Below are 495,448 nucleotides of genomic sequence, written 5' to 3' on the forward strand. Positions count from 1 at the left end.
TTCTTGCTGGCAGCTTGTTCTATATTGTTTCAGAGTAGATCCCACAGAATTTAATAAAGTATCTCAATGTAAATGCCCTGTTCTCCAGACAAGCAAATTTGTGTGTGGGATGTCCTAGCCACAAGTTCTCTTTGCTTTGTCAAGAGATTACAGGAATTATAATATACTGAAAACAGAAGCCAGAAGTTACTTTGATTAGAATCCATGATATGGTGCCTCTTACTGTGGCATTTGACCTATAAAGTGGCTTTGGGAAAGTTGTGGAAAATTTTCACATTTACCAGTTAGTTGTTAATCTTAGCAGCTATACTGCTTCATTTTGCACCAGTAAACAGGCTCTACAGAAGAAACAGCACAAGTCATCAGGGTTGATATTTTTTTTACCACTTGTTTTTCAGCTATGAGCCTAAAGATGTCAATACATATGCAATTTCTGTTTAGTTTAGCTCTTTCGAACATTCATCTTATCTTTCTGCAGCTGCAGGAAGGATAATCTCAGTTAGAAACAGAAAGAATGAACAGGACTTCAATAGGACTTAATCTGTGCAAACACAAAGGCATCTTTATTCTGTATGAAATTTATTAACTGTGAAAAATGCTGATTTTTTTAAAAATTTATTTAGAAGTCAGTACACTGTCTCCACACTATATTGGTGAAGTCAATTCTCTTCCAAGTTAACTAATAAAAATAGAAAGGTTGTGTTTGTTGCAAAATAAGGAGGAATACAACAGGCTTGAAATTATTCCAAAAGCTCATAAATCCAATCTTAACATTCTTGAAAGTGTCTGGTACTTCATTCCTACATACTTTCTGCACCTTAGAAGACAGCTGAAGATTTGTCAATTTTGAAATATCTTTGCCTGTACAAAAATACTCTAGTACATATCAAGTTCTTCAGTACTTTCAATAATGCAGAAACCTTCCGTAATGCTTAGTTTAAAAAGGCTTCAATTTCATCATATTTTTGCACATCTTTCAGTTCCAATCAGGTTTATATACTTTTCAAAAATACCCAGTATTAGTAAGCTGACACCAACTGATACCATTAAACAGGTACATTAAACAGGTACATTATTCCTTCAGCATACTTAAGGATGGCACAAGGAATCATTGCAGCCCACATTAACACTGTCTTCCACATGTCTAGCATATCAGCTTCATTCATGTTGCTTTTTGTGAAACATTAGTCTTGTTCTTAGTATTTTTATTTTATTGATTTGGGTTATCTTTTTTTTTTTTTTCACCTGAGATACCAGGCTTCTCTGATGTAAGATGCCTTCTTCTTTCACTGGAGTGAAAAAACACTTTTTGACCCTGTGCTCTTGGTAAAGTTATTCTTATGAGTGACGATGTTAAAATGTTCTTGGTACAAACCTCTTTATTCTCTAAGTGACAGTAGCTTTGTCCCTACTTCAGTTCACTCGTACCTTTCTGTTTAAAACATCTAGGGATGCAGAATATACTATTTAAAAAGAACCCAAAAAACTTTTTTGTCCCTTTCTTTTCCCAGTTTAACTCTTCAGAGGTTTCTTGGATTGGAAAAGTTTATGGAAACCCCTTTACAACTTCCTCCTTCAAAATAAAAATCAAACAAACCAATATAAATGAAAGTTTTGGTGTAAGCAATTTAGATTTTTTTTTCTTTAACTTCTAAAACCTAGTGGTAACCTTTAAAATTAATAAAATATTGCTAGACTGTTTTTTTACAGTAAATGAATTATGTAGTGCTTGGCATACTGACAGAGAATTTGGGAAGTAGGTTTTCCAGTCTGTCTAGAAAAATATCTCCTGAACTTTAGTCTAGAAGCATGTTAAAAGTTTTTTGATTTATTCTTGTAATAAGTCTGAATTTGATTTTTAAATTACTATTTCTAAAAATTATAAACAAAACATATTTTATGCATGCTCTTCAGGATATGGAGTCTGCTGCAGCAGAAAAATAATGTGTTTGAATTACTTTATTTTGCTTAAGTATATAGAACAAATGTGCTCATGGAAACAACTTGAGTTTTTGTGGGTTTTATTTTTACATTTTTAAGGCTTCAGCAGGTCGTTATAGTATTATGTTATATGAGGACTGCTGGGTATCAGAAGAGTTCAAACTAAACTATTTTTTTTTCATGCTACCATTACTTCCTAGGGTTGCTCATCTGCAGAAGCATAAATAGATGTTATGCACAAGAAGAGCAGGTGGCTAATTTTAAAAAGTGCTATAAAGAGTGTCAGGAAGCTATGCAAATCAATATAATATTAAGAATCTGTTGGTTTGGGTTTTTTTACCTGGTGTAAAATTAATGCATACTTTTTGAAGCGGTTTTGTCTAGGCCAGGTTTTGATAGTGGGGGCAACTTCAGGAGTGGCTTCTTTAAACAAAGAGATGGCAGAGGCTTACCCTGTAGGTCACAAGTCACCAAGGACAGTGGAGAAGGAGAGGGAGGAGAGTGCTTAGGCCCCAAAAGAAAGACTCCTGTGACATGTGGTGGAGCCCATGGTGAGCCAGCTGTGCCTCTGTAGTCCATGGAGGCCGCTGGGGAGCAGAGATCCACTCAAGGCCTGTGGAAGACCCCACACGGGTCTTCCCGTGGCTGTGACTCCATGGGAAGCCCATGTTGGTGCAAGTTCCTGGCAGGACCTGGGAGCTATGGGGACAGAGGAGCCCACGTCAGAGCAGGTTTGCTGTCAGGACTTGTGACCCTGTGAGAGAACCAGGCTGGAGGGATCCAGTCAGTACCTAAAGCACTGTTCTCCCAGTGGATGACCCATGTTGGAGCAGGGTGTGAGGAGCTGCCCCTGTGGGTGGCCCCATGCTGGGGCAGTTTGTGAGGAACTGTAGCCCACGGGAAGGATGCACACTCGAGAACTTAGTGGAGGACTGTCTCCTGTGGGATATAATGCTCCCACAGTGTAGCAGTGGGAAGTGTGATGAGGCCTCCCCCTGAGAAGAAGCAACAGCAAAGTCCATCTGTAATGAACTGACTGTAACTCCCATCCCTCATCTCCTGGGCTGCCTGCAGGGAATGAAGGAGAGTCCTGGGAAGAAGGAGGGGTGGGGGAATGCGTTTCAAGATTTAGTTTGATTTCTCCCTGCTCTGTTTTGATTGTCTATTAATAAATCAAGTCATTTCTCCCCAAGCTGAGTGTTTTGCCTATGGTGCTAATTGCTGAGCCATCTCCCTGCCCTTATCCTGACTCAGGAACCTCTCGTTATATTTCTCTCTCCCCTGTCCAGTTTATGAGGGGGAGTGATAAAATGACTTCGTGGGCATCTAGCACCCAGCCAGAGCTAAAAACACCAAAACTTTTCATTGGTAAATTTTTATTTATATTTAGTGGGGCAATTCTCTAAAACTAAAATCAGGCATATGACCCTTGAATAAAGGATTTTCAAAAATAGCATCTGCTGTATGTATGCCAATATCAGTGGAAGCTCTCAAGGCCTAACCACAACGCATCCTTGTTCTGGCAAGTGACTGCAGAAATTATGTCTTGTATTTGTCCACAGTCTCTATGTGCCCTGTATATGCCCACAATCTATAATTACAATGGAGTGGTATAGTGACCATGCACTGGACATGTATGGCTATTACTCTACCAGAAATACCGTATTAACCATCAATACTGTTAATAAATTTTCACTATTGACACACATGTATACAATCTATTCGGTCATGAATAACTTAAGAAACCTCTAACATCCCTTCAAGAACAACAGTTTCAATTCGCTTTGCTATGATGGGAATTCTTGGAAATACAAGACTCCTTAAAGTTTAAGAAAGATCACTTTCCTCAGCCCTGCATAACTTGTCTTTATGATAGCTCTTTTCTGGCATACTGGTTTTTTCTCCTATGTAAGATCTTTTTGGCTTGTCTTCTTTTTGCTTTTATTTATCTTCCTTTCTTTCTTTTATCCACACATCTTCTCTCTCATCCCCCCATGTTCAATATTGTATCAAAAAACTGAGCTAAAAAAGTATTGTCTTCCTGAATTTTGTCACACATACATATCCACATGCCACTGTGACAAACCTCTTCTTGTTACAGTAGTTTCAACACATTATCAGACCTAAAAGAACTCTGCCTCAGTGTAATCCCTTTGGATTATCAGTAACCTGTTTATAACATCTGAATATTTAAAGTAACTACTCCTGAGGTGTTCCTGGTCCTGGGGTCTTTTTTGAAAAAAGAATAACCTAAGTAATTAATTTTATCTGCTATGTCTTTCACTCTGATACTTTTGGAAGAAAACAGAGTGTACATTTATAGCTCCATACATATAAAAGAAATTAATGGCTATAAAGTGTGGCTGTGTTCCCATTATTCTACCCACTACCAGAAGCTCATGTTCCAGCTGCAGTGTATGTACTTTGAACCAGATTCTTGCACTGGGATGGACCACTCATTTTAAACACTGAAATTCCCTGACTTAGTGATATAAGTTTTAGTGTAAATAAAAATGATTCTTTTTTCAGTCTCTGAAGTGGAGGACTGTGGCATAGATTCTCTGTCCTTTATCTTTTTCCTTCCAAATCTCCAGCTGGTTCCAGAGACTTTTGGACTCTCAGCATTAATTTCTCATTGTCAATTGATCTTTAAGATTTATCATAAAATCATAGAATGGCTGGAGTTAGAAGGGACTAGAGATTATCTGGTCCAATCCCCTGCTAAAGCATACTGCAACTTTTCCATGTTGGAGGAGTATACAATGCAATATAACTTGACATGAAATCTTTTGGAAAGTGAAGTTGATATTTGTTTATGGAATCTTTAAGCAAGTTGGTTTAACACATTCACACTTGTTCTTTCACGGTCTCTGTACACTCACTCACACATGCACGTATTCACAAGCACCAACATATATGTGTCCCAGTGGATGTGCGATTTTTCTATTAATATCTACTGCATTCATACACTAACTTTAATATTTCTGTTAATAACAGAAGTATTTGGGAAAAAAATCTGTAACGCTTCACTTAGTTGTCTTTCTATTGTATGGTCTGTCTTAAAAATAGGTAAACTCACTTATCTGTATTCCAACGTAAAAAATATCTCTGCTATAAAATCACAATGATGATCCCTTCAGTAGAAGTGAAGAATGTTAGGATATAGCAAGCATTCTCTTGTTTATATAAATCATCAGTCATTCTGAGTATGTGATGACATTAAATGACATAGCAGTACCAAATCTGTGAAAAAATTAATCTGATAAAAGAACTTGGAGTAACATAGTAACTATTATTTCCAGAATTCATGTTACATTTGAAGTTAGAAAGATGTCTATCACTATTTAAGGAAAATATATTGTATAGGATAATAAGATAAAGCAAAACATTGAGATTTTTTATCATCCCATTTCAGAGAAAATTTTCTGTCTACATGCTTAAGACTAACAAAGCTATTTTTACTTGTAACTGTGTTCAAAGACTAAAGCATAACAGAGGTTTAAGGCCTATATGTAGAACACTAATTGTCCAATAGGTCCTTTCCTCACTTCAAAGTGGGCATAAAATACTGCTTTCTTCTACTTATTAGTTAAATTACCTGGAAGTGCTATAAGCAGAGGAATTAATACAATCAGAAAATGTTAGCTGTTGTAATTCGCACAGGTTTGTAGAAGTTCAAGTGATAATCTATTTACACATGTATAGAGCTCTAGAGGCAATTTCATTCATGCTGAGCAAGTAATTTTTGTAACCTGGTATTTATCTAATAAAACTATTATATAGAATGCAATGTATAGGTCCAGCTTCCTCATCAAAACTGCTGGTGATGTGAAAACCACATCTTTAATAACTGTCACAAAAGTAGTTTATGTGTCAGTATTTCTGTATTCATAGAATCATAGACTGGTAGGGGTTGGAAGGGAACCTTAGAGATCATCTAGTCCAACTCCCCTGCAGAAGCAGGTTCACCTAGATCAGGTTGCACAGGAACACGTTCAGGCAGGTCTTGAAGACCTCCAAGGAAGGAGACTCCACAACCCCTCTGGGCAGCCTGGGCCAGGGCTCCGTCATTCTCATAGTGAAATAGATTTTCTTATATTTAAGTGGAACTTTTTGTGTTCCAGCTTCATCCCATTATCCCTTGTCCTGTTGCTAGATACTATAGAAAAAAGGGATGTCCCAACCTCCTGACATCCACCATTTAGAAATTTGTAAATGTTAATAAGATCTCTCCTCAGACTCCTCTTTTCTAGACTAAACAGCCCCAGTTCCCGCAGCAAAAATCATTGGTAGTTCTATTGATTTTTGGAGACTAACATGGGTCCAAATGCTTTGCTGGGTTAAGATCCTATTTTTATATGAAAGAAAACTTTCATGTTCAACTCAACAAAATTGATGATGTTTACATGTGTGAATAAAACATAAATAATTAAGCTCCCATCTGTCAGGTATCAGAGGGAAGAGATAGATTAAAAGATCATAAAGTTCCTCTTATATAAATTTAACCACTAATGTTGACTGGACTATTTCAATATCAGTCCTCTTCAAAGATTGTTTTTTGCTAGTACTTATGGATGGTAGCTAGATGAGGCAGTTCTGGTGTCACTGCCTTTCCAGCTTGGTGTTAAGTCAGGCAGAAGGTCTAGAAGAATGAAGGGTTCATCATCTACAATGATGAATAAAGATTATGATGATTTTATTTAGGAAAGGGAACTAGTAACTTCTGTAGGTGAGACAGACCAGTTCTATCTATCTGATAAATACAGACCTCACTGAAGCTGGGGAACTCTCAGTGTTGGGAGGTCCTCTATGGAAAAGGTCAGCATGGTGCCTTTCACAAAGAATTTTATTTTAAAAATGAAGAAAATTCAATAAAAAATATTTTAGATTTACCAGGCTTTCCAGAACTTTTGCACTGAAGCCTCCACTTTCCTTAAAAGGACATCACAGAGGCCACAGAACCGCTGTCCATTGAACAGGATAATCTGATAAATTAATTGAAATATATTGTCCCTCCTCCTTTCCCTGGAAGGTTTTTGCCTTACTTGAAAATTGTTTTCTGGATTGCATGAGGTACATCCCCTGCTATTCAAGCATTTGTGTGACAGATTCCTATAGAGAAAACAGACCAGTGAAGCAGTTATGATTTTGGGAATTCATAGTCTAATGAGGAAATGGAGAGACAAAATCAGAGCAAGGACTCAGTTTTCTCTGATCTGAGTGGATTAACCTTGGCATAGCTTCTATTCTCCTCAGTGCTTCAATGTTTTATACCTGACAGCCAACCATACAGACAGGGAACATCCTTTACGAGCAATTTAAATCACAAATACTTCAGCAATCCAAAATTTCCATAGGATGGAAGTCCAGTGTTGTCATTTATACATGTCCCACAACTTTGTATACATTTACTAATATATAGTTACTGTAGTGAAGCATACAATCAAAAGACATGCACGTGCACAGAAAAATCTTAATTTAGAATATATTTTTTTAGTTGAGAGGAATTTGTTGAAAAGCAGCTTACAGTAGTAGGATAAAAACTACTCCTAACAGATGCAGAAGCTATTATTTTCCATCTTTCACATTTCACATGTAGACTTGTATATCTGATTTTTTAGAGAACAATAAGGAGTCATTAATTTATATGCTCAGGAAAAACATTCAATTTTTAAATGCTGACCTAAATTTTTAAAGTTATGTAAGAGAATTGACATTAATATAACTGTACCATTATGCTGTACTTGGTGACTGAAGGATTAAATGCTGTGGACTTTCTTATCACAAAATTGCTGTTTAAGGTTAGGATTATTATTCATGATGGATTGTGAAAGTGTGATTTAATCAAATGACTATGTAAAGACAAATTTCAGCTCTCAGAGTAAGTGCAATTTTTGAAATTATAGTTTCCCCATTCTCTTTTGAGTTTTACACAGGTGAAGAATAGTCTCTGACAACTGTATCCAACAATATGGCCTGACCTGTGATACAGACCAAGGAACTTAGCAGATATTTGTAACCAGGTCTTTATAACTGCTATGGGAACGCTTTTATTGGTGTCTTCTTCGTTTCATCACTTGTTATATTGACTCCATTATCTGTCTCCATTAATTGACAGATGCATCAAAAGCATAAACATTGTGAGAAAGCCATGGTGTTTCTTAAGCATTGGATATTTTCACAGCATGGGTCCCAAGAGGAAATTTTCTTCTAAGTCTTACGTATCTTGAACTGTAAAAGCCCCTCTCCTGAAGGCAGAATGTGCATCTGTGCCTTCTCTGGAGAGTAACTTTACAAAACATTGTTCACTTCTTGTGTTATAAGCAAGTTTCAGTCTAAGCACAAACATGTTGTGTCATCAAATGTTCTCTTCAAGCTCTATTACCAAGTGCTAAATGTATCTTGAAATGAATGTTCAGTTTAAAATTTCTGTTAAAAAAAATGGGCTAAATTCCAAGCTGAGCAATTCTTTATTTTGTTCGGAATTTGCTTCCTGTCTTTATGTATAAGATGAACAACAGTCCTAGTGAAAACACTGTAGTGTATTTGTTCATGCTGTCTTCTTCCTGAGGTATTACAAATGTTTCTGACAATGTTGTAGTGGAGACTGTGACCTTTTAGTGTGAACAAGCGGGAGAAAGAAAAACTGAATGTAATTAAAAATTAAATGTTGAAAGTTTGATATTGCAGTCTGCACTCAGAACTACATCTCTTTGTAGTGGGAGTTCAGCTTGAATAAACACCACATTAAGGACTTCTAAGAAATCCATAAAAATTGTGCCTTTGTTTGTCCTGTCATACTTTAATGACGTGTCCAGGCATGTTTTAGAAAGAGATGTTATAAATTGCCAGTATTTTTCTAAACTTCTTCTAGTAGGGAGCCATAAAAGAAATTGCCTGTAATGTCCCCCTGTCTAACCACTCCATGGCAAGGATGATTAGGTAGCTAGGGCACTAGAGAGGATTCAGAAGATACACATTAGCATCACCTGATTCGGTTTAAAATTGTGATGACACACAGGAGGTCACTTTTAGTCTGATTTTCAGACATAAATTGCCAATGGTGCTTTTCACTTAAGTTGACAATTCTACCACCATGACTCAGGTAAACATAATGATAAAAATATATAGAGGAGTTTTGTTATATGTATTTTTCTAATGATACCTCCACATCTTCCCTATTGCATAGAAGAAAAAAACCCAACACTAAATATTTTTCCAATATTTACTGTATTTTGAAATAAGAAGCCTATTCCTATTTGGGTTACAGCTTGCTTTGGGGTTTTTTTCTGTCAATGACAAAAACGCTATTTAATGTAAGAGGTTAAATCTATAACCTTCACAACAGGGAGACCGCTGCAGTTTTGTGCTTTAGCAAATAAATTCAACAGATATTTTTATCACCTAAAATCTATTATTTCAGATGTTTTGGCGGTCCAGTCACAGTATGAACTCTAGGTGAGTTTCAGGGCTAGTTTTGCTGCCTGACTTAAGGAAAAGTGATCATCATTCATTATGTAAGTCGTTAAGACTGGTCACTCTTTTTCTTTCAAAAGAAAAGTTATGTTTTGTTGGAGTTCTACCTCTCTTGGCATTATGGTTGAACGAAACAAGTATTTTGTAAGTATCCATGAAATAATACTGGTACTGGCTTTGATTTATCCGTCTCACTATAAAACTGGAAGGTATAAAAAAACAAAACAAAACAAAGCTGTATTAGGCAAAACAAACAATAAGCAGCACCTGTAGCACAGAATTTCCAGTAAAGACTCCTGTGAAACTTTGAATCAGGTGTATTTAACTTTCTTAAATAAAATCTATAGAGAATGGTAAAAATTGTCCATTATGCAGGTGATATAAAGCATACACGTATGTCCCAACCCTAGCAACAGAAACATGAAAGAAACTATAATATTGTTCCCATTTTAAAAGAAGTAAATCGTCTACATCAGCTTTTGGATTAATATATTTTCTTTTTCTGTAGATGGGCAAACTGTGAGGAATTACTGTTTTCTAAAAAAAAAAAAAGTCTGTCAGAGAACTTTGCCTTTGAAAATGTATATTTCTATATTCTGATCCATATTTTGAAATAAGGAATTCACAGACAACCTTTCTGCTCCTCTGCAATTGTATAATATTCTTGAAGAAAACATGTAATCTTTGTTTATATCTTTTCATGGAACTGGCAGAGTTTATGAAATAGTTGCATAATTTCATGAAGTTGAGGTAGTTCTGAAAGCAGATATTGTCCTATGAGACAGGGATGACACTAGGAAAGCAAATACCTAACTGGAGTTGCATCTGGCATTGGTGTGATGACCAAAGACCTGGTAATGAAGGCCTTATGGATGTTTTACATTTGCAATCTGCTTGTGATGGAATATTTTTCAAAGTATTCATACTGTAAAACAAAAAAGAATTTTTCTCTGTTGAATATCATGAGGTTTATACCAGCTCATTTCTCCAACCTGTTCAGATTCCTCTGAATAGCAGCCCTGTTTTCAGGTATCTACTGCTTTCCTCCAACATGGGTTTCTCGACTTTCAAAAACAATGTCACCACACATTATTAATTACTAATCTGCAGTGCAGTTTTAGTCAATTGAGCTATTTTAGCTGAATTATTTCCCACAGGTCTCTAACAATCAATTTTTATTTAAATAGATACAATAATAATCTTATCAATAGTTTTTAGAGGGAATGCACAACTGAGGAAATGACTATGAAGGAGAACTAGACACTTGAACTGGTGTCCTTCCTTCATTTTTGGGAAAGTATCCCAAGAAAATAAGTTATCTGTCCTCTGATTTCACCACCTACCTTTTGAGCCTATTAAGCAGTTCTACCCAGCTGGAAAAAAAACAAAACAAAACAAAACAAAAGGCAAATATCTGATAGTTAAATTCCCATAAATCTCACAATTTATTATTTACTTTTAAAAGTGCTTGCATTAAGTAGAGAGATACAAACAGGCAGTAAGAAATCACAGGTTTTACACTGGTCATCTGGGTGCTGAGAAGCTATTAGTGTTCACCTAGTTCTGGGTGAGTCAAGACGTGTTAGTCATTGCCTGAGGAGACTGCTGCAGGAATTATTAGAATAGCTAATCACAGGTTTGCTAGTTCATCTGAACAGAAAATAGCTTAATAGATACTAACAAATTTGTCACTCTTTGTTCTTTCCTGATAAGAACAAAATTAAACATTCTATAAACTTCTGCCTCAAACAGCCCAGCATTATTCCCCATATGGACAGAATTTTCCCACTCTTTTGCACTTGTTTGTGGTAGCTTAGGTCTATGCTAACCTTTGATCAGCTCACGTTTCTGCTCGCTTGATTGCACACATTTTGTATCAAAGACTCCAGGTAGGAGGCCTATTATGTTTGATAATGACTGGCAGAAACTTCCAATCTTATTGATGAAAGTACTGAAGTAACAGAAAAACAGCTATTTTTCAAGCACAATCAATACCTAAGCTCCTTCTAATGACTGTGTATCATTAAATGTTGGTTTAAGAGGTGGTTTTACAACTACTGTGTTTTGGAATATTGCTCCACTAACGATTAAAATCCTCTCATAACTTCAAAAGTGAATGTCTTTTCAACGTTGGTTTTGTAAGTGTAGTTCTAAATACACATATTTAGAATACTCAGAAGTGTTTTCCAAGTGTAAAGATGCCAAGGAAAAATTAAGGGATCAAACTCACCCAAGACTCTTTCCCATTAACTAGACTAGACAAAGCCTTCAACATGCCCTGGGAAAAGTCTATCTCTCCTATCTCTCAATCTGTCTTTTTCTAGTCTCTACTTTCCTGTCCACAGACCTAGGATGCTATTTCAGCAGTGGCACTATAGCCTGCATGTATGCTACGTTCATCATCTTGCTGCTGCTTGACACTGCTTCTTGGTTTCTTTTTTGCATTAGAGTGTGGAGGTGATAGCCTGCTCTTTGGTGCCTCTTACTTTTCAGCTGCTTCCAGAAGGTAGGCAAGACTGCAGGCATGATCAGCTGAGAAACTCCCACACGTGTAACTCCCAGGATAACATCTAGGCTAACTGCACTCCTCTGCCCTCCAGCAGACTTACAAACACTCACCAGAAGCAACAGCATGATCTTTTCTCCTGTGAGCTTGAGAAAAGAAGGAGAATTACTTTCTGCAAAGGCAGAACTACTTTAAAGCCACCTGCCCCAAAAGTCAGTTGCCTATGCCCTACAACACCATAGCAATGACAGACTTGCAAAGATGATAGTCCCAGGGAAGACTCTAAATACTTCTAGCAACACATGCTGCTATGATAGCAACTTGAGCCTGCCTAAAGCAAATATATATATACAAATAAATAAAAGTCCATTCTTGAAGGGAAGTCAAAAACTGTTCCCAGATACACAGCAAGGAATAGTACATATTTACACACTGTTTATGACTGCTCTTCTTTTTTATTTCTTACATCACAAACAGATGACAAGTGTGAAGCATCCACAAGGCCTTCATTCTCAAGCCTTTCTCATACCACAATTGCCAAATTCAATGCCTCTTGTATGTTTCTTTCCTAATGCGTGCTAGGACAATAACTGTGTATTCCTCCTAGGCTTCCTGTCCCTGCTTTCACCTTCTGAATCCTTTTTTTCATGTTAAGGTTTTGCCTGGATCTTCCTGTTCATCCATGCAGGCCTCCTGGTCTTTTTGCCTGAGTGCTCTGCTCATCAGTATAGACCGCTCTTGAGCTGTGAAGCGGTGATCCTTGGACATCAACCATCTCTCTTTGCTTCAGCTCCTTATCCTATGGGACTCTTTCAAGCAGATCCGTGAAGAGGTAAAAGGCTGCGTATGCCTGGTAGCCATGTTCCTCCAGCAGATATTGGGGTGGCTGAAGCTCCCCTGTGAGGACCAGAGTCTGTAAAGGTGAGGTTACTTCTAGCTGTCTAGAAGGCCTCATCCAGACGATTGATGATATGAGACTGGAAGAATAGGTTTGTTCACCTTTAAGGACAGACCCTAATGAGAGTTTTAACTGCTGTCTCCAACTGTTGAATGGGAAGGTGTACAGGAGAGGGACCTACATTGTCCTTGAAAGCATATGGAATCATAGAGTTGTTTCAGGTGGAAGAGACCTTTAACGTCACTGAGTCCAGCCTTTGTCCCAGCCCTATCAACCACTAGACCATTTCCCTAAGTGCAGCATCCACTTGTCTCTTAAACACCTCTAGGGATGGTGACTCCACTATCTCCCTGAGCAGCCCGTTCCAATGCCTGACAACCCTTTCAGTAAAGAAATTCCTCCTCCTATCCAGCCTGAACCTCCCCTGGTGCAACTTGAGGCCATTTTCTCTCGTCCTGTGGTGAAGTGAGAAGTGGAAACACACACAAGGGGAAACATGAGAACGTCCAATTATCAGTAAGGAAAAGCTTCTTCCCAGAGAAGCTACAAAATCTTCAGCACTGAGGTTTTTCAAGATCTGACTGGAGAATGTCCTGAGTGAGCTGATCTAAGTGGACATTCTTTAAGCATAGAGTTGGACCAGGTAATCTCCAGTGGTGCCTTCCAACACAAATTACTCTATAGCTTCTGTCTTGCCAAGGCAAAGTGAAATGAGAACATCTCATCAGCCTTAAATGACTGCTTCCAAGCCTTTAAGTAATTTAAACTTTAAGCCTCAAACAGTTTGATGGGTCTTGGACTTTGCTAGGCTAAAAGATTTAAACCAGGCAAATGGAGCCCTGTAACCACCAACCGACATGCCTTCCTCCAATTCTTGATAAATACTCCAACAGATTTATGAATTACTGTGAAGAACAAACATGTAGGTGGATTGGGAAAGGCTGAAATAGGGGTATCAGTCCACTGTATATATAACATGCAGTCACGTCCCTCTCTGCTCAGGCTGAAAATACTTTCTTCCCAGGCATACAGTATGCCTGATTAAAGCCACAACAGTGATGTGAACAAATGTATGAAGAATAAATATATGGTGTACATAAAAAAAAATTTAGAAACTACTTGTGTGTAGATTGTCATTAAACATATATGTTGCATTAAATCCTGTCAGATCATGCAAAAAGTTGAAACTTACTGTTAAAGTGATTTATACAAAAGGTGACTGGCACTTAGATCAACAGGTTCTGATGACTTATGGACCTAGGAAGAAGGAAGCCGTTTTCTGTATTTTCATTTCATCCTTGTCATCTGAGAAGAAACAGTACTTTCATATCATATCAAACATGAGTTGTGTTTCCCAAAATCTAACCTGAAGTCACTGAAATGACTGGTGCTGTGTATAGACTTACAGAAGCTTAAATTGCTCTTGGCTATGATTTTATTCTGCTCATAGTTTGAAGCTCATAGCCTGTAAGAATGTTTGCTCATTTTCCTGCTGCATTTCATATGGTACTGCAAGCTGAACAAGTAGTATAATACTGTCTGTGTAACTAAACAGGTGAAGGCACCAAACTTCATGTTCCAGATACATTAAACAAGGCTATGGATGGAGAACTAACACAAATATTTTTATAGTGTGTCCGTGAATTCCTTTGAGATTCTTATTCTCCACCCTCCCAAGAGAACTCTTTAAGACCATGTCTTCCAGCTTTTATCTAACCTGAGTTTTTAAAAACTTGCTTAGAATTTTTTGTGGGATCTGAAAATCATTAGATTTCTCTAATGCACAATTAAAGAAAAACACCGGAGTTGGGAAATTTGATAGTTATGACTAGTGGATAGAGCAGGCATCAGAGGAGTTATCTACAGACATCATTAAAAATGACACAACTAATTGACTTAATCAGCAAGGCTGACCAAATGCTGATGTGCCTCAGTGGGGAATAAATGAAGCTAAAAGCACTCATGAGCATAGTTCACCCAAATGAAGTAACTTGCTATAGTTATAGGAAAGGACCCTCTAGATAACGTCTATCTCCACTGAATGGAAGGTATTTAATCAGTCTGAAGTCTGATTAGGGGTGTGGAGAGCATTAGACTACCTAATACTATAATGAAATCTTTAGTCATTAGTTTCTAATTTACATTGAATAGAGAATTTAATATGTTCTCTGGAAACTCTGACCTATCTTTCTTGCTTATTGTTATGGCATTAGATATACTGTGAGGAAAAGATATCCTTTCCCAAATTATTTTAAGTACTATGGCTATAACTGGAATAATATTATTCATTATTATGTCATATCATCTTTTTAAAATAGAAAGTTCAGCCGCTTGGGAAAGGAGCATATATCTGACTTTTTCAGTAAAATACTTTTCCATGAAATCTTCATAAGAAGAGCTAAATTGTAAACAGAATTGCCTGCGAAACACTTGCTGCATTTTTAGCAACCCCTGAAAATCCAAGCATCTATCCAGAGGTGTTTTTTTTGTTTTTTGTTTTTTTTTTTAATGTGGCTGTTTAGAACAAGAGGAAATATTTACCTTGTAATGTTATTGCCTGAACTCGTGCACTAACATGCTGACTAGCCATCTTGTTAGTTCAGCTGTGGAGACTTGAGCATCCTCTCACCTCATGAAGAAAGACCAGCAGTGAGCCTGAAGGGCGAAGAAAAGGTAGCTTTTTCACTGTGACACCACACCAGTGCCCTGAACTCAACACATAGAGCTGATGAACCCAATGTATGTGTTCATAAAGTGCTGGCTAGGGCATATGGAATCCAGGACACTGTCCAGGACCACAGGAGACCTTTCCAGTATTAGCACAGAGCCTGTTAATTCCAGAGATAGCTGTTGTGGAGAAGGAGAAAGAAAAGCAGGCTGTGTCATAGATGTGCTCCACCAACATATACCGTGCCATCTTTTGCTTCTGGCTTGGTATTTTACACCCTCCCAAGCGTAAACAGTAGGGAAAAACGCTGGATTTTGTGAGTTATCTGTGTTCGGGCAAGTGCTGTTAGACTTGAAGAAGGAACGTGTTTTTTTATTACGTGGAAACTACTACTTTAGTTCCATACAACTACTAACACAATTTAATGAGAAGCGGCCTCCTGGTAAGATTTTGGCAAGATGAAGAAGCGAGCTGCTGCTGCAGCCGGTTTCAGCACAGTAAAGCTACCTGAGCCGTTCGCCTGCCGCGCCCGTTTCCCAACGCACGTCTGGCACAAACTTCGTCTCTCGCCCAAGATGACAACTCTAATTTTACTGTGGGTCGTGACGAGCTTTAATTGCCGCCGAGCGCCGTACGGTTGCCCGATCCTCGGCCCCAGAAGGTGTCCTCATCACCCCTGCTGCTCCCCGGGCGCCTCTCGCTCCCCGCGTCCGCATCTCCCTGCACTGGGGCTCCCATGGGCAGTCCCGCGGCCCCCGCGGGGGCGGGCGGCTCCGCTCCGCCCCAGCCCGCCCCAACTCCCCTCCCCTCCCCTCTCCCCCTCCGTGCCTCTTCAGCGTCGTTAAAACTACGGTCGGAGCGGCGGCGGCAGGTCCGGTGCCGGGGCTATGGGGCAGCGGCGGCGGAGCCCCGGGGCGGCGGAGCGGGGCTGTGCGGCCGAGGGCGCAGCGGGCGGCGGCCGCGGGAGGTTGGCCGAGTCCTGGCGGCGGCTGAGCTCCCGGCGCGGTTCCGCCAAGCGCGGCGGACCGCCCGCGCCCGCGCCGCCGGTGAGTGCCCGCGGCCGGGAGCGAGAGAGGGAGCGGACCCCTCCGTCCGAGCGCCGCCTGAAGCCGGGCGCTGGGTGGGGGTGGCCGGAGGAAAACCTGTTGCGCTTCGGGAGGAGGAATGCCCGCCGCTGCCCGTGCGCGGCTACGCGGCCGTGGCAGGTGCCGGTCTTGCCCCGCCGCGGTCGTGGCGCGGGTGCGCCGGCCGCTGGGCACGGCGGCACAGACTGCCCGCCCGGCTGGGGAGTAGCGGCTTGAGACTTGTGCGTGCCGTGAGTGGCCGAGAGCAGAGCGGCAGCTGTCGCAAGGGGAAAGGCTCGAAGGCAGATACCCGGGAAAGATGCACTTGGGAAGCAGAGGTTTTCTGCGTGGAAACGTGTTGTCCTGGTGGCGGGTCTGCCTTTAGCCAGCTAGATGGTATGTCGGGAGTCTCTGAGGTGGAGGGACAGACATGTTGCTGAAGATGCTTGCCGCGGCATAGTTTAGTATATGTCAGGAAAATGAACATCTTGGCAAGATACACACGGAAATTGAGCGAACAAGTTGAGCATTCAAGTAGAAGAAGAGAGTGCTATTTATTATAATGCTTCACGGTCCCTTTCCTTGGGAGCAGAACCCTAGTGCTCGGTGCTGAACACACATAGAAAGACTTTGGATGGCTGTCCAAGTATAGCCTCAGTCCACATGTGTTCAGAAACAATGTTATGTGCTACTGAAAGCTAACTCTCTTGAGGTCTGGAGTGATGTGCCTTATTCCACATATCAGATGTATTATTTCTAAAAGAAACATAGATTTACAAGCTTTTTAGCTGGAGGGAAGATGCCCACTGGTTGAATATCATTCGGGGAAATAACATAAGGGTGAACCGACCTACGGTAGAAAGGATGCCATGGCAACAAGAAAGCATCAGAGAAAGTAACAATATTCACTTATGGAGGGGGAAGAGAAGGAACATTGCATTCATCTGTACCATGCTGTAGATTAAAATACTACAATTTAGGTGTTTGAAGTTTGTTTTTTTTTAAGTACACTAACTTCTCTTTGTAGTAAGGGCCGTAAATTTAATTCCCAGATCAGGGTTCTATCACCAGAACTCATCAGAAGAAAAGCACAGTGCAGTAGAGGATTGTTTGCTTTTTTTTTTTTTTTTTTTTTTTTTGGTAGGGCTTGTTGACTTTCTATTTTAAACAAAGTGGTTCTTGTGTCTTACAGCGGAGATGAGTTTGTACTCCAGGCAAAACCTTGAATGAAAATTGTGTCGCAAGTGTTTGGCTAGAATTCAAAGTCTGTATTAATCATTGATTTTCCTTTACATGCCAAGAATCTTTCTGAATGGATGATCAACTTCTTGTTATTGTCTCTAAAGCAGTACTGAAGTGATGTATTTATACTAGTGGATTTGCATTTACAGTTAACTACTAAATTCCATGTATTGCAGGACAGATGGAAATGGTGGATTCTGAATTATTTCTTGTTTGTTTACTTGGGTTTTCTTAATTCGTCAGGATCATTTTTAAAGTACCTTTTGTGTGTATGTGTGTGTGTGAATGGGTAGCTATTAATTTTTGTTTATTTATACAGTTTTTTTTTAATAAGAGAGCATAGGATTTCTGAAATTTCATTTTACTAGGAATAACTCACTTAGGATCATTTTCCAAAGCAATGCCAGAACATACTAATCTTTAAGATATTTCCCACCACCATCACCTTTCTTTTCCTTCTCTCTTGCCCTCCTTCTACAAAAAAAAGTGTGAAGTTTAAATCCTTTTGGCACTGAGCATTCTGACCTCCCCCCAGCCTTGCCTCTCTGATTCTGTTTTTCTTGTAGTAACTTCTGTTTGTCTTGCACAGTTTACTTTTTGAAGCTTGTCACTGATCTGAGGAAAACTTTTGGGTCTCAGTGTTGAAGTAGGAGAATGGCACAAGAGATGCTCTGCATGTGTATTTTTTTGCTCACAGTTCTTCCCTTAATGAGTTCTGGTGTCTCAGATGATTTCTGTGCCTTTTCAATTAAGTTTTGGTCAGTGTTGTTTATCATTTGGAAACTGCCCAGGCTTGCTTTCTTTCACTCCTGAATGAGGAGTGAAAGTGTAGAGTGTCTTAGGGGAGAGGCCACTACTCTGCAGACAAGTTTTGGATAGGTGAGAGATGATGTCGGTAGTCCTTCACCTCCTTGAAAACTTAGAATATCACTTATTTAGAGCAATCTCTAGGGTTTAGTCTATGTGACAAACTTACAGATTAAGACTTGTTCAAAAGAAAAGGCAGACTAGTTTTGGGGTAGGATGTGTGTTCATTTTGAATAAAGAGTCTGATCTGAATGTCTTGTAAAGCCATTTAGATAAGTGCTTTTGTTGTTCAGGAACAGGAAAATTCTGCATTTTGAAGAACTAATTCCCCCGTTATTAAAGCTTGCTGTAGATTTTCTGTCAAATGAAAAAGTTCTGGTTTAGTACTTGCACGTTGTGGATGGTAGTGAAAATAACTATGTTACTTTTCTGCATCCTTCTTACTGGGTACTCTCTACCTATATCTGAATTTTTCACTTTTCTTTTTCTTCACAAGATTATAGAAATTGCTGATCCAGATGTTTCATATTTAATCAATGAAAAAGTAACAAGTAATAAAAGGGGTTTTTTTTTGTTATATTTCTTTAATTGTTAATTCCCAAAGTATAATCTGTAGCCTTATTTCTTTATTAAAGCAGGTTTTAAAAATTTTACCTAGCTTGTTTTGATATTGGTCCTCGAGTGATAAGAAAGGGAGTTGTTTTACTGGCAAGAACTGAGGAAGGAAAGATTATTTGAGACAGAAAGGATTTGCAAGAGATAACATTGGCTAGATCACACATGTGGCTGCATTTAAACAATCTCAACCTGAAAAGCTGTTATCTTTGTTTATAGTATACTGACCCTGATTACACTTTGAGTAAAGGGGTCACATAGTGAGGGACTAAAGTACAGCTATTGCTTTGGAAATGAAGCCTTTTCTACTGTTGCCCTCTTTCATCTGCTTGTGTAACTCTGGGAATAGAAACCTGAGTGCAATTCTCCTGCTCAAATTCATATAAGTTTTGCCATTGAAAGCAACAGATCACATTTTGGATCACATTCAATTTCTGCCCATGAAAAAGAATGTTGGGCTTCTTTCTACTAAGATCTTGTGTGTCAGTTGTACTTATGGCCTCTAAATTATGTGGCTTTTTCAACCCATTTAAACCAGAGATCCACAGTATAGTGTTCTAGTTTAGTAAAAGTAGAGCTAAATGTTTAGTCTGCTGTACAGGCTCCCATTACAGCACTTTTTTTCTTTATTGTTCAAAGATAATAGGTTTTTCTTATTGCTTTTGAACTGAATTTTCCCACAGGGTATTTACAGTAGCTCGGGAACAAAATGACAAGTGAGAAATGTACAAACACACGAAATAAAACGTTTTTATTTTGCTGGGCCATCAGTGAAATTATAGCTGTGAACCAGATCATTTGTCCTATCCTGGAGAGTGAAAATCAGATGGACTATATACAAAAGATTGACAAGGAGAAATCAGCTACCCTGCATCAGAGTTGAGCCATAGTTACATGTGTTATGTGGTTAAGAAGCACTGTATGTACAGTAGCTGTCACCTAGTGAGTGAGGAGCTGGTTTTCAGAGTGACTTGTTGTGGAACAGATTAGAGGGCCTTGAACAAAACTTAGATTCCTTTTTGAGTTCCATATTTGTGAATTTAAGAAACCAGCTGTCATTTTCTCTTCCTCATTTATTGTGGCAAGATCATCTTTGCCAAGAGGCTGGCAAGCCTGCTGAGGAGACTTTTAAACTAGGAGTGATGTGAGAGATTACAGCCCAGAGTTCAGTGAGAATATAGTAGAGCAAGAGCAGAAAGCAAAAGTGCAGGACTGGGAGAACAAGGGAGAGCTCAGGCATGTTAAAAGGGGACAAAAGAATGCTCACCTCCAGGCTGTGTGCATATCCACAGATGGTCAGGGAGTTGAGCAAGAGGAACTAGCACTCAGCATGCAGTCATTGAGCTGTAGCATTGCTGAAGTACCTGTTGTATGGTGGGACAGTTTGTGTGTCTGGTGTGCTGCAACATTTGGGAGTGGAGATGAGCCCTTCAGGAGAGACAGGCAGGGAAGAGCAGAAAGGGACTGCTCTCCATGTGAAAGAGAAGCACCAATATGTGGAGCTCAGGTATGGTTAAGAGCTTGTAGGTCAGGGTCAGAGGAGAGATCACTAAGTGTGACACTGTGGTGGAATGTGTCACAGACTACTGACCAGGTGTCGTAGTTTAAAACCAGATGATGACTAAGCACCATGTGTCTGCTTACTCAGTGCCCAGTGTCCATCATCCCCAGTGAGTTGGAGAATTAGAAGACAAAGGTGGGCAAATTCGTGGGCAGTTTAACAGAACAGCACAAGAAGAAATAATAATATTATCAAAGAACATAGAGAGTAAGTAATGCACAATCCAATTGCTCACCATCTGGAACCAGTGCCCATCCTAGTCCTGAGCAGTGATCCCTCCTCCCCAGCCAGCTTCCCCAGCTGATAGAGTGAGCAAAATTTCCTGTAGTATGGAAACATACTTCCAACTTCCCCTTGGCTAGTTTGGGTCAGCTGTCCTGGTTGTGCCCCTTTCCCAACTTTTTGTGAGAGTTAATTCTATCCCAGCAGAACCCAGGAAACCAGAGTAAGGAGCTAGATGAAACTTTTCCTGAAAAATCTGAAGAAGTCTATGTCACAGGCCTCCATCCTCATTGGGAACTTTAGTGTGCCAGGATACCAGCCATCCAGGAGGGTGTCAGGGATAACTTCTTGTATCGAATGGTACTCTGGTTCTTGTGCAGCACACTGTGCATACACTGTTCATAGACCATTGCTCATTCGTGCTATTAGAGGATTTTCTTCCATGGGTAAAACTCTATTTATCTTTTCTGCTGGCAAGCAGAAACAATGTTCTCAGGAGAACTTCTTGCTGCACTTTTAGATGAAGGCAATGCAGTGGCAAGTAGTGTGTTTGCTGGTGATGAGTGGGAGCTACCCACAGACTCCTCTCAAAATTAGTTGGTTGAGTTTGTCCCATGGCCTAGGAATCTGTGCAGAACAAAACAGCGTGAAGGCAAAGTCGTATTTGCAGTGAAGCACAGCACAGTCTGGGGTGAAGTAGAGTAACTAGTTTGCTGGTCACTGCTTCCTTTATGTTCAGTGATATCTCTGTCAGGATCACTACAGATAGAGAAGGTGACAACAGCAGTAGCAGCAGCAGACACAGATAAGGCAGGTCCTCACCACCTTTGTTGTCACCAGCAAGATCTGCCAGGTCTCTGCACTGAGTGACCGGGCTCAAGGAGAAGAGGAGGAGATACTCAACAACTATAGAAAGGCAAATGCCTTCAAAATACAGCAAAGCTGACCTGAGAAACCACATGCCATCTAGCCTTCCATCAGTCCCAAGTTAAATCACTAGAGAGAAAACATTGACTATAGAGGGTTGGCAGGGATTTATCGAGGGTTAATCATGCCTGATTCACCTGACTGCCTTCTGCAACAGAATCGAGGAGAGGAGAGGAGAGGAGAGGAGAGGAGAGGAGAGGAGAGGAGAGGAGAGGAGAGGAGAGGAGAGGAGAGGAGAGGCCACCTATCTGTGCTCTAGCCAGGCTTTCAGCACTGCCTCACCTAATATTCTTGTATCTGGTGTGACCTTACGGTCTGGGAGAGAAGACATGTTGGCAGGTGAAGACCTGGTGTGGTGTTGGGCTCACAGGGTGGTGTTTGTTGGCTGAGATGCTGCACAGAAGCCGGTAATTAAACAAGATCCTGCAGGGTCTGTATGATGCCTGTCCTGTTCAGCATCTCCACCAGTGACCTGGAGGAAGGATGGAAGCCATGTGCAGCCCTGGGTGAGGGCAGTTCTGGGGTGCTTGTGGGCAGCAAGATGCTGGAGCTACCTGTGTGCTTGGGTAGCAATGAGAGACAGCAGTGCCTGTGGTGGGGTGAACAGGACATGGCCCAAAAGCTGGGGGAGGACAAGGATTGCCCCTCTGCTTTGGTGCTTGTCAGACCCTGTCTGGGTACTGCCTCTGCTTTGGGTCCCCAACACAGGAACAACACTGACAAGTTGGTGGTAGGTGAGGGGAAGCCACAGAGATGATAAGCCTAGAGACCTCACCCTGGAAGGAAAGGCTGCAGGAACACAGCTGGTTCAGCCAGGAGGAGCAACAGCTTTGGAGGCACCCAACAGCACCCTGGGAATGGAAGAGATGCAGCGAGGCTCCTCTCTGCAGCACAGCTGAAACATAGCATTAAGGATAAGCCTTTTCCCCAGGAGGATGGCACAGCAGTGGAGAAAGGGTCTGGGGAGAGTGCACTGTCTCCATCTTTGGGTGTTTCATGCTCCATCTGTTTGAAGCCCTGAGCTGTCCAGTCCAACCCTCTGGCTGAGCATACTCAGGGCAGATGCTAGGAGTAGAGACCTCTCCAGGTACCTGACAGCCCAACGTTAAAAAGTCCTCTGAGAATTCATTTGCAAGGTGCATACTAGCAGATCCGGTAATTCTTGCCTCTAATCTCAGTAACTTCTGAGAGAAGTGTACCAACAGTCATCAGAAGTGAAAACACACTTTTTAAGAAAAACAAAAATAGTAGTTCTAGCCCATGGCAGGAACTAGTAAAATAATCTGATAATATTGTAAAATGCAAAGTAATGTTTTACCTGTCTATTCTCCCTCCTGCAGTAGTGAGAGGATTCATATCTTTCTCCTACAGTCTCTCAGCCCAGCCTCAGCTCCTCTCCACCTCTTTCATCTAGAGTATTTAGCTCCCAGGGCCTATCTAAAAGCAGGTGACTGTTCCATTTGAATGTAATACTTGTCTGATGGTTTCATTGTCTAGAAAGTATAACAACAGAAGGTGCAATAAAAAAGGAAACCAGAAATATGTCAGGGGTATGACTGGGAGGTGAGGCAGGTGCCTAGGTGAATGAAGTTTATGAGAAGTCTTTGAACAGGTTGCAGGTTGGATGTTGCTGCAGGATGTCACATCATCAGGTGAGCAGTAATGAGTTTTACTTCTGCTCTGGTTTTATCATCTTTGAAGAAAATGTTGTGGTTTATCATGATTTTTTTAAAAGTTCTTAGTAGCTGAAGAGAGCATAACCAATTCTCTGCACAAATACTTTGTCACGTATGACAAATTGGACATTTTGTCTAGCTTTTGCTTTAAGTAACTACTCTTTTTTATTCATTTTGGCATTTATAAAATGGAATTTATAAATATTAAGTAGTATAGTGGATTGTTTGGAGTTTGTTTCTATGTGCTGTGGATAAAGAACAGTTGTTCTGACTGCGTATTTGGATGGATTAATAACAAGTTGAAAACAGTGGCTATTTATATATACTTCAGATTAAACCCAGTTTCCTCAACCTCAGTACCAGGCTGCTTTGTTAAGAATCTCTCAAGCATGCACTGCCTAGTATCTCCCTGTAGTGAGCTTCCAGTGAGGAAACCTGTCAAGAAATTTCTTACAGTAGACCAGTCCTATATGTTTATGTGGATGGCTCATCTTGAATTTTTTTTTTACCAGTGGAAAGAAAAAAATGTATTGTGCACATTACTTCTTTGGTGCACATGTGGACTACTCTGCTAAATAACAAAACACCTGGATTTTTTGAAGGTTAGTAATTTGTTAAGAATTTAGGGAACAGAATTGTCCCAAGGAAAATGTGTTCTCTTACGTGTTACAATCCTTGTGAAGTTCTCTGTTGTGTGGTCTAACTGATGCTAGAAAAGAACTCGCTGGTATTAGCATGAAGTGACTTTGAAATTGCTGATTTTATTTCTGAAGGAAAGTGTCAGATTTGAGATTGAAATAATTCTCGAAGGTGTTTGTATGGGGCAACCCTCAGAAGTTCTTTCCATGCTAAATTATTTTGTGACTGTAGCTTTTGAGAAGAGTGATCTGTACCTGGTAGAGTTGTTTGTCTCCCATCAAAATGTGTCCAGGGTTATTATATTGAAGACACTGTGTCTAAGAAAATACCGAGGATTGAAGTTACCTTGCTTTCTTATGGAGATAATAATTATAAATTATTATTGTTCAGTCTACTCTGTATCTGAAATCAAAGTCCATGTATTTAAAAAGGAGGTGGAAGTTTAATAATTAGAATGGTAGTGTCAAACTCCATGGTCAGAATTTGAAAATTTTTCGTAGTTGAGGATTTCTGACTTTATTTCATTTACTTTTTAAGGACCTGATAGTTTGCAAGTGGTGCCTGTCCTTCATTTTCAATAAAAGATTGATGTCAAACTGAATATCCAGGATCAACAGACTCTTAAACTCAAGCACTTCTAATTGTATTCTGTAAATGAACTGTTTGTGGGTTGGTCATGTAGAGGTACCATTATCCCTGATCACCCTAAAAACAGATGAAACGGGCCCCTGAAGGCTTGTTTTCCTGTAGGACTTTTTAATCTCTTATCTGTTACGTACAGCTGCTCAGTGTTGCCTGAAAATGTAAAATTTCATTATAAAGAGATTTTTTTAAAATTGCAAACAGTAATTTAGGAGTAAGGAAAAAGAAAACCAAGAGGTGTGGGGAGGTAAGAAATTCCTAGACCTGTCCAAGAGTAGGAAAACTTGTATCTAGATCACTTTTACCTTTCATAGTCTCTTTTGCAAGTGAGATCTCTGTGTTTTTTTGATTTGTTGTGTTTTTTTTCAACGATTTTTTTTTCACCACAGTGAACTACTATGAGGCATACATATAGGTAGGCTTTTGGAATTCACCTGAAGATTATGGGATCTTTTTTTATTCATCACAACGTAATACTGACAAATACTTCTTGAAGTACACAAAATGTTAATATCACTTAAGAAAGCAGAAGGACATTTTTAGACACATCTTGCACTTTTCAGTCTAACACTGGCTGGAAAGTGATACGAGTATCCTATTATAACCTACTTGCTGCATTTGTAGCTGAAAGCAACTCTTCAAAGACATATCTTTAATACTTCTGCTGAAGAAGCATTTCAACAATCCTGTCACATTTCAAAATGAAATATAAAAGGAAAAGAAAAAGTCTTATTTTCCAGTACAAGTAGGTTTTTCCTGTTCTTATGTTATTTTTGCTTTTAGATAACATATTTACAATTTAATTACATAATGGAAGTGTTGTGTAAAGAATATACCAAGTAGGAAATCTCCTGTTGCAACTTTTTGAAGTTTGCCATGAATTGGAGAGAAACTGTCTTATTATAAAACCTTGCAGAGGTGCAAGGAGAAAAAAAAAATCCTTCCTAAATAAACAAGCAAATGAAAACTTTCTGATAGTTATTGCCAGACTTTAAGGGTTTGCTCTCTGGAAGTAAAGTGTAGTGAGAAAAAATGTCTCATGATAATGTGCTAATTTATTATAGCTATTTATTCTGCCTTTATTTCTCAATATTTCCCCTGAATGGTAATAACATGATATTTACTGTTACAAATTTTTTGGTGTTTTACTCATATATTTAATTATCTTTCTATGAACACACATCAGATAGTTTTTTATTTTTAGTGGCTGGGCTGAGGTGTTTTATAGACTAACTCAAGAATAATTTAGATTTTGTGAAGGCAGGTGAGGCTTCAGTGATGTCAGAGTGTTTATACTTAATCCTATTATGCATATATTTATACATATATGTATATTTCTCAGCTTACTGAAAAATTATTTCCAAATCTAAACCCAAGAAAGGCAGAGGAAGTTCCTGGGAGAAGGAGCTTATATTTTGCTTCACAAATATAACCCTTTTCCAAGTTGCTCATGATACTCATGTTGAAATATTCTTCCATCCATAGAAGGAGTGTTAGCAGTGTTAACTAAGACTTAAACAAGCTTTTTCTTTGTAGTTATCATCGGCATGTTTTAAAAAATTAAAGACCCAGTTCACATTGGCTGATAGGTCTTATGTATCAGTGGTTTTATGCTCTGAAAAAATTATCTATGGAATAATAATGTCTGTGAATTTCACACTGTTTTGGGAGCTTTTGTTTTCAAAGCTATCAAAACTAAAGGATAAACCTGGACCTTCTTCATGAACAAGCAGAAGTGACTGTAATAATGCTGTGGCCATTCCTTGACTCCAAACACACACCTCCATTATTATTCCTTGCTCTTGCAGAATGTTCTGAGCTACAATATATATACTGACCTATAGAATATTCTGTTACAGGGCTTTACCTTTAGTTGAGCTGCTATTCGTCTGAGTGAATAAAGTAATTTGGAAATGTGAAGATGAGTTCTTGTACCCAAACCTGGTGCCTTCTTCACTGAACTAGTTGGTGAGCTGAAAATGCTAATGAGATCTTCTCTCTATTTTAACAGTAGAACTTGGAAGAATCTAGCCTGGAATGTTGAAATTATTTTATTCTTGGAAAAGATGAAACAGACTATATTATTTCAATTTTACTCTCATTTTTTATTTTTATTTTGAAGAAAGTTATTATGAAGAACTTCAGTCTGCAATAACTTAATTTTTATCTGGTTTTGCAATGCAAGCTAACCTTTGTTGTTAAAAGATTCCCAGACACTGGAAGTTCTTCATGGTCAGATGTGCTTTAAGGACTTGCACTAGTGGTCTCTTGAGAGAAGAGGATACTAAAAAAGGGAATGAAACAGGAAAATAATTGTATCCACTGCATATGACTGCATGACTTAAAATTTCCAAAGATGCAAGTTTGCCTTCGCTATTTCTTCTTTTTTTTTTTTTTTTAAAAGGAGGAGAGGGTACCGACCAAGTGTCATGGTTTACCCCCAGCCAGCGACTAAGCATGACACAGCTGCTCACTCCTCCCTGCAGCAGGATGCGGGAGATAAACAGAAGAGTAAAAGTGAGAAAGCGTGTGATTTAAGATAAAGACAGTTTAATCGGTAAAGCAAAAGCCATGCATGCAGGCAAAGCAAAAGAAGAAATTCATCTCCCCACTTTCCATCAGCAGGCAGGAAAGCTGTGGTCTGTCACATATAGTGATAACTTGGGAAGACAAGCATCATTCTGAGCATCCACCCCCTTCCTCCTTAGTTCCCCAGCTTTACATCTGAACATGGCATCCTGTGGTATGGAATACTGCTATGGTGAGTTGGGGTCAGCTATCTCAGCTGTGTCTCCTCCCAGCTCCTGGTGCCCCCCAGCCTGCTTGCTGGAAGGACAGAATAAGAAGCAGAAAAGGCCTGGACCCTGTGCAAACACTACTCTGCAATAACCTGTTGTGTTATCAACATCCCTGTATTATCAACACTGTTTTCAGCCCAAATCAAAAAGATAGCCTCATACTAGTTACTATGAAGAAAATCAACTCTATCCCAGCCAAAACCAGCACACCAGCATCCTCATTGGTGCATACTGTTGGAAGGGTTTTTTATCTGAAGGGAAACTTAGAACTCTTTAAAGGTCCCTATATTCTACAACTTAATTAAGAAAAACTGCAATTCACTTAGCTTCTGTAGATTGCGCTTTGCACTCACCAAAATATTCTTATTCTTCTTTTTGCCTGCCATAAGCACCTCTTTGTCCCACTTGTTTCATCAGATGTGGAACTGCCTGAACTTCCCTCAGTCCAGTCTCCCTTTTTAGGAGTTAATTGTATGTAAAGATGTCAGATATTTCTTGGAATTCAGTGATTTATCTGTGTGTGACTTCCCTGCACTGTCCTCTTTACGCGTATTAACTGTTCTCTTCTTTCCCTCAGAGACTTTATGCAACACTGAGACTACCATCTCTGTGCATATTTTTCTCTTCCCACTCCGATTTTTATATATATGTGTGTGTGTATATATATATATATATATATATATGTAAAGTCTTTTTGAAAGTTGAGTCATAAGAATGTGTTTATATTGTGTTATTTTTGGAGAATGAGCAGACATATTATTATACTTGAAATGCAACGATGGGCTCATCCTACTTTTTCATTGGGTTTTAGATCTATAGACAAGCATAGGATGCGTGAAGTGACGGTTCTGCGCCATGGTTGATTCCATTTCTCCTACCCACTCTTTTTCTTTTGGTTCACACAGCCTTTCCTCCTTTGTTTCATCTTAGAAACAGCAGTATAGTTAATAGCATGATGCCCAGACTGTTACCTGGCTCCTTCTGAGTCAGACAATTTGGAGTGTGGGCTGGAGCTTAGAACTATCTCAGACCCAGCCTTCTAGAACCAAAAGGGCTAGTGAGAATATCTGGTACTCCTCCAGATAATCAGGGGTCTTGTGACATAAACCAAGGCTTAATAAAAGTTCCTGTCCAAATACTTCTATCTGTTTGGCTTTTTGTTTCTTTTTACAATCAAAAAAAAACCCAAAAACAAAAAAAAACCCCACCCAACAAAACCCACCAAACTTCTGGAAAAGGTTAAAAGAATGTCATGGAAAATTTGTGTAAGGACATTTCCTAGCTCATTTCCAGCTGCTCACTTGCCATTTTAACAGGATAGAGGAGTGATTCTGATACACCTGGACAGAGACTGAGATAGCCTCTGATAGAATTTTATAGTCTCATAGCTCATTTTATTTAATGTTGTGATTTTGAAAGTAATCTTTAACGTCTTGCTGAAAATACCAGCTGTTTTACATTTGCATGAAAGTTAAAATATTTGGGGCAGTGAATCTAAAAAAAAAAAAAAAAGAAAATAATCCAATATTATAAAAGTATTTTTCTTACCTTAATAATATGGTACTAGAAAGCTATAGCTAATTGTGCCTCGTGTGCTAATGGCCTTGCTGAGTATGATGCTGTTCTCATGGACAGCTAGGGAGATCACTCTATTGCTAACAGCTAGGGTGTGTGTTCACAAACAGCTGTCTCTCTCTTTGCAGAATTTGTTCCAATGGAAGGAATGCTTCAAGTCAAATTAAGACAGTTGAGGATATTTCACCGTTCCAGTAATCTGACTTGATGACTTGCCTCTACCTGTATAATGAGATGTAGTACACTGGGAATAGGGTCTCACATTCATTGTATGAAAATAAGTGTTTTTTTAATTCAATTTCTTGTCAGAACTCCAGCTGCTGTAATTGCCAGCTTTGGATCTTGATGTTCCACTTAGCTAGAAATCACCACTTTGCTGTCAGATAGAGAAGGAGGTGATAAGTCTCAAATTTTATGAGGAAAATCAGCTGTTAGCATGTTGATTCTGCAGGAATCAACTGTTACACTGCTAGAGTATAGAAGTGTATTCACGCACACAACACTTAACATTGGTGTTAAGGACTGGTAGTAGATACACAGCTGATTCAGTGAGTAATGAAGCAGATATGACAAGTATAGCTAACGTATATCAGGGCATTGTAAATAAGTCCTCCACTTGACTCCACCTGCCCATGTTTAGTGGGGTTTGTTGATTTTTCTGGTACTTTCTACAGTTTCAAAAGTACTGTCAAGAGTTCAGAAATGCAAGTGTATCTTATGTACATGTGTTCATGCGAAATGTTGCACATGCACAGTAGATCTGACATATCTAGAAAACAAAAGTTTGCAAAGCTGTCTTGTGTTTATGTGGTACATCTGGCATCTGATGTACTTGGAGGGCTTTGGGCTTGCACGTGTTGGGCTGCTGTGTAGCACATCAAACTTTTTCTTCTTTAAAACGAAGTGCTTGTATGACTTTCTCACACATGCAAGCAGTGAAGTAACATGTTTTCACAGGTGCAGTGTGGGACCAAGTGGGTTTCTAAGCATATTTGGAAGAAAATAGTACTATATTTATATGGAATTCATAGGAAAAAAAAAAAGGAAGAAAAATCTAAGCCTTGTTGAAAAACTGAAATTGTATTTGCTGCTTGACTTTTTCACCTGTGATGGATGCAGTTACTTTTTACTTTTAAATAAACTTTTAAATAAAAGTTTTGTGCAGTTATCAGCATGCCTTTAGACATTGGCTCTGTCTGTCCTCTTACATAGAGAGAACCAAGCCTATACACTTCCCATCATATCGGAGAAATATTTAAAATTCCTGAAATACAGATAAATGGCAATGTCAGAAATGTTTTAAACAGTTGTAAGACTATATGCTGTCATAGCAGCAATTTGCAAATAATTAAGAAATATATGGAGGTGAACTTGTGTTGTGGCAGTAAGAAATTCTTTGATCACACAAAGTCTTTCAACATTCACCATCTTTTTTTATATCCACAGTATGGCACAAAGAAGCCTCTCTTATGACTGACTATATTTAAGGATTGACAGTGCTGAAGCCTGCAAAGATAGTTCTCACTGAAGAAGCATCCTTTTGTTCTTTCCCAAACTGAATTTTAAGTAGTGGCTTGGTATATTATGAAATATGTCCTATCATTTGCTCTAAACTCCTGGAGGCCTGATGATGATATGGAAGAAACAGAGCATTTTAAGAGTCTCTTCTGAAAAAAAGAGGTGCAAAAATGTAGGCAACCTGAGCCTGCTCTTCTGATTTCTTAAGATTGCTCTAAGAGATAAGGGTTATAGTGCTAACTTGACATAATTTAAAGACCCAGGCAAATTCCATTCCCTCTTTTTAAGTGGCTTTTAGAAATGTTTTTGTAGCAGATGACCATTTGCTTTTCCTTTATCTGTTTCATCAGGATACTAGGAATGTGAAAGGTCAGAAATTCTGGCCTAATAATTTGCTTTGTTTCAGTGCAAGAGGTTAGAATTTAATTGCTGAATTCTTACCTCCACAGAAGTAAACTGAAATTAGGAGCAGAAATAATCACTGGAGTATATTTTAAAACATAAAATTCAAAAGAAGATTTTTGCAGAATTCTTAAACAGTGCATTTGAAGTGTGTAAATTTAAAAAAAGTTTATAGGAGTTAATTAAAAAGAAGTGTTTAAATAAAAAGTCACTCTGAGGATATTGTATTTCATTTATAGCCTTAGAAATATTTGTAACAGAATTCTCCATTGAATTTGGAACCTGTCAGCAAATGCCAACAACAGAAGGAAAAAAAAAATCCCCTAAATCTGTTCTCAACACATAGTTAGGTCTGCCCTTTAAAAAAAAGGCAAAAGTACTATAGCTTTTGAGAGAGAAAAGAAACATAAAAAATTAATATTTTCAAAGGGCATGTCTCATCACCATGCCTTTTTTCCTGTACAAAGAAGACTGAAACTTTTGTTTCACATAATCATCCACTTGCCAGACTTATTGTGGGATGTGTCTGGAGAACATTAACAATAAAATAATGAAATTTTTTATTACTACTGTAGAAAACAAACAGTTTAGACAAATGTATACAGGTGCTAGAGTCTGCCTACTACAGCAAGTAGACTTAGAAAACAAAAATTTATAATAAGAAAAGAACTCAATGCATTGTCAAATATCTGAAGTCAGAGTTCTTTATGTTAGAATGAATCTTACTTGAGTCTGTGCAGTGCAAAAGTGTAAATCTGATTACTTTTGTATATTACAGAGAAACTTCCATTCAAATGTAATTCAGTTTGACAGAATAACATGAGAACTGATTATTGAGCATAGAAATACAAGGTCTGTAGTAATAAATCATTTCATTTCAGCACTATTGGAAAACACCTCCTGTCTTGCAAATAAGCCTTGAACGGAGTCCTCAGAAAAAGAGCAGAAGCTGAAGATGGTTTGACAAAGTTGCTTTGGGGAATAAGTACTACATATTCTGAGTTTCACAGGACCCTGTGCACAGAATTTGAATTCAAAGCCTTTTGCCCATCATTTCTTCTGATTTTTTTTTTTGCTGTTAAGAGTGTTTTACAGGTGATGGAGTTCTGTAGAATTTCATTATGTTTTCTGCTAGACTGGAAACTGTTTTCTTGGATGATGACTGATTTCATTAAGTTTTGTATGTGACCACTGCAACTCTTGATTTAACCTGAATGATATGGGCTATCATCTGCTTGCTGCCTTCTCCACAAAATCTTCATGCCATGACATCCAAAGAACTCTGATTTCTCTTTAGTTGCATACTCAATGTGGTACAAGTCAGTTGGGTTGCTTTTGCTCAACCATGATGATATACAGAAATTAAGCGTAAGACCAGTATACTGGTTACCAGGCAGTTAGTAATGGGACCTAAGCACTCAGAAGACAGAAACACAAAAATTATTGACATTTTTGAATTTGGCTACACTTTATGGTCTAATATATTTGCACTATGTGACTATAAAATCTACACTGTACAAAACTTGCCTTTGTCATATATATTAATCCTGGCATCACGTTAGGCGTGTAAATCTTTGAATGCCAGGGGCTGTTGTAGATATGCCAAGAGAGTGAGGGTTTGTGCATAGGAGTGTGAGAGAAATACAGTCTAGGCTTCTCATTTGGTCCCAGATGCATCCAGTAGCAATCCAGAGGTGACTTAGAAAATCTCTTATAATTTCCCAGTTCACATATAACTGTGCAATCAAGGTTTAGCAAATTTGCAGCTGTTTGTCATTGTAACAACTACCTTGTGATTCAGCTAGGCTCAAGAGTTCACTTGCATGAGCATGTTTTAGTCTGTTTGGAAGCTTAATTTAAGTGAATGTCTGTTAAGATTAGAGATGTCTTTTACAGAACTGCAAGAGATCAGCTACCGAGAGCTGGTGTAATGTGTACAAAATTTCAGCTAATACCATTGTTACCTTCTATGAGACAAAAACTGTAGTACTTAATAGAAGGGTTGCTGACGCACTTTTGGTTTCTGTGAGAAACAAAATTTTAATCAATATGGGGTTTTTTTCCCATTTCTAAAGATTTGAAACTAACACTGGTTCTTTTCTTGTAAGAACTTAAGTTCCACAGTTCAAACGTGAAATCAAAGGGGACTGGCTTTCATTTTGGAGACTGCTTACAGGCCCCACGGTCTTCCCTGAAAACAATAGAAGACCAGCATCCATTGAAAGCCTGGAAATGGTCTACTGCATTGCTCTATCTACTTCCCCATTATTTTAAATACTACATTATAAGGCTTCTTTAAGTGTATTGATAATAAGCAGCCGGGTATTTCACATAAAGTGGTTAGCAATTATTCTCCTCAGTTCTAGTCTAAATTTATTCATGACCTTGTTGACCTATTTTTTCTTGTTTTGTTGTCAGCCCTTAGATGAGTTACGGTTTATCCTGTTGGTGTTATTGGTGACAGCCAGAAGTTAATCTAGCTGTCCTCTTAAAACATCTTTCCCCTTTAACAGCCTTAATAGCTTCCAACTACAGAATTTGAAAATTCTTTCTCTCCTGGAAGTATATTTCCTGATATGTCCTTGGATTTGGTGGCATATAGTCTTATCATCCAATCCCTCTTGCCACTTAATAACCATTGAGCGTATAATCTTGCCTTTTATACCATGAAATGATCTTTCTATTGGGTGACGTGGATAAGTCATCCAGGTATTTCTCAGTGTGACTAGTGTTTTCCAAAATTCTGTCACTGAAAAATGTGACTACTGTTAATGGAACAGGTTTTTTATGTTAAGGCAACTAATGAAAAATGTGGAATAAAACTGGTGTCCAGAATGATGCATGAGGAAATCTTCTGGTAACCTCCCTCTTGTCTGATGCATTTTTATTGCACACTACCCTTTCTTGTGGTTGTTTTTCACTTGCTTTAATGACTTCATTCTCCTGTAGCTTATCTAATCTCTTGCGATGTGGCAGTGTATCAAATGTTTTATTACAGTCAAAAGAGATAAAATTTACTACACTTCCCATTTGTTCAGAAATCTGTCTCTTTTTATCTAAGTGGATTGTTTTGTCCATCTGACATGCTTTGTTTTTGCCAAAAATCCTCCAATTTTTAGTACTAAACATAATACAACTTGCTGGTTTTTTTTCTATGCAACTGCATGAAAAGAAAAAAAGTAGTTTTGGTTTTTTGGGAGTTTTTTATTGTTTTTAGGGAGGAGGGTTTGGGAGGCTAAAGAAAACAAATATGTGGACTAATACACCAACAGCTAATAGCACTAATGATGTTTAGTCCTGCACTTAAGTGGATAAGAACCATAGCTTTATTAAAGAAAAGAATCAGGGAGACCAAACACGAATGAGTTATGGCATTTATGTTCTCCAAGCAGCCTTTTGATTGCCATTTGCATTAAAGTATCTACAGACTCCCACATACCTGTATCTTTTCTCTTAAGTCTTCTGCTTCCACTGAAACAAGTTATAATTAAAAAACAGTCTTGAAGCTTGACATATATTTGGCTTGTATAAACAGTGCCATTACATAAAATGCCAGACTTTTTGTAAAGGTAGTCACTGTCATTTGTGATAGAAGTTTGACAACTTAGTTGAATCTTCTTACTGAAACAAAGGCAGTAAATACTGAATACATTTCACAAATAAATTCTATTTGCAGAGGATGACTCCCATCCTGTCTTCTGGGGACATCTTGCTTTCTGTTCTCCTTTACGTGTATGTGAGGATTCCTGCAAAGATAGCAGTGTCATTCTGGTCAGGGAGGTAGAGAAAGAAGTTTGTAACGGGGACAGATGAAAGACCCCAAACTGGAATTGCTGAACCTCCTGTTTTTCAGTGGAGATCTGTATGTGCACAAGGTAAACATAGGAGTCTTGCAAGACTATTTTGACAATACATGAATAATCAAATCATGCAGACAGGAACAATATAGACCAACATTGATATGAATTGTGTGACATGATTTAGATGGTGCAAATAACACTGTGTGATACTTTTGAGGGACCAGTGCATATCGCTAAAGCCATTTCAACAGACAAGTCACTCACATCCAACAGTTAACATTTTAGTGCTAATCAAGAACTCTAGACTTATCAGAGATGTGTAATTTGATTTTTGCACTATGTCTTACACAAAGCTTGAGCGCTTGAGAATTGTGTATCCAGACGCAATCTGTTTTAGTTCGTGCTAATTTTGCCCTTATGCTACTCACTGTCATCAATTTACTTATTAGGGCTTAAGTTTTCTGAAGAACTGTACAGTAATGATTTTAACTACTGTGTAGAAACACTTCTACAAAATTTCTACATGATGATTTTTAAACAAATCTTCAGGCTTTAACAGAAAAGCTTACTGTTGTCAGGAGTTACTCTGTTTTCTTCTCTGCATTGTTATCACTGTATAATTTGTGGAAAATTCTCTCAGGAAAATTTTCTATTAAAACTATTTATCTTACAACCTTTTTCTCTTATAGCTTTTCCTTAGCCTAGTACATTCCTCCTCTGAAGATCATTTCATGCTTTTTAACAAAATAGCAAGTAGAATTGAACTGATTAATGGATGGAATGGGGAAAGTGCTGAAACAGTATGAATTAGTGCATCAAAGTGTAATCTTATAGTGCCGTGACAAGTTTTAAGGTTCTTGTTTCAAAAGCTTCTTTATTCTCTAAAGATCTACTTAGTCTACAGGAGCTTTTAAAAAAATATATTACTGTTTTAACTGAGGTGTGTGTGCATTGTGTTTTGTTATATACATCAAGCTACTGTATAATTTGGAGTAAAGATTTCAAAGGTTAAGGCACTCCTTATGTTTCCTACGCTTCCTCTCTGTAACTTACAGTCATAAACTGTAGTAAATTAAAAAACACCATATAATTAAGTATTTTTGCATACTTAGCTTTAATATTTGTACAGAAAAATAAATCTGTTGCAGAGTGTTTTGTGCAAGAGTGTTTAACAGTTGCTAAACTGCTTATAAACATTAATATGGAAGCACTGTCTCCAGGGCAAAGGGTTCCTGTTGGGGGCTCATCACAAGGAAACAGTTCATCAGTGCATTTTGTCATTTAATTTAATGATCTGTATTACCTTGACATTGTAAGTTTGGTTTTGGTTTTTTTTTTTACTTTACAGTCAATTTCAGGAAGCTCAGTTTCCAAGATGCAAAGTTTAAAGTAATCACTAGGAAGACAAAATATTCCTTTAGATAAGGAATGAAGAGTAAAGACTGGGAAAACATTCTTTCAATCCAATTACTAAATAAAGTTGATGTTCCAACACTAGAAAATATCAAAGGCAAATGAAGTTTGTTTTTTTTTTTTTAAAAAAAGATCCAGTTACTCCTACTCTACAATCCTTTGAAAATAACCTCTGAAAACTAGTTGCACATGTGTATTTATAGAAAACAAAACAAAACAAGCAATGAAAAAATGTAGATGGAGGTTAATGCTATAGTATAGAAAGAAGTCTAGACAAAGTCACCTTGCGTGGGCAGTTTCTCCAAGCAGTGAAGTGCTGTACTTTTAACAATGTTGTGGTAATATTGCCACTATTTTTAAGCACATAAGGGAGGAGATGAGGTTTAGTGGGATTTTCTTGCCTCACCTCTGCTTATTAAATACCAGCTTTTGCTTTCTGCAGTATGAGTGTATACATTATTTATGTAACAGAGTGGGCAAAAATTCAAAAGGAGAATTAAAATGCTGTCACCCTTCCAGGAGAAGATGCCAATCCTGATGTGGAGCAGATGCCATGATCAGTTTTTTCCTACAAAACTGCAGACTTCCTTGTTTGATGTTGCTGACAATAGTGATGGTTTGGCATACATCTTAAAGGTCTGTGGGTTTGGGTTTTTTTCCAGGACTTAGTCTTCTAGAGGGATATCAATAATACAGTCATTCTAGGAGGGGGGGAAAAAACGTTTTAGCTATGTAGTCATAGTTTGCATATATGATATGGATTACTTTAACCAAATCAAAACCAAGCAAAAAAGGCTTAGTTATTTACATTTTATGCATGGTGCATTCTTATTTACTATCTCCTTGTCTGGAATCAGATCTGCTGGAGTCCTTGAGACCATTAGACCTTCACTCAGCACATAGCAAGAGGCAAGTGAAGGCATAATTTTCAGCACTATAGCTCAAAATCACAGATGTGTTTAGACAATTCTGTCTATCATTCATACCGTATACTAACAGATTGGGCCCCTGAAAAAGTTTCTGCATTTCATTCTGCAAGCTGCCACTCCAGAAACCAAATCCCTCTTTGTAAATTGACATACTATTTTCCCCATGAAGGGCTTGTTTGAGGGTTACTCTGAGCCGTGCCTTATTGACATGTGCTTGAGCGTGGACTTCCCTTGCTAATGGCTCAGGGATCTCTGAAGGTATTAAGGGCAACAACAGGCCCCTTTGTGTGTTTTTTATGAACTTCTACTTAAGGCAAAATTAGATTCTGTTCCTAGTCTTTTCTGCTGTTTCATGTCTTAAACCACAGCCCTTGCAATAAAGGCAGGGAAGACAGGCATTGTTTTAGGCTAATACAACTAGACTAGAGCTGTTTTCTTGCCTGAAAATAATTGTCTCTGTTCAATGACTGGTTTTTGTAGCTTCTGCATAACAGAAATTGGAACTTGAAAGCATTCCCTAGACTTGATATGAGAAATTGTGTCATTTTAAAGAGAGAGATTTTGATACTGTGGGATCTAGATAAATTCCTTAAATAAACTGGGCTACTGTTGATGCCCTAGTCAACCTTAGCGTTCAGTCTCACAATACTGAAATTCTCCTTGTAATATTCTCCATAATTCAAGAATTTGAAAAAGGATCCTCACAATATTTATCTCAAAGCACTATATCGGTTTGTACCAGGTTAGCCTTTCTTACAATGTACATGGGTGTAAAATGGAGGAATCTCTATCCTCTCTATGAAGTATAAAATTAGAGCTGACAGGAAAAAATATCTGGGTACTATCTGGCAGTTATTGTAGCACTTGAATTTTAGTATTTTTACTGAATACTGTGGGGGCAGATTGCTCTCATAAGAAGTCAATGTTTCCCTGGGAGAAAGCTTCATCTTGTTCTAGAACTTTTTTAACAAAATACAGCTCCTGATTTAATTTGTGGAAGCTGATTCAGGGAGCTAAGGAAAAAACTTTGATTCTTTTTCTTCAATAAGTTGTGATGAAACTGCATTGAAGCCATTGTGTCAAGGCTGGCAGGCAGCTCTGTAGAGCTTTGGCTCAGAGCAGAGTCAGCTGCAGCAGGTTAGTTACAACAATTTCCCTTTAATTCTGAATATCTCCAAGGATGAACACACCACAGTACTTCTCTGGGCAAGCTGTGCCAATGCATAACCACCATCACAGCTGAAGCGATTTCTCGTTCTGTTAAAACTGGATGTCCTGTATCTCAGTGTGTGCCCATTGCCTCCTGTTGTGTTACTGGAAACCACTGGGAGGAGCCTTGCTCCATATTCTTTTTTTCTCCCCATCAAGTGTTTATATACATGGAAAAGATCCTCCTGAACTTTCTCACCTCCAGTCCTAGATTTTCAGCTTCTTTTCATAGGTCAGATGCTCCAAGATCATCACCACTTTTCATGGCCTTTTGCTGGACTTTCTGGAGTGGCTCCGCCTCTTTTGGAGTCAGGAGCCCAGAATTGATCACAACATTCTAGATATGGCTTCACCAGTGCTGAGTAGAGGCAAAGGATCCCCTCCCTCAAGTGCTGGCACTGGTCTTCCTAATGCGCTAGGGATGCCCATGGTCTTTGCTGCAACAGCTTGTTTCTGGCTTTTGGTCAGCTTTGTTGTCCCTCAAGGCCCCCAGGGCCTTTTCTGACAAGACACATTCCAGCAGGTCAGAGCCCAGCTTGTGCTGGAGCCTGGAGCTATCCCTCCCTAGGGATAGGACTTGACATTTCCTTTTGTTTGACTAAATGAGGTTCCTGACAGCCCATTTCTCCAGTCTGTCAGTGTCTCTCTGAATGGCAGCACACAACAGTCTGTCAGATACTCCTCCCATGTTTCCATCATCAGCAAATCTAATGATAAATAGGTCCATGCAGAAAAATGCAATTGTCGTGCTGGAAATTACTGTATGAAGGCAACTTTATTTCCTTTCTCAAAATGCTTCAAAACTTTTCTATTTATGACATTGCTAATCTGATTCTATGAACTAATTTTGTCAATATCTTCAGCCCTGTCTGTTGAATACTTTTGTACTCCATGCTGAGAAGGACAAATCCTCCTCCTCCTACTGTCAGCTCAGAGTCTTTGAATATATAATTGAAAGGATCAGTTAAGATCTGAAGTGCTTAATGATATTCAGAGTTTCCAGAAGACTGAGTTATAGTATTATCAGTTTTCATTCTTGGAAAATCAAAGTGTGATTCTAATACTTGGTGATGAAGAGAAAATAATTTGCCAGGTTGAATAACATTAATTTGCACATGTGAAATTAGTCTCGGAAAAAGTGTAACTAAATCCTAGTATGTAAGTTACCTTCTTTACTGTGTTGAGCTTTGATAGTGGGATTCTTGCAAAGCAAAAGGAAAATGCCTGGAAGTCTCTATCTGCTTTTATAATCAATGTTTGTCTGTACTCCATGGCACTATGGTTACAGACACATTGAAAATCCAATACAAAAGTAGGATTTTAGGTAGAACCAGTGCTCCAGAATTGATGTCAGCTTTCCAACAAAGCAGCCCAGTCTGGTCTATGACCATCTCCTTGTTCTGCAGCCACTTGACAGTGAAGGCTGTTGCTGAAGTTCCCTTTCAAATCCAACTGAGGGTCAGAGTAAACTCTGCTACTGGATAACTGCAGCCCCTTCTACCCCAGCCCCTAAGCGACCACTGCAAGCTCCAAGCCCTGCAGTTTCTCCTCTTTGGGTATCTTTGAGGAAACATCTCTTCTCTGTAGAGAACCTCTCTGGGCAACTCCTAAGAAATCTGGAGCTTATTCTAGACCAAGAACTGAGCCCTGGGCACGATTTTGTCACAATGAGGGGCCAACACGTTTTTCAGCTGTTTCAGGAGCCTGGTATGTTCAGCCTCACACAAACATGGAATGTAACTTGAAGTTTTTTTCAGATAAAGTATTGAAACATGCTGACTGGCAGGTCTGGAGGACAAACACAGGTGAAAAGAAACTTCTGTTCAATCAGAGACTTCAAACGACTGTGTTGAGAGAAGACATGGCTAATGAGAGGAAAGAAAAAAATGGCTGAAAGATCAGTTTGAAATGTAGAAAAAGTTTGTGTTAATGCATACACCAGAGAGGAATGAAAAAATACACAAAATGTCTTAATGAAGCCTAACAAAATGCACTGAACTGTAAGTATTTGTTGTAACTTTCTGTGTATCAGCAGGTATTGGCAACTTGTGATTTCAAATATTTAGCCTTATGTTTTGGATGTATTTAAGTATTGTTATTTACAGCTATTGTATACGCACAGTAAAAATGTTTAGAAAGCTTCCAGCAGTGAGTAGTAGAATAAAAGAAGGAGGGACACAGCAGTTCCAGGATGATGAAGGTTAGATACTGTAATAGGCAAAGGTTTGCTGCCCATCTTTATCCCCGTGCAATAAGGCAGAGGGGAGGAACTGGGAAAAATAAAGTTGTGGCTGTATGGAATTGTGGGTAACAAGTAGTGAGTCAAGGAAAATTTTCCAAGGTTGAAAATTACCATTGCAGAAATTTCTGTTGATAAACAGACGTAGCTATTGTTGCAAAGTTTTTTGGGTTTTTATTTTGGTGGTAAGATGTGGACAGACTCCATGTATGATCCTGACTTGAGAGAAGTTAGAACTGCAAATGTGACTCCAAAGTAATCATTGCAGTGCCCTTTCTATCTAGCAAAAGGGTCAAGATATTTGCATTATAATTCCCCAAAGAAACATTAGTGTTGTGAAGTTAATAGTGAAATTACATGTGTGGATTTAGAAGCAGTACTCAGAATTACAAGCAGCTCACTAGAATCTATGGGGGGAAAAGAAAAACTTTCAAATCTTTTGCTGGTTTATGTAGCACATTTTTCATAAAGGTAGAAGTAAATATTTATCTTTTTTTTAGTGCTACAGTTGAAATTATGATGTTTAAGATTATTTCTTTTACTCTCTGTAAATGAGATATATTTACCTTTAGGGGATATCTGTTTTATTCTGCTTTGATAAAGACATCACTGCAAGATAAAACTTACAGAGTCAAAGAAGATGTTATACATTGTAATGAAATAAGCTCAATCTGGTAGAACACATGGTGGATGTAAATGTGGATGTAAATTGGGAGAACCATTTGCAGCCTACCACATCCTCTCAAAATTAAGCAAATGGATCAGTTAAGAGAGGATGGACAGGATTTGTGTGTGTTAATGAAGTGGAGAAAGTCAAAAGTGGCAAATGTGTTCTTCTGTAATACAATAAAGGTGGCTAGTGCCATCTTCTGGAGGTGGTAGTGATGATTCAGAATGCTTAGTAGTCTAGATGTCAAAATGCGGAGTTTTCAAGTGCAGTCCAACATGTTTCAAACAAACAAACAAAAATGTATTAGCTACAAAGCATGCAGAGAAGACATTGTGCAGGTCAGTAGCACTGGTTCTATCTGGGAAACTTAGTGTGCTCTTTTCCAGTCATGGTTTTCAATTTTTGGTGGCCATGACTCAAGATACCTGGAAGCATTCATCTCTTTTTCACAGAAAATGATCTTACATAAATCTGTTATCTAACAATTTACACTAAAGGCCTGAGGTTCTTAATTTCTGCTTTGGGGTTGTATCAGTGCTGTAGTGCCAGAGCAGAGGTGTAAGCTAGTTTTCCCGGAAGCAGCTTAGCGGTAGAGCTCTCAGTATGTCAAAGTGGGTGCATGGAAAGCCATGTGGGACCAGGATCCTGTCTGCTCTGCAAGATTATCAGCAGGTTTTGTCATTCCTGACAAGTTGTGGTTTTGCTGCTGTTGGATAGCCACATGTTTGCTCCAGTGTATCCTTGCTTGCTCATCCAAGTGAAAAGATGTCGCATTTGCCTTTAAAAAAACGTGTCCTGATCCATGTTTAAATCCTGCCATTTTTTACTTTTTCTTCCATTCCTTCATCGCTTTGATAACTGAGAGGGAGCTTATCTTCACAGTACAGGTGCAAACCTTTTATGAAAGAGTCATATAAATTCTGTAATCAGGCTGCTACTTGCATAAAATGTCTTAGAAAACAAAACAAAACAAACAGAATAAAACAACTAAAGAAGACTAGAAGATGTGACTGAGTCTTTTTCCTTTACAGTCACAGTAGAAGACTAGTAATTTTTCTAGTCTGATTTCAGGCTTCACTTTTTAATTAAGCTGATCTTTTTAAAGTTACTGCTTGCTTAGAATTTAAGAATTCTACCTTCACTTCTCAGTTGTTTTTTGAGAGTCAGATCTAAGGGTGTTGATGGGGAAGCTACTGTGCTTGACTTTGAGAGGAGGTACAGAGCAACTGGGCACAATGCAACTGCCAAACATGAGTACTGGAAGAAAATGATTGTTTATGTTCAAATGCTGTACCAAAATGCACCAAATAGTTAATACTTAAGTAAAATAATAGATGGATACTGCTTTTGTTGTTATTCTAGAGAGCATAGCTACCTAGATGCTTCTGAGGGTTTGCTGGGTATTTTTTTTCTATTTCAAATATGCAGCAGAGAGGATCAACTGTCTGCTTGTTATCTTCCCTTCCATGTTGCTGTGGTAGGATACCACTGTGTATTGTTGTTCACTAGAAAGCTACTTCAATATGGGTCAGAGTATCCTATGCAAGTTGCATAACACAGCTCAACTATACACGACTTGATGGCACTGTGTCTCCTGCAGCGTAGGCTGATTCAGCTCTAAGGTGTTGAATGAAAGTTAAATGCACCTAATATTATTTAATTTAAATCTGTGTTCTTACTTATTTGTCATTTTCCAAAAAGATAATTTTTTCTGTGGGTTTCACTGTTATTCTCAAAAGACTGTATTATCAATGATGTAGAAATTAGTAAGGCAGAGGGTAAAACCACTTCCAGTTTAAATATATGGAAGAAAAAAATGCTCTTCTAATTTGAAACACAGAGAAGTTGAAAATTAAGCTTATTACTGTTATGTTGAATACAGAGAAGAAAAGTTCAGATGTCATCTATGGTTGAGCAAAATTCAGTGAAACTAGTAATTAAAGAATCCCCAACCAGCCCTCAGTTATAATTTAATACTCTCAAGAGAACACCAGGATGGTTGAAATAACTTTTAAAATATAAATTATTTCACTTAGAAAAAACATATCATAAGCACTAAAAAATTATTCTCTGTGCTGAGTACCTCCTGACACTTGCTTAGCATCAGCTTCAGTGAGAGACGATGTTCGGTAGATGCATACATATGCACATATATGTAATTTTTACAGTGTGATGTGAAAGGAATACCATCCTCAGAAGTGCTGAGAGTATCCAACCTCCAGCGAGTAGAATTTGTAAAAGTGGATTAATGTTCAATGCTACATGTGAATATTGAGATGGCTGAAAATAACATATCCTTTTGGAAGTTTGAAGGGGAGGTGAAAACACTGTTTCTTTGCTTTGTTTTTTGCAGGAGGGATAGCAACACTAAGTTCTTATTGACTCTAATGTCAATGTGATAGTCATGACTCCATAAATTAACTTGTGGTATAATCAGAAATATAATTATAGTATTAAATGACTGTGGTATAATTGAAAGCTACTGAAAGTTCAACAGTGTAAAACAGGCAAAATTACTTTGCTTAACGATTGCTTGGCCGACTGCTGCAAATGTTCTGTGTGCAAGGTATTTTCATGTCTATTGGTAAGTATATATGCGTAGAGGAGTGTCTTCTTTGTGCAGCCACACCAGGAAATTGCTCTAATTGCTCCCTGAATTTTTTTCCACATAAATACACCATTAATTATATAGTCAGAATATAATGAGGTATTTTTCTCATAAATAGCACATGTATAATACATGTAACTATAAAAAAACCCCATACTCTAGATATATATATTTACAAAAGCACACACTTTCCTGCATATTTAGATTTCTTAAGCTACTTTGTTTGGTAGGGTTTTTTTTTCAATCTGCATCTTCAGAGAAAAATGTTACGTTCTTCTTGAAATATAAATTCAGTGTAATTATAAATGTGGTAGTTACAGTGCTTACTTCTCAGCAACGTGTGTTTTATTTAAGAATATTTGTAATCAGAAAACTTTATACTGCTCATCATTGAAAACTGTTGTATTGATTTGTGTCAGTGGAGTCTGCTTAAAAAAACAGGTTAATTCTTTATTGTATCAGTTTTAGAGTCTGGGAAGGGTTCATGTGTGATGTCATCAGTTTTTTTCTCAGGTCTGTAAGTTGCTTTCAGCAGTTCACCTTCTATCTTTCACTAACTTTACACATTTTGACTTGCTTAAACTGCACACCATTCCAGTTTTTCTGTTCAAATGTAGTTTAATTGCTTAAATAGCTTTGGCAATATTTGTCACTACTTCTTTTTAAATAAATGAGTCACCTTCAGCATTGTGTACAAATTTCTCTAAAATTTTCTCACCTGCTTAGTTTTTATTGTCTTTGCACAGGTCTCTCTTAATATCATTAATGAGGATTTGACAACCTGTTCCCATTTCCCCAGTAAATGTTCCCCTGCCCCTCTCTATGAGCATGGTATGTTAAATGTTCTTCCTAAGTTTAGAAGGATGGTCTTCAAGATTTCAGACTTAACTAGTTTTTTCCTCAGCTGAATCTTTAGAAATACGTAGACAGACCAATACTTACTTTTATTAATGTAATTAACGTGGCTCTTCTACCATTTCTGGGATTTTGATCTAAGCATGTGTTCTGTGGGGAAGGACAAATTAGCTTTCTACTATTTTTACAATATTTGGTATTCTGGGGTTTTAAAAATAAATATCTGCCTGGTGGTGCCTGCACATAAGGGAGAAGTCTGGCACCAGGCACCTACAGTTTAATTAAATCCATTTTGTATTTTGTACTGAAGTGTACAGGGATATCAGGCACATAAAAGTGGAAGTAATACACTCAGAAAATAATACTAACAATCACTAGGTTAGCAGTGATGCCTTCAAACAATTGTTGCAATATACATATAGTGTGTTTAATATAATACTTTTATAGACCAAGACAGTTTCTCGTCAAACAATTCTGATTGAGAATCTTGAGAATATCCATTTAAAGCATGACAGTAATCCATGGAGTTGTTATAGCTATCTAACAGACATCACTGTTGAAGCAAAAAAAAATGAAATAGATGAATTTTGGGTTTAACGTTCCTGATTTCACTTTTCAAACTGTTGTGTTTTGGGCATGTAGGAGTAGATGCTTTAATAGGAATGCTATATGTAGCATATTTTGTTGATTTCCACATTAGGTCCTACTTTGGGGAAGGTATTTAAATGTCAGAAAAATGGACAATATTGAGGATGAGACTTTGGAGTTAATTTCCAACATCTTTCCAAATTAAAAAAGGTTAAGAACTCCCTTGTAGGAGGGGAAATTCTGCTCTGTCAGATGCTGCTGCTCACATTCTTGCATCAAAGCAGTGTGTTGGGGTACGACCAACAGGATTCAAAGCCAGGAGACAATGATGATGATGTTTTGGATTGGCCTAGGTTCATGAAGTACACTGCCAGCTCCTGCAGATGGTGAGCCAAGCTCAGAAAAACTCAGATCAAGTGAGCTATATGTACAGAGAAGGAAATTTGGTATTTCAAAGGCCACACTTCGTAGTGTTAAAAAATTAGTAACTTCAGAGAGATTATACAATATTCTTTAAAATGTATCTTTTTATTTTAATGTCCTTCTCTCTTTAGCTGGAGCTGTGTATCTGAATTCCATAATAAATCTTTATTGTTATGGCATATGGTATTTCATTTAGAAATACTGATACAGCAAATATTGACAACTTGAAAACAAGTGGAGCAAAAATATCTATTAAATATTTTGAGAATCAACAGCAGGTTTCATTCCTACTTAACACAAGTTGCCACATCTCAATGGAAGTAGCAGAAAGAGAACTTCCTCTTGCACTTTAATTAGCTTTCAGTCATTTATGCTTTAATAGCCTCTAAAAGGTAAAATAAGAATTAGAAAAAAAGAAATAAAATCTCAATGTAGGAGAAAAAAGCTGACGCACAGGAGGGAAAAAAAGATAATTTTAAAAGAGACATCTATGTATGTCTAAGTGATTAAGCCAGTGAAAGGAACACATCTGTTTTCAATTATGTTTCTGCACAGATGTGACATATTTGAGAATGAGCCATCTAATTGCAAGATTGGGACTGAATACTGTTCAGTAGTGCAGGTAAAAACAAGTAATATCTTCCAACAGAGGAAAAATAAAGGTTTGGTTTTTATCTTTTACCCCTAAAATATGAACAGATAGTTTGCAAACAAGAAACAATTTACATTTTTGTACTGCTTATTGACACCTTTGTTAATATTAGTAGAGATTTTAATAAATACAGCCAGGTGATGTGCACATTCTTAGATTAAAAATGCTCAATAAATCATGGGCTTTTTGAAAGCTAATGTGAAAGCTAATTGAAAGATTAAGATCATAGTGAAAGATCATTTCTATGAACTGTCATGTCATGTCTAGCCTAGGAAATATGCTAGGAAATGCTCCCTTAGGCATCAATAAGTGTTTAATCTGCTGCTTAAATGTCATTGCTTGGCTGATGATGTTCTTGTTGCTTCCTCTCCTTCCAGGCTGGAGCAGTGTCTGTTCTTAGCTCTTTAGGAGCAATAATTATCATTAATTGGTGAGTCATATAACATTCTGCTGGTGGGGGGTGGGGGGGGGGAAAAGAGACTTAAGTCTTCTGTTACTTGAATTACTCAGAAAGTATTTCCAAAGTTAATCTTTCTAATAGAGCATTGCAAGCATCCTTCCACTGTTAATGCAGTCTTTAGCTATATTTTTAAATCTCCAGAAGACCTATTTTGCTAAATTTTGTATTTCTCCACAAGTTCTAACATGAAAAACATATTCTGTTCCATTCTATGATTCTATGATCTAGAGCAGAAGAAAACTTTCACTAAACAATCACTAATGCAGATCATTGGAGATGATTGTGAGAGTCTAAGTTGGTTTACCAATGTATGAATATCACAGAATCCTCCAAAGAAGGAGACTGCACAACCTCCCTGGGCAATCTGTGCCAGTGCTCCCTCACTCTCACAGTAAAAAAAGCATTTTTCCTTACGTTTAAATGGAACTTTTTGTGTTACAGCTTCTTTCCATTACCCCTTGTCCTGTCACTGGACTCAATAAAAAAAGAAAAAAAAAAAAAAAAAGGTCCCAACCTCCTGCCATCCACCGTTTAGATATTTGTAAGTATTAGTGAGATCCCCTCGCAGTCTCCTCCAGGCTGAACAGCTCCAGTTCCTGCAGCCTTTCCTCATAAGGAAGATGCTCCAGTTCCCTGATCATCTTTGTGACCCTGTACTGGACACTCTTCTGAAGTCCTCTGTCCCTCTTGAGCTGGGGAGCCCAGAACTGCACACAGGGCTCTAAATGAGGCCTCACCAGGGCAGAGTAGAGGGGGAGCAGAACCTCTCTCAATGTTGGCCGCACTCTTCTTGATGCATACCAGGATGCCGTAGGCCTTCTTGACCACAAGGATACATTGCTGACTCATGTTCAGTTTATTATCTACCAGGACTCCCACATCTATCTCCACAGAGCTGCTCTCCAGCAGTAGGTCAATCCCCAGCCTGTACTGGTGCATTCAGGATGAGTTGTTCCATTATCTTTCCAGGGATGGAGGTAAGGCTGACTGGCCTGTAGTTTCCCAGGTCATCCTTCTTGCCCTTTTTGAAGACCGGAGTGACATTGGCCTTTCTCCAGTCCTCAGGCATCTTGCCTGTCCTCCATGATTGTTCAAAAATGATGGAGAGTGGCTTAGCAACCACATCAGCTAGCTCCCTCGGCACTCTTGGATGCATCCCATCTGGTCCTGTTGACGAGTGTTAAGCTTGCCCAACAAGTCTTTAACCTCTTCCACCAAGGGAAGGTCCTCTGTTGCCCAGACTATCCTGCTAGCCTTGCTGGACTGGGCTTCCCGAGGGCCAGCCTTGGCTGTAAAGACTGAAGCAAAGAAGGCATTCAGGTCTTCTCTGCATCCTCAGTCACCAGAGCACTCTCTGTGTTGAGCAGCAGGCCCACATTCCACCTGATCTCCTTTTTGCTGCTGATGTACCTGAAAAACCTCTCTTGTTTGTTTTTTTTTTTTTTATTTTCCTGGACAGGTTTAATTCTAAAAGGGCTTTAGCCTTCCTGATTGCACCTCTGCATGCTCTGGCAATGTTCCTATAGTCTTCCCAAGAAATCAGACTCTGTTTCCACCTCCCATAGATGACTGCTTTCTGCCTGAGTTGTCCTAGCAGATATTTGTTCATCCATGGAGACCTCCTGCCTCCTTTCCCCCTCTTTTCTACTTGTGAGGACTGCAGTGGTTTTTCCCAGGCCAGTGTTTTTCATAGCAGGGTGCTACAGGGCTTTGTTCTTTCAACAAAGAGTTGCCAGAAGCTTCCCATGTAGCTCATAAGGTTATAGCCAGTCAGTTCTAAGCTGAATCCTGCACCTGACCCAGGCCTGGCCAATTAGTGATGGAGGTAATGCCTCTGTGAATAACATATTTGAGAAGGAGAAGAAGTTGCGCAGTTGCAAAACTGCAGCAGCAACAGGAAGTGAGAATGTGAAAACATCTCTGCAGACACCAAGGTCAGTGGAGAAGGAGGGGGAGGAGGGTGCTTAGGCCCTGAAAGAAAAGGCTCTCCTTTGATATGTGGAGAGGACCGTGGTGAAGCAGGTTGTCCCTCTGCAGTCCATGGAGGACCACCAGGAAGCAGAGACCCACTTGCAGCCCATGGAGGGACCCCACACCAGAGTGGGTGGATGCCTGAAGGAAGCTGTGACTCAGTGGGAAGCTCACCCTGGAGCAAGGTGCTGGTAGGACCTGGCAGCCTGTGGGGAGAGAGCAGTTCATGAGGAGCTGCAGAACCATGGGAAGGACCCACAGTGGAGAGGTTTGTGAGGGACTGTCTCCCATGGAGAGGGACCCCACATTGTAGCAGTGGGAAATGTGAGGAGGCCTCCCCCTGGGAAGAAGCAGCGGCAAAATCCATCTGTAACAAACCGACCACAACTCCCATCCCCCATTCCCTGCACTGCTGGGGGGGAAGGAAAGGGAGTCCCAGGAAGAGGAGGGGTGGGGGGAGGTGTTTATAAGATGGGTTTTTTTCTCATTTCCCTTCTCTTATTGTTTCTTTCCTCATCTCCCTTCTCTTATTGTTTCTTTCATAAATCAAACCTTTTTATCCCATTCTCTCTTTTTTGCCCATGATGGTAATTGCTGAGCAATATCTCTGTCCTTATCTTAACTCACAAACCGTTGGTAATATTTCTCTCTCTCTCCTGTCGAGTTTGGAGAGGGAGTGATTTTACGACTTGGTGGACATTGGGCTAAACCACCACAGGGACACACTGATCTTAGACTTGGAGGAAGCGGTGTTTGAAGATCAACTAGCTCTCTTGGCTTCTTCCACACTGGGTCTTGAACTCCATCTTGAAACCATCTCATGGTCACTGCAGCCTACGTTGCCTCCAACCTTCACATCCTCAACTAGAGCTTCTTTATTTGTTAGCACAAGGTCCAGCAGTACACCTCTCCTCATTGGTTCCTCAATCACTTGTGACAGGAAGTTGTCATCAACATTCTGTAGGAACTTCCAGCAGAGAGAGACCTGGGAGTCCTGATTGATAACAAAATAACCATGAGCCAGCAATGTGACCTCATGGCCAAGAAGGCCAATGGCATCCTGGGATGCATCAAGAAGTGTGTGGCCAGCAGGTCAAGGGAGGTTCTTCTCCCTCTCTACTCTGCCCTGGTGATGCCTCACCTGGAGTCCTGTGTCCAGTTCTGGGCTCCTCAGCTCAAGAGGGACAGGGAAGTGCTGGAGAGAGTCCAGAGCAGGGCAACCAAGATGATCAGGGGTATGGAACATCTTTCATACGAGGAAAGGCTGTGGGAACTGGGGCTGTTTAGTCTGGAGAAGAGGAGATTGAGGGGTGATCTTATTAACATTTATAAATATCTAAAGGGTGGGTGTCAGGAGGTTGGGACATCCTTTTTTTCTATAGTAGATAGTAACAGGACAAGGGGTAATGGGATGAAGCTGGAACACAAAAAGTTGCACTTAAACATAAGAAAAAACAGTTTCACTGTGAGGGTGACAGAGCAGTGGAACAGACTGCCCAGAGGGGTTGTGGAGCCTCCTTCATTGGAGGTCTTCAAGACTCATCTGGACTTGTTCCTATGCAACCTTATCTAGGTGACCCGGCTTCTGCAGGGGTTTGGACTAGATGATCTCTAAAGGTCCCTTCCAATCCCTACCATTCTATGATTCCTGGACTGTATGTATTTGGCTGAATGGCTTTGCCAGTAAATATCAGGGAGGTTGAAGTCCTCCATGAGGACCAGGGATTGTGACTGTGAGGGAGCTCTCAGTTGTTTGTAGAAGGCCTCATCCACTTTCGCCTCCTTATTAGGTGGCCTGTAGTAAACTCCCACAACAGCATCATCTACATTACCCGTCCCCTTAATTTTCACCCGCAAATATTCAATCATAAAATATTAGGGAATATCATCCCAAAGTTATTGGAAAGTTTAAATTTTCATATACATTTGAAAGCTTCTTGCCCTTTGGCTGAAGTATTGTGAAGATATATTGTATTGCAGCAGCATATGCAAACTCCTGGTTAATTATCACAGTTCAAAAGGAGAAATTGTGTTGGCTAAATGCATGTTACACAACTGCCCTAAAGATACTATATCTTGCATAGCCAAGTTTTTAATCAATCTGTATGTAATATCTCAGTTTTATTATTTATTTCTCAGGTGGCACCGTAATTTTAACTGCAATTACAAGCATGTACTTAGAATCTACTATCACTACTTATAAAAAATTGTATTCCTTCCATATCTTTGCTGTTTCTCGTATGTGCAGCCTTAGTTACATTCAAATTTCAATTTTTTTCCCCTAGAAAAATCATCAGTTAACAGATGTCTTCCTTCTTTACATACCTTCATTTTATTTGTTTTTGCATAAACAAACAAATGCAGTTACATACACATCTAATATATATATTGTAAAAGTCTCATAATATTTCTTGTGGGTTCATCTCTTTGCTATAATAAGAAACAATTTGATGAGTCAGAGCAGTAGTGATCCCTCAACCTCTGTAGCCTTTCTCTGTCAATGACAGTAGAAAAGGATGCCTAGAGAGAAACAGCTATGCTCTTCAGTATCATCAAGTGCATCTTTTTCATCTACAGATGTCACGATTTTGACATGAGTGTGTTCTCCTCACCTTTCTCCTCTCTAAACAGAGCAGTCCTATCTTCTTCAGTTTCTCCTAGCAGGGCAGCAATCCCATCCCCTTGTTCAATCCCTCTTTTCTGGACCTTTTCTGACTCTGCTATCACTCTTTTTCAGATTCAAAGACTGGAATTGCATACTGTACTCAAGATATAAGCAATCTATGTTTTTTTATAGTGACAGAAGGATGTCTCATTTCTGTTCTGATCATCTGTTCTGACCATCTTGAGGTCATGCTTATATATCTCTTGCTGTAATATTTTTGTTAAAAATCACTATCAAAAATTTTTCTACCTCCATCTGAGACTGGGTGGTAAATACTCCTTCTTTCTGTGGGACATGTGGTTCTAGATATTTTCTTTAAAAGCCATGAAAGAAGTATTACCTTATTATCTCAATTAGGGGTGTGAATCTCTACAAAAAAACCCAAAAAATCCCAAAACCCGAAAATATTCTGTTAGGCCATTTATTGCCCAGAAGAAATAAAAATGACAACTAGAAGACGACGTCCTGTTTCAGCTGTCTCAGTAAAAACATGTCTCAGTTAGCAGAGAAATTCCTGTGCTTACTCTGGAGAGTGGAGAAATCTCTACTTTTACTGAACTCTGTCAAAAAAAAAAAGAAAAAAAGGCAAAAAATTCTCTTTACTTAGTCTCTGAATGTCTTGCTTGTTTTCTTTATAAGCATGATGGAGATCCAGAAGGTGAGAGCTAATCTGGGGGCACTGAGCCCGCAGTTGAATACTAAAAGGTATTGTATGCAGCATACTAAGATGTGATTTATTAAGGGCTTAGAAGTATCTGTGGTTTTCTATGTGGCAGGTAGAACTGATGAATGTACTTTGTAGTTAACAAAGATATAAACTTGAATTTCTATAATCTGATTTCTGGAAATATTATTTTAACATGATATAGGATTATATAGAAATTGTCCTTTTCTAACATTTAATGGAGTTGTACACTGCTGGTTTTTTCTCTCTGAAAGGTTTCTCAGATGGTATATGACAACACTTGCTGATTGTGATATTTCTGTGTGTCAAGCATGAGACTTTTTTTGAATAGACAAATATTTTTTACTTACTAAGCTTAAAATTATTCACATCTGTGAAAAATCTTGTGTCTGAGTAGTCTATTTGCATTTTATACTATGCAGAACATGCAAAGGGCTTATCACAGTAAGAGAGGCTGGTGATTGAATTTTAGAGGGGAAAAAAAAAATGAGAGAAAATAGTAAAGTTAAGACAGCAAACCTGTTGGTGATGGTTTGTAAAAAAAGGGTGGTAGTATTTCCTTACATTTTGCATCCTGAGAGTACTGTTCTAATGTATAGCAGTTTTTTTGTTAAGAATTTTGGTGAGAAGGTTAGAAGGAGTGTTGGTAATGTTTTATTAATTGTATTATTTTTCTTATCACAGATTTTTTTTAAAAAAAGCTCCAAACTTTTTCTGGGAGGTCTTATGTCGCAAATATGTGGACTGAGAAGTCTATATTCCATCACTTGCACACTATACTTGTGACAAAGAATTGAGCTTTATTCTAAAGCATGCAACTTGGAAGAACTGTTTAACACCTATAAACCTACATAAATTTGATTGAGACTAATAGAGTAGTGAAGTTAAAAGCAAGTTTTTGTAATTAAGTGGTCATTGTTTGAAACTTTTAGTGACTGGGTATCTTGAATTGCCTGTCAGTTTTAATAATGTAGCTGGTAGAGTGGGAAGAGTGATGTGCCCTGGAACTTCTTGGCCATGATGGCACATTCATAGAATCATAGAATGGTAGGGGTTGGAAGGAAACTTTAGAGATCATCTAGTCCAACTTCTCTGCTAAAGCAGGTTCACCTAGACCAGGTCACATAGGAACGTGTCCAGGTGGGACTTGAAGACCTCTAAGGAAGAAGACTCCACACCCTCCCTGGGCAGCCTGTTCCACCTATTACCCCTTTTGTTGCTAGATAAAATAGAAAAAATGGATGTTCCAACCTCCTGACATCCACCCTTTAGATATTTGTAAATGTTAATAAGATCACCCCTCAATCTCCTCTTCTCCAGAGTAAGCAGCCCTAGTTCCTGCAGCCTTTCCTTGTAAGGAAGATGCTCCAGTCTCCTGATCATCTTGGTGGCCCTGCACTGGACTCACTCCAGCACTTCCCTGTTCCTCTTGAGTTGGGGAGCCCAGAACTGGACACAGGTCTCCAGATGAGGCCTCACCAGGGCAAAGTAGAGGGGAAGGAGAACCCCCCTGATATACCAGACAGCTTATTCTATGTTATTCTCCCCACCACCCCCCCAATTTCTTCAGTTTAAAGCCCTCTTGATCAAGTTGGCTAGCCTTTTCCCATATCGCTGGCTCAAATTTAGTTTACTGTCAACCAGAACTTCCAGGTTTTTCTCTGCAGAGCTGGTCTCCAGCAGGTCAATTCCCAGCCTGTACTGGTGCATGAGGATGTTCCTCCCCAAATACAGAACTCTGCACTTGTCCTTGTTGAACTTCATGAGATTCCTCTCTGCCCAATTCTCAAGCCAGTTGAGATCCTGCTGAATAACACCACAGCCTTCTGGGGAATCAGAGAGTCCTCTCAGTTTGATGTCATCAGCCAACTTGCTGAGGGTACACTCTGTCCCTTCATCCAGCTTGTTGATGAAGATGTTGCACAAGAGTGGCCCTGAACCAACTTCTTTGGAACTCCACTGGCCGCAGACCTCCATCTTGATTCTGTGCCATTGATCACCACTCTCTGTGTTCTGTCATTCAGCCAGCTCTTGATCCACCTCACTGTCCACTCATCCAAGCCACACTGCCTGAGCTTTCTGATGAGATTATTACGTGAGACAGTGTCAAAAATCTTGTTGAGGTCAAGGTAGATGACATCTGCTGCTCTTCCCTCATCTAGCCAGGCGGTTATGCATTCATAGAAGGCTCTCAGGTTGGTCAGCCAGGATTTGCCCTTGGTGAATACATATCGACTCCCCCGCTAGTCATCTTTTCCTTCATATGTTTATCAACAAAATTCAGGATGAGTTGTTCCATCACCTTTCTAGGGATGTAGGTGAGGCTGACTGGCCTATAGTTTCCTAGGTCCTCCTTCCTGCCCTTTTTGAAGGCCAATAGAGGTTATATAATTTCCTCAGCTGAATAACTACTTACGTTACTTAAAGATGATCAGGCTCTCCTAAATTTTATCCTGTGTGCAGGAAAATGTATGAGCCTGGATCTTAACAGCACTTCAGAATTTGTGTCTGAATTCACTAGAGCAAGAAAGTAAAATCGAGTCATCTATTTTAAAATTGCAAATGAGTTTTCTAAAAGCCTACAGCTCTTATATAAAATAAGATGCCAAGTGTGTGTGTCTCCGTGTGTTTGTGTGTGTGTGTGTGTTCGATTTCTAGCTCTAGAGCTACTTACAGTAAGCTCTTGTATTATATGTTTATGAGACAAGAGTCAATTACTAATATTGTATCCAGCTATTTTTTTTTTAGCTTATGACTTGCCCAGAGAAACACCCTCTGCTAATATTTTCCTGTCTTACAGTGACGTGAAACAGTAATTGTTTATATAAGTATGCATGAATATTTTGATGGTTCTCTCTAATAGAATTTGGCTTATAAGAGCATCACTTATTTGGACTAAATGAGAGCTAGCCAATTAACCCTCTGTAAAGTTATGGTGAAGTGCTTGATCAGTATTAATGTTAAACATTAAGACACGTATCTCGTCTATCATAGTCTATTAATGATTTCAACTACCATCTATTCATCTAAATATCAATGTCCTACCTAGTGACTGACTGTTCTGGAAGTTTCTCTAGTCAAATAGAAAGGTACAATCAAGAAGAATCAAATTTGGGTGGATTTGGACTCTAAATACATCTGCCACCTACTTCTTCTATAAGTAGGAATTGCTGCAGCTGGTTTTTCACATCAGCTTTCTGGGATAAAATAGAGGGATTTTTTTTCTCCTCATGGTACAGTTGAGTATTTGTTCAGTTAATTACTTGATTTCTTGTTTTAGTATTCCAGAGAAACAAGGTAGTCAAGTAGTAACTATTTATATCAGTTCTATTTATAAATTCTGTTATCTTTCTTGAGAAGTTTATTTGTAAGTAGCTATGTCTACAATTTTAGATGAAGTGGGAAAGATGAAGTGGCTAAAGCTCAAGGAGTATGTTGACAAGAATAGAGATTTTTGAGGGCCTGTGTATGCTGCAGACTTAAGTAAGAGGACCAATAGGCTTCCATGACCTGATGTCATCCTCCTGATCCAGGTCAGAAGTCTCGAATTACTGTTCTGGTACCTCGCGGATCTATTGCTAGCTTGTAGTGGTTTTATCTGAGCCAGATTTTGGTAGCTAGGAGGCTACAGGGGTGGCTTTTTTGTTTTAAAGAAACACTTGCCAGGGCTAATACCAGTCAATTCTAAGATAAACCGTGCAGCTGACCAAGGCCTGGCCAGTTAGTGATGAAGATAATGCCTTGTGAATAATGTATTTGAGAAGGGGAAGAAGTTGCTGTGCAGTTGCTTAGTTGAAGTTCAATTGCTTTCAGTGGTGCAAATTAGCTATTAAGTGAAGAACAAGTCTACAAAGCTTTTATAAATAGAGATTAATACAATCCACAGAGTCAAGCTGCTATTCTGCTGTCTCTGCTCAGAAGCTCTCCCCTGATGAAAGCCTCTTGGGCATGGTACTGGAATAGAATAGTTACATGGAAGTGTTGAGCTATATGAAAAACCCCAAACAGTAATGCTTGACGGCTAAATATTTCTTACATTTGTGATCGTGAAAGCTATTTGCAAGAAATGAAAACAACCAATGTCTTTGTCCTGTCTACAAAGATATTTCTTGTGCTCCACAGTGAAGGAAAGTGATAATATGCAGATGGCAGGATTGGACATATTAGCAGGAAGAGAAAGGGATACAGGGATATCCTGTGTGAGCCTTTGAAGTATGCATGTTCTCACATCCTAGAACAAGAGATGTAGGTCCAATCCCAGTTCTTGCAGAATTTGGGGGAAAGACTGTATACAATATTTAGAGCAATTTACATTCTGTTCCATATCAAAAAGCACTTTTCATCTCAGGTCTTATTTTCATTTTATCGTCGTTTGTACCTCTTTCCGACCTTGTTCCCACCCGCTGCTATGCACAGCCAACTCCTCTTAGAGTCAGAAGCTTTCAGGGTAATTAACATTTAAAGTCTTGCCCTTTACTATTACCTGCTCTCCTTGTCCAGCTTTATGATGTCTCTGCCCTGCCCATTCTGCCAGTATTTGAGGCTTGTCAGCTGTCAGGTGGGTGTGCACGCAGCACACCAGGTGCTCTTGCTTGTGGCTCACCCACAGGTCTGTTGCCCTTGCCAGTTTTAATGAGCATGACTAAATACTCACCTTTTGTTTCTCTGCCTCTTCGTGATAGAAGTCAAAGGCTCCTAATACCCTTGTCTCTTGATTCAGATGGTTTCTACTTTATGCTGGGCCTTTGATTGACATTTTTACTCACCCACTTCCCTACTGTTGTCTGAGAGGTAACCTCCACAAGTGTGTAAGTGCAAACACTTAGCCATCTTGGTTTTTTATTTCCTTAAGCTATTTTTCCTCCTTTTCCTTCCTTGCTTCTTAGACAGCTAGGGATGTGTCTCAACATAGTGCATATACTTAAGATTCTGTTTAGATGTATTTGTTATTCCCTTTAAATGTATAGAAAGAGAATAATAAAAAGCAAAGGTCTGATTCATCAGTTCCACAGACCATCTATGCAGATAAATAACCGAGTTCCACAATATTATTTTTAAAAATCTTCCATAGATATGTACTGAAGTACCTTGAGATACTGGAAATTCTGTCTCAGTTGGTATATAATGTGTAATGTATACGTGTATGTATCACCCCCCCAGTATTTGAATATGTTTTCCCTCTATGTTCTGCTCCACTTTCTCTACTGAATTAGAAAATACAATTTTAGAAATATTTTTTACAAAAATCTCATAAAATTTCCAAGCAAAATTGCTAGTATGCCAATTTCATATGAACTGTGGAAGACTTTGGAAGACTTTCCTTACTCCTACTGGAGTTCCTTCAAGTCCTTCTGTAGTTCAGCACAGACAGCAATGTCTGTGGGAGAACAACAAACCAAGCTGACATACTTCATTATATCAGAAAAATTTTTTGTCTGCAGAAGAGACACTGAGGTCTTACAAAAGATGAAAACTATCTATTGACAGTAAAATCTTATTTTACTGGCTTATTCTAGGGCAATATGGCCGATTCATCTTTAAAATTCACAATAAGATGCTGTCTTATTATCTAAGATTTTTTGTAAAATGATGATAGCCAGACAAAAAGTTTATTTTGTGCTGTGTCTGTGCTGAAAGAAAAATGTATTTGGAATACTGAATTTATTAATTTACTAACTTCGTCCCATTCCCCATGTCCTATCACTGGACACTATAGAAAAAAGTGTTGTCCCATACCCTTAACATACACCTTTTAAATACTTGCAAATATTAATGAGATCTCCCCTCAGTCTCCTCTTCTCCAGGCTAAGCAGCCCCAGTTCCCACAGCCTTTCCTCATAAGGAAGATGTTCCAGTCTCCTGATCATCTTGATGGCCCTGTGCTAGACTTTCTCTCCGGACTCTCTGTCCCTCTTGAGCTGGGAAGCCCAGAACTGGAAACAGGACTCCAGATGAGGCCTCACCAGGGCAGAGTAGAGGAGGAGAAGAACCTCCCTCGACCTGCTGGCCACACTCTTCTTGATGCATCCCAGGATGCCATTGGCCTTCTTGGCCACGAGAGCACATTGCTGACTTATGGTTAGTTTGTTATCAACCAGCACTCCAAAGTCTCTCTCCACAGAGCTGCTCTCTAGCAGGTCAATCTCCAGCCTGTCCTGGTGCAATGGGTTGTTCTTTCCCATGTGCAGGACTCTGCACTTGTCTTTGTTGAACTTCATGAGGTTCCTCTCTGCCCAACTCTTAAGCTGTGAAATTTATTTTCATTTGAAGTCAAAGACAGATGACAGAGTTAATATCTTGTGGGAAGTTGGTAGAGGAAGAAATACATGGTCACCTAAGCAGTGTTTTTTAATTCTGTGTCCAGAACCTGTGTTTTGAGACAGAGGGTTTATTAGAACTGTATGAAAAGCAGGTAGAGAGACATCTTGACATCACTTAATATGTCAGTAACAGGCTATGAAGCAGAAAATGTTAAAAATAGATGCTTTTACCACCTGTGAAGTGCCACAGAGTGCAGAATGCTGAAGACTAATTATTCAAAATTGGGCTGAAGAGCTTTAAAAAATAATGTGCCCACATAGTATATGCCCATAGTGTAGAGGTAAACTTTTAGGTTATTCATTGCTGTGATGACAAGCATTCTAAAACACACAAAAAACCCCAAGTATTTCTGTTGCTTTTTTAAAAAATGCAAAAGACCTAATTAACTGAGTTAAAATTAGTTTTGTGTATTTACTGTGAATTAGTATTGTTCACAGCCTGTGGTGGCTGAAAGGATGAGTCTATGAAGACTAAATCAAGAATCCGGAGAACTATTTCAATAAAATGAGTCTTTTAGCTTAATTGGAAGCACACCAGATAGTGTTTTGCTACCCTAGAGCCACTGAGGTCTCTAAATTTGTTTAAAAAATAAGTTTCTTGTAAAGTCTCTTATACCTGCACACATTCAAACAAAACAGTTCCTAATAGTAATTAATACTGAGATACAGACCATAAACAATCATGGAGGAACATTAACTCCAAAGTGATTGTTCCCTATAATTTGAGTCTCTAGCCTTTGTAAATAAGGAATTTGATCTTTCTTGAGAAACCTGATTTCTTTATCATCCATGTAGATTTTATATGCAAATACCTGCAAATTGAAAGCAGATGGAAAATTACCTTTTAATCTCATATATAAATGCTTGGTGTTGTATTACAGAGGGTGCATTTGTTGTCAAGTAAACAAATGCCAGTATAATGAGGGCTTACAAACTTTCAGAAATATTTATTTTGTGCTAAATATGCCAATAATGCTGTTAATGTTCTTTCTATGCCAATAATGCTGTTAATGTTCTTTCTATTTGCGTTTAAAGCTAGGTCTGGGGCAGATCCCACTTTGTTTCTATAGTGTACATGATTATTAGAGTGAGGTGAATGCCTCTAGGCCATCATGCCATGATACACTGCATGTTCCATCTTTCAGGTGGAAAGTAGGGAACCCTTACTGAGCTTGATGCAATGCCTAGGGCTGGGAATGTATTAGATTTTGATAAATTAAATTATCAAAATTCACTGTAATGTTGGACTGTTGCTTACAGGCTGGAAAGGAGATGTCCTTTCAAATCTTACTTTACTTCTGTTTTACTTTAACTGATGGGCCAGTCACAAAGTGAGAGAATAGTGTTGATGGCCTAAAGTTTTTACAGGTTTTATCTGTATGTGTATTTCACAGAATTTTTAGTACAGTTTTTCCTGTACTTACATTTCATATACTTTTCTTTCCAATTCTGGTTTTTATTTTTCCTTACAATTCAGCGAAGAGATAATATGATGATCAGATTGAAGTGCTCAAGACAGACAAAAGGGCAATAATATAAATCTTAGTTCTATACATCAAGAAAAATGAAAGCAAAGTTTTACATGGCATATTTCAAATTGATTTATCCACAACATAGAAAAATATGAGTGTGGGAATCCATTAGTCTGTTAGAAGTGCTTGTTTCATGTAATGTTTATTCAGATACTGAACTTTTACTGTTTTGCTCTTGTGATTGTTTTGGGGAATTCAATATTTTCAGAGGAGGAAGAAACTGATTTTCTAAGTATTTCATAAGATTAAAATCTCCCTTCACTCCAAATTAAATAATTCATATAATTGCAAAAAAAAATTAAATCTCTGATCCAAAGGATTATCATCTAAAATGTAAATTTTTCATAGTTAAGTAATTTGAAAATAATTATTACAGTGAGAAGTGCAAATGCATGTGTCTCTGGCAAATAGCTATATAAAGTTTTAATTTGGAAAATTTGAATTTTTACTGATATAACTGAGGTGTACCTTTGTTACATTCATTACCACTGTTGTAGATTGATACATCCGTATCATGTACTGCATAATTATGTCTTTAACGTCTTTGAATCGCAAATTGGCAGTACTAGAGAGTATTCTTTTACACCAATGTGTTTTACTAGTTTTAACTGAAAGCTTTCATCAGTAGCTCCTGTAGATGCAATACTTTCTCTAAGAACCATCTTTTAGGTAGAAGACTTCGCCTCTTAATCATTCTGGTAAAGTATTCTTTAGTTAATCTCTTTTAGACTGCTATGACACTGTACATGTATTCCATGACTCTGCATTTGGGATATAGACTCTTCCAGTCCATAAATAAGTGACATGTGGGCTTGGATGAAAAAACAAACAACTCTCTTACTGCCAAAACAGCAAACCTACCTCTAAACCAGCCTTTCCTGATAGGCAAATTATCCATTCATAGGTTGACAGAACTTATTTTCCTACGGAATATGGACTGAGGCATGGTTTCAGATACAAAATCCACATGCTAAGGAAATCCAAATTACTAAGATGATTTTGCACTAAAAGTACAATTATCTAATCTTCTAATTGTCATTTAGGTAGAAGATTAGCAGGTATAAATATGACTCAGCATTTTGGGATTGTGTTTTACTGGTTTCTGGTACAGCTTCATGTTTGATCAAACTTGATTCATGAACATCAGACATGCAAGGGAGATGTATATGCATGCCTCCTTAATTGTTGACAGTGGAAATGTCAGCATGCTTTCGTTGAGCATAGTATTATGATGTTATCAACCTGAGAGTTTCTCTTGAACTTGGTATTTACCAAGGATTTAAACAGTGTAAAATATCTCACCATATGAAGGAGCACCAGAGTGTGCCGGAGCCAAATGCCGTCATCCTGTGGATAAATATAAGTTAGGTTAAAGATGCTGGTATTTCCTGAGTCTTCACATTATCACTACTGTGAGCTGTAGTGACTTATCTAATGACTTGTAGTCACTGCAATGACAAGAATAATCTTCAAGTGACTGCATTTCTGAGTTATATTGTCTCTTTCTCTGAAAAAGGATTGTGATAATTCTTCTCTTTTTTTTTTAACTAAAATTTTTATTCTATTTAATTTTCTAAGTACACAGTCGGCACTAAATATTTCTGCACACTGCAACTCAGTAAAGATTAGGTGAAGTGCCACCACATTATATTTATTACTGGTGTCAAAGTTTTGTGTTGTTGCATCTAGTTTATAATCCTGAGCAAAATGGATTGAGTCAAGAGATGTTCTGTCATCCTAATTCTGGGTGCCCCTACAAATGCTTACTCAGACCAGAGTTAAGACTGGAGATTACTATTTACATATGTCTTCTATTATGGACCTATTCTGACTTCAAATAAATTTTACATGAAATTATACTTACACCATGTAATATAGCTAAGGAAAAAATGACACACTTGCATACCCTGGTGATTTACAAAGAGACAGTTTTTGTCTACACGTAGAGGAACCAGAACTGTCTTTCCACAGAATATATTTTTGAGCTCCTAGCTTTACCACTTCAGAGTAGTCAGGTGTAAGAGGAAAGGCAGCATTTGAGTGGCCCTTTTCACTTGGAAAGAAACATAGGATGAAGGAAAAAGGCTGTTATATTTAATCTGAAAACTAGGGGGGGAAAAAATGACATTTGGTAGAAATACCTACGGAAGGATGGGAAATCTCATTTTGGGAAGCTTCTCTGTCCACTTGATGTCTCATGGTGTGACAAGGGAAGGTCAGTTTCATGAATTGCATAGGTAATTATTGCTTTCATTAGATATTGTAGCAAAATTGTCGTTGCAAAAGTTGTTGGAGAACTCAGAGGTTAACCATTGCAGACCATCAGGAGACTTTTCAAAAATATATATAAATTTCTTAAACTCCAGCAATTTGTATGCAGTCTTTTGTAAATCTTGATGTATAAAAAATTATTTATACTTTGGAAATGTTTTTCTTTCAGACAATTAATAGTGCAAATTGTAAATATGTCAACTGCATGATGAGCATTTTAAATAATACAGCAACACTGTAAAGTCCTATCCATTCCTTATGTTGCTGCAGACCATTACATCCTGTGCTTCAGGATCTAGTAACCTCCATGTACTCTGTTCTGGGCGTGCTCATTCTTGCTTTTATCGTTGCAGTGACTGTATTGTATCTCCTTTCTAAATCTTGTTTAAATACATAATCCTTCAAGATTTTGTAGTGGGCACATATATACCCTTTTCTTGAAATCTTGAAATTTTTTTTTTTTTTTCCCCCCCATGCAGAGCATCTCAGAGATTCATTTTAATGCATCTCTGTCTTTGGTCTTCTTTTTTACTTTAATTTCTGTTTAACCTATGCAGTCCTATTTTATTGTAAAATGCAACTGTAAATTTGTACATTTATTTATACATTTCCAACCGGGGACACAAGGACATTTTCTCCAAGTAGAGAATTTTAATTGAATTTAATTTATTCCTCTGAGCTGAACAATCTTGCAGGGTACAATTATGCATCCTGGCTCACTGGCTCATCATCCTGTTCAATCTCTCAAAGTCTCTTTGTGCTGACGTTTTGGTTTCTTTAATAAGTCCTGTCATCTTCATTACATGTTGTATACTGCTTTAAAGTGAGAAGTTAGTCAACATAATTTCTTCTGATGCTGTGATTCATTTACATTTTTGAAAAGAAAACCCTTACATTTTGATTTGTTTGCAATAGAACCCTTTAACTTACCTATGTCTATTATATTTTTCTGCAAGTGGTAAAAGCTTAAATAATTGAATGCTAATAATTTTGTAAGAATGATGTATGCACTGAAAGTCTGATCTTTTTATGTGCAAAAATCTTTTCTTATTAAGTTGCCATTTCTTTTTAAAAACTAATATCATCTAGGGGAAAAATGTGTTATATATTTTTATGGGTAAGCTATATGGACTGAAAATTGGAAGAAAACTGCTGCTTTATCTCTATGTTGAAATGCACTCACATAGAAAATACAGACCTGAGTTAATATTTTTTCACTTTTAAGTTAAGAAGTCATTGCGTAAGTGACTTAAATCAAGTATGTGAATTTTCCTGTGATCCACATCACCTGTATTTACACTCACCTACTTTGCACAGTACAATAGCTTCAGCTGGGTTTTTACAGTGCCCCACTCCAGAGGTTTATAGCTAAAGAGGCTTCTGACATAGGTTCCAGTACTATTGGTTTTCCTGTCCCCTTGTGCCATTGCATAGCAATGCAATTTGAGCTCCCTTGGGATGTGCCCTTCTCTCCACTGTGGTTTAGAGTGCAGCAGTTCATGGCCAGCTCCAGTCTGGCATTGAGGTTAGGTTTGTTTGTATGCCACTTCATGACCATGACAAAAGCCTTTCAAAATCAGTTTTGTCTATGGTGTTTCTTTCCAATGCTGACATATTGAGTAGATTTGTACATCGTGCACTTAGGCCCCCAGCAGAATTTTAACTACTCCCCAGTGTGTTGTAGCTGAGGGATCTGGATTCTTAGGGCACATGCTGTTGAGTTTTGAGGTAAATTGAAATCTTGTCTCTCTTTTGGGTAGCTCATTCCTGCTGAGTCAATACTTTCACCATTGCCAGTGGCACAGAGTACAAAATAATCTGTGAGATAGCTGTGTTGTGTTAAAGTTAGTATTTTAGGAGCAAAAATGCATCCAAGTCATGTAGACTTGCTCTCCCTTTGTCGTACATCACAAACATTCAAGATTTCACATACATATCAGAATGGAAGTGAGAAATTAAAATAATTAGAATAATATCTGGAATTATTAATATCTGTTAGAATATATCTATATTAGAATTAATATCTTTGAGAGCTTCAAAAGATTTCCAGACCAGAAAGGGAGTTTAAATAGGCTGTAACATAATTTTTGTTTTTCCAAGGTAAAATACACCTGTTTTCTAAATGGATTTGCAAAGGAAATGTGTTGATTTTCAGGAAGTTATACTCTTACGGAAGAAAATTCTCATTTTTTTACTTCTAGCCTAAAGGAAGATATTATTTAACTGATATGGTACAATTACTTTTTATGCATTTGATATTTCTGATGTGCTGTAAGTGGTCACATCTAGAACATAGGCTCATGCAACCTATGCCTCAGTCAATAATTGCTATTTATGCTCTGGAAAAATCCAGCTGTGATTTTAAGGAGTACAACACCCTTTCCTCTTGTTTCTTTTCAGCTAATATATTTAAATCTTCTAGATGGGGGTGTAGTTGCATGGTTTTGGTTCTTGAGTTTCAGATGAAGTTCCACGTTGATGAAGACTAGTTGTTATTATCTGAAGAGGGTTTAGGGAAAGGAAGTTGTCCAAAGGTGGGAGAGACAGTGAATAAGCAGAAGAGCATCTTGTTTCAAAGAGCTCAGTTGGATGGAATTTACTAGTTTAAGCATCATTCATAAAGTCCAAAGCTAGTGGAACAGAGGAGTTTATGAGCATATTGAGTACTGCATGAGCATATTGAGTACTGCATGAGTACTAAATGAACAGAAAATGTTAACACTTTAATCAATATGTAATAATACAGAACATCCTGAAGTGTATGCTGCAGCATCCTTTTTCTCCAACTCTGATGAGTTTGTAGAAACCCATCATGAAAAAAGGTGGGTTTTGTACTGATTTCAGTCTAGTGTTGAAACAAAACATGGAGACAGTCTGTAAAATCATAATTTTGTTTACTTAAAGTAGAACTTAAAGTAGACTCTTGTGAATACAGATTCTTGTCAATATATTAGTATAGCAGGAGTTACTACCCAGCATATAGGGATGAGGTATATATACCAGTCAATTTTTCCTGTGGGACCACCAGAACTAGATTGATGAACTTTTGTCTCAATATAAATAATCAAGCCCTATTTGAGACAGAAGATTCATTAGTTTTATATTCACTAATAATTAACAAGGAGGAAAGGAATATCTAGAAATAAACACTCAAAACTTTACAGTGTTTCTAGTAATAAAAAAATCATGCTTTGATTATGAATCAACCCAATATTATCTTTGTGAGCTTACAGACAGCCTAATGGAATAGCTCTTAGAGAAGTAACCTCATACATTTATCTCTTGAAATACAGGTGTTATATCAAGCAATTTTACAACTAGAGAAAATCTTTTACTAAAACCAAGAAAGTCTTTGAGTTATTATTATATTATCACCATAGGGGCAAATACAACAGATATGATATTCCACCTCTGCATGGAAGAACTGTAAGAAATAAGAATTTATTGGACAAAATAATAAAATGCATATAAATGTATCTCGGAGGAAGTACCAGAACCCTTGCTACCAACATCAGAGATTTAGGGAACTGTGCTCATTCCTACTGTCTTTAAATAAAGAATTCTTTGTAGATAAGCAAAAGTGCAAGCCTGTGAATCAAAGCAACTTAGCTGCTCGTATTCCTAGGAATTTTCTCTGTTATCATTATTCTTAATTAGTTTTATTCTTTTGTTTTTATTTGGTTGCAATGAATTCTGCAGTGCTGACAATATAATCCACTTTGAGGATTTTTGTAGATTTAGAATGAGGTAATCTTTTACCAAAATAATTGGTTTAAGGTACTAAACTTGAACTAATGACAATATGGCAGCTTTTACAATATGTGTGCATTTGATGGAGTTTAATTATAATTGCATCTTGAGAGCTACAGCTGCTGTATTTCATATGTTAATATAAATTATGAGGAACTAATTAATACAAGTAAATGCACAGGTGGAAAATTATATATAAACAGAATAGCGTTTCTCAGGTCTCACAGCTTCTCCTCCAGGAATAGCATTCCACAAACATTTTGAATGATGAGCACAATTTTAAGCAATCTTATCTGGGTAATAAATATTCTTTTTGTTCACCGAGGGACATAGTTTGGGAACGTAAGTGCTAAAGTTTTTCAGAGGAGAAGTTTCTCCATATAAATTGCATGGGACTGTGTAGACTAAGGTGGCATGAAGACAGAGAACAAAACAAGGAAGAGTAATTTTACTGAAGAATAGTGTAGTTTGAAGGAAAAGCAGAGATCTTACTGTAGTATTTAACTCCAAGAGCTAAATTTTGTCTTCAGAATTGTCAAACATCAAGATACAAATAAATAAATTGAGGATGCTGCATTACTGTGTTTTTGTCTTGATGACAGGCCAGCCTCTGGTGTGGCTCATAGATATTTGCATTAACCTAAGACATTTACAAAGCCACGTGTACCATCTATTCCACTTAGTGAATAATCTTTCATTCCCTGAGCTGCATCATAAACTAGAAAGTAAGATTTGTCACACTTTTTCAATATCAGGGAATGTACAATGACTGTCTATAGCAACCAGCAGACACAACAATCTAAATGTGCCTGAGTGCTCTCAGTTGTTTCCTTTGAGACCTGTGCACATATATACCTTACTATTTTCATCCCCTGCTGTTATCTCAGGCTTGCAAATAATCTTAATTAATATTCATGTAACCTCAGTGATGTTGTCTTCACAATTTTAGCTTTCTGGTCTTGAAGCAGCGTGATGGTGGGCTGTTTGTCATAGTTATAGCCATATATGAACATTAAAGAGTGAATGAACAATTTCCACTGTTGTACTATAAATAAGTTGAAGCTGTCCACAGTTGAATCTAAATATCTGAAGAATAGTTGCTGGATTGCATTGCTTAGATGAGTTCATGTGGAAAAGCTAAAGCATTGATGTAAGTGATCAGCTTGGAGTCCACTGACTGTTAAATGCAATCGTGTTTTCTGCTACTGATGTCAGATAACATCCCACTTTATCATGCTCTTCACTGAGGTGGGCTTGAACTCAGAACCCCGGGTACCTGCCCTAGTATGATTCTTTCTACAAGACCCTCTAGGCCAAACTCAAAGCAAGAGTATGGGGACTGATGGATCGAAGTCTAGGAGAGAAACCAGCTTCAGTAAATGGGTGCAGTTCTGGAAGAACAAGTTAGGCTTTTCAGACCCAAGTAAAAGACTCATATCTTACACTGGAAATATATTGTAAGTTGATATCTTGGTTAGGAAGGATATTTAAATTGTTTCAAAACCTTTAATAATAGTTCTGACTCCAATGGATAATTTTATCAATACGATTCTTACTTTATCTTTTTTACTTTTGGCGATCTTATTAACATTTACAAATATCTAAATAGTGGGTGTCAGGAGGCCTTTTTTCTCTAGTAGGTAGCAACAGGACAAGGGGTAATGGGATGAAGCTGGAACACAAAAAGTTCCACTTAAGTATAAGAAAAAAACCTATTTCACCGTGAGGGTGATGGAGCCCTGGCACAGGCTGCCCAGAGGGGTTGTGGAGTCTCCTTCCTTGGACGTCTTCAAGACCTGCCTGGACATGTTCCTATGCAACCTGATCTACGTGAAACTGCTTCTGCGGGGGGATTGGAGTTTATGATCCCTAAAGGTCCCTTCCAACCCTACCATTCTATGATTCTATGATTTATCTACACTCTATTTTTTCTTCCATACCAAACTATTGGAAAAGCAGCAGGTAAGTGGGAAAATGCAAACCCTTGGCTTCAAATATCTGGATAAACTGCCATTTTCAAATTGATTTTTGTCTCAAATAAAGAAGTATGTGTTGCAAATTGCATTCAAAATGTATATTATCAAAAGTGACATTCACTGATGTCTTACAGCTTTATTTAGATGTGCAACTGATGCAACAACTGACTTCTGACAGATTCTGATTGGTCTTAAATGCCAATGGGCTGTATAACTCCTTAGTATATGCACTAGTAGGAAACAGCCAGAGATCAATTTATCTGTACCCAAACTAGCTTTTTACAGCCTAATGTAAGGAAAAAGTGGGACCAGTCAGCACTGTACTCTCATAGCTGTGTGCATCACATAGGTACTAAGTGGCTTAGCAAGTAGTGGATACTCAATGGCTTATACATTATTCTAGCTGTTATTATTGGGGGTATTGACCATTTCTCATGTTGCCTGAATTTGGAAATTTGGTAACCCATGTTGCACAAATTTCTGCTTCTTCAGATGGTAAAGCAAAACCAGTGCACAATCATTTGTGGGCCCTATCTGCAGATATACCTTAGGGCATGCATGCTTTGGCAAAATGAAATTCATAATGCTATAGATGTACTGATTTTTTTCCATATGTGATAATGTTAGTTTTGTGGAGAAACTAACCCATTTTCTATGGGATTGTGTCTTCTAAGTGTGAAATATGATGACGATGTGTACTACAATCTAGTGAGGGAGAAAGCATACTATCTGATATGTGGACTCCTTAGCCAGCTGTTTAAAAGTAAATGATTGCATTGTCCTTTGACAATTCTGTATTTATTTCTTGTATAATAATTACTATCACTATGACTGAAAGACATTTGTTTCCCTACTTTTTTTTTCAGTTCATTTCTTCATGTATCTCAGAGAGCAATGCAGTATAACAACAGCCACACTTCTTAATGTAATTTCTACATGTCCAAGAGTATCTACTCAAACAAGCAGAAGTAAAATCAAGATACTGCAGGCACTGATGTATACTGTGAGGAAGAAAAGTGGGGAAAACATGCAGTTGCTTTATACTGCATACTTCCCCTAAAATTCTTGTAACTGTGGCCAGGGATAAGCAAAGCATGAGAATGCATCCGACTTTAGCCTTCCCTTGTATCCTTAAGCAATTGTATTCAAAGAACACTCTAAAACAGCAATTTTTGAAGTGACTTATTTAAAATTACTAAAGTCGGAGGGGTTTGGTATGTTAGAGCTGATAAGCAGTAGGACATGATTGACCTTAAGTTTTGGCTGAGTGGCTTGGTCACTTGTGTTTACAGCACAGACAAAGTAAGACTTGGAACCTAATCATAGATTTCTGTGCAAAAAATTTATCTTCATACATTCCTTGAAGACTCATTCTAATGGAAATTAGGAAAAACTCTTTATTGGGGATATCTCAAGACAAACAGAAACAGTCATCTGGACTTCAAATCCCAAGGAATCAATTATCTTACCACAATGTGAAACTCTATTACCCCTTCCTGCTTAATCTCAGTGAATTTTTTTCACTTGAAACTTAGCTACATTGTTTTGGGCCCTTTTTATGCCTCGCTTGTCACTTGTTAGTTCCATTTGCAGAGCACAGCAATACCATTAGTGTCAAAGAACTCTTTTCTTTTGGTTGATGAAGTAAATTAGTTTGCAGTTGAAGCTAAAGCATGGCACCTAACCTCAGTTAAAGCCTTAGCTGAAAAAAAGAGAGGAATTTTACTTAAATATTTAAATTAGAGCATATATGTAGTGCAAAACTTACTTCATCTACAACCATTAAGTGAGGGATTTTGTTTTTAATGATGTGACAGATTAATAATATGCTGTGACGTTTGAACAATGAGGTACAAGAGGTGCTTATTGACTAGAAGCTCATTGCTCATTAGCAAATATTTTCATTCTCAATTGAAATTAAATGATATGTTATTTCAGATTTCTGTTTATTTCCCTGGATATTGTGTGCAGACACTTGCTGTGCATTTATTTCCTTTCTGATGAAAACATAATTATATATTATGAAGCAAATAACTAGAGTATTAAAAAAGCATGACAAATGTCTGAGTAGTTAGTACTCCAACATTTTGAACCATGTATGCCCAGGCAAAAGATGAAAACATTATAAAGACACTTTATTAAAAATTTAGTTGAAATGTAGTCAGTGGTCTGAACACTTCCAGTATCAGGAGAGCAATAGCATGGGGTGCTTGACCTTCATCAAGCTCTTTGTGTTTATTGCCTTCTGAGTGTGGAAATGCTTTTTTCAACAGAATATGTGTTTCCAGGTATTAGACACCTATCAATAAAAGTCACTTTGGTTTAACAGATGTTGCTACTTTACTAGAACAACTTTTTATTAGAGTAGGGACAGAAGGGTTTTCAGTTTTCTCTGTTACAGATCTAAAGGTAATAATACTTCCTAGAAGGATGGTAGAATATTGCATAATCACTGTCACTCAGCTCTTTTTTTCTCCTAAGTGTGGAGTTGTATAAGCACTGTAGGGTAATTAGAATCATGGAATTATAGAATGGCTTATTTTGGAAGGGACCTTGAAAGGTCACTTACTTCAATAACCCTACCATGAGCAGGGACATCTTTACTCAGTTGGGTTATTCATAACCCCCTTCAACCTGATCTTGACCACTTCCAGGGATGGGGCATCTACAGGCTCTCTGGGCAGCCTAAGCCAGTCCTCACCACTCTCATTGTAAAAACAGTCTAACTTGTGTCAAATCTAATTACTACATTATTGTTGAAATGTGCATTGAAATATGTTACATGATAAGAAAATCCAAATTATTAGTAAGAAAAACTAACACACAATTTTAGGGCATCTTGCTCTAAAATTTTCAAACAAGGATATGTTTTTTGCTCCTAGATATGCCTTGAGAACTGACTTGACTTTCACTAGCAAAGATGATAGATGATTGGATTTCATGAGGATTGCTGATATGGATGCTCAATGAGGGAAAGAGGCGGTTTAAACTGTGAAAGTTGCTGCTTATGTGCAGTTCCTTTGTAAAGTTTTGTGGCTTTCACTGTTTCAATTTTATGGCCTGGAGAAAAAAAAATGTAATAATAAGTTTTGTGATTACAATCTGTCACAGCAGACCAGTTGTGTCATGTGAGATTAGACACTGATGTAGCCTGTAGAATTTTTGGAGAAAACATAATAAATTAAGCCTATGAGAACAATTCTTCACTGTGCTCTCTAAACTCAAATTGTTGGCAGCTTAGCAATTTCTTTAAATATGTAATAATGTAAGCATTTTTAATGGAATATTTTTGAACTTTAACATTGAACATGAGGTTTCTGTATGCATCTCTGCCAGACTTAATGTTCCAGTTATATGTGCAATTTGATTGAGTTTATGCTGTTCTTGTACTTTTCAAGTACGTGCTTAATTCTCTATTATCTTTTAAAAAATTAAAAGTAAGTTATTTTGAAAATTGCAATATACAGCCATTTTTTTCCTATTTAGGAGGCAAGAGTCACTTCTAATAGGTTTTGTTAGGTATATGTCCATCAATATTATGGTGAGATGTTCAGAACCTCTCTTAATAAAAGGGGAAAGGAGTAAATGCCAAGAGCGGCTTTGTTTATGAGACTGATTCTACTGTCTTAAGCTGCAAGGAATCAGCCTCTATATGTGATGCAATTAATGTAGTCTGGCTGCTGAATACCCCAAAATAGTGATAAGTTAACCAGAAAGCTATTGTGTGTTCTGAGCTCTTATTTTAATTTTTATATTTGAAGTGGTAGTGTTCTTGAATAAATTTACATTATTTAAGTGGAACACTCTTGTACCTTGAAGGAATTCAACCTGTAAACCAAGACGCTTCAGATCATTTTTATAACAAATGAGTTGTTCTCAGAGAGCAATGAGTTTCCAAAAAGTCTGGACAGTCAGTATTTTGATGTCCGGAAAGTGCCCACAAGTTTGAGACATGACTACCATTTTTGTTTGATAGACAGTTACCCACCTTTTTTGGTTCTGTTATGCTGCACATTTTCCTTCTAAATTAGGGAATTAGATACATATTTTGATAACATTTGCTAGCAAAATGATCCATATAGTTTGGGATGAATATAAGGCAGGAGGGCAGGACAGCTGGATGCTGAAGGCTTCCATGAGACTGCTTTTACTGTATCTGCCTTCAAAGTGTTTGTTCTTTATACTTTTCTCTTTCCAGCCATTTCTGCGACCTCTGTGTTATAGCAACTGCTTGCTTGGTGTGTTTCTTCTTTGGCTCCATAATGAACTCCCCTTTCTATTCTTGTACTTAATGACCATCTCCATTGGTATGCTCATCACCAAGCCTCAAAATTAGCATAATTTCTCTGCTTGAGTAGTCAGCCACCTTCAGCATAGGAGGCTGTGTGCCTTTTCTGAACAGTCTCTCCTTACTTTGTTTCCACATTTCTGACCCATTCTTGTTCACCTGATGACTATCAAACCATTTTATGTATATGTCTTTTTTCTCCCCAGGTTACTGCCATGGGTCTTCCCCCATGCATCTGAAATTGTGTTTGTAACAAACAGCCTTGTAAACCACCCCATTGCTTTTTCCTTCACTTTTACAGCAGACAAAACTTATTTCTGTGATAACCACCTGTTTTCTCTGAAGTATTTATTTATTTAATAGTTCAAGAGATCTTCCTTCCCAAACTATGATGAAACTCATATAATTTGGACTCTAGATATAGTTTTGGATTAAGTAATTGCAGCTGCAGTACAGTTGCATCTTTTCTATAGCATGATGGTGTGTTTAGGGTGACGTATACTGAATAGAAACACTGGCACTAGTGCTATGCAATCTCGTTGTTTGGGTCTTTTTTTTTTTTTTTTGCTTTTATATGATGATTTAGACTCTTCCAGTGATATTTCTGGAGACATGTTGTTATGTAAATATACCATTGGCCTTTTGTTATCAGTGTGAAAATATGGAAAGAAACAGTTCATAAGAAAACATTTTATGTTTTCTAATATATAAAACTTGGTTACAAAGGCTGGGTAATACTGATTGAGGAATCTGTTTTTTCATCTTTGTTATGAAAAAGGGCTACAGAGTTTTACGAGTTTCTTTGGTGGTTGAATTGATTCCTCAAGAACTTTTCCATTATTTTTTTATGTGTGTTTTTTTAAATTTAAAAAAGGAATTATAAATTAACACTGAGGATCATACTTCAACCAGAATATTTCAAATTTCCTTTTCTGTCTTGAAACAACAGGAAGGAATCTTTCACATAGAACGCAAACTTTATATTGGAGTCATAGCAGGAAACTTGCAGGTTTCTGTTTTTGTGGCATTGGTGTTTCCAAGCAGTCTTTCAAAGGCGAATGTGCGGTATTTTTTGTCCTGTTAGTTTTCATTTATCGAGAATGGAGCTACGGACATCTAGCGGTCTGAATAGCAAAATACAGGTCATCAAAACAGCACTGCAGATAGCATTTATAAAATATTATCGTAGCAAAATAAGCATTGAAAAAAATAACCAGAATTTTTACTTCTGTTGTGAATGAATGTATTTAGTCCAGTCAGTTATTTGTTTCCAGAATAAAGAAAAGTTGCCACATTTTTTTAACACACATTGTATAATATTTGAAAATTAAAAAGAAAAAAAACCAAACCCCAGTACTTCAGGTCTCAAATGACACTCCTTAATTTGTTCAGTTTTATTTCTATTGATACAATACAAATCACTTTACAGAAGGAAAAAAATTAATGCATTAGTAACACGCCAAAATCTGTCAGATGCATAAAAATTCACGTCAGAAGTCAGTGTAACCTGGCCTCAGCAGTACTCACAATCATGGTCCTCTCATGGCCACTTTAGACCAAACTGTATAATAAGGGTTCCACAAAACAGAGTTTTGTCTCCATGACAAGACAATGTCAGTAAAGAAAAGTTTCATAATCAGTCTGCAAGAATAGTGGCTTTTATTTCCTAAAATACTTGGAACTTCTGCTTTAACCAGTCATTACCAATCATAATGATGCTAGGAAAAACTACGTTTCCAATTATTTTGCAAAACATTTGTCTCATCTTTGACTTTACCATGTATATCAACTCTTGAGAGTAATAAATAGTCTTCACAGTATATGTAAATTCTTATGAATAATAAATTACGTGATTCCTGTAGTATATATAATCTTTATTATAAATGTGGGTCATAAGTTGTCAAAAATTATTTCAAAGAGTTCAGCTAAACAAAAGTGTAATTTTCTATGCCTTCAAAGTCATTGTGTATGTTAGTTGCAGACAAGATGTGTGTTCTCTCTTACCTGGACAGCAACTGCACAGGAGGCAACATATGTAAGTTGTTTAAGGGGAAGTTCTCTTTGGGTATTAGTAAAATATCTTTGCCAGGAAAACAATTAAACACTGTAATAGATTTCAGTCATGCTGGACAACTTTTCACCTTGCAAGGAGGCAGTGAAAATGTCCATCTTTATTTCCAGGGCAGTTCTTTACTTAAAAGTGCTCAGATAAGCGCTTCCTTTTTGCTTAACTGTTAATCGTACTACTTCATTTCTGAAATACTTTAGCATATCATGGGCCACTTTATGAGACTAACGATAGATCTTTTTCCAAGTTTTGCAAATGAGAAAATTTGAATCACAGTCTTCATGTACTGGCTTGTAATTCTGTGATTCCGGTTAACTTTAACTGACATCTAGAAGTTGTCTCTACTTTAGACCAGGGTAAAAAAAATCACTGGGCTTCCAGTGGAGCACTGAGACAACTCCCTGTCTTGATGAAGGGAAGGGTATTGCTTTTTATTTTGCTAGGATGAAAATTGACCAATTGAATGCTGCTTTGTTCATTGTCCTTTTCCCATGTTTTTTGGGCCAAGACAATACTACTTATCCTTTAGCTCCTTAGCGCTCTATCACTTTTAGAAAACAAAACAGAGCACAAACCTGCCAAAATTAAGTCTCCCTTTGTGCATTTTGAGATACTGTCAGTTGATTTTGTTGTACATGGTAAAGAAAATGTAAGAGATTGAACATTCATTACCTCACAACTTTTTACAGTGAGACTTTCTACCACTAACAGGGAATATTCCAGAGGCAAATAGCAATTTTCCTGCTGCTTACGTTAATTTCTACATAATAACCTTGACAAGATCTATTCAGCATCGGGTCCTTCATTAGCAGTCTTACTGTATGGCTGAGCATTCTAGTGACTTCATCAGTATCAACAGTGTTTTGCTGTTTTTTTTAGGAACTGATGACTGGTAGCTTACATCTTCCCAGCTCAAAAGCAGGTCTGATATAAAGACTGCTGACAAGATCAGATTTGCCTAAAGACAGCCAGAGAAACTACCAAGAATGAAAAATACTGCTTGGTGGCTCTTCTTCAGCAGTCACATTTTTTAATGTGATTTAGTATGACAATTTCAGTAGATGGGCAGCAATACACAGAATTTGATGTTATTTATTTGAGGTGGTTTTTTTTAAAAAAGGAGAAAGAAAAGACGTGTTTATCTGAAGTTTGATGGTGGCTATGGCGACACAGTGGTCTGCACATTTTGAATGATCTGTTCCCACATGCTGTGTTTTCTAGCTGAGTGATTTAGTACTAATGCAGCTATAAAATGAAGATGAGAGCTGCCAGACGCTTATGACCAGTTCTTTTGATGTTCAAGCTAATAACCAAAACTTCATCTGTTTTCCTGCACATCTGTCATCGACTGCAGAAATTCCATACAAACTTAAAGGTGTTTGCTAGTTCTTAATGATCAGTTTAGCAATGTTGCCTATATACAGAATTCCTTCAGATATTTCTAGTTTTTCAGTTCCTCAGAAAGCTGCCCTGTGTCTAAAAGAATGTTGTATTTTCTGTCTTGCAACCCTAATGAATAGCTGCTCACAGCTAGTGAGAAATCAAAAGTTTTTATTACCTCTCTTAACCTTCTAGAAATCTTTGAGTATATGTCATTTGGCAGGGTGTAACTATATATCAGTTTGCCTAGACAGCCCTTCTCTTCATTGATGAACTGGATGTATTTCCTTCACTTAGCTTCTTAGTAACCTTCCTTAACTGATGTCATAAACCTTTGTGAAGACGTTGACCTTATAAGTCTTTCATATTTCCAGTGTTCTCTGTAAAAATACTTTCTGTGTTTCAGCACATTTATTTTAATTCCTGCTTTTACTCTTCCAATTTCAGTCATTTTTTGGGTAACTGTTTCCTAGAGTTTGAGGACTGTAGGGTGTTTTTTGGTTTATGCCTCAAAAGTTTCTATGGGGAGACTACAGATCCAATCCATAGGGATACTGCTGTAATCTACCTGATTATTCTTTGTTTAGTTTCTGCTCCTGGCTATTACGTTTGTCTTTGATAAAACCTATTGTGAGACAATGTTCGCACATAAATACTACTGTATGCTGATCCATCTGCAACCTCACCATTTCATTAAGTATGATTTTAACAATTGGGTTTAAATTATATTCTTCTATGGTGAGTTATAATTAGCACTGACTAAGATTTAAGTGATTTATAAGGTTTAAAGAAATATTTTAAAAGGCTCTGTTGTAAAAGGAAGGGTTAATTTCTTCATTTTTTTGAGCAGATGGTAAAACAGATGTCTTCTATCAATAACTTTTGAAGTTGTAATTCTGCTTTGAAGTTTTCTACGTATGTAGCTAAATATGCAAAGAACTTTGTAATTTTTTGGCACAACTCTTATTAGGGAAAGACACTGATCTATACAGGAAAGGTGAAGGCTACTTTGTGTTTATAAAGTATTTTTGTTGCTACTTTACATCTCACGGGCTAATTTAAAAGAAATAAAGTCAGCTTGCCTGAAAACATCACTGGAAGGTTGACTGCCATGATGATATATTCCGGGAACATATTACAACCAGTCTGTGAAAGCTTGCTTTAGAGTTTAAAAAAACAGATTGTTTTCCATTCCCCGCACAGGTTCCCCGTGGTGTGAGTTTTGCCATCTGATGTGGTGATACAGTTCAGACTAGAGTGCAAAATTCCAAATATATTTCAATTTGTTAAGTTTCTTAATTAACTAGTTCTGGTAAATATAGATCAATTTTTCACATTCTGTAGGTTGTATAAAACTTATTCAGTAAATCCAAATGGTTCCCTGTAGGCATGCCAGTACCTGTTTTGGAATGTGGGACTTCCCACGTATGTCCTTTGTGCTGGAGGAGGTGTGCAACCATCAGCAGCCCAGTAGAAATCCATCTGTTGTCTATACTCTAGCCCTGTCAGCTCTGTATGACCCTGCAACCCAGAGAATAACATGCCTCCAAAAAATACACACCAATACTTCACTTAAAAAATACTTTATTTAGCTAAAATCACAGTTGTTCAGCCTTTTTCGAGGCCTAGATTCTCAAAAAATGATTGTGTATTAGCTTGCCTAAACACATATATAATTACTAAACATCATATATAATTACTAATATTGTGAGTCTAACAGTAAATGGGAGAGTAATGGGTGATCCAGCTGTTAGAACATTCAAAAGCTATAATGTCAATCTAATATTGTAGAGAGTATGTTTAGCTTAGCAGAAAAGATGCAAGCTAAACTTTTGATAGCAGGACATAGCAGTAATACAGCTGGCCAAAAACTTTAAAGAGCAGTGTTAAAAATTTAAAACATGTTAGTATATACTGTATGTAATACTATATCACCAGTACTTAAGGTGAAATTATTTAAAGCACTGTATAATCTGATTTCCAAAGTATTATTTTAAATAATTGAATTTTAATTGTAAAAAAATGTATTTTTCCTGACAGAGAATTAATAATGTTTGATTTTGTAAACATGTAAGATAATTTATCTTTGTGCACTCTACATAATCCCACAGAAATCATGAACAAAAAGTATTTTATTTATTGCACTACACAGAGCAATTTATAGAAGTTGAATAGAGTGTAGCCAAGCACACAAGATATGTAGGCTTAATGCAGGGTAGCAGTCGTAAAAATAAAAGATCATATGCTTCTACTAAGAATACCAATATCTTTCCACCTACCTACCTACTTTGCTGAATCTTAGGAGGAGGTAGCCACAGATCATAACAATAGCAACTGTTTCCATCCATTTAAAATGACAACTGAGGCACAAACACACAGGGGAAGTCTGTTTTATGTCTAGGTAGGCTAGCTACAGAGGATAATATTTTATTTCTGTCCAGCACTACTTATTTTTTTTTATCTCTGATGTAAAACTGAAAATACACTTTTGCCTAATACAAAAATGAGTTGCACAAAAATAAACTTACAGAACAACCACCTTATTATGAAGTTTTAAGATCCCAAAACCATTCTTTTAAATTTTCATTTTATTTCTATAAGCTCTTACTGTAAGAAAATTACAAACAGATAGACACAGAAACTTTATTGGTAATTATCCAATAAATATATGTGATTGCAGGATAGGATCATAGGATAATTAAGATTGACAGAGACTTCAGGAGGTTCTCAAATCCAACCATCTGCTCAAACCATATGAGGCAAACCTCGCTTAAGGTGTAGTCCTTTTCCAGAAGGGGAAACTAACCTTTCATTAGATATAGAAAATGTTTCAGAAGCATATTCAACACTGAGCTTTTAAGTTATTTGGAATGATGTTAATAATTCTTACCTGTGAATAGCAAGAAATATAATGAGTACTTAAGCATAAAGTGTATTTTAATTAATGGCTATATCAAAGATCTCATTTGTTATTACAGTCTTAGTTGCTGAGCATACTCTGAAATAATAATATTCTTCTGCTCAAGAGTAGAAAAAGACAATGGTGAATCAGTCTTCTCATTCAATGCCTGCATTGTTTCTATGTCTATTATTAATCTTTTTGTGTTACTGAAGAAACATGTTGCCTAATACAGAATAAGCACTTGGAAGAAATTAAGAGAAGGAAAAGTTCTCAACTGCTTGTATACAGATTTCTTTCTCTACAGTCAGAGGAACTTTCCTAGGAGTAGAAATACAAGGAGCAACACTATTTTTTCCAGAAATATGTCCATGTTACTAATTGTTTCTTTTCCTTTTTCAGTCGGCATCATTTAATTGTTTTACTACTACCCATCCAAACAGTAATAACTGAATCACAAAACCATAAGCTGTTAAAAAGAGAGAACTGCATTTATTAGAATGACATTAATTATAACCACTCAGTGAGATCCTGACTGGCTTGAGAGTTAGGCAGGGAGGAATCTCATGAGGTTCAACAAGGACAAGTATAGAGTTCTGTATCTGGGAAGGAACAACCCCATGCACCAGTACAGGCTTGGGGTTGACCTGCTGGAGAGCAGCTCTGCAGAGAGAGATCTGGGAGTCCTGACTGATAATAAACTAACCATGAGTCAGCAATGTGCCCTCGTGTCCAAGAAGGCCAATGGCATCCTGGGATGCATCAAGAAGAGTGTGGCCAGCAGGTCGAGGGAGGTACTACTCTGCCCTGGTGAGGCGTCATCTGGAGTCCTGTGTCCAGTTCTGGGCTCCTCAGCTCAAGAGGGACAGGGAACTTCTGGAGAGAGTCCAGCACAGGGCCACCAAGAGGATCAGGGGACTGGAACATCTTCTTTCTGAGGAAAGGCTGCGGGAACAGGAGCTGTTCAGCTTGGAGGAGACTGAGGGGGGGAACTCATTAATATTTACAAATATCTAAATAGTAGATGTCAAGATGTTGGGACATCCCTTTTTAATATGGTATCTAGCAACAAAAGGGGTAATAGGATGAAGCTGGAACACAAAAAGTTGCACTGAAATATAAGAAAAAACTATTTTACCGTGAAAGTGAGGGAGCCCTGGCACAGGCTGCCCAGGGAAGTTGTCGAGTCTCCTTCCTTGGAGGTCATCAAGACCTGCCTGGATGCATACCTGTGCAACCTGATCTAGGTGGACCTGTTTTTAGCAAGGGGGTTGGACTAGATGGTCTCTAGAGTTCCCTTCCAACCTCTTCTGTTCTATGATTTTATAATTTATTAAATTCAGTAACTCTGTTTTTAGAGATACTTCTGCAGATCAGGAATCATAGAATTTCTTTTCAAAATGAGCCTTCTGCCTTAAACTTTGATCATTTTCGTCCTTGGATTATTCCCATTATTTCAATAGATTTCAACACCTTTTTATTCTTATTTGGCCTGCTTGTAACTATTTTCCACAATGATATTTTCATATGTACAATTTCCCCTGTTAGACCTCAAGGATCTGATGATAACTAAGCAGCTAAGTCACTATGATTGTTGCATAGTAAAACCAAGTGTTCAACATTAAATACCTGAGCATCCCAGATTTCCCATTGTTTGATGGTGGATCTTTGACTCATGTGGCTATTTTATAAATAATATTTCTCTAGGTAAAATGCAATGTTTTATTGCACCAGCAACTTGTAAGATGGTGTGTCTAGGTATTCATTCTTTTATATTTATGACTCACAAATGGCTTTCTGTTGCTTTTGGGCTGAGGTTGAAGAATGCCTTAGACTGCTTAAGAACTGCATACTTTTTTTTTTTAATAGTTGTCAGAGTTCATGCTTGAAAAAATAGAGAGAACTGAATGTAGAAGACTTTTGAAGTTTTCTGAATAAGTATGACAAAATAATGCTGAGAGCAGGGAAAATGAAAACATTGAAAAATACTCAAATCATTAATTCAATCATGATTCATTCAACACAGCATGGACTTTATTCAGTAACTAATTTTACATTAAGATGCATAGTTTTAGACTCTGCCTTTTTTTAAGTGCAACTTTTTATAAGAGTTAATTCAATTAACTCCTATTAACTTCTGCAGCAGCTTTTATTTGAATATTTCAAGATACTGACATTAGCAACTAGATTTCCTCTAAAGCTAAAAGAGTGTTTAAGGATCACTTTGGCAGCAACTAAAGCATTACCAGAGAAGCAGCTATTTAGCAACAACACACAGTAGTTTAGGAAACGTAGCAGAACATTTTACTAAGGCTATTCAAAATACCAGTTCTTCTTTTAAAAGTGAAATTCAGTGGTCACAAGTGCATGGTTTGCTGTATTACTTGCACCATAGGCACAACCATTGTATTGCATGGAAATCCATACCATTTTGTCAAACAAAACTGTGTTATGCAGTGCAAATAAATTCTTTCTCATTTTTGGTCCACATGAAAACTTAATCAGCATTTGATGCTATATAGTTCTGTTCTTTTAAAAAACTGAAGTTCTAATTAGAAGATAGATCCCTCAGGCTACTTTCCTAGGTTACTCCTGAGAATTTATTTTATGTGTCTTAAAGAGTTTTTTGTTACCAACTCCTTTCAATACCCAAGATATTTTTTCCAAAGACATTGCAGGATGGATGATTAATGTATTCCCCAAAATGTATTTCCCCAAAATAATATTTTGGGGAAAAAAACAGTAATGCTGAACAAACAAAAAAAAAATCAGTGGAATTGGGGCATAACACTTTCCAGCTTCTGCACAAAGAAAATTCAAAGTCAGCTTTTTCTTAATTCGTACTGGAGGAATATGCACACTCAATTTACATTTGAGAGGCTTGGGTGGATGTTGCAAGAAAGAACAACTTGTTCTGTTATAATGCAAATTTAATTTTGTTTTTTTGTCAAAATACGTCACAACCAGATTTTATCTGCCTATTCTAAGCCTTGGTAGGAAAAAAAAATACACCCACTGTCTGCTAAACTTTTCTCAAGGTTTTGATGATATTTACCCTCTCAACCTGCTCCCCACTTTCTGTTGCATTATCTGTGTGTTGCACTTTGTGGCCAAAATATCTTTGTCTGCTAAAGAAATTGTAGATAGCTGCATAACAACATTGAGTAGTGGAAGATTTTAAGAAGGCAACTAATATTTAAGGGAAATTATATGGGTATTACAGTTTATTGTACTGGAATATATTTAGAAATTTCAACAGTGCTAAAAAAATCTTACTATATCAACTTTCATGTTATTTTACATTCCAAATTCACAACTACAGAAATGAAATGAAGTTTTTTCTTCTGGTAGCTGAAATGAATATACTTTGACTCTCAGACTGGAGTTCAGAAATGAAGCTAGCCAGAACAACCTTGGAAATATATTGCCAGTTGTACTTTTTCCCCTGAAAATAATAATGTATGAAATTCTGGTAAAATTAACATTTGGAAGTGAAAACAATTGCAAAAATATTCCTGATGATGCCAAATATCCTAGTTTAACAGCTTAGTGTAACAAGCTTAGAAATTTTTTTTGTAATATAAAAGTGTTTTTTAATAAACTATTTTTCCTAGAAAAGTGGGATTTTTTTTTAGTGAATATAGTTTTCAGTGTTACCATGTGAGCTCCCTGGGCTGAGTTAGAGGATGGACTCAAGAGTAGAGACAAATCTTTATAGTTCTTTGGAAAAAATAAATCTCCCTTGGTTTAGTTTATAAGACTCAAACTGAGAACCCCAAATGTGACAACATTGATTTGTCACACTACTATGACTTTAACTTCTAAGACTTTTTTTTTAAGTTTATGCTACTTAGACTTGAACATTTATTTAAATTAAAAGATAGTTTAACGTAAAGAACAGTTATCTCTGCTGTCTCTACAATGTTTCTCAGTACAGTCAGGAAACTATATGGCACAGATGATGTTCAAATAACCATCTTTGTATACGCTTTGGCCTTTTATTAATAAATGTCACTGACAAATTGCTCTGCACTAAAAGACTGATCCACATAAGTGCTTTTAGGTAATGTGTGGGATCAGACATCAAGTTCCTTCAGCAACCATTTTATGCATTTATCCTGTTTATTTGTCATGGGCTTGTAGTAGAGCTATTTCTGGTAATGGGGAAGGGGCTGTAAAGATGGCTTCTGTAAGAAGTTGCTTGAAACTTTCCCTGGCTGAATCAGACCCACTTCTGGAACTGAGCCAATTAGGTGCTTCCACAATTACTTTTTAAGAAGAAGCCAAAAGATGAAGGTTCGTCCTTCTTTTCTGGGAGGTGAGTTGGAGGAGTGAGAACCAACCATGTGTACCCCAAGGTCATTGAGGGAGGAGAGAAGGAGGTGTGCTGGAGTAGAGAACACCCTGCATCCCGTGGTGAGACAGCAGCTGTCTCTCTGCAACTCATGGAGTGTAATGGTGAAGCTGAGATCTGCCAGCAGCTCGTGGAGGACCCCATGCCAGGAGTGGTGACTGTGCCTGGAGGAGACAGTCAATTTGTGGGAGGGCTGTGTTGCAGCAGAAGGTGCCCGGAATGCTGCTGGCTGCAGAGTCGTCCCACACTGGAGGAGTTTGTGAGCAGCAACTTGGGAAGGACTCATGCCAGGCTCATCAGGGACTGTATCCTGTGAGAGGGACGTCATGTTGGAGCAAAGGAAGAATGCAAGTAGTCCTCCTCCTCTCAGAAGAAACAAGTGGCAGAAACCATCTGTGAGGGACTGACCATATCTGACATTCCCTGTGCCATAGAGGGGAGAGAAGGTAGAGATATTGGGAGCAGGGAGCTGAGCCTGGTAAAAAGGAAGGAGTGAGGGAAGGGGATCTTAAAGTGCTGGTTGTATTTTTCTCATCTTCCTGCTCTGTTTTCGTTTTCTGTCCTGTTTCTAGTAGGTGATAGAATAAACTATTCTTTCATCCGTAAGTTGAGTAGTCATGTTTATTTTGCCCAGAACCAGAATTGACAGTGAACCCTCCCTGACATTGTCTCAGTGCACAAGGCCCTTGGTTATCTTTTTTTCCTACTGGACAGTGAGGATGTGGGGGTGTGGGTGAGCAAGAAGCTGCGTAGTGCTTCAATGAGGGCTGGGTCCGAACCACAGCATAATACGGCTAAGAGTTTTTAATCTGTGAAATCATACCACAGTGTGTTCTTCCAGTTAGATACACAGATTCTCAAGTCCTGTAATTAAGCATTTATATTAAATCTGTGCGCCTTACTAAAGGACTACAGTTTTATAGGATTGTGTTTTTTACAATAATGATTTATTTATTTGACTAATACAGATTTAAGTTTCCTATAATATTAGCCATATATACCTCTGTTTAGCTAAACTCTGTTTAGCTAAAGTTTAGCTAAACAAAACCCTGTTAGTATTATGGAGCCATTGTTTAATACCAGGTAGTAGGGTGGCCAAACAGTTTATCTGAACCATAGGACATGCTGTGTTCACGTTAGAAACTGTATTCCCTTTCTTTTTTTCATCCTTCCCATCTCTGCTAATCTTTTATACTTAGTCTGATATTTTCTCCACTTTTCTTACTGTCATTCCTGTATGTCTTATATATTCAGTTTGTCCTACACTAAATTAAAAAAAAAAAATCTGCATGTGTATGAATGTCATTCTTTCAGCATGAAAATCAATGGCCTTTTGGTTGTCTGTTATTCTCCAATCTCTTTATCTTACTATTATTTGACAAGATAATATTCTTACTCCTATGTTTTTACAAAAAAACACCTAAAGCTTGGACTGCATGGCTGCTCCAGGACTTGGTTGCCAAATCAGCTGCTGTTCTTTCTGTCTCCTGTAGTTCAAAGTGAAATTCACTGCACCTGCAGAGCTAAAGCCTAAGTGTTTTCAGCACTGGGTTCATGGAGACTGCTGTCACTGATGCCAACATCTCTGGGCAGGAAAGAAAACCTTCTTCATTGCAATTTATTTCTTTATTTGCACAGCACTTCAGCCACATAACGTGTTGAACCAATACTATAATTCTTACTTAGGTTCTTACCAGACTGTCATGGTTTGTCATGAAGCCATTTCTGGTAAGAGGGAAGGGGCTGTAAAGATGGCTCCTATAAGAAATTGCTCAAAGCTCCTCCCAGCTCTGAGCCAGATCCTCTTCTGGGGCTGAGCCAATTAGACACCTTCACGATCACTGTTTCAGACTTTATTTATGAGAGTACTCTTATTAATTCAACAAAATTATAACTGTCCAGCTATATTGCTATGTTGCATGGGAAAATAATACAATTCTGCAGAAATGTAGTTTATCGAATACACAGACCCACTGAGTATTCTTAATAGGGATTCTAATGTTTACTGTAACTTTCTACAAGAAGGCTTTTGGATTAAAACCCATAAGATTAATGAACCAAGTAAGTTAATATTTTCTTTGTTATTTTTGCTTTAACATAATATTGAATATTCAGGATTATTACTAAAAGTATCTATTTGTGTTAAATTCAAAATACCGGCCTTTTCTAGTGACGTTTTCTAAACTTATTTTACACCACTAGATGTCATTGTAGCTGAATCCTACCACCAGTTTTTCATTAACTCCGTGCTGCCTTCAGCCACTGGATGGCATCTTTCTATTGTTTTCAAGCACAAGTCTTTTTAATAAGCTGATTTACGCAAAGCAGATTATTTTAATGCCTCATTTAATGCTACAGTGCCTCTAAAAGCCTATGTTCTGTTTGCTGACAAAAAATGATATGGCTGTCTGAATTTTAGATTTTTAATGAAGTCTGGAAAGGTAATAAAAGAGAACTCGGAATATGTGCATTTCACTAATACAAGAATCTGACTTGAGGGGAGATTCCTTGTGTTGCAGTTTTGGTGAGAGTTAGGGATATTGTGGTCTGAAGAATTGTTTAAACCTCATCAGAGGTATTTCAGGTTTATTGGAAAGAGTGTGCAGAGCGCTGTGCTTAGTATGGTGTTGAAAAGTATCTGTGTACTTGCTTATTTGACATTTACCCAGTACAATAAGTGTAATAAAACTTCTCTTAGTACTGGAACTGCTAAGACGACATAGGCTCTTAAAACCTTTCAGAAACACAAGTGTTTGATAAAGCATTGAGAGTTTCATTTTGTTGAAGGGTCTGGGGTTTATCCAGGGCAAGTCTATTTGCATTTTTTTGTCTCACTTCTCTCTGTCTTCACTTTCCTGATCTCCTGCAAGCTCACCTCTAGCCTAGCATCAACAAGACAACCAGGGGAGTAAGAATCCAAAGCCTTCCTGCCGCAGTCCAAGCTGCCCAGTGAGATGAGATCTTCTTGCCTTCAACTCTGGGTGGGATGTTTTGGCCTAGCTGTGTGGGAAGGTGTGCTAGTGATGCCAAATACGAGTCCCCTGCAGTGAGAGATGGTTGACATCCTGTGCATCTGCAAGCAAAGCCCATCTGTGCTGAGGGTGGGGAGAGTGGCTATGCCAGCTCCTTCCTGCCATGAGAAGCAGCAAGACCTTTTCTTCTCTTGCCCAGCTAGCTAATTAATGCTGCTAGCTTGTATATTTGACAGTAAATTAGGCATATGTATGGCTGGGTGGAGCTTTGCCACAACACACAAGGTATCTCTCTTGGGCATCTTGCACTACAGCAGAAGCTTTGCAAGTGCTTCTGCTTTCCCAGAATTGGAGGCACATGGCCACTGGAGCACCCCTTGGAGACACAGGAGTGCAGGCCATTATGCTGATGGAATGTGACCCAGTAAAGGTACACAAAAGCAGTGTGTGTTGCTTTTATCTCAAAGCTCAGCTCTGCTTGCGGAACTATTTTTATAATACTCTCGTTAAAAAAATCACTTTATTGGTTGTTTAATGTTACATTGGAGCAATTTTAAAACCCACTGAGACAGGGGAAAATGATACTTAAATCTTTATGCAGATTTTAACAAGCCCCGTGGGATGCAGTGCTAAATTCAGTCTACCTTCATTCACAGAATCTATTGGTTATATATCATATTTACTTTCTTTACCTGCAGCAGAATGTGAAGACCCCTTCATCCAAAGAAAGAAATTCAACTTATCACTTTAAGTTCATTTTAAAAATCTCTGAGATATTAAGGAATTGTATCTCCAGTGTGAAATCAATCTTATGGTTAAGTTCATGTTGGTACCTATTAAAGGTGGATGTTTGTTCTAATTAAATAAGAGTGTAAAAAGTTTCATGCACAGTTTGCTTTTGGAGAGTTTTGTTACATTCAGTTAGCCTTAATTATTGACAGGAACACATCAGAGTACTTAATGGGAGAGGTAAGAATCTGTTAAGTGCATCTCTTCACGTTTGAACAGCAAACATAATTGGGAATATCTGAAGAAACTAGAGGAATATTATCAAGCCCCAGTGAATGCTTTCAGGTGAAAAAGTTTCAATAAATTGACTGCATTAATTAAAAGTTAATCGAGCAGAGTGAATCAGCATTTGAGTCACTGGTCATTATAGTGCTAAGATTGCAGTGATTGAATCCACTAATTTTTACAGTGTAGTATCTACATCACTTCCAGATTACAAATGATTGAATGAGACTTTGCTAATCCAACCTTGTATTAAATCTAAAGTGATTTACTTCATTTTAGGCTGTTTGCTGTCTTAATTGTGAAGCATTTTGTTCCATGACCCAGCAGTTTCCTCTGTGGAGGGTAGAACTCCTTAAATTCCTTTTCTGTGCTCCACTTTTCTGTGTCCACTACTTACCCCTCTGGCCCCAACCATGGCTTCTATCCCTCCATACAGACCTCTCTGCACTAATAGTTACAGACAATGTTGCACTGGGCAATCAACAAGAATTATGCTGCTGAATCTTCTAGTTCTCATTCATTCTTCTGCTCCTCCTGGCTGCATTGCTGTAGCAGCCAAGGACACTGTTCCCACTGTGGGCAGTGCTGTATACAGCAATGAGCCTTTGCTCTGAAGCCCAGGGTCTTCCCATTCATTATCAAGTGTCTTTAAAGTGATGTGAACTCTCAATAACAAACTCTTCAACATAGTTAATTCCAGCCTACCGTTTTTTCTGTTCCTTCCTGTATTTCTAGAAAAGGCCAGAATTTTGCCTGTTTCACTTTATTATTTTGGTAGCTGGTAAGCAAACTGTTAAACACAATAGGAAAATAACACTTTTGTGCCTTCACTCAGTGAACTGAACTTACTCTGTATTTGAATTGTCTGTGAAAGTCTATTCCCTGCCGTACTAAGTACTTTTTTACAGTTATTCTGCAAATGGTATACTATTCTGCCATAAAGAGAAATACAGAAGTAGTACATGAGGGAAGAATACAGCTATATTTAAAATCCAGGATTTTAAAAGATGGATTTAGCCTTTTTGAGCTCTTGTGCTTTCTAAGGGTTTAAAAAAAATTTTAGGAGATAAAGCATTGTCTTACTCCTTCAGGAAACATTTAAGTAAACTGAATTCCCATCCACTATGCAGGATTAGGAAGCATAAAGATTTTTAATACAATCTGACATTGGAAAGGATGAATCATTTATAAATAAAAATGAACACTTCAGTTTTTATTAGAGGTGTCAATTATGAAAATGTGAAAAATAAATCTAGATCAATCGCTTGTGTAAGATGTGATGTTTAAGAGTCATAAAAATAGCTTTATTCTAGCAACTTCTTTATGTGTAGTCTCTGCTTTCATGACGTGCCACACACAGGACTGCAGCAAATCAGCATCTTCATGAACTGAGTGTGTTGCCATATTGAATTAGACTCTAGAAAGCAGCGGAGATGAAGAGCTTTCAAGCAACCTTTACTGTTCTGCCATGTTCTGATGCGCTAGGCTATAAGAAGACAGCCTGAATGTATTCTATCAAATTTGATTTTATAATGTTCAAACATGTTTGCTATTATAACCTTGAAACATTTCTTCACATTGGTCATAAAGTCCCTTGTGGGTGTTACAACTTATGGGTACTGCCATATTAAAAGAGAATCAAAAATGCTTTTGCTAAACATATAGGACACACAAAAACTGTTCTACCAGGTTTTTAACAGTAACTATCACTGACAAAGACCCAGCTATTCCTGTAATGTAAGTTATGTGAGAATAATTACTTACTGTTTTCTGGTGCCTTTCAGAGGAAAATGATCTTTAGCTGCTGACTAATGATTGAGAAATGAGGTAATTAAGTTTCTATTTAAAATATACGGAGAAGGAAATATATCATTTGCATTAGTCTTTCAGGTTTAGTATGACTGCAAAAGTAAGTGACAATATGATAGTAAAAAACATCAAACTAGCCACACTCAGAAACTGATTGCCGTTTATTTATTCAGATAGGTTGTATTCCACGTATCAGAAGGACTTTTTTAAAGAGAAGGACATTGAAACATGTTTCTCAGATGAGCACCTTGCTAAGTAATTATCTTTCTACATCATAGAGTTTCTCTATTTCATTACTTTCTCTGTTTTAAATTCATCGAAAACATCTTTACACAAAATCTGAATAAGTAAGGCCATAGGAGACTTAAACTTGTTGGCTATTAAAAACATCTATTTGCAAAAATGTATTTCCTATCTGAAGTCAAAAGATTTTCTTGGATGTATACATTTTCTGACTACATTTATGTTTTTAGGACTAGTGCCTAAGAGTATAAATTAAGCAGCCCGGGTCAGCATTGTTGCTTTATGGTAATGGCTGTCATTGAAGGGCTTTGTGTGACAGAGCTTAGGGTCAGAAAATCATAATTCCTCTTCCAAAGAGCTTTTCCTTTAACATGTAAGGCCTGGCTTTAATACACCTTACAATTCTGCAATGAACCTTACAGATGCCTTGAGTTGGTTAGTTTTTTATATGACTCTCTTGCAAGTATTGTCTGCTTTGTTTCTCGGGATTTCATATATTTGATATGTTCCTGTGATGCAGAGACTTTTTTTTTTTCCACATAAGTACATTTTGTTGCAATACTGAAAAGACAATGTTTGTATGATGCTTCAAGGATGTGTGCTGAAGCTTTGCTTCAGTATTGGCAACTGTCAGGATTTGTGGGTAAATGCTTTCAAAACCAGTGACAGAATTTACTTTGTACAGACTGTTTTGAATAGTTGCTCTCACGAGGTTGGGCAAATGTCTGTTTCAATTGAGCACTTAGCTTTCTGATTCCTTAATTTAACTGCAGTGCGGGTTTTATGCATTTATAATGCAGTTAAAAATAGAGGAGCAAGAACTAATGTTGTAAGAGTGATATATGCATGCAAACACTGTACCAACTCGACTAAGAACTAAAATAACATGTCAAAAATAGGTATTGTTTCTTGTGGAGGATGTTTTGCTCTCATGCTAGAATAGAGTGACATTAAACACCAGGGAGACTCTGTACCATGCAGTCATCTCAAAAAGCTAAATCCAGCAGCTACTCGAAGAGGAAAGTTAGGAGGTGATTTGATCAATGTCAGCACAGACTGGGTAAGATGACATATTATAACAGGATGGAAGAAGGCAAACTTTAATGCAAAAAAAAGCACATGCTTACAACAATCATAGCACTGTCTATCACAAAAGATAAGAGTTGCAAAGAGCTACTGCTTGATGGCAATTTTAAATGAGTTACATGTTTTGTGTCTTATGTTACCCCAATGCAGCAATGATCCATTCAAGAAAGTGCTGCAGTTTATTCACACAGGAGATAGAGCTTAATGACACTTTCTGACACAGACACAGCAAGGCATCTGTGCAATGCCAGTTGCGTTAATTTAGTTGCACTTAAACTTACTATCATTGCCCACTTTTTCCCTCTCTAGATGAGATTCAACTTTATTAGCTGAGATGTTTGTTCACTGGCACAATTTGTTTAATTCTCATGTTCTTGTGGTAGCTGAAAAGCTATAGATCTGTATTGAGGAAAACCACCAAACCCATGGTGCAGTAGGACCAGATCCTGCTACGTGCTGAGAGAGGCTGAGCACTACTGCCATGAGTATTACATCCCCATTCAACACTGGAAGGGTAAACTATAGTGAGGTGTCTTCTATTGGGTGAAACCTTGAGTGATGGTTTAGCCCTGGCTGGGTGCTAGATACCTACCAAAGCTGTTCTGTGATTCCCCCTCCTAAACTGGACAGGGGAGAGAGAAATATAATGAGAGGTTCCAGAGTCAAGATAGGGACAGGGAGATCACTCATCAATTACTATTTTAATGGGCAAAACAGACTCAACTTGGGGAGAAAGGGTTTGATTTATTAACAATCAATCAAAACAGAGTAGGGAAATGAGAAATAAAAACTGAACAACTCCCCTCACCTCTCCTTCTTTCTGTGCCTCGGTCTCCTGTCCCCCCAGCCATTCAGGAGGGCAGAGAATAGGGGCTAGAGTCAGTTCATCACAGAAGAACTTTGCCACTGTTTCCTCTCAGGAAACTTCCCACTGCTACAGTGTGTCGTCCATCCCATGGCAGATAGTCCAGGAACTTCCCAAACATGGATCCTTCCCATGGGCTACAGTTCTTCACAAACTGCTCCAGCATAGGTCTCATCCATGGGGGAGACAGTCTTTCAGGAACCAACTGCTCCATCATGAGTCCCTCACGGGGTCATGAGTTTTGACAGAAAACCTGCTCCAGTGTGGGCTGCTCTCTCCATAGATTTGCAAGTCCTTCCAGGGACTTCAAGTGGCATCACAGACTCCTCTGGGCATCCATTTGCTCTGGTATGGGGTCCTCCATGGGAACTCTGATCCCCCATGGGCTCCATGGCTGTAAGGGCAGGAGAATCTCTCCTCTGGTGCCTGGGCACTTCCTTTCCTTCCTTTTCACTTCCTTGGAGTCTGCAGAGATATTGTTCTCACATTCTCACTCCCTTCTGCTGCTGTGGTTTAGCATCTGCACAGCAACTACTTACCCCTCTCAAATCTGTTAATCACAGATATGTTGCCTTCATCACTAATTTGCTTGGCTTTGGTCAGTGGTGGGTCCATCTCAGAGCCAACTGGCACTGGCCCTGTGTCATGGTTTTGCCCAGCCAGCAATGAAGCATTACCACAGTCTCTCGCTCAGTGCCCCCTATCCAAACCCACCCTCATTGGGATGGCAGATGCCCCAGCGAAATGGGAGTAAAAAGATAACCAAGGATGTTGTGGATTAAGACAATGAGCTCACTGCCAATTACGGTTCCGGGCAAAACAGATTCCACTACTCGACTTAGAGAGGAAAGTCAGGAAAGTTTATTCTGCTACCTACAAGAAACAGAACAGAACAAAACCAAAAAAGAGAGTAGGATGATGAGAAAATTACAACCAACGCTTTAAGATCTCTCTTCCCCATCCCTCCTTTCTTCCTGAGCCCAGCTCACTGCCCCCAATATCTCTACCTTCTTCCCCATCAACAGCTCAGAGGGGCAGGGAATGGGGGATGTGGTCAGTCTCTCACAAATGGGCTCTGCTGCTTCTCTCTGGTCAGATGAGGACAACTCTTGGCACTCTTCCCCTGCTCCAATACGGGGTCCCTCCCCCAGAACACAGTCCTTAACGAACTTCTCTTGTATGAGTTCTTCCCAGCAGCTGCAGCTTCTGCCAATTCAGTGTCCCTTCCATGGGACATGGCCTCTTCTGGGCATGGTTTTAATGAGCTTCTTTGGCGTGGGTTCTTCCCCACAGCTACAGCTTCTGTGAATGTGGGATGCCTCACACAGGACATGGCCTGCTCTGGCCATACTCCCTGCCCCTAGCGTGGGGTCTTTAATGAAGTGAGTCACTGCCCCTGATTTGGGTTCTTTAGCAAAATGCAAACAAATCTCTGCTTCACCAGTCCTCTCTGAAGGATGCAGGGGAGTCTCTGCTCCAGCACACTTCTTCCTCTCTTCCCTCACTGACCTTGGAGTCCACATGGTTGCTTCTCTTTCTCTCCCAACTCCTCGCAACACCACCAGCCAGAAAAGAAGGAAGAAACAGGAAGCACCCTCCTTTTCTGACTGCTTCTTAAAAAGTGATCATGGAGGTGCCTAACTGGCTCAGCCCCAGAAGTGGGTCTGGCTCAGAGCTGGGGAGAGTTTCAAGCAACTTCTTACAGAAGCCATCTTTATAAGGCTTTATCTGGTAAGCCTTCCCACTTACCAGAAACAGCTTCATGGCAAACTGTGACACCCTGTCAGATACAGGGGAAGCTTCCAGCAGTTTTTTTAAAAGAAGACACCCCTGTAGGCCCTCGCTACCAAACCCACTACACCCTGCATCGGTCCACAGTACAAAGTGGTGAAAGAGTTTGTAAAGGAAAAATCCAGCACCTGTAGACACACTTTTGAGTGGACCTTTACAGGTAGCCTTTGCGGGTATTGTTACTCAAAACCATATCCTTTCACAAGTAGAAAATATGTTACAAGGCAATAAAAATACATCACTAAAACTATATGAATAGAGGGAAATTCTAAGCTAAACAAAAAGATAATCTGCAGTGATTTCAGCACCATTTGTTTAGAAGCAGCAATATGGATAGTGTAAGAATTTGAGATTGCATAGATACTATTGTAATGCAAGACATTTTTAAGCTGCTCAGAAATTCCCATTCTGCATTAGTTTTTAAGATCTCTATCATTAGGACTGTACAGAGAATTTATTTTAATAATGCATATTTTATGCACAGTTTTCATGTTGTTTATAAATATTTATGAAAATGTTTTTGCTGTAGTACAGATCCAAAATTGTTCTAACTTGTAGGTGTCATATTTTGGGAGGTGGGCCAACATGTAAAAGGATTTCAAGTGGAGGTTTTGATATTCAATTAAGAAGTTGCAGTTCTGATTTTATTTTCAGGAATATTCTAATTTTATTTTCTGAACTTTAGAGGAGACCAAGGCTGAAGAAAATGGCAGTAGGTAACTTACGGGAAATGTAAAATGGTAATGAACGTGTCCAGGTTGGGTATAACAATTCGTCTTATATGCTACTGCATTTGCTGAGAAAACTGCATTTTCTTATCCCTTTGCCGTGGCTAAAATAATCTACCAGCATTATTTATTTATGTGCAAAGATGACAGAATCATCCTATTAGCAATTATGAAGTACAGGAAAGCATTTTTTTGAAAAATAAACTCATGCTTCTCAAGTTTCATAAATGCTTAAGGGATGTGGCTAGTTTAATGAACTCCTCTGTTTTCAGTTCTAATTTTTTGAAGAATATTTACAGCAACTTTTCAGTCCAAAGATAGTGGAAAAAATATATACATTAAAAAGAAAAAAAATATTCATCCTTGTTCAAATATTTTGCATGTTGAAATTTATCTCTTCAGGCACAATGTGCTGAGATTCTGGTTACTTAAGGATGAGCTAAGTAGGATTTTGCTAACTTTTCTAAAAGCTTGAACTCTGTGTATATTCCAACACCTTTAAATAAGCTGAATTTATTTAGGTACCTATATTCTGGTCAGCAGTTTTATGTTTTCCTTAGCTACTGAAATTTGCTAATTCTTTTTCAGATGACAGCAATATTTTATTTTCAGAATACAAGCTTGATTAAACCCTAAGAAAACAACGCATTGTGTGATCCTATATTTGAACTTCTGTAAAGTATTAGTAACTGAAATGCTAAATGAATGCTGTTTCTGTGTAGTATATCTTTTTAATACCTATTGTTTTCCACTTGAAAATCATTAATACCCTCATATGGCACATTACTGTCAAAGTTATTCCAAGGACAACATGATATAAAGATTTTTCTGTTGTCAGTGATCAGGAAAGTGGAAATAGTTTGGAAGATTTGGGGATTTTTGCTCCTGTATGAAAAATTGATTTTCTTTCCTATTGCTACACTTCTTGGCTGCAGAAACTTATATATATATGGATATCATAAAACACTTTTTTAAGGGAAAAAAAATTATTAACATAGTGGGGCTTATGTGTGGGAAAAAAATGGGCATGTGTTACTAAGAGAGACGTGAACTTTAGCAGGGGGTTGGATTATCTGATCTCTAGACGTCCCTTTCAACCCCTACCATTCTGTGATTCTGTGAAATATGTCCCAAAGTATTTTAAGATTCTTCATAACTGTGTCTGATAGTGCATGGTTATTTGTCTCTGTTTTTGTTTTTGCAGTATCATACTTGATGCCTGAATCTATAGCAGGAATGAGACGATGCTGAATAGGCTATTAGTGTTTTATAAATTACTGTTAAAAAAATCACACCCATATGCTTTTCTAGCCCACTGTGTATCCTTCTGATGGCATGCTGTTCTGAATTTTTATTAAAGTATTGGTAGTGTAAGTGAGAAAAAGGCTGTTGAAGTTAAAAAAGGAAAACAAACACCCAAAGCATCTCTTCTACATCACATAAATTCATTTTTTGTAGTGTTCTGCTAATCATTAGAAAATTATCTTTATTCTAACCCTTTACAGCTAGAACACTACAGCAATATTAGTTATCCAGGAGAAAACTGAGAAAATATAGGAAGAACTGTAGAGAAGCTCTTTTATAACGGAATTAGTTTAATCTCAGACTTTAGGTAGAGCATATCAGTAAAGCCTGATTTCCCCAGCATGACTTCTGTACAGTTCTTAAGTATGCCTCTCTCTCAGCTCCTACAATAGCAGAGGACTAGAGTAACACAGTGACCCTATCCACCAAACATATTTATAGGTATTAAGGTTCTGATTTAATTGTACGTCACTGATTTAATAGTGCTATACAGGTTGTACATATTTTTCAGTGGAAGAGGGGAAATGTTACAGTGCAGGGATAAATCCCATGTACAGTTTTCAGAAAAACCTGGTACACTCAGAACTTTGCTCTACAGAGTTTGTTTTGCGAATCAAGAAACTCTGTCAGAGTTTTAGTGGGTGGATACACACTCCTTTATTATACATTCATCTGAACAACAGATGTACCCTATTTTGTGATCAGCTTATGAAATCATTTGTTTCACCTTTTCAAGACAATTACTGGAGACAAAGATTGCATTCATGGCCAGCTATGAGTTTCCACTCAGTAGGTGTATGCTTTCATGCCAGCAGGATGTCCATGACACTCTACAGTTAAATTTTGGATGACAAACCAGTGATAGAAGGAAATTGGCAGCCTCAAAATAAATGGATGATTCGTCTCAGGAAAAGCTGGGGCATTGGATGAATGCGGTGTGAACATCTGTAGTTACCTGTGTGGTACCTACATCTGTATGTATCAATGTTGACAGGATAGTCAGAACATTTCAGGTCATTTTTGTGTTCTATTTGCAAATTAAATATAAGGTGAATAGATACAAGTAGTTTAGCACACAAAGTTTATCATAGTAGAGAAGAGCAGAAAAGCTCCTAGAAGAGATACAAAAACATCATTGTCTAGCTAGATTTCCTATTCAGATCAGTGCAAAGCTATCAGGATTTTTTTGAGGATTACATTTTGTGTATAATTGTCCTTATTGTAAACTTAGGATGAACTTTTGTAATCCCTTTGATCCAAGTACCCATGGGTTTCTCCAAGTGATTACAGTTTAATGTTTCAAGTAAACAAGAAAATACAGCACTGAAAGCTGCAGTTGTGCAATTAATACTGCTGTTATCCATCCTCTTGTCTTCAATGAAGCAGTACTAAATCTCATTATTGATCTTTATGCTGGAAACAAAGCCTCTTGTTTCTCTATCATTTTTTACCCCAGTTTTACTTATCAATGAATTTGAGTTTCAAAGTTTAGTGACTCTGTAATACCTCATTATGAGTCAATTTTGCTACCGATCTCAAACTTCTTTGGAGTTCAGACTGGCTCTTTCCATTTCTGATGAATTTTTCTCCTTCTCTGCTACAGTGACCTCATCTGTGTGGCTTTAATGCATTGGAAAATTAAAATGGGGGCTATGAGCATTCCTCTCTGCAGTGAGTTCTGAGAGCACAAAAAGTAATTGTGTTCTGTCTTCTGGACCACAATGAGACTTCCTGAAAGACAAGGGGACTTGGTAGGAAAATTAACAATATATGGGAATAGGGGCTTTGGTGTTATGCCTTGCTTTGTTTCTTTCTTTTTAGCATTTCCTGACGTTGTTCTCCACTTTCTTTGATTTTCTTTCTGTTTCTTTTTGTGGGAGTTGGTTGTCTGATTTATTTCAGCATAACCTTTCCTACCTTCCTGCTTTTTGGTTTGTTGTATTAAGTTATTGTCTAAAATCTCCATTCACATACCTTGGTATTAGCCATCCAAATGCATTCTGACAAATTGTTCTGTGTTCCTCCTCCAGAAACTGAAGTGAAATATATAATGAGTGAAAATATAATGAGTGAAATAATGAAGTGACATTAAAGGAAATATATTATTTCTTAAAAAAGGAAAATGGATACATAGTGTATTAATAGGACAATCAGGGTTAGGTCAGGTATGGTGGAAGAGAAGAGCTGTAAGGAGTTATTTAAAGAATGCAATAAAGAAACTTTGGAATTGCTAGAGAGAAGAGGTATCCATGTTTACAAAGCAATAAGGAAGAAAAAAAAGTCCAAAAAATTATTTAATACGGAATTAAGTTCTGAGTCTTGACTGAGGCTGATCAACAGATCATCATCAAAAGTGTGGTAACTTTATGCATTAGGCAGTGATTGCCTCAAAATTGACCTGCACACAGAAAGCAGAAGGGTTTAATATGGTAGAGAGAATCAAGCCTCTCAGTAGGCATTCAAAATACTTGTATCTCCTCTTTAATTTCTTAAAAGACTCAGAAACACAGTTATGTGGCATTTTACTTCTTTTTCAAAATTGAGAGTTTCTCTTAAGAGTTCAGTTGAAACATTGAATTCTGGTTTTACTAAATATCCTTTGCTATTCCTACTAAAAATAATGTGTATTATGTAGACTATGTTTTTGCAGGCATGTAAAAATCTTTTATCACTGCTGAGCACAAAGCTGATACATAACTTGAAACAAACTAATAATTCAGATTCTAATTCTGATTCAAATTCATCAAACTTCAGATTGAGATTTGTCATTCCAATTCACCAAACTAATTCATTCAGTCATTGATGCAAGTTGTTAACACCCTAACTAAGGAAGAGGTAGTATTGTCATGAGCATAATAATGTAATGCTGTTTTTAATGTACCACTAAGGGATGGAGGAGTTCCAGAGTCTGAAAGGCAAATTGGTTTGAGAAAGGCAAAGCTGGTCTTGAGCTACAGGTAATTGAAGCAAACAAAGCTGTGGAAGCCAGACTCCAAGCTTCTATTTTCCAGACTGACATACAATAGGCAGTGGTTGTCACCCAAGGATGATTGGCTAGACATTTCCACACATTCAAGGGGAGATGAGAGAGCACAGTGAAGTAAAACCTTTATAAGAGGGCATGTTAAATAACTTCCAGCTTGTAAGACTGTTGATCTTGACAGGAGACAGAGGACAGAAATGCTGTCTCTTCCTAGGGTCTCCAAGTCTCCCAATGAGAAGATGTGAGTCAATATGGTTATTTTTAGGAATGTGTATAGGTTTAGGGAAGCTGCAGTCTGAAACCCTCAACCCTATTGCTATGTAAGCTTGCCTGTCATATTGTATGATAGAGACTTTCCGGTCCCAAATTCTTTATCTTTTATTAAAGAATATATGCAGTGTTACATTTCCTGATTACTGGTGCCTGCTGTTGAAATCTCCCTCAAGATGCTATGAAGCTTCTCATGTCTCTTCTGCTCTGCACTATGACTGATGTATTCCTTTAAAATCTGCTATCCATGCTCCCATAATCAGAAAGTTTGACTGAAGGTGCTTGAGTGTTTTGAAACCAGTGGAGGATCCAAAGGAAAGGAAAAAAGAGCTGTAACATCAGAGAAGTGGAGAAGTTAGAGGACACTGTGGTGGAAGCAAGGAAGACAAGAAACAATACTGAAGTATGCTTGAAATTGTTTGCCTGTCATTCTAGTCAGACTCTGAAAAGCCTAAAAATCAGTTAGACTTTTCAAAACAAAGCAGTAAAGAACTAAAAAGCTGTTAAAAAAAATAAGAAAGCAATGAGAGATGAAGACAATGAATGTCTGAAATTGCCAGTTCACGTAGGACTTGTTATTCTTGACTGGAGAGGTGTTCTGAAATACATTTTTAATATGAGGAGCTCCTTCAGCTAAGGAGCCAGTAATTATGAAGAATGCCCTTTACTAGTATAAGATGTGACATCCCTCAGTTAGCTTTCTCTTTAAGTTTGTTTTTTTCATAGAGATTCAGCTCTGTCTTCTCTAAGAAAGAGAAAGGGAAAAAGGCTTTCAAAGCTTTTCTTTTGGAATCAGTGATCTTAAGAGTCTTTACCAACCATAATGATTCTATGAAACTTTTCTGTATTTCGGTCTTATATTATTTCTGACCATTATATCTCCCTTTTTCTTTCTGATCCCTGAGTAACATTCTCTGCATTATAACAAAGTTGCCCTGCCTCTTGGGAGAACCTTTGGAGTTTCCTTTTTTTAATGTTTAAAAAATATATACTGGTGTCTACGTATTGTAATTTCCATTATAACTTATGGGAGACATATCAGACAGCTGTGTTTACACATTCAAATTGCAGTTTAAATTCTGAGCCTTAGGATAATCCTCCTTATCTAATCAGATACTTATTCTAGAGAGAATTAAAACCGTAGAACTGTTTACTCATTATCATTGTTATTTCAGTAGATATCTGTACAGGAATAAAGTAGGTTAGGAATTTTTTTATTAAATATCTTTTGGGCAGACTGAAAAGTTTCAGTTATTTTAAATCAAGACTGACTTTTAGTTTTCCTGCACTAGGTTCAAGAAAACATTTTTCATAAATGGTTGCTATAGGCAAGTGAAAAGTAGAAATCTGAAACCTCAAAGCCATCAATGGTCAGCTAATGGCTGAAGTGTTCACTGTAGATGCAAGAGATCAAGCTGATGTTTCTGTTTTACCTGATTTACAGCAGGATCTTGAAATTGTGTGTTCAGCATTGCAGATTGCTGCTTTGGTCAACAGAATATAGTGATACTCTAACATGAGCCCCTTACTGTCTTGATGAATATTTAACAATTAAAGAAAAAAGAAGCACTCCAAACAGAGAAAATAGCAGGATTTAAGGAAAGAAGAAAATTGCAATACCAGATAGGCAAGGAACAATCAACTGGTCTATAGAGGACTCACATAAATATTGTTAAAATAATTTTTTAAAGCTACTAAACTGTTTTGAAACTGTCTGATGTGAAATGCAAATGGGCTTTTCTTTGGGTTGAATATTTAGTGTGGGTTTGGTTTTGTTTTTTTTTCAGTCCGGGTCCTGATTGCCTATAGTACAACTCTTTACATAGACATTGAAATACAGTGTTAATGGATATACTTAATGGGATATATTAACAGACATAAGATATCCCTGAGCATGTTGTTTTCATGTTGGACAAACAGTGTATTTATGATAAATCACTTTTACTGGTATTTTCAACTCCTTAAATTACACATCAGTGTCAGTGAACATTGGATAAATTGCAGTGACCCTAGTACAGAGCGATTGTATTTAGAATACAAAATCCATTCTCCTGTGACTCACAGACTGGTTCTTAAGTGATAATGAGTAACAAAATATTAAAAGATAAATAGAGAATTTCATTTGTATCCTTGACATAAAATGTGTGAATTAAAGAAAAAGCTGAAATAATATGTCTTAACATGTAAAACCATTTTATTTAACATGCCTGCTTTCCTAACCTGTGTTTTTCAAATAACAGAAAAATGAAATGCATCAATTTTTGTAAGCGAGAAACTATTAGTCAGCAGACATTTGAGAAGTGAGCAAGATCTAAGATATGCCTACATTTGAGACAAAACTTTTTTTGCATGTCTCTCTTTTGTTATCGCTGTCCCATGAAATTTAAAATTGGACTGTTTCTTTCTGTTATTTGCTTCAGTTCACCTCACTCCTAGAGGAGGAAACAGCCAGATAATGCCTTCTGCCTCAGAAAAGTTTAGATGATTATATTTTGTTCTGCCGAAAACCAAACATTCAGAGAAAATATTGATACATTATGAAAAAGTAATGATGCCCGTTGGTTTGCTCAAAGGATTTTTTTTTTTTTTACTGATATTATATGAACAACGTAATGTGAAATGTTTTTACTTTGATGTTATTTCAGCCTACACTGAAGACTTCAAACAGAAAGAAACAGTTAAGCATGCACTGGTTAGGATTTTAAAAGGCCTTCCAAGAATTTAATGTTGAAATTGTTCTTGAACTCAATTACTAAATCCATCCAAGAAATACATATTTAATGTATTCCTAGAAGTTTGTCCTTAAACTGCACTTGTTCAAAAGAAATAAGAAGAGCAACATCAGCAGGCCTGGATTTCAAAGCAAATAAACAGGGCCCAAAGAAGCTGCTTGCATCCTTATTTTCAAATACGCTGAATACACAGCTGCAGCTTCTAGTGCTTTAGAGCATGGATGTGCAGTTGCATCTGAAAATTGGGCTGTAAATGAACTCCAGAAACAAAAGGGGAAATAGTGTTCACAAACTCTTGTTTTCTGTTTTAGTAGGCGTTGATATTGTGCCACTAGTTTTTTTAACGTACTGCTTTAATTAACACTGTTTCCTGGAGCCTCCTGTTCAAGAATTTATTTTTGTTACATTTACATAGACAGAAGGTAATGTTTTTCTCAAGCTGAAGTAGAAAAGACTACTGTGCATAAGTAGCAAATGTCTTTCTCAAGTGTCAAAAACAAACCTCCAAGTGCTAGGGATGTGCAAAAGATGTTTCTTTTTAACAGCTCAGACTATGCACGTCATTTGTTTCACAGTGAACCAGGGCACCATGGAAAAGGGTGCATTTCTGAAAGTAGACATGAAGTTAGCCAGAAGCTTTCAGTAATTGCAAATTATATTTATATAATTTTGAACTTAACACAACAAAGCTTGGGGATATAGCTCATGCATACAGATTAAGTGGACATGTTAAGTGAAGACTGTTACCTGTTTTCCAGGATCACTCATCTGAGGCCACGCTAGCACCAGTCAGATTCAAGTGTTTTTAAAATACTTTGTGTTCATAGCTTTCTGTCAGCAGAAGAAATTAGTTTCAGTTTGGTAAGGATCCAGCTAAGACAAGATTTGAAGGTAGTTATAAAAGAAAGTAACTATTAATTTCCAAATAAGATAAACTCTTTTAACTTTAAGCATGAAGAACCGAATCATAAGCACTTGGAGCATCCCAGGTAAAAAGCCATTTGCAGCTGACTTAGACTATGTAAGTGTCATGGTTTTGTGTGGAGTTGTTTCTGATATGGGAGAAGGGGCTGTAAAGATGGCTATTGTAAAAAGTTGCTCGAAGGTCTCCCCAGCTCTGAACCAGACCTACTTCTGGGCCTGAGACAATTAGACACCTCCATGATCACTTTTTAAGAAGAAGCTGGAAGAGGAGGGTTCTTCCTGTTTCTTCCTTCTTCTTTCCCTTCTTTTCTGGCTGGTGGTGGTGCAAGGAATGGGAAGAGAGAGAAAAGCAACCATGTAGACTCCAACGTCAGTGAGGGAAGAGAGGAGGAGGTGTACTGGAGCAGAGATTCCACTTCATCCTACAGAGAGGACTGGTGAAGTACAGATTTGTTTGCAATTTGTAAAACACTCCGCATCAGGGGCAATGACTATGCCCAGAGGAGGCTGTGTCCCATGTGAGGGACTCTGTATTTGCAGAAGCTGTAACTGTTGGGAAGAACTCACACCAGAGAAGTTTGTTCAGGACTGTGTCCCATGGGAGAGGCGCTATATTCACAGAAGCTGTAGCTACTGGGCAAAACCACAATAGGATAAATATTCCTCCTTCACTTCAATCATCATTTAGTATTCAAAAAGGTGCTGTAAAAAAAGATGACTTTTAAAGAGTTTTTTTTGCCTAGATTTCTCAAACACAGCACTAGGTCGTAAGCATTAATAAGGTACAGTTCAAAGTTTAGTTAAAGAAAAATCTTTTGAGCAAACACATGGATTTTCAGATTAAGGTGATGTCAATAAAGACCTTGAGATACTATGTCCCACCTAGAGAAGTCTGGATGTGATGGTGCCTCATACTAAAAAACTACTGCTGAAACCAGGTTTCTTTGTGATGACGCTGAGTTAATTTAAATTTCCATAAAAGTTGAGGAAAAATTGAAAGCACTGATGAGTGCTCATGAGTACATCTTGAGTGCAATGACATTGGTATTATGCTTACGAAATAGTACATACAAATGTCATGGAAGTGGTAGAGAACTTCTGAGACTTGCTTGATCCAGATGGAAAGGATAAAATCATCTGGTACAACTGAAGTCAGACAAGTTAATTGGCAGTTAAACCATGGTAGACTTTAGCTTGCACTGGATGGACTTCTGCAGATGGAAAGCACTGCCAACAGCCAGAAGGCAGTTCCTTTCTGGTTTTTACAGGGCAAGAATTATTTCAGCTTTGCAGAATATAGAAGGAAGCAGAGGCAGCAAAAAATACTACAAATATTCCCTGTTAGTATTAAATAAACTGACTAAATTTCATGCTAAATTGCAATAGAATTTAAATAGCTCTCCAAGATCATGTGTTTGTGATTTACTGAGGAGTTGCTGGTACAGAGTTAGTGCTCTGCACTTAACTGGAAACTCCTAGTTTTCAGTGACATTGATGGGTCATATGATTCGTGCTGCTTTCACAAGGATTAGAAAAAGCACCATTTTTCAGAGGTTTCCCTTTCTGAGTTCTTGCTGGAGTTATATTTCAATCTGTCAGATCTTTTGAACTTTCTGTTTGTAACTTGACATATGTTCCTAGTAAATTAACTACCATCAGCGTGTCTGTTTTCTGACCAAAATGATCCTCATTTCCTTTTAATTCTGTAGACTTGGTGTGGTAGTGGAAGAAAGACCTCAAGCAATTTGTAAGATAGTTGAAACTTGGGAAAAAAATGCAATTGTCAGAAGTCAAATAAAAGAAAAAGTTCCTGGATTTTTTTGTAAATTACCGTCTATGTTTTTAGGAAAAAAAAAAAAATCTTTTTCTTTACAAACAAAAAAGTTTAGTATTGCAGTCTAAGCTTTGAGAAAGCATAGGTTAGTTTTAAATAATGTCACTAGTTAAGACCATGTAGATGTATAAAACAGTGAATTACTTATTGGGATTTTACTTCTAAGTTTTCATTGAGTGCTATGATTTGTGTGCCAGTTTTAAATTAACAAGTCACAATCTCTGAAGTAATTCAGGATTCGGGAATTAATACAAATTGTGATTATATTAGGAAAGCAAAACTTGCTAACTGCATGACAAATGACAAATTCACCATGAAGTCCCTAAAGAAGGAAAAAGGTATGTCCATAGATGTATCCTACAGAAAAAAATAATTTGAGGTTTATTTAAAAAAACCAAGGAAGTATGTGGAAAATATCTGGAGTTTTTGAGGACCACAGAATTCATGTCTGTCATCACCCATCCTAATGGTGTTGCAGCAAACACTTGAGATACATCAAGTTTCGCAAATGTCTTAGAGAGAAAAGCACAGCTTGCCATCACAGACTTCAGAAACAGGAGAAAAGGTATGGCACTAGTTCATCTAACGTAATCACAGTTGTATTAACTTTCTTGTGAGACTACCCATATGTTGATATAATTCACTGTCCAATAGTGTCCATTTCATAATTGGTGAATTATTATATTTTTAAACCTCATCACACTTCACCTGCTTAATTTCATTTTAGTCCTAAAAAAAAAGTCTTGCTTATGTTCACAAAAAAAAAAACCCAAACTAAACCAAAACAACAAACGGCAACAAAATACTCTTTCTCAGGCAAGTATACCTATTGAAGTTTTACTTTCTTATCATTGAATAAGGGGAGATTAAACAAGTTTAACATGAGAAGATAGAGGACTTTATATACAACAGTGAGTGGATTTGCATTATCACATTGAATCTCAAATTCTTCAGTTACTATATGTTCTTAATGCAAGACCAAAGCAAAACAGTGACATTATAGCTTTCCCAGTAGTGCTCAAGACCTTGAAAGCAGTAATCATGCAGACACACAGGAACTTGAGCTCATGGACTTATTGATTTTCCCTTAAGATCCATGAATGTTTGATCACATGACTAGAATTAATTTTCCTGTGAAACCTGAATGACATCTGCTCACGGCTGTCATCTGGCTGCTTCTATGCTGCTGCAGCCTCTCTGAGCTGCCAATTCATTTCCAAACCATTGAAGGAGAAATGGTTCAGCAGCAAAAAACTTCCATAAAGCTGGAGGCTCCTGGCACACTACATGTAATTCAGGACAGAAGGATCAAGCTTTGAATTAGAGCACAGACACAAGAAATCTACCCACAGGAAATTATTATTCATTTGTGGTGTAGTAGCAGCAGTAGTAGTACCAAGCAAAGCTCATTAAGAATTTGGGTCGGTTGTTGTAGGAACAATATGCATGATGATTTTTAAAAGATAGAAAACACTTTAAATCATATCAGAAGCAGAAGAGCTTAGTGATGTGAGGGTTACTTATTAGTCCCATACTTGTTTCCCAGGGTGCTTTCAAGGTGAAATTAGAAACTGTTCCTCCCTAAGAAGGTAAGAAGTAAAGAGCTATAGACTAGGGATTATACAGAAGACTTCTGTGTGGAAGCCACTTGCCTTAGTACACTTGCCTTAGTGCCTGGGCACTCAGGTGGAATGGAAGGGGAAAAAAAAAAGTCTGGCATGTTTTTAGAGGCACTGGGGTTACCTCAGCACCTGTTTAACATTTTCCTGCTGGTCCACCCATTAGATTTAGAGATCTGGCTGGCTGGTTTTCAAAGATCTACTGAGTCCAAAATTAAACTGGAAAATATTTTGAGTGAAAGATAGATACAGTCTAAAAACTTTAGCCTTGTTTGGACGTCTCCCCAAAATGTCATGGCACTGGATGCTGAAATCATTTGCTCTGCAGGGAAGGTGCACAAGTGGTGGTAGTCAACATCTGGTTCTGATGCTCTTGGTGCTTAGCTGGATTTTCATTCAAACAAAGAAAAATAAGTTAATTGCCATCTTGAATTCTTAGGAGCTTATCTCTAATAAAACATGTTTGTATAAAAACCTAAACAATAAGCTTTTGACCGTAAGTCTTGTTAAAAAAAAAATGGAGACAGAGTGAGTCAAAGTCCTTATGTCTAATAGGGCAGCTGAAAATCTCTGAAGGCTAAGCTGAATGTCTGATGAGACAGTAACTCAATGAGAGAGGTCTTTGTGGATTAAAAAAAAAAAACTCACAAACTTTCACCGAGGAGATCCTTTGACATGTTTCAAAGCGCCAGCTGGTTGAGCCTGCTTGAAATTGTATGTACTACAGAGTACTACAAGCCAAAATCTGAGTAAGAACTCGGTTGGACATCACAATAACAGCACATGAAAACAGACAGACACAGTCAGTCATGGCTTGTGGGCAAGGCAAGCCTATTTGGAAACAGATGCAAGATGCAATGGATTATATCACTTTTGGCATTTGGCAATCCCAGCAGGCTCTGCACAGCATATAGAAATCGCACAGTATGGTTAAAAGCATCACCAACATCTCTGCTGTCTCTCTGGTGTAGGAAGAGACCAAAGACAACATTGAATGATGGACTGTGGAAGGAGACTTGTGCCAAAACCAACCACCACCTGAGAACGCTGTTCTGAAAAACTGACTGTGGGAAGTGATCCTGATGGATGAGGTGTGAGAACAGGAAAAAACATCATTAGGCGAACTTTGCTAAAAGACGTAAAATAAGAAATGTATAGATTAGAGATTTTTTCCCAGTATTATTATTTAGAGGACGAACCAGAAGAAAGTGACTGCAAAGTACGTATACACAACAAGCTGCTAATCTGAATGTTACTAGCAACTTCTGTTATATTTTGGAGTTAGTTTCATGGAAGGAACACAGTGAAATATAAAAATCCTCTTTACAGCCTTTTTGTGTAAAATTATTTTCTTTTTGTTATTTGCCTGGTACATTTGCCTCGAATATTGTGGTTTGCCATCTGCCCCTACATAATGTGCCCATTTCTTGCTTCCAATAGGCACATTTCCCACAGGTTTCATTTATAAGCCCGCTGGGAGAAAATTAAGCAAAGGATGTCATATGACAGCAAAGCGAGTACCCATAGGCAGGATAAATTACATTGTTTCCTGTTAAATTACATTGTTTCCTTGCAAAGTATGATGAGGCAAAGAATTGTATATAGAAATTGCTTCATTTCATGTAGTCCTCTTTTCCCTCTGACTTCTGACTCTGAATAAGTGATGCACAGAGCACAAATCTGTGGTCTATTGTCTGGCTAATTGAATAGACAAGAAAGCTGTTGAAAAATTGCTAGCATTTCTGCACCTCAAAAGTCTAAAGGTGATCTGAACTGGAGATGTATATTATTTACAGGGCAGATTTGCATGGTGCTTTTGGGATTAGTCAGAATAGACTAATGCACTCTTTCTACTCTGTTTGCACTAGTCTAAAAGCTAGCAGTGCTTACATAATGTTATATTTTTGTTACACATAAAAGCTGTGTCATTACTAACAATATAATTTTGTCGCATATGTAATGTCTTTCTCTTACGTATAAAGTACATTTCCTTTGTTAACTATAATGCAGGTGAATTATAGTTGGGTAGAAAGCCCCAGTGCCTTTACTAAAATGTTCTTGTAAAGACATAATATATCTTAATAAGGTCTCTGAAAGCTTTCAGTCTCAGGTCTTGTTTGTTTCTAATGATCTTTATACCCCGAAGGATTATCTTCCACAAACATTATATTACACAATATGATAGGTAGATACAGAGAGCTGTGGATTTTAAAAAGTACATAGCCACTATCAGTACTATATAGGACAGAAATGTACATGGCTTGCCTACCATTGGCTAATTGGCAGGCATCTAATGTGTGTGTGGGGAAATCCTCAAAAACCCCCACTTTTCCTGTGGTAGAAAACACACCTGGCTTTGCTTATTGACTGTAAAAAAGAACCAAGGTGACCAACTGAGATGTGGTTCCTAGCTGACATTATTATTAATATCCTGTTCTTATGGCCTTTCTTAATTTTTGCTAATTGTTGCTTTGTTATTTATCTCTCAAATGAAAAGAGTGTCTAGGACAGATTAGGGAGAAATACAGTACAGTTTACCCCACTGTTACTCCCACTGCTGCTGCTTGTGCTGCTGACAGTAAGAAGATACTGGATTATGTGGAATGAGATAGAAATTACAATAGTCATTCATAACTAGGTGGTCTCAGTTACTGAGTGTAGTTTTCTCTGTTCTCAACCTTTCTTTTTTTTAGCTTGGCCATTCTTTAATAATCTGTTTTTAAAAATAGTTCCCAGAGGTGAAATTTCAAATACTGAAACATTTTTGGCAGTCATTAATTATTTCTGTGGTACAACCTTGGTAATGTGAACACTTAAAAAGAAATATTTTTAGTGCTATGTTTCTGACACAACATCAATATCATTTTTTGATCCTATACTTTTAATCTAATTTGCTCTTAAGGTAAGCACTTTGCTATAACTCCTTTGAGTTTTTAGCTAGTGCCACAGTGCCCGTGTGTACAAGTTTTATACATTTCAGTAAAATTTATGAGAAAAACAGTAGCAGAGAACTTCAAAACCAATCCTGCCATTATTTTCTAATACCTGTGAATTTTCAGGCCCTTCCAGATTATTACTCTACCCGGAATAGAGTGATAGGTATTTGTTAAACAGTGATCCTATCACATCTGTGGTAATGCTTCTCCTCACACGCTCCTTTTGTGCCATGTTTACCAAATCAAAGAAATCTAAGATGTTCTGGGATGTTATTTCTCTCTGTCAGTATATCTAACTAACATTAACTTTAAAGAATTTAACTCCATTTACTTTTGCTTTACTTCTACAGTAGCAGGCAAGATGTTAACTTCTTTTTCTTCTGTATTATAAATTTCCTACATTTTATTGTACTGTTGGATTTTTTACAATAAAAACTAACAAAAATATTTTCAAAGTATAGGAAGTGTAACTAAATTCGGAAAAAACAGAGACTCATAGTCATCTTCAGTATCTGAAATTATATGTAGACAGAGTAACAGAGAATTTAGAATAACTGGCTCTAACAAGACCTGAAACTTGTTGATGGAAGTTAAATGTTTCCCCAAAAATCTTATCCTCCAGATTTTGCAGTGGCCAGCTAGACTACATTGAGTCAAGAAGAGGTGAAAACCACGTAGGTTGTAGAGAGCCAGAGCTTATTTATTACTTTTCATGATCTGACACTGAGCCTCCTACTTGTTCCACATCACAGATAAATTTCCTAATTGGACATAAATGTTCCACTCGTAAGTGAGCCATATTGGTTGGAATTTGTTTACGAGAAAAGGGAACTTGGTAGCTTTCCCAAATCTGTGTTTTTATTTGTGACAAATGTATTTGATTTTTACTGTGACAACTCTGAGTAAGCTTTAGTGTCCTGGTAAAATGGTGCTGTTAATACACTTCCTCTGACATTCTCTAAAAATAATTTCCTTGTCCTTTACTACCTGCATACATGATCTGAATCATTCTGGTGTGAATCATGACTGCACCTCACCCTGGCCATGTGGCTGGCCTCCTCATGTCTCTTAGCTTATCTCTCACTGTTCTTCTGAAAAACACTCCAGCATGCCAGGAAACACAACACAAACACTGAAAAGCAGACTTAAAGAGCAACCCTGCAGATGTGTGCTCTGGCAAAGTGCTAGTTCATAACAAAGAACCAGTCCACAAAAGCCTGTCTGTCTACAGTTTTCAAAGCAAAATCTCTTGTGAGAGGTAACTACCTCTTATGAGAACAGCAACATCGTTGGGAAAAAATGGCCAGCTGTTTAAGTACATTTTATATTCCATGACCTCACTTGTATTCTTTTCAACATGCCATTGGTCTCAGAAATCTCAGAAGTAATACTCATTTAGAGTACGTGCGTATACTGTACTCAGGACACCATGTGCTATTTCTGCTGTCATTTAGCTCCATCTTATTTTGGGCTGCAAGAGCCTGACAAACTGAAGACAAAGGCAATTTTACTTTCAACTTTACTTTCACGTTATAAGCCATTAAGCCAAAATGAATAGGTAGAAAAGGGTTACATGAGGAAAGGAGTAAAATTTGAACTTGTAAGTTCTAAGGAAGCCTCTTTGGCACAAGGCACATGAGATAAAATGCCTCCCAGTGTGCAAGGTGGTAAAAAGGCTGTATCATTGATTACTTACTTACTTAGATTTTTTTTCATTTTCAGTATCTTACAACAAAGTATAGGTAGAGGTCTGTCTGTTCCTGAAGTAACATATCACATACTCATGCTTGCATTGTATGTCAAAGTATATTACATGCTACCCCCAGCCACTGACATGTTTTGGTATGTGCTCCTAATGGTGAATGCTTTTATAGCTATGCCAGAAGAAACAGGGTCACAGTGTTTTCATGTTTGCTTGTTTTAGATGCCTGTCAAAACTTTTTGAAAGAGCCTTTGCCAGAAGTGGGAGAAATGAGCTTTTATCTCAGGCAGTTAGACTCCTCTCATGGCCTCCTCAGTGTTCATTTGCCAATTGTTCGTCCATTGATTAAAAAAAAGAACTTTCAAATGTATAAAGTTCAACAATATTCACAAGTTCAATATTCATGGACACTTCTGCATATCCTTTCCCTATGATGAGCTAAACTAATGTAATCCTCCTACAATATTGAAGAAATAGTCAAATAAGCATTTCATTAAATAGATTAGTAAGTCCTCTGCCTTAAAACCATAGACTTGGACCTAAATTCTTCTCATGGAGTAAGATTCTGCATGGAGTGACAGCATGGTTTGGTTGTAGTAGAAACTCAGCATTCTTTAACCACAGGGAAGTCTGAGACAGTCATTTATTGCTCAAAATTAGAATAAGAAATGGTCAGTTTATTTTTTTTGTGAAAAAAGACACATGAAATCTTTGAATCTTCAATAAAACTTTACAATTTGTTTTAATTTTTTATTTTAATGATTATTTTCACATTTTTCTTTCAATTGTTCTTATTTCTGTTTATTTTGATTTTGTTTTATAATAAAGTAGTGAAAGTAGAATATTTTATGACAAGTGCTGCATTCAGACTCCACATAGGGCATATTAAACCATAGAAATAGCTTTATTCATAGCCTTACTACTCATGTACATATTAAAAAATGAAAACTATTAAATGTCAGCATTTAGTGTGAACTGATACCTTAAAATTTTTTGCTAATATTGAATTCTAAATAACAATGTTTCCACTTTTAAAATTTTTACAGAAAACAATGATTTAAATAATGCAATACAGAAAAAAACCCAGCTTAATAGGAGACAAAGTACTGAGGTTTATTTTTTATTTAAAGGATGTAATTGGTTCATAGTACATGGCACAAAAGGGAGAAGGTTTTCTAGCAGTATAAAGAGAATCTGGAATTTGTGTGAGAGTCTCATACTTCATAAAAGAAGTAGCTATACTAACTTGACATGTGAGGTTCCCTTTCTGCCATTTTTTGTCTGTTTATAAACAGTTTAGGTTGCCAATACAGCATATGCTTTGGCATGCTTAGTGATGTGCTTCTTTCTATGCATATTTGCATTTTACAGTTTCCATTTCTTTTTAATGGATCTAAATGGTATTGTCACTGAAAGCTGTAAAAGGAAATGTTATTGTTACTGAAGCCTGTAACTCTCCAAACAGGTTTTACCATTTGGAAAGCTGGCATTAGTTTATTGCAGTGCTAGGGGTATGTGGTATCTCTCCTTCTTACCTGCGCACCAAAAAATGAAAGAACACTCCTTGAATACATTACAGACAAACTCCTTGCCTACTTGCATGCAATACAGGATGATGTTGGGTGGAGAGCTGAGGAACATAGTCATAAATGTTTAGCATGAGCTCCTTTTAGTTCATTATTTTTAGGAGTGTTAACTGTAATATTAATTTCACAGTTAATGAAGCAATTATCTCACTTTGGACACTGTGGCCTTGCTGAAAATGTTTTGAAGTAAGTTGTTTGTCTGCTTGGTCCCATGGTCTATAGCAAAAACACAACTCTGTTGCTGTCTTAAGGGTCCTTGAAGGCTTGCTTCCTCAGCCTCTTGATTCCAAAGGCCTCCCTACACAAAAGTGTCTGAACAACAGACAAGCCACATAGGCAATTTTAAATGCTTTTAACCCTTTGTTTGCAGTTCTCTCATCATTCATCATTGAAATTGAAGTCCAAATCATGCTAGTATGAAACAGTAAATGAAAGTAGAGATTTGGAAGGAGGGGGAGGGCTGGCAGGCATGTGTATGTGAATCTGAGAAGGAGTATCTAAATGAGAAATGTGTTGTCTGTATCAGTGAAACATCACTACTTGATGCTCTCTCATAAAAAATCTCTTCTTTCATACAGAATAATATTGGTGTTTGTGCATTCTCTTTCCAGCATGAGCTCTCCAAGTAGAATCATAGAATCATAGAATGGTAGGGGTTGGAAGAGACCTTTAGAGATCATGTAGTCCAATCCCCCTGCAGAAGCAGGTTCACCTAGATCAGGTCGCATAGGAACATGTCCAGGCAGGTCTTGAAGACCTCCAAGGAAGGAGACTCCACAACCCCTCGGGGCAGCCTGTGCCCACCAGCACTCCCAGGTCTCTCTTCTGCAGAGCTGCTTTCCAGTCTCCAGCAGGTCAATCCCTGTACTGGTGCAGGGGGTTGTTCCTTCCCAGATGCAGGACTCTGCACTTGCCCTTGTTGAACCTCATGAGGTTCCTCTCTGCCCAACTCTCAAGCCAGTCAAGATCCCACTGAATGGCAGCACAGTCTTCTGGGGAATCAGCCAGTCCTCCTCTGTCCCCTCATCCAGCTCATTGATGAAGATGGTGAACAAGACTGGCCACAGAAGCCATCCCTGTGGAACTCCACCAGCCACAGGCCTCCAACTCTATTCTGTGCTGTTGATCACCACCCTCTGGGCTCTGTCATTCAGCCAGCTCTCGATCCACTTCACTGTCCACTCATCCAAGCTACACTGCTTGAGCTTTCTGATGAGGATGTTATGTGAGACAGTGTCAAAAGCCTTGCTGAAGTCAAGGTAGAGGACATCCGCTGCTCTCCCCTCATCTAGCCAGCCGGTTATGCATCCATAGAAGGCTCTCAGGTTGGTCAAACAGTATTTCCTCTTAGTGAAGCCATGTTGACTCCCCCTGAAAACTATCTTTTCCTTCATATGTTTAGTGACAACATCCAGGATGAGTTGTTCCATCATCTTTCTAGAGATGGAGGTGAGGCTGACTGGCCTGTAGATTCCTGGGTCGTCCTTCCTGCCCTTTTTGAAGACTGGTGTGACATTGGCCTTTCTCCAGTCCTCAGGCACCTCACCTGTCCTCCATGATTGTTCAAAAATGATGGAGAGAGGCTTAGCAACCAAATCAGCCAGCTCCCTCAGCACTCTAGGATGCATCCCATCAGGACTTATGAGCCTTAAGCTGGGCCAACAAGTCTTTAACCTCTTCCTCTTCCACCCAGGGCAAATCCTCTGCTGTCCTGGCCATCCTGTTATCCTTGCCAGACTGGACTTCCTGAGCGTCGACCTTGGCCATAAGGACTGAAGCAAAGAAGGCATTCAGTACTTCAGTCTTCTCTGCATCTTCGGACACCAGGGCACCCTCAGCATTTAGCAGAGGGCCCACATTACCCCTCACCATCCTTCTGCTGCTGATGTACTTGAAAAATGCCTTATTACTGTCCTTAACTTCCCTGGCTAGATTTAATTCTAGAAGGACTTTAGTCTTCCTAGTTGCACCCCTGCATGCCCTGGCAATGTTCCTATACTCTTCCCAAGAAGCCAGCCCCTGTTTCCACCTCTCATAGGTGGCTGCTTTCTGCCTGAGTTGTCCCAGCAGATCCTTGTTCATCCATGGAGGCCTCCTACCTCCTTTTCCTCCTTTCTTGCACATTGGGACACACTGATCCTGGACTTGGAGGAAGTGGTGCTTGAAGATTGACCAGCTCTCATTGGCACTTCTGTCTTCTAGAATCATATCCCATTAGATCCCTCCAAGCAGATCTTTGAAGAGGCCAAAGTCGTCTCGCCTGAAATCCAGGGTCATGGTCCTGCTTTGTGTCCTGCCTTTTCCACACAGGATCTTGAACTCTACCATCTCGTGGTCACTTGCAGCTGAGGTTGCCTCCAACCTTCACATCCCCAACCAGGCCCTCTCTATTCATCAGTACCAGGTTCAGCAGCACACCCCTCCTCGTTGGTTCCTCGATCACCTGCGACATGAAGTTGTCGTCAACAATCTGTAGGAACCTCCTGGACTGCGTGTGCTTGGCTGTGTGGCTATCCCAGCAAATATCAGGGTGGTTGAAGTCCCCCATGAGGACCAGGGACTGTGATCATGAGGCAGCTCTCAGCTGTTCGTAGAAGGCCTCATCCACATTCTCCTCCTGATCAAGTGGCCTGTAGCAGACTCCTACAACAATATCACCTGCCTTGCCCTGCCCATCATAAAAGTACTGATTAATCAACATTTTTTTACAGAATGACATCACACTGAAGGTTTGACCAGGAGAAGGATCAAAGAGCCACAGAGGTGAAAACCCTTTGAGTATCACATGGCTGATTCCAGAAGCTGTCTTTACTACTGCTGCGAAATGTAGAATATTCTCCTTTTGAATGCTGCAAGTGTACTGTCAAGTACCTTGCAAAAATGGTCAGTTTTTAAAACATAATGTTTAGGAATGAGCAACTGTTGCTTCTGCAAGGGGGTTGGACTTGATGATCTCTAAAGGTCCCTTCCAGCCCCTACCATTCTATGGTTCTATGATTCTATAATTTATCTTCATCTTCCTTTTGTCAATGAAGAAGAGAAAAAAATGTAGGAGGTGGGGGGAGCTAACAGGGGTGTAGTTGCATGCCTCTGTAAGGAGAAATTTCAGAATATTAATGTGATGAGGCTTGTAGTATACAGCTGCAGACACTGGCAGCAAGACTGGATGTCAAGTTGTGACCTCTGTCTGTGTCTGTCCCCTGCTCCATAAACTTGTTTGTGTTTCAAAACGTCCATCCTGCTTGTTGCTTTTCTCTGCCTCCATATAGCTATTGTCTATTGCTAAAACTTCTACAACTCTCTAAAACTTCTAATAAACTCCATGTATTTCATTCTTGAAGAAAAAGAAAAGCAATAAAGGACTAAAGCATTTCCATTATCTCTTTTCTTTGTTTCCTGTCTCTGGTCTTTGTCACAAAAATATGACTCTGCAGTCATGTCTGAAAGAATTGGTGATGGGACAGTGTGAAAGTGAGAAAAGTGCTTGCACATGAGGAAAACATTGGGAAAACTGTGTACATCTCTTTTGGTTTTGGCTTGTCATAAGATGCGAGTCACCTGGACTTGGTGGGGGGGGAGGGGGGCATGTCTGTGAATAAGGAGGGGTAGAATCCCCTTGGAATTTGAGAAGCAGGGCCAAGAGGAAGGGATTCCATTCAAGTGTGAAAAATGACAGTAGAAGAGAAGGTTCCCCATAGAAATTGTGCTGTAATTGAATGTTTCATGAAGATTTACCCCGAGAAAACTAAATATATTTTATTAGGGAAGGAAAAAAATCATTTGCAGAGATTTCTTGCTATTTATTTGTATTGCATCGGTAGTCCAAATTATATTAACGTATAAATCAGACAAATTGACCCAATGAAATAATGAGAAGATAAAAATGTTCTAGATTTTCTAAAAAGGAAATGCCCCATATTTTAATTATTTATTTATTTCATATTTCCAAAACTCTCTGCATTCTTTCTGTGTTCTTTTTCTTTTCAGTATTTTCTAGATATAACTTTTAATTTTATATTTTGTTTTCTGTCTCAGAAGAGCCTTTCTGTAAGAGTAATCATTCAATTAGAAATCTCTGACTTATTATTTGTTGGGTGCTTTTCCCTGGTTACACCGTCTTGAAACATTTAGCATCATCCAGTCAGCTATTCTTACTATCATTCCCTTTAAATAAATCTCCAAATGGTGTAGTTGTAACTATGTTTTGTCATGTAGGACACTAAATTCAGCTTTGTGCATAATCCAGTTTAACAGTATCTATAATGAGCCTAATTGAAACAGATACCTTTCCATGTCTTCATTCAGTTCTCAAAATAAATTTCTAGAAAGAAAAATTTACACAGAAAAAACACAGGCAATACAAAGTCATTCATCTAATATGCATTATTGCATAAGATGAAATCTATATGGATGGGAAGAAGAATGTGTTTGCAACTAGTTGCCATAGGACACGCTAAGAAAATTATTATGCTTCAGATTTCTATATGCTAGAGATGCTGTAATCATGATGTCCAAGAAATGAAGCTCTGTAGAAAAAAAACACAACGGATTTTATTAGCTGACTTCTTTTTTTTTTTTTTCTTTGGAGGAACAAAGTTCCCTGATGAGATGAAAGGATTCTAAGTTTCTAATTTTTCTGAAACAGTGAACATTAGAATGAAAAAGATAACATCTTTCCCTATATATTTTCTTAATTTTTCAGTAGTCTGTGTGGGTTTTTTGTTTGACAATGTTTTGATCTTTATCTAATCTTTAATCTTTATCTAATTTATCTAGTACATACCAGTTCATTTACAGATAATTACTGATAGCATTCAGAATTCAAACAGAAGCGACTTAATTTCTAGCAAAAGACAAAACAGCATTATTCTGGGGGCAAATTGGAGGGGAGTGGTTCATATTGCCAATCAGTGAAAAAACACCTCATGTTGAATGTCTATTAAAAATTTATGTTGAAACATACCAATTTATACATGTCAGATTTGAACAAACAAATGAACAGATGTTTTGGACAGAAAAGAAAGTTGGAAAAATATTTGTTTGATGTACAATCATTCTGATTAAAAATCTCTGTCTGAAGGGTGATTTCAATGTGTTACTAAGGAGATGGCTGACAAATATTAAACTAACCATGAGTCAACAATGTGCTCTCGTGGCCGAGAAGGCCAATGGCATCCTGGGATGCATCAAGAAGAGTGTGGCCAGCAGTTCAAGGCAGGTTCTTTTCCCCCTCTACTCTGCCCTGGTGAAGCTTCATCTGGAGTCCTGTGTCCAGTTCTGGTCTCCCCAGTTCAAGAGGGACAGAGAACTTCTGGAGAGAGTCCAGACCAGGGCCACCAACATTATCAGGGGACTGGAGCATCTTCCTTATGAGGAAAGGATGTGGGAACTGGGGCTGTTTAGTCTAGAAAAGAGAGGACTGAGGGGGGGATCTTATTCATATTTATAAATATCTAAATGGTGGATGTCAGGAGATTGAGGCATTCCTTTTTCCTGTTGTAGCTAGCAACAGAAAAAAGGGGCAAGGGGATGAAGCTGGAACACAAAAAGTTCCATTTAAACATAAGAAAAAAACCCTATTTTACTGTGAGGGTGAGGGAGCACAGGCTGCCCAGGGAGGATGTGGAGTCTCCTTCTTTGGAGGTCTTCAAGACCTGCCTGGACATGTTCCTATGTGACCTGATCTAGGTAAACCTGCTTCTGCAGGGCGGTTGGACTAGACAATCTCTAAAGGTTGTTTCCAGCCCTACCATTCTATGATTCTAAATATCACAATTTTAAGTCCAGTTTAATATCATAATTTTCAACTCATTCATAGGTGTAGCCTTTAATTCTACAGAATCATTTAAGAGACAAAATGTTTGAGATCCATTTGATCCATTTGATGCTTGTCGTTTCATGAATGATAATGTCTCTGGTGAATATTCACTTTCACTTTGAAGTGACCATTTCTCAGCTAGACAGCTTGTCTGATACAGTATTAGTCATGGAAATTCATAATCATAGTGAAAAGTCATGGAAAATCATAGTGAATAACACTACTGTTGGATTGACAGTAATCCTCTTTTTTCAGCATTCAGAGAGAGAATATAACTACATTAGAGCTGTTAGTAACTGTGGATAATACCAGATCTATATCTAACTATACAGTTAAAACTGAAAACATCTGATAAACTTTAGCATAACAAGCATATTATAACCTCCAAAATAAGGCTAAAAATAATGTTTAAATTAAAAATTCTAATGTCTCCTTTTGTTCATAAATAAAAAATGTCAGAACAATCATTTCAATCATTATGAAATTCCAACATAATTGGGGAATGCTAGAAAGCATACAAGTTGTACTCTGAAAAATAATATGAAAAGCTGCTTATCTCTTGCCTCAAAATTGGAAGTGTTTCCCTCTGCAGGGATTCCAGCTTCCTCTCCACAACAGGAGGGGTTTCTTGCAGCTATCTGCCTTACCAGCATGAAGAAGCAAGCTAAGAAAATTTATCTGAGCTTATGGTATTCTTACAGGAACACAGACAATGTAAAAATGTATTTTTAGCTCTTCAAAATATCATTGATAATCTTCATTAGGGAATAATAACATAAGTCTGTTTTTATCCTAGGTAAATCTTGCATAATCCCCAGGTATTGTGCTTGTTGCAAACAATGGAAATGGCATTGAATGTTTCCTACTGTCCAGTTGTCTCCACAGAAAGGAGAGTAGGACAACCTCAGCCATTTAAGTTAGGAGCAAAGCAAAACAGGGAGACAATAGAGGCTTAGGGAAGGAAGGAAAATCAGATGGTATGGATAAGGATTCATTATGGGTGGATGAATGTTCTAAATAATTTCAACTGTGAACAGATTTCAGTGCCATCTGAGACCGACAGTAACAGTTCTTCCTCTAAATAAAAAATGCAGAAGTGCATTTTCTTCTAGCTCCAGCCGTTGAAAACACTGTGGGTAGGCTGATATTGCATTGCTCACAGTGATTTTTTTTACTGCTAACTTAGTACACTTATTAGCTTTAAAGACTTTTTTTTTCCCCCTGCAGAAAAGAACTCCTGCATTATTGGCCTTCATGCTTTAAAAATAAATCCATCAGGTTTCATTTATATTGGAGACTTTTTAAGTTATTGGATTTTCTGTAGCGTATGCTGTCAGCATAAAAATGTGTACATCTGTGTTTCATGCAAATGTGGATATTGATACCCTGTAAGTAACCCTGTGACTTCATAGAAAGATCAGAGGGAAAAAATTAATTCTCCTTAATGGAATAATGTGATGACTTATAAAAGGCTGTACGAAATGTACCATCCAAAAGAGTTAGTGCTTTTGGTTCTCACTGTAAAATTGTAAACCGCTTGTTACAACATGAGTGTATTTTTTGCAAAGCATTTATGCAAATAATTTAATTTTGAGAAGAATAATGTAAAATATGAGACATAAACCATTCAAATTTATTTTTACTCCATGAAAGGAGCTATTCCCACATAGCTGAAATAATGCATGCAACACAAAGCTCAAAAGGAAACTTATGTAGGACTCCCTTTAGCTTATTATTAGATTGTTAGACAGCCATATAAAGAAGTGTATTGCTCAAGTGCATTCTAAACTGCCTACCTCCAATGTAATTGGTTTTGACTGGGAGGAAAATGTGTACTTGGGATTGTTGTATGGTACAACTTTTCATTTTGTAATTGTACTATAAATCTGTGGAGCCTACTTATGTCACATCTTTTCTTATTCTCTTTTTTGACTTTATATTAGCAGAATGGTTAATCCTTTTTACTGTTGATTTGATGGTGATGAGGAAATATTTAGGCTTTAAGCTTTGTTTTTAGTGAGGGAAGTAGAGTCTTTTGTAACAGACACCTTTACATAAGATACTCCACTTTAATTTGGGCATTAAGTCCTATAGCTTCTTAAAAAGAGCAAAATGAGTGTGCAAAGAGAATAGAGAGTTTAATAACAGAGAACTTATGAGAAGGATGTCAGAGAGCTGTATGTACCTCTTACTGTGTCATACTGTAGATAGATACTAGTAGTACCTAAAGTTTTCAACTGAGGAGAGCTTGGAAGCCACAGAGACACACAATATAAAGATTTCCAAAACAGATAGTAAAATGTTATTTCTAGCTGGAATAAAACAAATGTTCACAATTGCAGAAATAAACTTCTTTTTTGCTGTTGGATCAATATTAATCTTCTGCTTTTTTCATCTTGAAAATTCAGATTCAACTTATGGTGGTGGTACATGAGAAGAGAGGTACCTTTAAAAATTTGGTTGTCAGTATGGCATCTGTTGTAGAAATGACAAGATTGTCACGTCATTAAAAGGAAATCCATGTAAGATATTCAAGTCTAAACAGATTATTGCAAAGGTTGCATTCATGAAACATGATGGAAAAACATAAATGGCTAAAGATACTCAGTCTTAAAAAATGAAGAATGGGTTTCTCCAGGATACTGTTACCATTCTTCCTGTCTGCTTTGTCTTCCACACATCAGTTTTGTTTTCTGACTCACTCTGCAGGACTGTTCCCTAACCACCAGGGAATGAATGTGATGCTTGAGATGCGTTGGAGCTACCTTGCTGAGGCTGGTAGAGAGCTGTGGGTTTGGAAGTTGGCAATATGCTACAAGATACCCCGAGGAAAAGCACTCATCCACAGTCTCCTGCCACCTTTCTATCCCACCACTCATGTGCAAGCAGTGTCCAATGTAAAGGAATTGCAGTAGGATTGCTGTGTTGTGCTCACATGTGACACATGCACCTGAATAATTACAGTAGTGCTAATGTCTGCCCAATGTACTGTTAAATTCTGAAACAGTAACTTGTGCTCCTCTTAGTGGTAAGCACAGAGTCTCAGTGAAACACAGAGAGTCATGCCAGGATAGTTGCTACAACCATGCACTGACTGCCTTCACTGGTGTCAATTTGTAAATCTTCCATTGCCCAAAGAGATCCCTTTATCCTTTTATGTAGACTTTGGCAACAGAATGTGTGGGCAGTGCAATGTTCCCTGACTTTAGAAGTTAGTGTTTGGGTTCTAGTTTGAGCCAGTATCAGTAAGATGTCAGTACTTAAAGTCAAAGGACAATGCTGATTTCTTCACACCTTGCTAGAGTGAACAGTATTTATATATAGCTGCAGATAATCTATAAAAACAAAGTCTATATATATGTCTATCAAAGACATCCATTAAACAAATGAAGTTATTCATTCTTGCAGAACAGAACTGTGTTTAGAGCTACCTTCAGAGGTACTCTTAGCCTGCTTTATCAATGTGAAAACTGAAGTCATAAAGTCAATTAATGCAGTGTTTTTCCCTTTTAATTTTGTGTTTGTGTGACATTCCTCTGGCAGTCTTATTAGATGTTCTGCAGGCTGCCTAGGCCTGGGAGATCAAGAAAGAAAGACAATAGAAGTACTCTGAGATTTCAGTTTGGCATTAGTGTTTCTAGATTATTTCATTCCTTTCTATTTAGGCACCAAAAAAAAAAAATTAGACTCCAAACAGAATTCTATTGAATTATGATGCAAATTAATTTTCCATTACTACACACAAATTAAAGTAGAAAAAGAGCTGAGCCCACTAACATTACTTTGTTTTTCATTTACGTGCAATGTGCCAGAAGTAGGCTAGATTTTTAACAAAGAATAAGAAAATATTATATCTTTCAGATGGCCAATACAAAGGAAATTATGAAGTGGTGAGGTTTACATACAGCTTGCTGTTTTCTTTTTTAAAAAAATTCTTCTGATCCAATGATTTTGAAAATTCTTGCTTGAGAGCAATGTTGTAAATGCACAAAAGAGACAGAAAGTGACTTGCTAATTACACATTTGGAAGTAAAATATGAAATTACACAGCACAGATTAAAGTTAGTGTAGATTCTAAGTTGCAGATTCACAGTGATTCTATTTTCTCAAATACCATTTTCATTGTACAAATTTTCATTGCACAAATTTTCATTGCACAATGTCAGAATGTTACTTGATTAGTTTCCCTCTTACCTGTACTGTATTTATATCATTCCCTTTCTTGGACTTTGATTTGTAGGACAAGATTATTTTTCTAGAAAAAAAAAAGCAATGTAATAAATGAAACCAATGAAGCTTTTCTCAATCTTGGATATGCAAATGTTAATGAATACTTTATAAGTCACATCCACTGAATGCTGACATCTCCTGTGGGTTGGAAAATCCTGCCACTCGCAGATTCTAATGAGGACAATCCAATTTAGCAAGTTTACACATGCAATGTGCAAATGCATCTTTGAAAGTCAAAGGGAACAGAGTGCCTGTGGAATTATTATGGAAATGTTAAATGCCAGAGAATCTGTACACAAGGTTTTCACTCTGAAAAACCCATACAATTTGTACTACATCTGCTTTTCAATGAACTATTACTGTACATTCTACCATCTTTCATTAATTTTATTTGCATGCTGATTTGCAATGTTAGCTTGATCAAAAATTCAGGTTTTTATGTGAGTGTACAGAAACTTGAAATTAATATTAACTGGATACTGAAATGCTTTAAACAGTGAAGTAGTTCTGTAGTCCATGTACCTGTCTGTGATACCAACTAGCCTCAACCAGTGAAACAAAATTGACATAGAATCATAGAACCCTAGAATGGCAAGGAACCCTAGAATTGGAAGGGACCTTTAGAGGTCATCTGGTCCAACTCCCCTGCAGTAGCAGGTCCTCCTAGATCAGCTTGCACAGGAATGCATCCAGGCAGGTTTTGAAAATCTCCAAGGAAGGAGACTCCACACCCTCCCTGGGCAGCCTGTGCCAGGGCTCCCTCACTCTCACAGTAAAATATTTTTTTCTTATATTTAATTGTAAGTTTTTGTGTTCCACCTTCATCCCATTACCTCTTGTCCTGTTGCTAGGTACAACAGAAAAAAAGGGATGTCCCAATCTCCTGACATTCACCATTTCATAGAATCACAGAATGGTAGGGGTTGGAAGGGATCTTTAGAGATTATCTAGTCCAACCCCCCTGCAGAAGCAGGTTCATCTAGATCAGGTCACATAGGAACACGTCCAGGCAGGTCTTGAAGACCTCCAAGGAAGGAGACTCCACAACCCCTCTGGGCAGCCTGTGCCAGGGCTCCCTCACCCTCACAGTGAAATAGGGTTTTTCTTATATTTAAGTGGAACTTTTTGTGTTCCAGCTTCATCCCATTACCCCTTGTCCTGTTGCTAGCTACTATAGAAAAAAGAGATGTCCCAACCTCCTGACACCCACCCTTTAGATAGTTATAAATGTTAATAAGATAATAAGATTTCCCCTCAGTCTCCTCTTCTCCAGACTAAACAGCCCCAGTTCCCACAGCCTTTCCTCATACGGAAGATGCTCCAGTCCCCTGATCATGTTGATGTCTCTGTGCTGGACTCTCTTCAGAAGTTCTCTGTCACTCTTGAGCTAGGCAGCCCAGAACTAGACACAGGACTCTAGATGAGGCCTCACCAGGGCAGAATAGAAGGGGAGAAGAAGCTCCCTTGACCTGCTGGCCACACTCTTCTTGATGCATCCCAGGATGCCATTGGCCTTCTTGGCCACGAGGGCACATTGCTGGCTCAGGTTCAGTTTATTATTAACCAGCACTCCCAGGTCTCTGTCTCCAGAGCTGCTCTCCAGCAGGTCAATCCCCAGCCTGTACTGGTGCATAGGGTTGTTCCTTCCCAGGTGTCATGTAGCTATGAGCTTTGCTCACACACACACAAGTAAATACCCTTAACATTGGACAAGATATAATGAATTCTTAACAAGCTTTGCGTTGCTACAGTAGCAGTGCTTCCATCTTACTGCAGGTCAATTAATCATTAGTCTGGAGACTTAAAAAGCTTTCAAGTTGTGTCACACATCTTTCCAAGGCATCTTCACCTGCTTTAACCATCTGACCATGTTAAAGCAACTGCAGTACATTTGGGTGGCCAATGATTCAGATACTGTGGAAGGCAGAGTACTCCATTAAAGAAGTTACAGACCTCTGATTGCAGAGGAACAAACTCAGTGACCCAAAATGTCCATTCTGGTTTGGTATGATGTGCTCCTATTGTCAAGGCCAAGATCCCTTTCTGTAAGATATTCTGCCATGCTATGGAAATATGGCATGGAGAACAAAGCATTCTCTTGAGTAGGGAAGTCTAAAGCTCTTTTAGGTTTTATGGGTCACAGTCTTAAAGTGCACCCAAGTAGAACCAGGAGATTCTAGGAGATGACAGAACAAATGTAGTATAAGCTATCTCTTAGAGACACTGACAACAAGTATTCCCATATTCTACACTGCTTGAATCTACTCTGTAGATAAATTCTGTATTGCCTCCTCTGCTCTGTAAAGGATTTAAAACCACAATTTTACTAGCAAGTTTGCATGTGAATATTCACAAGTTAGTGTGCTTCTTTCAAACTCCTATATACAAATTATTTTTTTAATTTACATTTTCTTACATTTAATTAACATTTTCTGTTAATGATGACAGATTTCACTGTATTTTTATTTTTAATAAGTCAGTGCTATTATAATTGTGTAGGTGGTCAGCTAAGGAGAGTAAGACTTTATACATAGAAATGGTGTTATGTTGTGTAACATGATGTCTGTAAATTATTACTGCACAAACATTAGAAGCTTGATTATTACCGTATTGACTTACTGAATTAAGACAGATTTCACAAGCTGCTGAAGGGGACCAAGGCAAACTGGAAACATGCTTTCCAAACTGCAAATATAGAGGGATGTGTAATTATAGATGGTCTGAAATGTGTTGTTCCTTCTAAGCCTTTTCCAATGCCTGTTGGAATCAAAGGGAGTACTCTCCTAGCTTCAATAATCTTTGCTTTGGCCTTTAGTTATCTGTCTTTGTTGTTGTGTTCTGAAATCATGTCATCAGCTGCGGATTGTAAGGTAAACTGCTGTAATTTCTTCTTAATTGCAATAGAAAAAAGAAAAGGTTTTCTTCTGCAGAACTTCTTTTTCACTAGATTTAATTAGTTACAAATTCTCTCTGCTTTTGGAATGTCTTATTTAAATTCCATTTTTTATTGAAATTAACCTTTTCAAATATTTGTGTTGCTGAAAAATAATGTACATATGCTGCAGGTATTTAATGTAAAGACATATTTGTATATAAGTAATTTCTTTTTTGTTTATTTTCCCCCACTTTTTAAAAAAGTTCAATCTTTTCTATGTTATCCATTCAAAGTTGCTAAACTTCAATGTCAGGCTTTTTAGGTATGTCCACAGTAACTGACCCCTCGATTTCTCTGACAAGAATAGTTCTGAAAAGGTACAAACTTACTTTCTGTTTGATAGATTTAAGTCTTACTTGGCTATAAAGATGATGGTCAGATTTTTTCTCAGACTGAGATAAGTTCTTCTCTAATGTGATTATTGAACAACATGAATTAAAATTCTGCACCAGTTATCTGTTAGATATAATCCTTTCTTAGTATGAAATTTTCCTTCCATTTATTTTAACAAATCGCTAATCACAAGAAGGCAATTCAAGGAAAGGTTTGAGTATACAAATGATGTAACAAAGATGCATTATGTTTCAGGAAGGAAAAGCCTGCTTTTAAAGAACTATCCATCCTTCTAGTGTTTCCTCACTGTGATAACTGTCATGTTCATGGCAGAAATTCCTTCAGCTTGCTGTTGTGCAACCTTTAAATAAAATTTAAGGCCACTGGCCACTACAGATCTCAGAGCTTGATAGTAACACTGACATTTGAAATGTTTTTACTACTACATTGTGTCTCTTAGTCTGTTTGTTTGGGTGCCACAGTTTCTCATCGTTTGTGGTCTATAATGTAATTGCAACCTATACCTCCATCACCAAAGGGCAGAGAAGGAGTTGGAAAATATTTCATTCTCTTTGTAGGCAACAAGCTTTCAAGAGTCCATCATTTTTGTTCTTTTAAATCTACATACTGCTTGGTGAATTTTTTTGCTTAAAATTGATATGGATAGAAATTTTCAAGGTTGTGTGTCCTGAAATGTTTGTTCATAGTTGTTATCATATCAGGTAAGAACAGCCCCTTTGATATAAGTCCCAAGGTTACTCACACCATTTGTCCATCTCAGACTTTGGCCACTGGGGAAGATTTTAGGACAACAATAGACCTGTTAAGCACACTCTCCAGTATGCACATTCTCCAATAACACAAAGCCATTCAGACCGAGGCATGATTTCCCCGTATTTCACAAATGTAGATGGGTTTTGTTTTTCTCCACTAATTTGTTATGTTTCTTGTGATATACTAGTGACTTTTAGATATCTCTGATGTCCTGCCATGAAGTATTGCATACTAAGTACAGGCTGTGCAAAGCAGCAGGTTTTTTGTTTGTTTTGTAGAAGCTAGTTTCCTTCAATATTTCTGTAAATTTCTGTAAATCTGTTTCTTTAATGTTTTCATGTAAAGAAAAAAAAGGGAATATTTTTTTCCTGTTCACTTTGCTACTCCATTTACAATTGTATGTGTTTCTATCATACTTGTTCCATTTATCTCTTTCCCAGGGAAATAACTCTTTGTGAGCTTAAACATTCCCATTTATACTTTCAGTGTCACCTTCCTCAGAACTTTTCCAGTTTATATATTGTTTTCAGATGAAGAATCAAACCCTATACAGCAGTTTGACAGTGAAAGGTACTATGGATTTATATAGTGGAAAATGTCATTATGCTGTTAAGCTTTTTCCTTTTCTAATAAATCCTAGAATCTGGTTTGCTTTTTTTGTCTCTGCTGAGCTCTGACATAACATTTTCATGGAACTGTCTATGGTAGTCTTGAAATCTCATTTTTAAGTAGTAAAAGCTACCTCAGAGACTATCATTAGGCATATAAAATTAGGACTGAGATTTGCATGCATTACATTTTCTCCATGGAAGTTCGTTATTTCATCAGTAATTCAGTCTTGAAAGGTCTTTCTGCCTTTCTTCATGTTAAAGCATCATCTTTAATTTTGTTGCCTAATAGAAAATATCAGTAAACTTTGTCACTCACTATTTTTTCTCTTTCTAGGGCATTCATAAATCTTATGAATAGCGTGAGACCAAAATGCACAAGAACATTGATGACCTTTCTCCAGTGCGAAAAATGTCCTTCAGCTCAGTTCTTTGTTTCCAGTATTGTTTAGCTGCTAGTTTTCCATTTAAGCTTTCCTGGTTTAGTTTCTTTAAGGATTTGTAACATGAAGTCTTTCTAAAATGCCTTTTGAAAACTCAGATAAGCTGTATCCAACCCACCTTCTTTGTTCATGTACACATCTAATATCATGAAGAGCTCTTGCATATGCAAGGAATGTCTTTCCTTCAGAAAACTGGATTGATGGTTTTACCTATTTCCACTGACTCTGTTCTAGAACAGCTTGTCTCACAAATGTATGAGGCAGGCTTTCTAGCCTGTTCTTCCCTGAATATTTTCCTGAACATTTTGCCATCAGTATTTATGCCTTCCAGATTTTTTGATGTTATAAAGTTTCAAGCCTGCTGAATTTAAGTTGGATGTAATCTTGCCTTAGAATTGTATTATTGTTATTCATTTTGTCAGTGCATTTTCTTTTTGATCTGACTTCACATAAAGGCAGAGGCAATTCTCCAGAAAGGATTCAAACATGAGAAACCTCCTTCTGCTCTCAATGCCATGAAAAATTTGTTTTCTTTCTGTTATAACCTTGTCTTCTCTGGGAGATCTTTTCTGCTCTGTTATTCATCTGCTGGCTTTATAAACTCTCTGGCAGACATCCTCCTTCTTAATATAGGTAAATATGCATATATATATATATATATATATGTATGTAGGTATGTATATATAGTCTGTTTATACCCTCTGCAAGTGCTTCTCAAATTCTTTTTCTGATGACTTGCATTTTCAACTGGACAGAGTTTATAATCCTTTTTATTACCCTCCCTTAAAAACAACTTTGACTTTTTAAAGATGCTCTCTTATTTCTAAGATGCTCTTTATCCTGTAGTGCCATGCAGATTTTATCTTTGTGTTCCTAAAATCTTCTTCAACAGGTGCCATACGTTTGACCCAAGTTGCTAATAAATACTGTCTTTTTAGATAGTTTTGTCTCTAAAGTACTATCATAATGCAGTTGTTGCCTTTTATTTTCTCATGCAAAGAAGCTGAAATAAAGCGTACATTGAACACCTTTAGAGACATTCTTACTAGAAACATTTTGAATAATGTCTAATGGGATCACTTGTTCTCTCCTAGGTTTCATATATAATTCTGCATCAGGACTGGAATTTGGTTTTGCCAGAGTTACACCTAATTGGTTGATAGTTGCAGTCTTCTGTTGTTAACATGTTTCTTGCTCTCTCAGACTCACCAATCTCCTTAAACAAGTCAAAGTCACTGTTTTATATCTTGGTTAAGGATAAAAAGATTTCATATTCTAAAAACGTGCTTTACTTAATTTTACTATGATATAATTAATGTTACCATCAGAATTTATCAGAATGATAATTTAAAATCTAAATCTAAAAAGTTAAATTTCAGGACATAATTTTGTAATTCGTAAATGTTAGTAAGATCTCTTCTCAGTCTCCTCTTCTCCAGACTAAACAGCCCCAGTTCCCGCAGCCTTTCCTCATATGAAAGATGCTCCAGTCCCCTGATCATCTTGGTGGCCCTGCGCTGGACTCTCTCCAGAAGTTCTCTGTCCCTCTTGAGCTGAGGAGCCCAGAACTGGACACAGGACTCCAGATGAGGCCTCACCAGGGCAGAATAGAGGGGCAGAAGAACCTCCCTTAGGAGGTTCATATCAATGATCCATTAAGCTAAAATAGGGAGAAATTTAAGTAGACTCAAAGTTCTCTTTTTAGCACACTTATTTTCTTCCTATTTATGAAACTTTAAATGCATACCAGTATTTAAACATGGCTTCAGTAGTATTTTATTACTGATTAATAGCCCAAATGATGAAACATATATACCTGCCAGCAATTTGTGGATAAATAGCACAGAGAAATACTTGTGAAGGTTACTTTATTGAAACGGTGAGAGACCATAGCATTCATCATGCTAGTTCTTTGCTTTTTTTTTTCTTGAACAGCATATTCACACTGGAGTTTGACTTTGCTCTTCATGTTCCAGTGTTTGTGCATAGCAACACAGCAAAACCAGTTCAGCCATTGTCACTCATCTACTCCATAAGGATCCTTTGTGCTACTGCTGGTGATCACTTCTGGTTGATGTCAGAATCACATTCCTCCTCAAGTCCATGAATTTCTCAGCTATCAAGTCCTTACCTGTAGAATACAACTGAGAAATAAACCAAAATCTGGCTTGCAGGATTATTAAGAGTGAAGGCCTCTTGTGAGTGGGCATGTACTGCTAACACAAATAGCTGGATTACAGAGGCAAAGTGACTTGAGAGTACATGCTATGGCAGCTATGCCAGACATGAGCTGTACTAATACAGATAGTGGCATGTGGGAATGACTTTTGCTGACAGGAGATACAGCTTGTGTACTAGGACAACTCTGTAACTTCCTAGGAGCTGAGGTGCTAAATTGTAATAATTCCAAAACTGGCTAGTTCTTACGTAGCTATTTCATACAATCATAGAATCATAGAATGGTAGGGGTTGGAAGGGACCTTTAGAGATCATCTAGTCCAATCCCCTGCAGAAGCAGGTTCATCTAGATCAGGTTGCATAGGAACATGTCCAGGCAAGTCTTGAAGACCTTCGAGGAAGGAGACTCCACAACTGTGTTTGAAAATATGACACACCATACATGAAGAAAAACCCCACTTTCTACAAAACATTGTCGGTGACTATTTGAGAATAACAAGCAGAAAAAAGTTTCCAGGGTTAATGAGTCCATTAGGCCCCATATGTAAATAAAATTATCTATATTATTTTTCACTATATAAACTTTTAATAAACTAGTTCTTAATTGTAATTGTACATTTATAGGTTCCTACTTATTTATCTTAAATCCTCTCCTCAAGAAAAGTCAAAGTGCATATAATCCTCACTGGTCTTACCTGATTGCTATTTATTAGACCACAGCATATCTCTGATGCTGAAAGCTCTGAAAACTCTTACTGTGGCTGCACTGATTGGTTTTTTTTTTAATCTCGGTCTGATAGGATAGTGGTTTATAGACCTAATGTGTAAGGCTAACTACACAGAAGTGTAGAAGTGTTCTAGTGATAACTACACAGAAGTTCTACTGTGTAGTTAGTTATACATTTCACAGCTATCTCTTAAGAGTGTCACTACCTTCACCATTCCCATCCTGCGTAAATATTTGCATACTATTTACTTTCCAGTTCTAATACACTATGGAAAAGGACGTATTTATTGAATTCATTTCCTTTCCTTATCTGTTGCATACAGTTGCTGTGCATAGCTAACCAGTCATTCATATTGTGTGGATAAGTCTACATTTCAGTGAAAGTGGTTGAGACGTGATTAAATAGGGCTTTTAAAAAATAAAATTGAAATTCCTAAATTTTGTATTTTTTTTCAGGATGGAAAATAACTGTATGAACATAAATTAACAGTTAGTAAAGTGCCACTGTCAATTAAAAATTCTACCATTCTTTTTCTAAAGAGGCTGTTTAAGCACCTAGAGTTTCTGTAAACCAAGTGCAAGAACATTTTAATGTAAAACACTTACTTCATCAGTTGGAGTGGATTTTCCATAAAGTCTGCTAGTTATAAAACATGGGTTTAGTTTGTAAAGCAACCAGGGCTTTGGTGGAGTGAGAGTACCTGACTATATTGCATCTTAGAACTTCTGGTCCTTAAATGGTAAGAAGCAAACTACTCCAGGACTCAGATATTGCTGTAAGCCGAGGATTATTTGGTTGTTGGCAAATGTTCATCTTTAAACACTTAAGATCTGAGAAGACTCAGGTTCTCTCTGTAAAATCTGTCAGCTTCATAAATAGAAATAGATTTGTTCTTCAAGACTAGAGTATGTAGCTTTTCCTGATCAGGAAGAAGAAGCTGTGGCCTCCTAAAAAAATTGGGAGACACCTCATATTCATAGTGCTCATGAGATACTTGTGTCACACTGGTATCTGCTGGAGGAGCAGCACAGCAAGTATGAGTGATAGAGGTTTGTGGAGTGCTTTGATGACAGCTTAATGACATAATTAATCAAGGAGCCAAAAAAGCTCACCTCTTTGCAAAGACCCTCTTTCTGCCTAACCTCCACTTTCAAACAAGGAAGAACTGGTCAAGAATGTGAAAGCTGGGGTTAGTCATTACCACAATGATCATGAGATGATGGAGTTCAGGATTCTGAGAGGAGTGAAAAAAAGCAAAAAGCAGGATCATAAGCCTGGAACCCAGGAACAAAGAGATTGGAAAGACTTACCTTAGTGAGAAAAGATCAGATTAGGGAGCATTTAAACAGACTCGACACATATGAATCCATGGGCCTGGATGGAATGTGCACACAAATGCTGTGGGCATCAGTTGATACACTTGAGAGACTTACCTGGTAAGTCCTGGGTAAACTGCTGACCCCGCTCTGTGCCTGAATGAAGAACGAAATACTCAGATATTCTGGGTGCACAAAATTGCTGTTCAGTCACAGCAGTGAATGAGCATTTTGGAGGATCACTTGTTCATTACAAAAATAATGATTTTGCAGATTTAGGGATTTTTTTCCCTTCACTGGCTGATCAAATGATCAAATAACATGAACAGTTAATCAAATAGACATATGAAATTTTTCTTCATTAATGAATAGCTTTTACATTTTTCCTTTTTGTCAATTCTAATTTATACATATAAGTGTTATCTTGATCCTGAAATCTGTGCATAATAATATTCCAAAAGCAACTGTACCATTTAGGAATATTCTATTGCATTTCATGAAATATATCCTAAATGCTTAAAAAGTCCTGCTAATGTGTGGGACACTATGCTTGAGAAAGGTGTTTTTCCTTTCCTAATTTGAATTGCTTAGTGGCATTTCAAGTAGAGCCAGATGTAATTTCATAGAACTGGTCTTCCTAACTCAGATGAACATGGAAAAGCAACAAGAAGATGGAAGACTGGGCTCTGAAATTTTTCCTAATAACATTTCCATTTCATATTTCACTGTGGTCAGCTCCTCTTATGTGACGTTGTTCAAGCTTACTTCATAAGAACTGTTAGACAGGAACCATATTTTAAAGTAATCTTTGAAAGATTTTCACTTTCAAGGTAATCTGTTGTTGAAACAGTGCAAAAGAAAAACTCTTCATTTTCTTTTAGAAGATAACTGTAGACAAGCGATATAGCCATAAATTCATGGTTTCTAAATGTTGATACAAAACACTAGTCTTCCCCTTCTCTATGTGCCATTGCTTGACAGTGTCTTTAATCAACACCAAAGCAAACTCATCAAATAAGTTTTCTTAATAGTTTCAATTCATGCATTTAAATTGCTCAGAATTTTATGTAGCATTACAGTTGCATGGCATCTGTTCTAGGTTTTAACTCTCTTCAGTAATTACACATGATGGTCCTCAAGTCATTGCTATCTGCTCTAAAACATGTCAATTATGCTAGTCGATGGACATATGTTAGGTAATATGTTTAATGGGCCACAAATTAATTTCCATGGAAAACCATTGGATAACAGAAGAATAGATTGTTTAACCAGTTATGCTAAATCTACTTTCTAACATAAGAAGAGTAAAAGATGCAAAAATATGTTCTAAATTTTTCCTCTAAGGGGATGCTTACCAAACACCAGCAATGTGTAGCATTTTTACCACTGTAAAATTAATTTACCACTTATTATACCTTACTAATAACACAAACTGAATTATGGTGATGCTGCCTTTGTCACTCCTGTCTCTTTTTTTCATGTTTTTTGACACAGGCTCTTTAGAAAGGATGACATTTTCCTTGTAGGTACAAGTGTCTAGTGTAGTCAAGTTAGGGTAGGACAGGACATGGGACTTTTGAAATTGTCTTCTTGCACATGTATGAAGCAGCAGCATTGTCAAGACTTTTAGTCAAAATGAAGTATCTTTCACTAATAAACCAGTCACTCAAGTGCTTTCTATTTTACATCATGGAGCTATTATATATTTGCATGTTATTGTCACAAAATTTCAGGAGATATTATTAGTGCTGATGGCACTTGATTAGGGATTTAATTTCTGTTGTACTTTTTGTGTCTTTTCATGGAGAACTGAAAGAAGCTGAAGCCAGAGTCATGTTTGTACTATATTAGTCAACCTGGAAGATGTTGAGTAGTATCAATAAATGACATTTCATTAAATGTAGTAGTGAGCTGTAGAAAGTAATATAACGTAATATTGCCAAGAAAAAGAAATTCAGGGACTGTTTTATATGTTTATAACAAAGTTTTAGCGTAGAATCCTTCTCATAAAAGTATTATCTTTGCCTACTTCAGTCTCTCACAGTACTACTGAATTGCATGAACTGTGACCACAAATATTTGCATGACTGACTAAAAGTTCATTAGGCTTATACAGAAAATTTGTCCTCAAGTTGCCCTAACACAATGAGAAAAAGGAGCCATCAAGATCACTTTGGCTCTTATGCTGCACAACCAAGCCATTGCTCCAGATAAAAAGGGAGAGCCTTAAAGTTACTGTTTCCCACCGATCAGGAACAGGAAATGAAGGAGGGGACAGCAGGCCACAAAAAACCTATTTGAATAGCTGGGGATATGTGCAGAGTAAATGTCCCTCTCACCTGCTGGTTTTGCTTCAGGAGCATGGTATTCAGAGCTCATGCCATCCCAGTATCAGCCTAACCTCTGTTACTTTCCTATGGTATAAGAGAAGTTTGAGAAGCACAGCTCAAGGCTGGGTTGCAGTCCATGAATCTTGTATTTGAGGTTTATTGAAATTCACTTTAGTCTTTTTGGGCAACCCTCAGCTAGATAACTCTCCACTGGGGAAGAACAGAGCCACCAAGGCCTCAAAGTGGGTCTAGAAATAATCCACTCAGGGCCAGGCTGCCCAGCAGTGTGTCATCCAAGCACTGCACTGCTGATGTCAAGAACTTTTTCTCTCAACTGAGAGTTCAAGGAAAGGCTCTGTTATGATCTTGTCTGCTTTTTTGCTTTCCTGGCTCACAGTCTAAAGCAGTAGGCACTGATGAGAACAGTTTTTGATAGAAGTCATAGTGATTGTTAACAGAACTTGAATTCTTAGCAGCTTATTAAACAGTTATTGAGATGATTGTATCTCTCTTCCCTCCGTTTCTTTCCAGAGCAAATAATACACTTATTTCACAACAAAATGCTAAAGAAGACCCTGATTTTGGAAATATTGTCAAGTATTTTCTCACTGTTTCTGTGTTGTACTTGGAAATATCTGCTGTGTTAATCTATTTTTTAAAGAATACACTATGCATCTTCAGTAAAATGCAAAAATAAAATCTGTGGAACAGAAAGGCAATTTTAGTAATGCTCAATATAGTGAAAGCAGGCCCTTTTCCATAGGAAAGAGAAAAAAAATTAGGTTACCCAAGCCCAAAGCAGTCCAGATGGAATCCCAGTAGGCAGCATACTAGTGTAAATTAAAGGAGTTTTATTTATTTCAGGCAATGTATGCTTCACATTTTTGTTATGTTTCTTTGCTTTCCCAACTATGGCATGCTAATATTCAATTACTAAGTCTTCAGGGATTTTTTAATTTCCAGTGTGCTTTATCATAAAGAACTTCTACATTTTCCTCATATTAAAAATATGTTTATTTTCTGTCAAGGCTGTTTTTCAACCACTGTGAACTGCTTTTGTTTTCCTGTATGCTTCCATGTAGTTGAAACATTACGCACTATGCCCAATAAAATACCTCAGGTAGCAAACTATCTTATCGTGTTATATTCTTTAAAGTAATTTATGTAAGCTGTGCTGTAACAACTTTCTGCAGCTCAAAATATAAATCTAGGTTGTCATGGATACACGCATGAGAAGGCTTTCTTTATAAATATGTTATGAGTCTGACAATTTATTTTTAGTACATAAAAGTAGATTTTTTTTTTTTTAAATGTAGACTATAACTGTCATTATTGGTTACTCTGAATTTAAATACAATTTCTTCTTTTCCATGTTTATAATCTCAAAGTATTTTTAAACATTGAGGTTTACATGGATGTCAAAATGGCTGATGAGAGCCCTGGGCTTTTACCTCACCTGTTTGACCCCACTTTGTACCAAGTTTGCCTGAAGTGGAATTTGAATATTGCATGCCATCAGTTAGAAAGCTGGACTTTTAAATCTAGAACAAGGTCCAGTAATGCTTTCTGGTCTGAAGATATTTCAGCTGGCGTTTTCCTCTCTAAGTAGTTAAGATGGATGCAGTAATTATAACATGTAACTGGATAAGCTAAATAATGCACAGAACTTTCAAGCCAGTAGATACCTTCTGGTATCATACCTTGTATATTGCTCCCATTTCTCTGCGACATCCATAGTGCAAGAGGCAATACTCTAATGTGTGATTTTCTTTTACTGATAATTATAAAACAGAAAGCTGTAAGCCTGTGATAAAAGCTGATAAGTTTGTAATTAAATGGAAAAAAAAAAAAGAAAATAGATTGGTGAGAATAATTTGCAATAATAAAAGTATACTTAACAAGTGATGCTTTTAACACTGTTGATCTAAAACACTAAACAGAGTGGGTGCAAGTTTAGACCTCTCAGACTGGGTGTGTCTTAATATGAAGTAAAGCAAAAAACAACCCAAAGCAAACCCTTAGAGAGGATAAATGCAGGATTTTGATAGAATAAGCACAAAATATTAACAATTATTTAGAAAATCACATTTTTTCAAAGAGTATATAAATGTTAATCTGCTTGCTGCAGTAATTATGGTGGAAAACCAGGTTGTTTTTGGAATTTGGGAAGTTCCTTTCATGGAAACATTATGTTAACTAAAAATTTATTAAAAATCCACACATGAAAATATATCCCAAGACCTGAGTTGTTTGAAGTTTGTATCATGCATCAAATAACTTTTAAAAGCAAGTATCAAAGATGTTGATGTAAATACTTTTACAGATGTTCATTGCAATTTTCCAGATGGGTTTTCTCTCAAGAATTTCTAACTTGCTTATATTTGTACAGTTTGGGGTTTTTTTCTCTTCCAAATTATCCTAACAGCTCTAGTAAAATGATAACAGAAATAATATCCATCAATGCTCTGTTCCATTAAGAATCAGACAGTCTGTCTTATGAGTCTAAAAAATAATTCTTTACTTATGTCTTAAATATACCAGATACTTAATACATAACAATAGAGGCCTGAAGTTTAGTGCCAACAAACCAGGAAGCATTGGTTTATTTGCCCTCTGGGACTATGGCATAAATCACAAAGTCAAAATTTCTACACCTAGCATATTAAGAAAGTGCTAAAAATATGCAAGAGAGGGCAAAATCAGAGAGTTCTGGAAAGGTTCTGTCATTTGTGAAGGGCCGTTGTTTGATGAAATTGAATGTGGGATTACTACATTAGGAACTGCTGTTTCTCAATTTTCTTTCCAGATTCTAATGGTCGAGAAAGGGCTTAAAATACAATACACATAGAATCATAGAATCATTTCAGCTGGAAGAGACCTTTAATATCATCAAGTCCAGCCTTTGTCCCAGCCCTATCAGTCACTAGAACATTTCCCTAAGTGCAACATCCAACTGTCTCTTAAATACTTCAGGGATGGTGACTCCACCATCTCCCTGACCATGTACTGCCTTTGCTTGTGATTTGAAGTTCTCTCTAATTAAGATTCACAAGTAGGAGTCAAATTAGTAGAATTAGACAAATCACTGGACTCCAATAAGAGTGCTATGCCTGTCAAAGGACAGTCCACAAAAGGACGTTAACCTGAAAAAGGCTTGGTAGATATGCCAAAAAAGGTCCTCCAGAAAAGCCTTCTAGCAACTCTGTACTGCTACTGGGATCTCTCCATTTAGTGTTGATTTGAGTGGCTAGAATTTCATATTACTGCTGGGAGAGCCATGAGCACAGTGCAGTGTTAGAAAATGCATGCTTAAAGGTATTGCAGAGACCAATTGCATAACTGAGTGACACTTTTAAGAAAAATAATCCTTTTTCCTTTTCTTCTGTTTTCCTACTGCTGTGGATTCTGCTGTTGCTATGTCTGAATATTTATGTGTATTATCTCCAGAGATGCGGAAAAGCATGGGCAGCTTGTCTCCTCAAATTAACGAGTAGTTTAGTCTGTCATAAGTAGTACTACAGTTGTGCTCTACCAAAAAGATAGGTTCTTCTGCAGGGCAGTTTTATATTCCAGTTTCACTCTAATGTCTGGTTTAAGAGTTCAGAGCTGCATGAATTAGGAGTCAGAGAATCACCTAATCATTACTGTTGGAAAAGACCTTTAAGATCATTGAGTCTAATCACTAGCCTCACACTGCCAAGCCCATCACTAAACCATGCCCCTCAGCACCTCCTCTATGTGTCCTTTGAATATCTCTAGGGGTAATGACTCCAACACCTCCCCTGAGCAGCCCATTCTAATGCTTAACAACCCTCTCAGTGAAAAAATTCTTCCTAATGTCCAATCTAAACCTCCCCTGGTGCAACTTGAGCCCATTTCCTAGTGTCTAATCATTCATTACTAGAGAGAAGACATCAACCCCACCACACTACAACCTCTCTTCAGGTAGTTGTAGAGAGTGATCATATCTCCTTTTAGCCTCCTCTTCTCTAGGCTAAACATCCCCAGCTCCTTCAGCTGCTCCTCATAAGGCTTGTTCTTTAGACAAGCTTTGTTGCCTGTCTCTGGACATGCTCCAGCATCTCAACATCCTTCTTGTAGTGAGAGGCCCAGAACTGCACACAGTATTCAAGATGTGGTCTCACCAGTGCCAAGTACAGGAGAACAATCTCTTCCTTATCTCTGCTGGTCACACTATTTGTGATACAGGCCAGGATGCCATTGACCTTCTTAGCTACTTGGGCACACTGCTGGCTCACACCAGACAGCCACTCTGCTCTAAGCCTGTAGTGTTGCATGGGGTTATTGTGGCCCAACTGCAGGAGCCATTGTTGCAACTCATTTAGTGTGGAGGTTCACAAATATTTTTAAATCCCTGCCCCAAAGTAATACTGTTTGGGCAAGAACTTTTGAAGTATGAGTGATGGCTTTTCAAACTGACTGATTTAAGTCCTCTGTAAACTGAGACGGATGAAGTGCAATGTAAAAATAACAATGAGAATTTAGTTTCTGCTTTCCTAATTTATGTGGTTTATTTAGAGGAAGAAACTAAACTATGCCTTACATCTGAGCAGGCAAAGGGTTTAAATCCCATAACAACAACAACTACAGCAAAAGGGCTTTTAGAAAGACAAGCAGAGCTTTTTCAGTCTTTCCAAGAAAAAAATATTGGAAAAAATGAGGTCTTTTTTTTCAGTAATTCCCCAGGTATCTGCAGTCACAGGACTTCAGAAATTATCATCTACATGCAATATCTGACTCCAGTAAAAAATTGCCTATAAGATACTCTGAAGGAATGCCATGTTTAATGGTGGTATATGTGCTTGACAATTCTGAGTCTTTTGTCAGAGTTGGAAGGATTTTTACTAAGTCAGTGCAGACCATTTGTCTAATTTTTACAGGCATCCTCAGGAGGTGGTTAGGCAAGTGCAAGCTGAGACTGCAGCTTATTTGATACAATTGATGTTCTTTTTACTGTTGCCCTCATCTGGTACTTTTCATGTTACCCATCTGTTGTGTCTGGGTAGGAAAGTAGATGACTCTCTGGAGGGCATTAACTACTTTTCCTACAGCTTTGATCTGCAATCAATCCAAAAGGCATCAAACTTTTTTTTTTTTTTCTTCAGTGTGCCACTGAATGCAAATACACAATAAATGCAACAGACGCTATGGAAAACACCTATAAAACATCATCTAGAGTTTGTTGCTGTCTCGATGAGCTTATAGTTGTCCTGGTAAAATTGTAGTTGTAAAATTACAGGTGTTTGTGAACCTAGAATATAACAAGGACATATATGGACCTGATATGTGACTTTAAAAATAAATGTAAACCAAAACTTGTGAAGTGATAAAAAGAAACTAAAGTTGTATTTTAAAGGAGACTGCTGGAGTCATTTATATGTATTTGAAAACTGTGGTTTTGAATAATACTTTTTGTTGTACAATTTGGTCCAGCTTTTGGCATTTGTTCTTTAAAAAGAAACACTTTTATTCTTTAAAAGGAAAACAGAAATTACTTGGAGGATGGAAGGGATCAGTGTCTCTGTAAGTCATCCTCCCATTGCCTGGTAGAAGAAATTGCTGCTTCAAACATGTAAGGAAAAAATAAGTACAACTCTTGTGCAAGCTTTATTTTCCTGTGAGTCTAAAACATCTGTGAAGGTTTTCCTAATACAAATTTAAGTATAGGGTTAGTTAATTCATAGCATCTGTGCAATAAGCATAACTATAGCTCTTTACCAAGGACTTTTTGCTGTCAATTGCTAGCAGTATACCAGTTTGTGTTAAATTGATTTGGCAGTCTTCCTGCACCTGCTTCTGTGGGGCTACCTGTTGTGTCTATCTGCTCTGGGGTATCTATCAGTCATTGGGATGTTTCCTCACAAGTGCTCCAGTGTAGTCTTTTCTCTTTTCAGTTTTGCTCACTGAACCATTTACCAACAGACAGTCTTCACCATAAGATTCTGGTAGCCAGATTAGTTCTGCAAACCACTACAAATACTGGTACACAGCTAGGATAGGTACTAAAGGCAGCACAGGATTAGCTCTCTGCACTGATGCATACTGACATGATAAAAATTTGGTGGAAGGGAATTCTCAGAAAAGCAGGCAGATCAGTAATCAAATGTCAAGCGTGCTCAACTCTGCAAGCCTGAGCCAAATGGATGCAGGAGACTTAATCATCAGAGACGGTGTCTGCTCTAAGGGTAAGGCCTTTACCTTTGGGAGGAGCGTAAAGCTGGGGTAGGGGATGCATATAGATATGCAGTACATGTGGAAAATATAATTTAGTTGTCTTGGTTCTTTATAACCTAATAGCAGAAGACATTAGAGAATTTTGTAGTTTTTTGCCACTTTCAAAAGATAACAAACTACTTTCCAGCTTTGGAGGGCTATGAAATCTTGTGAGCATGCTGCATCTGTCTGGGTTAAATGAAGTTGCTCTACTAGGAGACAGTTACTGTGCAGGGTCTTTGTCAAAATACTTAATACAGGGTGAATTGCTTCCTTTCATGACATTTAACATTTTTTTCTGTATTTTATTTGCCAAGATAATCAAGACTGGAAAATGTTTCTTATTTATCTATAGGACAATATTACACCAACATAACTCAGTAAAGTTGATATCTGAGCTGAAAATTATAGAGAAAATGACATTGTGGGTCAAAACCAACAAAGCATTAACACAAAGTTTAACAGTGCAGATAAGAACATGATGGCTAAGATGGAAAGAAACTTTTAGCAAACACAGAAATTTGAATGTCTGGGAAGCCAAATTTTTGTTGTATGCTGTAGAGGTTATAGAACTAACAGCCTACATTTGAAAGTCAATTTAAATTAAGATACGTTGTAATTTAAAATGCAGTATTTGTTTCTAAGGATCAATCAACACGGACATTTCTATTCCCAAAATAAAAGTGTTGTATACCTTTTTGTTTTAATCCCTTTCAAAGATTAAAAGGCAGCAAACTGTGATTAAAGAGGATTGTGTGGTGAAATAACACCATTCAAGAATGCTGCTTCAATAGTTAAGGGTGGGCAGACAGGAGTGCCTGAAGAACAAGTCAAAATAAAATGAAGCAAGTTATCAAGATTTTCTGCCAGTAGCTGAAGAAATCAAATCATAAATAATGGTGAAGGGTGCTTGTAACATATCTGTTCAAACTTCTGTTTTCTGTGTGCATAGTCTGACTTCAAACCTGCACATCCACTTGCTTATTCTCAAAATGGGAACAATCTAACAGGGTCTCTAGGAATATGTCTCTGACAAGGGAGTATTGCATGTGTCTGCACTATCCTGATCACCTGTTCTCTCACAAGCCCGCTTCTCCCAGTTCTCTGTGGTGGCTCTGTGCTGTTGTATCCCTGAGATGTCTTGTGGTAGTCTAGACAGGTGCTTTCCCAGCCAATTGCCAGATGCAGGTCAGTTAAAGGTGATATCAAGGTGATAGTCAGAAGGCATATGAAATAATATAATAACATTTGACACTCATCACACACCTACAAAACTTAACAGAAAGAATACCCTTTATTACAGCTTTATTGTCAGTTGCCAACAGTCATAATTTGTAGCTGTCAAGGTTTAACTCCAGCTGGCAACTAAGCACCATGCAGCTGCTTGCTCACTCATGCCACTCCCATCACGGGATGGGAAGGAAAATTGGGGGAAAAAAAAGTGAAACTCATGGGCTAAGAACAGTTTAAAAACGGAAATAAAATATAATAATAGCAAGAACCATTATAATGAAGAAGAAAAGAAAGATAAAAATAAAAGAGAAATAAAACCCAAGAAAACATAGGTGATGCACAACACAATTGCTCACCACCACTGACTGATGCCTGGACCATCCCCAAGTAGCCGTTGGACCCCTGATCCTGGACAACTCACCCTAGTTTATATACTGGGTATGACGCTCTGTGGTATGGGATATCCCCTTGGCTAGTTGGGTTCAGCTGTCCTGGCCATGCCCCCTCCCAGATTCATGTGCACTGGCTTGCTGGCAGAGCATGGGAAACTAAAAAGTCCTTCACTGAGGATAAGCACTACTAAGCTTACAAAGAAAATTAACTCTATCCCAGATAAAACCAGCACCATAGCTACACACAGTGCAGTTTATGTATGTGCTTGAAATCATCTACAATATTTCCTGCAGTATACAGACATAGGTGTGTCTCTGTCTGAAGGAGTAATGGATATGAACATGTGGCAGAAGTCCTGTGAAATACCTTAGCAAAGATAACAGCACAAAAATCTATCTCAGATGTGCTGTGAAGAGAAAAGATGTGAGAGCAGTGAAGAAATTTTATAAATTAATTATCAGTTTCAAGAAAAATCTAGGTTCATTAAAAAGTTATGCCAGGCATAACATTAAGCATATTTTATCCAAACTTTATAAAATATATTTTTCTTTCTATCCTCTGATTTTTGCAAGAAATCACACAAAATTAAGGCAAATAAATAGAAGTATGAGTGTGGGGTTTTTTTGGGTTTGGGTTTTTTTTGTTTGTTTGGGGTTTTTTGTTTTGTTTTGTTTTGTTGTTTGGTTTTTTTAAAAAGCCATTGCTGATATAAATGTAAGCTTCTGTTCATTGATCTACCATTCAACATTGTTTAGCTTACAGACCTTCGGAGGAACTGGATAGTAGGATGACCAATATGTCTTGACTATACCTGTGAAATGCTTTCTTAGCTCTGACTTTTAAATAAAAGCTTCTGAATCACTTCTTTTTCTCTTGGCACCATACCATTTCCTCCACAAACCTGGAAGACGGCTACCAGCTCTGCTTCAGCCTGTTTCTGTAGTACTTCCATGATGAGCACTGAAAGCTATGAGGCACAAGGGTAGCTCTATTTCCTCTGGCATTTGCTATTCCACTGGGCATCACAAGCCCTTGGGGAAGCAGGAAAGATGTTCAAGAGCAAGGAAGCCTTCACAAAGTGGCTCCATAGCTGTGCTGTGAAGAAGATGCATCTTTCTTCTCACATCTGTTGATGCACGTGGGAAAAAAAGGTTTGATATCATGGGAAGACTCTCTTGCCCCTGCATGATGTGTGTGCCCAGCTAGGCAGTGGTCACACAGAAATGGTTGCTTTCTACCGTGCTGAACAATACATCTTTCTGGTTTCCTTGTATTGCCCATTCAGCTTTTCATTTACACAGCATCTCTTACTTCATAAGGGAATTCTTAACTGGGCAAGATGGGAGAGCAGTGGCAGGGTTTCTAGTCCATAATACCTTTTTGTTAAATAATAGCTCTCAGGTTGAAAATGTTGGACATTAGTGGTGTGCTGAGAGTGATCTGGGTATGAGTAGTTTTAAAAATATAAATAATTATAAAAATTCTGAGCAAATTTTCATTCTGTAGCATTCTCAGAGGTGTTAAAGTTTGCTGTACCAAAGATTTTTAAGTGTAGGATTATTATCACATTAGATTGCAGGAATCTACAAAGATGTGTTCTTAAAAATATTTTCCATGAACAACAGATTTAAGAACACTAGAAGTTTTTCTGTAGTGCAGGAAGTAATGGAATTTGTCTTCTATTCACTTTGTCTTCCTGTGGTACCAAAGGTGCTCCTTGGAAAGAAACAAAGAACTAGATGTGAATACTGATTGTGCAGTAAGCATGCTTCAGGGATGAAGTGTTTTAATATGAAAGTGTCTTTTAGCTCTAGCAAAGTAGGAACTTAAATCCTTGTGGGATTCTTGCATCTTTGCATGTCCTAATGGGCCTCAGAATGTAGAAAAAGCTGAGCTGAACACTTGTTTTATCCAACAGGACAGAGTAAGAGATTCAAACACTGACTTTTTCATTACAGTTCTGAAAAGCCCCTGAAAACTAACAAAACATCTCCCTAATCTTTCACTCTATTTTTAACCATTATTATCAGCACCTCTGAAGAAAACATTTTCAAAATTTGCTGCTTTGCTTCCTAACCCTTTAGCATTTATGCTTGCCAGAAATTGGTGAAGGCTGCTGCCAAGGCAAAGAAATCTCTTTGCTTGATTTCTCTCAAATTTACACTCAGGAGGCTCATAATCACTTAAGTATAGCTTATAAGTAAGCAACATATGTTAAAGTTAAAAAGAAGGCCAATCAGAGGTTAAACGGTATATCCAAAGGCACCCAAGGAGTTTGTAGTGGAAGCAGGGCTACCATATCATGGTAATGTCCTGTCCATCAGAACTTCCTTGCTGCCACTGATAGAAGCTAGTATTCTTTCATTCTCTTTCTCGAAATACAAATGGCTAGGCAAAGTACAGGGCTTTTGGAAAAGAGGCCTATGAAAGAAGGTTAGTGTATATTACACGCCGCAGTACATAACAGCTGCTGTCCCTAAGGTACTGTTTGCAGAAGGTGGCAATGACAGAACTCAGCTCAAAGACAGAAAACTTTTTGGAAGCTGAAGGATACATTAGGCTCACTATTTTTAGTTTATTAAAGCTATCTGTTATGTTTCTTTACTGTCTTCAGCTCTCTAGCCTCCTCAGAGATTTGTTACTTGACTCATAGAAAAGAAGTGCAACGTGTTATGATGCCTCTGTCTTCTTTACCCCTAGCACATAGGTTGGACATTTTGGTTTATGGCAGATGCCTAATGCAAAAAGACATGTGAAAGGGTCAACGTAATGATCAGTTTGGTACCTTCCCAACAAACTATTTCCTGATCTTCAAGGGTAAAGAAAAGTTATCATCATTGCTTGTGGTGAGAGACAGGGGAATTATATGGTATTGTATGGTATTGGTAGTTCTTTTTTCTGCCTCATTTGAATATTTTACTTTTTACTATGAACCTCCAAATCTTAATCATTGGATATTATTACCTTTATAACAAAGCAAAGTTATCATGTTGCACAAGTTTTAATGTGTGTTCTATTTAAAATCAGGGATTTTTTTTTAATCTATTTAATTCTGCCTCTTAATGGAGCCTCAGAAAAGTAGTTTCAGAAAACCTTATTTACTTATTGAAGTTCCAGTTCACTATCAAGAGCAAAGATTTTTGCCTCTTTTAATAAAACAAACACATTCAGAGCTCAATCAAGAGGACATTTAAATATGTATAATTTAAAGTAGGTGCCCAGACATAGCAGAAATTAATCTACACAGATTTTGTCATATGGGAATGGCTCATTGTGTCCTATGCATTCCTGTTCAACAGACACTCACAGTCTGGTCTCTGCACCTTTGAAGTTTTTATAATTTTGCTATCTACATTGGAGTGGAACAGGTCAGAGAGCTCTTCTGGTACATAGTCATCCTTGTACTATGTTCTGGAACATGATATTCTATGCAGAAGAAATTTTTATTCAATGCTAAGGTTGAATAAGAACATTTGTACAATTCTAGAGAGGGTACAGTGATAAGGAGCTCACTGTTATGCATATGTTCAAAAGAAACACAAAGGTACTGAGCTTCTGCCTCAATGTGGATGGGCTCCAACATGTAGGCTTTGGAGAATATCAATCTATGTACAAGAGCAAGACTTCCTTTGGAGAGAAAGTTGGATGTAAACACCAATCCTGACACTGTTCTACCAGGAAAAGACCAGTGTTTCTAGGATCCTCCATTTACCTTGGAGGATCTGATGGTACTGAGTTACTGAGCTTCCTTGTACTCCTCAGTTTTCTGTCCTTAAAAAAACTTTAAAAATCCAGCCAGAAGTTTTGTTTCAGATTTGCAGCCATAGTGCAAATCACTATAGACAGTAGCATGTAAACTGGGCAGCTTAGCCTAGGCTCATGGAAACAATATTTGTCATCTCTTTCCCCTCATTTGGAGGATTATTCAGCTTTCGATGATGAATGTAGATACAGTAACAACCTAGAGGAGAAAAAAATGTGTGCACTATGAGGATTAAAAGGAAGTATGAAAATGGCAGATCAATGAAAACTATCCAAGGAAATCAAATGTGTATCTTCTGACTTGAGGTATGAGAGATTTAAACTTTATCTAGAAATGGCTGTTTTATTCCATTACTGTAAAAATTAAGAGCTTGCATTGCTTTATAGGATGTTTGCATTTACACTTTTTAATTGTTCCCTCATGCAAACTTCACACCCTGAAAAAAAAAAAAAAAAAAAAAGTGGGAAACAGGTACTTCTCCTTTAGCTGGAGACCTGGTGTTAAGAGTATCTTCATTAGCTGGGGAAGCCAGTTGCTCCCCCAAATGGAAGCAGAGTTTGCCACACTTGAATTGCCCCAGCCCTGCTACTTCATTTGTCTGAATGTCCTTAAAAAAAAAAAAAAAAAAAATTGCAGGTAGATTTGATATTAAAGTGAGCTGAATTCGGAACTTTGTTAGGTTATTGGGAGTTTTTTATTTCCCCAGAATGTGTATGTCAGAGCTCATACTCTTACAGCACAGCTTCCAAGCACTGTCAGCTGCCGCTGACTGAGCCTGATCAATGAAACTGAGCTTTCTAGGTCCATTGTATCAGTAGGTGACGGGTGAATTAATTTTTCTCTCTCTCAGTCCTTGCTGCCCGAGCGTTGGCACCTCCTCTCATGCCGGCATCCCTCTCCTCGCAATGCTTTCTGAAAGAAAGTGCGAGTTGCCCCCTACTCCGCTCGCTTTATATCAATTATCTCCCTTCTGCCCGGCTTTTCGCCCGGGGAAGCGGCGGAGGGAGGCGGACGGCCCCGCTGGCCTGGCAGCCGCCAACCTGGCTGCCCTCGCAGGGGAACAGGAGAGAGGGCGAGCGGGAGGGGCGGCCGTGCCTGCAGCCTCTTTTATTTTCACACGGGCTGCCCCTTCCCGCTCCGCCAGCGCAGTCTGCCCTGAGCGGCGGGCTGATCGCCTCCGTTCCACCTTATTTGGTATGCATGAGCGCTGCCATTCCCACGCAGGAGCTTGCTTTCTTAAGGAGGATCTCTGGCCGCAGCCGCGCCGCCCGCCCGGCCCAGCCCAGCCTCTCCTTTCAGCCCGGCCCCTCAGCCCAGCTGGGCGCGCTCTGGCTCGGCCCGGCCCGGCCCAGCCCCTCATCTCAGCTCGCCGCGGTCCGATCCAGCGCGGCCCAGCCCCTCACAGGCGGGCACGGTCCGGCCCAGTCCAGCCAAACCCTTAGCCCGGCGCGGCAAGGCGCGGCGCGGTCCGACCCCGGCCCAACCCAGCCCAGTCCCTCGGCCCTGCCCTGCCCTGCCCTGCGGCAACGCGGGCGCGGACGGGATGCGCGTGGGGCGCGCGTGGGCGGCCGGCGCCCCGGCGGGCGGTTTCAGCGGTAGGCGCTGTCAGGTCTGCGGCTGATCACCCGGTGGGATTTGCGGAGGGTCATGAATCAGACTGACGCTCCCCGACCACTCAACTGGACCATCCGGAAGCTGTGCCACGCCGCTTTCCTCCCGTCCGTCAGGCTTCTCAAGGTACGGTGCTAGCCCGCTTTGAGAACCGCGGTCTGCCCCTCAGCATCTGGCCGGAGGACGGCGGACGCTGTTGCTGGAAAGTTAATTCGGAAATAGTCCCGACTTTACTATTAATAAGCTTCCCTACTGCCTTTAGAACCCTTTGGGAGTACCTGAAGGTACCAAATTGGTGTATCGGCGCTCCAGGTCGGCGGGTTTATCTGCCGAGAAAGGTCTGTCAGAGAGGTAGAGAGGGAGTAAGGGACGGGTGGATGTCGTCTGTGCTTCTGTTGCCTTGTCTTTGAAAAACCAACTTCTAGGAATGAAGAGGAAAACAGTTCCTTTGTGAGCAGTCCTCTGCTCTCTGTCCTTTGGCTCTGCCTAGTCCTGAGGAAAGACTCGAAGGTCCGCTACGACTCAGACCAACTTATTAGTGGAACAGTAGGTGAGCAGACCGAAATGATCTCGGTCTGTTGAAAACTGTACATAGGAACCGGGTAACTCAAAGGCTGTCAGCACAGATAGCACCAGTGAAACTTTCCGCTGATTATTTTGTTGTTGGTTGGTTGGGTAATCTGCAAGACACAGTTTTGAAGCTGCTCTTGAAGGTGTTTTTAAGTGTGCTTTCCTAGGAGATACTTATTTGCTATTTCAAACACTTGTTCGGGATTATAAACAGTGGAGGACTCTTAATTTCAGAACACAAAGTACCACTACTATTTCATGTCCCACTGAAGCTCTTTTAGAGACATTTTTATCTGGAAAACAAAATGTCTTGAATCAACTTTTTGACAAAAAAAAAAATAGGATACAATCATCATTGTTCTTGAATTGGATTATACAATGGAAAATTTAACATTATAGTCGGGTCTCTTTAGCTTCTGCATCTGTAATACATTTTATAAAATGTTGGATTTGTGACACTAATTATCTCAGTTCATCTTAGTACTTGGTAGTTTGGCTTTGAAATGAATATGCAGCATAGTAAAACATGGCTACTCTAACAGTGTCTTAGAAGGTAATGTTTGATTTTGTGTGGGTAGCTTTGAAATTAGGTCAGTCATTACTAATGCAATGTATTTGAACAGGAGTGGAGTGTATGACAAGTACACTTAACAGACATATATTGGATGTATAGTTACCGCATATATGATGCATAAGTGACTATACTGTGTATCATAACAGGTATTTTTCACATCCTGACAGGAAGGGGCTGCCCTAGAAAAATATTTCTCTATCTAAACCAGGTGTATGGTTGCTAGAAGGTAGGTTGTCAGCAGCTCCAAAGAATAGAAGAAAGATAGAACTAAGGTTACAGAAAAATCAAAATATAATTAAATGCACAACAAATCAAAAAGAGATGTTTGTTCTCTTCCTTCACTCCCCTAGAAGCACATATTAGGACTACAAATCCTACATTTAAGTCTACATTTAAGAAGACATAATTTTCCAGAGGTGTGGGAGCTCAAATGTGGGGTATTTTATTATCATATTGGGGGGGAGGGTGAGGGGAACGGGATGGCAGTGGCAGGAGAGGGGGGCAGGGAAGTCTGCAATATTTCTTTTTTAGTGGACAAATGTTGCCCCCTGTGTATGGTTTCTCTTCATTACATGCTTTAAGGGTGAACGTTTTGATTATTTATTAAAAGTGATAACTAAAAACGGTTTTCTCAAGCTACTGCTATAACCTTTTAGAGTCAGATAGGGAGTGAACCCTGCAGAGTGAACACAAGAGCAGGGCAAATAACCAGAGATAATCAGCCTCTGGATGAAGCAGTGTGTGAGGTGTGTGAGGGACCACAGCAAAGGACTCTGCTCATCAGCTCAGGAAGGTGTCAGAGCTGTTGGACTGGAGAGGGAGATGCGTATATCAGCACCTTCATGGCTCCCAGTCAGCTTACATTTTTGCTTACAAGTTATGTATTCTTATTTTTGTCTTTAATTCTTTAATGTATTCAAAGGAAATTATTGATATAAGAGCAAGACTCCATTGTCATAATTCCACAAAAGACACAATAGCAAACCTGAAGGAATTCTCCTATCCTGAAGAGCTATTACAGAAAGAGTGTGATTAAAGCAGCATTATATTAGCAAAGGAGCAGTATAAATATGTTGCTGTTTTTCCTCAAGTAATTTGAAAAAAAACCCCAAAACCCATGGATACAAATTCACTTGTAAGAAGGGTGTCTGTATTCTGTTGTCTTTTGTGTCTTTATCTAAAAAATAAAGAATGACCCCCCTCCCCCCCGTTTTTTTTTCTAAATGAAAGGTGCTCCTGAAAATCCACAAACATGGGAAAGGCAAGTGTGCTAATCTCAGCTCATTTTTTAATTGCCTGATATCCAAATGGATTAGTGGTCTAAAGGCCTAGTGCAATATTGTTTCTCAGCAGATATCCTGATGATGATACTCTTTTTTTTATACAGCCCTTCTCTGCAGAGAATCCCCTCCATTAGAGAATAAAATTTGCAAAAGATGATAGCTAGTTGACATTTTTATTATCTACTTTATTTATGGTTGCCAAACCTTAGTTGAATGTACATTGTAAATTTATTAAGACTAAGAGAAAGTGAAAAATAGTTGTGTCTTTGTCACTTCCATGCTTTATTTCAGTCTACCAGAACAACTAAATGACATCTTTAAGTTCAAGGATACACTTTGCCTGAACTTGTAAGAATAAGAGATGGCAAAGATTTCCAGGTTTACACAGGAAAAAAAGCCACTGTGGCATGACCTGGACCTTTGTAATAAACAGCATGAACTTCTCAATTATTTCCATGTCTTTTCAATGAGAAGTTTAAAGTTCTTATCCTGTGGATATAGTTTTAAGTGTAGCTTTCACGCTGATGGACCTAAATAAACACTGAAAGCTAAGACTCTCACGTTGTGTTATCAGTTACAAGTCTGTACAACTGTTTTGAAATTACTGTTTTAAAATTAAAAATAAAAAGGTCTTATTCATCAGGTACACTATGCTCTTATTGCCTTCTGTTGAAATGATGTGCAATGCTCAGTTGCCTGAACTGACATTGGATATAGCTGTGGCCACAGTGGCCTCTGATTTAGATAACCTAGGATCATTTGCAGTTGCTGTCTGGCTTTACTCCCTCTGCTTTCCTTCCAGACATGTGTTCTTGTTCTAACCCACTTTAGTAATACCCTTGTGTTTAGGTATGGTTTTATAATCCTGTTTTCTGAGGTTTTCATTTTTTAGCAGTCACACAGTACTAGTCACACAAATACTAGCTGTATTTGAAGTACAGACTGAAACAAATTATTGAAGAACATTTTAACAACTTGTGTTATCAGCTCATCCTTCCGTGCTCCCATTTGTCCCCTTGATATATATTTTCCCATAGTATGTTCCATGCTGGTACTTTCTGTAGATGTTTCAGTGTGCTTAAACAGACACTAACATGCCATCTAATGCCTTCCCCTCCAAAGAAAGACGATTAAAAATGCCTTAAGCATGTGTGTGGAGAGAGTGGCTTTGTGTACAGAGGGGAATCATCATTCTCCTGAGTCTGGGTAGTTTCGAGAGGTGGCTTTGCAGCAGTGGCTTGTCCAGCTTCTTTGTCTGTTTGGCCCAGGTCATGTTACCTTGATATTTATTTCTTTCTTTTAAGGAAGATTCAATATTAGTGGCAAGCAGTCCTGATCCACTTTGTGATGATATATTTGTAAGAGCTATTTTTCCTCTCATGGAAAGCTCTGGTAATACATTTCTTGTGTGGAAACAAAACAATGAAAGCACATTTCTATTCAGTTTATGGTGGAAGAAAGTTTCTGAATCTCCACCTTTCAGTAGACTAGATGGCCTCTCAAGAAAAGAAGTCAAGTCCATATGGCAAGATCTAGAAAAAAACATATATTTTAAAACAATATGGCATTCAGTCAGAGGACCCTGTGCCCTAGGAGAGACTGCAGATGTGCACTTCTGCTTGGGACAGATGTGATGCATGCCATGGGATCAAGGAATGAGCACACACTAAAAAAAAATACCCTAACTAAACTGACAGTACATATGAGACTGAAAAATAAAAGATCTGTAATGTGCAATAAACTTAACGCCACAGATACAGAGATGTGCATGTGTACTGTACTAAGTGTTTGGAAAGCTACAAATCACCCAGTCTTTTTTCTTAACAAAACTACTAAATTGTTTTACAATTAATTTGAATTGTATGTCAGATTTGTAAGGCTAGAGGAAAGAAAGAGAGTGAATCAGAAGACACAATGGAGCAAGCGTTTTGACTAATCTTTAGGTTGTTTTATGATCTTTAGAAACAAAAATGTAAGCTTTTAATGCCATTTTAATCATTATCTGTGAGAAAATGAGCAAAAATCTAGACTCAAAGGTAGTAAAAATGTTTAAGTTTTTTTCTTTCTTAGTCTTTTGATGTCCTGTAGGCAGTGGGGTCTTCTTTTATCACTCCTTAATAGCTCAGAATTGATTCCGATTATTATTTTAGTTAATTTACTGTATCCACCTATCAAACTGCAACAAAATGAGAGGACAGGTTTAGTAAGTCTAATGACTGAAAAATGGAGATACTTGGAATGAATCCTAATGCATACTGTTATCATTATTAAGCTGGCACACTAAATGTTTCTGAAAGTAATATGAACATTACCAACAGTAAAGTGAGGGATTGGAATTTACCTATGCCTGCACTCAGCTGCTCACAGACTTGGACTGTAATAACAAATGAGCCACTACTGTACTTCCATCAGGAGGATTTGATGCATTCTGAGAAGGTAGTGACAGTTCATCTCCTGGAATCAGACTTCTTAAAACATAGGCATGCAATTAATAATAGTACCTGTCAAAAGTCACTGTAACAATTTTCTTGAAATTTGCTAATAGAAAAGCTCTTAGTGTGGTGATGTGTATATGTTGTGAACAATTGGTAAGTTTTAAGAGTGCTGTTTTCTTTCTGAACAGATCTTAATTATTTGATAAACTTATGTTTTTCTGCCAGAAGGATGATAGTTTTGTCTATTTAAGTTGTAATAGATGTTGCTTGTTTTATATTTTTAATACACAGATTTTTCTGGGGTGTGTTATTTGTCCTCAGAAGTCCACAAGTCATGTTGCTGGAAAAGAGAAAGATTCTGCTATCTGTTGTGTGTTCTCCTGTGAGATCAGGTTCATAATTTGCTATGTCTTTGCAATTTCCTGCTTTATCATCAAGAAATTAATTTGTCAACTAAAAGCAGCCAAGCAGTGGGTGTTGCCATGTAGCTTCATGGAGCCTGTGCACAGGTGTGCTTGCATTCCTGCAGCTTAGCTGTTGGCTTCAAGACGTTTTACAGCTGGGGTTGAAGAACTGGTAATATTCCTTTTGGGGGTTTCATGTTCTCCAAAGCTGCTTATTTCTCGAAGTGAAAGCTGCTTATTTCTCGAAGTGGTGCTTCCCACCAATAGTGAGATGAGCTGCTCCTTCTCATGTGGCAACTGGGCATGTTCATGTGTGAGGAGTTTCTGAAAGATTATGTCAGTCCATTTCTTGTGAAAGGGAAGAAAATGTGGAACCACTTTGTGTGGTTAATTTTTTAGTGGAGTGTACTTTTTTTGTGCGGTCTAAGGTGAATAAAATCTTGTTAGCAGTTTGCCCTGTTAACTAAATCTTTTCCATGAATATAACTCAGGTTGGTGACTATTGACTTGAAAGTGATGTAGCAGCAAATCAGTTTCCACAAGAAATATTATCACAGTGAGAAAAAAGACAAGATGAGATCAAAACAAAAACCTAGCAGTAGAAGTAATGTTTTCATGGGATAGCCCAGATATTTAAGAGGTAGAGACATCAGTGCTGTTTTAAAGGAGAAGGCTTGGTCTACTGTTTCACGTGGAGGGAAGAATGATTTTGACTTTCAGGTTGCAAAAGGCTGTGTGAATGCAAAGTTTCTTCTTTTAAACCAGAGAATCTTATAAAAAGAATGTCTGTTCTTTCTAAGTATGTCACCACCACACGAATGCATTTCAAAAAGAATGACAGAAGAAGTAATATTAAATTTTTAGTCTTGATGCATCAGCTAAGGTGCAAAAATACCTGATTTAAAGTAAGAATTTGCAATGGCTACAGGTTTTTATCTTCTTGCACATCAATATTATTTTGAAATGCTTTCCGTAAATCCAGCTGTTTCGTTAGTGCAGACGTTCAAATCCCACCTGGATGGGTTCCTGTGTGACCTACTCTAGGTGGTCCTGCTGTAGCAGGGGGGTTGAACTATATGATCTTTCAAGGTCCCTCCCAAACCTTAAGATTCTGTGATTAGTGTTTTTACCTTCATTTTAGAAAATACAGTGGGTTTTGTGTTCTGTACTGCGTGGCCAGTGGGCTGCAGTGATGAAGATGAGGTATCAGAGAAGTCATGCAGGATTGTCCACATTTCTTGCACACAGAAGGACTTGGCTTATAAATGACCTCTGCCTCCCAGTCTTTTCAGATTTGAATACTTAGCAGGATGTGGCAAGGGGCCTCAATTCCAACTGTCCTTTGCAATAATATGTGAAACACTTACAATAAACTTGCCTATCAGAAGGTAAATACAGGTCTTGTAGTTTGTGTCTATGTGAGAGATACTTCATGGTCTTGTTTCCAGAGAAATAAAATACATTTCAAAAGTAGCATTAACAAAAGAGAAAAAAAAGAAGACTGGTTCTGAACAGACACTGTTGTTTTAAAAATAATTGTTAAAAGCTACTGAGTACAGAAGTCATATAAGCAAGACACTACAAACACAATGTTGCTTAAAGTGTTAGTAGAATCCTGTATTAACAAGATAAGAATTTTATGTTCATCTGCAACACTTTTCCTTAAGTTTGAAAGGGTGCCATGTGAAGAACCCAGGGCATAAGACCATAAAGTGAAGCTGAGTGGTTTTATTCCACCTGAATTGCTAACAAGACTGTGCTACAGTGTAAAAAGAAATGCCCTTGGGGCTCTCTGGAAATTTATGTTAAAGCTGGTAATAAAGCATGAAATAAAATCACTTCATTGAAAATATCTTTCATCTCTCAAATAATATGATGACGTGAAACAGTCTGACAAAGTGCTTTTAGCAGTGTCAAAGAAGTCAATGAAGCTGTCAGGATTCTTATAATGTAATTAAAACAATCATCAGGCTGATTGTACATTAGTGAAAAGGTGTTTGAGTGAAAATATCATCTTACAGTTGCCTTTTTATTTACCTGCTGTTGGTAGATGCAGAGGGCAGATTTAGTAACCTACAGAGCCATCATAATTTAGAATTTGAGGGGTATGCATGACATTATTTTGTTACAAATGGATGCCATTTTTAAATTTTGTGGTTTACTGAATTGGCATGGCATGTTGCTGCTGGGTTTGCTGCAATATCACACCTTGGTTTCCCAGTGTGATGGCTTGACATGCATACAGCTAGAAAAAGAGACCAAAACTACAACTGAATGAACTAAGTAAACGATACCATGAGGACTTTCCAGACTGACTTTTTCATGATGATGAGTAGAATTTTACAAGTTTTCTGAATCACAGAAGCCACTTTCCAAATATAGTCTTGTTCAGATTTTGGGTACTTCAAATGATTAGATGATGTCTTATGCAGGAGGGCATATTGAATGAACAGTGGGGTTGGTTTTTTTTTCTGGCTGCAAATTCTGTATTATCATGTGAAAACTGAAAATCTGCACAACCCAGACTAATAATGCTAGTACCTTTCTCAGAGTTTTTTTTTTTTTCCTGTGTTTCCACCCACCTTCCCACTGCCCCTTTTTGTTAACTGCATCACTCAAAGTAGTTTTCTGACAATTAGCTGCTTAGCCTGTACAGACAGAAGCAATAGTGGTGCCAGATTACGATGGCAATAATGGTAATAGCAAATCCTTTGCTACACACAGTCCAATGACCGAGCCATCCATCCAAGGGAGAGGTCAGCTCCCTCTGCCTGAAGGACTGGTAGATGAGGCATCCAGATTTCCCAAAATGCTCATTGAGACAAGGTTAGTGGTAGTTAAAGGTATCCCTTTGGTTTTAGATGTGGTGGCTGTAGTTTATATTGTCTTTGATATACCTGGTTGCAAAGCAATACTGCTTGAAAGCTAAATACGTTTTAAAGTTATTCAATTCAAATCAAAGTTTGCCTTTGAAAAGTATACAATACAAAATTTTTAGAACTCCTATGCTCACTTTCTTCAGTGAGGACAGGGTAAATTGGAATACATTGTGAAAAGAGACCTCCAAATGATGTTTAGACTATCCTGCGGCTAGCAGGAGTATGTCAATATGAATAATTTCTTACAGGTGTTTGTCTGAGTTCCTAAAGTCATAACCCTCATAGGAAATCTTCTGCAGGGACCCTATCTATGACATCAGAAATTTTTTTCTATGTTGTCTGCCTGCATCTTTCTTGCTGCACTGGAAGTCTATGATTTCTTGTTTTGCTTGCTATGAGAAGAGGAGCAACCTTTCATGCTTAAAAATTCAGGGTTTATGCTTGGAAATTGGCTACTTTACTAGATCCACTTATGGTATTTGGGTTTTTGTCATCTTCTAACATAGATTCTTAGGATCTGCTGGGACAACTCAGGCAGAAAGCAGCCATCTATAAGAGGAGGAAACACAGCCTGAACTCTTGGGAAGAGAATAGGAACTTTGCCAGGGCATGCAGGGGTGCAACTAGGAAGGATAAAGCCCTTCTACAATTAAATCTAGCCAGGAAAGTTAAGGACAGTAATAAGGCATTTTTAAGGTACACTGGCAGTAAAAGGAAGATGAGGGGGAATGTGAGCCCGCTTCTGAACACAAGAGGGTGCCCTGGTGTCTGATGATGCAGAAAAGGCCAAACTACTGAATGCCTTCTTTACTTCAGTCTTTACAGCCAAAGCCAGCCCTCGGGAAGCCTAGTCCAGCAAGGATAGTAGGATGGCCAGGACAGTAGAGGACTTGCCCTGGGTGGAAGAGGAAGAGGTTAAAGACTTATTGGCCAAGCGGAAGGCTCATAAGTCAATGAGTCCTGATGGGATGCATCCTAGAGTGCTGAGGGAGCTGGCTGATGTGATTGCTAAACCTCTCTTCATCATTTTCGAACAATCATGGAAGACCGGTGAGATGGCTGAGGACTGGAGAAAGGCCAATGTCACTCCAGTCTTCAAAAAGGGCAGGAAGGATGACCCAGGCCGGTCAGCCTCACCTCCATCCCTGAAAAGGTGATGGAACAACTCATCCTGAATGTTATCACTGAACATTTGAAGGAAAAGATGGTCATCAGGGGAGACAACGTGGATTCACCAAGGAGAAATCCTGGTTGACCAACCTGATAGCCTTCTATGAGAGCATAACCAGCTGGCTAGATGAGGGGAAAGCAGTGGATGTCATCTACTCTGACTTCAGCAAGGCTTTTGACACTGTCTCCTATTACATGCTCATCAGAAAGCTCAGGCAGTGTGGCTTCGATGAGTGGACAGTGAGGAGGATTGAGAAGTGGCTGAATGACAGAGCCCAGAGGGTGATGATCAGTGGCACAGAATTGAGTTGGAGGCCGGTGGCCAATGGAGTTCCACAGGGATCGGTTCTGTGGCCAGTCTTGTTCAACATCTTCATCAACAAGATGAATGAGGGGACACAGTGTACCCTCAGCAAGTTCATAGAATCATAGAATGGTAGGGGTTGGAAGGGACCTTTAGAGATCATCTAGTCCAACCCCCCTGCAGAAGCAGGTCCACCTAGATCAGGTTGCACAGGAACATGTCCAGGTGAGTCTTGAAGACCTCCAAGGAAGGAGACTCCACAACCCCTCTGGGCAGCCTGTGCCACTGCTTTCTCACACTCACAGTGAAATGGTTTTTTCTTATGTTTAAGTGGAACTTTTAGTGTTCCAGCTTCATCCCATTACCCCTTGTCCTGTTGTTAGCTACTGTAGACAAACCTCCTCACACCCACTCTTTAGATATTTATAAATGGTAATAAGATCTCCCCTCAATCTCCTCTTCTCCAGATCAACTAGCCCCGGTTCCTGCAGCCTTTCCTCGTATGAAAGCTGTTCCAGTCCCCTGATCATCTTGGTGGCCCTGCGCTGGACTCTCTCCAGAACTTCCCTGTCCCTCTTGAGCTGAGAAGCCCAGAACTGGACACAGGACTCACCTGAGCAGAGTAGAGGGGGAAAAGAATCTCCCTTGACCTGTCGGCCACATTCTTCTTGATGCATCCCAGGATGCCATTGGCCGCCTTGGCCATGAGGGCACATTGCTGGCTCATGGCTAGTTTATTATCACTCAGGATTCCCAGATCTCTCTCTGCAGAACTGCTCTCCAGCAGGTCAATCCCCAGCCTGTACTGGTGCATGGGGTTGTTCCTTCCCAGATGCAGGACTCTGCACTTGCCCTTGTTGAACCTCATGAGGTTCCTCTCTGCCCAACTCTCAAGCCAGTCGAGATCCCACTCTGCTCAGGTGAGTCCTGTGTCCAGTTCTGGGCTTCTCAGCTCAAGAGGGACAGGGAAGTTCTGGAGAGAGTCCAGCGCAGGGCCACCAAGATGTTCCAGGGGACTGGAACAGCTTTCTTTATGAGGAAAGGCTGCGGGAACTGGAGCTAGTTGGTATAGAGGAGATTAAGGGGAGATCTTATTACCATTTATAAATATCTAAAGAGTGGGTGTGAGGAGGTTTGTCTACAGTAGCTAACAACAGGACAAGGGGTAATGGGATGAAGCTGGAACACTAAAAGTTCCGTATAAATATGAGGAAAAACTATTTCACTATGAGAGTAAGGGAGCAGTGGCACAGGCTGCCCAGAGGGGTTGTGGAGTCTCCTTCCTTGGAGGTCTTCAAGACCCGCCTGGACATGTTCCTATGTGACCTGATCTAGGTGAACCTTCTGCAGGGGGTTTGGACTAGATCTCTAAAGGTCCCTTCCAACCCCTACCATTCTATGATTATTTATTTCACTCTTTCCTCAATGGAAGTTAGACTGAGATTCCTTGTGGCTTTCTTTTTTCTTTTTTTCAGATTTTCAGTTGTGTTACTGGAAAGACCAGCAGGGACTTCAGGGAGTCCTGTTCAATGTTCTGTGCTCATCCTAGCTTTATAAACTGGGGAAAGGTTGATGAGGAGACAGAAGGTATTAAAACCCTTCTTCATTTCTGTCTCCTGTACTAAATAGCATGTCTGTTAAATTGCCTACAAAGTCTTTCTGATTTAACTGACTTTACAAGAATGTGAGGTGACTAACAACTCTCAGTCTTTAGGGAGAGCTTTGAGGGGGCACAGTCACTTTCGATTTGCACAGCATAAATATTCTTTGTGTTACTTTGCGTAGTAATAAAACCAATACTTTTAAGTGTCTCATTAGCAAAGAAATTTTACAACTCAATGTAGGGGACAATCAGCAGCACAGTACTTATTAAAACACTGAACTTCAAGCATATATACTGCCTTTATTGCACACAAATTAGGACATTTAATGTTCGTGTGCATTTTTCTGGAATAAAAAGGTTATTTTATTCCTTCTAACACAAATTTGGAGAAGGGGGAAGGTGAAACATAAAAGGTTTTCAGAGATCTCCCACTGGGAAATTAAATGTGATCAGGTTATTTTATCTTGATACATGTTATTATTTAAGAATAATTTAAAGATAAAGATCTGATCTATCTAGCTGAAAATATCCCGTGCAGTTTCTTATTAGTGTTAACTGTGGGAGCCTTAGCTTATTTGAGGTGGGAATACTAAATTGCTCAGAGGATTGCTTCCCCTTAGAAGCAGCTGACTGCTATTACCAACTTCCAAGGATGGGGGGTTTACTTTTGCTTACTTTTGTTTCTTACGTAGGACAAATTTCCCGTTTTATTTAATGTTCAAAAATTTTCAAGCGTTACTAAAATGTACCATGTTAAATGGATGTTTGTACAGTTAGCACAAATGAGAAGAACTACTTTTTCACCCAATATTGCAGTCTGCCAGGGTTGTGACTATGATAGAAAGACTTTCAGTAAGTACTGAAACTGAGCAAATTGTTTGCATCAAATTATATTACAAATTTAGCATCTCAGTGCAATGAAATATGTTAGCACCAACACTTTCTGTTGGTCTGAAATCCAATTTAATCAGTGGTGATGTTTTGACTGGTCTCTAAAGGGTGTGACCCTTATTTGCCAGATAGCAGAGCTTGAACTAGAAGCACTGCATTAGTCCAGAATATGGGCAATGTGTGTTAGATGGTTTGAGTCCAAGACTGAGCATTTGTTCAGATATCTCTGCTGCAAATAGCTGTGTGTATATCTAATGCAGCAAAATTTCTCCACATGAAATCCCAAGCCTACTCTACCCTTAAAGCAAATGAGGAGGGTAAAAAGCTGAAATAAACTACTCAATATGATTAAATAAATATGAGTAGCTGCAGAGAAATGTGTGGAACATTTCTTAATTTAATTGATTAGCAGCATAGCACATTAAAAACAAGCGCTTCTTCTTTGAGCAATAAGTATATGCTCACTATATATGGCAATTCTGTCCCTTTTTTCACTTAAGCAGTCACAAAATGTCACCTTACTACAGTTAAATTGCATTAGTGGTGGAATACTTGCTCGTAGTGTTTTACAATTGCATAATGAAGTATTCTACTTTTGGCTCATTTTGTGGCATACGCTTTATTGCAATATCAATGTGATCACTTGATATGACATTCTTTCGAGCCTTGATAACTGGATTCTTTGTGACAGTCATCTCAATCCAAATTCTACTCTTAGCACTTGTTAGTAAATGCTGATTTCGAAGGCAGAGGTCATTTCACGTCAGGCAAGATTTCTCCCCAAGAGTGGTTTAAGCTGGGCTGGTGGGGGAGTTGGACCCCACTTCTGGGACACACTCTCTTCGTAGCCTTAGCCCAAGAAAGGTTAATACTGCAGCACCACCTGAACTAAGCTGGCATGCGTCTCTTTTCCCACAGAATTCTTTCCCTCATGGCAAAGTGGTATTGCGTGCACTGTATATATATGGCTAAGTCTAGAAAAAGATCTTTCACAGATGAAAAATCACAGTTTGTAAGAAACTTATTAGATGTCTTCATGAGTAAAACTGGCATTAACATCTTCAAAGTTGCTTTTTAATGGCTTAGTTTTGTGTACTCCGAATTAATAGCCCTTGACTCTAGATTGATTTTTCAGAAACCACTGAGGTAACATTCTCTGGAAATAACAGTCCCAATACAGCCATAACAGGCTGTTATCTTGTTTCCTGAACCAGAAGAACTCAAAATCGCTAGCATGAGAGACTTAAAATGTGTCTGTACCAAAACTGCTTCATTAAAATTTTAGCACTTTCTTGACTTCCTGTTCTGTGCTTCTATGACACAATAGGCCATGACTCTGAACTTCACATTTGAGTTCTTCCTCAGACACTCTAATTGTCTGTCATTAAAACACTTGCTTCTTGCTGTGGGGGCTTTCGACTTTTTACTGGGAGGCCACAGGAAGCGTAACATAATGCACGTTTCAGTGCAAAAAAAGGTTTCAGTAAGGATTGAGATACCTAAAATTAATTCAGGTAGTTGACATTTTATCTGAATCCTCTGTGGATACATGAATGCAAAAACACATTATTGCTTAAAGCAGCAATTATTATTACATCCCACTTGTTTGGTTTAGATACATATTAGTAGATCTCTGCTCACTCTAGATTTTTTTCAGATTCCATTCATAAATGTGGGTTATTTAAAAATGAAAAATTGAAGTAGGTTAGCAACAGAAGTATTGACAAGATGTTGCCAGTAAAACAAAGCAGATTAAAATAGAGACATTGACATTAACACAGTGTCTTTGAACTTCATGTGGAGGATAAAATACAAATACATTTTAGTCATATTACTAGTAGGAGTTTGTTGCAGAAAGTCTGTGTAATCAAATTAACCCTTTCACTAGCTGCTCTCTGCTGTCTGCCTCCAGATCTCATGCTGGAAAGGGTAGATTACTAGCCCCAGGTCTGAGCTAAAATTCCTTTGCTCATCCACATAGACTTAGAATCATAGAATTATAGAACATTTCAAGTTGGAAGAGGCACATCAGGATCACTGAGCCTCTTGCAGGAGGACTACGTAATACTAAACCATGTGACTCAGTGTCATTCAGATGCTCCTTGAACTCTGATAGGCTTGATGCCATGACCACTTCCCTGAGGAACCTGTTCCACGGAGCGAACACCCTGTCAATGAAGAGCCTTCTCCTTATATCCAATCTGAACTTCTCTTGATGCAGCTTCATTCCATTTCCTTGTGTCCTATCACCTTTGCTTAGAGAGCAGAGATCAGCACCTCCCTCCAGCTCCCTGCAATGAAGTCACTCCTCAGCTTCTCTTCTCCAAGCTGAACAAACCGACTGACCTCAGCATCGCTTTGTAAGTCTTGCGCTCCAAACATTTCACTATTTTGATCGCCCTCTTCTGGACACTTTCTGATAGCTTGATGCTCTTGTGTTCAGGTGCCCAAAACTGCAGAGTGCTTAAGGTGGGGCCTTGCCAACGTGGAATGGGACAATCACTTGCCTTGATGGGCAATGCAGTTATGCAGAACAGCTGGGCAGTTCTTGATGCACCCAGGCACTTTTGGCCTTATTCATGACCAGGCACACTGTTGGCTCATGTTCACCTTGCCATCAACACAAAGCCTCAAATCACTTTCTATATGGCTGTGCTCCAGCCTCTTGTCCACCAATTTGTACGTATAACCAGACTTACTTCATCCTACGTGCAGAATCTGCTACTTGCTTATGTTAAATTTCATATAGTTGGTGATTGCCCAGCTCTCTAGCCTATCCATATCACTTTAACCATGAAGGAGTCCACAGCTCTTCCTGGTTTAGTATCATCATCAAACTTACCTATTGTACATTCAACCTCAGATCATTTATAAAAGCATTGCAATATTACTTCTCGTTTGGTATTTTACTTTTGATACAAGAAGTAGTGGTGAAAGCTGGACTATATAATGGACAAAAAGGTTAAGCATGAGGCAGCAGTGTGCTCTTTCAGCAAATAAGGCCAGCTGCATCCTGGACTGTGTTAAGGCCATATCCAGCAAGAGTCAAGGGTAATGGTCCTACCCCTCTGTTGGTGAGGCCACATTTGAGTGCTGTGTTAAGTTCTCGGCTCTCTAAAACAAGCATACGGATATGTTGGAGCAAGTGTGGTGAAGGCCACTAAGCTGGTCAGGGCATTTTGCACATGGCGTGCAATAGAGTTATGTTTGTGCAAATAAGGGAAGGCTGAATAACAAAAGTGAAACCACCTTCCAAGGGAATGTAGAGGGGAAATCCTACTTCTAGCTTTCTGTATCTAAAAGTGGGGCACAGAGAAAATGAAGCCAGAGGTTTTTTCAGAGATGCAGAGTGTGAGGAGAAGAGTAATGGAAGCAAATCATTGTAAGGGTTTAACCACAAAATAGGTTGTCTGGAGAGACTGTAGACTTTCCATCCTTGGAAATGCTCAAAACTGTGGTGTATCGGGCCTAAGCAGACTGATCTAACCAATGCTCTCTGGTGAATTGTGTTTTCCTGATTTGATAGTTTGCAAAATGGAGCAAAGCCTGTTAATCTTCAAAGAAGATGTCCTTGGTTTTGTAGACAACTCTTCTGTTTAAATGTGAGTGGAGATATATTTTTAAACATTTTCTTAAGCACTGCAAAACATCACTGCAACTGCTCAGCTGTTAAGACAGCAGCTTCTTGAATTCAGGAGTTGTCAGAAGAGTCTTCTGAAGTCTCAATGCTTGATGGCAATGGATATATTGAGGGTGAAAGGTGACAAACTTTATATGTATGCTGTGGATGTGGAGCAGAGTGGTTTCTAAGTACACATTACAATGCAATTATGTTCTGGAGTTCATTTTGCTGTAGCAACTTTGCAAATGAATGTCTAACAAATTTGTCAGGATGGCTGACTATAACGATTGTACAAGCTGATTTGCAAAGTATCAACTCTCAGTTCTTTTGAAGGATCCCAGAGGATTCTTTCCGAAATACTATAGTAGCCACACCTTCCTTTAGTTCCAAAGCTAAAAGACATGGTCAGATAATTCCCCATCTGAAGTATGGAAGATTAATCACCTCGTTCAGGTTATGCAGCTATGTCCAACCAGATGACATATGAGTTCAGCAATTATTTGCCAGGCCTTGGGCATTGACGATGCTTTGAGCTCTGCAGTTTTTTCCCTTTGGCATGTTACAAGGGGTTTTGTGAGGACTGAAAGTGTTTTAATTACAACTAATTTGGCTAAAAATGAAGATCTGGAATATGTTGAAGGCCAGATCATATGATTTCTTTTCCAAATGTCTTTGAATTCTCTAGACATGTTGGAAATGGATCTCATTTTTCTTTTTAAAACAGTTTCTCAACAGGAGATCTGGTTTTGTGCACTTATATACAAATAATCTTCGACTAACTGAAAATTTACACTTTGAGGTACTAGTGAAAAATGTCTCTCATGAGCCTGTTGTGCATTATTTTACAGGAAATAAGGTATTTTCTTAGTGGGTTTCCAACATTCTTGCCCATTTGGTTCATTGAAGTTTACATAGCATTGAATTCAACTCAGTTAAGATTGTTGCTTGGGTGTTGAAAGTAGCAAAGACAGGAAGACTTCCATGACCTTTTTATGATGTGAAACTCAATTTTTGAGCGATGCAATTTTTTTTCTGTTCTCTTTTGAATAAGTCTAGTCCAAATACTGGTCACAACTGGCAAGGTTTGTAGGTCTCTGGTTATTTGTGCACTTTATTTGTAAGATACATGCTTCTAATCAAACCAATTAGCAGCCCCAGCTGTGCTGATTGCACACTGTTCTGGAGGCTGGCAATGATTCCACCTCATTGGGTTGCATATAGCATATGAAGACACTTCTTTACCATTACCTTATGGACCATCACAGGCATCCCTTGAAGAAAGTAATTTTTGTTTGATTGTCATGCCTAAAACCCCACAATGTGAAGATTTATGATATCTGTTGATAGTTGACTTCTTAAGAATGCAAATCTCTACAAATCCACAAATTTCTGTTGTGTGAGACATTTGCTTTTGTGTGGAATGGTTTACTCTTACAGAGCGTCTTTTCCATCTGAATGACTTGTCTTCTCATGTTACATGCACTTTGTTGCACACTCACTGTTTGCTTTTTTTTTTTTTTTTTTGTTCCAGGCATGATGTCATAGTTTAATTATGATAGGAATGTAGTTATTTTTTCAGATTATCATTTTATCTGTGAGACTTAGTTCTTTCACCTTAGATTTCTAAATATCAGTATGCAACTACTAAACCAGGGCTAGGTTTCTTTGTAGACATATATTGGGTATGATGAGCTGCATTTGAGTATAAAATGTTTGTCTGCATCTGCCCATGGAGTATATGTTCTGTTTGTATTTTCTGACACTTGTGGGGTTTTTTTCTGTTGATATTTTTCTAGCATCCAGTTTTTTATTGTTGTAGACCTGAACAGAAAGTAATTTTCCTTATCCTGCCAGAAGCCTTGAGATTTCATAAATTCTTTAGCATTCCAGAGCAAACCTGAGATTACCACCCCTTCCCTTGATGACTCCTGAAACATATGGGAAGCCTCAGTTCAAAATGTAAAATTATTATATAATCTTTCTTTGTTGTATATTTCATAATGATAAACTCCTGCAGATGACCCTGGTGGGGTCTTAGTAAATTACCTGTTATTTAATTGTTTTTCTTTCCCCTCATTAGAATTTAAACATATTGTATTCTTAGGACAAATTTTCTTTTGCTTTGAAAAATAGGATTCTTATATAGTGCACTGAGCAAAACATCAGTTACCAAAAAAACCTGCATAAAATATGAAATAATTTTAATGCCTTTTTTTTTCCCAATTTTAGATAAAGTTGTGTTTCCCTTTTAGGAGATCTTTACAGTTTCCACAAACTAAATTACATTCTTACTGATTAAATGCAACTTAAGAATTGGTAAATAAGTCAGTACTTTGGTGCTCAGTTCAGTTTAGGCAGAGCAGAGGGCTAGGCCACAGGAGTTTGCAGGCATATTACACAAGCCTTGTATGGGACATAAACTGCTAATTTTTTCTGCAAGGTAGTTCGATGCCAGTTCTCGTCTTCGTCAGTATTTGTTTTCTGTTCAACAAAGACCAAAAGGAACAAAACATTCAACACTACCTAAAACAGTTTTAGTTGATTCTTTTAGTTAAGACAACTGTATTTTTCAGCCTCTTTGGGGAAACAGCTTTTCCAACTGGGGACGGTCTCATTTCCTTTCTTTTTTTTTTTTTTAAGGAGTCTCCTCATGAGTGCTCTACATCTAGCCTTACCTGTTGTTGTCTTTTGAAACTGGTGCCTGAGAATGTCTCCCAGACGCCTATGATCCTGTAGTACTGAGCTTTCAGTTTCTCAGAGTCTTTCAAAAGGATAATGCGTTTTGTTTATATGTTTCTACAATGGATCAACGGGATATCTTCTGCAAGAATAAAGGAGAAAATAACAGAAGTATCTTTTGGAGAAGAGCAGGATTTACTTCAAGGCCCACTGATTTTTGTTTGAAAAAAAAATACATAGCATAGCTAATTCCATTTTTCTAGCTTTCTTTTATACACTTAAGACAGATCCTTTTAATCTGGAAAATGTTAATGACTGTTGAAAGGGGCAGACCTTTACTGCTTCTTTAATGCTACCTTATTTTTCCCCTTTAGCTTGCTTTTGACATTATCAGCATTCATGTGACCACATCCTGAGCAGGGTAGCAACAGATGCAGTTCGGAAAGATCTCCACTTTCATCTGCACATAGGGAAACAATGGGAGTGAGCTTGGGACAAGAGAAAAGTGTGATCATCCTTTTCAGATTTTTTTTTTGCAACATTAAAGTAGCAAAGTAATCACAGCTTTAATAGATACCTTTTCATGGCAGTTCCAGGTTGCATCAGGAACGTGTCCAGATAGACTGGATACATGATTGTCAAAGAAACTATTTCACAATCCATGCCTGCAAATGTCTATATTCTAATAATGTGTGTTTGGATTTGGGGCTTTTGCATGCCTTAGCTTTATTCTTGAGCACCAGCAGCAGTCAGAAGAGATGTTGATGGGGTCAGTTGTCATGTTGCTGTGGTTCCCCTTACTTGTTCAGTCTGCCAGTACAACTTATCAGTATCTATTGTTTTTAAGTTTTTATCTGACTTTTAAATGCTTCTGAAAACATGAACACTAATAGGTCAGACTGTTCACTGTGTCATGTCAGTCTTAGCAAATCAAAACCACTTGATGTTTCTATTTGTGTATATTACAGCTTCACAACAAATACATCTATTCAACTTAATTTTAAATTAGCAAAGTTTTACACAATATTTCTTTTGACCTTTCTTCCTTAATCTGTTGTTACTCAATTTCAGTGTAAAAGATGGGCACAAACATATACATATATAATATGCTGTTTAGCTTACTATGGAAGTTCAATATGGGACTACAATTCTTTCTCTATGCATTTTATCAATACTGAAATTATTACCCAGAAGACTAAGACTGGATAAGCAATGAAAAACAAATGCTTCCTTCTCTTTAATTCATCTTAAATTGTGACTTGAAGGAGGTTACAAGTAAGGCAAGTAAGCATATGGCAGAAACTATGGTGATTTTGTTAGACAAGTTAGTACTGAGACATCAGTGTCTTAAAAGATCCTGGGCATAAATAATTGTTTCAAAGGGAGAGAAGTAGAAAGAGATGAGTGTAACTGCAATAGTGACTTTATTTCCATATGATGTGCAGTGAATTTTGTTTTATTTCTGGTAGAAGTTTTTGCCTTTGATGCTATTCCCTTATTTTTCTTCTGTCCTCAGTAAATCTCACTTGAAAAAGACTCATCAATAACATCTATGTGAATGTGCATGAGCCATTTATAAATACAGATAAATATTTCTTCACTGTGCTGCTGTAATACATGACATTTTATCTTCCAGCACCCTTTTTCAAAAAAGTGTAGCTTAAGGATTTGAGGCTCCTAAATAAACCTGAAGATGTTTAGGTTTTTCTGTGTTCCCACAGGAGCGGAGAAATAACACTGGAGCCCAGTATTGGAAAGTATAGACAAGGAGATAGTTTCCTGTGTCCATGAGTGAGCTACCTATTTGGAGGGAAATATGAGCATGCACAGAGTTTTTTTGTGTGAATCCTGCATCATACAGAACAAGAACTCTAAATTCTGAATTGTTGTCAGGAAAGATGCTAGCCACTGGGAAATGCTACTGTCCCCCCAGCCCCCCAAGAAAGAAGCATTCAAAGTCTCCCTTTATTCCATTTCTGTCCTTAAGGAGTGAGGGGAGAGATCTTTCTCTGAAAATACTGGAGGTCCTGGGCAAGAGAAGTGGTGACTAAGGGCAATTGTCTTGCAATGCATAGCCAGGAATGCCACAAATCTAAATACATGGTGAATTTGTTTAGAAGAAATAAGTTTTTAAGTCTATGCTTTGCAGGCAGGCATTCAGATGCCGTTCTGCATGCTGGCTATTTTTTAAAAACACTGACATAAAAAAGCATGAAAACTACAATGCAGCAGGATGTTGTTGTGATGGGCATTTTACAAACAAACAAAAAAAAAGTGACTCTAAAATTATTGCAGTCAAAGCATCAAGAAAGAGAGAGTTCAATGCAGAAACTGGGTATTTCTATAACCCATACCACAAGCTGTGTCACAGTGTAGCACAGCTGAAACTCTGCTGCTTCCCTTACTTTTTTAAAGACCTGGTGGTTTCTGTCTCTCCAGGAGATCTGTACTTGGTTACTAAGAAATTTGGAACTAGCTTCAGAAATGATTCACTTAGAAGTACCACAGCAAGGGTTCTTCTTAAAATAATGACATTATATAATTATTTTAGTATAATACAACACAATGCTTAAATGTTATTGTAATGGTCATTGTGTTAGTACTGGTCCAGCTTTAAAAGTTATTACTGTTACTATGGTGTTACATGTTATTAAAATATTTCTAAAAATATTTTATTTAGCATCTGTTGTGTCCAGTTATGCTCTGTCTCTGTATTCTAAGTCCTCTGAGGGACAACTTTTTTCTTGATGGCCTGAAGTCAATTTGCACTGAGTTACCTAAAAAGAGATTTCTCTTTCATGGGATAATAATAATTTTAGGATCTCTGCCAAGGTATTTGACTTCTTTTCAGAACATGGTTTATTTTCTGCTGCACTAACTTCTGTTGTTACTGTGGTGTGTCTAGAGACTGGAGAAAAAAACAGAAAAAGACACACTCTCAGAACAGTCTGGTATTTGAACTTGTTGAGTCTCTGCTCTTCCAGTGTTTCATGATGAGGGCTTTTTTCTTTGAATCCCATAAAACTTCCTTTAATGTTGATATTTACAGGAATTTGACATCTCATGTTAGGCAGTCTCATATGAGTACTTTTTCTTAAGAAAGTATAAGATCTTTTCTATTGCCATCTTTTACACTTTCTGGTAAGTAGACAAGCAAGTTACAGAAGTGCTAGGACAGAAGAGATACTTCTGCCTGAGAGATGATAAAATCTGGAAGTAAATGAAGTAGTGGTGTGCATCTACTGGAAAACACAAGAATATGTATTTTCTGAATAGAAAAAAATTGTTTATTTGATGTTTGTATTAATATTTAATAAGTCGGTATGAATTTGAAAAGTAAGTATAATATATCTATAGGTGTTATAACTGAGTGTCATTGTGTTACCTGATCAGAGTAGCCCAAGTATTTTGACTATTTGGATCTCAGCTTGTCAAACAGCTAGAAACCAAGATTTGGAGATAGCTTGTTTTGTGTGTGCAGAATACAAAGAACAGGATTTAAAATATAGCTTAAGTGAATTATACTGGAAGAAGTGTATCCAGATTTTGTTGTTGTTGCTCTATTTCCAAGAATTATTTCTTTCAGATCAAATGTAGGCCAGAGTAATTTTCATAGGTCTCAGCTATAAGGAAACTGTTCCAAATATCCACAGTAATAGAAGTGGTATTTCATTTAAAAGGTCATAAATCTCTTCCTGGTGTGGCAAAATAGCCAGTTGTCCTTAAGCAAAAATTATCTCTTGCCTTATCCCAAAATTTCCCAGTACTTCCTGATATGTATTGAGTTGCCTAGATCTCATGTGTGTTTAAAAGAAGTCAGAGATTAAAAGGTTATCCTTCACATATGTGTACTATGTAGAAGCAATATAAAGGGGGATACAACAGTCATAATCTACCCATGTAAAATTCAAACGTAGTGAGCAACTGTGCTTCAAACATAGCTTCAAACATAGCAAGCAACAAAGCCCTCAAAATACCAGCATTGTCCCCAAAAAGCATTACTGGTGAGTTGAAAAGCATTAGGAATTTCTGCAACAGCCTATAGAGATTCATTGGGATTGGCTGAAAGCAAGCACATTCTTTTTTTACTCCATCAAAATGCAGTTGACTTCACAAGATATAAGAAGAAAAGTAAAGCAAACTCAGAGCACTTTCCTCCTTCCCAGAATTTTCTCACTGTTGCCATTGGTCTAGTTGAATAACAAAACATTGTACTATAGTGTCAGAGTGGCAAAGTCTGGGCTATCTAGACACCTTTCTACTAGTAGTATTACTGCCATTCCACATCAGTCTTATATATGTAGGGATTTTATCAATATTTAATATACTATGAACTTTATTGGTGTGTTTGGTTGAGCAGCATCCTTTTTAACATGGGTCTTTGTAGAGTAAACCTTGGCTTCCTCTAATGAAATGCCATCTAAGAGTACATGTAAATTTATGATAAAGGAAGCCTTTGCTTCTATTTTCATGGTATAAAATGAAGACTTCTCAGAACTATATTCAATTTTGAAATTGATGAAATGGGTTTTTTTAAATCTACTTTTCTTTTTAAAATTAGCATATTATGACATCTTTTTTCACCTGCAGCTTACCTGTGATAACTCCTTAATTCTTTCACAAAACCAGTGCTCTGTTACGAATTTGAGGCATATTTCCTATATACAAGGATGACTTTTATTTTACTGTTTATACTCTTATGGGTCTATGAAGTGGTGATGTTTAAATATATGCTCTTTAGTTATAATTTTGATCAGTTTAGGGCTTCCAGCAATGTTGAAGTTATTATTTTATTAGCATTGTTTAAGCCAGTCTTTCTGGTGATATTTTGGCTTGAAGGTAGAGCAAAAGGACTTCTCGAGAAGAGAGGTAGTATTACCTACGTTGCTTTGTTTCTTCAGTCATGATGGTGGTTAATTGTGTTCAGGGAAGAGATGCACATGGCTGTCTTTTGACACTCTTTACAAATGCAACATTTGATTTAAAAGATAAATTCGAATTTAGGTGTATGAACATGAAAACTGGCTTTCTGCCAGAAAACCTATTTTTGTGGAAATGAAGAAAAGTTGTTTTAAAAAACCTAAACCATAAATAACAGCACAGAACCAGATTTAAGAATAAAAGGGATTGTTTCTCATTTTCTACTACAAGAGGAGTGTGATTTTTAGATAGGTCACAAGTCTTCTGATTTTTTTTTTATTATTATGTATTTTTAAAATTACTATATGCTGGAAAGGAGAAAAAGGAAGAGCCATTGATAAGATACCAAACAGATCAACAAAAACGACCTGGATTTAGTTAACAGGAAGATGTTTCAGGTGAAAGCAAATGCTAATATCATGATTATTGAAAGGTCTATCTCAATTACTCTTATTAGATCTGTTCCATATTGTGTATGTTAAGTCGTTATTGAAAGAGAACTAAACCCTCTTCCTTGTAAAGGTAATTTATCTGTATCTATCTATGAATATGTCAAGAGCAGAGATGGTAGCAGAGAGAAAGGTGGGCAGCTTCCATAAAATTAATGTGAAATCTAGTTGTTATACACTGTTAATAAAAATTTTGCATAAACTGAAAATCTTCACTTGCGTGTTGGTGATCTTACCTCTTCTATCAATTTTTTTCCCATGTATGAACCACTGCCACCATAGCAGTAAAGAATGCAGATTGCTGAGGGAAGAAGCTGTTTGAATGGAAACTACAGGAAAAATCCCCTACTTACATGACATGAATTATTCCTTCTGAATACACAAATCTTTGTATTTCCATCTATCAAAAGAAACTCTATTTTTATTTAATAGACTTGTATGCTGCATTATTAATCTGTCCACTTGTTAAGCTCAGACAGAATTACAGTGGATTTTAATACAGTGGTAGCTATTAATAATCCTCAGCATTTAGTACCTAGTATTAGGCTAACTAATGCCTACCAGAGAGAATGATGATATTTTTACAGTATTAAAAAGTTATAAAACATTGTTTCAGTGTTATTCATGAACTTCAGTTGTGAAATATCCAGAGTCTTTCCAATCCTGCTCTGCTCAAATGTGTGTTTATGTCTTCCATGAAGATGGGAAGAAGGACAGAATTTTGCAAACACAACCTGATGATGTGCTGTGAGCAGCTATACTAAATCACAGAATCATAGACTGGTATGGATTGGAGGGGATGTCTAAAGATTGTCCCACTGGATCAAGAAGGTCTAACTAGGTCAGGTCACACAGGAATATGTCCAGGCAGGTTTTGAAAACCTCCAGAGAAGGAAACTCCACAATGTCCCTGGGCAGCCTGTGCCAGAGCTCTCTCACCCTCACAGTAAGTTTTTCCTTATGGTTAAGTGGAACTTTCTGTATTCCACCTTTTGTCCATTACTCTAATCCTATCACTGGATACTACAGAAAAAATGTGTTGCCCCATCCCTTGCCATACACCTTTCAAATACTTGTAAATATTAATGAGATCCTCCCTCAGTCTCCTCCAAGCTGAAAAGTCAAAGGTCCTCCAGCCTTTCTTCATAAGGAAGTTGCTCCAGTCCCCTGATCATCTTGGTGGCCCTGTGCTGGGCTCTTTCCAGAAGTTCCCTGTCCCTCTTGAGCTGGGGAGCCCAGAACTAGACATAGGACTCCAGCACTGGTCTGTGCATCCCATCAGGTCCCATAGATTTGTGAGTGTCCAGCTTGCCCAACAGGTCTCTAGCCTCATCTTCATCCACCAAGGGAAAGTCTTCCATTCTACAGACTATTCTACTGTCCTCCAGGGACCAGGCTTCCCGAGGGCCAGCTCTGGCAATGAAGAGTGAGGCAAGGAAGGCATTCAGTAGTTCTGCCTTCTGTGCATCCTCTGTCACTAGTACACCCTCTGTGTTCAGCAGTGGGTTCCTATTCTCCCTGATTTCCTTTTGCTGCTAATGTATTTCAAAAAGCCCTTCTTATTTTCCTTCTCTTCCCTTGTCAGGTTTAATTCTCAAAAGGGCTTTGGCCTTCCTGGCTTTGTCCCTGCATAAACTGGTCGTGTTCCTATACTCCTTCCAAGCAACTAGGCACTTTTTCCACCTTACATAGATTTCTTTTTCATATTGAGTAGATCCAGTAGATCTTTTTTTATCCAGGTAGGCCTCTTGCCTCCATTTCTTCATTTTCTACTTGTGGGGACACACCAATCTTGTGCGTGGAGGAAGTGGCTCTTGAAGATCAACCAGCACTCTTGGGCACTCCTACAAAATCACAGAATCTCAAGGGCTGGAAGGCACCTCGAAAGCTCTAGTCCAACCCCTCTGCTGGAGAAAGTCTACCTAGAGTAGGTGTTCTGGTTTAGCAAGGAGCAGCTTTTGGCTTAGTAACAGGGGGAGCGGGTTGCAGTGAAGACCCGGTAAAGAGTTTGCGGACCCTCCCCCGGCTCCTGGGTTCACACCCACCTCCGGCCCGGCTGGGCCAATCTGGCGCCTCTGCGATCACTATTTAGGGGACGGGAATTTGAAATGCGAGGCAGGAGGTGTAAGAGTGATACAAGATGGAGGCGACCACGCGGACCCTTCGGCCAGAGAAGGAGGAAGGAAGGAGAAGCAGTAGACCGGAGACCCTTCTGCAAGCCGTGGCGAGAATGCAAGCTGTGCCCCTGAAACCTATGGAGATCCGTGGCAGGACTGAGAGCCACCAGCAGCTCCATGTGAGTGAGCCCGGACGGGCGAGGGACTGTGTGGGGAGACGGCCATGGCCCAGGCCGTGCTGGAGAGCCTGTGTGCCGCAGAGCAGCCCCACACGAGAAGCAGAGAGGAGCTGCAGCCTTTGGACTGGGTGCACGTCGGAGCAGCCCGTGCGGGGCTGCCATGTGTGTGAGCTACCCCACGGACTTGCAGGGAGGACTGGTGTGGAGTTGGCCCGTCCTGAGGAGGGACGAACGGCAGAAGCTATTGGGAGCAGACTGACTGAGACCCCCACTGCCTGCCCCTCCGAACCGTTCAGTGGGGGGCAAGGTAAAAACCCCGGGGTCAGGGCTCTGAGCCCGGGAAGAGGGGAGGTGTGGCGGGAAGGTGTTCTTAAAAAGGCTGGTTGGACTCTTCATTGATGTATTCCTCTGTGTTGTTTCGTTTTGGTTATGTTTTGGGTTTTTGTGGGTATGTTTTAGTTGATGTTGCATTAAATTATTTTCTGGTTTTTTTTTTTCTTCCCCAAACCGAGTAGCCTGGTCTGTTTTGTCCTGAACCTTAAGCGGCAATTAAGCCCTCCCTGCCCTTGAGCAATTCTCAGCCTCCTCGGTACTCGAGGCTAATCGTGGTCTTTTGTTCCCTGATGGGCCTAAACCATGACAGTAGGTCACAGAAACTCATCCACGTAGGATTTCAATGTCTACAGAGAAGGAGACTCAACAACTCATCTGGGCTAGAATCCTGTCCCATGAGATTCCTCTAAGCAGGTCCTTGAAGAGGCTAAAGTCAGCTCATTTGAAGTGCAGGGTTGCAACTCAGCTTGGTGTCCTGCTTCTTCCATAGAGGATCTTGAGCTCCACCATCTCATGGTCACTGCAGCCAAGGTTGCCTCTGACCTTCACATCCCCAACCAGACCTTCTTTATTTGTTAGCACAAAGTCCAGCAGCACACCCTTCCTTGTTGGTTCCTCAACCACTTGAGACAGGAAGTTGTCATCAACATTCCGTAGGAACCTCCTGGATTGTGTATGCAAAGAAGTCTAGGGTCTGAATGGAACCAAAGAGCATAAATCATCAAACTTCTCACTGGAACTGTTTCACTTTGTACAAATGTTCATTTGCTGTGTTATGTTAGGGTGGCAGGAACAATATTTATGGAATGCCAAAATACAGACCCTGAGGTCTCTTTATAACTTAGATGAGTAGTACCTTTTGTTTTCTCATAAAATCTTGGGGGTTTTTTTATAAAATTGTAAGAAATCAAGAACCATCAAAAGAAGACAACATCCAAGTATTAAGGAAAAAGAAAAAAAAACAGATTATTTTTAAAAAAATAATTTAAAGAAAAATTGCAGGAAAGACAGGCACTGGAATAAAAATGAAAAGCCTCATCATTTTCTCTATTATGAGTACAGGGAAGAAAAACTAGATGTGCAAGTCAGGAGAACATACTGAGCATTACCTCTCTTTCAGCTGTGAAAGAAGTTCCAAGAAAACTAGGATAAAAATTGCTTTTAAGGTGTGGTTTTTCAGGCTTCACTGGTTCTTTATTATACAAATTCTTGCTTTCCCTCCTACCCACCTTTCTTTCACTCAAAACGTAAGGATGAATTTTCATTTCTCACAGAAATGAATATAGTACCTGTTACAGATACATATTTTAGGGAAAAATAGCGTACTTGTTAAAAATTACAAAATCATGGTAATTTTGCTTCCAAATGCACCACACTTTGTAAAAGTGACCTTCATAGAAGTCTATGCATCTTTCATGATCTCTCAGAGCTTGCAAAGCCCTTAGCAGCCGACAGCACTGAAACTCATCTCTCAGTTAGCCTGCCTCATTTCTGCTGATCTCACCCATATCTTCTCTGTTTTGGTTTTGCTTTTTGGAAGACAAACTGTGTTGTGTAAATTTTTTACAATGTTTCATTCTCATTCATTCATGGTGTTCTGAACAATGCATACGAAGATTCTGTGCATCGTATCAAAATGTGCTTTCCAGCTTCATTCCTTTCCACCCTCTCTTTTCAAATAAAATCTGTCTTATTTACCATCATGGACTCCAAAAGGAATATATATCATATACTAACTTAGGAATAATTAGCCGGAAGGTTTTATTTCCTTATAATGTGGAGAACAAGAACTAAATTAGGATTAGAGAAAATTCATCAGGGAGAGAGTCTCAGAAGTATTATGACACTTGAAATACCGTTTGAAATATAAATTTCCATTTAAATAAATGCAATACTAAGCACTAATTGACTTGCTGGTCAAAGTGTGGCTTGAAGCCTGCAGACTCTGGATATGTAAGTGCATGAGACAGCATGATAGCTTATTGCTACCTGGTGTCCTTAAGGGACTCACCAGTCATATTCTTCCTGTCACACCAAATACACATGCCCTGCAATAACATCTCCATCCTAACTGCTCAGAAAGAGTGCTGCCTTCTCAAAGACTAACTTTGCTTGGATGCTCAATGAGGACATTGCTCTAGTTTTATACTCCTTTTTTTTTCACTTTTGGAGAAACTGGTACCTTATCCACCAGGATGTTAAAACTTACAGTTTTATTCAGCTAGCAGTGCAAGCTGAATACTCTTTGCACTCTATGGGGGCAGTGAAAGGACGGTGTGCACCCGCAAGAGCCAGGCTCAAGTGGATTACAACATCTGTGTGGTACAGAGTACCCAAGTGATTCCTAGTGCTGCAGGTCTTGTATACGTTTATAGAAATAACTGGTTTGCATATATATGTGTATATATATAAATAAAAGCTGTTTATAAATGTCCTATGTTTTCTTTTCTTTCATTTTCCTAAAATCTTTGGCCCAGCTGTTTGCAAATTGGATCATGCTGAAAGTGTGGAACAGGGAGTAACAGTACAGTACAGACATTTTAAACGGACTTGGGCATAAAGAGGCTTAAGTTCTGAGATCTCTTAACCTGTTGATGTTAATCCTATGCATTGTATAGCTAATGTATAGCTTCTTGTGATCACAGCTTGTGTTTGTGGAATCTTTCCTAAAACCTGAAATGTATTGTGAGTTGGAACAGAGAGAGGTGCAAGTTGTTACGTGTTAAGGTAACATAAAGTATCATAAAGCAAAAATATGTTCTAAACAACATTCTGCCTCAGACAGTGACTAATGCTTACTACTTGATACAAATGTTCTAAGTATCCTACAGAAGATTTTTATGGAAAAGTTTCAGTTTTACCCTGAGCAGTAAATGTTTGGCATATTTGCAGAAGCATAGGCGTATGCACATATATCGATCCCATCAAATGAAACTGAGTGTTAGCAATGTTTTAAATTATATCTAATCCTTATTTGGTTCTTGTTTTCCGTATTATAGGGAAATAAATCCTTCTGGTTAGTTATTCCCAAGTTAATTTTCTTTTACTGGATTTAAATTTCATTGAATTGTGTTTTTCGAGTTTTCACTTGCAGTTAGTGTTCTTCATTAGCATCTATCTTAATCTCCTCTTCAAAACAAGTAGTTCTAATGTTCATTCTTTCATGTACACAATATGTCCTTTCCATACTTAGTTCATCAGGTATACTTCAGTTGGGTTTTTTGGCATACAGTGGGAACCTTAAATGAAACTGAACCAATGAGCCACCTTTGTTGAAACTGCATCTCTAAACTCACCCTCACACTATCCAGCCAATACAAGTACTTTTCTTTATAGAATTAACTAACCTTTTCATGCATGTTTATCTGAGTAACTAGGATTTTTTATAACGCTAGTTGGTTTGGTTTTTTGGGGGGATGCAGAGTATCTTTTTGGTTATTTTTGTGACCATTGTGTCTTCTGCACAAGGAGTTTTAGAGGCAAATACACCAAGTTCTTGCAAAAAGCATGGAACCGCATACAAAATGTCATTGCTTCCTCCTGCACATAGACTCAGATGAGTGAAATGTGTTATGTATAAAGTATTTCCATATATTTACTTGTAAGATGAGCACTTTTCTTTCCCCTATTGTTGGCTGTCGTCAGAAGTAGCAGGTAGCGCTGAAATACCAAAGAGAAAGGTTTTCCTCCTTCCCTCCTCTGCTTGCCAGGGCAACTGCTGTTGTATGATTTCCATGAGCTCCCTACTAGTAGCTCTGGATAGTCCAGTTTCATCTGGAAGTAAGCAGACTTCTGCTCTTTGGAAAGCATAGCCCTGGCAAGGGAGGCTGTTCAGAGCAGATAGGCATGTGTCTGTCATGTCCCCAGCCGGTCCTGAGGTCACCACTGCTGGCTCCCAAGCTGCTGCCACAGCAAAAGGCAAGCGGTAGCTGTTGTTACAGCTGCCCTCTCCTCCCAGGAGACCCTCTTCAGTTGGGTCTCTTGAGTGTCTTGCTAACGCTATTATTCAGGACCCAGTTTTTTCACAGTGTTCTCTTACCCCACTTTTAAAAATAAATTATAGTAATCTTAAAATCAAGCTGCATGTGTGGAACATTCTAAACATAGCAGTTTGAGCTAGATGTTGAAATAACGTCTGTCCCCCTCGGTCATTGCTTCTGTTTTGTTTGTCTGCTACCAGGGTAGCCCATGAGGACATAGCAGAGACAGTGCTGGAGACACAGGTCTTAAGCCTGTCACTTTCTGTGTCAGTGGAAGCTACATTGAAGGGAATAGTCAGAAGAGAGCTAGCTCTGCAAATTAGTTTGTAACAGTTGGCTGCTTCAGAAAAAGGGAATTTTCTTCATTGCCAGATCCCACTTCATCAATATTGTATTGCTTTCATTCTCCCTGGTAGCCAGAGTAAGCATAGTCCATCTCTACCCATTTGCACAGTGCATGGGTGAGTTATCTATGTCATACTATTGAGAATGGAAATGACATTAAAGAAACTTTAGAAAGTGGTTCTCCTGTATCTTTTTAATGTTATTACACTGGAAGGAATTATTAAAATTAGTAATAGATAGCATTTTGTGGAAAGTAAGACCTAATTTGCTTTTTCCATGGAAATAAATTAAAGGGATTTTCTATATGAAGGAAGAACCATATGCAATTGAAACTATTGCAAAAGCTTACAAAATTTAAATATTTCTCAATTGTATTTTAATATCTTTGGGGCTGGTCAAATGTGTTCACTATATGAATACAAGAATAGTATTTTGCATATAATTTTTATATATGTATATATTTCTTGCTCCGTGTGGTAGTGTCTTTTCAATTGGAGATAAAGCATGTATTTAACGTCTTGTCTCACATCTGTATACTGCATCTGTTTTTAGACCAGGATTGAAATACCATATCTTGTGTGTTCTTGGATTACTAGTTTCTATGACAGCAGAAATTGAGACAATGAATTTAGAGGGCCTAGGTTTCTTGTATAATTTGCTGTTATTTTCCTTTCCAAAACTGCTGTGCTTTGCTGCAAGGGATAAGAGGCAATGACCTCTCTGGAACTACCTAGAAGAAGAAAGAAAATGAAAGCTGCTTATTACCTTAAAATATTATTCAAATTCTCTGTCCTTACTAATTATCCCGAAGTTCATTTAATCTATCTGAAATATTTCTATACATTTTTCAGTACCTGAATTATCTTAAAGGATACTCTAGGGACCGGAGAAGGTGATGTTGATTGAATGCCATACACTAAGGACACAGAAGAGAAAAAAAGTCACTGCCAGCCTACTTACACCTTAAAAAAAAAAAAAAAAAAAATAGGGGAATGTTGCTGTCATGGCAAACCTGGAAATTGTGTCTAATTCATCTTCCGTTTCCCTCCCGATTGCTTTAAAGCATGCTTTCCCCCCATTGAACAGGCTACTATACAGTGTTATTGGCTGATTCTTGCTTAGCATTGGTACCAAAGAAAGGGAATGTGCCTTTCATGTTGCAATTCTTAAAAAACGCAGTAAACTGCAATCGGGAAATGCAATTAACCATTCAAACCAAACTGAGATTTGTAATGTACCTTGCATAAGGAAGCAAATTATTTTGTGATTATAGGTTATTTTTATTCTAGTCTTTATATCATCCTACGGCACCTAACTTTCAAGCTTTTCTCCTTTAAATGGGGTAGAATACTGAACTAAAGTAATGTTACCACCTCCAACTCCAGTGTATGTTTGCAGACAAGTCTCCATGTTTATCACTTATATGCACTGGTCTAGCTAATTGTATTAGTCTTCTCTACAGATTTTTGCTTTTCAGGACTTCTTTTTTTCAAGGAAGTAAAAACTTGGACTTTGTATGGTTATCATTGCTGCAAAACCATCTGGATAGCTGAGCTATCCCATGCAGCACTACCCATGTCCTTCCAACCTTACTAGCATTGCTATCAGCACGCTGGCTTGTGCCAAGTCTACATAAGGCATGTATTGTCCCCATACCGGTTCTGGAAGAGCCAGAAAACAAATTTCCACTTCCCTCAAGCAGTTTCTGTGTACTGGGCATGTTTGGGTGTCAAACTTTCTGATGATAAACACCTTGAAGGCCAGATGTTGAGCAGGTCATTTCCCTTCATCCATTTCTAATGCTATTTGATTAAAACCCATCAATACTTGAATTGCTATATTTTTCCAAGTCACACTGTCACAATGTCGTCTGTCTGAATGCATGTGTGTGAGGAATGTTATCTCTACCTAATGTCTTGAACACAATGAAAAAGACAATCTTTGCTATTGTAGACATCTGAAAGTCATGTGGTCAGCCTCCTTTTAAGCAAGACAAATTTCAGCTAAGTCAGATTTCTCAGGTGAATTGTGAAAATCTTCAAAGATGGATATGCCAGAGACTGCTTGGGCAACCTGTCTCAGTGTTGACTACCCAAGCAGGATTTTTTACCTATGTGCATTGGAAATTGTGCTTATTGCAACTTGCAACCTCTGCCTCCTGTCGTTTCATTGTGTTTCTGAGCAAACTCTGACACTATCTCTTCTACAAGTCTCTTTAAGTAGTGGTATTCAGCAATTGTCTCCCACTCTTAACCTTTTTTAGGCTGAGTGGACTAATTCCCTTATCTCTTCCTCTTGTGTCATATACTCCTGTAATGAGCTTTTTGTGTTCTTCCTTACACTGAAATTACCTCAGTGGAGCAGATTAATGTGAATGTTGCATACCAGGATCCCTTGTTACTACTGTTTTAGCTAGCAGAATTAAAACTGTCATAAGGAAACATCCTTTACATAACTTGTAATAACTTAGATTCTAAAACCAGAAAATTTACCCATCTTTTTCTTCATTTTCCTCAGTTTTCAGCTTGCATCCTCTTCATTATGTGTATACATAATTCTCATCTCTGAGCACCCAGCTTCATTGAGAGTGTGACTGTACCATTCAGTGGTGTTCTGCCTCTGGTACTTGTCACTTAAAATCCCCCCAGACTCAGTCTAAATTGCTGGCCTAGATGAAAGACTGGAGTAGCTTCTGTGGACCAGCATCCTCTAGGCTGCCTTTCTTGAGCACACGAGTCAGAATAATGGCAGAGCTTTCTGGATCAGTTTTTTTGTATTACTATGATTAGGTCATTGTATTCTTTATGGTTTCCATAATAATCCAGTGGCTAAACTGCCTAAGGCAATAGCGTGTCCTGCCTTTGAATCGTGACTAGCCTACACAAGCAGTGAGCAGTCACTCACGGAAGTGTGTTAACTGTAATTAATAAGGAACTCATACTGAGTGGATGATACAGAAATCTACAAAAGTGCTTACATCAAACTTAATCTGAATTTGGACACAGGAAATAAGGCTAAGGACAGGCAGGTGCTCCTTATGGTGATAAACATGTAAGTACTATCTTGAATTTTAATTTTTTTATCAATTTGTGTAGCATATAGAAGGAAAAGTGGTGGTTCTGTAGATTTTGTCCTTTTCCTGTAATGTAGCTACCACTGAGGCATTTCATTGCTAGGTAGTAATTTATAGCAGTGCTGTAAATTAAAAAAAAAAAAAAAAAAAACCCAACAAAAAACCCCACAAAATTTTAAAATTTATAGCAGTAGTTTATAATAAGAAGGTAAATGTCAGCTTCTGCCTCAAGTTCCCCTTGGAGCATTTCAGAACTTTCTCCAACAGCCAAGTTCTGACCTGCTTCTTCCTGTCTGGTTTCTTCTCTCAGTGTAATAGATAATTTTAAAGCAAAATTAATAGCTTTTGGATGCAGGGTGTGTGTATGTAAGTTCTGTGCTGTACGAAACATGATGTTTCTGTACACACATGTGTATATCTCTACACACAGATACATATATAACATTGCAACAAGCAGAATGCGTTAGTGGCTGAGTATAGAATGTAGCAAAGTGACAAACACAATTTTCTTGTAATTTCCTTTCCCTCCCATTTCACAAAGCTGGAGATCACTTAGGAATAGATGTACCAACATATGGCACCATGGTTTGGCTTTATGTATAATTTGTCTTAAAACAGCACTGCATAAAATGTCTTCATCCTCAAGCAACAGTCACTCTGTCTCCCGCATGTTTGTGCTTGTGCATACACAAATTTATTGATCACTTTGGTCATAATCATAGTCCCAACAGGAACTGTTGAACTTCTTATTCTACCCATAAAGAAAAAAAAACCCATATGCTTTGGAAGTTGGAGATTTCTTCTGCTAGCCTCAGTTCTCCAGGATGAATTAACTGTCTTCACAAATTTTATGACAATAGAAATTAGGTTCCATGTGAATGCCTAACCGAGATGCTGTTCTTTCTTGTCTTTGAAAAAAAGTGTTGGGGAAAAAGGAGGATTTTTTTTCACGCTGGCTGGCCACATGATGTGTCTGATTTTTTAAATTTTGAAAGAAGGTACTCTCATGGCAAAAAAATGAAGCATAAGGACATGAACTGTGTCTAAGTTGATGGTTTATGAGTTTTTCAGTTGAATTGATCTAGCTCAATAGACTTAATGCAGTTGAAAATAAACCACTTCCATATTCTAAGCAAGACCTTATATATGAACTGAAAGTATCACAATAAAGAACTGAAGATTTTTCTCCTAGTAAACATTAACAAGTGAATCTTACTTTCTCCTATAATGCTCTTTAAAACCAGAGAAGGAAAAAATTCCTTTAATAGATGATAGTTATTTTCCAATGTTGAATCGTGAGAACATATATTGTTATTTGTGAAGCATGACAATGCAGTCAATGTTGCATAAGGCATAAAAGCAGTCTGTGCCTCAAAGAACATTTTAATCTAACAGCACAGATGTTGAGTAGGCAAAACATGCCAGAGTCCCCAGTAGTAGATAATTGGTATTTTTAGTAAAATTTGTAATTAATATGATTTATTCACCATTTCTGGGCTTGGCAGAAAAGGTCTTGACTAAACACTCACTGAGATGAGAGTCCATTTACTAAGCTCCATGAAACCATACTTAATATGAGAAGTGGTTAGTGTAATTTCATCTGGCATCTAGCAGATCACATAGTGACTGAACTGCTTCTTTGAAATTATTTGCTTTACTCAAGCATAGCATAGGTCTTTATACATTAAGAAGGAATGATATTCCCTACTGCAAGCAGTTGGTAGTGAATGTGAGCTGTTGCTGTTACAAATTTCAGCAGTAGCTGTTTGCTACTATTTTCTCTTTCCATGCACTCAATGGGACTAACAATATTGGGTAATTGAAGTCAAGTGGACTACCTGTTGGCTTCCTGTGGATACAGATGCTTGGGTTATTAATCCAGAACAGATATGCAGCATTCTCTGTGGGCAGCAAACAGCAACTTTTTCTTTACCTGCCTTGAAAATCTAGGCTCTGTGAGGCAGAGATGTGGAGCTCTTGCAGCTACAGTCAAAGAAAAGGACTGCTTTAGATAGTAGAATCTCTCTATGATGTGTTCTAAAAAAATATTCCATAGTGTTTGCTCAATTGAGTGCCCAAAATTAGAATGTATGTTGGCATGAATCTGTCTCTTGCAGAAAGATAAATGCAGCTGCTGATTTCACAAGTTTTGTGAAAATTTGTATCTGTGAAGCTCTCAGACATCCCCAAAGGTAAATGCAAAAAATCATCAGCATAGCCTGTTTTGCCATTTATGGTCTTCTGCAAGAGAAAAGAAAATGGTTATCTACTGATTTTCATAAACAGTTCTTGTACATTCAACTCAAAAATAGCTGTATGCCGATTTTTCCTGTAATTTGAATTTACTGAGGATTACTTTTAAAATTTCAGTACCATTTCTTGCCCAAAAAAAAAAAAAAAAAAAAAAAAAGGTATCTTCCTACTGATGTATTGAAATTTACCCATGGCTACAAGTGGAAAAATGTCATCTGTCTTTCACTCTTGAAACTTCCGGAAATCAAAGATTTAGGCATGAGAGATTGAAAAAGAGACTGAAAACCATCAGCAAGTGTTGGCTGAAAGGACAAGGGCAAAGCCTCTCCCAAGCAATAGCAAGGTGCTGCTAGTACAACTCCCACTGCTTACACTGAGAGAAAGGAACAGTGGAGGGGAAGCTGGATTATGACCTAAGATTTTTAAAAATTCAGGTCCGGTAAGCTGGGCTCAATTAAATATACTCTGCAAAGACTAAGTAAATAATTTTTCACATATGTGAGTGCTATTCTGGGTTCTCATCTTGCTCTCATTGCTAGAATTCGTGTAACAGTTATACTGCTGTAATGGGAGAGTTTCATCCAGCATGAGACAGCACTGTGGTAGTTCAAACACAAGCGATGGGTATTGAGTGGAATGTATCATAGAATCATAGAATAGTAGAGGTTGGAAGGGACTGCTAAAGTCCAATCCCCCTGCTAAAGCAGGTCCACCTATACCAGGTCACACACAATGCGTCCAGGCTGGTTCTGAACACCTCTAGAGAAGGAGACTCCTGTACCAGGGCTCCCTCACCCTCACAGTAAAGGTTTTCCTTAAGTGGAACTTTCTGTGTTCTAGCTTTTGTCCATTACTCCTTATCCTGTCACTGGACACTGCAGAAAAAAGTAATGCCCCATCCTTTTGACATAAACCTTTTAAGTACTTGTAAATATTAGTGAGTATTAATAATGTGCATAAGTCTTGTCCAGGATGCATGAAGCTTGATGGATCTGCTATTAGTCACTGGTTTTTATAATGTAATACAAGAGTTCACCTTCAGGAAAAGTAAATTCTTCCATTCTGTCATGGTTTTGCCCAGCCAGCATTGAAGCACCTCAACAGTCTCTCGCTCGGTGCCCCCAATCACCCCCACCCTTGTTAGGATGGCAGAGGCCACAGTGAAATGGGAGGAAAAAAAGATAAGCAAGGTTGTTGTGGATTGAGACAGGGGCAGGGAGGGCTCGCTGCCAATTATGGTTCTGAGTAAAACAGATTCCAGTACTCAGAGAGGAAAGTAGGAAAGTTTATTCTACAAGAAACAGAAGGGAATAAAAGCAAAAAGGGAGCAGGATGATGAGAAAATTACAACCAGCACTTTAAGATCTCCCTCCCCCATCCCTCCTTTCTTCCCAGGCCCAGCTCAGTGCTCCTGATATCTCTACCTTCTCCCCCCTCAACAGCTCAAGGTGGCAGGGAATAGGGCATGTGGTCAGTCCTTCACAGATGGGCTCTGCCGCTTCTCTTTTCTGAGATGAGAACTACTCCTTCCGTTCTTCCTTTGCTCCAATACAGTCCTTAACGAACTTCTCTGGTGTGGGTTGTTCCCAGCAGCTGTGGCTTCTGCTGAAAGAATCCCTCAACCAGGACACAGTCCTTAATAAATCTGGCATGGGTTCTTCTCCACAATTGTAGATTCTGCAGTTACAGGGTCCTTCCCTTGGGACAGGGTCTCATCTGGACATAATTCCAATGAGCTTCTTTGGTGTGGGTTCTTCCCCGCAGTTACAGCTTCTGTGAATATGTGATCCCTCACGGGGGACACAGCCTTCACTGGCCATAGTCCCTGCACCTGGCACGGGGTCTTTAACAAAGAGAATCACTGCCCCTGATGTGGGGTCTCTAATGAAATGCAAACAAATCTCAGCTTCACCAGTCCTTTCTGCAGGATGCAGGGGAGTCTCTGCTTCAGCACATCTCCTCCTCACTTCCCTCACTGACCTTGGAGTCTGCATGATTGTTTCTCTCTCTCTTCTCACTCCTTGCACCACCACCAGCCAGAAAAGAAGCGGGCACAGAAGAAACAAGAAAGAGGAAGAAGCCTCCTCTTCCAGCTTCTTCTTAAAAAGTGATCGTGGAGGCATCTAATTATCTCAGCCTCAGAAGTGAGTCTGGCTCAGAACTGGGGAGAATTTTGAGCAACTTCTTACAGGAGCCGTCTTTACAGCCCCTTCCCCCTTACCAGCAATGGCTGTCATGACACATTCCAGTAGTGGAAATGCAGCCACCTTAGGCCTTACTTTCTCAGTGTGGAAAAGGGGGAGTGCTTAATATACTTTATTTCTAATTTTAATTTTTTTGTGGCTTCTTATGATGATGATTGTGATCATCACACAATGATGTTCAACAAGTGCAAGTGCAGAGTCCTGCACCTCAGGAGAAACAACTCCAGGGACCAGTACAGGCTGAGGACTGACCTGCTGGAGAGCAGCTCTGAGGAGAGAGACCTGGGAAATCCTGGTTGACAACAAACTAACCATGAGCCATCAATGTGCTTTTGTGGCCATGAAGGCCAATGGCATCCTGGGATGCATCAAGAAGAGTGTGGACAGCAGGTCAAGGGATGTTCTGCTCCTCTGTCTCTGCCCTGGTGAGGCCTCATCTGGAGTCCTGTGTCCGGTTCTGGGCTCCTCAGCTCAAGAGGGACAGAGTCCAGCATAGGGACACCAAAATGACAGGGGATTGGAGCATCTCTGTTAATGAGGCAAGACTGCAGGACTTAGGGCTGTTTAGCCTAGAGTAAACTGAGCGGGGACCTTATCAGTGCTTGTAAATATCTACAGAGTGGATGTCGAGAGAATGGGGTGAGTCTTTTTTCTGTAGAGTCCAGTGAGAAGACAAGGGGTAATGGGATGAGGGTGGAACACAGGACATTCCACTTGAACATGAGGAGAAACTTGTTTCCTGTTCAGATGAGGGAGCCCTGGCACAAGCTTCACATAGAGGGTGTGGAATCTCCTTATCTGGAGACACACATTCCTGTGCAACCTGATCTAAGTGGACTTGCTTGAACAGGAGACTTGGACTACATGTTCTCTAGAGGTCCCTTTGAGCTCCTACTATTCTGTGATTCTGTGATAATCAATCAATATTCCTTTGAGCAAAGTGTTGCTCTTGCCAGATGTTTGATATATTTAAATCATTGATATTTTTGAGGTTAAAGAAACCCAAGAAATGTAAGGAGAAAAATTTAATGCCATTTAAAGAGGAAAAAAAGGGGGTTTCTATCCTGAAAAGAAAAGTTACTACTAATACCCCTTCAGAAATAACAAAATTATCTTCTAAAGGGGACTTTTAAGAGAAGAAGTCTCTTTTGCTTAAACTCTGTGCCATTTACTTGAGGTAAATTAAAAGTCCTTTGCTACGTGTAAAGTTATTTTTTATTACATTGGTAGGACTAAAATCAGCTGTAAGCAACCTTATTATTTAATCAATTTTCTTTCAAGAGCAAACTGATGTAGTAGTTGTTGGAAAGCCAGCTACACTTTATATATTATTTGATGCCACTTCTTTTCCAGTTCTGTTTTTGTCCCTCCTACTAGCATCAAATAAATAACCACAAATGTAAAATCAATATAGTCTGTTTAGACATTGGCAGTAAAAATATATAATTCACTAAATGCAAGTGTACTCATCTGTAGAACCAGGAAATATGGTTTAAATCTCCACCAATAGTCATTACAGTAATTTCTGAATCCAGCTTAGCAGTTCTGCTCACATCACATCTCATTTTATTGCTTGCGTTTTAACACACTGAGGAGCTTTCTGATGATCTGTTTATTACTTTTTCATTTCTTCAATTGGTAGGTGTGTAATTCTTATTTAAAATTAAATTTCATGGTGACAACCACAACCGTTAAATTTTTGAAGCACAACATATGGCAAATTTCAGCTTCTACTCTATCAGAAAAAGGTGGGAGATATAGTGATGAACATTAGCAAATAGAAAACAGCACATCTGCAGATATTTTTATTTATGATAGACAGTTATCAAACACAAACTTTGGTTTCAGTTAGGACACAAGTAGTATTTAGCAATTGGATTCCCTTTATTTCAATAACCTATTGTATTTATGTGGACCAGATATTATGGCTTCAGAGCTGACACGCAAGTGCAGAAGCCATGTGTAATGTTTGGGGTTGATTCTTTAAAATGTCTTTGTATCTGAGTAATCTGCTTGACACTGCAGCATAGGCATAAACTGACAAGTTTTACAGCCAATTTGGAATAATCCTAATGGTTTCTATAGATATAACTGTGTCAAGGCACCTTGTGCTGCAGATCTATAAGGAAAGGGAAATGGAATACTCAATTTGACTATTGGCAGTGGCTCTGGAAATCCGGTCTAGAGGCAAAGAATCTCTCAGTCGAGGACCAGATGCTGGTGATAAGAATCACATCACAAAACAAACGGGTCAACATCTTCAGTCGATATGCAGGCAATCAGAAGAGGCAAATATGCTTTTCCAGATACTTTGGGTTTCCCTTTCTGGTGGATTTGCTCCCACTCTGTTAGAAAAACAATCAGATGGAGACAGTTTACTTCTGTGTATGTATTACTCATCATGTTGTGAACACTTTTCTTGTTTGTGCCTTGTTTGGCAATGTTTTTTGTGTTCCCCAGTTGTTGGGATCCTGTAGGAGCTAGGAAACACAGAATAAGGCAGCAAACGCATCATCTGTGGCAGTAGCCTGCAGCCTCTTCTGTTTCTTAATTTATAGGTGATAAAGAATTTTATCCCATTTTTCTGTGGTCGATTTTTGTTGTTGTTGTTGTTGTGTTTTATTTTGTTTTATTATTGCTTCCAGTCTTGAATTAGTGACCAAAACTCATTGCCTAGGAGTCTGAATCTCACTGCCAGAGTTTGCATCTGTTCTCAAGGGAATCAAGCCATTATAGAAACTCTCCTCTGTTCAATGAGAAGGAAAATCAATGCTTTGACTGGTTTTAGGAAAAACAAGATGGCCAAACTTTCAGTGATAAACAGACCAGCCAACCGCTTGGTACTTTTATGTATGTGTGTGTGTGTGTGTGTGTGTATGTATATGTATCTATTTATAGGTAAAATACTTATTTACATGTGTCAAATTATATTGAAGGTACTGGATAAGACAATGTTGATCAGTACACTGCTTAGTAATGTTGCATAGGAAATTTTCAATAAACAATCAATTTAGATGTATAATAGAATTTCTGTTCTTTGAGATAATAGAAAGTGAATAAAGAGATAATGGGGAAGTTGAAATTAGTCATTGACTCATAGACCAAGAGCAGTGCAGGTAGGATATATCAATGTTTTCACTTCAGATGCAGCTTTGAGACATTGCTGTCAGAAAAATGGGGCTGGTGCTATTTTGTAAACAAATTTAAATAGAATTTTCTCTTGAAATAAGAAATGCAAGGTAGCACATTTACAATATGTGTTTGATCCTTACATATTTTGGGTCAGTCATGAGAAGGAATAGTGAATTCCACCTGTTTCACTTTCTGCCCATATTTTCATGATTCTGGTTGCAATGAGTTTTGGTCACTTACCCTACACAAGGTTACTGATGAACTAGGATGTTTAACCAAGCCATTGTCACCACTGAATACTTAAAGTGTGTTTGCTTGGTCATATTTTCAGTCGTTGCTACAGTTAATTACACATTGTTCAAAATGTTTACTATAAGCAGGATGTAGGAGAGGATAATAAATGTCCAGAGGACAATGCTGATTCTTTGGGAAGCAGGGTACTACCACCATTCGAGTTTTGTTGTTGTATCTGGTAAATCTCTTAAGGTTCCTAAGTGACCTGTGAGCTTTTCACATTAAGAACAATTGTTAATTGTCTTCATGTCCATTCTTTTTGCTTATTGTTAATAAGACTTTGCCTGCATGCAGGAAGCAGGAACTGGCAAGCTCTGTGATTCTGACAGACTAGTATTGCTGAAGTGAATTTTCCCATAAATGCCTGTAGTACCTTCAAAAGCCTTTTCCATTTTACAGTACAAAAGCTAAGGCTGCAAGAAAGCTGGAGGAGAAAGTTGTCTTCACGAACAATTTCCAGAGCCAGATCAGACAAGTGGTTCCCATGGCAGTTGTTGACATGTAGATCACCATACACACACATACATGCAGAATGGGGTCACTCATCCAGGGGAAGAGCTAGAAATGGGGTTTAATGAGAAAACAAGTCAGGCTGCACTCACTGATTAGGCAGAACACACATCAGGTAACTGTACCGACCAGCCCTATTTGCCCTTTTATCCTCCTTTTTTGTCTGTGTTTATTCCCTTTCCATGCTCACTCCTCCTTAAATCACCATGATTCCTACTAGTTCTTCATCTGAACATCCCATAACAAGTCTTGTACAAACCCAAAAGGCTCTTCCCAACATTCTTTCCCAACTTCCCTGTAGTTCTTTTGGCCATAGCACACAGTCTGTGTGAGGATGCAGGGTAAGTGGGCCCCAGTATTGCTAGTGGAGCTGACTGCTCTCCTGCTGTCACTCAAGGAGCCCAATCAGAGGCTCCTGGAGGGATGATTAGGGTTTCCTACCTACAAATCCCTTTCCCTCCTTGTTTTTGTGGAGACTAGGTTCTAGGAGTATAGTCCAACAATGAGGAGCAAGGAAATCTGGACTCTTTAGAAAAGAACACACAGATAAATAATGGACTACTATCATGCAAGATGCTCTAAATATATTGTGAGAATCAGGGCTTGAAATAGCAGGATGAATAGAAAGATGTGATTCGTGATACTGCAAGGTAGAAAGAGTCTGGGTCCTGCTTAGGTACTGCTGCTGATCATCAATCCCTGGCTGTCCTGAAACACAGGTCTCCTTCCTCATGTCAGCTTATGCTACTGTGTGAAGTCACTCTAGAAAATTTTGAGATAAATTGTTCACTTTTTTCATAAGTAGACCATGGTAAATTTCAAACCACTCTATACTGTCATTGTCACCATTACATTCTCAGTACGATCCAATGATGTGACTGAAATGAAATGTTTTTCAATAATTTTTTCAATCAGCATAATTCCATGAAACATTTTACTACAATTTATAAATATTTATGCTTCTAAAGAGTGTGAATCTCTTATGTCCAAAACTTCGTGTTATTTATGACATAAAACAGTATCATGCAATATATTACCGTATTAGTACAATGATTAAATTTATTTGCTTGATTATGTGTGTATTGGTCACAGTACTTTCACAGTGCTTCTCAGCTCCAGATCTTCTGTTTTATTAGTTCTTACCATCTCCTAGTGACAAAAAAGAGCAGTTTCATTTTACTGGTATTTTGCAGATTGACAAACTGAGGAAAGTCTAGGAATAACTTAAGTAAGACAGTTGAGGAATTTGCTGGCGTAGGAGCTGTTTCAATCTCCAGTCATATCTCTGAAGGTCTCCAGCCATGCTGCATCTTGTATGTGGTAATAAGAACCCCCAAAATTTTTTTTTCCACAAACACACTGTTAATGCAACTAGGTTTAAGACCAGAGTGACCTCCAGTGGCCAAACCCGTTTTATTTCCAAGATTATTTTCATTCCTCCAGCTAAGCACCAGCTAAGTATAAACTAGATTAATTTAGTTCCTCTCTTTTTCTGTGCATCTTCTGTGGAAAGACAAATTTTGAAGAATGTGTGCTGCTCAGAAAAAAATCCATTTATGGCATCAGGACTGCCTTGAAATTCATAAATTAATTGGCTGTAATCATTGCTAATGTCTCTGCCAATAGTAATGTATAGATTGTATTTTTTGATTGGTGATCAAAGCCTCCCAGCGCTAAGGTCCTTTTACTGGATCTCTCAGACCTGCTGAAATCTTGCAGAATGAGATAGGTTACGTGCATATGACAGTACTCCTCCTGATCTTTGATGCTCCACTTTCTCCATTTTATTATGCAATTTAGAAGCAAAAGTTCAGCTAGGGAAGACTGAAACATGTGAGTGGAAGTGACCACATATATCAATAAATCGACACTGCTTTGGGCAAGCATATAGTCTAATTCCTTTCAAGAATGCCTTCAGAACAGGCATCCACAAAGAAAGAGTAGAAATATAGTACTGTCAAATAGGCTTGTTACTCTTTTAATATTGTTAAATACTTAAGCTTTCTTTTCCTTAAACCTCCTAAGATCTTAGTGGTTTTTCCCTTATCAAAGAAAGAACATCCCCACAGATCACATACATAGCACAACATAGTCCTCAATGCTAAAGGCAGGCTGGGGACAACATGGCAGTAGACAGGACTTAGGATAAATGCTGCATTACACATTGCTAATCTTTTCTCTCTAGAGAACAAACTGATGACTGAAAATACGTATGGTAAAAAAGTGTGATAGAAGTGAAAAATATGGTGTTCTGATAATTTTAGAGCAAGAGTAAAGCTGACATTCACTGTCCCAATGAAATGTCACCAACCTGTGCTTTTGAAAATAAGTTTTATATGCTTTTTCTTCCATTCCAGAAATGAGTTACATTTTGTGCTTTTATATTCTTTATCCCACAGCTGCTAATTAGTGTGTGAACTACTGCCCACTGCCAGGCTGACCTCACCAACTCAACCAATATGTATTGCTGTTACGAAAAGCATTTGGCAAGTTAATAATTCATTTAGTTTCTAATCAACTAACGTGAAGTCAATGACCTAGTCAATAACCAAGTCTGGACTAAAAGACATCTCAGTTATGTGATTTCAAATTTACCTGTTTTATTTTAGCATAGAAGTATCTGGGCCTAAATAAAATTATAATTGGCAGGTGACATGAGTATGTTCATTTAACCCATACTGACTTTTGTTGAGCTGTACTGTGCCTTAATATCTCACAATGCAAATTTTAGCAAACTAAAATCTTCTTTCTTACAAATAAAAGAGAAAAAAGAAAACATTGGTACTGAAGTAATGTTATTTTGTTTGTTAAAAATATTTCAATTTTTCAAATAATTATTAGAAAAGAGCTCTTCTAAGGGCATTGTCATATCAGTTTGTACTAAGATAGATGTATCTCTGTTTTAGACATTACTTTATTAAAAAATCTAGTGTTTCAATTAGGTATATAGAAAAGCATTCTGCTAGGTAAGAATAGCAGATAAATTCATAAATTTAATTTTTACAGTAGTAGTGAAGTCAAACTCTTAATAAAAACTGAAGCCTAAGATTGGATATCCACTTTACTAACATACCTAAATCCATATGCAGAGGATGCAGTTAAGGGATTTGTTTATTTTTGTTTCTTAGAGTTTTGAGAGAGTTCATTACACATTTTAAGAATTTGTTTCAAATTAATTATTTTTGTTGATCTTCAGAACAACTGGAAGAGCAATTTGTTTTTCCTACTTTGAGTGGTTTGCCTTTTTAGAGAGATGAGCACTAGCTAGGATAAATTATTTTATTATTTTATAGCTCTGTAGCTGTTGTTTTATTAATTTTTTCGTCTGGCTTCTGTCAGATCACAATTGCAATAACAAAAAATACTGTCTTGTGTATGGATGCACTGAAACACTTGATCTATTTTTCTAGGCAAGCTGTAACAGTTATTTCCTTTTACCTACGTGCCTGGAAAAATCATTGTCCTTGTTTTCACAGGGGACTAATACCCTCAGGAAAATTAAAAAAAAAAAAAAAAAGGCTGCTGTTTTCACCAGAAAGTTTTAAAAAATGATGAGCTAAGCACTGATTATTCCTTATGGCTGCAAGCCCAATCTGGTCATCATGCTCACTGCATTTTGTGGCGAAATAGTTGTGTTTCATGTAAAGTAGTAATAACCTGCGCCTAATAATTACAATGACAGAAATGTAGTGTTGCTCATAATATTCTGTTGTCATAGAAAACCTTTTCTCCTCAGAAATGTTAGTGCGTTTCACAAGCTAGATATGTAATAAGGATATTCATCACTCAAAGGGGAAGATACACATTGTCTGTCATTACTAACACATACCAAAAGCCAACTCATCAAAACTAGGCAAAACATGTAGCCTTTATCAGTGAGAGTGATGGCAGAAAGTTACCCTGAGTGACATATTTCAGTGCAGTTGCAAAGAGAGAAGGAAAGTGGTGATATTTGACTTGGGAGTGCTAAGTAAATTCTCCTTTGCAGAAAAAAATATGATAGAGATTTTTAGTATTTGGGATGAGTAGATATAATATTTCATGTGAAAATTTTTTGTCTGCTGAGACTGCAGAAGTTACTATAATTAATCAAAGTAAACCAAATAATTATTTACAGTGTGAACTCAGTATTCCACGGACTGAATGTCATGCATTGCAAATCACTGGAATATATTCAAAGCCTTCTTTTCCAGAGCTGACATTCTCTTTCACTACTATCACAGAGGCTTAAAAATTCAAACTAAAACACAAATAAGTAATTGCACTCACCTCCTCGGTTGTTGTCATTTTCAGTGCCACAAACAGCAATCCAGTAAAAGCTTAAATTTCAAGGTACTCCTCTCTTGACTTGATATGTGCAAAATCAGTGACAGCAGGCAACATGTAACTGTGTGTACATGCAGTGTTTCCATTCCTGCTCCTGAAAGTCCTAATGTTCCTAAGGTTCAATGCTACCCTTCTTCCTTAAGCATCAACAAGATAAAACATTCCTCTCCCTATTAGCTTACTCACTCCCTCACTAGTTCCATCTTTGCCTGCCTGGAGTCCCCGCTTGACTGTCTTCTCCAATAAATTTCTAGTGAAGATCAACTTTACGGTTAATATTACTTCTCTAATGAAATTCTAGCCTCCCTTCTGCTTCCCAAACCATCTTAACAGTCAGAGCTGTGACATGCTGCTTCCATTTTTTTAGTTATATATGCATAAAAAGTGGTTTGGGTTGCATTTGTGGGAGGAACTGCTCTCATTAATGCAGAGTTACTGATTATTTAGGCTCTGATCAGTTAAGTCATGAGTTAATACAAAGGTGGAGGAAGGGGGAAGGTATAACTCTGTGTTATGGGTCAGCTTACATTGTACAACTAGCTGCCTCCTTTGTAATGGATAGAAACTGTCAGGGTTGGTGGTGTGGTATCTCTTCCTAAAGGATTGCACCCTATGGAAAGGACCCATGCTGAAATAATTCTTTGAGAGGCATAGCCCAGGGGGAGGACCTGTAGTGGAGAATTTGGTGGATGACTGGCTGGACTGTAACCCCTATTCCCCATCTCCCTGCACAGAGAAATAGGGAGTAAAGTTGAGCTGTTTTTAAAAGGTTGTTTTAAGATCTGGTTTTATTTTTCAGTACTCTACTCTGATTTGATTGGCAATAAATTAATTTTCCTGAGTCCAGTGTGTTTTGGCTGTGACGATAACTGATGAGTGGTCTCCCTGTACTTATCCCTATTCATGACCCTTTTGTTACATTTTCTGTCCTCTGTGCATGTGAGGAGGGGTAGTGCTAGACTGGCGTTGGTGGGCATCTGATGTCTGTACAAGGTCAATAGACCACACTATTAAAAAAGAAACACGGTGCACCTCTTCCGGAGACATTCCAAGTGTAATCTTGCTGAAGGCATCAAGATGCCTGCTCTTCTCCAAATCAGAAGTTATTTTTTAAAGTCTAAATTTATGTTACATAACAGGAGAAAAGAAAGCAAGTCACTGCATTTGCGAATTATTTCCTCCATACAGGTAAAGGAGAATCAAACATTAAGGGTTTAATTAGTTGTTAAATAAACAAAAAGATAGTTCCATTCTTTAATAGCTAACAAGGGTTAATACTAGCTTTCTGAAAATTGGACTTATGGTTTTTAGACCTCCTAATTACCTTGTCTCTCAAATACACAAATGTTAGCCACAAGAAACCTTTTATTCTTGACATTTTATATAGACAGATTAACAATCAAGGTGGAGAAAAGGCATAATCAAACATTGTAGTCCTTGTGATGAGAGATAGTGCATGATTTTTGTCCCAGTCTTTCTAATTTGATGTAACCAGTTACTGTTGAAGCTGTTTCTCCTCAAATTTGAAATACTTTATTTGTCAGAGTTTTTAGACTATTTTATGTATTAATTCTTAGAGTAGATTTGTTTGCCTACTGCATCAGACCTCTCTGATAAAGACGAATTTCTGGTGCACATTTATGTTGCTAAAAGGTCCTAAGTTGTTTCACACAGAAGCAATGGATTTTTATTTTGTGTTTTCAAGAGTGATGACTGTCCTTAGCCAGCTCACTGTTGAGATGAATAACGTGAGTGAGAAGTTTTGAACCGAAAAGTTTTAAACCAAGAACAAAGTTTGTTAGTTGATTTAGAAAAGTATTGATATACTTTGGTTTTATATGACATTTTATGTGTTACCTGGAATGTCTAGAGCATGTAAATTAATGGCTTGTTGCTCTGGAGTGAGAAAAAGTGTTGTCATTACAGTGATCATTAAAAAGTGCCTCTGTGGAAATCAACTGGAGATATCTCTGCTGAATCTTCTTCTCTATGTGTGGGATTTTTTTTCCTTTCCTTTCTTCCCAGAGTATTTCTGGATTATACAAGCATTTTGAATGTGCATGTGTGACGGATCTTTAGAAATCTGTGTGTTACACTTCTTATTAGTTTATGAGATATGAAGGAAACTTAATCATTTTTGGTAAATCTTTTTGTCGTGCAGTCTGAGATAACTTCATCCTAATATCACATGCCTTGAAGGCAAATGAAGGTGTTCTTGAAAAGGTACAAAGCAAGACAGGAAGGTGCACTTGCAGAAGCAAATAAAAATGAGAACATGAGGCCATTCACCCACCTCACCCACTCACCTCTGTGATTTGAGTTTTATCATCTGCCTGTTACTGTTTTCCAAACTCTTCTTTTGTATTCAAGAGTGCATGTTAGAAAGCAGTGACGCTCCTTCAAAAAAAACCCCTCACTATTCTTAGCTTATTCTTAGCTATTTGGGACCTCAGAAATAATTATTACCACATGGAAGAGCTTTTAGGAGTAGGTTAAGTTTAAGCAACTTCTCCAAATGAAATAGTGCAAAAAAAAAAAAAATCCAAAAACCTCAACGTAATAAGATATGCAAAACTGAGTTAGAGCTAAAAAAAAATCTGTTTGCACATCACAGTTTCTGAATCTCAATGAGTTGAATAAGAAAATTAGACCTCTGCGCAGACAACCTGTGGGCAGAGAACTGGCATCAAGATGTCTTGATTTCTACTTCAGTGTGGTAATTGGCAAAGCTATAAAACCTTTGAATGTCTGCAAGAAAGGTGTTCTGTGTAAGAATGATAAGCAGCAGTGGATGCAGAAGGAAAATATATTAAACGTAGGACGACTATAAACTTATTTTCCTTTCGTACCTCTCAAGCTTATGGCAGACAGCAGTTTAAAAGGTCAGTCGGGAGCATTTTCCAGAACAGTGTATTTTAGATACCTTGCTAGAGACACTGATGGACTTTTGCATTTAATTACCATTTCATTAATCACTTAGGTCATACGTCTTTAATTAATTCCTTTAACACTATGTACCAATGAATTTTAAAAATAGAAAAATATCATTGTCTAGTACCTTTCAACAGTATTCTTAAGACTTTAAGATTTTCTCTTATTTTCCCTCCCTTTCCTCCCTTAATTTGTCTCAGATGGAAATGCCTTGTCTCTTACACTATGTAGTACTGTAAAATTATTTCATAACTGTATGTCAAGGTTGAAGCCTAGCAGACAACAAAGCACCACACAGCCACTTGCCAGATGCTCCCAGTCCTAATGGTGGGATGGCAGAGGTGCTGATGAGATGGAAGGAAAAAAGATAACCAAGAACCTTGTGGATCAAGACTAGGGCAGGGAGGCCTTGCTCACCGTTGTGAGCAAACCAGGCTCGACTACTTGACAGGAGAGAAAACAAGATCAGTTTTACTAGAAAATACCAAAAAGCAAAAGCAGAGCAGGATGATGAGAAAAAACAGCCAGTCCTTTAAGACTTCCTTCCTCCCTTTCTTGGGCTCAGCTACCTCCTACCAATATCTCTGTTCAATCTTTATTATGACTGTCTTTTTTTTTTTTTAGTAATATTCCTGTATCTTTCTTAAAATCAGCTAACTAGATCTATGTAAATTTTTACTGTTTGTTCTCAATTACTTTCCCAATAATTTTTAAGGTTCTGTTTGACTTTCTGATAACACTTGGTGCTGGAATGATGTTTTCCAGGAATTATCCATGACAATTTCAAGACCTTTTCAGAAAAAAAAGCTGAGTCAGAAGCCATACTTGTGCTTTTCACCTTTCTGTTGCTGTATATTTTCTTTATTACATGTAGTATTTTATTGCCAATTCCTTTAGTGTTACAGGAAGACTGTATTTCCTAGTTGTCTTTACGAATTTTGTGTTGTGAATAATCCTGTGTTGTATAGCATCCCCTTTTCAGGTCATTTTCATTATGCTAAACTGTTTACAGTGCCTTTAACCTTTCCCATGTTGTGATATCTGCTTCATACCTCAACAGGGGTGATTGTGGAGGCTCGCATCACATGATGGCTTTGTTTCCTAGACACCCACCTGCTCATTGAATCTGTTGCAGAACTCTAGCATATTTTTCAGGCATTTTTATCCATAAAACTGTATTGATTTCTCTCCAATGCTGTTTCTTTATTCTTTTGCTTTCCGTATGTCATCATTGTCATTTCAACTAGTTGCCTTGATATGGATCACAAACACACCAGTCTGACTTTTTCACATAATTTTCAGACATGATTTTGCAACCTTCTCTTATTAAAACTTTGCTGACTGCTGGGGCAGGATCTTATTCAGTAGGCATTATGTCAGAGAGGCTGAAGGTACCAATTAATAATGTTTCAGAAGTATATTCAGATATGATTATGTGTGAGATGTTTGTTTCAGTAGACTAATCCTCGATGATTTATTTCCTTTGGCTGTCTTAGCTGTCAGTTCTGTTCCATGAATTACTGTTACAACAAATGCCACAGTAGCCAACAACTGACACTTTGCACCTGCTATTCAATCTGACACATGAATGTTTTGATATTAAAAAAAACTAAAAAAATATTCAAATTAGAATGTTCCCTTTTTTTTAATATCAGCAATATTTTGCATTGAAATATTTGGCTTATGAACAGACAGAAGATGACAAAAAGGAAGGAGCAGTCCCAGAAAGTTAGTATGCAACTTGTTAATGAAAGAAGCAGCAATATGAATGTTACGTAGGTTTCTCTGCTGAGATTCCCAGTCTTCCTTAAATAACTTTGCAGTTCTAGGTGTTTGATAATAACACCTACAGCATGTCAAATGCTTGCTGTAAATGCGCAACCAACTTTTCAGCTGTAGATACTGCAGATTTATTTGCAACTAGGAAAGTTCTCGAATACATTTTCTCAAATATATAAATAATGTTTTATTTTCGTAACATTTGTTTACATTTGTATATTTGTGACTTACAGGTAGCAAATATATAAAATGTGTGGTTACATCTGCTTGAATCCATTTTAGCAGGGACAAAGACAGGTTTTAACATTGTAAGGCATTATCCCTGATTTTAGGTAAACCTTCAAAATTTTGTTGCTCATCGTTGTCAGGAGAAACTGAAGAATGTTTGTCAAATCTGTAAACTTCTCTGTATCATGACCCAGGCTTTTCTCAGAGAGGGATTGTTAACTTTACAACCTGCTACAGTCAACAGTGGCAAATTATACTGTGGCCTCTCTCAGTAGGACTAATTATCAGGAGATTTTGAGTCCTCTCCACAATGTCTGACAACTAATTCTAGAGAATGCTTTTCTTTAAGTAATAGGATGATTTACGGAAAGCAAAAGGGAATGTATATATGATATATACATCATATATATATATGTCCTATTCCTTGGAAGCAGCACCTGTTATGCATAATCACCATAGATTTGTACATAGAAAATAATGTTTTACAAAAATCCAGAACAATTTTAATTCTTGTAAACATTAAACCCAGTTATTTATCTGTTAATTTTATTTCAATAGATACTTGCTAAACGTTCTGATTTCAAGTCTACCTTATAATGGTTTTACATTTTTATAGTGGTTTTTAAGAGATCTTGTTCTTACATCTCTCCCTATTTAACACACCACACTCCTTTGTTTCTTTGTGCTCTTCCTCTCAAGAATCACCTGCTGTAGCATAGTTCATATGAACTCTGTTGCTGTGTGAATCCAAAATTCAAGACCTGTATCTGCTACAGTTCATGGGACTGATCACTGTGCTATGATGATGCTTATGTTTTTGTACTGGCTTCTAAATGCTGTAAAGATACAGTTTAACTGTATAAAGTCCTAACATTTTTTGAACTCTGAGTCCTAGAAAACAATCTCCCTTTTCATGGAACAGCAATGCAGTTTCAGTTGGTATAAAGACTGAGCAATTTCTACTTCACCTTTGAAAAACAGGAATTAAGTGTCAGTACCTCCAAGGTCTCTGAGCTTACATTGCTTTCAGGGAACTTCAGGTATAAAAACTGTCAAAGCACTTCAGCAAACTTTACCTTTTCTCTCTTACTGGTGCAAGAATTATTTGAGGTGGCTCAAGTGCATCTGATGACCAATTGATACATTTTATCCAAAATTGACAAAATTTTATCCTGCTCTCTGCTGAAGCTTTTAGCATTGTATCTGACAGCTAGTATCAAGCCTAGCTCAGCAGTCTTTACAAGATCAGTCAGGCCAAATCATCTCTGGGAAGATTCTCTGTAGCTGGTGAATGGGGATTTTGTGCTCTGGACAGGTGGGTATGTGGCTGTCCTGTTGGACCAGCACAGAAAATCTATCTGTGTTAGATCAGATAGAGCTGGGAAACTGAGCATATGCCTAGGATGTTACATCCTCTTCTGGTAATGCTAAGTTATGTCAGATGTATGGTAAAAAAAAAGCTTTCATTTCCTGGCACAATATGTATCTGCAACACCTACTGATTGACCCTTTGAAATTAAAATATATTTAAAAAACTAACTTTGTGTTTTCAGGTTTTAAACTTTGGTCTTTCTCTAACTTCAGAAGACTTTAGCTTACTGTTTTGGGTTAAGCTGGAATAGGGGCACAGCTAGGGCAGCTGCCCCAGGCTGGCCATTGGGTATTGCATATCATACTGCCCCATGTGCAGTGCACAGCTGGAGAGCCGCTGGGAGCAGCCCTGCGGAACCGCGGGTTCAGTGGTTGGTCTGGAGTGACCATGTCGGGTTCCAGGTGCTGAGCAAATGTCACACACCGCTCTCTGTGTGTATCCTTTCATTTGTTGTTGTAATTGTTTCTTCTTAACTTGTGTTGCTCTATCAAGCTGCTCTTATTTCAACCCACATTGTTTTTTCTCCCATTTTGTTTGACTCCCCTCCCCATCCCACTGGGAGGCAGAAGAGTGAGTGAGTGACCTCATGGCTCTTTTTTTCTGACTGAGCAAAACCACAACAGTATTTTAGTGCCCAATGTGGGGCTCAAAGGATTGAAATAAGGACAGAGTGTCCCAAGACAACCTTGTTGTGTAGATTTCTTATATTAGTTAAAGAGTTGCTGGTTGCAATGGTGGTTTACGTGCTCATACGATGGTGTTACATAAATTATCATATGAACTGTGTGTTTCCTGTGGTATTGTTTGTTGTCTATGGGAGAGGGATGAGGATCATCATTCTGCTATACTAGGTGATGTTGACTTATGATATGATTGTATTGCTGGTCATGACATTAGGCTGGTACTTGTGTGTGGCATCATTGGCATTTACTTCCTCTCAGAACTCTGTAATAATGACACCCAATTCATGAGGAAGACAGAGAAGCATACTTTCTCCTGCTCCTCCATCTTCTCCTCCATCTTTCTCCTTCAAGTTAATTACAACAGCTTCTGACAAATCTGAATATGCTTGGGATGTTACAGCCATCATCATCTTATGGATTAATCTCCTGAACATGGTTCATGTCTTCTTTAAGTTTTCAAAATTTGTTTTTAAGTGTCACGCAGAGATCCGCCTTAAAGTTGGGTAGCTACAGAGAGAATGGTGTATGGAAGAATGTGGGCAGGTATTTGAAGAACTTTTCACCTGTAATGATTAGGAACTTCACCCCGACAACGGGCACTGTGGCCACTCAAACTACAGATATCATTGCCACTCAAACCTTAGCAACATGAACTGTGGCTACTGAAACCCAGGCAATCGACACTGTTGCTAACCCATCCCCAGCAACAGGCATTGCAGCTGAATCACAGGATACACCTGTGCCAGTGTCAGTTGCCTGACATGAAGAAATCAGCTTCCTTTATAAGAGATGATGGTGAGTCAGGGCCGTCATGAGAGGAAGAGGCAGAACCAGAAATAATCACTTGATCCCTGTCCCTCAATGAGCTGTGAGATACAGGAAAAGATTTTAGTCAGCAGCCTGGTGAGCACATTATTACCCGGCTGCTCCGATGCTGGAATGGTAGGGCCAGACCTTGGAATTAGAAGAAGGGAAGTGAGTATGCTGGAATCCTTGTCTAGGGAAGGAAGCATTGACAAGGCAATTGAGAAAAGGACACAAGTTGTCAGCCTCTTGAAGAGGACTTCTGTCAGATATGAGGGAAAAGTACCCCTTCAGAGAAGGTATTACATTTTACCCAATCAAATGGATCATCATGGAGAGATGCATCCAGTACCTGAGAAAACTGGCTGTGTTGGAGGTGATTTATAGTGATCCAGATAATGAGCAGTTACCCAGAGACCCAGATGAAGTTTAATGCACACCATCCATGTGACGAAAATTCCTACAAAGTGCACCACCATTGCATGCCAACTCATTGGCAGTCACAGAATTACAGAATCTTGGGCTGGAAGGGACCTCATCTCTTGGAAAGAAAGCAAGGGACAAACAGTGGATGAAGGGGCTGGCCAACTCCAGCAATGTCAAGGAAGTCTCTCTTCCTCTCTATGTATCTCAGCTGTGGGGAAACTTTCCCACGAGTTCCAACAATTCAAAGAGGATATGTCCCATTCCCCACCTGTATAGGTTTCTATCTTAGGTTTTAGGAGTAGGCATCATTTTTGGTCAGGAGAGAGGGTAGACACCACGGGGCACCTTGTGTTTTTACCTGCATGGATGTGGAGCGAACATGAGGAAGTTGGATGGGCAACCTACCTCAGAGGTTGCCAGTCGTAGAGGCACGTGAGTTATAAGGAAAACCAACCACAAAGGGGAATTCCCTTTGGAAAAATGCCACTCCAGAGCATCATCTGATAACATCAAGCTATAAAGAGGCAGAACTCAATTGTATTTCTGAAGTGACAGGAGAGGGTGCTGTGGAAGGTGAAGGAAGCCTAACTGGGAATGAGTGGCACAGACACCCCATTGTGACAGCCCCAGAACCTCCATGCATCATGGGCGTAGACTACCTCAAGAGAGGGTATTTCAAGGACACAAAAGGATACCCAGTGAGCTTTTGGTGTGGCCGCATTGAAGACAGAAGAAACTGAACAACTTTCCAGCCTGCCTGGCCTCTCAGGGGACCCTTCTGCTGTGGAGTGCCAATCACAACCACAACAGTACACTCGTAGCAACTTACACCAACTGAGACTAGGTGATTCTCATTCATAAGCTGATTTGCCAATTGGAGAGCCAAGGGGTGATCAGCAAAACTTACTCACCCTTTAACAGTCCCATATGGCCAGTGCAAAAGTCTACTGGAGAGTGGAGACTGACAGGTCACAATAGTCTTATTGTGGCCTGAATGAAGTCACACGACATCTGAATGCTGCTGTGCCAGACATGCTGGAACTCCAATATGAACTGGAGTCCAAGGCAGCCAAATGGTATGCCACCATTGATGTTGCCTAGAGATTCTTCTCAGATCCTTTGGCAACAGAGTGCAGGCCCCAGTTTACTTTCACTTGGAGAGAGGTTCAGAACACCGGGAATCAACTACCGCAGGGGTGGAAACACAGCCCCACCATCTGCCATGGACTGATCCAGGCTGCACTGGAAAAGGGCAAGGCCCCAGAACACCTGCAATACATTGATGACATCATTGTGTGGGGCAACTCAGCAGAGTAAGTTCTTGAGAAAGGGAAGAAAATAATGCAAATCCTTCTGAAGGCTGGCTTTGCCATGAAACAAAGTAAGGTCAGAGGGCCTGCACAGGAGATCCAGTTTTTAGGAGTAGAATAGCAGAACAGATGTGATCACATTCCAATGGATGTGATCAAAAAAATCACAGCCATGCCTCCACCAAGTAGCAAAAACAAAACACAAGCTGTCCTAAGTGTTGTGGGTTTTTGGAGAACGCATATTCCAAATTATGGTATGATCATGAGCCCTCTCTAACACATGACACAGAAGAAAAATGATGTCAAAGATGAACAGCGACAAGCTTTTGAACAAATTAAATAGGACACTACTCATGCAATGGCACTTGGGCCAGTCCAGACAGAACCAAATGTTAAAAATGTGCTTTACACCACAGCCAAGGAGAGTGGCTCTACTTGGAGTGTCTGGTAAAAAGCACCCAGAGAGACACAAGGCCAACCCCTTGGATTTTGGAGTCAGGGATACAAAGGATCTGACACCAAATACACTCCAACTGAGAAGGAGATAGTACTGTGTGAAAGAATTCAAGCTGCCTCAGAAGTGATTGGCATGGAAGCACAACTCCTCTTAGCACCTCAACTGCCAGTGCTGGGCTGGATGTTCAAGGGGAGGATCTCCTCTACACATCATGCAACTGGTGCTACATGGCATAAGTGGGTTGTGTTGATCACACAATGAGCTTGCATAGGAAATTCTAGCCACCCTGGTGTCCTGGAAGTGATCAACAACTGGCTAGAGCACAAAGGTTCGGAGATATCATCAGAAAAGGAGATGATGTGCTGGAGATGCCCCACCATATGGTAAATGCTGCCAGAAAATGAGAAGTGATATGCTTTGTTCACTGATGGATCCTGTTGTATTGTGGGAAAAGTGGCAATGCCAGGGCAAACTCATCTAGGCTGCCCCAGTATGTCAAGACATCACTACCCAGCTGGAGAAGCTGCTTGTGAAAATGTGCCATGTAGATGTTCACATACTCAAAAAAGAGGCCAAGGAAGAAAATCAGCATAACCAGCAAGCGGATAAGACTGCCAAGATTGAAGTGTCTCAGATGGACTTGAACTGGCAACACAAGGGGGAGTTGTTCTATGCTATGTCAGTGGTATTGCAATAAGAAGCACTCAGATCACTGGAGGATGGACTTGGATGAGCAAGATGCAGAATGATGGAATATGAACTGGCATCCAGTGACTTCCTCAAGATCAAAACCTTCAACCTGCAGATTGTGAGTATAAAACACACCAAATACATCAACCATAAATTCTTTATACAGCACGTGACAACCTGACACCACACACCCCGCCATCTCTCCTGCTGTGAAAGATTTATGACAGATGAAGACCTGAAGTTATGAACTAAATGAACTGAAAGGATTCATTAGAGGCGTAGCCCATAGACTGAGGGAATTATATACTTATGTATGTGTCTTATGTACTTTCAGAGAGAGCAAGAGTGGTGTTACTTAATTGTATAGATACAGGAATGACATAGATAGTATAGAATATGGGGTAGAGAATGTCCTGGGTTTTGCTGGGATAGGGTTAACTTTTCTAAGAAGGTGAGAAGGGGCACAGCCAGGGCAGTTGGTCATTGGGTATTGCATACCATACTGTCCCATGCCCAGTGCACAGAGGGGAAGCTGTCGGGAGGGGCCCTGCAGAATCACAGGTTAGGTAGTCAGTCCGGAGTGACTATGTCAAGTTCCAGGTGGTGAGCAATGATGTCACACACTGCTCTCTGTGTATCCCTTCATTTGTTGTTGGAACTGCTGCTTCTTAAGTTGTGTTGCTCTATCATTTATTTCAACCCACATTGTTTTTTCCCCATTTTTTCCGATTTCCCTCCCTGTCGCACTGGGAAGTGGAAAAGCAAGTGATTTACTTTGTGGCTCTTTGTTTCCAGCTGGACAAAACCACGACACATGCTCATACATTATTAGTGTATGAAAACAACCAGAATGGCAAAATATAAAACCAGTAATAGGTGCAGTTTCTCAACTCTTGTATACCGTTTTGCCTTTTTGAGTTTTTTTTCCTCCCCTGCCCCCACTCACAGTACCATTGCAGAGACATCCTGACATATTTGTCTCACTGCTGCATCTCTGCTCACTGCATGCATTAATTTCTCTTTTTCTTTGTAAGCAAGAAATCCTTCTCCCCGACGCTCCCCCCGCCCCTCAAACACACACATATAGCTCACTCACTTGAATCTTGTCTTTGAGGTGTAGGGGCAACGCTTCCCATCAGTGGAGAAGCTTTCTCTTCTGATCAGCCTGTATACTTGCAGTTCAGTAGAAGAGTCCTCAGATCTTATAGTCTATTGAGATGCTTGAGTTTCCTTGAAGTATGCAAATGACTAGTTATATACAGGAAATTCATTTAGATATTTCACAATGTTTTATTAGCATCCCAGTTGCAAAATTTATGCTTTCCGCTCTACAGTTCATACAGTCTTTCCCAGTGAAACATGTTTAGCAAACTAGACTGAAGGCATTTTTCTAGGTGAAAGTAATAACAACTCCTTACCTTGTAGCAAATAAATTTCTAATAGTATATAGTGACACAATGTGTTAGTACATCCACTTTTCATCTGAGATTAGAGTTTCTAGCTCAGACCATTGAACAAATGGAATTTATGGAGTGTTCCCATTATCTTAAGTCAGTTGCAAGATATGAGTGATTCATAGTGTTTCAAGGGGTGATTCACAGCAGGTGGTTAGTGCAGCTTTAGTTCTTCAAATAATAAGCTTACTTCTTACAAGAATTGCAGAGGTGAAAGACGATGCCCTTTCAGTATCCGTTTATGTCACAAACCCAGCAGAGAGTAGTAAATATTTGCCAAACAAAAACCTTAAGATTAACGTCAGAAACTGCAGTTCATGTGACCTGACAATCTTCTTATATAAATGTAGACAGCACCCTGTACTGCAACTTTTACAGAGGGCTATACTCAGCTTTGGTAAGGCTACACTTCGAATACTGTGTCCAGTTTCGGGCCCTTCTCTACAAGAAGGACGTTGAGGTGCTGGAGATGATCTAGAGGCAGGCTACCAAGCTAGTAAAGGATTTGGAGCATGTGTCATATGAAGAACAGCTGAGGGATTTGGGGATGTTTAGCTTGAAGAAAAGAAGGCTCAGAGGAGACCTTACCACTCTACAACGACCTGAAAGGAAGTTGTAGCGAGGAGGGGGTTAGTCTGTTCTCCCTAGTAACAAGCAACAGAACAAGAGGAAATTACTTGAAGTTGCACCAGGGGAGATTCAGGCTGGATATGAGGAGGAATTTCTTTACTGAAAGGTTTGTCAGACATTGGAACGAGCTGCCCAGGGAGGTGGTGGAGTCACCATCCCTGGAGGTCTTTAAGAGATGGGTGGATATTGCACTTAGGGAAATAGTCTAGTGGTAGATAGGGCTGGGACAAAGGCTGGACTTAATGATCTTAAAGGTGTCTTCCATCTCAAATAATTCTATGATTCTATTCTATTATATGACTTGACCATCATATTTAATTTATCATAAAAGTGCATGAGTTTTTATTATCTGATCTCCAACAGTAACAGACAAACTCAGACTGTTTAAATACAGTTGAGATCTGAAGCCAAATTTTCAGTACAATTGCAATCCATTTTTCTGTTATTAATAATTATCTCTTAATTTGAACTCATTTGTTTAAGAAAATACTGGCAACAAACTGACAAGTTTATTGATGATGAATCAATGATGAGCAGTCTGGTGATAAATGAACAGAACAGGTAAATTTTACTGTCAGGGACAGTGCTTCTGTTAACAACAAATGAATTGTAGTAAAGCCATCAGAAGGTGTAAGGAAATAGAACAGTGAAGTATTTTGGAAAACAGTAAATTTCAAAGCCGTGGAGCACTTGAAGAAAATGAAGAATTACAGCCAAGATCCCATTTCAGAGACCTGTAGACTTTTGCAGACCTATGAAACAGTAAGTGCTGGTTTGCTTTTTCATTGTTGAATACGTTTTAGGTCACTTTCTTGGTGGAAAGACAGATCCAAAGGCCTGTGTAAAGCTAAAGAGATGCTGCTACAGCATTTCTCTGGGAATTAACAGAGAATAAAACCAAAGATTAATCTGATGATATCCTTAGGATCTATGTAACTTAAACATATCATTAAAGTAGATTTTTTTTTTAAAGTACCAAAAGGTAGGGGTTTTTTTCTAAACAAATAGTAAAAAGGTAAAGTTAGGAACATTGTATGTAGAACATACAGTCAGTATGCAACATGGGATATACACTTTCTGAGTAAATCAGAGAACTTCTTTTCCCTACACTTGTGAAGGACTTACAACTTTAGGGAATCTATACCATCAGTATTTAGTGCTGCAGCCTTCACCTATACCAGAAGTTCTATTAAAATCCATTGATGTGAACAAGTATTGTGATACCTATCCTTCAAAAGATGCTAAATCTTTTTTAAAAAGGTAAATCATATGTTGTGTGTTCTGATAAAGTGCAATTAGGCAAAAATTATTAGTAAATTCATATATCTTGATTGTACCAGTACAGTGTCCGATGTTCTACAAAAATGTGACACCTAAATATGTAACCATTCATGTGAATGCATATTCACTAAACTAAAGGAGATTTATTTGCATAAATAATATTAGTCATATTCACATATTTCTAAATAGGAAACCAAGAGTATTGCAATGCTGAAAGATTTAATGTAATACTTCTGACTCGTTTCTAAGTAGAAAGATCTCTCCTTCAATCATCTGCAAGACATTCACGCTATCACAGAAAAACTTTCCCTCAATGATGAAAGTTACCATTCCCAAAAATAACTTTATTATCTTAAAATAGTTACTCTCTAAAATTTCATAAAGCATGAGATATTTCATACCTTCTCGGCATCTCTGGTTGAGCCCACTAAGTATGTAGAGTTTTCTCTGAATATTGTCACTTTCTTGCTAGCCAGAACTTAAATAGCTGTGACATGAAGTCAGGCAAGCATTACCTTTGCAACAAATTATTCAAGATACTGAATTCTGTTATACAGTATACTGGAACATTTTCTAGATGATATGAGTCATATTCAGGGATTATATAAAGTCAGATAAACACAATCTTTTCATCGAAAATGCTTTGGCTTTGGAAGAAAACCCCAAACATTTTTTTTTAGACATATCTAACTCTGTTCTTTCTTATAATTTCAGTACTTTCACTGGCTTTTCTTAGGCTTTCGGCTTTATGTCCCTGTGTTAACTGTGATTCACTTATGGTTTTTTCCTGTTACTGAAATTGTTGAAAAGTTGAAAATCAAAGAAACTATTAATAGTTCAAAGTTTTTGAAAATATGTTTTTGCTGTAGTGTATGCAGTGGCTTGTAACTGCTGTTGTATAAAATGAGCTAGCTTATTCACATTTCTCTGAAAGTCAGCATTGGTAAACAACATATAAACCATTACTTTAGATTTTCATGTCCCGTGGATCGACTTGGAAACATTTTGAAAAATTGACAGAGTTAATTACTAAGAACTTAATTTTTCTCTCTTTCACATTCAATGGATTTTTTTTTTCTGATTCTGTATTAATGAAGTCTGCTGTGCTAACATGAAATACTGACAGAAAGATCAGCAAATGTCTTTCAAAATTGTCATCAGATCTGTCCAAACAGTATGACAGATGTCAAGTTTCAATAAAAAAATAAATGGTTCTGTCAGGTAGAGACAGCTACTGAGCTCATCTATTCATCAAGAGATTCATCTATTCTATATGCCATATACAGGCAGGCTCAGGTTTGCTATTGTGGATATTTTAAATAGCCAGAAATTCCAGCTAACTGCTCTTCGTGTTTTAATCTAAGACTACTGACCTGGCATTTCTAAGGATCTATATCTACCTTAATTTTTTAAAGAAGGTAGAGTAGAATTTCAAACTGCATGTCTAAGTTTTACATAGCTAAGAGTTCTCTTGAAAGAGCCTAGAAGGGCTTTCTGGTTTGAGCGTACCTGTACCGTTTTAAAAATCTTTGCAGGTTTAGGTTTGCCCATTGTCTTCCCTTTCAGCATTCATTTTTTTGCCCACTTGTCATAAACTCTGACTTGTCTCACTTACTTCTACATGTCTGACAACTGAACCGACACCTCCAAACAAATTTCACACATTGTAGGTAGAGCTTGCTGGCCTTCTATGACCTGTAGTTTCAAAAACAGATTTTGATGGTGCTCTATCTGCACAGAATAGGACTGAGAAATTAAAAGTCATATTTCTTTCAATATTTATAACTTTTCTGCCTAGCAGCAATGATGAATAAAGGTCCTTTGCAGATCCGATTTTTAGGTAGATTGAGTATCTTACAAACTGAAGTGTTGTCTTCTAGAACTTAATCTTTCTCCAGTAAGACTGCCTGCAAGATGTTCATGTGGAACTAAATAAGAGCTGCAAGAGGACTGTGTGTTGCTTCATATGATTCATGGAATCATACAGTGGTTTGCATTGGAAACAACCTTCAAAGATCTAGTCCAACTTCCCTTCTGTGGACGGGGACATCTTTCACTAGACCAGGTGAAAGATATGAATAACTCTCTTTCTCAGACCATCAGCTAAAGCTAATGTCTTGTAAGCTCTGGTTATTCCAAATAAAAAATTGTAACAATATGATAAAAAGATACTGCCTTATGAAATATCATTGATTACAAATATAATTTAAATCCATGCAAATTCTGTTCTACCTAGAGAACTGAGATCTACATAAATATTTTCCAGCCACTACTGTACTGAGAATGCCTCTCTACAGGATCATACTCAGGGCAGTGTTCGTCCAAGTGTGGAGCTAAATATCTTCAGTGACCACTGTTGCACTTTTTTCCCTCTGAAAGTTTTATGATGTTCTCTGAAAGTCTTCCTTCTTAATGCTAAGTTTGATCATATTATGAATAGTCTGAAGAAAACGCCCTGCATTTTGAGGTTTCTCCAGCATGATGGCATATCTGCATATGCTCTGACTCACTACAAATTGTGATGTTGTCAGATTATCACTTGCTTTAGCTTTTCAGGTACAGTCATATCAATATACTTCTTCTCGGTGAAAATCTGAACTGATTCATGATAAAAAGAAAGTTATGCATATCAGTAATGATGAACCATTTTAGATTACACTTTTCACATTTGTTTGCTGTTTGGGATTGAGTATATTTCATTTGGAAAGACTGGAATCAAGACTAACAACAAATGGCTGCCACATTAGGTAGATACAGAAAGAAGTGTAGTATTTTTTATGTTCAGAAAATAAATAGCATTATACTTTTCAATACAGGAATATGAGAAGAGCAAGAGGAATGCAACCCACCAGCACTGTCTTCACATGGAAAGAAATCATATTGCTCATAAATAAAATCAAAAGAGTTCAGTAATTTTACTAATGCTCTTCTGAAATCTGTGTATGTGCCAAAAATGCATTGATGCTTTCAATACAGAAGACAGATGCAGAGTTTAACTGAACATTCTAGCTCACAGAAAGTCATTGTGGGTTGGATATGTCCAGTTTTATAGAATAAACATCTTTCTGAAACAGAGGAGAGATTTGGAGGTAACCAGGTCAACCTTTTGAGTTGTTCAGATAACTTGCAGTGCTTATTTTTTCTTCTCTGGTTGAGGGAAAAGTTGGAGATGGTTATTGTGGTACTCCAAGACTTATTCTGGGACATCAGGTGTTTTTTAATCAAGAAAAGAGGCTTTTTCAAAAAGGAGGGAAACAAAGACGCATTGCATAGGTGACTTGCTGGCTGGTCATTCCAAGATTTAAGGGAAATGTACTTTTCTGTATGTTTGTAGTTGTTTTTTCCTGCTGAAAACTGGGGGTTAACATCTGTGAAGTTGTTTTAAAAGCTTTCTTGTTTTTGTGCATATTTCTCAGGAACAATAGAAAGGAAGTAAAAATATTTTGATTTACCTTTGTGACCCCTAGTGATGCCTACCGATCATTCCAGTTGACTATGGCTGGCCCCATTCTGGAAGGATCTTAGAGAACACTTTATTAATGAAACTGAAAAGGCAAGTACATGTCAGAAGCACACATGTTTTGCTTCAACTTCAACTAAGCATTGAATCCCTGGGAGCAGACTAGGACAACTCCAAAGTTAAACTCTCCTATAAGCATATATTGAACACTCTCAGCACCAACTGTTTCACACTGTTGATCTTCTCCTGTGGGTAATACTTGCTAATGTAGACATTGCCTAAATTTATTATTAGGTGCGCAAACTTCAAGACTCATACTAAAGCAAGCTGCTTAGAAATTGAGACATTATCTTAAATAGCCATAATATTATTTCTTAAACAAACATCATAAAACTAAAACTTACACTAAACAAATAACAAGATGCAGATTTTTTTCAACTTTTGGTCCATGAATGAGAGGATTGCAGGACTGACTGACAAGAAGTTTGACAAATCACCTTCCAGTCCCCAGCAGGGCAGTATAGATGCTTATGCTTGCATTGTCTATATTACACTTCAGACAACTGGGGTTAGAGATCACTCTTCAAAGTTGTCATACTCTTTTTTTTTTTTCATTAAAAAGAAACTTATTCAAGCTCTGTCTCCCTTTTTCCACTCTTCTTGCAGTAGATGGTGTCAGTCTATTTTTAACATTATCCCTTTAACTCTGTCCCTTGAGACGTCTGGTTGAAAAGAGAATGACAACATGAAGATAGCTACTGATGATAAAAAGTAAACAGATCATTTTGCCACTCTATCACAGATTTTCAAATCTTTAATACTTGGAAGCCTTTAAGGATACCCTTTGGAACACTTGCCACCACATTGCATTTCTTGAGGGAGGGGAATGGAGTATTCCTGTTAAAAGAGCTGTCAGTTTGATAGAAAGGAAATGGGCATTGTATATGTCATGAATGTACAAAATATTTTGGCACAAAGTTATAGTACTTTCAGAATATTCTACATTTTGTGCAATTATAACTCTCCAAGGAATGCTTTTATGGATTTTTGTTACATAACTTAGAATTGTTTTGAGATAAGAGATATCTGCAGTTTGGGGTAACCTCATTTTGGTTTTTTGATTTTTTTTCTCCCTGTGGACATTGGTTTTGTTATTGGAACATAATCATTTAAACAAGTGTTTCTGCAAATATACTAGTTTATCAGATTTATGTTTCATTGATGACTGACTTTGGAGTTTAAAATGAGGCAAAATAGATTTTAAACTTCTTGTTTTGAAGGTATTTCTCTTTGTCTTTTTCCCCTTCTTCCACATAGACCTACTGTGCCAAGTAATGTATACGCTGCTTCTGCATTTTCCTACTGTTGTCAACACCTAGACCTAGACAGATGAGAAGAAAGTGACCCCATAAATGTATGACCTTGCTTCTCTGTGACCTCTTTTATCCTGACGAGTTTTGAAAACCTCATTCACTTGGGTCAAAAGCCTTGGATGTAGGGAATGGAAAACATGACTACGTAAGTCTGAGAAGCCAAGATAAAAATAGGAAGAACACTTGCTTGATTTCCTTTGCTTTCCAGTCTCCGTCAGGTCTGGAAATTTGAAAATCTTATAATGGATATTTTATAATGGATTATTCAAGAGTTTTTGAAATTCACTCAGCAATAAGTCACAAATTCAGTTTCAGGTCTGAATTTCCCACAGGAAGGCAGAACATGTTATATCTGACATGGTGACCAGGTTTAGACAAAACTTATTTTGGCTCTACATTCATACTGGAGGCCACTGTACAATTAATGGTTATTGATTTCATCTGTTTTGTACCTGAATTTTACGAAGGTTATTATATGGAACCCTGTACCTTATGCTCAGTTTAAAAACTTGTTCCAGCATCAACAAGATCGGAGGATTTTACAAGAAATAGATAAAGAGAAGGGAAAGTCACTATGATGACAGATTCTAGGACTGAGAGTTCCTGTGAGATGGAGTTAGATTGAAAGGGTAGCCACACAGTCAAGTGAAATTGTTTTGTCAAACAAATGTATACCTAGTTAAATATATAACTTGAGGACATATAAAAATAAATTTGAAAATTAAGACATAGTTTCTAAGCCTGTGGAAAAGGAGAATCAATAATGCTCATTTTTGGGTGAATGGTTCAAATCCATGCAATACCCTAGCAACCAAAAAACTAAACTCTCTTAAAATAAAGTCAGGTACTCAACCAAGGTATCTGTCAGCCTCCTGAAACAGACATACTGGAGTTTTCAGGATGGAAGAATGGAAGACAATGAATCACTTTTTTCTTTTTTCTTTGAATTTTTCTTACCACTTTGGGCCTGAATGTCTTGTTCAGGTGGCAGTAAGGCTTCAGGAATGCTCTTTTATTCTATCAGTATCTCTGCCAACAATTATCCTATTTGCAAGTATTCTTTTGTGCATTTTACCAAAATGTGAACAAGCCAGACAGAATTCAGTCATTACAGTGCATCCACCTATGTCTGACTGCAGTGAAAACCTATATGTGTGAGAATATAAGGTTAACAAGAGTCTACAATACCCGATCCCATAGTATCCTAATAATAATAAACTTTGATTCAAATCTCCATGGGCTGAGGAGGGAATTGAAGGTGCGTTGTTCATTTAGAGAGGTGAAGTGGTTTTACCACTATAGTTCTTTTTGGATATTTTTTTCCATCTGGCTGCATTTGACAAAATCTGCACAAGGTTTTTGAGTAGTTAGGTGGTTTTATAGTTTTGTTGATTTCCTTTTTTTTTTTTTTTGGTTTTCTTTTAATGGCTAAACCGTTTGGTGTATTGTAAGATCAAGATTTCCGTCCTCCCATTACCTAGGTTAATGGACTACCCTCCTTGAAAGTAGATATGTAGTTTTGATTTGGGATGTTCTCTACTCAAGGGTTGAGCTTCTTCCTGTTTTCAGATATTTTGAACCAGTCGTGATCATTAAAGAAAGTTTGAGTTGAACGCCACAGTCAGATGCTGAACATTTGTGTAGATGCACCTATAATGAAAGACCTGTAATGAATTTCATTACTTCATATTTCCATCCAAAAATATCCAAAGTCCAGAAATACAAATGGAAAGGAACTGGTTAAAACAGGAAAGAAGTGAGACAACTGAGAAAATAGTAAAAGAAAAAGCTAGATGAAATAAACAATGTGATGTAAGGGGAATTCTATGGAGAAGTATTAAAAAGTGACATAAAAAAGAAAAGCTGCAGAAAGGAAGATTTCACAACTTTTTTTTTTTTTTCTAGTTGAAAAGTTTTGTCAACATATCAGTGAAAAGAGAATCAATCAAGTGACAAACCAATGATGCTTTCTCTCCAATCTCTCTCTTCAATTCAGTATGGATGTAGGTTAATCAAGTTGATATGGCTCAAGCAAAAGAGCTGTGTAGAACCATATACAAATACCCATGAAAAGATGAGAAAGACAAGATGGAAAAGAAATTTCATAAATCATTTTGAAATGGTGTTGTGGTTTAGGTGCATCTGAGAACAAAGGACCACAAGTACTGTTATAAGTACCAAGGTCCTTTTGAAACTCCCAAGGACAGAAAGGGCTCAATTGCCACTTATGGTCCCAGGCAGAGCAGACAAGACACTACTCACCTTGGGGAAGAAAAGGAAACTTAATTTAATTTGCCATCAACAGAAACACAACAAACACAAATATCCAACCAAAACCAATACAGAGTAGGGAGAATAATGGAAAGTGCCACCAGCCTCTTTAAGATTCCCTTCCCCCCACCTCTTCCCACTTCCTGGGATCAGGCACCTAATCCCAGTGGTTTGACCTCCTCCCTCCCCGAGCAGGGCAGGGAATGGGGATTTCAGTAAGTCCTTTCCCTCTGGTTCTTGCCACTTGTCTCTCCTCAAGGCAGATGGACTTCTTGCTGGTTCTCTGCTCCAGTGCAGGGTCCTTTATACACTGGGCAGCCCTGCAGGGACTGCTCTGAAATGTATTCATCTCAAGGGCTGCAGCTCCTCTCCGCTTCCTCTGGGTTGGTGTCCCAAGCACTTGTCCCCTCTGGCATGGGATCTCTAAAACTCATCCTCTCTGGCATGGGGTCCTCTCAGAGCTGCTGGCAGTTGTTAGTCCTGCCATTGTCATCCGTGGGTCACAGGGGCAGAGCTGCACTTTTGCCACAGAGGACTCTCTGCTCCGGTGCTGCTCCTCCTTTCCTTCTCTGACTGTGGGATCCATGTGGTCACCTCCACCTTGCCCTAGCTTTCCACCTCCTTCAACACACTACAAATTTCTATTCTTAAATAGTGATGGCAGAGGTGCCAGGTGGGCCCAGCCAGGCCAGAAGTGGGTCCAAACTGAGAGCTGGGGGAAGTTTCGGAAACTGTTTACAGGACCAGCATTGCAACCCCCTCCTTCTATTACCAAGCACAAGCATCTCCATACAAACCCATCACAGATGGCTTCTTGTTGTTTTGTTTGTTTTTTATTTTTAAGAATACATGGTTCCAGATAAATTCTTTGTTTTCAGAAAAGACCTTAAAAATATTCTGTCTTCCCAGGGTTCAGCATAACCAACTGAATCAACTGCTTACATCTATTATCTTCTCTACAGTTTGAATTAGAGACTCAATGTAGACTTTGATAAAACAGAGCAAGGGAACAAAATCTACCAGTTTTCTTGCTAATTCCACGGATGTTCCCAGAGTCATTGCCTTCAGAGCAGCAGCTGGGTGTTCATTGTGCTGAATCAAGTACAATGAGAATAAAAACTGTGTGTATTACTGTAGCAATTACTCTGGGAACATCATTGAGACATTCTAAACTCAGTAATCTCTTGCAGAAGAAATGAATCTGTCAGTTCTGCTTGCATACTTACAAAAAGAGACTTTAATTGTTGCTTGATTAAAATAATATTTTTCTTACAGTACTTACGTGCACAGAATTTCAGGCTGTCTATACTCCAAAAGAAAAGCTCTCACTCAGTGGTGGAATGGGTTAATGTCAACCTAACGTTGCTTTCCCAACTCCCTTTGTAGTCTGTTAGTATTCCTTTGGTTACTGTTCACCTTATCTGATAAATTATTTTCAAGGAACAATACCTCATGAAGGGCTGCATTGTATGTTACACTATTAAGTGATTATAATTTTCTGGAAGCTTCTGCAATATGCAGTGTTAATACCCTAAAGTAATACTTCTGGTAAAATTGTTGGTCAAATGGAAACAAAGTCTGTTGTGCTCATAGCACAGCTGTTAATTACAGCATTTCAGACAACACGGGTAACTCTGCCATGAGAAAAACTCTTTCTTTCCAATCAACTTTTGTGAACCCTTTTAAATTTAATTTCTAGATAAATTGTAATGGTATGTAGATGTTGAAAGAAACAGCAGAAGATAGATTTTTGTTTTTATTAAATTCTTGTGCATGTTGCATGTTGTTGCAGAGACTTGCCTGATGCAGGATTAATTTTATTTTCAAGGAGCTTGTAAAATGGATCAAACCAGTTTGCTACTGGGGACATTCTATATGAAGCTAAACTAAGATAATTCACTATGTGCCTTAAACAAAGGATCGGTAGTTCAAATTTAGTAAAATGGCAACATGTCTTCACTTTGCTACAGAAGATCCTTGAGTTCCATACTGGGAGTTTGGGATATCTGCTGCTTGTTTAAAAAAACATCTGAAGAGAGACATTTTGCCACTGTCCTAATTTGAAAAGTTGGTGTTCTATGATGGCATTTTTCATTTTAGAAAATGAGCAATAGCAAAGCACTAAAATAGAAAGAACAGTGTCACTACAAGAAACTAATTCATTTAGCTTCAGTAAGAAAGCATTTCAACAGAAGGAGGAGCTTTAAGTAAATGTTTTATTTAATTCATACCTTTGGTTGTGCTCATGAGACTCAGTTGAAAGGATGTGTTTAAAGTATTTTTGAAGGACAGGGCAATGAGAAGAAATAAATTTTGAAAGGATATATTGCTGGTCTGACAGGGCAAGACAGAGAAAAGAGGTAGTTGTCTGGTTTGGACAATGACCTCTCTCTGCAGTCCTGTCCCATGTGTACTATTTTAAATGCAGAATCTAGAAATAAAACAATGCACTTTTCTCTTCTCTAGAACATTTCTTTCCTTTTCAATAAGTCTTTTGCAGTAGGCTTGAGGGAAGAAAAAGCTCAAAGTGTCTTCACTGGTGGGATTCATTAGCAGGTGGCAGGAACGTTGTGACATTTGTATCTTAATATTGTAAGAAACATCCTGTGTTCCTCTTCATATGTGGGAAGCAACTATAGTTCTATAGGTGTGTTTTTTACAAGCTAAAGAGAAAAATGCAGTTTCTTAGAGGGAAGGAAGCATGGTGTGGTGTGCTGTGTTGCATTTTTGCTCTGCTTCTCCCACAAAGGACTCCCGTAACTGCCCTGCTTTGCCAGCATGACAAGAGGGTTTTTTTATTTAAGGATGCTATGGATAGAATTAGAACAAGAACTCTTTACATACACCTTTATAATACTCTTCAGGAAGTATATTTTGGAAAAATAGAAACCCAGGAAGGATGTTAGAAGTCTCCAAAGTTTTCTTGAATGAATGAACTGAAATGACATACAAAGTTTAGTAATAGTTCTGAAAACTAACTTTCCATGATTTCTTGTTGATAATTTATTTCAATCCTGCTGCAAGAAGTTTATCCATTGGATTAGATTGCAGAGTCAAAACTTACCAGGGTTATGTTACATGCACACATAGAAAAGTAACAGGGAAAAAAAATCTAGTTTTTGAACAAAAAAGAATTTGACAAATCTATCAAATGTTTCTTTGTAAGTAAGGAACAGGGAATTTCTGTAGTTATGGACACAGAGTCACTACATGAAAGGTCTTTGTTTTTCGTAGCCATATTCATCTGCCTGTCGGATAACTGAAAAATGCGGCAACCACTGGTGTCTTGAGCTCTTCGCTATCCAAATTTGAAAAACTATAACCCAAAATAATGCCTATTTGAGATAATAAAAAGCCCTAAAAACACAGTTCATAAAGGGATAGGGATGCCCTCTGAAAAAAGGTGGATAAACTCGAGGCTTGATGCATTCAAGTTCTGCACATATATCTGTGGAGGTACATGAATATGTAACTAAAGATGTCTCAAACAACTTGAAGTTCAAGACATCTTTTTCAGATGTTTTGGTATCAAATTTTTCCAGGTTGATCTGCTATACCAATCCAGTTGTCACAAAAACACAATATCTAATATACGTTTTTAAGAATTATTTCTGAAATGGTAAATGTCTGATTTATGCTGGTATGTTTCTGCACAAGTTTTACAAGAAACATTACTAATTTTGTGTGTGTAAGAATATCTGCATATATGTATTCTTTAAAAATGACACCATTTTCTATAGCACCATATATACACAATACATGCTCATACCCTACCATTCTATGATTCTATGATATCTTCTTGAAAAAATGGTTCAGAGAGGAAAACAATACCTGAAATCAAAATCTGATAGCTCACAAATCACCAAAGTTGTGTGCCAGACAAGATACAACGAAGTCTCCTGTTTACCCCAGTGGTATCACAAAATGATTGAGGCTGGAAGGAACCACTGGAGATAATCTGGTACAACTCCCCCGCTCAATAAGGGCCACCTATAGTCAGTTGCTGAGGATGAGCTCCAGATGGCTTTTTAATATCTCTAAAGAGGACAACTCCACAACTTCCCTGGACAACCTGTTCTAGTGCTCAGTCACGCTCACTGTAAGAAAGTGTTTCCTGATGTTCAGAGCAAAGCTCCTGGGACCCAGTTGGTGCCTACTGCTTATTGCCACTGGGCACTACCTGGCTTCATCTTCTTTACAACCTCACTTCTGGTATTTTATATACATTAATAAGTTCCCTCCAAGCTTTCTCTTATCCAGGTTATACAGCTGCAGCTTTCTCACCTGTTCTTCTTGAGAGGTGCTATTGTCCCTTCATCACCTTAGTGGCCCTTCCACTGACACTCTCCAGTATGTCCATGTCTCTCAAATATGAGGGAGACCAGAACCAGACACAAGACATCAGGTGTGACCTTAGCAGCACTGAGCAGAGAGAAAAGATCACCTCCCTCAGTCTACTTGCAATACTTCTGCTAATGCAGCCCAGCATACCATTACTTTTTGTGAGTGCAATGGTACATTGCTGGCTTATGTTCTTCTTGATGTCCACCAGGACTTCAGAACATTTTCTGCAAAGTGACTTTCCACCTGGTTGATTCCCAACCTGTTCTGGTGCCTGGAGCTATTTTCCCCCTTCTTGGCACTTTCACTTTATTTGCATAATGCTCATGTGTGCTCATTTCTCAAGCTCAACTCTCTGGTGTACAAGCACTCCTCCCAGTTTTATATTGCCCACAAATTTGCTGAGGATACACTTAATTGCATTGCCTTAGTTGCTTCTCACTGAACTGTCTCCAGTATGCCTTTGTCTGCCTTGTCTGAGGAGCCCAGAACTGGGCAAAGTGCTCCAGGTGGGTCCTCACCAGTGCTGAGTAGGGAGGAAAGATCACTTCTCTCAGCTTGCTGGCAATACCCTCCAAAGGCAATGTGAGATATTATTAGTCTTCTTTGCAGCAAGGACACATTGTAGGCTCAACTTTAATTCCGCTAGCACCCTTAGGGCCTTTTCTGTAAAGCTCCTTCCCAGCATATACTGGTGCATGGTGTAGTGTGCAGGACTTTGTACTTCTCTTCATAAGTTTCCTGTCAGACTGTTTCTCCATCCTGTCAAAGTCTGTCTGCATGGAAGCATGATACCTTCTGATATATTAGTCACTTCTCCCAGTTTTGTGTCATATCAAACTTACTGAGAATACACCCAGTCACATCATCCAGATAACAGCATTTAGCAGGACTGTACCCCGTATTGATCCACTTGTATTAACCACTAGCTGCTGATCCATTACTAGATTTTGTATTACTGATCACCACCCACTAGGCTCAGCCATTCAGCCAGTTTTGAATTTACCTCGCTGTCTGCTCACATGCCCATAGTACATCAGCTTCTTTATGAAGATCTTATGGCAGATAGTGCTGAAAGCCTCACTGAAATCTAGGCAGACAATATCCACTGCTCTTTCCTCATCTGTCGCACCAATCATTTCATCAGATAAGTTCATTAAGTTGGTCAAGCATGACTTTCCCTTGGTGCACCATGTAGACTCCTGATCATCTTCACATCCTTCATGTACCTGGAAATGGTTTCCAGGATTAGTTGCTCCATCTTCTCCCCTGGGACAGAGGTGAGGTTGACCAACCTGTTTGTTCCCTGATCAGATCTCATTCTTGCCCTTCTTGGAGACAGAAATGACATATACTTTTCTCAGGTCCACAAGTACTTCATCCAGTGACCATGAGTGATTAAAGATTGTTGAGAGTGGTTTCACAATGATATCAGCCAGCTACCTTAGCATTTGTGAGCACATCCCATCAGTGCCGTGGACTTATGTGTGACCAGTTTGCTTAAGCTTCTGTTCACTGACCTGATCCTCTTCCACCAAGGGCAAGTCTTTTTCCAGGCTTTCACCCTAGTCACTGAGATCTGGGATACCTGAAAGTAGACCTTGCTAATAAAGACTGAGATGAATGAGGTATTCAGGACCTCAGCCTTTTTTATATCCTGTTTCACTAGGGGCCCAACTTCATTCAGCAATGGGCCCACATTTTCCCTAGCCTTCGTAGTCACCTCTCTGTATAGAAAAGCCTTACATACGGCCTTTGCTATCCCATGCTGGATTCAGGTACCGCTGGGCTTTGGCTTTCCTAACCTCGTCTCCAGATGCCCAGATGATGTCTCTGCCGCCCTCCAGCACATCTCCATACACTTTAAATAGCTGTTTCCCATAACTGCTTTTATTTTGTCCATGTGGAGACTATCTAGACTAACACAAACTTGACTAAAACACAGTCTCTATGTATTATGAACACTGACTCAGTAGTGAGTGAATACCCACTCCTTCATGTTGTAAATTTTCTGCCAGAGGCAATACATAGATAACACCTCCAATGCATTTCCATATTCTTGCAGATTACAGTAGCCTTCAAAAATATGTTATTAAGTGTATATATTGAAAAGGAGGTTAAGTGTTTGCTCTTAATTTCTTTATTTTGTTACATTTTATATGGATATCCAAGAGAACAGAAAGTGATTTTAGTACAGATTTGAGTGTGTTTGAGCCTTCACATAGGTGAAAGACTATTGCACGGTGTTACACCATCAGGATGTTATATGAGATCATCTATTCTGCCACCACTTTCTCTCTCAGTAATAATTAATGTTGCTTTCTTGAAGGGGATCATATGCTGCTTTGCATCAATATTTTTGTATGTCTTGATCTACTTGTTTTAAGTGGCAATCTGCTCACCAATCGTATGGTGGTAGGTCACGTTTACTCTGAAAGTACAGATAGTTTTTTTATGTCTGTCCTTCTAAATGTTTTCTTGTATTCTGTTTAGATGTTTTTGTCTTCAGTGTCACTGTCAGTAGTGTGGACTGTTTTACTATTTGATATCCTAACACAAAACATGCACAAGGTGCTGGAGCCATATTAGGAACTGATTTGGGAAGAAATTCATTGTAGTGCAGAAATATATACTGAGTTTATGATAGGAGAATATTATATTAGAAAACTTTATCCTTAACGGGTAAAATGGTAGTCATAAAATGTTCTTAAAATGAGTAATCATGCTCTGATGTATATTGTAGCACGTTTTATAAGAAAGGTGGTAATTCTTTCAGTGGTCATGCTCAATTTGTTTAACGATCAGACAGCTTTAGCTGCAGAAAGTTTTAATCTTAAGTTTAAAAAAACATTCTTAGAGCACATGCCACAGTTCAGGGATCTGGCAGTTACTTGGGAACTCCTCTACAGAAGGACAGAAATAATGCTAGGCTATTTAACAAGCAGGTTTCACCGAAGCAACGTGCATCTATGTAATGCATTGTGTCTTGTCACACTTCTGGAGAACCAACTGTAAACTGCTTTGCTGGGGTTCTTGCTATATATATATCACCATAGTTGCAGCAGAGGACTGCATAATGTTTAGACCAGGTCTGTGATTTAGTCACCTTGATAAGTGATGCCCATTTACATGCAAGGTTAGAACAAATATTAGACAGCCTCTCTACTCACTCCTTCCTTGTACTGTTCTTGGCTCATTTAGTAGGTAATATTTCCAGTCTGCAACAGAAATCATTCTTCTTAGACTGACTCTTTACAGGCCTGCCTTTTCAAAGCAAAAGAGAAGGCTTTACCAGGATGGAAGGTACAGAAAGCATTAGAAATGTGTATTCTTATTGGCTTAGGAGTGGGGATTTTTCCTTCAGTGTGTACAAAGATAACTGGGGCTTCTCTGATCTTTTAGGTGTAAATAAGGCCTTAGGTTTAAGTGCTTGCTGTATGTATTGTCTCTTGTTCTGGTTTATTTGTTTGAGATTATATTGTATTTACCAGAATCTAATTCAAAGTCCAGTAAAGTATCAAATATAAAGATATGCTGAAATAAGACTGAAACTAATAGGATTCAGCTTGCTGTTTCTGCTTCCTACCGTTTTCTGCTCTCTTGCCTGAGATAAGCCAGTGTCATTTTCATGGAGGTAGCATTACTGTGACCATGCATACTGTTGGCTCTGGACAAGAAATGGTGATTTTAACTGTTGATTTGTGACACACTGCTATCTTGAAAAAGAGAAGTACACTCTTAGAATTCAAAGACAAATATAATTGTCAACAAAGTTCAGGCTATAGATTTCAAACTCTGCCAGGTAAAAGTGTTTATATTCAAGGATTGATGTGGACAGTTGTAACTCTTACTAAAGAAGTATGATGCCATGAAGTGAGGTCTGTCCTTATGTACCTTTATGCACTTTTGGCTTTAAGTCTGTCCAGGAAAAAAAAAAACAAAACCCAAAAAACACAACAACAACAAAAAAAAAAAAAACCCACAAACCAACCAACCTATTTACAGGGAATAGCTGATGACTGACTTTTCTACAAAAATTAGTGAGCAAATAAAGACAACACTAAACAGGTAATTCTAGACAGGCAAATACCTACTTTTTATTTTCAGTGCTAGAATGTGCTGCTGCCTGCTGTTTCAGTCATCCTTCTCCATAAATTACTGTGGTTGAGGTACTGTTTCACCTGTGATAATATCTCCCCCTGTTCTTTTGGGAAAAATGAGAAGTGGCACCAATTTCTACTACGAATTGCTAGATTGATAGAACCGGATTCATTTACTGATATCTCAGCTATGGTACTCTGCTTCTTCAGGAAGACTAGACACATAATGCCTCTCCTTTTACAGTTTCACAAAAATCATTTACAGATAGTCCTCTGGGCACTGTTGCATCCTCATTATCTCAGAGCTTTTTGAACTTTCTATCTGCCTGCTTAACTTTATGATGCACTGAATTCTTGATGTAAACCAAAGGCTGGTTTTGATGTCCATTTGCTGTACTTCTTTAGAAACTGTTGAAACATCTTTAGCTTTTTATATATTTGGCAACTACTCTTTTTTTCTGACCCACTTCTGTAATGTGTGCAACTATACCAGATGTGAGATGTGCTCTTAGAAGAAGTGTATGAAAAAAGCCTCAGTTTCTGCAACACTCAGCAGACGTGTGACCTGCTCATTGATACTCACCTCTGTATTGTTGGTGTCTTTAGTGTACTGCATATTTTAAGTCCTACAAAGCACTGACCAGGGCAGAAAACATTGTATGTGTTAAGTTCCTAGTGGCCTTTACTCTTCAACCCCCACTTATGTTTTGTATGTGCTTAAATGTGTAGGTAAATGTCTTTCAGAGAAAGGAGACTTGATGATCTGTGAGGATCTAGAGAATATTTTTAAAATACGAGATAGAGGATAGCAGCTCCTTTAGCTCAAAAAATAACATTTGGAAAACATTTGGGAAAATATCTGTAAACATAGTTGAATAAACAGGGGAAATGATAAATGAGTTAATCCAGCAGCAGTTATAGCTGTTAACAGAAAAGCAAATGGTAAAACATCAGACCAATAATAAATGTCCATTAGGAGAGGGGAAAAGTTCCCTGACTTTATCAATAGCAATATTCTGAAACAGCCATACAAGGAGAATTGTCAATGTGAAAACAATGCTTCTCTAAGGACTCATACCATTATGCAGTAAGGGAATTATGTGATACAAAGTCATAGGGCCTAGAAACAAGTGGAATAAGTCCTACTGCCTGTCATATCAGCAAGCAGATGCCTCACCAGTTTATTGCAGATACTCACAGGTTTATCCTCAGATGGCCAGAGAAGGATCAGATGGGGTTTTGTAATACCTTCACAAAAATGCAAGAAATTATACTGGCAAGTTTCCTTAAAGCTGTCTGCTGAGACTTTTCCAAGCATTAATCCTAGTGAAAATCAGTGCTAACCACATGTGTAGATTTGAAGGGGCTCCACTAATTAGGCTGTGACTCCTTCAGTCACCAGCTGGTCTGCAAAGCCAACCAGCAGTTTTCTAAGTCACTGTTTGTCAAGGAAGTCAGGAAAGTGTTCTTGGAGTAGTCAGACATTTTTAGAGGAGAGGGAGTTTTGTTTGGTTGGTTTTACTTTGTGATCAATCTATTTGTGTAGAAATAGGAAGAATTCAGAACCCTTAAATAGTTGTCTCTGAAGAACATTGGATTGGTGCTCTGCAATCCCTTGGGAACAATTTTGTTTAATTAGATTGAAGATGACACCAAATGTGTTCGGTTCCTTCCATGCAGCAGTCAGGAGTCCTTATTACCCAATTACATGCTTTTGCATTCATTTTTTGTTAATTCTCTTTCTTCTAACCACCATCTGCTTCCACTAATTTCTGACATTTTTTTCAGATATTCTACCTAGAACTTCTCTTGCAGATTGGTGGTCTTAAAAATACATTTCTTTTATAGTTAACTTTGATCCAACTTTGCATCTTCATAGTAACTCACCACTTCACCTGTACACACTAAGGCAGACTGTTTAGTCAAATTTCAGTCTTAAAAACTGAGGCATCTACAGCCATAAATATTTTATTTATTTCATCAACAAGTTTGATCAATGTCTCCCTCTATGTGTTCTGCTGGGAGGGCAAGTAGAAGCTTGCTAATTACTAACTTTTTGTGGCTTGAAGATTTGGAGCTTGGCTTAGTTCCAACTGTTGGCTGCAATGTCTGTGCACTTAGTTATGGTTTATCACACTTTTTTTTTTCCCCTCCTTTAAGTATCTCTCATTGCCAAACACGTAAATTTGGACTGAAAATGGTAGAAAGTCTTTTGTTATCCATGCATACATCTAAATATCTTGTGTTGTTGTCGTATGTCTTCCTTTTTCTATAAAAATATCACAAAACCTGCACAGATTTTTTAAAAGTGTATTTGCTTTAGAGCATTATCCTCTTCATCAACTCTTTGTGCTCCAGTTTTTGCGTTTATACCAAAATAAGAAATCCATTAAAGCTCTCACAACATCTATGAGTGTTCTTTGGATTTTCATTTTTTAAAACATTTTTTCTTTACAGTTGCATCTTTTCTAAGGCTTTACCTGACCACTCTTTATTTAGCAAGTGTCATCAGAGTAGGCAGTCAGAAATCTAAATAGTCTGTGACATTACTAAGGTATTACACATTCCTGCTTCACCACACTTCTGTTGTTATTTTCAATTCCTGTTCTCCTCTGCTCCTTGTATGTGTGCATGAGCTATTTAAACTGTATTTTTGGAGTGGAAATTTCTTCCTTATAACTATTCTTGTGTTTTGGAGTGCTATCTAGACTTTCTATAGTATCAATATCTAACCATAATAAAAATTTACTGGAGTAATATGAAAAATAACTTTAGAAAGAACATATTTTTTTAAAAAAAGTTTTCTGTAGTGTGTTTTGCTTTTATCCCACTTTATCCATTTGCTAAAGAGGAAATTATTCTGCTGTCTATAATACCACAAAAGATCCCTCATGGAATTGGCTAGGGTTTCATACAAGCAGGTGTACATTTTTAAAAGACTTTTTTACAGAAATTCGTGACCATAAACATTCATTCATTGGGTGAACTCGGAGAAGTTATCAGTTCTGTGGACTCTAAAATTTAATTGGAAGTGATCAAAACAGAGTGGTATGAAACAGTGCTTGTATCTCATGAGTTCTAGCCAAGATGTTTTAGAGAATATGCTGAACTATAGAAAAAGAATTCATTTCTTTTTGGCAATTAATGGAAATTTCTTGCTAAATGTAGTTGTGCTCTGTAGAGAATGTTTTCTCTTACTCCTTAATGTGTCTTTCTTTTCTTAAGCAAAACATTGTGTTTTGAAGATCAGTTCAAAAGGTGCCAGCTTACCTGACTTGGGCTTCTCAGCTCAAGAGACAGAGAACTTCTGGAAAGAGTCCAGCACAGGGCCACCAAAATGATCAGGGGACTGGAGCATCTTTCATATAAGGAAAGGCTGCGGGAACTGGGGCTTTTTAGTCTGGAGAAGAGGAGACTTGAGGGGGAATCTTATTAATATTTACAAATATCTGAAAGGTGGGTGTCAGAAGGTTGGGGAATCCCTTTTTTCTGTAGTAGCTAGCAACAGGACAAGGGGTAATGGGATGAAGCTGGAACACAAAAAGTTCCATTTAAACATAAGGAAAAACTATTTCACTGTGAGGATGAGGGAGCAGTGGCACAGACTGCCCAGGGAGGATGTGGAGTGTCCTTCCTTGGAGGTCTTCAAGACCCACCTGGACATGTTCCTATGTAACCTTATCTGGGTTTGACCTGCTTCTGCAGGGGGATTGGACGAGATGATCTCTAAAGGTCCCTTTCAACCTCTACCATTCTATGATTCTATGATTTTGAGGCTACATATACAAATTGCCTTACATTCACCTTCAGGTCCTCTCCATTGCTGTAACTCTCCTGTCCTTAAGCAAAAGACTTAAAGTAGTCAGAGAAAATTATCCATCATACTTCCTCACATATCTTTCCAGTGTTTTTATCTGAATAATTAATCTTGGAGCATTCAACAGCCTAATCAGATACCTTTGCAAAATCTCATCCTTTGACTGACCTCATGGGATATAACTCTGTTCCTCCTAATGTTTGTTTTGGTTTTAATTTTTGTTTTATTTGAAATCTACCCATAATCATAAAAGGTCCATTTCAGGCAATTTCTTGTATCTCCTGAGAAGGAGCTTCAGGTGATGCCCTTTATAAAGCACATCCACTTTTACACTTCGCTTTCTGCAGCTTTAATTCAGAGGCCAATGATACGGTACTTTTGACCAATATTAAAAACATCCTTTTTTGCAGCCTCTTTACTTTGTCTGTACCTTGTTTTATTGCTGGAAGTAGTAAAGGCTGATATGCCATTAAAAGCTGCTGAATAATTTACATGCACTAATAATGCATAAGCTGTGTAGCTATCTTAGGGGGAACTCTGAAACAAGAAATGATGGCACACAAACAAAATACAGCTTTTTCAGAGGGAAAAAAACCCCCAAACCAACTAAACAAACAAAACCACCTCTACCACAACAACAACAAAACAAGCAAACAAACAAAAAAAACCCCACCACAACCCAGAATTTTACACATTTGTAGAGAAAATAAGCATCATATTCCCAATGCAGTCCATTATGGACTTCATGACTAGCGTAATACTGGATGTTTTCTCCATACTCATTGAAAAATAAAATATGGATATGCATGTCTAATCAGAATATAGCTTTTAAGAGTATGATAGTCTTTAAAAAAAATATTATGTTTGGTGACAGCTCATACCAATAAAATAGATTTCAGGAAAGAAATAGGTAGACTGATGTCCTGTCAGTTGAAGTAAATATTTTCATTTCAATATTGCACAACTGCCTGCTATGTGGTCTTATGTAATAAAATGATCTATTGCTTCCTAGTAATTCTTGTATTAGAAGTATGAGGCAAGCTTGCATTTTAGATTATTTAGAAGGCCATACTTCCATTCTGTTGAATCTAATATCCAAATGCTTCATTTTGTTTCAATGAGTTTTCACAAAAGGCATTACCTGATGAGAACCTGTTTCACGGTCTGCTCCTGCATTTTGTTTCTGTGGCAATATTGATAATTAATTACAGTTGAGAACCTGACAGGGAAGAAATTAGGAGTTTTATACTGTTTCTTTTTTCATTTTACTATCTATTAATGAGGTAGTGAAATTGCAGTTAAATGTAATTTGAAGAGTTCATCATAGTGACCAAGGCCTTTACCAGTTTTTTTGTGACAAATTGTTCCTTTGTTCAAAAGACTCTGACCTAATATTCTTCTGTTAACATTCCTGTTGTGTTTTTAGCATATAAAAGCAATGTATAGAGTTGAAAAGTGTTGTAAGAAAAGGTAACTTTCCTTTTACCTTTTTTTAAGTAGTATGGGAAAATGTTCCAGTAACTCAGCTTATTAACAGATACATCTTCCCCATCCCAGCTACCACATATTGGACAGATGTGTGGCTAAATGCCAGGGTGAGCTGCAGTGTTCACAGAGAGCTTGCAAAATCTGAATGACATTTTGGCTTTGGTAAAGCAGGAGTCTGAACTAGGCACAACTCATTGGAAGCTGTGATATCACTGGAATCTGCACTGTAGTTCGCATGGGGTTTTGGGGTGACAGCGAAGTTATTGGAATGCTTCGAAAACCAGCTGTTTCTTGGCATCGGTGTGCTTTCACAGGAAGCCTACAGGAAGAGGCATGTGTGCACAGCCTGCATGCAAGCAGTATGGTATAGACTGTCTTTGGTGAGCTTGGGATCTCTTGTGTCTACGGGCAGCTGGCACATAACCAAAGGAAATTACCTGCAGCTAGTTTATGTAAGCAAATCCTTACATGGAAATCTACTGCTGCCATGGCTCCTGCCTGCTTCTGGCTGGTCAAGTTGTTAACAGGAGAAAAGAAGGTGTTGCCAGAACATCTCTGAATCATGTCAGGGCTGAATTCAGAGGCAAGAGGCTGTAGACAGCAGCTGTGTATCAGAGGGAGCAGAGTAGTCCTCTACCTCCTCTCCTGGCAGCTACACTGGATGTTCTTCCTAAAAACCAGGCCAGCACTGCTTGTTTAAGATGAGAAATCATTATGTGCAAGACAAAGCATACATCTGTTAACTACTCCCAAAAGTATTTCTGTCAAGAATCATCAAATTTCCATATTTTACAAATGCTGTTTTTTCTTACTATCTGAAGCAGCTACTGATATGAAGCCTTTAAGTATAGAATACTGGAGAATCCTTTTACACCATTTACTTAGAGAATCCTGCTTTTCAGGGCTTTTTTTGGCTTGGAGAAATTTTGATGTAAAGTATATAGACTTCAATTATATAATATAGACTTTAATTTCTGTTCTTGAGTACTCTGTAACATTTCTCTACTCCTGTTAAATGTTATGTTGAAAATTAGGTTTTTTTAATTTCTCCTGTCTTCCTGGTCATTTAGAATTCCATTAAAATGGGTCAGCTCAAATAAACATCAGGGTAATGAACCTTTCCAGGATGTTTTGATAAGATGTCAAACCTAACAGTTTAGTCCTTGGGATGCTAATTAGTGGGCCCTTAGTTGTGGGCCCATAAAAAAGCAGAAGGTTTGTGGCTTTTGCGTTTGAGAGGCAACATGAGACAAAAAATGAAGAGAGAAGGGAGACCAAGAAATTGTTAAAGAACATGAAAGAATAGGAAGCTCTGTTTGGAATATAAGCCTTTTATAACGTGCACAAAATCAATGCTGTTCATCTAATTTAGAATAATCACTCTGGATGCTTGTGTACATGAAAGTGAATCCATAAAACCTCAAGGTATTTCAAAGAGGAAAACAGAAGAAACTGGTAAGGCTAAACCTAGAAGTTGGTTGAGAAAAGAGGAAAGCAGAAAACAATATTCCAGTTCTTCATCAGAGTTGCCATTGCTTCTAGTTATTTTTAGATGACCATTACATTGAATAAGAAGGTCTTTCTTGTGGTGCAATGAGAGATGGCCATATGTACTCTATATCACAGACCAATCTGAATGCTTTCTCGAGTTTTCGAGTTTTGAGTGCTTCCCCTTTATCTTCTAATCTGCTCAGGCTAACAAATTATAAAGCATATATCACTTTGACTTTCTAGGTACAATTTCTAGTGACTAGTGTATCTACACTTTTCATAACTTCATCTGTTAAAACTACTGAAGTTGTTAAAGATTGTCAAACCTTCAACAAAGTGACAAGTCAATATTAAAACATATTTAGTATACATCAGTCATCTAGAGTTTAGCAATGCTGTTGACAACATACCCAGGAAAAATCAATGCATCAGAGTTTCAAAAGGTAGCTACCATCACAGGCATTTATTGCTATAGTGCAGACGTGAGATGCACTTAGGAAAACCAATGGAATAGACCATACCTCACTAAAGATAAGGAATCATTAGTGCATTTACTGCAAGGCTTTCATTCCAATTCAAAATACTTTTTTTAAAGCATCTGAGGCAGCTGCTAATTAAGTATATTTAATATTTAATTGTAAATAAAGTCTTTTGTGAGAAGAAATTAAGCACATTTTATCACAGCCCCAAACAGTATGCAATATATATAATATTAATGAAAAATGAATATTAAAGATTTCATTTTCCTGGTTATAAACATACTTTTAAGAAAAGCTGGTGGAAATTACACGATTTGAAGAAAATAAACTGCTTTCTATAGAATAAAAGTGGGAAGGTTGTGAACAAAAAAAATTATGGAGAAAAATAAAAGCAAGTAAAAGACTACAGAGGAAATCTTCATCCAAAAGATGATAATTTTCCTCAAAAAATACTTTTTTCTCCAAGATACAGAGATACGGTTATTTGTCTAAGGGCAACTGTACAGCCACCAGACAGTGAAGGCGGAGGAAGAGGTGCTCCAAGTACCAGAGGAGAAATTCCCCTGCAGCCTGTGGTGAAGACCATGGGTTTCTCCCATGAGAGACAGTCCTTCACCAATTTCTCTGGTGTTGGCCCTTCTTCAAGAACTGCACCAGCAGGTGTCACAGAATCACAGAATCTTAAGGTTTGGAAAGGACCTCGAAAGACTATCTAGTGCAAACCCCCTGCCAGAGCAGGGCCACCGAGAGTAGGTCACACAGGAACTCATCCAGGTGGGTTTTGAATGTCCCCAGAGAAGGAGACTCCACAGCCCATCTGGGCAGCCTTTTCCAGTGCCCTGTCACTCTCACAGTGAGGAAATTCTTCCTTGTATTTCTTTGGAACCTCTTATGTTCCAGCTTATACCCATTGCCCCTTCTCCTATCACTGTACATCACTGAGAAGATCCTGAGACCCACCCTTTACATATTTGTAAAGATTTGTAAAGCTGAAGAGCCTCAGCTCCCTCAGCCTTTCAGGGAGATACTCCACTCTGTCATCTTGGTGGCCCTGTGCTGAACTCTCTCCAGCAGCTCCCTGTCCTTCTTGAACTGAGGGACCCAGAACTGGACACGGTATTCCAGATGTGGTCTCACCAGGATAGAGTAGAGGGAGGAGAACCTCTCTAGACCTACTAACCACAGCCCTTCTAATACATTCTAGGATGCCATTGGCCTTCTTGGCCATAGAACAGACTGCTCCAGTGTGGTATCCTCTCTCCACTGGTCCATAGGTCCTGCCACAGATATGCTCCAGTGTGGGCTTCCCATGGGGTCACAGACTCCTTCGAGCATCCACCAGTTGCAGCATGGGGTCCTACCTGGGCTGCAAGTGAGTCTCTGCTCCCCCATGGCCCACCATGGCATGGGTGGGGCAGGGACTCACCATAGGACTGCAGGGGACCTCTCCTCCAGTGCCCACATCACCTCCTGCTGTCCTTATTCACTGGCCTGGATGTCTGCAGAGTTCTTTTCCTCAGATACTCTCACCCCTCTCTTCTGGCACCTGTTGCACAGCAGTTTTCATCTCTTCTTTAATACGTTACATGCTGAAGACTAAGAAGGGATCTTGTTAAGGTGTATGTCAAGAGAATGAGGTAACACTTTTTTCTGTTACCTCAAGTTGTCACTTGACTAGGGGTAATGGAAAAAGCTTGAACACAAAAAGTTCTGCTTAAATTTAAGGAAAAACTTCTTTACTGTTCAGGTGAGGGAGCCCTGGCACAGGCTATCCAGGGAGAGTGTGGAGTCTTCTTCTCTGGAGGTTTTCAAAACCTACCTGGACACGTTCCTGTGTGACCTGATCTAGGTGGACCTGCTTAAGCAGGAGGGTTGAACTAGATCATCTCTAGAGGTCACTTCCAACCCCTGCCATTCTATGATTATCCCAAAGGCGCTACCACTGTCACTGATGGGCTCAGCCTTGGGCAGCAGTAGGTCTTGGAGCCACTCAGTTAGCCTCATCAATACCAAAACTTTACCACACAAACTCAATGTAGTACTGCTTAATTATTTTGGAGCTTCTCAACTATCATTCAAATATTGATCACTAGTACTAAGTTTGTACCTGGCATAATTGCTTCTATGGAAGTCACACTGAAAATGTTGAATTGATAATATTGGTATTAATTTTGTATTATTTTTTTATATGGCAGCTGCCGTAAGAGTTAGTTTTTTGAATGCAGTCAGAAATTCTATGTGTAAAGTCAGTACAGGGAAGCTCAATCAGACCTTAATGTGTAAGCATGAAAAGTTATGTAAAATTTTCATACAGTAATGTATCATTGCACATTTTAAAAATCAGTTATAATTCTGGTTCTGAAGAAGAATCCTGAAGCAAAAAAATATTTCAATACAGGCTATAGTTAGCTGAATGGTGGTTTGTATAAAAAGGTTTGATGAAAGAGTAGTCAACTTTTGTCTTGGTTAAATTGGAAGAGCACAGTAAAAGAAAAGGAAGAGCTGTATCAGTTTTCAAGAGTAGACAGAAATTTTTCTGTCCAGAAAAAAAATTATTTCATATTCTTAACAGTCTTCAAGTGCTAAGAGTATTCCCTTAGAACTGCTACAAAGCTAAATCTGGGACATAGGTCAAAAGCGATGCATCGTTTAAAAATCGACAACTTGATGCATAGAACTGTCTTAGAAACAAGCTGAATATGTTTCATTAAGTTCAAAATGCAAGAGTCCAGCTACCATCAGCAGGGTCATGGAACACCTCTCAATGCTAAAAAATTGTGTTTTGACTTACTCTTAAAGCATAGAAGTTTTGATGCCCTCTAAGAAGAATCCAGTGTGTTGTCAGCAGTGAAGAATCAAGGGAGAGAGTGCAAGAAAAGAAGCAGCACTGAACAAATAATCTTGAATGTCCCTCATATGTGACTGAGTAGAATGTTACTCATTTTGGGCTGAGAATTGGAGGATGGCTGTTGTTCTCAAAATCTCTGGCCAAGAGCAAATTGTGATTAGGTAGGAAACTATAGTCTTCCTGCTGTGAGTGAGCAGAGGTACCTATCAGTTACAGATTATATTTGAGTTAAAGTAAGCAGTCCAATGGTGTCATTATTTTACCATAGCACTATGTAGCATGGCCAAACTACTGGTTGTTATCCAGAATTAAGTGTTGGTAAGAAGCAAGCTTATTTCTACTTATCAAGTATGTTGCTTTCTTTCACTGTTTAAAATATCTTTTTTTTTCCTGACACACTAATTGTGTTAATTATCAGATAACAACTGTAAATATATGATCATAAATATATAAACAAGTCTTTGAATGCCTTAGAATGTGTCATGTGGTTTCAATGGCTTTCTATGTCTTATTCTGCCATAAATTTTCTTTGCAGATCACACATTTTATTACTCTACAGAAAAATATTTGTAGCTTAAAAAATAAGTAAGACAAGTAAGTACTTTTTCAGGAAAAACTATAACCACGTGTCATACTCTACTTGTTCCACCTGGCTTATATATGTGTTTTAGTAGTAAGTATTAGAAAGTTAATACAGATATCAGTGGTTACTCACCCTCCAATAAGATATTCAGATTTTAACCATAATCATTTTTGTCCAGAAATCTCTGCAGCCATTGAAATGGAAATGAACTATTGGATTTAACTGGAAGCAATCTTTTGATTATTTAGGAGAAAATACCAGGAGCAAGGCAGATGCAGAAGTGAAGCACGTAGCAAAAAAATAAAATTACATAATTCTCAACATACCTCACAAAACAGACACAGCCAAGCTTATGTAACTCAAAGACATTATTTTGTTAGCAAAAGGTTGCACAGTTATTTAAATTCACCAACTTGTAAATCAGAATTTCCCTTCTTATACTATGCAAGCAAGCGTTCACCTGAGCAAAGGAAAAGAGATGGCTTTAGAAGTATTTTATAAAGCTCATACTAATTCTTCTCCTCATGCTTTATGTGAAGTCTGTTGAAATCCTAAAAAGAGTCACATTGGCTTGAGTTGCTTTGATTCCTGCCTTTACTGTTCAGATGATCCAGTTCATGCAGATAACCAACAGCCTTTAATCTGGGTTCTAAGTAGTCTCTCCATAGAAAGTTAACCATAGAAATTCTGCTGTGATGACAGAGAAGCAAAGCTTTCTTAGCAGCAAAGCTGGCAGTAGAATAATGCAACAGAGACTGTTGGACCCCAATATGTGGTAAAGAACACATGTGGAGTAAAAGTATCTTAACATGGTGCTGGTGCTGAATATCTCATCCAACTTGACCATGGTCATTTTGACAAGTGCTTTGTAAAATCTGTAAATTGTTTTAAAGTTCAATTAATGCATTAGAAAAATTGACCTGTCATGTTTTCTGCATAAGCAGAAACACCTCTGCTCTGAGTCCAACTTCATCGTCTCTGAAAATATGCTGCTGCGTTTCAGTCATGTTAAAACACTAAGACTTCTTTTATCAGTCTATAATAATAGATTTAGATGCAGGGAATGTTATATGCTGCTATTATTAGGACTTTCAATGGATTCTGACATAGACAGTTATAATATCTTTTTTTTATCATCTACAGCATTTAGAAAGCTGCCCTAGTGTATCACTTTTTTTTTTTTGTCTTTTAAACTTACCTCTAGCAATTTTCCTTTCCTCATCAGGGGTAAATTTCTCCACTTAAAATCATTGCTGGAGTTGAAGAATTTTCATTCCATAAAAGTTTCAATGCTTTTTACATTTTAGTGAGTCTATGGTCTCCAAAGAAGCAGGAAAACCCAAAAGTCTTAAGAGGAAATGGAAGTTAAAAGTTTGATTTAGAGTTCATGTGAAATATGAAGAAACTTAAGCATGTTTTGTCACATTCTTACTTTCTTTGAGACAGCTCAAATAAGGACTTTCTTTTGTCCACGTATCTATTTTGATGCGCCTAAAGTGTGTATTGCAGTTTAGGCGTCCGGTGTAATCTTCAGTAGCTGAAGAACTAAATTGAGAGTGAGCGGAACAATCTACTCTGAATCACAGGGTACATTTTCTTTATAATATCAAATGCTCTTGAGTAAAGTGGAATTCAAAACTACTACTTTTCAACTCCCTATAGTTGTATTTTAAGACTGGTTTCTCAATTATTGAAGTAATATTCTTTATATTGTTGCATTTACCTCAGTAAGTTTTTTTTAAAAAAAATAAATATGGAAGTGTATTTAAGAATTGCTGGGAGAGCTTACCTCATTCAATCAGAAAGAATTGCTTTACATTTCCAATCGCCACTTTTGAAAAATATATCATGAACTTGCCCTACCTAAGGCTGATTTTCATTCTGTTGTAATTCTTACTGTTTTCTACAGGAAAAAAAATAGTTCTTTGTGTTTTCTCATTGCTTGGTGAGGCTATGTTATTTTTTTTAAGTGTGTATTACTCATAAGAGCCTGGTAGAATGTATCTATCACGCAATTTGCTTGTGCTTTTTAGGTGTATATGCCAAAAAATATTTTATTCTTTCTCCAGTGCTTTCTCCGTGTTTGACAGCTCACAGTGTTCTAGTAAATGCCTACTGATATCTGACACTGCTATTTTCATAATGTGTTTTTTAAATATAGCATAGTCTGATTACATCTGCAAAATATCTGGCAATTTGTTTATGACTGTAAACATCTGCTGACTTCTACAATTTAAAAACAATCTGCGTTCATAGAGGAGTTCTGCCTAGCAACCTTGAACCATTATTTCTCAGATACTTACAGTGTGTTAAATGCTTTAGTGAAGCCAAATGCACAGGCACAATCCTTTTCTGGAAGTCTAAGTGACTTTTACATAGAAGTCCAATGCTAACACTGTAGTGCCATCTGTTGAAAAGTAGCGAGGACCCTCTGGTATTTGAGCAGAGTTCAGAGCATTTTTCAAATGTCCCTTTCTGTCTTCAACAACAAATTCTCACTTCCCTCAATACTTCCCTGCCTGTTTATAATTATCACTATCACTTTATCTTAATTATTTTTCATTTCTTATACTGAACCTCATTAGACTTGTCAATCATAAAACCATTTCTGCTGGAGTTAAGACACAGACTAAAAATATTTCATATTTTAGCTGGATGATTAATGTTGTTAATGGCTGCAAAAAAAACACTGTAGAGAAATATGTACATAAAATACTGGGTGATTTATTTTGATACTAATGGGAGAAACTAAACATTTTTAAAGGCAGTGCTTTTTGATACTCATGATTTGACAGTCTTAATCTCTGGTTAATCCTAGACATTTATGTCTCTCTGTATCAATTGAAATAAATATACATGTAAAGAAAACTGCACTACAAGTCACTGTCAAAGGGGAACATTAAGGCTAGAAGTTTCACTTCACCGAGGAAAAAATCCTCTGTTAACAGAAATTAAACAGTAGATTTTCAGGACTTCTACATCTGTAAACTTTTTTTAATCTGTAAATTTTTTTGATTGAATTGTAGTAGTGTCAAAGCAGAGGATAAATCATACCAAGAACTTTAGTATAGAAAGTAGCATAATACAAAAAGCATCCAAAAGAACGGCAGAGCTCACATGTGTAATGGCCAAATACATAAATTCTCAGACTAGAAAACAAATGTTTCATCTAATTTGCTGTAATAATGGTACTGATTTGAAGTTAGAAATTCTTCTTCAGTATATGGACAAAGAACAAGATTGTTTATAAAATACACTATTGTCTTCTAAGTGTCTGAATGAACACTATAGGCACAGTAGTATAGAAAGTCACAAACAACAGAAGTATTTGTATAGGTGAATCACTAATGGTAGTGGACACTAATGGTGTACTCTCCGTACATGCAGGGGACTTACGGAAAGTCATGCTGCATGTGAAGTAGACTCAGCCAAAGGTGCCTGTATGACAACCTGTCTCAAGAATAATTTCATACTAGTTTGCAAGTTCCAGGTCTTGGTTTTAATCTGTTTTGGACAGAGAGAAATATGTTTTGTTTCCATAAACATAGTAAACGCATGTTTGCATCAACCGTAGTCATGAACATTCTGGTTCCTGTAGTAAGCAATGCATGTTTTACGTCCTTTCTGTGTCTATTTGAGAGATAGGAGATAATGAAGGCAAAGAATGCAGTAGGCTTTCTCCCACCTATCCTGAAGTGAAGTCCCATCAGGTCACTCAGACTCCAGGTCATCTTTTTGTACCGTTACATGCAGAACTAGAGGTTTCTTCCCCACACTTTGCCAGCAAATAACCAAAATATATCCATGAACCATTAAAGCATTGTCTCAAAATATTTTTCCAGAGTGACATGGCTCATTTTAATGGCTATGTCAGTAGATGGTCACTCTTTCTGTTTTTGCAGCCCAGTGTTTTTGTGGTGCTGGTTAAAATGGCTTGCCTGCTGTTCAGTTGTTTACATTGGAATAATACTTCATTTTGCTGCTCAGGGATCCATAAAAATGGATTGCTGGAGAGAATTTGTGTCATATCAGTAGGTTTCTTATCTAATCTCCCAAAGTTTTTCTAACACAGCTTTCCCAGGCAAAGTGGTAAGCCCAGTTCGGTAATTTTATCACCAGCAACTTAATAAACAGCTACGAAAAAGAACACTCAAAAAATCCAAACTTGTTATGTTACATATCTCATTGAGCTGGAATCAGTTATACAATCAATTTAGTCAAATGAAATTACCATCCAAATAATAAAGGAAAAAATGTTTCCATCGGAGAAACGGTCCATTTTCACTTCAGACTGTAATATTAGAGGGGCCAAGTGAGTTTACAAAACACACCCACACTAGTCAAAAGCCATAGTTTTAACAGCAGTTGTAGTAGTATTTGATGGGGAAAATGCTTACTTGTATAAAGGTGTCCCTTTATCAGTTCTGGTATCAGTACTTCAGAGATTTCTGTAACTAGTGACTAATTTTTGATCTTTGTTTACATTATATGCAGATAAATATACTTTACTCAGTAAAATTACTGAGTCCATTTTCTGACCATGCAGATAGTAAATAATTTCTTCACAGTGAAGTACTTTTCTTAAAGGCAAAAGTACTTGCTTGTAGCTGATAAAAGAAGTGACTGCTGTCTAGAAGCAAGACATCTACAGAGTTGTTCTTCCTGTGCTTTTTTAGTTGCCATCCTTGTGTGGCTTTACTTTTCAGCCACATTATGCTTCTGACTTTAAAGTGCACAGAATGCTACATGGTCAGTAAGGGACCTCTGCACCCTGGCATGAGTATAGATAACTTAAAAATAAAGGGAAGCAAGTGTTGTTCATTTTGATTTCTTAGGTCTTTTTCCCAATTTTGTGGTTTAGTTTCTTATAAAGTTTAAAAAATTTAGTTTGTTGTGACCTGTCACCTTTCTATATCAGTTCCATTTTGTTTGCTTTTAGTCAGCCATTTCTGGTGTCTGTAGGAATAGGTTTTTGGTTCAGGGAAGCACAGTGCTGCTGAACATCTGCAGAACAATATGTAACTCAAAAATTACTATTAGCACTGTTAGCTGTGGAAATACAAGTTGCAATTTACAGTATGTTCAATAGTTAATGGTTTTGCTTACAAGATGGCTCATATATTTTTATCTGTCCATTGTAATTCAGTTGCAAAATACCTAGTTATGTTCTTAAATAAATTTAATGTTCGAGATATTTGTCTTTATTTGTGTATTTAGAAAAGCATTTTGATTGATTCTCTTCTATTTCATCATGAAATCAGACACAAGGCTGTAAGTCTCTAGGAATCTTGTATACTTGTGCTCCAGAAATTAATTTAGTCCTCAGTAGCAGTTCAGGTAACTGGAGATACCTGTTGTGAAGGGGAGGTGTTTGATCCAGGTAAATAATTTTGCTGGAACTAAAAATATCATTTACATTTACATACTGTGCATCTCAAATCTGAAATGTGGTAATAAGTGAGATCTACCTATCCAAACTGCTATAAAAATAGATATGATCAAGTGAGCATACATACATTGTTAAATATTAAATTTTATTAATTTACTTAATCTTGCTGTATAATTATTTATCCAACAATCAAATTTGTTAAAACGGTCAAGAAAACAATTTGTATAAACAAATATGTATACACATTCTTATTAAAATACAGTACAGTGAATTAAATTTGAGCACTAATTAGGAAAAGACAAAAGCTTACATTATTTTTTACTTATATATCTTTGGCTTCTGTTTGTCTGACTGCATTAATAGACAATTTGATTTAAAGAAGATGTTGTATCGTCATGGGACTAATGAGCAGTGAGATCTTCCTGAGATATGTCTCTACTAGAGCTATAGTTACATTAGGAAGATACGTGGTGCACTGTTGCAGTTGATGCTGGAATCCTTGCATTAACATGATGTGTATTGTACATTTTACTTCAGATAAACTTTAGCCTGTGACAATAGATGTGTTGTGAACAAGGTTAAAACTGTGCAAACAAAAACTACTCTCTTCACTGTGAACCCTAAGTGGTCTAAGGAGTGCCACACTGCCCTTTCTTCAGTCACCTGCAGATGGTGATACATGTTACTGCAGCCATTGTATTATGTCATTTATTTTTGTTCTTGCTTAATTTCTCCCATATTTTGTTTGTCCCTGCTTGTTTTCAAGTAACACCATGATGCCTGTGGCCTGGATCTGCAGCTGACTTGGGTCCAAAGAAGAATGATAAAAAGTGGGAAATGAGGCAGGCAATACCTTAATATGCAGGTACCACTTTGGCCCTGGGACACTGAATAATCAACAGTCGGTTCATGACTTTCAGAATCAGATGAAACCTTCTACCAAGAGCCAGTGCCTAGATTTTCCAACTCTTGATGAAATCTCAAGAGGTTGCCTATATCTGTGTTCAAGAAAGTTGCTGTCAGCCTGGTGGGGAAGCCTTCATTCACACTGTGGACTGTATGCATCAATAGCTAACAAGTTCAGGGCTGACTGCAGGTAAGAAAATGGCTGTTGTTATGCAAGCCTTGGCATACCACCAAGGAAAATTTAGAGACATCTTTACTGTCTGTGCCAGAAGGACTCCTGATGCCTATGTTTTTCATCATGCTGGTTTCAAAAGTGGATGTTGACACCTGTTCTATGTGCCGTGGCCAGATCATCTGGAAAATGGGGCTGCCTTTCTACATTATATCAATACTACATGAGCCCACTGAACCTTTGGTTTGTGAGTGAATACTCAAATGATGTTGAAGCCCTGGTGCTGGAGTGCCACCAGAAATCATCCTAAGCCCTCCTACCAATTGCCTCTCTTCCAAAAAATGTGTATAAAATACCCCTTCTCAACCTGTGATCACTGCTACAGGAGGCTTTAGCATTAGCTGTGACCAGGAGCACACCACAGAGATGTTCCTGTCTGACACACCACAGAGACGTAATGCAGGGTCAGGGAATACAAACCTGGAATACAAACAGATGACAAAATCTCCTCCAGGCTCTTCCACATAATGAACCCAAGTCTGTGGTTGTGGGCACCCAGGCAGGTAGCAGGACTTGTGCTGTGCTTATACCAAAAGATCTGTTCAAGATAGCCACAGCAGAGGCACATCTCAAGAATGTGGCTGTTGTCCGAGATTGTTGGTTCAATGATTTTCCTTTCCTTGAATATTGTTGATCATTTGTCCTATTTTTGCATGGTATTGCCTGTTATCAGCTAGACCATTTTTTGACACATTTATGAGCTTTGCTGTTTCCTTGGGGTCTCAAACTGCATCACATAGGAGAACAAAGGGACTGATAGTGCCATCAGGAAAATACTAGGAAAAGAAAGATCAATAAAAACAATACAATGCCAATAGATGACTTGTGGGAATGGCAAGAGAAGGTAAAATAGGCACATAGACAAGAGAATTGCCATTTGTAGGTTCACCTTACAAGGGGCTTCAGAAGTTATAGATAATAGTATGAAATACAAAATAACTGGTGTTATTTTGCTTGTTATATATCAACACAAAGTATTGCCACATGTTTGTTGCGGCCCTGGAAAGTTTAAATACTGTTGACACACACACATTGTATTCCGTCCTGGAGGGTTTAATGCCAGTACAGCTCTGTGTCCCCACGTGGGGCTGACTCACACTTGGAAACCCTAGAGAAAACAACTTCCCATGTAGTGTTTTCCAAAGACCTATCTGATTTACATTCACTGAAACTAATCCAGGAACAAATCTAGTGAGGGATGTAATACGGGGGTTCAGTTCAGAAAGTCACCACCTGTCTAAATTCACATATTGTCACCACAGTGTATGTCTCAAAATAAGGAAACTTCTCCTGTCTTTTATCTTTGATTAATGACATTTGAGAAGAGAATTGGGATTTGCTTGTAAAGTTAGTGTCAAGTAGTCCAAATTTCTAGAAAAAACATGTGTTTTTAAATGTAATAATCAATTGGTGTTTTATAGCCATTCTCAACACTAAAAGAGGCTGGAGGCTTGTTTTCTAGTGAAAGCTAAAATAAAATATGGCACTGGTAGGATTTCAGAGGAATGAATGAGGGCACTGTTCCATTAGCATCATAGAATCACACAACCACAGAAGGGTAGGGTTTGGAAGGGATCTTTAGAGATCATCTAGTCCAACCTCCCAGCAGAAGCAGGCTCACCAAGAAAGGAAACTCCACACCCTCTCTTGGCAGCCTGTGCCAAGGCTCCCTCACTCTCACAGTTTTTTATTATGTCTAAATGGAATTTTTTTACTTCCAGCTGATTTACATGACCCCTTGTCCTGTCACTAGATACAACAGAAAAAAAGAGACGCACCAGCCTCCTGATATCCACCATTTAGATATTTTTAAGTACTAATGAGTTCCCCTCTCAGTCTCCTCTTCTCTACACTGAACAGCCCCAGTTTCCACAGCCTTTCCTCGTAAGGAAGATGCTCCAGTCCCTGATCATCTTGGTGGCCCTGCGCTGGACACTCTCCAGAAGTTCTGTGTCCCTCTTGAGCTGGGGAACCCAGAACTGGACACAGGACTCCAAATGAGACCTCACTAGGGTAGAGTAGAGGGGAAGCAGAACCTTTCTCGATCTGCTGGCCACACTCTTCTTGATGCATCCCAGGATGCCATTGCACCTCTTGCCCACACAGGCCTCCAACTCGATTCTGTGTCACTCAGCCAGCTCTCGATCCACCTCACTGTCCACTCATCCAAGGCACACTGCCTGAGCTTTTAGATGAGGATGTTATCATGAGACTCCAAAGGCTGTCTCTGTTGAAATTGCTAACAGCATGGGAGAAAAGTTATTTTTCCAGCTGTCATATTCTAATTTTCTTCCTTATCTACTCAAAGATCCAATATTATTATTCATCCCTTAGTAATGTACTGAAATAATGTTATTTAATGTTTGTGTTTTGCTTCTCACTTCCAGAAAAAGGCTGTTTTGCAGTCTGAAAGAGGAAGTAGAAGAGAGCTATTGTGAAGGAGAAATTGCGTTTTTTCTTTCATTTGCCCTGGGAGATACTGCGTTTTCAATACTTAGACAAAAGAAGAATAGGGATGCTATGACTCACAACTGACCCATACTTAAATTAATCAGGATAAACTTATGTGAAAATGTGTGGTACTTAGCATAGTGAATCTCCACCACCAGGTGCCTGGTAAAGTAAACAGAAATTCAGATTCTGTTTAGCAGAATTTTACCATCTTTGCTTAAAAATAAGCAATTTTTACTGACTTCCATTTCTTCAGAACTGAGTATTACAAATTCCTAGTACACCTTTTTAAGAGTGAAATAAAAAGCTTATACCAATTAGCTACACAAAATCTGCATCTGAACTCCTTTATTCTTTCTGCAGAATGTTTGATGCACTTTTGGTTTTGCTTGGATGTGGTCTCTAAGTTTTTCTTATACTTTAGCAAAATGGATACAAACAGTTCCATTCATGGCTCTCCTGTGGAAGTTTAGGATTCATCATTTTAAATAATCAATGGTGAGACAAGATCCTGTAATTTGAGGGAAATTACTGAGCTGAGAAGTGACCATAGCCCAGCTCTCCTTTAGACTCTCAGATACCTTTCCCCACCCCTTTTTAATGATGCTGATACATATTATGACTATAATCCCCACAAGCAACTTGCCAGTCACTCTTTACCACAATAATGTGCTGAGTTTTTAAAAAGTCTAGTGATGAGTAGGATTTCATTTATATAACAAAGAAAACTCAGATTTTTTTTTTCAAGTGCAGGGCCCTGCTACACTGCAGACTATATCCAAGTCCTCCACATTGTCCAGGTTCAGTGACCTAGAAACAGGAACTCCAGCACTAACAGAAAGACTTGAAATGTCAGGAGTTTCAATATGGAGAATGCAAGGGAGTAATGGCATAGAGCTTTTCGCATGTAGCTTGACACTGACATTTCCCTTCCTTTAAGAATCTCCAGCAAAACCTTTTTTTTTCTTTTTCTAATTCTCTAGTAGGGAGCAGCTTTATAAGGGCAAACTGGAATAAGGCAGTAAAATACAGCAAATGGGCAGGTTTGAGATTTCTTATGTAAGAATACAAACTTCTTTGTTTTAAAGCCCCAGGCTTAGAGCTGGCTTTTATTCATGGTATGCACTGGAAGAGAGAGTTTTTGAAAACTGATGACCTGTAGTTCAGATGTCTTGACTCTACATATTTGTATAGTGCAATAAAAAGGCTGATTCGACTTTTGCTGATGTGTCCAAGCTAGCTTTTTGCTAACTAATACAAGTGCTGGAGTTAAACCAGCACGAAGGTTAGCGTGGCTTAGAGCTTTGAGTCTTTGGTCAGGCTCATTTTGCAGCTCATACTTTACTCCGATTTTGGTGATTACATGACTATTAATACCTGAATTTGCAAACTTGAATCTTGCTTTCTACTTCTGTCTGCTGTCAGGCATTTGGCTGTAGTAACAATATATCCCTAAACTGACTCATAGCAGAGTAACCTTACACTCCTGACAACCACTACCTGTACCTCAGTCAAAGCATTATCTGTGTTCAACATTCAAAAAAGTCTCTCGTGTTAGAGTACATGATGTTTTTACATATATTCTGACTAAATTGAAGGAAAATGGTATGCGAATGGACATGAATTTTTGACCATTTGAGTGAAAATGCCCAATATACTCTGTACTTGTTCTGGTAAGAAAGAAGACTGAAGGAAACGTTGAAGTGTCCAGCTAGCTGATTCTGCACTTCAGTGGCAATCAGCTGCAGCATAAATTTTCTACAGAAACTGAGTTGGGTAGAGAGTTGGGCAGAGAGGAACCTCATGAGATTCAAAAAGGGCAAGTGCAGAGTCTGCAGGACTCTCAGGAGAAACAACCCCATGCACCAGGACAGGCTGGGGATTGACCTGCTGGAGAGCAGCTCTGCAGAGAGAGACTTGGGAGTGCTGGTTGATAATAAACTAAGTATGAGCCAGCAATGTACCCTCGTGGCCAAGAAGGCCAATGGCATCCTGGGATGCATCAAGAAGAGTGTAGCCAGCAGGTCAAGGGAGGTTCTCCTCCCCCTCTGGCACCTGGTGAGGCCTCATCTGAAGTCCTGTGTCCAGTTCTGGGCTCCCCAGCTAGAGAGGGACAGGGAACTTCTGGAGAGAGCCCAGCGCAGGGCAACCAAGATGATCAGGGGACTGGAACATCTTTCATATGAAGAAAGGCTGTGGGATTTGAGACTGTTTAGTCTGGAGGAGACTGAGGAAGGGGTCTCATTAATACTTGCAAGTATTTGAAAGGTGTATGGCAAGGGAATGTGACATCAGTTTTTTTCTGTATTGTACAGTGACAGGACAAGGGGTAATGGACAAAACCTGGAACACAAAAAGCTCCACTCAAGGAAAAACTTTACTGTGAGGGTGAGGGAACCCTGGAACAGACTGCCCAGGGAGGATGTGGAATCTCTTTCTCTGGAGGTCTTCAAAACCTGCCTGGACTCATTCCTGAGTGGCTTTATCTAGACAGACTTGGAGGGGGATTGGACTAGAAGATCTCTAAAGGTCCCTTCCAGCCTCTACTATTCTGTGGTTCTAAGATTCTGCTTATCAGGAGACACTAGCTAATAGGTGAGAAAACCAGTTCCTTTTAGCTGGAAGCCTAGAAAATAATTAGATGCTTAAAGAATCAGGAAGCCACATACAATACCTATTTCTTGGACCCATGTAAGACAGCACTTCTTGTTACCATGGCATACAGGATCCATTTAATGCTTGCTGTAGCAAGCATTCTTCTATCATAGGAACTGACCTAGGTAACATAGGCAAGGTATATGAGATGCACTGATCTGGATTGCATGTTCGTTTCAGAATAAGACAATCAATAAACTCAGGGCTTGGGTAGGCAAAACATATTCTAAGTTCATTTAGCCACTTTCACCAGAGCAGTTTCAAAGATTTCATTATTTAATCTCTTTATTCTAATGCAGCCAATGACGTGTCTAGTTTTTTGTTTGTTTTAATATATTTTTTCAAATATAATCATGATTCTTTTTCATGACATATCCACTTCTAGCACAGCATGTGAACAAGTTGGTTGGTATCAAAGAAAATTTTTTTTAAAGTATCAAATTGCAGAAAAGTCATCCTCAGCAGTGCGTATTTCTAGTATTTCATGTGGGCATATTTCATGATGTGTCTCCCATGAAGTGTGACTTTGCAGTGCCTGAAGTATCCGTGAGAAACATTTCCTGCTAGCAGTGGATTCCCATTGTAGACTGAGTTATTGCTCTGAAGAGCTCTGTTAAAATAGCAAATGAAAAATATTATATTAGTAATGTTTATGTGTGCCTAGGGCATAAACATTAGAGATGTACAAAGATCATACTAGAAGTCTCTGCACTGTTTCTGACCCCAGGCCTTTGTCTAACTTGAGACTTGTAGCATAAGAGAGCTAAGCTAACAGGAATCCAAGAACAAGCCATGGAATAAATGAAGGCCAGTTAGAAATAAGGTGTGGATGGATGTGACAGAGTGTTTTTTAAAGGGATGAATGTCTGTAATAACAAACAATTGTCAGATATACAAGGAATGGAAAGAAGAAAGCAAGGTATAATTAAAAGAAATTAAAAGAGCTGAAATATGTCCAAGAGAGGCTTTGAGGGACAGATTTGTGGCTCAAAAGAGTCTATGGCCATTAGCAAAGAAATCGGAGTACCAGATATCATTTCTATAATAGATCATGATTGGAAATAGATGGAAACCAAGTTCTAATGCTCATTTTGGTGCTTCCAATGAAGCCTTCTGTTCCCACTCTTCACTTTTGTTTCCACTTATTCACTGTCCAGACTAGTCTGAGCTCTCAGTTTCTGTGTGAAGTGCCTGCAACAACTAGATTCTGATTTCAGATGGTGCAATATAAATTATTAATAATTCAATTAATATTGCATAACTAAATTTATACACTTCAGACACTATGCTTCTTATCTTTAAGGCTTTCAAATAAGAGTATTCCCAGCTTACTGAGAAACAAATGGAAGCATGGAGACAAGCTGCTTTGCACAGTGCTGCAGTCAGTGAAACTGATTCCGAGCACTTTTATTGTGAATTGCAGATGGCACAGATGTGCTTTTCAGAAGGTTCTGCTTCTTCTGTGTTCCTTCCGTGGCAAGGCTACGGTAATTTTGATACTGTCTAGAAAGAGCTAGAAAAGTTTCTTCTTTTTTTTTACTCTGTTGCTTTGATGATTCATAAATTATTCATTGCTTTTGTGAAATAGTATCTGCAGGACCAGCTATCACTGCATCATTGTCATAGACTGTCTTCTGCTTTTACTGCTGTATTGCAGATGATGATGATTACTAGAGTGTCACGTATGTTAAAGTACAGCCTTTTTTTTTCAAAATCATCTGAGAAAATTGATAGTATGAGGTACATAGTTATAGGAAAGTAAAACAGGTCTTTCCAAGTTTTCTTTTTCCAGCATCTCTCATTTTGTAGGTGTCAGTTTCATAACTAAAGGAAAATTGTTGTAGATCATACAAGGTATTGTTGTTAAACACCTTGTTTTTGTCACCCCAAATTCCATATGTTATTTGCAAACTGTAACGTCTATTTAGTTCTTAGCATTGTAGAGATTGGGTAAGGAAGATACTGAATATTTTCAAGCCACTAGAGTTTACTAGATGCTTTCTGCTATGATATTTCTGCTATTTATTTTGCATATATGTTTTGCTGTCATCTGTCGATGTGCATATAAATGGAACTGGCAAATAAAAATGCAAAGGAAGAAAGGTGAAGCATTCTCAGCTCTCAGGGAAGAAAGAAGGAATATGAGTCAAGTATATATTAAATTTTCATATGCAGTTTTCAATGCCTTTTTTTTAAGTGTTATATTAATTAGGCAGCAAAGGTAGTACTATTTTATATACTATGGGAAGGACAGGATCTTACATTTCTAGTGCTGTGGCCATGATAGTCACAGTGCTGCTCTTTACTGAGGCAGGAATTACTCATAATTTTCAATTACAAAGGCAGGAAATTATTGATTTTCTCAAGTGCCAGTGTTTCAATAGCAAGAAATTGTAGACTTCATTCAATTAAAAAATTAAAGAAATTAAAGATATTTCCAATAAACAATTTCCTGATTTCTCCATGAGAAAATGTTACAGAACAAAGGAATTAGACATAAAGAAGATAGGGAGTGTGTTTGTGCTACTCAATCTGACTTGAGGTGATGAAAATATCATTAAAAACCCATACAGATTAAAAATTTATAATATTTTCCCCATTTGTAATTTAAATAATGGCTGATATCATTGAAGGTGGGGAGGGGCATGGAGAAGGTTCAGAACATATTTATTCTCAACAGAGATTCTATTCTCTGTGCCAAAATGGTACAGAAAACATAAAGACTGGGTGGGGGCAATGAACAATCTGTCCTTGGTTTCCAGTTCCTCATGGTTTTATACACTTCCGGCTCATAGAAGCCATTCAGTTTCCACTTTCTTCAACGTATGATGTGACAAGGGGCATTTGCTGCTGATGAAGTAGATGAGGTTATTTTTAAGGGTGAAAAAGTGCCTGCAGACCTGAGAATGTTTGTCAACTGTCAAATCAAGTATTATTTTCAGAAGTGTCAATGATACACTACTATTGGAAAGTAAACTTCTTGTAAATATGAAAAAGATCTGGAAGCAAATGGTGATACTATCATTGAACAAGGAAGAAAATTCTTCAAGAAGGCTAATGGATTGTTGTTGTTGTTTTGAATGTATCTTGACATTTATATTATAGTTCTTGCTGTATGTATACTTATCTCAGGATAAGAGGTAGGTCATGGTAAAGAACATTAGTCCAAACTACTGTTAACCATGGAGATTTATGTGCAGGGGGGCTTATCAAAATGATGGAAGCAACCCCATTCAATATTTGTCTTTGTCGTTACAGCCATTAAATCCTATGTTTGACAGCAAGCTACTGAACTTCCAGAAGACTCAAATCTCTGTCTCTTTCAGTAGCCCAAACTGCTGGAAATGCAGAGATTTTTGCCCTTGCTAAGTATGAGCAAAGGTGTCCTAAGTGGTTCCTTGCGACTAAGAAAACCACTTTTGCAGTTAAAGGAGCATGTAAATTCTTTTATATTCTTTGGATCAGGAACCTACCACAAAGCATAAACTGAAGGCACATCCTCTAGTCAACCTGAAGAGTAGGACAAGTCCTTTGCCAGTGAGACTGCTGACTGCAAGTTAAACTCCTAGTGAAGCCTCTAGATGCAGTTGTGGCATGCTGGTATTGAATTTTGGAGCTGAGGTCTAGATGGTCCTCATCTAGGGCAAGCAGATAAGCAGCCGTAGGACAAGTTGCTTTGAGGTACCAAGTAGGAACGGGAGCTGATGCTGAGCTGAGCTATTTAGCTTCTGAGAGAAGAAACAGCAGCTCTGGGAACAAAGCTACCTGGGAGTTGTTTTCATCATCTAATATTGCCAAATGGAATTAATCTGCCTCAAGCGCAACAGGAGACCAACCTTATTATGTCAAGACTATAAATAGATTAGAACTGAGGAGGATATTCTAAGTTTTGAATTATGAATGTAGGCTAATAATCAAAGTATGCTAATAATTCAACACAACGTAATACAGATGGTGGTGGCACAATTTGTGTTCACTACATGTCTTCAAACTGCTTGGAAATTACCCTGTCTTATTTCTTCAAGTAGTAAGTTCTGTGAGACACTCTCAAAAGTAAGATGCCTTTACAATTCTTTTAATGCAGTATATAAATTACTTGACGATGTCGTGTATTTGCTGGATTGCATCAAACCCAACACCTACCTTTGTGCATATCGTGTAAGAGATCAAGGACTACTTGTCCATGGAAATTCTGTTTAAAAAACAAGTGATGGTTACCTCTTGAATTTGAAGATTTTTTTTTTTTTTTGTAATTGGTCATCCTTGTTAATGCAGTAGCCCTCTCCTGCACTGTGATAGAAACCCTCATACACGCTGATGCTCTGTGTCTCCCCAGTCATGTTAGGTAGGCATGAGGGTTCTAAATGCATCTGCACTGCCAGAGAAAGCTTGGAGAAAAAACATCCTCTATCCACTATCCTCTATGCATCACAAAGCACCACTAGTTGTTCTCCTAATGAAACATTAACCATGTACTGCCAGAAGTTTGTCTACCTTGTTCACTTAGTAGGAGGAGTATATTACAATTTGCAAAGCAGAGCAGCAGAGTTGTGATAATCCACATTGATTTTAGTTCATATAGACATTTATTTTTTATTTAACTCTTCACCTTTACTCACCTTCATGTTTGTCAGTGAACCTAGCTAAAACAGGGCTTAAAATCACAGATTTGTCTGGAGGTTGTTTATTTTACACTCAGCTGATTGGTGTGAACACCAAATAATCAGCTTCTGTCCTCGAATGTATGACTAGCTCCCATGGGTACACCTTGTGGGTGCTTTGTTTGAGTGATGATGCATGTGCTTTGAGGTTGAATTTAGTTCACTTGCATAATGTTAGATAGCTGTAAGACTTGTTTGATGACTGAGCTTATACCTTATTTATTGTTCATTGTTAAAGATTTTAGTTATGTTGACCAAAACACCAATTTTTTTTCTGAAGGGGATTAGTCTAGCTGAGTCCCTCTGACTCTACCTGAAACACCATCTCTGGTAAAAGCCAGTGGAATGACTACATCACATTAATTTTCCTATAGAAATACACTGTTCTGTATCTGTCTGTACAATGGATCAGTTAAATACTGCAGATAGAAATGGTTGCCTTGCCAGCAAAAGCTGAACAAACCTACGGCTTGTCAGATTGTAAGCCTGGTAGCAATTAAAGAGAAACTGTGATGGATAAGGAGTATTACATGGTCGCATCAAGTGAATATGACTGCCAGAAACAGTCCCTTTCCCAAATAAACAGGGAGCCTGAAACAACATCTCAGGGAAAATAATCAGAGCATCCAGCCATATTAAAATGCAGACAAATTGTGAGGAATAGCAAAAGATGAATATAAATATCCAGTGCAAATATCTAATTTGCAATTCTGAACATTTTGGTGATACATTGTAATGAAACAGACAGCACATTATGTCTGATTTATTTTAAATTTTATAGGACAGGAAAAGGAAAGAGACAGAACAATATTATGTAAAACTAATGGAAAAAATTAGTGGCAGTGTACTACTAAACATAAATTTTCTTAAAGGGTACTTTTAAAGATGTCCCCTACTTAAAGATAATATGGAAAACAGTTTTCAGAATAACTGACATTTTAGTCACAAAGAACACAGACATATTCTTCAGAAAACTATTTATCCAGTTTAGAAATGTCCTTGCCTCAACTATCCTTTCATGCAGGAGAACTAGATTGACCTAATAAGGGCCTTTAAAGATTGTTCATGAATCTTGGCTTCCAACTGGAACACTGAGCATAAGCTCTTATGCTGCTCCAAGCTACTCCAGCCATGGATTTTTAATTTATTTGACATACAAATCCCTCACTAACAGAATGTAAAAGACAACCAACCAAAGCACAAGCTGCATTCAGACCTTTAGTTTTTTGCTGAGGTCATGGTTTGGCCCAGCTAGCACAGCCACACCACAACAGTCTCTCTCTCAGTGCCCCCCATTCACCCCCACCCTCATTAGGATGGCAGAGGCCCCAGCAAAATGGGAGTAAAAAGATAAGCAAGGTTGTTGTGGATTGAGACAAGGGCAGGGAGGGCTCGCTGCCAGTTATGGCTCTGGGCAAAACAGACTCCAGTACTTGATTTAGAGAGGAAAGTAGGAAAGATTATTCTACTACCTACAAGAAACAAAATGGAATAAAAGCAAAAAGGGAGTAGGATGATGAGAAGATTACAACCAGCACTTTAAGATCTCCCTCCCCCATCCCTCCTTTCTTCCCAGGCCCAGCTCACTGCTCCCGATATCTCTACCTCCTCCCTCCTCAATGGCTCAGGGGTGCAGGGAATGGGGGATGTGGTCAGTCTCTCACAGATGGGCTCTACCACTTCTCTCTTTTCAGATGAGGACAACTTCTTGCATTCTTCCCCTGCTCCAATATGGGGTCCCTCCCCCAGGACACAGTCCTTAACAAACTTCTCTGGTGCGGGTTGCTCCCAGCAGCTGCGACTTCTGCCGATACAGGGTCCCTCACACGGGACACAGTCCTTGGTGAATATCTCTGGCGTGGATTCTTCACCACGGTTGCAGTTTCTGCAGTTGCAGGGTCCCTCTCTCAGGACAAGGCCTCTTCTGGGCATGAGTTTAATGAGCTACTTTGTTGTTAGTTCCTTCCCACAGTTGCAACTGTGAACATGGGGTCCCTTCCACAGGACACAGCCTCCTCTGGCCATAGTCACTGCCCCTAGCTCAGGGTGTTTAATGAAGTGACTCACTGCCCATGGCTCATGGTTCTTAGCAAAATGAGTTGCTGCCCCTGGTCCAAGGTTTTTAGCAAAATGAGTCTCTGCCCCTGATATGGAGTCATTAGCAAAATTAGTCTCTACTGCTGGTGCGGGGTCTTTGAATAAATGCAATCAAATCACTGCTTCACCAGTCCTCTCCATGAAATGCAGAAGATTCTCTGCTTCAGCACACCTCCTTCTGTCTTTCGTCACTGACCCTGGAGTCCGCATGGTTGTTTCTCTCTCTTCCTACTCCTTGCACCACCACCAGCTGGAGAAGAAGAAGGGTCAGAGGAAGGAAGAAACAGGAAGAAACCTCCTCTTCTGGCTTCTTAAAAAGTGAACATGTAGGTGTCTAATTGGCTCAGCCCCAGAAGTGTGTCTGGCGCAGAGCTGGGGAGACTTTCGAGCAACTTCTTACAGGAGCCATCTTTACAGCCCCTTCCCCCTTACCCGAAATGTCTGTCATGTCAAACCATGACAGTTGAGGAAAACAGACCCTTGGTTAGTTAGTTATTTTCATGTGTGCAAATTTAAAACCTGCAGTGTGGCCAAGGGAAGCCATGAGAGGTGGTTGGAAGGCTGCTTGTTAAAGAATCACTGATCTTGTTATTCAGAAGATTCAGAGGACTGAATCACAGTCTTCTTACTCAATGTCATTTACTTGTTATAGAAGAAACAGTGCATTTTCTTCATATACCTCAAATAGTTGATTCTGCTTACTGCACAATCCCAGATTTCATGTTTAACTGCAGTGTCACACAGTCACTGGTATTAGTTCTGCCCATGCCAGGACTAAAGGTTAAAGCTACTGAGATCTGTATTTATCACCTCAGGAAATATCTACTGCTAAAAAATTGTAGTTACTAACATAATACCATAACCAGTCTGCTTTAAGGTAGGTATATTCTCCTGCACAAAAATACATGCAAGGAAGGAGATATAGAGGGAGATATGTTCATAGGTAGGTACCCTGCTTTTAAAGTAAAACTCCATTACTATTGTAAATGAACACTGCCCTTTTGGAGGTTTAGCTGTTCAGTTACTTAAAACTAGAATTTGCTTGGTGTCATTATGGACTTCCAACCCAGGTCTGCATAGCTACACTTCTATGTATGCTTGTTTTCCATGGTGTATGTTAGAAGCTGTTAACAGCTGAGGCTGCATCTCTGGCAGATGGTATTAATTCTTCATAGCCCTTCACATGTGGCAGAATCACAGCATATATAATACCTCTGTCCTAATCATTTCAATATAAAAGCACAAAGAGGTTGATATGAAAGTTGAGAATGATGTGAAGGAAGCTTGGAGACAAAAATAATCTTTATCCATTAGGAATGATACAGAGTTGGCTTCCTGCTCGAGTCATGGTCTTAGAACTCACAGTGTACTGCCATCCTCCATTGCAGCCTCTAGCTAGAGCTTTGTTTTCTGACCTATTAGGTATTCAGTGAATCCTCCTAACCCACCAGCAAGTGATGAAAAGCACAACCAGGGACTACTGAATAGAAGCAGTGCTCAGCCAGGTGTGGGTCGCCTGTGTTGACTACTTAGAGGTGGACACAGCAGGCTAGTAAAGAGCAAAACAAATGCAGTGTGAGAAGAGTTAAAGAGGAGTAGTAACCTGATAAAAGGTAGTGCAGCCTAATAAAAGCAAGTAAAAGGAAAGCAAGAGAGATACTGAAAGTTATCCAGCTAAAGATGAATCATTATCTGCTATTACAGGGAGGGAAATGAATGAAAACCAAGACAAGGGAAAATGTTAATAAGAAATGCATTGAAGAGAAGGCTAACTTGAGAAGGTTGCTTTATTACAGAATTGATAAATCGGTATCCCACTCCATTTCCTCTAAGATGCCGAAACCTGTGGTCAAATGAGTAATCACCAAAATGCTAGTCATGTTCAAGCTTGTTGCTAGGCAAGTTGGCAGATTTAGATTCTGTAGTAATGCTTTGCCAGATCTGTTCTCAAAAAGGTAAACATCACCTCAAGTAAAGATGCTTTTTTGTTTCCCTATATGTCTTACAGTTTTTATTGTTGCATTTTCATTGTGCAGCATAGTTAATAGTTTTCCTATGGCACTAAATTATTCTGCTGTCTAGGAAAAGTACTTTTTTCCCTCCTTTCAAATGATGTATTCATCTTCTGTTAAAACTAATTAGTTAATTTTAAAAACAGAAAGAGTTTATAAAATCTGAGACTGTATTCATAGTATCGATTAATGACTCTGGCAGACTGAGGTCTTAATTCAGAAAAGGATCTGTATTTTGAAAGTATTGAGGTAAAAGTCATGATATATTGAGGCTTAGATTTAAGAAGGCATGACTATTAAATTTGACTATGTATACAAAGGCTCTGCTGAATCAAGGCCTAAGAAACAGGCTTTCAGAATTGTCTCTGACTCAACAGAATGCTTTTTTTTCTCTTTAAAAGAAAAATTGCAAGCCCATGTATTCTGCTACAGATGAGAAAAGACAGTAGTCTGTACATGTGTTATGTCAAATATCAGCACCCTCGCCATCTCCTCTGGCATTTCAGTGGAGGTGAAAGCCTATCTCAAAAGAGAACACTCCAGCCTAGTGTTTGTGTGATGGCTTAGCTTTGTTACACAGGGAAAAGTCAGAGTTGAAATCCCAATTCCACAGGGCATAGGGTGGCTTCAGCACCCATGTATTTCAACAGGAACTGAGGTCATTTGGCATTTTCCAGGTCAGGTTCTCTAGGATAACAGAAGCAGTTAGCCTTCAACTAATCTCCAGTGTTATTTAGCACTTACATCAACATTATGTACTGCATAAAGTTGACTCAATGTTTTATGAGCATCATAATTACTGCTGTTGGACGAGGGCAAAATTCAGTAAATAGTCTGGCTTTCTGAAGTCTGTGACAGAGATAAAGAATGGTTCAAATGGCAGTCTCTAAGGCTGGGAAAATGTCTGTGGTTATTCATTATTGCCATAATGTATTAGAAGTGACATTAGTAAAATTGGACTCATCTTTCTGGTCTAGTAGACCAATTGAGGCATTCATGTTTTGCAACCCGTGATTACAGACTTGCTGGTATCACTTCTCCCCTTACAGTGGCTTTGTCAAAAGCTCTATAATATTATGTAAAGCCTTTTAATACCTGTGTTTCACAAGGAAAAAGCCTATGAAGGTGTTGAGAGTGAATGAGAAGGATAGATTTGATCATGTATATGAGACATACAAAAAGAAGTAATTTTCATATGCACATAATTTTTACATTCCCTTTCACCAAGTTAAAGGGAAAATTTCAATTGGTGAAAAAGAAATCAGCAGTAAAAATAAAATCACTGATCTTGATCTTGAGTGATCTTGAGCTCAGTTTGGCTTGATTGTTACTTAGATTTCTAACATTAGCCTTCTGGAATGGCAGTTTATGTCTGACTGCTTGAGAACTCTTCCTTTTATTAGCCATAGATTTGAAGATATTCATGTATTTAAAATATCCCCGAGTTCAGAAATTTAGTATGTCCCTTTTTAGCCATCATAGTTTTGTTTAAAAAAAACCCAACAACCACTGCTGGCATCCTATACCTGCATGCACAGTAACAAAATCATCTTTATAAGACTGACCATTTTTGTAAATATTGTTCATAATCCAATTAGGTTTTCTAGAAGTGCACTCCATATTATCCATTCATTACTATATTTTGCAGCTTTTAGACAGAAATCTAGTATGTTCAGCAGAGTTTTTCTGTTGCTGGGTGATTTTTTTTTCATTTCCTCCTACTTTTTCTTCAACTCTTACACAATTTCAATGTCTCACAGTAATTAGCTTGATTTACAACAGTTTGTTTTAAGTAATCTTGTGATATAGGGAGAGGAACGTGAGTTTGAAAAATAAAAGTGCTTACAACATAATCTCCACTATTTTCCTAACTTACCTACTGCTTGTTTCTGATGGAGTTCAAGGTGGAGGTTCTTGTTCATGTGTTAGGCAATAGTGTTAGTCATTATCACTGGTAAACTATAACTCAGATCTCCATTGATGCTAGAAAAGCAGCAAACATGAGTTTTTGCAGTCATTACAATTTTCTTTCATAAGTCTGATGCTTGGACTAGATACATTTTATGAAGCATTCTACTGCCAGTGAATTTTAAGCCAAATTGATAATATTATTTCTCAGCTTAAATTCTAACCTGCTTCTTTTTTTCAAAAGGCCACTGCTCCCATATATAATAAGTTTTCCAGTTTTGTGGTTAAAATTTGAGCTGTCAGCAGAGTAGTCTAAAAAGAGTCATACAACTTTTTTCAATGTGTAAGTGAAATTGTTAAAATTAAGTAAATAATAGGACTATGTTATACAGCTTGCAGTGCCATGAGGCACTGGTGATAAAATGGAGATGAGTTAACTGCAATGCATTACAGAAATTGTTCTGTACATAACTCTGTAAAAGCATTCCTAATACAGCCTTTCCCTGTAAGACATGCCTTTGTTGTGATTTCAGATGGTATCTTAAAGTAGCAGATAATGTCACTATAATTGCATGTGTGTCGCTGTTTTCAGAAAATTATTTGCAGTGCAGTCCATTTGTCGTAAAAGGTATTGATGTGTTCTGTGGCTTATTGGTAAGTTACCATAGAATAGAGGAGACTACTGGAGGGAAACAGAGGAAAGTGGAAAGTAGTTGGTATCTATTAAAATCTTATATGCTATTGAATTCGTGCACAGTATAATACAATTGAACCCATTTATCAAAATTTGCATAGCTGAGCAGAAGTATCACGTGAGTACCAACCATAACAATTTCATCAAATTTGCTAGGCAAAGATACACTGTATGAGATCAGATTACATTACTACATTACATTTTTACAAAACCATCAGACATCTTCCTTTTCCAATACATAAGGTAGCTTTCATCAGCTTGGCTTCTGTGGCTACAAGATCCTTGCTGTACATAAGGTATCTTCACTAAGCTTGGCCCCTGTGGCTAGCAGATCCTTGCTGGGTGATACCTCTCCCTCCCTCTTACCTGATGTCCTGGGGCAAGAGAAAGCTTTGAGCCCTACATGTGATCCATGCCAGGCATGGCACAAGAGCATGACGGTCTCCTACGCACCTACACATTTCATGGAATCAAGAAGTAAGAAACAGGATAGAAATTACTCTGCAAAACTGAAAAAACATTCTTCTCTCTTAGCAGTCTTATCAAATAGCTAGATGTGCTGATTTTAACTGGGAAAATCTTCCTCACAGGAGCTAGTGTAGGGATTTGTGTTGAAAACAGTGTTGATAACACAGGAATGTTTTGGTTATTGCTGAGCAGTGCTTGCAGAGAGTCAAGGTTTTTTGTGCTTCTCACACTGTCCCACCAGTGAGTGAGTTGGGGGGATACAAGAAGCTGGGAGGGGACACAGCCAGGACAGCTAACTGAAACTGACCAAGTGACAGTTCTATATCATACCATGTGACATCATATGCAGCATATAAAGCTCACGAAGAAGGAGGAAGGAGGACACAGGATTTGGAGTGATGGCATCTGTCTTCCCAAGTAACAGTTACGCGTGATGGAAACCAGCTTTCCTGGAGATGGCTGAATACTTGTCTGCCTGTGGCAAGTGGGGAAGAAACTCCTTGCTTTGCTTTGCTTGTGTGCACAGCATTTGCATTTCCTGTTAAACTGTCTTTATCTCAACCTATGAATTTTCTCACTTTTACTCTCACAATTTGGTGAGAATGAGTGTGCAGCTCTTTGGGGCTTAGTTGCCAGACGGGGTTAAACTATGACAATATATCAGGTACAGGATCTCTCCTACAACATACTGATTCTCAACCTATTTTTTTGTATGTTGTCTGTGTCTTTCTAAAGTACCACTGTAATAGGAAGGCAAAGCTAATTTTAAGAATAGTGATGTAATTTCCAGAAAACTCCTCAATAGAGGAATATGTTGATTGTAGCAGAAATATGTACATCTGAGAAACTGAACTAGAACTTCAGAGCTATAGCATTTTTTTTTCTTTTTTTCTTCTTGAAATGAATATTGAACCAGGTTCAGTAAGGGATTCACATTTATTTTTCATTGTTCCAAACCAAAAAGGTTGATTTCTGTTCCAGAAATGGCTACAGACATATGGTGTTCAAGTCGTCCTCTTGCAGGTTTTTCCACTGTTCCCTTTGGATCTTTATGACAATGTGTTGAAAGTGTGCTAATGTGTGTAATGCACATCCTGGAGGTAGGATCCCAGCAATTATGGATCACAGAGCCAGCTTTGACACATGTAGAGTCCCAGAGGAAAGAGACATTTACCTCATTGTTAAATAAGCAATGAAAGTTTAAAAATAAACTTTGGTTTTCTCCCTTGACACAAATACAAAGAGGTCATTAATTTTTAACTGCAGTTAGAATAAATGCATAGAGCTTTTTTGCTTTTTTTTTTTCCTCTTCCTTCCCTTTTTTTTTCTTCTCCAAGTATACTACCTGAAAGGCCCAGAATAAAAGCTGCATAAATCATTCATATTGTAACTAGGGCCTGAAAGGTTTAATACAGCAGGAGAAGATTATTGTAGATTTGGTTACAAAGAAAAATGAATTTTACAAGATATTAAGCCTGTCTGGGCAAACCACTATCTCTTGTGTATTTTGGATCAAATTCACCTTTGATGTAAGCACACACACTTCAGTCAACACTTCAGTCAACAGAGATTGAAGATGAATTTTACTTCAGTATGTTTGGATCTGATGCTACTCATTTATACAATTAGTCACAAACGAAAACCTGTGTTTGAAGGCTGAGGATAGCTTTTCAGTACTTTAATTGGTGCTAATTGCTAAATTGTGTTTGTTTTGAAAGCTGGAGTTAGCAGTTACAGAACTCTCCATGTTTTCTAGTTACTAGTGAATTAATACCTAAAGTTTTCTAAACTTTCCATATAGCAATTAGATCCAGATCATTATATGAAACACATCTAAAATGCTGTGAAAGGGATAACCAGTATAACAGAACAAATATTAGCTGTTTAATATAGTTGAAGCTGTAGCCTGAAGCTGTCACGACTAATTACTAAATATGAATTTAATATTTAATTTCAAGCTTAAAGAAACTGAAATAAGTCTGAACTCAAGAAATGTTAGAATCTTGCCTTCCTTATTTGTTGAAATCTATGATAGTGTTTTGGGAAGACAAAGGTGGATTACTTATGGTTGAATACATACTCAACAAACATGCAAACCCCAAAAAATTTCACGAAGTTCACAGCATACTGCATGCAGTCATATATTTCTTACTAGGCAAGCCCTTCTCACATTTTAACTAAACAGTTGGCAATGAGATCAGTGATAGATTTTTCTGTGTTTGGAGGTGCTACATGCCCTGAAGATTTTGTAATAAGTATACTCATCACCTTCCGTACCACTTGTATCTGTATTGTTGCATTTTAGTCATTCAAAACCTCAGAACCATAGATATTTACTTAAAATAGTGTTTCTCGGGCTGTGTGTTATAGCCTTGAAAAAGTTGTGGAAACTTCAGTGAAAGTCATACTTGTCTAAGTGTTAAGAAAAGTCCTTTTAGATATAAAATTAATTAAGTTTTATGTTGATTTATTGCCAACAGCAGTTGAGCTCCTCCAAGGACAGTAATGAAAAGCTATATTATTGCCTGGAAATGCTTGAGACAGCTCAGGAATGGATAGTGACCTTTAACTTGAGGAAGCAATTCAACTCTGTCACATAGAGTTGTGTATCAACACCTGCAGGTAGTAATCATTGCCTTGATCTTCCTCCTTTCCGTTCCATAAACACCCTATATAAGTTTTAACCACAGATTCTCAGCCCATTGAAGTCGATAACAAGATAGTCTCTCTGATGACACAATCAACTAATTCTGTTAAACAGCAACAGCCCTTATAGAAGTATGCAAAATGTGTCATCTGAATATTGATAAAGTATTTAAGGCTGAAACAACATACTTTGTGTTAACAAGCCCAGGTAGCCAAAAAACGTTGCATTTATATGAGATTCAAGATCTTTCACTTTTGAAAAGCTGGAGGTGGGGGGTTGGTTGCTGTTGTTGTTAAATAATGTGTAGAGTTTTTTCTAAGTGTCGTGACAAAGCTCAACATGAACATTCTTCTCCAGATCTGTAGTATTTATTTATTTTACAGATAATCAGGCAGACTATGCTGTATTTTAAGACTTGTACGTCCTAGTATCTGAGGCTTATACTGAGCATTGATGGGTTTATATCTGCACAGAAAAGGGTAAAGTTACGAAACCTAAGTATTTTAAAATCTGTAAGCTACTGGATTTAAGTGTAGTGTAATTATGGATGAAACTTAGAAGTGGTAAATGTTAAATGAATGATAGAGTTGATTTATAGTTACGGAGTGAGGATATGAACCTTGAGTCATTTCTTGTATTTGAAAATGTTCAGATTAAACCAACTCCGTGGCACTAGTGAGAGAATTGTTCTTTGTTCGTTGTTGCAGTAAGAGAGTAAGAAGCTGAGTGTATGAGTAATAACAAGACAAAGTCTGCGTAAAGTTTGCTTTAAAGTATATCATGGTTTGTTTTTAAAAAACTCGTAGCTTATCTTATTTTTCTGTGATACTGACACAGAGAAAGTACTTAACTATCATAGAATCACAAAATATTAAGGGTTGGAAGGGACCTTGAAAGATCATCTAGTGCAGCCCCCCTGCCAGAGCAAGACCACCCAGAGTAGGTCACACAGGAACTCATCCAGGTGGCTTTTGAATGTCCCCAGAGAAGGAAACTCCACAACCTATCTGGGCAGCCTGTTCCAGTGTTCCATCACCCTCACAGTGAATAAATTTTTCCTTGTGTTTCTCTGGAATCTCTTATGTCCCAGCTTGACCCATTACCCCTTGTCCTATCATTGGACATCACTGAGAACAGTCCTGGCTCCATCCTACTGACACCTGTCCTTTACATATTGGTAAACATTAATGAGATCACCCCTCAGTCTCCTCCAATCTACAGAGCCCCAGCTCTCTCAGCCTTTCATCATAAGGGAGATGCTCCACTCCCTTAATAATCTTTGTTGCCCTGTGCTGAACTCTCTCAATCAGCTCCCTGTCCTTCTTGAACTGAGGGCCCCAGAACTGGGCTATCATCAAATAGTAAATGAACTTTCACATTACCATTCAAAAGTTTTCTCCAAGTTGATCCTGGGAGCTACAGGCCTGTCAGCCTATCCTCGGTGCCAGGGAAGGTTATGGAACAGATTATCCTGAGTGCCGTCCTGAGGCACGTACAGGATAACCAGGACCTCAGGCCCAGACAAAATGGCTTTATGAAGGGCAGGTCCTGTTTGACCGATCTTGTCTTTTTCTATGACAAGATGACTCACTTAGTGGATGAGGGAAAGGCTATGGATGTAGTCTTCCTGGACTTCAGTAAGGCCTTCGACACAGTCTCCCACAGCATACTCCTGGAAAACTGGCTGCCCGTGGCTTCAATAGACCTACTCCTAAGATGGGTGAAAACAGACTGGATGGCTGGGTTGTAGTGATTGGAGTTAAATCCAGTTGGTGGCCAGACACCAGTGGTATTCCCCAGGGCTCAGTGTTGGGGCCTGTTTTGTTTAACATCTTTATCAATGATCTGGACGAAGGGATCAAGTGCACCCTCACTAAATCCACAGATAACACCAAGCTGGGAGTCCTGATTGATAATAAGCTAAACGTGAGCCAGCAATGTGCCCTCATGGCCAAGAAGGCCAATGGCATCCTGGGATGCATCAAGAAGAGTGTGGCCAGCAGGTCAAGGGAGGTTCTTCTCCCTCTCTACTCTGCCCTGGTGAGGCCTCATCTGGAGTCCTGTGTCCAGTTCTGGGCTCCTCAGCTCAAGAGGGACAGGGAAGTGCTGGAGAGAGTCCAGTGCAGGACCACCAAGATGATGAGGGGTATGGAACATCTTTCATATGAGGAAAGGCTGCATGAACTGGGGCTGTTTAGTCTGGAGAAGAGGAGACAGAGGGGTGATCTTATTAACATTTACAAATATCTAAAGGGTGGGTATCAGGAGGTTGGGACATCCCTTTTTTCTATAGTAGATAGTAACAGGTCAAAGGGTAATGGGATGAAGCTGGAACACAAAAAATTCCACTTAAACATAAGAAAAAACTATTTCACTGTGAGGTTGCAGGAGCAGTGGCACAGGCTGCCCAGAGGGGTTGTGGAGTCTCCTTCCTTGGAGGTCCTCAGGACCCACCTGGACATGTTCCTATGAGACCTGATCTAGGTGACCCTGCTTCTGCAGGGGGGCGGACTAGATGATCTCTAAAGGTCCCTTCGAACCCCTACCATTCTATGATTCTATGATCTGCTGGAGGACAGGAAGGCTCTTCAGAAGGGCCTGGACAGGTTGGAGCAATGGGCCAAGGCCAGTTGCTTGAGGTTCAACAAGGCCAAGTGCCGAGTCCTGCACGTGGCCCACAACAACCCCATGCAAAGCTACAGGCTAGGGGCAGAGTGCCTGGAAAACTGTTTTGCAGAAAAGGATTGAGGGATGTTAATCGACAGCCAGCTAAACATGAGCCAGCAGTGTGCCCACATGGCCAAGAAGGCCAACGGCATCCTGGCCTGTATCAAAAATAGTGTGGCAAGCATGACCAAGGTGATTGTTCCCCTTCTTCGAGGCTGTACCTCACATACTCTGTCCAGTTCTGGACCCCTCACTACACAAAGGACATTGAGGTGCTGGAGCATGTCCACAGACAGGCAACAAAGCTGGTAAATGTCTAGAGGGGAAGTCTGATGAGGAGCAGCTGAGGGAGCTGGGGATGTTTAGCCTAGAGAAAATACGATCACTCTCTACAGCTACCTGAAGGGATTTGTAGTAAGGTGCAGATTGATCTCTTGTCTCCAGTAATGAATGATAGAACATGAAGAAATGGGTTCAAGTTGTGCCAAGGGAGGTTTAGATTGGAAATTAGGAGGAACCTTTTCACTGAGGGGGTTATTAAGTATTGGAACAGGCTGCCCAGAGAAGTGGTGGAGTCACCGTCCCTAGAGATATTGAAAAGATGCGTAGATGAAATACCAAGGGATATGGTTTAGCTTAGTGATGGCTTTGGCAGTGTGAGGTTAGTGGTTGGACTCAGTGATCTTAAAGGTCTTTTCCAACTGTAATAATTCTATGATTTGGAAAGCTCACAACAGTGGCAAGAGGTTGACAGCATTAGGTCGCTTTCAAGTTGTAGCTGTAAGAATGTGGCTTTTAGGAAAAAGAATCCATCCCAGGCAGCAGCCGAAGAGAGGGTGGAAGTAGTTTTCACAGTTGTTATATTCACTCTCCTCTGCAGCACGGAATTATTCCCACTGAAACAGCACCTATGGAATGGGTGGGAGCTGGTGACCCGGGATTTTCTGAGCAAAGGCTTAAAAGAAAACACAGGATTTGTTTGCTTTGCTTGCCAGATAAGAGCTTCATCTCACTTGAGGACAAATGCATTCTGGAGAATACTGCTTTTGTGCTTTAAGCCAAAAGATTTTTACCCTGGAAGATCCCTCTGGCACATTTACTGGTTTGTCTCATTTTCAGATTTTGGAAACAGGATATTTTCTAAGTCATACATATGTGTATAGGGCTACCATTCAGTTTAGCCCAGAGCTTTGCTAAGTAGCACCTAATCAGTACTAACCCTTTCTCAAGCTTTTTCTCACAGGGAAAATCTCCAAAAATGCTAGTACTGGATCCTTCCCTTGTTTCGGTGTCTTCAGCTCTGTGAGATGAAGTAATAGTATTAGGATATGTGCTTTGTGGTAACAACTTGAAGACATCATCAAAAAGACAAACTGAGAACAAATTGTTCTCATTGCAAATGTTACATTATGGAGTAACAAGTCTGTTGGGCTTATCTTTTTGTAAAATATCCTCTTTTCTTCTGTGTTGCTCTATTCTTTCCCACAGCATTTGAATGGCTTTTACAGTTGAAGTCTGAGACACCAATGAGGAAGCTGTAGGGGAAATGGAGTAATAACAATCTGAATGAAATATTCAGAAACTTCAGATATATTGTGATAGTTTTCAAATCCTGTACTGTCCTTCAATTTTTTATTCTATGTTGTGGTTATTTAAGTCTTGCCATTATTTTTCCTCTGTAAAAAATAGTTTTCATATCTTTTATCTAGCTAGCTGTCTGCATATGAACAAGCTGGGTGACCTAGATCCTGTTAGCATTGCCATGCAGAAGGAAGCAGTAGTCACATTCTTCTGTAAATTGAGAGAGATATTTAGAACAAAGCGCAGCTCTGCTCTGAGCCTGTATTTTCCAGATTTTTAACTTACTTAATTGCTAGGGCTGTGGAATTCTTAGAGATATCTTAACTTTCTTGTTTGTATGATGTACAAACTTCAAATTCAACTTTATATTATAGAATCCAGCTGTCTATGCAGAAAAGAAAGTCCAATATGGAGAATACTGTGAACTATTTTTGCAAAGCATCAGAGCTGCTAATTTTACATTCACTTCATTTGGACAAGCAAACTGTCCAGCTGCATTCTGACTCTTAAAAATTGAAATTTAGTGAAAGGAGATACATAAAATTCCAGAATCTTGATAAAGTGCCTTCTCAAGAGTATAACCTAGAGATGAGCATTTTTATACGCAGAGCTTCTGAGGTTTACAGTGTGATTTTCACAGGTGCAAGTTTCTGATTTTTCCTTACCTTGAGCTTATTGCAGGTGTGGAAAAACAAAACATACTAACACTCGAGACAGTCAATGAGGAACTGTTGTGAGGGAACATTTAGATTTCTTCCTTTTGGTGAAGGATCTAGCTGTCAGAGGTTGATCTGAAATGTTTGATTTTAGAAAATGCTTTAGAAAATGCTCTTAGAGCCACAGTGAAGAATTACCCACAAAGTACCATTCAGATTTTGCCCTGTTCTTGGTAGAATCATTGCTGTCTGAATTTAAATCCTGCACATTTCCTTTGACAAGAGGTCTTTGACAATTTTAACAAGCAGGTGAATGATTTAAGAGTAAAAGGATGTCTGCAAAATGTTGCATAGTTCAGATGCTTCCTGTAGTTCAGTAATTAACTAATTACTGCAATACCTTTGAAGCACGAAGGTAGAGAATAGGAAATCTATATGAACTTTGTTGAAATAATGACAAGTTTCCAAGGAGTGGACTATTAAACCCATGGTCCAAAGCCAGCCATTAAACCATTGACTAAAGACAAGCACTTTCAAAGGAAACTACCCAGTAACATTTTACGTATCAACCTGACTAGCAGAAAGATCACATTAGGGCTGCTACCAGGACTCCTGGCTGCGACAAGGCACCAGCTCAGAGGCAAGACTACCACAGAGGTTTGGACCAGTTTCATCAGCATCATCCCCAAGACCAGATCTCAATGTGTCCAAGAGCTGGGGGCAAAGAGAAAAAGTGATGCAATTTTCTTCCCTTCCTCAGATCTCTTTTCTTTACTATCACTGTTGGTCTGGGGCTGGTGATCTGAGTTGCCATGAGTTCTTGTGTTTTCTCTGTGCATAATTAAGAAGCACCAAGAGGACTTTAAATCCTCAGAGACTGAGTGTTTCTATTTCTTTTTTTCTTTTTTTTCTTTTTTTTTTCCTTCTGAAAAAGTGTAAAATTACCAAGGAAAGCCTTCGTTACACAAAGGAAGAGAAAAGAAGAGAATTCCCAGCTGTATTATGTATTATTGTTTGGGTGCCTGTGAAATTAGAAAGCACCCACTCTTTCTTGACCTTTCAATCCCATCTGCACAATTCAAGCAGATGTGTCTGATTTCAGACTCTTTCATGCTGTGAAGCTGTGATTTTCAGCAGGTTGGATAAGATGAACCATTACACTCATTTTTAGTTGTAATATGTCCTATGGCAGATCCTCTTCTGGAAATAAAGTAGCAGACATATTACTGCTGTTAAGTCCATTTTATTAAATATGAATGTTCCCTGGAGAAACCCAGGAAAGCGCCATTAGAGAACTCTAAGTTCAATACCTGAAGCCTGATACATACTAGCATTTCCAGCACTGAGATAAAATCAGACGAATTAAGGGCCAAATTCATCTCTCTGTTTCATTCAGTAGCTTTGCCTTTTGGAAACTAAAAATGAAGTTCGGCGAAATGCAGTCCTCTCCTACTGTTATTTCAAAAGATGTAACTAAAATTTGGATACCCCCGAGTTTCCTTCTGAATTTCACTTCAGTCATCTGCTACATAATTTATTTCAGTCTCTACTGTCTGGCTAAAAATAGTGCAAAATGTAATTAATTCTTAGTAAAATTAATTTTGTAATATTATTTTTAGAGTGAAATGGCTTGTTTATGGCTTTATAGACCAAAGTGTGCTCAGAGTAAATAAACTATGCTGGTATACCTACCTTGCCATAGCAAGATTACTTATTTTGAATTATTTTCGTTATGGGAAACAATAGTGTTTAACAACAGCTATACTAATAAATTAAGTATACTAATATTTTTCTTCAGCTGGTAATGATCAGCTTTCACCCTAAGCAGAAACCCACTGTGCTGCAGGCACTATGGTTGTATAGACAATATCCACTATATACAGCCACCACAGCAATCTTACTACTCTCTTACCAGTTTGCAAAGCTATCCAGAGCTCTGTGTCAAAAGGTCAATCAGAGGTATCCCTGTTTTACTCTGAATTGAGCCTTTCTTTAATGTCCTTTTTAGTTCAGCAGAAGCTCTTCTGCTGCACAAAAACAGGAAACATTTTGTTACCATATCTCTCTCATAGAAGCATAGGTAATTTTTCCAGGTGTTTTAGATACAATTGCTTTTGGAGAGTTACTTTCTTCCCTTTAATCCTCTTTTCCAGGCCTCACTAAGGATTACGTTTTTTTCTTTCAACAAAGAATTTCCAGTTTAAATCTGTAACAGACTAAAACGTTATATTAAAACTCACAAGACCTATTACTTTTAATTGAATTTTGAATTTTCATTCCCTAAAAAGTCAACAATAAAAAATAATAGGCAGATATTTTCATTTAGACTCTAAGATTTTACATATAATATTGTAATAAATTAATCTTCAGTGAGTTGATGACACTCTTTAGTGAGTCACTGACTGCAGTGGGTACAACATTATTCCTTTAGTTTTTATAATCTTTCATAATATTGCTGGTCAACTGAGAATAAGGTTGTCAGATAAAAAAATGTTTACATTTTCCCTTAGGAAGACAATTACGTTTAAAGTGAGAATTGTAAATGTTCTGGCACTTTTTTTTTCCTTTTTTTTCTTTTCTGGACGGAGAAAAATGTGACAGATTTTAGTCATACATTTGATAAGACTTTCTTGATGGTGGTCTTAATTTATTTGTTTTTAAAGTGAAATCAGTCCAAGAGAGTGCTCTTGGGGTCAAATTAGTTTCTTAGTTTGCTGAACTATAGGTATCTCTGTAAGTTAGAAAACTGACAGTTTAAAATATGTAAACTAAAAACCCTGTAGTAATATTACCCTCAATGACCCAATGAGAAATGTACTTATTTCATTTAGTGGGTTTTTTTTGTGTGTGAGAGCAACAAATTAAAACAACTAATCCACTTCACAGAACAATGCTTTGCAGAGCTTAGAGGCGTCAATTAACCACAGTTTAATAAAGGTACTAATCTGTATTAAATTAAATCCTTTGAGGGCTCACATTGAAACAATGCATAAGTAGTAATCAGCAAGTCCTGATAGAGGGGCCTGCTAGGGCAGATAGCTGGAATGTGCTGTGTAATCAAATTCCAGGAGATTTAAACCCAACCAAAAAAAAAAGATAAATTGCTCAAGCCTTTTCAAAGTAAAAGGTGTTTGGGTTGGAGTTTTCTCTCATTACCAGATTTTAATATCCAGCGTATTCATAACTGTATATTCTTAAAAAAAATACATTAAAATCATTATTTCAAAGTCAAGTCAAAACAAGAAAGTAATTTAAAGATGCTTAAATGCCCTCCCCATGAATGGCCCTCATTATACAGCTTCATAAATGGTAAGACTAAGCTCCTCAACTGGATTTTTTCTGTCTCTGTACTATGAGTGGTCACGAAACTCAAAACCTCTAATTAGCTACAATTTGTTTATTTAATTCCTTCCAGAATCCTCTGGAACATTAAACAGTGCTGGGGAGCAGCAGTGATCTATATTCTCAGTTGTACGTATGTCTGTGTGTACTTAAAATTGAATAATCTTGAAGAGATCATGACTAATATTAGCACAGTATTGTCTTTTAACAGCCAACATTTGATTTGTATTAATTTAGTGAAAAGCCCGTAACACTTTACTCTCCAAAGTGGTTTCAGCAGAAGCAGTAAGAGTCTTCAGGCATGGTTATGTTCTGATTTCGGTCACTGCAAGTTCTAAGTGCAAGTCTCATAGCAGACAAAAGTGAAGAAAAAAGCTTAAAAACACAAAAAACCCAGTTTAATTTCCTATTAGAAATGTTTTTATGCATTACTTTGTGTCTAGGGACTTTGTGAACAGTGAATTAATAGATTGCCAATTTTGCCGTCCTGTCTGACACTTCAGCACCACTGAACTACACTTTAGTCTTTATAGAGTGACAGAGTGGAAATTGTACTTCCCATACCTAAACTGTGTGTTATATCACAACTCTGCTTTCTCTCATATATTTTTTCAGGTAAAAAGAGTCAGCTGTGACTGTATGGCTACCCAGACTGACCATCTGATAGCACAAGTCATGGCAACACTTATTTCTTTGCATCTGTAGCTCACAACTGAGATCATGAGTGGTTTGAGGGATTGACTAGACTATACAAAATATTCAATACTTCATAGAAAGTTGTTCCACAAAATGTGTGTGTTCACATGAAGATATTTTACTAGAGTGGAAAAAAAGGGGGTAGGATCCACTAAAAAGTAGAGTGAACTCTTTTCTTCCTGTCTTTGTGTTCAAATGCCGTCGCAGCAGCTTGTCAGGCTGTTCCCTCTAATGGTTCCAAAATTGTAATCTTAATCCTCTGCAGGGAAAAAGAAGGGCTTAATCCCAGAGAGTGGGATTCTTGAGTAATGAAGGTATACAACATTTTGCCCATGAGTCAGTCTCCTTCCAAGGCTTCACCTACCATATGCATGCTTCTGCTTATTTCTGTGTAATGGAGATTCTGCATCCTCATTGTGTTTTATGCTTCTACGTGTATATAGACACTTGCAAGAATTATTGCATGTAAGGAACCATGCAATGGCAGTATCATTTGCATGTTGCAACCATTTCTGGCAGGTACACAGAATCAGCTAACTGCTGTGGCCAAAAACACCAAGAATTACGATAGCAATGTGAAAGCATGGGGCTTGTTTTCCTCATTGCTAGGTTGCAGCCCTTCAATTTTTCCAGATTTATGACACTGTAAATTGCTCACATGGCAGAATTTTCAGGATTTGAGATTTAATGAAACCCACCCAGGTTCACTATAAAATTGTAGTCTTAACATTAATTCAAGGATTAGAAACAAAACTGTAGAACTGGCTTAATATTCTTGTTAAATCAAAGCAAGAACAGTGTGAAAGAAGACTTTTCAGTAAAGTTTTCAAACATCAAGAAAAGCAAAACCCCAAAATTAAAATACAATAGAAAATCCAGTGAAATATTTGCTAGTGTGTGTAATGTAAGTCACAATTACGTACTGATAATCATTATGGTTAATACACTTATGTTCTGATATACATCATCTATAAAGTTATTTATTGCACAAGAATTTAAAATCAAATTCCTACTTGAATTTTTACATTTGTCTTTTGCTTGAGGGATTCAGCTGATTGAACCAAGTTTCAGACTTCCCGAAACTTAAAATTTTGGCTGATTTTTTTTCAACAGTCCTTTTAAAGTATGATCCTCTCTTCAGATTGAACACGAAACACTAGGAGCACTTACTTAAATTTCTGTTTCCTTTGATTTTCTTCTTTTCATAGTCTGTAATTTAATAATAAATTCTATCTGAAAGGTATTCTTTTCTTTCTACCGTGACCCTGAAGAAAAGTCATGAAATTTATAACATTTGGTGATTGTTTCTTTGTTATTTAACAGTACTAAGTGTTCACTTCTATTTAAACCATGTGGTTAGGACTAACATCAGGGAGAAAACAAGAATAATACATACATAAAAATATGTATGTTTTTACAGTCATACTTGAGTCAGAGAACAGTTGGAATAACAATTGCATTGAATATAAATGGTTATATTTTACTTCCTTTGACAATTAAAAAAACACATGCTGAGGAGCAGCCTGTGAAATTTCACAGTCCACTGGGAAAAAGATGAATACTTACTATACACACGGAACTATATGACAAAAAAAAATCTTAGATTATACACCTATCTACAATCAGGCTCAGAAATTAAAAGATAGAATTATGTGAGTTGAATCAAGATAACCTGTTGACAGATTGAAGGAAAAAAGCAATGTTTCATTGTGAAGGTGGGTAAAGGAGCAGTGATCAACACTGGAGCATGCAATCTGGGTGAAAAATATTTTAGTGTGACAAAGGTCTTCATGTTTTAATGTGTGGTTATGAATCTGACTCAGAAATATGAGAAATATCATGAAAATTCCTTGGCATGAAAAACCAATGCCTTGTCTCTTGACCTTGACAGATATGTGCATAACGTGGAATTCTTATGGCCTAAACAAGAAAGCTGTAATCAATCATGCTAGCTTTTGCATGATTGATTTTTGCGTTGATGCAGCAATGTAGGGCACAAAATACTATTTTATCTGAAACTTAAAAAAAAAATACATAATACTATAAACATTCAGTGAATAAATATCTAAAAATGAGGTACAAAATCTTTGTAGTTCTATAAAGGGACTAACTATGTCAGATTTGCTGAACTATGACATTTTAAATATGCTGCTTGCATCATTGCACAATTACACACACTTCCTTCATGACAACATTGTATGTTGAAAGCATAAGCAAAGTGCATAAAAACATTTTCTTTTACTGCTCACAACATCCAAATCAGAGTTTATCTGACAGTGTTTCAAATTGATCATTCACTCCAATGGCTTCATAAATGCTCACATTCTCTAGATGTTTTCAGCTTCTTCACTCACAGTTATGCAAATATGGTGTAGGTATCACAATAAAATTGTATAAGATATCTACAAAGATATTTATATGGTATCCATAAAGATATTTATAAGGTATCTGTTCTATAAAATATCTATAGGGTATTACTATACTCCTGATAAATTCAGAATTTAATCATTAGGTCATATTTTAGTTGTATTTTTTTCTTACTTCTTTATTCTTGGACTGAAACATTGCATTAGGTGGGTAATTGAAACTTGAATATCGTTTTTCAAGAAAATCACAGGTCAGCAATCTCTGGTTACCTAACAGGAAAAAAAAAAATGCTAACTGTACAGCTAAGCCTAGATTATAATCATGCCAAAATATTTTAATGCCAAAATCCCCAGGAAATAAAATACTGTAATACCATATTATATGGCAGTACTTCTAAAAGAAAGAAACTGTTACTGCAGGGAGCAAGCTTCCTTTCTCAGAAATAGGTTTGGGTTTGCTATGTGTTTGCTAAAGCAGTGGGCCACAAGAAGTTTTTAATTAATAAAATATTTTTCTGCCTCCCACCTTCCCTCTCCCTAATAAGAAAAGCCCCTAAGAGCCTGATATTTTCTACTGCATTGTGTCAGACAAGGCAGAGAATTCCACTCAGAGAGGAATAGATGATCAAGCCGTGATATGGAAGGATCCTCAAAACTTCTAAATTAGGGTTTTGCTTAAGCAAAGTGCAGAAGACTCCTGTCTTTGGAATATTACTGTGCTCTGTCTTGTGATCTAGTCATCTATAGTGGTGCTCCCAGCTTCCCCTGAAGTGTGGCTTTTCTCTTTGTTCTAACATGGACAGGTACAAGCAATAAAAGTGAAAAGAAAGCATTTGCCTTTTGTAATGGATTGTATGTCTGAATGCTGTCCCATTCCAACTTATTGCAATTAATAATAGCTATAATATCTGTGACTTGGATGTAAACTCTCAAGCCAAATCTTCCTCCTTCCACATTCATATTTGGTAAAAGGCAACTGTCCATCAAAGTGAAAATACCCATTTTGACCTCATCTGCTGATAAATGTTTCTTTTAGCTCTATTTCATATCAGTATCAAGGCTTACTAGCTTTTTACTGTTTGTTTTTTATTAATGTGTCACTGGCATAATTTATTAAACTCTGTCCTTTACTTAGGAGTTAGCTAGAGTAATACATTTGGTTTCAGTTTAACATATAACTTAAAGGTCAGAACAGATCACATAACAAAAAGTGACATCTGAAACAAACAAAAAAAATGCAATATTTGAGCTGTTCTTTATAACATCATTCAAATGGCAGATTAGAGAGAGCAATGTTGTAACTTCTTTCAGAATATGTCCACTATCTCCTAACAAGAATGTAACAAGCTAATACTGAAAGCACTGTTATCAGTGTTCCAATTTGGCTGTCAGGCTCTCAACCACACATGAGGTTTGATATATGCCTTAAATATATCTCTCTTGTTATTAGATGTTTCCTAGGGCAGAAATCAGTAAAATCTGGTGCTTAAAGTTTGGAAAAGAAAAGAAAGAAAAGTTGGAAACCTGGGCTGTATGACAGAAAATCAAATAGCTGTATATGTATAGGATCTGTGCACTTCAGTAGGGTTATTTGTATAATAAAGCTGGCAAGAGTGATCCAGAAGAGTGCATCTCCTATGTTACAACATGATCTGCACTTGCTGACGAACCTGACACAAAGATATTTATAAGTATTGTCATGGTTTGACATGAAGCCATTTCTGGTAAGGGGGAAAGGAGCTGTAAAGATGACTCCTGTAAGAAGTTGCTCGAAAGTCTCCCCAGCTCTAAGCCAGACTCACTTCTGGGGCTGAGCCAATTAGATGCCTCCACAATCACTTTTTAAGAAGAAGCTGGAAGGGGAGGCTTCTTCCTGTTTCTTGTTTCTTCTGTCCCCTCTTCTTTTCTGGCTGGTGGTGATGCAAGGAGTGGGAAGAGAGAGAGAAGCAACCATGCAGACTCCAAGGTCAGTGAGGGAAGAGAGGAGGAGGTGTGCTGGAGCAGAGGCTCCCCTGAATCCTGTGGAGAGGTCTGGTGAAGCAGAGATTTGTTCGCATTTCATTAAAGACCCCAAATCAGGGGCAGTGGCTCATTTTGCTAAAGACTCCACATCAGGGGCAGTGATTCTCTCCATTAAAGACCCTGTGCCAGGGGCAGTGACTATGGCCAGAGGAGGTCGTGTGCTGTGGCAGCTGTTACTCCCTCATGCTGTGTCAAGCAAAATGTTAAGAGAGGAGTTCTCAAGAGGATAATGCAGAGGAAGAATCATGTTTGCCCCTGATTTGATGAAGGAAGATGATTTCAAACAGGATGACCCATAGCAGATATCTAGATGCCAGCATTATCCAGAGGCAGAAACGGGAGGAGATGGTGAGGGTGTAGAGGGGTGAAAGGATGTTGCCATGTGGAAAAGAAACATCTCTTGTGTTTTGCCTTCTGGATGGTTGATTTGGCTGATGTGGGCAGGTTGATTTTTTTCACTTTTTCAGCTACAAGAAGCTTCTCTTCCTTTGCATTTGAGAAAATGATGAGTTTGGCTTAACAGGAGAGACACAAAAAAGCTGATCAGCTATAGCTGGCTCTTCTCTTGTTCCCTTTCTCCAGAACAATGTCAGAAGGAAGGCTAGAGGGTGGTGAAACCAGGACTTCAACCAAGGCATTCTAGGAAAGATACCCAAGGGCTGCGTTATGCAGGGATATCAAGAGGGGTTTGTGAATAACTGCAGGGCTGGAAGATGAGATGAAATGTGAACAGTGGCATATAATTGGTCCATTTGAATGTTTAGGCTTGGGGAATGTCTGGAATTCCCATTCCTTCAGGCTTTTCCATACAATTATGTACAATTTTATTTTAATTCCTTCATCAACTCAGCATCCACACAGTGGCTAGCAAAACCACCTCACTCTAATGAAAGAGCAGACAGTGTTATAGCTGTCATACATTTGTGGGGTAGAATGAGCAATTTAGAAAATAAGTGGTTCAGACCAAAATCAGATTCAGTGCAAAATTTCTACATGTGCATTTTACCCTCACAATTTTTTATTAAAGAACAATGAGAGCAGTCTTAATGTGAAGGTTATTTTAATTCTTCAATTTGAGGAGTTAGGAATAAAGTTACACTTTTTTAGAAGCCCAAAAACAAGTTTACTGGTTTAAAAGACAAAATCTTCTGGCACTGAACAGCAGAATCACAGAATCACAGAATGGTAGGATTTGGAAGGGACGTCAAGAGATCATCTAGTCTAGACTCCCCGATAAAGCAAGTCCACCTAGATCAGGTCACACAGGAAAATTATTTCCTGTCTATTCTATTTTCTAGTTATGTATGTGCACCTGTAGACTTCTATGATGTCATGTTTCATTAGAATTTGTTAAGCTACAGCTGACGTAAGTTGGAGCTTCAGATAGGTGTATTGCTGTTCTGTCAGATTTTTATTGAAATAATTTTTATTGCAGTTTTTTGCAATTAGTATTATAAATTCTTTACTCATTGGAGTGAAATACTGGGTTAATACTCAATAGTGCTGTGAGAATGCTGTTAAAGTGCTCAGCAGTGGTGATCGAGAAAACAGTCTTTATTTCTATTATGAATTAATGGGAAAGGAATAGATACCAAAAATGTGAATGTCTGCTTGCCATGATACTGATCTGTAGTTCAGCTTTGCTCCACAGTTCTATTTCCTCCCTGAGCGAAGGCTGAAATCAACTGGCAAAGGTTTGGAAAAGGACAGCAAGGATGATAAAAGATAACAAATGGTTTCTATGTGAAGTATTTAAAAAGAGGGTAGAGAAGATTAGACTGTTCACTGCCTCTCTCAATGAAGAGCATCATGGGAAATTATGAGGCGTCACACTGAAAACAAACAGAAGGAACTGATTCCCCTGCAGCAGGGAGAAGGATGTTAAGGATACTGACAGCTTGTATGAAATCGACTGGCAAATTTGTGGATGAAAATCCATAGAGGATTACAGAACACATAGAAGTCACAACAACTCAGGAAGTCCATAAGTAGAAAATAGTTGATAGCTGAGAAACTATTAGGAAAAAGTGTTATCTACATTTGACATGTTTTTCTGTTTCTCTAGCACCTATTTATGGCACTTTCAGAGACAGGATAGTGGACTAGATGAATCCATCATCTGATTAAGTAGGGCTTTGTTTCTAGAAAAGATATTTTATTTAACTTCAACCTCACTGCAGATTTGATGAAATTGTATTTCTCTAAGGAAACATCATTAATTAAGTCAATAGACTTAATTCTTCCGCTCATATGACAATACCCATGGGAAGGAAATAAGGGAACTTTTTGAAAGTGTTCTTTACAATATATCTTGCATTTTAATCAGCTTTTCTTTAAAATTTTCCCTTTCGTTTCTACTGATCTTGAGGACATCTGTAGGAGCCTGGATGGCTACACCAATTCTTGGATTTAATTTTTTCTCCCTGGTACCTTTGGAAATGTCTGTTAATTCCTCCAGGTAATTTATCAGTAGCATGCATAATAAAGACTGATCACATGTACTGAATCTATACGTTCTGAAAATACATAAAATACAAATACAAATTTACATAGCAATGTTAACAGAGATATACAGTTTTCATTTCCATTATCTTGCAATAAGAAAAATGGCAGATATAATGCTTAAAATCATAAACTAATAAAGTGAAAAGTTACAGACTATTTTCAAATTACTCTATTTCTTCTAAATATAGTATAAAAATTACATGTTGGAAACTGCTTACAGACAAATGCTATGATGTACTGTAGTAATCAATGGCTGCATTGTCCTCCTACTCTATACTGAATGCAGCGTCATTTTCAAGACCATTTAAGATTGTTGTTGGAACAACTCTGATGATAAAGTGTTTGAGAAATCACAAGGAGAACAAAATACGTGAAAGTACAGCTCTGTTGGGCAAAGGTCTGATCTCCAGCCTCTAAGATGCTACTAGTAAAACATCTGTTACAAAATGAAACACTTTGGGGCAGTCTAGTGTTCCCTGTCTTAATGTCCAGAGACATCAATTTTTAACACTTCAAGGAAGAAGTAAGGTTATATTGAAGCATTGCCATCCTTAGTGCTGATGTATCTATAGAAGTTTACAGAAACAAATTCTTCACTCAGAGACAGTAGGACTTGCCAAAGTGCCCATTTTATTAACAAACACTAATCGGATCAGCTTACAATCCGCACTGATGCAGTTCAGTCACCAGATGCTCCTGCAACTCCTATCTGTAATTTGCTTCAGTAATAGTCCATTGCCTATCCAGCTGGTCTGCCCCCCTGCAAGGTAGAGAAAGGTTTTTAACAACATTGCTTCTGCCACAGAAACCTGTCTTATAACCTTGTTACTTGCTGGAGATAAAGTTGGAAAACTGAGAGTTAGAACTGCCTCCAGTTCTGCTCTGCCACTGAAAATTCAGGTTTCTAAAATTGTTGCACTTGGCGCTCTTTTTAAAATAATGCTAATTCAGAGATCAACAGTTAAACATCCCAGCTACACAGCATCATAAAATCTGCCAAAATGTGTCATCTTGGAAACTTTCTGTTCTTGATTAATTGTTTTAATATTTTCTCTCCTCTTTTCTGGAGAGCCAGCACCGAGCTCATTGCTATCTGCTACTTGAGAGTTTGTTTCATTAGCAGTGATCTGAGTTGAAAATGCAAATAATGTGTGCACTTGTAGCATTAAATGGGCAGCATCCACCTCTCTGAATGCACTATTTTGCAGTTGTGCCATGCTGAAAAAAACCCCCAGCTATCTCTGCTTATTGTCTGCTTCTTTATTACTCCTCAAAATGTAAAAGGATCTGTAGCACTGGTAGTGTCATTGCCAGAGAGTCATAACATTAACACATTGTTAAATGAACTATGGTGAAGACAGTTATAATTTCCTGTAGCATCAATGGCATATGCCAACTCTACTTATGCCTCTATCTATAAAACATCCTTCACGGTGCCACCATGTGACATAAGGGAAAACCTATTGTTGCTTGTATTGATTTCTTAAGACAAAAGATGTGGATTCTGCCCCAGGTTACTTTGCAAACTGAAACTTGAATACAGGAACAATCTCAAGAATCTAGTAAAGTTCAAGAACTGAAGTTTCATGTTAAAGCCAGATTTGGATTTTTACTCAGTTATCTCAATCACATTAAGTCTTGGTTTTCCTCCCCTCACTCTCTCCAGCCTCTCAACCAAACCAGATTCCGCTGTGTTAAAATGTAAGCAGTCTTTTCCTGCTGACTCACTGAGCTGTTTGCTAGCTGCTCTCTTGACCTCTTCTGCCTTTGCTGTTCTCCATAGAGTTTGGTCTTCACTAAAGAGAGCTTACAAGATGTACACATAGTCTCTGTTGCTCTCAACTGTCTAGTAAAGAAATCTCACGGGTTTTAGCTTTGCTGTAACAGAGTGTGTATATATGTGTATGTACAGATCATGCATATGTACATACTTCATGTATGTACAAATACATGATACAAATTTTGCATACAAAATGCATACATGTATTTCACAAAAGAAACTGAGGGGATCAAGACGGAGAAAAAATCTCATGTATTAGCCAGCATAGCTACAGCTTCTCTATGTGTGTATTGGCATAAGAAGTACAGAAGTTAATGCATATATTCAGCCTTGCTCACCCTGGGCTCATCAGACTTCACGTACATGCAGAATAGTTTAATCTTTGTTTATTCATCAGTGCCAAGGATGGACAGAATGTTTTCAATGTGTTAGATGCAGTCTTATTGAAAGGAAAAGGAGGGTGTTTGCACATGTAGGACTAGAGAGGAATTCATCCAAATCCAAATGGAGGGGGTAGCCAAAAATATTTAACACTTGAAAAACTCTTGAAGTAAATAATTGAACACATGTAATTGCTATGTAAAAAAAAAAAATTTAGGTGTGGATCATATGAAAAAGTTGTTCTTCAGTGTTGATATCTTGAAGGTACACTAAATAAGTAGTCCCTCAATATTTGTTCTGATTTAAGTTAACTGACTTTTAATTAAACTGAAAACAATGCAGTTCCTTGTCTTTGAGAGACAAAATTTATGTTTATGACTTTCTGAAAAGTTACATTCACTACAGAACTCTGGTGAGAAACAGTTGACAAACCTCAGCTTCTTTGGAAAAATGCGAATGTTGATTAATTGCAGTGTATTTCAACTGTGTATAGGTTTCTCACAGTTACCGAACAAACATACTGGTTTCATTCTTCAAAGATTAACAGTCTATTGTGTGCTCAGGTTCTTTTCAGCTTAGTACACTGTTTCTTTTGAAGGATTTGTTTTCCTGCATTGAATTTAAGTACTCAGAGCACCTTATCACACTTTCACAAGCTTACTCTCTAAGGGGAAAAGAGGAGGGGGAGGTGGGGGGAAGCCCCGTCAAGGCTTTTGCCAGTTAAATCCAAGCTGTCAGGGGATTTGTTTTTCATTTGGCGTCAGATTAGATGTTCAAACCAAGCGGTGTTGTGGGGCTGCGGGTGAGTGTCCACCGAACCCTTAACGAGGCTAATCCCACAGCAGCACATTCCAAGCAGCTAATGGGTGTGATGGCATTGCTTGCCCTCACTGTCTCTGTGCCACAGAAGGACTGAGTGCCTTGCTCGGGGGGCGGTCGCAAATGTGTTATTAATGATGACCATCAACAGGGAAACGTGAACAGCAGAGTTTGCTCCAGGACAGACATAAACACCAAGTTCAATGCTGAGGTAAAAAAGAGGGAGAAAAAATATTCTTGGTGGGATTTTGCAGCTAGGCTAGTGAACGGAGAAACTTAACCTGTAGATCTAAGCTATGACTAAACTAAATCCAAGTAGAAGTATGGTGTTTACTTTGGGAATTCTCCATGGACTTTAAATTGTCATAGGAATTAATAATGAAGGAGTTTATCAAATAGTGTTTATCAAATCAGAGAAAGAGAAGATATACATCTTGCTCTTCTGTTCTTGAAAATACTCTGCTATTCTTTCCTAAACTTTTTAGTAGTTTATTAATTCACATTATAAACAAGAGTTTATTGCAGAGTGTATTGATCTGAATGTGTTCATTTCCTCCAGTTATCCTAATGTTGTGAAGACTCTATGACAACTAACATACCTCTGAACCTTGTATTTCATTACAAGTTGTCTCTGTCACAGAAAGATAACTGGTATGGTGCAGTTTCCTGGGTTTGGCTGGGACGAATTTAGTTCAGTGAAACCAGATGCTTTCTTTTTAGTTTGGAAGGACAAGGAATTATGAAATTAGTAAATCTTGTCTTTCTGCATTATGATGCTGTTGGGTAGGATAGTATCTTGTTTGAGACCTACAGGATGGAAAGTCTTTTTTTCCTGATGTGGATAAAGGACTTTTAAATCAGACTCTTATTTTTGCAGTGTTACATTTGAAGGAGTCAAATGAAAGTTCAAATGCGTATTTTTACTATTATATTTAAAATAGGTAGATTTCTCTTCTACTTGTAATGACAGTATGAAAAACAGTAAGAAAATTATTTTTAATGTCCATTTCTTGGGGTTTGAAAGCCTGCTTTTATACCTAAAGAAAAAAGTTTTCAGTAAAGTCCCTGTTTTGACACCTTTTTGTACTGGATCCTGAGGCTTAGAGAAACTAGTGGCCGTTTTTTAAAACGAAACGTTAGGTCTTTTTGAGAAAAGTAAATTCACCAAGGTAAATTGTTCCCAGGAAAGTACACAAGATTTATTTAACATAGGATATTTTTAGGCAGTCTTGGCAACATAAATGATAATCATATGCTGTGTAACCTCTGCAGTAGGAGCTGATTTTGGATACCAGGAATAAAAGTTTGCTTATTAAAGCTTTTCATGCTTTCTGGAGAAGAAAAAGAATATCCCAGGCATGTACGTAGTGTTAAAACAAACAAGCGTGAAGATAAAATTGGCTTCATTCTAAGTGTTCCTTTTTTGTCAAAAAGTTGCTCTAGAGATATACACACAACAAAGGCAATTCATAAATCTGCAGGTTCTTATTTTGTATCTTCATAAGGCAGAAGAGAAAGCTTCTGTATGCCTGGAGTAAAAAAGGGAGAAATTTTGAGAATGTCTGGTCTGTACAGTAATTTCAAAAGTTTGCATTGACATACCTGAATAATATTTGTAACTTTATTTGTCCACAACACTCAACAAAAAGGAAAACACTAATTTTCCCCACATAGTTTAGTTTCAAAAGTTCTACAGTAAGAGGGTCAAATGAAGTTTGTACAGTTTACTCTGAATGCCTAGGCAGTTCCAGAAAGTTAATTTAAAGCCTTTCCGTGCCTGAAAATAGTACTGTTTGAAGAAATTACTCAATGATGCACTAGACTTCAATGCAGTAAGCTGATTTGACTGTATAGTATACAGTGTTGTGATGATGATGATGATGATGATTACTATTGCCTGTATCATAGACTTGTAAGCATTTAGTAGTTATAATAAATTAGAACCTCAAGGTAATCTGTCCTACATAAAGTAAGACTAGTTTAGATTTTTCAGAATTTCTGTTTAACTGTCCGTTGCTTAAACATGAAACACACCTTCCCTCACATCCTATAATATATTAACTTTTTGTTTGCTACAGTAAGCAAGAACAATCCAATACAGTTCTATTTGATGTCTTTAACACCTTTTTCCCAGCTGCAGAAGTCATGTTAGAGACAGTGAGATTCCTACAAAAAAGATAGTCTGCCATTCCTACAAAATAGGAAGTCTAGCAGATTTTTCAGATAACCATGCACGTAGAGCAAAGATGAGATATTCTTCTGTAACATGAGTGACAACTAGATCAAATAAGAGTTTGTCTTCTGTGATAAAGCCAAAACAATAACTTGTTATTTACTGTATGTGATAAGTCATGAGTGTAGCTAGAAATTCCTACGATAGTACTTTGCGCTACTAACATTCATTGACTCCAAGAAATTTCCACAATTTGCAGTGGTTTTCAAAAGTCCCAGGAACACAGGTTTCTGGGTTTATACATGGAAAACAGAATGCAGATTAAGTTGACAAAAAGATAGCATTAGACATTGGGTAACATTAGTAGAGACAATGCTTAGATAGATTTCTGTCTAACCTAACATAGTAAAAGGTAACAATAGTTAGCTAATGTTCTAGAGGCAATTTTGTATTTTCTCTGTTTATAGAAGCAAGATGCTCAGATTTCCTTTAAATTATCTATGGCTCATTCACATTCTTTAACTCTCTGATAACTTTATCACAGCTCATAGTGTATCATTTTGCTTCTGCTGCATAATTAAGTAGCTAGTTTATTATTTTAATATGTTTTGTAAATACAAATGTATCTGTTTGAAATTATTATTTAATCTCAACTCATCTCCTTATTACATGAAATAATTGAATCCTACCTGAAATCTACCTTTAGAACTCTTGAGTGTCTCATGTTTGTTCTTTCGTTTGGGTTTTTTCTTTACTACCCATTTATCTTTTTTTTTCTTTAAAAAAAAAATCCCTTGTGTATCTGAAAATTAAGACTATGCTGAGGGTATTTATACAGTTCCAAGCAAATATATGGGCAAAGTTCCTGTTATTAACAGGTATTAACTTCGTTGAACTCAGCTAGTTTCAGAGTTTACATCAGCTGATCATCTGACTCAATGTATCAGAGATTTTTGTGGTTTTTTTCAGAAATAGATCTTCCATTTGGTTTGGGGTTTTTTTTCCATTGAGATGGATTTATGGCTCCAAGTTAAACGGCACTCTCGATAGTTGAATTAAAAAATGTATTAGAATCATGGTGTTTTAACTTGTATTGCAAGATATTTTCTCATTTTTGAGATTTTTTATTTAGTTAGACCCAACTTAATTGTATCACTAAAATGGAAATTTTGCTTATTTTTAATGAATACATGAGTATTTTTCTCTACCATGCAGAATCTTTGCAGTTTGAATTAATTCTCTTCCAGTGATTCCTGCTACGGAATAAAAATGACCGCATCAAAATCATCTGGCTAGTGAAGATGAAAACAGTCTGAAGACCTTGTGTTGGATGCCTATCTCTAGAAAGGAACCATAGTTCCAATGGAAATTGTTTTCTCTATGCACAATGTGCACTGTGTATCTGCAAAGCCAGTGAAGCTTTCTTTAATGTTTTAAATTTCTCTTCAGAAGTACTCTTACGTTTTAATAAGCAAACAGGGCTCACAGCACTTTCTTTTTCTTTCTTAGGCACAGAAGTCATGGATAGAAAGAGCATTTTACAAGAGAGAATGTGTTCATATCATACCCAGCACAAAAGACCCCCATAGGTAATTGCATGCTACTTGTATGAAAATCAAAGTCAGTTACAAGAAAATGTCTCTATGTATTCATGCATATATATGTATTTGATCAACAGGTAGTTGAATTACATCTGGAGTTATGGATTCTTACAGGCATCATTTGTTTACATTTCAAAACTTATCAAAAAAAGCAGATAAAGCAAAGGCATATTAGCATCTATGTTTGATTTCTTTATCTTCTTGATTCAAAATGCTAGGCCATGAATATTCACCTGAAGTGGGTACGTGACACAAGAGAAAGTAATTGCAGTGAACTACAAATTTTAAATATGTGCTAGTCCGTATGAAAGCTGATTATTTACTCTGATGTCATCTGAAGACATTAGAAAATGTCCTTTATATTCCTTTTGTACATATTTAGAACAACACATGATTTTACTGAAATACAGAAGAGTCGAGAGTAAACAAGATCATAGAAAGAAAAGGTAACATCTGTACTATGTTGCTCCCACAAGTAGAGTCTTCAGATAGCAGGAATGTACTCAGCAGACTTGAAAAGGGTTTGTTTTTTTTCAACATCTGTGGGTATTTTTAGATAGTTTGTTTCCCTGTTCAGTTTATTGCACGCACGTGACTGAAGTGTTCTGTTTGTTTAATGTCATAGGTGTTGCTGTGGGCGTCTGATAGGTCAACATGTTGGACTGACTCCAAGCATCTCCGTTATTCAGAATGAGAAAAATGAAAGCAGACTTACTCGCAATGACATCCAGTCAGAGAAGTGGTCCATCAGCAAACACACGCAGCTCAGCCCGACAGACGCTTTTGGAACTATTGAGTTCCAAGGAGGTGGCCACTCCAATAAAGCCATGGTAACCAGATTTTTCTCTTAAATAATGCTGATAGCTCAAAAAATCACAAAGAGTAAACAGCATTCTTTCATAACTTCAATTTAAGTATTATTTAACATAAGATCATACCATATATTTTTATGTATCATGTGCCAAAGAACTGTTGAACAGACTTATCTGTAAAAGCTGGAGGGTAGCATTAAGAGGGGCTACCTTTATGAAGACTGAATGTATACTAATGTGCTGCTTCTAACAGGTAGCCAGCCCTCTTTTTCTGATTAACTTTAGAATTCAACTATGTTTTCCTATTGCTGAGTCTGTCTACGAGGCTGCCAAATTTGAACTATACCAAATTTCTTTTAATATTCCTCCAGATATTTATCAGAAGTTAGACCAGATACATTTATTGGTTCATCTTTCAATGAAGTAAGAGGCCAGTAAGTATCTAAACTAGGATCTGGGAAATCCCTGTTCTCCCGTAGATTTCCTTGAGCAAGTCAATTTATCATAATAGAATTCTATGAAGTGATACCAAAGTACATTAATCTGAAGGCGTTGCTCTACTAAGTTGGAGAGATATTTCCAGCACTCACAGTAATCCATGAAGGTATTTCTTCAAAGTGGCATTGCATGAAAGGAAGAATCTCTCTGGCTCTACATAGTTAAACTACAGAACCTGGAACACTGGAAATAAAAGGTATATAACTGGCACACTGTGACCAAGACAGTGCTTTAGGCAGTAAGGGTAGAAGCAGAATGCCCAGGAACTCTGCAGAATAACCTGCCCAGCAACTCTGTACCATCTCCCTTGCCAGAATTCTTCCCAGTAGGTCTCTCAGATCTGTTGTGATACTAGATGTATTAGAGGTAATGAAGAGCCCAAGTACTATGCTAGCAAGAGCCAGATATTTTCCTCAGATAGATACACAGGTTCTGGACCTGGAATGATTACCTGGACAGATGGTTTGGTTTGCCCAGATAGTTGGCTCCTTTTGATAGGAACCAGAAAACACCGCTGCACCAAGAAACAGATAGAAGATCAGGTGTCACAGGCTCTTTGTATTCAGTTGATAACCAGTCACCTAAAAATCTGCAAGGCCATTTCTAGAGAGATTCAGTAAATAACATTTGTTCAGTGTTAATAAATTGAAATCTCCATCCCACAGAAATGAACCAAATAGTGCTATTAGTGTCTTCACAAGTACTGGGAGCAACACAGAACACTTTTCAGCAAAAATGAGAAAGATTCAGAGTAATGATCATGCTCTTAACCATTTAGGGATACTTTACATTAGATCTGTATGAGAAAGGATAATCACTAGAGCTTTTTGAGTGATGTTGTTAAGGATGTTGATAAAGCAATAAACTGTCTTGCCCAGACAAAAGTGGTCTTGGGCAGCCAAGAAAAGATGAAGGGTTTAAGGAAGCTGCTGATACCAATGTCCCCAGAGGATTTCTGGTCTTTATTGGGATTCTGGTGTCCTGACACAGTGTCATAAGAGAACAGGAGATGCTCCAAGATAAATGCTGTGTGCTCATAGAAATATATTTGCAGTGAAACTGTGGAGGTAAAATTAAAAGTCAATATGAAGGAAAGAACAATCTTGTCACAGAGTGCAGTCAAGAGTGAAATACTGAAGAATTTAGGGGAAAAAAAAAAAAAAGGCATAAAGGGATTAAAAATCAGAGAGACCTAAATAACAGGTTAAAACTTATGGATCAGTATAGACAAAACCTTGATTGATGGAAAACATCTGGATTTATTGTGACAGTACTAGAACTCAGGAAGATAATTGTATCTGCCATCTATTCGTAGTTACCAAACCCAATCTGAAACATGGGAATAAACAAATTAATCTTTAATTTAATAAGTCAGTAGAAGTTCTAGAAATTCAGTCATATCACTAGTGGGAAAAGTGCTTCAAATGAAACAGTTTGCCAAATATTTCTAATAGATGTCCAGCTTGATTACCACCAATGAGAAAACATCTTGCATGCAACTAAAATACAAATAAAGAGGTTTGCATTAACCAATAATTTTGCATTTTTTTAAATGGAAATGAAACAAAGAGCTTTGTGATACTATGGTGTGTTTGTCACTGAAAACAGTATGAAACTGTCCTTACCATCATATTTCCAGCCCAAATGTTATTTTAGGATAGTTTACAGTCAAAAAGCTGCTTAACTAGTTGTTACAGTTTTATTAATAGGAAGAATAAAACTCCTGTCTCTGAGTTTGCTGGGAACAAGATCTTTCCCTTAATAAATAAAACTTAGCATATTAAAAAGTTTCTGTGAAATGTGAGAATTTGTTCCATCAAAGTAACCACCAATTTTTCTAGTAGAGGAAGAGGGTGGGGGGGAAAGCATTTAAATTACCTTGAAAAGTAAGATTTGTAAAAAGGAACGGGTACCTAGTAGTCCTTGGAAATATTGTTCAGACAATATTGTGCCTATTGGCTAATAGAATAATCTTTTGAATTACCAAGATTTAGCAAGCTGACCAATATCAAAGAAAGCCTTAGGGAAAGAATCTGGCATAAAATTTAACACCTGTTCCTTACTTTGTTTCCTGAAGTGGATACTTACACCTGAAAATTATTAACCAAGAGAAAGATAGAACCGAGTAGTATTATCTTGATCTATGCTAATAAAAAAAAATAGTAGTTTTTTCTGGATCAGGGAATGAGGTGGAATTTATTAATGGAAGCCACAATCTCAGATTTATTGTTAGTAAACTGGTAGCTAATTAATGGAACAGAGTAGTGAATGTAAGATGGACAGATAATTTTTTCCTCTTTTGGAAGTAACAGAATTAGATTTTACTAGTATATGTGCACATTTGATAGTAAATATATTTTGCATGTATATTTTAAAGCTAAAAATGCAGTGATATAATAACCTATCAGTTAACAATGGCATCTTTGTCTGTAAAAATGAAAATTACACCAACATTATAATAGGACATGTGGGTTTGGAACAAATAGAAAACATAATGTAGGTTTACATATTGCCAGTAGAATTGGCTGTGCCATTAGTTTCATTTCCACAGCCACATAGAACAAAATTCTAACATGAATTTTGGTAATACCGTTGAGTTGTTAAAAGTATCTTCACTGAGACTGCACTAAGCTTCTTAAATCAATAGTGCTAATAGATGAGAGTACTGCATATTATATAGAAACATAAAGCCAAGATTGGGTAATATTGGTTAACAAGTTACTAAAGGGGTCTTCCTTTCAGTTTTGATAGAGCCACAGATAATCCTACAACACCACTGTGGATTTTAGGTCTTTATGAATCTCATATTTTCTTTGCAAGGGACTCATCTAATTAAAGTTTAAGAAAGACGTTTAACAGTTTTGCTGTTCACATTGATGTTTTTACAGCAGATTTTCAATTTGGACAACTATAAAAAGTTTTGAGAGGGATGTGGTGATACATAAACTTTTGCAATAAATCAGTGGATTGAAAAAAAACTATTGCTGTTCTCATGTAGTAATGATGAGGTGCATGACCTTGCTTATGCTCTTTGCTGCTTAGAAGTAGTGTTATAAGCTTAGAGTTGTACCTGAAAGCATTATCTTATTTTCTGTAATGTTTTGAAGTAGACAGTAAAAAAAATTTGTCAAAGTTACATAATATCTGGTTTTGCTTTTACATCCTGCTGACCTTCAGGATTTGCCTGTTTTCCACTCTCACGCTGCTGCTTCTCACACTCACAAACAAGCATTCTATATCATCTCATTCCCTAGCAGTCTCATACTCTGAATGTCAGTTTACATTTTTTGCCAATTACCAGTTCTTTATTCCCACAATTAAGTGTATTTGGAAATCAGTCACATTAAAAATGTGCATTTCTGCTTTTAAAATTACCAAAATAGTGTAAAAAAGATCTTAAAAGCCATCAATGCTTTTGAGAGAAAAAAAAATAGAGATGATCGTGTAGCATGCATAAATCATGAAATACAGCAAATGTTTTTGTTACAGTAAATTTATACTTACGGAACATTTCTAGAATTTAAAAGGTGACATTCTACATGAAGAAAAGGGAGAAATAACACAGAAAAGCACCTGTTCAGAGGCCATTTAAATCAATGAAGGTCCCTCCACTGACTAGTGGAACTTGGATGAGGCCTTAAGATGTTAAGATTGTTAACTTATAAGGAACCAGTCCAATTTCAGTCTAAGTAACAGTTTTTCTGTTTAATTCAGTGCAACTTACATGAGGCCTACTTTATATGTGAAGATCACACTTCGAGGAAATCAGTCTTTAGCTTGAAGTGTCTGCAGAGATAGACATAAAGTAGGTGAATGCAGTACCTGCATGTATCAAAGAGAAACAAAAAGCAAACATTAGATGCAGATCATAAAATAGTTTTTAAAGGGAAACAAGATTCTGAATCTTTGTTTTTTCACTGACACTTATCTGCAGTCATTCACCATGTACTTCAATGAAACAGCAGTGTTTGAATAACAGAGCGGTAATTTTACTGCACAGAAGCTTTTATTTCTGTCCTAAGGTTTTGGAATCCAGCTTGCAAGGCTAGGGCTTTGGAATCCAGCTTGCAAGGATCTAGTAGTTTGATTATGGGCAGAGTTATTTTTTTTAGGGTACTACTTCATAAAAAGTGAAACAATTGTTGGCAACAAATGGCACCCTTGCTGACTACTTCTGTGCAAGCTTAGGGATCAGATGCGCATGACAGCTTGAACTTGATGGTTCTCCACTTGACAGTGTTATTCTGATGTCAGTCAGGGTAGTCCATAGGTTTTGTGATTTAGATCTGTACTTTTGCTTCCTATCCTGCCCTGCTTCGGTGACACAACAACTGGAATCTGGCATGCTATCCATACGTCAGTCCCATAAAGAAGGGATTTTATCACTTGCCATTAGAAAGGATCACTTCTACAGCTGACAGATGCAGAATAAACAGAGCTGTGGTGTAGCTTAGATTTACATTTAAATTTTAAATCTACCTCCAGATGCAACAGCAAAGGAATTCATGAACAGCAGAAATACTCATTAATATTCTAAACAAAAACTGAAAAGGCCTAATATTCTGCTACAAGATTGAAATAAATGAATTTTTAAAATAGATAAAAATGCCCTTAAATGTGTTAAATTCATAATTTAATGCATACTTGGAAAGTGATGACAAAAGAATTCTCCTATACGTACTTGTTAACATGTTAAGTAGTGACAGTAACGGCAAAAGAGTAGTTTCAAGTGCACAAAACAGAAAATGGCCTTTGTAAAAGCAAACATGAATCAGTCATAAAAACTGAGGTTTATGAACAGAAGCCAAATCATGATATTTGATACCATTGCCCTTCTCAAAAAACTTCTAGAACAGTAAAGCTTATCCATGACAATTTAAATATTATTTTATATGAAAAAAAATTTTTTTTCTTAAATTTCCTCCATGTAAAGTAAAATTAATTCTTATCCTAAGTATAGAGGGGGTTTGCCTGCAGTATAAAGAACAAGTATAAAGAACAGTATAAGGAACAAACAAGCATGTTTGTAGTAGTAGAGATGGCTACACTTCAAATAGGTGTATGAAAATATTTTTTCTGACTTTCTGACTTCCTATCTAGATTTATATTTATTGAAATTCAGACCTCTTAGTGGATAAGAAAATGAAAGAAATTTTTTATCTCAACCAGCTGAGAGTTGGAGGTTCAACATAGACAAGTCAAAGGAGGTTCTTCTCCCCCTCTACTCTGCCCTGGTGAGGCCTCATCTGGAGTCCTGTGTCCAGTTCTGGGCTCCTCAGCTCAAGAGGGACAGAGAACTTCTGGAGAGTCCAGCGCAGGGCCACCAAGATGATCAGGGAACTGGAGCATCTTCCTTATGAAAAAAGGCTGCGGGAACTGGGGCTGTTTAGTCTAGAGAAGAGGAGACTGAGGGAGTATCTTATTAATATTTACAAATATCTAAAGAGTGGGTGTCAGGAGGTTGGGGCATCCCTTTTTTCAATGGTATCTAGCAATAGGACAAGGGGTAATGGCATGAAGCTGGAAGACAAAAAGTTCCATTTAGACATAAGGAAAAATCTTCTCCTGTGATGGTGAGGGAGCCCTGGCACAGGCTGCCCAGGGGGTTTGTGGAGTCTTCTTCCTTGGAGGTCTTCAAGACCCACCTGGACACATTTCTATGCGACCTGATCTAGATTAACGTGTTTCTGCAGGGGTGTTGGACTAGATGATCTCTAAAGATCCCTTCCAACCCCTACCATTCTATGATTCTATAATTGTATGATTATATGATTTTGCCTAAGAGTCTATTGGCCTAAGAAGTTGGGGACAGTGAAGTCACATATTTGTATTAGAAAACAGTTAAAGCATTAAAAAAACCAGTTACTGGCTGATAATACACCTCTGATAATATTTGTGCCTTCATTTTAATATCATCCTGTTTTCATCAAATTTGTACAATCATTACAAACAAGAATTCACTTTATCTGTCTTCTTAAAACTCCCCATCTGTCTTCACTGAAAAACAGAGTAAGGCACTGTCATGGTTTGACATGACAGCCTTTTCTGGTAAGGGGGAAGGGGCTGTAAAGATGGCTCCTGTAAGAAGTTGCTCGCAACTCTCCCCAGCTCAGAGCCAGACCCATTGGCTGAGCCAATTAGACACCTCCACAATCACTTTTTAAGAAGAAGCCGGAAGAGGAGGTTTCTTCCTCCATCTTCCTCCATCTTCTTCTGGCAAGGAGTAGGAACAATGAGAGAAACAACCATGCGGACACCAAGGTCAGTGATGAAAGAGAGGAGGAGATGTGCTGGAGCAGAGACTCCCCTGCATTCTATGAAGAGAACTGATGAAGATGAGATTTATTTTCATTTCTTTGGGGGCCCCCGCATCAGCGTAGAGACTCATTTTGATTGTGACCCCGTATCAGGGGCAGACTCATTTTGCTATGGCTGGCCCCAGACCAGGGGAAGCAATTCACTTTGTTGGGAGCCCCGAGCCAGGGCCAGTGACTATGGCCAGAGGAGGCCGTGTCCCATGGCGGGGGCCCAACCACTTCAGACCCCAAGACAGGGGCAGTAATTTTCTTCTTTGAAACTATGGCTGGAAGAGCCCATGCCCTGAGGAAGGGATCCAATATCCACAACTGTAACTGTGGGGAGGAACCCATGACAAAGCAGCTCATTAAACTTATGCCCAGAAGAGGCCTTGTCCCGAGAGAGGGACTCTGTAACTGCAGAAACTGCAACCGTGGCAAAGAATCCACGCCAGAGATATTCACCAAGGACTGTGTCCCATGTGAGGGACCCTGTATTGGCAGAAGCCACAGCTGTTGGGAACAACCCACACCAGAGAAGTTCATTAAGGACTGTGTTCTGGGGGACGAACCTCGTGTTGGAGCAGGGGAAGAATGCCAGGAGTCATCCTCATCTGAGAAGACAGAAGCAGCAGAGCCCATCTGTGAGAGAATGACCACATCCCCCATTCCCTGCCCCCCTGAGCCATTGAGAGGGGAGGAGGTAGAGATATCGGGAGCAGTGAGCTGGGCCTGGGATGAAAGGAGGGATGGGGGAGGGAGATCTTAAAGTGCTGGTTGTAATCTTCTCATCATCCTACTCTCTTTTTGCTTTTATTCCATTTTGTTTCTTGTAGGTAGTAGAATGATCTTTCCTACTTTCCTCTCTAAATCAAGTACTGGAGTCTGTTTTGCCCAGAGCCATAACTGGCAGCGAGCCCTCCCTGCCCTTGTCTCAATCCACAACAACCTTGCTTATCTTTTTACTCCCATTTCGCTGGGGCCTCTGCCATCCTAACAAGGGTGGGGGTGAATGGGGGCACCAGGCGAGAGACTGTCATGGTGCTGCTGTGCTAGCTGGGCCAAACCACTACAGGCACTAGCGATCTCAAAACATAATCTCCTTGGTTTGACCAGCAGAGGTTTCATGTAGGCTCCCTGAAGATTATTGTCTGTCTGTTAATGTCTGCAGTCTTAAAAATGCATTTCCCTTTTCAACCTCCGTTCTCCCTTGGGACAAAGGGAATAAGAATCAATCTCCTTACAATCCTTCTGGTTTGTTATAACTTTTGACAGTCTTTGAATTCTAATCAAAATCACTAGTTTCACCATCTGGTCAGTGGCATCAGGTGCCGTGTAAGATTTTCTCAACTCCCACACGGGAAATTGAACGGGTAGCTTCTGAGGATGCAGTTCATATGCTCTTGCCAGACATTAATATTGCATATTCTTTGTCCATTAGCTGTTATGAATTTGCTTGGCTGATACAGAGAACATTACCTATGCACTGGTGTAAATGTGCATTCCAAAGATCTTGCTCAGCTTTCAGTCTGGTTGTGCCTGTCTCTGTGACTATATCCCTAAAGGAGTTTCTCTTCCAGAAATGTTAAGAATGGCTGTTCACTACTTAGCAGCTCATTCTTGCAAAGAAACTATTTGTCTGTTAACATTATTTTCTTGAAAAAGTCAAGTCTGTCTTTATGATTCAACTAGAAACAAGTCCCCTTTTACTGCCATATGATTTACTAAAAAAGAACAGTCTTTTTGCAAGAAATGCTGATTAGAGATGTTAAAGAGGGACAAGATTATTGCATAATATATGTGAATATTATACTGCCTGGCATGCTACAGTAAAGAAGTTAGAACTAGGCATTTCTCTGGCTGAAAGCAAAGGTGCCAGTGTTACACATCTAATGTCTGTGCTGTCAGGCTATCAAGGGGGAGACTACTGAAGGGACTCTATATGCATTGGTTCAATCGGAATTTTGACAGATGAGTGACTTTCTATAACCTGTTTTATTCACTTCAGAAGGGCCTTCCAGATCTTATTGTGGTACTGTGTTCTGTTAAGAAAATTTATGATTAATCTGCAAATTACCTGATTTACCTAAGTCTTACTTAGGTAAAACTTAACATGTGCTTTAAGAACTGAACTTGCTTCTGTTATTTCCTACTTTTTTAGTTTGTTAGAATAAGAGAGAAGTGAATGCATAGTTCTGACCTAGGTCATCCTTGGCAGCTCATTTAATTTTTTTTCTCCACTTTTTACATTCATAAATGAAAGACATCTTGCAAGCATTGTTAAGCATGATGCAATTTATGACTTGATCTCCTAGATAAATGAATTGCAAGTGTACTGTTATTTCTAGTTTCCTAACTTTTAATCATCAAGATAGCAATTAGTTAGTGTTTTTGTCATAAAGGTTGCCTTTTTTCGGTGATCTATTGGGCATAGGTCGTATGTACTAAGAACCAGTGAGTATAACCAACCTTTTATTCCTTGCTATTGCCCTTATTTCTGCAGTATGTACGTGTGTCTTTTGACACAAAGCCTGACCTTCTTCTGCATCTGATGACCAAAGAGTGGCAGCTTGAGCTCCCTAAACTACTCATCTCTGTGCATGGGGGCCTTCAGAATTTTGAACTTCAGCCAAAACTCAAGCAAGTCTTTGGAAAAGGCCTCATTAAGGCTGCTATGACAACTGGAGCGTGGATATTCACTGGAGGAGTAAACACAGGTAACATTGGAATGATAGCACAGTGGTATCTAGGAGATTTCATCACAGAAAAAGATTAGGACTGATGATATTAAGAAGCAATTCCATTCTTTGTTTTATTAGTATTGTCTGTACTATGTGCAAACAATAGAAAGAAAACAAAAGAAAATGCCAAGTTCATACCAGCCTGGCAACTACCAAGGAATAAAAAGTCTGCTAAACCATGAAAAGCACACTGGTGAGCTGAAGATAAAGCCTCCTCTGAGGTATTTGTATTAGTATATTGCCAGTGATGGCTTTATAAGATCAATATTAAGCTACAGTGAGAGACTACTAACCAGAAAGTGAATAAGTCAAACTCTTATTACCTAAAACAAAAAAAAATTCCATCCCTTAAGGGTTGGAAGGGACCTTGAAAGATGATCTTAGTGCATGCCTGAATGGTGCATGCCTGACAATAACCATGACTCGTAAATGACTTAAACCAGCTGATTCTGAGTAGTCATGTCATGCCAAAAGTTTAGTATTCTAAATAGCAGAAGCTTGTGCAATCTGGACAGATTTTGTGCTTTGAATCCTTTGGGTTGCTGTATTGTAGCTCAATTCATATCTGATTGCAAGTACAGAGGCTTTATTTTCTCCCGTTTCTCTCCACAGAAGAAAATTAGACAGCAAGAGTTAGAGGATTTGTAAGGTGGTGGAGTTTTTTTCTTACACAGTTCATTTATAGTGCAGAAAAGCTACAGCTAAAATCACATCTATTGGGTGACTATTGTAATTCCAATTCAGTCATCTTGAAATTGTACAATCAGAGCAAGAAGCAAACGCAAAAACTGAGTGACAGGTAACTTCTGCAGAAAATCTATAGATCTGCTTCAGTGCAGCCACATCACAAAACATCTTATTGATAAACAGGTTAAAAAATTAGTTTATGGAAAGAAGGGAGGAGTGGCACTTGTCATTTGCGGAAGGATACCACTGAAACACTGACAAAGCTGGCCTAAAGCATACAAGGAGCATTATCAGGAAGCACTTGGAAGAGAGTTGGAGAACAGTCATTCTCTGTACTAATTTCTGTTTTCTCACTGATCCCCAGGGAGGTTTCTAATACTCTGCTGGAAGTTATCTCAAGTGACTGAGTTTGTTTGGAAAAAATGGTAGAATAGCTCAGCACAGAGTAGTGTAATGACGTTTTTACATTTCTGTCCTTTATTCAAATAGAATGGAACCTTCGTGTGTGAGCTACACCTTTTGGTGACAGGTATGGGGGGCTGGGGGGGATAGAGAGGGACAGGAGGAGGAGAAAGAAGCTCCTATGTGCTTCTTTCTATGCTTGGACAGGATGCAAATGCTTGCATACACATATGTTTGTGAACACAAGTGCAGATAAACAAATTACAGTTGGCTGTCAATGTTTCCATTCTTATTTCTAGAGCTGTGTAATTTTTTTCTTGCAACTTGATTTAATAATTTTTAGATAAAATCAGTTTACAGTATTACTGTAATAATAATCAATAGGAATACATTCGCTCTATAAGGACATGCATAGGTATTCCCTAAAAAAGAATTCTACACTAAATCCATACCAAAATTAACAAAAAATATATAATTATTAATTTCTGGTTTATGCTGTTTCTTTCCCAGGGGTCATTCGGCATGTTGGTGATGCACTGAAAGATCATGCCTCAAAATCTCGAGGGAAGATCTGCACCATTGGCATAGCTCCCTGGGGTATTGTGGAAAATCAAGAAGATCTGATTGGCAAAGACGTAAGGCCTATATAGTTAATCTCCAATATCTATGTCTTCCAGTTAATTTTCCTTTCCTGTCCATTCCTCCCTTAACAATTCCTCTTAGAATTAATGTCTGCAGTAAAAAAAACAGTACATACGCAGGTTTCCCATTGTGGTTGACAGCAGTATTGACATGGTAACAATAAAAATTTCTGCATTGTACATTCCTTAAAAATAAATTATAGAGATTTAATTAAATGCTGTTCATGAAAATATATTAAAGTTTCATCCTTAGAACACTCCAAACCCTGAAAAGTTCCTCAGATACCTGACCAAAACACTGGTTGCGGAGCTTGAAGTCTAGTTTATTTTGAAACAGCACTATGGTGCACTGGTTAAATTCAGAATTGCAGACTGTACAATATATTCTGTGGTATACATTTTTATTACTGCAGTTGTGAATAGTTTCACAAATGTATTGGACATGAGGTCAGACTTCAAAGAAACATTACTTTGGCCACCTTCTGAAAGGCAAAGTCAGTGTTTCTTGTAGTCTTTCACATCATTCTTGTCTTTTAAACCTATACTGTCACACAGAATGATTGACCTCTCAATTTTAAATACATGAATAGTTCACTTACATTGTTATATGTTACATGAAGCTTTTCTGAGCCTTTTGTTTTTCTAATATCTGGTTTGTTCCTAAGCAATGAATCCCCAGGCAATTGTCACGCCTGAGACCCAGTGGCTAACTTTGGGTGAAGAAGAAATGTAGTCTTGAGTGTGCATAATGAATGTTTTTCTTGTCTACATTACTCTAAACCATTCTTCTCCATATGTTCATCCATTAGTAAGATGGGACAGTGAAGAAGATTCAATTATCAGTTAAGTCAAAAGGAACTGAGTATGAAGAAATTGATCCAACTAGAACTTATTGTAATTCACTACTAAAGTGTAGCCATTAGGGGGAATTGTATTAGCATGAGGTTTTGTACTTTAATACCACCAGCACTTGTATGATAGGGTTACCAATAAATACAAACAAGCAGGATGGGACTCTGCAGCAGTAATTCTGGGTCACTAACGAGCTCTCCTGAGGTGCAGTGTGAAAGATGACTAGCAAAAATGGCTAATCACAAAGATGAGGTGTGTTTTGTTAAAGAAGTAGAATGTGCACATGAATTGCAAATAAGCAGCCTTTGTTGACTGGGCATGGAATTCTAGAAGCACTGCAAGGAGGAAGGCAAGAGAGGACATCAAGTTAGTTATCAGTTTTGGGACTGTTATTCCTGCATTAGTTATTTCCATCTGTTGGAAAGCCTACCTCTGTTCTCGGCTAGTCACCACCCATCAAAGGGGCTCTGTGGCTTTTATTAAATAAAACAATATTAATACTTAGTCTAATCATCACACAGTAAGTGACAAAAGTTTAAAAAACAGTAAGAAAGAAAATTTAGGTGAAGTCTTCCATTATTGCAGCCCGAGTTGTATCACTAGGATTGTGATTATGGGGTCATCACTGAAGACAAAAGTAGTTCTGAAATGGATCTATGGTAGACCAAATTGAGACTTGTCATCCGAATCTCCTGGCCTCTAACATTTTCATAAAATTATTGACCAATGCCATGATGGCGGAAGCAGCTGTGGGTTTGTGCATCTCTAATGCACGTGTAATTATACTGCTTTATGCGTACTGATACTGAATTTCATCTTCTATTTTATTGACTAGTCAGGCTACTTTATGAAGACTTTTTTTAACTCCTCATAGTCCATTGAAATATCTGCAAGCTTTCCATAGTCTTTTTAACTCCAAATCCCTTGCAGCTGTGTTGAACAGAACAAGGCCCACCTTGAGGCAGGCCACTTATGTCACTAAATCTTCTTAGTAACACCCAATCTTTGCAAAAATTAACTTCTTAGTGTTTCCCGCTCTATTCCCATCAGGTTTACCTAGTTACTAGTCCTTCAAAGGACTTTCCCTCTTATCCAATATGTGCAGTTTGTTTAGAAGCATTTGATGTGGAAAGCTTTTTGAAAGAGTTTTCAAAATCAAAGTGAACTGTATTGACTGGCTCATTAGAGGTGAATGCTGTGAAATGAACCAAGAAGGGGAAATATAAATAGTACCATAAGCATATAAAATGAGTCTTTATTAAGCAAGAAACAAAGGCCACAAAGGATTATGCAGGGGAGAAAAAAAAGTCAACCAATAGTAAAAGGCCTGTTGAACTCCAGCATCAATGTGGCTTTATGCCTGTATGCACTATGTCTAGTTAAATTATGATCAGAACTGAAGAGTTGTCAAAACATACCCTTCCAGCAAAAGATAGATATGGACAAAATTGTCTTAGTCATGGGATTTGGGGAGGAGGAAGCAGGGGGAGGGTTATAGCCATTGCACACGCCCCAGTGCACGTTGCCTCCCTGCGCCTAGTGGCAAGTCAGGCGTGCTCAACACAGCTCTGCTTCTGTGAATGCATCAGCCCTTCCCTGGCCTGTATGGATCTCAAAGTCATAGCTGAGGAGTTTTATTACACTTATCAGTCCATCCAAATCGGTCAGCTCTTGGGAATCTCAAGGGATTTCCTCAGAGTCATAAAGAGAGCTGGCCAAGTTAAGCAAAATATTACTGTTGTTTGCTATTTGTGTGCTGGTTAAAGATCCCTAAAGAGACTTGTCTTGCTCTAGTACTGTAAAAGCAATATAGCAGAAAATAGTGCCTCTCAACACACTTAGATTCTAATTTAAAAACAAAGCACACAAGGGAAAGATAGTTCATTATTTCCAATTATTTCCAATTATCTAATGGAAGAACTGAGGAAGTAAGGTGGCTTGCTCAGTCTTGTAGAAAATCTGTTTATAAACAAGTTTCTTCCTATGTACAGAACCATTCTTCCTTTTAAAAGAGAGCACTTCATGAATCTTTATAGCATGAATGTACTCCCTCTCAGAGTCTATTCAGTCCTCATTTGGGTTTAATTCCTAGTCACCTCAGTAGGAACAGCACCTGGATTACAAGAACTCCAATTTTAGTACTTTCCTTTTGCTTATTAAAGTCGTTCAAGGAAGTTTCAAGTGTAGTCCATAGAAGCTGGTACTTGAGACATCAGTCAAAATGTCCTCCTGTGTGACTCAGTGAAAACGACATTTCCAGCATACCAAGATATGTCATTGATCAGTCAAGATGCTGTACTATATACAATGTACTAACTCAAATAGAGTGCATTTTTTAGTAAAGTTTTTAGGAAAAAAAAAGAACCAAACAAAAAAAAGCCCACAAAAAAACAAACCACAGAACTTTTTCTTACTGCACTAATTGAAACTAAAATTGAGCTCCTATGCGGCTATGCTGAATCACTACCAAACCTGTGACACCCATTCTTCCACATGTAGATCCAGCAGATTGACATAAGGAGGAATTACTAAATTACTAAATTATCTCCAAATTTATGGGTCTAGTTTATGTCATGTAGAGCACTGTTGTAGCCATGAGTTATAGCATATTTCCCTCCCTATATTGCTTCACTAATCTTTTGGTTATGCTCAATAATCAGATTATGACCAATCTGAAGCTCAGCAGAAATTCTGAAAAAAGCAAAATACATTTTATTTTTAACAAAAGCTTTCACTGATGAAAAGGAGGCAACAGTGGTCAGCTGTTATCATTTAGTGCAGTAGAATGTGTAACTCATAGTATAAGCCTGTTTTGTAGACTTGTGCATAAACAGATGTTAGTTCTACTTAAAAGCAAAAAAACCTCATATCATAAAGCAAACTACTTTCTCACAGGAAATTTATATCTATATTAAATATAAATTTGTTATACAAATATATTTTTATATATAGTGTATATTGTATTTTATATCTCACATATGTTTTACATATAAAGATAGATATACAAACCCCTTTCATTTACTCATTTACATGTCCTAGAACTTGCCAGAACTCAAATGTTGGAAGCACAGTCATTGCCCATAGTGGATGTTCTTTGAGGCTTCAACTAGATCATAACTCAATGCTGTTTCAGCAAGATTAGTATTATCCCAGAATTTAGTAAGAGGTGTAATATATGACCATGAGAATCATTCATCTTTCTGGCACTGAGCACAAGTGAGGCTAATGTCTAGCTATATAGCAAGTCAAGGAAGTAAGAGCAGAGAGGAGATGCAGAAAACAAACCAATGAAGAAAGCTTAAAGAGTTGGAATTGTTAACTACATGTCACAACTGAACTAACTGAGAAAAGCTTATTTTCATCAACACACCAAGTCCTTCCCAATCCATTCTCCCTGGTCCCATCAGTAAATGATTCATTAAAAAGGACTTTGTCCTGCCAATACCAAGTCCTCTTCACTTTCAGAATACCACCTACCTTCCTGAGATTTCCAAAGGTTATCCAAACCATAAAAACATGCATTTGGGAATTAGTGTCACCTTAGAATTAGTGTCTCCTTACTATTCATTTACATGAAAAAAAATCATATAGCTGTCAATCTTGGTAGGTATGTAAACAGAACTCCCCACTTTAAATTGCAGTCTTTCAAACACATTCCGATGAGTCTGGTCAAGAGTCAAGCAAGCATTTGTATTACCTGCTTTGTACGTGTGTACTAGGCAACACGTACATCAGACTGGCAAGAACAGGCTACGCATTTCCTTTTTGTTGTTTTATAGTAATCCGGATAACAACAGCTAACAGCCTGAGACTGCTTCCTTCTGCCTCTCCATACTGTATTTCTACAGTGTAAGAAAGGTTATGTTTTGCTTTGACTATTTTCTGCAGGTTTCAGACTAATGATAAAAGTTACAAAACCTAGGCAACTAATTAGTTACTGATTTTGGCTTGGATTTAATACATAATTTGCAATTATCATTCTGAAATAATTTGTTGTAGAGAATAAGTTGAATTGCTGGTGAAACAAAGATTACAAATAACCACAAATAACTGATTCACGAGTTTGTTTCACCGTAGCTCTTGTCCAGTGTCTAAGTATCAGAGCCCCCTCACAGGCTGGATCATGAAATAATTAAGGAAAGGTGTAAGGAAGAGATTCAGCTCTCTCATTGCAAACTACAAGGTGGGAAGTATACCTGGGGCAAAACTAGGACTGTTGTATTTGTAGCACTTGCAGAGAATTTGGACCATGATACTTCCAGTATCCTCTAAATTAAACTAGGAACTACTCTGTTCCCTGGTATATGGTCCAGAATGATGAGGCTGCAGAGAAGGCTTAATTTGAACAACAGATACTACTTTTTGAGAAGCAAAGCATATACATCTCTTTCTGCCACTACTCTGAACACACTAAGTTTGTTATAAATTCTTTGCCTTCACTTAGACTGCTCAGATTCATGTGTTGGATCACAACACAGACACGCTTGCTGTTCATGGTGAGTTACCCTGGGAGATTTTTCAAGGGCTGTCTCTCCTCTGAGTGTCTTGTGCTCATGGCGAATGTAAACGTAGTATAACAGTGCTTTTAATTCAAGCTGGCTTCCACCTCAGGGTGCAAAGGGGTTAGTCCAACTCCTCACCAACTGACAGAGTGCCCTCAGCCCTTGCAGTGTGAGTACTGCTTTAGAGCATGGCTGCTGTCACATTCATTAACCTACATTTAGAACAATTGTCTTGAGCATAAATGCTTCTTTTCAGCTCTGTAGAGGAAGGTGCTAGGGGACATTTTTCCTTCGTCTCGATGCAGAAGGAGGATGAGAAGGTGTTAAAGTCAAAGTTTGCCCAACCTTTAACTTGCCTGTAAAGTATAAGGGATTGAAAAGGACAAAGGAATGGGAACTGCAGGAGTGAGAAATTGAAAATCTGCTGAGTGCCGTGGAAAAACTATTCACCTCAAGGAAATAGCCTCAAAGCCTATGATTTTCTCACCTTCCTGAAGATTTTGCTTATCCTTTAAACAGGGAAAAACATCTGACTGTGGTTTGTGAAATTTATTATTAAAAGAAAGTATTTCATCTATAGAACTGTGCATGATGTGAACTGTTCGATGAAAGTAATTGTGTTTTAATTTGCACATCTATAAAATGTATTAATAGTAAGATTCACCTTGCAGCTAAACAGCAGAGTCAGAACCAAACCATAGCCTTCTTATCTGCCCTGCAGCAGTATTATTAAGTCAACAAGCTTTTGGTGCTGCAGGTCATTAGAACTGCAGATCAAACACCATGTTTTGAGCTGTGGCTTCCAGGGACAAACCACCACAAGCTGTCAGTAGAATTGCATGCACAGCAGCTTGTAATCATACAATGTACGGGCAGCTGAAGTTATTCCTCTTCAGTCAGATCTTGCTGACTCATGCCCTCTGTATAATGAGAGATGGGACAGCTATCAGGTTTAAAAAATCTGTAACTATTTTAGTTTGGGTTTGATTCTTAGACATGTGAGAAGGAACTTATTTCTGACTATGGCATAGGACACATGGTTTCTGTAGAAGCTAGTTAATTAACATGTTCCAGCAGCATATTGACATTTGTTAAGCTATATGCACCCCTATAGTATTTTACGAATGGGGCAGCAAAAGAAACAATATAAAAGAAACTTAAGCCAAAGCTATCACCTATTCTCACAGTGAAGCACACAAACCTATTTCCTCTTCTTTGCCGGATAAACAGCTTAAAGAGTGCCATTTTGTAACTGTTGACAGCAAAGGTTGTGGGTTTCCTCTTGCCATCCAAGAGCTGAGCAAAGTGCTTCAGGCAGTTGCAAGTGAAAAAGAGAGGGATATCTGGCCAAGTAATTACTAACACATATTATTTATAAAGATTGCATCTCAAATAGAGAGCTCTTTAGAAAAACAGAAAAGGAGAGAAGCTTAGAAAGAAATTTCTGTCTGCAAGCATTTTTCCCAAAGCTTGAGTGCACAATTTTGTGCATTAAAAAGAACAAGATTCTGATAGATTTGCAAAATGAACAAATGGCAGAGCAGTGAAGACATTTCCTTGCAGATGAAGTATAGCCCAGCTGAGTTTTTTGACAAGTCACTTCAGTATTTCTTCAGGTGAGAGAGAATTCTTCAGGAGTTCTGTTTTTTCCAAAAAGACAAGAAATATTTGAAAAATGCAGGAAACAGTTTTTCTAGCAAATGTCTTTGAATGATCAGCCAGGATCTATCATCACAACACCAATTCCTTTGCCACCTCATTGCAGTCTTACTTATGTCACTGGAGACCCAGAAAGGTAGGTGACAGCCAAATGTGTCCCAATGCTGTTATTTGGTCTATCTGAAGGATAAGAGTAGGATAAGTGCATATCATGGTTTGAAATAACAGCCTTTTCTTGGAAGGGGGAAGGGGCTGTAAAGATGGTTCCTGTAAGAAGTTTCTCAAAACTCTCCCCAGCTCTGAGCCAGACCCACTTCTGGGGCTGAGTCAGATGCCTCGACAATCACTCTTTAAGAAGAAGCTGGAAGAGGAGGGTTCTTCCTGTTTCTTCCTTCTGTTCCCTCTTCTTTTCCGGCTGGTGGTGGTGCAAGGAGTGGGAAGAGAGAGAGAAGAAACCATGTAGACTCCAAGGTCAGTGAGGGAAGAGAGGAGGAGGTGTGCTGGAGCAGAGACTCCCCTACTATCTACGGAGAGGACTGATGAAGCTGTGATTTGTTTGCATTTTTTTAAAGATGCCACATCAAAAGCAGAGACTCATTCTGCTACAGACTCTGGACCAGGGGCAGTGACTCATTTTGCTGAAGAAGACCCCATGCCAGGGGCAGTGATTTGCTTCATTAAAGGTCCCATGCCAGGGGCAGTGACTATGGCCAGAGGAGGCCGTGTCCCAAAGGAGGGACCTTGTATCACTATGGTTGAAGGAAGCCGTGTTCCATGGAAGGGACCCAATATCCACAGCTGTAACTATGAGAAGGAACTCACAACAAAGCAACTCATTAAACGTGTCCAGAAGAGGCCTTGTCCCGAGGGAGGGACCCTGAATCTACAGAAACTGCAACAGTGGCGAAGAATCCACGCCAGAGATATTCACCAAGGACTGCATCCCGTGTGAGGGAACCTGTATCGGCAGAAGTCGCAATTGCTGGGAACAACTCACCAGAGAAGTTTGTTAAGAACTGTGTTCTGGGGGAGGGATCCCCTATCAGAACAGAGGAAGAATGCAAGAAGTTGTCCTCATCTGAGAAGAGAGAAGTGGCAAAGTCCATCTGTGAGAGACTGACCACATTCCCCATTCATTGCCCCCGTGAGCTGTTGAGGAGGGAGGAGGTAGAGGTATCGGGAGCAGTGAGCTGGGCCCGGGAAGAAAGGAGGGATGGGGGAGGGAGATCTTAAAGTGCTGGTTGTAATTTTCTCATCATCCTACTCCCTTTTTGCTTTTATTTCGTTCTGTTTCTTGTAGAATAAACTTTCCTACTTTCCTCTCTAAGTCGAATACTGGAGTCTGTTTTACCTGGAACAGTAATTGTCAGCGAGCCCTCCCTGCCCTTGTCTTAATCCACAACAACTTTGCTTATCTTTTTCCTCCCATTTTGCTGGGGCCTCTGCCATTCTAACAAGGGTGGGGGTGAATGGGGGCACCAGGCAAGAGACCGTCATGGTGCTGCTGTGCTAGCTGGGCCAAACGATGACACTGCAACAGTTTACTCTATCTACAGAAGAGTTCCACTTGATGAAAACAAGTCTAAGTGTACCAAACTCCCCGTTGAGTGGAGACTTCTAAAGCTGATGTGAATGTAAGCAACTGCATTTTTACTATGTTAAGAATAGGGCCAATATTTTTTTTCCAAGGAAATGAAAAATGTGGTGTAATGTCATGTGTACACCTCTCCAAGAGTGAAACTCGCCCTTACTGATGTGTCTGCAGAGGACCTCCTGTGCTGGTGGCTCTGAATGAGCTAGAACAGGAGGCATGGTGCTGGGTCGGCTCTGTGAAGGAAGAGTCAGATGAGATGAGCAATGACAGCAACATTGTTGAAAGGCATCAGCAGACAGGGTGTACAGTGTGTGTGTAGGCACACAGAACCTTGAAGGATGGACCATTAGCTGGACCTAACTCTGAAACTGTGGCCATTAAAGCTATTTACCATGGAAATCTCTTTAGGCAGTGTCTGCATCTAAAAGGTCAGTGTATACAAGAGGTGAACAAACTGGTTTAACTGATAAGAATATTTTCTACTTTACACTTTTTGCAGGACAGAAATGCTTGAGTTCAGTGTTTCAAACCATTTTGAGTTTTTTCTATTTATTTAGTATCATCTTGTCAGCTGGTGTCTTATAATAGACTTAGTTGACAGCATCTTTTCTGTTTAGTACTTTCTCTTTTTCTCTGTCTCCAAAATACAGGTGGTCCGACCATACCAGACGATGTCCAATCCCATGAGTAAGTTGACAGTGCTCAACAGTATGCATTCTCATTTTATTTTGGCTGACAATGGCACTACTGGTAAATATGGAGCAGAGGTGAAACTTCGTAGACAATTGGAAAAGCACATTTCTCTTCAGAAGATAAATACAAGTGAGTAGGGTTTTGGTTGTTTTCTTTTATTACTGCAATTGTACCACAGACACTATGTGTTCAAATAAGGTCTGTATATTTTAGGAAGTAGTTCTACTGGCTAAAATGCTAAGCAGGACCTGGTAAAACCAAATAATGGTGAACAAAGGTAATAAAATTTTATTTTAGAGTACCATGGTTAAGGGTGCAGGACAAATAGCTGAATTTGTTTCTGATAAGTTTCAAACAATATTTGTGAAGGCTATTTAGGTTCAACTCTAGGTCTTTGGTACCCTCATCTCCTTAAAACTGTATACAGTTATGTTCCCCTTTGTTTTGTAAAGAATGGAGTGGAATACTAGAGGTAGCAAAAAGGAAGACAAAAAGTAAAGGAGAGCTTTTTATGATGCAGACTTTGCAGGTTGAAAGAAAGATGACTGAAGTGTATAAAGGTGTGTAAAAGCCTGCGTGGTTGCAGGAGAAATGACTGGGCAACTCAATAGCACCGGAGCCGTAGATACATAGAGGCAGAGAGAATATTTCACAGAAGTGTTTGTTACTAGACATTTGCACTGTGTTTATTAGTTTTTCCCAGGCACCTGTCATTACCCACAGCCAGAGGCACAATATGAGATTATATGATCCTTCCACCTCATCTTTTACAGTCATGAGGGCCCAGTTTTAAACACGCAATTCTGAGAAACAGTGACAGTTTTTGTGATACAGGAATGAGAGTAGGAAACACATTTAGACTCTTGGTTGTCTGATGATAATGAATTACAGGCAGGCCCAATGCAGTGAGCATTAACAGGCCCTGCTTGATTAAAGCTTTCTGTATGATGAGTATAGTCCATGCTTAAATTAAAATGATGTGTTACTTACACCTTTCAACACTACTGCATGAACAACATGCACTACAGGCTTATTGTTTTCACAATATCAGAATATATATATTGTTTTTTCTCAGAGAGCAATGTGTAGGTATGCAAAAATGCAGGTGCATCCTAAGCAGCATGTGCATGCCTATACATTTCTTTAGCACATAGAGATAGTATGACCTAATCCTAGGTAGGTCAGCAACAAAAATTTGCACTTGAAAATGGCATATATGATGTAATCAGACTGTAGAAAACTATGCTGTAAATAATAAGTATTTTGAGGAAGTTTTGCAGTTTATGCAATAATATGTTGGGGAAATCGATACATTAAAAAGAAATCTCTTTAGAGAGATTTAATTTTAATCCAATTTGGATACTTTGGACAAGAGATTTGTCTATTGGAAAGCGATTGATGAATGAACCTCCACATTTTGGTGGCTCTAGTCAAACACTTACTTGACCTCTTCAAATACCTACAGAAAAAAATGAAGATTTTTGTACCTGCATTATCTCTGCGGCCCACACTCTGCCCCCCAGGAGTATCTGTCTTCCTTTTGTCTTCCTTTTTTCTTTGCTATGGAGTCCTGCTATCATTTATGCTCTGCCTCCCAAAATCTCTCTCTTATAAACAAAACTACTTGGGTCTCACTACACTTCTTCAAAACAGAAATGTGGAGAAGTATGTAGAAAAGTTACTGGTAAGATTCATATATCTTGGTCCAGTGACATCCAGAATGTTTCTGCCACAATTTGTTTTCTCTTTTTTAAAAGGAAATGAGTCCTTCCAAGCCTCTAGTTAATAGACCATATGGATGAGAGAAGGACCACCTGGCCTATTGGGTCAGCCAAACAGATGGCCAGTTGATTATGCCTTTCTTTACCCTCATTCCTAGCAGAGCAATGGAGATCCTCAGCCCTGTGCTTGCAGGGGCACTGCTGAAAAGGGATCTTTATCCAAACAGGAATGTGTGCAGGCACGCATGTACGTCCTTACTTAGCATTTTCCAGTAGTAAGCATGTGGAGTGATGAAAAACACTGACAGGATCAGACTTCTGATTGCTTGAAAGTCAGGAAAAGGTACAATTTTTGGTCAACCATGAAACTAAAGAGCAAAGAGCTAGAAAACTGAACAGATTTAGGAACTGCCAAACAGTTGGTAACTTCTAATTTCACAGACTGTGCCTGGACAATAGTGCTGAAAGCAGATTTTATTCTTATTTTTAAGCCTGTCTGACTTCTTTATGCTAGGATTGTTATTTTCTTACTACTTTGCTTTGCTTCAACTGTATCTTTCTCCAGTGAAATGATAGCTCTCCTGGGGATCACACACTACTTGCAAATTGAACCTTCAAGCTTGTGCTCACCTATTTAAGACACAGAAAATGGTATTTCCTTCAAATAGATTAGGACAGTGGCAGTGTCTTTTATAAAATTTGATATCAAATCAGGTCATTAAGTATAGCAGATAATACTGAAAGACTCAGCTGGTTTTGTTCCTAGTAAGGCACCAGTCTCAGTCATTCAGCAGTATCTAATTTCTGGAATAAGTGTGCTATTAAACAATAATTTTTAAAAACTTGCCTTTTGCCACATGTGAACACTAGAGAAACAATTTGAGTACACTGTCTTCACTCTATGTTTTTATCTTTTATCAGTTCCATAGCTCTTCTTGTATACACAAAAAAATATTCAAGATTTTTAAAATGCTTTCCAGGCAAGAAGAAGGTTTAGTTGCATTTGTGGGTCAGTCTAAGTCAGCAGGTTTAGGATAGAGTCACTCAGTTGTGCATTTAGCTAGCAGTTAGTTTGATGCTTCAGTGCTCAAGTCAGGTCTTTCTTATTTTCACAAGTGAAGACTTTTAATGCAGCCCGACTTCCATCTCTTGCAGTGAGCCACAAATTCTCTCAAACTCATGAAGTTTCAAAGTAAGATGAACTTTTCTAAAACTGTTTCAAGATCAAAAAGAAATATTGAAGATAATCTAAACAGAAATATTTCTGGTTTCCAATTTATACAAACATTTGAGTCATGGACTTTATTCAGGGATTTAAAAGCAGGGAGATTGGCATCAACTATAACTCCAAGCCTATGACATAAGGATTACTCTACTTATTTCATTAGAACAAAGACTACAAGTTTTACTCTGAACCATCAAGTAACTTACCTTTTTGGAATCCTTTTCAAGAATTAAGACAGAATAATTGCAATTTATGCAGAATTTTTCAAGTTTGGATTTAATTTTCCACAAAATCACACAAGGCTTTTCTATCTTTGAGCCTTGAAATAAATTTCAGTTTAAAAAAAAAAAAGTAGTCTAATTAACTATCTTTATAAAAATAACTAAAAGTCACTAGGCATTTGTCAAGAGGTAGATTGCCATGATATTGTGAACAAAGCATTTCATTTTTCTCTCTTTTTAAAAATTCTTGTGCATTGCTCAAGCTCCTCTGATCTGCAGATTCATTGATTGAAATTAATTCTAAAGTCTTATGTTTCAATATGCAATCTTATGCAGAAGGAATTGGGGTCAACATATCCTCTAAAATGTTGGTTGTTCATTTTCTTTTCTAGAATCACACACACAATATGTTTCTTCCTCCCTCTGATGCCTGGGAAGTCCTCTGAACCTTGTAGATTTTTCATTCCCTTTTCAGTTGCTTTTTTCGTACAAAAATATGTAATTACACCCTCTTTCTAGTGCGTCACAATGGTGCAAAGAAATCTTTCAAAAGAAACTGTTTAAAATAAAAGTAGAAGGATTTTCAGCAGAAACATGATATTGGCACTAGATCAGAAATCAATAAATATCTTATGATCCTGTGATGTGGTTTAACTCTAGACAGCAGCTAAGCCTCAAACAGCCGCTTGCTCACTGTCCTCCAGTGGGATGGGGAAGGGAACTGGGAAGGTAAAAGTGAAAAAATTCGTAGGTTGAGATAAAGACAGTTTAACAGGTAATGCAAATGCTGTGCACACAAGCAAAGCAAAGCAAGGAGTTCCTTCCCCACTTGCCATGGGCAAACAAGTATTCAGCCATCTCCAGGAAAGCTGGTCTCCATCATGCAACTGTTAGTTGGGAAGACAGATGCCATCACTCCAAATCTGGCCTCCTCCTTTCTCCTTCTTCCCAAGCTTTATATGCTGCATATGATGTCACATGGTATGATATAGAACTGTCCCTTGGTCATTTTCAGTTAGCTGTCCTGGCTGTGTCCCCTCCCAGCTTCTTGTATCCCCCCAACTCACTCACTGGTGGGACAGTGTGAGAAGCACAAAAGGTCTTGACTCTGCATGAGCACTACTCTACAACAATGAAAACATCGAAGAATTATCAATGCTGTTTCCTGCACAAACCCCAAACAGCCTCATACTAACTACTGTGAAGAAAGCTAACTCTATGCCATCCAAAACCATCACCTACTGAAAGCTGTGAAAGTGCAGCTAGTCTTTTTTTTTTTCCTATCCTGAAACAATACTAGGGGTCAGTACAGAAAGAGAACTTAATGTAGCACCAAACAGCTGATATAATCTATACTCAGAGAAAGGAAAGAAATAAAGCCTCTAATTACTAGAGAAGACATATTGAAAATTCTCCAATTATGACATTCATAGGCACTAACAAAGCATCTCTGTGAAGTGTACTGTAATGACAGAGTCATTTGCCAAGATGTACATTGTTACCACTTCTGCAGAACATTGCTGAATAACACAATCGGTCATGTCAGTCTTATCTCCAACCAGAAATACAAAAGAAATCCGGCTACAAAATGTACATTGAAAGTTACAAGTCATAAAATATTCATTCCTACTGCTCCACAGATGGTTAGATTAGAATAATGGCCAATGTGGCAACTTAGCTAACAGCTAATAGGTCTGATTTGAGGACTGTTAATCACTTGCAGGCAAAATCACTCCAATAGGTTTAAAAGTCCAATAGGTTTCACTCATTTTATGATTAGCCGGAACAATGCTGTCTTATCTACAATTTTGGTCTATAATCATTTCATATTACATAAAAAGATCTTTTACCAGTACTTACAGAATTTTCAAAAATGCTATGTAAAGTTTCTTTGCATTTTTACAATATTTGGTTCATTCCTCCTGTTTGCATTAAAGCCTTCACATCATGTGATATACTTGTCGCTATTAAACACATTGTTACTACTAACTGATGTATTCTCAAATCCTTTGAGAGCTGACAGCATGATTGCCAAGCACAAATACCTGCTTTCCTTCATATGAATGATCTTACTGAAGCAGTGCAGAAAGATAAAGACAGAAATTATTTAGACATATAAGATGATCACAAGTAGCCCATGTGGAAGTTTTAAATTCCAATCAAAGAGGCTGAGAAGTAATTAGGACTGTTGTAAGTCTTTCTTTAGAAGAACATCTGTCAGCAGAATCAGAATCTGGATGCAATGGGTAGTATAGCATAGCATAGCGTAGCATAGCATAGCATAGCATAGCATAGCATAGCATAGCATAGCATAGCATGATAGAACAGAATATGCAGTCTCAACATGTTCTTTTGTGTGCATAACTGTTTAGAAAGGAGTAATGTGCTTTCAGTAGCATTTAGAAGAGTAGAAAAAGCTTTTATGTTATATTTATAAATTTGAAAATGTCCTTGAAAACACATTCACTATGCGCTAATGATATTTTTCTTTTAAATCCAGATATCTTCCTTATATTTAAAGCTTCACCTACCAAAAGATTTAAATCTTGATCACAACATTGCTAGAATTTTCTATTCTTTTTAACCATTTGACAGATATTTTATATCCTTAAAGTTTGCTTTGGAAATAGGTGAAGTCAAACCAGTATGGCAGTGGTATTCAAACTGAGGTTAACAGCTACCATTATGGATTAAATGTAAAAACTTCTAAAGTTTGCTCTAATGAGAAGCAATTAGCTTCTAAGCTAATTAAGCTATCTAAGTAAAGTAAATAATAAACAGTCAAGTAAACATTAGGCCAGAAAATTACTTTACTTAGATTTCTGCCATTTTATGGTATAAGACAAAACTCCATAGAAGAAAAGAGTAGTAATGACACAAAGGACTTCATTATTATGAGCACTGAAGATGACTAGGATATATAATAGCACATAGACAGCAGAAGTCCAGACTTTGCTGATGAAGAGAGAACAAATTTTTCACTACAAAAACTCTTTATTCTTCATAAAACTACCTCCTTTAAGAAAAGCTATGCTGAAAAAACAAAGCCCTTTTTGAGATTTTTAACTATTCTTTTTCCAGAAGACCCAAAAATTAGGTTAAAATGAGCATATGTAACCAAAGGCTTCTTTTAAATGAGAATACTAAGCCAAAAGCCAAAAAGGTAATGCATGTTTAATTGCAAATAGACTCCTTCAAAAAAATCAGAATGCTTTGAGTAGCTTGGTTTATTTTAGATCTTTTTATAAACTCCTTTAACAGACACACTTTTGTAGCCTTTTTGAAGTTTACAGATCCACAAAATAGACAAAATAATTTCTTCTTCAAAGCCAAATGTGAGCTATAGGTTGGAAGGGATTCATCTTCATGCAGTTGACCACCCTTCTAGAATAGGCAAACTGTATCACAAGGCTTTAAAGAACAAGGTGTGTATTTATGTTAAAGCTAAATGTCCATTTGTATTACAGTTGTCGCAACAGATGTGTGTAGTGAGCTATAAGACTGCTTTTCATCTCCCACTCTTCTGCTGCAATACTAACACCTAAAGCATTATCTACAGTGTGCTTCATCTTTGCACTGTGTGAAAACAGTAGGAAAAAAACCCTAAAACACAGTTTTATTAAGGGCTGGTACCTTGTCCTCTTTCCTGGAAATTCTAGAGATCTCAATGTTTTGGGGTTTATTTCCTTAAAACCAAAACAAACAAAAAACCACCAACAACAACAAAAAACTCACCCCAAAAAAAACCAAACTTCTGTGTCTTTTGCCCAAGAATCACTGTACAATGCTCAGTCAGTTCCAAACACTGATGCATGTTGTTTTTTCTTAGAAAGATTACTATACCAAATATTTAGTTTGTAGAGATCCACCTTGGAACAGTCTTATTTTTATTAGTACTTCTCTGGAAGAATTGTATCCTAGACAACATAGGGCTTCCTGTGGAATATTACTATTCATTGTCAATCTGCAGTTGTTCTTATTTTAAACATGCTGTTGGGTGCAGAAAGGTTTTTGTGGTATGCTGTTTGAAAATAGACCACAGGTATTGGTACCTGTGTTCTGTTGTTTAACTTTTATAGAGTTAGGAAAAGTAATTGCGTTTTGGTAGGCCTATGAGAAGAAGTTACCTCTGAGTAAGGAATTGATGGTTAAAGTTAAGTGATTTGACTGGGTAGAGAAGGTAATTTTGACAGAGTAGTATGTCGACAGTATCTGTTCATGTGACCCGTGGACTTCCCTTTGTCATCCTATGCCTGAGAATATAAGGGGGCTGGGAAGGCAAAGGGACGTTCAACTGTCATCACTGGCATCTTCTCTGACCATTGCACCATCATCAAATGCATTGGAATTCTCATTTGGTTTGGAATTTTCTTTCATATTCTGTGCAGCCCTAGATGCATTTTCATAACCACATAGCTGGGAAGACTTAGGTACATACTTCTTTCTATGAGAGGAGGCTGGGTGCAAGAAAAATAACTCCTGTCAAATCGGAGTAAAGCTTGGAACTATAGAAAGCTTGCCTCATTTAAGATTTTGTTAGAGATCAGAAACTTGGGCCTTTTTCATCAAAAGCATCATGATGTTGGTGAACCAGGCACTAGGGACAAAGATATTGTCTCACAAATGGCTTAAAATGTATATGTAGGTTAAAAATTGTTCCTGAAGTGCAGATAAATACACAAATGATTGAGTACAAGTGTGTTCATAAGTTCCTCTTGCAGACTTGACTTTCAAGAAACAAGTTTGTTGAAAACCTATGTGTTTTCATATGATGAATATATGCACTAGTCATTTCAGCTCTGTAATGTTTGGACATTTTGAAGATATTGAATTTACTGTAAAAATCAGAACAAAGCCATAAAACTAAAAAATAGATATTATGTTAAGGTGAATTCTTTTTAGCAAAATTTCTGCAGTTCTGTATCTCACCTGTTGTACTTTTCCAGAACAAGTGAGAAAGGAAGGATAATTTTCTGAAATTATATAATACCCAATGTGTTGACAAATATGCAAAATATAACAAGAAAAACCTCCTCAGTATATAATTCCATATAGTATAAAAGTTGTTTATATAACTGTGATTACTTTTTGAAGTGCTGACTACAATGTGTGGTCATGTTCACATCCAAGGGGAACCAGGGAAATTATCAGGAAAGATTAGACAGAATGTGGAAAATACTGCAATTGTAGTTGCTCTTGAGTCTTTTAGGCCATTATCTACAGCTGACGAGTGCCGAGAAGAGCAAAACCCATTAGATTCTGTAGTACTGGCCTCAGAATCAGTTGAATGCTAGGACAAATAGGGTAAGTTTTTACTGAAATCCTTGAAGGTTTTTCTGTGCATGTCTTTGAAGTGACAGCTTTGAACAATATTGCCATCCTGTACAAAGTAACCAAGTGGATTGTTACTGGCTTGTAAGCTCACAAATCCTAAGGTTCAGTCTTATGTAGCTTCTTTCCTACGGCTTGCCTGTTCTGAGAACACTCTAAACTATGTCATTTTGCAAAGAAAGACAGATCTGAAAATCAAAAGAAGATATCTCATTTTTTTTTAGCAGTTTTTCTCTGTTACCATCCTTGATGTCTTTTGGAGAAGTTTGTAGGACCAATACAATGCTACATGAAAATACAACCTAGGTGTCAGATCCACAGATTTGTCTGTCAGTGCCATTATCTGGTGGAATGGCCAATGCATTATCGGGTAGATACAGATAGATGAGGAAGGAGTGCTGAACAAATAAAAATGAAAATACTGAGATGAAGCAGAAGAGAAAGGAGAACAGATTGGGACAGATGAAATGTGATTGTACCTTTACTAAAAGGAGAATTAAAAATAGAGGAGATAAAAGAGGATTATGGATTAGACAGAAGGAGACAAGGTGAAAGTCTGATTGGGATACCAAAAAGGAAATCTGAAAGATGAGAATACAGAATGGAACTGACCATAGCAATGGGAACAGGGAGAATGAATACAGACTACGAAGGAAACAACAAATCCAAACAAAATAAAATTTATAATAGTAATTTTAAAATTTGGCTGGGAAACATGAAACAGAAAAAGGAAATTATAGCAAAGGAGATTCAAAGAGCCTATGGAAGAGGAAAAGTCAAAAATAAATTTAATGGAAAATAAGTCCAATGGTTTTAAGCTTTCCTTTATTAGTAGTGTCTCTGTGTCTATTCTTTTACACATAATCCTTTAGTTCTCTGAATTGGAGAAAGACAGAAAATATTCTTTGAATTTGTTAGCTTACTAGTTTCTCTGCTCTTATTACTAAACAGTCCTTTCAAGGATTAAAAGAAGTTTCTGTCTCATTTGCCATATCTGGAATGATATATTACCACTAGTAACTGATTCTGGTCTGGGGAAGATACTGGAGATAAGGAATGAGGAGACTGGAGACTGACTATAAGAAGTGCAGCTACATGAAATTAAGTTTGAGCTGTTTGTGACATCTGGGGCATGTTCCTATCTCTCAGTAATAAGATCCAGCATTCCTCCCCATCGTCCTGTGAAGGCAAGCTACATTCCCTTTTTTCTAGTCCTGTTCTCTCAGTACTTAATAATGTAATAGTTATGGTAGGAGGCATACTGTGACTGTAATTTGCAGAGCTTAGCAAAGAAAATCTATAGTGTATGCAGGTGATCATATATGTTTGCTGTTGATATTCTGACTGTAATTACTTCATATGCATCGGGAGATGTTTCAAAAGGGCCTGAAGGCTGAAAACAATGGCCTGAAATAAACATAAGTTGTAATGTTATTTCAGTGTAACTTAATAGGAAAAATCTGGATTGTTTCAGGATGTTCTTCGCTATTACTTTCTGAGGTATTTGAGGCACATCATAGATGTCCAGGGGTAGAAGCAGGTGCATTAGTGTGAGCAGGCTTTTAAGAGACTGTTGCAAATCCAATACCATTTAATATCTATTTAAGCAGCACTTATCCCATGGTTAGATACACATTATTAACAACCAAGGAGCAGTATCTGTTGACTCTCTATTACTGTAAGGCAAATATTAGTTCAGAAATTAAAAATTACTTTCATAATGCTTTTAAGCTCACGCTGGGTGGACTTTTGCTTATTAAAATTCCAGAGGATATTTGTTTATCCATTCTGTGTAAATACCTCTCACTAGGATATCCAAGTGCTATACAAGTATTTGGACTGAAATGCCTCTGAAAGCCAGCGATTTTATGTCATGTATTCTTTCAACCTGTGCTGTTGCAACACACTGCTGCTAGCCTTATGAAATATAGCAGTGACCTGGAAGTTAGACTTTTAAGGTAAACTTCTTGAGCTCAGGATTTTCCCAAGTTCCAAGAACTCCCAAGTTCCAACTTGAGCTTCCAGACACCATAAGCCCCATACTCTGCAAAAATCTCAGACAGGAGTGCTATTTCACCCTGCTTTAAATGTAAACATTTATTAATTGAGTTCCACTCTAAAATTATAGTTCACCTAACGTATTTAGGTTAAAATTGATTTGAGATTTGATAAAAGTGTAATTAAAAATTATCAGAGTTTATAAGCTCTGTAAGCTCATGAAAAAAATTGTTGAGCTGCACAACACTTTATCAGTCTTTCATTGACAGGTAAATGGCTTTTTTTACTAAATGCCACTGATAAACAGTTGTTGCATTAAACAGTCCTGAACTGTAACCTCTTCTGTTGATTAAATAGCCTGTACCTGGGAAACATGGCTTCTATTGGAAGCAATTAAGAATTTATTACACTGACGCTTTAAGATTAGAGGCCAACATATGCAAGGTAGTTTTGGTGTTTCCATTCCTAGTTAGTAAAATCACATGGAAAAATTAGTCATTTCATGTGCTTTTAATTTATATTTAATTTCAATTTAGTAAATATTGATCCTCATGCTATTCAAATGCAGTGTAGCTTTGCTTTAGTTGTTACACATCCAAAACATTTGTAACAATCAAAGAAAACAAAATCAACATGAACTGGTTAGAATTTACCAAATTAAAATGAGTATCAAGATACCTATTGGTAATTGAGCTGTAGTAAATACATTAAAAGTGCATTTGTGTTAAGATTAAATAAACTTCTGAACCTTCAAGGCCAAGTTGCTAAAAACTTGTCTTTAGGAAGTTTCTTGCCATTTTAAAAACATATCTGTGAAGTTTCTTTTTTCTGTCATCATATGATACAGTTTTGTGTGAATATGTATGAGTGATATCATATCTGTAAGGGGAGGGATGATTACTTTCAGTAGGGTAAAGGAAAACATATTCCTACTTGGTTTACCATCCTGGACATTTGTCTTCACATTTAAGTGTAAGTCAACATAGCTGACTAGCATTTAAGTCAGTTATCCTCCACAGAACTGGCCCTTAAATTATAGATAAGGCTGCAAGCAAGAGATTGGGTCATCCGTCAGAACAATGCAAGTATTTGCTGGCTAGCAAAAGCAGCAATTTGTCAGGAGAGAGAGGGGCACCAACACAGGGCTTGTGAAAAAACTCTGAAGCTCAGGGAGTTTTTAACTCCAAAGGTACTCATAGTGGAAAGTTCCTTAAATTATGTGTGCAAAGGAAGCTGTTAGTTAAAAGAGCAAAAGTCAGAGAGAACTATTTCTTAATATCTTTGTAGAAACCTGATCATTCAGTCCTTATAATACAGGAGAATTTTCCATTAGCTGGAACAATATTAAAAAAAAAACCAAAACCTCAAGCAAACAAATTATTCTCTGTACAGCAGACTAGGAAGGAAGGAAAATCTGGAGAAATAGACATCCTCGTTATGTAAAATTGTATATGACAGGAAAAAAAGATATCTGTCTATACATGCAAATTCATTTTATTCTGCACATGAAAGGTTGTAAAGACTTCACTTTCTGGAAATCTCTGAGACATTTGTGCCAAACAACCTGTTCAAAACAATCTATAAACATGCCTTTGAGTGCACCATGCAGCTGCAAACACTTGCAGGCACTGTAACATATATATATGTCTGTTCGTTTGTATTTTTTTACTTCTACTTTATGACTATCAGCAATTAAGAGAGCAGAGAGTTTATGCATTAACAAAGCTATTTTCTTAAAATAATTTGCAGGTAGGGAGGTAGTTATTGCCTACACACTGTAGACCGAGGGACAGAGAACTTCTGGAGAGAGTCCAGCACAGGGCCACCAAGATGATCAGGGGACTGGAACATCTTTCATACGAGGAAAGGCTGCAGGAACCGGGGCTGTTTAGTCTGGAGGAGAGGAGACTAAGGGCAGATCTTATTAACATTTACAAATATCTAAATGGTGGGTGTCAGGAGGTTGAGACATCCCTTTTTTTCTGTTGTAGCTAGCAACAGAACAAGGGGTAATGGGATGAAGCTGGAACACAAAAAGTTCCACTTAAATATAAGAAAAAACTATTTCGTTGTGAGGGTGACGGAGCAGTGGCACAGGCTGCCCAGAGGGGTTGTGGAGTCTCCTTCCTTGGAGGTCTTCAAGACCCACCTGGACATGTTCCTATGAGACCTGATCTAGGTAACCCTGCTTCTGCAGGGAGGTTGGACTAGATGATCTCTAAAGGTCCCTTCCAATCCCTACCATTCTATGATTCTGTGATTTTATGACCTTTTGCAGGACATACACATTAAAGGCCTGAAATAAATCTAAAGCCTGTCTTAGAAACTTTCTGCTGCTAAAAGTTCATTATCTTTTTATCTCAGATAAGCACATGACAACCTGTGACAATATGAGCAGTGGAGAAACCTGCTAATTTATCTATCCCAAAATCTGCAGTCATCTAGGTCCAGGGAAGTTGATTAACCTGTGGACCAGGAGATTGGTGCTATGTAGAGATCTCTCAATCATGCAAATACACCTGCTTTGGTGAAGGACTGATGAGCTGTTCCAGCTCAATGTTGCTTTACACATGCTTGTATACACCTGTGGTAGGTTCAGGATTTCTAGGAAGGGTGAAAATAACTATTTCCACACTGCACAGATGAGCAGTATATGCCTTGTTAGGAAAACACTCTGAGATGTCAGGCTCAGTGCATGTGCACTGTGTGTAGGTTCATGGAGGGTTACTCTCCCCGCTTTGGGACAGTTTGGACTCATTGGATATGTCCAGAGTGACTGTATTATGTGCACAGTAAACTTCATGTTCTTTCAATGCATCCAACTTCTGCACCTTGTGTGAGAGATGTGACACAAATTTCCAGATTTCCATCTGTATGCCACTTCTGTGCCAAGTGCTGTGTAGCTCCTCCAGTTGGATAACCACACCCCTCAGCATCCCATACAAATCCAAATAGTTAACAATTTTTCCAGCTAAAATTTTGAGGTAAAAAAAAGAAATTGAATGTAGGGGAATCTACACCAACGTATCTGACCTCATGAAAGAGGAAACAAATCAGCTGAAATGCACACAGTGTTCAAAGGCAGAAATTAGAGATATGTTTGTCAGAGATAATGAAATAAGGACTCTATTTTATTTGCACTGGTCACAGGGGTGAACTTAGAAATAGTACACAATATACTGATATTTCCCAGTTACTCTTATAAACACACTTAAAAACATGAGTAGTAAAGGCATTTTGTAGTAAATGAGGCATTTTATTCACTTGTTGGTCTATAAAAAATTGAGTAACTCATGTTTATCTCTTCATAAAAAGGATTAGTAATAATTTATAAGACAATTATAGATTATTTATAAATATACTCACAGTATAAAGCAATCATTTTTTTCCAAGAACTGGGAAACAAAGTAGGGCTCTGCAAAGCATAGTAGATTTTTTTTTTAAATCCCTTTTCACACAGCACAGCCATTATGCAGTTTTTCCTTGCTTCCATTTCCAAATTAATTCATTTTTTTCTAGTTTATTGTTGTAACTTACATATTCATGCACTACTGCTGTGTCAAGGGGAAAATGGGATTATCTTTCTGTATAATAATATGAAGGTCTACAAGTTGCCACTGGTGCACATCAGGGCACAAGTTCTGGTATGTACATACCTTCCTGGAATCACAATTGCCAGAAAGTCTCTCTTTAGCTCTTTTGCTTGCCACAAAGGCAATAACACAGTAATGAAGCTTTAGGTTGACTGTATAACTCTTTCCTACAATATCAGAGTCTAATTTGTTATATTGCACCAATATCCACAGTAGCTGACACAGTTGGCAGTCTAGTCCACCCTGCAAAAATCTATGCTTATTGAAATGCTTGAAGTACATGATACTGTTTTAGAAATTAAGATAGTGATAAGCCTCAGAGATCTGATTTTCACTCCCAGGTCATTGGTACTGTTTCTTCTTTTTTGGGTGAATCATTATATAAAATGAAAATCAAAATGTTATTTTGTGTGTTTTCTATTTACCAAGTCGTGAGAGCCTACCTGTGTTTTTGCATTCATAGCAGGAATGTTAAGACTTCAGGACTTGTGTATGTGAGATGGAGACCTTATTAAATGAGAAATACTTGTATGCAAATTTCTGTGAGATGTTTCACACATACTTGCTCTTTAACATAAGCTGAATATTTTCTTTGAAAAGATGAGAAAAAAAATCTTCTCTCTGGCTTATGAATTATTTTCAATAACACAGAATAAAAATTCTGATACCATTATTAAGTAGGAAGATCTTTGATTTTGTGATCAGACATTTACTGTCTTAAATAAGTGTAGCTAACCAAATGATAAACCTCACAGTGATAACAAAGTAGTCATCAGCTATTCTCAAATCTGCAGATATACTCCAAGACAAGAAGGTTTCTCCACCTTCCAAAAAGGAAAGCAAAAGGATTTGTTGAAATGGAAGCATGTCCTAGGAGCACTGAATCCTAGAAATCAGAGAGCAAGGATTTCTAAAAGGAAAATGGGATGTTTGTGTTTTAAATATTTTCTGTTTCACAAATAAATTTACCAAAACAATTGAAAGAGTTACATTTCAATCTAGAACTGAATTGTATATGATAAATCAAGGTTCACGTGATCATTTGTTTTTTAACTCGAAGCTATAGCATTTCATTGAAGACTGGGTTTGGAGTGAAGTTGCATTGTTTTACTACCCTCAAATTAGAGGATTGTTTTCATGCTGGGTGTGTTTCTACAGGATCGAGGAAGAGAAGAATTGCTGTATGATTAAGTATAGTGAAATACAATTGGAACACTTGCAGAGAATGGTTACGTGCCAACACAACTGTTGTGACTACAGCAGTTTAAATTAAAAAAAATTGCAAAAGGAATTTTAAAAATGCTTTCAAATGGTTTCAAAAAGACAAAAATAGCCCAGCTCTATAGACTAACCATCATTATCTATGTTACTAGAAATATGTAGCTGATAAATACTTGGCAGAATACAACTGAACAAACTTCCATTAGACTGAAGGAATCTGCTTTAGGAACCATTTGGGACACATACATTGACTGCATCTGTAATGATTATTAGGCATCACTCCAAACTGATAATTTTTGTTCCCTTTTAATCTCACTGGAAGGCTGTGACAACTTGGCTCCTCAGATAGCCAGAAATCTTAATAACTTAAAACTATTCATAGCCAATGTGGTGTATGTGATGGCAATATTCTAACATACTTTCACTCTTCAATTTGCTAAGGAAAATAAGCTAAACTCATCAAATGTTGTTTCATAAGATGTAGTCTTGGTTCCCACTATACTCCTTTTGGCTTTTTTCTCCAGTTGTTCCAGTTTGTTCTTTTCAGCATAGGTGAGCATAGCTACAGACAGTATTTTGCATGGAATTTCACGAGTGGCTTGCGCAATGCCAGATGTGCCCATATTTCCTGCTGAAAATGTTTGCCATGTGTATTCCAGGATTGTACCAGCCATCTTCATAGTCTCACTACACCAAAGACTCAGTTCTCCTGTGATCATCTGAATCATGCTTTTCTCTTTTGTAACATTTCCTTCTAATTCAGTTGACAGCAAAAATTATTAATCACCAAGTAAATTGCTTTGTATCTGGCACTATAAACTCTCTCACTCCTATTACTCCATCCTTAATGATATCCAGACCCAATTTGATTCTTTGTTGAGAATACTTTTAAATATTATCTTATTAGCTGATGTTAGTATCAGTTCTGCTTCTTGTTTCGAAATCATTAATAATAATGACAGGATCAGGGTGAGTTCTTCAAGAAACTCCATTAGTACTGCAGTTCTAACTCAACCCATTAGTTTGCTACATGAGTTGTGTTTTTTTCGAATTTGCACATATATTCAGCTTTGCTAAAAAAATTATCTATGCATTGTAACAAGTCTTTACAAAAGACCTGTGGTAAAACAGGATCAGATTTTTAAATACACCACTGGGGATGAGATGTCTGTAATGAAATAAAATGGATCCTACCGGTCAGTTTCCAGGGGAAAATACTACATTACCAAAGAAGCATACCGATGCAAGATTTCAGTGAGCTGTAGGCCTCCTGGTTAGAGTTCACATTAGCTGTACTCTCTGATCAGTCTTTTGAGCAATGAGGACTGAAACAAGAACAGCAAAGGGAGATCTTTATTCTTAAGTTCCTTGACTTAAATAACTTAATGGAAGTACATGAGAGACAGCCTAACCCATCAGATTATAATTGACTCTTCCCAAGAAATTAAGAAAAGTTCTTAATTTTCCTCTATCATTTAACTCTGTTCCCTAAAACTGTTTTTCCACTAAGAACTTTGAAAATAATAACAAAAATAACTTAATAACTAGGTAGAGCATCAGTTCAGGGAAGGCGATAGTATTAACAAAAGAATTAACCAGTAAGCTCTATGCATCATCCTGTTAGTCATCTTGTTTAATTCTACCCTTCTTGCTCTCTTTCATTTGCTTGGAACTATACTCTGTAACTCTTCTTATCATTTTCTTAATATAAATAAACACCACACACTTTATATAATAAAAGAGCCACAAACAACAATAGATACATCCATAACAAGCTATGTTGAGAGTCTATCCAGGAATCACAATGTTTGTTCGTAAAGTGGTTCAAGACGTAGTTACAGTATTTTGCTGCTGTATTTAAGAACTTAGGTGTTTTCTTTTTTAAAAAAACTTAACTGATTTCTTGATAGTAATTCAAGTCCTTAAAAAATCTGGGGACTCTAAAAAATCATTTGATTTGTGAGTGTTTCTAGTAGATCTAACCAGATTTAATATTCTAGTCTCCCAGGCTTACCTTTGCTTTTGTGGGCTGGGCTCCTTTTAAGTGGAAACCTGAGACAGTCACATTAAAACCTGTTATTTCCTGTTCCCATGCAAGTTTTCCCAACCCAGCTATTAACAGTTTAGGGCACTCTTTATTTCCCATATAGTTTTTCTTAGGAACAACTACTTTAAAAGGAAAACATCTTTGCGTTGACAAAAAAGTGCTAATAGAAAATATTCAACTCCCTGAGCCTCTTTAAATGTCCACCAAGAAGTGACAACCATAAAAGGTTTTTCAGTCATGTTAACATCAGCTTGGTGTTAGATTACGTTTTTCTAAATCCGTAACTTTCCTAACAAAGTCTGTACTGCCACATTTTCAGAGGGCTGTACTTGGCTTTGATGAGGCTGCATCTTGAATACTGTGTCCAGTTTTGGGCACCTGTCTACAAGAAGGACATGGAGGTGCTGGAGACAATACAGAGGTGGGCTACCAAGCTAGTAAAGGATTTGCAGCATGTCTCGTATGAGGAATGTCTGAGGGATCTGGGGCTGTTTAGCCTGGAGAAAAGGCAGCTCAGGGGAGACCTTATTGCTCTCCACAACTGCCTGAAAGGAAGCTGTAGCAAGATGGGAGTCTATCTGTTCTCCCTAGTTACAAGCAATAGAACAGGAGGAAATGGCTTCAAGTTGTGCTGGGGAGGTTCAGGCTGGATATTCGGAGGAATTTCTTGGCTGAAAGGGTTATCAGGCATTGGAATGAACTGCCCAGGGAGCTGGTGGAATCACCATCCCTGGAGGTTTTTAAAAGAGATGGGTGAATGTTGCACTTAGGGAAATGGTCTAGTGGTAGATAGTGCTGGGACAAAGGCTTGATGATCTTAAAGGTCTCTTCCAGCTGAAACGATTCTATGATTCTATTAAAAATAAAGTTATCTCTCCTCCAATTCAGCACGAGTTCATCTCTCTCTGGAACAATGTCCCCAGCTTGAGGGTCTGCAAATCAGAGAATATGCTGTAAAATTTGGAGAGAAGTCAGAGGAAAACTAAGAGACCTAGAACTGGAAAACAAGTATTGCAGTGACTTGTAACAGAATATGTTTAGTTTATCAAGAAGAAGGTTAAAAGACTACTCAGTAGCAACTTTGAAATGCATCTAATATGGCAACAAAAATATCATAGAAGGTATTTTAAAAGGGCAAGCAAAGCTACTAGAAGACCCAATGATTGGAAATTGACAGCATGAGAAATCTAGATGACAAACTGCAAAGTTATGACTTGTTATATGAACATATTAGGAAGATTTGTGATTAATTGTCTATGCTTTCAAACCAATAATTGGTATTTTTATTAAAATTGTGGTAGATTTCAACTCTAAGTATTCTATTTGAAGCAGAAGATAATCATAGAAAATCATGGTTTAATCAGTGATGAGGTGACTACACTGGTCTCTTCTATCCTTAAAATCTATGATATTCCAAATGTCTTTTTCTCGTACCTAACCCTATATAGTTACAGTGCAGTAGCTTCAATCTCATATCTTTTGTTTTTTTTCTTCTGTCTTCTGTTATGTTTTGTTTCTTTTGCTGGCTTTGCTTTTTTTTTTTTTTTTTTTGGTTCCTTTTTTTGTTTGGGTTGGTTTTTTGTTGTTTCTTCTTTTCACTCCAGGAATTGGTCAAGGGGTTCCAGTGGTGGCCCTTATTGTGGAAGGAGGTCCTAATGTTATCTCCATTGTTTTGGAGTACCTGCGAGACACTCCTCCTGTTCCCGTTGTCATATGTGATGGAAGTGGCCGGGCATCTGACATCCTTGCCTTTGGTCACAAATACTCTGAAGAAGGAGGGTAAGTCATTTCCTAGTGTGTGTTCTTTGTCCATCTATACATTCAATGTGGTGGTAGGATAGAGCACAGGAAACTACTAGCAATATGATGCAAAAACAATATCTTTCTCACATGACTGTTTCCTTCATTGACAAAGATAAAAGCAGCACTAAGGATGGTCTACAGAATAAAACAGAAGTGTAGAAACTGTATCACATAGTTACTTGCCATGACACGTAACACACTGATGTGTGTGGTGTCTTGTAGTTGCAGGTTAAGGGATTCGGTCAAAGGGCACAGGGAATTATTTTCACTGGCTTAGATGTGCTGTGTCATAATAATATCGTATACTGCTGCCTTCTGGTTTTGTTTAGCCCTACACATTCATATAAGGAAGTTTCTATTTGCCTTGCTTATTGGACATGATTCTGCACACCTACCTATATTTACAAGTGACTGTGCACTGGTCTCTGTTTTGTACTGCCTGACCTTTCTTTGCAGACCCAAGGTGAAGTGAGGGCGATATTTAGGTTTTATTATAGAGGATTCACATATGGTCTTGTTGAATGAGGCTGCAAGCATGTTTTGCAAGTTCCAGTGTACATCGTATTACTGAATGCCCAAGTATTTGATGTTCTTTGTTCTTCTCCTCTACCTCCAAAACAAGTAGAATCACAAAACAGTTGAGGTTGGAAGGGACCTCTGAAAGCTGTCTGTTCTAACACTTTTCCTCAACCAGGGCCACCTACAGCCAGTTGCCCATTACCATGTCCACATGGCTCTCGAATATATCTTCATCTTTTATTATGAGGGTAAAAATAAGTCAGCTGAGGCCACGTTCTTGCAGAAGCTTCTGCATCTTTTGGCAGTACTTATGGCCTGGTTCTTGTATAGGCCTTTTCCCCAAGCACCAACTAACACATGCTCGACCCTCTCTAGTAAGAGGTCTTTTGCAAATGAGGCTACAGGCATCCTGGCTCAAGGGCTGCTCATTATACTCATTAAAAACTGATGGAACTTTTTCAGGCCCACACTCTTGTGTGGCTGCCCTTACTTCATCCTTCTCTAGTAGGCACCCTCAGAGAGTTTCCAGGTGTTCACAATGATCATGGACCTTGTCCCCAGAAGCTCCCAAAGCAGAACCCAGAGTCTGCTGCTCAGAGTAGGAAATAACAAGGGAGTATTTAATAATTGAGAACAAAACATGGAAATGGAGTGAAAACTCATGCAGGTTCTTAAAACTAAGAGCTATTTCATGCTTTTTGTCTAAGTAGCTGCAGCGATCTTCTAATCAGGATTCATTGAGAAAGGACTAATTTTTGTGTATGTTAGAATATGTGAATATATGTATTCACATGTACAACATAGTTATGCAAATATTGAAAAAATAAACCCATAAACACTGGGCTCTAGATCAAGCACTATTGTGTTTTAAAAAAACAAGTGTGATCATTAACTTGCTCAACCTAAAGGTCCTACTGGGAATAACATAGTTTTACACAAGTGTTTAAATACACTATCTTCAGGTTCATACATAGTCCTCTACTGCATCTAGGAAGGATCTGAATGTGCCAGGTACATCTCAATTTTGAGAAATTGTTTCTCTGTTTTCAATAACCTCACTGTTAACATATTTAACATGTAACCCATTGTTCATGATATACCTGTACAATTTCCGTCACCTTGTCTCTCGTTTATGTCGTCATAAAAAAATATATAGCAAGAAGATAATGAGTGCAATTTCTTTCAGTATATAAAGAAGGCTTATAAAAAAGCTAGAGAGAAAATTTTTAGAAATGCCTCTAGTGTCAGGACAAAGGGCAATGGTTTTAACTTGAAATAGTTGCATGGGACTTTGAGCCACCCGGTCTAGTGAAAGATGTTCCTGCCCACAGCAAGGAGTTGGACTAGATGATCATTAAAAGCCCCTTCCAACCCAAACCACTCTGTGATTCTATAATTCTATTTCATCATCACAAACTCCTGCCTGTAAGAAAGGTAAGTGATAGCATCTAGAAGCAGAACAAGCAGATCATTTTTTTACCTGAGATGCTCAGTTTGGCTTTGTGAAAGCTGTTACTCTATCTTAATATCAGTCTTCTTTCTGTGGTTGCAGATGATGCCTGTAGTATTAAAAATAACATAATTATCTCTTTTCCTGTTCACTTTGCACTAAATAAAATGCACAAACTGTGAAGTTTGTAAAGCTAGCTATTGGGAATTTCTGCCTTTTCACTCTACTTCAGAAAACATCAGTCTAAAACGCAGTGGTATTTTTAAGAATACCACAAGTGAAACACTGACATTATTTATAGTCATGAAAATATTTTACCCAAATACATTAGGCTTCAGATGCAAGTTGAGTACTTTTTCCCCTCTGTAACCTACTTCTGAATAGTGCTTAGCAGTATGAGGAGAATACTGAATAATTGACACATTAACTGACTTCAGCTATTTGCTTTTTCTTTTGTGTGGAATCTAAGTAGGTTATTGCAAACTGTTTCTGTTAGACTCTAAATCAATGTAACACATCCAAATTGCATGCACAATTTAATTCTGCAGTCCACTGTGCAATCAGACTGTAGAGTTAAAAACCTATTCTGATTCTATCTCCTGGCTACAAATCAGGGTTTCTTCCAAGATGTTGCTTATCTTCCAACCACTACGCACTGGCTGTCTGATCTAAAACATTAAAAAACCATTTCATTCATGGCGGCAACCAACTCAGCACTTGCATGTTGGTGTTATTGTGCCATTTTTTGCATCTAAAGTCTCGCTCATTGCAGACTGATAGGGATTTATTTTTGACATATGTGTGTAAATATCTCTACTAAACATGGCTGTGGGTTTTTAAGTTTACTTGAAAGTTTGTTTCTGAGGGAAAAAGAACTATGTCTGGAGGTGAAGGAGGACAAACTGTAGCTCTCTGTTTGAGTTCTCATCACTGTGGCACCAATCCATCCTCTCAGAGGCATTCTTAAGAGTGATGGACAATCTGCCCAACAGGTCCTTTTGTAGTAGGTTTCACAGAATTACCTTATATTCTCATTATTTATCCCTCCTAATTGATTCCACAGAGAAGAAAAGGGAGTGATTTTTTGTGCTAATCAAGGTGCAAGTACCCCTTTGCAATGTCAATGTATGTGCATCCTTGAAAAGAGTCAAGAAGCTTGAATATGTCTTAAAGGTCTGATTATAGGCTTTCCTCATGAAAAGGCAGACATTTCACTCACATAGGGCAGTCTCCGGGTGCATATTGTAACTGTAAGCAAGACTTTGCTGGGCTGCGATGGAATGAAGGTACCAGCACAACACAGAGCTGTGCCTGCACTGATTTGCAGGAGGTGCTCCCTGCAACTGTGTGATGTATCAAGAACAGGTCAGAAGGAACTGTGAAGCATACTTTGAAGTAAAGTAGTCTTTACTTCAGGTAAATAAGGTACTTCAGGTAGTAGGTAAATAATTTTTGAGATCTCAGTATCTCATCTCTCTAATTAATGTCCCAAGGGGAAGCCAACGCAGATATGCAGTTTCCCACTGAGATGAGGTTTCAGCATTATAAATATCAGACATGTAGAATGAGTGCAGCTGGGTTTGGTTAAGTTTGCTCTAACTTTAATGTCGAAGACTACATATTGCCTTGGTCTGAAAAGTTTTGAACACAGTATTAAGACTGTACATTTTGCTCCAAGCAAGTAAAATGCTCAGTAGTGAGCTCAGCAAGTTCCCAGTACCTTTTACATCTTACAGTCAAACAAGCTATGTACACAGGATAACCTAAACGAGATGGCTTAAATACAACCTTCACCATGCAGTGAATTGGAAGAATTATTTGGCTGCTCATCACTGCTGGTCCTAATTTAAAGATAAAATTCTCCAGGTTCTGAAGCATTTGATTTATCATTTACTTAGAAGTAGAAAAGGTTTTTAACAGTGTTGAGAGGTAAGAACATATTGTCAATCGTAAACCTCTAAATTTAGTCCCTACTAAGCCCTAAGTTAATGTCCTAGTTGTTAATAGCTCTCCTCCACATAAAGCAGAGGTATTTTTGACTCTATAATCAAGGAAGCCTTCTCATTTCATTGTATCTCATAAAAGCACCAAATGGAAGTAAAACAACTGTGAAGTGCAACTATTTATAGGATCATTCAGTAGTTTTCAGTCCTCAGAGAATTTTTTTTAATTAAATGACTTCAAAATGAAAAAAATTACACACTAGGTTAAAACTGTGTCAATTCTTAGACAATGGGAAATCACTTGCAATATTTGAATGCAGTCTCCAAGCTGAGGTTATAGCATATTAACTACTCTATCAGTTCAACTCGTCTAAGCATGAGACCCTTAAGGAATTCAATTCAGTGCTTTAAAAATGTATTTCTAGAACATTCTCTGTGCTTTAATGGGCATCCTCATATGAGAATCATTAAAGATTTCCATTGCATTAGTCTGTCTCTTTTATCCACTGTGGCATAGTTTTTAGGCTTTATAACTTAAGTATTATTTAAATCTATTTTTTCCTTCTGAAAATACAGATTTTTTTCACTTTGAGCAAAAGGGATCCTAATGTAGATAAGGTCTGGGCCTTCTGTATAATCCTGTGGTGTTCACCATATCATGGGGAGTCATAAGTTCTGTCACAGTTGAATTATTGTGTAAGATTATTTTCATATTGCATATTTTGATAAAATTATTTTCTCTTGTAACAAAGTCCTTAGGAAATCACAAGCTGGATAAAGGAAGGTCTTTTCTCTGTTTGAACTACAGTCATCTGTCTTTTGGTGAAGGGATAATTATTCAATAAATGTTATAGAAAAAATGTTACAGAAGAACAACCAACAACAAAGAGCTGCATGTAAAGCTGAATCCTTGTAAAGGCAACCTGTTTGAAATTAACAAAGGAAGAATTGCATTTCTTTTCTGTCTCTTATATGCTATGCAAAATCTGTGAATTTTAAAAGTATGAGAAATTCAGTCAGTCCCACAGAAATAAACAACTGTGTGTTTTTGTAATTCCAATGGAAAAAAATACCAGCAGAGCCTCTGGTCACATTTCTTCAATATATGATGTGCAAGTCATAATTAAAATAGAAGATCCCCTAACCTTCCTATAAAGAAGGGTAGGGAGTAGTATTCACATCACAGTGACATTTTATGGATATATTTTGTTGATCCTGAACCTTTTTTTTAAATTCATAAATGAAAAGGTAGAAACTGATTATGTCCAAATCATTGAATAAAGTGTTTCATTTAGAGTATTTCAAAGCATTTTCATAGCAATACATTTTTTAAAATCTCTAATGAACTTGCATTTTGAAATGAGATTAGAACATAATCTTTATGAATGTCTAGTACATTGTAGGACTCCTGTACTAAAAATCTCTGGAGAAAAAAGACTAAATCATTTAGGGAGCTAGCTATGTGTCAGATCTTTCAGATCCTTACTAGTGCTCAATATCAAATCATATGCCATGAGTTTGAAAGATTGTAATGTTATCGGTGGACGTCTATTAAGTCCTCAAATATTAGGCATACCTTAAAAAAAAATTATTTCTGAGCAGGAAGGATGTAAAACTGTTGTCATCTTTCTCTTCTACATTAGCCAAAGCAATGAAGATAGTTCTGCTTTGTTGCTTAAATCTTCCAGCTTATCTTGGACAGAAATAGAATGTCACTTCATTTATTTTGTCAACTTAGTGTTTCTAAGTGGCCTTTCCTGATGCATCCAAGACATCTTTCTCCTTTTTTTTTCCTATGACAAAGCCATACAGGTCAGTTCTGATAATCTGATGCATCAAAACTGATGTTGATGTCTTTAAAAAAAAAAAAAGTCATTCATAGCACCAATTGTGAGTAACTTTTTTTCTGAAACTAAAGGTATATGTATGTAGCTCTACTTTTGATGCCAGATTTTTGACAGTCAAGTCAAAAGTAGATATCTAAATTCTATTTGCAATCCATCTCCTCTGGGGGAAAAAAAAAAGTTTTATAACTGGAGTGGTACAAAAATAGGCTTAACTTGGTTATATGGGGAATGAAAGACAGATTTGAACTATGTGGAGAGTGAAGAGAACAGGTTATATTGTCCTTTTGTAGGATGTTTCATTGAGGCAGGAGCAAGTTACCTGTAGTATTGCTACCCTGGTGAGTTAAATGGAATTCAGGAAATCATGCCATCAAAATGCCCAAAATAGGAATTGATTGTTATGTTGCAAAATATTTTCTGATTGGAAGCCTCGCAGAAAGATGATAAAAATACTATCTTAATCTACCACTATCCATGCATCAGTACAGACTAGGGGTTGACCTGCTGAAAAGTAGCTCTATGGACAGGGACCTGGGATTTCCAATGGGCAGCAAACTAAATATGAGCCAGCAATATGCCCTCATGGCCAAGAAGGCCAACAGCACTCTGGGGGGCATTAAGAAGAGTGTGGCCAGCAGGTTGAGGGACGTTCTCCTCCTCCTCCTCTATTCTGCCCTGATAAGGCCACATCTGAAGTATTGTGTCCATTTTGGGGCTCCCAGTTTAAGAGGGACAGGGAACTTCTGGAGAGAGTCCAGCTCAGGGCCACCAAGATGATCAGGGGACTGGAGCATCTTCCTTATGAGGAAAGGCTGTGAGACCTGAAGCTGTTCAACCTAGAGAAGACTAAGGGAGGACTTCGTCAAAACTTGTAAGTACCTAGAGGGTGGATGTCAGGAGGATGGGGCATCACATTTTCCTGTAGTGTCCAGTGACAAGACTAGGGGTGGTGGACATAAGCTGGAACATAAAAAGTTCCACCTAAACATAATGAAAAACTCCTGTGAGAGTGAGGGAGCCCTGACACAGGCTGCCCAGGGAGGGTGTGAAGCCTCCTTCTCTGGAGGTTTTCAAAACCTGTCTGGATGTGTTCCTGTGTGACTTGATTGAGGGGAACCTGCTTTAGCAGGGAAATTGGGCTAGATATTTCTAGAGTTCCCTTCCAACACCTACTATTCTATGATTCTATTATTCTATCCAGTTTTCTTAGGGTGGGAGTACGCTGACTTTGAAGGAAATCATAATCACAGAGTTTCAGTCTGGCAAGGTGGGCAGTTTTATGCCAATGGAGCTTTATGCAGATGAACTTCATAATCCCTGACAGAGGCTGCTGAATATGCTGTTTCCCAATCAGGCTGAGAATTACCTGTATTCTAGGTCAGAGCTCTTATCACAAGATTCAAGGAGCCATCACTTTTTCCCCAAGTCTAAAAGTAGGACTCTGTGATTTCAAAAACATGTGCACTAAAGGTGTGTGTATAACAAATGTGTTTGTCTTTATATAGTGGATAAATCATCAACCCACTTATAAGTCACGGTTGTTTTACTCACAGTAGCATGTGAAATTACTTGTTTTAGATGCATTGGATTTTACATATGTACCATAAATTTAGCCTTTATTAGACTTGCACAGTTTGTATTTGTCCCAGAGGGATTACACAGTTGTGAACTTTGATCTGATACCCTCTCACATTTACAGATTTCTGGGAAGTAAATGTGATACAGTCTTGATACAGGCTATTTCAGTTTGCACAAAACTTAACAGCTAAGATTATCAGAAAGCTTGCTTTTATTGTTTCTATTTCTGATTAAAATCACTTCAAGTGACTTTGTATCACTTTGATCACTTCAAAGACTTTGAAACCACTTGCTGTAGAATTGCAGACCAATAAGATGTTAAAAAAACCCTACAAATCAAATTATGGCAATAGGAAGTTCCTGAGCAGTGGTACTTCAACAGATGTGGTAGGGAACCATTTCTTGATACTTTATAAACAAAGAAACTCAATCTGTATCTTTCACATGGAGTTTTCTTTACATATTATGTGACACAATTTCTGATAGCTTTAATTCAAGACAGGAAAGTGATGCCTGCTTACAAAGCCTTGAAACTTAGTTCTGTTTTCAGTCAAAGTTTATGAAAGCAAATTTCTCTTGCTTTCTGTGTATATTAGCCTGAGCACCAATTTATGAAACGAAATTTTAGATTTGAATTAACGTCTTTTTCAAGGAGAGTTAAATTCTGATGAGAAGACAGATTGATTTTCATCCCAAGATCTTTGAAAATATTTTCTGAAGTCTTCTAATTTCATGTTCTTCCAACTCCATGATTTTTTCATATACTTCAAAGAATTTTCATATTTTCCATGTACTTGACTTTCATATATCATTTCCAAAGGAAATTAGAGCTTTATTTAAGTCTCTTTTTAGATTGTCCAGTCAATGTTTTTAGGGAATTTATTCTTAGCGATTGGCCTCTCCTTCCTTGAAGGATGGAATATTTGCATATTTCTGAACTGCTTCTGCTACACTGCTGATAGCACAAATTTGTTAGGAACAACTTTCTTAATTACAGTAAGTTTCCAACTATTTGGGTTTTTTTCTTTCTTTTTTTTAAGAGCCTAAAAATGCAGCTTTGGATTTTATATCATATGTGACCTACTAATCTGGAACTTAGTGGTTTTCAGGGTGTCAGCCTATCTAAGTCAATTCTCTGTAACATGGAGTGGATCTAAATTTCTATTTGTGCTCTGACATCTTCTTTCATGTTCCAATGTGCTTCCAATATCTTGTTTCTATACAGGAGGTCAGGTTATTATTCTTACAACCTCCACACAGAAAATCTTTTCCTGTCATCTCTCATTGCTGCCCACCAAGATTTTTGGAGGGAAGAAGTGCATACATAGTGACTGAGCAGTAAATGCAGTGTTCCAAGAAAAAAAATACATCTAGGGCTGTACTGCTCCTTGATGAAAAGAGGAAGTGCAGAGGTAGACTCCTCATTCAAGAGGAGTCTGTGCTAAAGTAGAAGATACCAGGAGGAACCAGGCATGGAAAGAACAGTGATCCACAGTGTGGTCTAAACCCCCATGTAAACTCATTTTAATCTAAACACATTGACATATGCTTTACAGGCTTCTTTGTAAAGTGAAAGACCTACTCAACAGGGATATTTACTGTCGAAGTCAAATTTAGAGAGTAGAGAACATATGCACTCCATATGCCAGGCCTTCTGTGTTCTCCTATGCACCTCTGTACCTCTTCCCCATTCCCATTTGTTGTCTCTTCCAACAGCATGTTTGCTGTAGGTATAAAGACTAGATAGTGAAATCGTATTTGAAATTCTTTTGTGTAATGCATATCCTGCAGTCTCATTTAGGCTTTCTTGCTGCAGAGAACTACAGACAACTTTAACCAATAGTATGAAATAAACAGGGGTTTAGTCATTGTTCTACCAAATCTACTGCCATAAGCTAACAAGGACTTTTAGATACTCTGCTGCTTCTGATAATCTTTCGCAGTTACTACTGAGCTAAGTTTTTATTTATCTTCTGTCATAAAATATAAGTAATTCAGATTCTTTGAGTTTCATTCCCCCAGATGATCAACAATGACTTATTCTGTAAAACAATCTGACTCAGATAATTTGAAACAGTTAACATTTTTTAAGTGAGAAAACTGCTGTAGCATAGAAGCTTTCATACATTAAAGAATAACATGTTCTAAATTAGAGCCTGCTATTAAGAGCAGCACTGCTTTACCTAGAGCAGTCCTGAGGAATAGCCATTTTGATACCAAGGGGAGGGTTCAAATGCTAATAATCTATGTGATATTACTACTTATTTCTGTTGTTGGACCACTTTTTGCAAGTTCTAATGTTAGCACTGAGGAGGAATATTAAAATGGCCACTCTTAAAACTCCTGGAAAACCAGAGAAGTTTTGTTTGTTTGTTTTCTTACCTTGTCCTGTGCAGCACCAATAAGGTGAGTTAAAACTGTTGGGATATTCAAGCTAAAATCAAAAACATTGATAATGCAAATGCTTCATAACCATGAGCTGAATTCTGCTAATTCACTGATATATGAGGTCTTCATTTCACCTGGAAGTGTTGGTCTCCTTCAAATCCAGACTGTATGTGTGATTCTTGGTTCTGTTCAGGAAATCCCACGGAGGTAATAGTTTGAATGACCTGTCATGCAATTTGTGAGAGCTGAAAAGAAAACTTTGGAGACAAGGGACCCTGACATGATCAACATGTTCTTCTAGAACAGTGTTTTCCAAGTTATCTCTGATGGTTTCAGCAATTCCCGTCCTTCAAACCTCTCCAAAACAACCTGCAGGAATTTATTGTCTAACTCTTATTTGTTTGACCTGTGGCTGAAGTTGCAATGTTCCCTCATACCTGTTTTTCTGCTTTGTTTTTCCTGTTTGAATTTCAGACTTATCAACGAGTCTTTGAGGGACCAGTTGCTAGTTACCATACAGAAGACTTTCACATATACCCGAACCCAGGCACAGCATCTCTTCATTATCCTCATGGAGTGCATGAAGAAAAAGGAGCTGGTATGTTCACATTTCCTTGGAGGCAAAGAGAAAGCTCAGTGCATTGTTTTAATTAAGTCTTTCAGGTGCCTGTTGAAGGATTCCACAAATTTGATCACTGGGATCCAGACTCTAAAAGAATATTATATCTTTTGTTTGCTTTAATCTATATTTTCTCTTTCAAAGTGATTTATCCAACAGATCTGTTCGCTTTGTAAATTCCTCTACGTTCCTTTGACAGGAAAAAAATCAGTGAGTAGAAAATGGATGTTAAGACTTTTCAATCATCCACAGGCATATCATGATTAAAATTCTGCCTCATTCAACAACAGAAGACCTCATAAGCAAGCATAATTTGATTGTCTGTTACTGGGATCATATTTTGAAGATGTTGCAGAGTTGCACAAGTATCACTAGGTCAATTATTTTATTTTGGCAGGAAAGAAAATGGCTTGTCTTCAAGGTTTCTGTTCTGCAGTAGCAAGGCTATTCTTTTAAAGAATATTTTCTTGAAGAACACAAGTTCTTTCAACAGTTTCCAGGAGTTCCATGAGACTGCCTTTGCAAAAGCATTTTTGAAGCAAAGTCACATTGTATAAAACTTGTGATTCAGTTCCTAAGGTTTTTATTTCTGACAAACTGACCAAATAGACAGGCTTCAATTTTGTAACTTAGTCTTCCATCTAAGCTTCATATCGCAGCTTCCTGGAATTCCAAGATGATGACAGCCTGCAATGCTCTGTGCAGGAATACACTCCAGGGGAAAGATTGACTCACTTGTTTTACGGAAGTTTTGTTTTCTGAAACTGCTTGAGGTTTTTGTGACTTCATCCCTTACAATGTCTTTTCATTTTAGTTGAAAATATGGCATAGAGTAATTAATATGATTGGAGGAGAACAGGGAAAAAGGGTTAGAAAGTGTTAAAAAAAAAGCTGCGCTTCTAGACAGAGCCATGGTTTAACTCATGAAAAAGGCAGTATTCTATTGAGTAACAAGCAGCTCATGTGTTCATCATAAAGATCAGCCTTTCTCATGCATAGCTAACCATGTACATGTAAAGCAACTACCTGGTATCAACCTTGGGCAATGGCAGAGAAGAGAGGATCCCAAGAACAACTTTTCAGGGAAGACATGACAGCAGGGTGCAGGTCCACTATGCTGTTGCAATGTAGGTGGTTGATGGAACTGGAAATACAGCAATCTCTGCTACCTTCTTCCTCCCACAATAAGAACTCAAACTGTACAGTAGACTTTATTCACAAGCAGTCAGTACTATATCAAGATAGAGTTCTTTTCTCTTTCTCTTTTTTTTCTTTCTCCAAAATCCCTTTTGCATTAAAGACTGTCAGGAAAATATGATACCTTAATATTGAGTTTGCTGTAACGTTTTTCATCAATGATTAGCAGAGGGGAACAGCATCAGTTCTTACATGCTCATTTCTTAAATGTATTAATAATAAGAATATTGTACATAGGTAGAATCTACTTGTCAACCTGTGTTCTCCATGTAACCATAAAAAAAAATACTTGATGGTAGAAGGTAAGAAGGAATGAAGAAGAAAAGGAAGTAGACATTGAATTATCTGGAAGTTTAAGTTCTGGTTGGTTCCAGACATCTAAGTCCAGAACTGGTTGTCAGCCATTGAACAAACTCTGCTACTGCAAAGTTCACTGTGAAGTTTGTCTGAAATATTCACATCAAGATTTTTATTTCAAGCAAGATTGTGCATTTATCACACATGTAACTTCTGTCACCACTGACATCCTTTACTATGCATCTTGTGACATCCTTTACCTGAACATCTTGTGAAGCTACAGAAAGCGTTTCCTTCTGGTACTTCAGTTGTACTCAGAGTGTTAATTTTAACAGAGGCATGCTGGAAAGTTTTTATGTGTGAGGTGTGGTTGATAGGCTAGTGGTGTTCTTTAAGACTTATAACCTTGCATGAGAATATGAAACAAAGGTGGTATTCAAAATGATGAAGAAGATGGATGACTTTGGGCATGTGAAGTGTGCCCAGGAGTGTCTTCCCAGTGGTGTCTTCTCTGGTTCCACAAAACCAGATTTTTCATATTTCCACATCTGTCCCAGCTCTTGTCCTTCCTTGGGCTTGACCTACTGATTTGGTTGTGCATAAGACAAAACCATAGTCGATTAACTGACTTGATCATTAGTCTGGTCTCTGCTCTCTATAAATAAATAGAAGGAAGATGCAAAAACCTGTTTCAGAGAGATCAGTAGCCAGGTCAATCGTGGCTGTTTTCTCTATGTCCATGGTCAGTCTGCCTGACTGTGTGGCTGCTGAATTCATAAGAGCAAAGCAGTGCAGGAGAGGCTTGTCATATTACAGTGTGCTGCTAAACAATTAAGTGCAAATAGGATATGGGCAGGAAGGTGCTCTTTTAGTGAAGTACGTGATTACAGATTTATCACAGATGTGGAAAGAGAAAATAAAATGCAAGCTAATCTCTGCAAAGGAACAATAAACTGTCTTTCAAATGATCATAGGATTGGTTTGAGTTGGAAGGGACCTCTCTGGACAACCTGTCACAGTGCTTCAACATGCTCACAATGGAGAATTTCATAGAATCATAGAATGATAGGGGTTGGAAGGGACCTTTAGAGATCATCTAGTCCAACTCCCCTGCAGAAGCAGATTCACCTAGATCAGGTCACACAGGAACATGTCCAGGTGGGTCTTGAAGACCTCCAAGGAAGGAGACTCCACAACCCCTCTGGGCAGCCTGTGCCACTGCTCCCTCACCCTCACAGTAAAAAAGTTAATTTCTTCCTAATATCTAATTAAATCTATCCCCTTTAAAGCCATTTCCCCTTGTCCTATCACTACATGTCTTAGTAAAAAGTCACTCTCTGGCTTTCTTCTAGGCACCTGAGCTGCAAGGTCTCCCTGGAGCCTTCTCTTCTCTTAACTGAACATCCTAACTCTCTCAGCCTGTCTTCATAGGAGAGGTGCACCAGCCCTCTGATCATCTTTCTGGCCCTCCTCTAGACTTTTCCCAATAGGTGCATGATTTTTTTATGTTGATGGACCCTGAGCTGAACACAATACTGTGGATGGGGTCTCACGAGAGTGGAACAGAGTGGGAGGATCACCACCCTCAGTCTGTTGGCCTTGCTTCTTTTGATGTGACCCAGTATACAGTTGGCTTTCTGGGCTGCAAGCACACTTTACTGGCTCATACTCAGTTTTTCATCTATCAGTCCAAGTCCCTCTCCACTAAATGGTCTCAATCCAGTCATTGTCTAGCCTGTATTTGTGCTTGGATTTGTCCTAACCCATCTGCAGGGCTTTGCGCTTGAGATTTGCAATGGCCCACCTCTCAAGCCTATCAAGGTTCCTCTTCCCTCCAGTCTGTCAGTTGCACCACTCAACTTGGTGTCATGTGCAGACTTGCTGAGGGTGCACTCAATCCTACTATCCATGCCACTGACCAAGGTGTTAAACAGCACTGGTCCCAACACTGACCCCTGAAGAATGCCACTTGTCACTGCTCTCCACTTGGACATTGAGCTACTGACAGCAACTCTTTGGGTGCAACCATCCAACCAGTTCCTTATCCACTGAGTAGTCCATCGATCAAATCCATGTCTCTCTAATTTAGTGTCAAATGCAATGCACAAGTCCAAGTAGATTACCTCAGTCACTCTGTCCTTATCCACCAGTACTATAATCCTGTCATGAGGGTCACCAAATCTATCAGGCATGACATTTTCCTTGTGCCTCAGTACAGTTTCCAGGAGGATCTGTTCCATGATCTTCCCAGGCACAGAAGTGGGACTGACTGGCCTGTAGTTCCCTGGATCTTCCTTTTTTCCCTTTTTCAAAAATGGGTCATGTTTCCCCTATTCCAGTCAGTAGGAACTTCACCAGACTGACACCACCTCTCAAATATCACAGATAGTAGTTTAGCCACTTCTTCTGCCAGTTCCCTCAGAACACACAAGTGCCTCTCATCCAGTCCCATGCACTAGTGCACCTTTACGTTCCTTAGATGGTCTCAAACCTGATCTTACCCTACAGTGGTGATTCTTCACTCTCTCAGTCCCTGCCTTTGCCTTCTGTGACTTGGGCAGAGTGGCTGGAGCACTGCTGGTGAACACTGAGGCAAGAAAGTCATTAAGTACCTCAGCTTTCTCCACATCTCAGATAACCAGGTCTCCCATTTCCTTCATGAGAGGGACTATGTTTTCCCAACTTTTCTTTTATCACTGATGTAGAAGCTTTTTTGTTTTAATTAATGCATCATATTTTTCTACTCCACTTGCTTACAATGTATAAAAAGACTAGCATCTCTTATATAAATTTGACAAAAGTGTGATGACCAGGGAAAAAGCATATGATAACAAAAATTACCCCCTTCATAGACCATCAGTTTTTTCTAGTTCTAACATTTGGGACTTTACTTTTAAAGAATGATCTTTGAATTTATTCCCAAGGACCATTATGATGTGCAAAGTTCCATTTATTTGATAAAGACTAAATCTGTTTGTTGAATAAAATCTGAATATACAAGCTGGATGATAAGGTGAGGCCATACCAGAGGAGAGATCTAAGTCTGTTAGGTTTGCAAGACAGAGCAAATTCTGTTTCTAAATTTAATGAATAGTTTTTATTAAATTGTGAACTTAGCTGTGTTAATACTGCAAGCATCAGTGTTTATACTCAGAAATGTATTTGGACCAAGGTGCTTTTAGTATAAAAATCTATTTAAAATTAAGTAGACTGTACAAATCTGTGTATATAATTGTAAATTACAAAAGTAGGAAAGTGTTCTGTGTGTAATTTATGAAGAATCTTTGTCACAAAGAATTCTTTTAAAAGTTTATGCTGAGAAGTTCCTAAAATAGGACCATGAAGCCTCACCAAACCTAAGTGGGCAGGAGGCAGTATTGTAACGTATAGTCCACAGCACCAGGAGAATATTTTCTGCATGTTCCTATCTCATACATGCAACTCATGAGAAGCTAAAGTAGCCCATTGAGGATACCTCAGCTGCCATTTAAAAAGTAAAAAAAATAGAAATGAATGGAAAGGAGAGGGAATTTATGAAAAGAGAGTAATCAAGGGTGATTTTTCATCTGCATTCTATTCTGGTTACCTTTCTGATCTCAGAATATGAAAAGCAGAGGAGGGCACTGCCTGAGAACTCAGTCTGGCAGGGACATTTCCCACTCGAGCACCAACTTGGCCCTGGAGTCAAGTGGCAGCAAGGAAGCCAATCACTCAGATGGTAGACTAGGAGAGTTCACTCAGATACTCCCTGAAAACACATTGCAATGGGTTATAGTTCAGAAATCTGTTTACAGCTGTGCAAATGAATATTTGTTTCTATCTCAGTAAATAAATTAGCCTTATTATTTTCCCTTAAGGGCAGTAATTTTGGGGTTTTGAATTTTCTGACAAATAGAGGCTGCTACATTCTTTTAGGTGTACTTGATCATTTTGCAGCTGAGATTGACATGTGGCTGGAGTGTTTTGTTCACAAATCACAATGTAAATTTATCAGAAGCCAGAATATATTTTCCAACGAGTTACATGAGTCCATCTGTGGAGCATGATTGGGCAGGCACTCAAAAAGGTCACTTTTGCAAGCCAGAAAGGTCCATGTCTCTGAAAACAACCACTTGTTGCAGTGAAATACCTTTGTCATAAGACTAATCCTTTCAAAATAGTGCTTCAAGACTGAATAGATCTAATCTTATGCCCATTTAATAGTACAGGCATTTGCTTTGATTCAGGTTAAGTCCAATCTTAGTACCTTTATAATCAAAAAATGGCACATTAACAGCAGCAGTAAAGACCATGTACCACCTGCTGATTGTTTTCTTATTATTACCATGTTCATTTGCTTGTAAATTTGTTTCATTGAATATTTGAAGGTTCCACTACTGTGGAATGACAGTGTCATTGCCTACCACTGCATTAAAAAAAGGGTTTGCACATGGATGGAGGGCATAGATTTATATGCATCCATTAATTCCTTGAATTCATTTCCACATGGAGGCAACAGATACAATTTAATTAGAAACAGAAAAATCCCATCTCTGTCTTATGTCAGCAGGTAATGGATATATTTTTACTTGCCTCTACTTTTCTCTTTTATTCCTGTACCTCAGTCTACAGTCACTGGGATAAAGATAATGACTGCTTGGGGATAGTGTTACTTAAACTTTATGTTGCTGAGTGTATATATATGTGTTTATTAGTATACATATAGATTATGTTCTGAATTAAATATAAGTCAAATCAAATGGACTTTCAAGAATTTAGCAGCATATTGTCAGTTCATTTCTTTATCCCTTCCCAAAGGTTAAAAAGTTCATTCAAATCCATTTTTTAAAGAAATTTATCTTCAAAAACAAATACATTATTTCAGCCAAGATTTTTTAATGTTGACAGAATCTTTTTTACAGAGGAAGCAGAAGAGGGTGTGGTGACTTCTCAAACAGTAAAAATCAACTGTAGTTCCTGCAGCAGTATAGTTGCTGTGCACAGCATGTAATTTGGCAGTAGAGAACTGGAGCAGGAAAGGATCATGTAACTGCTGTCTAGCTGGTTGCCAAAACAACTTTTTTCTCTCCCATGGAAACACTTGAGATTTCCCACATAAGGTGTGCTGATGCTAATTACTCTTCTGCATCCAAATGGATAAGCCAGTTCTCTTCAACATTGTCAGTAGCAACTCTCTTAATTTTGATGAAGGCTAAATCTCCTATCCAGTCAGTGCAAATCAATAGGATTAGCTTAGTACATAGCTCTGTAAGCACACGTTAAAGTGATGATTACAGGGTAGTTTTAAATTCTGCAAACCTCACTTGACTTCTTTTTGCTAAAGAGATAAAAACAGATTTTGCTTTTTTCAGCTGCCAAAAAGTCAGATGAAGTTAGCTAGGCTTTGCCATTTACTCCACAGAGAATGAAGTCTTATCCTAGGCTGGATTTTTTTTGTTTCAGTAATTCAGAGAACAAGTTCCACAAGCAAAACAGCTATAGACATAAAACAACAAAACCCCCAAAAAAGACAGAAGCAGCTGTTTTATTATTGTGAAACTTTTACAAGCTTTTAATCCTACCAGCTGCTTTTCAAGTGCTGTCAGATGAAGCTGGTCTTCTGCTATCAGAAAGCAAGAATACAGATCCATAGTTGAAGAAAAAGTGTGCAATTTAGGCAGTTATTTGGGCCATCCTGAAGCTCTGCTGTTCCATCTTCAGCACGTCTGCAAAAACCAATATTCCTGTTGTTGCTTATATTAAGTAGACGTCATCTGTTTTATTTGGCTCATAGAGACTGAACAATTATCACAGATCGAGTCACCTAGGAGATACCGATGCAATTTACTACAAATCGCTTCTTTTCCTACAAATTCTGTGATTAAAAGTGCAGTTACAGAAGTTAAACTTAGAATGTGTCTTTTCCCTCTAAAAGTACAAGCTTTAAATATAAGCCTCTGAGTAATTTTGGGAAATGCACACTGAATCATTTTACAGCTCTGTCAATTGTCTCAGCAATGAAAGCAAAGACAAAACAGTACTGTATGACACAGCAACTTCCACATTCGTTAATACAGACCAACTTTTGCAATCAGAGTTTGGAAGCATTCAATGCAGTTTAAAAGCACAATACTGTTCAGAAACTTTTCTTACTCTTTGTCTCTGTTGTATCTGGGCAGTTGTAACTACTTTTACCTTTCTTAGAAAATATAATCACTCTTTCTGTGGCTTCAGATTAGTTAATAGACAAAGAGCTCACTGTATGAGATGCAAGTTCTGTGCAGATACAGCAATAACTGCAAATTTACTGTCCTGTAGGAATATCTTACACTAAGTGAGCTGCTTTTCCCAAATATTGTCTCTTTGGTCTCACCAGCAAACCATCTCAGAAACTAATGCTTTGAGGCTATTTTTGCTGCTTGTTTTCTGTGTGCTACCATGATGTTGTTGTCAACCTAAATATGGAACAGACATACACCTGCATCATGTATAGCAGAGCCACCTGGACATCCATGTACTGTCAGATTACGTGAAAATACATTGTAAAGCAAAACTAGAAACTGAAGTTTAGAATGGAGCAAGAGTCCCTGACCTTAATATTGTTGCCGCTCAACCAATTCACCATACTTCCTCCTAAGGTCAGCATTTTCAGTTCAGACTAGAAGATGTATGTGGGCATGTAAGTCCTGCAGATATCATTTAGGGCCATGACATGCAAGATATAATTTTTCAGTATATAGACTAGTGGGAATGACCAAACTCTCTTAAAGTAACAGAATATTAGGTCTATCCATCTCAGTGATGAGCATTTTACATCACTTGTGGCTTTTTTATTAAACTTTGCCTTGAAAAACCATTCAGTTTTACATTGCTTTGTATCTGTCAGCAGGTGAGTTAAAAGTTATCTCACTAAAAGCCCAGCATAACATTAGTTTGCTTCTCTATTTTTTACATAAATTGTCTTACCCAGGACTGCTAGTTCAGCAGGAGAGCAGGGATTCAGGGCCAAAATGAGCCTACTCTTTCAAGAGTAAAACTGTCTAAGACTGCAATCTTCTCCCAGTTCTTACTTTCCCAGAATGAGATAGGAAGACTTGTATGGGGTCACACACACACAGATAGACCTGAGAAAACTGAGACTCTAAACATAAAACAAAGCTCAGATTGTAAGCACATGTGTCTTAGAAGGTCAGACACAGACATATGGGGGTCAAACTGCTGAACACAGACATTAGGGGTCAAACTGCTGAAGAGCAGCTCTGCAGAGAGAGACCTGGGAGTCCTGATTGATAATAAGCTAATAGGCTAAATATGAGCCAGCAATGTGCCCTCATGGCCAAGAAGGCCAATGGCATCCTGGATGCATCAAGAAGTGTGTGGCCAGCAGGTCAAGGGAGGTTCTTCTCCCTCTCTACTCTGCCCTGGTGAGGCCTCACCTGGAGTCCTGTGTCCAGTTCTGGGCTCCTCAGCTCAAGAGGGACAGAGAACTGCTGGAGAGAGTCCAGCGCAGGGCCACCAAGATGATCAAGAGTATGGAACATCTTTCATATGAGGAAAGGCTGCAGGAACTGGGGCTGTTTAGTCTTAAGGAGATTGAGGGGTGATCTTATTAACATTTATAAATATCTAAAGGTTGAGTGTCAGGAGGTTGAGACATCCCTTTTTTCTATAGTATCTAGCAACAGGACAAGGGGTAATGGGATGAAGCTGGAACACAAAAAGTTCCACTTAAACATAAGAAAAAACTATTTCACTGTGAGGGTGACGGAGCCCTGGCACAGGCTGCCCAGAGGGGTTGTGGAGTCTCCTTCCTTGGAGGTCTTCAAGACGTGTTCCTATGTGACCTGATCTCGGTGACCCTGCTTCTGCAGGGGGTTGGACTAGATGATCTCTAAAGGTCCCTTCCAACTCCTACCATTCTATGATTCTATGATAGACAGAAGTTGACCCTAATCCCTGCAGTCCATGGCATGGGTGCCTGCCCATCTGTCAGAAGTGTGCATTCTGGGAGAAATACACATTTGATAGGGTTACGTGGCAGCTAACATCTCCTCTAAAAGCATTTTATTCAAGCCTCTGCTCAGTATATGCTAGAACCCGTGCATGGTTCTTATATCATTGGTGGATCAATGTTGGTGGGTAACAGCTGCTTTGGAACTGGTGGGGTTAATAATCTCCCGTACACTAGGTTTCAGTTGATCTTAACTCCTGTTACTTGAGATTCAGATGTCAGGGCCTTCCAAATGATAAAGCTTTATTGTTTTATTCACTGTACTACTCATGTCTCTTTCTAACTCTTTGAGTCATTTCATGTTTTCAGAAGAAAATCTATATAGTGTCTTGTCAATACCTCCAAGAACTCTACAGTAGAAGAGGTGGAGGAAGTGAACTACATCACATTTACTCCACACTTTTTCCCTGAATCAGGGTGATAGAAGAGCTTGCATTATAACATTTCAATGAAAATGCCTATTTCGTCTTTGTGGTTGATCTTAACTAGTTTCAATGCTGGAAGTATACATGGAAACACATCTGTGTTTATCATCACATTTTGTTGATGTGCACAGCCCAGTGATTTAGCAGACAGCATCTAAATTCTGTTCCACTGCTTATATGCTTTGTGACTTACAATTTATTACTCGTGTTTCTTCAGCTTTAAAATCAGGGACTGGCATTTCACTGCCTGAATAGCTATAAATGGCCCAAGGTAACAGCAGTATGAAATCTGTTGGATAAGGTAAAAGGATTGTTTTTAATGTTTTTACTGCTAAAACCTAGTAATTTATTCCACTGGAAAATACATATGTTTCATTCCAAAATGTTACAGTGCTGTAAGGCTTTAAAAGTATGTGCATGCTATAAAATGCATAGTTTTTTATGTGGGACAGAGCTGTGAGATTTCCATAGCCTTTTCTTTTCAGTCATTAAGGGATTGACACAGCTGTGTCAGTCTGGAATAAAAGCTACCAATTACAGAGGAAGCCAAACACTTACAGTAATTTCTATCAAATTCTTTTTGGTACACCTAGATGGCTCCTCAATTGCAGAATTGCTGCCTTTCTTATAAACACTGATTTTTTTGTTTATTTTCTATTTGTTACCAGAAAATGAGTCTATGGCAAATTATTGGTTTAAAGAAAAATGTGAAGTGTTGCATTGCTGAGACAATGCAGAAGGAAGTGTAAAATTTAAAAACTTTACAACCAACATTCAAACTTTCTCCCTCATGTCTGCTCCCTCTCATTTCCTTATTTGGAATTCTCTTATGCCTTAGAATAGCAGACCACTAAATTTAGGTTTTCCCTAAACTTAATTCTCTCTAATCTTTCTGTTTCTGAATTTCCTCTCTTTTGGCCATCCTTATTCTTCTACAGTATTATCCATTGACTCACCTGCTCACTGTGATCTTTGTTATGCCTCCATATCAAGCAGCTTTTCTCCCCAAGTTAAACGGGATTATTCATTTCAAGAAGAAAGGAAATATTTTCCCCTCCTATCTGAACCATTTTGAGGCTTTGCATAACTGACCTCCTTTAATGTTTTGTTTTATCAAGCTCTCATGTTTCTTTTCAGGGCAATTTTCCTCTGAAATATTCAGGTAGGCCTAGCTAAATTATACATGTAAATATGTACTCTGGAAGGAATTGCCTCTTTTGCTGAACCAACTCATGCTTTCAAAGAGGAATTTCAGGTTGTATTCAAAATCATATCTTCTTTTTTGTAGAAAAGGGACTTTTTTTTCTGATTTATCTAACTGATATGCATAAAAACAATTTGTGTGTTTGTCAGAGGTAAGAATTAAAGACATTAAAAAATCTTCTGGAGATAGCAGAAAAAACCCACTTTGTATGAATTTTAGATCACTGTATTTTTCTCTTGATGTCATAGTGAAGTGATGGTGAGAAACAACTCCATCTGTAAAAGCATGAATAATTTGCAGCATTCTTAAGATGCTATGAATACAGTATGTAAAGTGAGAACTCTTGGCGGGTTTCTCTGCTCTCCATACTGCTACTCTCTTTTTTTCCTGTCTTCAGTTATCCTTTGTCTAGTCACCAGGCATTGTCAATCTGAGGTACAGAGAATGATTTTTCATCCTCATTTCTCATCTTCTTCAAGACAGTAAAATACTTGTCTGTGCATGTGTGCACTGCATTCTCCCTGCTGATTTAGTGATGTTTCCTCTCTCTCCAAACAAATACAAGCTGAAAATCTGAGTACATTTCAACGCGTTCTTTATACTGTGAAGTGGTTGAGGTTAACTCTAGTGTAAAAAAAGGAAATGTTCACACTGAAAGAGTATTTCAGAGACCTTAAATCCAGTGTGGTGCTGTATAGCTATTGAAAAACAATCCCAGGTTATTATACTGGCCTTGAACAGAAGAAGGTTTTCTGTCTCTACTCAGAATAAGCCCTAGAAAAAGGTGATATGGTGAAGGTGAAGGACTCACCTTCTGGTTAGAAAAGACATTAAAAGAGGAACATACTGGTAGTTGGGAAGAATTTTTATGTCCCGTGAATAATTTCACCAAATATTCTTTTAAACTATTTCAAAACAGTTTTTTACTTTAATTCCCATCTTATGACCTGGCAAACTTGCCCTTAATGATGACTGTGGCCACTGTCTCTACTTATTGCTCTTACTTCTCATTCTATGGGTACAATCAACTTTGCTGGTGTAGAATGTGGACCAGTTTGTGGTGTAGCAGCTCATAGTGATGAAGATTTATCATTTATGTATCCAGCTAGGCCTGAATATGGCAAACTGTGATGTAATGTCATGGTTTAAGCCTAGACTATTACAAAGCACCATGCTGCCACTTACTCAACCCCCCACCTGCACTGTACCTCCATGGTGAGGTGTGCTAAAGACAACTGAGGGCCTTGTGGATTGAGACAAGGGCAGGGAGAGCTTACTCACCATGGTTCTGGACAAAACAGACTTGACTTAAGGAAGAAAACAAGATCGGTTTAGTCCACTACCAGCTAGAAACAGAACAAACAGAATGCAAAACAAAAGCAGGTGAGGAAAATACAACCAGCCCTTTAAGACCTCCTTCCCCCATCCTTCCCTTCTTCCTGGGCTCAGCTCTCTGCTCCTGATATCTCTGTCTTCTCCCCATCACCAGCACACGGGGGCAGGGAATGAGCACTGGGGTCAGTCCCTTACAGATGGTTTCTGCCGCTCCTTCCTCCCCAGGGGAGGTCTCGTCACATTCCTCTCCTTTTCCAGTATGGGATCCCTCCCACAGGTTACAGTCCTTTATGAACCTCTCTGACATGAGTCCTTTCCAAAGGCTGCAGCTTTCAGATAGAACAGCAGTATTGGCTGACTTTGCCAGTATAAGTGCAGTGCAGTATCAGCGGAAAGCAGGAAAACAACAGAATGTATCCTACTAGGTTAAACTGACACTGCTGAGCCAGAAACTAGAGGGGAGGGAAGGGAAAGGAAAAAGTAATCTGTCAAACAGGAATGGAGCTATCACTAAACAGGAAAAGCAGAGCAGCTTTAAAATGAGTGTTTTTTGGTAGAGGCAAAGGTCAGATAATCTCTTCCCACTGCCCATCCATGTCATTCCCCCCATCCCCCACCTTAGACTTTATCCTGATGCTTCCTTCTAAATCCACCTCTTTTGCTTTCTACTTGTTACCTGTCCTGCCTGAAAATTAGGTTTCTACTCTGCCAGACTGTAATTACTACTGGCAAGTATCACTGTGTGCTGCAATCATTGTGCTTGCAGAGGTCTGTTTTGGCTCGATGATTTCTTAACACATTTTCCTGGGAAGAATTAGAACACAGCTTTTTTTTTTTTTTTTTTTCTCCTGGAAGTTAATCCTGTTGACATTTAGATACTTCAGTAAAGTCTGCACTGAGGTAGAAGAAAGACTTTTCCAGTTAGGGCTAGGACCTTTTTTTTTATTTTTTATTTTCCTGCTTTTAAAGGCAAACCTTACACATTTCACTCAGGCAGGTTTTGTGGAGGCAAATGAGTGGTAGTCTTGTGACACAAGAGTTTGGCGTTTGGGTGCCAACCATCTCCTCCTGAGAGGAGAAATTCAGATATTAGGGTTACATTTAGCAAGAATGAGGATGCCTATTAACACGGGTTTTGCTGGTTGTTAGTGCAGAGGCATTTTGGCTTGTCTGTTTCAGTTGTGTTTTCATCTGAAGAGTTAACTCTTTCTTTAGTGTGGTGCAATACAGTTTTGTTTGTTTCTGAGGGATGTTAACATCAACTTCTATTATATCTGTAAAGAAAAGAAGAAAAATGTATTTTTTAAAAAGCTTGCTTTTGGAAGTCACAGTTATTCACTGAGGTGCCTCAGGCAATAACCTGAAAAAGTAATTTCAAGCCAATAACTACTGTGAACACTGAGGAAAGAGAGGAGGCAAAAAAAAAGCCAAACCCACAATACTCAAGGTGGTGGCACAGGAACATAAAAAACTGTTCTTTTAAAATAATAGAGTTTAACATCAACAACTGAAACTACCAGCTACATAGAAGTAATAATGTGACCCAAATCCCAGGGAGCAGAAAGGAGTACGTGATTTTTTTTTTCTTTGAATATAGATTGTTTTTCATCTTGAAAGAAATAGCTGAGTAAGGTAAATGGTAGTTTTTCTCTCTGTTACAATTTAATTATGATCAGAAAAATAGAAACCATTTTATGGATAAAATTTGAATGAGATCAGTATAAAGAAGATGCCTCAGTTTAATCTTCCTTTTTTTGACAGTAACACAAAAAATGTCAGACTAACTCCTACCTTTTGCTTCCTTTTGGCAGGGTAGGCAAGTGTTAAACATGTACTGCTTTTTAACCCCATCTTTTGGGGGGTTATTTTTTTAATTAATTAAATGTCTTGCATTTCATTTACACACCCTACTAGGTTGTTTTTCCTTTTCCACTAACTTGTATAGAGGCTAGGATACAACCACAGATTTAAATGGGACCACAGTAGGTCTTTTTAAGAGTGAATGGTCTTAGATACTCTCTTTGTTTATAGAGGAAAGGCTTTCTTTTTTTTTTCTTAGTAAAGAATTAAGAGGACTTGAACTTACTGTTCTTTTTGCATCTCAGTGGCAGACATTCATCCAGCAAGAAATGGGTGGGAATAAAGTTTACTGACCCAGATATTTTCCTTTAGCACAGCAGTTTTATGTACATTAGTAGAGTGGCATCAGTGACACGGCTCTCATTGACATCCTATTTTAACAGCATCAATGTGCTGTTTCTCAGTTCCCTGCTTTGATTTACCCACCAGAGTACCTGTAAATGGCACCTAGCAAGAGGTCATATATGTTAATGACCTTTGAAACTAGATGAGTATATGGCAAACGTGAAATTTTACCTGTTAATTTGGGGAAAGAAATAATGAGAACAGGTTCAATTTATATGATGCCTTTTAATTAAGCTGGGAATTCACTGAGCATGTCTTTAGTTTGAGATGTACTGCTGTCGTTAAGTATTTTCAGTCTCCAAGAGAAAAGTGTCATGTCGTGATGGGCCCACCAGCACAGTGATGCAAACAAGACATTCTCAGCGTTTAGCTGATCTGCTTGTCAGTCTGTCATGTTTACGTTCAGTGCTGTGGAGATGCCTGTTTGCTGCAAAAATCATGTAGGAAATTGCAAAGAGTTGTGAGGATGTATGATCAGACCATTATGTGACAACACTGTGTTTACCTGCTTATTGTCAGTGCCTCCCAGAGCTGCCCATGAGAAGGGAGACCTTCCTCTCTCCTGCTGTGTAAAGGAGGAAGGTTTTCTCTTCCTTCTGCCTGCCTGGCAGCTAACTTCTATGGCACAGTTCATCATCTGTGGCATGAGAAAGCATATCATAAGTATGTACAGTAGAAGGGCTGACTTCACCAGCTTTACATTTTTATTGTGTTTTAAGATGAAACATACATACAAATGTGTATATTGACCCACATTATCCATGCTTTTACAGCTTGGAGGACCAGACTGCTTGCACAGCAGAGAAAGCTTCCTTGCCAGTCATTGAGGAGATAAGAAAAATGTTAGGAAAAGCATCAGGAAACATTTTTTTACTGAGGAGGGTGGTCAAACCCTGGAACAGGCTTCCTAAAGAGGTAGTCAGTGCCCCAAGACTCAGAGTGTTTAAGAGTTATTTGGACGCAAATACCATGCTTTAACTTTTAGTCATCCCTGAAGTAGTCAGGTAGTTTGACTAGATCATTGTAGGTCTCTTCCAACTGAAATATTCTATTCTATTCTATTCTATTCTATTCTATTCTATTCTATGCTATGCTATGCTATGCTATGCTATGCTATGCTATGCTATGCTATGCTATTCTACTCTGTTCTCTAAGTTGTGGTGTGGTGATAGATATCAAGTGATTTCCCAGAAACATCTGTAGATTCCAGAGAAAAAGAAAAATAAATCATAAAAGTATCATTTGCAATATTTATGCTTTGTCTCAGGAACATTTTGAAGGGTCAAACTAAGTCTAATTTGAAAACAATCTGCTATTTAACTGTGGAGGTAACCTGACTTTTTCTTCTGAGTCAACTGACTAATTCAACAAGGCCAGTTTTCTACTACTTCTTCCATTTTGCCTCTAACATTCTGTATTTCTCTCACTGATGCCCAAGTCCCTCCCTTTGAACCCAGATGTCTTGGGACACCCTCCACAGGGCTATTTCATCTGGCAAAATGAACCTTGTTCCAAAGTGTTGTCTTAGACTTGGCCACTTTATACATTTCCTTTCTCCGTGATGATACACTGTTCTTTGTGCTCTAACATTTACTGATCTCTATCTCTGATGCTGCCACAGTTCAGTCTTGCTGTATGAGTAGGAATCTAGGAATGTGGGAACAACATATGCTACTGCCTATGAGTCTGAAATATGTTTACACAATTCCTAAGTAAAAATATCACTTAATTTTAAACAAAAAAAGGAAAAGAAAAAAAAAAAAGCCAGTCTATACTGGCAAAATTAAAAAGAAAAGCAGGTAACAAGTATTCGGATCAAAATGATGACAGAGGTTTCATTAGTAAAGGAAAGGCACTAATAAAAAGCTGCAGTCTCAGTTGCTTCACAAGAAGCAGAGGCACAACAGCAGCTATTGCCATGGCAACAAAAGGCCCAAGGGGATTTAGACTTCTAGATGTTTCAGTGCAGTCTTAACCAAGAGTGAAACTGGCTTGAAAGAACAGCCCTGCTATATTCATTCTTACTCTTCATGAATTGTGTATCTCGTCTCACTGCTTCAAAGCTTATATCTTATAGTGATAGGACACTGACCACACATGGCTAAAGATCTGTTAGAAGCTTATTTCTTAGATTATTTTTCTAACTTTCTTCTATGTAAAACCACGAGGTTGAATATGTTGCTAATTTTGGTAAAAAATATTTGTTCAATGTTGTATGCCATAAATTCAGTCCTATAATACGCTTAATTCCTACCAGTAATGCATTGGGAATGCTAAATCTAGTGTTACTCTAATACAAGAACATTACTTGGTCTCTAGTCTCACCCCATAGGTATCACAAAGGACTTTCTTCCCATGTGTTCATTAGTACAATTTCTATCTTTAGAAAATTTTATCTCACAAAAAATACCATGTGTTAATCCCATCTAATGTGCATCTTATAAAGTACTTAAAGCAAGATCATCTTGTAGCCATCAGAACATTTTGAAATCCAAATTATGTTGCCCTGATTTAATCTCTCTTTTTTTTTTTAATTATACTGGGTTTAATAATGGCATTGTCTTTTAACGTTTCAGATCACAGTATTTCGCATGGGATCAGAAGGACACCAGGATATCGATTTAGCTATCCTGACAGCATTACTAAAAGGTAATGGAGTTTCACTCCACAGTCAGTCTGTATCAATACAAATGGATTAACTCTATGTCTCTGCTCTGCTGAAACCTGCATTTATTGGCAATATCTACCATATCAAGATGGCAAATTTATACTGTGAAATTGAAGTATGCTTTTTGCTCTGACTGCTTTATACAAATCCTACTCTAATGTTCAAAAAGCTACTGTTTTTCCTTTCTGAATTTTTATTCTTTACCGGCAATTGCTAATGCATTTTGAGAAACATGAGCAGTTACCCCTGACCAGTTACTTGAGAACATTCATACTCACAAGAAGACAAAGAAAGAACTTCTTAGACTTAGGTTGCCTATGTGGCTAGTAGAACAACCAGAAGGAGGTTATCTCTGTTTAGATAAAAGTGGCACTACTACCAGCTGTCACTACCTGTAGTCATCCTAGGAAAGTCTGAGAACTGTGTAGGATTTCTTCCAACCTCTGATGGTAGAGCTAAGAGCTCACCTATAGGTGTAGTAGGGATTTAAATCTTAAAATTTGCAGGTTGCTAAATCTTTCAAAGCCATTACATGTTACACTTACACTTTTAATAGATTGTCTTACTATAAATTTGTTGTTACTACAGTTTATAAACCCTGGTCATATAGTCACACCATTTAGCTTAACTCCCTTCAAAATAAGATACTATCAGTTAATTTAGTATGTGCTTGAAGATACAGAAACAAGTGAGATTTTAAAGCATGTCTACTTACCCAAGGAAGGATGATTTATCTAAGCAATGGCTCAGAGGATCTATCCCTCCATTTATATGTATTCCCCAAATGGCATTTATCACCCTGGCTATCTTAAAATCACAGAATCATAGAATTGTTTCAGCTGGATGAGACCTTTAAGATCATCAAGTCCAGCCTTTGTCACAGCCCTATCAACCACTAGACCATTTTCCTAAGTGCAATATCCAACTGTCTCTTAAACATGTCCAGGGATGGTGACTCCACCACCTCCCTGGGCAGCCCGTTCCAATGCCTGACAACCATTTCAGTCAAGAAATCCCTCCTCATATCCAGCCTGAACCTCCCTTGGCACAACTTGAGGCTGTTTCCTCTTTTCTATTGCTTGTTACTAGGGAGAACAGATCAATCCCCATCTCGCTACAGCTTCCTTTCAGGCAGTTGTAGAGACCAGTAATGTCTCCCCTAAGCCTTCTTTTCTCCAGGCTAAACAGCCCTAGATCCCTCAGCCATTCTCATATGAGACATGCTCCAAATCCTTTACTTGGTAGCCTACCTCTGGATCCACTCCAGCACCTCAATGTCCTTCCTGCTCACAGCAACTTTTTGCTGTCTGTACTGTTTTGTGCTATGTAGTACAAGCTGTGCTGATTTTTTAAAACAGAGACTAAGACATACAAAACCATTTTAAAGAGCAATCTGAAAAACATTAAGGCAGAGTCTTCTAAAAAAGTAACTGGGGAAAGTTATGCTTCATGAGGCTCTTTAGCCATTGTCATCATGCTATTGCCACCTCCTTGCCTGTATAAGATGGTATGTGGCATACCTGAATTTGAGTCATAATAAAAATTTTAGTAGATTTACCAGATATTCAAAAGGTAACAGGAATTATTCATGCTTATTCTAGGGCTCAATTTTCTTGTCAATTTCTTCCTGTCCTGCTTCACAACTGCCGTGTGAAAAGTGAGGACTCAAGTAACATTCACCTAACCAAGCAAAACAGTATTTTACCTTTTTTCATTATTATTAATGTCACTTCAAAAATGTTCCTTCAGACATTTAAAACAAAAGTCTGAACAGAATGAGTAAACAAGCACTGGACAGTTCAAAAGTATGATTGGAAACTGATAGCTTTCAGCTAAAGAAATCAGCTGGAATTATTTTGCTCCCATAGCTTTTGTTACTTCAAGCTTTTGTAGTATTGCTTTCTGCACTTCTTTTGCAGTTGTTTGTCCTGCAGGTAACATGGCTATTTTGCTGCTACCCTAAGGTATCAAGTTTTAGTCATCTGCATAATTAAATTTTGAGGCATTTTGGGCATCTTCACACAGAAACAATTTAAATCAAGGTGAAGAAAGGAAAAATAAATTAATTTGAAGCAAAGAACAAGAATTGCATCCGTCACAAAATTCCTCTTTTCTATCCTTAGGAAATATTCTAATTGCAAATTTCATTTTTATCTTAAAAATAACTGGGTCCTTCATTATCCTCACTGTAAAATGTATTTTCTTCACATTTGTTCTTGAGCCAATCATTGCAACTGCTGCTCTTGATCTTTGTTAGAGAGATACAGATTATCTTGAGGTTATGGTTCTAGGCATATTTTCAAGGTCCAAATCCTACCATAGATCTCTGAAGTCTTGAAAGCTGCCTCTTGGAAGCTGAAGAAACTAAGTCATAGGCCTGGGAGGGATTGTTCCATATTTGAAAAGTTCTTTTGGGTATTTACATGAGCAGCTGTACTATGGTTGCAGTCTGGGTATACAAGTAGTCTTCTCTTTTCAGGAATATCCATTTTACAAGTGCCCAGTTGGTCTTACCTCTTTTTAGTGAAATAAAATTACCTTCCCTCTTCACAGTAGTAGTGCAAGACATCATAGTTAACTTTTGTTAGCTCAAAAGGTGCAGAGGCCTGTGTATTTTTGACATCTCCTTTCATGCTTGCCTGACAATCTTGATTTGGTACTCTGATGATGGCAGCAGCACTTATGTCTTGCTGAAGAGCCAGAGAAATTAAAACTTGCACCTCCTCTTCCTTGCTCTGCAGCACTTTCTGATTATGAAGTTACTCAATGAAGATTAGGTTTACCAGATGCCTCTTGTTCTGAAGATCACAGAGAGTGAAAGTCCGTATAATTTTTTAACCAATGTGTGCAAAGATGAGATCTCTCTTTTCAGGCAACACAGTTCTCCTTATATGTCTTTGTACAAAAGTTCTAGACCACCCTGAAAGAAATACTGCCTTTCTGTAAATATACTGCAGGAGGCTGATGGGTAGCGCTGCTGAACCAGTTGGCTATTGATTCACTTAATAAGCAGATTTGAAGACTGAATGCTCTCGAAGTTCCTAAGTTCAGGAATTAATCTTTTTCACCTCTTCAGCAATGTGTGAAGAGGCGGCAGAGAGAAATATGAAACGGATGGGTGATTCTTGGTTACTTTTTCTGCATGTCACTGATGAGGCCTTTGCAGTTCTTGATAGCCAAGGCACATAACTGGTAATTAACAGTCCCACCCTGGTGTGAGTGATTTGTTCAGAAAGTAGGAGGAGGACAGGGACTGGGAAACACAAAGTATCATTTCCTTGTCACTGTATAAAAAATTTGCAGTGAACTGGTCTCTCTTTAAGTTATGCCTCTCAGTCTTGCCAATGCCAGAACTCTCCTGGATGGACTATTCCACAAGCCCCAAACCCTGCACTGCACCAGAGAGGTTATTTCCTTGTTTGTTTTCATGAGTCACTTTTTTAATCTTGTCAGCAGATCTTTCTTGGAAGAGATCTCCAATAAACGAGGGAATGGCATCCAAACAGATTATCAATTTACATTGCGTGGATGTCACAACAGCATATGGCTTGTAAATTCCTTTTTTTCATTTTTATTTCAGGAGACATGTGAATGTGGGAAGTAAGTTTCCAATTGCATGAATTCGTAGCAAGTAAATTTATTGATACAGCTTAACTGTTTATGCTCTCTTAACTTGAACAGTTGGAACTCAAATAGTGATGAATTTTGTCCTTTTGCAGCTGCTAATTGAGCAGAAGGCATATGACAGGGAAGCTGAAGACAGCATATGGAGATGTTCTAAAACGTAATTGTTTTGAAGTGGCATCAAAGATCCTAGTTCATGAAGCTACTGCAACGTCTGGAGCATACTAGCAGCACCAGCCATGTTTCATCTGGTGCTCCAGAAGCCTTCCCAGTACAGTCATAAGCACTGAGAAAGAGATGCCATATGATATATGTATATTATAATATTATTACTATGTAAGCCCTCTGAAATAAGCGATATTAGGCTAATGAAGATCTGATGTCTCTGCATACTTTGCAGACTAAGTCACGATTCATGCTCACTGAGCAGCCATCCTGTAGTGTTAGATGGTCCTTGAAGACCACGTGATGGTCTGCCAACCATGAAATCTCTGACAAAAGAATTTCAGAGTTAGGCCAAATATCTGGTTACGGCCCTTACATTTGTTGTTGCTATTGGCTTAGTTATTGTCAATTGACTTGCTAAATGCCAGGAAGATATTTGTAGCAAATGCAGTGGAAACACAGCCTTTTCACCAAAGAGCTGCTGAAACAGAAAACAGAAGACATGCTGAGTTGCAGAGCAGGAAGTGTATTTGGATTGCTATTTTCACTAATCTAATTCTTTCCTTTAGATGATGATCCAAAGAGGACACTGACATGCTTAGGACCACTGTAGAAATGAGTTCCCAACAACTCTTTCTAACTAGATAGATCACTTTTGTGTCCTTTCAGCTTTCCAGATTCCTGAGCACTAAGTATCATAGACTATCCCAGAAGAATCCTTTAGAGGTTCACATTGATCACAATAAACTTTAGCTAGTATATAAAAGCCTGTAGTCTATCTCTTCAGTAATCTGGGATCCTTTCAGGGCACAACACTCATTGCCTGATGTGTACCTTGGTTCACCTAGAGTACAGAGTCAAGTTTGTGATCCCAGGCTTTATCATCAAGGAGTATGGCATTTTTGGTCCAAGATATTGGATAGATCATCTGACTTTTTACTAGAAAATTCTATGTAAGATGTCAAGCACTTCTCAATGTGCACCTAAGAGCATAAAGTTAACACCTGTGGGAACTATGAGCCACCCCAGATCTTCTTGTTCATTCAACTTCACATCATCCTTGCATTGCCTATCTATATCCAGCAATATCTATACTGAAACAAATTACTGCCAAATCAATGCATTGCATCCCAAATGCAGGAGCAGATGAAGGGAAAGAAGAGCTCCCCTGCAGACATTAGTCATATTGTCATCAAACATTTTTTTGAGGCACATATTTTACGCTCAGCCAGACACCAGTATACTGAGTAAATATTACATAGAGATTGATCATATTGCCTGAATACTTTTCAAAGCAGTAAATATACCATGGTAATTAAAGTAATACAATTCAACCAAGCAGAGAATCTTTCCATGAGACAGGATGAAACAGAAACATAGGGTGAGGAAATGCTAATTTCTCACCACTGACTGTGTTAAAGGCCTAAGTGGTTCCACTGTGATTCCTATATTGAGTTGATGAGAGCAATCTGTCATTAACTCTATCTTTTTTTTTTTTCATTTTCCAAATGTCCTTTGGCTTTGATTTGGGTACATTGGACTAAGCAAGATAGGTTCTCAGAGAGGTTATTTTTTGGAGTCTTCTTATCATGACTGAAGTCCATGCTCTGTACACTGAATGCAATCAAGGAAATTATTAAAAGGAGATGATATCTTAGGAAAGCACATTTCATGTTTGTTCCAGGGAGTTTTTTCTAATATTAGTTATTTTTTGTTCTTAGTACTGGCTAGAATTCCACCTGAAATAGTCTGAATGCTTTGTTTTTCATTTGAGTCACAACTCATCAGTCTGTCCTGGAAAAAAAATTGATTAAACAGCATTCACAAACCATATACTGCCCTGTATAAACTTCCATAACTCTTATTTTCCTCTCATGTAACACGAGTGTAATCCACATTCACCTGAAACCAACACAGAGAAGACAGGAAAGAGGAGAAGGGTGCACGGGCTTTCCAGTTACAAACCTCACTCTGGGAGCATTCATCCCACCATGTGCATCAGAGTCCCCGCATGCAGACCTGTACTGCCTGGTCTATGCTCTAGTTGATACATAGGTTTGGACCTGAAGTACAAAAACCCCTGAGAAACTGCACATTTCCTTCAGCTGCCAAGTGTCTGCAGTGCTCTGCAAGGCAATGAAATCAAGTGTTAATGGTAGCAAGCACTGAGAAGAGCATCATCTCTAAGACTGCACACACACATAAACTTATTTGCTGTTGACAGTCTTAACACTGTGGAGGGAAATGGGAAGGACAGAGGCTGGACCGTGGCTTGCCTTCCCCTCTGTTCAGTATTTGGAGCAATAAGCATGCTCCAAGAAAACAACTCAAAGAACAAACTTGGGGAGCTTTCTGGAGATGCAGCCACTGCCCCATGCCACTTACTCTTCCTTGTGATCAGATGCACCAAAAGGCTCTGTGTTCAACAAGCAGCTGGGGGCCCAAGAATGCTAAGTCCCTGAGCACAAACTGGGGAAAGCTCTCAGGGATCAGACTGACCTGGAGTCTCCATGATTTGGCTTGAGTTTTTGCTGAAGTAGGGGCAGTGTAAATAGCCCACTTCCCAAGCCCATCTCCTCTTAGTCTAAAATGGTTACTTACCAGATGCACCCCTAGCTACCCAGGCTTAGACTGGAGTCAGTTTGGGAAAATCGAGAGGTAGAGCTCTGACATCACATGTGCAAAATGGTGCCAGGCTGAGATATCACCATTGCTGCCCCCAGGTTTTGGAGTTCACACCTGTGCCCCATCCAGTGCTCACCAGACAGCTTGCCTGAGCACCTGCTAAAGCTCTGTTTCTCCTGCAGGCATGCGGATGGGAAGGAGGAGATCCAATGACATTTTAAGAGGTTCTGTTGTTTGCTTCAGAAAGAGGGAGAGCATTATTTGCTCTCTGTACTTAATTTCCACTGTCATACTCACTGTGGGTAGTTTTTATCTGGTTTTATAAATAAAACTGTAGAGACATTTTTGCCCTTCCCAAAGGTAAATATTTTCTGTTCTTGAATGTTGCATGTTGCTTGTGTAAGAAACTCAGATGTTGTTGGCATCCTCTATGAGGTCTCTTGTGAGAGCTTTTGTCTGTGTCATGGTATATAGCAATGAGAAGCTGTGTCTTGTGCAAAAGGGTGTTCCGGATACTTCTTAATCACAGAAAGGTCTTTTACTGTTTTCAGGGGGTATTGGTTTTCTTCATTTTCTTTTGTTGTTCTGCTTTTGTATCACCTACCTGTTTATCAGCATTCACTTCTGTAATACAATCCAGAACTTATCTGCATGATCTACAATCAACTGTCTCCCAAATATTTGCTGTAGATATTGCCAAATATTTGGTAAAGTGTAGTGGCATTGAAATCCCAAAGTTGAGAATTACAAAATTGAAGTGTAGACTAAACTTCCCAAAGGTCTGCTGAACTGATCCTTCGTAGAGAACTTCAGCAGCCAGCGTGTTACATTTCATGTTTTCTGTGCCTCCAGTGTCAGAGTCCAATTTCAGCTAGAATGCTGTATGATTTTGAATAGTACTGAAAAAGGGACAGAAGTGCTTTGAAGTACTGAAAAGCTCTTGTTTGTCCTCACTCTATGATATCACTGCGAGCATTAAAAAAGATAGGAAAACAATGGAAGTGTGAGGCCTTTAAAAACTGAGCCTTTATACAATCAGCTAATCACTGCAAGCATCTATGTAGTTAAAAGTCAAAAGGCCCTTTATTTATTTGGTTGATGAATTCATTTGGGCCAGTTCTCCCTGTGACACTGAAGCATAAATACTGCTTTTTTATTACAGATCAGATAATAACCATGAAATCCTTAGTGAAATATTGAAAAGCACAGCAGGGCAGGAATATCCCACAGCGTCCGTTAAAAGAACAGGAAAAAACATACCTACTCTTCTGGAAAAATATCTCCAAAACTATCTTATCATCTGTGTAGTTTGTTATTTAATGTAGATATATTACACCTTGATGCCAGCTTTATACAGCATGCTTTCTTACATGAATACTCTATGTGTGAAGGGAAATTTGTCCTTAGAGGATCCTTCAGTACAAATTGAGGAGAAATTCCTATGCATGTACAGGATCAGGTGGGAATGCATAGAAGATGTGCATAAAATGCACAGCTATTGAAATTGGTGTGATCTATGTGAGTTGGGCCTGTTTGTAATTTCTTCATGCATGGGGTTGGTGTGTGTGTGTCTGTGTCTATGTGTCTGTGTGTGTGTGTCTGCATGTCTGTGTGTGTCTATGTGCACGTGTATGTGCACATATTCTTACAGCTGGATCAGTACTCCTCCTGGCTTCTCCTTTCAATTCCCATCCAAGAAGAGGGAAACTAGTTTACTGCACTGCAAGTTGCATCTGACTATCACAAGTACTGGTGTATTTTTCAAGGAGCATGTGAGTAAATAATTAATGTTTATGAGACAGTCTAAGAAGCACAGCTTCAGATTTGAGAACCAGCATTTTATTACAGGCACAATGGATGGTTTGGTTTTGTTTTTATATGAGAGCAGTTGCAGAAATGACATGGACATCTGTGAGACTTTTGACAAAGAGGAATTACCATGGTGGTCTGATGCCCGAGTCTAAGATATATCTTGTTTCTTTTTTTCTGTCCTCCTCCCTGCACCCCTCTCTCTGTATCCACAGGAGCTAACGCATCTGCTCCTGACCAGCTGAGCCTAGCATTAGCCTGGAACAGAGTAGACATCGCCCGCAGTCAGATCTTTATCTACGGGCAACAGTGGCCGGTATAGTATATATACAGCACCTTCTACTGCAAGCACTTTAAACCCAATGTAAGGTTAAATCTGTTCAGTTGATGGCAGTGGTTTTAATGGAGTTTAAAATACACTGAGTCATGCCCGCAGCTGAACACAAAGTTGGCGTTCACAGCTACCAAAGGCGTTTACAAAGATGTCGATGTTGCTGGCTGAGGAAAATAGTGACATCTAGTGAGGCAACAACACAGGGAGACCACACCTCTAAAGAAACTGCAGGCTAGACATTTATACTAGCAAGCAATGATCCTGCAAGCTGAGAAAGGCACGTGTCTGTTTACAGCCGTGTTACAACATTAGGCTCTAAGTTAAAGGCAAGGCAAAACATGGTTTTGCTCTTCAAGCAATCGGGTGTAAGTTAAAGGCAAGGTCAAACTTCTTTATGCTCACCAAGCAATATGCTTTTATATATAAATATTGCATTTTATGATGGCCAGATACCAAAAATAAGCTGCACAAATGCTCGAGGTCTTCAGGTAAACAAGAGCTAATCAGCAATGTTATGTTACCACGGAGGTGCTGTGGCTCCAAAGCTGATTTGGTGATTTGTGCCTGCTGCTGCATCAGTCTCTCTGCTTCAGTCCTCTGCCCCATCCTGTGCTCCCACTGCCAACTGTGAGGACAGCCTCTCTGGCCAACATGTTCCCCTGGGGGCACCGTGGGTAGAGCTTCTCTGCAGGAGCAAGAGGGCTGTAAATGGAGTGGTTATTGAATGTCATGTAGGGCAGAGGAGGAGCAGTCAAATTCCCACTTGTATTGCAGTTTTTACAGTGCTAGACGCCACCGAGAAAAAAACCTTTAGCTCCTCAAAGTCCAACATATCTTCGTTTGGAAGATTTAATTGGATCACAGTATTCATTACTGTGACAGTTGTTTTGTCACCGTTATGAAAATTTCATATGAAAATTCATATTAAATTAACATTTAAAACTCCCCGCAGAAAAATTATAAAGCAAGGAATATCTTCTGTTTCAACACCTTTGCTTTAAATGCCGATTCTGGAGCTTGCTGTCCCTTAAAGTTAGTTTCAAAAATCCTCACCTTTTCAGTTAAAGAGTGAACAGGATTGTTTATTTGGTCTACAATATTGGGTGTAAGTATGCATAAAAACAGAGGAAGGATTTTAATAGTACTAAATTGCCCTTATTGTTGTTGTTCCATCACTACATCATAGCAAAAATGTGAATAAATACTGCAGTTGCAATCATTTTGCAAGCTAAACAATGGAAATAGTACAATTTCTCATCCTTCTAACTCCCCCCAACCTGCAAGAGATAGAAAATGAGAGGTTTTGCATAGGAAGAGCTCCTGCATTTGGCGCTTCAAGGAAATGCTCATTGTGAAGCTGTTTCTGCTTCCTGAGTGACAAAGTTTCCCTGAGTTTCCAGGAAATACAGACACGAAAGACAGAATTAAAGTGAGTGTGTGTGCACGTAGAAAATATACCCTATATAAATAAAATATTTATCAGGAAAGCAAGAAATAAACTTACTAAAGAGAGGGTGAATAGTGTGGAGGTGTGGTCACCAGTTTCCTGGGTTCCAGTTACTTGGTCCTAATCCAGATTTTCTAGACTATGCTAGTCTTAACATTCTGACAATTTTTCTTGAAATGCTGCCCTGAATCTCAGAAGGGAACATAGACTAAAACTGTGATTATTGCATTTTAAGCTTGTCAGAGCAACCCTCAGAAATTTGTCAGGATTCCCTGCTCGTGCCAGGGTGACCAGACCAGCCAGATGCGGCCTGCATTGCCTGGGAACAGCCTGAATCAATTGCTTGCTTTGCAGGTGGGCTCCCTTGAGCAAGCCATGCTGGATGCACTAGTGTTGGACAGAGTGGATTTTGTGAAATTACTCATAGAAAATGGAGTAAGCATGCATCGTTTTCTCACCATCTCCCGGCTAGAGGAGTTGTACAATACGGTAGGGCCAACCTAAGGCAAATTTTCTATCTCTGTATTCATTGTTCTCTCTCCTGCTCTTATAACAACGACATGATGATGCACAAGGCAGCCAACTCCTGCTGTGAAAACTTTCTATGTTAGAAGTCCACAATGTTTCTCAGCTTTAACTTTCATATAATGGAACACTCTGTGTCTTGCCCACCTAATCTACTGTACAGATTTTCTGAGACATTGGTTAAGCCCCACACACTACCAGCTGATTTCTGGTCATTGTAATTCCAATGTGATAGTCCTGAGATTTAAGCTAATGGCACCAGCTAAAAGACAGTAACTGGCAAATTAGAACCTCTAGGATGTTGATGTATGACTGCTGACATATAACTGATGTATAGCTCCCTTACAGTTTCAGAAAAATCTTGCTGTGAATCAAGCTCAGCCACTAGAAAACAAATAGAACCAACCTTCTTGGGATAATATTCTGAATTTAAAGGTGAAATCTGATGATTTTAGGAGGTCTGTTACAGTGAAGGACCTCCTCATGTCTTCAACAAATATTCCAAAAATTATAGTTTTGACTTTGAAAGCCTGTTTGCAAGTTTCATATATTTTCCCTTAAAATGATCATAAAACTGCACAGGTTTCAATTGCTTCTGGTTTCTCAACTGTGAAACACATTCCAGAATTTGTATCATTATTACCTAGTAAGAGAAATCAGTAAGTTCAAGTTGCTTAAGTGGTATGGAAAAATTCTGAAAGCATTGCCTAGTTCTTAAGATTGCGGGTTCTGTCTGTGGGAAAGAGGTTGTGATACAGTGCATGGCCCTTTTCAGTAATTTTTTTTCTGCCGGTACTTTTCAAAGCCCTGCCATCATAAGCTGCCACGCTGGGCTGTTGTCCAAAGGAGTTTCACACTGATGGTGACCAGAAGTCAATCTTTCAAGTATACCAAATATGAAAAGATTTTGTTAAATTTGTGAAAAATACAGAGGAGCGGGTATCTGTGGCACCCTTGTGACAGGTTCCCATCTGATCTTTCATTGCTTTAAACTTTGCCTATCAATTGACATCTACATATGAAGATCAGAAAGCTTATGAGCTTCCTTGCTACAAACATAAGCATTGTAGTTCTTGTACCAAAACCATTTTTTTACAGAGAGTGAGTCTGAGGAAAGTAATCAGTTCTACAGCTAAATGAAGGCCTGCTTGAAAAGAATTTTTTCTGAGCTATTGAAGTTATTCATGCAAGAGTTTCAAAAGACCCAGGCTGTGAAATGTGTAAACTACCAATTCTGATACATGACCATTAGTAACCTTAGCACCAAAAAAAATATGCAAGGCCAGTTAAATACCAAATTTCAGCATGAGTCCTGAGAGTGACCAGTGAATCCAATTTCTGACAATGCAAATTTGTAGAAATACAATAAAGCATAGAATTAACAGACAAGGGAATCAACTTTATTATGAGAAAGATTTTACCCAGCTTCTGTAGGAAAATGTTAAGCCTTAGGAATCTGCTACTGTTTCTGAAGTCAGCGTCAAGGAGGATATGGATGTTGCACCTGGTTCACTTGTTTTTACAAAAAATGTTTGGCAATATAACCTTAAAGGTTAATAAAGAAATTTATCTGTCATGGCATAGATGATGTGGTTTAAAGACTATTTGAAGGACAGAAAATAGGGAGTAGGAATACAGGGTCTGTTCTCACACAAAAGGACGTTATGACCACAGTCATCCAAGATCCTGTCCTGGGACCACTGCTGCAACCTGTTTAGAGAGGATCTGAAAAACAGTAACCACTGAAGGAACAATGTCTGCAAGTGGTTTAGCATCACACAGGGTAGGAAAATCTGAAATGGCATATGAAGAACCACAGGAAAGTCTTATCATGCATAGTGATGGGATTACATAAATTTAAATATTGGCAAATGCAGAGCAATCTATGTGTGGAAACACTGATTGCACATACGCAGTGGTCTCACCTACCATCAGTTATGGCCAAGGAGGCTTCCCATAAACATCCCTTAAAATAACACAAAAGAAACTACTTCTCTACGTAATGTATAATTGACATTTTGGGAGTCTGCTGCAGAATGTTCTTCATATTGGGTGGAGGCAAAAGAAGACTGGACAAATTCATAGAGTGTGTAAGCTGTTAGTGGCTTTTAGACAAGACAGTTTAGGAGCAAGGTCAGGTTTAGGGGCTTTCTGAGCCACCAACCATGGAAGTGGAGATCCTGAATGCAGGAAGGCTGACAAACAGCATTTTTCCCTGCCATCCTCTCCCAGAAACTGTGCGTGTTGCTGCTTTACCTAAGCCAGGAGCCTGATCTGGTATACAGAACCTTAGTTTTTAACCATATGTCAGATCTTATGTTTTTCTTACTGAAGATTTTTGTACAAAAGTCAGGTGAGATAATGCTCTTACAACTGATTTTTTTTTACTTTGTAACATTGTACAATTGAAATGCTCTCAGCTGCCTGATTTTTAAACTACTAAGATGAGAAAGCTAATTCAACATTTACATCTTATGGACAATGCAAAACTATTTTATTTTATTTTATTTTATTTTATTTTATTTTATTTGTCTTTTGCAGAGACATGGACCATCCAACACTCTGTATCATCTAGTCAGGGATGTCAAAAAGGTAAGAGTCCAATAGACGGTAGGTTGGAGATAACATTGATTGCTTTTTGTAGCTAGATACAATCTCTATGTTGCATGAGCTTTCAGTTGGAGCCTTCTCCTTCCCCTGCCATTACAGACTGTCCTGTTTGTGTGTACCAAATATGAACTTTTTGCATACAAAGCACAATTAGCAAGTTACTTGGCTTGCTTTCTCTGTGGTTTTAGATGCTTGGATAGTAGTGCTTCTGCTGGCATAATTGTAGGCTCTTACATACTGTGTGGATTTATGCTGTTATCCGTATTTTTCCATACCTGCAGCTATTGTCAAAGCTGATTTCCATGTTGATAGTTTACTTCTGAGCCTGTAAAATAGCCCTTATCTTTGTGCTGGATTCTCATTTGTTGAAAGTTTCTCATTCTATGTTGTGTCATATAATGTAGCCATCTTCCTCAGCAGAAATATACAAAAAGAAGTAGTATGACTTTCACTTGCCTCTTTACCAAGGTAATTTCAAGCGTCTTGAATTGTTAGGAGTGCAGGACAGAAAGATAGAAAAATATAACAAAAGGACAGAGATACTAAATACCTTTAGCAATATGTTCAGGATTAAAAATGTTAAAGCAGCAGCAATTAGTTAAAATCCCTTATCCTCTAAATATATGGATCAAGTAAGAAGATTGAGTCTACAACTGACCTCATCAGCTGGAATATTCTCCCATATTATGAGCAGATTACAACTTTGCACATTACGTAAGTCAGACCTCGGGGTAGCATACTTGAGAAGGGAGATATCTGTACATGCTACTAGAGAGAAGACTGGAAAAAGAATGACATTTTTTTTGTAAGAGCATAGACTTTGGTGTCTTTTTCTGTCACTGACATGTGAGCAGACTGAAGGCAACTAGAGGAGGGGAGTGGAAAGGCCTCATATATCATCTTTTTGTTAAATGATATAGAATAATCAGTAGTTATGTTTAGGGAGATTCTAGTTCTTTTCTTTGATTAGTCTGTTACATGACATCATCACTATTCAATGATATATAGTATATTAAGTGACCATCAGAAAGCGTGCAATGTCTACAGAAATAACTAAAACTTTTCCTATGCACAAATCCTGTTGCATAGGACAGAGTAATATTAGAATGCATTTTGACTGACTATTTCTTTTGAAGCTCAATTTACCAGAGCATAAATATACAGTTATTTATTTGCCTATAAGAATTTGAAACAAGTTTCATCTATCTCCTTACCTTATATTCCTTTTAAGCTCCTTCTCTTCCCTCAGCATCACCTTTCCAAGTCTTCCTTTGAAGGCATAGCAATGTGTATGTCGAGCAGCTAAATATCAATGTCTTTTCCTGAGTCTTTGACAAAAGATGTCTCTTTAAATGAGCTCTTCAAAAAAGGGCATTGTAACAGGCAAAGAAGGTCAGTACTCATAGGTATCTATTGATAGACATTGCCATTAAACAAACTTACACTCCATTTCATGGCATCATTTGTTCCATGGTGACTGCTAAATGTTAGGTGATGGCCACTTTTCCATAAATTCATCTTTCTTTCCTCTGTCAGGATCTAAAGTCTCCAATAACTCCTAGTACATTAAGTCACTGTGTGCTCTTATTAGAGTATAGTTAAGGGGTTTAAAAACAAACAGCCTGGTGCAGCCCTCTAGCAGCTCCATCAGAAACCTGCACTCCTTTGGCTGTATTTCTCATTTTGTCAGTGACGACAAACAACTGCAGTTCACTTGAAGAAAAGTGACAGCTCACCTTTGCCGTGCTATCCAAGCAGATCCCTTACCTATCAACCAAGCTGTAAATCAGCCAGCAGATCTGACAACAGTTTAAATGAAAAGACTTCCCTGGAAATAACTTCTTAGTGGACATCACTATTTGACAGTTGAGCTGCTCACTGTGCATGAAAACTAGACCACACTGCTGCTGCTTGTTTTTTCAGTTAAAACCTATTTTGATGCCAGATACTTAACCTCTCAGATTTTTGTAGATGCTCAAGTAGAAAATAGATGCTTACAAATCATAGAAGCATTATTTAATTTACTTCTGTTGTACTTCATACCTGTGTAAATCACAGGGAGGATTTTGAGATTTTGTTTGAAAGACCACCCTACCTTCTTATTGAAGCAAAGAATTGGAATGATGAAGTCACATTACCACATTCTGTTTGTGTCAGACACTCACGTGTGCACACATGCACACACATGCACAAGCATACACAGTGATCATTTCTTTGTTCCTCTGGATTTCTAAATATTGTTACAAAGACTGGACAGTGTATTGTAAAGGTCTGGAGACACAGAATTTACAATAAACTGAGGTCGCTTTAAATTCTGCATATGTTAACAAGAAAAAAAAAAAAAAAGCCTTCTTAATGACAGACAGCAGTGCACATCAATCTTTTCAATCCTCTCGGTTCCATAAGTACATATGATGACAAGTCTGCCGGCATCGTTTGCATCCTTTTTTCATGTCTCCTGTCATGAGTACAGAATTAAACGTTAAGGACTTTGAACGTTCCTTGAACCATAAAAACCGAAGCGCCCAGGCTAAGCAAGAACGGTGGCCGCGCTGGGCATCCTGTACGTAAGTGGAGGTTGCCCTCTACAGGTGGCTTTTAAAACGTTCTCCCCTGATTCAACTAGCTAATGAAGATTAGTAGAAATTAACAGGGGGGTTTGGTTTGTTTCTTCAATCCAAAAACTGTATGTAGTCAATATATCTTAATCTCGCTCTAGGATGATATAAGATTTTAAAGATCTTAATTTTAGACTGCTACTGTATGTCTACATTTCCAGAGAACTAAAAAGCAATATACAGAATTTTGGAAGTAGTATATTTTTCCTCAGTATGCAAAATTGGAGGCTTGGTAGATGCCGAATATAAAAACACACTTGAAATGAAAAAATACTGTAATCAATTGCCTACAGTTTAAAGTTTCTTCAGGGAAGGAATAATGCATTAGCACAGACGACCTTGTCCCAACATTAAAAGTTTAGTTGGTTATTAACTGGAGTATCTATCATACCCAAAAATCAAACCTTCTCCTCTGACATTTCTGACTACCCTGGCTACATTTGAATTAGCCTATACAAATTTTTACTATTCTTGGCCGGGGTTCTGGCTCACCTGCACCACTGTGTTTCATTTACAAGCAGACTCTGCACTGACAGGGTAGTTCAACGTGTCTGCTGATAGGTCAAGTGCTTTGGAACATGCATAACTCCTCTCACAAGGATGGTCCAATTCGCTTTGCTATAGATGCTTGCTTTGGAAAAGTAATCAAGTGTTAGCATGGAGCCACACGTATGTGTATGTCTATAAAATGTGTTTTCCTGATGTGAGCTTGTGAGGTTCTTTGTTTGCCACCAAATTTTCTTGACCTTCTGTGCCTTTGCATCGCAGCCTCTTGCTAGCCACTGTAGACCACAGCAGTACCTCCCACTCTCGTCCCTTAACCTTTCAGCAATACTTTTGTACTGCAGTGAGCAGGTAGGGAAGTAAGCAGTGCTCTTCCTGGCTGAAGCAGAAGATGAAGGAGGATCTTTGCATCTGTTTTGACCCTTCTGCAGAACCAGTTGCCATCTGCTTGCCATTAGTGTTTCTGTGCTCTGAATCTAATAAGCACATCTGCAGAGAAGCCAGGCATATATCTGCAGACCTGTGGGTATTTCTAACAAGACATGCAGTCATAAAATTGTTCCATGTAAATTACTAACCTTCTTTTGATGACCACATAAGAAGAGCTACAGGCTAACTGTAGTCTGTGCTGTATATCATTATAGAATATGTGATTATTTTATTAAACTGCACTGCAAAAGTTTGAAACTGACAATTAAAATTTCCTGCTCCCTCTGAAATATTGACTATACAACTTAATTTTTTACTAGAGTAATTTTCTCTTTTTCCAAGGCTACCACTTACTGTCCACAGAAGGATTATTTCTCTCTCTTTCCACCTTTAATTTGTGGTCACTTCTCTTGCATAGTGACATATAGGACCAAGAGGGTTCTGTAAATCTGAAGGATTCTTAATGACATCTCTAGTTCTGGGTGAACTATTCACAATTTGCTGAATCATGCCTACTTTTCTGGTAGAGTACTGCTCACTGAACCATAGACTATCATCTGAACAGTTTGAGGGCAGTGATTTAGAGAAGGAAGCGAACTTTCATTTGGGAACACTCTCTTCCTGTTATCTCCTGTCAAAGGTTCTGAATTTTCCTTGTGGAATTCCCAGGGTACACAACAGTGAACAGAAGAGCAGATGTGCCCACGCTGGGGTTTTCTTCTTCCATCACCAAAGACCCCCAAGAGCACTCCACTGGCACATCCAGGAAACTAGCACACCCTGAAATTTTTCTGCCCCTCTTGGTATTGCATCAGGCTTAATGCTACTGGAGAACAGAAATATGCAATTAACTCAAAGGCAGGCACAGGTTCCTGTGCAGCAAGAGACCAGGTGCTACTGAGGTGTTTCTTCAGACCTTTGCAAGTAATAAGTATCAGAGAACTCCTAACTCTTGCCATTTTCATACTTAACAGTGGAGAGACAGAAGATACATGCAAGCAGCTCACACAGTGAGGGTAGTTAAGACATGTTTATCAATCTTCTTCCCTTCAAAATAAATGATGCATACCGAACACATTGCATATATATGTCTATTTAACAGAGGATAAGAAAGGAAAAGAAAGGGAAGAGCAAGTATGTAGATACCTTTTACAGGATTCTGCTAATGAGCTTTGCCACTAGCACAAATCACCTCTCGGGAGAAAATCTCCCTGGCACTGCTGGAAATTAGGTAGCAAGATTATTGTGCCTAGAGGAGTTTTCAGTAAAATATGTTGGAAACTGTATAGGAAAATTACTAGGCCATTAGTTTTCTTCATAGAATCATAGACTGGTAGGGGTTGGAAGGGACCTTTAGAGATCATCTAGTCCAACCCCCCCTGCAGAAGCAGGGTCACCTAGATCAGGTTGCATAGGAACATGTCCAGGTGGGACTTGAAGACCTCCAAGGAAGGAGACTCCACAACCCCCCTGGGCAGCCTGTGCCACTGCTCCATCACTCTCACGGTGAAATAGGTTTTTCTTATGTTTATGTCTTCATGGAAAAAAAAAAAAAACAAAAAAAAACAAGCACCAAAACCAAAGATTTAGCAACAGATACTTTGTTTGTTGTACCTTTCATACCAGTGCTTTTCTCACACTAGGTGTGGAATTCAAGCAAAAAAATCTGTTTATTTGTAGATAACCCCAAGAACAAATGCTAAGCAGATAACACAGCTCTTTCTCCCCTGCCCTTCCTTTCCTGGAACATAGGAAGGAAACTGCAGGACTAGAAGATGACATGCAGGAGCTGATTCCATGTGATCAAATGATATTGCATGATGTCACTTCACTATGCCTTGGCAGTGGAGATGAGGCAGTTCAAAGAGATACCAGCAGAGATGTGAGATGCCAGGAGAAGTGTTGTGGAGACAGATGGTGCAGAAAAGATGCTATCTTGCAGGACTATGGTCCAGCAACTGTGTCTGACCTTTCAAGTGTGCTGATCCTCGTGCTTTTTGTTCTGCAGTTGTGTTCCTTGTTTCCCCAGCTGAAGAATATGAGTACTGTGTACTGACGTTATCTTCTGTTACTTCCAACAAGTTCTTCACCTTCTTATTTAATTTATGTCTTCTTTCCAAGCGAGAATATCCAGGTTTCGGTTGGATCTATTTTAAGGTGAATTAATTAACCAGCATAATAATACATTCCTGTTTTTAAGTATTTAATTTGTTTTATTCTAACATCATTGTATAGTATATTTAACAATGCCAGTAACGAGCATTTCTTCCTTCCCCACAATCCTTCTTATTTTCATTGCAGGGAAACTTACCCCCTGATTATCGAATAAGTCTGATTGATATTGGTTTGGTGATAGAGTACCTGATGGGAGGAGCATATCGCTGCAATTACACCCGAAAACGGTTCAGAACACTCTACCACAATTTATTTGGGCCCAAAAGGGTAAGGAGACAGTTATTTGCCATCTGTATGACTGCACGTGCTGTCACAGATTGCCATAGTATCTCAGATGGTTCCAGGATGGGCCAATCTCCTTGCACACACCACTCAGTCAACAGATTCATTTCCATTATGTAGGTAGCAGCAATTTTACCAGAATGCACCACAAGCCAGCCGCTGATACAAGCTGCATTTTTAATGAATGTTATGAAAAAAAAGTTGCATTCTGCTCTCCTGGTGAGACCAGGGCATAAAGCAGTCTCCTTATGCTCTAAAATTGTAATTACAGGTATCTACAGCTTTTGAAAGACAAGTCTTTTGACCTGTACCAATAATACCACAGGACGCCTGTGTCAGACTTGAAAAAGACTTGTGTTCTGATAGACACACTTCCTATCTCATGACTCATCTTCTTGACTGTGGCCTGAAGGCATCAGGACAAAGAAACCTGAAACCCAAAATTGTCTTTATTGGCTGGATGTGGCTCCAGCAGAGTCAATGGGTTCATGACAGAAACACCATTCAGTAGTTTTCTGGTTTTCATGTTTGATAGATTACAATACTGTGAATCCAAAGTAAGTTTACTACCTTTCTAAAATATTAATATATTTTTTGTCATCCATAATGCCACAAACCCAAGCCAACATGAAGAACAATTGCTCAACTACTCCCACCAAGATTTATAGTTCTTTCATTTCCTGTTTTTGCCTCACATTTTCATTTCCTGTCTCAGTTCAGATTTGAGCAATATACGCAATTGAATGTTGTTCAAAATGACTGTAAAGAGCAACAGGTCTGTAAAACAGATTGAAGAAACACCTGAAATGGGTTTGATTGTTTCCTTACACATTCATTCTTCACTTTGGAGAGGAAAGGAAGTAACTGTAGCTGCTGGAAAGAACTTTCTTCCCTTATTTGCTCCATTAAGAAGAGCCTTTGAGTAGCAATTCCACAGAGCAGCTCTGCACCACTCAAGAAGTGTGCCAGGGGAATGGCCAAAATACTGAAAGAGAAATCCATTCATGTCTTCGCAGTAATTCCTTTCTCTTTTCCACCAGAACAACCCCAAATCGTCTGTAACTTGTATCTGAATCTAAATGTATGTCTTCTGTTGTATATTTCGGTGAAATAGGGTCAAACTCAGGTTGAATTAAATATATGTAAGTGATTATTGGATTGATGTATCTATATAACATTACATTGCACACACTTACGCATGTATGTCTGTATGTATACACATATGGTTGTAATTTTTAATCAACCTTCTGGGAGAAATAACATTTTTCTAACTTTTTTGTACAGCCAAAAGCCCTGAAACTGTTGGGAATGGAGGTAGGCGACCTGTCTTTTCCTTCTTTGACAAATATTTGCTGTATCAAGATAAGGTTTAAATTCACTGTAATAAAGATACCAATAGTTGTTTTTAAGTTTTGTGTGAGAAATGTGCCACATAGATTGCATTTTTCATCCAGATATCATGTTTAGGCCATATTAAGAAACATTTCTTAATAAAACTCTAGCTGACAGATAAGAGAAAAGAAGGCTCTGACCCCTCTATATATTATTTGTCTTTTCATGAAGATTAAAGAAAATGTTTCCATATGTCAGGCCAAGCATCATCTCAGTCAGAAAACTATATAACCTTAATATATGTCTACAGAAATGAAGTAGTTGCAGAGAATGATGCCAAAATCTTCTCATGTGACAAATGTCTATCAGTTTTGTTGACATTTCTGGCTACCCTCATGCTTCAAGGAGATAGTACTGTTTTCTTCTTTGTTGTATTCATACAACTTTAATTTTGCTGTCCATGGATGCAGCATAGAATAAGTCACCCTATCTGATAAAAAATATAGGCTAAAATGAGAAAGAAACCAAAGGCGATGGAAACAACAAAGAGATGGAGAAAGAAGGAATAAACATAGGACACAAAGGCAGAATGGGAGTGAAGAAAGGACAATTCTAATCTTGTGGAAAGATAAAGGGAGGAAACACAAGATAAGCAGGGAAAGAGTCTTCAGCAGACCAGAACATCCTCTGGATATGTTCTTTTTGGAGACAGAATGAGGCAGATGCGTTAAAACAGATGCTATGTTTGGAATGAACTCTTAGTTTTATTTTACCAGTGGCTTTTCCAAAATGGTTCTGGATGTTGTGTGATTGTGCTCTGCATTCCTAGGAAGAAAAAACAGTTCAGAGTGACAGTCCAAAGCTCTTTTTCCCTGAGTTTAGGTATGGGGTTACTGTCTTCTTAATTACAGTGCATAGACCAGTACTTTTTTCCATCATTTTGCCATGTTAAATACTTTGTCCAAAAAAACAGAAGGGTCTGGCCTGCAGGGAATGTGTTTCACATCTCAGATATAATCCAATGTACTATGTGAATTGATTCATTTCCTTCACTTTTGAAAAAAAGTTCCCTACAATTCTCACAGGATGACGTCCCTTTGCGGCGAGGGAGGAAAACAACAAAAAAAAGAGAGGAGGAAGTTGATATTGATTTGGATGACCCCGAGATCAATCATTTCCCCTTCCCATTCCATGAGCTAATGGTGTGGGCTGTACTGATGAAGCGCCAGAAGATGGCCCTCTTCTTTTGGCAGCATGGGGAAGAGGCTATGGCTAAAGCACTTGTTGCCTGTAAACTCTGCAAAGCTATGGCCCACGAAGCATCAGAGAACGACATGGTGGATGACATATCCCAAGAGCTGAACCATAATTCCAGGTGAATTTTCTTTTAGATATACTTTCCTGGGTTTAAAAAAAAAAAAAAAAAAAAAAAAAAAAAAAGGATTAGAGGCTGCTGAACTTGCCTGAAATTTGCTTATCTTTACCTTGTCTTTTCTCCTAATTTTGGGGAAAATGCAGTCTCTTTAGAGAAATTCTAAATGGCTTTTGAATAATCTGTCTGCCAGAGAAGCAATGTTGCTAGCAGTATAACTTCTGAAATTAGAAGGTGTCGAGAAGGCGGTGAAATACCTATATTGTCTATGTGTTCTCCCTGAGGCCTCAAGAGTCAGGCTGCAACCTTTCTCTGTGCTTTTTCAAGACACTGCTCAGCTCAAACAGAACAGCTGTTGAAATCCTTACAAACATAATACTCAGACAGAAGCATTAATTAACCCAGAGCTCATGCTTAGGTGAGCAAGCCAAGATTCCATAATAATCTTTCCTGATATTAAAAGTTTTAAAAAGCATATCGGACACTCCTTTTTCCAGTGGGCTTGACCACAAAGCCATGGGCAAACAGCAAAGAAGCAATCCTCTAACTGCAGATAACCAGAGGATTTCAGCTAGAAAATGTCAGGGAGGTGGGTAGGCAGGCAGGAGCAGACAGCTGGTCCGTGTGGGTGCTCATCACTGCTAAGTCAGGGCACTTATTTATATACCTCCCATTAACCACTCACATTTGATTATGTGGGTTTCCACAGGCACACTCAACATCGCAATTTGCATGATGGAAGGTGATACCCTCCTTGCAGAGGCTGTGAATTGCAGAGAGGTGTTTTCTACATCAGGCTGCTTTTGCTAATGGGAATGAATAACGGCCCTCTCTTGCAGGGACTTTGGCCAGTTGGCGGTGGAGCTGTTGGACCAGTCATACAAGCAGGATGAGCAACTGGCAATGAAACTGCTGACCTACGAGCTGAAGAACTGGAGCAATGCCACATGCCTGCAGCTCGCAGTGGCAGCCAAGCACAGGGACTTCATTGCGCACACCTGCAGCCAAATGCTGCTCACGGACATGTGGATGGGCCGTCTCCGGATGCGCAAAAATTCTGGCCTAAAGGTCAGCACTGTTTTAAAACAAAGTTAACGGTGAGAGGAGTTTGAATAGGTGGTGACAGGGCTCCCAACAAATCAATAACAACTGGCTCAATTAACCATATTTCAGGCACCTATTTGTAGTGACCTTTAGCAAGGTATATTCCTCCTACATTCAGTTTTTCAGCAGGGAGCTTTTATTACAAACCCAAGTTCAAAGCACATTACTCTTTATTCTTTGACATCTTTCTCAAAGCCCAGACCAGCATCAGTGAGAGTTATCAGAATTAGAATTGAGCCAAGAGGTTGGTCTGCCACCCTGCCTGGATACTTGAGGAGTTAGCTAAGGTTTTTGAAGATATATAAAGAAAAAGGATATGTAAGTGGATTAACCACTAGTGAAAGATGCCAATCTGACAACTTTCCCTAGAACAGGCCAAAGCAAGCAGTACAAAATTTCCTGCAGTCCCCTGCCAACTTCTTCATGACTAACCTGAAGGGACTATCTGAGAGGATCTAGTGGATAATTCAACTTTCAAAGCTGTTGAAGTTTCACTTCCACAGGTAGCAAAACTGCTAATAGAGCATAGTAAAATCTGGGAGGTGAATTTGTGTCCATGGGCTGTCATCTCCCACCTTCACTCAACACACCAGTCAGTACCTAACCAGGGATCACCTCTTCCTCCCAGATGACTGAGGAGTATTTTCATTGAAAAAGGAGTTCTGTCTCCTGTGTTAATCATGTATGTGGAAAAGTGGTAATTGCTCAGTGGTTTTGCTGTGTGAAAAGGTGTTCAGTAACAGTGAGAGTGTTTATGACTACGTACATTGTTATCCTACTGAGTCTAGTCCAATGATAGTGATGACTAAGTAGTGATAACATTCTCATCATCCTCCTGCAGGAGCTATGTGTAAATAATTGTTCCATTTACAGGGGAAAAACATCCCTCTATTTGGAGATATCTTCACTAGCTGTTTTTCTGACTAGACTTGTAGGCCCAAAGCCCTTCATAGGGACTGCTGCCTTGTCCACTGCTTGGCTTTGCAGACGTTCAGCCTGGGTAGAGATAGGGATTACTGCACCAACTCATTTCCACATGCTTTCTCCTTTGCAGCATGCGCCTCTTAAACCTTCCTTTAAATAGTCCTTCCTTTCACAATGAGTAGCTGAAGGTAGGAAACTGTTTCCTTTCAGCTTCTTGTAACATCAGGATTTCACAAGGATCTTTTACTCCCTTTCTAGTCTGTGTTTTGTTTCACTGAAGCTCATTAGCAAGTCCTGTTTAAACCTAATGCAGTCGACAAGCTACTCAAGCAAGAGGCAGTGTGGCAAAGAAATAAATTTGCAAGCATCAGTCATGGATTATTTCCCATGAACAATTTTCTCCCATCAAAATTGGCAAATGGCAAGAAGGCTCAGTGTAATTATTTAGTCTCAATGGTGATGTATAGCAGCAGTGGGAGGGGGAGAGGCAATTGTTAATTCTGCCTGTTCTTAAAAATAGCCTCTCTGGGAAGCCAAGTCTGCCCGTAATCCCTTCTCCCTGGACGCATCTTTTTGCAAGAGCTGAGTGCAGGTGCAGTGCAGGCAGCCTGCTGCCCAGCTCTTCCAAGGCTAGGCACAGCATTCATCTGTGCTAACTGCTTCTAATTGTGTTAGTTTGGATGGTCTCAACAACACACATGCTGTCTGTCAATGTGACGAGCAGAAGCAAGCAGTCACCCTCCCTGGCCTGCCAACAAGCTATCTGATTTCACTGTCATTTAGGGAGAGGTTTATAACAAAATCATTTTCCATGAGATTACAGCAAAACCAAGAAAAGCTATTGTGCTTGCAAATACAGATAGGTCAGTTATTTTTTATTACTATGATATCTCTTCAGTTATACTACTGATTTAACCCCAAGCATCATTCATTGCACAAATCCACACCAGATAATTCGAATGGTTTCTGCACACCCACATAGTAAGGCAGGAAAAGCGGAAAAGAAAGAGCTGATGTTAGCGTTAGCATTGCATGGCTGCCAGGTTACTGAAGCAAAATCTAAGGGGACTATGCAGCCAAACACGTCAGCATTTGTTGTTGCTGGCTTTGCCTTATCTCCTCAGATCTACATATGGTTACTCTTCGACTAGCTGTGCACCTTAAGTAAGGACACAGAGAGCTTGCTACCTATTAACCCTCTCTGTAGAAATTAATACTGTTTACATCACTATCTATGATGTAAAATGCTAAAATTTGCAGGTCCAAGGTGTGAACACCCCTGGTGTAGATCCCACTTACTGCTGACCTTATGTAATATTTTGTAAGTATATTCTTATATGTAACAATATGCAGCTGATGAGCGAGCAGATAAAATACTCAAGAGAGGCAATTAGCCATAGCACTCACAGCAATACTAATAGAAGTTACATGCTTTGTTTCATTACAGAGCTCTGATAACATAACCCAAAGTGTCAAATACTCTATTGTCATAGAAACTCACATATCTTTCTTTTCCTGAATGTCCTGAGGGACTAGTTCCCTTTGATACTAAGTAACCATCATGACTGCAATCTGTTTACTGTGATTATTATTGTTGTCATTATTATTGCTTTAGGTAATTCTAGGAATTCTACTTCCTCCTTCAATCCTCAGCTTGGAGTTCAAGAACAAAGATGATATGCCTTACATGTCCCAAGCCAATGAGATCCATCTTCAAGAGAAGGAGCCAGAGGAACCAGAGAAGCCAGTAAAAGAAAAAGAGGAGGAGGACATGGAACTGACTGTAAGTGCCAACAATTAATCACCAGCCTGAGTGCTGTCAATTTATTGTTCCCATTTCTGTGGATGTTGCAGGCTGTATGATGGCTAAATTTAGTAGATGATAGTATATTACTCTTAACACTCCCTTCTCAGTGGGACTAAAACCAGGCAAGTTGGCATCGTTGTGTCTCAATGCTGCAGCAGTGCATGGTGATGCTGAAGCATCGTGTTGTGATGAAATATCCTCATATTCTGATTCCATTTGATGGCAGGTTGTCAAAATCGATTCATGCGATTTCAGAATTGAAAGCAGTCAGACATTGTAGATGGATGGAATGCTCAGGTAGAAGGGAACCTCACTAAGTATTCCTTTGGGTGAAAAAGCCCAAAGTTTCATAGAAACTAGAGATGAGGGGTTTTTTTCCCTCTTGGTTAACTTAATTAGAGGGCAAGTAAGTGTGCAAACAATCAAGAAAAAATGATTAAAATGTTTTTCAAATTCCTTATGGATTTGTGGTCATTGTGTCTCACACATATACACATACAGTTTCCAATCCACTGAAAATTTTAGGAAGCAGCTAGCTAATAGCTCAGCCATTAGCTCAGTCCTCACTAAGAGCTTCTGCAGTTCTGCAGAATTGTGTAAGAGTGGACTTGTCTGTCTTAGTTATGTTGCCTTAGAAGAGCTATTAGCACCGCAAAAAGAGTCAAATAGCTAAAGCTCTGAAAACTATACAGGTCATCTAATACCAGTCTCTTGTTACCAGGCTTGATTAACATTTTATAATTTGGGCAATTATCATATGAACTATCTGACCTGCCTTAACTTGGTTTGGTTTGCTTTGTTTTGGGTTTGACTGCAGTGTCGTTGAAAGGCTTAAAACTTATCCCTAAATGGTCAAGGTCAGGATAGAGGCATAGATGTAAAATGGATTTTCCTGGTTACTTTAAAAAAAAAAAAAAAAAAAAAAGGCAAAAAGCAAAAAAAAACCAAAAAAACCCAGACTGTTTCCCACAGGCAAACAGCAGGAGCTGCCCACAGGACCCCGTCTGCAGGCAGGCAGAAGGACCTGCCTACAGGACCCAATATGCAGGCAAGCCGAAGGAGCAGCCCACCAGACCCACCTACAGGACCCGTTTGCAGGCAAGAACCTGGCCGTTGGGAGGGACCAGAAGCCAGAACAGCAGCAATGAGTCATTCTCTGCTCATTAGCTATTAATTGCAATTTATTTTCACTGGCTTCTGATCCACTTATGAAGTGCCTATTCAAATCTAATAAGCACTTTTCAAGCTGCCTTTTTCTTGACAATGGGGAGAAATTTGGGGAGGAAGTCATTTCCGTCTCTGCAGTTATCCCAGCTCCTGGCTTCTTGTCTACAATACTGTGTTTTCTTTTACCTTCTGACTCCTGCTACAAGGAAGTGATGAGTCAACTGGATCTGCTTGTCCAGACAAGTCTTAGATGTTCCCTCTCTCCTCTCTTCTGTGTGCTCACAGTCCTATTCTCTTTCCTGTCACCGACTCTGCCCTTAATTCCTTCAAATTCGATGCATCGTTCTAGTGAAGTTTCAGACACTTAAAACTTTTCTGTTAAATAAGAACTGTTTCTGTGGAGTCCAGCAAGTTTAAAAACAATGTCTTTGGTACACTACTGCTGACAATATTTCTGTCTATAATCTATCCTGGGCTTTAGGACTTCTAACACAGCTTCACTCAGGTGCCTTTCAGTGGTGAGAACTGATTTGCTGGCAAAGAGATTGTTGCATATATTTCTGTGGTTAGATGCCATAGACAGTTATATTTAGTCACCTTCAGGCATTATGTCAGGGTGACTGTTGCTACCTGGCATGTTCTAAATGTAGAAAAATATTTTAGCTTTCGTTTTGCATTGTTGCAGACTTAGCCAAATGGTCTGCCAAAAGTTATGTTGTGTTTCTTCTCCACTGCTGAGAGAAGGCTTGCAAGACTGTTTAGGAAGTGCTATTGTAATATTTTCCTTTAGCTGTGATAAGGATACCTTATTCACATTTCAGTAAGATGAATAATTGTTTGTGATGTGATATCACAAATGTTTAATCAATTGCTGAACTCTAGCTCAATAGATCAGTCACTCACCCTAACTATAGCTTGCAACTATTGCAGTCAGAATAATGTGCGTATTTTTCTCCACATATTTCCTTTCAGGACAAACAAATGGCTTTCCATTGGTTTTCGGGTTTGAGTTTGGGGGTTTTTGTGACACAACAGTTGTCTTTCACTCACTTACTTAATTGGCACATGATTATCTAAAACATTTTCAAAAATTTTCCACAGTTTGGGTTTTGAGTTTTCCTCAGCTTAAACCTTAAATAAACAAAACTGATGAACTACAAATTATTTTAGCCACCTATTTTAGTCTGTTTGTGGCAAATAGTGTACCATCCAAACAATCTGCCTAACTCTATATGTAGTCATTCTCAAGGAACACACCTCAAGTCTCTATATTGCTATAATGCTATGCCCATATGCCTTTTTCTAGAAGTACTGCTACGGTAAAGAGACCACATCTAATCGAGGTCTATTCCTTGATTTCTTATGAAGTCTTATGTGTCCTGCACTGCTAAACCCAGGTGACTAATGGGGAGCTAAAAGAGCCATCTCCTTCCTCTGGACTGTGCTTGTACAGAGTGGATGAAGTACAGGGCCACAGTCATTTTTGCACTATTTTACACCTCATACACAGAATAATGGGATCATGAAAACTACAGGATGGGTGCATCTGCATGTGAATTTGTATTTATTTTGTGCTCCTCTCAAAGGATCTGGTGAGTAGCAGGACATTTGGATGTACATAAGGATGTAGTGTTTATTCACTGTAAACTACTTGTTACTCACACCTGCTTTTAACTTTATAACATATAGGAGAGTGCTGAGCACACATCTCTTTAACAGCTAGATGCTACGCAACAGACTTTCCTTATAGCAACTACCCACAAAAAAAAAAAAAAAAAAAAAAAAAAAAGCTTGAATAGTGCTCTGATCACCCCTCTCTCAGCACCAAGGAATTTACCACAATATATGCATGCAGTTAATCCTGAATGTTAGACATGGAGGAGAAGAAGGGCACTAAAGTCTAAAGGCCAGGGACATTTTGAATACAATAAGGCCCCTAACTAAGGCCTTAATTAGTGACTGGTTTTTCTGTGTGGGTCAGTAACCCCAGCAGTCTACCCTTCTCCTGAAAGAACATTGATTCTTGAAGCCATAACCAGGAGCACCCTTATCACTATTCAGTGTCATCTTACTTGGACATTAGAGTTCCTCAATGAATGGTTATATTTTAAGTCCTTTAGAAGATGTTTAAGTTGGCCTTTTTCTCATTTTATTCTAATTTTCCTCATCAAACAGGAATTATGTACTTCCATGGGCATCACTTAAACCAGAGTTAGCGCTTTTCAGCAGCAGCAAAGCTATTTGTATTGGCCTCTGGGCTCATATTATCTCATCTGTAGTATGTACGAGTAGCCTTTTCTCCATGGCAAGTGCTAGCCAAATATTTTATCACTAAAAATACAGTTCTTAAGATAAGAAGGGCTGAAGACCAGTTTCCTTGTGCCTCTGGCCTATCTCACCCACCCCATCAGGGTAGTGGTGCTCACAGCATCTCACATGCATGCAGCAAGGCACCCCTTCAGTTTATCTGGAAAACAACAGTGGGAGATGGTACTAGCAGTCATGAGGAAGAGGTGCCAACCTTCTCCATAAGGAGAGATTTCCCTCTGTTTTTCTGGGGGTTTTGGAAGCCCCTCATACCAGTACCGCACAACTGACCTGCACTCTCCATGTCTTTCGCTGTGCTCAACATCCAGAGTGATACCGCTGCTGGTACTTTAGCCTTGCTCTCCTGTATTCACCCTAAAGTACTACTGAGTACATACAAAATCCAGTTTTACATGCCTGTGATTGAAAGGCTTTAAACCTTTTTTTCCCTTCCAGTATTTCAAGGCAGAAAATGGTAACCCTAGAACAACTGCCTTGGAGGCAACGTTTCCATACACAGTATAGGATACAGTACGTTGTGCAGAAAGAGATATGCTATATCCACGCAGCTACATACTACTGCCACACCAGTTCTGCGTGAATATGGGGCAAGTATATATGTACCATGCAGATTTCACTATATGTAGCACGTAGATTTCACTAAGGATAAAATTTGAAGAGTCTATGCTGATTCTAGCAGGACTGAAATTCCTGATATTTAGTTATAAAACAGATAAATATGTTATGGGATCATTAACATATATTAATGCAAAAATGCACAACCCAAAAGTGTCCTGAATGAAAAGTCCTCAAATATATAAAACAAAACGTGACCCAAAAAAAAAAAAAAAAACCCAAAACCCAGAATCTCGATTAGAAATATCTCCTTATAAAAACTGTGCACACATCAATCCCCTCAGGCTACAGTGATGCAGCTGTGATGTACTTTACAATGTAGCTGAGCTGCTGTCAGGCTTACCTTGCATGACTCATGGTGAATCATGGGCAAAATTGTTTATTAGAGATGCCGCCCACACAGAGCAGTGTCTTGAGTTATTCCCACCCTATTGCTTCCCTCTGCAATGGAAAACACATTTGTTCACATTGAGCATTGCAGCTATTCTATTAACAGAGTCATTTTGGTTATTTCTGTATGTTTCTAATGGGGAGGCCTTTCAATTTGTTAATACAGTGATATAATTAACAGTTGGGGACATCAGGTCAAATCTAATCCCCAGCTATATCAGAGCAATTCCCCATCTGTAGTGTGGTGCAAGGGAGAGGTTAGTATTATAAAATACCATTAATTTTAAAAAATAACTGTAAGAAAACAAAATTACAGCATCATCATCAACAAGAAAGCAATAGCAAACAGGAAATTGGCATGCATGAGCATAAATCCAGTAACTGAAACAGCATTATCCTAAAAACATCCACAACTCAGTGATTCCAGTGAGAGCTAAGAGTGTTTCAGAATTAAATGTATAAAATTGTGAGGGATTTAAACTCTGTACAATATCCCCTTTCACCAAAGCACGGCACGGCACTGCTCATTTGTTAAAGCTGCCATCGTTTGTTTTCACTCTGCTGCAAAATTCTTGAGCACCAGAGGACAGCAGAGACAAAGCCTTGGGAAAAGCTACAGAAAACTGTAGCAGCAGATGGCAGCTTTCCCTAAAACAGCATCAGGAGGTAGGGAGAAGCAAAGAAATTTCTATCTTCTTGGCCTGTCTCATGTTCTTGCAGACTATCTGCTTAGTATTCATCACTTTATCATTATAAATTACTGTTTTACTATAGGAGCAAAGACGTGAGGTATCAAAAAAGGAAGCATGGGAAAGACTGTGATTCTTTCATTTAAATATGTGAGAAGTGCATCTCTTGTTCCTGCAGGACATTAGAACCTGTACAAATAGCCCAGCTGAAGCTGAGTAGTCAAGGATGTGCTGAACATCCTATTGAATCAGAGAGCCCAGAGATAAATGAAGGACTTTCTTATTGAAAGACAATACTTCTGGCATCTAATTGTTCTTTTTAGGGGCTTATTTTTTTAAGTTGCTGATGAGAACAATGTTATCTATGGGAAGTTCACTTCAGTTAGCATGAAAGTGCAAAAGTGCTTTGATCTACTTGTAGAAAAACTTGTAGACTAATTTAAACAAAAATATCATGCAATCCCTGCATATTTGGATAGGACAGTTGTATCTCAATTCTTGTAAATGCTTTTATGTGCAGAAGTGCTACAACCTATAGGTGCTGCCACAAACTAAATAGTAAGAAATTACCAAGGGCATGGTGACCTAAAATCCACTCTTGGTCTACTCTTCACAGAAGAATTGTTTCAGAAAAAACATTTAATAAAGCATACTGTACTCTACACTCAAAGGAACACCTTTAAGCATTAATTTAGTGAGTAAATAGTTTAGTCACTCCTTCTACCTCTCTGTGGCTGACCAAGAAGGGTAAACAAAGTATTACCATCTTTTGCCTGTTAGGTTTGCCCTTGTATCTGAGCCCTTCTTAAGTACGTATTTTCAGAGCTCAGCATAGCTCATCAGTGAGTCTGCAGTAGTAACAATGAGGTCAGGCCTAATGGAGGCAGTGCATGAGCAGTCTGGAACTTCATTATGGAAGAAGCTACGACCATATAGAAGGATCTTTCAACCTGAGGCCTTAATGCTGCAGTGAACTCTACAGGTCAGTCCGCTACATCCATATGAAGTTCACTGGGGGATCATCGCCTGTGACAGATCCAGTGATCAATGTAAAAAAAGTCACTAATTTCATTGCTTCCAGAGCCAGCAACTGCCAACTCATCTTTCTCCCTGCTGTTCTCTCTCAGCCTCAGTATCAGCCTTATAAACTTCTCTCTGCTTAAAACCAAAACTTATGTATTTTCTGTGTGCATTGGTTACTTGTGTAGAAATACACCACAAAAAGCTGTGATCAAATAAAAATTCAGCTGCCTGTACAGCAAAAAGGAGAAATATTCTCCATATCTCATTTTTTGTCCACCAGTCAAGTCTTTCACACTGGTGCTGATAGCTTCTGCCAAAGCATTGCTTTTTTCAAGTTATAAAGTATTATACAGCAGCTTCCCTGAGGAAAAAAAAAAAAAAATCTGAGAACAAAGCAATTTACACCTAACTGTGGTCACCTGGTTTTGTCTAAAGAACAAGAAATCACGGAAGTTTTGAATAATTTTCTTTTGAGATTTTAAAACCAATAGCTTAATTTGTCTTTCACAAAGAAAGAAACACAACTATCTACTTTCTTGTAGGCAATGCTGGGACGAGGGAATGGAGAGTCCTCAAGAAAGAAAGAGGAAGAGGAAGTTCAGAGCAAGCACAGACTGATCCCTGTTGGAAGAAAGATTTATGAGTTCTACAATGCTCCCATCGTTAAATTTTGGTTTTACACAGTAAGAAATGCTTCCTGCTATATTACTACTATTTGTACAAATTCTGAAGTGGGATTAAGGTCATCTTGTGTGTTTCACTGAAAGTCTGCATCTGTGTGCATTGGACGGCTTTATCCATAACTGGTTTAATAAAAAGCTTTTGTGGAGGTCAGACAGCACTTGCAAACCTGTCTAGGACTTTTGTAAAGACTACTATTTCATTCAGGCAGTTGATGGTTAAAATTTTAATGACCGTGTATTTTTTTCTTGAAATACAACAGTAAGTAGCAGTTTGCTGCAGTCAGTGCTCCCAAGGAATTCGCTATAGGAGAATTTCCAATAGGACATCTCCCAACAGTAAGCCCAATGGGAAGCTGGTCTGAATCAGGATATCAAATTGTATAGTGAGTGATGAAGAAAGAAACATATAGAGCACATCTTTTCTTGGAACATGTTTTATTTGTTCTGTTTTGACTAGTCTGCAGTGTGTCTCAGAGAAAGTGTTTGTGTAAACACCCACAAAATAACAAAGACATGAGTAGAGGCTAATGTACGTCTCTCATGGACAAATTATGTCAAAAAAGTATAATTTGCCTGTGTTATGAAGAAACGGGCCTTTCAGATGGAGCAGGGGAAAAAAAAGACATATATTTTGACTAAAGTAAGATAGTATCAAAAACTTTACAGGATATTCTCACAGACAAATTACTAACTACTGTATCAAATTTACTATGTGGATACAAAGCTTCTTGACAATTAGTCCTCAAGAGTAGATATTAATTATTTACCATCAAACTAGAAGCAAGGACTGGAAGGATTCCATTAGAGTCTCTCCTACATAAGGTGCTATCTTATATTTTCATTCAAAATTTGGATGATGGGATGGAGATGAGTTACTAAACTTGCAAAATGCACTACAATGTAGATGGATGAGATCAAAAAATAAAATGAACACAGAAAGTGTTCTTCTTGGCTGGAGTTCTGTATTGAATGCATCATGCAGCGACTATGGACTGGTTTGAAGGACACAAAAAAAGAACAAAAAAAATGTTACTAGGAGCCTATAAAACATAGAATAAGGGGAGAGATTTTAGGAAGTGAGATTGTTTTCTCTGGAAATAAAAAGAAGTCTGTAGAAAGAATATAGTAGTCCTCAAAATGTGTAAGCAGCTGCAGAGAGGAACAAATGGAAGAATCTCCAAATCCTTGCTAAATAGGACAGAAAGTAATGATTTTAACTGTAGCAAAGCTTTGCTAGTTGAGCTGTTAGGAGACAATTTCAAACTATTCTGAGAAGTACTGTTGTAAGCTGTGTAAGGAGATGGTAGATTTTCCATTAGTGATTTCCAACAAAAACGTTGGCCAGATGATTTCAGATGGCTCTTTCCAGTTTTTTTTTCCAAGTTATGTTTTACATTTCATTCTGCTGAATGCACAGCAAATCACAAAGAATGCATCATTTTGTAAGCAACTTTTAAGAAAAATTGCCTTGCTGAGATCCAGGCAATACGTCTACAGACAGCAGGAGAAACTCACATCAACAGAAACTAAACTGTGGTAGATACTTTGTGCTAACAAATAGCTCCAGTTTGGCAACTCAGAGTAACTCCTTGCTAAACAATGTGGCCACTGAACATTAATCGCATCGATTGAGTCTAGAAGCTGCTCATCAGCAGCCTGCTGTCATTATCAATTGCAAAATGTATGTAACCAGAGAAGCCTTTACACTGTAAACAGAAAGAAGCATCCTGGTTCTCCCTGTTAGTTCAGTTCTGAAATGAGAGAAAAAGATCAATATTGCATTTCTGTTTAGACCTGTTCCTACAGTTTTATGTCCTAAGGCACATCTTAATCAAGGTCACTTATAAAACTAGATCTTGGCTACACTAAACTCAAAGAGAAAATTAAGGTGGATTCTGGCTGCAGTGCTCGACCAGTTGTGTATGTTGAGAAACTCCTGGAGACTAAAAGCAAAACAACTTTCACGTAAGAATTAATGTTGCACAGTCTATCACACTTTTGATATGCACACAGACAGAAATACTAACCATAGATTTCAAAATAAATCCTCCAAATTTTACATCCCACAGTCCAAAATGCAAGACAACGGACAATACTTACAGCTATTGTGTGCCATTTAAAATAATTTTATTATTCTATATCTATCTATCTGTTAATATTCTATAGCTATATCCACCTTCATCTTTAAAATACACAGCAGTGGGTTAAATGTGGGGTTGTTTGAGTATGTAACATCTTGGCTTAGCAGATGAGCTGAAATAAACAGCTTTCTCTCAACAGAAAAAAAATTAGCCTTTCTGGACATGTAGTAGTTTCAAAACTGTTCTGTTTTGTGCCTTTTTTTGTGCCTGTTGTGTTGAAAACCATGACTCAAATGTTTCATCTCCCAGGTCGCTTGAGGAAAAGAGGATGACCTTCCCCTTTTAGCTACTAGCTTTAGGCTGAGATGCTAGCAGGATGTAAGAAGCCACATTTCTACCTCTTCTGAGGAGGAATAGCTGCAGGGGAAATTCAACCCCAAGAGTCATCTTTTAAACATTAAAAAAGGTTTAGCCAAAGTTTTGCACTTTAGGACCACTGCATATTATGATCATTTAGCTATTGTAGTCAGTGAGAAAAGGGAAGGGTCATCTCCCTCTTGAAGCACTTTCCCTCTGGTACAATCTCCAGGTTTGCCCCTTACTGTGATGAGTATCTGAGTATTTTCTACAGAGTGGAGTGGCATCCATAGGAGGACAGGGAGCAAGTCACCTAGAAACTTCTCTGCAAGCATTCCACTCCTTAGTTTTTCAGGTACAGCCCTCTCTCATGGTAGCCCCTAGCTTTTTACCAAGCCATTTAAAAGCAAAAAAAAGAGGGTCTAGCTGTTCTGAGGTTTTACCACAGTATGGGAACAAGACATCTTCCTGGAAGGCAGGATCAACTCATTTTCTGAAGGGCTTGTTTCTTGGGTTAGAGTGTTGCAGTTTCAGCATCATTTTGTTCTTAAATCAGCTTTATTTTTTTTTTCTGCCAAGAAAAAAATTTCAGCAATATTCAGTAAATTTGAATTGAGAAAAAAATCCAAGAAACAGCAAGCCCAAGACAAGTCAAAAACAGCACCTCAAAAGAAAACCAAGAAGCAAAACCCCCCAGTTATGCTGAGGATCTTGTGATTTCTGTAATATTTGTAACCTTAGTGTCCCTATTCTTTTGCCATATGAAGTGCAAATGCTCGCCAAAGGCCACTGAGTCAGACCAAATTAATAACATCAGCTGATAATTAATAATGAGATCTAAGAAGGATGATGTTAGGCAACATATCAGCTGGCTTTTTGCACTATAACAGAAGATGTTGTCTCAGCTAGGGAGGCATGCATCATAGAATCATAGAATGATAGGAGTTGGAAGGGACCTTTACAGATCATCTAATACAGTGTCCTTGCCAAAGCAGGTCCACCAAGATCAGGTCACACAGGAGCATGTCCAGGTGGGTTTTGAATACCTCCAGTTCTGCTGGCACAGACAGAGCTTCTGTTGACTCAGCTGCCATCCTAAATGCTCACCTAAGTCAATATTGCTCTTCATCTCCTTTATAAGTGTTAAGAAAAGACCTTTCATTACAAGATCTCTAGACCTTTGTATTGCAATCCATCGTCATGCACAACCTGAAAGACAAATGAGATAATTTCCTCTACTGTTTTATATGGACAAGAAGCAGTGATTCAACTGGCTGTCTTCTCTGTACTGACAGTTATGGCAAATGTAAATATTTCTCTCAAGTGTACTTCAAACCAGCAACTTCTTCTAGGAGGAAAACCCAGAACTCTCTGGCTTTTACACAGAGCAGAACTGATGTTCCCTACCAAACACCACAGGACTATGAATCCTGTTCTGTGAGGTGCTGAACACTGAAATAATCCTAGCCAAAAGTTTCAAGCCCCTCTGTGTTGTTTCATCTTCAGTCTGACACTAAGTATACAATAGTTGTAACACACAGCTGAGAGAGAAAAACTAAATGAAATACAGATGTATAGAATAAGCTTTCTGCCACAATGACTAAAATCTTTCTGCACAGAACTGAATCATCTTTTCTCTGATCTAAATCCGGCTTAAGATGCATTTTCTTGTAAGGCTGGTGTTTGAAAGGCAGACAGACAGATTCTTTCCACCACAGACCCCAGCTGTTCATCCTTGCAACAATCCATGCTCCAGTGTGACTGACACTCAGGTTTCTCTGAGTTTTGTGAACTTGGTGATGCAGTTTTCCTGTCTGTCTCTTTTTAGCTGACCATTTCCACTGTATCAAAAATTATTCCAGAAGTTAGATATATTAGAGAAGGAAAATCACAACAGTTATACAAAAAAAGTTTGCAAAAAATACAAGGCAAATGAATGCATGGCTATGCCTGGCTCCTTGCTGCAACAATGTGAGTAGGAGTAGCAGTGTTTTGGGGACAATCACAGCATAAGTTAGGTCAATACCACACTGTGTAGGAGAACTCTAGCAATATCTAGGACCTTTAAAGCTTCAGGCAAGGATTATGCAAAAACAATTTGGAATGCCAGAGTCAGCCTAGGTTAGATGAACAGGGAGATAAAACACAGAGGATGCATGTTAAAGGGAATTAGAAGCAGATAGGGGAGAGATCTTCACATAGGTAACTTAGTTTGGGAGTTGGCATAGGGGTGTCAGAGTTCTTGACACTGTGAGATGATCCAGGGGGACTGCATGAATACAATTTAATTAGGGATGCGGATGTGGCTGGAGGAGAGGACATTTGTGCATTGTATTTTTAAGATTTCACACTGTATGTTGATCTAACGTGAGCTTTTACAGACAACCCAGAACACCATCTGGTTGTTCTTTTGTCTAACTCTGGTTACAGTGGAGTTAGGAATATCAGATCATACCCAAGAAACTGGCTCAGTTGTATAAATATAGTGAACATTGATAACATCTTTTTTTTTTTTTTCTTTACAGCTGGCATATATAGGTTACTTGATGCTGTTCAATTATATAGTGTTAGTGAAGATGGATCGCTGGCCATCTACACAGGAATGGATTGTCATCTCATACATTTTCACTCTTGGAATAGAGAAGATGAGAGAGGTAAAATCACTCCAACCAGGAAAGGCAGAATAAAAAAAAATAAGCATGAGCTTTTTTTTATTTTAATCTGTTTTATTTTAATCAGTTTCTGTTATTTTCTCAGGATAGTTTTTTATAAGCAGGCTTATCATAAAATCGCTTTTTTTCCCTCAGAAAATAGATTGTTAAAAACACAGCATTAAAAATAAAATCTGCCTTCCTCGATTTTAAAATCGAGAATGTCTTTCTTTCTTTCTCTTTCTCCCACAGAATTTCTCTATTCAGATTTCTACGTGATGCATGTTTAATAGAATCCACAAGTGTGGGGTGGTCTTCTGACATATCTTAAAGTCCAACTCTATTCCTTGAAATATGGCACAGAAACTGAAGTATGTTTCAAGGAGAGGAAAAGGAGATTCATTATAATAGAGTGGACAGGGAGACACGGTGATAACATGGGAACGGAAAAGGCAACGTTCAAATCCTTACCCCATCCCAAATACAATTAATTCAAGTATCTCATGCAAACACTTTTTTAAAAACCCAGACATAGCTGGGGGGAAAATTTGAATCCATATTGAATCTTGAAGCACATTTCTAATATTATTCCCTCCTTTTAATCTTGAAAATTTTTAATATGTCAAGCAATATCATACATCTCCCCAGAGATGCTAAAGCAGACACGTAGAGCAGGGACAGCGTTTAAGGTGGTGCTCAGCCTACAGACAGAGAGAAGTTGCCCCTCGTGGTCTCTCCCACTTGCTGTACCACTCTGCCCTTTTCACTTGGCCAAATGTGCATTTATTCCGCAGTGACATCAGAGGCCAAATTCAGCCCTGATAAAAATGGACACAAGTCAAATTGGCCTCAGCTAAAACAGCACATTTGTACCCCTAGGCTGAATGTGTTACCGTCTACATTTGTATTTTCTGCAGCAAATGCTTTTGAGGTCTAGACTAAAAGTGGTCTTGCAACAGCCACTTAGACTTCAAAGACAGACTTCAAACACTGTACGGTAAATTCTACGTTATAAATAAAAAGAACAGAGGGAAAGACACTACTTGTGTGTCCTATAATGAGTGTACTTCACTAACACCAAGTAAAAAGGAAAATGGTGTCAGTAGACACGTGAGCACTCTGCAACACTGATGGACACAAAGCATTGCCGGCTCAGTAGATGAGAGGCTGCTGGCAGGAATTGTTGTGTGCCATTCGTGTCTAATCATTCACCCCAAATTGTCCTTTCCACAAAAGTTTATCAAGAACATTTTTCATAATGGATTTCTAAGCAGATGTTGAAGATTGTTCACAGAAGATCAGCCTAAAATTCATTCTGAAAATAAATTATATGAAAATTATAAGAATGGCATTCATCTTTTTAAGAAACTGTGTGAGTCTGCTCAAATGTTCACAGGCTAAATATAGAAAATTAAAACAAACAGCTTGCTACCTCACTAAAAGCTAGGAATTATTCATAGAAATCACTTGGGGAATAGTTTCAACAGTATCTCAGGAAAACAATCAAGTCTCCCAAATGATCTTGCAAATAGAATGATGATAAATTCATCAGGTTAAGAGTAATTATTTTTGTGAATTATAGTCCCAGTTGTAGAACTTAATTTCCAAAACCAGATCCAAGTAGTAGCTAGTATCTCTCTGGATTAAATGGTAAATCCAGGTCTTTGTGGTTGTTAATTATTTCTTGACAGTTTGATACACATTCTAGAATAATTTTCTGTAATTCTAAAGCTTCTTTAAATACTAATTTTCTGATGAAATATCTTTCTGTGATTCTCCCTCTATTACAAGTCTCTAAGTAGAGTCAATGACTTTGAAAAACAGAAAGATATACTTGTCTTTCTTCTGATTTCAGGGGAAGTTTCGAGCAAGTTTTTATCTTTTTTTTAAGTATATGCAGGCTATGAATGGTTGAAATGGAAGATTTCTCAAAAAAAACAGAGAGTACATGAGATATTTACATGACAGAAGTCTATCAGCTTTGCTCTTGGCACCTGTGTGGCACATATCTGTTTACTATAGACTTCATCAAGCTTAAATTAAAGACAGCTCACTCCCTTTGCTCTCCATGTCCTCTGTCCTTCAGATATTGATGTCTGAACCCGGGAAACTGTTACAGAAGGTGAAAGTTTGGCTCCAGGAGTACTGGAACGTTACTGATCTCATAGCTATCCTCCTGTTCTCCGTTGGGATGGTGCTCCGTCTGCAAGATCTGCCACTCCGGAGTGATGGCCGAGTCATATATTGTGTTAATATCATTTACTGGTATATACGGTTGTTAGACATCTTTGGAGTAAACAAGTATTTGGGACCATATGTTATGATGATTGGGAAAATGGTAAGAGAAGTTATTGTACTCCTGTGTTTTATCAGTATGTTCCAAACTCAATGTCTTTGGCCAATGATTTGTAGATATTTGCGGGTTTATTTTTTACACAATTTTTTTATAAACTATAAAACAGTGCCTTATTGACTCAAAATCCCCAGGACTGAGGATTAGACTCTCCCTGTTCTGTTAGATGATGTATTACTTGTCTTTCTCTGAGATCCTTCTTCAACAGCAAAGCCACTCATCTTACACATCTCTGCGTTATTTGTGGAAATTACAAAGACTGCTAATTCTGAACTGGTTGTAAAGCAAAGTGGTTTCTTAAGGTGGCAAAAAAAAAAGTGGTTCAAAAGTGATTCAAAGCTGTAATATGATTTGGACTATGACCTTTCTGTAGTTTGCTTTGTTTCCATATGTTCTTCCATCTTTACGGTTCAGGTGTGTCCATGTGAGATGAGGAATCCATTTGCATTAACTGCAGCCTCTGTTCCCTGGCCACACCACACATGCATAACAGGGCAAGAGTATGAATAGTTTATGTAATAATAAATGCATACAGGAAAGACCAAGAGATATTTTCTGCCAGATGTGTAGCTTTTGACTTTTTGGCCTTTTCTTTTTACTTTTCAGTAGAAAATTTGCATTAAGTCAGCATTTTGCTCATACAAGTGAAATGAAATGGCTAAGTTTACCAGTGCACAACCCCGATATTTTACTACCTGCACAAGTAACTAATATACATGCTTATGTTTTATATGCAGCTATCCAGCTTCTGTTGGATAAATCATGGCTGTTTCATGTATTCTAGGGTTTAAGATTCATTTTTTAAAAGAATTGGATAAAAACTCCTTGAAGCTGCACTCAGTAAAAAAAAAGTAACCTAAACACAAATATTACTGCTGTCTGATTGCTATGTGGGCAATAATCAGCAAGTGCAAATAGGCTGTTGTGTCTGCCTAAATAAAATACCCAGCCACTCTCCCTCTCCATCAAAGGAAAATGAATGCAGGGACTACAGTCCTTCCTTGATATTACATTAATCACAACAAGCTCAGTGATTCTAAGCAGGTATAAAACTGAAATGCAAAACATATGTCGAGTACAGCTCCCTGCCTAACAGTTGACAGGGAAACCCTTGTTTTATCTCTTCAATTTATCAGCTTTCAACTCCAAACCCATAGTCTTGGGCTTGACAAATCAAGAACAGCTTAGTGGGTGGGAGCGGGGAATTGCAAAAAAAAAAAAAGATAGAAGGAAAATCCAAAAACAAGTGGTTGTTGAACCATTATATCCTGCAAACAGGATTTTGACCTTCCTTCAAGAAAGTCAATAGAAAGTTGATGGGAAGGATTTTACAGAACTCCAGAGGTGAAAACACTGAATGGTTCTTGCTGGAGATTACTGTAAAGGGACAGCAGGACAAGAGAATGGGCCAAAGACCAAAGGGAAAATACTGCATTATCATCTGTTTCTTTCCTGCCCCACCTGGACTATGTTCTTCCACCAGAGTAATCTGGTGATCACTGGAGCTCAAGTAGTACATAGTGTATAAATAAACTCCTAAAAACCAATTGTCCACCTAGTCAGCTGCGTTTTTCACAGGTGCCTCACACAGAAAGTTTCAGAGCTGTGGTACTAGCAAAGGCAGTCTGAAGACCAGTTCATTAGCAAACAGATTGGCCATGAATAACAAACTTCCAGTAGTCAATGTTGTGGATGGCTGATGGGAGCCCAGCTTCACCAACAGTATAAGCAGTGGTTGAAGTCAGAAGGATAATATAATTTTCTTTCCTTTGTCATCCTCACACATACAACAAATCAAACCTCACTCCACTTTCTGTGGAAGATAAATGCAGGAAAATCACTAGCCTCTGTAGGCTCAACACCCACTCAGAGGGTGTTGAATTTAGCTACCACAGTACTCTGGAGGTGTGGAAAACTGTTAAAGAAGGGAAGCTCTTTTATTTTGTGCCTTCCTGTTATTTGATTTTCATACCTCATTCAACTTTCCATGTACTCAGCAACTCTTAACACATTCACTTTGCCCACCTAGGCAAAGCCCAACTGGTTTGAGTGGCAGAAATTTGCCTCTCATATCTATTTTCTGTCCAGCTTCCTCCCCTGTGTAATGGCCAGACCATTTATATCATACACAGTCATCCCTGGGAATTGCTCCAGACTGCAGTGGACTTCCTGATGTATTTTTGTTTGCATCATGTGTCCATTTACCTCCTTAGATTCTGTCTTTTTCATTTCATGATCTTGCAAGTACCATTCAGTGCTATGGAGAACATCAAGCTAGTTATGCATAGTTTTACGGAAGCCCATCACAGCTGATGAATTCCTCAACAGACCTTATTTGATGCCTGACCTTTCTTCCTGAGCTTCTATTGTGACTTAGTTTTAGACTCAGGAGGAAGATTACTTCATCTTCTCAATGCTAAATAATTTTTTCATCACTGGCTTCTACACTGTAGCCAACAAGATAGCTCTAATAGATTTTACCTCTGAGCACTGTGAACAAATATGCAAGTGAAACCCACTAAGGAGGCAGAATGAGCTGGAGCAGTTTAAAAGCAGAGGGCGAAAGGAAAGACAAAGAGAGGAGGAGGAAGCAGAATGGCAACATTTATTATTGAATGCTAATTTCAGGAACAGAATATGTTTATTATAATGTGCTTTTCTGATCTCTGAGCATTGGTAGGTTTACTCCCCTTTTATTTAGGAATAAAATGAAATCGCTGAGGCATACCAAGAGAGTCAGAGGTATATCAATTCCCCTACTGTATGGGAATGTCTGCATTTTCTTAGCTTCTCTGCACCAAGAAAGGGGAAACAGAGCCAACTTGTTTATAAAACCAACAGCTCCTCATTTTATCACTTTTCTAAATAGGTGACTAATGATTTCTCAAAAATGATTGAAATTCCCTTGTTAAAATAACAGTTGTCATTTGACCCCACAGGCAAAAGGGCCTAACGCAATGCCCATTAGAGTCAGTGGAAACTCACTCATCTATTTCACTAGTTTTCAGACAAGCTATTGAGGTTTTGGAAAGATACCCAGCTGAGGGAGGGAAAAGCTAAAATGCAACTTGAATAGAAAATAACACTGAAAATGTTATGTCTTGCAACATAAAGCCAAACACATGTGATTCCTGATCAAAGACACTGAAAGCCTTTAAGAAATTGCCTTAAATTGCCACCAAATATTAATTAGATTTATTTGCCTGCATGACATTTTAAAATAGGTATTTTGTTGTATCATACCTTGTTTTCAATTTCTACCTGAAAAAAAAGTTTTGTCAAAGAAAGGAGGAACCAGGTTTCATCTCCTAATTCCTTCTCTAAAATCAGTAAGAAATTAAGGTAATTATGAAGCTTTCCTTTTTCAGGATGCTCTCTGAGGTGTAATGATCTCCAATTCCTCTTCAGTCAGGTTTTCTTGAGAGATTCATGTTCTGAATAACATAGGATTTTTGGTGACTTACCAAGTGATCCTCTTTTGTGTCCCCGGGGTTTGGTTTCTCCCTTCCCTTCCCTTCCCTTCCCTTCCCTTCCCTTCCCTTCCCTTCCCTTCCCTTCCCTTCCCTTCCCTTCCCTTCCCTTCCCTTCCCTTCCCTTCCCTTCCCTTCCCTTCCCTTCCCTTCCCCTTCCCCTTCCCCTTCCCCTTCCCCTTCCTTCCCCTTCCCTTTTTTCTTTCTCCTTTCTCCTTTCTCCTTTCTCTTTCCTTTCCCTTCCTTCCTTCCTTCCTTCCCTTCCTTCCTTCCTTCTTTTTTCTTCCATTTTTTTTCTTCTTTTCCTGCATTTTCTATGCACCTCAAGACTTGTTTTCCCCTGCTCTTTTTTCACTTGTCCCCATTTTCTTCTTTGCACCTCCTTGAGTCTCTCCTACCAAAACCCATATCTTTCTCCTACATTCTCCCAACAAGGATTAGAATATCCTTTTGTGTTTACCCCTGTGTATCTCTCTCTTTTCTCTGTTAGATGCTTTCTCAGTGTTTTTTTGACCTCAGGCCTCTCTCCTTGTGCTTTAAAACTGAAGAACCCCTGCAGCAGTGCCAGATCCATCTGCTGCGAGTCCTCTCTTCCACCTGCTCTTGTCAGAGGAAGACCTGCTCAGGAGCTGTAGCAGGTCCTCCATGGAGTGATAGGACCACAGGCTAAGGTGCAGGTTGGTTGCATGCCTGCCTCACAGGGAAGGTAGAATGCAGCTGAGCCAGAAAATACAAAGACTGAAGAAGTTAAAACGTGTAACATTTAGAGGAGTTTTGGATCAAGTTGCAATGAGAGACAAAAGTTACATCAAAGCTGTAAACCTGTAACTAAAGTTTTTAAAGGGATCTTACCAGAGACCTTATAGAACTACCATTTTTTTCACTTTCAAGTCATAATGCATTTCTACTGCACCCGCTTGATGCCTATTGCACTGCTCTCTGGAGGGTCTTTTCTAGCATAGCTCTTCTAATCTTCAACCACTTTTCAGCATCTCGTAGGATTGCTGTCCCACTTTTTCAGAAACATTTTGAATGGGCAGGCACTGTTTGCAAGGACTAATTAAACTTGTGCATATGCTAACGAGGCCATCAACAATGGAGAAAAATAGCATTGAGTTATCTGCATTTTCATTTTCTTAATATGGCCTTTGTCAGACTCCCCCATCAAGCTGATCTCTACTCCAGTCAGTATCACAGCTTTCCTTTCTCTCTGGTTACCACTATGGTGTCCCTTATGTTGCAGTAACAGGCTATTCTGCCACCCATTACTCCTTATGTTAGATACAGCTTTCTTCCTTTGCTCCAGGACAATGACCACCAGCGAATAAAATAATCCATGTCAGCTCTTTTGTTTTGGTACAGTTTCCACTAGGTGCCTATAAACAATACATGATCTAACGACCCTTGCCCAGACCAGGCTGTTGATCCACTGAACCTATGCTCTTGTTCAGGCAACTGGTGTGACCAGATGGTATCTTGTATTTTCAGACCTATTCATAACATTTAAATTGTTCTGACAATTGAATATCACTGAGTAAAACCAAGGACACAATAGTACCACTTCACATTCTTTGAAAATTGAATTTATTATGTGTAAAACTGAAAATGGCTTTTAAAAATTATTTGGTTTTTGAAATTCTGATTCTGAGATTTACAAACTTTTTGTTTTGCAGCATGTAATGAGGGATATGGACAAATAAGTTCCTCTAACTATTGTCTGTTTTCTCTCTTTCTCTCTATTTTCCTGTCATTACATTCAGATGATAGACATGATGTACTTTGTCATCATCATGCTGGTCGTTCTGATGAGCTTTGGTGTCGCGAGGCAGGCTATTCTCTTCCCTAATGAGGAGCCTTCGTGGAAGCTGGCGAAAAACATTTTTTACATGCCCTATTGGATGATCTATGGGGAAGTGTTTGCAGACCAGATAGACCGTAAGCAAGTTTATGATTCTCATACTCCAAAGTCAGGTATCCAACTTTGAACAGATGATGTCCTATTAGATCATGTGTTGTGTGCTCAATAAATGGCTCAGGGATAGAGGAACTCCTTCATCACAGAGAATGGTCAAAAAAACATTTTTTCAGTTTCAGAATATGCTTCTGGCATCACTTCACAATTATTTAACCAGAAGTCCGTAGTGCCAAGTTATCTCGCATATAAAGAATGTTTTAACATTCCTGTTTATCAGTTGAGTGACAGGGATACCGTCCCAGGTATCCATCATGAGTTTGTTGGTATACTTGGGATATTAAAAGTTACTTCTTTTTTTTCTCATCCAGTGGTTTGATTTCAGACCTAAATACTTTTTACCTAACTTCATACTGAGCATCAAGTCTAATAATACTGGGTTAGACCTTCAGCTCCCACACTTCATGAGGATCTAATCCATTGTGTTTTCTTTTCTCTGTTACCTACCCACTGCCACCACCTTTACACTAAACCATGTGATGCAATTCTCTGGGCATGTTAGATCCATTATTAGAATTTTGCTTTTCGTATTTATGGGATGGCAGGATTGTGCTCACCTCAGTGCAAGCAGAACAAAACCCAGTACTTCATGTGCTGTCTCCTCAGGATTCATTTGTCTGGTGATCAGGAAAATGACAGTTTTCTGTTTGAATTGGTGCCACTCAGTGCATCACGCCAAAGGGCAGGGGTGATCACGAGTAATGTGATAGCTGAACAAATTAAGAATCACAGACAATGTACCTTTAGCAAACACTGACATGCAACTGGTGTACATGATTCCCACCTGAATATACGTAAGCCTTGGCAGCATTTAGGAGTATCTTTCCAGTGACAGATGACAACCACTAAAGCTCTTTTTAGGGTGTTCCTTTTTATTTAGGAAAGGATAGTGTTTTCATAGTTTATCTTCTGCTTGTTCGTTATTGAGCATGTTTGAATGGAGAGAAGGTGCTGATTTTTCCTGAGCTGGATAATGTAAAGAATTTATCTATATCATCAATAATTCCCCCAACTCAACGTAATTTCAGATGGACAGATGTATGCATATCACATGGCAGATATTTTGGCAATTTCTATGTTCATTTCTTCTTCCTGGTTAACACAGAATCATTACTGTGGCTACAGATGAAAGCTCTTCTTTATGTTTACTTCATTACTTTGTTTTCAGAGGCAGCATGACATGCAAGGAAGTAAACAGATGCCTAAAATCAGAAGGCTTCTCACTGAGTTTAGCTTTTTACCTGAATCCCTCATTTCTGTCATTTTCCCTTTCATTTTTAAAAATTCATTTCATTCAAAAGACAAAATAGCTGGGGATATAAAACTGCATCTTTCTCCAAAAACATAATAGAGAGGTAAAGGTTTATCCCATTAAACTATTACATCCCTCCACAAGCAGAATTCTGTCTGTCCCTCTACAAGTGGCCATTTATTGACGTTGTGCTAAGTAACTACCATAGTGCAATAAATATGGTAATTGGCTGACTGAAAAGTCCTTGATATTTTTTTGTAATGAAGTGCTGATTATAGTTTAGAACCCCAAAACCAGATAAACTAAAGTGTCTTTGAATGAAACACGGTTTTAAATGTGAAAAGAGGGTGGCAGGCTCCATATCCTTGCATGAGAAATTAGGGATAGTCCTGTGTGTTACTCAGCTGCCCAACATTAAAAACTTGCAAAAAGATGCAGCATAATTACTTCTGAGGCTTAGAGAAAGCAAAATTCCTTATGGTTTCAGCTCCAACTATAAGTGTACACACGTTGTTTTTCTGTCTGTGTCACGGAAACTAGGCGTTGTAATGAAAGTGGTGATGCCAAACTGAAAAGCAGCACCTAGTTCCTCCTTCCTGAGAGACAGATGATGCAGGGAATTAGAATCTGCCACTCTTTCCGACAAAATATGTGCAATATGTCATTTCTGTCTGAGGCTCAGTTGTCTCAAAAATGCTACCTCTGGAATAGACTAAGAGCATGAGCAAATGGTTAGTGATGTTATTATGCAATCAGAATTATATGATTGGCACCCAAAAGGATACTTAAGTTTTTTCACTGTTTGGAAATTTGGTTTTATGCATATTTTTCCAAGTTGTTCTAAGCTAAATCAGCCACTGTATTCCTGTTTAGAGTACTACAGTGTTTGTACTTTCTCAAGTAAGATAAATGTTTTCTAGAATTGTTATGCTACATCTAATCTGCAATTTAATTTTACAGCTAGGAGCAGAATCTTTAACTAATATCATTTTAGTAAACCCAAAGAGTTTCTTTGTGGTTTTCTTTACTTTTGAGTGTTTAAAATTGCTACATTATTTTTAAGCTTGAGATTCATGAAAAATACTGATCTGGGAAGTGCACAGGCATTTGAGCCACACTCCTGGAGATTGTCCTAGTGCCTGAGAAATGTACAAAAAAAGTATGGTGCTCTAAAATTTCTACTTACTTTTTGATTCTTCTTTTTCTGCTGATTTGTAAAGCATGCTATTAAGGCTGGCCAGATACAATGTTTGGATTCATCTCATCCGCTGGCAGCCAGTCCACCCAATGGGTCAACTCTGTTTTTTTATCTCAACACACTGTACTGTTAAAACACTAGCTAAATGCCTCGCTCTAAAATAATGCGTCATACACATTTACATTTTTTAACCATGATTTATGTATTCACTTCATCTTTTAAATGCATATGTTAACTGCAGTGTGCATTACAGTGCTGTCAGCATGTGATCTCATCTTCAACTCAAAAGTGGGGACAGAATTATGTTGTCCCTTCTGGGAGTGTGAAAACACTCTTCAGTGGTGTCCTTTTTTTTTTGACAGTGATGTACATAAATACTGAATTCCTAGAAGTTCCTGACTATCAACCAATTGTAAAAGGGGAGTGGGAGGGAAAGCAGAATAAATCTTCTAACACTGTGTTCAAGTTTTCAAGTAAATTAAAAAAAAAAAAAAAAAAGAAAGAGCAAAACACATCTCAAAGTTTAGTTTCTCTCAGAGGACAATTCATAACAACCACATTAACTCGGGGAGGAAGGAGGCTCTGGGTCAGGGAACCAATGGTGGTATGCACAACCACCTCACTTGTAAACTGCGTTTCCTAATCCAGCTGAACCTTTTGCTGCCCAATGGGATGCACAGAGCAGAAGCCAGACACCTCCCTGCTATAGTGAATTCCCATCCAGAAGGAAATCCACAAATGCTGTAAAATCTGTCCCTCCATTCACCTCACTGACTTTGGCACTATTGCTGGCAATTTTATTCAAAAAATTCACAACATGATTGTCACACATGAACACACTGTGCTCTCACCTTATGAAGCTAATTTGCCCCTCCAGAGTACTATAGATACAGAAGAATTATAAGCAATATTGAAGAGGAAAGGATTATTCAGGGAGTGAGTTTGCTTGGTAAAAAAGAAAAAAAGTAAACAGATTACATAAATGGCAGTCACCTGTTGAAAATCAGCAGCAAAGCTCACATTTTCCTACATTCAGAAGGAAAAGCAACCGAGACTGCTGTTAGCCAGCAGAGGTTTGGGCTTTTTTGGATTGGTTTGTTTTTCAGATTTGTCTGGTGTCTCGCATGTCAGATTTGTGTCTGGATTTTTTTTCCAGCTATTTCAAATGCCACCTGGAATCTGAAGATCACTCTGAGTTGTGGTTGTTCCCTGGGCCTACTCCGTTATTGGAAAAATCTACATAGTTTAAGCAAAAAAGAAGGGACCTCCTTCTTTTTCAGTTGTGTTGGAAGAATGCCAAATAACTAGAATGCAGTTGTTTGAGAAGCTGAGAGATGATTATACATGGATTTTAACTATCCAATGAACTTAAGAGGAAAGAATAATTCCTACAAAATCCTTTGAAAAGAATCTTTAAATGTCTTAGTCTATTAGATTATTTTTATAGTTCTGGAAGGTTTCTTAGTATAAATGAAAATGTTATACTAAATTCCGTGTGACCCTAGAGGTTTCATACCTTTCATGTCTCTGTAGGACATTCCCACGAGGCCTGTCATTCGCGTGAATCATTCTGGAATTAGAGCAAACAGAACAGCTTTGCACAAAACAGAATAAATCAAACCTGAGCACTTTTTTCATAATTTGTTTTGAGTTTGGGTTTTGGATTTGTTTGGGTTTTTTTGCATCTGTATTGCAGCTCTGCGGCATAGGCAGTATTTTTAGCATTGTAGGACTAAGGCAGAGGACAAACTTTGTGTACAACCTACACACCATTTTGAAAGTCTCTCTGGCCTATATTGCAGTAGTATTCTGCTTCCTAGCACTTCTGTGAGGTTATGTTTTAGTTTCCACTTGTCTGGATATTTTTACTATGGGGCAGAGAAGGAAGGAGAAAGAACTAGGGAGAACAAGAGAAATACAGACATTGATTATAAATTATGGTTAAAATGCCATCAGATTGGAGAGGTGTTTCAAAGTCATTTTTTAGTGTGGCTTAGAACAAGAAACAACATGAAAGGTCATGCTGCTGTAGTTAGAGCAACTTTTTTGAAGCAGTGAAACACTCTTCAATTCCCTGGATGTTTCTGCTGATGAACAGAACAACAGTGTGAGATTCAGAGTTCTCAGAGTTCAGTATTTCTTCTGCCACTGCAGAAGAGCCCTAGGCAGCTCACTTAGCCTTCTTCAATATTTACCAGCCTGGCAAGTTGATAAAGTTGCTTGGACACTCGATTAAAAAAATCATAAAATGCCCTCCCATCCTCTGGGTTCAGAGACAATCAAAATTGTATGATGCCGATATACTCCCAAACAGGGTGATGAAAGTGCAGTTAAAATGTCCAGACTGGAAGGAAAAAGAAATCAAACAAACCAAAACCAAAACCCAACCCAGACAGGTTGGTTTGTTAGTTAATATGCACTTATTTGTTTCCTTAGTCTTTAGAATTTTGATCATATAAACTCATTCTGCCATTCTGCCATTTCAGTTTGTTTTGTAAAAGTGGTTTTCCCTTTTCACCAAAGGCAAAAAGCTGTTTGGTAACAAAGCACTTAAATTATGCAGTTTCCCCTCTCCATTACTTCCCACAACTACTCTGGAAGGGTGCAGCTGAGGGAAGTCGTGACGCAGAAATCTGTAAGCATTGTTTCCCAAGCCCTCCCCCAATACAGTAAAAATGAGCTCTGCCTGTGACATGACAGCAATTAGAGCAGAGAAAAATTCTTCACAAGCTATGCCACTGCTTTAGGCCTGAAACACAGAGAGGCATGGGTTATTGCTATCTTCTTTGCAATTATTTGCTGGCCAGGAAAGAGGAGGGGTTAGGAATGTGTCAGGAAAGACCCATGCAGGAAACTGTAAATGGGAGCCAGGAAGGAAAAATAAGCATAGGAGGAGATTATGAAAAAGGGAACAAGAGATGCAAAAAATATGTACATCCACAGATGTCAGGATGCAATATTTGAAAGCTGAGTGCAATTAATGCATGTAACTGAATTAAAACTCCAGGCATTTATTATTTTCTAAAGCCAGAGTTCAGGACATAATGTCCAACCTTTATCCAATGACCTGTAGGTATCAGATTGACAGGATTTTCCAGTTTCCTGGAACAGGCATATAGTTACACTAACAGAATTTGCTTCAGTAAAATCTTTCACTACAATTAAGTACTCCATGTATTTTTTGTTAAAGCAGGGCTAATGTAAAAAGACAGTATGTTTTCATATGTTACAATTGTGCTTTGAAAAAGCCTGTTACCACAATGTGGTACTGCACATACTACAAAAAATACTGCATTTTTCCAAACCTAATAAAAATGGTCAAACTGTGTTATACATGAAAAGCATGTGCACGTCATTCATGGACAAGGCACAGCACTCAGTGAGTAAAAGCTTTGGCTTCAGCCAGCATTACCATGGTGAGAGTCCCTGGACACTGTCACAAATCAAGTGGATACCCACTGCAGTGGAGCCCTACGCAGGAGTGAAGCTCAAGGGAAGGAACAGCACTGCAAGGCAAGGTGATAAACCTTGCATGGATTAACATATCATGCATATGTACTGTCTTGTCCTGCTCATTGGGGATCTTGCTGATGTAATTCAGGTGCTCTTGCCCAAATTGTGAGATCCACAACTGGCCATTATGTTGACACTTGTGCAGTGGCATATGTGAACTACGGGGAAGTGAATGACCCCAGCTGACCCTAACAGGGAGATAAGACATGCTTGGGACTCTGCATACTTGGATAAGGGAGGCAAACTGTCCCAGGTTACCACAACAAAGTCTTCTCAAACCCTACAAGCAGAAATCAAGTTTCTTAAATATAAATATCTTCATTATCTAAATAGACTATCATTGCTACTTTTAGCCTCCTGTCAGTGTCCTCTGTGCATTTGCTCAGATAAATTTCTGTTTCTGGTTTCTTGGAAGCAATTATTTTAAACTGTTTATTTAATAAGGAAAAAAAAAATCCTTTCAAATTACAGTTACAGTTTAAAGTTGGAAGATGATGTTCAGTGATGTGCAATGGAACACATACTTCTGCATTTTGGACACATATCATACATTTTCTCCTGTAGCTGAAGACGTGAAAATTAAGTGGTGGCTTAGTTCTCCAGAAAGAAAGGCATGACATTAACATTCCTTTATTATTCAAAAATTGTTGCCACAGTAGCACACACAGAAGAGAAAATTGTTTGCAAACCTTCAGGACAAGCTGAGCATCTATGTATGTATAGAACAGACTGTGGGAACTTATCTTTGTAGGAAGTCTAATTTGACCCACACTGTGTGGTATACCACCAACAGGGATGCATTAATGGTATTCTAAATACTCTGTTGTAGGCAAGTAAAGTTGGAGAAATAATTTCTGTCTTGGCAGTTGTCAATGCTGATTATTTCTTTAAATTAAATTCTCCTTTTTTTAATAGCAAAACTGGGATAATGGAATTGTAACCAATAAACCCAAGCTGAGTTTTTTATCTTATAGATCTGAGGTTTAAAATATTCTTTTCACCAATTTCTCTCATTTCCACAAACTACATTATTTCTTGTGTTTCTCAGCACACAAGAGGATCACAGGTTTCATCATCTGATTAGAGTGACTATTTCGTTACTGGTGAAATCATGATAGGTCTTGGTACTGTGTTGTGTCAGACTTTGTAGCTCTGAACCAGCATGTGAGCAAGTTAGTGTCTCTACACAAACGGAAACGTAAATCTCACAGGCTGCTGATACCAACAGGTATTGAATGTCCCAGATTCTGCTGGGTGAAGGCTGAGTGCACGTAGTACCGCACTCACAGCAGATCACAGGTGGCAGTTTGAATGTTAAAGTGAGACTTCTTCTTAGGACAGCGCAGGAAATGTGAAATCAGCACTAACATAAAACAATCTTCAAGGTGATGCTTTCTGAAAAATAAAGAACTGTGTTACTTTCAGCCTGTTTCAGTAATAAAAATGTAAGTAGGAAGGACTCTGGGTCCAGACACAACAGAGCTGCTTATAAAAGTAGTACTGCTTATATTTGGCTTTGCCATTTCTTTTTCCATGAGTTGATTATTTTGGGAGAGTTCTTGTTTGAAGCTGTTGTATCATACATTCTTCTGTCCCATATGGCTATAATATTTCTATATATAATAGCCTAACAGTACCCAAAATCAAGTACCCAAACCACACCTAGAATCGTATTATTTTCAGTACAGACATCCAAGTTGGATCCCATGCTCTGTCAACTAAGTTCAAAGGACTTTTTTGAGAAGAAGTATTAGTTTGTATTGGAATTCACAGATTTCTTGACATAAGATGGAATTTCACAAAACACATGGCATTGACAAACTTTGCTGTCCGTGAAGTCAGTGGGAAGCTCTCACTGATATCAGGCAGAGCTGAGCCAGTGCTGGGCACTTTGAAAATTCCTCACTTAAACTGATTTTTGGTGGGGACAAAGGGAAGCTAGCCATAGTGCTGTACAAAATTTACTAAGATGGTTTGTGCATGTAAGCTTCTGCTTCAATTATTTTTATTGAAGAGGTGATTACAGAGGTACTTAGGACCACTAGGACTGAGGCTAGAAAGACATAAACTGAGCCTATGCTTGCAAATGCAGATCTTACGCCACAGCCCATGAAGTCACATAAAAAATTAAGCAAGGAAAGCTATTTCACCATGTTTTTGCTCTTCTTGCTTCATTAACATTTTGGTTTCAAAGCGTTTGGGCAAGAAACAGGTGGCAACACTGCTGCCTACATGTCCCTTTACCTGGTACAGTAAAGACTTGATAATCTTCCCACTTTCTAGGCATGCAGTCAAAAGTCCTCAGTAGCTGAGGGTTATTATGAATATGTCGCAGAGGGGCTCAGGGCAGTGCAATGCACAGCAATAAATGTCTACTCTAATTTACTTTCATGTAGTTCTTTCTTCTTTGTGGTATTTATCACATCCCTCTCCATCAATCAAAAAATACCAAGCTTTCACCATTAAGGAAATAATATGTAATTTTTTTTCAGGATTAAACATTTCGATCATTTTATTTGTACAGCTACTAATTACTAGCAGAGCAGCATGATATTTTAGCAGTATGAAACCGGGCAGCTTACTCACACCAGGCACATCTCTGGCAATTTCTGAGGGCAATATCTTGATACTGATTACAAATAGCATACAATAACAAGAACTTCAGCGTGTAAAATCCATGGTAGCAAGAGCAAGCTTTTTTGGGGAAACATCGATGGCACTGTGATTTGGAAGATATTGCTTTGGCAGGCAGGCCTGTATAAGTATCTATATATTTCTGTGAAAAGCATTGAAAAATATTATGTATTCCCATTTTGCTTTTTTTTATTATTATTATTTTTGTTCCCAGCTCCTTGTGGTCAAAATGAAACCAGAGAAGATGGGAAAATAATCCAGCTACCTCCCTGCAAGACAGGGGCATGGATCGTTCCTGCCATCATGGCCTGTTACCTCTTGGTTGCAAACATCCTTTTGGTGAACCTCCTCATTGCTGTTTTCAAGTGAGTGACACATTACAAAGGATGGACATAGAGAGGGTGGACATTATTCACAGCCTAAGAAGGCTACTAAGCTGAAGACTTTGGCTGAGTCCCATCTTCAGGGGGCGAAAGGGAAAGAGGTAGTAGCTTGTCTCCAGGGAATGAGGGAAATGCCAAGTTCTGCATACTGTCTCATTTCCAAGGACAGACACTTGATGGGAATCAGGGCAGAAAAGCCAAAAAAAAGGAGAAAAAAAAGTTCATTTATGGCATCATTCACTCCCAATATGGAAAACAAGAATAAGAATACTACCATGTCTCACTGGGTTGTTTTAAGGCTCAGTGGCTGTGCAGAGCAGACATAAAGAGCAGTGAGATACTTTAAAAGGCTGACATACCGTGCTTTGCCAAAGCACAAACTTATTAATTTCTCTTGTTCCTCTTTTTGCAACAAGGATACATTTGCCACTCTTAGCAAAACGTGTATAGTTAAGGTGCCTAGTTGAGGTGCTGTCATATCATCTTTGGAAAAGTATACAAAATGGTTTAAACGTGATATTATTTTTCTCTTCTTGTCTTCTAGCAATACGTTTTTTGAAGTCAAATCCATATCCAACCAAGTTTGGAAGTTTCAAAGATATCAGCTAATCATGACATTTCACGAAAGACCTGTTCTCCCACCACCTCTGATCATTTTCAGCCATATGACTATGATATTCCAACATCTCTGCTGCAGATGGCGGAAGCATGAAAGCGACCCAGATGAGAGAGACTACGGATTAAGTAAGCCTTAGACAATTTACAGAGTGGGATTTTCCAATGCCCTTGGTAATATCTGGTGTTTCACATGAATGAAGGCCAAGTCCGGCACCTTGATAACCTTTGCAGCAGAGAACTACTTTTAACTGCAGAAATCTTAGCTGAATCAGTGAGTTTTATCTACATTGCCCAACCCGTAGTTCTCCTCATAGCATAATGAGGCTACATTTCTCTGGGATTTTGGGAGGTTATTCTTGCTTTCTTCCTTCAAAGCAAAGAGCTTTTTTTTTCTATTGCTAAAGGCCTATTATCGCTGGACTTCTCCTAGTCCATCACACTCCCATATCTCAGTTTGATTTCTGAAAACAGAGAGACTGTTCCTACTTTATGAGTAAACAGCACATATTTCCCCCAGCACACTTTTTTTGCCTAGATAAGCTGAGAGATGGTGAGAAGCAATTATTTTCTAGACACGTGATCTAGGTGTAGTTTCTCCAGATACTTTAATATGAACTCTCATAAGCATGATGGAAGACATGTCAGACTACTTTGATAACGCTTTCTCTCCACTATCTGGTTCTTCAAAGTAGATCTCCATCTCTCTCAATGTATATACCACAGTCCCCTGATGTCCCCCCAGCTAAAAGATGTGCATCTCTTCCCAACATTATTCCATGCCACAGACCACTTCTCTGTGATGAGGGAGCTGGAGCCATGTAGTGGCTTTGGAGATGAAACTGCAACAAGACTGCTCTCCTCCTACTCACAGCTCACTGTCTGCCACAGACAGATATCAGATATTTCTACTGCCTGCAGATACCAGCTCTTGCCATGTCAAATAGGCTCTTATATTAGGTTACAGATGGGCTTTGGCTCCAACTATCTCTCCAGGACCTGACCAGCAGTTGTCTTTAGGTCTTGTGCAATCAAAACACATTCATGTTTGTTCAGCATTTACCTACATAAGTGTTTCTGTATCCAGAATCATATATCATTGAAGTCACTAATTTGGTAATTAGCTGCATCTATCTGTTTTTGTACCGAAAGGACTGATAAAATTTTGAAGCCTGCTTTTGAAACCTTAGTGCACAAATAAGAAGGATGTTTGTTAATTTTATGTATTAATCTTTGCCAAATTGACTTTTTTTCCATTATTTCTACAGAACTTTTCATAACTGAAGATGAATTGAAAAAAGTCCATGATTTTGAAGAGCAGTGCATAGAAGAATATTTTAGAGAAAAGGATGACAGATTCAATTCCTCCAACGATGAAAGAATCCGTGTCACTTCAGAAAGGTGCACTTTTTTCTTTGTTCTCCCATAAGTGGATCTGGAAATTTGCTTCTGTTCCCATTCTCACTCCTCGTTTCTTTTTCTTGAAAAGGGAAACATTTGAGATATTTTTAATGAGTTAATTAAAAGTGATAAAACGTGGTGAATTTCTTTTCTCATTTTCCCTTTTTTTGCTAAAGAAAACGTTCCTTAAAGATTTGAACGTATGAATTATTTAACCAGTTGCATTCAAACACAACTGACATAGTGAGAAACACAAGTTATTTTTGCATTTCAGTTCTTAAAGCAGAACTTTAGGGCACAAATGGTCAGAACACAACAGAAAAGTAAATGAGAGTTCCGTGATGAAAACTATAGCTTTAGCACTGACCTGCTAGCCATTCAGATAAAGAGCAAGCCTTGTTTCAAGATCACCTTGCTTGGTAAGCTAGTGAGTATTGAGAGCAACAGGGATTTTGACATTAATTTAAAAGGAACTAAACATTTCACCTACAGTAATGAAATGCACAGAGGACAAAGGTAACATGTTAATTTAGTTACCAGTCTTGAAATTCATCAGTCCTGAAAAATCATAAATCTGTCCATCTGCTGTGGTGCTAATACGCTTCCATCACACAGCAGCTAAGCAACAGAGTTCACTTTTCAGGACAGAGTTTGTAGCTTGATTCATATCACTGTTACCAATAAATATTTCAGGGCAGTATCCTGTCAGATGCTCATAAAATTTAGAAACCACTGAATACTCCATTCCCTGAACACTACACTTTAACATGAGTAACAGAGATCAGGTGAGTTGTCATTGCAACCGATTCCACAGATGAAACACTTTTCTCCTTATTCATAATCTTCTAGTACCAACCCTGATGCAGCTATGCCTAAAATATGTTTTCTGTAGGCAAGGAAACATAGTTTTTAATTTGGTTTTTAAATAAATCTATCCCAGAGCAGGATTAGCAGATATAATATCCTTTAATCATTACTGGAAAAAGCACTCCTAAAACACGTATTTTAGCAAAGGATATTAGAGGGGAAGCATAGTAAGGCATGGAATGGCTTCCCTGTAAAGAATGGCCAAGTAATCCAGCTCTACTTGGTCTGTAAGAGACAAATGAGGAATGAAATTACAGAGGTCCATATAATTAAGAGTGCAAGAAAAGAACAAGAAAAAAATCAATTGTTTGCTATCTCTCCCTTAACAAGATACAGAGGAGCAACATTTTCATCTAGCAGGAACCCAAGTTCAAACTAAACAAAAATACGTTAACTTTTCATGCAGTAAGTAATGGAAGAGAGCACATTCCTGAAAGCTGATGAGTTCTAAAAGAAACTGATGATGCCAACTAAAAGCCTACATGAGTTCAAACTAAGACTAGATAAGCTTATGAAAAAGAAATCCAATCAGGACTGCTAAATACATAAAGATCATACTGAGCCCATGAAGTTCCTGAGCAAAAAGTCTTGAGAGACTGAAGAATGTAAGAGGGGAAGAACTGCACATGCTTCAAGGTAAGATAGTGGCCTCAAGTGATCTGTGATCCAACTGAGTACCTATTTTTCTTGTATTCAGGTAGTCCAGTGGTAAGAGAACTAGCCCGAAAGTCATAGATGTAGGTTTAAATCTCTGTTAAAGCACAGCTCACCTTTTGGTGGCCAAGGAAAGAAGAGATCTGCTTGAAGCCTCTGTAAATACATAATCCAGTTGGGGCTTCCCCTACATTAGGCAAGATCTCTAAGTCCTTGAAAAGTAATACCTAACAAGTCTGCCATTGCACTCTGTACTGGACAATGTTTTATAAGAACACAGCCCTTATCTCTATTTTAAATGAACAGCTTCAAGGACCTTGTTCCAGAAAAACATTCATGATTATGAATCCTAAATGAAAACAAGCACCTGAGCCCCACAGTAAAACAATTATTTAAAAATGCATTTACCTTAGCCACCAGTGTAATATGGAAACTCGCATGCCCCAGCTCTGTGAGGGAAACCCAATAGCTACCACAAGGAGTACAGAGGCCACTCCTGAATCCACACACACTACCAGGACTTGCAGCAATGAAATCTCAGATTAATGTAGTTTCATCTCATAGTATCACTCTTCTATCCTTTCCAAACCAACTGCAATGCTCTGCCACGCAAGGTGAGGACAAATACTTCAAAGATCTGAGGACTACTTTAAAGGTGTTTGAGAAATCAGGGCTAAGTATCTTAAATGACACACAAATTAAAAAACTGGATACCCATGTCTGTCATTTTGCCTGCAATTATGGCCAAGGAAACAACCCTTGAAAGCAAATTTCTTTTTTTTAACCTGTGAAACAAACATTTGAAATCCAGATTGGCACTTTATGTTTTCTGTGTAGAGATATCTTTGTATAATTAATGAGATATAAAGCAAAGAAAACAGAGAAGATATGAGACTACACAGTTTATCTTCCAATATTTAGTCATCAGCTTCTGGTAGCAGACCATGCACAATACCTACATTACAGCCATGAGGTATCAGCTTAAGCATCTGTCCAACTAACTCAGCTTTACATGGTGTAAAATTGAACTGGAAAGCCCTGCAAATGTGAGTGAAGTTCCCGCTGAAGACCTTCCATTTGCAGGAAGCCAAGGATGCTGTTAGGCTCAAGGAGAAAGGAGGGCTGACAAGCACCTGAACCTGGACTGCCCGCTGACTTGCCCCTCCACTTATTTGGGATAGACTTACTTTAAGTAGCTCTTGTTTGCAGCTCAGAGTGACCCAGATCCTGCTTGAGGGAAGAACAACTGAACAGCAGAGGTGTAAAGCCCAGTATGTCTAGAAGACCGAGTAGGGGCCTAGCACTGGAAGGGAAACCGGAGATGTAAACAAGAGCCTTGCTTTGAGGCTCAGCCTAGGTGGACCCCAGAGGTACATTAGGAGTTTAGGAAAACAGAAGAGCAAGAGAGCCTAGGTTTTGCTGCATTGACCTGGGTGTAAATGAAATATTTCAGCTAAGTGGTCAGTGGCTGTGCTGGATCGGGACCACAGGATCAGGTCTGACTCACTTAAAATGAAATGCAGTTTATACTCTTACCTTGGAATAGTCCACTCTGACATTCTGTGGGGCCTGACATGGTTCAGCAATCACCTTACTTCTCTTGTAACAGAGAACACTGCAGAGGTGTCTAGATTTTGTATCACCATACAGAATCTCTCCCTTACTTGATCCTTTCAAGTTTGGAAATTAATAGCGTGAAACAACACTTGATGTTTGTCCTCTCCCAGCCCTGGGGTACTAAGTCACTTGGAGGAGTAGCTCACACAGGCACGTGGAAGGAGCAGCAAGTTAGGGGTACACATCAGAGGAAGTGATTCACTAAGCAGAAAAATGCAGTGCAGTACAAAGCTGTAAGGTGTTTCCCTTAACTGCATCCGTCAGTTTAGGCAAATCTTGGTGAATCTCCCAGACACCTGCAAGGAGAGCGAAGTTGGATAATTTCACTTCATTGCAGCAGAAGAATCACAACTTTTCCAGGAAAGTCTTCCTTCTTAATCACTGTGAAACTTTCAGTGGCACACTTTGACCAGCACTGGACATGTCTGTCAAAAAAGGCTGTATCATTTTTCTTGATCTGGCATGAAACCACTAAAACAATCTCTTCAGTAAACATTTTTTTTCCATATAGACAGTTCTTGACCCTTTCAGTCCAATGGCAGCAGGATCACATCCTATTTGAAAAGAAAACCAGATAAGCTAGTTGAAGTAGATATTATTATGACATCTTTGGTACCATGTGGTGTCCGTTACATTACAGCACCTTAACACTTTATAGTCTTCAGTGCAATTACACTAACAGCATCTGTGTGAAGGAAGACATAGTTATTACCTTGATTTCAGAGATGGCAGAGCAAAGTGCAAAGAAATAGGTTCGGTATGGTAAAAGGGCAGCTACTGAGCCTATCAGATCTTGCTACACATTCAGAGTGACAGTAGGAAAGGTCTGTGAATCTGGTGGCATCTTTCTGTAGTCACAAAGAGTTAAGTGGTCTTAGGGTCCAGATGGGAACACAGCCAGGACAAGCAAAGGCCCTTAGCCTGCAGAAACAATGGCACCTGGGAAAATTGGCTGGCCACTATACATCAGTAATGCTTTACCAAAAGATGTTATGCAAAGTGCCAATAGCCTGTTACAGGCTTGGGAACTGCCATTTATGTTTTATTTAAACAAAATCATACTACAGTCACCTATACAAGCAGAGTGGATATTCCTGTGAAAGACTTCTAGTGTCTACAGTCTTTGTGGCAGCTGAAAAGCATTTTGAAATATAAATGACGCCTTAAAAATTGACATAGGGACTTGTGAACTTAATTCCAGCAGTTAAGAGGCTTATTCTGAAAAGATCCTTACGCCAATTAAATCACTGCTTCAATTGAGTTATTGATGAACTGATGTGCAAAGGTTGAAAATAAATATAACAAAAAAATGCCAGCAAAAGCCATCATCTCCCAAATCATAATTAAAACAGCTCATCACAGGTAATACAAAATATTTGCCAGGTTCCTAGTTCTGACCTTTTTTTTTGGTTATTGAATATTGTCCTCAGTCAATATTTGCTTCACTGTCAGAAATTTTTGAGCTTCAGCAGAATACACTTGATGCACATTTTACATGTAGCCTCTTCTTTTCCTGGTCTCATTCCCATCTGTTAGGATGGTCTGGCACCTTCTCATACATTGTATAAATCTTGCTGTAAGGAAAAGCACAGGTGAAATGGAGGCATCATGCATGGATATTGTGAGATTTGCCAAAAGGTTTGTCATGTCTCCAATATACTTGGGAGAAAAAAATCCAAAGCAAAACTTGAGCATTCTTATTTTGAAATAGTGTTTTAATTAAAAACTCTTTGAAGAAATAACAGCTCTAGCTGTGTGTTCACTGAGTGCAAGGTCCTCCAATAATATAGGAAAACAGAAGATTTAACTCATTAAAACATTTTAAGGACTTGATTATAACTGTATTTCTCCAGAACATACTTTCTTATGTTCACAATGTTTGGCTGATGTGATTCTATCATGTTTATAGTACAACATGGTGCTGTTCTGTGTGATGCATAATTGCATCAAATCAAATTAATGTAAGATGATATCACTAATTAAAATTTTGAATATTTGTTTAAAAATCTGGAATTCTACAGTATATGGAACAAAAGGTAACTAAACTGTGCTAATAGCTTCAGTTTTGGAAGAGATCATCATCACTCAAGATTTCTTCCTGTGAATAAAATTATACAGTCAGGGCCTACCCAGTGTAAATACATGTATGTATTTCTCAGTTATTTATGCAGACATCGTTTGCCCCTGGTTTCTGAACTCAGACTGCACTATCCTTATCTTGCTGAGTTTCTGTATAAATTTCCTGCTACTATCAATGCAATCACATCTGTGATTACTTCCATAGCAACCAATGGACATGTAACTCAAAAGTCTCTCTTTTGATACCACCAGTTTTACACTCTGTGCCTCTGGCAATAGCTAATAGATCATGTTCATGAAATGCAGGATTAACAAATGAACATTTACCAGCAAGGTATGACTCCAGTTTCTTACTGAGATACCTTAGTTGTGTTTAGTAGCATTACATAACCCTCATGTGTATGCAGGATTAAAAACTTATCTCACTATAGACAGTTCTACTCATATTCCAGATACAAATATGTACCCAAAAGCAATAGTTCCCTTGGCGATATTTGTATTAAAAATTATTTCATCCAGTGAGCTTCACAGAATGTAACAAATTCATTCCAGCTCTTGGGTAACTGCTGCTGGGGTGAACATTTTTTATTGGTCTTAATCTACACATTCTCATGTAAAATCCAGGAGGTTTCTCAAGTAGTTCCACAAGTCTAATCCCTCTAAAATTGTGATGTTGTATCTGTTCATCATCTTGGAGCAATTGTTAACAGAATATGAATGTGTGATGAGGCAGTCAATTATGAGTGGATGAATGTTTCAAAAATTTAATGGTTTTTATAAAATAGCAGTTCAGATTAAGTAAGAACATGAGGGAAAATTCAACTGCTTCCCCTGTAAACCGCTCTCTCGCTATGGAATTATATTCTGTGCTTGCATTAACATTCTGTTTTATTGGAGAAGTTGATAGAAGTAGGGATAGGCTGGTGCCTAAATAAGAAGATGGGTAAAATGAGATTCTTTGAAACTACAGATTCCTTTCTTAGCAGTGATTACTTGATCATTGATTTAGCAAAGTCTGATGACAGCAGTACAGTTGCTGCTTCACATCTAATTTGCTCTGTTTCTGTTTTCAAAACTCAAGATCTTCAACAGAAAAAGCCCACATTTTACAGGAATGTGAGACTTGCTGTAGGGAGTAGTGTCACACTTTTCCCTCTCCACTCGTGTACTGGCAGGTTGCTGTTGCTCGTCACCACGAGGGAGTCAGACCTCTGTGTTTCACCAGCTGAAGTTCTGTGCATTAATTAACAAGGCATTGATGCTGCACAATACTCATTCATTGCTAAAATCTGGTTTCCTCTGGGCAAGTAAAAGTGTTTATGGTGTTGCCAGTTCCAGGTCACTCATTCTACTGGAAATGCAGCTAGCAGTAGTAAATGATGATAATTATCCCATCAGAAATTCTGGCTATGATTGACAGGCAGAGAGTATGAGACTTATGAAAAGTGTGGAAATCATGCCATTTGGTATTTGTTGCTTCCCTGTTCAATTTTCAACATCTACAGGAATAGGGAAAACAAGAATTGTAACCTAAAAATCAGACAAAGATAACTAACAAACGTGTTGCATTTAATACTTCTTTGGTGGATAACAGAACTCCCTGGTCTACCCTAGAGGCTACAACCAGATAAAATAATTATGATGAAGAAATGCCATATGTGCTAAAGGCAATTTTGTTATTTAAAATTAGAGGACTCCATATAATCCTACAGTAGAGATATTTTAGCATTGAGATGGTTGAAGGCCACTGGCATAAATTAGTACACAATTCATTTTAAAGTTGAAAACATTTTAAAATGAGACAGATGAACAGTGTAGAACAGGTATATTGAAGTTTAGTACCACACATTCAGTTATTACTGACTATTAATAATTTATATATGGATAGGTAGCTAATAAATATCCTTTCAATTCATCATTTCAATCCCTAAACTATTAACACAGACTACTCAAAGCATAAGCACAGTAATGGAGCAATCTAAACTGTGTACTCTATTCTAAGCTGTATTTGGTTTGATCAATGTTCTCTTCCTTGCAGTTTTTATTCATGCTCAAGTTGGTATTACCTACATTCAACAAAATAAGTCATATCTGAGCTAAAAATTAATCAGGGAACAAAAAAAGTATCTCCATAACATAGCATTAGCTGATGTAAATCTGGAGTGAACACAAGAAAAGTGTTCATTTGGTTCTGCAGTTAACTGCGGTGGTTCTGCCTGTGGCACAAGTGGGGACAACATTGTGTGGCATCTGCTCTATTTATTATTCATTCTTAACAATGTAATCAGATGTTTTGGCAGCAGAGAAGCAGCAAATAGTACCATATCCCCTTTGGATAAGGCACAGTCAAACCCCCTTCTGTGTCACACAGCAGATACCCCTGGTTTAACCAACCCATGTTGGTTAAACAAGTGTTTGCTCAGCAAGTGGTATTTATTTGCTGAACCTCTTTTAGCAGTGTTTTGAAGCAGATGAGGTACTGTAGATTTGCTCTGAATTCTAAGACCTGTTTGTTCTCCTTTGTTTTGGAGACCACATAACATCACTGCTTTGTAAAAATTAACCTGTTTAATTCTTGGGTTTTTAAGGGTAGAGAATATGGCCATGCGACTGGAAGAAGTAAATGAGCGAGAGCACTGCATGAAGGCCTCTCTGCAGACTGTTGACATCAGGCTTGCTCAGCTGGAAGACATGGTGGGAAGAATGGTGACCGCCTTAGAAAAACTCACCGGCATAGAGAGAGGTGAGACAAGCAAGATACGATCCAGGACCTCATCTGACTGTACTGATGCAGCCTACATCGTGAGGCAGAGTAGCTTCAACAGTCAGGAAGGAAATACTTACAAGCTTCAAGAAAGCATAGATCCCACAGGAGAGGAGTCCATGTCCCCAACGTCTCCTACAATCACTCCCCGCATGCGAAGCCACTCTTTCTATGCAACAAATATGAAAGACAAGTGTGGGCTGGAAAAGTTTGAAAGCATTTTTAAGGAGAGATCTCCGAGCCTGCATCGGGCTATCAGTTCCCACTCGATAGCAAAAGAGGGAAAGGCTCCCTTAGCCCCTACCAGCACTTTGTCAATTGCCCCAGACTCTAGAAGGCCTTCATCTTGTATAGACATCTACGTTTCTGCCATGGATGAGATGCATTCTGACACAGAGCCTCTTGAGACCTCCTTAAATATTCTTGGTACTGGAGATGTTACTCTGCAGGCTCACATAGCCTCTTCCATTTTGGCTAACAGCACGTACATTAGCAGCACACCTGGTGAAAAAATTTCTGGCAGGAGCCTTGATTATGAGGAATCCTCTGGAATAGAAACAAGAGCCTTTTCTTCAGACTATTCACAAATCACAGATTGCCAGATCCCCTGGGATTCAGATCCTCCCATGTATCACACTTTAGAGAGATCTAAAAGCAGTCGTTATCTGGCTACAACTCCATTTATTCTAGAGGAAACGCCAATTGTGAAATCTCACAGTTTTATGTTCTCTCCATCTCGAAGCTATTTCAGCAGCCTTGGAGTCCCAGTCAAAACAGCAGAGTATACAAGCATTACAGACTGCATAGACACAAGATGTGTGAGCGCTCCTCAGGCCATTGCAGAAAGGGCCAGTTTCCCTGGAAGTCTCGGGGGCAAAGTGGAGGATTTGGGATGCTGCCACCCTGAGAGAGAAGCTGAGCTGAGTCACCCAAGCTCTGATCATGAAGACACTGAGGCCAAAGACAAGAAGGGGATCACCTTATCTCCTCAAGATGGAAATGCTACAAGAACTCTGGCCAACAGCATCCCACTCCCAAAAATAGAGCGGGCCAACAGCTACTCTGCAGAGGATTCCAACACGTTGTATGCACAGCACACACGGAAGAGCTACTCTATCAGTGACAAACTTGACAGACAGCGAAGTGCAACAGGCCTTCGAAACCCTTTCCAGAGGAGTAAGTCCTCAAGGCCAGAGAGCAGAGGGGACAACTTGTCCATGAGGAGACTGTCAAGAACAGGAGCCTTTCACAGCTTTGAAAGCAAGCACAGCTAGGCCTAGACAAAGCTCACCAGCAGTCTAAGGGTCATCTGCTCTACAGTCCATTTTTCTTAGAATTTCAGAAAACAAACTCACATCACCCTGTGTCAACTCCAGTTGGCTTTAACCGCTGGTCAAGGGAGCACATTGTCAGTCTCAGCATCACCCACTGACTTACTGCATCTTGACCCTGTTGACATTTGCACTTAAGGAAAAAGGGAGGGATGAAAGCTTTACAAAGGCTTCAGTAACAACAGGAATAACAAGCCCCCTTTGTGAAGTCACAAGAAATAAATGAGTCGATTCAGAAATCTGACATTTATTAGGAGGCATCCTAAGATCTTTGATCGTTATTCAAGTTTTTAGGACACAGGGATTAACTGGCAAAAAGAGATGTACAAATTAGATGTTCTAAACTTCAACCACAACTTCTTTTTCATCTGTTTCACTGTTGTGATGACTGATGAAAAGCACTTGTTATTTCTGTAGGAACTGGCAGCAAACAAACCTAAAGTCTCCCAAATCCCTTGCAGCCCACACTTGTGGAAATGAAGAAAGATGAACAAGATAACAACTGTAATGTTCGTCTCTTTTCGTATCAACTTCTAGTGCCACAAAAAGATTATATTTTCAAGAGCAGAAAGGGAAATGAAATGCCTTTTGTACTGCAACTTAAATGGAGGAAGTATTTATGTCAAAATTTCAGGTGATTTCCTGTATAAAACAGGCATTCTAGATTCTAGCACAGCTGAGCAAGCTCAGGATGAATGTAATTAAGTGGAAGAGTATATATTTATTTTTTTACCACATTTGTCATCAATATGTTGTCTCACTAAATCAAAGGATGTGATGGAACAGTAAGAACAGGGTAATCAGTGGAGAGCACAGTAATATTGTTGGTTTCTCACTGCTCAGTTTGATTAGGTATACAAATTGGGGAGATTCGTCCACCAGGCTGCTACCAGGCTCTTTTTGCTGTTCCATTGGAGCTGCTGATTTTTCACACCATTACTTCACATAAAAGTACACACTTTTTTTTTTTTTTTTTTTTTAAAACGAGGACATGGCTGTATTTGAACATTTCAGAGTGTACAAGATTTATCAGGCAGTCTGAATCCTGATTAATGCAATCAGGCTGAAGTTGCTCAAGGGAAAATATTCTTGGCAGATAAATGGAAAACATTAAAAAGTGTAAATGCTTTTAAGGTAAGTTAAAGGACCAAAGTGAAACTGCAGGTGTCCATAAACAACAAAAACCATCAGTTGCAACTAGGCTTCCACCGTTCAGCAGTACATCACACAACGTGCATTTTAGTAGGAGAGAATATATCTGAACATTAGTGCAGTTATGGGTTTTGGTCAAAGACAGCTCTAATTCCACTGACCCCATCCATATCTCAAAGGTCCACAATGTCAACCAGAGTTCCAGTCTTCTCATGAGAAGATATCACAGTGGTTACAGGTGGAAGGATGTACAGAAGACAGGAAAAGAATGGAGAAGCTTAGACTGCAACCGGATCAAAATTTCACATCCATTATGAAGGCACAACCTTTAAGCTTGTAAAGAGTTGAAGCTAGTGCTAGTAAAAATTAAAACTTCTCTACAATGACCAACATCTGTGTAGAACTAGCTCCTTTTTCGTTGTTAAAAACGAACATGAGTGGGGCACACGCTTGCCGTTATTTGAATGGGAATTATCTTGCAAATCTCTACAGCAGCTTTGAAAATGCAGGCTGACATTTTCTCACTGGGATCTCACTCTGGGAGACTCAGAGCACCAATATAAGAACTTAAGTCTGAAAGGCAACAAATCCAGACATAAAATAATCATCAGCCTCAAGAAAAGAGGGGAAGAAGGTGAAAACTTTTAGGTACCGAGTCACTGCGTTGGAAAGTTCAGGAAATAAAGAAATTCAGCATGGGGACTTTAAGCACAATGTGTTTCATACTTCCTGCACCAACGCGTTCCTTGATTTCTTCTATTTGATCAGGCTTTCACTGAGCTAAGCTCCACCAAGACACCGTGTTTATGCAATTGCCTTGCAGTCCATGTGCAGCATTAAGGTCACATGGCAACACTGAGAAAGGTCAGAAACCTTTCTGTGCTTGTGACAGGCTGATTGTTGAACAACAGCAAAACGCCCAGAGGCAAAGGAACTTGTGTTTAACAATCTGCTTCAAATGTGCCAATTTCTGTTAGCAGCCTTTTCCTGAGGCTTCTCCAAATCTATCTATCCTTGGTGAGTAGAGGGGGATATTCTCACTTTGTTTTCTTTGTTACTTTTACGAATGTCTGCTAAAACTGTTTGTGGACTCTTCCACCTTCACCATATTACTGGCCTACTCTAGAGGAACTTCGGGTTCATTAGAAATTCCTCAACAGCACTTAGCGAATTGGTTCAAGGCATAGGGCTCTCCTCTGGGGTAGATTTCATTGTTTAGTTTGTCAGGGTACAGGAATTTGCCAAACCCAGAAGCTGTATAAATGTTTAGGATACAGCACTTTATTGATCTGGAGGACACATTCCAGGTAAAATGAAACAGGACACTTTATTTACCTCTTAAAATTTGCCACTATATATAAAATGTAAATTCAGATGTTAAAAGTGTGATTGCAATATGTCAGAACACTAATTTTCCTCAATGTTTCCCATTTATTCTACAATGTGATGTCTATAGAATATATTGTGATGGATGTTAGATTATCTTCTCTTCACCTGTTTTTTCCCACATTGCGTAAAACCAGTCTTTTTTGAATTTGATGGTAAAACACCTGTTGCTTGCAGTGGGACCAGATTTCCCACTCCCCATATTATTATGACCATATAGTGAGAATAGAAGTGTCATCATCATCATCATGTAGCTATAGCATGTGCCATATGACATATTCTGTATTAAAGGATAGCTTACAAAATAGAAGTATATATACACTCATATCTACATATCTCCCATATATAAACCAGTATAGTTGTGACATGTGGTAATATTAGTGAACGTTACAGGGCAGTTTTACTATCACATTATAAGGTCTTGTTTGTAAATCTGTAACATTCAATAAAATAACACATGTTGCATCGAGCATTAAGTTCCACTATCCAATTATTAGCTTACATATGGAATATGCATTTCTGGTCACAGTGTGTAAGTTTGATATGTTCCACACATCTCTCTGTATAGCTCCACTTAAGCATCTGTATGACCTGATGCGTAAACCTCTAATGAGCCACTATGGGCTGTGACAGGTGAGTTGTGATAGTGTGAAAGATGAACTGGCATGTTATGCAAAAGATTATAAGATAAATGAACTTTAACAATATTTTGAAACTCAACTGAACTTAGCTGTTTGTTTACATTTGCTGGCCGACAGAGGAAGCAGTGTATAGTATTTTATAAATATTTTCCTATAGTAATCCATTCTGTTGTTTCCAGTTTAAGTGATGTTATTCTACAGTTGGGGTATACATTTGTCCTAGGTATTGGATTATAGCACATTATTCTTTCACAATAACAGTGTGATATGACTGAAGTAGTTTCTCTTTCTTACAGTCCAGTCTTTTTTTGTGTCAATTAAAATGCATGCATTGTTCCATGAGTTTCTTTGGACTACTACAAGACTTAACATTTTGCTATTGCCTGCCTGTAAAGATGAATCCAGTTAGGAATGAATCCAAGCTTTTGGATGTTTACATTATTTCCGTTTTGTTTGATCTTTAGCAAAGTAAGTGATTTTTTTTAATTACTTTTAAATGACAACTGTATTTTATGAAATTGAAATATTCAACACAAAATGCGAACCTACAGCAGTGCTCAGACATTTGGCTCTCTCTTTTTTTTGGAAGAGATTAGGTGCTACATTATTGTTCTTAGCACAAGTGCCAGTTAACAAATGGCAGTGAGGGGATAATTTGAAAATACAATGAAAAACCAAAACATCCATTCATCCACATAAGGAAATCCCTTTGGGTTCCAGATATAGATGGCTTTTTTTTCTTTTTTTTAATTTTCCATTTATAGATTTTTTTTGGTAAAAAAGAAAACAAAAAAGAACCCACTAACTAATTTGTACCTTTTGTGGAATGGATAGCCTTTTGTCAGGGGATAAATATCTTAGTTAGGTATATTTTTTGTATGAGAAGAAAACGATTTGTTTCTTAGAAACTGTCAGTGCATGGAAAATGCAACTACAGAAATAACTGCTCAAAAAAAAGTGCTGGTAGCAGCACACAGCCTTAGTCCAATGACTGCAGTCGGAGCAAATGAGTATCCATCCCGAGAGCAGAAGTTATCAAAGGTATTAGCTTAGAGTAAGCCAGTAAACAAACTTACCCGCAAACTCATGGTGCAAATTTTCAAAACAAGCATAAATGTTTGTTATGTTGCTCAGGTTATATACTTAAGAGGATCTGATAATCACCAGAAGGGAAAATGTGAGCTAGTCATTTCTGGTTTTCCCTAGGAATGCTTAAGTAGTTCTGATATCTCTCCCCTGCATAAATATAATAGCATTTTTGCATTTTTGCACAATTGTCTCTACAAAGGCCACATTTTCAATTGTGTTAAATGATACCAGTGTTAGATTACCTTCTTCAAGAGAAACGGGAATGCTTACTGGCATGAATTTTCCGTCATCCACCTCAAATAACAGCACAGTCCAATCTGGGCAGAAGTAAAGCATTGGGGGTATCTGCTCACCTAATGAAACCCTTCATTCCTCTAGATGGTATTTGCTGGCCTGGCCTCACGCTGGCATAAAAGCGGTAGTGCTGAACATGGAGGGACTGAGTTTCTGCACCCTGGTGAGAGTTATCCTGCTTTATAGCCAGTCACGGGTTGAACGCTGCAGGTCACACAGGCTGCTCTTCTCTGAGACTGACTACGATCATGGTCTTACTGATGCTGGTATAAAACTGCAGAAAATCCACTGATTTCAGTGGTGTCCAGAGGATGGATTTTTTCTGCGTTTCCAATTCTACATTACTTTGAGTCATTGAGGCATGGATTATCTTAAATCGTCATCAAGTGGGAAGTCTAATGATTGAGCCACTAGGCCAGACTGGTTGTGAAACAGTCTGTGATCTTTTAACTTTTGCTGTATGCTTTCCGATCTCTTCTAGAGCCACACAGTACTTATTTCAAAAAGCTATTGGGAAAAAAAAAAAGTGTTTGATTATGAAATTGCTGCTCTTTCTGCTGCAGGGAAGTGATAACTCTTGTTTATTTTAGTATTTGGCAGGGAGGGGGAAGGGACAGAAGTGGGAATTGGCTATGAAATACAATTTTATGCCTGCACAACAGTAAATTGTATTAAAGTTATATCCTTCTTCCACCACTGCAGTTGTTGTACATGAGGAGAGTCTATATGCTGCTACTGCTGTCTGGAACAGTGTTTGCAATATATTATACTAATAGCTATTTAATCGTTTATTATTTGGGCTATCATTTGTAAGTGTATAACAATCATTTATAAAGGGAGAAAAAATGATTAAAATGTCATTTTAAACAAATTCCTACTAATATGAAGCTTTTCAAGTATGATTTGTGTAAACGTATACCACTAGGGAAAACGGTCCTTTCCAAAGGTCTACTGGATTCACAATGCACTTTTAGACTGTGTTTAGATACGTGATATAAAGCAAAAGCCGGCAATTACTACGGTAGAACTTTCTGAAATTTCTGTAACAATTGTTTTGCAATAAAAAAAAGAGATGTAGTTCAAAACATCTGTTCTTACTGGAGTATTTATTTATGGTCATTTGCTTTCAAAGTAATAAAACAACAATGCAGTGGCAGCTGCCTTTCTTACTGCTCTAGTTCTACCTTTACAGCTTTAAAGAAAACCAAAGGGTTTTACACTGTTGCACTCAAGACATTTTGAATGTTGCTATTTCAACCTCTGAGGTCAAGTGTCAAGTGTCATTCAGGCATCCCTTATTCTGTCCAATATCAGACCATAGTCTGAACCAAGACAGATACACTGTGTTTGTTTATAAGGAAAGAGTAGGGTTTTTTTAATTTGTAGCCATCATTTCATCAAGGGGGTAAACATGGGCAGTGACACATAGACTGGAAGAAGCATGCTCCTTTGTATGGCAGTTCCCCCCAGACGGGTGACATTGCTGGCTTATGTATCTAAAGAAGGGTCATTAAAAACGAAAGGCACCAAGTAATCCACTAGTACCTACGCCCTCCTCTGAGCCACTGTCTCACCTTCCTCAAGACCAAAGAAGTCATTGTCTCTCTCTCATCATGCAGCTACAATCAGCTCTGATACTTCCTCACAAAAAATTCTGAAAAAGGGCACTGATGCTAAATAAGCCAAGGTCAGGATTTGCTGCCCCCATAAATCAGCCTTCACTGAGATAATAATGTTTTTTAGTTAAATGCAAAAGAAACACAAGAAACAAGTATCGGATTGAATAAGAAGGATGTCAGATACTGAAAACAGTACTGCACAGATCAGTCACACTTCAGAAGAGGAGTGGTTCAGAGAGGTGTTCTTTATTTCAGACTTCTGACAAGGAAATGCTAAATTCCTTAATCAGGCTTTATCTAATCCTTTCTCAGGGACTGCCATTCAGTGAAGACTATGGGAGCTCTGAAGATTAAAAACAAAATGAAACAAAAAAACCCCAAACAAACCAAACCAAAACTGCACCAGACAGTTGCTATTATGCTTCTTTTCCAGGTAACACTGTATTTCTTGTCTCCCAGGGACTTTTCACAGAAACAAACTTCACCCAAATTCATCCAATTAGGAAGTGCTGGAAAAAAAAACAACATCCCCAGCTTTGATTTTCATTCCCACGAACTGCAGTCTGGTAGCCTTTAGGGCAGTGGTCTAGTCTTTTTTAATCTCATTAACACATAATGGCAAAGAACTCCACTTAACGTTGACCATGGCAGTCAGCCCTGATTTATTATCCTTGTGACTGAATAGAACAAGATCTTTCAGTTACAGCAATCCTTGCTGTCTTTGCATATCAAGCTCAAATTTTACCCTATTTATGTTTCTGGAACAAATAAAATCCAATGATTTCATTATTTTGAATTTTTCAAATTACTGATTGGAGGCACAAAAATTGCATATTTGGATTACACTTTTAGGAGGCAACAATAACAAACATTGTCTGAGTGAAAGTTACTGCAGTGTGTGTCTGTGAAATAACAATAGTAGCCCCCAAACAGCTACAGGCATCCCACTGCAGATGACACAGGCTACTGTTGCACAGAGCCATGAGTGGAAAAAGGCATTGCCCTTGTTAGTCTGGATTTCAAAACAAGAAGTTTGATAGCTGTACAGACATTGATGAACTCCTACCTCCTTCTAAAACTTAAATTTTTTGCTACACCTTTCCTCACTTAAACATGTAGACAAATCTTAAAATAAGCACACTACTGAATCTGCCTGTGGAAGTGACAGAATTATCCTCACAAAATATTCCACTGGTTTTTGTTCACAGGGTGCAAGATGGGAATTTTCTTAAAAAGCTTGGAAAAATAACATATCAAAGCTCTAAGGATATTATTGAAATTGTTAATGTATAGTCTTCTTTTTTTCCTTTATTTGAAATATGACAAAAAAAATTGGCTACCAGTGTGGCATTTCACTATTCACCAATGGGAAACTTGAAACTAAAAATTACCTATTTATCAGAAAAAAAATCCCCCAAAAATAGTCGATCTGATTGGAGAATTACTTTCTTCAAAAACTCCTTAGAAATAGTAGTCAAAAACCTGAACTCTAACCCACAAGTGCTGAACTGCAGTAACTGCACTGTAATTTGGGGAGGAGGAGGAGCAGGCAAGGGGTGTGCAAATGAAGAATAGGGAAAATTAATCCACTTGAAGGAAAATATAGAAACATAGAATGGTAGGGTTGGAAGGGACCTCTAGATAACTTCTAGTCCAACCTCCCTGCAGAAGCAGGTCCGCATACATCAGGTGTCACAGGAACACGTCCAGGCGGGTTTTTAAAACCTCCAGAGAAGAAGCTTCCACACCCTCCCTGGGCAGCCTGTGCCAGGGCTCCCTCATTCTCACAGTAAAACAGTTTTCCCTTATGTCTAATGGAACTTTTTTTGTTCCAGCTTCATCCCATTACCCCTTGTCCTGTCACTAGATAAAATAGAAAAAAGGGATGCCCCAACCTCCTGACATCCACCATTTAGATATTTGTAAATATTAATGAGATCCCCCCTCAGTCTCCTCTTCGTCAGACTATAAACAGCCCCAGTTCCCACAGCCTTTCCTTAAAAGCAAGATGCTCCAGTCCCCTGATCATCTTGGTGGCCCTATGCTGGATTCTCTCTAGAAGTTCTCTGTCCCTCTTGAGCTGAGGAGCCCGGAACTGGACACAGGACTCCAGGTGAGGCCTCACCAGGGCAGAGTAGAGGGGAAGGAGAACCTCCCTCAATCTGCTGGCCACACTCTTCTTGATGCATCCCAGGATGCCGTTGGCCGCCTTGGCCACGAGGGCACTTTGCTGGTTCATGGTTAGTTTATTATCAGTCAGGACTCCCAAGTGTCTGTCTGCAGAGCTGCTCTCCAGCAGGTCAATCCCCAGCCTGAACTGGTGTATGGCATTGTTCCTTCCCAGATGCAAGACTGCACTGGTCCTTGTCAAACCTCATGAAGTTTCTCTCTGACCAACTCTCAAGCCGGTCGAAATCCCTCTGAATGGCAGCATGAACAATATGATTAGATCCCACAGAGTGGATGCTTGGGGAATTCTACCATAGCTCTGCAATTAGTAGTAGGGTTAGTTTACAATCAGCCCTTTTTTTTTTTTTAACTACTTCTCTACTATGTCTCACAGAGAATAATAACTTAGACAAACAGTGTACAGCAACAATATTTAATCTGTGCTCATTATGGAATTAAATAGTCTCGTCTTTGGAGCTGTTGAGTTGGGTTTTTATTAATATCTAAACAGACATTCTCTCTATTTGCTCTCCTCTTGTCTGAGGGATGGTGAATATCGGTACTGTTGCAAGAATGGGTCAAAGATTCAGAAAATGTGGCCTGGAATCCAGTTCCCCAGAAGAGCACTTTCTCCCTAAAGTTTTTTGGCCTGCATCCATGGGTGTTGAGGGAGCTGGTGGAAGTCATTCCTAGACCACTCTCCATCATCTCCAGTAAGTCATGGAGAACAGGAGAGGTGGCTGAGGACTGGAGGAGAGCAAATGTCACTCCATTCTTCAAAAAGGGCAAGAAGGAGGAGCCAGGTAACTGCAGATGGAATAATTTCTTCACTATGAGAGTGAGGGAACACTGGAACAGGCTGCCCAGATGGTTTGTGTAGTCTCCTTCTCTGGAGACATTCAAAACCACCTGGATGAGTTCCAGTGTGACCTACTCTAGGTGGTCCTGCTCTGGCAGGGGGGTAGGACTAGATGATCTTTCAAGGTCCCTTCCAACCCCTAAGACTCTGTGATTATGTGGTTCTAACCAGAGCTAATCACTTTCATCTCCACTCCAGTTCAACTATGTCAAAGAGGAGTAGCAACCACTGTGGGAGCTACGTTGCAACGCCAGGACATTCTTTTCCCCTACCTCACTATGTAGAGGCATAGCAAGGGCCTACATTACAACTGCAGTCTTTTAAACACTCATTATCTGACACTTTTTTATACTTACTTGGTTTCTCAAAACATCCAGAAAATAAACTGAGTCTACCTTAGTCCAAGCACAGTCTCTTCTAAAATGTCTGGGTATTTTCAGGCACTATGGACTTTCATAGGGAAGCAAGTTCTTCTTAAAACAGCATCTGATCCTACTCATTGCCCACTGATGATGATAAAAATTTGATTTGTCTCCATTTTGTTTGAGATGATGGTGGCAGCACCTCAAAGGTTTTGGAGTGGGGCCCTAGCCCTAGGGTAAGTTGAGCTAGCCTGACACTAGTTCTCCATAAAGCAAGTTTCGTTTTGCTGTACCAGCACCAGGGATGGGTGCAGGCTACCCTCCTTGAGGGATGGATGATTCTGCTAGGTCTATTAACTTCAGCATTGAATTGACAGGAGAAAATGGCACAGCTGATAGCTGGAGTAAGAAATAAGGTGGATAGTTGACCATCAGTCTACCCAAGACAGGCTTGACAATAAGGCTGAGAGACAGAGGATTATCTGTATCCTCATTCTCTTGTGTTCATTCCCTCCTGAGATGTGGTGGAACTATGGCAATATGTGTGCTATAACATGTAAGTCTACCCAAGGTAAGTCCAAACAATACATTGCAGTCCCAGATAAAAATCAAAGGCTGGACTACAAAAAGAACTCAAGGCTTACAAATCCTATTCTAAAATAATATTTAAATAACACTAAGTGCAGATCCTTATACGCTTAAGCAACATATAAAAGAGATTTTAGCAAAGAGATGTTGGAATATTTGTCTGAAGCAAACACTGGAGAACAAAGCTGATCCCCGAGTCTCTCCTCTGCAAGATGAGTGCATGAAGCTGCTGTCTAGAAAGCCATAATTTATTCTTCTCATCTCCAAGAAAGCATACACATTCATGTGCTGCAGATAGGCAGCTCATTTATGGATTCAAACAAGGCTTAATATGAGGCACATACTAAAGACTCCGTTTCACATTTTCTGGGTGCAAGTTAGGCATGATTTTTTTTAAGTTCAGAAGAAGTTGCACAGAATAATTATACCTTAAAAACATACTAATCAAGTCAGAAAGGCTACTAACATGAGCTGCTGTTCTGTTGAAACTTAGCCCTGGAGTTTCTCTTTTAAATAAGCATTTTCCAAAATATGTATTACGATATAATATAAAATAATGTTAAAACTTTTCTGATTATGCTTTCATGAGTAAGAAAGGATTAAGAACTTTTCTCTTGCCTCTGCTAAAAGGGGAACATTTATTAACTACTCCTTTCTGTTCTGGTGGAATTGACCAAATTGGTGGAATAACCAAATTGCTTACATTTAAACATGCTTTAACAAAAGTTATGATCCACGATAATTGAAATTACGCAGAGCAGTTGTTCTTGGCATTGGATGCTGAGACGGGTGCAGAAACTAGCAACCCTCTAGACTCAGGGAATGCTGGTCTTAAGCGGAAGGTTGCTCTCCCTTGCTCACCATGACAGCAGGTTTGAGGGCGTGATGCCATTTTTGTCCAAGTGGCCGCTGGATGTCAGTGTTTCCCCTCCCAGGGACATTCACGATGACACCTCTGGCTCGAAACAAGGGATTGGAATCCTTAAGGACAAAAAAAAAAAAAAAAAAAAGAGAGCGAGCTTTCTAGCCAGCCGCAGGACAGCTGTTTGAAGCATCTCTTGTTGGAGGAACAGGTGATACACGAGCACTGGGAGACAAGCAGACTCCCGGCTATCACACAAGGGACACTGCAACCAGGGGATGGCTGCATGAACCACCGAGAACCTTGATTGGGATATGCTAGCAGTTAAGGATATGAACACCAGTAGGCTGACCTGGGAAGCCATCTGAAGTAAATTCTTGGGACTCTAGACAGACTCTAGACTCTTAAGTAGACAGACCTACCACAATCTAAAGCCGGAAGCTTGGGAGGAAAAAGTTGGGAGCCTGATCTCTTTGCATTAGCCGTGCTCATCACGGTTTTTCTAAATCTTACATGAAAAGCATTGCATAAATAGCATAACTGTTTACGTGGAAATCATCGTCCATTTGAAACTTAATTATATACAGGAATGGCAACATTAATTACTGCATAGGGAAAGTCAAGAAATCTTGTGTTTTAATTGTTCAGAATTTTGCTAAACACTGCAGTCTTAAGGCTGAAATTCCCTGAGCTGACTCCTAGTTGGAGGTAAATGTAACCAGGGAAACAAATGAAAGCTTTGTCCATGCTAAAATAATAATACTCATATCTGAATTCTGCATGAATATGCTAAAATCAATGAGTAGCAATAGTTTTTTATTTTAGCAGCTAAAATCCATGGAGGCTTCACAGAGCCACAGAACATGTCAGATTGGAAGGGACACATAAGGATCATCAAGTCCAACTCCCTAAACAAGTTAAACATGGAAAACTGATGAGGACTTATTTACACCTGCAGCACTGGGATACGGTCAGTCATTTTTTTGGACCAGCTGTCAAAAGTAGAAACTGGAGTTTTCTCACTCCAGTCCTTCATTAAATTATATCCCGTAACAGAAACCTGCATAGCAGACACACAGGTTTCTACCTTGCCTGTGAATCTCCTTGCTTGAAGGCTGCAGCTGTGCGTTCAAAATTTGGAAGCACTAGACTAAAAGTAGGTCCCTTGATTTGTTGCTCTGGAGTGCAAGATGTAAAAAATTTACACAATTGTACACCAGTCAAGTCACAAAACCTTCCCCAGCAAAAGCCACCCCTGGCTTTAAAATGGGCCCGGGTACAGAAAGTCTGAAAAGTGAATAGTCTATAGTAAAAGTTTTTTCCATCACAGGAATTTTGGACATCTATTGAGACAAGAAGACACAAAATGTGTTGTACTGAACGGGCACTGGAAAAGTGTCTACTATGCATTGTGGAACACTTGGAGATTGTTAATCAGGGAAAAAACACCCTTGAAGAACAACAAGGTGATATAATATTTGTATCCTTCTATTTTTCTGAATTTTTGTCACCACTTTCTTGTGTATGAAATGGCTGAGCACGCAGAATGGATTTAAGTCAGTAGCAACGGCTCTCTGAGGAACTCAGGAGGACTACAAAGGTGATGTGATGTCATGCAAGGAGAAAATTAGAAGGGTCAAAGCTCAACTAAAACTTAATCTGGCTACTGGCATAAAAGACAATTAAAAATAACTCTATAAATGCATCAGCAACAAAAGTGGGCTTAAGGAGAATCTCTGTCCCTTATTGGGTACAGTAGAAAACATAATGATAAAGGCTGAGGAAAAGGCTGAAGTACTTAATGCCTTCTTTGCCTCAATTTTTAACAGTAAGACTGTTGTTCTCCATGTAGCCAGCTCCCTGAGCTGAAAGACAGGCATGAGAAGCAGAATGAAGCCCCCATAATCCAAGGGGAAATAGTTAATGACCTGCTATGCCACTTAGACATAACAGAAGTCTATGAGGCCAGATGGGATCAACATAAGAGAACAGAGGGCACTGGCCGAAGTGGTCACCAAGGCTCTTTCTATCATTTACCAGCAATCCTGGCTAACAGTGGAGGTCCCAGTGGACTGGAGGTTGGCAAATGTAACACCCAACTACAAGAAGGGCCAGAAGAAAGATGTTGGGAACTACATACCTGTCAGCCTGACCTCAGTGCCAGGGAAGGTTATGGAGTAGACCATCCAGAGCACAGCACTTACAGGACAATGAGATGACTAGGCTCAGTCAGCATGACCATATGAAAGGCAGGGCCTGCTTGGCTAACCTGATCTCCTTCTATGACAATGGTGACCCACTTAGTGGATGAGGGAAATGCTGTGGATATGGTCTACCTAAACTTAAGAAAAGTCTGTGAAGTAATTTCCTACAGCATTCTTCTGGAGAAAAGGGCTGCCCATAGTTTGAACAGACTTACTCTGTGTTGGGTGGAAAACTAGATGGATGGCCAAGCCCAGAGAGTGGTGGGAAACTGAGTGAAACCCAGTTGCTGGCTGGTCAGCAGTGGTGTTCCCCAGGGCTCAGTGCTGAGGCCTGTTCTAACATCTTTATCAATGATCTGGATTAATGGATCAAGTGGACCTTCAGTAAATTTGCAAACAACACCAAGTTGGGGTGGAGGTGGTTCCTGTCTGAGGGCAGGAAGGCTCTTCAGAGAGACCTGGACAGGCTGAATCGATGAGCCAGGGCCAGTTGTATATGGTTCAACAAGGCCAAGTGCCAGGTGCTGCACTTGGGCCACAACAACCCTATGCAATGCTACAGGCTTAGGGCAGAGTGGCTGGAAAGGTGCCTGGAGGAAAAGGACCTGCGGGTGTTGGCCAACAGGCAGCTGAATATGAGAACTAGCAGTGTGCCCAGGTGGCCAAGAAGGCCAATGGCATCCTGGCTTGTATCAGAAATGGTGTGATCAGCAAGACTAAGGAAATTATTTGTCCCCTTGTACTCAGCTTTGGTGAAGCTACACACTGTGTTCCATTCTGGGCCTCTGACTACAAGAGAGACATTAAAGTGCTGGAGCTTGTCTAAAGAAAGAAGAGTAATGAAGCTGGTGAAGGGTCTGGAGAGCAAGTTTTATGAGGAGCTGCTGAAGGAGCTGTGGTTGTACAGCCTGGAGAAAAGGAGGCTGAGGAAAGACCTTATAGCTCTCTACAACTACCTGAAAGGAAGTTGTGGAGAAGTGAGCATCCATCTCTTTTCCCAAGTACCAAGTGGCGGGAGGAGAGGAAACGGCTTCACGCTGCACCAGGGGAAGTTTAGATTGAACATTAGGAAAAATTTCTTCACTGAGAGGGTTGTCAGGCATCAGAACAGGCTATCTTTTCCAACCTAAACAATTCTGTGCTTCTATGATTCTGTGTGCACTGCTACATAATGCTGAAACTCCTGAGAAAGCAGATCCTTAATCAGGACCTAAATCTCCCAATAGGGTATTTCTCTGCCTGCCCTTCTGTTCCCTTATACAAGAAGCAGGAGAAAGTGTGTTTTTACTGTATTTACCCTTCAGGACTAAGAACTCCTCTTTTTATAATATTCATCTGGAACATTAAAAAACTGGGTACAACCCCTCCTTTAAGCTAAATTTGTCTAAGACAGATCGCTCTCTCCCACCTCCCCAGAGAGTAGCTAATCACTTTTCCATCTATGAGTAGTCTTGGACTAACCGCTCTCAGTCAAGAGGCTGAAGATGTTCATTGAGCCAGAGAGCTCCTAGGCCCAGAGCAAAGCTATGTTAAGGCGTTCCCCTGAGGCAATATGAAGAATCTTAGACAGAGAAAGGATTGTAAAGTGTAGCAAATCTTTCAGAGTACTTTTTATACGCTGTATAATAGAAGGGGACACCAATGACATAACTAGCTGTTTCTCCTGGTCTGTTTTATTACACACGTTTTGAGTTGGCCTGTTTTAAGCCTCCTGGGATTGGAAAGCAAAATAAAATAAAAGGCAGAGGGGGAAAATCTGTTTAATGATTCCTTAATGGACTCCATATATCAATCAAACTCCTTACTGTTCAGGAAAATCATGTGTAGAAGGTACTGGGTATGTCTCCACCAACAGACTCTTGGGCAAAACGTAGTCACTTGTGAACTTTAGTCACCTACTGCATTAGACAACAGCTCAGCAGATTTATCAATCTAACTTTTGGCACAGGTGTTTCAAACAGCCATGACATTACATTGTTTTGAAAATCCACCACCTCCTTCATTTCCACGTCTGCCAACAGAAGCATTGCACAGGAGAAAGGACCAAAAATGGTAACGATTAGTATTAAAGAACTTAATCTCCTACTGTGGCAATATTATGCCTTCAACCAGTCTATTAATCTGGAATTTGAGAGGTGGATTTCCGCTACAATCTTTCCATTCATATCTATTTAGTGCAGTGCAAAAACTGAACCACAGGAAAACATGACTACTGCATCCACCCAAGCAGTTGAGCTACCACAAGACTCTCAGGTTTGTTTCTCTCCAGGTTCTATAATACATCTGCTTTGCCATATAGATTAAAAAAAAAAAAACACAAACAAACTACAGATTATCCAGGAATGCAAAGACATCCTGGCAATCCTTGTCTGCCAGTCTATCTTTCTGAAACATTTATAGTCAGATTTATAGTCAGGTCTAAGTCCAACTTCCAACTCACTCCATTTTACAGCAGGGAGCTGGACAGTCTAAATGAACACAGTTTCTTGGCTTTGCACTGTGAAGTTTCCTCAAACACAAATTAGTCAAAGCAGGGAACCAACTGTCAAATCTTTTCTATTCAGTGCTCTTTACATCACATGTCTTGCTCCTTTTGCAGTCAAAATACTACCACATACTACTAAATGAACATTCAGAAATATTTTTAAAGTTATGCTGCTGTGAACCAGTTTGTGTTCCCACGGTGGTGAGTGGAACAGGCATAGCTGAATGGAAATGGGAAAAGAACATGCCTATCTGAGATAGGAGTTATTTAGTACTATGGACACACAAACAACAAATCCTGCTGAAGGCAGTCACAGGAGCACAGAAATCAACATCAATATTTTACTATCTAAATAAAACAAAGATTTAAGAAGTAAATTCATCACCAATAATTGCCTTCACATAGCAAAAGAAACATCAGTATTTCTGAACAAAATATCAAAAATACAAATCAAAAGAGAAATACTTTGAAGACCAAAGTCTCACCTCAGTTAAGCCCAAACTGGTCAATTGTTTGCACTACCAAAGCAACCAATTTACTCAAATTTGGCACTTAAAAAACTACCAGTAAAACTCTGCACAGCAAATGAAATCAACCTGACCAGCAGTGCAGAGTAAGGAGTGATGTTGGCTCTCTGTTCCAAATAAAGGAGCATCTGAACTAAAGAGCTGCCTCAAATTTTTCTTCTGCCTCAAACGTTCTTTTCTTATGGCTTTCTACAAAAAAATTAATTTCACCCACTTCTTGTATATGGTGATGGTTCATAAATCATGTGGGCTGCAGTGATTCATCAGAATTTACGTGGTAGTTGCATGCAAGGTTTTATCTACTTTCAGTAAGTTAGGCCAACTTAACAGCCTTGAAATTCTGTATAAAAGCTATTATTAGAGTATCAGGGCAAAACATTGCCCCAGCTGCCAGTACTAGAGTCCCAGTAATCCAGCCTGAAAGAAAAGGATTTATAATTATCTTTTATTCCAGTTGTAGCAGCACATCGCAGGCATGTATTTCTGTTACTGCCATTGTTGATAGCCACATTTCCAAACCTAACATCAGTCTGCTAAAGCCTACCTGTGCCCACAAATCATAGTAATTCATAGCTGATGATTAGTCAGAACTGTAATCAAGAAAAAGTTAAGGGTAAAAGTCCCTTTCAGTCAGCATTTTCAAGTAAATTCCCCCGCTAAATCTCAGGAATAAAAGAACTAGAGTATTCACCTGTTGGCACCTGCCAGCCCACTGTTGCCACACATACACAGACAGTATGTGAGCCAAGCCGCAAGTCATGAGGCCAACAAGGACGTGCAGGATGAATGCTAGCCAGCTGTCACCTTTCCTTCTCATAAATTTGGGTGACACAGAGCATGGGGGTGGAGTGTCAGATCAGGCAGCCTTTAGATGAAATTGCAGCTGTGGCTAAGCTCTGTACAATGCTACAATAATTTCAGATCAGTACAGCAATGCTTCGATGAAACAGCTGTAACTATCCACGTAATAATATGTGTCCCAGCCATCCACCTCCCAGCAAGGAAAGGTTAGGTCATCCCAGAGTAATGACTCACCAGCTATGCAGTTAGCAGCATGTGGCACAAAGAGACACTATGGTGCTCTAGAACACAAAACTCTTAAGGTAATCTCAAAACTTGGACAACAGTACCTTGTCAGGGTTTAGGCCCATCTGGGAACAAAGGGCCTTTGGAACACCCTGAGGACAGAGAGGGCTCGCTCACCACTTACGGTCCCAGGCTAAATAGACAAGACTCTCAACATGGGGAAGAAAAAATTAATTTCATACACCAACAACCAAAACCATAAAACCCCGAAACATAACAAACAGAAAACAATACAGAGTGGTACAATGATGAAGAGCAACCAGCTGTTTAAAACCACCTCACACACATCCTTCCCCTCTTCCCAGAGGCAGAAATGGCGATCTGAACCAGAAATGTTAAGCATTTGCTAAGGAGGGTGCTCTAATAAGCTGTAGCTTGTAGATTCACCTTGGAAACAGAGTTTTTAGCTGTATTTATGGTCCAAATTCTTCAAACACCTATCTTTAGGTCACAGGCAATCTTTGCAGTTTTTTCCTACTATGCTTTTGATTAAAATGCATTCATTTGCTCCAGAGCCACCAACATGAACCACAACATGTAGCCCACCACAGGGCTTCAGTAAGCAGATAGCTGATTGTCTTTCCTGGCACAGATTTACTTGGATTTTGATGCACAGAAAGAGCACAGTTGGGTTGAGTGCTTCATAGGCCACTACCGATACTGTAACTGTTGTCATCTGCACTACCTGTTACAGGTATGGTCATGTGAGTTTTTCTTTTTCTGTACAGATGGTGGACCATGAACAGCAGCTGAAAGGGTCATGCCACTCTCAGATCTCGCCATTCTTCCCTGCAACTTTCCATTTTTATGTTAGAAAAACATTCTGCAGTGCACTCCCATGCCCCTAAAAGCGTTGACATGTCCATGAATTTCTGTGGACTTCTTATCCACATTTGTACACCACCCACTCCCCCAAAGGAACCCCAAAAGTTAAACTATGTGATAAAATTGATTCTACAGCTTGAGAATTTCGACTTTATTTCTCTAAAAAGCACTGGAAAATGGGCAAATAACTAAAAGACAGGAATTGCAATGTCCTACAAGTAGATAAAAAATTCTTAAGTAAGCCTTCTACGATTATAACTTTTGAGGTATTTTTTGGCCAACATTTCTTACTAATACAGTAACTGATTTTTATGAAGTTCATCTCGGTACACAGACTAGCATTAGCCTTTTCAGAATCACTCCCTGTTTGAACCATCTGTCAAATATCTGAAAAATGCTTTCTTAGGTTCTGAGTATTTGCAAGCAACTCATTCTATCTGACAAGATAACAAAAAATCATGACATTTGAGAATGTCTGATAAACTGAAGTATATCCAAATCCTTTTCTTGGAAATTTATTCGTATGAATTTGAAGAATGTTTTGTAAAGGAGTCTGCAACTAGCATGTGAAACTACTGCTTCAACTGAGGCTTCAAGGAAAACCCATTTCTTAGAAAACATATTGGCTTTTACGTGGCCAGTCTTCTTCCCATTCGGGTGTAGAAAATCAGAAGTTAGTATTTCTTAATTCTATTTAATTAGGTTGTGGCTCAAGATCAGATATTTGAAGGTGTTTCCCACCTAATTTTTCATGGGTAGCTTAATGTGAAAATAAAGAGCGGAGCTTTTTTCCTTCAGCTGGTCTTTTTCTAATTGAGTTATCAAGGTTATTCAAAAGGGTCACAGGCTCAGTCACAGTAAACTACTGAAACTGTAAACAGATATTTATTGACATTCTTCAGCTATCTGTCTAGCTCACTTTGGGATCAGCACAATAAGTTTGTTTTAATATCAGTGGTTCAACAGCTCCAAACAGCTTTCAGGTCTTTCAAAACCATAAGCAGTAAAACAAAGGCTAGCTTTTCTTTCATTGTATTTTGGGGGGAACTCTAGTTATAACCATTACTTTCTTTGTATCCCACAAGAAAAACCATTATTAAAGTTGCAAAGCCCTAAAAAGTTAACAATCTAAAGGTCATCTGTGCATTCCCTTTTTACACAAAATGATAGATTTACTTATACATTAAAATACTATTCCCTCCTGCCACCACATACCCATAGGATTGGTTTAAATTACAGAGCAGCTATGCTGTTTCCTCATCAATCCCTGCACATCATTGTCAGCCTGCTCTTGAAGATCAACTTGCAATTTCATTATGACTTTTTTATGTGATAGTCATCGCTAAATCATCAAGTGGTTTTGCATATTTATGAATTAATTTATTTCCACAACAACTTTAACACAGCTATGTGTTGATAATGTCAGTTTACAAAAGGGTTGGTAATTGTGGAAACCCAATTTGAAAAACATGTCATCCAAACTTCCAGAATGTTTTATACTGAATGTTACCATTTTAGGTATTCTTAATGCCTTTTTCTACAGCTATAAACCTATATTGCCTTTGCACGTGGCTTCAAGTCAGGCATTTGTAAAATGGTGACTGTGAAAAGTTTAATTGAAATAATTAAACCAAAACCATGAGAGCTTTGTGGCAGAAACAGGGATGGGTCCCAGCCCTTCATAGAAACATTTCTTCACCAGATTTTCTTTCCTTTTCCTGGAATCTCCTTTCTCATTCATGATCACTAACTGGAAGCTTTCCACGGGGAGGTATTTTGTGATAGAAAATGTCCTTCTGGAATAACCAAATATTCTTTAGGACACAGAAAAACTACAAAAGGAAAACCAGTCTTTTTTCAACAGCCCACTCAAAACCAGACCATTTCTTCCCTGTTTGAGCATGCTGATATCCACCCGCTCAGCTGCCACAGCTGGGCTCCTCCCCAGCCTCCCTCATCTCCTTCTGAGCCAGGCAGTAGCAAGAAGGCTTCACAGTCACCCCCCCCTAATGAACCCAGTACTGGTCATAAGGAAGGGCCTGGTCATCTAGGAAAAGCATCAAAATTAAACTCAGGCATCCAGAAATTCAAAATAATGTTTCTGCTCCCTGATAACAAAAGCTGCTTTAAAAAAAAAAAGAAAAAAAAAAATCTAATACCCATTTGAAAAGAAAATTTTCTAAAAAACCATACCAAAATCCAAATGATTTTTTCCTCACATGAGGGGCTGACAGCTTTACTTAGACTTCAGATAGAAATGAAATCTGACACCTGCAGACAAGAGTCTCCTTTGCTACACACCTTATATTCATCCACAAAGCAAGTCCATCCTGCGCACAGACTGAGGCAAAATCCTGTAGGTAAGATGGTATATAATCATATAATTAAAGACTGATGCGCACACAAAGCTCAGGGGTCTAACTGAGGCACCTCCTTGTGTAGCCTTTCTCGCCTTGTTAATGTGCAGCTTTGAAAGATCAGTATTATTAGTTTAGGACATCGGTGATATTATCTACATTTTTCTTAAAGGAAGAAAACAACCCACTCACTCACTCACACCAGACACTCCTCATACGTGATTTTATCAGGCCATAGCAGGGATGCAGCTTGCAACATTGCAGCTTTCTGCCTGAATTAATGGAGTGGCTGGTAGTAACTGGTGTCAGTTCCACAGCTGGAAGATGGGAGGGTGTTCCAGACCTCCTTTCACAACCAGCCACAGACAGGCTACCAGCTCACCATGGCCATTTCCCACACGGCTGCCCCCAGGCAGCTCCCAGAACTACCTCTCTTTGCCACTACACACCGTTCATCCTTGTTTACTTTGATTGCTAGCAAGTGAGGACTCTCTATGTTGTCAAAAACATGAAATAAAATATGCCTAAAAGACCTCTTTGTTTAACTTCACGTGAGTTCTATTTCATTTGTGTTCAGCGGTACTAATCCTGGATTACCCTCAGATAAAAAGAGAGCAGGATTAGGCCAGTGTTTTAATTTGTATGATATACACACTGTAAAAGGAGACTGACAGCTCAAAGTCTATTTTTTTAACAACTGAAAATAATTTTAAAGGCTTTCAGTAGCTCCTGAGTGCCCGTCGCTCCTACATCACCACAAAAGACCCATATAAAAGCCAACACACTTCCGTGGGGGAAAAAGTCAAAGGGAAATTAATCGAGACACTACGCCTAATACAGAAATGTTAACAAAGCACCACAGCTAGCACCACAACTGAAATAATCCTATGTTTTATCTGCAGCAATATGGAAAACTATGTCAGGAAGAATATCTAACTTTCAAGCCACTTGTGACCTCTTTAATTTATGACCTGGTTGTAAAATTATAGCCCATACTGAAAGCACCTGATCTCATCCATCAGCAGAACTGGGGGCTGCATTCTCCTTTGGTCACTGCTGTACAAAATGACAAACTTCAGTAGGAAGCACCAGGAAGTTTAACTCCAGGTCCTCCAACCAAGCCATAACCTAGCAAAATCCAAATGGAGGACAAGCCATTGGACCAAGCTACCATGGCCTCACTGCCGATGCAGACTCTCGGCAGTGACCAACAATGTGATGAAGGCAGTGCATTGTGGGTGTGACTGCACGGACATGAGCACCATCCTCTGTGCTAGATGATGCCTTCATTTTCAGTTTCATGACCCTGCCTGTTCTCCATTTCTCCAGCCAGTCATTATGCGAGTCTCTCTCATATGCTGCTTTTCATGCCGGGGAAGGACTCCCATGGGTTTTTTATCACTCTACCACAAGTCCTCTGACGTCCTGTGCGAGGCTCAGTGCTTACAGAAAACATACTTGGTCAGGCTGCTGATGGGGTGGTATGATGCTGTCAAGTTGCCTTCCTTCTATTTGTCTCTCTCTTTCCTATGCTGCCTTTTAATATAAGCTTGTAAAGTCTTTTTTAGCCAGTACCTGCACAGGAGCCACCACAGTGAGGTGCACAGACTGAGGTCCCTACCTTGGGCTCCTCACCTCTATGCTGACGGAACAGAGAGCAACCACAGCAGTCCTGCTTCACCCAGCAAGGTGGCTGGAATGCAGCTGTGCCTCTACCAAGAGGGTTCTGCAAGAAGCACAAGGCCATGCAGTGTTTGTTATCCACAACTGGGGCAAATGACTCTGGATCTTGTTTCTGACTTCTTATGATATTTAAAATTGACAGGGATATACATTCTCCTTGTTTGTCAGCGCTCAGAAGAGTTTCGTACAAACTGTCTGGTTCAAGTAGTACTGGAGAAATCTGTCTGTTTAAAAAAGCAGCTCTGGCAGTAACACAGACAAAAATACCCAAATGTATCAAAATTGGGCATAAATCCATTAAGCATCCTGTTCAAGTGTACTTGTCCCTCACTCTGTTTACTGAGTATATCTGCTTCATAAAAGAGCTTTGCCCATTGCAGGACATGACTATTACACGCATCTTAATGACTCTTCTTTGTTCCTGAAAAACAAAACCAAAAATAGTTCCATATTCAGGGACAACTACCCTTTTATCTGCAACTGGAAATGACTGTAAAGTTTACTGGACTCAACCACATAGCAAAAGAAAGAAGGAAAATGAACAGAGCTAGTCTTCTGCCTCTTATTTGCAACTTGTTTCAGGTTGTGATAAAAATGTCCTCAAAAAATGTCCTTTACAGTGACACTTGGGTGAAAGGATACCACCTAGTATCACTGGAAAGACGTGATACAAATCTAGTAGCCAGACATAAACTATTACTACTTTAATACCCGACCTGGCCAAACTAATTCTGAAAAAAACTTAAAACTTCTCCTGTGTGATCTACACCCAAAGAAAAAGTGATTTTGTTAATAATAATAATTGAAAAAAACAATTCTGGGTGACTGGGACACGATTTTTTACATATATGGCTTTGCTAAAGAAGTCAAAGTTTATAATCGCACATCATCAAACACCTTCAGTTCAAAGTTTACACAATACTACTGACAGACAGCAGTGCTTGTAGAAAATCATAAGCTGACTAACTCATGGCCAGAGATTTCAAAACTAGGCACCTAAATTCACATTCAGACACCCGCTGCACCAACACCACTAGCAGTTCCTATCAGGTTTTTTGCAGCCTCTTCTCAGGATGAAGAACCCATCACAAGGAAATTCTGCCTTGCCAGACTTGTTAAGTCTGGTTTCACATACATTTCACAGAATATACATTATATATTCAACAAATCTGGCAGATATGAAAAGTGTCTCTATACTCATATCCAGGAGTTTGGAAAAAAAAAAAAAGAAATACAAGAAAAAAGAAAACTATAAATATATTCAGATGAAAACATTTATGTCTGCCAAGAAAATGTTATTTAATAGGGTTTTTAGAGTACAGTTTGAACTTTGGAGCCATAGGTGACAGCAAGATAAGCCTACTTAGATGTTTCATCAAAGAATTTTATGCTAATTTAAATTTTAAATACAAATACAACCATTTTAAAATAGAGTTACAAGCTCTGATGCTTTAGTAGTAGTGATCTCACTGTAAATATGCATAAGGTTGAAAATCAATAAACGTATAAGTCAAGAAATTCAACACAAAAGTTCAGAAAAACAGCCTTTGCTCTGATACATCCTCTGCTACCTTAATCAATGAATACACACGTGTTCCTAAAATACATGTGTATTCTCAAAACACAGATTACATTACCAACATGAGTCATATTTGCTGCATGGGAAAAAGCTACCCAAAAGTAGGTCCACCTCCAACTTGATTCCTTTTAAACAACTAAAAACTAAAAGGATACAAGTATGCTTTCTTGGCATCCAGATCTTTCAGGGGATGAATGTCCTCAGCGTGTAGTGACTTGCGCATTCTACCTGAGAATTTCCACAGCCGTTCTCATATATAGCCATGGGTTAACAAAGCCTGTCCATAGTACACCATTGGAATCACAGAATCACAGAATGTTAGGGGTTGAAAAGAACCTCTAAATATCACCTAGTCCAACTCCCCTGCTAAAGTAGGTCTGCCTAGATCAGGTCACACAGGAATGTGTCCAGGTGGGTTTTGAAGTCCTCCAGAGAAAAAGACTCCACACCCTCCCGGGCAGCCTGTGCCTGGACTCCCTCACCCTCACAGTGAAACAGGTTTTCCTTATGTTTAAATGGAACTTTTTATGTTCCAGCTTCATCCCATTACCCCTTGTCCTGTCACTGTACATTACAGAAAAGAAGTGTTGCCCCATCCTACTGACATACACCTTTTAAATACTTTTAAGTACTAATGAGGTCCCTCCTCACTCTCCTCCAGGCTGAGGCAGTTCCCGCAGCCTCTCCTCATATGAAAGATGTTCCATTCCCCTGCTCATCTTGGTGGCCCTGCGCTGGACTCTCTCCAGAAGTTCTCTGTCCCTCTTGAGCTGAGGAGCCCAGAACTGGACACAGTGCTCCCGAATATATCCTGTGACAGCAATGGCCTCTGTTTGCCTTCCCACTCTAGACCAGAAAGATGCTTTGTTTAATTTATTTACCTTTTTCAGTGAGCTGCTGCTACTTCCATTAATCTAAATTAAAACTGTTGAAATGGAGAGGAGAAACCAGACGTCAAACTCAAAGACAGCCTCACAGATTTCTGAACTGGATCCCAAACCAGACATGTACTTTCTAAGTACCTAGAAGCATTCCACAAGCACTCTTAAAGCATTTTGAGCTTAAAAGATTCAAATAACACAAGCACAACCTTCATTCTCAAATCTTAGCAAACCATTCCACAAACTTGGGGTGCAGTAGAATGCAGGTGCCCTCTGGAGGGTCTAACTTTAGCTTCTAACACAGGCACTAAATCCAGTTCCTAATATATCTGAGGTTCAAAACTTGAACCCTACTTAATTTCTATTCTTCTCCAACTGTAATTTGGTCATGGGTACATCGGTGTATCGTGCTTCCTCAGAGTGAAGTGCTGTAATGCTGCTCAGCCTTCTGATGCAAAATTGCAACTTAACTCAACTGAGAGAGCACAGAAGTTTATCTGAGTTTATCTATCTTATGGGGGAAAAAAAAAAAAAAGACAAGACAGAGGGGACTACTTCAGCCAGACCTATATGCTGCCACTAAAGCAACAGGTCTTACACGAAAGCCAGACTGTACAGAATGTATGCAAGAGCTAGAACAGTTCTGAACATGCAACAGAAATCATGATTAGTGAGCCATTCTTACAGGCTAATAATATCAGTAGCTTTCATAAAGTCATCAACTATAGTCTCTCAAAAACCAGAGAGGGAGTGAAAGGGAGATAACACAGCTTTTTCACACCTATATATAAAATACACGTGTGCACATATAGGCATGTGTACATGCATATATATTTAACACTGTAATACACTTTTTGTGATTCCAAAGCATACCTTCCCTATTACAAAAATGCATTTCCTTACCCTCAGGTCTTGAGGGAACGTTTCCCTGATTCCTCCAAACAAAACTTAAGGTGGATGGGGAAGAGCTGTAGCTAGCTATCAGTCCATCACTTGCTCCTGCAGCAGACAAGGTTCAAAGAGGCAGGAAAGAGGAAGAGGTGGGTGGACAGAACCATTACTGATGGAGCCATTAGACTCCCACCAAGAGGGAGGCAGGAGATGATTAGGAAGAGCTACGCTGAGACAGGAAGGACAGAGCACCCTCATCTTCAAGTGGCATCAATAAGGACCACACTGTGCACTCCCTGAGCATTCCCAGCACCTGAGTTCATCCTGACCACAGTGCCTCTGTCTGGGTACTACTGACAACATAGAGTTACAGATGAAAGCCTCACTTCTGAAAAAGAAAATAATTATGACCTTTTCATTATTTTACATCTGTAGACCTGCAGATTTATCATCTACCCTTTTTGCATCTACAGGCATTGATCATCTACCCTTTCCTGCAGCCCTCAATGCTGTTAGGTTACTTTTTATTTTTACCATAATACATGGAAGGCTGCACTGCCCTCACCCTCCCTCACTGATCTGGAGAGCATCAACTGTCGTCACAATAATGATGACTAACTCCAAGTCATTGCCTGCCCTGTAAGCTCTACCTCCAACAGGTCAGGGAGCACCAACACTAATGCGGACGTGATCAGCCCACCCTGCTGGAGGTCCTGACATTTGAAAAAATAACAGCTTGTCATCATGAGCCAACATATCAACTGATAACTCCCTAGCGCATGGTAGGCACTGGGGCTATTCTCTTTTTGTGCCAACTTTGTAATGCACAATCTCCAAGATAACTGAAAATGGAGAAATAAAAAGTTGCCTGCATCTTCCAGATTGGAAGGGAACTTGACAAAATTGCCATAAATAATTACAGTGCTTCACATTACTGGCCAATAAAGCGGTACTGAAAGAAAATCATCCACAATGGGATCTTCCATGCTGCTGCACGCAGCAAGCTCAAAGCTATTGGAGACCTACAATCTTCTCCCAGCAGAAAACACAGACTGCTGGAAAGCATTATTCAAAATAAACCTGCAACTTCTGCTGCCCATGCAAGAGAATTCACTTGAAGAAGGAACATTTTCTTGGTAAGATCTAGGTGTCATATCACCCTAATAAATGACACTAACTCCTGAATTTGAACAGCTATCAAGTGGAGTAATTAGGGGTTAAACCAGTTTGTGGTGTAGTGAGTGGTCAGGTATGAGCAAAAATATTGTGACAAATGGTCTTGGCTCTCTGAAGAATATCAGTTCTTTGCAAGGTTTGTGGAAATAGAGATTCTAAGGGGAAAGCATCAGCGAGCATTGGGAAAACTGTGCCCTTTTTGGTTTATGGCCCCCACAAGAAGGACGGGAAGGTGGAGCAGAGAGGTGAAGAAATGTGCCATCTCCTGCTATGGATGTGAACACAATCAGTGATGTACAGAAAAAGCTCATTGGAGGCAGCAAGAATACAAGTGACATAAAGAAACAACTGTTTTGCATGAAAACATAACCCTGTTTTCCGAAACTACAAACAAGCACACAAAATTAACAAATACATAAATAAATCCCAAAATACAGTTACATATATGCAATTAGTGGGCACATCATGAAGTGAAAAAAAGGTCATTCCTTTTGATGGAACAAGATAATTCTCTGTCAGAGTAAAAGCTGAACTTCCTGGATAACAGTGGATCCGAATGCAACATTACCAGTCATGACCTCAAGGGACACACGTGTCATAATTTTAGAATAGAAATCCCAGTTTGTTTCACAAAATGGCGTAAAAAGCAGCAAAGAACCCCTAAACTCATAGCCTTCACGACAAATCTGTTCTGTACACACAGTACCCTGCTCTGCAATGCATGGAAAACCAGGAAGCCTTCCTAAAAGCCAGGAAGCTGTGCTAAGAGCCATGCCAGTAAAATTAATTATCAAACTCTGAAAAGACAGGTGATTCTTAAGCCCTGCCTTTTTGTCTAAGGATTAGATTCAACACTGCCTCATACTAGAAACCCGAACTTATGGCTTGGAGGCCAATGTATCTCATCAAAAAGCCTTCATTCATCAAAAAGATTCATTCCAATTAGGAATGCATGCATAAAATAGGAAAAAGAAAAAAGGCTGTCCTGCCTCTGTTCATCATACCTTCAACTCCCCCACATTCTGTGGTCTACAGGCTCAGGCCGATCGCTGACACAATCCAGTAGAGTAACAACCCAGAAAAGACCATTCTTCAGACAGAACAACTCCCAGGTCCAAATGAACTGCACAGGTGCTGAAGCAGGAGCTGATGCACGTTCAGAGGACAGAGAACATGGCTGCTGGTTTTTTGGCTTGTCCAGGATGGCAGCTCAGGTTCCAGTGACCGCCGGCATAAGAAACCCAAGCACTGGAACACTGTGCTTCTAGAGAACCTGCAAACTTGACCCATCGGCTTCCCTCCTCTGTGAAATTGCTATGCCCTGCTGCACATACCATGATAACTGTCTGTAACCCTGGCCCACAGACTACAAAAAGTAATTCACCCTTGTTTCACAGAAATTATGTGACCTTGGATTACTTTTGGATGAGTCTTGCATAGCTATGGCTCAGCAGCCTTGCAAAGCACAAGGAAAGAGGACTAAAGTAGTTCTCAAAGGCTGTGGATAAGATAAAACTCATAAGGCTGTGAAATAGACACATGAACTGATAAGAAGCAGGGGCCAGTGCAGTGCTAGGCACCAACACATGAGAAAAGCCAAAAGGCAGGGCAGCTGGCAGACAAAGGACAAAACAAGCAGAGTGAGAAGAGTATCGATGGGACACTGGAGAAGGACAAGGAGTGTTTTGTGGTGGAAAGAGAACAGAAAAAACGTCTGTCCCAACAAAGGGCCAGCCTAGAGCCCCCTTCCCTAGCAGGTGAGAAAGGAGTGAGTCGGAGATGACACGCAACCCTCACCCATGCACAGCCCTATCACAAGGCTGCACATGTAGCCACCCCACCAGTATCTCACCCTACTCTGGTGTGCTCCCTCCTCTTTTTGCTCGCCCTTCTCCCAGTCCACAGTGGGCTGCAGCTCCCAGCACACTACTGGGGACTGAGCAGTACAGGGGGCAAATCACACCAAAAAAGTGCTGTGCATCCACTCTCTTTTGGGTCAAGGACTAGAGCAAGTGCTAGCTGGGAGAATACTCTTGCTGGATGCTGGATGCACAACGTTTAAAGGGGCAATGATATCACCCTCCTAACAGTACAAGGGGATCAAAATCCAAAGTGTGAGTGGTGGGGGTTTTCTTCATGTTTTCATATTTGAGAGCCAGGAGGCTTATCTTATAGTTGGGGCAACTGTAGTAAAATAAGGGGAAAAAGTCCTTGCTCACCAGGGTTGAACCACAGACTGCAAGCGGGTGCATCATTTAGCTATTGAACACGCTACAAAAAAACATTCTTAAAGGATTTGATGAGGTGCTTAATGGTCTGGAACACACCAAGGATATAACACATCGTAGTGATATAAATCCCAGTTTGCTACCAAAAAAATATATGCAGATGGCATTCAGTCAGCATGGAGAAATAAATTTGAAGGCAGTTAAAATGGACTAGGTGGTGAGATTAGTAACTATGAAGAATACACAGATATTGAATGAGCGGGTTAACCCTATCCTCTCCATAAGGAAACCAAATTAGAGAAAAGCAGAAAGTCTTTCAAGTGCTGCAAATGTGTGAGGTTTGTATGAAACAGAAAGAATCATACAAAAGAGGTACCAAAATCTCCAAGGATTCCTGATTCGTTTTATTCCAGAATTGGCACAGAAATGATTGCACCAAACGAGAAAAACGCCTGAGTGTGCTGCTAATCTAGTCACTCCTTTTAACCAGGCTTTTACAGGGACAACCTATTGTAACGCAGTGCCAAGGAACACGCCAGTGATGCCAAGGCATCCATCGTTCCTGAGTCTCCTGACATGCTTACCTGCTGCAGGCTGAAACTGATTGATTTCTTCCTTTACACTTCTCACAGCATACTTGTGTCCTGACAGCCCAGAACGGCCATGTCTGAGAACTGCCACCACAGTGGCACACAACTTGGCAGAGCCACCAGCTTTGAAGATACACTCTTCAAAAAACCACAAACCAAAAAATCCACACCACCAAAAAAAAAAAAAAGGGCAGGGGGGGGAAGAATGAAAAAACCAACCAAACAATAGAAACCAACAAACCAAACTTGTAGGGTTGAGGCATTTGTCAAACCTTTGGCCTTTTCTTTCCCAGGTGGGGTCAACTTCCTTTGGGAACGGAACTGAAGCATAACATTCAGGGCAGGAGGGAGAGTAAAGGAAGAATACTTGTTTAACAGTGGCAGGCAGTCAAACAAGCAATTGTGCCATAAATGTTTCTGTAAAAGCAGGTTTGCCGTGTCTTTATATTTTTCCAAAGCACGTTTGTTTAGGGGTGCCCATAGCATCGCAGGGGTTTTTCCCCTTAAACTAACGAGGTAACAAACAAAACAGGGCACCCCGCCCCGAGCACTTGCGATGACGCGCAAGCCTCGGGGACCTTCCTTCCCTGCACCCCTCCCGCTCTACCCCGGCTCCGTCTCAGCCCCCGCCTCCTCGCTGTATCTGCCTGCTCCTCCGGCGCACGGCGGGACGGGGAAGTTCAATTCCAGTTCAGGGGTGGGCAGAGAACGTTCTGTACTCGGCGAGGCGGTCGGGGCGGGTGTAGAACACCACTCACACCACGATCTCGGCAGCAGCGGCGGCGGCGAGGGGAAGGATGGCGTGGCGGGGCCGCCCAGCGCAGGCTGGTCCGGGAGCAACGGGCCGCGCCGCACCCCCCGCCCGCACATCGCGGGGGTCTGGGCTCGCCGGGGCTCCCTGCTTCCCACCTACCATTTGAACACTTGGGATTTCTTTTCCCCCCTCACTTAAAAACCGTCCTCTCCTTCTCCACCCCACCCCCCTCCGTTTAATTATAGCAAAGGCATTTCCAAGGAAACGATCCTGCCCTTCCCACTTCCCCCTTCCCTCAAACGCGGCCCGGAGAAAGCGGGTTTTTGCGTGTCAGCAGCACCCGAACTCCGGGAACCCGGCGGGATCCGTCACTGACAGCATCTGACTGACCCCGTCGGGAAAGTAACGAATCGAGAGAGAGGAACTCCTCCTTCCCTCCGCAGAGCTGGCGCGTTCTGCCGCAGCCCACCGAGCCCCACCACATCTTCCACAGGGCAGAGGTCGCCCGTGTTTCTCAAGCCCCCTCTCAGCCATGAAAAGTGCGACCTGCTGGGCACCTAACATGTTGGCAGTGTAAGAGGATCGGCCATAGGAACGCGCACGTATCGGGCTGAATTGGTGAAGAGGCGAGGGGAGTAGGATGGAAGGGTGTTGATGGAAGGGATGTTTTCAACTGCGTGTGGATGTCCCCTGGTGACCCATCTATGCAAATTGCAGTGATTCATTACTTCAGCAGTCGCTGGATCTTGTGCTTTAAATACAGAAAAGTGAGAATTGTATGATATTCTCATAATCTAATCTGGGGGGTTTTTTTCCTGTTTATGAAGAAATGCAGAGAACTACAAAAGCCACAGTGTGCCACATATATAAGCCTGCTGAGGCTTATTCTTGCACAATAACCTGTCATGAAACCTGTGTATGAAAAAAGTGTAAATTCTTATTAAAAAAACCCAAAGTCCAGCCCAACGCTGCCAAACCCAAACTACACTCTTCCGACAGTTGGTTCCTAGCGTAAAGGGATATCAACAAAAGTAAATCGAAGGTCACCAGAGTGAAGGCTGAGAGGGAGGACAGGCCATGATGAAAGAATGCTGCTTGCCTTTAGTGATAGAGATAATAACTGGAGGCTAAAGGTGCCTGATAGGGGAAGGTAGGCAGGAGTCAGGAGTCTGTGGCCCAGGACACTGTGCCATGAGGATCCTCTACTGAAGAAGGCCCATGCAGTGTTACCACGCTGCAGTCTGATAGCTCCAGGACATGGGAACCTTTTCCACGGTGTGGTACTTACTCTCTTTTCAATCTTACAGTGCCTCCACGTCTGCAGCTTCCCCGTTGGCTAGTAAAAGGAGCGTGCTGGCAGTAAAGTTACCCCCAGCTTTACTTTAGACTCACTAGAGTCATCAGCAGGTTTAAAAAAAAAAAAAGCAAACATTATTCATTCCTAGTATTTCCTTCTCTAACAAAAATGCATCTCTGGCCCAAACACAGTATTTCTTCATTCCTGTCTTCCAGGACTGAACTTCTGGCTCGGAGCACGAGCTTCAGAAAGGGTGGAGAGAAAGTCTACAATGAATCATGAAATTTACAACCAGAAGAAAATATACAAAGTCCAACTGCATAGCTCAAGCATTGGCATTCTCATTGAGCAAACAGGCCTTGGCCATTGTTACCATTTTATTGTACATGCATTATTTTTACATTGTGATATTTTTATAACTGGATTCCCACAGAGTGAGATAGGAGATTATAGGGAAAATGAGAGTTCACTATTTTATACAAAACCAAGCACCATTTTTGTACAAGTACAAAATTTTGTATAATTTTTGTACTTCTGGGACAAATTCTTTCAGTTTTCATTGTATATTTGTTCCATGTTTCATCTGACATCATTATTTGTTTTAAACTGTCACCCTTTTCCCCCCTCACTGACTGTCATCTGTCTCCACCAATTCCTGCAAATATACAAAAGGACTTTGGTCATTTTAAGATGGAAAAATATTCCTCCACAATTAATCTGTGCTTCCTGCCTTAACAGATTAAACACTCTATGCATATTGTCAATGCATTAGTAGTCAATTATTCATAATAAGTCGCTGGATATAAGTACATTATTATTTCAGTTTCAAAGGAATTATTTCACCAGGCTTTTTTTCCTTTTTTATTTTTCATTGTTAATATGCTGCCCCAGTTCTACAGATGGTGGTGAAATGCAAGGCGAGTTTTCTAAACATTTATATGTTGGCAAAAAAATTCAGTGAACGTGAAATACAAGCACCTACTCTTCAAATGCTTCAAACTGTCGCTTTCACAGAAGATAAATTTAGATATCAATACTTAACTGTACTATAGCAAACCTTCTACATCACGTATGTGTGCACACAGCACACATGCACACACATACACTTTCCCTGAACCTGCACAGTGGCTAGAAAAGCTTTTACAGTACTGCAAACAGGGAATAAATGTGTGGCCTACAAAGTTCTCTTTACCAGTAAGCATTCATTTTTCAGACAGAAATATCATTATTTAATACTCAACAGGAAGCAGTCTATACCTCTCAGGGAGGATTTTGCGAGTCTCTGTGTTTTCTCACTTTAATTTTCTAATTCTGTCTTTTATTTCCAGTGGTTCCCAAGACATTTTGTATGCTGCATACTCCTAACATTGTTTCTTTAAATTCTAATGCTGAGCTTTGAAGGCACAGGCAAAGCTGTGGTGTACTTGACTCTCACCCTGAAATGCTGCTGGAACACTTTGCCAGCCTAGAAACTGCAAGGTTCTGATATATATGTTTAGCTAAACAATACTATTACAAAGGTGGGAGGTGATGATAGCACAGCATAATAAATGAAAAGGAATATATGAGGCTAAATCACGGAGGACAGGTTAGAATGAGCAAGGGTGTTTGAACTTGTTGTGGCTTGAAACAGCAAATTGGTGGAGAGACTCAAGAAGTAGCTGAATTGTTTGGAAGTATGCTTGAACTTCCATGTGTTGAATGGAATGGGATGGGAGATAGAGGGAGAAGAAAGGACAAAAATGTGGTGGTTGCCCACAAAGCAACATCAGGACTTGTGGCAAAGCACTGCAATAGAAGCAAATGTTGAGATGGGAGAATGTCCACTCCTTTCATCTAGGAGGTGAGGCCAAACATTTCAACTTGACTTTCATCCAGCAAATGAGGATGTGAGAAAATCTTCTCAGGGAGCTTAACTTACACATACCATTTCCAGTCTTCCATCCATAACACTTTCTTTGCACTGTTTAAAGAGTTCCCTTTCTTGATGGTGGAGGGTACAGTCCTCCATTTTCATGGCTGAGCTCCCAGACATGAGAGCTCTTCTTTTGGCAGTCTGTTACTATAGAGACAAAGTAAAAGAAGCATATACATCCATCATGTCATAGCGGTAGAGAACACCCCTTGGTGCCAACAGCAGAACAACGGAAAAATACAGCTGTTGTTCTCCTCAGCATAGATGTACATGGTTACAACAACTACTCCAAAATAAGAATATCCTCTATCAACCTGCATTCAATCTGCATTTTCTAATGCGAGCAGATGCAGCCACAATGTTGAACAGGGAGGTTGTGCAATAGTGCAGCCTTTAAAGATGGAAATCAGTCACAATCTAAAAGGTGGAGAGGACTGAAGAGATGCACAAGTGCTGTTTGCTAGCACAGGAACGTGTGCTGTGCTACTCAGTGCTGCTAATAAGGGGATCGAGTTTGGTTTGATGTCCTCTTAAAACCATGGCTGGGAGAATTATTTCTCTCATCCATGCTGAGCTGTAAGGTATTAATAAATAGCTTTAGCCCTCTCTATCAGTAAATGTGCCATTTCAACTACTTCTTAGGTTTTTTACCCTGTTGTGAACCAATGGTGTCTCAGGATAACTGCTTCTCTTCCCACGGTTCTCACTCTCAAAGGACACTCTCCTCCTGTAATACAAACACTGAAGAAAAAGTCTTGAGCAATTTATGTAAGTTATTGTGATTTTTGTCCTTTAATATTCATACTATAGATAGGAGGCAAATATCTGACAAGCTTCCCGCAGTGGGGTCAGTAAACCTATCCATTGTAGTCGAAGGCAGTGACTTATGACAGGGGTGAGACTACTACTTCTCAGCAAATACGCACCCCTTGGTGGCACTGGGTGGCAGAGGAAAGTTTGTCTTGATTTCTCTGTGAATGATTGAACAGCCCCAACTGATCCACATTTTTGGTATTAAATCAGAACAGGTGTCAACAGGCTTTTCCCTCCCAGTTCCATAGAGTTAAAGGTCTAAATAGGAGAGCAAAAGGAAATAAAGTATCTGTCTTAGTGTCAACTTAGATTAAGAGAGAATGATAGGCCAGAGTTTCACTGCCCACACAGAATTACATTCACTGCAACTTGTACTTCTTATATCCTAGTAAGATATGACAAAAAAGACCCAATTACACCAAAGGAATATGATGTAAAGTACAGCACATGCTCTGAAGCCTATTCCAGTTTCCCTTCTCCTTTACGGTTATTTATTTTCATGCACAGTGAGGCATCCTGGCCTTGTGAGCTACTCTCACAGAGCAATTGCCTTGATCCTTAAAAGCTGCAGGAGTTTGGTCAGACACGTGCTCAAAGCATGGGGGGAGTTGGCTTAGGTGTCTTTTGTTTTAGGGAGATTCATTCTTAGCATGTGCCAGCCACGGGAAGAAAAGTAAACACATGAGCACTGCCACAGCTGCTATGAGCTCCCTTTCATGTCATGCAGAGAGTGTGACAGAACAGTCAAAGCGGTCAAAACTTTATGAATGGTGGAGTATTGGGACATGGACATACATGTGTGTGCTTCAGTGTATGTCTGTGTACACCCTCAGAAATACCATGTGCAGGTCGCAAATACTAAGCTGGTTTTAGCTCTTCTGTTAGCACTGTTTAGTCACATGCAATCCTAGCCATATAAATGCATGGCAGTGCCACATCCTCCCCTTTCCTGCTAAGGACTGGGGCTTTGGCTGCCCCATGAGAAAGAAAACGGCAATTATAATAGAATCATTTTGGTTGCAAAAGAGCTTTAAGATCACTGAGTCCAGCCACTAACCTCATGCTGCCAACCCATCACTAAACCACATCCCTGACCACTTCATCTACACATCTTTTAAGTAACTCCAGGGATGGTGACTCCAGTCTTCTTCTTGTAGGTTACAGAGCATGTACAGAAATATTGTAGGTATTGTGAAGAGTGTCATCTGGAATATTCACAAAAATCAAACTCCTTTTGTAGTTTTCACACAAGTCCAATTGCTTAGGAATTTTCTAACTAGCTTGATTCCATAACCCAGCAATATTTCCTAGCCATTGTGTCAAATGGTTTCTCCTCAGTAAGATGCCACATATGCCTCATGCATATGGACATAAATTAAGACACAAGTTCAAAATTCATGTGTGTTAGGACTTAAGAAAGGAATAAGGTACTCTGGTCATGTAGAAGAAAAAAAAAGTTCAGAAGTGAAATAGAATTATTTTAATATAGGAGACAGCCGTAAATCTTCTGGTGAGGTGTGTTATATCTGGTCTGTTTGGGCAGCCAGGAAGCTTGTTAGCTATGCTGTCTGCAGATACCCAGGCTGTTACCAATAAAACTTCAGTGGTTTGTTTGGAAGATGGTAGCAAAAGGAGCACTTGTAATTCAGCTTTTCTCTCTTTTTTTTTTTCTTTTTCCTCTTAGGTTTCTGCAACATGTAAACGAAACGCAACACCTCCTGCACAAACAAAGGTAAAATGGATTAATGGTGTGAGTGATTTTTAGGCTGCATGTAACATATTGAAAACATATATATATATATATATATATATATATATATATATATATATATATAAAATCAAAAATACTAAAAGTTTTCCTGTTTTTCAAACATAGTAACCATATACAAATAGCCAAAATATTTGGTGGATTAGGTCTCAGGTCACAACCCCTTCATCACACTTATTTATAATACAATCAAGCCTATTGTTTACCATTCCCTGCCCTGTTGTGTAAGGAATAATAGAGAACGGGGTTTCTGTTCATCAGCCAACATCCACACATAAAGTGTGGATGAAATGAAGATACAGTACTAATTAGTTTTTATGTTCTTTTTCAAATGTAAATCCTTCGCTAGAGAAGAGCAACACTTATGCAGTTGTAACACTTGACAGTAACAAACAGCGGTTCATATTTATAGCTATCTGCACGAAGGTCTTCTCCAACAGTGATGAAGACTCATTACTTTTGGTACTGGTTTCACAGTCTCATCAGCAGCTTCACTATTAGACTGCTAGCTTAAAAAAGAGCGGTAGAATGCACCGGGATGTCTGTAAAGCCACCAGGCTGCAGGCAAGGAAAATGTGGGGGAGGCAAGGAGAACATCAGCAAGTTGGGAGTTAAAAAGCAGCTCTCTCTCCCCTACCAAAGGCAGCCCAGCAGTGCTGCAGAACCAGCCCTATGCACAGCTCAGGAAAGAGAAGTGTTAAAAGGAGCCAAACGTTCAAACCATGTAGGTGTTGTTAATAAAAAGGTGTTGTCTAGCAATACCTGTTCAACCAGATCTCAACTGAGTCATGTAGAGTCTGACCAACCGTTGGACAAAAGACTTTCAGAGAATACTTTCTGAATACTTCAGAAGAAATAAATAATCCAAGAGGTAACATTGTTCCATATTGGTCAAAAGGAAACCAGGGGGAATTAGAAATTACGGAGTTAGGAAATGCCGTTCGGCTGTCATTGCAGAGAAAGTTGTGCAGGTGAGGTAGCTAAAAAGTGGCCGTTGTACTTTTCAAAAAGACTGAAAGCTGAACTCTCCTATTCAAATTCCAACATAATTAGACTCTGGATATATTCCTGCAGCTAGATAAAAAACATTCCTCAGTTCTTGCCCTACATTTTTGTGCTGTTTGAGAATTGACTTTTCTTCATTCTTGTGAGGAAGCAGTTCCTTTCAGTGAAGGATGAAATGATGATTTTTTTGCTCTTCAAATACTTGGAGATTCCTCAGGAGGGCACAATACAGACTGAATTCCATGATCGTCTTCTTGTTGGTCTAAGTTGCACAGCTTCAAGTATCTATTTATGTGGGTTGCCTCTCAGAGACCCAGGGGATGCTGGACTGTAAGGAACTTTATTTTCCAAATGTAAATTTCAAATAGCTTCAGGTCAGGAATACAGCATGTACTGCAGGATTTTTTTACACCATCTGTATAAAATAAGTTGGCAGTGCATACTCAAATACTTGTATGTGCATATTTATTGTCAGATTCCTCCTGCTTTCTCATAGTTCTCTACTGTGTTTTGTTAGAAAATAAAAAAAATGTCTGCTTGAAACAGCAGAAGGCCAGCTCTGTTAACATTTCTGTAAGTCATCCACTCGCCAGGAACAATATCATGGATGTAATGGAGTTCACCTAGAGGGTTACTTTACTTCCAAAGACAATGTTTAGGGCAGTAGAAAAAAGTAACATGCCAGAAACTGCAGAACTTTACTGTCTGATGACACTCTGAGATGCTGTACCTTGTCAAGAAGAAAAAAGAGATCTGATACTAAATTGCTGTGTTAGTTTTTAAGGTGCCATTAATTGCTTATTTTGATAGGTCATTTAGAATCAGTCATTGAAACAAAATGTTGTCTCAAAAATACATTAATTTACAGTTGTTATGTGCCTATCCAACCTCTTCCAAAAAATGTAAGGCTTCATCTTTCTTATTGATTACAATCTGAATGCCCTAGTGAGTAATTGAACACCTCAAGGGATTAATTTGGAGTAGACCTTGTTTTACATTTGTCCTAAGAGATTGTTTTTCACTATACGCTCTTTGTGAAAAAAAAAAACAACAGTGGCATTTATTGTTTCTGTCACCTAAAAATAGATTGTATGTACATCGTGCAACACTGAAGAGAGGCTGGTATAGCATGAGGTACTCTGCATGTTACATCTATTCTAAGCATTGTAGTATGTTTTTTACAAAGTTACAAATCATTGTGGACCACAGTGAAAACACCAGCCATACACAGCTTCATAGGACAAGCAATTCAAATCCATGGAAAGGTATCAGTGACGAACAGACACCAGGACTACAGAAAAGCTTCTCAGGAATGTATATATGCCAGCTTTTAATAGAATTCTTGAGTGAGTTCTTCCCAGAGAGGGGACATTAACGACTACTGGGAGGCTCTGCATTCCTGCATGCTGAAAGACTCTGGAGTGCACTCTATGGGTAATTTATATCTCCACTACCATAATCCAGGTAAGGTAGGAAGTGGTTGTGATTGTTCCAGTGTCCACACTCATGAGAAGAGAAATCTTGGCTTGAGCTGGCAGGATACTTTATCACAGTGTATCCACTTCTTTTGCATTCTTGGAGGACAGATTACTCCACAGTCAATTAGTATTAGTTTTTAAATGTGGCAAGCACTTTGAATCTGTCTTTCTGAGAACAAAGTTACAATGATAACTGAAAAGGTGGGGTTTTTTTTCGTAAAAAATTGTCTTTACAAGAACAGTGGATTGTAGTCCCAAAAAGCATGAGCTTTGTATCTCAACAGGATGAAGATACTCCATGATCTTGTAGACACCAACTTCTCAATGGCAATGGTGTGCACTCTCAAGGTCTCTAACTGTTTAACATAACATGCAACTTGCATCTGTTGGAAAGGACGAACTCTTTCGGTATTTGCACTGATTTCAATGCTTATTTCATAAAGTACATTTAAGAGGGGAAGGAGATTATTAGGGAAATTCCAACTAGTACATTCAGCAACCTGAGAAGCAGATAAAATTAGCTCTCAGATTGTGTCCTTATTAACACCTGTCAAGCATTATTGGCTCTCTGCAGACCTTCTCTGGTACAGCAGATTGAAAATCAGCAAACGTTTATATGTAAAAAGAATAAGAAAAGTGTTTGTGTTGGTCTTTTTTACACGTACAGCTAAAAAAATAGGAATTATATATGCATGCTTTTTATTTTCACTTCAGAACTAGGAACTGTGGTAGAACATGAACAGTGAAATCAACAGCTGTGATTCTTAACATGCACAGAGAGCAGGCTTCTCAAAGCTGTATGTACATGTAAATCTACCTAAATGCCCATTTAATCTCTTTTCTTGCCTTTCATAGTCAAGTGACTCCTGTGAGGGAAAATTCAAGATGTATTCAAAAGTAATTCCAAAACTTATTTTTCTTGTCATGTAACAGCCAGTGCTGCTTTAGGAGAAACAGAGTAGTAAATATTTACTTGTTTATGAAATTACTGCTTAAATTCTCAAAACAGCTGCTGGTGTAAACATGAACAGGTAGATTGAATTTCCATTCATGTTCTCATGCAAAATATGGCATGATGGATATTAAGAGGAACAGCATAGTCATTTAACATTATTTCTATGGGTAAATGGTTAGTGAGGTTGATTTTTATTATTTGATCTTATATTGAATTCTAAGCATGACAAGTTGTAGGTCCAAACAAAGCTCTTGGCAGGTTCAGCATCATGGGCAATAAGTTCGTGTAACTACCATTTCATATGATGAAGCACCAATTGCTAGATGAAGGCTGTAGTGGCTCTGGGGTGGTGGTGATTTTCCACAGCAGCTCTTGCAGTGCTCTGCTTACTGTTGGTATTGATAGCACATCAATGTTATGACTGCTGCTCACACAGGATGTCCCTCCAGGATTCCTTCCCCCACCTTCACCAATAGCTGTGGGTGGGCATGATCTTGGGAGGGACTATGGCCAGGACAGCTGACCCAGGCTGACCAAGGAGATATTCCATACCATATGATGTCAGCTCAGTAATATAAACTGGGGGAGAGGAGCAGGAAGGGGAGGCGAGATTCATTTCTGGCCTTCCAAAAGCAACCGCTATGCGTACCGAAGCCCTGCTTCTCGGGAGGTGGCCGGACATCGCTGCTGATGGGAAGTAGAGAGTAACAGCTTCATCTGCTTTTGCTTCACTTCCCACGCACGCGGCTTTGCTGCTTCTTTATTAAACTGCTTTAATCGCAACCCACGAGACTCCCGTCTTATTTTCTCCCCTTACCTGGCTTGCTGAGGAGGGGGATGATAGAGCAGCGTGGTGGGCACCTGGCATCCAGCCCGGGTAAAACCACCACATGGGTAACAACTTCTTCAACAAGCTAGGTCATTTAGATTAATATTTACAAAGTACTTCATGTCCAACGTTGGCAGCAGCTGAGTCCTCATGTTATTGTCATTCCAATCTTGGAAAACAGTTGAAGCACACTTAAATATCTTTGGCCTTGAGGATGCTGGAGTCTAAACTAGTTTGACAGGCAAAATGTATGTTTGCATTACATGGTGTTAGAAAGCATTTGATATTTTCCATTTGTATTGCTACTTCTGGCTGGTGCAACGTGTCCAGGAACATGCTAAATGTAACTGGACTTCTGATTCACAAGTATTTGTGAGGGAAAGTTCTCGTCCAGAGTAAAACTGGAACAAAAAGGAGAGTTTCCCAGGTAGGTTCTGCCAAGTCAGGTGAAGGGAGCTTCATGGCATTAAACAAAATTTTAAAAGTCTAAATAATAGACTTGTTCTCTCTACCCAAGACCTTCAAAGAACAGGAAAAGGATATTTCATACTAGTTTTGTATTTGCAACAGCAATAGCTGCTGATTGTACAGTATTCAACATGAGTATTCAACATGCAAGAAAGGAGGAAAAGGAGGTAGGAAGCCTCCGTGAATGAGCTAGGATCTGCTGAGACAACTCAGGCAGAAAGCAGCCACCTATGAGAGGTGGAAACAGGGGTTGGCTTCTTGGGAAGAGGATAGGAACATTGCCAGGGCATGCAGGGGTGCAACTAGGAAGGCTAGAGCCCTTCTAGAATGAAATCTAGCCAGGAAAGTTAAGGACAGTAATAAGGCATTTTGCAAGTACATCAGCAGCAGAAGGATGGTGAGGGGTAATGTGGGCCCGCTGCTAAACACTGAGGGTGCCCTGCTGACAGAGGATGCTGAGAAGACCGAAGTACTGAATGCCGCCTTTGCTTCAGTCTTTACGGCCAAGGCCAGTCCTCGGGAAGCCCAGTCCAGCAAGGATAGCAGGATGGCCAGGACAGCAGAGGATTTGCCCTGGGTAGAAGAGGGTTAAAGACTTGTTGGCCAAGCTTAAGGCTCATAAGACAATGGGTCCTGATGGGATGCGTCCTAGAGTTCTGAGGGAGCTGGCTGATGTGATTGCTAAGCCTGTCTCCAACATTTTTAAACAATCATGGAGGACAGGTGAGGTGCCTGAGGACTGGAGAAGACCCAATAGCCTTCTATGACTGCATAACTCTCTGGCTAGATGAGAGGAGAGCAGTGGATGTCATCTACTTTGACTTCAGCAAGGCTTTTGACACTGTCTCCCATGTCATCCTCATCAGAAGGCTCAGGCAGTGTGGCTTGGATGAGTGGACAGTGAGGTGGATCGAGAGCTGGCTGAATGACAGAGCCCAGAGGGTGCTGATCAATGGCACAGAATTGAGTTGGAGGCCTGTGGCCAGTGGAGTTCCACAGGGATAGGTTCTGGGGCCAGTCTTGTTCCATATCTTCATCAACAACCTGGATGAGGGGACAGAGTGCACCCTCAGCAAGTTGGCTGATGACACCAAACTGGGAGGACTGGCTGATTCCCCAGAAGGCTGTGCTGCCATTCAGTGGGATCTCGACTGGCTTGAGAGTTGGGCAGAGAGGAACCCCATGAGGTTCAACAGGGAGAAGTGTAGAGTCCTGCACCTGGGAAGGAACAACCTCATGCATCAGTACAGGCTGGGGATTGACCTGCTGGAGAGCAGCTCTGCAGACAGAGACCTGGGACTCCTGACTGATAATAAACTAACCGTGAGCCAGCAAAGTGCCCTCGTGGCCAAAGTGGCCAATGGTATCCTAGGATGCATCAAGAAGAGTGTGACCAGAAGGCCAAGGGAGGTTCTTCTCCCTCTCTACTCTGCCCTGGTGAGGCCTCATCTGGAGTCCTGTGTCCAGTAGTTCTGGGCTCCTCAGCTCAAGAGGGACAGAGAACTTCTGGAGAGAGTCCAGCGCAGGGCCACCAAGATGAGCAGGGCACTGGAAAATCTTTCATATGAGGAAAGGCTGCAGGAACTGGGGCTGTTTAATCTGGAGAAGAGGAGACTGAGGGGGGATCTTATGAATATTTACAAATATCTAAAGGGTGGGTGTCAGGAGGTTGGGACATCCCTTTTTTCTAGTGTAGAAAATAGGACAAGGTGTAATGAGATGAAGCTGGAACACAAAAAGTTCCATTTAAACATAAGAAAAAACTATTTCACTGTTCAGATGACAGAGCAGTGGCACAGGCTGCTCATAGGGGTTGTGGAGTCTCCTTCCTTGGAGGTCTTCAAGTCCCGCTTGGACATGTTCCTATGCAACCTGATCTAGGCTGACCTGCTTCTGCAGGGGGGGGTTGGACTAGATGATCTCTAAAGGTCCCTTCCAACCCCTATCATTCTATGATTCTATGATTAAGTGAGACAATAATAACTTTCTCACAGATAAAGCTGATTTAGAAGACAAAGTTAGCCATCATGCTACAAGTACTGTCTGATGCATCCTGCAAAGTTCCCTTGCAGCTGTCGTGTTGCTTCACCCGAAAACCAAACCTCGGCAGCTGTTGCACAGTTAAACTATTTGGTTTCAAATGTCAGCACCATTATTTGTACAGTTTAAGGGCACCAGAACTTGGTATTTTCACCAATATGGTCTTCCTGAGATTCATTCTCTGTGTATCTTGAAGAAGAAGAAGTAGACAAACTGGTTTAGAATCAGCTAGACCCACCCAAATTCGGCCTGGCTGCTTGTCTGAGTGACAAAATTTACCCAAATCACTGAACAGTACATTGCTAACCTTGAATTCTGACACTGCCACTTTCTCACTGAACCTGCAAAAGATGTGTCATTTTTCTGATTCAGTGTTGACATCTGTAATACAAAAAAAAGTAGCACTCACCTGAATGCTATGACTACTAATTACCATTCTTACTAGGTTTCAAACCAGTGAAATATCTATAAATAGCTGCACAGGTATATAAATATCCATATTAAAAAGAAGAAACACACAGTCATAAGAGAATCGCATCCTTTCCCAGTTTCTTGCTTCAGAAATCAAGCACCTCTTCAATTACCTGGTTCTCAAAGTCCTTGGACATATAATTAAATTCAGTTAACTGACATTCTCTTCTCCATTCTATTTACAGTTTTTCCTCTACATACTGAACTACACAAGTCTGTAATGCCAACATCCATCACGATCCACCTTGCCAAAGTCACAAACACACAGAAAACATATTTGAACATGGAGCCTGCATTGCATTTGTGATAGCAGAGGACCTCCTGTTATCGATGCTACTATATGAGAGGATTAAGTGGAAATTATTCAGCAGCTTTAAGGAGGATGGGCAAAAAATCTCTGCCGCAGACAGCAATGTAACTGCAGCAAAAACTTTCTCACTCCCTAACCTTTGCACTGATAGGAAACTGCTTTGCTAATTACTGAGGCAATGGTGAGGAATCTCGTGCTGTGTATGCTACATTATCTAAGTGCTTTTCAAGGCTGTGTGGGGATCAGAGCTCTGAGGTGGGTACTTGAGGTTCCCTACTCTGTGGGAGAGGAGAGCTTGATAACCCAGACTATGCTATGCAGCCATGCTCCAGCACTGCCTGTGCTCCAAACTGGAAGTTATGCGGCCAAGTCAGAACTGTGAGCTCAACCTAATATCCTCTTTACCCCAGCAGGACTGATTAGCTTTAATTTAGCATTGCATTAACTGCATACACTGGAGCTGACTTGCAATCAGCTATCTGGGAAGCAAAGGCAGAGCATGCTTTTGTCTGCCCTACAATGGCAGCCTTGGAAGGCTTTCAGAATGAGTAGCAGGACATTTTGAGCAGCCAAGAAAAAAAATCTAATGATGAACTATTACCTTTAGCCACACTCTCCTCTATGGAAATCAAGAGTCTTACTTGCTCAAGCCAGAGAATGGCTTTCCTCAGATTACAGTCTCTAGATTGGACCCCAGATCTGGTGTGCACTGAGGCTGCAGGTCAGTCCTCAGAGACAACGGGAGTTTCCTGAGGGGATTCTCACCCACAGCTCTGTCTTTGAAACCTTGGGTTATTCTGAGAAAGACAGGTCTCCACTCTTTTTCTGGAAATTGTTTGACTTTGAGAGAATGAGCCTCTTCCTTAAGGACACTTGGGCAGCTGAATCCCAGGCTCCACTCCAAAGGTCCCTTAGCATTTTGGTATCAAAGGTAAAGACAATATAAAGCTAGCATAAAGTGAAGTAATTCCTTAAACTCTTCCCTGGGCCATAGCTACAGACAGCACAATCATCCTGACAGGCTTGCTGCAGCTGCCTTGGTGTTCTTAGCAGGGTCTGACATCTGAGCACATTTACAAACTGAATGCTTAGTTGTGTGAAGGCCTAATTGTCCAAGGACACACACAGAGGAGCTGAATATCAGAGCAATTTAAGAGAAGTTAGCTCTTTTAGTATTAGGAATCAGCTGTGGAGCAGGTCTTTGCCAGTTTGAATTTGTGTAGCCTTCATATGCCTAAATTCTGCTGTCTCACAAAACAATCAAATCAAGTTAGCTAAAGCTGATTTGCCACAGACGTTAGCGTGAGCTGCGCAAGACTGACTAGGAGAGATTTTACCTGAACTCAGGACAGGCTAACCTTGAAAGAGGGGCATAGAAAAGGAGTGACAGTGAAGGTCAATGGCTGATTGCAATACACAACAGCATTTTGAAGGAAGAAGAAACAATGTAGTGTTTTCTTCAGTTTAGGGCTATAATAGCCTTTTTCACATTCTGGAGTACATGTAACGGTTAAAATAACCGCAATGAGTAAGATAGCGTTCTTAACAGATTATTACCAAACAAAGCTTGTACAGGTACAACCTGACTGCAAAACAAGATCTGCTATTATATTATTTAGGAACGTCTTTCTAAGACAAAACTTTCTTTAATGGGGACATCTTATTTTAGAAAACTAAAGGGACACGGAAGATGGGTTTAAAGCTAAAGAAGCCTTTCTAGTCTCTCTTTTGTCCTCAAAAATTATTTACAATAACACAGTGCATATGTGCAAGCACAAGAATATTCAAGCACAGTAAAACTGATACTATGCTACACCTACAAGGGCTGTGTAGTAAGTCGATCCTGGAAAAGCATTAGAGGCATGAGCTGTAGAGCCCACAAGGTCCCTTAAAGTGCTGGTTGTAATTTTCTCATCATCCTACTCCCTTTTTGCTTTTATTCCATTCTATTTCTTGTAGAATGAACTTTCCTACTTTCCTCTCTAAGTCGAGTACTGGAGTCTGTTTTGCCTGGAACCGTAATTGGCAGCGAGCCCTCCCTGCCCTTGTCTCAATCCACAACAACCTTGCTTCTCTTTTTACTCCCATTTCACTGGGGCCTCTGCCATTCTAACAAGGGTGGGGGTGAATGGGGGCATTGAGTGAGCGACTGTTGTTGTGCTTCTGTGCTAGCTGGGCCAAACTATGACAGGAGCCCAGAATTGGGCCCAGCATTCCACGTGTGTCCTTGCTCGTGGTGGCGAGATAGGAATGATAACCTCCCTCAGCCTGTTGGCAACACACCTCCCAGGGCAGCCCAGAAAGCTATTTGCCTTCTTTGCTGCAAGGGCACATTACTGGCTCATGTCCAACTGAGCATCCACCAGGACTCATATGGCCTTTTCTGCAGTGCTGCTTTCCAGGCATTTGTTTTGTCTGGAAATAATTCCTACTGACCAAGAATCAAACGTCCTAAGGAAAACTGTCACAACTGGACTGCATAATGCCACCAGCAGTGGCAATTACAACACAAGTGTAAATTTTGCTGCCAGTACTGGTACAGTTATAGCATCCAGCATGGCTTCCCAGTACCACGGTTCAGAAAGATACAAAGCCAGCGTATACTAGTGCTTCAGGACTCCCACTGCTGGGGGATTTGCGGTAGTAGCAACTCAGTGGTGGGAGGCTGCAAAAGATCCTCGCTTCCTGATGAGAATAGAATGGTCCAGGGAGAAAAATACATGCATCTTCAATTTCAGCTAGAATGCTAGGAAAGTCTAATGTAAAGTCAGACAACACCCACTCCCTCCCCTTCCAACACCTCTTTTGTTTCTGGCAAAAAACACCAGTAATGGGGAGGGAAGGGAGATCAATTTCTATACATAATTGGAAACAAAAAAACATATCGGAAAACATTTAAAAGCTAGCTTTGATCTTCAGGATATACAACACGGGTACTTCCCAAGTTGTTCCCGAGCTTCTCTCCCTCCCTAAAACCTCCTAGTCAGGGACTGTTGTCATGCAGCAAATCTTAAACGATTAATTTAAAGGAGAATAACCTGGTGACATTGGCTTTGCAGGCTTTGCAGAAAATTAACACTTTGAGGAACTGTGCATATAGTGAGGCCAGGACGCATGGGTTCTCGGCATGGCGGCAGAGAACTGCTGCAACAGCAGCAAGGTGACTCCTCACCTCTGGCTATCGCCTTGATTTTGGCAGGGGTTTAATGTGGTATGGTCTGATTTTTTTTTTTTATGGGTTAATGTGACCTCACACTTTTGGCGAGGGGTTAATGAGATATCGTCTCAATTTTGGTGAACAGTTAATGTGTCAGCATCTCAGTTTCAATGTTGAGTTAACGTGACACAGTTCATTTTGGTGAGGGGTAACGTGGCATCACCTCGGTTTTGGGTTAATGTGCAAGAGTCTCAGTTCTGACGACAGGTTAATGTGACACAACCTCAGTTCTGGTGAGGGTTAACGTGGCATCGCCTCAGTTTTGGCAAGGAGTTCTTGTGACATCATCTCAGTTTGAAGGCCCTTCAGGGGTGGGTTAACGTGGCTGGAGCAAGGAAAACTCTGAACCCATTCGTGTGCCTCTGCCGAAAAATGCCCGCCTTTTCCCAAAATAAATCCACAGCACCGACCAAAGCACACAGCAGCCCGGCAGCCCTCCGGTCTTAGGAAGCGGGGAAGGGCGAAGGCCGAGAGCTTCGGGGAGGCGGGGAGGGGGGCGCGAGTAGGCATAGGGCGGCGGGGCGGCAGCAGGGCGAGGGAGGGGAGGCGGACATGTTAGCAGAGGCGGCCGCCGCGGCGGGGGCTGGCGGGCGTAAGATGGAGGCGGCGGGCGGGGGGGCCGGCCGAGGGCATCCGAGGTGAGGCGAGGCGGGGCCAGCGGCCGGAACGTCCGTCCTCCGATCCCAGGCGGAGGATGGGCTGTGGCTGGAGGAAAGGAGAGTGTGGGAGAGGCGGGGGGGGGGGGATACTGGGACGGGGGTACCTGCTCCGCACACGTACAGGCGCGGCCGCGGAGCTATTAATAACCCGCTGCAGCCCGGCGCGGTGGTTGCATCCCGTCCCACCCCCCCCCCCCCCAACTTTACACCTCCCCACACCGCCCTTCCCCAGGAAAAGTGTGTTCCCGCAGGCTGCTAACGCCGGAGCCCCCGCTGCGACGCCGGCTCATCGACAGCCCACCCCACTTGCGGTCTGATGCTGCGCTCTGCGCCCCCACCCGCAAGACCAAACGGAAAACAACAAAAAAATTAAATAAACATGTGTTTTATATGTTTGTTATTTAAATAGGTATATAGCGTATGTAAGAAATATGTATGTGTGATGTACATACATGTCAATATGTAATGGTATATGTAACGTACAATTGCTACATATTCCTGTATATAACATTTACACTAGAGAAAGGCATGTACATACTATATTTAGATTTAAAATGTTATGCATATTATATCTACTAAATATATACAAATATATTTAGATACGTTGTACTTGTATCTTATATACTATATGTTACGCAGGTTTTTTTTATGTTCCGGATATACGCCTAAATTCTATTCAGGTATAAAACAAGAAAAACAATACCGATAATTAAAAATAAATAAATAATGTTAAATAGCTGCGATACAGCGCGGAGTGGAAAACAGCCGCAAAGCCCCGGTGTCACCGCGGCAGCGGGTGCGGGGGCCGGGGGGGGGCGGTGGTGCGGGGGCTGTTTCCACGCGGCTCACGTGGGCCGGGGGCGGGGGGTGGGGGTGGTGGAGGCGGGCCCGGCACCCCCGATCTAGGGCAGTTTGTTCAACTGCGGTAACGGGAGCTCGATGTTCCCGCAGCGCGGGGATTTCTGAGAACTGGGGCTGTGTCCTCAGATGAACCCGGCTGCCTGCTTCCCCTCTGCCTGCTCCGGCGTCTTAAAGTGGCGATGCCGCCGAAGGTGGTGGGGACCACCGCAGCCGGAGCCACACGTACGCCTGCAGCCCGCAGTGCGGAGCGGGAGCTGCGGGCTGCTCGGAGGCGCGCGGGAAGTGCTGCCGAGTGGCACCTCCGCCCACAGACCTTAGACCTTGTCACTGAGGTCTGGACCTCATCGAGGTCCAGAGTCTTCGTCTGCAGGCAGACGGGTCAAGCTGGGGTCTGCGACCAACCCCTGACCAAAGAAGATGCATCTCTACCCTCGAAGACCTCATGCCTTCCTCGAAGCACATGGACTTCATCTTGTTGCATTTCCTCGCCTCTCTTTTTTTTGCTTTGTCAGTTAGTTGCTTTTGGGATGTTGTTTTTGGGTTGGTTTTTTTGTTTTACAAAACATTGCAACCATTGTCCAGAGAGTGAGCTGCTTGCTTATCACCTGTATAGCACCTCTTCCACATGACAGCCTTCCCGCGGAGGAATGGCAGAGCTGCCATGAGCTCTGGCTGTTGTGTCAATGTTCATTAGGAAGTTCTGAAGGCCTTGAACACAAGGGCACTTGACAAACCTACCTGGTAAGCTCTGACCTGGTGTTCCCCGGGGGGAAATGACAGAAAGCTGTTTCCACTTGGTACAAAGAGGAAGTAGGGTCTGGGATGGTATTTTTGGATCACTTTATGAAAATTATATGAATGCCTGAATCAAACAGAATCGTGTCCTTTAAACTCAGCTGTACACTGGTACCAACCCCCAGTCCATGTTCCCCAGGTACCTTATGTGCTGGCTCTGCCACTAGTTCATTTTTCTTTGGATTGCCTTTTCTGTAGTCCAAGGTAGACGTTCCCAAATTAATGTGAGTCTACCTTTCTAGCTCAGAACTTGAGACTTGTGCTGAAGGATGGTGTCTGATGCAGGCTGTAAAATCCATCTGGGATCCCTGGTGCCTACTCAAGCAGCTAGCCCACGCGGTGTTCCTTGCTGCCATGGCTACACTGTTACCAGTACCCAAAACCAGTTTAAATCCAGCTCTCTGGTGCACACGTGGGCTGTTAATTTCTTTGAGGCATGGACATCCCCTGCATGCTTACCACCTGCAGAGGTAAGCCCCAGCAGGTAGGAGTAATCTTTTCTGAGGTTCAAGATCAGCAGAATGGGTCACAGCTAAGGGCATGAGCTGCGACTCAGGAGGCACTACAAAGAGCTCAAGACCGAGCCGTGAGATTGATCCCATCATGGACATAGACCACAAGAAGTTAAAGGTAAGAAAAGAGAAACGTTAATTCTCTGAGTAGAAAATGGTTTGCCACACCAAGGAGTAAACAGGAAAGAAAGGCGTTCTCTGATACAGCTCTGCATCCACAATGCTTGTTTTTAAACAAAGTTGAGTCTGAGACCACTAATCCTCATGGTCCTGGATTCTGAGGCCAGAAGCGTCTTCTGTCAGCAGCCTTCTACCACACAGTTCTGTTTTTAAGGTGGGAGGCCAGTGTGAAAACTAGTTCCAGCATTTGTGTTGTGTCTTGCGAGCCTTTATAGGGCAATCAGCTGTGCTGACCATTCTCCCTTTCTGATCTATGGAAGTTAAATTTGAAGGCTGCTGTTACATCAGGTGGCTTCATAGAACAACTTTTTGTGCACTGTATGTTCACTGAGATGTGTTTCTTCAAAACACTTCCTTCCTACTGCACCATGCTTCGCAATGGGCAGCTGTTGTTGTCTGATGGAAGAGGTTTGCCATGTTTCCCTGATGATAGACGCAATCTGTGCAGAACACGGGCATGAAAGATGCCATGTACATGTAAAATACTTTCCAACATGTTCGTATTTATATGACCACTCAATGGCCATTCTGTAATGCTGCCAGAATATCAGTCACATAACGAATTTTCAGCATGGTCACAGGCTTTAAGAACACGGGCCAGCAAACAGGCCATTTATCTTGGCATGTAATTTTAGCCATCAGTCCTCAGCCACACATAGTGTCAATGGCCCCAGAAAAGCAAAAGGAAAAAAAAAAAAAAGGCAGAAATCAGAAGAAGGCTTGGAGCCTCTGGCCCTCAGAACACTAGCAAATATTAATATAGAAGCAGGATTTATTTTGTGTTGGCAGGAAGACACCATCAGAGAAGAAACTTTGCACCTCTAGAAGAGTCCACAGAAAGCAACTGAGCAAGGTTTGGAGCAGAATGACTGGCTCTTGCTGGTCTTTACACAACCTCTTGCTCCTCAAAAGAAAATCTTCTCTGCCACAGCATCACTAAAAGTCATTTACATGAAAAGACTTTCAGAACACCAAAACTCCAGGGCTCCTGCAGACTGCAGGTCTCTCCAAGCGTGCCTGTTGGGCACTTGCTCCAAAATGCGGGTGCAGTGTTTTAGGCAGAGGGTCAGGGTGCAGGAGATTTGGGGGGCATGGAGAAGAGGAAAGATGGCATGATTTTTACTCTGAAAAAATCTGCTTTGGAAAACATTAAGTTTTGGAAAGCCTCAAAGACAATAAATAGCTCTTCTCCTGCTGCAGCCTGCTCTCTCTCAGAACCTGTAGGCATCACTCTGGTAAAGGAAACTGTAAGTGCTGCGAGAAGGATGGCCTTCTCCTTCACCTACACACACACACAGACTTCTTGTCCCTGTCATTCCTTGCAGCTGCTTGACTCTCACTGTTCATTTCCCTCTTTGCTATGTGTCCTTGCCCCCCCCTCAAGCATGAGCCCTTACCTGTTACCTGAGTCTTCACCTGGGCCTTCCCAACTGCCTGGGTGTCACCGTCTTCCTTGCTTAGATGCCCCTCCAATAGCAGTTCCTGTCTGTGTGTCTTTCATCAGGCTCAGAAAACAAGCAGCAACCTCAAAACCAGCCACCAACTACTTCCATCCTGATGCCAGTGCAGTAGCTGCCCTTGGGAAAGAGCAGCCAGATGTGTGATGCTCTTCTACCCTGGGGACCACACAAAGGGCAAACATTCTCCCACGAAGAGCTGGTTTGGAGCCATAAACAGCTGGCTGAATTTGGACTCCAGGTTTTGTCAAGCAAGTGCCATTTGGTGCTGGGGGTGCCTGAGGTGTCAGGGTGATACTGAAGTGCTGTAGCAGGCTTAAGCTATTACCATCCCCATGAGAAACAGCAATCCTCGATTAACCCAAGCATTGCAAAAAATTACCTTTGCTATGAATGAAAAACTGAGCTTTGGGTTCAATGGATACTCTGAAATCAAATCTAAGTGTTACTACCAGCCACAGTCATATCCAAGTTATGGCCCTTATCATCCAGATTGTCTGGAGGCAAAGGAGTTTGTGAGCACCGTTCTCTTTCCCAGCACGTGCACGGTGCTGTTCTGAGAGCAGCCACGGTCATTTTAACACCAAGTATAAAATTCCACTGGCATCACTTCATAAGTGTCATTTGGTCCTAATTAGGTTGGAGTCTTGGAGCTCTGGACTATTACATATATGAAAATGAAAGGCGTTATTTTGTCTTTAATAGGCAATGTATTCTTGGAAGCATACTGGAATCATTTTAAAAGCTCGGTATGCTTCCTCATTATGGGACTGGCCACAAATTATTTTTGAGCCTTTACACTAGATGCCAAGAGTTAGCTTAAAACAAAACAAACTAGCAAACAAAAAAAGGCTTGGCTTTTCTTTAATTGGTTATTAACACTTCCGCCTCTGAGCTATATAAATCGACATGATGGGTGTGTAACTGCGGATTTGTTAATGTGATCATCAGACTCGGATTATGCAAGTTGTCTCCTGGGAACTTTTATGTCCAAGAAAAGTGGACGATGATATCTCCTACTGGGAACTTCTGGATGGTGTCAGCCAAAGACATTTTGAAAAAAAAAAAAAAAGCTGAAAGTTGATGAATAGGCATCTTGAAGCTTTTTCCCAGATATCCAGATTAATGAATTGGGGGGAGGGGACCAGCATTCTGTGGAAAATGCTGTTGCCTCTCTGAAGGAAAGTGAAGGTTGTAGCTACCAGTAGCAAACACAAAAAGATGTAAGTATCAATAGCACTGGCAGTATGAGAATGACAATCCTTTCTGTTCCTCCTCCTCATCAGACTCAGAGATCCATGGCCTCTTTTTCTGCCTGATGCCTTGTGTGGACGCCAGGTCAGCTGGGAAAAATGATCTGAGGGCAAAGGGGTCTTTTATCTCTTGATAACTGCCTTCTTAGGTAAATAACCTTTCCATGTTTTCTACTTAATCTTCATCACTCTACAGATGATCCACTTACAGATGTAGCCACTGCTTCTTTTGCTTTATTTGTGGTGTTCTGGTTCTTTTTCCTTGGCTATTATATGCAAAATTATTTCAGTCTCATGACAATTATCCATGACGAAGCATTATTATTGCCTGAGGTTGCACCTGGAGGGTTAGTGTGGTAGCATACAAAATGGCTGACATCTCTCCATTTTTATTTCCTGCAGGAAGAGGCTGCCTCATTCCTGGATCCATGTCCCTCTCGTTTCCGTATAGAGTTAGAGAGATTAATAGCAAACTGTAAAGCTCTTCACCATTTGGGCCCTGCCTGTTTTTGCAAGGAAGGGTGGGCTGCAGTTGAAGGCAGTGAGGTTCAGAGACCCTGGATGACTGTGACTCGGTCTCCTTGGGCTGCAGTTCACAAGATGGATCACAAGACTCCTTGGCTGAGGGGCAGAAGCACTACCCTGACTGCACAAGGCCTTCGTTCAGGGGCATCCACGTTTTAATGTTACTAACGCTGCAGACAAGCCTACGTTCATGATTCCAAATGCCATCTCTCCCCTTTATGCTGTCTCCTGACACTTGCAAAACGGCAACACTTCCAAACTCCCAGAGCTCCTATCTCAGAGCTGCTGCCTTATGGACAACGGAAACTTCTCTCCCTATTGGTTTTTTTTTTTTCTTTTTTTAAATGGTGCTTGATCCAAAAAACATTTTCCTCCTCTCTCATTGTACTGTTCAAGTCAGTTAACCCTCGCAACATGCTACGAGTGCTGCCAGGAGCTGGAGACGAGGGATGTGCGGTTTGGGTAGAGATACCAGTTTTTCCGGACTGGGAAGAGCTGGGAAAGAGGCAACTCCTTCGGCCGGCCTCAGCCTGGCGTGGTACGCGGCCCGGCAGAACTGCGCTGCGCTCCGGCCAGGCGCCAACGGCGCTCTCCCGCGGTGCGGTGCGCGGGAAGGGCGCGCTCCCGCCGCGATACCCGCCCGCACGGCCAAGAGCCGCGGCGGGTCCCCCCTCGCCCCGCGCATCGTCCGTGTTCACGCGCTGTGCGGAACCGAGCGTCTCGGTGCCGACGACAAGTGCAACGGCGTCGGCTTTCTCGAGGTGGAAGGGGCGCCTCTACAGGCCGACCGGGCTCCCCCTTCCCGCGCAGGGCCGTGGCTCCCGCAGCCTACCCGCAGAGCTGAGGGAGCCCCGGCCCCAACGGACACCTCTGTCCCGCTGGCCCCGGAGCGTGCAGGCTCCGGGTCTCGCCTCGGCCACCGCGACCCAACTCGGGGAGGCCGGTCCCTCCACGGGGCGGCGCGGAGAGAACCCTGGCCGGAGGGGCGGGGCGGCGCCCTCCGCTGCCCCGCGTGGGCCGGGGCCGGGGCCGCGGTGCCCGCCACTCCGGCGGGGCGGGGCTGGCCTGGCCGCGGGCGCCCGGCGCGTTTACAAGTGTTGCGCACCCTTCGGAACCGGGCGCTGATTGGCGGAGGCCTCGCCAGTGACATCAGCCGGCTCACTTTCCATTGGCCGCCCGGTTGCTGGGACCGAAGGGCTTCCAAGGAGGCACTTAACCCTCTCGGCGCCGCGCGGCCCCGCCGCCCCGGGCCGCTCCGAGCCCCTCGGCCCCACGGCTGGGGCCGTCGACAGTCAGTGGGAGAGCGAAGGCCGGCGGCAGCGCGCCCCGAACGGCGGGAGCGCCTCGCGGCGCCGCCACCCCGCACCTCCCCCCGGAGGCGCCCTTTTAAGCGGGCGCGGCGGGGCGCCCGGAGTAGCACGCGGCCTGGGGAGGGAGCGCGGGGATTGGCGGGGCGGCCGCCCGGCGGACACACCCCCCCTAGAAAAGGGGCGCTGTGAGTGGCGGGGGGAGAAGGTAAACAGAGCCGGCCGGCCCTACCCGCTGACCAATCGCGGGGGCGGGAGGGGGCTCCGAACCTGACGTGATGGGACTCGGCGCGGCCGTCCCCGGGCAGGAGCACGCGGGCGGCGCGCGGCGCGGGGGGCGCGGCGGCGCGGCGGGCGGTCTCCTCTCCCCCGGCCCCCGCGCCGGACCCGCACCCGGCCCGGCTGAGCGGGCGACAGGCAACACTCCCCCTTGCCGACTGCGCGCTGCTCCTGGGGGGCGGCGGTGAAGGACCTGCCCGGCGCCCCGCTATTTATTTCTTTTTCTCGTCCCCCGCCCACCCCCCCACCCCCCCCCAAGTTCTCCGCCGCTCTTAACTCGCGCCGCAGAGACCCCGCGCCGCGGGCGGGCCATGGCTGGCGGCGGCGCGGCCGGCCCGGAGGGAGCGCGCTGAGGGCGCCCGGAGCCCCCTTGTCGTCGGGGCGCGGCCGAACCATGTCGGCCGTCGCCTACGTGGACTTCGTGGCGGCGCAGTGCCTGGTCTCCATCTCCAACCGCTCTGCCGTGCCCGAGGCGGCGCGGCTGAAGGTGCCGGACGAGGGCGAGGCGGCCCGGGAGCTGCGCGACCCCCGCGACGCCTGGAAGGACTACTGCGCCCTGCTGGCCATCGCCAAGAGCCTGCTGGAGCTGAACAAGTACCGGCCGCTGCCCGCCCCCTCCGTCTGCAGCGACAGCGTGGAGAGCCCCGACGAGGACGCGGGCTCCGACAGCGACGCGGCCACCGAGTCGGGCTCCAGTCCGCCCCGCACCCCGCCGCCGGGGCCGCCCCCCCGCCTGCGCGCCGCCGGGGCCGCCCCCAAGGGGAAGCTAGCGGCCGAGAAGCGGCACAAGTGCCCCTACAACGGCTGTGGCAAGGTCTACGGCAAGTCCTCCCACCTCAAGGCGCACTACCGTGTGCACACAGGTCAGCGGCGGCGGGAGGGAGAAGCGGGGAGGGGGGAGGAAGGAGGGTGGGAGGCAGCGAGCGCTTGTCCTCGGATGAACCCAGCCGGCGGCGCGCCCGACATCCCCGCGCGCCCCCGCTGCCCTGCCGTTTTTGCTTTGGGTTCTGGAAATTTGGGATTTTTCCTTTTTAATTTTTTTTTCCTTTCTCCTTCCCTCTCTCACCCCCACTTTTTCCCCTCACTTCCCGCCTCGTCGCTGTGCTGGACCGGCGCCCCGAGTCCGGCGGGAGCGGGCGGCCTCCCCGGGCGGGGCTGCGGCAGCGTCTCTCGCTGCGCCCTGCCCCCCGTCCCCTGGTCCGTTCCCCTCCCGTCCGTCCCCCACCGACAGCGCGGGGCCCGCGGGGGAGCGAAGAAAACTTGGCCAGTCTATGGATGCTCGGGGGGCGTCTGTGCCGGGGTACGCCTCGCCCACTCGGGGCCTCGGTGGAGAAATCGCCGGGGCGGCGAGGATCAGGTGTTCTGCCGGCGTAGGCGGGCGAGCGCCCGCAGCCGAGTTCAGCACGTACTCCCCGAACGGCCCCCGCAGGGCTGCGGCCCGTGCGCGACCTGCGTACCGCCGCCGCTCCGGCCGTCGGAACCGGCGCTCGGCCACACCGCCCTCGCAGAGCCGCCCAGGGGCGGTGCTGAGCGTCGGGGCCCTGGGTGCCCAGGAGCCGCCGTACAGGAGTGGGGCGCGGCGGCGGCGTGCCTCTGCAGCGGGGCGAGCTGTATCCCCCGCGTCCCGCCGACACAGCCCCCTCCCGTGAGCCACGGACCCAGCGGGCTAGAGGGGAACGCTGGAGACGCACATCGCGCCAAAACCGGTGTCAGTCCCGCGGTCTCCCTCTGGAGCAGACTACCGCCAGGCAGCCGGGTCAGTCTGCAAACCGGCCCCTCCGGCCGCTATGGTCGGGACAGCGGCACTCACCGGCTGTGTCGGCCCAGCCGAGGCGTGTTGCGCGGAGGCAAGGCTCCCCGGGCTTCCTGGCCCGCGCCCGGCCGCCCAGGAGGGTGTGGCAAGATGGAACCCAGGGGACGGAAAAATACCTGCGGCAGGGATCCGTACCTCCTGCGGCTGGGCCTGGGTGAAGCGCGACGGAGGCTGCAGTTGCACACTTTTCTATCTGTTCGGGGTGTTTTTTCGTCTGGTGGTTTGTTGTCTGGGTTTTTTTAAACCCTGTAGTGCAAGTAGCCGAATAAAAACCCTTATGTGTCAGAATTGCAGTTAGTGTCACGGTACAGTGGATTTAACGGCTGCTTAAAAATCCATCTAAATTAAAGGGTTGTGTGCAAATGTGGAAAGGAGCAGATCGAAGGGGGCCAGCACTGCCCGTGCTTATTTCACGTGCTTCACACCTGTTCTGTAGGTGGTGGTCCATTGCTGGACTTGTCTGTTGGTAAATGGGGAAATACAAATTTGCCACCTGAGGAACACACTACAAGGCGTTGCTGTAGCGTTTAATGCAGCCGTGGTGGGGCATGGCCACACCTGAGCTCCCATGAAGCTCATGCTGCTCTGGCTTGCTTGCGTGCCATGGTGTACGTGCACTGCAGAGGAGGGGACCTGGTGTTGGTTACCTACCTGTGCCCTGCTGGCAAGTCTGCTGGGTGCTCAGCTCGAGAGATGGGGGAAGGGCATGAGCAGGAGGATTACTGGCTGTGGCACAGCCGTGAGCTTAGACTGTTAAGACTGTCTCTATCAGCTGGGAAAGAGGATGGTCAGTCGTGACCCTGTACTGACCTTAGGAACAGTGCCAAGGATTGTTGTGTTATGTCTCAGAGACTGCAGCTCTGATGCTCTTTTGGAGGCTGAATGTAATGGACGCCTTGCCAAATGTTGGCTCCTAAGTGACAAAGAAAATGGGTTAGCATCATTTCCACACACTACCCCATGCTCAGATATCCACCATGGTATGGGAACTAAAATAGACATCAACTGGGATGGCATTCTGGGTGATGACATGTAAATTAATATACTGTACAACCCACACGGCTTGCTGTAAGCAGTAGTGTTATAATAAGTATCTTCTGAAGTGGCATGAGGTTTAGCATGTGCCACTGACTGGTGGGTGGCCTTAGCTCCAAGGATGAGGTGTCTGACTCTGATGCACTGGTGTATCGTCATGGTAGTTCGGTGTGATTGGAACCACTGCAGACATCCAGCAGTAATGAACTTCAGAGCTTCCTAGCGTGAACAGTTAATTGCAGGCAACTGAAATGCTAAACAGTACTGCTAATGTTAATTATTTTTATAGATGGCAGAACAATTCCTTAGCAACAGTAGGATTCAATGGGACCTCTGGAGTTGTTCATAACTGAGTATTGCAGAGCATTAATGCATCTCCTTTAGTACTTTTTTTCCTCCCACATAATTTATCTGTCATATATTTGAACCTCTTGAACTGTTTTCATCTACTTGCCGTTTTTCATCAGGCCACCAGCTGGGTTTCTTACTGCTGTGTAGTATTCAGTGCAGCCACCAATAGAAGCTTTCTGGTCTTAAATTTGTAATATTTAATCCTAATATCCCTTGGAAAATTTTAGGATTTCCCTCCACACCCATGAGCTTGCTTGTAGCCACAGCTTGCTTTATGCACAGATCCTAACTGAGAAGGCTGGAAAGCATCGGATACAGCTGTGTGCTCTGTGATGGTGAGAATATAAAAACCTGACAGACCACTTTTGGTAAGCTAATACAAAGCAAGAAATGAGACACCAAATAAAGACAGGAGGGCAGAAGACCAAAGACTTGATGTTCAGAGGTTAGAAGTCTGTGCTTCTTGTTTATGATTCTTTAAACTTGTAGGTTGAAAAGCATTTCGTGTTTCAGAGACTAAAACTACCTGTGTTATGGTTTGCTTGAAGTTTTGCCCTTTGATGATGACTCTAAGTCAATTTCCAGAAGACCTAAAGTAGCTGTCCATCAGAAACTGTCTTCTGTATTGATCTTAACAGAAAAAGGTCAGTGGATGGCACTGCGTGTCGTCCTTGTGCAGACTGCCCCCTTGCTTGTGCCACCAGTCCCACTGACCTCAGCCTGACGTAGCAGAGAAGGAGGAAGCCAAGGAAAGCTGAACTCTGCCCCTTCCCAGGGGGATGATCCTTTCATTCCTTGCCAGGCCCCTGGTGTCTCTGTGATATGATCAGGCTCTTCTAATGCTATGACGTATGTGTACCTACATTCAAAATGTATGTCGTGGCTTTGCTCCAGCCAGCAACTGGGCACCACGCAGCCACTCGCTCACACCTCCCCCTCCCTCCACTGGTGGGATGGGGAGGAGAACCAAAAACAAGTACAGCTCGTAGGCTGAGGTATGAACAATTTAATAAGTAAAATAATAAGAAAAGTTATTATAATAATAGTAATGAAAATGAGGATAACAAGACGGTGAAATAAAACCCAAGACAAACACATGCTGCCCAGTGCAGTTGCTCACCACCCAGTGACCGATGCCTGAGCAGCGATCCGCCCCTGTGCTCCAACTCCCCTCAGCTCATACAGCGGGCACAACATCCTGTGGTGTGGAACAGCCCTTTGGCTAGTTAGGCTCAGCTCTCCTGGCCGTGCTCCCTCCCAGCTCCTGGTGCACCTGCTTGCTGGCAGGGCATGGGAAACTGAACAGACTTTCACTTAAGATAAGCACTACTGAGCCACAACTGAAGCATCAATGTGTTACGACATTATTTGCACACTAAATCCAAAACACAGCCCTGTACCAGCTACTAGGGAGAAAAATAACTCTATCCTAGCCAAAACCAGCACAATGTATTAATCTGCGAAGGCCTAGGGATACAGTGACAAGCATATCACTGAAACTGACCTCTTGCCTCCCCTGCCCCTTCACTGCCATCCAAAAATAACTTGGAATTTATCATTTAGGCTCTGGTGTCTTGAGCAGAAAGAGCACTATAGATAAGGTTGTTCTGCATGAGGTTTTTCAAGGAGTATCTCTGAGGTGCATGGTACTTTGTGTAGGAGAGAAAAGATGGCTTTATCCCCAGTGGCTCATAGGCCAAAAGCTGTTTGTTGGGAAGGCAGGTGGAGGGATACAGCTTTACAAGGTGACCATACCTTAGATTTCTGCATCCCTTGTAGGATGGTATTATGGGAGTACAGAACACATAAGCCCGGCTCATGTTTGATGGTGGCAGGACGGATTACCAGTGGTATGTCTGCTTGGGAATCTTGAGCAGTGGGATGGCAGGAGTGAGTCTTACAGACCTTCCCTTCAGAGCACAGAAAAAGGCCCAGGCATGCTGTGAAGACCTGGCAGCAGTGCAGAAGTCAGGAGAAGGCCAGAGTCTCAGCTGACCAAGAAGGTGACACACAACAGCAGATGAGCAGAGAGTTACCTTGAAAATGCACAGACTTCTCTAAATAGATAGTTTTAGAGGTTTGATTATGGCCAGTAATGTGTAGTCATTATTAGCCTCGAAGACGCAGAGGCAGGCAGCAGCTTAACACAGAGGTATGTGCAGACCAGAGGGTCTCTAGGGAAAATAAAGGCGTATGAGAGTAAACAAGCAATCTCAGAAGAGAGCAAAGTGTGAGATACCAATAGGGAGAGAAACTGGCAGGAGAAGCAAACTTTTAAGGCATGTAGGTTTGCTGTAATGGCATGAATACAAACCAGTTAAAGGGCATGTGGTCACTGAGAGCTGATCCTTCTGGTCAGGGAAGAGAGACAGAAAAGGTACCATAAAGCTAGTTTGTAAGACACTTCCTCATGCAGGATCTGTACTTTACTTGTCTGGGGAGGCAAATCCCAAATGCTTCTCGATATGTGGTTCTGCAGATCAATGGGAAGTTCACATCTGCATTGGGTACCCTTAATCAAGAGGTTAGATGCACAAAAACAAAACAAGTGAAAAGTTCTTCCTCTTCTGCTGGGCTTTTCAGCTGTAGACCAGGTCCAAACAATACCCAGAGGTTTTTGCTACATCGGGCAGCTGTTGTGCCATTGAACTCTCCTGGCATATGGCTGTCACGGATGTTCCATAGCTGAGCTGCAGGCAGAGGTGTGGACCTGTAGGTTGGAAGTCTCCATGGCAAACCTGAGGAGCATTTCCAATAGAAATATAAGTGCCTGGTGCAGCAGTCTAGGTACCACGGCTTAGATCCAGCCCCCTCCTCCCTGATCTGTTTGGATTTGACTGTGCTGATTTGTTATGTCTGTTGTAGGTTCTTTAGCTGGATAGACCATACAGATGCTGATATGTTGACGACCCTCTGCTCTCTGGGAGGGTTTTTTGGGTATTTTGTGGAAGCATAATCTGAAATGTAACGTTTTAAGCCCCTCTTATCCAGCTCATGGGAGGTCACTTTGCCAGATCCTTTAGAAGAAGAACAAAGAACAGATAGTGGAGCCAGCAGGACACTTTTTGCTAAATTCAGACCTCCATCTGAAACACTCATTTCTCAAATTTGCAAATGTGCAAATTTCTGGAGTTCTAATGGGCCTGTTTCCAGGTCTCAGAGAAATACAGTCATGCTGACTGGAAGCCTTGCCAACTGAGTAAGGTAGGCAAAAATCCTGAAGATTAAGTTCAGTGTTGCCTGACTTGGCCCAGCTGTTTGGGTTTGCATCATTTAGGTTTTGCTGTGGGTATTCTGCTAAAGAATAAAAAACTTGAAGCAAATGGATCACAGTGGGAAAGCACTCCAGAATGGTTTGTATATCACTTGAGTCAATGTGAAGGTGTGCACATGTAGGCCGGACACAGTGAGCAGGCATAACCCGTAAAAGTGCAACTCCAGTTTCCTGAAAATGCAGTTTTACCAAGTTCCATCACGTTGTTGTGCTGTGGCATTGAAGATCGCAGGTGGGTGTCACCTGCTCTTGTTAGCTGCTGTGTCTCGCAGCCCCAGCTGGTAGGATCCCTGCAGGAACAATCGTTGCCCTTCGTCAATGTCTGTGCTGTTGTGCGCCAGGCTGCTCATGGCCCTGCACAGCTCCCATGTGAAGATGAAGCAGAGTCTGAAGTAGCAATGGCAAAACACACTTGGGATTCTGATTACTCATGTTAGTGCAGGTCACCGTCTACATTCCAGTCACAATAACTGCGAATAGCCTAAAAACACCCCGTAAGTGCCTTAAACTTGAGGGAAGAGTCTCTTGAAACACTGACTGATAAATTTGTAGCAGAATAACAAAAAACATACCACCGTCAGGAAGGCTTCTAAAGTTCCTCCTTCCCCTGCCAAAGCTGTCTCCCTTTAACTGAGTGTTTAATCATTCAGACAGGGCAGGAACTTAAACCCAGTGCTCTTCAATGCAAGGTGAGTGCCCTAGGCACTAGGCTAGGAGCTGGCCTCTAACCATTGGTTGGCCATTTGGTTGGTATTTAAATTGATGCGAAACTGAGGAAGTTCAAACGGAGGCAAGACAGGAAAGGAGAAGCAGTAAGAACTTTTCCCACACACAGGAGAGTGTACTGCTGGGGGCACTTCTCAGTCTTGAAAGTGTAGGTTTGACTCTCTGGTGAGCTTTGGAGAGGTCTCTTGTGTCCTAGGTAGCTTCCTCAACTGATAAATATATACGTATATTTTGGAGGCATGGTCCTCCAAAGAAAGCCTTTTGCAAGGCAGGCTAGGAGTGTTGTGATTAGCAGGGAAGCTCTAAGGAAATCCCATGCATCTGATGCTGTGTCAAATGGGGGCAAGTGCAAGATTCAGTCCCGCTGGGATTCAGACTGCCGGCAGCACAGCAGCAGTGGGTTTTAGCAGGTAGTTTTGCATCTGGTCTTTTGAAAGAGGCTCAAACACCTGCATGTGCATGCAGCTGTCAGTGATACCTTTGACAATGTCAGAGCAGTCTAAATACTTGCTGAAAGCAGCATTTTTAACACCTGAATTGTCTTGTGGTGTTTAGTCCTGAGTGTTGCCAGAGTAAACCTCTCCCTGCAACCCATCCATCCATTGCCTATCCCACAGGCAGCGTCCTTTGATCTCTTGCTGGACCAGATGGGCACAATTCAGGTGCTGCAGAAACCCTGATTCGGGCACACGGTTGCTAGCATCCTCAGTGCAGTTGATCTTGCTCTGTGCCTTTTCACACCAGCATCTGTGCCTTGTGGTTGCCACGTGTTCTATTGATCTGATTTTGGAGTACATCAGAAGAGGAAAAAGGCTGTTTGAAAAGCCTCTGGTCTCTCTGCTCTAAAATGGGCTCACAAGTGTCTGCAAGATTCATCTTCACAAGAATATCTGGCTTGCGAACACTCAGTCAAAGTCCAGTGTCCCACAGGAACTTGCTCATTCAGGGAGTGTGGGGCTGCAATGTGCCGGGGGTGGAAAGTCACCTGAGGCAGCAGCTACTCTGTGGGAAGCAAGATAGCTTGTCTTTCTTCTTATCTTTTGCAATGAGCTGGATGGTATCTTCCACCTAGAGAGCCTAATACTTCAGGAGGCACTGAGTCATTGCAAGAGTGGTGACTGAGTGGGATTGCAGGAAGGGAAGAAGAAAAAAAAACAAGAAATGTGATCATTGTCATCTCCAAGTCAAGGAGCGTGATTTAGGACCAGTTACTCCTGAGGTACCCAAGATTTATTTGAAAGCTTTGAGCTCCAGGGGCCACAGAGGTACGGGAGGATCTTGAAAGATGAAGGTGGGGGTTAGATTCTCTCACCTGAACTGTACAGAGCTGACTATACCTGTCCTGTTTTGCTAAGTAGTTTTGCTGCCTGCTGGTGGCAAGAGATTTTGCTGTTGAGGCTTTTCGTGTTTGTGTGCTTTCACTCTCCCTCTTTCCCATCCACCTCTTGGGGTTTGTGGCAGGAGGGCTGGGCCTGGGTGGCAGGCAGGTGGGGCAGGCAGGGTGGGCATCCCTGCAGCAGGAAGGAGGTCCTGGCCGGCTGTGCTGTGCCAGAGTGGGAGAGAGGCAGAGAGTGAGAGATGTGCACGGACACCACATCCCAAAAGACAAACCCAGAGCCGTTCTTCCTTTTCGACAGTTAAAATAGTTGCTGCTGTGAATACCAGGCAGCAGGGTCCTACCCTGTGCTTGGTGGTCTTATCTTTAATAACATAGGTCAGTCGAGGTTATCTAATTTGGTGTCCATTCATGCTGCTGTGTCCATTCATGCATGCTTCCTGCACAAGGCTACTGTATGGGAAAATTAGGAATGTCCCAGGGTAGGACAGTAACACCTTAGTAAGTTACTGTCTATCTAGAATAAAATGCAAATAGAATAAAATGAAATTTACCTGCCTCAGGTCATACAAAGCAGCTTGGATACAGAGTTTAAGAGAAAGAAAAAACTAACCATTTGTGCTAGAGAGTGGAAACAAGGAACAGGGAGAAAAGGTCAGGTGAAGCAAAGATCGAAAGGATCCACGATGGCCTTTACATCCACATGAGATTTAAAGCAAGCCAGGGCTGCAGAGGCAGGAGTTTATTAGGCTCGAGAGAATACCTGTGAAAAACCACCATTAGCTTGTGCTCAGCATAAACTATGTCTCCCACTACCTCCCTGGTGGCACACATGACAAAGAAACGGAGTTCTGCAGATGCACCTGTCCTATAATCTGTAAATCAGGTTTTTTTCACATATTACTTCAGTAAGCTGCCCTGGATATACGTTTTGTTTTGCTTTAAAAAAAAGGAAAAAAAAAAGAAAACAATTTTCATCTTGTCTCTCTTGTGTTCAGATCCTGTCACACAGTTTTAAGGTATCAGAACACCATAGACCATGGGCCATTCCTTCATCTCTTCATGGAAATCCCATCTGAGGCATATCTTAAAAGTATCGTACTGCCACCAAAGGAAATGGTGTATAATAACACCCTGCTTTGATGCTTCATTCTGCTCATTACAAGCTTGAGCATTACTACTCCCAAAACTGAGGGGAAAAAATAAAATCCTATGGGTACGATATTTCTTGCCTGAGATGTGCCACAGAAGTCCGTATCTACAGATGAAGGCAGCACTGGCTTGCCTTGCAGCTCTCTGAGAGACTGCCTGCCTGGCTGCCTGGGAGCTGCAAGACCTGTTAGCTCAATGGACTCTTCCACAAATGTCTCCACTGCTTTAAAAAAATAGTGTGTGAAATGCAACCAGCAGATATCGTGACTGACTTTGCTGAGTGGGTAATCATCACATGTCGTCAGGTGTCTCTGCCTTGCCCCAGAAGCCTCCTGGACACACGCACCACTGTTGCTCTGCACCTATTAAGTCGGTCATTGAAGCACCATCCCTTTCCACTGGTGTCATCAGTGTTACAGTTTTGCACTGGAGGGGAGCAGCTGATCTTCAAGGCTCGGAGACAACCCCTGAGGGCCTGGAAAAGCCTCTCTGCCTCGCTTTGTCTCTCTGCTCTGAGAAGTCTGCAGTTTAATGCATCCTGGTGCTAGGGATTATGCCTGGCCTACTTTTGTATACGTGCTTCTAAAGTGGCCGTGGCAGCCTCTGTGGGCTCATATTGCTGAGGTAGGGGAGCCATTCTCTGCCAGCGTGTGCCTGAGCAGCGATTGCTAGCAGGCGCTCTTGTGAGTCTGAGGGAGTGTGGCTGGCTGTCTCTGCTGCGGCTGCTGTCCTAGTACATGGCAGCTCTCCCGTCAGAATTATGGCATGCCAACCTCAGGGCTGGCACACAAGGGGTCCTGAGCAAGCCCTGCCTTTCTCCAAAGCTTTGTGCTCCTGCTGTGTAACCCAAAAGTGCCTCTTTTTGGCCTGTGAAATAGATGTGCAGGCTAGCGATGGTAGAGATCACGCTACTCCCCTCACCTTTCAGAGGGAATTCCAGTCACTGGGCTCCATTTTGTCTTCCCATCTGCAATTCTGGGGACAGGGGCGAGGGAAGCCCAGTTATTGAGGGCTACATGTGGCCAGATTCAAACCACTGCTTTTAGGCACCCAAGTTGGATACTACCGTGCCTAAAATGTAGATGCTGCAAGATCCTTGTTATCTAGCCCAGGCACCTGATTTTCCTGCAGTGCATTTAGGCCCCTCAGCAGGCCAAAGAGCTGTCCTGGGGTAAATGGTTAAAAATATGGCTTCTGGGGATGGGGCAGGATGCCTGAACGGCTCCCACTGCTCTGGGGTGTGAGTGCCTGACACAGAGGCATATCCTAGATGCCTCCGTGCACGCAAGATGTATAGCACCTCTCCCACGTTCCTGGGGGAAGCTTAGAAAGCTGTGCTGCACCTCCCACTGCCGCCTGCTTCCAGGAGCTGTGACAGAAACCGTGAGATAGCAAAAGAGCAGCACAAGTGAAACGCCTGCCTCAGATGCCAAGGGCAGGCGCTGGGCAGGGCAAACTCAGGAGGGGATGGTGGATGTTGATGCAAGCGCTCCGTACAGCTCCTGGTGCTGCTTGGGCCTGCCTGTAGCTGCGATCACGGCCTTTGTGCACGTGTTCCTACATACCATTCTAATTAATTTCTTCTATATGGACAGTGGTTGATTTTGAAAGGCTTCCAACCATGTCTGAAAACAGCAGAGAGCCAAGAAACCTGTTTATTAAGAAACAAAACATCCCTGGGTCAGAATGTCTGGCAACTGTGCCTCCACTGGGCTCAGGCACCAAACTGGCTTGTCTCCCGCTGCACCATTCTCCCCTGACCGAGGGAGGACCAGCATTGCTGCAAGGTGAGGGAAGGAGGAAAGCCAGCACAGGAGGAGCACGCTCGCCACTGCTCTGCTGCAGTTGGCCTGGGATGGAGCAGCTGCCTGCAGCAAATAACGCATCGTCAAGGGCCTAGGCTGTGGAAAAGGCTGCAGAGTTGGAGAGGCTTGCTAGGGCTCTTGGAACCTGTGCTGCAGCCACATCTCAGACTACCTAGTCCATCCCCATCCTTCTCAGCCTGCTGGGTGCCATTGTTAACTCCCTACAGCTCTCCCACACATTCTGCTGCTTCTTGTCCTCCCAGCACCTCCCAGGCTGTTTGTTCAAGCCTTTAGCCTTTTGTCACTGCTGTTGTGTCTGGGGAGGACTCCAAGGCACACTTTCTGGTAAATGACACATTTTTTTTTTGTTTGCTTTGTTTTGTTTTGCAATCTGTAAATGTAAAGTGAGCTCACCTGTGGTGCCAAACTTCATAGTACCAAGAAGTTATAGAGTTCTTGAGTTTCCTTCCAACTCTTCCAAGCTGGAAAACTCCTAGGGTACTTTTTATATTTCATGGTTGACTATAAATAGCTGTCACATAGCTGCCATTTATATTCTCTTCTGGAGACTTCTTAAGGAAAGGAATTAAGTCATCAAACTGCAGCAGTGCATGATGTCTGTAAGTGAAAGCTTTCACATGAACTTAAAAACACCTTTGATTTCTGTCTGTGCCGTAGACTAGGGTCAGCCTTGTCAGTAAGGAGGCACTGGGTCTGTGCCCCTTGGGCAGAGCCCGTGCAGCTCTAGAGGTGAACTGTGGGGATGCAGTGAGTGTTGTTGAGTCACCACACCCTTGTTTTCCAAAGCCAAAGTGTGGTGCAGTTAAGGTGTTTGGTTTGATTCTTCGCCATCTAGCAAGGATTTAAACCAATGGAGCTGTGAATAATGAAGTACTTTTCCTGTCCTGAGATCAGCCATCTAAGAGACTGAGGGGAGACCTGTGCTTTCTGCAGCAGCTTGGACTTCTGGGGAACGAGAGGAGAGGTCGGGACACAGGAGTCCTCTCTGCAGCCACACAGTGGTTTTGCTGTAGGTGCTTGCAGCCCTGAGGCTGCACTGCTGCCCCTAGTCCCTCCCCAGGACTGGGACCGCTTGTGATAGATGAAAGATATTTTTTATCTTTCTTTTTTTTCTTGCTTCTTTTCTAACGGTTGCAAATTATTCTGTTCAGCAGGATGGTAGTGTCAGAGGAATAATACTGACGCTCATTTCCCAAACTGCCGTAGCACACCCAACATGAGAAACGTACAGGCACAGGCAGAGCTCATCTGTTGTTTTGACAGCCTTTGGGGTCATGTAAGGTTCCGCACCGGAGCGCGAGTTTCATGCAGTTGGAGGGGGTTTTGGCTTCTGCTGGAGGTGAGACTGAAACCTGATGAAGCGAGTCATCAACAACTCCACAGACGCTGGCACCACAGCAGGAAACAAAAGCAGCCTTTTTCCCCTCGGTAGCATGTTCCCTGGCTGCTCAGCAAAGCTGGTACGTGCTGGCCTGCATTACCCCCACCCCTCAAAATCTCTTGTTGTCCTTTCCTCCCTGCAGGCGAGCGACCGTTCCCCTGCACGTGGCCCGACTGCCTTAAAAAGTTCTCCCGTTCTGACGAGCTCACGCGGCACTACCGAACCCACACCGGTGAGAAACAGTTTCGGTGCCCCCTGTGTGAGAAGCGGTTCATGCGGAGCGACCACCTGACCAAGCACGCCCGCCGCCACACTGAGTTTCACCCCAGCATGATCAAGCGATCCAAAAAGTCCAGCCCCAGCAGCTCCTTGTAAGGCAGGGGGCTGTGCCAGAGAGGGAGGGCAGCAGGGCTGCGGGGAGGTGAGCTGTGGCCAGGACATGGTGGTGGTGGCAGCACGAGCATCCACTGCACTGCTGGTCGTCCTCGCTGTCCGAAAGCACACGCAGCCGATGTTCAAAACACACACAAACAGGTGCTCCGTGCCCCCCACCTCCTCGTCTCCGAGCTGGGAACAGCAGTCTGGAGCGGGTGGACTAAGTGGTGAGAAGAAGGAACGGGGATATCCGGCGAATATAAAGCGTCAGTGCTAATGTACATACGTCTGACTGGATGGTCTGGCCTGTGCCACCGCAGTAGTGTGACCCCAAGGTCTTTGTAATTGCTATGTCATGAACATGTTTTGTTGAACAGTGTAAAACGCTGCTTGTATTTAGAGTTTGTTGAGTAAAACCACTTTCCGAGTCACATAGAGAGCTCTCAGATAAAAACTCCATAGCACATTGTAGAAGTGGGTTTACTTCTGTTGCAGAACGATCCTGCATTCAAAGAGACTGTCAAGAGAAACATTGCATTGTGTTACTGATAGCATCTGATTGATATACCGAGATAAGTTGAATTTATAGTGAAGAAGGCCCTGTAAAGTAAATGGGCCTTTTTAATTTTTTCTTTATATTAACTATACTTTTGAATATAAGCTGCACTTTTCCAGGAAAAACACAGATAATTCAAGAAGATACTTAAGGCAAAAAAACCCCAAACAAACAAACCAAAACCACAACAAAACCCCCACAGCAACTCAGTTGATTTCTGACCCTACGTGTATTTAGCTCTGTTATTTGCTTACCTGGAAGAACATAAGTCAGCCGAGATAGTGTTGGTGGGGGCATGGGAGCAGAACCGTACGCCCCCTAGTTGATTCTATACTTTTAATTTGTCAATAAATACAGTACTGTACTATAGAAATGTCACTAACAGTGCTTTATTCTGCTGTGTTTTGTTTGAATGGATGCATAACAGCAGCTACCATCCTTCTTATAAACCGCTGCTGCTTTCTTAAAGGCTTTTTCTCTTCCTACACTTGCCTTAAAGATTTATTCCCTTCATACCGTTGCCTGGCTCCCGCAGGAGTTGCGTGTACTTACGTATGGAGAGAGTAGACCTTTCCTTAAGAGCACTCTGCTAATGGAAACGGCTGACAGTATTGTACGGGGCGAGTCAGAAGGGCTCCTGCATCTGTTGGTCACTGTTTCTGCAGAGTATGGGGAAAAATCATGAGTTAATGGGAAATAACAGCACAGAAGGTGTGTTGTTAGCTCCTTACAACAAAAGTTTCTCCTAGTACTTTTGCATTGTACCACGGCATGGCACGTCAAACGCTGGTAAAAGCAATATTACTTTGATTCTAAAGCTCTTTTCTTTTGCTCTTTAAGGGGAGCAAAAGGTGGTCAAAGGGAAACTTCAAGTCATGGTCATTTGCTGGGTATTTCTTTCCTTATTTTTTTATGTTAAAAAGCATGAACTGTAACAGATTACCAGTGGTGGGATTTGGTGTTTTGGTGGGGTTTTTTTCCCCTCCACAGCTGCATAAAGTGGGGAAAATTCTGTTTACACTTTTTTTTTTTCCAGAAACGTTCTTCTCCTGGTTGGTTTTTACCCCTTCCTCCCAAAGAGGAAGGGGAGGTGCAGCCCTACTATAGAGGCTTAGGGCCAAATTCATCTTGTGAGTGACCACACTGAAACCCAAAGTGTTTCCACTGCAGATGAATTTAGGTAATCTTGTAAAATGCTGTACATAAAAAAAAGAAACCTTGCTAGTACACCTGCGATTACAGTATCTTATTGTTTTACCTGAGAAAAAGCTTGCTTCCTAGAGATTAACATTTAAAAAAAAATTAACTCAGAGAGTAGAGTGTTTTCTTCTACAGTTGCATAAGGCTTTCAGCATTAGAAATCTGTTTGCATATAGTGTTTTTACCTGTGTAGTTCATGATAAATTCCGTCTATGTGAAGAGAACTGCTTTTAAGGCATTGGGGATATTGAGCAGTCTGTGGAACTAAAAAGGGATGTGTTTTCTTCAGTGAAGACATCAGGAAACCAAGCACACTTTCTACCTCTGTTTCAGCTTTTTGAAACATTTGTTTTAGAAACCAAACCTTCATTTCTGGTGTCCAAATCGAGTTGTAGGGACATACGTTCTTCCTAATAAACATAGGTAGCCTCGAGTATTTCTCGACCTAGAAATACAGCAAGTGTCCTGCTTACCAGTACTGTCAATGCTGCCTTGTGGAGTGGGGTCAGGGCCACGTGCAGGCTGGTGGGATCCAGAGGCGTGTGCACGCTCGTCATCCTTCTCCTCCTCCTCCATGGATTTCACCACGTGGGATTTCAAGCCCTTCCTGCGGCCCGGGTTGTTGCCATTTTGTGGGACAAATGCAGCACTTGGCAGACGAGAGGCCTGATCCTGTGAAGCATGAGGCACCCTCAGCACCAACCGCGGCGCAAAGCCACAGCTGATAAGCGAGCTCCCGAGGCAGCACGGAGACAGCCCGCTCACTTAGCTACCAGGATTAACCGACATGTGGAAGTAAATGGCCAGGTTTGTGGTTTCCACCTCGCGTATCTGGGGTAGGGTGCGCGTGTAACAAGACGCCGTTGTTCCTGCAACATCTGACAGAACCAGCAGGCAGGGGGCACCTGGGGACACTGTGGGACGTACAGGCGTGTGTCGCCGTGGTGTGTGTGACAACGGGATCCTGCTTCTGAAAGAAACCTTCCTAAGCGGTGTAACCCATTTGGTGTAACGTGCTGTATGTCAGCGTTGGACAGACGGGATTGACAACATTCATTAACCACTAACAGAATATATTGGGGATAATCAAGCCGAGAGATTTTCGTTTTATTGTTTATTGTTTGTTTGGGGTTTCGGTGTTTTTATTTTAGTAAAAGCAAACAGTGGCTCTGACGCGTAAAACAAACTGCAGGTTAGTTCTTTGCATCTTGGAAGTTGGGTTTTGAAGAGTGTTGCAAGTGTTGGAAAAGAAAAGGCAAATCAGATTCTCTTAATACCTACATACTTGTACTATTTTGGAGATACGTAAGAGTGCTGAGGTTAGGACAGCTCCTTTTCTCGGTTAAGAAAGCTCATTGCTGTAGAGAAGTCACGGCTTTAAAGGTATAGCTGTACAACATAACTCCTTTTCTGAATGCTTTGTCACAACCTGTATGGCAGATCTCATTTTCAGTTTGCAGATGGACTTAGCCCAGCATCCACCAGACTGGACACACACTTCAAAATGCTGTTTAACAGACTAGTGATCTGTAACACTGTAAAAGACCAACTTCCAGCAGTTTAATGGGTTTTATTTTTGTACAGTATTCGTATCGTTTATAAGTTATTTTGCTGTCCTGTTTTGTAAATCACATGAAATTGTTAAAAAAAGAAAAGAAAAAAAAAAGTAGGCGTAGATGTTTTTGTACATATGTACATATATATTGTTGAAATAAAGAGGAAAAGAATAAAAAAACACCCTGTGTTGTTTTGGATGATTGTAGTCAAGCAGTCTGATACTGCCAGACACGGTGAAACCCGTGAGCTGGGTGGTCTACGAACCAGCTCCAAAGGCCTGGCTCTTGCTATTCAGCATTTAGCTGAGAGGAGTCTTGCTTCTCCGCTTTGCTCAGGTCTTTTCCCAGTACTGCCTCTGCCGCTACTGCAGGAATACAGAGATGCAGGCACAGCCCATGGTGGGGGAAGGACCCACTGTGCAACACGCTCCAGCTCCCAGGAAGCCTGTCCACCATTTTGAAGTTCCTACAGGTTTAACGGTTTTTTACTGGCTTGTGGCCTCCAGTAGACAGCCAGCAAACGTGCCTTTGCTTTTCATATCAAAATCCATCTGTCCCTGCTTCAGCGTTGTCTGTTGCCTCTTGGGCCACATGACACCAAACAAAGCAACACCTGGATGTCTGCACAGCTGAACACAAGGTACCAAGGAAACAGAGTGTGTATACCACAGGGCTAGGAGAATCAGAGAGTAGGAGAATCACAAGATCCAAGAAACGGATGGAATTCAGAACGCAGGGAGAAAGAAACTAAAGAGCAAAGACAACATCAGAGCTTTCCTGACATCGTGCTAAAAAGGTGCACAGGAAAGTCTTGGGCTTCCCAAATAGCATTTTCTTCCTCTTCTAACAGGCAAAGCAGAAAGACAGGAGGAGCAGTTCCAGGAGACACAGGTGTAAGTTACATCAGAGCTCCTAGGACAAGCCACACAGCATGTTTTGGCGCCTTCTGCTGTTAAAACCACTGCTTTAGTGGCCTTAAATAGTCTTTCCATGCAGAATAGTCACTTAAGAGCCTATGAAAAGCCATACATAACTGCTCTCTCAAAATAAAAAAACCCGAAACAAAACAAGGCCAGGGAAAACCACAGTTGTGTTATTAGTCTGTAAAATGCTGGTGGTAAATCACTGCCTCGATGTTACTGGATTACAGAAAGAGAATCCAGGCCTTACCTAGAAGCTAAACTACATTCAGCTCATATGTCCAATGAACCATTTTTCTCAGGGGTATCATTTCTTAACAGAAATATTTCAAGAAGGACAGCCTTTCTGTAAACTTCTTCAACCTGAAAAAAAAGCAGATTCTCCCAATATAACTTACTCCGGTAACTTCCCATGAGCATACTGATTTCTGGCATATTAGTGCTAGAGGAGCTGCAGTGGAGGCTGTACCACTTTATATTGACATCAAACCAGTAAATTTTATACAGCAAAGTTTATTTAAAATACTACAAAACTTCTGCGCCACACAAAATGCTTTACAAACAGCACAGTTGGGCTCAAAAGATGACACCAAGTGGATACAGGTTTCTCAGTCACTGGGCCCCACAGAACACTATAGCACCAGTGGCTTTTCACAGTATCACAGAATGGTAGGGGTTGGAAGGGACCTTTAGATATCATCTAGTCCAACCGCTCTGCTCAAGCAGGTCCACCTACATCAGGTCACACAGGAACAAATCCAGGCAGGTTGAAAACGTCCAGAGGAGACTCCATACCCTCCTTGGGCAGCCTGTGCCAGGGCTCCCTCACCCACACAGGAAAGAAGTTTCTCTTTGTGTTCAAGTAGAGTTTCCTGTGTTCCAACTTGTGCCCGTTACCCCTTGTCCTTTCTCTGGGCACTACAGATAAAAGACTCACCCCATGCTCTCAAAACTCTCCCCTTAAGTATTTCTAAACACTGATAAGGTCCACCTTCAGTCTTCTCCAGGCTGGAGTCCCTCTCATGTCCTCATAAGGAAGATGCCCCAGTTGCCTGATCATCTTGGTGACCCTGCACTGGACGCTCTCCAGAAGTTCTGTCCCTCTTGAGCCGAAGAGCCCAGAACTGGACACAGGACTCTGGGTAAGGTCTCACCAGGGCAGAGTAGAGAGAGGGAGGTGCCTCCCTCGACCTGCTGGCCACACTCTTCTTGATGCATCCCAGGATGCCATTGTCCTTCTTGGCCATGAGGGCACATTGCTGGCTCATGCTTAGTTTATTGTCAACCAGCACTCCCAGGTCTCTGTCTTCAGAGCTGCTCTCCAGCAGGTCAACCCCCAGCCTGTACTGATGCATGGGGTTGTTCCTCCCCACATGCAGGACTCTGCACTTGTCCTTGTTGAACCTCATGGGGTTCCTCTCTGCCCAACTCTCAAGCTGGTCGAGGTCCCGCTGAATGGCAGCACAGCCTTCTGGGGAATCAGCCAGTCCTCCCAGTTTGGTGTCATCAGCCAACTTGCTGAGGGTACACTCTGTCCCCTCATCCAGGTGGTTGATGAAGATGTTGAACAAGGTTGGCCCAGAACCAATCCCTGTGGAACTCCACTGGCCACAGGCCTCCAACTTGCCTCTGTGCCACTGATCACGACTCTCTGGGCTCTGTCATTCAGCCAGTTCTCGATCCACCTCACTTCTCATGTTATAGCAGACAGTGTCAAAAGCCTTGCTGAAGTCAAGGTAGGTGACATCCACTGCTCTCCCTTCATCTAGCCAGCCAGTTGTGCACTCATAGAAGGCTCTCAGGTTGGTCAAACAGGATTTCCCCTTGGTGAATCCATGTTGACTCCCCCTGATAACCATCTTTTCCTTCATATGTTTAGTGTTGACATTCAGGATGAGTTGTTCCACCACCTCTCCAGGGATGGAGGTGAGGCTGACCGGCCTGTAGTTTCCTGGGTCCTCTTTCTCACCTTTTTTGAAGACTGAAGTGACATTTGCTTTTCTCCAGTGCTCAGAGACCTCGCCTGTGCACCACAATCATTCAGAAATGTTGGGAGTGGCTTAGCAATAACATCAGTCAGTTCTCTTAGCTCTCATGGGTGCATCCAATCAGGGCCTGTGGATTTGTAAGTGTCCACCTTTTTCAACAAGACAGACCTTTACGTCTCACTGCACAGCACAGAGAGGGGCTGATACTGTTGGTCACATCTGAGAGTCAGTCCCTTTGCACTCCTTGTGCCCACCATCTGCTTTGGATTTACTCTATGCTTTTAATTCTTCATCAAAACCAACCACAAAATCAAACTGACAAATATCCCAATAAGTAACAAACCAAACCAAACCACTAGCCAATCAACCAAAACTTTGTTGTCTGTGAAAAATTGTCCATGTCTATTACATGTCCCAAACTGATGCAAACCACTGTTAGTGGACTGCAGTCAAGATGAAGCCACATCATGTTCACAATTTACATCTTTCATTACAGGGTTAGGAAGGTGGAATCAGAGACTCTTCCCCTTTAAATTACATGATCCCAGTTATCTTAAAGCATATGTTCACTTTGATCCACTTTGACTGAGGCTGTCTGCAAGCAGACACCTTTCTCTTCTATGCATACACACTGGGCATGACTGCCAGGATTTGATGTAGCTCCAGGTGCAACAGCTGATGCAAATCATCTGAAATACTAAACTCTAGATAATAATAAGCGTAACATCATGTTTTGAGGCTAACATACACTGTCACTGTGGGTCAGCCCCTGGCGTCAGCTCAGCCCTACACAGCTGCTTGCTCACTCTGCCCCACTGGGATGGGTCAGAGAAGCAGGAGGGCAAAAGTGAGGAAACTACTGAGTGGAGATACAGACAGTTTAATAGGGAGAACACAAGCAAGACAGAATAAGGCAATCATCAGCACAGGGCCACCAAGATGATCAGGGCATTGGAACATCTTTCTCATGAGGAAAGGCTGCGGGAACTGGGGCTGTTTAGTCTGGAGGAGATCATAGAATCATAGAATCATAGAATGGTAGGGGTTGGAAGGGACCTTCAGAGATCATCTAGTTCAACCCCCCTGCAGAAGCAAGGTCACTTAGATCAGGTCACATAGGAACATGTCCAGGTGGGTCTTGAAGACCTCCAAGGAAGGAGACTCCACAACCCCACTGGGCAGCCTGTTCCATGTTCCTATGCAACCTGATCTAGTTGAACCTGCTTCTGCAGGGGGGGTGGACTAGATGATCTCTAAAGGTCCTTTCCAGTCCTACCATTCTATGATTCTATGATTCACTGCTTCCCATTGGCAGGCAGGTGGGTAGCCATTTCTCCAGAAAAGAGGGGCTCCAGCACACATAGTAGTTACTTGGGAAGACATAATTCCATGAGTGTCCACCTTCCACCTTCTTCCCCCATCTCTTACCACTGAGCACAATGTCATTTGGCATGGGATATGGCTTTGGTAATTTGGGGTCAGCTGCCTTGGCTGTGTCCCCTCATAGCTTCTTGTAAACTTCTTGTGCTGGTGGGGCAGTATGAGAAACAGTAAAACATCCCTGTGTTACCACCAGTGTTCTGGACACAAACACAAAACAGAGCTCCATACAAGCTACTATGGAGTAAATGAACCCTTATGCCAGCCAAACTCAGTACACCTGTTAAAAAACCCCCACTGGCTTAGTGGGGGCAATAGATCAACAGAACAAATACTGGACAACCAGGAAATTATTTTGAGAGCAACTGGGGAGCAGAAGAATGGTGGAGAAAAGCTGGTGGAATCAGGTGGAAAGCACAGAGATGGGAGTTGCAGTCATGGGACTGTGCTATTTGGAAAGAGCTGAGCGACAGGAGAGGATGTTGGCAGGTGGGCTGCTGTGGTGATGATTATCACCTCTTCTGCCTTGTCCACCATTATTGCTACTTGCTGTTCTTTTTTTGTGTTTTCCCTGCTGGCTTTCAACACTGCCACGGTGGTGCCTGAAAGGCTTTAAATGGCTAAATGCATCTGGTTCCTGCACGCACCTCCCCGCTCCCTCCATTAACTACTTGGCCTTGTCAATGGCTACAGTTATCACCGAAATAAAAGGAAGTACAGCCACTGCTGAAATCACCCTCCACATTCAAACCCCATCCCTTTATCCAGGCTGTCCTGGTACGCAAAGGACAGCTGCACCAATGGGCCTTGCAGGAGAAGCGTGGCTCTTGGCAAGCCTAGCCTGGGACTGCAACAGTAGAGAAACATTCCTGCCATTTTCAGATGTTCATGCAGGGATGGGGGGAGGATTTTTCTTGGAGCAGAGGTGGATTTAATTCCCTTTCTTGTCTCTTTTCTCTCCGAATTATGATATGCTGTATCCTGGTTTTATTCTTAATTAACAAGGTACTAGGGAAAAAAAATGCTTCTGTAACAAAAAGTTCCAGGAAAATTTATTTTGGACATTGTGTTTCAGTGAGTCAGAACTGAAGAGAGTAATTCTGGCTCAGAGTTATTTACAGTGAAGCTGCAGTGCCAAGGTTCCCCCCGCTTCCTGTGCTGTAGCTCTCCTGCTAGGCATCTCCCATCAGATACTGTGCCAATCAAATCAGAAGAAACTACAGTGCACCTTTCAAGGAGCAGGCCAAATAAAGATAGGAGAGAGGACAGGGAAATTTTGCCTGCAACATCAAAAAAACCCATCTAAACACCACCCATAAAATTACAATACATTTTGATGCTGTTACTGGCTGTTGCTGTGCCCGTATTGCCTCAGTGTGGTGCTCCTTTCCCAGCTTGAGGGGTGTTGCAGGTTGTGGGGTGCAGGGAGCAGGAGTGATGCACTGCGTGGGAACACCCCTTAGCCCACCTCTCAGAAGAGCCTGAGGGGCCCCTGCTCGACTTCGCAAGCACTGGGCATCCTGAATCACAGGTCTCTCACCTCTCCCTCCCTCTCTCCCTCCCCGCCAGGGAAACTCCAGTCGCCAAAGCTGAGTCAGGGACAGCACAGACAGCATCAGACATGGTGTTAATGTTATGCAAGTGTTTGTAAAACAGAACAACACACTTCATGTCTCGCGTGGCTGTTTGCTCTAATGCTCCACTTTCAACAAGGCGCTACGGAACAGCATGGGGATTGGGCAAAGAAAGCGGGAATTAAGGCCCGTTGGAATGAGATCTTCATAAAGTTAGGAGGCCTTGCTAAGGGAACAAGCAGGTACCTGCAGGCTCATGGAAGATACCTGAGTCAGTTTCCACAGTCCATAGGACATATTGTTTGAAGATGGTCCAGAAGCTTCTTGAAAGATGTATCAGCAAGAGACTTTTGTAACACAAGGGGGCACCTTGGCATGAACCATATACAGGAGCCTCCAGTTGTGTTGAACTCCAAGCAAAACATGGCACCGGGCCCAGCGCAGGCACCTGTCCCAGCCTCTGAAGGGAAGTACCCTACTCCTCCTTCATCACCCTGCAGCCCAGACCCATGCTGCATGACCAGTGTCCCTCATCAACCCCAGCACTCAGAGGACAGATGTTCCCCCTTGCCAACAGCTTTCATGGGCTCCATTTATTCTTCCTCCAGTAAATGCCTCAGCTTCAGGAAAGCATGCTACAAGCTCTGTACTTGTGCAAGGGCACCTCCTTCTTCTCACTTACTGCTTTGTCCAGCTAAGCAATCTCTTCTAGTTAACATCAACACATGTGTGCTATAATGCAGCAAAGGTGATCTGCAAGCACTATTTGTATTTGGTTTCTCAAGATCTTTTTTCTTCTCACGGTAAGTCACAACTTCCATGCTGCTTCTTGCTCTTTGTCTCAGTACATGAGCAGACACAGATGTTTGTCAGAACTGCAGATGGTGGTGGAAGACAATCTTTGCCATTGTTTTCAGCTGGTCTACACAACAGGGAAAAGTACTTATTTTTGGAGAAAGCTCAATTTGTATTTCAGCTGTCAGGACTATTTGGGGTCTTTCCACTTCTACATTTTTGAGAGAGCATCTAGTCAGCAGGAAAAGTTGGATTCTACATGTATATTTAACCCAAACTCCCACTCCTTCCCCTCCTTGCCCCCTCCCGCCTCCTCCTCAAAGTGACACTGAAACTAATTCTGCGGGTTTTTATAGCAAGAGTCCCGGAGGAGCCGAACAGCAGCAGCAGCACAGCACGAAGGACTGACTGCAAGCCAGCTGCTGCCGGGGGAGGGCAGTGAGCGTGGGCAGGGGGCACGGAACCACGCGGAGGCTGCCCGGGGCAGGGCGGCGCGGGACGCACACAGCGGCCTCTGCAGCTGGGAGGTCTGTACGCACCCACCCGCACGTTGGTCCCGCGGATCTTTTCAGCCCCTCAGCTATCAGAGCTCCCGGGTGGCGAAGCTCTGCTGGTCGCACCACGACAGTAGAACACGTTCGCAGCTCGGTGTGCTGCCTGGGGTAAGTTAACGTGCCAGACCAGGCCTTAGTCAGACTGCAGCCCAACAGGTCAAAATCTGGGCCGGCAGTCAGTAGCCAATGGTCCTCTGAGGAAACAGCAAATCCCCGCGAGCCTGTCATCCCCTTCAGTTGTGCAGTGGGAAGTATGTCTGACTTAATTTCATACCCCAGCCCAAAACACGAGAAAGTTAGTGAACTCTAGGAAGAAATCCCACCAAGTTCTAAGATGACACCACAAAGGACAGACTGCTGTCTAGCCACAGAGGAACCGAGTCCCAACACATGTTCATGTAAGCAATTTATCTTATTTAGACTCCAAAACCAAAACACACTTTTCGTAGTGATCCTCAGAGACTAAACAGAATGTATGTTTTTCCATTCAATTAAGAAAGAAACCAGAAATGAAGGGCACAAGTGAGGGGCCGTGAGCAGCGGAGCGTTGGCGGAGATGAAGGAACACATCTGCACCCCAGAGCTTGCAGTGCAGCCAATGCTCCAGCGCGTAGCCACAACGCGGGAGTCGAGGATGCCCTGTTGGCCCACTCAGTCCCTGGACCACAGCCCAGGTTTCCAACACTCTTTTAGTTCTTCTGTCAAATGTTTGTGTGTGGACACTAATCCTCATGGAACTTATTCCAGGAACTCATTTCACAGTCAGACAGAGCTCCATTGATCGACACAGGGGCCCGTGATGTGAGAGTGTGTAGTGCTCTATGCCCTTAAAGGCTCATCTGTTCAAACCCAGAGTTACAGCACTCAACTTCCAGTACCCGCAGCTTACATGCTACAGTGGGTTATTTTATTTCTTACATCCCAGTGTAAAAAGCCTGACACTTCCACTCCACTGCCA

General features: G+C 39.4%; 2 protein-coding genes across 2 annotated transcripts; both read left to right on the forward strand.

The window, feature by feature from the left end:
- The first annotated feature begins 16,376 nt into the window (after positions 1-16,376).
- TRPM3 (transient receptor potential cation channel subfamily M member 3) lies at positions 16,377-415,960 on the forward strand. The gene is made up of 27 exons (XM_062019433.1): positions 16,377-16,535; positions 281,951-282,030; positions 282,668-282,872; positions 292,152-292,365; positions 293,989-294,113; positions 303,377-303,548; positions 322,381-322,555; positions 332,779-332,902; positions 350,153-350,225; positions 358,683-358,783; positions 360,603-360,737; positions 363,315-363,365; positions 369,056-369,091; positions 369,236-369,376; positions 370,676-370,705; positions 371,809-372,098; positions 372,935-373,163; positions 375,739-375,906; positions 376,903-377,028; positions 382,685-382,825; positions 387,789-387,917; positions 390,001-390,252; positions 395,498-395,672; positions 404,521-404,671; positions 405,234-405,433; positions 406,573-406,705; positions 414,511-415,960. The coding sequence occupies exons 1-27, from the start codon at positions 16,377-16,379 to the stop codon at positions 415,958-415,960; spliced, it is 5,265 nt and encodes a 1,754-aa protein (XP_061875417.1).
- A 54,794-nt stretch (positions 415,961-470,754) lies between these two features.
- Positions 470,755-487,434, forward strand: KLF9 (KLF transcription factor 9). Its single transcript, XM_062018496.1, has 2 exons — positions 470,755-471,561; positions 483,735-487,434. The coding sequence occupies exons 1-2, from the start codon at positions 471,093-471,095 to the stop codon at positions 483,965-483,967; spliced, it is 702 nt and encodes a 233-aa protein (XP_061874480.1). The 5' UTR covers positions 470,755-471,092; the 3' UTR covers positions 483,968-487,434.
- Positions 487,435-495,448: the final 8,014 nt, after the last annotated feature.

Source organism: Colius striatus, chromosome Z, assembly GCF_028858725.1.
Source record: "Colius striatus isolate bColStr4 chromosome Z, bColStr4.1.hap1, whole genome shotgun sequence".
NCBI lineage: Eukaryota > Metazoa > Chordata > Aves > Coliiformes > Coliidae > Colius > Colius striatus.

What these genes read in the sequence shown, in the direction of transcription:
- KLF9 (XM_062018496.1), top strand. Translation starts at nt 471,093, where the DNA reads ATGTCGGCCGTCGCCTACGTGGACTTCGTGGCGGCGCAGTGCCTGGTC. An exon ending in GCACTACCGTGTGCACACAG is followed by an intron (nt 471,562 to 483,734) that starts GTCAGCGGCGGC and finishes TCCTCCCTGCAG; the next exon opens with GCGAGCGACCGTTCCCCTGC.
- TRPM3 (XM_062019433.1), top strand. Translation starts at nt 16,377, where the DNA reads ATGGGGCAGCGGCGGCGGAGCCCCGGGGCGGCGGAGCGGGGCTGTGCG. An exon ending in ATTTATTTGGGCCCAAAAGG is followed by an intron (nt 369,377 to 370,675) that starts GTAAGGAGACAG and finishes TTTTTTGTACAG; the next exon opens with CCAAAAGCCCTGAAACTGTT. An exon ending in GTTTGCAGACCAGATAGACC is followed by an intron (nt 395,673 to 404,520) that starts GTAAGCAAGTTT and finishes TTTTGTTCCCAG; the next exon opens with CTCCTTGTGGTCAAAATGAA.